Raw genomic sequence first — 576,716 nt, forward strand, 5'->3', positions numbered from 1 at the left:
ATAAAAAAGTGTTTAATTTATAAAGGGGAGGGGGGGTTGCAGTGAGAGGCTTGCTATGTGAAAGGGGTCACCAGTACAAAAGTTTGAGAACCACTGCTCTAATGCATCTATTTACTACATTCTAATGCTTCTAGTTCGGAGATGGGGAGGCTCTGATATCACTTCAGTTCCCTGTTGCTTTCTTTTACACTGTGTTGGTGGCTGTGACAGTGGTAAAAGTTCACTTTGAGGACTGTGAATGGTCAGTCAAACGCCTTTTAATTGTGAGCTTCGCTTAGCGGTAGATTGAAATTTTGAGCCTAAATAGCTTAGATGTGTAAGTCCTATTTACTGACAATTAGGCTCCTAAGTGCCTACAGCCCAGATTTTTAAAGCTATTTAGGTGTTGGTGCCCTCAGCCTTGCAACTCATAACTGATGTAGAAGCCTCAATTTCATTTTCAAAGGTGATTTAGGCACTTAAATCCCATTAACGGTCAATGGGATTTAGACTGCTAAGTACCTTAATCACCTTTGAAAATGAAATTGAGGCTCCTAAAATCAGTTAGGTGTGGCAAGGCTGAAGGCAGAAACATCTAAATACCTTTAAAAATCAGAGCCTAAGTCACTTCTAAAAATGGGATGTAGCCATCTAAATCGCTTACGGCCAGATTTTCAAAAGCACTTAAGTGCCTAACTCCCAATTAAAAGTTTGGGGCCCTGCAACTCTCAATGAACAACATCTAAATACCTTTACATACCTGCGCCTGTGCCCATGACAAGTCTGATGTCTAAGTAATTCAGTTTTTCCAATTATATTAGCATAAAAATAAAAATCTAAGATTCCATTACTTTAAATGCTGTGAATTCTTTTAAGCTGCTTTTAAAACTCAAAACCACTGCATTTCTAAATGTTGGCCCCAAAACTATCAAAATGGATACTCACAAAACTGTTTCAGAGTATTCACCTTTGGGCAGAGCAACTAACATGATGAAATTGTAGGCCAAGCGTAATTTTGTTGGGAAGATATGGGCTTGAATAATTAAGGCCTGCACTGAATGTGCCGCCTCATTTGTAACTATAGAGCCTCTGCCACAATGCTATAGTAATGCTTTGCAGTGTTTACTCATATCTTTCTCAGACATGCAAGACAAAAGTAATAGAAAATGGATATAAAGATTGCTGCAGTAATGCAGCATGTGCTATCTGACCTTTGTCAGCAATGCCAGAGGCTTTTTCATATGCTATTGCTAGTTGTCATTATTAACAGTGACCATGAATTTCTTTCTGTCATAGTAATCTGCCCACATGAGAGCTGTTTCAGAGGGACTCCTACAGAGAAGGTCACTGGCTCTTGATCTCATCAAGCTGCATTCTTCGTTATTGGAAAAGCCAGGGGAGAAGATCAGTAAATGACACCCTCAAGATTTTTAGGAACACTGGAAACTAGGTATTATTAGGCTTTCAGACCAGGAAATCAAATACAGTATTGATCAGGAGGACAGGGGATCTTCAAAGAAGGTTATTTTGTTCTCCCTTCCCATCATCTGGACAAATTAAGTTTTACAATGTCACACCAAATATTTTAAGTATTGATTTTTTTGAATCTTTGCTTGACAGTTGAGGTGACTGAAAAGATTCAGTATGAGGGCCAAATGAGGAAAAGGGTTAGGTAGGTAACATTGGACAGTGTCTAATTGGTAATGCATTCATCACGTACAAATAGGCTATAAGAAAGATGGGTATTAACACATTTGTTTATTGGTATTTAGTAGTTTGCTTCAGATACGCTGCTTAGCAGTTGCAGAGCACATCACAAGTACTGCTTTGTCATTACAAATGCAATGTGGTCTGTCCACTTAAGGTAAAAAACCACCCTTTTATATAGATGTGGCAGGAGCTCCCTCTACTGAAAATGTTTCAGTCTACGGAGACTTCTGGCTCTGGCAAATGTAATCTTATCCAGACACATTTGAAACAGGTACACATTTAAAATGGGTCTTTCCTGCGTTTTCAGAATAGCATTAGTAATAATTAAAAGGGTGTTACATTAATTTACTATTAGTGCAGTAGTCTAAACTGTAGACTTTGTTTTTTACCATTACACCTTTCAGAAAACAAATACGATAGCTCGGAGAAATGGCTCTCAAAGTTATCACTGTTTTTGTGTTTCAAATATTTTGCATTATGGAGGCCAAACTCTTATCTTAAATGCACACAACACAATGGGATCTGGGTCGGTATACAACTGGTCCAAATTCAGCCTTTCAGTAAAAAATATATATATATCAGATGTGCTAAGAATCCTTATGAAATATTATGCCCAAATAAATTTGTTAGTCTCTAAGGTGCCACAAGGACTCCTCATTGTTTTTGCATATACAGACTAACACGGCTACCACTCTGAAACCTGTGGATATTTGTGGTCATGTGTTTACTCACAGATGCCCTCCGCAGGTGATTAACGTTGTTGCATGTTCTAGAAAAAGGACGCCTAGTCTTACTTTGTAGTTATAAACGCTCCTTGTTTAATAGGTTGTGATGTATAGGAGATGGTTGTTATAGCTAGGTTCACAAACCATTTTTAATTAAGGCACCACAGCCCAACTTCATTTGTGTATCTGAGGCTGGACAGGATGATGTTTAGACTTTTGTTAGTTCAGCTCTTTCCAGTCAGATATTTAGTTCACCCATCATGAACTGAGAAAGGTGGTGTAGCTATGAACTGGACTGTAGGACGGGATATATCCCACACTGTATTGCCTTACTGTTTTCACCCTGTGTTAGAAATTTATGATGAAGCTACATTTGAGATACAGTATCTCTATTGGAGAACAGGATGCTGCTGTATGTACCTTAGAGCTCCTAAGCCACTTTTTAAGTTTTCTGGGTTTAGTTAGACTCCCATGGTGGCCATAAAGAGCACGGAGTACTGCAAATAAATTATATTTATTTATGGAGGATTTAAGGTGTCTGTAAAGCATCTACATAGCACAATTAAGCAGATAAGATCCCTGCCACAATTAAGCAGACAAGTTTTGTGGTAGCCATAATCTTCAGAAATGTGCCATGGGAACTTTAACATTCATAAGCAGATACAGAATTGGAGGGTGAAAATTCTGGTTGCATTGAAGTCAATAGCATAACCCTCATTGACTTCAGTAGGGTCAGGATTTTAGCATTGGATTTTGAGAGCTTATTAGTTATATTAGAGGCTGATATAAAGACAGTTGCTTTTGATGATCATGAGGATAATGACGACAATATTTAATTTAAAGGATGGAAAAGTGAAAATTACAACTGTCCACACTTTGCATCAGTACTATCCTATTATCTTCAATGAAGTTGAAAAGGTGTGAGGGTAGAATTTGTCCTTCTATCTGCACACACTTTTTTAAAGTATAGGTCAGCTAAGCCACATGTATATACATTTTAATGCTGTATGCCTTTGGGTAGAACTCTGGGCTATAATCTAGAGACTGTAGGGGAGGGGAGCCTAGTTAAATAGATTGACACTCCAGCGCTGATAGTCAGCATGGGTCTTCATGCTATTCAAAACAGGTCACAGGTTTCTTTCAAGAAATCTATCTCAAACAATCATATTTAAATATTAATTCAAATCTAGTCTTATTGCCCATCTGCTCCATGCATTTCTAGATGCTTCATGGTTAAAATATGATGTTTTTATTTTAAAATATGGTATCAGCATCTTTAGAAAAGTTTTATTAAATTGCGGATATGTATGCTGCAAAAGGAATGTGTTCAGGGATGGTTTATCCACAAGGAAATCTGACTTAATTTTTTTTAAATGAGGTAACATTTTAATATTTACACTCAAGCGTACTGTACAGCTTAACCACAGATTTCCTGCTTGAAATGCGGGAATTACTGTACTCAGTAAAATACTACTGAGTGACTAGATTACAGTATCTTAACAATTAATAAGCATTAATTCAGCCTCAAAACATCCTGAGAGATAGGGTTTAATAAGAAGCATTAACTCTACTCTTCACAGATAGCTGAAATAAGAGTCAGGGAAGTTAGATTATTGGCCCCAGCCCATGGAGCAAGTCACTAGCAGAACCAGGAATAGAATTTGGAATCCTAGCTCCTAGTCCTGTGCCCTTACCATTAGACTGCACTTTCCTTCATATTCCCCCCTGTGGTAGCCAATCAAAGATATATTCAAGATAGAAAAGTCTGATATAAGCATTGATTAATGCTGTATCGCAAGGCCTGCAGGTCTGAGGCCTGTAAGACATTTAGCTTAGCCAAACAAAGCCTCAGGCCTAAAGCTAGGCTGACATGAGTAACCACGGGATGAGTGACCCTCTGTCACAAGAAGAAACAATTAAACTAATAGATGTGTTAACTGCGGACATGTTACTCTAAGGCTGGTTAGAGTATTTGCGGGATTTTTGCAGATATAGGGTGTCAGCAATGTGATAACTGCAAGTTATGGTGATTGAGTGATGTACATGTTAATGAATATAAGGGGAATTAATACGTTAGCCTATGAAAATGGGGCACCCCAAATTTAGTGGGATGTGGAAGTATAGATAAGGAAATGGGCCTCAGCACAACACATTATGAAAGCTGTATCCCAGCCGGCATGACTTTGAAGACACCAGGACGACACCTACTGGTGATTATGGTAACCGTGATGATGATGAGGAAGATAATGACTGACACTCTTAGGTTTCCTAGCAGAGGTGTGAGTGATGCAGCCATAGCACAAAATGCTTAGTCCTATTTCCATGTCTGCTGTTTTATTTCTGTGGCTGTGGGATTGTTTATCTGCCTGGAGATTTGTTAATAAAGGGACTTGTGATAAATTGCAGTTGTTTCTTCTGTGCTGCTGGGGTCTCTCATTCTAATGATACTGGCAATAATCTTCGTAATGCTGGAGCTGCTCTGGGAACCCATTATCGATCCCACTGTGGTCTAAGAGATTAATCAGTTAACCAATAATCAGTGCACCAACCTATCAATTAGGTAACACTATAATGTTGAATTCTGACTTCAGACATATATGCGTATCTTCCCTTGTGTTTGACAGGAGTTGTGTATGCTAATCAAAAGAAAGAAATATAGCCCACCATCAACAGTCTGAGATTTTTGTTTCAAAGACTACACTGTAATGCTAAATCACTTGGAAAACCTTTTTTGAAATGTATCATTTTGTGGTTAACTACTGAGTATGTATCACCAGGTTACTATTTAAGGTGCAGGGATTAATGGCCTGACTCTTTACTTACATTAGTGAGCAGTTACTCAGAAAAGTAATCTTGCTGAAGTCCCTGGGACAACTCACAGAAGTAGCTGTTCACCAGCTGAGTAAAGGTTGCATAATAAATGCATGAAACAGCAGATTATTGCAGAGGTAAACAGTTTTTAAAAGTAATGTGGATTAAAGTCAATTACATTCCTTAGCAATCCTGTTATTTCTGTCCCAAGGGTAAACAATTACAGTCTCACAATGTATTGTCAATTGTGCAATTCACACAAATGCTGGGGTGTACTTTTTCCAGAGCTGAAAAGAAGAAATTCAGAAAGCAAACCCAGTGCCCATCACAACAGAAAGATCAGACAAAAAGATGGCTCTACTGGCTCTGGTTGCTAGATTCTAACACCGCACAAAAGTAATAAATGATCAAATATTACATCAGTAATATGTAACCCGATCACCTTTTGGATCCAGTAATCAAATGTTTCTGATAATTGTTTCAAAGATATGCTTAAAGAAACCATAACAGTGTCACTGTTTCTTTCCTTTGGGATAGAACAATACTGTAACAGCATTAGTGATTTGCTAGGAGCATCCTTCTCATCTTTTCATTTTTCAAGGGTAATTTACCAGCCAAGAACAACGACAAACTTGTATTCACTTTGCCAAAAGATTCTAAATAATCGTATTTACTCTGATACAGTATCTTCAAAAAATGCTGCAGTTGTTGGGATTTTTTTAAATAGAGTTTCAGTATGTTTTCCTTTTGTCACTTCATCAAATATGTATTGTCAATTAGTATCTCTAGCTCCTCTATATCTGACTCCCCTGCCTTTCTGTAGAGCTTTCATGCATTGTTCGGGTGAGGTCAAGTAGGTAAGGAATTCTCTGAATTGCCCAAATAATAAATGGGAGAATTTTATAATAACAGAACAAAACTGATTGAAATAGTGGAACTGATGATAGGCAAGGGGAATAAAAGGCCTGTATTGTGAGACTTGTCTCCTCTTAAGATTTGTCTACCCTAAGAATTGTTTCAGAGTAACAGCCGTGTTAGTCTGTATTCGCAAAAAGAAAAGGAGTACTTGTGGCACCTTAGAGACTAACCAATTTATTTGAGCATGAGCATGCTCAAATAAATTGGTTAGTCTCTAAGGTGCCACAAGTACTCCTTTTCTTTCTACCCTAAGAATATTTGTGTTTGTTTTTTTAGCCCTAGAACTTCAGCATCCTTGCTATCAATGCTGTAAACTATAGTATAGGCTAGGCATAGGTGGTAAAACCACCTATGCATTAAGGCCTGCTATAGTTTACATCCTTGAAAAAGGTTAACATGTTTTCCCAGTGTAGATGGACCTTTGAAATGAAGTCCCACTCCATCATAATTGTTTTGAAATGCAGCTGCAGTGATCAGTACCTGGCAGATATGAAGTTCTTCATTCTAAGTGGAGTAGCATCTCCTTGGAGACAGATCAGATGAAGAAGAGGAAGAGAAGATAAACTGTCACTAACTCATGCTGGAAGGAGTCTCTGGCTCTCCATATTACAGTGCAGAGGACTCTATGCAGTAGCAGCGTCTTTAACGTGACTGCAGGCCAGTGCTAAAATGCTTCTTACTCCCTCTCCTTCTTACTCCCTATTTGAAGAGGAGTCCTGCAGCTAGATCTATCTGTAGACACAGAAGTGAAAAAGAGAAAAAAAGAAGCAGTGTTCCCCCTCCCACCCAATATTGACCTTCTTCTGAAGAGGAAAGAAGCTGTGAAATGGTCCTTGCAACTGCAGTGATTGAAAGAAGTCTTGACACCTCTTCCTGAGGTGAGCAGATGGGAACCATATTTGTCTGCTGCTCCACACTGGGGCAAGAGGAGTGGGCAGGACTTCCTACAGCACCAGCAAACATGTTTGTTATTGAGCCCTTACCTAACACCTTTCTGAAGTGCCTTATGTTGGGGACTGACAGGCTGTCATGTCCAAAGACCATCAAGATGATATTCCTGGCCTCAGGATGGATAGTTATGGGTCAATATACCTGAGAACATTGCAAGGTGAAGCATTCTGTAGTAGATTTTGTTTTTTGGAGGATCAGGTCCAGATCCTCCACTGGTATAATTCATTACATCACATCTCTGAAGTCAATGAAGCTAAGCCAATTTACATCAGCTGGAAATCTGAATTTCCATTTCTCTAGAATCCTGTTTACTTCAGGTTTAAGCTGATTTAAAACAAAACAAAACAAAAAACCTACAATACCTACTAGGTAACAAATTACTCACTGTACAGCATGTCTAAAGAACTATTAATGCCATCTCTGAACATTAAACTGTAACTGAAGTGCAACAAAAATGAAATGCTGCCAGATGGAAGCAAACACTGACATGTGATGTGAAACTGGCAAACTTTGCCAATTTCAAGATGGGATTAAAAACAATTACTTTCCTAATTTTAGCCATTGAATGCTGTTTGCTTACTAAAAGTGAAACAATGGGATAGCTCAGTACCTGATTTGTGTGCGCTATAATATGTTCAAGTGACAAAATTACCAGTGCAGAATAAGAGGTCTAGTTAAGAGCAAGGGGAAAATCTGACTCTTAGATTTCAAGGCTATAAGTTCTTCAGGGCAGGGATCATATCATTTTCTGCATGTTGTATAATTCTGCCCATACTGTCAATAATTAAACACTAAACTATGATGATTTGCCAGCTTTTTTTTTTTTTCAGATGCCTTTGGCGGAGTTTGATTGAACTTTCTTATGAGATATTTTAGAAATTTGTATACCATTCAATCTGATACCTGGCTCCAAGCACTGTTTCCAATGTTTGTAACCAGGAACTTCCCCTTTCAAAATATTACCAAAACTTATAATTATTGTCCTGCATACAACATTCTGAATTGCGCAGCTAAACAATGGAATCCCCTCCAGCTTTTCCATTGGCAAGCATTCTCTTAGAAATATTATGCCATGCTATTTATTGGTTCAAGGATGTTTTGCAGAGAATAGTAAAAGATGGTAAAAGTAGTGCAAGAAAATCAAAGTTTAGTCAAAAATATGTTATCCAAATTCCATTTTCATTTTGTCAAATATCTCTACCTAGAACTGAACACATCTGCTATGCTTAATATATCATTAATGGCTTTTACTTGTCTTATTTTGCCCCTCCAAGGTATATTACAAGGCAAAGAGGGATTCCAGGGATTGGGGGGCAGTTGTCCAGATTCACTACAAAGCGGCATGATCTGATGTGACTAAGGACATATTTTTAAAAAATAACCATACTGTTAGATATCAAAAGGAAGAAAACATTGTTTAGAAGTGACTAGTTCTACAAATAAAATGTCTGTTGAGCCTCTTGAGTACCTGTGATTTAATTTGGGGTTTATTTAATTTTTTCCTGTCACACACAGTGGTTAATTTTAGAGAAGTCCCTTTAGAAAGATCAATTAGGTATCCTACAGAGTTTCCCTTAGAGAAACAATAAATGGTACAAAGGGAAACTACACTAGAAAGAGGAAAAATTTGCATATAAGAGAACCAATATTCATGTACTAACCACAAAGTAGATGGGAGAAATTGCTAGGATGGATCTATTAGTAATAAGCTTTTCAGAAGAAAGAAAAGGAAAAATAAATCTAACAAGATTTTTCTGTATTGTTAACAACTAACACTAAATTAGTGCAGTATTTCCAGTGTTTTTAAGGGATTATAATAATTTGGGAATAGCAATTTGACTTGGTCTGAAAAGTGGAATACAGAATAAAGAGTGGTCTGCTTCTAAATTATATACGTTAAGCAAGATAAACAAAACCATGAACCCTTTTGTCATTTTGAAAATCGTCATTTGAATAATTGATCAAATGTGGAAAATTGCTTAGAAAGTATTCTCTCTGATAAATACTTGTCCTGTAGAAATAAATAGATGCAAAGTACTATCATAAAATAAATACACACACACACCCCAAATTATTTTACATGTTGAATTTTGTAAGCAAATTCCTTGTCTAGTTGAATATTTCTGATTGCACTTTGGCCTGCCCAGACCCAATCAAAACAAAACAAATATGTGAATCAGAGGCAGGTCTGTTGAAAGGGGACATTTAAAATTGTCCAATCCCTAGAACTTTCTTCTAAACCATTGAAATTCCACTGTCAGTCAGTAATGGATTCAGTATTTCTTGGATGCCACTTTAAACTCTGAAGAGTTGCTCCTCTACCCAATGAGTAATGTCTCCTGTCCATCTTGAAATTGTTGTATTGCTGTATTGAATCCTCTCAAAAATAAAAAAAAACACTACACATTCTGACACGTTGAATACTGAATACAGATGCACATATATAATCATTTAAGGTGAAGTACCATTTCTTGTGTCCTCTTTCTTTAATTTAAGAGAAAAAAAACCTGGGGAAAAAATATTTTTGAATGTTGTAGAATTAGCTCTTGAACAAATGTTTCAATCACTCCCTGTGTGTGAAATCAATGAGAAAGTAAATGAAGAGCTAAATCTAGATACATTGACCATTTAGCTTCTTAGACCATTGGCTTTCAAATCTTTCATTTGTTGAGAGTAAACTGTTCATGTAGTAACTACTGTAGTAGTATTTAAAAGGTGTGTTGCACATTTGTGAATGAAATATAGATACTCAATTGACAATTTGGAAACCTCTACAACCCAAGAATAAAAATAAAATACTCTTCATGTCATATTACAGTATTTGCAGTGCTGGATACAGCTCTGTCAGATAGCCAGCTACATCTACCTAATTGCTCACTATGTTGTAATATCAGATCATTTACATGGAAAATGTACGTACTTTTATGTTCATTCTTCTATCTATAGAGTTGGGGTTTTTTGCAAAGAAGAAAATCTGTAACTTACACATTTACTCACACTACTTAGTTTTGTAAAAATAGTGCTTCTCTTACAGTCTATATTTACTAAAGATCTTACTTGAAGTTTAAAGTGTCATGGAGTCTTAATCTCATATTTTGCCTTATGTATGTTATCATTTATGCTTCCAATCTAAATTCTATGGTTTGCATTATAATTCCATGGTGAACTTTTACAAATTTTTTTTAATCTTACATATAGAATCTATAAATGTGTGACTTGAACTCTATCCTTATCTATCTTCCCCTTGAATTTTCTTTCAAGGTAGCTGCAGATCTTCGGTTTTGAAGAAATGTTTGCTGTGGCATCTACATACCAGAGATGGATGCCTTTACAAAAGTGTTACATGGACAAAGCCTATCGATGCTTATACAGGGTTGTTCTTACTCATGGAAATTTCACGATTACATCCATTTCTAGGAATTTTGCCTGTGTAAAGAATGGCTCAGTAGTGTTCACCTAACCTTGTATAACAAAAGGATGGTTTTCCATTTGCTGCACTACATTAATAATTGGAAATTGGCTCTAATGGCTTTTTTCTTGCTGGTGACATTATGGGTGCTGCTACGGAAACACCTGCAATTGTCTTAGTTTCTTTTGCAGTTTCATGGGCACCTTCATTTCAGGTATGTCACTTAAGTGATTACATCTATCACTTAATTTTCCAGTGGAAGTAGAAAAGAGGATAAAGAGGGAAATTATAACTGGGCCTCCAAAGCACACTATTACAAGATCCAGTTTGTGATTTGCCACATTGTTTGCATGAGATACATGTATGATTTTCATTCTACAATTAAGGTGTGAGTCACAAAGTTTGACACCATGTGGGTTAATTCCTAGGAGACATTTCACTTATTTGGCAGTCCACAGTTAGCAGCTGGCATCAGTATATCCTTTGGTTTCAAATTAAATTTGCATGTGTTCAAGCATGACATGCATGCAGATATCAGACACATGGCAGCAAATAATTTAAACTTATTAGTTCTAACTTGCAGAATAACCATGTCAGAGAGATGATGGATGACAACCAAATTGGCAATAGGCCATCAATGGATGAAAGTGATGAACAAAAAATTAGCTTTATCAGTCTTGTATTTCCCAACATTCTGGTGTACAGACAACTGCCATAGTTCCAGTATCTTCTTTAATACATTATAATTCCAAAAATAGCTCAAGCCTCTGCTTGATCTACAGTAAGTTTTTGGCAAGTTGTTCAGGGACTTTTCTGGATTTGCAGGGTTACAGAGTCTCTAGGTCTCCAGCCTACCCTTTATCTGGTTCCTGTTCCTGCCCCAGCCTTGTTCCAGCCACTTCATCCCTGTCCATTCCCTTCTCCAACTTTGTTCCAGTCCTGTTACTGACGAGCTCCAGCCCTGCACCCATTTCCTGACTCCCAGATCCTCAAACCTACTCCAGCCTATGGCCTTCATCTGCACTCCGACTACAATCCTGGTTTGGCTTGTCTACAGACTCTGTCCTTGGTTCTTCTGCACAGCCCATCCCCAGACCTTGTTTCAGTGCTGCACTCGGCCTGGTCCTGACTCTATGAATGGTTTTGACCCTTGGTGCCTGTTTGCGACCACAGATACAATCCTCAGGCCTGACGACCTAGAACCCAGAACCCAATTCATTAGACCCATTAAATGGGGCCTTTACGGCAGCCAAGGATGGCTGGGGCACCATGATGCTCCACCCAGACTCCCTTTTCCCCAGCTATGTCTCCCATGGTACTGGCTGGGATGTTGTAGGAGCCACTTCTCGGCTCTCATGGGATCTTCCACTGGCTAGACTAACATCAGGGCCACTTTCTCCAAGAACCACATTGCAAAGCTGCCAGAACACATGGGAGAATGTGGAGCAGAATTGTGACATTGACAGAATATGTAGCATGTATGCCCGATGTATTTTATTAATAACATGAGCTATCAGTGCCCACACAGGTATCTGTAATTAAGATACTTTGCCAAAAATATTTACAGAAAACTATATTTACAGACAATATTGGCTCCTTTCAGTAATATCCAAAGGAATAGTTTATGGAAACAATAATAAATCAAAAAGGCTCAGATTACCACATAAAACTTCAGAGAGATGACAATCAGTAAAAACAGGTAAACCACCACAAGTTGGAGTGTTACCCTGCAGTTTGGGTATGTTTTGTTTATGCTGAGCCATATTTGTAGATAATGATTTCCAGATGAGGACTTAGTCAAACCTTATCTAAACTAGTCAAACCTCATGCGCAAAATTGTTTTGAAACTTTCATAAGAGTTGGGCTGCTTAGAAGATTTCAGTTTTTTCTTTTTCTGTATGGGACAGAAACATCCTGCTGTAATTTAGCATTTAGACATACAGTTAATCAGAAGCAGAAAGTGCACGACTATGCAAAAAGCTATGGTTTGATTTTGGAGCAAGGGTTTGGGTTGGGTCTCTGTCTGAATAAATTTGCCTATGCCTACTGTGACAAAGCTCTGTACTTGTCTCCATGGGTCCCACATTTCCTGGCAGATTTCATTAGCCTCAGAGACTCACTGTGACCTCCACATAGCCCTTCTCTCTCTAGAGGCAAGGGTCACAGCCTACTGAGCTATTTTCATCATAAACCAGCAAGGGAGGTGAGGAGAAGTTATCCTCCCTTGCACAGTCTCTGTGGTCTCCCAATCTCAGTGATTAATCATGGGGGCAAAGAGGGGAGCCTGGCCCACCCTCGACTCCAGCCCAGGGACACTAATAGTATCAGCTATGGTATCTGACGTTTTAGAAACAGAACATGTACAATTCCCTGGGCTACTTCCCCACAGCAGCCCCCACTTCCTCAAGATCCACTGCACCCTTACCTCAGGACCTCCTTCCTTGTGCCTGATATGGTGTGTACTGCTCAGTCTCTCCAACAGTACAACTTCCTCCTACAGCTCCTGACATGCACACCCACTTAACTGGGAGACTTTTAACTGGTTTCAGCCAGCCCCTGATTGGCTTCAGGTGTCCCAATCAACCTAGCAGTCCTCCCTGCCTTCTGGAAAGATCTTAATTGGCCCCAGGTGTCTTACTTGACCTGGAACAGCTGCCATTTGCTTATTTCGGTAACAGGGATTTGTTTAGCCTGTGGCTAATATATCTGTCTCCTGTTACTTTACTATAGACATTGGCCTTGCCCCATCACACTACCTGAACATTTAAAATAGATGTCTCTGAAAATCTGTTTGTTAGTATGTTTCAACACACTGTACATAACTTAACCATAAAATGTGGAGTGCATATGTTTAATTACTAATGCAGTGAACAAAATTCAGATATCCTGAATTTAACAATGAAAGTAAGAGTCAGGTATAGGCTATTATATTTTACATTGCAAGCACAATCCAAAATTCACTGAATACAGTAAAGCCATCTCCTTGTTTACTGCACACAATGCCTCTGCAATGACTTGTTTATATGCATTGTAGATAAAGAACAAAGCGTGTACAGAACATAGATGATTTTCTTCATAGCATAAAATGCAGATTTTATTAGAAAAGACTGTAGGTTTCAGATGCCGTGCTCCTAGTATTCTGATTGCTTAACATGCTCAAAAAGACAATAATTCCCTAGTGGTAGGGTGATTGGCCCTAAATATCTAGATAGATAGCTAGATATGTTTTTGAATATATACATAATTGACAGTTTTAGAGATACGAGGAAAGTGCTGGGCTCCTTTTTTCCTAATATATTTTTACAGATACTCTTACTGGATCAAAACCTCTTTAGGCCCTATCTGTCAAAATAGCATTTGAAAATCTTAAAAGTATAACAAAATAAAAATCAACACCGTAAGATACATTTTAGAAAGTGTAACAACTAATAAATAAAGCCCAAATCCATACTCTCATGCACCGTACAAGATACAAAATAAAAGTTTCCACAATCTTTTTCGTTTTTAAGATTGGTTAGTGATCATGATGGTATTCCTCTAATAACAAGCCACTATCCAAGAGATAGGCATTACAAACACATACTGTTAAAGGCTGAAATTCACCTGTGTGGAGGGACAGAACAAGAGCTATGACCCACTGAAGTTCAACTTAAGCTCTATTTAGTGTATCACAGAAAAGAAACTCATAAAGAGGATCTAGCAGTTGCACGTAGAGTCCCAGTCCTACAAGGAGTGCCATGCCTGTGGAACCAATTGAAGTCAGTTGGTATCATAAAAGTCAATGGGGTTCTGTGTGGGAGCAGAGGTTGGCCCACATGGAGCTCCTGGCAGAATCAAGGTCTAAGCCTGTAAAACTCTGAGGCCTGTTGCAACAGTATTTCTGTTTTCAGAAAATTGTACTTCCTGTTCTTGGTTACATTATAGTAGCATGCACAAGATAGCTCCCTGGAGTTTTCCCCCTAAGGTGCACTGGAAGCTACAGAAAAACACACTGAGAGAACACACTGTGCAGAATTACCCCTGAAGCAGGAGTAGATGCTGGATTCACTGCAGAATTCAGTTTTTGATGTAAATTCCTCAGGGAATTTCTATATTTTTCTAGAGTCTACTGAATATTTATGGAAAGCATGGACTCCTTTCATACCTGCACATGCATTGACCTCCTGTGGAAATACTAAACATTGTGTTTGCCCAGAATTTGTATATGTTTTAAATGCATACTAAATTCACCCATCCCAGAATCTCATATATCCGTTGGCTTTAGAAATCAAATGAACAAAAAGCAGATGACAAAAAACAGCCAAAAAATAAATGAGCTCTGAGCCAGATCCGTAGTAGGTGAAAATCCACATAGTTCCATTGACTTCAGTGAAACTATGCAAGCTTATGATAGCAGAGGGTCTGCTCTTACATCGGCACAGTTTGTCCATCAAGGTTCATACATGTCACCATTACCAAGGTATGCGTGCACCAGAGACTATGGTATCTGAGTCAGACAGATCAAAGTAGGAAGCTTCAGATACTAAATCCCCTTGTGAAAACAACTTAAAATTGAAAAAGATTTAAGGACATTAGCCTAGCTTTAATCTTGGTAATAGAATATTCACGTTATAATTGAAGTGATCTACTTTAGCAAGCAAATTAAAATCTCAGAAGCAGCTGTCATTTTTAAAATGTATTTTAAAATGTATTGTAAGCACATTACAGGCTCTGCAGTTTTACTGTATGCACCTAACAGGTAACGTTCTTCACCATTCCTCAAAGTAACACTGTGTATAGCCAGTGACTGAATTATTAAAGCAGTGGTCACCAACTGGTGGATCGCGATCGACTGCTTGATTGTGGAGCCTCTGACAGTGGATTGCAACCTCAGTCACTCAATCACAATAGGGTTGCCAACCCTTCTGCAGCAAAACTGGGAGATCAGCCACTAACAGTCCGGTGGCGCAGCAGGGCTAAGAACAGAGCCTGCCTTAGTCCCACTGCGTTGCCTTCTGGGAGCCACCTGAGGTAAGCAACAGCCACCTGGAGCCCACACTCTGAACCTCTCCCACACTCCAACCCACTGCCCCAGCCCGGCACCCCCTCCTGCAGCCCAGCCCCTGGCCCCAGCCCTGAGCCCCCTCCCACACCCCATCCTGCACCCCAACCCCCTCCCAGAGCCCATACCCCAACCCCCTGCCCCAGCCCTGTACCCCTTCCTGCACCCCAACCCCTGGCCCCAGCCCTGAGCCCTCTCTTGCACCCCATCCTGCACCCCAACCCCCCCCCAGAATCCACACCTCAACCCACTGCCCGAGCCCTGAGCTCCCTCCTGGAGCCAGCACCCCGCACTTCCTCCTGCCCCATCCCTGAGCCCTCTCCTGCACAGATCATGCAAAGGCACAGGATTTCTATGTGGAGGATACTGTCCTACTGCTGATCCATATTCCATATATGCAAGGTGGGAGGAGAAAATCAGGCTTTTTATTATTGATATATATATTGAGAGTAGAAGTGGGGTATTTTCAATGCTGGACTCCCTGCTATTTAATTTGCTCACTACAGTTGTTCACCACAGGCTGAGTTTGCTCACATTCAAAAAGCAGGGCAAGACACCGCTTCTTGGTCAAGCATTTGCTTGATGCTTTAGCTGTACTTAATTATTTATTATTGTTGCTTCAGATGATGCCAAAGCTGGGAATATTTATCCTGCCTGTTGTTGTCATGTAATGTTCGATGCAGTAAATCGTTACTCAGCAGCACTCCATTGAGGTGATAGCAACATAAAACAAACCAGTAAATAAACAATTACAAAGTGGGACGAACACCATGCTCTCACCAAAAACAAAACAAAGATAAAACCCAGTAACAGCCACAACCCTGTATTTCTATGATAACAGGTGGACATGGTTTTATTTGCCATCTGAAAGTCAACATCTTTAGCAGCGCATTGCACGCTAACACTATGCTGAGAAAATTGTTGAATTCTGACTTTAGAGAAGTATCCTGCTTACTGAGTCCCCACTACCACTTAGCTGCTGCAGCTATCCAAGAAGTGATTTGGCTCAGCTTTCTTAGCCTGAAATTTGACAAGAACAAAGCCTGAGGTAGTGGGACTGTAGCTTAAGTAATACTGAAAGCAGCCTATCGTTTCAAATTAATCAACCACCACACACACACATGCACCCCCCCACGCACACACACATTTAACACAATACAGACACAATTGGAAAAACACAATCAAAACATTAAAGAAAACATTAATATAGGACTGCAGAAGTTGCTAAATACTTATAGGGTAGAGCTAGGGATGAGAAAATGTTTGATATTAGAACTAAAACATGCTGACACCAAACTCTCTCATGCTCTTCTACAATCAGTTTTGAGTACTCTGTACAAAATGTCTCTTTGGACTTGTCTTTCATGTGCTCTTATTACTAACAATAGAATGATGGCATTGTCTTTGACACTGCCTAATCTGTACAATGATAATTTGAATGCATTTATTTCCTCCCTATTGTCTTAGATGACAGGTGACAGCCCCCCACTCCCGACATACAGTGTCATATCGAAAGGCATATAATACAGCATTACATATTCATTCATCCTAATAACAATGAATTTTGGAAAATGATAATTCTGTTCGCTTGCATTTGCGTTTGTCAGAGATCCCCACTTCTCTACACTAGATTGCAGATCTTGAGTTAACACCTGCCATATTATTCATTTCAAAACTGGAGAGGACCTGGAAGCATTCAATCTTTAGACATCCTGGTTGACAACAAGGGCATAGCCTGCATACAAATGAGGCCTTCACCACCTAATCAAGCCTGATTTGTGTGTCTCTAAAATTGGTTGTCAACACAGCTGTAGAATTAATTTTTAACAACTCGATTTAACTGACAGAGAGGTTTGCCTGTGAAGGCGAAGCAAATTCTATATATTGCATTTATTTATTTTTTTAAAAAGGTAATCACACAGTTACTCTGCATGTAACATGCCACCCCTTATGAGAAGTAAATCCTCTTGTATTCTTTTTTTGTTTTTTAAGTATTTCTATAAGGCTCTCCTAGATTGATCTAATGATACTGCTAATCAGCTCTGAACACGGATCACTCAATAATTGCCCTGTTCTCTTCATTCCCTCTGAAGCATCTGTCACTGGACACTGTTTGAAAACAGGATACTGGGCTAGATGGACAATTAGTCTGACTCAATCTGGCCATTCTTATGTTTTTATCCTTTCTGTGCCATAACTATGTTATTAGACACATTGGGCCATATTATACCATTGTTGGGAAGTTCTGATTAAAGATTAATGGTATTATATGACCCACTGAATTTACAGTTTTCATCAGAATAAGGCTGTTGCTAAAGGGAGAGGATTCAACCAAACAAGAGAATTCTGGGTCTCAACATATCATTGCAATGGGTGGTGGAAGGTGCAAATTGGAATTAGGCTCCTCAGGTAGAACTTGAACCCTTGGAATTTCAGATTAGTGGAATCTTTAGTGAAGTTGTACATATGAGATACGGCAATCTCCTGCAATATATGGGACAAACCTTACTGAATGAATTGAAACGTTATTCAATAAAATTTAAGTATCTTAGAAGTTCATTATATTAAAATTTAAAATGTATATTAGGGCTGTCAATTAATCACAGTTAACTCACGTGATTAACCTAAAAAAATTAATCGTGATTAAAAAAAATTAATCACGATTAATCGCAGTTTTAATCACACTGTTACACAATAGAATACTAATTGAAATGTATTGAATATTTTGGATGTTTTTCTACATTTTCATATATATTGTATTCTGTGTTGTAATTGAAATCAAAGTGTATCTTATTTTTTATTACAAATATTTGCACTGTAAAAATGATAAACAAAAAAATAGTATTTTTCAATTCACTTCATACAACTACTGTAGTGCAATCTCTTTCTTGTGAAAGTGCAATTTACAAATGTAGATTTTTTTTTGTTACATAACTGCACTCAAAAACAAAACAATGTAAAACTTGAGAGCCTACAAGTCCACTTAGTCCTACCTTTTATTCAGCCAATTGCTAAGACAAAAAAGTTTGTTTACATTTACAGGAGATAATGCTGCCCTCTTCTTATTTACAATGTCACCAGAAAGTGAGAACAGGCATTTGAGTGGCTCTTTTGTAGCTGACATTGCAAGGTATTTATGTGCCAGATATGCTAAATATTCGTATGCCCCTTCATCCTTTGGCCACCATTCCAGAGGACATGCTTACATGCTGATGACGCTTGTTAAAAAATTAAATGTGTTAATTAAATTTGTGACTGAACTCCTCGGGGGAGAGTGCTCTGTTTTACCTGCATTCTGCCATATATTTCATGTTATAGCAATCTCAGTTGATGACCCAGCACATGTTGTTCATTTTAAGAACAGATTTGACAATACACAAAGAAGGTACCAGTGTGAGATTTTTAAAGATAGCTACAGCACTAGACCCAAGGTTTAAAAATCTGAAGTGCCTTCCAAAATCTGAGAGGGACGAGGTGTGGAGCATGTTTTCAGAAGTCTTAAAATGGCAACAATCCAAAGCGGAAACTACAGAACCCGAACGACCAAAAAAGAAAAATCAACCTTCTGCTGATGGCATCTGACTCAGATAATGGAAATGAACATGTGTTGGTCCGCTCTGCTTTGGATTGTTATCGAGCAGAACCTGTCATCAGCATGGACGTATGTCCCCTGCAAGGGCGGTTGAAGCACGAAGGGACATATGAATCTTTAGCGTACCTGGCACATAAATATCTTGCAAGACAGCTAAAACAGTGTCATGTGAACACCTGTTCTCACTTTCAGATGACATTTTAAACAAGAAGCAGGCAGCATTATCTCCTGTAAATGTAAACAAACTTGTTTGTCTGAGCAATTGGCTGAACAAGAAGTAAGACTGGGTGGACTTGTAGGCTCTAAAGTTTTACATTGTTTTATTGTTGAATGCAGTTTTTTTGTACATAATTCTACATTTGTAAGTTCAACTTTCATGATGAAGAGATTTCACTACAGTACTTGTATTAGGTGAATTGAAAAATGCTATTTCTTTTGTTTTTTTACAGGGCAAATTCTTGTAATCAAAAATAAATATAAAGTGAGCACTTAACACTTTGTATTCTGTGTTGTAATTGAAATAATATATTTGAAAATGCAGAAATCATCCAAAAATATTTAAATAAATGGTATTCTATTATTGTTTAACAGTGAGATTAATCGCACTATTAATTTTTTTAATCGCTGACAGCCCTAATGTATATGTATTATTCTGGGATTGTATGTAACTTTTCTCAGGGGAGACATGACTAATGTAAACCCTGGGAAGTTTTATGAGTCTTTGAAACAATATGAACTTTTAAAATTAAGGGGGTTTCCCAGGAAATCTCTAGGGCAAGAACTCAGATTATGCAAGACTCAGCCCTTTGGAGCTTTGCCATGAGAAGGGGACTCTTGTCTGCTGATCACCTGTTACATGAGGACAGATCAAAGACCCAAATTGTACAAAAGGAGTTAAAGATTTATGGGGGTGCTTGCTCCAAACCAGAGCAATTATGAACTTGTAACTACAAAAGAACCACTTGGTGTGGTTTGAAGAATGGTTCCCCTGCCAGAGCCCTTGTTGGAGTGGGGGTGATCTCTGCTTAGCTTATTAGCATGTGTGTGGATTCTCCTATTATTTTAATATGTTTTCTCTGTAATGCTTTCACCTTAAGAATAAATGTGCTCGCTTAGAAAGGGCTGTGTGGTAACTTAGCTGTGGGCAGGGATGCTGTTTGTAACCTTTGAGGAGAAGGCAAATCAGGCCTGCTTAGGTGAATTCACTTGCTGGGGAATTCACAGTGTAGACAGGGAACTGTGAAGCCTGGAAAAACCCCAGTCCGGAGGAAGAGAGATGTGTCTCTGCCAAAGAGAGTTTATGACTTGGGAGTTGGAAGCCCAGGAACTGGTGCTCTAGGTGGACCATGAAGGGGAATACTGGTGTCATTGCCCTAACCTGTGAAAGTCAGTTCTATAATTAGCTTTCTTTGTCTAAGTAGTACAAATAAAACGTTTTTTCACTCAAGGTTGTATTATGTGCTCAGGGTTTCCAAATGTAAACTCTCTGTTAAAATATTGGGGCGGGGGGAGGATCAGTCAGAATTAGAGCTAAAATTATGGCATCTGCTTTTGTACCATACAGATAATAAAAAGTCACATGTAGGAAATCAGCTTGCAGAATAAAAATGAATATATATATTTAGTCAATGGGTGAATAGACAGAAGGAAAGATACAGTAACTAATGGCACAGTGCCACAAACTTAATTAAAATGCAAATGGTGCTGCAGAACGCCAGGGAATATTTGGCTTACTGTAAGAAAACTAACCTTGAGAATTCAATTTTCTTTGTCCAAGAAACACCATCACTAATCTAATAGGGTAGTTCATGTGTAATTAGTGATCAATCAGGCAAATTTCCAAATTAATTAAGTAAAATTAGTGAATGTTTAAAGAGACCATTAAAATTTACAGATATATGCTGTTAATTTAGGCTTTGAACACAGGGACCCTTTCATGTGTGTTATTACTGAAAATGAGCAAATGTATGTCTCTAACTAATTTCCCCTTTAGAGATCATAACACGTCATATGAATGGTTTTTATTTATATACATTTATTCTGCTATTTAGGAATGGGGAAAATCTTAAATTCTAACTAGAGACATAATCTGGATTTTTAGAAGTAGTTCACACAAAAAATAATGGTTCACACAAAAAATAAAATATGTGCAGAAGAAATTAAATCAATTTGCTACCTTGAAAATTGATTAGGTTATTTTATATCTTGTGAGATGGAAAACTATACACATATTGGCTAATCCACCTCCTTGGTTAGGTCAAGTGATCCTTCCAGTGTGATTTTTCTGTCATGGCTGCCTCTCCTCAAGACTAGCTCATTTTCTCCCAAGTCTTTTTTCTACTACCAGTGTTCTTTTCCTTTCTGCGCTAATGTGAGAACCAGGAACATTGTCACAGCAATGAGATAGCTAGAGATAGCCCTATATATAGGTGTAACATACATATTCCCTGATTTTTATCTGTATATAATTCTTCACTCCTTGATCTTTGAGCACTTTGAAACTGATAGTACATACATATCCAAAATAGTAAAACAAAGGGATAGGACTGTAACTTCAGGCCTAGCCCTGAACAAGGGGTGGTGCATAAATTGCCTCACCCAGGCTGATGCAGACACTCCTTGGAGGCAAAATTCCTACCCTGCTTCCTCTTTGTTACAGGGTTGGGTGGGGTGGGGTGTTAATTTGCTGCTAATTCTATAAATTTCCTAATCATTATTTATTACTTTCAGTTCCTGTGTAGCCAGGCAGAACAGAAAGAAATAGCAACCCACACACATAATTTCTATCTACTAATGGAATTTATGTGTGTGCATGTCAAGAGAAGAGCATAGAGGACTCACCCTAAGGCCCCGGATCATGCAAACAATGAAGTATGTGCATAACTTTAACTACGATTTGTCTCATTGGCTTCAGCAGGACTATTGATGTGAGTGAAGTTCCAGATGTGCTTAAGTGATACAGAATTGAAGCTTTTGTTATGGAAGTCGATAGCATTTGTATGGCAAAAACAGGTAATGCTTATACTCCTATCAACCTGTCATCAAAAACTTAATTATCTTCTATCTGTTCTATTTATTTTCTGTCTTGGTTTACTTGACTCACTCCCAAATTTGTAAGACCAAGTATATTTTATTCTAATTATACTTCATATACATAGTCATCAAATTAAGCCTTCAAAATATAGGTATACTATATATAAGCTGTTTTACAATTATGACCCCCCCCCCCCCCAAATAGTACAAAAAAATCACAAAGAAAGGTAAAAATTGCTTGAGGATGCCAAATGCTCACTCTCTCTGCAGGTGAAATTAGCTGTTACCTAGGGAGTTATTTTGCTATTGAAAATTTTGTTCCACCAGTATTTTTTTTTAACTTCTGGCTTCAAAGTACAATTTTTAAAATATGTTTGGACTATTAATTAATAAAACCCCAAATTATATTTTTAAAAGAACTGTAAGTCTTATAAATACAGAGTGTAGTTTGATTGTGTTTAACTATAATAACTTCTATCCTCAGTGAAGCAGTTAGGGAATAACTAAACGTTTTGGATGTGTTTTTTCTTTGTAATTTTAACCCAATGGGAGTTTTATGTAACTGCTCATCTAAGAATGAAGAAGAAGAACAAAGAAAGGTCAGTCAGAACTCTTATTAACAGTAGTATATATTTATATAAAATACTTTCCTAAAAATAGTTTTAAAGGAAAACTAACTAAGCAGTAGCTCTATACCAGTGGTTCCCAAACTTGTTTCACCGCTTGCGCAGGAAAAGCCCCTGCTGGGCCGGGCCAGTTTGTTTACCTGCCGCGTCCGCAGGTTCGGCCAATCGCGGCTCCCAGTGGCCGCGGTTCGCTGCTCCAGACCAATGGGAGCTGCTGGAAGCGGTGCGGGCTAAGGGACATACTGGCCGCCACTTCCTGTAGCTCCCATTGGCCTGGAGCAGCGAACCGCGGCCACTGGGAACCATGATCAGCCAAACCTGCAGACGCAGCAGGTAAACAAACCAGTCCGGCCTGCCAGGGGCTTTCGCTGCACAAGCGGTGGAACAAATTTGGGAACCACTGCTCTATACTATAATTACATATACGGTTTAAAGATAAATATTGAAAGTAATAGAAAAATAGTATGTTATCAATGGACCTGATCCCGCAAGTTTATACATCTGCTTAATTTTACAGACACCATTAATCCCATTGAATCAAAAGTATTAATTTGTATAAAGTTAAACCCATACCAAAGTGTTTGCAGGACTGAAGGCGATATCTCCAGGCCTGCCATTTCATGCTGTGGTCTTGCTATATGTTTCAAATGCAACTGAGTGAGGATGGGTTAATACATATTCAGTATTGCCATTGCTAAGTATACAAAACTCATGAGTCAAGGCATCCCAAAATACCTAGATTAGCTCAGAAATCATGAGATTTTAAATATTAATAAGTTTGGGGTTCTTTTTATTTGTCTTTTGGGTTTTAAGCTACAAAGGTACACATTTTAAAACTTTTTGATGAAATCATGAGAAACATATTTCTTTTATAATGAAAGCTGAGATTGTCTCATATTCAAATGAATTCAGGATCTGGGGCTTTAGGAAAATACACTTTGTATATGAAAAAATTACTTAGTATCATGAGTTTTATGATTCTATCATGAGAGATGGCCACTCTGATTATTATTGACTATTTGTATTACAGTAACTCTTGGGACCCCAATCAAAGAGCAGGGCCCCACTGTGCTAGGCATTTTAGAGATAAATAAAAAAGACAGTACGTGTTCCAGAGAGCTGATAGACAAGCTGTCAGACTGCAACAGACAAACAGGGAGTGAGTAGTTTGGGAATCAGAGATAACCAAGTGAACAGAGTTTAGCAGAAGTCACTTTCTGATTCAATAAGTGCTACATTACCAATATCCAGCCCTCATTTTGTTTTAAATGTCAAAAGAACTGTTTAAACATGAAGGGATAGACTCTGATTGACCTTTGTGCAGGCGAGAGAAGGCCAAAGGAGTCTGTATCCCTTTTCACATTTCACACAAAAGTCAATGACAATCAAAGTCACTGAGTTGGAAAGGAGGGCAGGAATTAGATTCTGTATGTACCCCATGGGATTCAGACCAACCAACTCAAAGACCCGACAAACTTGGAGGATGAAATCCTTGACCTGTAGAAATAAATGGGAAATTTGTCATTGACTTCAGTGGAGTGCTGACCATTTGGACAGGGTTGTTTTATTTTTTTTTTTGGTGATAGCTGGGGACTCACCGTAAGCTAAGCAGTCTTCCCTTCTATCTCTGATATATGAAATGTATGTATCATATTTGTAATAGGTAACACAATGTAATGACATATATAACCTACAGTACTCAAGAACTGTTGTGAAAAGCAGGTTGACATGTTTAATAACCATAAGAGACAGGGGGTTTCAGTTTTCTTTTAAGGCCTCTAACAAGTCAGTGGAGAGATTACATATGTCTTGCATTAAATTTGTGCATTTTAGGAAGACCTTTAGTTACAGGGAGAGTTACACTTTTAGACAAGTATGTGCAGTGGAACCTGCATAGGGATTGATACAAAGCTCACTGAATTCAACGGGAATCTTTAAGTGATTTTAATGAGCTTTAAATATGGCTTCTAGGGCCTAAAGCAGGGCCACTGAAGTCAACTGAAATATCCCATGGACTTCAAAGGGCATTAGATCAGGCCTTTGGAGAACATATATTATGAAACTCAGTTTCTAGTGAAATAGAAAAAAGTTCTAATTTTTTTCAGTGCCCTGCAATGTGTAAACTGCAGTTCCTGTCACAGTGATTTACTTGGTGGGATTAAAAATAGAAAATTAAAGGGTTTTACTGTACCCTATCTTTTTACTGGGAATGATCCTGCTTAACTTCTCAGATCAGGCGTATAGTGGTCTAGTTAATTATATTGTAATTTGTTAATACTTAAGTAGGTTCTATAGTACAAGCGTTCATGCATGATCTTTGTGCTGTGTGATTCTCTGTATGGCAGTGGTTGCTGTGTCACACATACGTTTTTCTACATATATAACTGCTTACACTTCTTGGGGTGTGGTACTGGTTTAAAAGTGACATTCTAATACTGCTTATTGATACTGGATTCAAATAGAAATGGGACAATCAAATGCATGTGGCCCAAACCTGTATATGCTGGAATGTGCTAATTTACAAAAGCGGTCATTGCTGACATAGCATAAAAATAGTGATCCTCTACCTGACGGAGCCATGAATGAGTGGAGTCACAAGAGCCACCAAGTGGCAGAGTGACTTTATGGCTGTCCACTGTGGTGATTAGGTCATGGCATTACACCTTCAAAAGCAACATATCAACATGTGTTGATGCAGTGTTATGAAGCAAGCATTGGCGTGTCAAATCCTCAGTCAATAAAGCTACACCAGCTTATAGTGATTGAGGCTCTGGCCCCAAGAAATTATGCTAAGACTGTTTTGTGTCTCTCTCTGAGACGTCATTTGACACTATCTTCATCCATTTTTGTGCTTTTGAGAGGAAATGTTGGGCTCGCTCTCTTTTTCTGCCCTACATCAGCCATTGGTTGCTTACAGGGAAAGGAGATGGCCTTAAGATGTAAACTCCACTACAATGGTGCCTGGATGCTTTGTAATCAGACACCATACTGGTGGGCACAGAATACATACTTTGAGGAATAAAAAAGATTAGATTGAATGTGGTGCTTCAAAGACACACTGGTGGCTGAGGATCTCTGCATTATAGCCTCTAAAAATATTTGTCACTCAGCCGATGCCATGATGTGAAGTTTTCTAGAGGTGGTGCAGAATGAAGTGATATCAAAGATTATCAGATGGTTAGACCATACACAGATAACATGGGGGATTGGAAGATTTTGTTTATTTATTTATGTTACTTTGGCTCATTTTTAGACCATAGTATGTTCATGCCTCATTATTTGGGATAAGTTTGGATAATATTATATTATTATCCCAAATTCATGCAAATATTCAGTGTGCTCTTTCCTTTAACAATTACAACATTCTTCTTCATTACTTTTTTTCATATAGTTTCACCAAGAATCACTTCAGCTCATCACACGGAGGATTTTGCAGCATTGAGGCCATCGTTAGTATTTTTAACTCAAACCTAATTTGGAGTGCTCCTCTCTCTGCCAGACACAAACTGACCAGCTACAAGAGTAAGGGGCTTCAACACATCTAAAAAGACAGACATCTGCCATCTTACCCCACTGAAAGTACATTTTTTGGAAGAGACTGGAGCCCAGTGTGTGGGAAGAGAGATCTGCTATAAATGAGCAGTTGGTTACATTACCGGGCAGCTCATTCCTATATCATCCAGCATTTTCACAGTTGGAAGAGATTTGTTAACAATGCCACTTTGTTTGGCTATTTAATATTTTATTTAGTTTTGCTCTCTCTGTTTTATGGTTAGCTGTATTGTATTTTAATTGCTTGTTCAGCATGCTGAACATCTCAGTGGGAGTATATTGGGAGATTTATAACATTTTAAATAATTAATAATAATTAATAGACTACTTTAAATCAAGCTTCTTACAACTTTCTCCATATCATCTGTATATGGCAAAGCTTTCACAAGCTATTTCATCTTTTACAAGGTTTCTTTTCTCTGAATATAATATAGACTACTTGAAAAGCTTTTGTTTTGTAATGTGCTGTCCCCTGTACTCCAAAAAAAGGAACACATACATTGGAGAGGTTTTATACTATATTTAATTTGTAATGAAACTGATGCAAGGAAAAAAATGATGTGCTATAATTTGATAGGGCCAAGTTTTCTCATCCTCAGTCTAGCAAAACACCCATTGACATCAATTGGAGCTATGAAAGCTTAGTGCCTCTGAAAGTCAGGTCATTTTCATTTTGGTGCCTGAATATGGATGTAGGAGGTTAGCCTTTGGCATACATGTTTGAAACTATTGGCTATAATTACAACATTACAGAACCTGATCGTAAGTCACAGAAGTCAATGGGGATCTTTTGATTAACTTGATGGTCTTTTGATTAGACCTGTAGAGAGAAACCATAGTTTAAGGCACAAGAAGATGACAGCATTAAGGTAGAACTTTAAATATTTTCCTGGACTAATGAATGCTTAATTTCTCATCCTTATAGTTTCAAGTCTCTAAAGGTAGCACATAGAGCCATGACCTTGGCTTCAAAATATTACAGTAGAAAAAGACTCAGCAAGATCCTGAAAATGTAGATATACATACTCATAGTGGGAGGCATTTGTAAGGCCGTTAATATGGAGTAGTTGAGAACTCATAAACTAGGAACAGAAGATAGTATTCATAAAGAATTCTGGCTTATTTTAATTGTTAAATGATATAGCTATAACATCACAGCAATCATATTACTGTAATTTGTCCCTGAGAGTGAGATACACAAGTTTCAGCAGCATCTACTAAAACATGTTCACCTCCAATTACTTTGATCAGCAGCTATAATTTTCCAGTCATCCGTGTCAATATCTTTAAAGCATTACTTCTCCCGCCTTGTGTCTGAACAGTAAGAGATGCAGTGTTTGCAAGCGAGAGAAAAAAAAAAAAAACCCTGCTACAATCATGGTTATCTGAAAGGGTTACCAACAGTTGATTGAGAACAGACCCATGAGAAGAAGTAACCACAAAAGGCACACTGTCCATACAGGAATAAACCATTCAGGTGACTAAATCTGTACCTCAGCAATAATATTCAACACACCTGCTCCACTGGCACATCACATGTGTTTGATCTGTGGTGAATCAGTCACAAATCAGCTGATATAGCAAAGAATGGGCTCGTACACCATCAGCCACCTTTTGAGTTATTAAGAAACTTCCGTGAACATGATTATTAAACATTTTAAAATGAAAAAGCGTTGTTAGACATAACAATGATATTCTGAAGTGCTATTGTGTATGGGACACATAAGAGATTCTAAGTATGCCAGAGCCAAAAAATGCAAATCTAATTGAATGCCTAATTTGTGTATGCAGTTACAATGTTTCTAGTCACAAATCAGGTATGTGACCATGCAAATACCCAATTAGACGTCCAGCTGTGATTTGCATGCCCAAATATCCAATTTACATGTGCAGCTCTGGATACTAATTAGACACATGAGCACACATTTATTTTAGAATGTGAAGGGTGAATGTCACAACTTTTGAAAAATCTAGTCCTAAAGATCTGAGGTAATTTTTTGTAAGACTGTGATATTAACTCAGGTAATTACATTCTGCCCTTCCTATATACTCTCTGTAGTTTTGGCTGGATATGACATTCTTCACTTTCTGAGTTAGGTCTTGAGTCAGCTCTTAACTTAAAACGTGTTCAGTTTTAAGGACATGAGAGGTCCCACTGAAGTCAGTGCAATATAAAGTTTTGCATGCTGGATTGGACCCTTAAACTATTATACCAACTCCAGAGGTAGCTGCATTTTTGAGTTAAATGAAGTGATCCTTTATCTCACATGCCTGCTTTGTGACTTTATTCATGTTTCTAAAATGTTTTGAGATACTCAGTCAAGACATTGATTATAAGTGTGGAGTTGTATTATGTTTTATTTAAGATGGTGAAAAAAGTCTGCGTAGGTTTTGTGAGGGAAGCAAGGGGAAGGGAATGATTTTAAATGACAGCTTTCTGCAGGCAGAGAAAACTAAATAAATATATTTTGCTAAAAATCACATTCATAACCACAGTAGATCCTCTCCCTGTCCAATAAGACCTTCAATTCTTTTAAAACATGTCCATACTGGCTGGAATCTATAAGAAGGCAAATTATTTGCTAGTATCTTAACTTCTATGTGACTTGCAGCTAAGGTACCTTTGTGTTATTTGCTTTTCTGCTACAAAGTTTCTCTTTCATTTAGATTTATTTATAATTATCTACAATATGTTTCTTTGATGTTTCAACTAGCTGGCTAATTTTTTTTCCCTTTGGTAAAATTACCAGTTGCAGGTCTCCTAATATTTTATGAAACCTTCATAGTCTTTCTTACTTTTTTTTTTACTATTTATTGTTCCTCATATTTCTGGAAGCCTGCAGACAAGTATGCTAGAGACCGAAAGACATCATTATTCCATGTATCAGGGTTTCTCTTTTGTCTTCCTTTTCCTCATCATTCATTAATGACATACAGAGAATTGTCTTTTATATTTCTTTATTCTTCATATTTTATGATACATAGAGCTGTTTTACAGACCCATCAAAGTCTTCAGTATTCCACACTTACCTGTGTCTGCATTAAAAGATCTTTGTCATTTATTAATATTTAAATAAGCCTTTTTGCATCTTGAAACATTCTTCATTCCAGTTACCTCTGTCTCACACCTCACAGATTTTTTTCTGTTAGATTCCATAGCAAAATGCAAAGGATGTAGATCATCATATCTCCATTGAATTCAGAGGTACATACTGCAGTGTAGACTAAATGGAATAATGCAGATTTATACCAACTGAGGATGTGGCTTGATTATTCTAAAGTTATCTAGCTCATCAAAATCAAAACTCATAAAGGGATTCCTTTTTATATCTTATGTACTGTGACGTTCATTTACAGCCATTTATATGATAGCCTCCTTTCTAGCCTTTTAATAGGTGGTAGTACCCTTATTTCTGGTTCTCCCATAAAAGCTGTTGCAACCAAAATCTTCTTATATTCTGATTGAAACATGGATTCACAGATTCAAAACATTCCTTCTATTTCTATCACTTTTGTGTATTTTCATATATCTAGAATATAACATTTATATTGCACATTAAAACTGAGGGAAATTAGTACAGATATGAGGCTTATGCATTCAACCAGTTAGGAATGCCAGTGACACTGAATAAATAAATAAGCCCACTTGCAAAAATAAAAGCCTGAATTGAAGCCATTATGAAAACTCATCATGAACTACTGTATTTCATTTTCTTATTCCTTTTTGTTTTCGGACACATGAGCAAATCACATTTTGAAATGTTTATCTCTTAGAAGAACTATATCACACACATCCACTATTATTTTTGAAGACCTGTGATTCTTTCCATCATCATTAACTGAACAATGCTTGTCTTCTGTACATTAGTCTAAATAAATAAATACATCTTAAAACTCCAGTATCTATAATCCATCTGTATTCTCTTTCAAGTTATCTAGTAGTCCTGTTTCCATAATAGTGATTGAGGAAATTGTCTCTCACCCCCCGCCCCATTTCTACTTCACATTTCTCATTTGACACATCTTTTACACAAGCATCAGCACTGTCAACATCTATATAGCATTCTAATCAGAGAGATAGTTTATGTATTGTAAATGCTACTAAACAAGAATTAAGATACCCAACATAAACAGTTTGCAATCTAAATACATGTGACCAAATTATCTGCTGACCCAGGCCTCATTCACTTCTCTCAGCAGAAACCACAGGTGTGGAAACTTTTCCTTTGGTGGAGGCACAGTGTACAAGCCACCTAGGAAACTTTTCATCTGGTACATTTCTTAAAATGGGTAAAGAAAACCAGGGAATACAAAGTGAGAGTGAACCCAAGAAATGAACTGATTTTAAGATTGTTGCCCTGTAAAAAGGAGCCCTGAGAGAGCCCTTAGATGGGGGCTCAAGGCCACCAAAAGCTACAATGCAGTTATGTAACAATGGTAGGATGATTTTATATGGCAAACTTTATGAAGGAAGCCCATTTTCAGAAGTCAGTTGAAGGAAAGGGAGCCAGCTTGATAAGATGCACATTAGGTAAAAGGCTGTTAAAGCATATGGGAGCCATGAAATCAGCTGTATATTAGGAAGTGAAAGAGGAAAAGGGAAAATATTGTGCACTTCTGATTAACATCTAGGGATGCGACCAAGAAGAACTGTTTAAACTACCAACCAGGGAGCCTTTTTGTGTATGTAACCTTTAGCTAGGGATATAGTATCCACACCACTACAAAAGTCCATTGATGGGTGTTGACACGTTTTTCATATCCCTGAAAATACTATATCTCAAAAAGCATTCCATATCTTTAGGTTTTTAATGGAGGGAATGTGGACTTGTTCCCCCTGTATATTTTACTTATTGTACCATGTTTCCTATTTTTCTTGGATACTGATCATCAGCATACGTGTTGGAACTGCGGGTGCTGAGGGTGTGGCTGCACCCCCTGGTCTGAAGTGGTTTCCATCAAATACAGGGTTAACAGTTTGGTTCAATGGCTCTCAGCATCCCCCTATACAAATTGTTCCAGCACCACTGATCATCAGTAGTGTGGTGGGCTTTTTTTGTTTTTGTTTTTAAGAACAAAGGAGTAGCACTCTACTAGCTTCACGGAAGTCAATGTGAGTTTTGCCATTGACTTCAGTGGGACGAGGGTTTTGCCCAAGGTTTCTATTTTTAGACTGAATGTTCTGACAGCCTCAATGAGGAGGGGAGTATCTGTTTCAAACTATTAGAATTTTAATGGTTTTATTGGAAATGGGGTAATCCATATGAATTATGAGAATAAAGCCCTTTTACCACTATCAAACCTTTAGAACTTGTGCTTGTGGTTATGGAAGTAGTTCATAGCAGCTATTGAGAAACTAATACCTATCACCCAGTTTAAATTGATCAAGTAAAGCAACACTGAGAAAAAACTCAGAGTCACGATAGCTTCCTGCATTTCTGGTTGAGGTTTAATATAACTGGAAAAAGAAAAAAAAACAAGCATCTGAAGTTATGGAAAGAGGTGAATTAACTGTTTGAACACTGACACCTTCAGTATGACAGTCAGCTGGAGGCTTAGGAAGATAGATATTTAGATGCAGTCTCCAAAAGATTAGAAAAGATAAACAATGCAGAAAGGAAGGAGAATAAGTCTATATTTTCGGTGGTGAGCCATATTTGGTGTTGTGCTTTACAGAATCTGATCCAGACCCAAATTAATCAAATGGAAGCTTGTCCATTAACTTCAGCATGCTTTGGATCAGGCCCACAACTCTGCAAAAGCTTAAAAAAATACACCAAATATGTAAGTTTACAATGTCATTATTATCAGGACTTAAGATGAGTGTATCTGTGGTTCTGATCACACATCCTCTGTGTCTCTTACAAAAAGAGAAACTATTGTTTTTTTAAGTTGATAGATCTAGTAACTACGGCAGATTGTGAAGCACTAGAAATTGGAAGTTATCTAACTAGAGAAGGAAGCAAAGAAAAAAAGTAAAGAAAAAAGAGGAAAGAAAAAAAAGGGTAAAGTGATACAGAGAAGCATGGTACCAGTGAGAGATGAGTTGTCTTAATACATGGGAAAGAAAGATAAAAGCAAACATCTACAAAATGTTGGTGAATGTTCAGTGAGTAAAGAATTGGATTCACTTCACTTTGTGCATTTTTGTTCACTTTTTCATAAATATTCTAGAGAACAAGCTTACTGTACCTGTTTATATCACAGTAGCACCCTCATTGTTCAAACAAGGAGTGCCCCCACCTTGTGCTGAGTAACACCTTGCTCCGTGAGTAGTCCCACTGTGACTTTTTGCAGAGTAAGGTGCTACTCCACATGCATAAGGATAGAAGACCTCTGGTCTATACCAGGAGCTAGTTTCTTAGCCCAAAGACCTTCCAATCTAAGGGCTAAGATTCTGATACCCTTACTGACACTGAATACTACCTTATTCCATGGGTAGTCCAAATGAAGTCAGAGGACAGAGATGTGATAGAACCGATGTAGCGCATGACAGAGATCCTGTGATAGAGCAGGGAATTGAACACATATCTAAATCTCAGTCCATTGCCTTAAGCATAAGACCATCCTTCCTGGCAGAAATGTTCATAGAAACAGTAATTTTTTTAGTGAATTTGATAAACTATTTGCAGAAAAGAACATTTTGAACTGAAACGTGAGTACTGAGGTTAAAGTCTATACTCTAAGGATTATGCTCAGGAATCAGTCAGGAAACAGAAGCACACCCAATGTCTTATTTGTTCAGATCACATCCAACTAAAATAACTCAAATGCCTATTTTCTACTACATTGTTTACTAACAATCTATGGACCGAGAGTCACTCATCAATATTATTTATCAAATAATTTCAACTAACAGATATATTTGAGAAAACTATAAAATGCTTGTGGACAACTAACCAACATAAAAGACTAATTTTGTTGACTAAATTATTCACCATTGACAAGACTGTGTCTTTAAGCAAAAACCCTGAGTGAGGGGTGGAAGGAGCTCCACCATGGGAGGAATTGTGACTCTTTCACTTCTTCCTTGGTCTGGAAGAGTAATTTGCCTCCAACCTATACCAGCCCGTGTCAGGATGCAACAGAGAGTCCTATCCCCTTGCATGGGTGCATAGCCCACTTATTTGTTCAGTTCTGCTGTCAAAAAAAACCCCCAATAATTATATACTTGTGAGATTTAACATGCTAATGGGCAGTGCATCAAACTCTTTTGTCAGACTACACCATTAAAGTGTTGTCATTTTTATTAGTTTATCATTCTCAACTTAGCTGCTGCTCTTACATAGAGCCTTTCACTTGGTGTTACTAACATGCAAAGAGAGTAACAGCCAGCTATCTAATCACAATGCAAAAACCAAGAAAAAAGTCAAAGTTCTGGAGCAAGCCCTCATAATTCATACAAAACAAAAGGCATTATAATTCCAATACTTCATTCCTTTGACAAACATTATACCAAGGACAGAAAATGCCCAGAAATTAATCCATCATTCTGACACAGTTTTTAATGAGAGGGAAATGCAAAAAAAAAAAAATCCATTATCATTGCTATTCAAAACCTGTAATATCACGGACCAGCTTCAACTGCTCGCTAAATAATGTCTTAAATATAGCTTTCATGCCTGTAAGATTGCCACTCATTAAACTTTTTAAAAACATATATTACCATTTATTTTGTCCAGATTATTTATAAATGAGATATCCATGGATTTATTTTATTTTATTTTAGTATTTTAAAGCATGAACAAGACAAATTTCTCTTTAACTGTTTTTGAAATGTTCTTCATTTGACTAAAATACAAGGTAACAGTGTCCCCCAGTGGCCAAAGGGATTTATAGGAGATACATTCATTTTATAGAAGTCAGCTTCTATAACAGTCAATACATTGGGAGCTATAGATTCAGGATATTGCATAAACCGTCAACTTTATTCGCACCTAAAGCTATTCCATAAACAAACAAGTTCCAAGCACAGAGGTTTGCAGACTACAGCATGGACATACAACTTTTGTCTGAGGTTATTGAGGCAAAATGGCCTAGTGTCCAGCACCCTGGACTGGGATTCAGGAGACCTCTGTCCTAATCCTGCCTTTGCCATTGGCTTTCTGAGTGACCTGGGCAAGTCACTTTACCTATGTGTCTTGGTTTCCCTATCCGTAAAATGGGGATAATGATATCTACTTTGAGATTTACTTATAAGAGCTAGATATAATTGTTATTTAAAATCAGGTAGTGAAAACAAGAGCCCTTGCCATCCATATATCAGTTTCTTAGTACAGCATTCACTGCTACTGGAGGATAGGTCCATCAAAGGCTTTAAATCAAGTTATTCAGAGATGCAACCTCATGTTCTGGGTGTCCCTAAGCCTCTGACTCCCAGACGCTGGGACTGGATCATTATTGCCCTGTTCTGTTCACTGGCCATTGTTAGAAGACAGGATACTGGGTCTGGACCAGTATGACCATTCTTATGTTATTTCTTTTCTTTTTTGTGAGACTGGAAATTAACATTTTGAAGTGATCAGCATGAGTGCATTAAGCACTCATCTCAGCCACTGCTTAAATGCAAATCATTTGAAATGTTGAGATGATTCAAGAGCAAAATATCTTTAAACGTTTGGCACAAATTTAGTGCTTGTGAATTTGAGGAGCTAAAGGCAGAGACTTGAGCCAGGTACAGTGTAAGTAGGCACTGTGACAACCTTCCATGCATCTCTTTCTGGCTTACATAATTAAGGCACATTAGCAATTATTCTTCTGAGTGTAGATTGTCAGTAATATGGATGTTTTCCTACTTCTGACAAATGGATATTAAAACCACAGTTCCCACATGCAACCTAAGAGCCTGAAAAATAGTGTATTCAACTTGTATGCTAGCTAATAGCACAAGCCATTGGGGATATAATATGAGTTAGCTGGATTCCTTTTTGGAACTTCTTAAAGAACTGAATGTTACATCTGTAGCTACTACACTTTCTGAGCTGGGACTTTTTTGTGTGTGTGGAAAGCCCATCTTTTATGGGGGTTTCCTTGACATTTTGAAACCAAATATGGCATAAACCTGATATCCCTTGGGGTCTTTCTCCATTGACTTTTGTTAACAACTATCCTTCCTGCAAAATAATTGTAGCATGGATCTTAATGATTTTCTGGCTGAGGAAAAACAAAGTTTACACAATTATGGCACCACTGATTATAACGATATATTGGATTTCAACAGGAAACACTAGCTATAACTAGTTCAAGTTCCTTGGATTCTCAAGCAGAAAAAGATGGTCTTATGATCAAGGTGTTGGGCTCAGCAAAACTTGCCAGGTTTGTCACAGACTGCCTGTGTGCCCTTCGGCAAGTCACTTAGGTTATTTCTACATAGCCTTTGGTGAACAGACTTCGGTTAATGGGGCTCGTGCTAGCGCAATCCGTATTAACAGTGCTTTGAAGTTGCAGCTTGGGCTATAGCTTGGGGCTCTGAAGCCAAGGAAGTCCCAGCTTCAACTTCAAAGCATGCAATTTTTCGAGTCCTAGCATAAGCCCCTGTAGGCTGGGAGGCTCACTGCTCCATGCTGTGTAGATATACACTATGTGCCAGATTTTTAAAGGTATGTAGGGGTTTAGGGGAATTTTCAAATGGCCCACACTTAGGTGCTTTTGAAAAGCCCACTAGGCACCTAAATGCCTTTAAAAATCTGTCCCTTAATCATTCTGTGCCTCAGTTCCCATCTGCAAAATGGGGATAAGACTTCCGTGTCTGCCTTATTTATTTAGATTGCAAACTTCTTGAGGAAGGTTTCAGAGTAACAGCCGTGTTAGTCTGTATTCGCAAAAAGAACAGGAGTCCTTGTGGCACCTTAGAGACTAACCAATTTATTTGAGCATGAGCTTTCGTGAGCTACAGCTCACTTCATGGATGGTTAGTCTCTAAGGTGCCACAAGTCCTCCTTTTCTTTTTTCTTGAAGAAGGGCCTTTCCCCCTCTGTGTGCATGCACAGCATCTAGTACAGGGGAGCCCGAAGGTGCTGCAAATAATAAATTATAAACATTTTGTTGTGCTTGCTTTATTACTTTGATTCCACCACTGCCATCCATTATAGAGAACATAGACAAGGTTTCACTGGGGCTGTAGGATAGTTTTGTGATTTACACTCACAAAAAAAGTCTATGAATTGCGTCCTCTCCCTTTTGCAATGCAACCGATTTAAAATGTAGAAATGATGTATTGCATTGCTTTTGCATCTTACAATACTACAGTCAAACTAAACTATTTATAAATTGGTTTTCGTGATAAAAACTGAATTCTGTTAAACAATATAAAGCTAATATAGCAAAGAAAATAATAATTTTATTAAAAAAGATAATTGAAGTGGGTGAAGCAAAGACTGGAACTATGGTTTTGTATTTAAATATATATCTGATCTACATAAGTTTTTGTTCTTTAGAGAGAAAATCTATTTTTGATTGTAAAATGCCATTATATAAGAGGACACAGGACTCAGCAGTGAACAGAGAAGAAATGTACTGTTGTCTCTCTTTAACCCAAGCAGCTAGTCAAAGCTGGAGTTGTTTCAGTTCGAAGTAGAACCTGATGGAGTCTGGTATTTTCGTGGATACAATCTTGTTTATTTACAAGAAATACACAAAATCCTTCTTCTCCAAATTCAGGAGGAACGAAGAGCAAAAGGAGCAGTTTCTTAGCTTACAACCCCAAGCCTCTAGTCAACAGACTGAAAAGCTCTCTCTCTCTCTTGCTTTTTCTAGGTGTGTTCATCTCTTTGCTTGGTTTTATTGCCTCTTTCTTTTGCTCTGTCCTATCTGTTCTGAGTTTCTGTGTGTTTCACATTTCACACCCCCCCCAACACACAAAACCAACACACAAACAATAGTCACCAAAACCCCTCTATCCACTCAGTCTAAACTCCTGGGTAGATTTATAACCCCTTTTGTTTTAGGTGGAGGACTTCTAATTAACTCACTGTGACACCTAGCTGAAGGGTGCATTCACATTCAATCTAAAAGAGATTTGTGAGCAGTGCAGTCACCAATACCTATAAGCATAACAGTATGAAGTAGTAGTACTGTTTCTACTTCTCTTGTAAATTGCCTTTACAAGCAACTGGAGTTCATGTTTAGAGATTGGCCATGTCAGTGAAATACCTGCTGGGTGGCAATAAGCCTGCACTAAGTTCCACCCAGCCTGAATTCTTGACACGGGAAAACCTTCACAACCCCCTTAATTAAGGAAGCCCAGCCAGCCGTTCTCTATGTCGCAGAAATACTCTTGATCGGTCTGACCAAAGACACCCAGCTCAGCATAACCCCAAATCTTTCAGACATAGCGAGCTAGCTCAGGAAGGATCAAAGAACAAATATGAGCGAGTGTCTCTGCACAGCAGGACACGTATCCTCTATCTCTAGCACAAAGCATGGTACAGTTACATTATAATGCACAAGCATGAATCTCTTTTCTAAGGGCTGCACATGTTGCTGCAGATGCTAATGCTGCACCAGACATGGCCCCTTTGTGAACATTAGAGAGCCCGATTAATTGCAGTATTGTCATTAGCTGCATTCTGTATCTTTAAAGTAATTCTTCTCATATTTGCATATCTGAAAAATTGCCTCCTCCAAGGATGTGTAAGTGGGGTATATAAATGTATCAGGGTGGAGAGGGGAAGAGTAAAGTAGTGAGGGAAGTAACCTGACTTCAGAGGAAAACTGTCCCAGTGCTGCAGCAGCAACAGCATAAGGGTTTCTTTTAGTTATTATTAGAAATCTATTCTGGCCCTTTAATATGTATGAACAACAGCTGCTACATTACAGCAAGTGTCTGGTCTTGATTCTTGACTATTCCCCAAATCAGTGCTTTTATGGCATTGTCAAATCTGTTACTATTTCCTCTTCTCCCTCCCCTCCACCACCAACCATGACAAGCTCATCAGCTTCTTTAACCAGGAAAACACAATTTTTAAATGTTTTAAGATTTCTACATTTGTTAGGATCTCAAGACTGAGGATTTCCTTTGTACAATTTAGTATTTCTCTCCGATTTCTAACAACCAACAAGGAGTCCGGTGGCATCTTAATGACTAACAGATTTATTTGGGCATTTGGGTTTTTTACTTCTGCCCAAATAAATCGGTTAGTTTTTAAGGTGCCACCGGACCCCTCGTTGTTTTTGTGGATATAGACTAACACAGCTACCCCTCTGATATCTGATTTTTAAGGATATTCTACCTTATAGTTTGTTCTTCTTTCCCATAGGAGACCTAATTTTTAATGACTAATAAAATAATAATTAATACCTATTTCAAAGCGCTTCACAATCTTTAATGACAACCCTTTGTGCGGCAGGTTTTCTGCAGCAGAGACAGAACTCTGGCTGTGCTCTCAGTTACAATGTTGTGTGCTGTGACACTGGCCATTTTCCTTTATGACTTGTTCTTCTACCTCTTTAAGAAAATTAGTATTTTGTTTATACATGCAGCATGCTAAATAGAAAGGAGATTCAGAATCATGCTTTTACGCCAAACTGATTTTCCTTGAGCGTGAAGAACAATAAAAAAAAATCTCGTTCTGAAAGAATTGTTGGGGAGGAAAGAGGAAAAATTCATTACTTTTTCCCCCCAAAAAATCAACATTTTCCAGCTTTTGTCCATCTCTATAGTTAGTTGAAAAATATGAGGCATTCTTATGAGAATTGTCATGATTTCCCTGCTGTTTTTTAATTTCAAATTTTGTCATTTTCAACATATGAAAGATGTTGACCAGCTTTACTATCTGGGAGGATTTGCAATCCAAATAGGAAAGTTACACATTTTTTTGGAAGGGGTGGGGAGCAATACTGGTGTCTCCATTCAAGGAAGCTGCTCTTTGTGTCTTAGGGCTTGTCCTCACTACCACGCTACATCGGCACCACTGCATCGATGTAGTGCGTCTGGTGAAGATGCACTACGTCAACGGGGGAGCTCTCTCCTGTTGATGTAATTACTCCACCTCAATGAGAGGCGGAAGCTATGTCAGCAGGACAGTGTCTCCCCTTCTTCCCCGTCCCCCCCCCCCCCTCCCGACATAGCACGGTGTAAATACCACTCTAAGTTGATGTAACTTACACCATTCACAGGGATGGTTTTTTCACATTCCTGAGAGACGTAAGTTACATTGACTTAAACGGTAGTGTAGACACCAGTATCCACTGAAAGAAAGATTTTTCATTTACCTCAATTGGCACTGGACCAAGAGCTTAATGCCTTTGTCATTCTCATGCCCCTGCTTTCCCGAAGCAGGTAGGGCCTACTCATGAAATATATGCTAAATTTGATCCTGGAAGTTTCTTCCAATTCCTCTGTGTGTTCTATGAGTCAGTCAACCTTCATTTGTCACTCTGACTGCAGGATAAATCCTGGCCCCACTAAAATCAGTGCAAAACACCCATTGACTTCAATTGGGCCAGAATTTTAAACATTCTCTTTAATAGTACTTAAATCCAATTTTTTGTCTCCCTTATCTCTGCTCCCTTCTTTCATCTGGTGCAGTTTCACTTTGAACAACATTTCCTGAGGCGAATAATCAACCTAGGTAACATAGGACAGATCTCTAATATCTCCATCCTCTGCTGCTTCTCATTGTTGAGCATTGTTGACCAGCAAAGACACTTAATACATTCTGTATGGGAAATTGCTTATCATGGGAGGGGGACATAGTTGTTCCCCCAAAAGTTCTGCAGAGTACAGAGATGGTTAAATGAGCCAGATAAACCTGGCTACACCCTCTTTAGCACACCTAAACACAATTACTGGGTGTCAGTGACAGTGGAGGAGATGGAAAATTATAGACCAGTACATGAAATTCTCTGTATGTTACTTTATATGGGGTGAAATAATATTTGTTCCATCAGGGAGACAGAGTTTGGAAAAAACCCTCCCCATCATCCTGGAATAGAAGCAACTGGAGAAATAAGGCAAGGATCCATCTATACCCGTTGTAAGTAGGACTTCTCAGGCACATGGAATTGTTTCTCTCCTCCACCCATCCTCTGCCCAGTATGTGATAGGAGAATTAAAATTAATCAATACGCCCAGCCAATAAATACCACAGTAGCCTAATTATGCCTCAGCCAAAGCCCATGCATCTTAAAGGAAAAAAATCACAGAATTCCCTATTCCTTTCTCGCTCTCTTTCTTCTAAACAGCTTATACAATGCAAAGCTTCAGATCCTCCTTCTCAGTGTCACATTAATGCTCTAATTAATTATGCATATAATATTGCTGAATAATTTTACATTTGAGTGAATCACAATCTGCTCATGGATAAGAAATAGTTAAATGTCAGGTAATTTTTCTGCAATTAATTATTTGCTAGCCCTTCCAGCAAATACGAAACTAAAATTGATTTTCTTTCTTGGATATTTAAGTGCTAAGGATCATACGCTCTCTACTACTCGACACAGAAAGGTAGTGCCTCTGGCCTGAAAAATTCATGCTGTTTAACTTAGCTTATCCATTATTTATAAAAAAAAGAGTTTGGTCTCTGGCCTGGTAAATAAAAATTTACAATGTTTGTAGCAGCGTGTGACTCAGGAGTGCCTCTTTAAACTGACTTTTTGCACATCAGACCAGCTGTGTCTCAGTAAAATGATTAATAAAGCAATACAATGATAGAGTTTCAAGCCACTTTCTCTGAGCATGCTCTTAGCAATCACGTCTGAACTAAATAACCATTTAGGACCTGATCCTGCACACACTTAGGCACACACCTACCTTTTTTGTGATTTCTTTTTATTGCTAAAGAAACAGACAATGAAAAATACAAAAAGATAAATTACTTGTAGCTTGTATATGTTTCTAACTACGGCATGTGTCTCAGTTCCAATAGAATTATGCAGTCCTGCAATCTTACAACTTGTCAAATGTGCATGACCAGAGGACACAAAATCAGACAATACTACAAAGAGAAAACTGGGAGTAAGAGTAATTAAATGGGGGGGGGTATGGGAGAGGAGAGAGAGAAAGAGGAGGGAGTTAAGTGGAATGGAGGTCTGCATTATATGAGCCATCTCAATATTTTTTGCCATATGTATCTAGAAATGATGAACAAACTCTGTCAAGAGAAGTTTGATGAGAAAAGAGCTGGAACTCCGAGACCGACAAACCTGTCCCATAGACTAGAAGGAATGGCAAAGAATTGTGGGCATCTCCAACCCCATGTAAATGGGAAAAGGAATCAAGAAAGTGAAGAGTATCTAGAAACAGCTGCCAAATTTCTGTTAATTAAAATAATTGCTTTCAACAGCAATAAGCTATTTAATCTTTGCCTTCTATATCAGACAGGTTTGAATAGCACTGTTCTGTGCTGGGAATACACCTACTAGTGCACCCCCTTCACACTACTGCAATAACATTTGTACACCATATGACTTGTGAGGTATCATATAAAAGCTAACACATAGGTCATTAATATCATTGTAAAACGCATATGTTAACCTTGCATGTGAAGTCCCTCTATATAATGTTACTGGAACATATTTAAGATAAAGACAGCCTATCTTCGGTAAAGGTGATTAACAGGTTTTCTCCAGACAAAGGAAAGAGCCTGACACTTCAAACCATGGGTTGCCCAAATTCAGTGACCTATTCATTTGTATCTGTGGTTGCAGCAGGAAGAGATCATTTGCAAAGTAGCAACTACCAGTAGGGAAGGAAACAGCAGGGAACCTTATCTTCCAGAGGTCAAGACTCCTTTACTCAGCATGAACTTTGTCTGGGGGTACCTTTCAGAAGAATACATTTCAGAGAGTCACTGGACAAAAGAGGAACAAAGGACCCCACTTTATCTTTCACCGAAGGAAACAAAGGAACCAAGCCCTTTGGACTTTGTGGGAGATCCTGTCCAAGGAGGCGGTCAGCGTCTTAAGAAGGAGTTGTGATAAGAATCTTGCCTTAAACCAAGACTGTAATTTTGTCAAGTCTTGGACACCAGAAAATGTTTTTCACTTTTATTTGTTTGTAACCATTTCTGATTTTATCCCTTACACTTGAACTCACTTAAAACCTGTTTTATTTTAATTCTAAATCAACCTAGTAGTGTGTTTGACTTGAAGTGACTATTAACTCCAGTCAAAGCAACAAGCTGCAGTGCTTTTGTCTCTTTAAAGGAACGACAAACCTTATTAGTTCTCTAAATGTTCCAGGAAAGGGCTGGACATTTCAGGGCAGATGGTTCTGAGGAAATTGAAGACTGGGGTGTGTTGGGGGTCACTTGGCTAGTAGTAACCAATGCTGGCTGCTGAAGTCAGAGTCTGGCTGCTGAAGTCAGAGTTTCTGAACCAGGGCTGCTTAATTCACAGAAATTCAGTGCACGCTTGTATGCTGGCTGAGAGCATCCAGACAGGGAGCTACAGTAGCAGAGCATCTTAAGGCACTCAGGAATATAGGACAACTGTTGATAATCTCTTACTGGTCTCAGTTGAACTCCAAAACATGACAGTTTTGCAAAATCATGTCTTGGGTGATCATTGCAGCCCTCAAGAACCAAAGTGCCGGGAAGCTTATGGTATTAGCAGGCTTAATAATATCCAGGCTCAATCAGTTTAAGTTTTCTGACAGCTTTGTGGCTCAGTGGCATCTGGCGGGATTTTTTTTTTATATATAAATTCTTTCTTCATTGTGAACCTCAGGAAGTTTGCAAGGTTTTTGTAAGTGAGCTTGAAGGGCTTGCTCACCAGAGCTTGAATTACTGGTAGGTTCCCAAAATCAGTTTTCATCTTTGGAAGGGAAGAGAATCGAATGGCATCAAATATAAATCTCTGGTACTTAGTGCTTTCAGGAGCATGCTGTAAGTCTTGCAGTAAAGTATCGTTAGCATTTCCATTTGAATTCTGGAGTAGTGCATCATATGTGTCTAAGTTTTTTTTTTCTTTGCTGGAGCAAATGCAGCACAATTGCAAATACATCTTCTGTGAGTATGCACCTTAGCAAGTTTAAAGGTTAGTAATCACACAGAGCAGCCATTTCATGAAGAGTGACAGAGCCAGTGTTTGACCTTCATTTATAACAGGAAGGAGATCATGTTTAGAGTTTTATTCAAGACCCACAATATTCACACTTTGTAATCCTAGCAAATTTATTGCTTTTTGCAGATTTCACCAACACAATTAGCCCACTTCTAGTCATATTAAAGTAGGCTTTGCAGCATGAGTAACATAGTATAGAGAGGCCGAGTTATTTAATTTTCCAGTATATTTACCACTAGAATACTGGGGAAAGCTATAAAGATGACACACAAAAAACGATATTAAAATAATATTATTAAGGTTATAATCCCAACCTATCAAAAATTAGGAAGTGCCAAAATAAAGGCTAGCCATGCAACCTTAATTTGTCCCTCTAGTGCATATGCAGTTATGATACAGCCTTTAAATATATTCCCATACTATTTTATGTAATCACATACTATTTTCCCACAAGATTCCTGCCTCATTCAGTGCACAAGATGGGCAATGCTCACTTAATAAGTATATATTCAGTAGTTTGTTTTCTCCCTATTTTTCATAGTTTGACCCTAGGCCTTATTTACTGCTCACTATTCAAATCCATCTCTGAAGAGGGAATGATTAATTTCCCCATGGGATTTTCCATGGTACTCATCACTGTCATATCTGAGTGCTTTACAAACAGTAATTTATCTTCACAAAACCCCTGTGAGTTGAGGGGTGCTCTTATCATACTTTTATAGATGGGGAGCTGATGCACTGAGAGGTTAAGATCAGAAGCATCTACTAAGATTGGGTGCCCAATCTGAAATGCCTATGACCTGATTTTTCAGAGTACTTAGCATTATATTGCACTTTATATATTCAAGCACAGCTTCCACGGAGTTCTCTTGCAGCTGTGAGTGCTCAACAATTCTGCAAATCAGGCTCCTGAGTCTCAAATTGGGCAACCAAAAATTGAGGAACAGACAATTAGTGACCACATGTGCAAAGTTTGGTATTATTCATTTGCTAGAAACTCTGTGGCAAAGTCTGACAGGGTGCACAAACACCACACTGGAGAGATAGGGGTGCAGGAACAACTGTGGGCCTAGGAAGCCGACCCCAGCAGGTTTCTGGGCATCCTCCGGATGGGGGAAGGCCTTGCAAGGGAGTCTCTTCAGCACAGCAGGGTGGTGAGCAGACAGAGATGGACCTGTGCTCCCTGCTACAGAGGGGTTATGTCAGGAGAGTGTCCCTAGTAGGAGGACTACTGAATGAAGCTGTGACTCCCCAGTCTACAGAGGCCCCTGGGCCATATTTCAAGGGACAATTGCAAGCCAATAGTGGCCTGGGTTCAATGGCTCCTCCCCCCTCAGTTGAGGGGGTGGGTGGGGCCTGTCATCTCCCAGTAATAACAATCAGTATACAACTGCTGCAACACGTGAAGCAGGGATCCAACTGACAACAGACTCCTTTACTACACAATCCTGATTAAGCCCCAGAGCACTGTCCATCCTATACACTGAATGTGCCAAGGGTCCTGTGGCAAAAACAGTAGGTGATCATGAGCTAATGGAGTAACCAATAGCAATAATAGGTTGTCATCCTCTATGTGGACCAACGCTAGAGGGGGATGAGAGACATATTTCAGTGGGTTTCACAGATATTTGCTGACAGTAGAAGAATGGTGTACTTGGAATCTTGCAACAGGTGGCAGAGATAAGATTAAATCCCAAATTTTCCATTCTGTAGTCCCTAAAAGATCAGGTTTGAAGCCAGTGTCTGTCAAATTGCTTACAAATTTTGCCTGCAAGCTACTTTAGACACACACAACCCGATTTTTGTCATACAAAAGGATATTTGCATAAACAGACGAGAAAATTACCTGATTTACATAGGCAAATATCTGTTGGTAGGTACAAAAATAAGTTGTGCATGAGCAACGACATTTGAGCATATTTATAAGTGCGAAATCTGTGCCAATGGCTAATACTCTGGCCTGTGCTATACACTTTTTATAGCTACACATTGCATACTGCATTTCTGCAGTTTTCTCTTCAAAGTACAACTATGTTGTACATAAGAGACACATATACCATATGTGTCAAAGGTAAAATAAGTAGAGAAGCACACAAACAGAATAACAAATAGGTTCACAGTGCATTTTATGCTTCTATATTTTAGAATTATATTTTCAATCCTAACATAGGCCACAGTAGTCACAATGGCAATTTTTAATTTGCTTTCTAGGCACGTAGTACAGTTAGGAAAGATTTTCACATAATCAAAGTTGGATATTTCTAGAGAGATCAAAAGAGTCTGTGAAGTGGAGAGCAGGTGCTACAGACATCTTAGAGGATCTGAGAATGCAATTAACCAGCAAATGAGCCTTGGAAAACCTAGTCTTCCTGAACAGATGAGCACAATAAAAGCCACTGAGAGATGAGATGGCCAAAGCACGCTAATAACAGCAGTGAACATATAGACATCTGCCCTGTATCTTAACCTTTAGGAAAAGAGAGAGGATCAGATACAGGGAGGCGAGTAGGTATAATTATGTAAATGTGTGGGCCTCGTGGAGGAGATGAAAGTTTATTGATTGCTTTTACAGAGGCTCAGTTAAGCAGAACACTACTGGCCTCTCTTTTTTAGCTCCAAGTGAATTGGTATTTGGGATCACTAGTGCTGAATGAAAACAGTAATGTGACTCATGGTAAATTAGAGAAAACAGGTGACCAGACTTCTTATCACTTATATTCTAACTTTTTCTATGATTATCGCTGGCATCAAATTCCAGCCGTGGGGGTGTCTAGCAAGCTTCTCACATTGTAGGAATGTTTAGCCATTGGTGGTATTTTGCATTAATTAGGTTTTGGACAAATGAATGAACAGAAGAAAATAATCTGTTCTGAACAACTTCTCCTTATACCAAAAATTATACAAGGCTTATATAGAAAAGTGAACTCCCAAACTTTACAAATGGGACCGCATGAAAACTCTTCTATAACTCTGCTCCTACTTTTTTTTCCCCTTGAGCTCTACACTTCAGTAGCTTATAGAATCATAGAATCATAGAATATCAGGGTTGGAAGGGACCCCTGAAGGTCATCTAGTCCAACCCCCTGCTTGAAGCAGGACCAATTCCCAGTTAAATCATCCCAGCCAGGGCTTTGTCAAGCCTGACCTTAAAAACTTCCAAGGAAGGAGATTCCACCACCTCCCTAGGCAACGCATTCCAGTGTTTCACCACCCTCTTAGTGAAAAAGTTTTTCCTAATATCCAATCTAAACCTCCCCCACTGCAACTTGAGGCCATTACTCCTCGTTCTGTCATCTGCTACCATTGAGAACAGTCTAGAGCCATCCTCTTTGGAACCCCCTTTCAGGTAGTTGAAAGCAGCTATCAAATCCCCCCTCATTCTTCTCTTCTGCAGGCTAAACAATCCCAGCTCCCTCAGCCTCTCCTCATAAGTCATGTGTTCTAGACCCCTAATCATTTTTGTTGCCCTTCGCTGGACTCTCTCCAATTTATCCACATCCTTCTTGTAGTGTGGGGCCCAAAACTGGACACAGTACTCCAGATGAGGCCTCACCAATGTCGAATAGAGGGGGACGATCACGTCCCTCGATCTGCTCGCTATGCCCCTACTTATACATCCCAAAATGCCATTGGCCTTCTTGGCAACAAGGGCACACTGCTGACTCATATCCAGCTTCTCGTCCACTGTCACCCCTAGGTCCTTTTCCGCAGAACTGCTGCCTAGCCATTCGGTCCCTAGTCTGTAGCGGTGCATTGGATTCTTCCGTCCTAAGTGCAGGACCCTGCACTTATCCTTGTTGAACCTCATCAGATTTCTTTTGGCCCAATCCTCCAATTTGTCTAGGTCCTTCTGTATCCTATCCCTCCCCTCCAGCGTATCTACCACTCCTCCCAGTTTAGTATCGTCCGCAAATTTGCTGAGAGTGCAATCCACACCATCCTCCAGATCATTTATGAAGATATTGAACAAAACCGGCCCCAGGACTGACCCCTGGGGCACTCCACTTGACACCGGCTGCCAACTAGACATGGAGCCATTGATCACTACCCGTTGAGCCCGACAATCTAGCCAGCTTTCTACCCACCCTATAGTGCATTCATCCAGCCCATACTTCCTTAACTTGCTGACAAGAATACTGTGGGAGACCGTGTCAAAAGCTTTGCTAAAGTCAAGAAACAATACATCCACTGCTTTCCCTTCATCCACAGAACCAGTAATCTCATGATAAAAGGCGATTAGATTAGTCAGGCATGACCTTCCCTTGGTGAATCCATGCTGGCTGTTCCTGATCACTTTCCTCTCATGCAAGTACTTCAAGATTGATTGATTATGTATGTACAAGGTGCTAATCACAAAATCTATCCTGTATGAAGCCTGGTAGGGATATTATAGGCATTAGGGATATTATAGGCATTTGGTTAAAAGATGGATTTTCTGCTTTCAGTCAAGGGATCAGTGCATGTCAGGGCCATAAAATTTGCTCTTGTAAGAAGAGACAGAGAATTCAACAGCGGGGGGGGGGGGGGGGGAGGGGGGGAGAGGGATGGGGTTGTTCATCTTGAGACAAGCAGAAAGATACAGTAAGCAAATGTAGTTTACTAGTCCAGAGATGTTTTGCCGAAAGAACACTATCACTAGAAAACATTCTCTCTCACACACAGTCCCCAAAGTCCTCTGGACTTTCAAAGGGTTTTGTGTCCATCATTTGAACTTACTATGACCTACAGAAAATTGATACAAGGCTGGCTTGACTTTCATTCCATCTAACAAGCCACTTTTAATAGGTTAACTTTTTTTTTCTTAAAAGAGGCTTCATCATATGACCATGACAATGAAATGCCATTTATTGTTAAGTCCTTTTGATTTGTTTCTCTGATCACTTCTGGTTACTTTGCTAAGATTGAATACCTTGCCCTTAGGTTGACTTTGGACAATTTTATTTTTTATAACTGATGTTTATCATCCACCAGCCCGCAAAGTCAGGCAGACCACTTGTTACATAATTTGCCAATTTGACATTTTAAATTGTCTTTCAACAATGGTGAGCAGGATTCTGCCACTCTGACTCACATGGAGTAGTCCCACTGAACATGTACTTCAGGTGTTGATGAGAGTCAAAGTGTATGTTTCTAACAATTTGTTTCTTCTCACTGTTATTATTAGGTTCTAAACAGATTTTACATAATTGTCTAATTTGTGTGTTAGAATTCATGGCCAGACTCCAAAACCCCTTACTCATAGTGAGTAGTACCTTATTTCCCAAGATAGCCTACTCATTTAATGGAGCTACTCATGGAATAAGGTTCTACTCAGTGTGAGAGGTGGTGTCAGAATTTGTCTTTGATAATTTTGCTTGTGTACGCCACCTTCCAGCCGCCATCACCTTTTCTTTGCCTCCTTTCTCCCCACTTTGTGACATGCAGTTACACAAGACAAGTACAAGCTATTTCTAGTCCTGATGTTTCTCGTTCACTCAATAACTTCATTTTAATATGTTATCAGTTTGGCAAGGGAGATGTCACAGATCTTTAATGATTTGGCTCCAACAATAGGATGGTTAAGAATAATGATATGCCCCTGTCATTTACCCAGGATTAAGAAAGTTAAAAACTTCCAGTCATGGAATAGCTATTTAGAAGTCATCAGACTCTGTGATTTAGAAACACATTTAGAAATGTATTATGAATCATGCTTAGAGAAAATCTTATACTTAATTTTAATTATTGCAGAAGGACCAGACAAATTCTCTTCTCTTCAACTTTGTTCATTTTACTTTCAGTTGTGGATAAAGACATGAATTTTTCTCTCATAAGGTATGTGTAACAGGCTGCCAGTGTTTGCCTGAAGCATGCCATTCTATTCATTCATGTAGCTCTTGCTGGAGAATCTTAAGTAGTTTTTTGCTGACTCACTGAGACAGGTGGCTCTTTATCCCACCCAGATATAAGGAAGGTGAGAGTAACTCCTTAGAAAAAGACGGGGAGGATGGGTGGATATATAGCTAGAGGGAGGGAGTGTTTGAACTGAAGTTCTGATAGGAATCCTTAGAGCAGCCAAATCTTGTGAGATGGCTTGAGCTGAACTTTAATTCCTTCAGGCCATGTTCTGACACTTTTACTCACTCAATGAGTAATCTCACTGAAGTCAATAGACATACTTATGGAGTAAGGTACTATTTAAAAGTATCGTGGCAGAATCCATCCCAATGTTAATAGAGCCAGACCCGGAAAGGGGTGATTCTTAACTCTAGTCTTTGCACAAACTTGATTTTACTTATTTACTTAGAATCTGATGTGGCTTGTGACACTCAAGGCAACCAATTCTTCCCACTACTGTCTGTCCAGAAAAAGATGTTTGACACTTTGTAAGTTGTCTCCATATTGGAAGCATTCTTTTTGATCATCTTGCAATAGGTCGTTCTTTATTCTCCATGCCTTCTCTTCCCTCCAGATGAAATCCAACCTAATACATACCTTGTGCTTCTGCCATGGGGCAGCCTGATATGGCCAAATCACTGTATGCATCTCTGTCTAATTATTGATTCAGCAGTCTGCTGACCCACATGGCACATCACTTCCACATTGGTTACACTATAGCTCCAATTAATTCCCAAGATACTTGCTCAACAATGGTGGTGAAATGCATTCAGCTTCCACAATCCACCTTGTTTCTGAGGCATACAGTAGTGTTGGGGGGACAACAGCATTGTACAATCTCAATTTAGTGTGTAGCTGTATCTTCTTACTGTTCCAGATGTTTGACAAATGGGAAAATAATCAACTGACTTTACCAATTCTTATCTTCACTGGCCATTAACACATATTGTACTTATAAGATAAGTGAAGTTGTCATCAGCTCTTTCATATGCCTTTCCATCAATCACACATGTACCAACGTTGAAAGCATTCTCTCCTATCTCCATAGTCTTGGTCTTCTGCTTTTCTGCTCACAAAGAGTCTTTTCATTCCATTCAAGTAGATGCTTAGTATGACTATATAATCTGCAAAATCTGTGTCTCACCGTTTATGTCTTACCCAAACTCTACCAGTGTCCTTGGCAGCAGCCGTTGTATTTCTCATTCTCGTGACAATGCAGAAGGGAAGTGTAGATAGCACACAACCTTGTCTTACACCAGTAACAATCTGAAACCATTCCATGTCTCCTCTCTGTATCCTGACACAGCATGCAGACTCATCATACAAAGTTTTAATGAAATTAACAAACAATCTTTTTGCTAGAATTCCACAGTATTTCAGGATATTCTGGAGGGCTTCTTTGTGGACTCTATCAAACACTTTTGTAAAATCAAGGAAATTAAAACCTTGTATGGCTGATTCTAAGCCTTTGTCAATAAGTTTTCTCAAGGTGAAAATCTCATCTGAACATGTCTTCCAGAGCAAAATCCAGCCTGTTTTCAACAACTGCTTTATCAACAGTGGTTTTCACCCTATTCACAATGATAATACAAAATGCTTTTTCAGATACCGACAGAAGCGTCACCCCTCTCGAGTTAGCACAGATAAGCTGGTCCCCCATTTTAGGAATGGTAAAGATAATACAACTTCTCCAGTGTTTAGGACATATCTCCTTTGCTAGATCATTCTGTACGACCTGCACACGTAACTCGCTATCACTTCCTCTCCAGTTTTTAAAATTTCAGCATCTATCTTATTATAGCCTGATGATTTACCACTTGTCATTTGGTTTATGGCCTTGGTTACTTCCTCAGGGGCAATTACTTCTAGTGATACAGATATGAAGAGACTTTGTTACATCTTTCAATGTGTGCTAGTGCATACTCTTGTTGCAGAATAGCTCTTTTACTGCTGTTTTGTTCTTGTTGACATCTCTTCTTTATTTCTCTCCTGTCATCAACAAGCCTCTATGTATTTGGTTGGAGCCATTCTTCTTTCTTGGATCTTCTCACCCTGTGGTAGTTCCAGCTGCATCCACACTTGCTTAATTGTAAAACAGCCATTGTTTCTCCAGGTCGTCCATCAGTGTCTTACATGTCATATCTATTACTAAGTTGAAGCTTGAAATGTACCTTCACTGCTGAATCTATTTTTCTAGTATCATGCGTACCATCTGCCTGGCCTGATATCTTCTTTAGTTAAATTCGTGAGAGAAGAACTCCTAGTAGGGTCACCCAAGCCAGACAGGTCAAAGGGTAGGAACCAAACTAAAGGCAGTCCACTGGTATTCCTGGTAGGGTGTTGAAAATGAGGCTCATGTCCTGTCCATACAAAAATGCCTTCTGTTATGCAAACGTTTTGGTGAACCCTGCATCGTATGCAGTCTTTGCATTGGGGATACACTATTTCCAAACAAGGAAAAACAAACTGAAATGGACATCATATGGTGGCTTCACCCACAAATAGCTAGCTCATATTGCCATTAGTAGGTTCTGAACAAGATCACTGCTGGATGCCACAGTGTTGATGTCAGAAGTGACTACGGGCTTGCTATTGGGACAAACAAAATTAATTTTAGAGAAGGCTGGGAAATGCACCTGTTGTCAGCAGTCCTAATCCAAACGTTTCCATGAAGTCTTTCCATTGATGTCAATGGACTGTGGAACAGGCCCAGTATGCTGTGGGTTTTTTTCTGAATCTGCCACTGATTTCCACATTAGAATAAATTCAGCTGTTTACATTCTCTTAAGTAGTTAAGCTTTGTTCTATTAACTTTGCTTTAGAAACACCCTAGGTGAATGTCTATGTGTGAATATTTATAAAATGTTTGGTGGAGGAAAAGAATAATTCTTGTACCTGTAAAACAACACAAGTTATACAGACAATAGATCCTAGGCTATCTCTGGGCTATACAATATACTGAAATTGCATGTCAGCTGGCCTTAAGGATCTGACCCTACATTTCTCTTTGAGATCTTGTATCCCTGAGAAACCCATAGCAGACTAGCTACTATATTTTTCAACTTTTATCCCAATTCATGTTAAGAATGAACCCAAAGAGTCTGCCATGGTGGCATGCTACTGGTCAGCTGGAAAAACATGCATAAGTGGCTGAATGAAAATATCCCTCCATCCAACACTACTCAGAGAAAGAAAGCTTATGGGATTTAATAATATAGGACATGCAAGGAGTGGCCCATGATAAACAGGGACGGCAGAGCCTTGTTCGTGTCCTAAGCAATGTTTGACAGTGAGGGAAGATTGACATGCAGAATCCAATTGTTTCCTGTCTTTTCAATTGTATATAACCCAAAATTCTTCCCTCTGATCCTTACTGTGCATCTTACACATTCTGTAGTCATTCCATACACAACTTCCATTGATATTGATGGAAACTGTGCTAGTTAAATACATGCTTATAGGCAGTTGAGACCTGCAGTGCATGTTGGAGAAGTTAATTTTGCCCTCATGATGCAGTAGACCACTGAAGCCATGCTTTTAAGGAATGTGGGTGGTAGAGAGAGAACTAGTGATGGTTTATGTTCAGTTTTAATCCAATTTGATTCATCAGCTGCTTATGACATCCTGTGTCCTGCCATTCCGTTTGATCATCGAAAGCAGATCTTGATTTTTTTTATTATTTTTTTTTTGCCACATAATGGTTTGGGTAGTCAGCAACAAATCATGACTTAGATGGAACCATTTAAGTCACTAGGAATACACACATAGTTAAAGGTAGAAAATAACCATGTGCTTAAGTGTCTTGCTGAAACAAGGCCTTATTTACCAGGGAGTTTTAGAGTTTTAATGCTATTCCATAATATATCTGTGGTTTTTCCTTCTGCTAATTTACTTACCTTGTACCTGTAAGATTTTGGGTGCCATAGTTCAGCATTCCTATGCCTAGACTCAAATAGCAATTCCTCACTGTCATCACCATCTGTTCTCTCCAGGACACAAAAATCTAGGTATCACTCTAGCAACTTGCTTTTTAAGCTATACATTGCTATTGTTGAATTCTTTAAATGTGGGTGATAAGGAACTGTAAGTCCTTTTTAAGAGTTCAGTGAGACATACTGATCTGACTATGTTGGCAGTACTGATTACTTGTACAGTAACTGTCACATTTATTCCTCACGTTTTGCCCCCCTGTGCTTTTCAGGGTTTTCTTTTGTCTTCAGCTACAACCAGATTGTCCACAAGTGCACTTTGTAGAATGGGAATCATTCCTCCCCTTCACCGTGATCCGTGGTTTTGCCTGAGAACCCAACCTGGGTTCAGGCACAGAATCCATTCCCTCTTTCTCGGTCTCCTCAGAGTCTGAAGAAACATTTATCTCTGCTCAGAATGGACCACAACGAATGACTGTGTGTACAAAACAGACTAATACCAGCTTCCACTTTTCACTATTCTTTTATTAGTCTTCTATTTATACAAAGTACCCAGAAATTGTTAGAACAACCTCTTACAATGAAAGATAAAAAAGTGAAATATGTAAAGGTTGATGTAATAGGGGTTCTCTATGTCATCCCAGCCCCAGGTTGAAGTTCGTCAGTTTCCCTTGGCCCCTCAGTTTTCCCTTGCTCTCCTGTAGACGTTGACTTGAAGCACTGGTGATTTGGGGTTAGCCCTCCAGCCAAACCAGTAAGTGTCTTTCCTCTTTGATGTAAAATTCAAATGGAAAGCAAATAAAATAGCTCCTTCTGCCTTCCCTCAACTAAACAGTTCCTGTCTCTGTGTCACAAGGCTTCACCACATGGCACCATTCCCTCTCTACACCAGGCTCCAGCTCAGGACCCTAACCATGCAGTGGCTCTTCATTCCTGCCGCTATTGCATTTTTCCAAGACCCATTTTCTACCTAGGCCTTCTCCCCAGTCCTTTTTTCTGGTTCCAGGGTTCCTCCAGGCCTTTCCCTGGACGTTTCCCCAGCTTCTGTCCAGAGCCTCATTCCAGGCTTCTTCCTGGGTCACTATGAAGACAATCCCCATATCTACCTCTCTCCTGACCAACAAGCAGTGCTTTAGCAGTCTGGCCCTTTTCCCCAGCAGGCCTTGTTGTAGGCTATAATGCCTGTCCTTTAAAAGAACAGAACTTGGATCAGGAATGGTCTGGTCCTAGCATTGCCCTCAAAGAGACAGCCCACGCTATGACAATTGGCCAAGGGACAGTTAAAAGGGAGGACATTACAGTCTAGAAACGTATGAAGGATGTAAACAAAGAGGAAAAATAACTATTTGGTGTGACACCTGGGAGCATAACTGGGACCAGCATTTCAACTACATTTAGAAAAAAATGAAATCACAATGAGTGTGACACATTCTGAATATTTTTGTTTGTTTTTTCCCAAACATTTATTTTTCTTCCGAAACTTTCATAATAGAAAAGTGTTCTAAACCAGAATTACACAAAATTAAGTAAATAAAGTATATTGCCTCAGAAGAACCTACATACTTTACACGTTTCAACTTTAAGAAGTTGACTATTTCACCACAGGCTGTCAATTTCTGCATATTTTAACAGAGCCTTTGGCTCCCGCTTTTTTGAGTTATTTATATATTCTGCCATTTTTGTGGATGCATGTCAGTAGTGAGGGCTTTTAGGTTTGTAATGAATAGCATACCTAAAATGGGGATCATTACAGACCTTGTGAGTTTCAAGAATTTTCTTTTTGCTATTTGATACTCTGTGTGGGAATTCATTGCTCACCTCTTAACACATTCCTACAGAGCTACACTATTTACACTAACAATCATCTGAAAATAACCACCTTCGCTCCCTTCCATGGGTAATATTATTTGGGATACATCTTGTAACTATTACACTGGTCTAGTAAAATGGAAGTCAACCACTGTGTATTCTTTTGTAGGAGTATTTATAACTATTGCCATTAACTTTTCTCAATACAAAAAATTACTTAATAAAATATTTTTCTTTATTTAACTAATATTGCCTGCAGGATAAAAACTGCTCAGTCACTTGAACTTTTTTCATGTCAGTTGATTAATTCTGTAACCTGCTGTCTACAAAATAGTAGCATGTTAAAGTACAGGTGGGATGCAGAGTTTTATATGGTTTTGAAAGATATGGTGAAAATGACTATCAGAATTTACATATGTATATCAAGCTGATGGGTTATGTTTAAGAACTTTTCATTTTATCCCAGGTTAATAGCAAGGCCTGAATCTGAATTGTGCTACAAACAGGTTGTTGCTCAGTAGTCATAAAGAATCCCTCCTTTAGTAATGACTAATTGACATTTCCAAGTGTGCCTTAGGACTGGCCCTTAGGATATGTATGTGGGAAGGGCAGGCCCACAAAACTTCTTATTCCCATTTCAGTTTTGATCAGTCTCTGTGCATGAGAAGAACATAAATGGAATTACTTTGCTCTATCTTTAATCTGTCTTCATTTCTTTTTCTTTCCCGGACATATAATTCCTGTATGCCTACAGTATGAATTTCACAAGGAGTGAATATCATTCTTTCCTAGTCCCCTTGAAAAGCCAGCATCAGCAATGCAAACCTAACATTCTCCTCTCAGTGTGAACATATTTCCTTTCTTATAAAAACACTCTGAATCACTAGACATCTAGGCCTCTTATTAATCATGTTTTCTAATTTTTTATTAGGACAAGGGATCTGTGCACCTGGCAACATTTACATTGCAAGTAGGGGATTTGATTCTCTATGGCAGAAGTCAGATTTTATTATTTGTCTTAGCCTTGTAAAAGTCAGCTGGCTTATCTAGGAAGAAATTTGTATTAATACAAGGAATAATGAAATTCTTAAAAAAATAACCCATCTTCCCCCAGTGGTGTACATTGGGCCAAATGTGGCATCAGCTAAACACACAAAGTCTCATTGACTTCATAGTATTTGGCCTGTTTAAATTCAGTAAATACCTATAAAGATTGTACAGGAAGGGATATCTACGTGCATATTCTATGGTTTTTAATACAGCAACAGTGAGTCTGAGATGTAAAACCTCAATGCCAGCCTCACATTGCTAGTTTAAATATTTAAGAAACACTAAGAATTATTTCAAATTTAGGAGACAGGTCCCACATATGTATACATAAAACTTTTCTGAGAATATGTTATGTATATGTATTAATGATAATCAATAATACCTGATGCAAATGCTTATAGAGCTTTTCATCGCTGGCTTTCAAAGCTGCCACCTCCAGAAGCTATTCCTCAATATCAGGATGATGTCTCATAGGAGGAAACAAGTCATTGATGAGACTTAAGATGGCTTAAATCCAATCCATGCTCTGCAGGTTTTTCCACATATGTAGAAATTCATATATTCTGCAGGTAGTTGCTTGGGGAGAGCACAACTTCTGGCCGGGATGATGCACAATTTCCTTCCTCCTCTGTCGTTTCTCAGCCTCTTGAGCAAGGTGATTCTCTTCAAAATGGACTGAAGCTTGATGTATGATGTGAAACCATTGCAGTCTATTACCCATCAGCTCTTCCCAATTCTTATGGCCAATGCCTCCATTCTTAAGATATACTTCCAGAGTGTCCTTGTAGAATTTCCTCTATCTCCTGCGAGTCCTCTTACTATGACTAAGTTGAGAAAAGAGGACTTGCTTTGGAAGACAGATCTCAAAGCACTTTACAGTCTAATGTATTTAAGAATAAAATAACTTTAAGAAAGGAGGAAATTAAGAGCAATTTATTTTTTCATAAAGTCAACCAATTTCAATATGTATTTTCTTCAGTTTAAAGCATGCCACTCATATACTCAATAATTCTGACTGTTGCCAAATACCTAATCTCTCATTAATCTAAAACTGGCAGCTGTAAATTGAAAGACAAAATAAGACTTTGTCTTTTAATGTGACAGTGTTCATACATGCTGACTACAGTTGTATGAACCATATGATTATTGTTAGGGTAGCATTGTTCAATCATCATTTCTGTATGTATTTCTGTTTCTATTTTTGTTCTGATTTCTAGACAACATGCAGGATTATGACCTCATAATTCAGGCAATCATGGTACAATTGATTGAGTTTATTTGCATACCATAGCCCTAATGATTAAAGTCTTATGTTATTTGAGAGGTTTCTTCACACTAAATAAACATATCTTGTTTTTCTATCATTGCCATGACCCATAACGTTCTTTAGTGAAACTGTAATTAATATTTTATGGCAAACTAGAAGTTTTGGAGAATTGACAAATTGAGATAATGGTACTTGATCTTTTAAAAATTATCATCCATATATATCTTTCCCTCTTCTGTTTCTTCTCTTTTTTCCTATGAGTGACTGATTGCTGAATACTAATAAATCTGTCATTAGTCTAACTTCGGCCAGTTCATTTTTCAGTTATTATTTAGATTTCCAAAACAGCTGATCTGAGTTCCTAAACTCTTGACAGGATAAATTTGAGGTCTAGAAAAGTGTCAAAAGCTGCAGAGAAACTGAACATCTGGCAACTCACCAAGCCAGAGTGACGGAAAAAAGCTGAAAATTCCTCAGAGAGTAAGCGACATCTGCTTGATAGGCAGCAAAAAGTAATAAACTCATTTTAACAGGGAGGGGAAAATAATGGTTTTTGGAAATGCTGATTATTCATTTTATGCAATTAGATTGCTGTTGATGTATTTGAAAGTCGTGGAAAAGCAATCATGACATAATTCTGTGCTTAAAGATACAGACCTAGGGACCCAGTTTTGAACTTAATAGATTCACAAATTTCAAGACCAGAAGGGATCACTGTGATGATCTAGTTTGACCTTCCCCAACATAATCCCCCTTTCCTGACCAAGGAACTTTCCCAACATAATTCCTAGTGCGTATCTTTCAAAAAAAAAAATCCCATCTTGATTTTAAAATTGTCATTGATGGAGAATTTACCACAACCCTTGGTCAATCATTCCAGTGGTTAATTACACTCAGTGTTAAAAAATGTACACCTTATGTCCATTCTGACTTTGACTAGCGTCAGCTTCCAGCCAGTGGATTGTGTTTTCTGGTAGATTGAAGAGCCCATTATTAAATATTGTTCCCCATGTAGGTACCAACAGATTGTAATCAAGTCACCCCTTCACCTTCTCTTTGTTAGGCTGAACGAGCTCAGTCTTCATAGCTTATCACTATAAGGCACATTTTCTAATCATTTAATTATTCCCATGGCTCTTCTCTGAACCCTAGCCAATTTGTCTACATCCTTCTTGAATTGTAACTGGACAGTATTCTAGCAGCAGTCGCGCTAGTGCTAAATACAGAAGTAACATAACCTCTCTAATCCTACTCAAGATTCCCCTCTTTCAACAATTTATAATTCAAGAAAATTAGCCATTTGGAAGATTTTCTTAGGCAAGGAGCATTGAACTGGCCATATATCTTCCTATCCCTATCAGGTTCCAAGGTGTTGCAGAGGCTGCATTCATTTGCTGAAGTATCAGAGTGAAAAGACTGTGGTGATACTCATTGTTTTGGGAAATGTGAACTTTAAACAAAATGAAAATGTTGTCCAATTTTGTCAAGTGGTCATACTCTGGTAAACCATCACACAGTAAATAATGTGACTAAAACTTTATTATCACTTGTGATCAGTGGTGGATTAGCCACTGGACTGACAGGGCCAGTGCCCAGGGGCCCCAGCCAACTAGGGAAAAAATCTGCCACAATGTGGTGGAAGCCCAGAGCCCCAACTGCTGGGCAGGGGAGGCAGGGGAAGCCCCCATGCCCTAGCCCTGCTCCCTGGCACAATGCCGGGCAAGTGGCATAGGGGAAGCCCCTTCAACCCAACCCAGCTCCCCCCCAGAAGCCCCTAACCCCATCCCTGGCAGAAGCCTTAGTGCCCCCTCCCATTCATGGCAGAAGCCACAAGGTGGTAGGGGAAACCCCCACACCCAATACCACTCTCTGACAGAAGTGCCGTGTGGGTGGGGAGGGAGAAGGCCCAGTGCCCCGACTCTAGTCCCCCGCAGAAGTGCAGGGGGTGGCAGGGGAAGCCCCAGCACCCAGACCCCTGCTATGGCCCTGGGACTGGAGGAGCTCTCACTCCCTGCTGCATCCACAAGCCGTTGTGTGGGGACAGAGGTTCTCCAGTTTTGGGGCCACAGTGGTGGTGGGGGGGAAGAAAGAAGCAAAAGGGGTTGTGGGGCTGCAGTGGGCGTGCAGAATGGGGGTGACCCTGGGTGGAACAAGGGTGGCCCCAAGAAGGGGCATAAAGGGGTGAGACTGAGGGTGGGGCCACATGCAGAAGGGTTTCGGGGGTCCCCCACTTGCTCTGGCCCAGAGCCCCAGGAAACCTTAATCCACCCCTGCTTATATATATATATATAAAACTGGCCTCCACATCTCACCCTTGTTCTACATGAGTTTGTTGACATATGAAACAGGGGCAACATCCCTCACCTGTCTTCTGCTCTGTCGACTGAGACTCTGAGACCTTCAGTTGTTAAACACCCCTGGGAAGTTTGTTTACATTTGCTCTTCACAGCACCTGACTGGTCCGTATATGATACTATTTAGTTCATTGCTTCCCAGTTCTCTGCTAAGGAGAGAAGAGGAGATCTCTCTGCCTACTACCTAGAGATCCTTGCTGACTCTGGCCATGCTCGCTTCCCTCTCCCTGTACTTCCTTCCTGTGCCTTCTTATATTTTCTGTGTTAAAAGGACAACCTGCTCATTAGTTCTCCCCCAGCCAGTTTTAATCCACTAATTAGGCCCTGTCAAGTCTATCCTGGGAGGAATTCAAATTCATTGGTGTTTAAGTGACCAGAGTGTTGGCTCAGCTGTTGATTCCCAGCACTCTGTCACAATGTTAGTGAGAGTTTTGCATTCTTGTCAGTGAGAGGATATGGCCTAATGAAATATACCAGTATCTGTAAACAAGCTGTGAAATATCAAAATTCAAAACTTTCTAGCTGTGCTAATGCAATGGGAGAACATACTATAATGAAGTGGGTAGTATTTCCTCCAAACATAATATCCTGCCATTGTAGTGGATGGAATCAGAACTTCTCACCTGAATGTCACAGATACAATACTGCTTACATGTAAGAGATTATCCTTTAGCTCAACAGATAGGGGCCTGTGCCTTTGGAACAGACTGAGTAACATCATGTATCACTGGCCTGAAGTTCCAAGTAACTATAATGTACTGCAAAATTATTCTGAGAACGGATGTCCACAATGGCTATGGATTTGCAGGAGGGAAAAAGGGACACTACTCATTATTACACTAGCACTCTTTATTACTCATAGCAAATCTACTATATTAGTACCCTGAAACCTGATCAGAGCCTCATTGTGTGAGGCGAAGTACAAACACTCTCCCTTGTCTGGAGAGCCTACAATCCACATGAAGATGAAACCGAGATTAAATGTGGGGCAGGAGATGAAAATGTGTCTGCACTGATCCCACAAAAATGGGACTTTGTATCTGGCACATGCTTGAAGCAAAAACTGTTTATCACTCTCCCTTATCCCTTATGAAAGGAGCCCCACACTGACAATATTTACTGAAGTGGGTGAGGTTTGAAATAACATCAACGTCACCACCTGAGGGAGTGTTCACAGAGGCAAACTGACAGTGACAAGAACACTACAACAATTCAACCTTGAAGAAACACACACCTGGTTCTTCCTTACGCTTGCCTTCATTCACCTAAAAGGCATTATTAGATCATTCTAGCTGCACCCATCAGGAATACAATAATTTACTTCTACACATGATAAGACTATGCCTATGAGATGTATGAGCTATAATATGTGCTGGTACTCTCTCCTTTGCCCCATGCAATCAATGCATCTCAAGCACAGAGAAACTTCACAAACTTTATTTATCATTAACCAACATGAAAATACACAGCAAAAGCTAATCTTTTTTTCGATTATCTTATTTTTATTAAAAAAACAAGAAGTGTTTTAAGGTGGAATATCATACATACTAAAGCTGGGTGAGTCTTGAGGTTTTTTAAAAGGAATAAGGCAAATTATGACGATGGGACAAATTCATGTTAATGTTCACATTCATGATGTGGATGGGGTTTTGGCAGGAAAAGGTGTTTGCAGGGTGAAGGTTTTTTGTTTCTTTCTTTTAAGCCACACAGAATGAAACAAACAAACACTTACAAAAACACATACGTCTTTGCAGAGCAAAAATTGGTGGTTTCCCCTCAGCTTGCCCAATAGTCTTGGGATGCCCTGGATTTGTATTTTCAAATGCTATCCACTTCTCATGTTATATTACAAGTCCTCTTTTCAGGATGCTAGGGTGATCACATTACCACAGAAACATTGCAGTCATTCCACTTGATCTGATAAATGCCTTTTCTTTAAGTGAAGAAACTCTCTGCTTGATTTGAACAAATAAAAAATAATGCTTTCCTCCTATAAAACAAAGGACCCTCTGATTCTAAAGCACTAGTTCACCTTAATGTACCTGGCTACTACAGAGAAAAGAGCTCCTTTTGAATAAAATGTTCTGTATTTGGCATCAATCTCCAGCCTGGAGAAGTACAGTAACACTTCGGAAGGATTTTGCTTACCTAATTGTGCTCAAGACATGTTTGCTGCAGTTTTATGGAAGTCTTGATTGCTTTTGCTACTGTTGTAGGGCACAAATCAAGCTTCTGTTGTTATAAAGATGTCTGTTTTCATTTTCTTGTTGGTCTCCTTTGTAACATGACCATTCATTATAGTGGAGACTTTTTTTTCATACTGGAGTATAAGATATCATAGAAATGTAGGGTTGGAAGGGACCTTAAGAATCATTTCTAGACCATAACCTGCACAGAGTCAGGATTAAGTATACCTAGACCATCCCTGATAGATGATGGCCCAACCTGTTCTTAAAAACATCCATTCCACAACCTCCATAGGTAACTTGTTCCATCATTTATATATCCTTATAGTTAGAGAGTTTTTCCTAATATCCAACCTAAATCTCTCTTGTTGCAAACTAAGCCAATTACTTCTAGTCCACCTCTTTAAAAAAAACCCACCCCCTTGAGTAACGTAAGTTACATTGACTTAAAGCAGTCTCTACACCACACTATGTCGGCGGGAGATACTCTCCCGCTAACATAGCTTCCACCTCTCATTGAGATGGAGTAATTATGTTGACAGGAGTGATTATGTTGACTGGTGAAGACATGCTACGGCACTGCTGCATCAATGCAGCGGTGCTAATGTAGCACAGTAATGAAGGCAAGCCTTAAGAGTCCCAGCTAGCCATTAAGATGACTCAATCACATGTTTAAAGTTAGGCAACATGCTTAAGTACCTTGCTTAGGGCCAGACTCAAGTCTCCTTGAAGTCAGTAGAAAACTCCCATTGCCTTCAATGAGTTTTGGATCAGGCACCCAGTGAGGGCCCAAGTTAAAGATCTCATTAAGCTACAACCAATTGCAAAAAAAATATATATAATCGTATTCAAAATTCACAGGCCATGTTAATTGATAAACGTATTTAGCTTCAAATGGAGTCTTTTACAATAATCCCTCAACATGTGCAATCGTAAGGAAGAAGCAAAGATTTGGAGTATTAAAAAACCCTAAACCTCCAGTTGGAGACAGGACAGCAACTTCATCTCTGATTATTATAAGAAACATCTTAGGTGTATTGACACTTCAAATATTTTGGAACATCTGACTGAAAATGCCATGCAGACACACATTGCTTTAAAACAACAACTAATTAAATTTAACTTTTAGAAAATTGTTCTTATTGGGGTCTCTGGTATAGACCCCATTTGAAGCTTTTTCAGTGGCACAGATTTTTCACTTGCCATCGTGCTTTAATTTTTCTGTCTCTTCACCCACCACATGTAAGGTTGTTTTTACTGCTGCTTGTCATTGTTCTCATTTAAGAACGTGGGAGAAGTCAGTCAGCAAGAGAGATTGAGATTTCAGTTTGTTATCCTCTGGAGTAAGAACCCATTTAACTTTACCGGATGAAAATACCACCAAAGATAAAGACACTAACCACATGTGAGATTGCCCTTGAAACGACAAGTAATTACTACCACAAGTGCCACTCACACACTAATAGGTTAGAGACAGTTACTGACAATGTAATAATAGACCACCAAGAGGAGATGATACAGAAATTCCCCATTACAGTGGTGGAGATTAGATGCACAATTACCTTCAAAGAAAGGGGTGCATCATCTTCACTCATGTCTCTTACACACAGCATCCCTGATTCTGATCTCACTCACAGCAGCTTTACACAGATCCTGATTTAAACCAGTGTATGTGGAGAAAGAATCATGTCCAGGGTAGGCTTATACACCTTTTATGGAAACATCCACTATACTTTTGGGATAAATCTATTGACATATAAGTTTCTTTAGCAGTTACTCTTTAAAAAAAAAAAACCTATAGAATATGATTTTAAGGGTTTTTTGTAGCATCCTAGAGCAGAGATATCATTTTCAACTATATACGGGGATCAAAATAATCATATTATAAAGTTAACACTCTTAAATTCTCTACAGCTTTCCAGTTAATTCTCCAGAACTGTAAATTCAGCCCCTTCACAAGCACTAATTAAACAAAAATAAAAGTTTAGCAGATCAAAATGTCACTTCTAGAATATTTATATCTGCAATTATAAGAAGTCTTAGTTTTAGGGCAGTCTCAAAATGTATTCCCTCTTTTTATCAGGTAGATTTGAAAATACTGTGATGCTGTCTTTGGTCTCAAGGCATGTTGGTTCAGGTAATGACGTGTGGTGCAAGTATTTCCTTCTATCATTTGCAAATATTGGATGCCCAAGCAATCAATACTGGTCCAGATCATCAAATGGCACACATTGATATAATTCCATTGAGGTCAAAGGAGCTATGCTGGGTTACACCAGCTGAGATTCTGGCCAATTAAATTAACCTCATATGAGAATTGTTGCACATTGTGTCATATACATATAACCAAAACTGGCAAACAAACACCTCTGAGTTTTACTTTGGCCGTTAACATGAATATTATTGTTATTACTATAAATAGAAAGTTGTGCTAGACATTTTAAATTTTATTTTCAAGTTTGATCAGTTTTCCCCCCCCCAATTTATTTTTTGTGAATCTTTTTCCCATTTCATTTTTCTTCCAGCTCTAACAGAAAGTTTGCTTCTGAGACATTTCAGCTTTCAACATATGTGTTTTCCTGTGATTCAGGGCATCAATATGCGTGTCTATTACCCACATACTTCTGTTCAATGTACATGTTTTCATACTTGCCAAGACACAGGATTCTGCTTTGGCTGCCAGGTCACACTGTGGCAGCAGTGTGAGATTGTGTTAACAATCACACAAAGGTAACAGCAATGAAATTAATTGGAGGGTCCTGCTCTCACATGGAGGAAGGCTAGCACTGTCTTTTGAGATTCAGTGCAGCTGTCCCTTTGCAGGTAGTATGATTTGCAATAGCAGACCTCCTATGCTATATCTAAGAAGGCTATCTTTCTGGGATTTGGGGAGCAGGTGATAATCTGTAACATAGAATAAAATCTATTTCCAGCAGATTGGGATGTGGTGATGCCAGGGACAAAGTGAATGAAAAATATGCTATGCAGAAACAAATCTGAAACAAAAAGAAAAAAAAATCTTGGAAGAAGGTAGACTTGAGATGTAAGAGCACAACAGGAGATTTTGATGCATTTAGAAAGATTCAGGTAACACCAAAACTTGTTGCTTTTGGATTAGCTTTTATCATCCCTGCAAAGATTGTAGCATGGATGAATAATGTCTTGGTTTCATAACTGTGGGAAAAGTATATCTTGCTGATGTATTAAGTTCAAAATTTTATCTTAAGGGCATTTTACAACATTTCATCTTTAAGAGTCAGCATTTGTTTCTACTACATTTAAAATAAAAAGGGTGCTGGACATATATATTCAGTCATATTTCTCACAGACTGATCATAGCTGTGAAAGATATGCTTCTGGATATGTCAGCCCAACAAACATTGCATGTCCTCTCACACTGCCAGTCTGTTTCTGATCTTCTTACAGCAGTATAATTCTGTTGGGCCAGTTCCTGGATCCTAGGTTTGTCCCCTCTTCTCTACTCCAGTGACTCAAAGAGAATTGAAAGCAGCCTTAAATCAAAAGCTGATTTACATGCCTTCCTATTCCTTTTGGTGTAGAGGGCATTCTGGGACAGGGACGGGCATGGAAGGGGTCTGACACACTCCAGACATCCTAAATTGAAGGGTGGAACAATCCTGAGGGGGCCAGTGCAGCCAGGCTAGCTACTCTAATTTGTTCTGTCCAGGATATGTCTGGGATCAAGAAAGGAGTAAAGATAGATTCCGATCACATTTCACCTAGCCCAAAGCTGTGCCAAGCATGAGCTTGGTGTAGTTGAGACTCTAACTCGGTGTTATGGACTGGGATGTAGGCAGTCTGGCCTAGAGTCAGAGCAGGAGTCAGGTCTAGTGGGCACAGCAGGCATCCAGGTTGGGGAATGAAGCCAAAGGTCAGGACCCAGAGTCAAGAATCAAGCCAGAGTCAGAACCAGGAATCAAATCTGGGGGTCCAGAGCCAAGAGTCAAGCAAGAGTAAGGGATCGGAGCCACAACTGGTAATCAACATTTGGAAGTAAGGCATAAGATCAGGAGCTGGAGGAGAGGTAAGGATCAAGCACAGAGCAGGAGCACAGTTGGAACAGGAGCAAAGACAGGGGTGTGGCAGAAGCCAGGAATAAGAAACAGAGCTGGGTGTGGGCACAAAAGTATCCAACACAGCCACAACAGGAAATCACAAACCCATGTCCTGTGCCTCCTTCTGCCTTAAGTACTGTAATCGGAGCAATCAGTGGAGATGGGTGATCTTCCAGTCAGGGCTCCTGTGGTCACTGCCTTGGCTGAGGCTATAGCCCTATTTGCTTCTCAGCCCAGCAGGCTTCAATAGACATTGGGTGGAGTCTGGGGACTCCCAGACCAGGGTTTAAGACCCAGGACATCATACCCCCTTCCTTTACTTTGGATTTTTCTTGACTTACACTAGTGTAAGTTACATCAGAATCAGCCTTCATCTATTTGTGTAACACTCTGCTGGTTATGTAAACTAACAGCAGAACTGTGAAACTCTCCCTCTAACACAGTGATAATTTGGTGCAGATTCAGCTCAGAGAAATGCCAGTGTAAATCTGCAGTAACTCCATTAGCTTCACACGTGTCACTGAAACCAGAATCTGGACCCTTCTCTCCAAAGTGCCCTGTGATACTGCAATAACTGCTGCATGCAGAGTATTTATATTTATAAAAACTGGTCCCCATTCCCCAGATTGGTGGGTGAATTTGCATAAATAAAAATAATATAAAAATGTAATATACTATTTACATTATAAACAGTGTCAAACTGTCTAAAACTGTATTGTCAAATAGGATAATACCACAAAAAACTCTAATCTCAAGAAACAGCTTTATACCTAACCTAGCCTATACCTAACCTGGCATTTAAACGAGACAAACCCACATATGCCCACCCACCATGATCCAAAGCCTAAGCAAACAAATTGGTCTCCAACCATGTGGGGAAGGTCAGCAAGCTTTCTGCAGGCTGACATACACCAAGACCAACTTGTTCCCATTCCCCCAGTGTTCAGACCTGAGCACTGATATCAGTAAATACCAGGAGGGGATCTCAGTGGGCCTGATCCAAAGCCCTTTAGAGACTTCCTTTGACTTCAGTGGGCTTTGAACCAAGCCCTAAGTCAGCCAAGATTCAAAGCACAGACCTGATTATCAGGAAAGGTGGAGCCACATTCTCTGATTAAATGAGTTTATTGTATGCTCTGGCAGGAGAAGGGGGTCAGATACTCTATTCCTCACTCTGCCTTATACTGATAGAGTGAGATCACTCTGGGCCTAATTTTCTAAAATGCAAGTGCTATTGGCCTCCCAGGTTGTGCATGCACTTACCACAACTGTGTGAACGAGCCAGGTAACAGTACACACAAATAGCCATTTACACTTTTGATTGGACAATACCATGTATAAATATGGTGAGGTACACATTCTGAAGAAAAGATCATAATTTCCTGGTTATATACTCATGAAAAAACACTCTTGGCCATATCTGCTGAAAAATCTCAGTGGAGACAAAGGTCCAGTAGAATCTCGAGGCTGCAAACTTCTTTGCCAAAGGCAAAGGACTAAATGGATATGAAGTTTGAAGCCAACCCTAGAAATGGCCACTTCAAGTCAGGACATAATAGTGTGGGGAAGTTAATACTGCTATGTGTGCTGTGTATACCTACTCTATAGATAAAGAGGGAAGTTTAGTCTTCAGTGCTATCGATCAGGTCCCTTTTATGATCTATCTTACTCACACAACATTTTAAAGAGGATTTTAACAAAGGACTTAATGATAGTGAGTTAAAAACATTTTCAGTTCTTCCCTTTGATATTCCTTGCTTCTGTCAGTTCAGTAATAATCTTAACGTTTCTTAAACAGAGTAGTTTGCAGTTAATTTCCTTTTTTATATTTAATTTACTCTTAGCTCCCTGAAAAGTGCCCTATTGGTAGACCTCCAGTAGTAAAAAAGATTTTTCCCTAATCACGTCTCAGGATCATAACTGTAATAGGTATAATTATGATTTTCCAAAGTAAATAACAATATTTAGTTACACTCCAGCTGCCTCATGAGAATCACATATAATTACCAAAATCTGATATTTTAATTTAATATCTTCGCTGCAATGACACATTGAGTTCCAGCATTACAAAAATTAATGAGGTTTGGTTTGAAAATTAACTTGAACTGTAAATAATTAAGCATCTCTATATTTACATGTCCACAGGCATTTGTTATACCACAGCAGGAAAATCGAGTCTCAGCTTTATTCCTGAAGCTGTCAGAACAATGTTCCTCAGCTGACTATGGGTGATTCATCTTCAGTGGATGTCTAAAATACAGGAGGGAGGGAGGGAGGGAAATAGGGCCTTTTGGTGCCAGAGAGAGGAAACATCCGTATTATTTAATCTGAACCAATGGTTCAGTAAGAGAAAAGGACCCATTTATATTTAAAGTCTTTTCCTTTCACAAATGTGCATGTGTGTATACATACACACACACACACACATCTTTTAAATTCCATAGGAATTTATACTAAGTAGTTCCAAATGTTATGTAAAATTGTAGTTTCTTCAAGCCCAGGCTGGACCACTGGCCATTCGCTCACTAGGCCAATGCCACATGCTGACTAGAAGACTGATGCATTCCTAGTCCAAGTGCCTCTAGCCACTGTTTTTGGTAGGACTGTTTGACAGTTTTCCTTCAAAATTGTTTCAGTGGAAAACTGGGTTCTCAACTAAATGCTATTTTTCACAAAAAGTGTCTGCTTTCCATTAAACATTTTTATTTTATTGGAAAACCAAACCACCTCAACCCCCAAAAGTTTTCATTTGGTGGCAGAAAACTGGAAAATGTTGGCCAAAATCTGAAAATTTCTATTCAGATATGCTTCTGTGGTAGCTCATGGGATTTGTAATTCAGTCATTTCATCTTCCCATTTTACTGGGCTCCCTAGCTGAAATTCATCTCCCATGGTTCACTGCTTCTCTTCACCCAGACCGTATTGAATGATGGGAGATATAGTCCAACCAGTGATCCCAGCCTGTAGAGGAAAATGAGGCATATAAATGACAACTCCAATGAAGCACCAAGAAGGTTTTTTTTTTAAAATCAAACTATTTCAGCTTTGGCGAAATTTTCTGCAGAAAAAAAATATTCCCATTTTCTGCTCTAGTTTTCAAGCTGTGCCGGACAAAGTCCTTTGCTGCATAATACAGTAGCTCCAACGAGTCCTATGATGCCAACATCTATTTCTGGCTGCCTGCCAGAAGTCCCTGCACCACACAGCAGGAGAAACATGAAGGCACTGACTATCGGGGCAGTATAGCGCCTCAGTGAGGAACTGGAAGGCTGTCCAATGTATGAGCCTTTCTCAGGTCAGGTAAGTGGAATTTTGGGGTTGAGAAGTTGGGGCCTCAAGTTCAGAGGAGAAGAGAATAGTGGAATTCAAGATTAAATTGATGTTGATATCAGCTGGGGGAGGGGGAAAGGAGAGGAGGTTTGTTTGTTGATTTTTATTTATTTTATTTTTTGTGAGGAAAGAATACTGGATTTTGGGGAAGCAAGAGAGGAAAAGGCAAACCTGGAATATAAATATATTCTGAGGAGCATTCTGTTGTGCTGTGTCTTTGGAAAATGCAACACAATCCTGCAAATAGCAGATAGTTGCACACCAATTTGCTAGGACTGATCCCTTCCCTCTGCTTACATCTTGGGCCCCTTTACATTTTACTTTCCTTTACTCCCTCTTTGAATATTTCTTCTTATGATACTGGTTCTATGAAGTGCTGAGGATGCTCCCTCAAGTCTCATTGGATCAGATCCTTGGGTAGTGCGATCCAGTGTTTTAACATTGATGTCAATGGAGCTGTGTCATTTTTCACCAGCTGATAATCTCTCCCAATGACTTCAATGCATTGTAAGTACCTTGCAGGTACTGCAAATGTAAGGGGACTGGTTTTTGGTTGGCTAGCTCCCAGTACCAAAAGGAAGGGGAAGGGTCAATGGGAAATCAGGACCCTGAGACGGGGACTGTCCCCAGGGGCAATGGAGAGAGGCCAAAGCTCCAGGTCAGCCTGATTGATAGGGCGGGCAGGCTAATGAGGGAGTCAGGAGGCCAGGGTGGGCCCTGTCCTCCATGTGACCTGAAATTGCCTGGGTCAGACAGAGTGGGGCTGAGATAAGGAGAGAGCAGGGATCCAAGCTGGGCTGGGGAGCAGAGCTGTGGCACCCAGATGGGCCAGAGAAGCAGCCCAGGAAGCAGGTCAGTGCTGGGAGCAGAGTCACAGAAGCAGCCCAGGGAGCTGGAGGCAGAGAAGCAGCCGTGCTGAGGCAGAGTGGAGCTGGGGCTGGGGTTGGAGGAGTCTGGAGCCAGGTGTGGTGAACAGCTGGGGAGAGTGAGGGGGCCCAGCAGCAGGCCCAGTGCAAGGAGACAGCCCAGCCAAGAGGCCTTGCAGGCCAGGCTTGGAGGGGGATCATAACCCCGATGGGGCAGGGGCGATGCTGGGAAGAAGGGTCCTGCCACCTAAGGCCTGAGGGCATGTGGCCGCTGCCAGAGCAAGTGGCTGACCTGCAGGATCCCTGAAGCACAGCCATGGCCTGAGAAAGAGGCCTGGGATGTGTGAGGAACAGACTGTGAACTTCCCTGACATTCCAGAGACGCTGGTTGTGATGTCCCCATGCCACAGAGCGGGGTGACATGTTTTCCTTTAACATTTCTCATTTTTTCCTTTTTTAAAAAAAATTGATTGCTGTTTAATAAACTGTATTTGCTTTGAACTGTATGCAATGATTAGTAGGTCAGGGAAGCATATAGTGCAGAGAGAGCACCCTGGAGTGGGGACACCCTAGCCCCTGCCCTAAGTGACCATGACAAGATTGGGGGTTGAGACCCCCAGGAATCCTGGGCCCAGCCTTGTTGGTGTTACGAGGACTCTGCCACACAGGAGAGTAGAAGGGGAGCCCTCAAGGTCAGGCAGGACTCCGGGTAAAGGAAGTGGGAGCGATGACTCAGATCCTTTCGCCAGCCCATTCCACCAGGGTAGTAGGAATGTTCCCCAGAACAGCGGGACCATTCCCCCACTTATACTTAGCATCTTCCAGGATCAGCCTCTATTGGGTCAAAATATATTGTCTGGGGCATTTTGAATCTGCAAGGTCAGCCTGGAGTATTTTGGACTGTATTGTTACTGTGGAACACTGCTGTATTTTTGTAAGTGCTACTTCACAATATGGGGGCCATCATAAGGAAAGTGAAAGGAAGAGAAAAGCATGGTCAGACGTCAACTTCAGAGAGCTGCTTTGAAAGAGATGAAAATGCAGTAGGATTTAGATTGAGTCTAATTATTTATTTAAATGTTATCTACTACTCTGTAAAATTGCTTTAGGGTAAGACAACCATGAGTGGGTATTGCATTGCACTGTTATACAGTAAATTTTGTGATACTGAAATATGCTTTATTTAGCAAGCTTCTAAAAACTCCCTGGTTAAAGAAAACTAATTGACTTAAAGTTACCAGAAGGGTTAGAACACAAATAACACGTTCAAAATATAAACTATAACATACTAACAGTTAAAGGATATGAAAATATCTAATGATGGAAGAATAGCATTTTCCCTATTCTATACCTTGTATTGTTTTGATTGATTTTATCAGCTCTAGTATAATCACAGTATAACTCACTAACAGCAGATGAAACACCATCTATTTATCATATTTTCCACTAAATTATGTTTTCCATTTCATTGTCAATTTTCTTTCTGTCAGTTCTTGTTTGCTAGGAGTGCCTTTTCCTGCTAGAAAACATAAAAGAGACTTGATAGCATGGTTGTATGTTGCCCTTTCTTATAATCCTGACTTTGTTTTGTATTATAAAATATTTTTAGAAAAATCTCCTCCATTCAGCAAAACTATGTCTCATGACATGAGTAGAGACTGCAAATTATTTTTACTATGTTTAAGATTCTCTTAATTACTTAGTTATATTGCATTAAACTGCAGAGGTATGTACTTCAACAGGGAAAAAATAAAAATGGTACTAACATTGATATTATACTCTTTCTAATAATCAGGCCTGGAATCTGGGACATAGGAAAGAGAGCATGATGAAGGCAAGACCATCAGAGATTCTATCACCAAAGCTGCAACATTATTCTCTCTGCCAATAAAGACATGCTCAACTCAGCGGGTAACAGTGACTAAATGGTCCTCGCTTCACCTGAAATGGAGTGACCAACCTGCCAGTTTGCTACAGAGGGGCACTTCTTCCTGAACCTCAACATGCTGATCAGTGTAACCCAACAAAGATCAGCCCAATGCTGCTGGAAAGGCCAAAATGGGCCTCCATGCTCAGTAACCATTTCAGTCCTCAGCACATGTAGCGCTATTAAAAAGGCATGGACCCCACAGAGAATCAAAATGGAGGGGGGAGAGAGTATGAAGCTCCTTTGCTCTCTATGCAGAAAACAAGACTATGTTGCCATAGACAGCTTTCCCCGTAACCCCGCACATGAAATGGACGAGCCAGAGCGTGGGGCAGTCTAGATTCAAATCTGCTGTTCTCTGCAGGGCTACTGACAGCGTAGGATAGCCACAGAGCAGTGTTCTCCCTCACAGAGAGTCACCCAAGCGCGTGGATCTAGGAAACATACCAAGCCCACAAGTAAGGGATGCAGCATTTTGGTTTGAAGGACACTACTTTTTTATAACCCAGCGTTCTCCGCTATCATTGAAAGGATTGAGCTCTCTGAGAAACTAGTTGTTTTTTCATGCTTTTAAGCCCCATTTGATCTCTGTACATTCCATTAACTGAATAATCCCAAAATCAAAAGCAGAGGAATTGGCTGCATTTCAGCATTGGTATTTTTTTCATTACAGGTGAAAAACACTTGTGAGAGTTGAAGGCAAAAAAGAAAGTTCACAAATTGAAGCCGACAAGTGATGCAGATTCTACACTGTATTGTGTCAGCAACACAAGAAGCATATAAAACTACTAGCTATTAACAGAGCAATTTAGCTAAGCACAACACTGCATGATTGTTATCTTGTCTGAATATAATTGGCTCATTAAGCAAAACCATATCAACTTGTTCTTGACTTTGATAGTGTGAACAAGTACAAATATGAACTTTGAAGAATATTTTATACAAACAGGATTGATTCACCATCTATTCCTGCTGTTACATGCATTTACTTTAAAGTTATCTTTTTTATGCCTAGGAGTAAGGCATAAGCTTTATCAAAATGACTGGCACTCCCTGACTCTCCTTACCATCTCTGATAGCCGTTCTACCTCACTAATTCAATCTGTGCTTTTGTTTGTCATCTGGCTTTCACAGAACTGTCTGCTACCACACTGGTCTCACCCACTGAGTTTTCTGTGAATGTCAGTTTATTACTTGGCATGTCTATCTGAGAATCAAGTAATGAAGTAATATTTGGAGCAAAGTCTGTGTTGGGGCAAAAATATGTTTCTCTAGGTGAGTGCTGTATAATTTCAGGGGTTAAGAAAGGGAGAGATGTTCTCATATTCAACACTGGCATTTGAGTCTGTTTGCCATCTGGGCATCAGCAGGGGAATTTGATTCCATATTCAGTGTTCTATACTTTGTATTTGCTAGGTAATAGGTCACTTAAGAGTGATGCAGCAATCTGTCTCTCCCATATGCACACACTAACAGGTGTTATGTAAAACACAATGCTTGGATCCAGTATATTACCAGAGAGTACAATAAACTAGATGCCCAAACCAGACATCAATGGATGGTTAAGTAGTCATGATTTGTAGTCATTTAATTTATTCCCTAAAATATTGGGAAACTTCTCTTTTACAGAGTTTTCAAATCTACAAACTTTTTTCATGTTTCACTTTTCAATAACATAGCTAAATATTGTACATGTCTTAAGGCAATGGCAACAGATTTATATGTTCAGGGGTGGGGTAAGGAAGGATCAATAGTTCCACAAATCTGGATTCTTCTGTCATGGAGGCACAAAGTTTAGAATCAAGAATCCATGGGACAAAGATCCACTTCCAGAGAGTGCTGGCATCGACTGTGTGGACTAGAAAGCAGCAGAGAGCTAGACATGTCATGAATACTTCAATTTCTGTTGGGGCAGGAGGGATTCTTTGATTGAATTGGATCCAGTCTCATTTAATCTTAATTTCATAGACTGTGTTTCACCCAGATGGTGAGTTTAGACTTTAACTGTCTTATGTCTCTAATTTTTTGAGGGCTGGTAGAAGGTTAATTTGCAGAGAATTTAACTGAGGTTACAATTTTTGACTGTCAACCTTTACTGTGTCTCTTTAAATACTGGCAGTGACTAGATGAGCAAATGGAGCAGCTGTTTAAATGGTTATTTTAATATCCCCTCCAATGTTCAAAATGTGCCACCAGGTCATTAATTTCCACCTGGTCAGGCAGCACGGTGGACATTATTGGCTTCATTTCAGTCGGTACGGAGCTCTGAACATGTAAAGCACTATGTATGTGCTAACGGCTATTATTTTAATAGAACTATTGCTATTAATTGCATGGGCATAATCCTGCAGCCACTATAGTTATGATAATATGGATAGGAGAGAAGAGAATAGAAGAGATGAACCAACAGTTAGATACAGGCATAGAATATTTCTTATGCACATTGGGTGAAACACAACGCTGGGCAGAAATCAGGCCTATTCCCCACTTAAGCATATTTTGAGACCTTGCAATGACCCTCTGCATAAGGGTAAATTTTGGCCCCCAAACTCCACCATCTGTTATTAGTGGGCTGATTTGTTGCTCCAATCAAAACAAATTTCGATCACAAGTCTGGTCCAACCCTGCCACAATTAGTAGGTACATGCTCCTCTCACCTTGTCCATTGTGAGACATCTGCTGATATCAGCTCCAACTGGGTTGCCAGTGCACATCCTTACCTGCTTTGGCCCAGTGTCATTAGTCCCAGTCTAGCCTGTTGCTGCCTATTGAACAGATCAACTCTGGTCCAAAGCTGCCAGCTGTGGCCCAATCCCTGCTTCTGTTGCTCCTTCCCAGCCAGGTCTGCTCCCCTCTGACAAAATCAGTTGCAGCCCTGTCCACCATGGATCCTATGAAACATGGGAATAAACTCCTAATGCTCTGGTGGAGCTTTTCTCCTCAAGTGGGAACCTAGACCAAAGTAAGGCCACCAGGTAGAATCCCCAATCTTTCCCTGCTCAAATGGCACTGCATTCCCAAACTTTGCCCACTGACTATTAGAGCAGGGTGACCCAATTTCTCCATGGAATAACTTCCATAATTTAATACACTCAAATATCTTTCTGCATATATGCAGCTGCATAACACATTGAAGACAATTCCTAAGGAAAGATCCTCAAATATAATGCAACTGCAACCATTTACAATGAAAGTTCATCTTTTGCTTTAATGCACTGGGACTGGGAGTGAGAAAACTTGCATTCTCTTTCCAGTTCTGCCACGTACTTCCTGTGTGACTTTGGACATGTCACACAAACTAAAACATTTACAAGTGGTCACTGATTTTGGGTGCCCAGATTGACAAACTGTGGGCCTAATTTTCCGAAGTGTTGAAAATCCAGCTGAAGCCAGTGGGAGTTGTGAATGCTCAGAACCTCTGAAAATCAGGCTCAAAAAGGTTAAAGTTGGACACCCAGAATCAGAGACCAGTGTTATATTTTGTCTTTAACCACTACATGCCTCTATTTACCTAAATGTAAAATTAGAATATTTACCTCCTTCATATGGATGTTGTGAGACTTAATCCATGAGTCTTTGTAAAGTAATTTGAAATCACAGCATAGCTGCTTTCTCTCTTCCCCTAACAAGTGAAAGTTATTATTAGTGAATTAATTTAATGTTTTGCTATTATTTGACACAAATGCAGAAAGTTAAGGTCTGATATAATGGCAAGCAATTTGTCATTTGTCTTTCCATTTTAGGATTTTAAATGCTCGTGTGTACAATTGTTATGCTATAGAAATCCTCTTCCATTAACTGGTGTTCCCAAGATTCGAATCCTGTTGCTGAATTGTTTGTAGATTTCCTATATACCACATGAAAAATATGAATATACAGCAGATCTTTAAAAGAACAAACAAGAAGTATATCTACAAGGCCAAATTTAATATTTAGTAATCAATTATAAAATATAGTTAGTATCAAATTAGAATTTACTTGAGGTTTGATTAATAGTTAATTGTCTTTACTCATCTGCAAATCCATTGTTTCTATATTCTAAGCCAAGATGGTAATTAAAAAAAAAAAATCACAGTTCAGTGCACTGGACTCATGTGTAACTTTTCAGGTTCCTGTCATTCAGTGGCAATAACAAATATTTATGTATACTTATCTCATGGTTTAGTTAAAAATTGAAAATGAACAAATAAATAAGTTATATGCAATACTGAAAATGCGGATTTTGTTTTAAGGACCCAATCCTCTAAAGACATAACTCACATTACTGCTCCAAAAATGAATGAGACCAGCAGGATCAGACTATGTCTGTAACCCTTTCATTTGAACTTATTGCACAGTTTACTGGAGAATACAAGCTAACATGAGTTTGAAATAACATACTATATAAATAATGGTACTTTTTAATTAAAAAAAATCAAAGTGGATTAATTGGCCTTACAAAAATTCATGTAATATCCAGTCAGATAATATTATTATGCCTTTAAAAGGTCCATCTTTAGTGACGTCCTCTAGCTTGAATTAAGCTCTTGCCTGCATTAAAGTCTGGCCTTAGCTGACTGCCTTCCCTAGGTGCTGAATATTAATTTACTGTGGCTTCTTCCTTTTGGTTTCAGCCAATGACAATCAGCCCTTTCCATCACAGTAGTTTTGTGACCAATCATGTAAGACACAAAATAAGAGAATAAAACAAACAACTGACTAAGAGTTTACAATGTTACTGTTAATTTCGGTGAGGAGATGTCATGTTGTGTTGCTGCCACCATGCAGTGCTAAGAGACTAATTCAGTACCACTCCATATTCCACGTGCATGATCTTAGGTGAACTTCAGCCACAAGTACTGGTGTCTTGTTCTGGATCCAGAATGATAAAAATGCTCCTTAAAAGGTTATATCTGGTCTCCTTTGTACTACAAGCAGAGGAGAAATGAAGAAATCAGCACTGTGTTGTTCACCCTGCAGTTGGTTTCTCATTTTCTATACCCCTAGGGGTTTCAGCGAAGGTTTCGGTAAAGGGTTTTAATAGAAGTAGGATAGCCTTTTGAGTTAACCCATTAATAGCTGTCCTCCTTGGGGTCTCAGCTGCAGTGGAATATTGCTCCGTCACACAAAAAAAATTGTTAATACAGAATATGTACATATAATTTCGTGGGTATTTTTAAAAATATCTAAATCTTGAGCTAAGATATGTCATGCCTTGCTATTTTGCTTGTTTGAAAGCTCTTTAATAAGCCACTGCTGCTTCTGATGCAAGGCTAAGTACAGTCTCTTACATCTCGCTAGCTCTTTCTTACTATTGAGCAATCTCTTACTATTATTGGAGATTCCAGCTTATGTGTGTCAGAGCCCTAGTTGAACACCTCCTTTTGGACAATCATCAGGCTTCTGTGTTTGGTCTCAACACACAAGATTTGTGTGCTTTCAGCATCCTGAGTCTCAGCACAGGCCAGACACTGTCTCTGGCCCTGGGCTTCTAAGCACACTTGGAGTCTACAGATTCTCTTTCTAGGATCCACTCCTGAAATCTCAAATTCCAACTGCCTGGGTCCTGAGACTAGAGCTGTCTCCCCCAGACTCTGAAGCTGCATAAGCATGCTCCTTCCCAGAGCTCCAACCTTGGGCACATCCTGGTTTACAATTTACCTCTTCGGGAACGTGATAAGTGTAAGCAAATATACATAGGTCTTACAAAGGTTTCTAACACAATTATGCTTTACTTTAGACAGCACAAGAGATATATAGATATAGGTAAAGAACAATAAAACACCTGGATGTCATTTCTTGCATCAGTTTCCTCACCACTTGAGTGCTCTTTGAGATTTGGGCCAGTGTCCTTCTGGCAGTTCAAGGATTCCCCTCCTTTACAGGTATTCTCCTCCAGACCAGGAATTCCCTTCTTCCCTGGCTAGTCCCTCAGGCAAAAAAAGATCCCGTCTGTTACAAAAGCATTTTCCTTAGTTCCTCTCAACTGCCCAAGCTTCCTTTGTCTCTGTGAAAAAGGAAAGTTTTTTTAAAAAAAATCGTATCACTTATACCTGGTTTCTGTGTCCTGTTTCTGGCAAAATTCCATTCCTTCAAACTGCAGTGCAACTCCCCTGCCAAAGAGAAGTTGGAGAAAATGTTTTTTTTCTAGCATACAGTTCTGCCAAGATCTATTCAGGTGCTGATTGTCTTTAAAAACCTATATTCATAGACAGACACATAAGTGCCAAACCCTTTCTCTTTAGTACAAGGAGCACAAGGCAGAACAGTGCAGAAATCACAAGGACTTAAGCGTACGGAGAGTTCATAATCTTGAACAAAATGCATAAATTGTACATAGAGTTCCCAAATTGTCACATCGTGCAAAGAGTATTTTGTCAAAAACAACATCCTGGATCAATAAATTCCCTCACTCAAGGTTTTGTGCATGGATGGAGGACTTTCAGTGTTCCCTGTTGAAAAATTACTTGGTTTGCCATAATTTTGAGCATCATTCAAAGAGTAATGTCAAATAGTGTCAGAACTAGAAAGAGCAAAGCAATTAATTTTTTTCATTCTGCTGATGCCAGTATATCTGTTTGTCCTCATCATATGACTGCTTCCCCAAAATGATGTATGCAGTTATGATATATTTATGAGAACAACAAGGTGAGTTTAATCCTGGGCATGAACACTATTCATTACTGACTTCCATCAAGGATAAATTCAGGAAGTGCTGTGCACTGTATAAAAAGGATATATTTTGCCCTTGATGTTTGTACTTAACACCAATGTTTAGAGTTAATGACAGCTGTGCATACATTAAGGAGAGACAAAGTGTTGGTTAATTATGAGGTGTTGATTGGAATGAGATATCATGTTGCATATAACCTATATTGGAACAAATGACAGGACAGTTTTAGTTACCAAAGAGAATAGCATTTATACAGTAATCACCATTCCAATCTTTACAAAAGCCCTGGAAATGGGAGTTAGAGCAAAATATTAATCTCATTGTGAATTTTTGCATTGCAGCTCATCAGATTTTATGACCTGTCCATCACAAGCTAGCTTCTGTTTTCTGTCTTGCTCTATATCCTAATCTACAATGAACCAGTTACTGAGATCATTAAGAAACAAGGAAATGTTGAGCCCTACAGCTGAAGGAAAGTTTTCCAAGTATGTAAGAAAATGGATCTACTGATATATCATCAATATGATTCAAAGGTGCTAGGCCAATATCATCCCAGAGATACACTGGCAGGATCGGGTTTTTGCTAACCATTTAAAAATAAACCTGTACTTCTCTTACAGAAAGAGGCCAGCAAGTTCATATGTCTAGATCCAAATTTTCGGAGAGTGTGGAGGCATTCAGATCTAGGCTTTCAGTCTGCAGGATCTACAACCCCATGGAGGGAGGAGGGGCTCTTCAGTTGAACAATCCTGTGTATGCAGGCTTTATCCAGACCTGTTTACATTTATTATAGAGAAAGACGCTGACTACAGAGTTACAATCAAGCGTTTCAGGAAAGGCCTACACTTAAAACGCTGCATCGGTGCAGCTGTAGTGCGTACGTGAAGATGCTCTAAGTGAAGAGAGTTCTCCCATCCACCTCCCTTGGAAGCGGTAGTTCTGTTGGTGGGAGAAGCTGTCCTGTCAACCTAGCCCTATCTACGTGAGAGGTTAAGGTCAGTATAACTACATAACTCAGGGGGGTGGATTTTTCACACCCCTGAGCAACACCGTTATACCGACATAGGTCTGTAGTGTAGACCAGGCCTTATAGTTTGGGCCATTCTCTAATATACCAAATGGAAATTATCCATTCTTATTCTATTTTTCACCTCATTCTCTGAGGAGTTGAGCGGAGATTGTAAGTGGATAGAAGGAGAAAACAACCATGGGAGCTCCCAAAGAAATAATTTTATTTATTTATTTATAAATTATAAAGTTAATCCTATAAATTTTGCCATATTAATTAAAGCTAAAGAATTAAAAAATAAAGTTTGAAAAATAGCTGTTAGGCTTGTGGGTGAAGTTATGTTTCCTTCCTAACAATGGAAAAATGGTAAAACAATGTTCTTGTTTTCCTTCTTTTTCTTGCAACCTCCTTATCTTCTCTCAGACCCAAATTCCATTATCAAATAACCCCATCAAAAACTAAGAAGAGAGGTTCAGACCTGTTTTCACATTTTCAAAATTATCCCACTATTGCCATCTTGTGGATAACATGTAGCACAAAGTTGCTCCTCTACCATTTCTCTTTGCTACTGCACTAGCTGGGAAAGACAGAAAACCAGAAAACACCCCTGTCCCCCACCAAGCTAGCACTTCTAGGTATGCATAGGCAGGGCTGGATTAATTCTCCTGTGGGCCTGGGGCTATTAGATTTTGTGGGGCCCCTGTATACAAGTCTTTTTCCTAATTTAAAACAAAATGATCACAGTTATGGCATCTAGGCTATTAATACTATACTAAACTTGCCTTTTAAATTTACATAAAGCTGTTCTGTGGTTACATTTCAGTCTTAAAACATATTGAATATAATTAAGTTAATTCAAAATAGCCTACTTCTTACCTTAGAACAGCTGTTATATTAGTTCTTTCTGGGAGGGAGTTTGGGTGCAGGAGGGGGCTCCAGGCTGGGGCAGAGTGTTGGGGTGTAGGAGAAGGTGAGGGGAATGGGCTCTGGGAGGGAGTTTGGGTGAAGGAGGGGATTTTGACCTGGGGCAGGGGGTTGGGGTGTAGGAGGGGGTGCAAGGTGCAGGCTCTGGCCAGGAGGCGCTTACCCTGTTGGTGGCACAGAAGGGCTCAGGCAGGCTACCTGCCTGCATGCTGTGGCCCCACACTGCTCCTGGAAGCAGCTGGCTGCTCGCACATCTCTGCACACCCCTGAGGGGGAGAGGAACAGCATGTCTCTGTGCACTGCCCGAGCCCGCGAGCGCCACCCCTGTAGCTCCCATTGGCTGATTCCTGGCCAATGGGAGCTGTGGTGACAGTGGAGAGTGTTTGGGCCATGCGTGGAGCTGCCTGCCCCCAGGGGCTGCAGAGACATGCCAGCAGCCGGCTGCTTCCAAGAGCGGCATGGGGCCATGGCATGCAGGCAGCCTGCCTGAGCTCTGCTGGACTTTTAGTGGCCCAGAGATCGTGATAGACTGGCAGAGGTTCCAGGATTCACCAATCAATTGCAATTGATGTGTTGGTGACCACTGAATTATATATAATTATGGATTTATTTTTGCGGAGACCCCCCTTTAGCCCGAGGCCCTGGGCTCCAGATCCAAAAGCCCTTGCATAATTAACTGCATTAATCTCCTGTGCATAGGAGATGTTCTGTGTGGTCCCTGGCTGAGGAATCAGCTCCTGTTGTCCAGCTCCAGTTAAGCTTGCCATGTACTTCCTTAGAATAATACCCTCTCTTTTTTTTTAAATCTAGGTATTTAAAGAAGTTTTATCTGGTTTACAAAATCCTAGCCACATAAATACGACAGACAAAACAATAATCATTACAACACTGAGCTTTCGTTAAGAAAAAAATCTATTCAGTAATATAATCATTAGAGCTCTCTATTTAATGGGATATTACCTTTTACAGAGTGACCCCTGACAGACCATTTCTAGTTATTTTATTAAATTGAGTGAATTCTCTGGTTATACATGTTTAACTAAATACCCTCCAATTTTTGTTCATCCAGAGAGGATTTTTAGTGATGCAGGAGATGTTCTAGCATTATGTCTCCATATTGCTTCCTGAGAAGCTCAAGACTTTCCTGCTTCTTAAAGATAATTTTCAATATGGCTTTGATGCAAATTCCCCCAGGGATGCTAGTAGAAACATTTGCAAGCTGTTTCAAGCTGTGTTCAAAAAGAGTTTGCAAATGTATGTGACAGGCAGTTCTCAGGCCCTGAACCAGGAAAAGGGTTCACATTCCAATGAAAACATGTTTTCTCCATGGTCAAATCTCAATATGAGTCCATAGGCAAGTTCTTGCTTATGTGACTTTGTGTCCTTTTGAACTGCATTACTGGGACTCAAAGTGGAACTTGGCCTTGCTTTTAGTACAACAGCAGAATTTTTACTTCAGGGAAACAAATTGCCCTTCTAATAATGGACTAGAATTGTGTGGCACTTCCAATGTACTCAAACCACTGTGTGGTGGAGTTAAACCAGCACTGGGACTCAGAGGACAAAAGTTCTGACATAGGGTGACCAGATGTCCCGATTTTATAGGGACAGTCCCAATGTTTGGGGCTTTTTCTTATATAGCTGCCTATTACCCCCCACACTCTGTCCCAATTTTTAATACTTGCTATCTGGGCACTATTCTGACATTTCCATTTAGATTTGAGAGAGAAACTCAAAACACTCCCTTTACAAACTCAATTGATTTTTTTTGTTTTAGCTGGCCTGAATACATGCAGCCAATCAGGAACGAAGAAGAAATATCAGGCAAGTGCCATCATGTGATTTTTCCCATGCAATCCATCTAACTCTGAACTTTAAATAAACACCTAGATAAGAAGCCTGATAAATCTGTGAATATCCAGATAAAACAAAAAGTTTGCAAGACACTTTTAAGGAAAGTGTGGCTGGCCAAGGCTCACTGGAGTTCAGGGACAGACTCCTGTTGAAAACTCACATTTGAGCAAATCACTGCTGTTAATAGATGTAGTTTGAAATTGTACTAAGGCTGAATTAGAGTGCTTACTTGAAAAGTACACCAAGCTTAATTGCTGGCATCAATTTTGAGTTCTTGGATCTTAAGTGATATAAAGCTCTCATAGGTGTACCTCTTCTATTTGGGCAGTTCAGGTTTGTCGTAGGGTGGGAATGTGTAATGTAAGTGGTATAAATCACCTTCTTTGATATTGTGTCACACAATTCTGTAATTACTGATGTGGGTTAGAAAGATGCCTCCTACTTCTTCCAATTAATCTAGACTTTTACTCTCTGCTAATGTATCTGAAGGATTCTTGTGAGGGAGAGAGAGAACCGGGGAAAAAAAAAAACCCAAAAACCCCTCATTAGACCTCACACTCCAATCACTCAGAAAAAAAATATCACCCTAATATCCAGGGGAAGAGGGGGAAATGTCCATTTATAAAGTCCTACTCAGAGAAAATGAAGTTGCAAAATTCTGATCTTTCACAGTCTCCACATTCTAAAATCCCTGCAGCTCAGGGTTTAGGAATGCTCTGTAAATTAGGAGGTGAAGAAATGTGCAACATTCAAAGGCCAATTTAATGTGGTCATTTACAGGGTCATCACATTTTCTTCCCCAGTAGTATATAACGTTATATGCTGAAGTTTGGAACTTTTTGTAGTCTGTTGACATAGTAATTCATACTTAGCAGGGCTAACGGTCAAATGAAGCTATTATATTTCATTTACTTTTGGAGTAGAGTGGAAACAATATGCCAGACATGACTCACTGAAAATAAAGTAACTTTGTGTTACAGAGTAAAATTTAAATGTGCTGTTGGTTAGATCATACATTTAAGTTTAACATTGTTTCTAAACACTTTTGTAAAATGTAATTTAATGTTACCAAAACACATAATACTTCCATCTATAACGTTTAGAAACAAAACTGTGGTGGATACTTAAAACAGATTAGATCCAAAAGTTTAAAGATACAATGAGTTTATTTTGTTTCTTTTAAGAAAAAAGTATTTCTTTTAAAATGCTTATACAATAGAGGGATTTAGTAGTGACCTCCTTCATCAAGTTTGTCTAATACTTTCTGTTATAATAATGTCATATGACTTGCTACTTAAGGAACTCTAACACCTCCATCGTTTGCAGCAGGTCTTTGAAATCCGGTAGGGTGAAGGTTCTCTTTCTAGAGATCTTCCTCTTCTTCTTTTTTTTTTTTTTTTTTTTTTTGAAAAAAACCATGACGTTTCATTCAGGGTTAGCTGAGTTATAAATTCTTAAAATCTGTCATTTTTCTTCTCTTTGCATTCTCAGCAATTTTTCTGGCAACATGCTAAAGTAACTGCACACAAACATTCTACAGAACCAGGCCGAGCAATAGTAATAGCAGCGCACATATGGAACTGGGGATGCCTGGTGTCATAGTTACTGGGCAAACTGCCCTGCTGACCCTCTTGGTCTCTGAGTACAGACCCCTCAGAGGTCCCAGGCCTCTAGCCATCACCTATGTCTCAGGGTGGTTCCATGTGACTCTCATGTTCTCCGACTGGGTCCTACATTGCAATCCCCTGGTACTAACCATGATTACCTCAGGCTCAGACCCTGCAATGCTGTTCCCTCCAGGACAATGACAGTAGTAATCAGTAATTTAAGAGAAAACATCTGTACACAATGCCTGCTTTCCTTTGGGGATTACCATTCCTTGAATCTGTGAAGACAGTTTCTTTGAACTTCCTCTCAGAGCCCATGTCTCTTTCTTTGCAGCCTGTCTCCTCAGGCAGCTGCTAACAAATGGGCTCCCCCTCCCCACTTCTCCTCAGAAGACTTTTTAACTCTTTACTGTTATTTTGATCTCCAGCAAGGCGAAACAACTCTACCAGCTCTGCCAGGAGCCCAACAGTGTGCCATTATGTTGCAATTTCCTGCTTCTCTTTGCTGGATGTTCTCATGTACTTAGCCATTGCTGTCTTCCTGTACAATCCCCACTGAATTCATGCATTATAGGAAATTATAATAGCCCACCCCAGTTATATAGTAACTTTACCTTACTGTTGTGGGGGAGAAGAGAGGAGAGAGAGAAACTAAGCATTTCCAAAATGCAAGAAACATTGTGTGGTAGACTGTAGTCCTATATTCACCCCTTTTACAAGACTATGATAAATGTCATACAAAGTATGCCTTGTGAGGTATTATTTGAAAACTCATAACTTACTGATCATTATTGTATTGGAAAAATATGTGTCGCAACACTGTATGTAAAGTTATAGGATTCTACTGTATGATATTACTAAAGGCAAGTTCTGAGTCTGGGGGAAGTCACAGATCAGTTCCCAAGAGACAAAAAGTTACCCAATGCCTCAGCCAGATGTCAACAAAATCAAATGGACTATCTCACCTGTTTAAGTGGCCATTCTTTGGCCGGAAAAAGGATGTGGGGGGCAAAAGTCTACATCTTGACAAAGAAACAGGTTGGAGTTACCATCCACACAGATTTTATGTCTCCTGAACATCAGCGGGAGATGATTCTCAAAGAAAAGAAAGGACTATACAAGGAGAGAGAAGACACCCCACAATATTCCTGCTTTCTTTCTACCCCTGGCAACCACAACATGAAAAACAAAGGAAACAGCTTTGGACTTGGGGAGGGATCCTGAGTGAAAGATTTAACTACTATGATTGCTAAAATATATGGTGATAGAGATCTTTGCTTTGAATTTACTCTAGCTTGTTAAGTTAGGCATTAGTTGTGATTTATTTTTTTTTATCCAATTTGGACTTTTATGCTTCATTACTTGCAATCACTTAAAATCTGTCTTTCTGTAGTTAATACGGGTTTTTATTGTTTTATCTAGACCCATGTGTTTGGATTGAAGTGTTTGGGAAACTTAATTTTGGATAACAGGATTTGTGCATGTTATTTTCTATTAATAAAATGACAGACTTTATATTAACTTGCATTGTCCAGGAGAGTGCTGGGAAGTACAAGACATTTCTTGGAGAAAGTCTGGAACTGAGAATTTGCTGCAGTTGCTCTGCAGTGTAATTCAATGGTGGCTGATTGTAAGACTCTTGCAGTATAACTAGGAGTGATTTATGTGCTGGATGCTGTGTGTGAGCCAGGAGTAGGAGCTCTCACAGCAAACAGTATAAAACGCATTCAGGCTGGACAACTGAGGGAACACAGCTGTTTATTGTTCCAGATTGTATCCTAGGTAATGTGACACCTGGGAACCACAACTTTAAACACACTTATTAAACACATATCCTCCTCGATCTCCCTAGTATATTTTTCCCCAGAAAAGAAAGTCATAAACAGAAATGCAGCAAGTGCCCCTTCTGATGGAAGGATGTGTATTTTTCTATCTTCTTATACTTAGACATAAAATTCCCATACTTTTGTGCCTTTTAGAAGCATCATGTACACAATAAAATGACTTAGAAAAACAATTCTAAATCCTGATTTGTATATTTCACAAAGAATGGAATGAATGTGTGTGTGTGTAAATATTCAGATTAAATCAGAAACAATAACTCTGATTTCACTTTGTTCATGAATATTTCACATTTGTTTTCTGTGAACACTCAAGTGGTCACACTATACTGGCACAGATTCTTTTGATTCACTCAAATCCATGAACAATTGGAAAAACTGAGGTTTTGGCTGTGATGTTCAAAAATGATGCTGTTGGTTGGTTATATAAAAGTTGAAGTAAGGAACAACAGCTATGTCATGTGACATATGTCAGTAAACAACAGTGTGATCAATGGCTCCATGTCTAGTTGGCAGCCGGTATCAAGTGGAGTGCCCCAAGGGTCGGTCCTGGGGCCGGTTTTGTTCAATATCTTCATAAATGATCTGGAGGATGGTGTGGATTGCACTCTCAGCAAATTTGCGGATGATACTAAACTGGGAGGAGTGGTAGATACGCTGGAGGGGAGGGATAGGATACAGAAGGACCTAGACAAATTGGAAGATTGGGCCAAAAGAAATCTAATGAGGTTCAATAAGGATAAGTGCAGGGTCCTGCACTTAGGATGGAAGAATCCAATGCACCGCTACAGACTAGGGACCGAATGGCTAGGCAGCAGTTCTGCGGAAAAGGACCTAGGGGTGACAGTGGACGAGAAGCTGGATATGAGTCAGCAGTGTGCCCTTGTTGCCAAGAAGGCCAATGGCATTTTGGGATGTATAAGTAGGGGCATAGCGAGCAGATCGAGGGACGTGATCGTTCCCCTCTGTTCGACATTGGTGAAGCCTCATCTGGAGTACTGTGTCCAGTTTTGGGCCCCACACTACAAGAAGGATGTGGATAAATTGGAGAGAGTCCAGCGAAGGGCAACAAAAATGATTAGGGGTCTAGAACACATGACTTATGAGGAGAGGCTGAGGGAGCTGGGATTGTTTAGCCTGCAGAAGAGAAGAATGAGGGGGGATTTGATAGCTGCTTTCAACTACCTGAAAGGGGGTTCCAAAGAGGATGGCTCTAGACTGTTTTCAATGGTAGCAGATGACAGAACGAGGAGTAATGGTCTCAAGTTGCAGTGGGGGAGGTTTAGATTGGATATTAGGAAAAACTTTTTCACTAAGAGGGTGGTGAAACACTGGAATGCGTTACCTAGGGAGGTGGTAGAATCTCCTTCCTTAGAGGTTTTTAAGGTCAGGCTTGACAAAGACCTGGCTGGGATGATTTAACTGGGAATTGGTCCTGCTTCAAGCAGGGGGTTGGACTAGATGACCTTCTGGGGTCCCTTCCAACCCTGATATTCTATGATTCTATGATTTTCAAACCTGGAATTTCAAATATTTGTAAGAAAGTGTGAGCTATTTTTATAGGGAAAAATAATGTCAAGGTATACCAATGATTTCTGACTAATGAAGTTCAGAAATTTCATAATCTGCTCATGAACATTTTGCAAAGAGGATCAGGTAAATTTCAACAGCAAAAAGTATTATTCTAGGGCCTGGTCTACATAGGAGAAATTGACTAGTATAGTTATTAATTATTCCAGTCTATTCTAGCTTTTCTGGAATAATACCCCTATGCAGACATTCTCTATTCTGGAATTAAACCTTTGTGAGTGGAGTAGTTATTCCAAAATAAAGTCACTTTTTCTGGAATAGAACGTCCAGACATGGAGTTATTCTGGAATCACTATTGCAAAAAGGGCTGTTCTTGCAATATTTTTCTAGCCCTGCTAAAACTAGGAAATACTGAAAATACTCCAGTGAAAGTACCATCTGGATTTTCAGGGTAAACTAATGGATGCCAGTTTTTGTACTTTGAGATTTTCCCATTTCCAGAGGGCATAATTGGAGAATGTTACCACAGCAGAACTGCGGGAACTTAATCCAAGTCCTGTTGAAGTCAATGGAAAGACTCCTGCTGACTTCAATGGGCCATGGATCAGGGCCCTGAAGTGCTGAACAAGATATTTGTGAGTAACTTCAAACAGGCACCTCCTCAGCTCTCCTAACAATGTAAACAGAAGTTATCCTGTTTTTTTCCCCCTTGAAAATACTGACCTTTATTATGTATTATTGAAATAACTGAGCTGCCCTAGACTGCTGAAGTAATTGATCTGTTATACTCACAAGGAGAACATTTGTGTACAGTTTGTTACTGAGCACCTCACATAGAGATTATGTTCTACATATTGTGGGAGTTCTGTCAGCATAGACAATTTAGATTAATTGTAATACATTGTCACTAAAGCACTCATCTAATATTATGTGAATAAATTTCATTTTCTAACATTATGAAACATCCAGAAGTATAATAAATTACCTACCTAACCCTTTGAGAATTTTTGCATAATTTACCAAAACAAATTGATTTTAGCAGAAAAGCTACTAATTTACATGGGTAGGAAGTGGTTTTCTTTAGTGTAATAAATTTAATTTCAATTTCCCTGTTTGCACGAATTCACTCCAGCAATTCATCACAGCTAGAATTAAACTACAACTGTGTTTTAATTTAGTAGGCATATAATGCATATTATATCTGAATGATAATAACTGCCTTTAAAGATAAAGTGTGAAATTTGCAGATATGTGCAGAAAATCATAGGAAAGTTCCCTTTACATATCAAAACATGTAATGATACTACTAAAATTGATGGTTTGAGAATGATTTATTGCCTTTAGATCAGGCAAAGCTCTGAAGATTTCATCCACAGGTTGATTGTCAACTTAATATTTTCACCTATATATGTGTCTGATTATAGTCATTTACTTAATGTGAGCTATAATATGAGGACTGTGTTGCTATTGTGCATTATGGATCTGAAGGTATGTGTACATATACAAATATATTTATAAACTATGTATGTCACGCGATACCCAATTCAGTAGAAGCCATGCATTTTAATCTATATCTATATTTGTATATTTTTGTATGTATAAGTTACATATAAAAATTTAAATGCATTATTGGTTCATTTTTATAATCCACTTTTTCTATCAATTGCAAGTTAGTCTGATTTTAACTATTAAGAGAATTGGGTACTGGCAACCCAAATATCAAAGAGTCCAATTTGCCTTATTCATTCAGCTTCGGGCATCTAACTGCAGTGAATGTGATTTATGGGAGTACCAAAAGCAAATAAGTTCAAGCTCTGGCAGCCAATGGGAGAACTTATTTGTGCTAAATGGTTACCTGTTAATCTTATTGACTGGATTTCTCATCTCTACTTGTTATTTTGGAATTATGTTTCAGCCTCATTTGAGGCAGCTCTTGTCAGTATTGCTTGATAATATTGTCCTTCCAATAGTGGCAGTTAGGTCAGGCCACCCTACTTTGGGAGGCCCCATTTCTTTGGGGATTTTGAAGTTAAAAGCAAGGGAAAGTGATAGTGTAAATTGTACAGTTATATTTAAACTATACTTCTCAACTGTCAAACCTGCCAGTGTGTGACTCATGCTATGGAAATGTGTGATAAACGACTAATGTGGAACACCTGTGCTTTGTTGTGTCACGCCATAATTGACTGATTATGGTTGTTAAATATAAAGCCTGTTTTAATCATGTTTTCACACTGTATGGATTAGTGCAACTGGGCATACTGCAGGGCAGAGCCAATACCATTTTTGCAAGAGGACAGGGAGTAGGAACCAACAGAAAGAACACAGTAGCTGAAGGCCAGCTCTGTTCCATCCTTCCCTTTGCTGTGCTGCCAAAATGGTATCAGCTTCACGGCTCTCCCTCCCATACAGACACACACACCCCTTCCAGACTGGAGATCTCCTCTCAGCTTCTGTCAGTTCTTCTCACTCCTTGCAGGCCTCTCTCTGCTTCTTGGTGAGGAGGGGAAGGGAGAAGGCAGTGGACTGGGGGTGGTCCAAAGTTGTGGACCAATAGCCCCTGTCCTGAGGAGTAGCACATAACCATATGTTGCATGGGTCTAGGGCTGAACCAGTTGCCGTGCAGAACATACTACATAGCGTAGAACAGTGGAGAGTTCTGGTTTACACCATGTCCTTAAAACAGTGGGAGATTTGCTACCAGCGTGCATTTGAAAATCATAACTTGGAAGTTCTGCCTTTAATGTACTGGTTTTAGTTAACTGTCTGGTATATGCATCAATGTTCAACTTTTAACAGTTCAGAACTATGGAGCTCACCTTGACATTGTTAAGTACAACCCTTGGTTCTACTGCAAAATTAGTTTTCCTGTTTGGAGTATTGCTGCTTGTGTTGTTTTTTGTTGTTGTTGTTTTGTTCTTTGAGAATATTTGTTGAAATGCAACACACCCAAGTCCACAAGAAATCTAGGGATAAGAAGAGATGTTTTTCTCTGCCTCATAAAGAAGACAAAAGAGGTTATTATATGTTAAGTAATACTAGCTCTCGGGTTCGATAATTTTCTCAAATCTTTTCTATCAACAAACAAAGAAAATAAGGAGGCAAAACTTTCTGGCAAGAAAAACAGAGAAAGAGATCGGAAAGTAAAGTCAAAGCCACACTCCTAGGCTCTTCCATACAGAACCCTGGCCACAGTCATTGCTGCCGCCACTCATCTCTGCTAGGGTTCACTGCTGCCACGGCCACCTTTGCTACTCCTTGCTGCTTCCTCTACCTCTAGCTGTGTTGCCATTTTCTGAGGTTCCACCATTTAGGCCACTTCTTAGTGGTTTCACTCTTAGTGATTTCATTTGCTGCTGGTGAACTTCACTACTGCTGCTGCATCCTCTTTCACTGCAGCACTATCCCCACACCAGGTGTATGGTTTAGCACCGTAGACCAGTTTATCAGTGATCTCAGTTTTAGTGATCACTGAGCAGAAGCAAGGACTAAATTGAATGTGATCATCTCACTCTTTAATCACTGAAGAGGGAGTGGCAAATGCTACCTAAGACTCTTTAAACAAAGTCCATACCAGCAGGAAGAAACACCCATCCCAAACATCTCTGACCTTTGCTTGGATTTGGCATCCGTTCTCTTTGGTGAGTGAGGTTAAAGTTCAGTGATCCCCTTCTGTCAGTGCATGTTAAGCACAGTTCTGCTGCCCTTTAGTCATACAATAATGCAATGGTTCCCAGACTTGTTCCACCGCTTGTGCAGGGAAAGCCCTGGCGGGCCGGGCCGGTTTGTTTACCTGCCGCATCCGTAGGTTCTACCAATCACGGATCCCAGTGGCTGTGCCCGGACAATGGGGGCTGCTGGAATATGGGGGCTGCATATACATTATGAAAAACTAATTCTGCAAAAAGAAAAGGAGTACTTGTGGCACCTTAGAGACTAACCAATTTATTTGAGCATGAGCTTTCGTGAGCTACAGCTCACTTCATTGGATGCATCCGATGAAGTGAGCTGTAGCTCACGAAAGCTCATGCTCAAATAAATTGGTTAGTCTCTAAGGTGCCACAAGTACTCCTTTTCTTTTTGCGGATACAGACTAACACGGCTGTTACTCTGAAACCTGTAATTCTGCAGAAAACATCCTATGTCTAATGAGTGTTCTCGAGTATCTCTAGGTAGGGAAAGAGGAAACCTATAATATTTATGGCTTAATCCATTAGACCCTTACAGCAGAATCCAATTGTGATGATACTGTAACAGTTCTATATTTATTTAGTATTGGACTTATAAAGAAATCTGTCATTTGCATACTTTTCTCAGCTGAGCACTAGACTAACACACTGAATTAAAACTACAAAAGGCAGTGACAATATTTGATTCCTTTAATGAAAGAGGAAACATATTTGGTACAGATTGTGCCTGTACTTAATTTTCTTGTCTTTTATATGCCTCAAATTGTGCTCCTTCTATGTAGTCAATTAGAATGAGAAGGAGGGAAATTGAAATCTCTCTCGAAAATGCACTTATGTTTGTTTGTGGATTCTATGTGCATTCAACAATTTCTGATTTACATCTATATAATTATTTAAACAAAAGCTGAATTCTAAAGAGGCCAGAGTAAATTTTATCTCAGAGCACACCTATCTGCTCCTTACAGGATTCATATCTAATGTAGTGCATGCATTGTTTGAACTCTGCCGCTTATTACATTATGCATATGTATTAGATGTAATGCTGTTGATAGCAGACTTGACTTTTTCGTTGCTTCTTTGAGTTCAAGGGTGACTCTCATAGCCATTTACTTAGATTGTAAGCTCTGTGGACCAGGAGCCATCTTTCTGTTCTGTGTTTTTACAGTGCCTAGCACCATGGGATCCTAGTCTATGACAGTGGATGTTAGGTGCTACTGCAATACAAGTAATACATAATAATTCTAAATCACACACAGGCTAGTAGCCAACTGTATATATCTATTTATGCCCTTCAATCCCTTTGCCAATATAGCTGTAACTTCCTTCCTTCTTTCTACCCTCACAGTCATCTAAAATGGTCCTTTCTATCTTCTCTTAATACTAGCTCTTACTTCCCTTCCTCACCCTAAGTTTCCCATTATCATTTTGTGACAGGGCATTCACCCCACATTACCCCTGGAGGGGTTAATATAGGCAAAACAGTCCAATTAGCCATAGGCTACACCTGGGAGGGAGCTGGGACACAGTGAGGCCTAATTGGGGAAGAAGTTCACCTGGGTAGAAACAGGTGGGACTTCTATAAAGCCAAGGAGCTGTGCATAGAGAAGGGAAAGGTCTGTATAAAGGAATTCTATAGCTACACTCTCTGAGACAAGGGGTGGGAAGAAAGAGCACAAGAATGAGCTTGTAATAGGTAGTGTAGGAAGCTGCTCAGGGAAGAAACAGTAACGGCAGGAAGAATACAGCCCTAAGCTGCAGGGTTGTGGGTCACAGCATCCTAGTGTAGAGGGTGGGCCTGGACTTCCCTACAAACCACTGGCATTCTAGGGGAAGCCCATTTAGGGATGACCTGGACAATTTGGAAGGAGACTTTGCTACTATCCTGGAAAGGGGGGGAACTCCAATATGACTTGGTGGGAAGGCTAAGCTATGAAGAGGAAAGCACTGCAGCTCCAGGACCAGGAGAAGGACTGTGGGCAGAATACACTGGGTGATGGGCTGAGCAACTGTGGGAAGGGTCTTTGGACCATATGGTGAGCTAATTCCCAGATGGTCCACTAGGAGGTACCAGAGTGGTAAGGACCCTGTTACTTACCTCTATAGGAACACATCACATTTCCTATATTTTAGAATATATACACTGAAGGAAGACATAAAAACATTATTGTTCAAAACAGGTGGCTCATTTCTGAAATTCTTCTGGGTTTATGCCAAAATGTTGCCAGGCATTTCTGCCAAAATATGAATAACACAAATGTTAGGAAAACTTGGAGAAAACGTGGTTTTGTTACAGAAATCATGTCAAGCTGAACACCACGGTGGCTCCAGGGTATAATGCTTCCCTGAGCCACCTGATATACACTTTGCTGCTTACATCATGCATATTTATTAGATGTAACGGTGTTGATAGCAGACTTACCTTTTTCATTTCTCCTATGAGTTCAAATGTGACTCTCATGGCTATTTACTTAAATTGTAAGCTCTGTGGGTCAGGAAGAGAGCAGTCTGCCATCTCCTGTTAAATGGTGCAATCTATTTCCCCACAATGTGAGTTGCTATTACATGGGACTAGCGCTCAGATACAACCAGTAAGCATCCATGTACTGCACTTATTCTTCAGAATCTCAAATGTCATTAAAAACCGAAGTGTCTAGGTGTTATTGGTGTGAATGGAATATAATCAATATGAGATGAATCTGTAGAGGGCTGGGAACAACAGCTCTGAGGAGTACAAACTGCTCTATTTGTCTCAGTAAGGTGTTAACTTAAATGTCCAATGGTGGTGCTTTGGCTATTTTGTTCACTAGTTCATTCCTCATATACAAAAGGGAGGGGGAGGGTCACAGATCTGCACAATGGTGCTGCAAGTAGGGGGCATTTTGGCGAGAACACCCCTCTTCTTCCCACAACCAAGAAGAAGCCAAACCCCAGAGGATATTCAAGCCCCACTAAGGGGGAGCCGAGCCCATTGGAGCCAAATTACAACACCATTGTGCAGATATAATCTATTGTGTACAGCTTTTCATGTTGGTGCCTTCATGAGTGAGGCTTATTTTGTGGGTGGAGTCTGGGAAACCACAACCATTTTTCTCCCAGCTGACCCCTGCGGGAGCCAACATGGAATCCAGAGGTAGAGGCATGGATCCATATTATTTTCTTTCCCACTGGGCAACTTACAGCTCACTTCCCTCCACACTTATGTATATAGCTCACATCTTCCCAGACATTCACCTACGCATGGGTATGTGAAGACCTGTCACAGTCTGGAACTAAACATATGCAAAATGTTACTTGGAACTTGGTTTTTATGCAAAAATAATTGAGTTTGAAGTCAGTGTTCATTAGCATAAATTGTTGACTCTAATGGTCACATTCTTTGTTTTATCTAGAATACATAAACTAATGCATTATTGTTACATCTTTTATCCCCAGTTTCTACAGTAATTCTTCTGGTTAATGATCCTGATTTAAACATCGCTACACTTAACATCTACGATACTTTACTTTCAGCATTTTGGCATTCAGAATTGCTTAAATGAAAGAGTTCAATCGTCTAAATGACAATAATAGTTCTCATTATACCAACCTGCAGGACTTCCATTCTGCTGTATTTTGAAATATTATAGCCTACTATGCTATAATCATTAGCATAGTGTTAAAAATACTCTTGATCTTTTTCAGAAAGTTCGTCAAAATTGAATTTTTGTTTGGAAACAGAACTATTTCCCAAGGGAATATCTGTTCTTCTTCTCATCATTGGACATTAGCAACAGTAATTGCATAACTCTTCTGACTAGCACACTGACTCGCTCCTTCACTCATGCTGTTTGTACTTGGCTAAACAATATCCACAAAGATTTTGGTCTGTTGTATTTGCAATTCTTAGCATAATTCTTGAATATAAAGCTCACATTCACCTTTTAGAAACACTAGCCAGCCTTCTAATTTGGTACTCTAGAGCAGGGGTGGTCAAACTTACTGACCCGCCAAGCCACATACGACAATCTTCAGAAGTTTGAGAACCAGGGTGCAGCTGCCGGGGCTCGGGGCTTCAGCAGGAGCGGGGCTGAAGCCCCAAGCCCTGGCAGGTATGTCCCACGGGGCTGAAGCCCGCAAACCCACCCCCCCCCCCGCTGGGCAGAAGCCCATACCCCACCACCCCACCATCCTGCTGCAAGGCAGAGGTCCTGAGCTCCCCACAGTCTAAGTGGAGAATGGGGGGAGGCAGGGTTCTGCAAGCCAAACTTTAACAGTAAAAAAGCCACATGTAGCTCATAGAACAATGTGGCCACCCCTGCTCTAGAGTATATTGATAATGCCATAACAATGGCTTTTGAAAACTCAACCTGCCATATATTCCCCATAAAGGAATAAATATTTTTAAAATTAAATTTTATCGAGTTCTGCCTTTATCCATAATCAGAAATGGTCTCTTGCTGTTTTTACACTTCAGTAGTCAACCTCCCCCCAGTTTGACAGAGAATTTTTACCAAGTAACCAACCTGCTGCAGGAAATAGTATGTTACCTAGATACAGATGGTGGCATGAACCGTAGAAATAATAATTTTCATGCGTCTAATTCTTAATCACCTTACAATAATAATGAAGCTGATGCTACAGGTTATTAATACATAATGAACATACAATCAATATATCCTCCATTTACATAGCATAATGCCTGACACTCTTTGGAAGAGAATTGTCAAGTTGATTTGTCATAAATAGTAGTAGTGTATTACCTCTCAATGCTCAGTTCTTACCTAGGCAAAGGAGAATGAGGAAGTTGATTCAGAAAACTCAGAAGATGATAGCAAAGCATCTCCTTTCTACTGATTCTGGTAACTTGGGGACGCTGTATTTAGGAGGCTGGAGAAGCTTACTCTTGCAAAGTAGCTCAGATATTGAATTACAAGCCAGGTGCTTCCAATAGATCCCCTGCTTGTCTTTGTTTGCATTCAGTAGCGGAGGGATAGAAATATACAGACAAATATTAACCCTCTCCAGAGAACTGATAGAAGAGGCCAGCTCTTGTCACTGCTCATCGAAGAAGAGTATTTCAGGAGTTGTTTACCTCTTTTGGAATTCTGAGAACCTCCCTCCTTCCCCTGATCACCACCTTGCATTTATACATGTCTCCTGAATCTTCAGTCAACATCTTTTCTTCCACACTCCCTACTTACATAACTTCGGGGGGGGAGGAGGGAATTTACCTTCAAACCATGTTCTTTAGACACAGGTGCCCACTCTGGTATATTTACCAATTCCTCTTTGGTGTCAACCCAAAGGGCCAGATCATCAGCAGACATTAGTTTTCTTTCTCCACAGGCTTGGTTCTCATACTAATTAACTCCATAACTAGGATGAAAAGAGAAGTGTACTCAGCTCATTGCCTTGTCTCAATCCCACGATTACTTCCAAACTCTCTGAAAATCCATGTTTTGCTACCACCTTAGCTCTTGGTCCTCGATACAACTCCTCTATCATCTCTACTTTTTGAAGTCCCCCTCCCATCCATCTCAACACTCCAAATACCAGTTTCCACAAAACCAACTCATATCTTTCTCAAGATCAATAAATACTACATAGCAGCTATGCCCTCCATTTGTCATTCTTTCAAACTTCTGTCTCGCTGCAAATATTGCATCAACAATACTCTTCCTAAAACCTGTTGATCCTCTACCTTGCCTCCAAAACCCTCTCAAGGACTTCGAGAAGCTGGCTTAGCAAGGGGATACCCCAATAGGTGTTTGGATCATTTGTATCATCATCTTACTTTTAAGCAGCAAGAGAACTTTCTGATCATATGACTCCTATCTTCTGCTCCCTTGTTTACCTTTTGAATAGACCAGATTTCCATACCAGTGATTTCAGGCCTAGCTTCCAGCCTGTGCAATTTTAAAATTTTCTCTGACTGATTCAGGAAACTCAGAGATAAGCTCACATCAACCCCCAGGGATCTCTCATGATGCTGATGTCATATACAGTTACTGAGCTTTTTCACAGGTTGCCTCTCTGCACCGAGAAAGAGGCAACAAGGGAGTGGTTGCAGAATATAGCCACTCTTCAACACTCTAACAGTTCTGCAAAACCATTCAAAAGCCCTTATGGTAAAATCTGAGAAACCTTTTAAAACAATCAGACCAAAGTAAGAAGTAGGACTCTGCATGGTGCCAGATTTTTATATTGTAACAGACTATGAAATAGTGCGGTGTGAGTGGCCTGCTCTGTGGGTGGATACCTCAACATTCCCTTTGGGACAATATGCACCCCACAAAAGCTTCCCTCAAGAACTGGGACTATGATTGTTCATTATTCTTGTGCAGGGTGGGGCTGGGAAAGAGAAATGTCCTAGTGCCCACAGCTCCTTCCCACCACATGCTGCACAAGATCTAAAGGCAAACCTGGCCCCAAATAAACAAGGATCTGTATGGAAAATAAACTTGGGATTGAAGATTTAGCTGGCACAAAGTGTTTAGTGCAAGTATTCTACAGAGAATGAAGCATGACAGAAGATGTTAGAGCTTTGCAATTTCAAACCTCTGTCTAAAGAGTCGGATAGGACTTAGAGTGTGAGGGCAGAAAACAGGATACCACCTGCACTAGATTAAAAAGATCAGCTAGGTAATGGGAAGGAAAATAGGGTTAACTCTCTAATTTATAATTAAATTTGAGGTTTCTTTTTATTATTGATGGTAAATAAGTTAGCAGAGTTGGGAAAGCAAGGTGGTAACATTTTAATACAGAAGATTGCTCTCTGCAGAATTTTGTATTAAATATTTCTTTTAATTTATTTGTGAAATTTGAGAGTTCAGTTCATTGAAAACTTCAGTAGGCACACCTTGAAGTAAGAAATAGTGTACAGTAGAGTAATGCCATGGCAAGACAACAGATGATTTTTAAACAGCCTTCAGTAATGTGTTGGAGATGGGTAACAAAAAACTCTGTTAAATAATCTGATCATTAGAACAGAGGGAATGCTCTTGACAAGACAGCTAACCTTTTTGAAAGCCTGCCAAACTCGGAAGCTGAAGAATGAGAATAAGAAATGAGTAGCAACAAATGAGAAGAAAGTTTGTTCTTTCTGAACTCTGCCTTAAACCAATTTAAGTTACTGATTTAGTGGTGAGGGGAGAAGAAGAAAAAATATTGTCCAATGGGATTTGCAATAAGGTCATTGGGACAATGGGAAGTCATCATTTGCTTTCTTTAATGACAGGGCAAATACTTGCAGAACGGGTCTGTGATCATTACTAGCAGAAATGTCTCTCACAAATGTAGATGTCTTGTGCCCTTCTGTTTTTATATCCCTATCGAAGAGACAACCCCCATCTACTATGAAAAATAGCAGATGTGAAATTCTAACCCCATTGAAGTCAATGGGAACTTTGCCATAGATTTCATTGGACCCAGGATTTCACCCAGGGTGTGAATAGTCAGCAATGAGTAGCATTGTCACCTAGTATTGTCAACATGGGCAGCAGCTGACGTATCAGGTTTTGGTGTTTTGGCAATTCAGCAATCTGTTTTTTCAGCAATCTGTTTTTATTCCTTGCTTATATATATATATATATATATATATATATATATATAATAGGTGAATCCTGAGGACTTAGCATCACATAAACCTCCAGGAAAAACCCTCATCTCTCCCTCCCTCCTCCCCACCCTCAGTTTCCTTTACCTGTGCCCTACTGTTATTGAACTAAGATTCCCACTATTCAGCAGCTCAGAAATCCTTAAGCTCCCTCTTTTCTCCCTTAGACTTCTTTATTCTTCCTCTTTCCTTCCTTTATTTTCTGTTCCCCTCTTGGTTAGACCAGGAGTATGATGACCTGGTCATAATATAGGAGACCGTGATATCACTTTGTACAGAAACCCTTTTAGGAAAGAAAAGACTGACTTAGCATCTGTTGATCCTGCTCTGAAATCAAGGATATTTGCTGTAATTCAGCTGGGAACAACAGTTTTAATTGCTTTACAATAACTTATTGGTTTTAATTACCTTTGGGAAGCCTAATAATTTATTCAGCCTCAAACAACTTGTCCATCTCATGAAATTATCAAGATCCTTAGGATATTAATGATTTAACTGATAATTTTCTGCTTCTGTCATTTTTATTTTGTTACTTACAACTCGTCTTATCTGGCCTTATTAAGACTTAACTGACTTGAGACTCTTTTGATTAGAAATTAGTCAAATCTAGCTTCAGTTTAGTCAACCTGGATGACTAAATATCTGATTTTCCTGGTTATAACTTTGAATGTGTCCATAATGGATGATACAGAGACTACTAAAGATACAGTCCTTTCCATTCCTGAAACCCCTTGCTGACAACCTGGATGTAGAAAATGGCACTGAGTCAGTCTAAAACCCTGATGAAGCAAAATGTGCTGGAGACTAACTCTTCCTTTCCTTTTTGTTACATCACTCTGTCTAAATATATCATTCCAGGTTCATCCCTGAAATAACTCAGTTGAAGATAGCATAGTGCACCTGCAGTGAATTTAACGTTATTTTAAGATTTTTGCTCTGTACACAACATATAAATAAGTACAGCAGATGTGTTTAATTGTAGGTCTCTGTGTAGGACTTGAATTGCCCAACTTACCATCAGTCAATCAACTGTGGTCCCCTTCCATAGCTGAACTTCAACACTCAGCTATTGGAAACAGATGATGATTTGATACTCTTTTATATATATATATATATTATTATTATTATAATTTTCCTTATAGTATGAGTATTGGAAAAGCAAATGGAACAATAAAAAAATAACCTAATCCCGCCCCCAAAAACATTAAACCTGGAAGTTGTTTCTGTTAAGGCTATGTGAACAGGACAAAATCTGTATGAGATCATGTTGGACAAGAATGTGATTGACCAGTATACAGGAAGGGGGACAAAGGTGCAAGGAGCCTTCTCTCTATGGTAATCTTCTGGCAGTATTTGTGGAGCTTGCCATACCCGCAGATACTGCACCCTTCTGTGCTCAGGCCATGCCCTGTTGGGAAAGAGAGCCCTCCAAATAGGGTGGGAAGGAGCCAGGATAATGGTCCTTCTCCCTTTCTGCTTCAGCCAGTTGACCTGGCTGGTCAGGAACAGGGCAGTATGCTTAAGCCCCAAAGGGGTAATGCCTTCTGGTGCATTCAGCACTGTCCCCTTCCACAGTCTGTACCTATCCAGGCATAAGCAAGTTAATATATAGTAATTGTATACTAAACCCTATCCCATTTTAGGAATTCATGAGACTGGGTACACAATAAGGGCAGTATGCTGAAGGCCAAATCCCTTTCCTGACCTTGAGCAGTACCTTACTCTTGGGCAGTTCTGCTGAAGTTAATGAGAGTATCCAAGGAGATAACCATTCATACAGCCAGACTATTTTCCTGACTGTTGCTATTTCAGTCCTTAAAAACAAAACAAACAAACAAACTTGTCTATTGGCTTTACTGTCTAGTCCATATTGTAGTGATAAATTTATACATCAAATTGAACACAAATCAATACATAACAGTTGTCAATTCCATTTTTGTCCATTAAAGTGATTCCTGGCTTTCAGTTCATTTTCTTTGTCAATGGCATGTAGCAAGATCAGCTCTTTTTTTTTTTTTTTAATTAACTGTCACTTATTTATCAAGAAGATATTTATGCAAAAGCTGTTGGCAGGGTAATGTTAATAGTTTATGCCTGTATATAAATCCTAACAGAAGTCTATGAATTTAGATTTTAGCATATGATTGTTTTATATTTGCATCCATCTCACTAGCTATTGTGTTTTTAGGGACTTACTGTACATTATTTTGTAAAGGAAACTGATTTGCATTTTAATAAGAAAAGAAAGTGAACTAGTTTTGGAAACTGACTGTAGGATAACTGCAAGGTCAAAACTTCTGCAGACAGCTTTGTAGAAGGCTAAGGGATGGGGTAAATAAGAACGTTCACCTTAGTCCTGGGCCATATTTGAATAGTTCTATAGTGACAAATTCTTTGAGGAGGTATCTGAATTGAGTTGACAGACGCAGCCCAGTTCCTAATTGCCAAACCAACTGGACTATCAATTGACTCTATTTGCAGTGTCCTTAAAGAGACTAGTAACTTAATGGTCACGGACAGTAAACTACCCTCTCAAACTAACGGTGGCATCTCTTATCTCACATTTGAGACATGTTGATGGACGCGTGTGCAGAATGCTTGAACTGCTACTGCTCATGCTGAAAGGAAATCACCATTACCTGCGAGAGAGTGAGGTGATACATACAGAAGAGTCAAATGTAGGAGCTCTCTGTAGTATCCAAACTATTAGATTGCTCTTTTGCCATGTTATTTTTAAGCTTCTTAGATAGTTCTGTGATAAGTGCCTTACAAGTACAAAAGTAGATATAGCAGTGTTGGCATTTGAGTCATAAATTCCTACTTTTTAAGTGTTCACATGTTCACAATAAAAAAAAAATTGTACAAGATAGTTTAAGCCCAGCAAAGAAATACTCTTTTCATATAATTTGGGGGGGAAATTCTGCCTTTTTTTAAAAAAAAGTAAATTCATTGCCTTCAAAAGGTATACGATTGAGAAACCTGGATAGTATCAGAAGGGTAGCCATGTTAGTCTGGATCTGTAAAAGCAGCAAAGAGTCCTGTGGCACCTTATAGACTATCAGACGTATTGGAGCATAAGCTTTCGTGGGTGAATACCCAATTCGTCGGATGCATGCATTCATCTGGATAGTAGAGTCTACTGATCCAAATAACTGGTGCATTATGGGCAAATAGATTCCTCCATGCTGCCCTGTGAATGTAATTCAAGCTTTCTGTGGAGAGTCTGTTTTGTAGGAGGAACAGGGCCAGCTTCTCAGCTGGTATAAATTGGCATACTATCACTGACTTCCCTGAACCCATGGTGATTTACACAAGGTAAAGATCTTGCTCAGAGGATAGATCAAGTCTCTTACCTATCCATGACCAATCCTTGGTGGTGGTTGTGTGATGCTGGCTTTTTTCCTTGCTGACACAGCTTACCACAGTGCCAGTTGCTTTTGCAGTGTGAATATTCCCTGACTGGGAAGTAAAGACTTCCAGAATATTTTGCATAGGTTTTTAGATGGTAACATATTTGCCTAGGTTTTTAGCAACTGTCAGGGTTCCCTCCCGACTCTGAACTCCTGGGTACAGACGTGGGGACACACATGAAAGACCCCCTAAGCTTATTTCTACCAGTTTAGGTTAAAAACTCCCCAAGGAACAAATTCTCCCTTGTACCTTGAATTAGGTAATGCTGCCACCACCAAGTGATTTAGACAAACTCAGGGAAAGGACCACTTGGAGTTCCTACTCCCCTCAAGCCCCCACACCTCATTTCCTGGGGAGGTTTGAGAATAAACAAGATGGGCACAGACCAACCTTGGACTTTTTTTTTTTTTGGACACCAAAAAAAAAAAACCAAATCAGATTCTAAAAGAAACAGAGCTTTATTAGAAAGAAAAAAGGTAAAAGAAGCACCTCTGTAAAATCAGAATGGAAGATAATCTTACAGGGCAATCAGATTCAAAAACACAGAGGATTTCCCTCTGGGCCAAACTTTAAAGTTACAAAAAGAAAACCTCTCAGCACAGAGAAAATCACAAGCCAAAACAAAAATAAGCTAGCACATTCCCTTGCTAGTACTTACTAATTCTAATGGAGTTGGATTGCTTGCTTCCTTGATCTATGTCTGGCAAGCACACAAAAGACAGACAAAAACCTTTCCCTCCCCCCCACCCCCAGATTTGAAAGTATCTTGTCCCCTTATTGGTCCTTTTGGTCAGGTTACAGCGTGCATGGTAACACCCATTGTTTTATGTTCTTTATGTATATAAATCTCCCCACTGTATTTTTCCACTGAATGCATCCGATGAAGTGAGCTGTAGCTCATGAAAGCTTATGCTCAAATATATTTTAGTCTCTAAGGTGCCACAAGTACTCCTTTTCTTTTTGCTAAAAGGAGAAACATTCTTGCAATGGAATGGAATTGTTACGGAGAACAGAGAACCATCTCCAATATGTCTTGTTAAAGAAGGAGAATAATCCTCCATTAGTGATTCTGATAGCTTACACCAATCACAATTAAAATGGTGACAAGGGCAGGGCTGAATGTTGGGAAGAATGCTGAGCACAACCTAGATGACACTGAGCCCTTCTGTCTGTCTTATTTTCTTTTCCATGGTATTTTCAATTATCTATATTGTTATGGAACAGTAACTTGTATAACTCAGTAGACTAATGCATAATGAGGAAAATGATTCTGCTGGCCAGTGGAGTGCTGGAGCTGGCAGGAAACTGGGCATCGTATCTGTAGTGACCAAGCAGTCAGTCGGATGCTTCCTGGATTTTCAAGATGTTTCTAGTGGAGTTGCTCATTCTCTGTAGTGTAACTGAGCTCTGGATCATTCTTAGTGCCTGTATGCTGATGTTGGAGTGACCCGAGCAGCAGCTCTTGCTATATCTTTAAAAAGATGTAGAATGCACTTCTGCCACTTGAATGTCAGTGTAAAGAGGGGTCGGACCATTGCTACAACTCGGGATACTCCATTAGGAATGCAGCTCTGGATGTTAACGCTCCCCTCGGAGCTATACAGATACACAGAGAAGGGCTTCCCCCAGCTCAATCTAGTGCACCTGCAAATGGCCAGGCACTGGAAGCACCATGTTTTTTAATGGCTGGGTGTGACACATGGCTAGAAAGGGTTAAACATCCTGCAAAATAAATAATCCTCCAAAGACTTGGGGGGAGACTGTGTTTTTGCGTATTTACATATGTATGAGTAGGGTCCACAATGTAATCCACAATCCCTGTCTATGCTGTATTCTGATAATTCAGAGATCAAAAGAACATCCTAGCATTTAAATTAATTGTAAACACAGGATATCTCTGTATTCATCTCTCTTTGAAACGTATAGCAAATAATCTGTGAATGGTGGAGGAACAAGCAAATTGCCTTATGTTGATTCTATAGATGAGTACCTGTGATGGACCTCCTTCAAAGTCATCCTAATTACCTTTTGTTCCCGGAGGAACTCCCAACTTGTCAAAAAGAACATGAAATTGTACAAGAGATCCTTCGGTCCTGATTCTGTCACTTCAGATCTGCTTAGGCTTAATCACGGGAAGTTTGAGTCAGAAAACTGAGGTCCCAGTTATGCTGATATGCCCTGAATATAATATTTGGACATTGGACTATAGCCTATGAATGATTTCTAAAAACTCTGTGCAACTACAAGCTCACCATCTCTGCTATGAATCTGAATCTTAACAATTGAACTCATATATGTATGAATATTGATCTTTTAACCATACTCTTTTGTTTCTTTAATAAATTTTAGTTTAGTTAATGAGAATTGGCTGTAGTATGTATTTGGGTAAGATCTGGAATATTCAATAACCTGGGAGGTAATGTGTCTAATCCATTGGGATTGGAAGAACTTTTGCTTTTATATGATGAAATAAGATTTTCAGGAATAGTCATATTTAACTTAGGTACTTGGATGGAGGCCTGAGGCTGGATCACTTTAAGGGAACTCTGTTTGGACTTCTGAGTAAACAGTAAGATAATAAAGAAGCTGTTTTACGCTGGCTTGGTAAATCTAAGTATTGGATTGTCTGCCCCATTCTTTGCAGTTCACCCTAATTGAGTGACCACAGCTGGCTCCCCACTAGGATCCCGGTCACACTGGGACTAGGATGTCATGTAATGGCTGCTATTTCTGGGCTAGAAAGAAGTGAGCAAAGTGATCACTATTGGGATGGCACCCTCTGATACTATTGAGATTACTCAGAAAGGTATATATAACAGGCCTGTAAGACAATTCATCTCTTTTGTACAGTGTACTGGAAAAGCACTTTAATTATAAACAAATATTTAGCACTGATACATTATGTAGGCAATCTGTAAGGTAACTGGACCATCAAATGTGAAAGGAAACTGTCAACTCCAGAAAGATCTAAATGGGATGACTGCTGGACAAGTGATAAAATTGAAAAAATAACCTCTCAGACAAAGTCTCACGTACAGGTTGGTAAAAGCTGGACTGGAGTAAAGATGGTTAATGGGACACAATTTGAATTTAAGATGGAAAGCAGGGTAGCATAGTAGCTCTTTGACTAATCTTAAATGCCAGAACTAGGAAATGGTGTACAAAAAGAAGCATCACGATAAAGAAACGTCATGAAAAAGGTTAATTAGGCAAAGTGTAGTTATGCAAATGGTAGAGAATTTGTGGAGCAGTATACCAAAAAGTGTGGCAGAAGGTAAAAGCAGATCTCCCATATTAAAGAGTTAGACAGAAAACTGGCCTGAAAGGATGTTAGATTTGCTCTTCATCTAAAGCTAAACATCAACTTCAGCTTATCAGACACATAAAAACTTTTTCCTTTTCAGCCATTAAAGATCTAGTGTCCAGGCAAATATGTATGAGTTTATAGTTTGAGTATAAGTATATTTCATCTGCCAGAAGTCCCTTCATTCATGGTCAAAGAAAAAAAAATATCACTTGATTAAAAGGAACTAAAATAAATAGAAACTGTATCCTAAAGAACTGAAGCAATTTTGAATTTGCATATTGACTGCGCAGTTGTATTATGACTGCTTTATGCCAATAAGTAGGTGGAAATTAGCTTTATAGAGAACATTAAGGATTTTGATGCTTAAGTAGGGAGAAAAAATGTAATGCTGAAAATGCAATTAAAGGTAGACATACTTTTTTTAAAATAAATGCAGATGAGTGTAGTGAAAACGGAGATAGAATTATGCATCATGTATTAAATGTCAGAGATAATAAACTTTATAAAGTTTTCTTCTTGAAGTACAAATACTGGGGTGACTTCAGATTCCCTGCTGAATATAAAGCTGATATTAAGTCACTGGTAGAATAATAAGTATCTGACTGAAGTGGACCAGAATAATGACATTCACAGTTGAGGCTATTAGCACCTTAGGGAATGTCTGTACTGCAATTAGACACCACAGCTGGCCCAGGCCAGCTGACTCAGCCGATGGGGCTGTCTAATTGCAGTGTAGGTGCCTGAGGCCTGGGATCTAGGCTCTTGTAAAATGGGAGGGTGCCAGATTTCGGACTGTGGTCTGACCCAGAGCATCTACACCACAAAAGGGACCCTGGTGGCTCCGATCGGCAGCAGCACCAGCAGGCTCTGTGACTGGCTCTGCAAGGCTCCCAGGAAGCAGCCAGCATGTCCCTCCAGCTCCTAGGCAGAAAGGTGACCGGGGGGCTCCACACGCTGCCACTGCCCCCAAGCACTGTCCCAAGCACCAGCTCCCATTGGCCAATGGGAGCTGCAGGGGAGACACCCGCAAGTGAGTGGGGGCAGCACACGGAGCCCCTCACTGCCCCTCCATCTAGTAGTCCAGAGGAACATGCTACCGCTTCCCAGAAGCTGCCTGAGGTCAGTGCTGCCCAGAGCCCATACCCTGAATCCCCTCCCATGCCCCAACCCTCTGCCCCAACTCGGAACCCCGTCCTGCACCCAAACTCCCTCCAGGACTCTGTGCCCCCTCCCATACTCCAAACCCCTCACCCCCAGCCCGGAGCCCCCTCCTGTACCCCAAACCTCTCATTTCTGGCCCCTGACCCAGCCTGGTGGAAGAGAGCACACGATGGAGGGAACGGACATGGAGTGAGCGGGGGACGGGGTCTTGGAGAAGGGGGCGGGCAAGAGTGTTCAGTTTTCTGCAATTAGCAAGTTGGCAACCCTAGGTATTGCAGTGTCTATCTGTGTTTGCAGTTGTTGGGCCAAGTTCTCAAATCAGGGCATGTTGTGGAAGTACATTTTTGAATGAAAATGGACTGATTGAAAGTTAATATTCAGCTTTTTGTTTTGTTGTTGTAATGTAATGTGCTCCCCACATTGGGCCCACCCTGTCTAATTCAACTCTTGCAGGGCTAATCAGCTAATTAGGTTGTGAACAGAGGAGCTTTAGGCTGGGGACAGCTAATTAGAGAGAAGCTCACCTGCAATGGACAGGTCAGGCTTCTACAAAAGCCAGGAGGCTGGCAACAGAAGGGGTTTCTGGGAAAGGCTGAAGTCACTCTTTGGGAGAAGGGAGCTGGAGCTGGTATACCCAGAGAAAGGGCACGGGTGAGGAGGGTGAAACCAGAAGAATAGGAAGCAGTCCAGGGAAGGAGCAGTGAGGGCTGGGAGAGTAAAACCCTGAACTGGAACCCAGAGTAGTGGTTAGGCCCAGATTCCCTACTGGCCACCAGGGAAATGGCACCATCAGGGCACTGCTGGAGAAAATTGCTTGAGCCCATTTGCCAAGAGGGACTCTAACATTCTGGAAGGGGAGAACATGTATGGTGACCTGGCTAGAGGGCTGAGTCATGAAGAGGAGGCTGCAATTCCTGGAGTCAGAGGGGCCACAGGGCAAGATAGGATGGGTGAAGATGCTGCTAGAAGAGGGTGCAGTGCCTGGTAGAGCTCATGGCCAGGAAGAGTCTCCACTAGTAGTGAGTGGACCCATCACATTTAAGAACAAAGTAAATGCTAAAGCATGAAAGTATATGGTTAACTTGACTGAGCATCACTCTATAAAAATAGTGATATGTGCAAAAAAGATGTAATCGGTCTAAAAGATGCTGATTCTTTCTGTTTCATGATAAAATCAGCATATTTCTTGTGTGAGCAGAACTTCAACATTGTTGTAAAACAGGCACTTATTTATGTCATGGAAGAAGATACATTGCTACTGAGACACCAGTATAACTTGTCCATTTTAAGAACCCTTGAGCACTCTGAAATTTATGGATTAAGAGGAAAGTACTGTTGTGGAGATATCCATTTTATTTGGATGATGCTTAAACCAGTCAGTTCTGCTATTCTATTAAGAATTCTTGGTGTGAAAATATTTTATTTTAATTAGGGAACTGTTACCCTATCTGTAAGTTTGGGAATGGGTTCTCCTTCAATATAGTCAGTCCCATAGGAAATACTCTTTAAAAAACAAACAAACAAACAAAAAAGCCCTCTAAACAGAAGATGAAGACAAATAAAATCTGTTTGGACAGGTTTTAGGCTTTTTAAGAAACTCTTGTACTGATGAGATTTATTATAACTCCAAATGTGTATGATATACTTAGAAATAAACCTGTAAAACAAGGAGGGGAAAGACTATTTACATGCAAATCCTCTTAGCCAAGGGATTCTTATTCTAAATAGTAAGTAGACCTTTATGGTGTCTCATGTGGTAGCAATTCAAGATCATTCTAAATGAACCTCTTGCCCCTCCTAGTCTCTTTGAATGCACTCCCTGTCCTATCTTGAGAGGTCACCTCTCTCAGGGTGGGATGATGTGATTCTTCCACTTTGACAAGACCTTGTGCTTAAGTCCTCTGGTACTAAAAGTTATTACCTCAGCAAGCCTGAGTTAAGATCAGTACCTGCATTTCTGCTTCTCTGGGAGCTATTACCAGTGGTGCCAATGACCAGACAGCCTTCCTAGAGCCAAGTATTGTTTGTTTAGAACAAAACACTTCAGAGAAAAAGATCTTATTTGTTTCCACATCCCTGTCATCTCTTGGAAGTTTGTGAAGGCCCACAACTGCTTCAGACATTCCCATAGGGCCAGTCTGTGTCAGTGTTGGTCTGTTCCCCAGTATACAGCTCACTGAAAATTCCCACCCTCCCCTCTCCAGAAAGTCATTTTAACAGTTTAGTGTCCATTTGATCTGAGCTGTCAGCTTTGGCAAAACAGCAATGTCAAAAATGTGGAGTGTAGAGGAACGGGGTGTGTGTGGGGGGGGTAGTGAGCAGCTATGTCAGCCCCACGCAGGGCTCGGGTGGGGGGCAGCAATGCCAGCCTCTGTGGGTGGGAAGCACAGCTCAGGCCACCTCCCCCCCACCCCCAGGTGGGTGGGAGGAGGGCTTGGGCAAGTGTCTCAGCCTAGCCCTGTGTGGGGGTGGTACGGAAGGGCTCCATCCAGCTCTGCGCGGTGTCCTGTTTTCCTTTTGGGAAATATGGTCATCCTATGTAGACTAGGGCTTAATCTTCATCCAATTCACTTTTAGCACATCAACCCTTTGCATTTTAGATAAAACTTAGAAGTTTGCGACTGTCCCAGGTCAGATCGTGACACATGCCAACATTTTATGGCTGAAATGAGAGATTCTTTAAGAGTAAATCCAGAATACATATTAAAAACACTAAAATACTCATGGATAATTACTGTTTTGAATAAATTTTGGCAGGGCTTGCCCTGGAATCCACAGATGTACTGGTTGCCTAAGTAAGAGATAGCAGAACTATTTTGTCTTTTTTTTACTAGAATGAAATTATTTTTAACAGAGAAAATATATAAGTAAACTTACAGTCTGGCAAACTTGCCAACTGCCAGTAAGAGGTCAGGTATTTTTAGGACCTTACAAGAGCAGAACACATGCTGCAATTCTGACATGATACCTTATTTAACAGCAAATTCTAAGCACACAGTTCCCAGCAATAGTATGGTTCCACTGAAAGATGGAGGAAATAAGTCAAGAAAAGTCTACTTCTGAAGCCTTTACAAGGGCTGCCTTCACTCTCCAGAATGTTACCTTGCTTTAGAAAGACCTCCTATTCATGCATGTTTACAACTAAAAATAATTAGTTAGGGGGAAAAAACCTCTAAATACCTGAAAAATGTAGTTAGCACATTCATTTGGCTAAAGTTTAGTAAAGTAAGCATACGCTTAACTCTTAACATGTGCTTTCGTTTAGCCACCCTCTACAAGTTCAATGGGGCTCCACACGAATGAAAGGGTCAGATCAGAGATGCGGTTGTAAGAACAATGTATTGCTTTGACACTGCTTTGGTTTCTCTTGTGTTTACTTTCTATTAACTTGCAATTGGCGCCATTTCACTGGCAGGAATGTTAATGGAGAAAGTTGCCTGTGCACTGGGGAACAAAAACAATGACTCATCTGACCAATACGCTTGGATACATACAGAGAACTGTTTATGAATTTTTTTGCACCAAAATCCCAGGGCATCTAGAAAAATGTATTGCACATGCTTAAAATAAAACAAACAAACAAAAAAAACCCTCTACAACAGCCACATTGTAAGTCGGCTCAATTGCATAGCTCTTCTTTTTAACTGTCTGGGTCTTTAAACTAAAGTGCTATCACAAATTAAAGGGAAGGAGACAAGGGAAGCAAGAGATCCTCATAGATTGGGAATGTCAGAAAAATGCAGATAGGAGACATATCATGTTTGACCTCAATAACCTCTGATCAAAATGTAAATTGCCTTCTGTAGAAACCATTATTGTAATTATTTTCTCAATGTTCATGATTATTAAAATAGCATAGGATTATCTCTAAATGATATGCCTAGAATAAAAATGATTACCCCAGAACATAAGTATCTTATTAAAAACAGAAATGCAATTACAAAGTTTATACAAGGACTGGAAGATTTCTTTTAAAAGTGTACACCTGTTGAAAGCTATCTTGACCATCCAGGAAAATTAAGCTACGTAGTTTGCTACCTCTAAGAATTTTAATGAAGACCATCAGTCTTTCTAATTAGTTCTCTTCATTTTGGTTTGATTAAAAACACCTTGATGATGCTTGTTTGCACTCTCACATGACTTTAATTAGATCCCAGGGACCACAAATTTGGCAAATCTTGTCACTCAGCTTGTTAGAAAACCAGATAAATGAGCCTAAGGCAGCATACATTAGGAAACTGTTCCTTGCAGCTAAAAGCTCTTAGTCCTGTTTGTCTCACCAAATAACTAACATTTTTGAAGAGACAACTGAGAAGGTAAAAATACTCCATGTCTGACTCTAAGCCTATTAATGTATTGCCATTAGCTGGGTGACATGAGTGATTGGGCTGGGTCTATTTTCTTACCACTCAGAAATCCAGGAGTGTAGTACAAATAGAATAGAAGAATGGTTGCTACTACAAAGATGCTATACACAACACTGATAGTCTATTTGTATTTCAGTTATTGTATTTTTGTAGTGACACTTAGTCTCAGCTTTAACCAAGTCATTTAGATACTGTTTCTGCAAACACTCAGGCATGTGAATCACTTCAACCACACAAGTATTCTGCCTAAATTCAATGGGATGAGGGGCATGTATAAAGTTTCTTCACAGGGAGGAGTCTGCAGGAACAAGGTTTAAAAGAGCAGATTGTTTTACTCTGCACATTCACTGAAAGGTTTCCTGGAAAGTATAGTTTTCAGCAAAAATCACTATAGAAAAAATACAAGTAGGTTTCATTCCTGTAAAAGTCTGTCAGACTGCTTCTTGCTTTTCCCCTTGGCAGGCAACTTAGCTCACTATTAATACAACTGACTACAATCAGCCTCTTAGCATAGCACTCACTCAGACTCACTGTGCCCATTTCTTATTCCTACCTTAGTGGCTCTCCAGTTGTTGCCATCCTTCCTAACTTGCCATTCATTGCTATGGCCCAGTAAACCTGGTCTCCACCATTCTCTAGCAGAGCTAATCCTACCAACTTTGCTGCTACTTTTAGGAAATTGGACTTTTTTTACTAGAATATGCTATGTATTAGTAACAGAACTACCACTCTTCTCCCTAAAAGCTAGTCAGGCTGAAAAAATTGCCCTAAATGCCGTGTTTGTTTGCACTGTACAGTACATATACTATATAGAGAAAGTACCTTATATTGGGCCAAACTTTCAAAAAGTGCTCACTAATTTTAGGTGCTCATCTCTGATTTTTCTGATAGCGATAAGCCCCTAAAATTAGGTGCTCAGCATCTTTGAAAATGTGGTGACATCTACATTTTGAAACCCCAGATCAGTAGGTTATCTGAAAATTTGGGCCATTACACATATGGGATCAGACCCTCAACTGCTCCAAATTGAGGTAACTCCACTGAAGTCTCCACTTGATATCATATCTTTTTTTTTAAAACCTGAGACTACAAAATTGGCTGATAAAGGTAATAGCATTAATGTAATGGACTCAGACTTTTGGCAGTTGATTTGGTACTACATGACACTTTGATTTAAAAAGAACTAGAACAAGACAAAATTAATGTCACACATTAAATCAAAACCTGGCTAACTGATAGGACCCAATTTAATTATAAACAAGAAATCATCACCACTGGGTGTTTTTAGTCGGGTTCCACAGGGATTAGTTGTTGGCCCTATGCTATTTAACATTTTTTATGTCTGAGCTTGAAAACCTAAAATCATCACTGGTAAAGTTTGCAGATGACACAGATTGGGAGAGTGGTTTTAAAAAAAGATAGGTCACTGATACGGAGCAATCTGAATCACTTGTAAGCTGGACACAAGCAAACAATTATCATATTAAGATGCTTAATGTGTACATCTAGGAATAAAAACCATAAACCTTACTTAAAGGATGCGGGGGCTCTGTCCTGGAAAGCAGTGATTCTGAAAGATTTGGAGATCATGGCGGATAATCAGCTGAACATGAGCTCCCAGTGCAATGCTGTGGCCAAAAGGGCTAATTTGATCCTTGGGTGCATAAACAGAGAAATCTCAAGTAGGAATAGAGGTTTATTTAACTCTTTATTTAGCACTTGTGGAATACTGGAATACTATGTGAACGATCTATACAAGAATTTCCAAAGTGTAAGAAAAAGATCCTAGGGGTTTTGACAGGGTTATACAACCCAGAGCATCACAATTGTGTTTTGGGGTCTGATCCCCTGGGTCCTTTTGTTATGGTCATTATCTGACTCGTGAATACACCCTACTGCACACAAGAGACCTTCCTCTGCATTCCTTTCAGTAGATATATAATTGTTCTATTCCATAGTCTTGAAAATGTTCAGTCGTTAAGAACTGTCAGTTAAAGTGCATATATGTTGATATGCAGAAGGCTGCAGAACAGCACATTCTTCCTCATACTTGCTGTTCTGCAGCAGATGCATCATGATGTCCACATACAAGGGCTAGCACTCCAGTTAGCATTGAATCATTTAAGAGCATTACCTTTATGTCCTTCTGAATTTAACATTGTAATGATACAATGTACTCACTCTGTAAGCACTGGATGAATCACAGTAAGTGTTTCTTTATTCTGGAATTTTATGAACAGGTTGGATTTTTTCACTGAACTCTTCACCTCATCTCTTCAAGCTTCCTCTAAGCTGCTGTTACGATTACAACATCTGGAAGGCAGATAAGGAGCTCCATTTGGAACAATACAGTCAGCAACTTTTTTCCACAAAACTGAATGTGTCACTTCTGCAAAGCATCTGTCTTCTGCTAGCTGTGGAGTTCATATCCCCTGGCTGTGATCAAAATCAGGGCTCCCAGAGTCTAACTTGCTGTTGTGCCACAGACTACTTATTTAAGGAGGAATGCTGTGAAGACAGGAACTAAAAAGATCCTGATTAATGCAAGTTAATTTACTCAAAAGCAAGAAATATTTATGCATGTGCACATGCAGTATAATGGTACACATAGATTTTGTTTTTGTTTTAAAGCATGCTTAATTCTGTGTAAACCATGCTACCGGAAACTGGGCCGTTGTCTGCCTCTAGTGGCCCACTTAAGGGAATACAAATCTACTTTTGCTATCAGCGAATGAGGAACTACTTTAGCTGAAGTGGTGGAGGCTTATCTGTTTAATGCTCAAGGTCTGAGGTTCAAATCCTGATGAAAGCACAAGTGCAAGAGGGCTTCTCTCTAACCACCCAATCTTTTCTAGATTTTGGAATAGTTGTGCAGAAAGGGGCATGAAACCAATCCCTAGATCGAAACACCATTGATCTCTGGGAACATTCACATGTGGCTTTGCACTCTGAGGTTCAGGAGCTCTTCCTGTGCTACATATTGGCACAGGTTTGATACAACTTCTATCACGAATACAGTGAAAGCAAAATCCTATAAATACCTCAATACCTTTGCATTTTCATAAATTTAAAAATTCAATCATGCTGTTCCCACTTGAAATGGAAAAGCTGTGTGTTCTCATTGGGAGTTACAGTATCACAGCCCACTTTGGCAGAATCCTTAGGATCATCTCTGCAAATCAGAAAGAGCTTCCGGCTCTTACTTGCTCAAGCAAATACTACTCACATGCTCAGACAGAACTAGTGTGAACATAAAAGTTGCTCATTGTTAGAATTATTCCTCTGGCACAAACATTCCTCTGACTGAAACACTACAGGCTAACTTCTGTCATAATTCCATGTGCAGTTAACTCCCATTAACTGAGGAGGGAAGAACGCTTCCAGGCACACGCCTACCTCTAGAAATTGGACAGTTAGAAGGAAACTTTCCTTGGTGGCACGTTATCCCATAATCACCTACTGCAGGGTTTCTTGTACCTTCCTCTAAAGCTGGACTAGAAGTACCACAAATCTGGTCTCCTTGGCTATTCCTGAGAATGCTACTTACTGAATTGGCATTGCCACTGCCATTCCTGTAACTCCCTGGCTTTTCCCTTGGAAAACCCAGGAGGCCTTGCACTTTGCTTGGATGTTAAACAGTCCTATGAACATGCAGACAGGCATGCATAGGAATAAGGAGGAGGGGTGAATTTGGTTAAGACCTTGTTTCACTTTAAGTGAGCAAGTAAATAGTATTCTTTTTTAAGAATGTCACTGCATGTAAGAGGATGCAGTGATGTGGGGTGGGTGTTTTTGAAACCTAATTTCATGCCTTTTTAAGATTATGCTTCATTAATATTTTATTCCATATGTTAGAATTTTCAGTGAACATTTTAGGCCTCTTATAACTTATCTGAATACTGTGGTCCTAGACAGAAATAAAGTTGTCAACGTATTGGGTTCATTGCCAAACATGTTCAAAAACTAATTAAGTCCAGTAGCCAGAGCTAATGTGGCTGTGAACTTGTCAGAGCAACCAAAGTAAGGTGAAAGAGTACCTAGTACTGAGATAAGAGACCTCTACGAAAAATGTATAGTTGCATTCTTCCCTCCTAATCAGCACTAATCTAATGCCTCTGCAAGATGCTGGGGAAATACTGGGCAGCTGGAGTTGTCATCTTTTGGACTAGATTTGAGAAGAAGTTCTGGCTATTTGGCCATAAAGTTCCTATTGGACTTTGAGGTGAAGGTATTGATCCTGGTACCATGGGTAACTTCACTGTAATTATTGTATCTTAATAAAAATACTTAACACTTCTTTCCATAGATCTTAAAGCACTTTACCTAGGTGGGTAAGCATTATCCTTGCTCTTACAGGTGGGGAAACTGCGGCACGGGAGTGTAAATTACTTGCCTTGTATGAACTCCTGACTTCCTGTTTGCTGCCCTATTCATTGGAACATGCTGCCTTCTTCCCGCTGCAGTTTGTGTTATATGGTACTCTTAACTTCCTGTCCGAAACCATTCTGTAGTGTTGCTGTACACTGTTCAAACAATGCAACTTTAACCTCAGAGCTGGTTGCATTTCAGTCATGGGTGAAGTGATATTTCTAGGATAGTGTGAAAATATAATGCACTTGGTGTGCAAGTGCCTATACAGTTGCAAGGCACTTCTATCACCTCTGGCCCTAACTTAGATTTTGGGATGTATTTTTACAAAATTTGTTCTTCAAGGCCAAAAGTAGCATCAGTGCAACTGTGGTGTGTGTGTGTGTGTGTGGGAGGGGGGAGGTTGCGGGGGTTGAAATGGGGGCCAATTACGGTAACTAAAAAATCTATTGTCATTACTTGTCTGTCCTTCCTCACCTCATTCCACTAAAGAGAGTGCAAGGCATCCACGGGGGTCTACTGCAGTCCTTAGGATGCAGTAGTTGCTGCAGAAAAGCTCTATGATGCTGTTGTCTTTGATGAAAGATAGGATACAACCCCTCGTGGAACTCCCCAGCATGTAGCCCATCGCTCAGGCTGTGTGCAGGAATGAGGATTTAGGCCAAAGAAATTAACAAAATACATAGGATGGAATATTTATTTAATCATTTTTATCACTTTTTTATTCTTTTTAGTATTCTTGCCTGTCTTGATTCTATGTTCTTTCTTTACATCCCTGAGTGCTGTTAACATCACTGGCACTTTCTTGGGTCCTGGCCATACATATCTACCTGGCTTGGGCTACATGATAAAGCTGCATATCTATATACATTCATAGTGCTGGATGCTGAGTGGTTTGAATATGAGCATAGAGGAGATGTTGGAGTGTGATGTAAGCATCCTTTTGACCCCTGATTTACATTGTGGATGCTATGGACGTGAATGCTATGGACGTGAATGCCCTTTTCTTTTTGAGATAATACATTAGTCTTATTCTCACATTAGGCTTTCATAAATCTGCAGAATAGCTTTTCTGAAGATGAATGGCTGTGCAGCCTCAGCTGGGAAATTAATAGGAGGTTTGCAAACCGCAGCCAATGGAAACATCATCAGCCCACATATCAGCTAAGCAATGTTTTTACTAAAAGCCTCTGCAGCTGTGTGATTGTAGTGCAATTTATTTTCAAAGCCATCATTTCAGGCACTTTCAGTTGGCTTTTAGCAGACATTAGTGGCATTGCCCTGCATTAATCGTAGTTCTTTCATGTACTGCTTTTATATCTGTACTGCTGTGCATGGGTGGGAATGCAACTAGCAGGTGGTGTCAACTCCCCTGTACTATTAACCGTTGCTACTGCCAATACATGGGATGGGGGGGGGGAAGCATTAACCTGACATTTGGTGCTCATTTTTAATAGATTCCAAGGCCAAAGAGGACCATTGAGATCATGTAGTCTGACCTTCTGTGTAACACAGCCCATAGAACTTCCCCCAAATAATTCCTAGAGCAGATCTCTTAGAAAAAACATCCAACCTTGATTTAAAAATTCTCAGTGATGGAGAATACACCATGACCCTTGGTAAATTGTTCCAACGGTTAATTACTTTCACTGTTCAAAATGTATACCTTATTTCCAGTCTGAATTTGAGTAGCTTCAATGTTCACCTTTATACCATTATCTGCTAGATTGAAAAGTCCATTATTAAATATTTGTTCCTCAGATAGGTACTTACAGACTTTAAATTTGCTGTGATAGACTCAATCTATTTAGTTTATCATTATAAGGCATGTTTTCTAATGCTTTAATCATTCTCATGGCTCTTCTCTGAACCCTCTCAAACTATCAGCAAGCTTCTTGAATTATGGATATGACAACTGGACACAATATTCCATCAGCAGTCACAACAGTTCTAAGTAGGGAGGTACATTAACCTCTCTACTCCTTCTCGGGATTCCCTATTTATGCATCTAAGTATCAAATTAATCCGTTCGGCCACAGCATTGCACTGGGATCTTATCCATCATGATCTCCCAATTTTCAGAGTTACTGCTTCCCATAAGAGAGTCCCCTATCCTTAAGTATGGCTTACATTCTTTGTTCCCAGATGTATATATTTGCAGTTAGCTGTATTAAAATGCACACTGTTTGCGTGCATCTAGTTTATCAAACTATCTTGATTGATTTATATTAGTGTAGACCTTTATCAACCAAACTTGTAATAGCAATTAAAAAAATCAAGTTAGCTTGACAGGATATATTTTTATAAATGTGTCTTGATTGACATTAATTATTGCTCCTCTTTTAATGCTTTATGAATAGAGTCCTGTGTCAGCTGCTCCATTATCTTGCCTGGGATGGATGTCAAACTGGCTGGTCCGTAATTACCCAGGTCATCTCATTTACCTGTTGCAATATTGGTACAACATTAACTTTCTTTCAGCCTTCTTGAAATTCCCCAGTTTTCCAAGACTTATTGAAAAGCAGCATTAACAGCCCAGTGAGATCTTCAGTTTTTTCTTTTAATACTCCTTGATGCAAGGTATCTGGACCTGCTGATTTAAAACTGTCTAACTTAAGTAGCTGTTGCTTAACATCCTCCTGAGATACTTGTGTAATGGAAAGCATTATCATATAATGAGACTGTATCTATCTCCCTCCCCCCGCAAGTAGAGAACAGAAATTAATTGAACATATCTGCTTCTTCTACAGTATTGATAATTATACCATTTCCATCTAGTAATGAACCAGTACCATTATCAGGATTCTTTTTGTTCTGAATGTCCTTTTTTCTTATTGTCCTGATCTCTGCTGACCAACAATTTTTCCTTGTGTCCCTTGGCTTACCTTATCAATTTTACTAGCTTCTGATTTATATCTATTGCTATGAAATTCCCATTTTTTCCCCCATTTGTCTTTATTATATCATAGCTGTCTTCATGTCCCCTCTGAACCAGGTAACTATTTTTAACCAATGTGGCCTTCTTCCCCTCGTTGTGGGACTGAAGCGTTCTGGGCATCTAGTAAAGTGCTCTTAAACAATTCCCAATTAGCATTCACATTTTTCTGATTAAACTTTCCTCTCAGCTGATTTCTCTTGTTAATGGTTTTCAGCTTTGTGGCCCTTTTAAGGCACTCTGTGTGTGGTGGAGGAGCAGTAGTAGTTTGGACTTTATTCTCTTTGCCTAAGCTACCACTGTTTTTTTTTTTTTCCTTTAGTTATGAGTTGCTCTTTATCTGTCAAGACTGTCACATATAGAATTCCCCTGCATTTGCAATACTTTTTGTGTTACGAAATAGCTATAATATTTAGAAATGTTGAGGATGTTTTAGTACACGCAACGTGAGATCTCCAGCATACGTTACTCAAATCGAAGTCCATCGGGATCACAGAGTTGTTATAGATAGGTACATAAGGAGCCAGTTGTCCTGTTCTGTAGTGTGACTTGATGGTCTGTGGCACCAGAGCACAAATGGGGTATTACTTGGTGCCTATCTGTTAGGCCATTGATCCATTAGCATTCAAGATAATGTTTTCCCCAAGTTATCAGTGATTCAAACAGGTAGTGCCACTTTTGCCACTCCCTCTCCCCTTTTTTCCCCACTCGATCCTTCCCAGATTGGTTATAATCTTTAATTTTAACATTCCAGTTGTGCAAATTGTCCCACCAGGCTTCCATAATACAAACTAGTTAGAATTTCTGTTAATAAATGAGCAATTCCGAGTCCTGTTTGTTATCTAGGCTCCTAGCATTGGTGTATAGGAAACTAAAGAATTTCTTATGTCATTTGGTTCTTTGCTTAATTTTGTTCTCAGCTATTTGATAGTGTGCTAAATGTATGCATATTCCCCTCTTTTTTCTTTTTTTTTTGGTTTGTTTGTTTAACAGCCTCCTCACTTCTCTAGCCAGTGTGTCCCACAGCAGATGTGTTTCCCTTCTACTGAGTTGAAGGCCATCCAAACTATCTAGGCCCCTCTCCCCATAGAAATTGGACCAATGTTCTAGAAACCCAAAACCTTCCACCTTACATCTCCTACCTATCCAGTAATTCACTTCTAGAATTTTCTGCCTTCTGTCTTCCTTCCTTCACATGACAGGCAGGATCTCCCAGAAGATCACTTGAACATTCTTCTTCCGGAAAGTAATCTGCATTGTGGGATAACACTGACCTGTTGTTGTCTTGTCTCTTGCAGAATGTTCTTTTCATTCTTATGAGTATTAAATTCCCAACAGGGATCTTCTACCTTCCTCAGACAGTAGGACAATTCTTTGTGGGTGAGCTTGCTTTTCTTACAGATTGGGACAAACTGCTAGCCACAGATGTGTAATATACATCTCTCCAGGCCCTTGGGCCAGCTGGATCTTCATATTTATCTTCCATAGTTTCCATGTTGAAGGATCTGATATCAACTGGAAACTTCTAGCTATGTGGAACTGGAACTCTTTCTGGTCCTCATCTCTCTGGTGGCCCAGCCTGCCCATCTTCATCTGTCTCCTGCTGTGAAGAATGCCAACATAAGCTTTTCAGACTCTGCCTAATACTGCTATTTTTCACTTTTTGAACACCTCTATATTATTGCTGCATATAGGCTTAAAACAGGTTGGGGGCCACATTGTATTAGCATTGAATCACAATTCCTCCCTTACTCTGCAGTGGAATAAATTTAGTTCATCTCTTTCTGTGGAGCAGATTCCTCCCAGCATGTGCTGAGCCAGCTCCTCTAGCAAGTGTGTAGTGGAGGGCAGGGCAGGGACAAAACTCCTTCCCCTCTGATCCCATTTGCTGTCAATCGGGGAAGTGGGCAAATAGCTCCTACTTTCCTTCCCACTGAAAAGTCGCAAACTGAGCAGGTAAGTCAGGGAAGGCCTTACACCCCTTACTTCCCTCGTAGGTAGGGCTGTGACAATTCAGTCAGAGAATAGCATCTTGTTATTTAAATCTAGAATGTTGCTAGTCAGTCAGTCCAGAGGGAGGTAAATTCATCAAAGACAAAGAGGGTTGTTGATACCATAAAATAAAAATTAGCCTGAGTTTGCAAAATATTTATGTATGTGAGAACAACTAGTTGAACATCCTGGCTAAAAGAACATACAAATGCACTTGTGTTCTGGACTTGCTATTAAATTGCATCAAAAAGATGTAGTAAAAGAATACTGTTTTACAAACAGATTTTTGGCCTAAGCAAATTTGCCCACAGTTATAAACAATTTAAATATTACTTTCTAACCTCTCAGGGCCTGTCTGAATTATTGCTGAGCACATAATGGCTGACTGCACTAAGTGTCTGACTCATCTCTTGCAAAGCATTTAGGGATAAGTTGAGTGTATAAAACCATATGCTAGCCAGCGTGGTTGCCTAACAGTAGTTGTTGCCTAACAGTAGTTCAATATGATGCCAGATAAGGGGGCTTGAATTTATAAAACTTACAATTCTATAAGTTTATATTCAGAATATATTCATCCTTGGAGCTGTAACCTGACTGACAGGAGATTTTATCCTCTCCCTGCCTTCTCTTAGCTGAATGGTATTTTCCCCTGTCCTTGCAAGCCCTAGCTTCTCAAAATGTCTTAGGAGTCTCCGCTGCCGGATGGCCACTCTGAAGGGAGTGACTTACTGATTTCAGACCCACTTTTCATTTTCATTCTCTGCTCCTGGCTTACCTCTTTATACTTCTTGGTGTGAAGCAAGGAATCAGATCAGTAGCAGGGGAGAGCATAGCAAGGCACTAGGGCAGATGTGTGAAAGAGATTTTCATTCTGGGGGAAGGATAAAGATTGGTTCTGGAACAGATTCTTCTTAGGAATACTGATCTTGCCGCACTAATCCTGAGCCACAAATCCTTGCTCTGGTTAGACTTGATAGGCTAAAACTCCTTAGCCACCATGTTCTAACGATTACAATGAAATAAAGGTTCCCCCTCCCCCAGTTCCTAATTAAAGATCAACCACTGGCTTGTTCACTTCACCCTGCACCATTTGATATAGATGCAAAGAGAATTTTATAGTAGGATTTCTTAATTAATGTTTGTATATTCATAAATCAGTCTCTGGATTGAACTGAAAGTCTGCATAAGTTAGATCTTTTAGATATACTAAACTGAAATCCATGGGAGGTTTCTGTTGTATTAGGGCAAGAGTCTCTGGGTTTCTCTGCAGTATCTGGTTTTCTCCATGGGCAGTACAACTGCCCAGTGCCCCTTATCTGGGGCAGGGTTTTTTTAACAAACACCAGCTGTCTGAAGGCTACATTGTGTGTAGGGAACTCACATTGGGGACCAGTTAAAGTAGTACCCCTGACTTCAAATGGCAACTGTACCTCAACGTGAGTAAGGAGAGTCACAATTTAGTCTCAAATTGTTCTTCCGAAGAAGGGGTTTCATTTCAGAAAAAAATGGATGGCAATTATGTCAGAATATAGAAAATATGTGATTAAATTATACCCTGCAAAGTCAGGGGGTGGGGGCAGTGGAAGACATAATGGAGCATGTAGATCTGTGAAAAGTCTTTTTTGGGGGGAAGGAGTAGGAGGACAACTTCCCCCTTGCCACATAGCAAATAATGCCCCTACTCCTAACTACTACACAGCAGATTCTGCCCCCCTCCCACTCATGTTGAGTAGTACTTTACTTTTGCAATTACTTCCACTGAAATAAAAGGAATAGGTATGTAGGAAGTCACTACATTTGGAAATTATGCTGGAAAAACAGTCAGTGCCTACCTCTGTGGAGCAGAACACAGCCAGCCAAATTGCTTGGGGGAGAGGAATTAATGTTGGATGCTTTAAAAAACTTGGTTCCTTAAAGGCTATGCCCTTGAGGATTGACAGGTAGGTGTTCACTATCATACCATGTGGATACAGAGCTTTTTGTCAGATTTATTTCCCTAATCTGCCTGATAAATTTGTGTACTCCCATTCAAAATTCAGCTTTCTCATACTCTTAGCATCCTTTAGTTACCATGGTAACCAAGACTCTGGGACAGCAGCACCTATTCCCTAACCAGGCTGTATTTTGCATCAAGGTTACTTCTGAACCCCTCCACTAGACTTGCGTCCTGAACAAGGAGGCTTATAGTCAATTTCCCTTTCCTAAGAAAAATAGGAAGGTGTCCAAGATCTGGGATTCAATACTCCCAGATTGCAGCGCCCAACATTTGGCGCAGAATGGACTCAGTGTCCAAGTTCAGTTCAATATTAAAAAGGTTTGATCCATGAATTGGGGCCCAAACCCAAATCTGAATCCAGGCTTTAGCTCTTGAGCATTGATTTCGACTCATCCCTATTCAAAAGGTCCCGCAATTTGATTTCAGTTAAGGATAAGTGATTTGGATACTTCCAGCTTTAGTAGAAAAAGGAAATACTGGAAACTGGGGGAGCCTGTCTCCATGTGGCCCTCACCCTGAAATAACCGCTCCCTCACACCCAAGTTCTAAAAACTGGGCTCGAAATGTCATGAGCACATGCTCTATTATAAAATCTATAATTTCCTGTTCACATATAGATGGATTTACCTCAACAGCATTTCTCAGTATTGGCAATTCCCCTGAACATTTGTGTTCAGTTCAGGGATTTTGACTGGTTGTCACTTTATCCCATGCAGTTTGCCCATGCCTATGTAAAACATGTAAAAACAGAAAGCATAAAACAACAATAACACAAAAAATTGTATTTTTCAGTCTGGTAACTGTACATTGAATACTTAGATTATGTATTTTGATTGCATTCAAACATAACTTTTTAAGGATCAAATGTTCAAACATAAACCCCTAAATACTGCTTGCAAATACATGTGTACACAGTTACCTGCTATCATGTGCATTTGTTTAGGCAAACCCTCTCATACCTTTACTCATTTGTGTCACCTCAATTTAGGAAACTTAAGTTAGGAAGCTTGTCCTGAAGTGTAGAATTGCTTTCCCGTGGGATTCCCAAAGATGTTTTAAGATTCTATTCATGCAACCACATTTATAATAAATATAGCATTAAAAGCTGCCTGTTGGTCTTTTCTCATCTCAATTTGCCTGATAACCCCTATTGACACTAATAGGAATGCTCATGTATGAAGGAGCCTAGAGAAGTGAGTCACTTTGCCAAACCTGGCAGGTAGCCTCTGGCAAACATGAATCTAAGGAGCCTGGTGTATTTCTAGTATCTACTGAGACTTCCAGAAGATAATTGAAACATCTTTAACTGTTTCAAAAAAATCTGGGTGTTAGGTCCTGAATTTAGGAGTTAGTTAAACTTCAGGAACTGCCATAATGACAAACATTTTAAAATGTATTTATGAATGGGGATCTTGATACATGGTCACAGGTCTGGTAAGTTTATCAGCAACATTCTGGAGGCCAGGGAGAGGCTTTAAATTAATTCTTCTGCAAATAGTGCCAACTCTGTGTGTTACCAGGAAGGGTTAAGAATTAAGATTTCTAAGTCATTCCTCGCAAAATTAGTTCAGATCTATGGAGGTTGCATTTCTAGGGAATATAGGCATTTTTCTGTTTTCCATATCGTCACAAAACTAACTGGCAAGACTAGAGTAAGCGTTTCCTTCCCATGATTAAAAATGTATATTCAAAATAATAAAATATTTTAGTTTTGCATTTGGGAAGTTTGCACATCTCTTTTGCATTAAACTGCATTTTTCATGACTCTAAAAAGTAAACAAGTCTACATATTTCCCATATACACTTCCTCTTGTAAAAAGATTAGAATATTTAGGTGGGAATCATTTATATCCATTGTCACATTGGATTTGAGTGTAATTTATCAGGCTTTACAAAAATATCTCTGCAGTATCTTGATTAAACAAACATTACATCACTAGATTACTCAGACCTCCTAATAATCTCTCCATAGAATATTTCTTTTTGTGCAAATTAGAGACGTTGCCAGCACAATTCCTTTATAGTCATATAGGGTATTCTACATTGGACTCTACTAGAGCTGCTACTGGCTAGATTGTAGTGCACATTAAAGGAGGTATATAGATTAATGCAGAACACTTGAATAACCGTGCAAAACCAAAAATCAACCCATATATCCTTGTAAAGAACCAGGCACTCATTATACAATCTGTTGTACTGTGTACACACTAATATAGCATTATCACAAAATGAATATAAGGGAGTTTGGTACTAAAGCGCCGAGAGCAAAGGCTATGGAATGGTCAATGGAAAGGCACCTATTGACTTCAAGGGGTTTTGGGTCAAACCCTGTATCTTCTAGAACAGTGTTTCCCGAACTTGGGATGCCGCTTGTTCAGGGAAAGCCCCTGGCGGGCTGGGCTGGTTTGTTTCCCTGCCTCGTCTGCAGGTTCGGCCGATCGCAGCTCCCACTGGCAGCAATTCGCTGCTCTAGGCCAATGGGGGCTGTGGGAAGCGGCGCAGGCCGAGGGACGATCCGGCCACCGCTTCCCACAGCCCCCATTGGCTTGCAACGGCGAACCGCTGCGATCGGCCGAACCTCCGGACGTGGCAGGGAAACAAACTGGCCCGGCCCGCCAGGGGCTTTCCCTGAACAAGCGGCGTCCCAAGTTTGGGAAACACTGCTCTAGATGATCATGTCACAAGAGAAAGTCAACATATATTAACTCTAATGCCAGGAATTCTTCTTCAAACCAGGGTTTATGATGGAAACAATGACAACTAAAATTCTTTTGGCACAACTAATAGTGCCACTGATTGCTTCATTTTCAAATGGTGTGCGTGCGCTCTCGGTGGCCATGTGGCTGTGCCCTCATAAAAAACTTTGGACAGTTAAGAGTGAAGCTCTGTTTCAGAGTAACAGCCGTGTTAGTCTGTATACGCAAAAAGAAACGGAGGACTTGTGGCACCTTAGAGACTATCCAATTTATTTGAGCATAAGCTTTCGTGAGCTACAGCTCACTTCATTGGATGCATCCGATGAAGTGAGCTGTAGCTCACGAAAGCTTATGCTCAAATAAATTGGTTGGTCTCTAAGGTGCCACGAGTGAAGCTCTGTATTTCAGTAGGATTCTTTTCCCAGGGGTGGGGGGGAGGGAAAGCTAACAGTACACAACTCAGCAAATAAATACAAATTACCCCGGCAGAGTGTCCTTGTTTCAAAAAAAAATTTGCAATGCTTACCAAACTTCAAATCAGTCCAGTAATGCAGTGCCACAGGAACAAAGAAACTGCTGTATTTTCCGAGTAGCTGTATTTTCCTAGTAATTGTATGAAATATAGTGTTTAATCCAAAATGGGTAGCTGCACAAATAAATTTTCTTCATACATTTCATTTGTATATGATGAGCTAGATTGTGCCGTTAGGTATGGCCTTGGGCCATGGGTGGTAACTTAACTAGACCACCCTGGGAGGCGTTGACTGACACACCACTAGATGACCATTCTTCTTTTGCTTTCTCTTTGATCCAGGAGGAAATTAACTTGCTGATGGCTTATTCCAGCAGCAAATTACTAGCAGCACCCACTGCACTTGCTCAGCTACTCTGGTAATTAATTTTTGGGGAAGAAGGGAAGAGCCGAGGCTCCAATCATATCCAGCCCCTTGTAAACCATCTTTTGCCCCTCAGCTCTGAGGAAGGAGTAAGTGCATACAACACTCACTCACTCCTGCACACCAGACCCAAGATCTAGAAAGTCTGTGTACAAGGCTTTTACTTTCTTACATGAGCACATTGACCAAGCTGCAATCTAACCCTGCCTACTCACAGCTACCTGTCTGTGCCCAGATATAAATATTTTGAAGGCACAGTTTAGGAGTCTATTTCTGATAATGTTGCCCTTCCCTCTGTCAGACAAGTTCTGCATTGTGACTTAACATGACTGAAGTAATCTAGCGATAGGTTTCTTATCTTCAGCTATCCTTTTTTCCCGTGAAAAAAATCCAGTTAAAGAAACTGGGAAAGAAAAGGAATTCCTCCCCCCTTCTTAAGTGTAGAAAAGAATTAGTATGGACTCCCTAGCATATCTCTTGCTTTAATCTAATTGTTTTATAATTTAGAGTTTACAGACTGACTTCATCATGAACCAAATACCACACTGAATATTTAGGTCTAAATTGTGATGCATAATTTCACTCAAAATGAGCTTATTTTTAACATCTGCTATTATTTTCGCAGCAATTACTATTCACCTTTTAAGAGTCTTCACTAGAACTCTTCTTCAAGTGAAAATGTTTACTACTGCCAAGTTAGAAATACCCATCCATCTCTGTCAATTGTCTTTGTTCCCAATGATTACTATCTTGTCCTTATCCACCACTTAATACCCTAGGGACCCTTGCAGAGTGCTTGCTATTCCAGGGTCACTATACACAGCAGTATTTTCTGAACCTTAATGTGTAATTTACACTGCAATGTACCTCAGGAGCATATTTTGTTATTCAGATGCTTGGTTCCATTTATACAAGTCTATTCTAGGTCAGTTACAGGTGTTAGTCTTGACTACTAAATGTCTTGGATTTTTTTTTTTTTGTGGCACACCTCATCATAGTATCTAAGGCTAGATGATAACCGTACCATCCTCCCTGTATACAGCATGGTGTGTAGCTGCACAGCCTCAGCCACAGACCAGAGAACAAATTGTATCTGAGTCACAGTTCCTTCCTTGTTCTGGGGAAGGAGTCAACTACTCCAGCCCTCTTTGTGGAGCAACTTAACCTCCCCTCGGTGTGCCTAGCCACTTACATTGGAATAACCTGTCCACCTACTTGCTCACAGAGGGTGAAATCAGCTGAGTAGCCCTTGAGCTCCTCCTCAGGCTCACACAGGGCCATTCAGGGAGTGAAGGGGAAGGTTTCACTTCCACTTACTTCCCTTTGCAGAGTAAGGGCTGTGATAGTGCTCCACAGCTAAAACTCTCAAACCTGATTTTCCACAACCACCTCCTTACTGCGTCCCCGATAATGGCATTGCCTCTTTCAGTCCAGGTATAACACAGATCCTGGGATCACCTTCCTTGCATGTCCTTTAAACTATGACAACCCCTCTTGGTATCCTTCCAATGACTCCCTATCCTGCATGGAATCCAGTTCGAGCGTCCTACCTACCCTACCCTTCTTGTCTGGCCTTCCCTCATTCTGCCCACCCACATGCTCTACCAGTGGCTTTGTCTCCACAGGAAAGAGTGAGAGCAAGTGTGTGTGACCCAGGGTGTGAATTTGAACCATATAGTTTCACTAGTATAACCTCTATGTACGGAAACTTATTCCAGTATGAGTAGCTTTTTTTGCTTAGTTTGTGTCCCTTGGGAAGGCGTTTAAATTGAATTGAAAAAAGCCATTATTTTATACCATAATAAGTATGGTCACATGGGGAATTACCTCTGTAGACAAACCCTTAGTCACTATTTGTTTATGTGTAAATTTCCCACTGCACCCAGTGTAGATACAAAGTGATGACGATCTTTGCTTTTATGAGCTTCTCACACACAGCTCCAGGTCTCCTTCCACTCCTCCCTCTGTGTGGAATCCCCTTCCCAAGCTCATTAGTAAAGCCACTACTCTTTTTCCCACCCACTAAATTCCTGCCTGAAGACCCCACATTTCTACGATGCCTAAAGGACACTGACTTTTACTAACTAGTTGTAAGCTGGGAACAGTTTTTATATTTTCCACTGATAATAAAACCTTAACATTGGCCACAACTTGGTGGTAGAAGGCTAACAAAATTGCCACCTTGACCTCCTTACTTATTGTACCTATTCTCATCCCCCTTTTTTGTCACTCTTTAGACTTAAGTCCTCCAAAGAGGGGCAGGCCTCCCTTTAATTGGGAAAGCACCGAACTGTGTGTGAGGGCTAACAGAAAGAACCCTGACAATAATAGTGTTCTATGTTTTATATTTTAAAGCATTCTCACTGTATATTTATGACTTATTGATTGCTTCTTACACAGGTAGCAAAAAACCATGTACTCTGGTTGCAAATGGTAATGTGTTCTTTTGCTGTTACTTTCATCTTTTCAGTATGAGCCATCATTCTAAACTTTAAAATGTAGCTGGCTAATAACATACTTAAGAACCAACTGGATTGAGGAATTTTTGTTGTTGTTGTTCCCCAGACACACAATTTTAGAACAAATATTTAGGTGGTGACAGACTGTATAAAAGTGTATTGGATGATCACGCTTGCATTGACCACTGGAAACGGCAGCCTCCTATACACTCAGTAGCTCAGTCAGCTCCAAGTGTTCATTTCAGAGTGCTGTAGAAGGAGATTTATTAGTAGGAATGAAGGGGTCTCTGGTCCTGTTTCAGCCAAGCTGCCAGTTCCCCGTCAAAAGAATTGTGCAGGCAGAGTTTACTCTCCTGCCCCTAGTGAAGAAGTATAGAGCATGCCACCTAGTGATTTCTGGACTGCTAAAAGGAGTGTACAGTGCACCAGTCCCATTAGGAAAACTAGGCTAGAGGGGTGGACATCAACACCTAGTAAGCAGCCGGTAGTGGGTCGGTTGGAGCTAATGTACTGCATGGTAATGCACAAGCACACTGGTAAGCCTGACTTGTGCTTCAAGAAACTCCTGTTTGCAGTGGGCAGGCTTGCGGGGTGGGGATGGGGGAGCTGAACAAAGGTATTAGCATAGTCACCCTGTACTAGCACTCCATCTCATTGACATAGTAGTTCCCACAGTAATCCTGGCAGAGCCTAGGTCCCCTTTGGGGATGTAGTTGTGGGGATTTAGTCTTGACTGGGCTGGAAATCCACTCCTGCTCCAGTGAGATGAGGGATGTTCAGTGGGGTGGCTTAATTTAAAAACCAACTAAACTTGAAGGTTTCAAGTGGGTTTCAGGTTCTTTGAAAGTAAAATTCATAGGATGTGAAATGATGTGAGCTCAAACAGCTGAAAAGCTTCTCTCAACCCTCCGTGAACTAAAAGTGTGCAGTTTCAGATGGCTCTGAGAGCCCATTTTACCCATGGTAGCATTAATTACTTAAGTTGCAGCACTGAGTGTCTAGCACAGGTGAAGATATAACATATCTGTACCGCTTAGAGGCCTGCCATCACTGTAAGCTTGTAAACAAAACATCACTCCACTCCAATATATTTTTCTTAGTACATTAAATACATTTGATGCTAAATGGTGAATTTGAGGGGTGGAGAACAAAAGTTTAAGGCAACCCCCCCCCATTGTGCTTTTCAAGGATGCACTGTAAGTGGAAGTTGGAAGGTGCCTTGCATTATCCAAAAGCAAAAGAGGTGACTGGCAAGGTCAAACTATTTCTAGCAGCAGCATTTAAACTCTGGTGTGACTGAAACTTGAAAAGCCCTGAGAAGTCAAGGGACAATGGTGTATTTTTTTAAAAAAAAAAACTTATATGAAATGAGATTTTCCTCACAGGGAGCATAAAAATAAAAATAGAAATTCACTTAGCTACTTATCTAAGTACAAGCAGTAAAATCAAATAAAAGACAAAATGCTGAAACTAAAATCACAAGGGAGGAAAAAACCCAAGATATACAATTAACTTCCAGCACACTATAACAGTGCCAGCTCTACTATATACTGCAGTTTAACTGAACCTCCAAAGTAACCATTATGATGTATTGTGTGTCAAATATTTCTGCGCAGAGCTGCATGTGTGGGCCAAGGTGGGCTGAGTAGGCATGAGGTTGTTGTTCCATTAGCTTCAGCTGACTCCAAAATACAAGAAACAATTCACAAAGAACAGCATGGTGTGAAATGGGAGTGGCTGTCCTTGGGAGTATCCATGGAAAGTGGCATGCCGGAATGTTTGGCTGAGAGTTCTTTGGTTTATTTCCTTTACTGCTGAAAGCAAACAAACAAAAAAGAGACCCTGATTTTATTGTAACTATTTCATTGTCTAAACTGAAACATTAACTACTTCAGACTAGCATCTTTTCTCCACGGTGTGTGCTGCTGTAGTCTACAGTTCTCATGAAATCACTGGCATCGTAAAACTGACCCTGGTATGCTCTCTGGGGAAGATTCTCCAGGCCCACACATAGGAACAAACCTCATGATGTTCAAGTTCTTACATTTCAATCATCAGTGTGGTCTCTGAGTGTTTTCCAAACATCCATAAAACAGTGTCTGTCTCATGTGGCTTATTTGTTCCTTTCCCAAACTCCACTCTCTTTCACTGCTGTGTAGAGGACTATGCAAGGTGTAAGGCAGTGGTGAATCAGACCCTCTGTCCTTAAATGGCAGATGAAGGCACACAGGAAATGCTGACCAACCTATTCAAAACAAGTCTGCACTACCCTGTTCCCTGTTCCATATACTCCTGATATGTCTTCCGCCTTCACCACCCCTCTGCTACCCCTCCCCACCCAGTGAGACGAAAAAGGAATGATTTTCTATACTGAGTTGATCTGCTGCTGTTTGTGTTCCCCACTTGGCCATAATCCCTTGAGTGAAACACCACACTTGGTTTCACAGGTGAAAATTATGTCACAAACATAGCTCTTTGGGACAGAGACCATGTCTCCCTGTCTGTATGGAACCTTTTGGGGACTCTAAGCATTTCTGCAGTATACCATAAAAGTTCTTTACTGTTAAGCCATGACTTTAGAATCTATTTGATTATCCCTATTAACTACAGTGGTGAATTTTACATTTTCATTAGTACCAGTCGTCCTAAAGTATCCTGGGTGGGTGGGCGTACACAACCCTACTCGGGTGGAAAGGGACAATCAGCTGTCTCTCACCACAGACCAAAGAGACTAGGGTAAAATTTAACTCTTAACTAAAGTATTGTGGGATTATAAATATGTACAGAATTTAAAATTAATTCCTCATCTGAAACAAGAGTGCAAAAAATCCCTCATTATACTCATTTAGGCAAAGTTTTTTTTTCAAATATATAAATGACAACTAAGCTCCTCACTCTGATAATACCATTCTAAATCTCTCCCAAGATCATTACAAACAGTGCATATTACGTCATCAAGCTTGTTAATTCATTTTCATACCCTTCCCCATGCTGAAGGAGAGTTGGAATGTTAAACATATTGTTCGAAATTAAAAATACAATGAAGTACTGATAGAGGGATGCATTTTCAAAAGCAGCCCCTCAGTCTGTACTTGCACGTACTCATTGTTGCTGCAAGAAAACTCAAGTTTTTATTGACAAGACAGATAGTGCATTCAAATGGGTGACTGGCTAACACTTATTTGGGGCAAATATGCAAGTTTTGGCAGTAGCTTGTGGGGGTAATTTTTTACAGGGGCTAAACAAAGAAACTACTGTTGGTCTTATGAATTTCTGCCCATTGGGATTTATTTATTTATTTATTGGTATAGCAATTCAGTTCTCTGGGAGGCAGCTATTCTTTAGAATGCCTCTAGATGGTACTGCTACCACATGAACCATTTTCCATCGCTAAAATATGCAGTTATATAGTATGAAGAACCTGCTACACATGCATTAAATTGCCAAAACTGGCTAAGGCATAGTTCTGAAGCTATTTCATAGAGCTATACTTAAAGATATTAGGTCTGCTTCTCCTCTGATTTATACTGATGTAAATAGGGAATAATTGAAATTAGCTGTGATTCACTATTGTAAAACTGGTATAAAGGCATAGAATCATGCCCCTGCAGTTTCCCTGTGTTAACTCAGGACTTCATAGTACTCATTATTTTATATATCTGTGTGTCATAAACATGTTACATTTTAACATTAGAAAATGTAATTGGGTTAAGAGTGTTGGAATGTACACTTTTCTTATATTTGATCCCCTTCATTCCAGTTTCTCTTTTCATACAGACTTGATTATTGGATTAACTATCAGAATGCAGGATGTTTTATAGAAAAAAATCCCCAAAATTCCAAGTCCTAATCTTCTAATACAAAAATGTAAAACTTTTGAAGATAGATGGAAAAAAAATCTCAATATAGGTACTGGTGTTATCTTAAAAACGATATTTGTGCATGGAAGGCAGCATCCTAGAATCTGATAGGAAATCTGCACTTAATCCTGCTGGAAAGATGAGTAATGTAATTACTTGTATATCAGAGTATGTTCATCCAAAACAGGTAGGCTATTGTACTCCTAGGGCTTGATCCAATGCCAGTCACTTCAAATGGACAGACTCCCCATTGAAGTCAGTAGGTTTGGGATCAGGTCATACACTGCATGTAGACATAAAGGAAACATTCCATTCTATTATAATGGTGACCTAATTTATAAACCCATGGCACAGAATCAAAGGCATAGAAGTTTCTGCCACACTTAGGCTTTCATAGAAAATATTGTAAACAATCTTCAATTGGCAAGGGTAACTTGAGGCTCACCATTCATATTAGGACATGGAACTCTGATTACGTTAGTAATTTTATTTAATAAAATCCTATTTGTGCTGCAGGAAAGTACCTTTCAGTGATTAATGTAATTAGCTGACATGGCAGGATACCTCTTGCCATGATGCAGAGCCAAACTCTGAAGTTCTAATTCAGTCTTCACTCATGCAAAACTCCTATTGACAGAAATAGAAGATTTTCTTGAAAAAAATGATGCAAGTGCTTCAGGCTTTGGCCTGTAGATAATCACTTGTCTGTTTGTTTTTTTTTCTTTTCTTTATATTCCCTGGAATCTGTAAATACACATACACATTAGTGTTTGGTGCTATTGTAGGTCTCATTTATTGGAAAATATAACAAACTTCTAATATGAAAGATGATGCTGCAACCAGTATATCTTATTAGTTGAAAAAATAAAAATAAATTAGTACAGAACAAATCCTAGACCAAACAATATATGGTTTCCTAAAACTTTGATGGATGTTTCTACAGACACGGAATAGCTGTTATAAGGGAAATTTTCCTTTATTGCAACAGAGTATTTGCTGAATCCATAGGCTATATAGGATTCACTTGGAAAAAAATGAACATCAGAAATATAGGGCCTGATTCAATGCCTTTTAAAGTCTGTAGGAGGGCTTCAGTGGATTTGAAACACTCATAATGCATATCTGCCAACATCCTCTCCCCCAAAAAGGTAAAATATTGTAAATTTACACAAAGCATTAGAAGCCTGTTCCATGAAAATAAATCTTGGGAGATCATCTGAGGAATCTAAATGTGGATCATCTAAATTAGAAGAGAAGTCAGGAAAACAGATTACTTTAAAGCATTTCTGTGACAAGGCTTTTTTTTTTTTTTTTTTAACAGTCGAATCAAAGCAAAGCAAAGCTTTTGACACGGTCTCCCACGGTCTTCTTGCCAGCAAGTTAAAGAAATATGGGCTGGATGAATGGACTATAAGGTGGATAGAAAGTTGGCTAGATTGTCGGGCTCAACGGGTAGTGGTCAATGGCTCCGTGTCTAGTTGGCAGCCAGTATCAAGTGGAGTGCCTCAAGGGTTGGTCCTCAGGTTGGTTTTGTTCAATATCTTCATAAATGATCTGGAAGATGGTATGGATTGCACCCTCAGCAAGTTTGCAGATGACACTAAACTGGGAGGAGAGGTAGATACGCTGGAGGGTAGGGATAGGATACAAAGGGCCCTAGACAAATTAGAGGATTGGGCCAAAAGAAATATGATAAGATTCAACAAGGACAAGTGCAGAGTCCTGCAGTTAGGACGGAAGAATCCCATGCACCTCTACAGACTAGGGAACAAATGGCTAGGCAGCAGTTCTGCAGAAAAGGACCTAGGGGTTACAGTGGATGAGAAGCTGGATATAAGTCAACAGTGTGCTGTTGTTGCCAAGAAGGCCAATGGCATTTTGGGGTGTATATGTAAGGGCATTGCCAGCAGATTGAGGGACATGATCGTTCCCCTCTATTTGACATTGGTGAGGCCTCATTTGGAGTACTGTGTCCAGTTTTGGGCCCCACACCACAAGAATCATAGAATATCAGGGTTGGAAGGGACCTCAGGAGGTCCTCTAGTCCAACCCCCTGGTCAAAGTAGGACCAATCCCCAATTTTTGCCCCGATCCCTAAATGGCCCCCTCAGGGATTGAACTCACACCCCTGGGTTTAGCAGGCCAATGCTCAAACCACTGAGCTATCCCTCCCCCCAGAAGGAGGTGGGAAAATTGGAAAGAGTCCAGCAGAGGGCAACAAAAATGATTAGGGGACTGGAACACATGACTTATGAGGAGAGGCTGAGGGAACTGGGATTGTTTAGTCTGCAGAAGAGAAGAATGAGGGGGGATTTGATAGCTGCTTTCAACTACCTGAAAGGGGGTTCCAAAGAGGATGGATCTAGACTGTTCTCAGTGGTAGCTGATGACAGAACAAGGAGTAATGATCTCAAGTTGCAGTGGGGGAGGTTTAGGTTGTATATTAGGAAAAACTTTTTCACTAGGAGGGTGGTGAAACACTGGAATGCGTTACCTAGGGAGGTGGTAGAATTTCCTTCTTTAGATATTTTTAAGGTCAGGCTTGACAAAGCCCTGGCTGGGATGATTTAGTTGGGTATTGGTCCTGCTTTGAGCAGGGGGTTGGACTAGATGACCTCCTGAGGTCCCTTCCAACCCTGATATTCTATGATTCTATGAATCACTCTTTCAGACTTCATGTTCTACTTGGCAGGTCTGTAGTGTTGCATGGTACCACAAAAACATCCACAGGACGTTGTCCTGAGTCATCTTCTCATCTACAGCCAGCTTTCCCCATCCATTCTCATTTCAACAGTTTTCAGACTATTTAAACAAAGGGGCAGGATGGAAACCAGTTAATCAGTTACCACTTCTAGCATTTTCTAGCCAACAGGAAAACTGCAAATACATGGACTGTAGCTTACCCCATATGCAAAACCTAAGAAAATTAAACCCTTTAGTTTCTGGCTAAAGCTAATACCAAATACCCCTCCTTTGTAAACAAAAAAGTACTTAAAATTACATAGAAAAATCATTTTCGCAACTTTTTGTCTCTGTGAGTTTCTATTTCTCTTCTGTTGTCTTGAACCAAGTATATAATCTTTACAGAATACAGGCCCAACATTTTCCAGGTGGTTGGCTGTTCTACATTGTTCATGGAAGGAAACAAATCCTTTTCAACTGGAAAAAAGAAAAACTGCTAATTCAAAAATGGAGGTTCCAAAATGTCACTTTGTAATTACATTTGGGACCAGACTCTTGGAAGTGCTCTGCCCCCAGAACTTGCTTACATGCCTAAGAGACCTGTTGAGTGCTCAGTTTATTGGAAAATCACCTTTGTTCCGGTGTTTCATCTGTCCTTCACTGTAATGTGCCTGTTTTCTAGAAAAGAATACTTTATTTTTATTTGCTTACATATATTTCTGTCTAATTCTGTTTTTGGTAAGTTGTGTTTATTTCTGATTGCTTTTGTATTTGCATTCTTAAGCATGAGACTCTTATGTTAGAATGTTTCAACTCAGCTGCTGAGGGGTAGAAAATAGAATATTTTACTATACAAAGTTGGTTGTGAGCCAAAGGGGTTAACTTATTTGCCAAAAAGCCCTGTTAACATGATGAAGTTTTGCTTACAAATGCATTTGCAAGGATTTTGAGGTTGCAGGTAATTCCCACAATAAAGAGTCACTCTACTGTGATTTCATTTTCTCAGACCACACGTGGCTTAAGTTGTTCACTAGTCAAAATATTTATCTGACACGTCTGGTGTTGGAGCCACATCTGAACTACTGCTGCATCAAGCAGAAGTAACTAAGTCTTCTCAGATGCACCTACTCGCATCCTTATTCAGCAAGTCCCATTGACCACTGACTTGTTTAAAGTTAGGCATATGCCTAAGTATGTTGAATTTGAGCTTGAGAGAGCAGGTCTGAAAAAGTGTGACCAATGAAAGTGTTCCTCTGAAGCTTTGCTGTTAGTAGTGGCAAGAGAGAACCAGGAAAAAGCCAAGCTGCCACAGGACTGGGAGTTCACTAATCCATTGAATTGAATGGGTTGGGAAGTCTCATCCCTTACCTTTTTTGTGGGACCCAAAGTCCTCCCTTCTGAGGGGGCAAATTGAAAGCTTCTTTGTGACACGAACATGATAGAGCTCATTGGTCCCTCTAACATCTTCTTGCGAGCATCTTCACAGAAAGCTCCAATTTTGCCCATTGCTGGGGAATCTGAATATAGACCTATTGTTGCCCTTGGCTAAGCCACCCAACAAAACGTTTCCCAGACATTTTGATCCTAACATTGTGCAAGACTCTGTCATCACTGATGGTCATTTGCTGCGTATGTGTGCATTGTATCTGATCATCTGATACTTTAGACTTGCTCAGTATTCTTACTGACAAAACTAAGTTTTCCAAGATTCAAAGGTGTTTAGATTTTTCTAAAGGTAGCCAACTGTTTGTTGCATGTATGAATTATTAAAGATTTCTGTACAATTATAAGCATTTGTTCAAATTGTGTGTTACAAGCCTACAATTCTCTTTCATCAGCTTATAGATATGACCACAGTGTTTGCACTTGCAGGAGGTCATCATCTTTGTAACTTTACTCTTTAAACTAATCCAGCTCTCACCCTCTAATTTATGTGCCTTGCATACTAATCACATTATTTTTTACTCCTTTTATAGCTGCATGGAAATGACACAATCTACTTTAGTATTCTTTAGTCTTTAACAAGTGAGACTGGGAATTGAGGAATAATCAGTAATGGTTATCTGCCTTTCCTATTTAAGAACAATAATGATGTTCACTCATCCTGAACAAGGCCTTTAATTAATCATTGTAGTTATGCAGGTTGAAGTCCCATTGTTACCATCACTGAAGGATAACAGTAATATAAACTCCTGCTTACGTGCTTTTGTTCTGTGAAATAAATCTTTACATCCATTCCTAATTTATTAAAAGTATAACACTGGCCCATTATTAAATTTTTATCACAATATTTTCAAACAAGTGTATTTGTATTATCATTTGTGGCTCATAGCTATAATTTCCATTTAGCTGAATTTTTAGGTACATTGTGTGTTTGTAAAAAGAAAAGGAGTACTTGTGGCACCTTAGAGACTAACCAATTTATTTGAGCATAAGCTTTTGTGAGCTACAGCTCACTTCATCGGATGCATTGAGCTGTAACTCACGAAAGCTTATGCTCAAATAAATTTGTTATCCTCTAAGGTGCCACAAGTACTCCTTTTCTTTTTGCGAATACAGACTAACATGCCTGCTACTCTGAAACCTGTGTGTTTGTGTACGCTCAAAAACATCAGCTTTTTTATTATCACCCTTTTCTTAAAGAACTAACCCTCCATGTATAATCTTTTTTTAGACTTCACAATGGGTAGCTGAAATTGCACAAAGCACCACATAATAAATAAATCTCTATTTCTTTTGATATTTGGCTATATACGTATTTTGAAAGGGAACCGGGAACGCCACAGAGCCACCTGCATTACTTCAAGTGCTAGTACCTTTATTTGCTATTGACTGCAATGTAATATTCATCTCTAACTTGGAAGCTGAGGAAATAGCCTAATTATATTAAATACTGCATAGCACACTGTCTCTGTCCAAGTGAATAATTTAAAAGAAATGACTAATCACATTCCTTTGGGAGCCACATATCCACTCATAACTTGGAGTCCACATCAGAGTGGCCACACATTCACACCTTTCTATTGTCAGACCCAGGAGCAGAAATAAATGCATCCCCTTTCATAGGAAGAACTGTAGAACTTGCAGCTGGATTTTCCAAAGAGCAGAAGCAGAAATGTGCAGGGAATCAAGCACCCATAGTTTCTGATGAGGAAGACGTATAGAAAAATTACCTTTCTTTGATTGTCCAAACTCTTTTGATCTTTCTGGAGGTTTGAAGTGTGTCACACAGCGTCTTATTCAGAGAAGTACTGAATCACTGTTAATCACTATTACTATTTGAAACATATTTATCTGGGTACCAGGTAAAGTCTGAGTCAGTTGCTACATTGCTCAAGTTTTTGTCGTGTGAAGCGTGGCTTTGTGCTAAAGGATGGCCTGGAACTCAGGCGGTCTGAGTTCAGTGCTTGGCTCTGCCACAAAGCCCATTTACTGTTGGGCAAGTCACTTAATTTTAGAGGTTCTGTTACCTGTTTGTGAAATGGGGATGGTGCTTCCCACTGTGGGGAGAGAGGCAGCATTGCATGGATATATTAATGATTGCTGCATTCTGAGTGCTTCACAATCCATTAGGATTATTATAGGGGAAAACATTGTATTGACCTGTATGTATGAAAAGTAAATCTGATTTAATGATGAGGTTTAAATAGGTGGTCTAGTTTTTTTTAATTAAAATCACTGAGAAACATTTTCCAAATATATTTTTGTCTCTTTTTAATTAAAGGCTTCCCCCCCCACACATTTTCTTGATCTCTTTTCAACAGTCCTATACTATTTTTATGGAGTTGCCTTTCCAGGGGCAGGCACAAAGTGAGGTAGATACTCTGAACAAGGGGATATCAAAGAATGAATTTCCCCTGATGCTTTAACCACATGAAAGCTCTCCAAATGTATCTCCCTGCTACTCTGAGTAGTTTGTATAATGAGATCGGTAGCAGTGAACACTAACATCTCCCTATTCCATTTGCGGCTGCTAGGAGCTAAAGGATCACTGTGCTATGGTAATGATTCCATTTGAAAAGGGAATAGTTGCCACGGCACCCTTTCTTCTTTCTACATGTAATTTGTTATGCGCTGACAGAGTGCTCAGCTCTACACAAAAAAAGATACAGTCCCTGCCCCAAGAGCTTACAATCTAAGAGAGACAAAGATCAGACAACACAGACTGTGAGGCCCAGAGGATAGAGATGAGTTTAGGGTTTGGGGAGGGGAGTGGAATAGGGAATTGGAGTAGTGATGGCTTACTGACAGCATGGTTAGCATCACTGAGAAGAGAGATTGGAATGGAGAGGGTGGGTGCTTGCCACACTTGGAAAGGAAGGTCATTACAGTCACTGGGTGTAGTGTGGAGGATGTAGAAGCACAGGAATGATAGAAGTACTGCCATATGGTGCATGTGAGGCACTCTAAACTAAAGGGAAGGTTGGGAGTAATATACAGGCACAGAATCACTCTCCTGAGAATCTGAACAGCATTGTAATAGGACAGAAACAGTCTCTTACAGGAACGTTTCCTGAAGTATCTTTAACTCCCCTGAGCAAGGCTTTCCCTTCTATACACGGCAGTAACTTGCCCTGAATCTGCCTACGACTGGCCTTCTCTAATTGTCCAACAGTTTGCCTAATAGAGGGGAAAAGACACTTCTCCCTCCCCCCATCACGACAAAGGCCCAGCTGTTTTCTTTCTATTTTTCCCCGAGTCAGTGTCCTTTGCCCCAATTTGCTCTCTTACTTCCCAGACTGTGGTTGCTGGTGTGCCAAATGCAAGCCATAATGAATAGCTCCCTCACAGTCCCCCTCTGGAGCTATACTATATATTTTAAATTTCCCTATAAACAAAACACTTTATTTAGCCCTATTTCAAACATGTTCTAAGACATTAATATCTATCTATCTATTAGAAGCAGTTGAAGTTTTTTCTGTTAATACACCTTTTGGGGACAAAACAGATTTTTGTGGGAGGAAAAGCTATCTCTCTGTTTGTTGAAAGCACTTCATTTGGTTTACCAGTGGGGAAAAATATTTTGTTTGGTGTTCATTTTTGCAATTAAAACTCAAACTTTGAAAAAAACTTTCAACAAAAATGAAACAATTTCCATCCTAGTCTAAATTTTTCACCATTGGGGAAACTAAAATTTCCCAACCAGCTCTCCATGTTATGCAGTGACCAGGATGGTGGATTCAGGTTCCACGCTGCCAGCCATGGCCTATTTGCTTTCAAGATGACTTAAAGTGAAATGCTATATCCCCATTTGAAGCACTGTGTTCATTTTGGTTCACCTAATCTTAAGATATTATGGCAATAGAAATAGTCCACAAAATGTTAAACAATGCTAAACAATCTTTGTTGCCATGGAGGGATTTATATATTATAAGATAACTATTTTTCCTGAAGTGGGGACTTCATTCAGATAGTCAAGACTCTGGGCCCATTCGTGCAAACTCCAATGGATGTCAAGGTTTCAGAATGAATAATTTGTATTTATTTCTGTAACTTATATTCCATTTTTGATATATTTCTCCATCTATCATTGGTACTTGAGTGTTATGCTTGTGATGCTCACTATTATGGCAAAGTTCTTACAGCTGGTTCTTGGTTCTTTAAAAAGCAAATATAATGCTATTTCCATCTGAGTTATTTTCAATGTTTAGATTTTTGTTAAGTACCTTTAATTATGACTGCTACGTTTATAATAATTGCATTTAGTTATTAATTTGCTCGGCATCTTGATGTTTGGGGGAAAAGCTCTATAAAATAATGATATTTGGAAATACATCAATTGATATCAAGCATATTAGCTAATTCAAAGGAAAAAAAACTGTTAACAGAGTTAGGATTTGCTTTGTGATACATCATCCCCTTGCAGAACACTGAGTTGAGCAAAACTTGGATTTCTGAAAACCAGAAAATGCAGTTAAGTTTGCCCATGCAACCTTAACTCTGCCCTTTTCCAGCAATGTCCCAATACAACCCCTTAACACACCTACCTTTACTGTGCCAACCCCATAGTATAAGCTCTTCACCTCCTCTTACTGCCTACTCACTTTCACCCACAGAATTCCATTTATCATTAAAGGACAAAAAAGGAGGCAGGGGAAGGGAAGTTGCCCACACAACCTTCCCTCTGTTCCTGTGGAGCTGGCAGTTATCCATGGGAATTATATGGATACACTACAGGTGCAGTCAGTATGTTGGGTGTTAGTTGTACGTGCACTAAAAGGTGGAAAACTTGGGCTTGCTTAATAAATGTGCGTGTGTGAAATGAGAAAGTGGATTATTTTGCGGTGCGTGTGAATATTGTATCAGGAGACATATGTATGAGGAGATCTGTGTTGTGCATTCTGATGTGTATGAGCTCCATGTGTACCTTAAGGATCCAGTATATATTATTTGCAGAATTCTGTGTGTTACATAATTAGCATGGCACAGGGGTTTTATGGCAATGGGTATTGTCAGTAGTGAGCTGGGACAGGAGAGCCGTCTAAGCATTTATTATCTGCATGCACTCCTGTTAGAGTATGGTTGGTGTCAGGCGTAGTACTGAATGGTGGAGGCAGTAGTTAGCTCTGCTTGGTAGACGTATGTTTGTGAGATCTGTGGATTACTCTCAGGTATGCGACAGCAATGTGATTGTGACATAGTGAGATCTATTTTTTCATGGATACTTTGAGGATGAAGTATGCATCATTTCTAAGCAGAATTGTGTAGGTAATGTGAGAACAGGGCACAGGGCTTGTATTACAAAGAATATTGTCAGCAGTGTGGTGAAACATGAGAGGATTCTTATGCCTTAATGATAATTAAATGAAAGTATAGGTTGAGGCCATAACCTGTGAAGAAGTGTGAGTGAGTTGTAAAAGCCTGTGAAATGGATTTTAATTGTAATCATTTGGTATAGTATTCTTTCTGGGGAATTGGCTAAGTGTGAGTGTAAACAGGATCTTATAATGCCAAAAGTCAGGTTCCAGGCAGGTAGCAATGGAAATCTTTGTTTTCCTTTTTGTCCTTTAATGGTGTTAGATGGAATCCTATAGGTGAGAGAGAATGGGTTGAAAAAGGAGGTGAAGAACTTGTACATTTCAGGAATCGTAGGTTGGCAAAGTAAAGGTGGGTGTAGGTGTGTTATTCAGACATTGCTGAAAGAGGTCAGAGTTCAGGTTGCATGGGCAGCCTTAATTCTGCATTTCTTGGTTTTCAGAAGCTTCAGTTCTGCTCAACTCAGCATTCTGCAAGGGGGTGACAGTTCACCAAACAATCATAATTTTATGTTGACCTACTTATTGCCATTGATTTTCCTAGTTTTTTAAACAGGAAAGGGTAAAGTTGTTGATGGGAGTTAGTGGTCATTTAGGGAGTGTACATATCATATCCCACAAGTTGCTTAAGGAGCCAGCCAGCCCCCTAACCCCACACACCCATCAGCCAGGCCCCATCAGTTACATTTAATGGGCCATGTGGGGCCATTGCTGAAAGAGGGAAGAGTTGGGAATGTAGAGGGTTAGGATGTACTGGCAGAGCTGGAGGTGCCATGCCTCTCTCCTCTGAGCCCCCAACCCCTTTCCACTTCCCCCACTGGAGCCCCAAACATCTGTTCTCCTATTTCCCCCACTCATCTGCCCCCTAATAACTCTATCCTCCCCTCTCAGGATGCATTAAAATGTAATTTTCTACAAAGACTTTGATTACATCCCACCCCCCCAAGTAAAATTGCCACCCATGAGTCTCAAACTGGAGCAACCTCCTGCCTCTCATTAAAAAAACTTCTTTTGCCTTTTGTGGGAGCTTATCATTAACTTATCCTTAGTTCTGTTAACTGAAGGGTGAGTTCACAGCCATCAATTTCAGAGAGGTCTGATTCATCCATTCATTTGTACCTCTCAGTTTAACAGTACAATGCAGCATAAGAGAATGAGTTTTTAGGGTTCTGTAACTTGGGAATCCCATCAGTCAAGTGATCCCAAATTTGGATTACTAACACTATGCTACTCCCCATAAGGCACATCAAAATTTAAAGCAATCTGATTTACCATTTGGATTTTAAAGTACAAGAGTCAAGCTTAAAAACATCTAAAATGGAGGGAATGGAAACCCTCTAACTGTTTTTTTTCTGTATTGGTACATGCCCACTGGAAATATGTACATTTTCCTAAATGCCATTCTCAGTCTGGATCCCCACAAAGATATAGTGGCTGCCATGCACTACCTTGGGTAAAACTTGACAAGTGGAGACCGTTTGGACCCTCATCAAATCAATAGTTTGAGCTCTATAGCTGCTCAAAAACCAAAAGAACAAACATAGAAATGTTTTGAAAAATGGCTAACTTTTTTTTTTTGGAGGGGGGGACCCTTATATCTGCTTAGTCCTATGATCCCAATATATTTTATGGAAGTTCAACACCGAACCTATATGATTTTAATAGAGGGAGTTTCCTAGGATCTTAAGCTTGCATTTTACAACATAAGTTCAGATCTTAGAAACAGAAGTCAATTAAATTAATAACAGAATTTGAAACAAAAACATATCACCAAAGAAGAATCACAAAGCATATTTCTTAGATGGGTCTCTGAGTTTCTCAGGACTCTAGGTAAAGGAATAAATTCTGCCATTTCAGTGAGACAATTTATTTAAATGATTTAATCTTTAATTCTTTCATATGCCAAGATGCTTTATATAAAGAATGCACATCCCGTTGCTGTTCTGGTGGGTTTATAAAACATGAATCTATTTTTAAAGACACTTTCAAAAAATAAAAGGCGAAGTCCTCGCTAACTTTTACAGTAAGGCTAATTCAATTATAGCTCTTCTCTTCCAGCCAAATTGCACAAATACTTGTTTACATTTTCTTTTTCATGACCCATCATACTCTCTACCATGCCTCTGCAGAAATGCTGATAGGCCTACTAAAGTTGCTTTCCAGGCCAACACAATCCTCGGTATTTTATTATGGAATGGAAAAGTTGAGTCTTTAACTAAATCAGATTCTATGATGATGATGATGACGACAATGAATGAGTTAAATGGTACTTCTCACAGATAAAATTAAGCATGTGCTACAGGACTGGCTTTAGCAGATTATCTATGTCCTTGTGATTGTTCAGTGACTATTAACACTGGGCCCTGATTTAGTGCCTATGGAAATTTAATGTAATTACTTTTCAAAGTTGTATGCAGAATGTCTTGTTTTTTTTCAGTGGTACGCTCCCTGTGCATATCCCTGTGTCTTTATGCCTCACACTATCTACTTTGATGGATAGTCTTTTATAAAACATTAGAATCAACTTGCATAGTCTAATTTGGCAAGGTCTGCCCTAATTTGTCATATCAAAAATGATACAATGAGTCCAATACTGCTTCCATTGGAGACTGAGAGTTTTGTGATTGACTTCACTGGGAGCAAAATTTGGCCCAATACCTGGAAAATATAGCAACCCTTTAGCAGGCTTTGCAAGGAAGAACAACTTCTTGTAACTCCCTCTTCACTAAGTATGTATGAGCACTTAACATGTAGGGGCAATTGACCGTTGCCAACTAAAGAAATGTAATTTCCAAGTTGTTAAAAAGGTTTTGTCATGTTGATTTCAGGCATGTAATTTTTCATACCTTGATCATTAATATTAGAGAGTAACCTGCTGTTACGGTGTTGAAACATCTCATTGAAAAGTTCAACCTCTTTTTCTAGACTACTTGAGCAATGTTCTACCTTTCTCTTCGTTCTGTTTTTGTTTGGGTTTTTTATAGATGAATAGCAAGACATTCAGGAGCTGTCCGAAAGTCTTCTATCTCCCAGCTAGTGTTTGTGCCTTTTGAAGTGGTAGTTTCTATTATAAGCAAGTATTGACTTTAATAAAAAATGAAAATGGTTGTTTAAATGCACATGAACAGAAATTCATATTCCAAAATAATGAAGACAGGCTGTTGAAGGAAATGTGACTATGTGAAAAAAATATTGCATAAATTGATGCTAAATCTTCAAGGTCTGACTCTTTTCAGGACTCAGTACTACAGTCTTTCTGCAGGCAAAACTCCCATGGATGTCCAAGTGTATGTGTTCAATATATTTCATCTTACCAACTTCACAATGCCATTAATTAACAACAGGGGGGTTACTATAGCTGCATTTATCTTATTATTCTTTGGAAGCAGTAAATCCCACATTGTATGTGTTTTCCCAGAAGGTACTACTACAACTTATAACATGAAGTAGGTTTGAATATCAATTGTGCAAGTGGGAAAACAGACTCAAGGAGCCTACACATGTTGCAACCCTCTGCAGGGGCCCAGATCCAGTCATAGTCCTTGTGCTCAGTGACAGACTGGAGAACTCTATCCCTAGCCAAGGTACTAGCTACCAACTTTATGGTGTGATTCGAGGGCAGTCATGGACGAGCTGAACCAATGCAATGGATTGGGAAGCACATGTTGTGTTCTCTTACAGGGTATAGCAGTGGCTTCTGCAGTGTGCATTCCTCAGAGACATTGTATCTAAGACACATTCCAGGCTAAATTTGGACAGACTGTAGCATAATATTCAGTTGAAAGCTTTTTTTAGACCTTTCCCTTTAATTATTGTGTAAAATTGGATTTTCCAGCTGTGTGCATGCTCCCTGTCATAGCAGAAGTGTTCTCACTCACACCATTGTACTTCATGATTCAACATATAACTTCACTATTCATTGCTAAGAGTTGGAAATGATATTACACCTTCAAAGATGTGATAGCACAGGGCATGATCCTGTACTATTGAAGTCAATGGGAGCAGGATCAAACAGCTAGGAAAGCACAAATCCGATCACTAGGTCAGCAGACACTCCTACATCCAGAAGTACCTGAATCTTCTTAGGTATTTTGCAATAGTTTCAATTTTCTTAATATTTACCTTTCTATTACACTTGAATGTCCTGCAGCTGGCAGTCTCTTGGAACACAGAATAGTCTCCCCTATTACTTTTTAAAAATGTTTGACGGACTATGTCATTATACATCATGTCACAATAAAAATGGACCAATCACTGAAATAGTTACTTTGTTTGCCCATCACAGAACTATTCCAACCATAAGCATTTATATTATTATATAACTGTTTGATATGTGTATTAAACAAGAGACTGTGTTCTTGCTTTGTCTTGTAGTACTTCAGCAAATAGAATTACTTAATAGGATTGCTATTGAACTATGCTGCACACTTCTATTTCAGTAATAGTCTTTGTATATTGTCTTCCTTTGTACTTTACATTTGTAACCATATTAGTGTATAAGACAGAAAGGTAACAAAAACAAGGTTTTTGTATAAACCATATGGTACAGTATGTTTTAAACCATTATTAAACTTAACTAATGATGGTATGAAACCTATTAAAATACCACGTTCTTAAAAATGTATTTATTTAATATGAACATAAATTTCAATTCATACTATATAACATCAAATATATCTAGCTTGTGTCATTTATAGTATGATTAGCTGATACACATGGATCAACTGGATTTATGGGTGAGAGTCTCACCCTCATTCTAGCTGCCTTTATATTGGGTAAAATGGTCACAGTGGAGGCATTACAATTCCTGGCTTTGGGGTTTGGGGAGAATTCTTGCGGTACAAGCACTATAAAATACAACTATAAGGCTGTCTTTTAAGCCCCCCATTGGTAATAGGCTTGGTACTGGGAATGGTAGGGGCATGCAGAGGTGAGGGGCTGCGGCACTGCAGAGATTTTGAATAATGCTGCTGCCCCAGGAGGCTGCCATAATGTACACAGGACCCCAGGCCTAAGTTAGGCCCCATGCTGCTTCAGCACCTCTCCCAGGATGGGGAGGGCATATAGATGGCTACTTCTGGGCTGCAGAATCTGGCCCAAAGCATGATGAAATTCTGGCCTCATTAGAGTCAATAGCTAAACTCCTATCACTTTAATGTGGCCAGAATTTCACCCCATATGTGCTGTATAGCACAGGAAAGAATATGTAGTTATGGGTATTTAAAATATTGCAAAACTGCCACAACTTTAAAATTCTTGTTCTCTGGGAATTTAAAATAACTGGAATAGAAAGGGGTTAAAACTGAATTGTTCATTTGGAAAGGATCCTGTCCCTGGAGTTAGCTATAATAACAGATACTACAGAGGAAAGTAAGAAGCACCTGCAATGCAGCTTACTAACTCTTCAGTGCTATACATGAAGAAAAGGATTCCTTCCAGACACTCACAGCTGACCAGTCAACACAACGAAGCAAGGGATTTGAGTGTTTTAACTGGGCCACTAGACCGTGGTACCACCTACGGCTGGATGACAGTTCTATGCTGCTGTTTGTTTCTCTCCCATTATGGTTGCTCTTATAGGAAAGAAATCACAGCCCTTCACTGACGCCTCTTGTATTCTTACCTGCCCTGTCCCCTGCAGGCCTTGAAGGGAAAAAGAAAGCTTCAGCAAGGAAAGCCTGGAAGCAGTGAGCTAAAGAAACTGTGCAGTAAATGAGCAAGAGCCAATAGCCTGAGGAGGTTGAGCAGGAGGATTGCTGTCTGAACACAGATTGGGGATTAGTCTGCACATACCCATATGAACACTGCCTGTCGTGATTCTAAACTAGATACTGACACATACTTCTTGAAGTAATGAAATTATCCAACCCTCAGAAGGGTTGGTAACTTTCAGAATTTCCGTTGCCTTCGTTTATAAGGGCAAACACCATATTAGTAATTTTCCAGAGGCTGTTCCTAAAGGAAATCCAGATCTGGTATGAATGGGTGCAATTCCACTGGCTTCAGCTGCATCATGTCTGTTTACCAGGTTTGATTCTGCCTCCTTTTTTTTAAGGATGGATTGCTTACCTTTATCAACTTCACCATTATTTTCTTTGGATGAATTCTGTCCTGCCCTGAAGATTTATTGCACTAGAGTTTCCCAATTAGCTCCATAACTTCTTCCTTGGGCTCTTCGATTTATTTTTAAGGCCACAGTCTGACTTCCCATAAAAAGTGCCCTTGGGATAGGAATTCCCCCATTATCCTCTACCAGAAAGACTGTTTGGAGGGGAGAGAATAACTTGAGTTGAAACTGTCATTTTTGAACAGTCTTCTTAAGCAGTCACCTCCTTAACAGCAGATAAATGATATTGACTTCCACTGCTCATTGTTGCATACCAAGTCATTCATTTCATTGCACTATACTGAATTAACCTTCACACACTGCCTTTCAGACACCCATCTCCACTTTAATCCTTTCTCAGTGTGCCTTTATAAACCTTCCTGTTACTCTAGTTATTGTCTACTGTATTAGAATATCTCCTTTATTTTGTTAATGGTCTTCAGTCAAGGGACAAATTCAGGTCAATGCAAGGGGATGAAACATATATAATCTTCCCATCCTGTTTACTTGTCCCTGTTTACTTACCTGTTGAAGAGGATATGTGGCATTAGTTTGCCCATTGTTTTTTAACCCAAATGGTAACTGTTGACTTTTCTACAACTGTGTAGTCTGTCTCATCTGACCTTAAATTGAGGTTCATTGACATGTGAACAGGGGACTGGGGATGTCATGTGGCTGAAAGCCTGGGGGGGCAGGAGTGTGACCCTTCTTGTTTCTGGCACCTCCTCTAGCTAGTCTCCCATGCAGTGGAAAGGACAAAATGAATGGTTCCCTGAGGTAAAAGACCTGGGGTTTTGCTGATGGGCCTTGTGCTCATGGACCAGGGTCAGACCTTGTAGCCCTCATGGGCTGAGATCCTCACCCCTCTGCACCTTCTTTCCCCTTGTGGGTTACAGGGGTGGTGGTACTCAGAGCAAGCTGGGTCCTGGGAGGTAGGCTGTGAGGAGAGTTATGGGTTATATGGTAGGAGCCCTGAAACCCCCACACCAGAACTACTTAAATTCCAGATAGAAGAGGGTATGGGTAATGGGTGGCTTGCATCTCTCCTCTGTGTTTAAGTTAATAAGATTTGCAGCCTATCCCTTAAAATCCATCCATGTTTCAATCCTCATTTCTCTGCTTTGTCTGGATCAACTGCGAAACTGATCTATGTAAGAAACAGGAGAAACCATCTCAGCTGCTATAGGCAGCCATCAGACTCCGTTCTGTCTGCATGTGCTTAGAAAGAGGTTTCATCAGCAGGAAAAGGAGGGGCCTTAATGGTAGAGTACTCATTGTGCCTCTCAGTATGTATGTCACTCTGAGTTGAGGAAGTGGTGTCAGTGAATCAGTAGGTGGCACCGTTTCATTTGAGGAGTCTGAACCATATCCCGGCATGGTATTACATTTGGTATGCTGCTGGAAATGCCATCTTTTCATTCAGATGTTAAACTGAAGTCCTAACTAGTTTTGATCATGGCAATTTCCACTAGGGTTATGGGAAAATATCAAGTATATTCATCTAAATTCGCCTGTTTTCACTGGATAAAAGTAAAATATTTTATTTGATCCCTGTCTCTAAACTATTTTGTAGTTTGAGTTGCTGGCTCTAGTCTACTGTCTGCAGCAGGGGTGGCCAACCCGAGACTGAGAAGGAGACAGAATTTACCAGTGTACATTGCCAAAGAGCCACAGTAATATGTCAACAGCTCTCCGTCAGCTCCCCCCACCCTCTCGCTTCCAGTGCCTCCCGCCCACCGGCAGTCCCACCGATCAGCGCCTACCCCTCCCTGCCTGCACCTCCTGATCAGCTGTTTTGTGGTGTGCAGGAGGCTTTGGGCGGGTGAGGGGAGGAACAAGGGCAGTGCAGACTCAGGGGAGGGGGCAGGAAGGAGTGGAGTAGGGGCACGGCCTGTGGCAGAGCCAGGGCTTGAGCAGTGAGCACCCCCCGGCACATTGGAAAGTTGGCTTCTGTAGCTCCAGCCCCGGAGTTGGTGCCTATACAAGGAGCAGCATACTAACTTCTGAAGAGCCACATGTGGCTCTGGAGCCACAGGTTGGCCACCCGTGGTCTACAGTGTTCCATCTCAGAGGCAACTGCCCTTCAGTGGTGAGTGAAGTGGTCCCTGTGTGTAAAGAGTTTATAATTCTGTAAAACACTTTGGGGGTTTGGAAATTGATAATTTTTTGATAGAAAAAGTATCACTCATGCTATTATTGATTTATCTTCTACTCAGCAGTAGGTTTCTATTGGATTAGACACACCTCTCCATTTTAAGGAATATCTATTGTGATGCAACCATTTATGTTTTCATATTTTCATAGGAGCACTTACTCATGAATATTGGACCAAATTCTGACCTCTGTTAAACTTCTGCTGCACCAGTCGCCTACACATTGACCTGGGGCTGTCTAGGTTTAACCACTGGTAAAATTCATCAGTCTGAACTCAGCAGGGGGATCATTTCAGAGAAATTGGGGCAGGGAGCAAAGTTGTGGCAGGAGATAAAATTTTATATGTGACTATATTATATCCTGCAAAGTTGGAGGGGGAGTAGAAAACATAATGGGCTGCATGGACCTAGATGTAGGGTGGGGCGAACTGCTACCAAATGACCCCCTGGCTGAGTACATGAGAGGAAAAACTAATTTCATAAAAGGTGGTGAGGAATGAAAGAGGTTGGCTTGCACAACTCCTAGAATAAAATATGGTGAAAAACGTAACTTTTCTGCAACTATGTGATGCCACTTATGGGTCACATTAGTCACTGAAATAGTCTGCCATATTTGTGATAGAAAATAAATTTTTAAAACCCCTTCATTGAATCCATAACTGACCTGAATGAATCACATTTACTTTTGCTGTAACATGTAAGGCTGCAAGTAAAGGAAAAATGAAGCATTTTTGGACTTGTGTTTTTCCCCCAGAGTAAAACCTTGAAAAATGTCTAATAAAAACATGTTTGTTCCCATGGAGTGCATATGTATGCCTGCCAAGTAATGATGTGTTCTTCTTATGTATCCCATTGGCTTAAAAATTTAATTCTCAATCACATAAGTTCTTTAACTCATATGGTTTAGCTGACAAATGTACAGTACAATCTATTTCTTTAAATAAAAATGAGATCTGAAGCTTGCTTTTCTATGGCTTTCCACGGAGAAATGAAATATCAAGGGCTTACAATGTGAAGTGTATGAACTGAACTGGGTGTCATGTGTGATAGGGAGTGAACTCTTCAACAAATTAGTGCACAGATGTTTTAGAATGCTTTAGAATTCTTTCCAGAAAACAAGACCAAATATGTATTCCTACATATTCCTACAAGCAAACAAGAAATAATCTATCATTAATTGTCAAATTAAGTGATTAAGAGTCAAATCCCTTGTGTCATCATACAGTTGATTCAAATGTAGATGAATGTTTGGAAAGGAAAGAAGGAAATTAGACACACCTTATCTCCCTTTTGAAGATAGAAATCCAGTTATGTGGCTAAAACTAAATAACAAAATAAATTGAATAACTTTCCCCACTTCTCTTATCCTCAAGCTCTTCACTATTTACCCATAACTCCCCAGAATGACAGAATACTAAAGAAAAACCTCTGTTTTGATTAGATTTTGATTGTTTTTTTTTCTTATTTAATCCCAAATCTCCCTCTCTTTTCGGATCAGATGCTAATACTCTTATTCACACAGAGCAACATCTTACACTATGAAAGGCTCCCTTGAAGTCAATGGCTCCACTTGTTAAGTGTTACTCAACATTATTACAGGGAGCAGACTGTGGCCCTTATACTGTCAATATCAGCATGATGAAGGATGGCAAAGGAGTGGAGAAATACATTTAAAAAGAAAGAATGCATGCATTGTTTTAATCTTAAAACAATTTTGAAACTTTTAAAATTGAATTGTAACAATACTAAGTAATTCACATGAAAAAAATGACTTTATTAAAGATCTTCTTTGTGAAGAGGGTCTGCTTCCTCGAAGAGACAAATGCCTTTATTCTACAGGCCATAAAAATAAAATGATTACTTGACACACTCACCATCCTAAAGAAACAGGGTTGTTGCAGGAACTCTTATTATTTACTACCTTGCCACTAAAAAAATAAACAAAAACAAGGCCCGAGTCTGACAACTTAGAATGTGCTGCATGCCGCAATTCCCTCTTACATGTCTTCTTCAGGAGCCCCATTGACATTAAAAGGGCTCCAGGCAGGTCCTGTTCTCCATCAGTGCACTATACATTACAGGTTCTGGATGTCGGTTTGCAGGATGGTGGCAGCAGGGATGCTTCTTCTCAGTTGCATACTATTGGTAGGGTTGAACTGGCCTGTTCACTTCCAGCAGTCTCTCCCTTCCTCAGATCTGTTACTCAGGTGATAGTTGAAGCTGTTCTCCTTGGAGGAGATAGTGCAGATAATGTTTCAGGCTCTCACTCAATATAGCTATAGGAACAAGCTAGGCTTAGCAACAGAAAATCTTCCCACTAGACAATGGTTACTTATGTAGTAATATTGGTCCCAATTCTGATCAAATCAATTGCCAATGGCATGCCAGAAGAAAACAGCAACATAACTAATGAAACTGTATAACTACTATTGTTATAAAGAGTTTCTTAAGAAAAATGTATGTATTTTCAAACACTAAAAACCTATGGGGCAGACTCTGGCTGAAATCCTGGCCCCACTGAGGTCCATCCAATTTTTTACATTTAACCATCTGATCCACAATTGCTCTGGAGTGACTATCAGGTGACCATTAAAGTCAGTGCAGTCACTCCACATTTGCTCTAGCATAACAGATCAGAAAGTTGACCTTTGCCGCTAATGATCTTTTTTCTAGGTTACATAAATATAGAACTTTTCACAGCAATTGCACCTTAGCCTCTCATTGCAGCTTGCCTTTCTGTAAACATACTGTTGAATCATAAACGGGTAGGCAGGTTCTCCTACAGCAGGCTCTGAGCCTAGTTTTGGGCGCTAACTGTTCTGGGGTTATCTTTTGTCTGCTTTAGGAGGAAATTTTCCACCGTGTGGCACAATGAAATTGTAGTAACTGTAGTTGTCCGCCGTCCCAGACCAGTAGTATTAGTGCAGTTTATGACGGGCACATCAGCCAGTTTGTTCCATACCTTTACTAGCAGCAAATGCATATATCATTTGGTCACTTCCCTTTTGCCCTTCTCTGCTGTTGCTCTTTGGGACGACAAAGAATTTGATGATTGCATTGCTTGATGGATGGATACAGCCTCAGATCATATGTAGCGAGCAGTGGTGCTTCATCCAGGAGAATACTCCTTAATAACCAAATGAACTAACTTTACTGCTCACCCTCCCTCCCCTCATCCAGACTCATCCTTTAAATGCTGGAGGAAGTGTGGTTCAATTCAATCAAGTGTTTAAGCTAAAAGAAATGCCCAAGAAGTTAAAATGTTTACACCTTTTCAGAATGAAACATGGATTTTTGTTTGAAATTACTTTCCATTTAGAATTTTACTTCCATTTTTTTAAAGTTAATCCTTCAAATAAAACACAATGCTACCTTTGACCCAGAACAATTTTATTTTTTTCAGGTTTGTTGCCAAACCAAACCATTAGTTCTTCACACAGTCCTGCTCCTTAGGGTTAGCCTCTGGCTTTTCAAACCATTGCTGTAACAGAGGTGTGTATGCATAGCAGCAGCTGTATCAGCAGGAGGCATTCCATACAATGCCAGTAGGGAATGGGCACCGGGAATGGCCAGTGCTACACCTTCCAACATAACAATGATGCCACTCTATTCCTACCTTGCCCCCTTTCATTTTCTAATGCCACCGCTTAATGAACATCTTGGCATTCAGGAGATACAAGGTATGAGATTTCTGCTGCTTTTGCTCAGAATTGCAAGGGGAAGGATGGTCTCCTTTGCCCTATCATCACCCTTGCATAGCTGAGCTACATTGGACTGAACCTGCTGGTCTTATCACACCCATAAAGACCAGCAGCAGTGAGATGCATGGTGGCACATACTAGAAGTTCTGAAGCTTATTTAAAATTAGAGGTTGATTTAATGAAGAACTATTCAGTGGAGCATCCCATCAGGATCTTGTTCTTTAGTACAGTGTTTCCCAAAGTGAGGCAAAATGGCTTCCCTGGGGAAACTCTAATACCTTCTCAGAAAGAAAAGGAGTACTTGTGGCACCTTAGAGGCTAACCAATTTATTTGAGCATAAGCTTTCAAAAGCTTATGCTCAAATAAATTGGTTAGTCTCTAAGGTGCCACAAGTACTCCTTTTCTTTTTGCGAATACAGACTAACACGGCTGTTACTCTGAAACCTATCTTCTCAGAGAGGTTTTGAGATGCCTGGGGGAAATGAAAAGAAGGAAGGTTTTATTTTTTCACCCTTCCTTATTTAATCATTCTTCCTTAGGATGCAGCAACTGTAGAACATCTGTATATGCTAAATATTCTATAGACCACTCTGCTTTTGCAGAATCCTACATGAACCAGCAAAAAAGATAAATTAACCTGTGACTCTGGTTTGAAACAGACTAACAAAATTCACCTTTCCCTTCATTGGTCTTCATCTCCCTTAAGAAAATTCTCCCCAGGGACTCCAACTTCCCCAAGACTGTAAGTATTAAGGTGTCCAGGATTAGAGCATACTAAAGAGATGCATGGCTTGCAAAACTTTTTGCTAGGTCTGAAGTGCCTCAAAATTTGGACAGCATTGGTTTGGATCCATTTTCCCCCCTTCATGCCAGTCCCTATTTTAAGGCATAAAGAGTTCTTTCCCTATCCAAAGCAATACAATACTGTTCCCTATCTTATACCTCTGCCCTCTTATTTTTTTTATGTACTTTACACTCAGTTTATTTGAAACAATGGAAACTGATTTGCAGCAAGCAACTGTTAACTATAGGAACTACTAATTTAATTAGACTTCTTTAGTTGAGGTACTCTCTCAAGATCTTTATTAGTGATGGTACATTGATCATTATTCTGTTTAATGTTGACATTATTTGTAAAAATTCCCTGAGTCATCCCCCCCACCAATCAAACAAAAATACTGATTAAGAAGAAAGTACAAATAGAAATACAAAATGTAGACAATCCAGATAATCAGCTAATGTAGATTTCCATGGCTCTGGTGAAGAAAATGGAGCTAGAGTGACCTACACTCACTGTTTCCATGCAAGGCTGGTAAGAATAAATGCCTGGATGGAAGAAATGCTCTGTGCTAGCCAAAAAGCTGGCTCTGGGGAGCTCTGACCAGCTTCCCCCAAGGCCAGATGCTGGGGGCTTTCTCTGCCAGGGAATCAAACCATTAGAGTATCTTGTCCACAATTTCCCTTACTTGCTAACTAGATTAAAAGGCATGACAACTGGACACTAAGGGCTTGATTCATCATTGCACTGATCATTGGATAGTCACTGACACCAGTGCAGAGTGCATTGGTGTGCAAAACACTAATCAGTCAGAATGGCAGCCATTATACTTCCTTAGCACTGGTGCAAATAACAACCATGTAGAGCTAGACACTCCTTCCATTATCATCAGCAAACCAATATTTTATCCAATTTCTTTCTTTGCCTTTCTTTTGTTGTATACCTTTACTTCATTCAAACTTTTATTTAAAGTAAAGCATGAATTTTAGGATCCAAGTTATCTACTAGAGCCTTGGATGGCTTTCAGATTCAGATGTTCACCTGAGCTCAACTTCTCACTGCTAAGCTCTTCTTACTAGGACATTACCCAAAATGCTGGTAATGATAACCACTGTTTACATCTTTGGCAAATAATTTGTAGTAATAATTTCAGATGCAACGTTAACTGCTTGGCCACATTCTGGAACATTTCTCCTCTTTTCATTTATTTTTTCCTTAGGTTTTCTGATTCAGATAGACTAAATCAAGGCATACAGAATCCCCAAATTCAAGAGCATTTTTTTGGCTATTTTTTTTTTTAAAAGGGTCCAAGTTCAGCTATTAGCATTCCTTGCAGTGGTTAGAAACAACCCTTACTTTTGTTTACAGTGTCGGGTTATAAATTATATTGAAATATCATTCAGTTATAGTCGTTCTCCAAGATTGCAAAGAGATGGATGGTCTCCAGGGTAGGGTTGTCATAAAAAGGAAAATCAAACCAACTGAATAATACAATAAGTCTATGTATCAAACCAGCTCAACCAAGCAGTGATAAGAACTGTGGCAGTCTTTCAGGAGCTGGCTGACAGATTTCATTTGTCTGAGTTCAGATCTTGCCCCAGTGTCACATGTCATATTTTCCCACCATCCCTTTGGTGTTCTACTGGCACCCTCCAGGTGCTGTCAGGGGATTAGAAGGAGTCTGCCTTGAATGCTTGAACGGCTAAGTCAAGAATACAAGTTACGAGCTATTTCGTCGTCTTTTATTTAATTTTTTTTCATGCCATACAACTGTCACATCTCATGCATTTGATTCTATAATGTACATATATAAAAGCTTTCCTAAAACCTTTAGAAAGACTCTGCAGTTCAAAGCAGAGTTGGGACTTTTCCCTGTACATACAAATATCAGCACAAATGGAAAACCAAGGTGTGCCTATGGATAAGCCCTTAGGCAACGTTTGGAGAGTTAACTCTAAAAAGTTCAGCTATTGGTGCAATACAGGAAGCGAGGAGCCACAGTGCTGATGGAGGTGCTATCTTTTAGGTAAGACCGACAGCTGAGATCCTGTCCACTAAATGTCCTCAGGGAACTGTCCACTGTATGTCCCTGTACATACAAATATCAGCACAAATGGAAAACCAAGGTGTGCCTATGGATAAGCCCTTAGGCAACGTTTGGAGAGTTAACTCTAAAAAGTTCAGCTATTGGTGCAATACAGGAAGCGAGGAGCCACAGTGCTGATGGAGGTGCTATCTTTTAGGTAAGACCGACAGCTGAGATCCTGTCCACTAAATGTCCTCAGGGAACTGTCCACAACAATAAGGAAGTTATCTTGTCCTGGCCAAATTTCAATTTGAGTAATATTCTGAGGAGACCTAAAATTCCCCTGTGCTTTCATTTAATTAAATTATCCTTCACTACTTGAACTGACGATAGGTATACTATTACACTGATTTTTTTTTAAAAAAAAGATGCTCTCTTTCGCTACAGAGGTAGCTGATGACTATAGTTTTAAGAATCCTAAAGAGACAGTTAAACAGTGTTGCAACTGTTTCTGACACCGGCATGGGTAGTAGCAAAAATCTAGGGCCCTGCTGGTTGGCTTTCCAGGGGTATGCAGTCTACGTTATATGCAAAGTATATTTATTTACACTTTACTCACTTTATTTAAACACAGACACCAGTCCTGAAATGAAATGGACAACTAGAATGCAGGGCAATCCCTTCTTTTGGGAACCTCAGCCCAACACCAGTGCCTTTTCCAGGGTACAACTCTGCTTTAAGAACTGACTCTAATCAGAACCGCAGGTAGAGAGCAAACTCTCCAGTTGCTTGTACAGCTCTCTCACCCACAGCATTCTCTTCACAAAACCTTGCATAGCCCAAAACTAAACACAAGACTGCCCATCTTCCCAAGAGTTAAGACTTAGGGTATGTCTACATTACAGCTGGGATCACGCTTCCAGCTCAGGTAGAGTCAGGCACTAGCTGCACTTGAGATAGTATGCTAAAAAACAGCAGTGTAGCCCAGTAGAACAGGCAGCAGATCAGGCTAACTCCCGAGTACATACCTGGGGGTCCGGACAAGTTTGTACTCACATAGATAGCCTGTGTTGTCACCTATGCCATCCCCACTTACACAGCTAGTTTTAGCACACTAGTGCAATCAGTGCTGACACATCTGTTTATCCAAGCTGGGAAGCATAGTCCCAGCTGGAGTGTAGATGAGAGTGTTGAGCACTATGTGTAACAGCATCACTTTGTGACACTTACATAACAGTGAAAAAGGTTCTAGAACACTTGGGTATCATTCTGGATGAAAGGTTTATGTATAAACATGTAAAATTATATACATTTCATGCAGCTCTTGGATATGGATATATTCCATAGCTTTAAAACCTAATAGAGTGTAAGAGTAAGTAGAAAGAAAATAATGAATAACTGTATGCATGTAACTTTATTTGTGAATGAATTGCTCACAGAGTATTTTCATTGTTCTATAGAACCTGGACCCAACTCTCCATTTTTGGTAAGACCCTGTGTTGCCACTTCAGAGGTACAGAATAAAGCTGGCAGACCTAGTCAGGCTGAAATTCCCTATAAGGGGGATTCTTGGGTGGTATGGAGGTAATGAATATAACTGAAATAGCTTGAGTACTTAAAAATTTAACATACATATTACAGATACAAAATAGAGGGGGCTATACAGCACAGGAAGCTGGGTGGATTTTTGACTCTAGGGGGCCAAGTTCAAATCTTAATTAATCCGCACTTACACATGAATTTGCTGATCTGATCCCAGTCCATATTTTTCCCTATTATACAACCAGTTGGTATAATATGAAACCTGTGCTAAAGATCCCATGATGGGCGAGGGGCAAAAAAATTGATCATGGATTGTACGTGAGCGAGTTGCGGGTCAGGAATAAGGTGCAATGGCACAAAAATATGGGGAATCTTATATAGTGCCTTCCCACACTTAGTTCAAGAGTTTTAGCTTCTCTGTTTTAAAATTAGCTCCTCAAATTAGAGGAAAATATAGGTGATTATATCAAAAATATCTGAAAAAAACTGAAATGAAAAACATACTAAATCTATCTCCCTGTAATCAATTGTGTCCAAGAATAAAATAGCTGTCAAAAAGGAGCTACCCTGTACTGTAGTTATCATTCTAGCCTGACTCCAGAATGCCTCCAGCAATATCCTTCTGGCTTACTCAGAATGTCTGCAAGTTGTTAGCAGGAGCTGCATTAAATCACCTTGTCACCAGTCCTGGTTTTTATCAACTTAACTCAAACATATTCTTCAATTAAAGGAAAAAAATATTGTTTTCAGCTAACTAAGTCTATAAAGCTGATTTCCCAAATCACGTTTTCTAGTTAATATCTAAAACATTAGATCTGTGCCTGAAAGGCAGACACTTTGCCTTTTTTTGCCAGTTTCACGAAAAAGAAAACATTTAGCCAACAAGAGCTTGTTAGCAGTGATTTTTGTTTTTATGTAAAACACCATAGTGCTCTACAAAACTAACAATCCCCTCTGAGAACAGTTTGGAATCTAATGGCCTGATCATGTGAACACTTACTACCAGGCATTGTTTAATGCTCATTACAGGTTCTAAATGTTCACAGGATTGGGACCTAAATTACGGCAAGAACAACAGGATGAGCTGACAAATGCAGGGTCAAAGGATGGGGGTGATGAGGGTAACACAGGAAGGTTGCATGGCTGCTGGAGTGTTTATCACCCAGAGTCTGACTCTTATTGGTGAGATTTAGTTCAAAACTCAGGAAAAATTGTCTGTCACATGGGGGAGATATCTGAATGTCCCAACAGGGATGGAGACAAAAGGCAAAGAACTTCCAGAACTGATACTTGGGGAATAACTGACTTGGCAGCAGCACTGCTGAGAAGGATCTGGGAATTGTGGTGGATCACAACCTCAACGTGAGTCAGCAATGCAATGCTGTTGGAAAAAAAGCAAATGCAATTTTAGGTTGCATTAACAGAGGCAGAGCATGCAAGGAGGTGATAGTACGAATCTATTTGGTGGTGGTTAGGACTCAGCTGGAATAGTGTCCAATTTTGGTCACCAATGTAGAGAAACTGGAAAGGATCCAGAGGTGAGCCACAAAGATGATCAAAGGGATGGAATGCAAGCCATATGAGCAAAGGCTCAAGGACTGGCATGTTTCATTTGGAAAAGAGGAACTTAAGGGGGGTCCTGCTTGCAGAGTAGGAGGCTTTGTAGAGAAGCATGTGATGTGGACCTGGCAGTAGTCAGGCAGCCAGCCTAGAGTAAGGTGTGGTGAGTTGTGCCTCCCTATTATAAGAAGCAGGCTGCTTCGTGTCTCTCTGGTTTTGTGTTCTTGTGTGTTATCATTCTGAATTCTGAGAAATAAAGTAGTTATGTTGCAACCTTCCAGCAAGAGTATTTAATGTTTTTATCTGGCTTCTCTGTGTGTATGCTGTGAACATGACAGAGCCCAGTTCTGTGGTGCATTGGTTCTGGCTGATGGGAAGTTCCTCTAGGAGGAGTTTTCGGGATGGTATAAAGCCAGCATCCATCCATACGCAAGAAGACAGGGCTTGCGACAAAAGGCAGGAAGCCTGAAATGCTGACAAGACATCTGACGTGGGGAAGGAGTGTGTCTTAGAACTTCTGTTATTCTGCAAGATCATAGAATTGTAGGAATGTAAGAGACCTCAAAAAGTTATCTAGTCCAGTCCCCTGCACTCATGGTAGGACTGACTAAGTATTATCTAGACCAACATTTTTTAAACAGTACTGGGTCGCAGAACGTCAGGCACCGGGTTGCTCTGGTCAGCACCGCCAACCGGGACATTAAAAGTCCCATCGGCGGCACTGCCCAGCTAAGGCAGGCTGGTGCCTACCTGTTTTGACACCGTGCTGTGCTCCGGAAGTGGCCAGCAGTGGATCCAGCTTCTAGGCAGAGGAGGCATGGGGCTCTGCATGCTGCTCCCGCCCCGAGCACCAGCTCTGCACTCCCATTGGCTGGGAACTGGCCAATCGGAACTGGGGTGGGGGTGCCTGCTGGGAAGAGTAAAACGAAGCCACTTGTGTACCTCCACCTAGGAGCTGGACCTGCTGCTGGCTGCTTCCAGGGCGCAGCGCGGTCCACAGTGGCAGGACAGGCAGGAAGCCTGCCTCTGCACCCCAGCTGCGCCGCTGACTGGGAGATGCCGGAGGAAAGTCTGTGCCCCAACCCCAAGCCCCAATCCCCAGCCCTGAGCACCCCCCTAACCTGGAACCCCTTCCTGCACCCCAAACCCCTTATCCCCTGCCCCACCCCAGAGCCTGCACCCTCATCCCAGAGCCCTGACCTCCTTCCGCACTCCAACCCTCTGCCCCAGCCCAGAGCTCCCTCCCACACCTTGAACCCTCATTCCCAGCCCCACACTGAAGCCCTCACCTCTGCACCCCAACCCTCTGCCTCAGCCCTGAGCCCCTCCCACACCCTAAACCCCTCATCCCCAGCTCCGTTGGGTCACAGGCATCAACAATTTTCTTCAACTGGGTCCCCAGAAAAAAAGTTTGAAACCACTGATCTAGACCATCCCTGATCTGTGTTTGTCTAACCTGCTCTTAAAAATTTCCAATGATAGAGATTCCACAATCTCCCTAGGCAATTTATTCCAGTGCTTAACCACCCTGACAGTTAGGAATTTTTTCCTAATGTCCAAACTAAACAGCCCTAGCTGCAATTTAAACCCATTAAGATCTGTAACTCTCCAGTGCTTCTTTAAGACTGGTTAAGTAATTCCTATACTAAACCTGTATTCCTTGCTTAGCTGCCATGTTGTCCCTTGTGGGGTTAAACTAGAACCCAGAGTGCCCACAGCTAGGTGGAGCACTGAAGGTGCATGTCTGAGCGAATTTGGGAGGTCTCTTGAAATGGCTGGTTCCAGGGTATGTGATGACTGAACTACAGAGTCCCCCATCCCAACAAAGGACAACAGGACAAGAGGTGTGAGTCTGGGAGAGTGCCCTAGAGACCTAGAGCTAGGAATAGTTCCTCGGCTCAGCCCAAACCCAGTTGGTTTAGAAGCACTTGGGATCCAGCATTTGGGTTTACTTACTTCAGATTGGTGATCATCTGGAAGGGGAACTGACCTGGGTGGTACCAGCAACAATCAGCACTACGCTGACTATCTTATTCGTTTTTTTATAAATCAAAGAATAATGCCTGTCCCCAACGCTTATGGGCAGCAGCTCTGCCCGGACTCCCCAGAGCTGTCTTCAGCCTCACCTCATCACACTTCTTATACTCCGCAGTTTGTTGTGGTTTAAGATGCCTTGCCCATACCCTACACCAAAGGAATACTCGCTGGCCAAATCTGGGTTTTACCTGCTCTCTTATGCAATCAGATCAACAGAGAATCTCTCCCAACATTTCTAGTAAGAAATGTGACTTTTAAGTTGACTGTGTCTCTTTGAGGCACAGTTTACAAAGAATAGAAAAACTGTTCTGAGGAAAAAAAAAGTTCAACATTTTCATGCAAGATAAGAAGTCTTCAAGATTTTGCTGCAAGCATAGCCCAGTGGTCCAGCACTCCCCTAAGATGTGGAAAACCCAGGTCCAAGTCCCTGCTCCAAATGAGCGACATAACCAGTGGGCTATTGGCTATTCTGGGGTGGGATGGTTTCTCTCTCACTATTAAGGAACACTTTCAAAATTTTAGAGTTCATTCCTCTGCAGGAAAAAAAGAAAAGAAGTCATCTTTCTCCAGGTTCTCTTGTCCTGTCCAGTGAGAAGAAATGCTTTCCCAGTTCCACACACAGATCCACACCAAAAACTATAGGTGAAAATAATGAAGGACAAATCTACTTTTTTGTGAGATGAAAATGTTGTTTTCTGGCTAATCCTGCTCCAAACTCAAAATGCCCCTCTAAAATGCTATTTGCCCACTCACTTGAGAAGGGTCATTTTTAAGAGTAAATCAAATCTTTAGTTACCCCTTCCTCCATCCCAGAATCATCAACCTTCATAGTAAAGAGTAGGTGGGCAGATTTTGTGCCTCAACTGGTAACTTTTCATGACAGTTCTGCAAGGCTGACTTACAGGATATCTTGATTCCAGCAAAGTCAGTAAATCTCCTAAGGCTTCATATCTCAGTGACAGTAAAGTAACTAAGGCTTTGGGATTTCTGGTAAATATACAATCATACATTGTAACACTATCTCTCTGGCATTTACAGTGGATGCCACATCCCTCACCCTAAATATTCCCTTGTTAAAAAGGGAAGTCAAAGCATGTGTCAGGAGGTGGTGTCAGCCTTGTCAGTCACTCAGAGGCATTTAGCAAGACTGCTGTGTTTGGTGCTATGTTATTTCTCTATGCCCAGCCTCTATTGGAGATCTACAGAGGTGCTTTCTGGAGTCAGTAAGGAGGTTGTTTCATTCCCAAATAGTTGAATGTGCTGTTTTGGAGGGCAAACCCTTTCCTTTCCAGAATTTCCCATTACAGTAATTCTGGAAACAGATGCCTAAAAATTTGGTTCCTCTCCTTTGGACAGCAGTAGGTAATTAATTGTCCTATGGAGTTTTTGCTATTCAGCATTTAATAAAGTAGATGCCTCACAGTCTAGCAAGGTCTGTCTGTATCATGAGTTCCCAGGGGCCACCCATATTCAAGTGTCTTCTCTAATCAAGCTGATCAGAACTAGGGCAGAGTTGAGTCTGGAAACTTGAGGAATTCAACCTGACAGTCCCAAAGATTCCAGAGACAGAGAATGTGAATGCTGATGTCTTGTTTAGGGACAAAGGTCTGAGGGGGAGTGTTTCCATGGCTGGACCTATTACCCAGCTCTCGGAACCACAAAGCTTCCACATCTTTCTCCAGGTTCTCTTGTCCTGTCCAGTGAGAAGAAATGCTTTCCCAGTTCCACACACAGATCAACACCAAAAACTATAAGTGAAAATAATGAAGGACAAAGCAGAGAAGTGGCTCCTGATTTAACCCCACTGACTAACCAGACAGGTTTCACTTGATATTGCAGTTACTAATGGAATTACACCAATGGGACAAATTCACACCATTGTTTATCTATTTCCCTCAAATAACCTGAGTTACTTCCTCCTTCCTCCTAGAAATCCACACTAGGAAAGGTTAAAAAACCTGGGTTTGATTAGTCTTGAGAGGGGATTTGATGAATCTTCAGCTATATTAAGGGCTGTTAAAGAGGTTAGTGATCAGGGATGTGCTGGCTGCCACTTCCCACAGCTCCCATTGGCCAGGAACAGAGAACCATGGCCACTGGGAGCTGTGGGGGGCTGTGCCTGCGAATGGTCAATGTTAGCGAAAAGTCTCATGGCCTGCAATTAGATTACCCTGATGGGCCACATGTGGCCCACAGGCTGCAGGTTTCCCACCACCGGGTTAGACAGACACCTGTCAGGGATTGTCAAGGTATATTTGGACCTGCCTCAGCACAGGGAGATGGACTGAATGACTTCTCAGTGTCCCTTCCGCCCTACATTTCTAAGATTGTATGATTTTCAAATGAGCCTAAGGGTATAGGTGCCTAGCTCCATTTGAATTTGAATGGAAGTTGGGTGCCTAGCTCCCTTGGACTAAGATTTTCAAGGGAGCCTAAATTAATATATTTGTGGGAGCTCAGTGTCATAAATAAATGTAATGCAATAGGCAGGGGTACAACCGTGTCCCACTGAAGTCAATAAAAATGGTGTGTGAACTTCAAAGATGCAAGTATACTACCCTAGGTGACAGGTTTCAGTGTGGTAGCCATGTCAGCCTGTATCAGCAAAAATAATTGATTTTGCTCGTTAGCACTGCCCCCCCAACTTGGTAAGGCAACTCCCATATTTTCATGTGCTGTGTATTTATAACTGCTTACTGTATTTTGCGTTCCATGCATCTGATAACGTGGATTTTAGCCCATGAAAGCTTATGCCCATTCGTCTCTAAGGTGCCACAAGGCATAGGGGCCGACTCCATGGGTGCTCTGGTGATGAAGCACCCATGGGGAAAAATTGGTGGGTGCTTTGCACCCACCGGCAGCTCCCCCCCCCACTCCCCTGCCCCAGCTGACCTCCGCCTCCACTCTGCCTCCTCTCTTGAGCACGCCGCATCCTGCTTCTCCCTCCCAGTGCCTGCTGCCACAAAACAGCTGTTGAAGAGTTAAGGTGGAGACTTTGGGGAAGGAGTTGGAATGGGGTTAGGACAGAGGCGGGGAAGGGGCAGAGTCGGGGCGGGGGTGGGGAGACATGAGCACCCACTGGCGGTGCTGGGGAAAGTTGGCACCTATGCCACAAGGACTCCTCGTTGTTTCTATATGAGGTGAGTTACTAGTTCTCATGAACTACAATAGGCCATCAAATATTCCCAAATCTTTTAAAGTATGGAACTAGGTATGTATGACAGGACACACTCCTGGATTCACACCTTACACACTGTGCTTTGTGAGGTATCATTTGAAAACTCACAACTTGCTGATCAGTAATATCCTGATAGAATATGCGTGGCAACATTGTTTGTGAAGTTATACGATTCCTTTGTATGATGTTGTTAACATCTGCCTAGACAAAAGTTGGAAACCAGGTCTGTCGGAAACAAAGAAATGTGTGCTTGCCTTAATTTGCTTTTAAGCAGTAAACAGAGTTGTCAGGGTTCCCTCCCCACTTTGAACTCTAGGGTACAGATGTGGGGACCCACATGAAAGACCCCCTAAGCTTATTTCTACCATCTTAGAGTAAAACTTCCCGAGGCACAAACTCTTTGCCCATGGAGGGTATGCTGCCACCACCAAGTGATTTAACAAAGAATCAGGGAAAGGATCACTTGGAATTCCTATTCCCCCAAAATATCCCCCGAAGCCCTTACACCCCCTTTCCTGGGGAGGCTTGAGAATAATATCCTAACCAATTGGTTACAAAGTGATCACAGACCCAAACCCCTGGGTCTTAGGACAATAGAGAAACCAGTCAGGCTCTTAAAAGAAACAGAACTTTATTAGAAAGAAAAAGGTAAAAGAAGCACTTCTGTAAAATTAGAAGAAAAGCTAATCCCACAGGACAATCAGATTTAAAACACAGAGGATTTCCCTCTGGGCAAAAACTTTAAAGTTACAAAAAGAAAACAGGAAATACACCTTCCTCTCAGCACAGAGAAAATCACAAGCCAAAACAAAACTAAACTAATGCATTTCCTTGCTAGTACTTACTCATTCTAATGGAGTGGGATTGCTTGCTTTCTGGATCTTTCTCCGGCAAGCACACAGAACAGACATTCCAGACTTGGAGAAAGGGGCAGAGGGGAAGGTTCTGATGCAGAGATTCTGACCAGTAATTTTGCTGGAAGTATATGGTGAGACATTTTGCTTGAATTTAATATGGTTTGTTAAGTTAGTCACAAGAAAGTGTTCTAACTTTTTTTTGGTAGCTATTTCTGACTTTTATGCCTCGTTACTTGTACTCACTTAAAATCTATCTCTTTGGAGTTAATAAACTTGTGTGGCTTTTTTGTTTTATATAATACAGCATGTTTAAATTGAAGTGTCTTGGAACTCTGTTGAAGATAACAGGCTAGTGTATATTTTTCCCTTAAAGGAATAACAGACTTAATATATTTAGACTGTCTAGGAGAGGACTGGGCAGTCCAAAACATACATTTCTGGGGGAAAGTCCAGGACTGGGAGTACATTTGGGTCACCCTGCAGTATAACCATGGCTGGTGAGAGTCAGGGTGTGAGTGATAGGCTGAAATTACAAAAACACATCTGGTAATGACCTGCATGCTGGGGGTGGTTGTGAGTCCAGGTTGGAGGCTATGACAGCAAGGCATTGTAGGTCACCCCAGGATACAGGGCAGGGTAACCCGGCCCCACACTGGTCTGCATTGTACCCAAGTATGTCACAGCATATGCATGGGAGAAATACGGTATTGCAAATCTCTCAGAGTCTGAGCCTGCTTATGCCTCTGATACCATGTCCCCAAGGAGGGATATTCCTCATCCAAAGTTACTCGAGTCCCCCAACCTGTGCAAAAAATACCTGTTTATAGTTCTTTTTAATAAAATAAACATACCCACAATTCTTGACATGTTTATTCTAAAAAAGGCTAAGATGATTATTTGAATTAGAATAGAAAGGCAAGCATCTCCCCTCTGTGTCAGACAGCTAGAATGTTTTAACCAAGTCTGTTTATACAAGAAAAAGATATCTGCTAAAATCCTTTATTTGTATTGATAAATTTAAAGGATGTACATTTCTGCTAATGCTCAGTACCAGGCAAAGATTACGCCTAGAAAGGAAAGAAAAAGAACAGTTTTAAAGAACGGCATTAACTTGAGACTAAGAAGTATCCCAGGAGAAATATCTTGGAGCACTATATCTCTTGGAATAGGAATCTAAGCACCTTCTAGGAGTGCATACTTATAGAAAAGTAATTTCTCAATAAAAAGCAACAGACTATATCTTTTAAGGCCTGATTCTGTCCCCATTGAAGTCAATGGGAATCTTCCCATTGACTTCAATTGGCTCAAGCCCATAGAATGACTGTTTAAAAAAAAACCCAAAAAACCCTGGATATTTGCAGACAAGTTTCATATTGTCATATGCTCATTTCAAGTCCTTTGCATGAATTACTAAGCAGAATTTGTCCTGTTTATTTAACTTAGGAGTCTTAAAACCAGACATTTCTCATCCACGCCCCTCTCCCTCCCTGACAATATGATCAATTTTTTTTGAAAAAACAGTACAGATTTCAAAGGTATGTTAGAAAAGTCTCCAAGGGCTAGTTAGTAAATATTGCTCATGTAATAATAAACATTTGTTATTTAACAGCCAGGCTTCCAGATGCTGAAATGACAATAAAGTAGTATTGGCAGCAAATCAACAGTGTTGGAACACTGCAGTGCTTGAGTATAACAAAAATTTAAGTACAGTGATCTTGGGAATAATTTCATTTCTTCTGACTACAATTCTTCAGTGTATGTTTTCTTTCATAACTTCTAGGTCACTACATTTTCACTCTGATTTACTGTGCTGTTCAATGATGCTTCACTTGATGCTTGTTTTCAAGCCATCTTTAAAGGAGAAATTGGTTAATTCTAACAAAAAAAAGAAATACATACTAAATGGTTTGGAAGTAAACTGGATACTTCCAAATATGGGTAACCTAACAACCACTCCATTTAAGGTTCTCACGGAGAATTCATATGCACCAGGAAAAGCCACATGTGTTTAAAAAAAACTCTTATTAAAAATACCTACAATATTAAAAATAATGAAAATGACTTTGAAGATGCTTTGACTGGTTACAGCTAGTTGAGAAATTGCTGCCATGTTTTCACTGCATAAGAAGACTTAGTTAATTTCAGCAGTAAATGTTTCCTGCATTGTGGAATTATGTGAACAGAAGGTGTCATAAAAAGGAACAGAAGAAGCAAAAATGCAAAGGCAATAAATATGAAAACATGAAGCATAAAAATCTTGAAAAATCAAATTTTACAGAAACATTATGGAGCTGTTACATGCATCACTATCATTTTTATATGTTAAAACATCCTTAGCAAGCTCTATGTTTTTAACTTCCCTTCAACTCACCAGGGTCCAGAAATCTTTTTCTATAGCAGAATTTATTATGTATGTACTGCACTGCCAAAATTTGTCTCTAAAACCCTGGCTGCTTAGAAGTTTTGAGTTCCAATGTGGTGTGTCGTACTGTGTATATATATAAAATGTAACACGGTCTGTACCCTACGGAGCTTGTAGTTTAAGTCAGACACAAACAATGAAATTAAACATGTAATAAAATAAGTGACAGTGCAAGTTTGAATGGGGGGGGGGTGTTGTCTTAGCGAGATCATACTTGAAAGGCTTAATAGAAAGAGTTTTTAAAAAGAGATTTTTAAAGGAAATAAAGTTGGTTATTTTAGGTTGGATCTTACTTTCAATTAAGTCAGTGACAAACCTCCCATTGACCTTCATTGTTCAACATCAGGCCTGTTATGTGCAAGGGATATAACTCTACAAAGCATTGAACACCTCCTGCGAAAATGATGAAGTTACCTCACTTTTCAGTCATGTCAGTGGGAAGTCAAGGAACTCAGGAGCATGTGTCAGGACCCAAGACAAGGGAGACAGTTCCAAGTACAAGAGGCAGCATAGATCAAAGTGTGTAAATGAGTGAGAGAGGGGTGGAAAGGGAGTGACTATCCAGGAGGCCTGGAAACAGTGTGAGTATGAGACAGAACAGAGCTCTGGGCAGAGGTGGAGCTGTGCATGCCTTCAGCCAATATTTATACAGTAAATGAAACACAGAACATAGAACAAATGAAACACAGAACATATCAAATCTTAATTAACCCTCAACAGGGACTAAACAATCAAAAATGTTACACGGATATTATGGAGCCATTGTATGCATTGCCAGCTCTTTTGTGTGTTAGACAAAGTGCTATATCTTGTTTCCAATCTTGCAGAAAGCTGCAAAATAGTTCCAAAAGGAGGAGTTCACAAAACCCAAATTACAGTGATCTGCAAACTTTCTAGGGAACGGGTTTGATCACACAGCAGATATGTGTGTGAGATGTATTTAAAATGAGATTCATACCACTAATTTCTTCTTCACAATATTCTTTCAGAGTTCATGCTATTCCCAGTTGTGCAAATGACATCATTAGACTGCCAGGCAAATTGAAGCAATTATCCGTTCACTCTTAACTAACACATAAATTGACACATTTGCTTTTTGATAAGGAGGAATGATCTTTCAACTGGAAGAAAAAGATTGATCACTGAAGAAGTCTATAACTGCAGCTTATTTAATTGCTGAAGAAATGACAATATCCAAAATAAATGAAGCCAATATTCTTTTACTTTAGGTATGCCATAGACAGAAAGCAGTGTCTATAGCATCAGTGAAGAAAACATAAGCATATAAAAACACTTTGCATATAAAAACTCTCTGGACAGAGACAATAACTGGTCATTGACAAACAAATATTAATTACTATGCATCAGAGTGATGTTATAATATATTTATATTTCAGTGTATCATACAGAAACATGCAGGGTGAGGAACCCCATAAAGCCCAGCATGAATCATGATAGCTATGACCAAATATATGTGGCAATAGACAAGGCATTTACAGTGCCGACATTTTCTATAAACAGCACACATAAATAATGTATGTAATAATAACAATCAATAATAATCCACCCAGCTGGCAATAAAGTCACTGCTCTGCAACGTGCATGCCTTCCTCGTGTACACAGTCCCATTGAAGTCAAGGTGATTACTTGTGTGAGTAAGGATTACTGCTGTGAGAAAGACTTTGTGCTAAAGATGCATACATCACTCAGTGAGACTGATTAACAGGGTGCTTTGATTTAAAGGAAAGGAGTTTTGTGACATGTCTGTATATTTCCCTTTGAATCTTGTTAGGATTCTTACACTGATGGTTTTAGTTCACTGACTATTGGGATTCTATAGGCTTATTGCCTGTGTTTATAATAAAGTTAGTTTCAGCTGTATGATTATTCTTAAGGCTTTTTGGCAAAGGTTACTGTGATGGGGTGGACTAGGCCCAAAGGTCTCCTGCTGGAGGTTTCAAGGCCCTGCCACACCCATCCCAGGAAAGGAGCAGTGGAGAGGTTCTCCACGTGGGCTAGAGTGGCTGTAGGGGAAGCGACCAATCAGAGAGGCTGCTGGGTGCAGCCAGTCAGAGCCCAGCAGGCTCATATAAAAGGAGGTGCAGGCCCAGCGTGAATACAGTCTGCTTCTAGGGACTGGGGGAGCAAGAGGTGTTCTTGGCTGGATTCAGGAACTGAAAGGGTCTGGACAGATCAGTCTGCTATCAGGGAACAGGGAGGCAAGAGGTGCTCCTGGCTGGCTGCAAGGACTAAGGCAGGAAGTTGCTGGCAGGGACATGGGAAGTGAGGGAATAGCTTCTGGCTGTTTTTTAGGACTCACTTAAGATAGGCTATGGGGAAATGGCCCAGGGAAATACAGTTAGGGATGTGGCACATGGCTGCTACTTTAGATGGTCCCTGGGCTAGGACCTGGAGTAGTGGGTGGGCCTGGTTCCCCCCACCCCAACAAGGGAGTGTAGACAGACCCAAGGAAGAGACTGTCTGTGGAAATATTACCATCCCCCCACCACCACCCAGAAGGGGGCTGATCTTGACTGACCCAGCTGGAGATCTGGGATCAGAGGTGTAACCCTGGGAGGAAACCTTGGGTGGATTGCTCCACCCCAGCGAAGGCACCTTCACATGTAAGCTGGCCAACTAGGGTACCGAGATAGGCCCTGTTGGCCCAATTGCAGAGACTTGTTTCCATTGCATACTGGGATACAACAGCAAGACCTATGCATGGGAACTCCACAGAACAAGAGGTAGCATGAAGAGTGCAGGTCCACTGGACTGTGGCCTATACTTCTACTGCAGTAGCAGCTGTGGATTGGATGCTCCCAGACCCTGTGGTGGGTACTCAGGATTCCATTCCTCAGTCTCCTATATCTACAGCTGTGAAATAATTGTGTTAAAAATGAATAAATAAAAATGCCAGCCTGGCTTTCTTTACTGAGTGTGACTAATTAACTTCCCTTTGAATTTACTCTTATTTTTCCCTCTGTTTGCTTGCCTCAAGAGTTTTTTTTTACCAGTGTATAAAATGTCTCTCCTCACATGGGGGCTAACACCTTAACAGCCCCAGCCAGAGGGCTGCATGTTTAAAATGTTCAATATAAAATTGACTGTGGGTGTTAAGAGGAAGATCAATAAAACAAGGTATATAACACGTATTTTTGTATGACTTTTTCACAGCCAAGGTAAAGCTAGCAGAAGATACTTTATCTGCTCATTAGCCCGATGTTCCTTGGAATGAAATATTTCCCCAGCTATAAAACCTGGGTATATTAGCTGGCGTGACAGAAAGCAGTAAGGGAGAAGTAACTGAAATAGCCAGGTGTAAGACAAGGTGTCATTTATATCCTATCTCTCTAGTGGCCCTTGGGGGACAGGGTGAGTGCTGCTTCTGTCTTGGAGACTGGGATACAGCCCTCTGTGTGTGCTGTTTAAGGTGTTGGCCACTTGGCCCCCTTGCATGAGGAAGTCAGTGTAGTTCAATACAAAACTCAGTAGGCTTCCATAACCCACAAAAAGGAGTCCTTGGCCTTTGGAAAACCAAAGGGGCAGGGGGAAACAAAAGAGAAAGGGACTGGACTTCGCCTTTCTGAGGGGGCCTGGGTGGCCAAAGCTCTCAAGTCATTTCTCTTGTCAGCAGCTCCTGCTTCCCAGGGAGCTTTAGGATTCCACCTTGCACTAAGCAGGGATCCTCCTTTTTAAGGACCTACCCATCTCTACTCTTGATAAGCCTCACATGTACATCAGGTTGAGGCAGATTGTGCCCAGAGGAATTCTTTAACCCTTTCCTGACTGGGGTGGAGATGTGCCCCATCGCAGTTCAATAACACCAGCTATGATGATTAGGAGTATGAAAATAAGAGATTTCAATCTTCTGTTTGGTCACGTGTGTGATGCCCACACCCCTTGGACAGTTAGCAGCAGCAGGGTTCGAACCTGATACTTTTGGAGCTTAATGCATAAGCCTCTACTGCCTGAGCTAAAAGACTTAGCCAAGGCTATAGCAGGCTCATCAATCTCTAGGTGGCCCAACTACCCCTAGCAGGGGACAGAGTGCCATGCCAAGTAGGTATGGTTTAAATCTGCATGCTTTCCATTAGTCTTCTGATTAACCTGATGCTTTCAATGTATGTGGTTAAGAGGCAGCTACAGGAATTTTTTGACCACATGATTTAATCAGAAAATGACAATAAGTCAAAACTGACAACATTTTGCAGAGAAAAATCATTTTGAAATGTTTAGTGGGAAGGTTCTCAGAACCAGAGGAGACCCACTCCAGAACAGTCTAGTCATTAGGGCCCTTAGCTGTGATATATGGAGACAAATGGTTTTTTCTGGGGGATGTCTTTAAGGGTTGATCTCCCTCATGTTTTTTTCACAAAAATAAAATAAAATAAATGCAGAAGGTCTCATTTTCATTCTATTTTGAAACTAAAACAAATTGTATAACATCTAAGTTTTTCACAAAAAAATAATTCTTGTTTTCTGAGCCATTATGGAACAAAATTATAATGAACAGATTCTTAACATCTGAGAATATCCCCATTGGCTCTACCCTATAGGATTAGGCATTCATGAGTGCCGCAAGAAATTACTCAGAATCTGCACCAACTGTATGCCCTATCCATTTTTAATCTACTGTATATAGCTTTGTCCTTGTTTATTAAATCTTCTCTGCTTCCAGCCAGAACAGGGACCTAGCTCCTGCCATTGAACTTCATGCATGCCCCAAAGGGAGCGTTGAACAATCGTGCAGCCAGTTATTTCTCCCTTCAGCATCTTCTGGCCAAGGGCTTTGGATCTGCTTCATTCCTGAGTTTTATTCAGTAACAATGAAATAATGGACCAACACGGAGCTAATCCCTGTTTAGTTTTTTAATGTAAATGAGTCTACTGTCTCTCTCTTTTTGGTTCCTTTAACCATTCTAATTACTATGTTATGCATCATCACCAGGGCTGTCTGAGGCCCAGTGGCAGACTGCTCGGTGCTCTAGGTCATGATGAAGTAAGCAAGGGTTGAGAAGGATGCAGCAGAGTGGGCCATATTGGGCTAAGTGGCTTCCAAGTGAATGACTTTATAGGAGGTTTCTGTGCATTAGTCCTAATCTGTATCCTCATTATCTTGTTGTACTGGGCTGTAAAATGCAGGCAAAACAGGACATCTCAATTTCCCCAGCCCAGGGCTTTAGGGTTTTCCTTATACCTTTCTTTGTGTGCTATCCATATGAATGCTCTCCCAGTCCCTCTCTCATAGTCCCCATCTCATTAGACACATTGGAATGTTGCATTAAGTTAGCCAGCCATCAATCATGGAGCAAAATCAATGTGTCAATTAGACAGAAATCACTGTCATATTTTGTGTACAATCACTGCAGCCAAGATGACCTGGTAAATCTCCAGGAGCAACAAACCAAGAAACCCACTGCCTCCTTTCTGAGAACTTTAGTCTGTTCACACAAGGAGTAGTGATGGAGGCTCTAACAGCACTCAAGACAGCTGCCTGAGACTCTTCTCTTTGCCCTCCATGACCAGTGAAAGTAAGTAGAAATGGAGATTAACTTTTGACAAATTATATAATCTCTCTGTGCTTTAGTTTCTCCATCTGTAAAATGAAGGTTACAATTATTGTGTCGCCCATAAGAGGGTTCAGCTTAGTTCAAGATTGTTTATAAAGAACTTTGACATCTATAGATGGAAGACAATCTACAAGTACAATGTATTCTTAGTCATGTAGCTGCATTACTATATGTTGATTTAAGGAATGACATACACATACTATCTTTTAAGAATAAATAATAAATGACTCAGAATGGGTTGTTTCGATATTCCCTGATCAAGACAGATTAATGGGGCTTAGCCACTCAAATTGTCCCTAAACGATTTTTATATCTTATTTATTTATTTTTAAAAAGTTGAGTCCAAGAAGCGGACTGTGATTAAATAAAAATAGTCATACCTGACTGGTATTCCTGCTAATTTATTAATGGTTACATTGAATAATACATTGAACTTTCTGTCGCTGGACTAACTCTTAACATTAACCTTACATAGGCAGAAAAGCCTGATTTTGTTTTCACTCTTATCAAATTTATACCTGTGCAATTCTGTTGACTTCACTGGGGTCATTCCTGATTTATGTCAGCACACATGAGAGCAGAATAATGCTGAAAGACTTTTTTTCTGATACACCAAAAATTCTACCTGTCTGTTTTATGTATATCAAAAGGCAATGCTTAAAAAAAACCCACATAAACAAACCTGAGTCAGTGTTCTTCTAGGAAATTAAATATTTATTGATGTACTACATGGGATTATTTGCTTAAAGTAAAACAGAACTTTGAACCAGCTGCATAATTTGGTTGAACATAAAGCATGGCTGATGCATCCATACAATAAATCAACTGACAGCAAAGAGTGAGAGGTGAAGCCCATAATGACATTTTCCTTCTTCCTACGTAGTCTTTGAAGACTTTTTTTATAACCTTTGTCAGCCATGGCAACTACAGATTTAGTCAGCAGGAACTCTTAAGACCTTTGATTTCATGAGCTTGGGTTAGTTTTAATGCATTTAATACATCACCTTCTCTGTCAAGCCCTTAACATTTGTCCTTTTCCACCTTTATCCATTGGTGAAGTAGAATTTTGGATTGATTTCTTCATTAGCCCCTTCAATATATACAGAGATAAGTCAGGCTTGGGTGGTGTAGATTGCAAGTTTCCCATTATTTGTAAATTCGTTTAGACTGTAGGCTCCACCACAGTACTTCACTGATATACATTTTACTCTTCTTATTGGTGGGATATATCACTGTTTTCTTGTTTATTAACATAAACAAATGTGGAAACGAACACATGGATTAGAAATATATATAATCTATTATTCTCAGACCCAAAGTTCTGACAACACAAAGAAAGTGGGATATTATCTTTCTGTGTCTCTTCAATGACCTTCATTGACATGGCGGGTGGGGCTGAATATGGAGAACACCAGAGTGGCAGGAGGTGAGCGCCTCCATCAAGCTGATGATTTGATTTAAGCAAAATTCTACTCTTCCCATCAGGTTTCTATCAGAGGGAATCTGACAGACCAGAGAAGCCATGCGGTGCCAAATTAATTCTATAGCTACTTGAAACCCGCTGAATTTACACTCAGAAGTCAGATGAGGAAAAACTATTTTTTTTCATCAAGGGCCATTGAAAATGTAAGTTATAGCAATACATAGTCAAAAATGTGTTGCTCTTTTGGGATTGAAGGGCGGTGAAGGAGTGAAGGGAGGTGCGGAATTCTGAATTATTCATAAATAGTTTTCTTACAACATTAAAGGTCAGATCCTCCAGTTCTGTAACTCCATTGAATTCAATAGAGTTACGTCCATGTGCATCCGTGACTGTGCCCCTGAATTCTTTATTTTTTGCAATCCTAAAATTTCTGTTAGATTTCTAGTTCTTCCTGCTTCTGGTTGGCTTGGGAATATTGTACCAAGAGAACAGATTTTCTCATGAAGTTTGCCTTTTACCTACAGAGTAAATTTGCCCAGGTATGTGAAAACTTAGAATAATACAAAACAGCTAAACAGTTTGTAATCTCGATAAAAGATCAATTTAAGTTAAACTGAGTTGGGGCAAAGGCTAGAAGGAGCCACAAAGTTATTTTGTAGGAGGATACTTCTCTCCCTAATTTGCAAACTGTTGGCTACAATGAAAAAACCCTGAAACATCACACAATGTGTGTATTGTACAAATGCCTTATTCTGTAGTTGTGCATAGTTAGGAATGTGCTAATGCTCCCTTAAAACAAAAAAGACTACAAAAAGTTCCCAGCAATTGATGCCTGGATGCTTCCCTGAAAGAACCACCCTTTGCCATTTTATTTTTAGTGAGATGTATTTTAATGCTTTTATTTTTACTTTGTTGTTAACAGTTACCAAAGAACACAGTATACTGGAATCTAAAAACGGGGTAGAGGGGGTGAGAGAGAGAGAGAGAGAGAGAGAGACCTTCCTCCGAAGCTTGATCATTTCACCTTCACAATAAAAGGAAAAAAAAAGTGATTTCTAAAGAAATTTATAACCTGACTCCTATTTTTTTTTCGTTCTGTATTGCCCCCTCGATCCCTTGACTTCATGGCATGCTGGGATATTATCTGTCTCACTGCAGAAGACAACAATAAGAGGGCTGTCAGGATGACATACACAGAAAGACAGTAGTTTACTATTAAACAAAGGACCTTCCTCAAACGATTGAAAATGTTTCCGTTTTCTCATGCGTGTGGTGTGTGTTACTCACCAGTGTGCACAGATGGAGGATGGAGGGCAAGGTAGAGGGAAACATAGCTGGAAGTGTTATCAAATCTGGCATTTGCAGGGTCCACGGTTATGAGCTCCCCACAGCTGCAAGTGGTGTAGGCTCCACAGATGTAGAAACCAAAGAGGCTGTAAATCATACACATACAGGGCCCAAACCCCATTGACTACCCAGGAATTGACTCTCACTCCATTTAGCTAGATTGTCATATTTGGTAGGATATTGTGAATTGATTCCTGAAATGGAGTTGTCAAACAGGGAGAGACAACAGGACCATTAGATAGACGATCCCCTGGCCCTCCATGAAAGAGGGATTAAGGCAGGGAGCTCACTTGGGCATCATCCAGAGTAGGATTTAGACATATGGTATTAGAACATTTTAGCTAACCCAGTTGAAAAGTGCAGTGTAACAAAGAAATGTGTACTTTAACATATGCTGCATTGGTCGAGTTAGAATTTAGGGTGTGTCTACACTTGTGGTTTTATATGTGTCAAACCTTGGGTTGTCACCCGTATCCCCTAGCATCCTTACTGGAAGCTATTAGATCTGAGTCTAGGGGTGTGTAGAAAGCAAGGTACCCATTCTGCAGACAGGCATGCTAATACCATCTGTCACCATCTGACTGCCCACCTGCCCACTTTTTGATGTGAATGTAGCAATGATGCTGTGAACTGCCCTTAAGTCTATGTCAGTGGTGGGCAACCTGTGGCCCACAGGCTACACATGGCCCATCAGGGTAATCTGATTGTGGGCCGTGAGACATTTTTCTGGTGTTAACCGTCCACAGGAATGGCCCCCTGCAGCTCCCAGTGGCCACAGTTTGCCGTTCCTAGCCAATGGGAGATGCGGGAAGTGGTGGGCTGCAGGGACATGCTGGCCCCCCATTCTCTTCCTACCTTTCAGACTCCTTAGTCACCACCTTCTTTTTCTCTGTGAACTGGAAGTTATCTAATGTTCACATTCCTTTGAATAATATTGGACCGTCCTCTTGTGCAAGTGGATTGCTGGGACAACTCACTCCACCTAACTCCTGCCATTTAAAAAACAATGTCTGTCCTCCGGAATGCTACAACTTGGCTGGAGAACATCATCAGTGTGCTGATGTCCATCTGGTGTGCCTATATGCAGAGAAATTATTTTGGAAGGAGCTATGTGATGGGGTATTCACCCCACACAGGACAAGAAGGGGTTAAAGTGTCCAAGTGGGCCAATTAGCTGCCAAGGCTGCACCTGGAGGCGTAGCCAGGGAGTACAGAGTTGATTAAAGGCAGCTCAGCTGGGCAGGAATAGGAAGGGCCCATAAAGTCCAGGAGATGAACAGACAGGGCTGCTGGGAAAGGCTGCAGGAAGGCACTGCCACCACAGCCACTCCCATTCCTCAGGAAGAAATTTTTGGAGCTGGTACACCCAGAGAAAGAAAAGGAACCAGATGTGGTAGGAAGCAGTCCAGGGAAGGAGCAGTGAGGCCTAAGAGAGGAAAGCCCAGAACTGCTGAGCTGAGGGTCCCTGGACTGGAATCAAGAGTTGAGGGTGGACTTGGGTTCTCCTACCAGCTATTGAGGGCATGGCACCATTGGGCAGTGAGAGGTAAGACTGCCTAGGACTGACAGGGAGAAGGAATTTTGCTACTCAAGGAGGGGGGAACACTGAATGACCCAGACAGAGGGTGAGAGGATGTGAGAGGAGCTGCAGACCTGTGTGAGAGACAGAACAACAACATGCAAGCCATGGAATGCAGCATCGACCTCAAGAGCTAATCCCCATGGTAACCAGGAGGAGGTGCTAGACCCCATAACGAGCTCACATAACGTTCATCTCTATTAGAATAATTGCAATTTGCTAGCTGAGCAGGGATTCCACTGAACAGTGGTGCAATGCAAAGAGAGGGTTAAATACCTCAAATCCCTGAACCAAAAGGCAAAGGATGCACATGCCCCTCCTACAGGGAACTTGACAGGGTGCTTAGCACCACCCTGAGCATGGGTCCCATCATCAGCCACAATATCCTCCTGAACCATGAGGGTCTTATTGTGAGGCTGGAGGAAGGAGGTAGCCATGGCATCAGGTGGCAGTAAAGGAGACTTGCGTTCCCAGAAGCTGTCCTCAGAACTTGATGTCACCATAGAGGCCACACAGCAGGATGGATGTGAGGATGTTCCTGACAGATTCTCTCAGGGAAGGAGAGACAGACCAGACTGTGGAGATGGAGTCTGAACAGACTCTGGAGGAGGGACAGGACACTTATTCACAGCCTGGTAAGAGTCAAACAATCATATATTTTTATTATCATGGGTATGTACTTCATCCTGGGTTTATTAAGGCAGAATTTCTGTGTTATAACAAATAACATAATTGTCCTGGATGGGGAGGGGGGCTTATGCTAGGGGATTGTGTGCTTACCTTGGGTGGTGGGGTGTACTTCAGACCCCCATATGGTACCTTCCTTCATACAACACCCCATACTCCCATTGCCAGGTGAGTTATCCAAAAAAGATGCCAAGCGAGAAAGGAAAAAAATATTGTTGTTTGTCATGTGTGGCAGCTGGTTAACCCCCAGAGAGAACCTTTCCACAAGGCTTTGCCCTCCACCCCTTTCCCACCATGCTCCCACCACGCCTACAAGATATCCAAGATGGATGCCAAGTGTGGGGGGAATAACCACAGCTATGTAAACATAACATTCTTTGCTTAATATTTAGTATACAATTAAATCATTAAAATAATATTACATGGTACACTCCATAGCATGCATGAGTTAAAAAAAATTCCAGTAATCTTTTTTTTAATATCAAGATTGACTACATAATATTTTTGGTGTATACCTTGGCTAACAAGGTATTGCCCCATATACTAGTGCTTGTGAGTCCTTTTATGTGCAGGAATTCTTAAAGTTCATTGAGACATTGCTGCTTGTTCATGGCTTGTTAATGGTACCAATGTGTCCTTTGGATAACACAGTATTGTTCTATTTAATAGTGCTAATAAGTCTGTGTGGTGGCAAAAATAGTAAATGTCTTTGTGGCTGTTATTGGTTGCTGATCATTTGCCCTGTTAAGGTTGCATTCTTCTTTAGCTAGCCAGTATTTGTCTCATGTAGCAGTGACAGTATATCCATTGCATGTCCATTTTTGTTTTTCTGAACTCCATGAAAAACCTTTTCAGATAATTGCTCATGCAACATGCATTGTGCTCTGACTCACCATACTTTCCCTCTTGACATGGTTGGGGTGTTAAGGTAATTAATTTAGCCAGTGGCGAAGGTATGCTTGTGACTGCAGAGATTGGTCAGTTTTCATCTTGATTTCATTCCACTCCTGGAACATGATGTCAGAAAACTCCTCATGGAACAGAAATTCCAGTACAGAAGGGGAATGAGCTATAGTGGTATAAACACCTTTATACTGATAGAGCTACTTCCGCATTAGAGGTGACAATAGTATAACTTTATCAGTAAAAAAAAAAAATCACACCTCTAACCAAACTAGTTATACCAGGACAAAACCTGTGTGTAGACCAGGCCTCAGTCCCTAAGCAGTTGAGCTGAAAACAATGGGACTATTTCTTGTGTAAGGTACCACTTAGCACAGTGGCTCTCAACCTTTCCAGACTACTGTAGGGAAAATGGATTACTACTGAATGGATTACCAGACTACTGTATACCTTTCAGGAGTTTGATTTATCTTGTGTACCCCCAAGTTTCACCTCACTTAAAAACTACTTGCTTACAAAATCATACATGAAAATACACAAATGTCGCAGCACACAATTACTGAAAAAGTGCCTACTTTCTTATTTTTGCCACATAATTATAAACTAAATCAATCAGAATATAAATATTGTACTAGGATTGACCACCTTCAGACTTACTATTTATTGCTATGTGGGGTCAAGTTTTGGTCCTAGTGGAATAAGTTGCCTGAATAATCACCCGGTTACATACAAGACACATCTCGATTTGTGGGCAGGCAACCTTGAAATTTAGATACTGGGGTTATGTATTCAGGATTTACACAATCCAAACTTTATTTCTGAAGAATTTGGTTTATCTCTTAACTGCTTATTTAGCATAAATTTTACTTTTTGAAGGTATGATGATAATAACTGCAGTATTTTTCTTGTAGCCTGAAGAAACAGTTCATAACTATCACATTGGTTCAGATTCCTTTTATAGTATCCCCTTATGTGTGATGATATTGCAGCCATACATAATACAACTGTCATATATATGCATGCATGAACTGAAAGATGTATTCTCTTAGTAAGATAAAACACATGTTGTATTGTTACATAAACTTTGTTTCTTACATGGCATGAAGGACCTGAAACCCTGGTACCTAGGAAAGCCATTATTAAAGCAATCAAGCAAGATTTGTGAAGACAATTAAATTAAATGTTTTATGGCTTCTTCAGGATTCTTATTTATAAAAATTTCTAGAAATCCAGTCATTTGGCCACTGCCAGTATTATGGGTAGCAAAGGGGAAGATCTTTATGTAATACATTAAAAAATACCAACCACGATATAGTATATTTAATCACTTGTGACCTATATAAAAGAATAAATAAAAAAAATTCAAAAGTGAAAATGTAGTTGTAATTTTTAGAATATCAGGCTGGATCTTGCATCACTCAGTCAGACTTCAGCATAATAATGTAATCTTTTTACTGCGCCAGAAATACAGTTTAAAGGTAATTAAACCAAGCTTTCTCTACTTGCAAACAATGAATCTACTTTATAATATTTTCAGTTTATTGACTGACCTTTACAAGATTTTCTGGCTTGGAATTTTTCTTCTTCTCTTGAATTTGTTACAGCCTTTTCAAGAGATGAATACTCTGCTTTGAAAAAGGTTTTGTACAGTTAAATTGAGATAGGCTATCTCTAGGCAGCCTCTTCTGAGATTAGGACTCCCACTTGCCTGTGTCTCGGAAGATTTCTTCAATCTTGCTAGTGTGAGAGAAAAGACTTTTTATGACACACATTTCTTCCATTTAAGTGCTATAGAAGTGAAACTTTACATTCATACAGAAGGATGGAAGTTAGTGGATGAAAACTATTCCTTTAAGAAAATTCTCTTGACACTAAAATGTATTCATGCCCCAAATGGTGCAAGAGGAGGGACTGTAAAAGTATCCCCACTTTTAGATGTTAGAGATAATGATGATTGATGATTATTAGTGTAGAGCCCATGGTGTGTTCAGCATGCACAATGCATGAAAATCAGCAGTTTCTATAGAAGCCGTTGACAGTTTTGTGCTAATAATTGCGTTGAATTATTTAGGAAGTGCAGAGACAAAAGGACATTTCTGTCATCTAGAGATCTTGGAATAGAGTCTTCGGACGCTACCCATAATAATGTGCTTTTGTTCTGTGTTAGTACACTGCAAAGCACAAAGGGGCCCTGGTCCATGACTAGGCCTCCTAGGTACTACTGCAATGCAAATAAATAATAGCAATTTTCATGTAAGAATCTCAAAGCATGATGATCTATAGGAATTATAGTCCCCGTTTGACAGATGGAGAAACTGAGACAGAGAGTAGTTGATCTGTATGTTAGTCACACAAATACTGCTCCTGTTCCCATTGACTCCTTTGGCAAAATTCCCACTGACTTAAATGGAGCAGGATTGAACCCACACTAAATTATTGGTAAAGTCAGAAAAATAAGCTGATGAAATATTTTGAATGAGTTTTGTGCTTGTATATTTTTTCTACATATGTTTGTACACATCTGTGTAGCTATATATATTCCAACACAATCAAAAATGTAGGGCAAAACTCTCTTCTGCTTTAAATAGGCTGCTTTGTCGATTTGGACCAGCAGAGATTTGGACCCAATGAGAACATTCAACTCTGAACTGGCATTGAATGGGATTTGGTCGAGTTGAAAGAAGTGAATGCAATAGTTTTAAGGTTTATATATTCAATTTCAGAATTTAGTTAAAATCAGCTCTTAGAACTATTTAAAAATATAATCAAAATTAGTCTGGCAAGGCATGCATGTTCCATGTAAACCTCAGTGTTTTCCTTTGTCATGCAGATGTCCATCACTATGTATCTTTGAATGTCTGCTACCACACCATTTTACTAGATGTGTGCCCACGTCTTGAAGGGCATGACCAAGTCCCAAATGGATACCATTCTTTATATAGGTTTCAGAGTAACAGCCGTGTTAGTCTGTATTCGCAAAAAGAAAAGGAGTACTTGTGGCACCTTAGAGACTAACCAATTTATTTGGGCATGAGCTTTCGTGAGCTACAGCTCACTTTATATAAGAAAGATTAATGCTGGCTGTTTGAAAAGCAATGTAGCCTGAGATGAAGAGAAGATGACCTGTGATCAGTTGTGAAAAATGAGTTAAATTCTACTAGATATTGCTAGGAAAGTAACACAGTGGTGCAAAAAGAGAAACACACTATTGTTTTCTAGAACAAAAATGGATTTCTGTACAAACACATCCTTGATAGGCAGGTGCAAGGATGAACTGAGTCTCAGAGAGATGTCTGAGACACATTGCCTTCCGGGCTACTCCTGGCTGGGGCAGTTTACAGCCCATCTTCTCCTCTGGGCTGCATCTGACTGTACGGTTTGGGTCTATATGACTGGCAACCATGTTCTTGGTGACCCCTTTATTAAGATATTTGCCACATTTCAAACAGCTGAACACAACACACTGAAGACTTCTGTATAATAACAGTTCTCTCTGAAAGTTTTTCATTAACCTAATTGGAACTGTCATTAATTATTTTCCTTTGTTTACAAAATCTAGCAGGATCATGAAGTTTAATGTTCATACACTGAAGAGTTACTGTATTGTTTTAAGAATAGGTTGTTTTCTCCTTTTAATAAAAGTATGAATAAAACTTGTATTTTTCTTTCCATTAAGCAACCTTTGTTGCAAAAGTGGGGTATGATAATTTTTGCATAGGAAGATTCTTGGCTGTGAGGTGAAATTGCATTACTTTGATTTTATTCCTCAGCATTGACTGAACTCTTAATTTACCACATATGCTATACTGAATGAAAATACAACCTGCAGTATTTTAGTGCAATCCAATACTATTTGGTTTACATTTTAACCGTCTAGGTCTGATTTGCTCAGAATAGAACTCGGATTTGAGTTTTTCTTGTGAAAATGATAGAAGCTGTCATTACAACTTGCTGGAAACAGAGAAGTCAGATAAAAGGTCAAAGACAATGTGGAGTTTTTTTACCCTGTTTGAAGATACCTCTGGGATTTCAGTAGAAAAAATCCAAACCAATTAACTATTTCCTTGGCTGAAAGCTAAACTGTAAATATTCTTTATGAATAAAATGGTATGCAGCAGATAGCATCAAAAGCTAAATAGACCCCGAGATAGTTCATGGCATTTAAAAAAATAATTAGCTACTTAACATGCACATGCTATACGTTAATTTGCATTGATGATGTACAAAAAAAGATGGGTTTATGGCATTTCTTGCAAGTAGTATTTCACAATTGTGGACTGGGCCATTTTAGGAACTTAAATAATATTTTAGAAGCGATATTGAGATTAAAAGTTGTGTAAATCCCTATAGGAACAGTATAACTATCACCTAATTAGTGATGGATGGATATTAAATGTATGTCTAAAATAGGATAAGAGGTGCATTACATTTTTAAAATGTGGTAGCTGACACTTTTCAACTAACACATTTGAAAATCTATTGTGTAGACAGGACAAAATGCCTTTTAACTTCCTGCACTCGTCATGAAACGTAGGGTTCACCTCAGTCAGCTAACACATGTTAAAATACAATTTACTCTGTCTACATTAGGCTTTTAAACTGTAAATTAGAACATGTTGTAACACATTTGAAAAATGCAACGCACCTTTTATCTTAATCCAGACAAACCCAAAGAGATTGTTTAGTTCAGGTAATTACTAAGGGCCAGATGGTGTTTGGCTACTGTATTGGTATAGAAAGACATGAAGGTATTAGAAGTCTGCTTACTGTTTGTGCCATATGCTTAGCAGGATGATATAATCATATTCCCTATTGTACCTCCTACAACATTAACACCAGAGGAGGAGCAAAAGGTCCCCAACTTCTCCCACACCTGCTAGTGGAGGAGAGTGCAGGGGCAACTGTGCAGTGAATGTTGTACTAAATTAAGGAGTGTAGCAGTGAGTGCTCTCACTATGGCATGGGGTTTTTCACAGGCACAACGCAACACGTGGTGCTACAGTTACTGTGCAACTTTACTTATTAAGGGCTGTAGATAGCAGATGTAATGGAGTCAGACATGTTTGGATGCCTGCAGCCTTGAGATCTACTCCAATTTAATAGCTCCGATATATTACCTGAAAACAGAAATATTCTGGCTAAGAAATTATGGCCCAGAATGTAGTTGAAGGTTAAAAGACAGTAATAACCATGTTTTTTTTTTCACTTTGCTGAATACTTCATTACATTTAAGTCCATTAGACCCCACTGAATATTTAAATCGTTCATATATCTATATGTAGCCAATTACAGTGTAGGCCAGTTCTTATATTAGTGATGCAAACTGCTATGAAAGTAAATAGGTAAGGAGGGTAGAATGACGTTGTATAATTTATAAGAAGAAGAACATGATTTTGCAACCTCATTCATGTTGAATATAGTACAGTATATAGACATACACTTATATGGTATATAAGAGTATTCTTATTTAACAAAGGACTAGACAAAATGAGTGATATATTCAGAAAGACTCCCTAAACATTAAAATCTTAGGGAACTGTTAACAACACAGTTTACAGTATTTAAAATCCACATGTATTTTGCATTATGTATGTATTTGAATGTTTACAACATCCAGAACTTAACCAATGGTAATATATTATTGACATGATGTTTAGTTTTACATTGCTATACTGAAATTTTCTTTTAATTTTTCAACACTAGGTTATTTGTTTCTTCAGCATTATATAGATCTTGACTTCCTAGTTATCTAAGCAATAAACACAAATTGCATTTCAATAATATAAAATGTTTACATTAGCAAATGGAATACAGCAAACTTATTAGATACCTTGATCAATAAAATATTCCCAAAGGTTTATACTCATATTAAACATTAGCCAGTGAGAAAAATATTTATTTGATTATTAAACTTTCATTAGCTTTTATCCACCACCAAGGAAAGGTAATCCATTTTCCCTAAGGCAAAAATTCTCAGCTTTTGATTTGAAAGTGATTGTTTTCTTTAATGTGTTTTTAATAGTTAATTAAAAATAAAATGGGATCTTTTTATGGAACAAAATGCATCTATTTTAGAAATAGAAATATATAGCAGCAAAATGAAATGGTATTCCTAGATGTTTTAGTTACTGTATATATTGGGACCAAATTATGCTTTCAAATGGCTATACTCAGCTATCATTGAATCAGAATTGTATTGTAGGGGTTTACCATACCTAAGTAATAAAAGAGAGAAGGATAGATTTTGAAAAACACTCCGTATTGATCTAACTCCTATTCCCATTCAAGTCAATGATATAACTCTCATTGACTTCAGTGGAAATAGATTTAAGCCAACTCACTCAGAATTTTCATGTCAGAACCAATTGGAATGAAATATTATTGTTTTGCTAAGGGAACGGCTACACTAGAATTGGAGGTGAATATACCCATGCTGTCTCTGAGTACGTGCCTAGAGTCAGGCTAGCTAGCCCCTCCCACATCTCATGCCACAATGGTTACACTCTATTTTTAGTGTGCTAGTTTGATCAGAGATAGTGTGGGTAGATTTCCTCCAGCTGGGGGAATTACACCTCCAGCTCGAAGTGCAGACCTTCCTAACAAGTGTCGTCTGCATGTGCATGCATTACATTCTTGCAACTTCATGTGCAGATTTTAGTTCACCAAAGTTCAATTGCAGGTGTGTGCACAGATAAGAATAGTCGTGGAGGCCAGGTTGTGGAGCCACTGACAATTGTGTTCCCAGAATTTTGTTGATTTATTGAAGGAATAAAAATTCCTAAATGCTCTAAAAATGTTCAACAGTGAAAATAAAGGGGACACTAATGAGCTTCAGACATGATTCCCCCACACATGACTATCATGGACTAGTGTCCTACTTTATAATACATTTATAATTCCATCAAGGCTGAGCCAAAAATGTTCATATTTCCCTCAACTTCAAAAATGTGTTCTGTGGCTGAGCTTTTCATACTGCAATCCATATTCTGTCACAGATAAATTCCAAGTTGTTTGTGAGAGTTGCATATGCTGAGCTAAGTGTATAGTCATAAGTTTCAGCAAGAATTAATTTAATTTTAGCAAAGTTATGAACATCTCCAAAGAAGAGTGGATATAATGGTGAGTGCAACAGAGAGCAATCTGCAGGTATCACTCTAATTATGCATTTCTGTCTTCCTCTTTAGAATGTTTTTACTTTGGAGGTTGGGGCAGTGATACCATGTACTGTAAGTAATTAATGCAATATCCTTTCCTGCAATCAACTCTGCTATTTACACGTTAATTGTCTCCTTCTTATAAGGCTACCCTACTCTAGTTTGTCAGGTCTGTCTGATCCTGCATATTTTTAATATAACAAGAACAGCCTCTTAGATTACATTATTTATTCTTTCACTCATTTAAATAGAAAGCGATATCATCAGTAAATCTAAAACTCGTCATCAGCAGAGTTATCTTGGTAATCACTCCAGTGTACATTGTAACTTTTCAAGGTGGTCTAATAGTAAATTATGGGGACATCTATATTTTTCATTTTCTTTGGACAGTTAATTTACATCTACTAGAAATGTAAATCTTTCTCAGATGTGACTAGATTTACTCCACTACTGTATAGACTATTCACTGCTTCAGTAAATCTTCACTTGTCTTTTATACTGTCACTCAGGGCCCGCTGGTAGGTCAAGTAACTGATGCACCCATGTCAATGTGAAAGAAGTATAGTAATGATAAAATGCAGTACTTGGAATAATATCCTTCAGTGTGGAGAATATTCAGCAATGTACATTTTCCTGGAAAAAAACAGGAATTATGACCTACATTTTCAAAGGGCCTGCACCCAACTGTCACAAAGTCTAACAAGCATATGCAAATCAGCAACCTGTGCAACCCTGACTTGTGCATGCATATTAGGTATTATACATCTATGATTTTGAAAATGTCTGTATCTCCTTATAATGTCAATAAAATTTGCTATGGAAGAGTGTCTCAGATGTGGTGAAGGGGGCTGTGATCCCTTTGTTAATGTAGCCAGCCCACATTCCCATAGAAGACAATCTCCCCTTTTGTTTTCTTTGTTTTCAAAGTGATCCTGTACCCCCTTTCCTTATGAAAATAGCCTTGAACATGTAAACCTACATACTCTGGTGCACCCTGACTGCTAATGAATGAATGAGCTGATGGGATTCACCTCTGCAGTAGGAGGCTGGGGAATCTAAAGGTTTCTCCTCCAACTTCCCACAACGTTTTATGTAAATAGTTAAATTTTGGGTATATTCCAAGGAACCATATCACTAACACTTCCCCAAAACCTCAGGTCAGCCAATGTGCATAATGGTGTCAGCAAGAAAAACAAGAGAGAGTATAGTGATGTTGTCATATATAACACAAACTTCTAATTCTGCCTAGCTGGGACCCTCTCTCCTCTCCTATATCCTTTTTTTGTTGTTGCTAGTTTCTGTTTATCCAAGGTCAGTTTGTTGTACATCTTCTGCCACTCCTTTGACAGAAAGCCATTATACAAATAGATCTCAACTTGATTTCTTCTAGCAGAGTTCCACGGCCTATTGCTCGCCGATGAAAATGTTTTATCCCTGTCGCATTACATTTTCACTCTGAGGGCTGTCAGTCATGGTGACCAGAGGTCACAGATGATGAATCATGGTATGAAGTATTTGTTTTGCACATATTTACCTCTCTGAAGAGCCATGACATGAGTTAAAACACTTGCTTAATTGATTGTGTCTATAGAAAGATTATATTATTGTCAGAATATCATATGAATCCAATGCAAATATTGTATGTCTTCTTTCTGTTTGCAGTTTCCCTCACAACAGTTTTCTCAAAATAGATTAATGCAGCTCTTGCCACTTTTCCTCTGATTTCTGCTTTTTTTTAAGAGCCCTGTTATTTCCTTTGTGTGGTTTTGCTGTGTGTAGTGTGTTATCATTTCATCATGTACAAAAATATCATCAGGAAAATAATAGGCTAGTGTAAATAATTAGCTTAGGAAGTTGTCTTGTTTATAATAGGACATCTTGTGAATTTTCACCTGGGCCACATATCCATCTCACTTTAGCAGATGTTGCTGATCCTCCTAGGGTTGTTCTAACTTCGGTGCTTTATTTTCTCACTGAGTAACCAGATGTTCAGCCATGAAAATATCCAGTTCTGGCAAAATGTGTGTCTGCTTCAGAAATCAGAATACAAATGAGAGGAACTAATCTATTCCAGCAGAATAGTCTAATAATAAAGTGTTCAAAAGTGCAATCCTTACTCAGGCAAAACTCCCACTGACACAAACTCTGCAGCTGTTTTGAACACACTGCCTGTCCAAGAGGAATGGTTTTGAGATCTGGACTCTGTTCCTGGCTCTGCCATTGGCTTCCTGTGTTACTTTTGTCAAGACACTCTCTCCCTCTTTTTCCCAATATGTAAAATGGAGCGAATGCTTGCCTACTACACAAGTACTTTGTGTGTCTTAATATACTAGCTTTTGAAGTTTGAGGTGTTGATGCTAGGCAAATACCAACTGGTAAAGGTGTTTAAAATGTGACCAGAAAATTCAGTGGAAATGTGTACACCTCACCAGAATTGTTCAGCGGGAGAGGTGGGTGTGGGCCTTTGCCACATTTTCAGTTTATTGTATTTGTCAGATTGCAGATGAGTATGATGCTTGTTCAGATTCACTGTATAATTTCAATTCAGATACATAAGCAATACAAATCATGATTTGTTATAGGATAAAATGCTGAAACAGCCTTTGTAATATGTATATGTAATCTGGTTATTACGAGCTTATGGGACCTAATTAGTGCAGTTATTTAGTGACTAGGGATACCAACATCAGGGAGAATGCATGCTTAAATAATGTAGAAACAGTCATGAATATTGCAGTCACACATTTCCACCTAGAGATCACAAACTGGGTATGCTTCAGGCTGAATTGCTTATTAGACACCCATTTCCTACAACCAGGAGGGCAATAACCTGGTCATAATATCATTTGCAGTCTGCTGGTTCCCAAGCGAAGACATACATGTTCGTACATTAAAGGAAAAATGCTGTAATTGATCTGTAGCATAGCTGTGATTGTCAAAAAATGGAGAAGAAACAAACCTGCAGAAATTTCACCAAATTTGAAACATGTTTTCATTCCATTGTGTCCTGTCATTGTCCAGTTTTCATTTTCTGGATTTTCTGAAGTATTTTTGAAAACAGAACAGTGTACCATTAACAGTACCTTCACTTAACCAATGGTAGAAAATATTCTTGTAAAGAACTGGTGCCCATAGAGAAATGCAAACATAGAAACTATATACATTTATCTTTTTGCTTCTGATCTTTGATTAAAAAGGTTCTTTTTTGGATACTCATTATTGTTTAATGTTTTCTGAAAACACCTTTGGTTTTGTACAATGATGGTAGTGAAACCTCTCTTTTAGGAAAGACCTTATCTAATGATGTGCATACACAGTATTCCTGGCTTTGGAGATCTTGACTGCTGATAAATCTTTCTTCCCTCTTAGGTTTATGAAATCTCTTTTGTTCATCTGCATACAAAAAACATGACTCCTCACATATGCAAATACAGATACAGCCCTGAGTAGTGAAGACAGAGGACTGTAGCAATCTATTAAGTCCGTTCAGATATGTTCATTGTGATCCAAACTTTATTGAAGTCACTAGACTGCCTCCATTGGCTTCAGTGGGCTCTGGATTATGTCTTATTTTAGCAATAGTCTGATTTTTCAATTCCAATATACATCTTAAAAATATCTATATTATGGCTGGTTCCATCTACAAGTAGTGGCTGTCACTGAACTCTGATATCCTCACTTTTACCATTATATTGGAGGAAATATTGTGTGATTAACTTTCAGCATGACATACAGTCATGGCATGCAAGTGATATGCTCCTGTGCCTTCAACATGTTGCAGGGGGTGGGTGGGGGGATCATCAGCTTAAAAGAAACATATCAATCATTCTCCTTAGTAATCTGAAGGGAGATGTATGAGCTTTCAACAAAAAGATTAAAGAGCAGAGGAGACACATTGGTTAGATCGCTCTTTCATTTGGACATAATAAATGATACACCATGTGTCACTATTATAAATAATTTCTAGTATGGGGAATACACTTAACAGTTAAGCAATAGGTGAGTAACTTATATTGTCAGGTCAGTGGAAGAAAGACGAAGAATTAACAGAGGACTTAAATGGTAACTGAAGGATGGATAAAAGTAGTTAAGAATTATGTCATGTGGCATCACTGTTAGACCTTGTAAAGCCAAATGTGATCTTTAAATGACAGTGTTATTGTGGGAAATGTAATTGATTAATAAAGGCTACAATGATTATTCAAATCTGAGATGGCGATTTATTAAAGACTTCTGTCTTGCATTTTTAACAACTTCACTTTTCTTATTATATCTTCAACTACTTAACTAATACTAAGCATGGGGAAGCCACCAGCTACAGTGTGTATTATCCCTCTTCAAGATCCTATAGCATCTTTATGGGTCTAATTCTTCTGCCAATGAAATTGCTGGGAGCTTTGCTATTGACTTGGATGGGACCTAAGTGTATTTAGGATTGTGTTTAATTTATATGCACGGTTGGTTTGAGATCTAATCTCAACCAGTATTGATCCTGGATTCAACCCTCTGGGGCACCTCCTCAGCTTTGTAAATCAGCATACCTCAAAATGAGTTCATGGAGCTATGCTGATTTACATTGGCCAAGGATCTGGCTCTGTAGCCAGAACCAACTCCCAATATTCCAACATTTGTAGACTACGTTTGATTCTCTGAGTGCTCTACTTTATATTCAATCACCATCAAATGTGTGTGGGGGGGGATTTTCTTAATTACATCCACTGCTGCCAAGAGGATTTCCTACTCTCCTCCATTGTCCCCCTCTATCATCATCTATTCAGCTTTGATGAAAACATTTCACATTTCTCCTCTAAATAGAAAATCATCAATTACATTTTATCACACATATTAATTCCAACCTCCTCTGCTTCTCTCCCACATACACACTAGCACAGCACATTGATAGCGCTACACATGCGGGGGATGGGGGGGGGGGAAGCAAGCTGGGTTCAATTGATTTAGAAACCATCCAGGATTTTAAAGTTCTACATTTCAAAAAAAGCAGAATAACAATAACAAAAGAACAACAATAACAAAAGAGAACCCAACTCAGTTTTATTTGCCTTATTTTGTCATTTACATATATCCATGTTCCAACAGACACTAAAGTTTCTCAAATTATTATTTGTTCTTAGCACACAGTGTGTTAGTTGTTCCATAGACAAATGCAATACACCTGGGGAAGATTTACCTCACTGTTACCCTCCATCTTGCCTAGTTATTTACTGTACTATGAAGTGCAGTATAATGCTAGCAAACTAGAATAGTGTTTTGTACCCATAACAGCTGACATACTAGATCACACCAGTCATCATCCAGCCCAGTATCCTGTCACCAACAGTGGCCAGTACCAGAGCTTCATGGGATGCATACAGAACAGGGCAGTTTCAGAGAGATCCACCCCTATGTTCTGCTCCTGGCTTCTGTCACTCAGAACTATAACAACTGATGGACCTATCATCCATGAACTTATCTAGTTCTTTTTTGAACCTACTTACACATTTAGCCAACACAACATCTCATGGCAATAAGGTCCAATAATTCTGTGTTGTGAGAAAAAGTGCTTCCTCTTGTTTGTATTAAACCTGCTGACTATGAATGTATTCAGGTGACTGATGGTTTTTGTATTGAGGGAAAGGGTAAATTACACTACTCTATTCACTTGTTCCACACCATTCATGATTTTATCGACCTCTCATACCTCCCCACCACCCTTAACTTGGTCTTTTCTAAGCTGAACAGATCAATATCTTTAGTCTCTCCTCATATAGAAGCCCTTCCACACCCTTGATCAACTTTGCTGCCTTTCTCTCACCCTTTTCCTGTTCCATTATATCCTTTTTGATTTGGGGAGACCAGAACTGGACACAGTATTATTCCTTGTACGTGTGCATCTTGGATTTGCATAGTGGCATCATGATATTGTCTGTTTTATTTTCTATCCCTTTCCTAATGGTTCCTAACATTCTGTTAACTTTTTTGATCGCTGCTGCACATTGAACTGAATTTTTCAGAGAAATATCCACAGTGACTCCTAAATCCTTTTTTGAGTAGTAACAGTTAATTTAGAAATCATTATATATATATATATATATATAGTTGAGATTATTTTTCCAATGTGCAGTACTTTGCACATACCTATGTTGATTTTCATCTGCCATTTTGTTCCCCAGTCATCCTGTTTTGCGAGATCTCTCGGAAACACTTTGAGACAGCTTTGGATTTAATTACCCACTTTGCACTACAGTGAATGACTATACAATATGAAAAGAAATGGTAAATGAGACCCATAGTCCTTGCTGCTCTGATCTTAATGGCAAACATGACACAATCAGTGAAAGGCACAGTCATTCAGATAAGGAAAAGGGTACTTAGGTTTGCGGTGCTCACATTTTCATGTTTGCATTTATCTATATACTTAAATTATAAATATTTTCTTTCCTAGCCCATTTACAACTAGAATAGTTCCCCGATCTTTTTATCTGAAAATATTCTGTCTATTTTAGAATCATAATTACAAAATGAAGTTCAAAGCAGTTACCAGCTTCAAAGTAACCCCCTATAACCTTGAAAATGCATCCTTCTTGTGTGTTGCATCAATCACACCCCACAATTTGTGTGGACTTTCAAAGTGCATATTTCTGCTTGGAGCACTGGAAATCTAAGGAAGCTTCCATCTGTGAACAAGTTGCATTCAGGCAGCTATAAGTTGCAGTTGCTAAACTTTCATAAGTTTGTGCGAAACATGGCAGTTTCAGTTTGCATGGCTGTAGCAAAATTTAACAAGACGGCTGGCTCATGGGGATTCATGTCCCCTAAAGTTCCCTTTCTAACTGTCTCAGGGTCATGTGAACATCAGGAAAATCATGATTAAAGTCTCTGCTTTCAAAAAAAAAATGGTTTTACCCCCAACAAGCTTTTGTCCCCAAAGTTTTAAAACTCTCCTGCCATGGGGCTTGCAAGGAAACCCATTTGCCTTCATTTCCCAGATCTATAAGAAGGCTGTTAAAAGGAAGTGGGATGCTTGCTGCTCCATTCAGCCTTATTAAATCTGTGATCTCACAGACCTTACTACTCTAATCAGGGTTTTCAGAACTGTTCACTATATGCCATAAGTCCAATACTGCAAACAGCTCACTCAGATTCGGTTTTCCTCAGGTGGGAAAAGGTGTGTGCTTTTCCGAATAATAGGATCTGTATCCTATTCTCATTGTTGATATGTAGCACTGAATGGCCATAGTATGCAGCACAGACAACCATTACTTTCTTACATAGGTACAGCAGTATTGTTAGGATACTACACTGGGTAAGAAGACATCAAAGAACTTAAACTTTTCTTTCTCTTTCTTCTCCCTCAGAATTTGAGTTTTGGAAAGAGAGAGTGAATTGAGTCCATTTATTTTTTCTTCCCTGAAGATGGAGACTCAAATTCTGGCTCAGATTGTGTGTAAAGATTGCAGTGGTGATCTCGTCATACTCTCCTTTCTCCACATTGTAGAAACACCAGACAGTTTGACACCATTGGAAACGTGTGCTCCAGTGGAATAGTGTAACTCTTTCAGATCAGGACTGAAGTACATTGGCAGAGCGTGTGTAATGGTGTCTCACTTGGGCCAGTGTGATTAGTACTTCATTGTATCCAACATGATATCCATTTAGAATTAAATCCCTGTTGCAATCTGAAATATGAATAAAACTAGATTATTGTCTTAGCCACAAAAATGAAATTGCATAATGTTTTACTTTTCAATAGTCACCATTCATTCACCCAGGGATGGCACCAAGTGGAATGAAATATGAGCAAATCTGAATGAAAGATGGTTACCTAAGTTAAATGGTTTTGACCCTAGAAATGAACAATGTTAAATGGATTTACTTTCCTAGATATTCAATTATGGAGGATTTAGTGCTCTTTTAGCTATCATCATTACTTATAGATCTGATCCAAGTGACAAAATCCCAGTATATGCTCGGCTACAAAATTATCTGTGAGATAGCCTGATAAAGCTATAAAGCATATTTGAAAACCTTCTGGCATCAAGAATTCCCTGTTATCCAGTCAAGGTGAAATACTATATGTCAATGATAGTGTCACTTAGCAATTGTTCCAATAGGAGTTCTATTACAACCTTTTCCAGAAGCACTAGAAATTCTATTTTCAACCAGTGAAAGGACTGATGAAAAGCCTACTTTGGATAACTAGAATTACCTGTCTCTGATTTTCTTCCTCTATGAGGATTGCATGACAGGGAGGATGGATCCCAAACTGTGTTGGGCAAGCAAAGGGTTAACTTCAAACCCTTTCTTATATGCCCAGACACCTGTTTTAATGCTGTCACTATGGCAGGTGATGAAGCCACCTGTCTCTGTGGCATATAAGCCACCCTCTTATCTGTAAGCTACATTTTAATACTGTCTATCTCAAATCACCAAGTGATTTTTCTTAGAGGGTATAGGACAAAGGGGATGGTTAGAGCAGGATTTTTGGAGGCTGCCATCTCCTGTAACAGTATTAGTATGAGGTAAAGAGTTAATTCTATAACAGCCAATAGAACATAAATATATTACTAAACCAAAAATGTCATGAGGAAATAGGCAAGATTGAAATATGTATCCAGACAGTGTATAAGTTCTGTAAAATCTTGTACCTCCAAGAAACAGACCTCCCAAAATCGGAAAGCTTTCAAATGAAGTAGTTATGATCTTTAACGGTACACTTATGCCATAGTTTATGCTTACTGTCCTCCAAGACCTTCCCAACCTTCACTTTGTCCCTTTATGATTTGGGATCACAACATTTCCATAATATGGAAGTGACAGCACAAACTACAAACAGTATCAGAGATTTTTTTACCACATGCAGATGATGGTCATCCATAAATTAATCATTCCCATAGCTCATTCAAGAAATAATGGCTGAATACTCAACATGTGTTGTTTGGATTAAATTAAGAATGAACAATTATATTAAAATAAACACCTTTTTAATGAGCCGTTAAATTGCACTGGCATTTCAATATTTAAAGTTAACATGATTTACAATATTGTAGGCCAAAGGCTGTCAAAGAAATGGATATAATCGGAACTAGGACTACTTCATAGAATGGAATAGTAAATCATCGTCCGCTGCCAGTTAAAAACCCAATCACGTTTAGGAAGTGTTTTATTTATTTCTTTAATGCCGCCAGTTCAGGGACCTGATCTGGGATCTATGTTACATATAAAAAGTTCTGTTCTCCTTTCACTTACGCAGAGTATAACTCAGATGTTTATACAATTTTGATGACTGAGTATATATATGAGAGGTCTGAATCCCAAAAATGAGGCTGGAAATAAAGAAAAAATGTGTGGAACTTCTAAAATGTTGGCAAAAATTATACAGTCATCTGCTTTTCCAACACAATACATATGTGCAACTCCCATTTCAACTGTTCCAAAACCCAGAGGAGAAATCCTGGCTCCTCTGAAATCAAAGGTAAAACTCTTATTTACTTCAATGGCATCAGATTTCATCCTAGTTGTGCAAGTCAAAGTGTTCATACTAGCACTGTATTACATTGCTATCATACCTAACACATCATAAGAGTGTAGTGTTGCAACTTCCTAACTACAACACAGAACATCATAGTCTCCTCATTGGATGCAGGCCAATAGTGGGGGAAAAATGTATTTGTGAACATTCCTTCATGAAGAAGTTCTTGATTTGCTTCAGTGTGACTCAAGGTCATGAACACAAACCATGCATTTTTTGTTAGTATTGTTCAGAATAACTTTTGCAGAAAGTGAAAGTGTCTGAATATTCATGCAAGCATGTGCTCATGTAAACATTTGATTAAAAAATCATGTTGTTATTTTGAAACCTCTTTAATTTCCTGCCTGCCTAAAAAGAGATTGGTTCATCCAATTACAGGTGAAAACAACACCATGTGGCATAGGTGACAGTTACACACTGAGAATCAGAAACAGTCACAGCTGTTGGTGAAGTAAATAGCTTGTAAATAACTCAGAGGTGGAAAATTGCTCACTCACTGAACAATTCCAAATAGAAAACAAAATCACCACAACTGAAGTTTGTTTTCTATTTCCTGAGTGGTGTAACACTGACATTGTGAGGATATCTAGCCTTGATAAATAGAACAGCATTCCATGTGGGGTTGAGGTGGGAGGGGGAGAGAAGAAAAAGGAAAGGAATAAATTGTGCTTGCTGCCCAGCTCTTTCCCTTAGCAAGAAGACCATGGATGACAAACTGTTGAACCCAAAAATTTGGGGACTAATGGACCGATTAGATGATAATGTTCATCTGTTGAACATAGGTGTGTATACACTCTCGCTCTCTCTCACTCCATCATATTCATTTCATGAAGATGTTCATAATCACATAAACCTTACCTAAGCAAAATTCCTAGGTAAGCTCTATATGATTATGAACACCTTCATGAAATGAATATAATGAAAATAAATTCAAAATATATTATAATCCAAGTTACTGAACATTCTTAAATGTTTAACATTGAAAAGAAAATTAATTCCCTGGTCAAGATCTATCTATCTATCTAACTATCTCTCTATTCTTATATATATATATATATATATGTATATATATATATATATCATTTTTCTTTAAAGATTGTGTTGATATGAGAATATATTTTTTAGATTTTCACAGCTCAATCTAGTATAACTCTTTGTGTTAAAGTACCAGTGAGAGGGTGTTATATAAAGTAATCAAATGTGATCTTTACTTTGCCTTCTTTTTAATAATAATTAAAAAGAGAAAATACAAAAGGTCTCAATAGGATAGATGCAACATCTTGTTTCTAGGGGTGTCTTGGGTTTCTTAGATAAAGGTATAGAAAGGATAATAGTAAAAAGGAATGGCTATGTGGATAATTATATTGTTTCAGATACACAGAGCATCAATCATTTTACAGCTCACTCAGTTTGGCTACCAGTTCTGTAATGACCAATTTTTCTGAGATGGTCTGATACATACAGAAATCGCTTAATGACGTAGAAAATGTTTTACTGAATAGTAGAGGGATTTATGGCAGCCTTGTACTGTAAAATTTCCCATAACCAGAACTGCATAGGTAACTGTTGGATAACACCAAACACGACTTGGTTACAGCATGTCCCTTTAAAAATAATACTCACAAAGAAACCTTTACTACTTTAACATTTCAAGGAACTGATTACATCTCCATATTCATCTCTCTCTCCAAACTATATTGCTCTTCTCCCTACCCATTTACCCAGCACACATGGCTCAAATCAAAACAGTACTTTAAAACCTCTGAAATCCTAGACGGCATGCGCTTCCCCTCACCTTTGCTTGTGTGTGCAATCAGCTATCCATTACTTAATTGTTGCTTTTAGCAACTACCACCTTTGGGCCATATCCTAACATTGATCTGTATGTGCTGAACTTCCCATTGAAATCAATGGGGAGTTCTGTGGGGAAAAAAATCGAAGGCAGGAAATGGCCCTTGTAATGAACACAAAAAAAATCCATTGCAACTCTCATTAATGAAACAAACTGCAATATTAGGGAGTTAGTGATGTTAAATGAATTTTGAGTATTCTAATGGGTGTATATGCTAATTTAATCAAAGACATAACCCCACTCCCTCTGACCCTCAAAAAAGCACAACCCAATTTATTTCACTCACATTCTCTCTCTCTTTTTTTACATAATGGTACATTCCCAGGGAGCTGCACTAGACAACCCATTAGGTCTTTTCCATCTCTAACATCTCTGATTGATTGACCCAGGAGAGGAAACAGCCTTGCTAGAGGGATCAGATATGGCAGTGCATTATCTCTAGAAAGAAGACCCGGCTATGCAATGTGTACAACAACAAAATATTAATGAGAAAAGCTCTATATTCTACTCTCTTATCCAAGTGCCTACTCCTCCCATCCTGTCTCAGGCTTCAATGGAAGCTTTGACTGCAAAAGGATGTTTACTGTTGAAAGGATTTATAGGTGCTCAATTTCTGCAGCAATTTTAGATGAGCAAAAGGCAGAGCTGCCTCGCAGAGTTTCAATATACTGATGAAAAACGCTATAAATAAAAATATTTTCTGCAAACTCTTTTGTTAATTCCCCCTTCCCCTTCAACAATTTTTTTCAACCCACTCTAGTGAATGAAGTAAAGGATTATGAAATAAAACTGCTCCACTTGGTTATCTATCTGTCTATATTAGGGCCCAGTCATGACTTGCTGTTCAAGCACCACCTGGGTAATAAGGGGGGGCATAAGGCATGGGATGAGGTCCAAATCTTTTGAAAGAGACCATTAAAATTACAAATTACCAATATACTCCAAATAGAGTGTTGGTATTTTTTTTTTCACTTTTTACGAAGAGCTACTAATGTTCAATAAACCATCAGACATTTGTTTTAAATTAAATTTTAAAAAAAATGATACATAGTCCACTAGAAATGAGCCACTCTGGATTGTGGAATACTGCATGTATGTGCAGGTACTGAAGGCATCAAGATACCTGGTGATCAGGATATCATCTATGAAAATCCAGTAACTCCACTGAAGACAATGGAGATATTTCAGACTTCACCAAGATAACAAAGATGTGAGATGCTGAAAGTGCAAAAACAATGGGCTTTAACCATGCCTGTAACCATGTGGAAATTATATAACCAAGTGAGAGATGTACAGCCAACTGAGAGATCCTTAGGATGCAAAATATTAAGTTTATTTGTAAAAAAAACACTTTAATTATTTATGTGCTGTTGTGACCCACACACCTTCTGGGTGTGGTGCTCTGTTCCATCTAGTGGCAGCAGATCCACTTAGAGAGAGATACAAAAAGTCTTCTGTACAGCCTTAGCTAAGAGACAGTTGGCTTTTAGCTCATGCAGTAGACAGTAGAGGCTTATGCACTGAGCTCCAGAGGCCCCAGGTTCAATCCCAACAACTGGGGTCCAGTAGTGTTACACTGTCACACTTTTTTTCACTATTTTACAGACTAGTGAAATCCTGGCTCCACTGACGTCCACGGCAAAACTCCCACGGATTTCAGTGGAGCCAGGATTTAACCCATAGTCTGTAAAAGTGAAAACCTGAGACATCACATGATGTATACAGGTAATAAAAAAACAACTGTTTTTTGTACCCTGTTTGTATACTTACATTGTTGAGTTACTTTTAAATAAGAAATGCTGCAGTTGCCTAATAAACAATTGCAATTATCTTTGTAAATACCACTAGAACATTCAGAAATTGTCTCAACTGATGCTCTATCCTGCCATCTGCTACTAAGAAGGCACGTAGACTTTAGAGTTGGTAAATTGTTCATCATGCCAGAGGTTATACTGCATAAAGAGGGATTTCTGTAGAAAACAGATTATCTGTCAGATAATTCCATGTGTAAACTATTTTTCTCTATCACATTTTTCAGATTTATTAACTATTTAGGCTAATCAGACATTTTGAAATGTTTTTAAATGAAATTTTAAAACTACTTGATTTCATAATTTTATTGTTTCTCACATGTATTGATGTTAAATACATCATTTAAAAAGGTATATCATGTATAAAACACAAAGGCTATGTATATATAGAGAGAGGGCTCATGCAGATTATACATTTATCACATATCCTCTATATTTTTCATTATTTGAATAGCTGCAGAAATGGAAGAAAAGAACCAAATAAAAGAAAGAGTTTTAAAGAATTTTGTCTGCCCTTTGTGCCATGAAGCATTAAGTAATTGCATTGAAAATGTACGGCTGGACTTTGCAGCCTTTCCACTTTACCAGCATAAAATCCAACTAACTGGTTTTTATATATGTGACAAATGAAGGAGCTGAAGATGTAAAACTCGATCCCTTTAACAAGGGGTTAGAGAACTGTGTTGCACAATGCCCAGTCACAACTGCTTCTCCAACCTCTTGTCTGGAATAGCAGCCCCTCTGCATCACTTGATGATGGTGGTTATTAATTAATTATTATTGTTTATTGTTTATTATTGTGGCACCAAGAATTTCTGGTCAGGATATGGGTTCCATCGCACTAAGCACTGTACAAAGAGGACAATCCCTGGTGGTAACTTACTCTAAAGAGTAAGTACAGAATTTGAAAACCCTCCCCAGGCTCTGCCTGAGGTAGCATAGCTTTGCTCAGCCTCTTTCTTACCATTAGGCTTGTTTGTCCTGCCTTGGGTCCCTTGCCATGAGTAGAGCATCCAAGCAGGCCAACCTTGCCACCCTGCAGTATCAGGACCATTCTGACTTCAGTAGCAAACTATTACTTGTGGTGGGAGAAATTGCTCATTGATCCAGGAGAACAATATTGCACTTCAACCTCAATGTGACTCAACTGTGCATAGAAATAAGGGAGAGCTATTGCCAATGTTATTTATATGGATGATTGATGTTCATGCCTGGAAGGAATATAGACATGTTATTTCACCAACAGAAATGAATATAGCCAAGGTGAAAACCAAAACACCTGCTGACACTCCTCTAGCATTTACGGTAAGATCTGGAATGTACTCTAATATTAGAAGGATGTCATGGCATTTAGAAATGGCTTGTAATAAGCATTTACTGGTTGAGTGTATATACTACTTATGATTAAAAACAACCTGCATGTCTGAATATTAAATTTCATTACTTATTGAGTATAATGGACACTTTAAATTAAAATACATATGCTGAAATATTCTTTCATAATACATCATGGACAACTTTACAGACAACAGATTGTTTTTTCAAGGCAATGTGCAATTCTAATTATTTTAGAACCTGGAATTCTTTATATGGAGTACAGTGAATTAAAAATGTTAAGGTTGTTTTTTTTTCTTCTGTTCTATTGAGCCCTTTACTGTAATCTGGTTTATACCTCTGTTTTAATTTTGTTTATGTGCCCTCTAACAATGTACTTAATTCTTTTAAGTGCTTTGCAATAAGCTGCATGGAATATGCCAAATTATTACTATAAATAAATGTCATTTCATACGTTCTGCTTGCAAAGTATATTTCCATACGCTTTCACTGGTAAAGCTGAAAAAAAAAACGTAACTACCGCAGGCCAATAAAAGGTCAAATAATAAACTCATCCTGACTTGCTCTGATATGCTATAAAAGGACAGTATTGAAAGATGCCTTCATACCAGAGTTCACACAAGGTTATACGGGGCTCAGAGGCTACTACGGACCTGATTCAAAAAGGGGCTTAAGCACATGCCTTCTGAAATCAATGAGGCTATTTACATACTTAAAGTTAGACACATAAATACCTTAGGCCAGAAACCGGAGCACTAATACCCTGTATCAGGCTAAACTCATTTGAAGACCTATATCCATTAAGAGCTCCCTCTGCAATGGGGTACCTTGAAGTCAAAAAGGGTACAGGTGTCAAAGACCAACTCTGCTCTCAGCTAGGGAGTGAAGCAAGACTCACTTCCACAAATACTCCTTCGTTGTGCTGGTTAACAGAGGGGAAGAAATGAGGGCCATGGTTGCACCTCTCCCTTGCCTTCCTTTGGGTGGTGTGGGCCTCTAGCAGTGCAGAGGAGCCATCCCCACACTCCTTTGAGTGCAGTGATTGCAATTTCGACTCTTCTAGCACAGGGTGAATAAGGAAACAGATGAGGGAGGCACCTGGTGTCCTCCCCCTAAACCTACACACACACACACACACACACTCCACCCTGTGTGTGTGGAGCTAAGGGTTTGATTCAGACCCCACTGAAGCTAATCAGAACCTTTGCATTGGCTTCAGTGGGCTTTGGATCAGACCCTAGCTACACTGGTGTCCCAAAATAGGATAGCTGCTCTTTTTAGGCACAAGGAGGGCAAAATATCACCACTCAGAGAATATAGAACCTGTCAACCTTCACACTGAAGTCCTTAAACTACAAAATGAGTGCTCCTTCTATCATCATCAGTCCCACAAATCCTCTGCGATTTCAGACCATGTTAACAGGTGTCATCTTATTTGTTCTTTATTTGTAAGAAACTGGTCATTGCCAAGCATTATTTTTATATTCCTTGTTATTAGTGGCCATCCTCTCTACTCCTTTGACTCCGGCTGTATTGGGATCTCTGGTTAAGCAAAACCCTAATTCTAGATGTCAGCATGCATGGCCTTAGCTGTACATTTGTTGCTAATAACCGATCACATTTTTCCAGGTCCCTCTGCGATACGGTACTTGACAGCAAATCAATGCAAGCTGCATTACAATACTTCTTTCTGTCATAGCAGTTATTTCAGTATGGCATGGCAAAGGGAAACTAATAGTTCTTTACCAGTTTCATGGAACTGTATTACAATAAATGCAATGAAAACATCTCTCTTATCACATTAAGGTTGTTGATGTACCTTTTTTTTTTTTTTTTAACTTAGTAAAACAGAGTGTAAATCATTTGGAAAGTTAGAGATATCTTTCTTGGGTTTGTTTTTTTTTTTTCATTTTTTTTTAAATTTAAACTTTCTTCTCTGTGCTACCTAAAGTATTTGTTGTGATTTTGAAAGCCTTTCATAGTCTGGAAACTGCCCTCAATATGTACGCTCACTGGCATTTTGTCATGGCTCAAGAGCCATATATGGTCCATAAGTTAAGATGTGACATGCTTACTTTACTCTCCTCTTGACCACAATTTCTCTCTTCTAATTCAAAAAGTCCAATTACACTAATTCAAAGCAATCTACTGTTTAATTGGATCAATTTCAATTGCAATTGATGACCATTGATTTCAACTAAAATCTCATTTAAACCTGGCTATGAGATTGTTGAAAAGTTTTGCAGAAAATGATGTGAGACAACAGAGAATAACTAGGGCATTCATTTGTGTACCAAGGTGTCACTTGGATGTTTAATTGTACTGAAGCAGTTTGTTTTCCACTCTCTAAATTAGAAACAGAAATAGACCACATCTCAGGTGGTGAAAAATATCATGAGTAAAGAGCCCTATACCTGCCGCTTTATTTTTTACTATTGTAACTCAGATTTTTGTTTCTATCAGCGACTTTTATTGCATATTTCAGATTGTATTCATAAAAAGGAAGTGGTTATTTTTATGTTTTAATTGCTTTAAGAAATTAACTAGAAGGTTTATAAGTCCTTCTCTGCTCCTGCTGGAGGCAGCAGTGCCCTGACATGTCCTGCTCAACGAAAACCACTCAGACCAGGCTACCAACAAAAATTAGTCCTCCAGAGCCCTAGAAAGGCCAGGAAGAGACACTGGCCAATTGGGATCCAGCAAGTCAGTTATGAAGGATTGCCTGCTGTTTCTTAAGGCAGTGTGAGGTGAGTCTGGGACAGAGGAGGAGCTCCTCAGTGCTGGTAAAGCCAGGGCAAAGCCAAGGCATAGCCCTCTAGTACTGCAATTGAGAGCTTGCTTTTGAGTTTTGTTCATTTATTTAAAGGTGCAGAGAGCCAAATTCTGGGTTTTGTTATCCTTGGTTAACTATTTGGAGACTGATCCTGAGCTTATGGCATGGGACCCCCTGCTCCGAGTAGGTGACCACAATTTCTGGCCTAAGGTAGGGACCACCTGCAGCACCACACATGGACCCAGAACACACAAAAGAAAAGCCTGAGAAGAGGGACTTTCTAGGGAAGCTGCTAAGAGAGCTCACTAGAAAAGGGGACCGAGGAAAGGTGCTCCTGGAAGGAGAGGTTCTGAAAGGACTATGAGTGGCAAAGCCCTAGGAAGCCCTTGTCCTAGTGAAAGTACCTTACCAGACAGAGCAAGAGGCCCAGGTTGCTGGGGAGTTCCAGAGAGAGCTGCAGCATTTTAACATCTCTGAGCCCAGAGAAGGAAACCTTCCCTAGGTGAATGCAGGAGGCATGATTCTAGAAGAGGGTCCTGGGTCAAGAGGGCCTTCCTGGTGATGACCCTGGATGGAAGGGATTGATGGATGGACTCACGTGAGGCAGACAGATTAGTATTAACTTGCTCCCCTGCACCTCCCAACTAAGACACTGGAGCAAAGACTTGCTTGCAGTCTATTCAGCCGCTGGGTAAATAAATTAGAGCTCTGAAGGGGCACTGTTGGCTACATAAAAACCTTAATGACAGCCCATTGGGGAAATTGAGGCAGGCATACTCTGCTGTGCGCTGCACTACCAGGGGGTAAGTAGGGCAATGTCCACAATGATAGCTGGGGCTATTCTGGGGGTGAGAGCCCACATTATTATAGTCATACACAGAACCATTGAAAAGGGAAATGTCATCTGAAAGGGCAGCATCCCAACTCCACTCTGAACAAAGTATATACAGTGAGTTAGCATCTAAAATACTTTCCTAGATTTTTCCTTTATTATGAATGTGAGAAAAAGCACACAGCCGTAGCCAGAGCTTCCTCCTATGCTGGCTATTTCAAGAGTATTTCCTTGGAAGATCACCTGTCTTACTCTCAGACCCCTCTCTTACACTGAAGACTTTAGCCACAATTTTAAAGCATTATCTGAAAAACTTCTCAAGCAGTATAATGTTTCACACAAGTCTGCTGTCAAATACTTGATAATCTCTGGGTTTCTTAATATGATTGTACTCTTCCTGCAAGCACAGCACTATGTGTTGGGCAATCAGTATCAGGAACTGCCTCTATTTTCCTAGTATTTTTTCTGATGTACCCCCTCCCAATCTTCTGTATTATGGATCAGTGTATTTAAAAAGCCAGCACGCTAAGCTAATTACCCTGAAAAGTTCCTATGAAAGAACTGGCATTGAAATAAATGCATAAACCAAAAGGCATTGACTAAAATGCATTCATTCAATTTTACTACTACTACTTCTTGATTAACAAATACTCGGGTTAAAGCAAATGCAATTTTTATACTGGAAGCACTGTGGACTCTGAATTATTTCTGTAGGCAGGTATAAAAGAAAAGGAAGTAGCAAGTAAAGACAGAGGTTTTGCAAATTTGATCTGTAGGAGAAACATTCTCAAAGGAATCAGTTTCTGAGGAAAATTATACACCCGTGTATACTGACACAATACTTTGTATCAGATCAGTGTTCAGTTTGGCTTATACATGAACAATCAACAATTTGGACTGAATTATACACATTGATTACATTATTTATTTAGATTTTTATGGCGCAAGGTCTCTAACATTTTATAAAACTTAAAATAACCATATTCAACAGGGAAGCTCCAATCATTAGTATATGAACTGAACTATCTTATTATCTCCCCCACCCACCAAAGTAAACCCCGCATCTAGCCCATTACCCCAGATCCTACCAGATGAGGAGGGAGGAGTTGGCTTCGAAGTTGCACAAAGGCTAATGAACTGAGGACCTAATACTGCCCCAGCTCTTGTGCAAAAGAGCAAAGGGGGAAAGGATGCCCCCTGCATCTTTTGTGCTGGTTACCATCCTTGTGGGATGAGAGAGAGAGAGCAGTCTCCACAGAGCTGTTACACCCATGCCTCCCCTACAAAAGTGAATGGTCAGGGAGGGAATTGCAATTGACTTACCTTGACTGACCTTGCAATAGACATAGTAAAGTTCACCCTCTCCTCAGAGCAGCAGTGGAACCAGGAGGAACCTGGTGACTCAGAGAGTCACATTCTCTCTCCCCTGCTGCTTTAGCTCTTTCTCAGGGTAGATACTATAGTAAGGAGCCCTAAGGGAGAGAGCAAGTTCCAGAGCTGAAGGGTGTTCCTGAAGAATGCCCTGTTAGCAGTTCCCTCATGTCGTAATGAAAAGAACTCCAGCTTGAGTGCCTGTCCTTATTGCAAACCTAAAGTATCACTTAAGAACTACACCAGGACTGCTGTGTAACTGGGCCCCAAGCTATCTAGGGCTATGATGGTTAAGAACAATATTTTGAACAACCCCTGGAAACTAACTGCCAGCCAGTGCAGAAGCATGAACCATGGAGGATTTTTATGCAATCCTCTACATAATAAGTGGATGATTGCATTCTAGTTTAGAGTTTTAATGTCCTGTATGCAGGCTTGTCTTGCACAAGGAAAGAAGACTGCAAATTTCCATTTATGGCATTTACTAAAATTCTTCTCATCAATGGTGAGTCAATGGTTTGCCACACATGGAAGAAAATTGGGGCTCAGCTCCCAAAATCAGCAGTTCTTCAACATCCGAGAAGGCCCGTGCTTTTTTCAAGGAGGCCCAGTGCCTCTGCACTAGTTTCCACAACCGTCCTTATTTGCAGATACTGTGCTTTTCTTCGATTCCCACTGCTCCAACAGCACCCGCATTTAGGGCCAGCTCCATTGACGGGAGGAGAAGAGGGTTTGTTAACGTTGAAAGGCTCAACCAAATATTACCAGTGGAATGAATCTTGTGGGTTTGGCACTAGAACTATTCCCTTCTTACCTATGCAGTTCAAAGCCCCTGAAGACTCTATGTAGATTCTTTTGTAGCTTTCATGGAATAACAAAACAATAACAGCAGACAGACAATCTGCCCTTTCAAATTTTCACCTCCAGATCTTTAAGCCTTTTGGCTTCTTCTTTTTTTTTTTTTTTTTTTGCATAGATGCAAGTAATTTAAAGGCATTCTAACATTTATCAGAGAAGGTAGCTGTTATAAATGTAAAGGGAAGGGTGAACCCCTTTAAAATCCCTCCTGGCCAGAGGAAAAATCCTCTCACCTGTAAAGGGTTAAGAAGCTAAAGGTAACCTCGCTGGCACCTGACCAAAATGACCAATGAGGAGACAAGATACTTTCAAAAGCTGGGAGGAGGGAGAGAAACAAAGGGTCTGGGTCTGTCGGTATGCTGCTTTGCCGGGGATAGAACAGGAATGGAGTCTTAGAACTTTTAGTAAGTAATCTAGCTAGGTATGCGTTAGATTATGATTTCTTTAAATGGCTGAGAAAAGAATTGTGCTGAATAGAATAACTATTTCTGTCTGTGTGTCTTTTTTGTAACTTAAGGTTTTGCCTAGAGGGATTCTCTATGTTTTGAAACTAATTACCCTGTAAGGTACCTACCATCCTGATTTTACAGGGGTGATTCCTTTACTCCTATTTACTTCTATTTCTATTAAAAGTCTTCTTGTAAGAAAACTGAATGCTTTTTCATTGTTCTCAGATCCAAGGGTTTGGGTCTGTGGTCACCTATGCAAATTGGTGAGGATTTTTACCAAACCTTTCCCAGGAAGTGGGGTGCAAGGGTTGGGAGGATTTTGGGGGGAAAGACGTGTCCAAACTGTATAGTCTTCTATTACAGAAAATATCTGTACTGTAGCCACAAAGTGTCTTGACAAAATAAGAGGCTGGCTGAGAAATAAATGAATAGGCTTTACTGGACAAGTGATTAAGGAATTTGATTTAAGAAATTTGATTTGAGGATTTGATTTAAGCACAGTGTTTTTGTTAATTCATTTTAACAAGTGTATGCTGGATATCATAAGTGAATACTGACATGTAAGCTGGATATCTGTTTTTGAACACTATTGTGTTCCTAATTTTAAGCTTATGAGTGGATACTTGTGCTGCAAATGGGTGTGTAAAATTCCAGCATTCAAACTCAGTTTGCCTAATAGTTTTTGTAACTGTAACTGCCAACACATCTATTATAAATTTAGGTCCAGACCTCCAAAATTTAAATTCTTTTGTCACTAGAATCATAGAATATCAGAGTTGGAAGGGACCTCATGAGGTCATCTAGTGCAACCCCCTGCTCAAAGCAGGACTAATCCTCAACTAAGTCATCCCAGCCAGGGCTTTGTCAAGCCTGACCTTGAAAACCTCCAAGGAAAGAGATTTCACCACCTCCCTAGGTAACCCATTCCAGTGCTTCACCACCCTCCTAGTGAAAAAGTTCTTCCTAACCTCCAACCTAAACATCCCCCATTGCCACTTGAGACCATTACTCCTTGTTTTGTCATCTGGTACCACTAAGAACAGTATAGATCCATCCTCTTTGGAACCCCCTTTCAGGTAGTTGAAAGCAGCTATCAAATCCCCCCTCAGACTTCTCTTCTGCAGACTAAACAATCCTAGTTCCTTCAGCCTCTCCTCATAAATCATGTATTCCAGTCCCCTAATAATTTTTGTTGCCTTCCGCTGGACTCTTTCCAATTTTTCCACATCCTTCTTGTAGTGTGGGGTCCAAAACTGGACACAGTACTCCAGATGAGGCCTCACCAATGTCAAATAGAGGGGAATGATCACGTCCCTCGATCTGCTGGCAATGCCCCTACTTATACATCCCAAAATGCCGTTAGCCTTCTTGGTAACAATGGCACACTGTTGACTCATATCCAGCATCTCGTCCACTGTAACCCCTAGGTCCTTTTCTGCAGAACTGCTGCCTAGCCATTCAGTCCCCAGTCTGTAGCAGTGCATGAGATTCTTCTGTCCTAAGTGCAGGACTCTGCACTTGTCCTTGTTGAACCTCATCAGATTTCTTTTGGCCCAATCCTCTAATTTGTCTAGGTCCCTCTGTATTCTATCCCTACCCTCCAGCATATCTACCACTCCTCTCAGTTTAGTGTCATCTGCAAACTTGCTGATGGTGCAGTCCACGTGGTGCTCCAGATCATTAATGAAGATATTGAACAAAACTGGCCCCAGGACCGACCCTTGGGGCACTCCACTTGATGCCGGCTGCCAACTATACATGGAGCCATTGATCACTACCCGTTGAGCCCGATGATCTAGGCAGCTTTCTATCCACTTTATAGTTCATTCATCCAGCCCATACTTCTTTAACTTGCTGGCAAGAATACTGTGGGAGACCATATCAAAAGCTTTGCTAAAGTCAAGGAATAACACGTCCACTGCTTTCCCCTCATCCACAGAGCCAGTTATCTCGTCATAGAAGGCAATTAGGTTAGTCAGGCATGACTTGCCCTTGGTGAATCCATGCTGACTGTTCCTGATCACTTTCCTCTCCTCTAAATTCTTCAGAATTGATTCCTGGAGGACCTGCTGCATGATTTTTCCAGGGACTGAGGTGAGGCACACTGGCCTGTAGTTCCCCAGATCCTCCTTCTTCCCTTTTTTAAAGAAAACTCAATCTTCTTTGAGCCGGAATTGAACCAGCGAACTAAGGATTCCCGCAGGCAGCTCCTCTACAGTTCTCTGCTCTACCAGCTGAGCTATCGAAGGGATAGTCATAAGAAACTGCATGGAGTTCAAGAGGGTCTATTAGTAATTTCTGTTGTCAAGCAGAGCTGTTTTCCACAAGAATTCAATAAGCAGAGCGTAGCATCTTGAATCCTGACCGATTTGTGGCAGCTCAACCCCATTTAAAATACAGAAATCATCTTGTAACCCTTAGAAGGCTTGTTCTAGGTCTGGAGCCAAACCTCATTTGCTTGGCAATTGTTACAGTTGGCTCAGTAAATACCTGTATACTAATCTGCCGGCTGTACTGAATAAATGTCTCTAAGAACCTAATCTTATCTTGCTGGATGAAAATTGGCCTAAAGTACTATACTATGATCCTGATCCTGTAAACACTTACACCCATGAGTAACTTTAGGTCTGTGAATAATCCTATGGAGTTCAATGAGGCTAGTAACATGTAAAGTTACTCATGTATGTAAAGTGTGTACAGGATCACGGCCTTACATCTCTATCCTCTGCTTTCAGCCTACTCCAAAACAAACTTTTGAACACACACACACACACATTTATTTATTTATTTATTTATTTATTATTGGACCCTAGAAGGATTAATTTATTCAGTTAATTTAAGATTTCTGTAAATTGTTAGAGACAGGAGGAAGCATCAATACCTCCATCACACACATAGTTTTGCGCCTGTGACATTATCACCATCTGTCTTCAAGTCTCTGACCTTAATAACTTTTCAAGATCTAAATTGTTACATTTCTTCATCAGCCAAACCATGTCCATTAAGCCTCAATGAAAACAGCCCAATTTTACTGTGTCTTAGAAAACTAGATTACTATTTTTTAGACCTCTTTCATGCTCCTGGAAACCCAACACCCTCCTTCTTTAAATGGATTAAATCCAGAAATATGTGAAAGTTTTATCACATAGATTTAGGTGTATCAATTGTGTGCCCTGTCACTTTTTAAATTAAATATATATATTTTTTTCAATGGAAGATAGCTGGGGCAACCTTGAGGCTAGGTAACTACTCAGTTCTTCATAACCAATTTAATTCATTAGTTCATGAATGATGATATTATCAGACTTGTTCATATCTTCTTCTGCATGAGAGGAGGAAATAATACATTAAGGAAAATAATGTGTGTGGAAAAAAATATACCTAGCTAATACAATATACAATGCCATTAACAAATAATTAATTGATAAAGTCATACAAGAAAAGGTGACGCAATGAAATCTGTACAGTATAATCTAAAGAAATTACTCACTCTAAAATGTGACCACTGAGGTAAGTAAAATGGGTAGCATATGGAATAAATCCATAAGACCCTAGGTTGTCTAAAAAGGAACATCTGAAAGGGTTAGCAGGAAAATCTATATTAATTCTGAAATCTCCAAGGATAAGTTAACTGGATAGTGTAATCACCAAGTCTGAAACAAGCATGAACAATTCAGTGATAGAATCAATGTTTCAGCAGTAGAAAAAACAGACTTTGAAACTCAGAGTAAAATGAAGAGGGCAAGAAAAACTAGCTATGACCTCATTGCTCTTGCCAAACGACAGACACAAAAGATAAAGGTACCATTTGGACAGATCTCATTTGCAGGAAGAATTTCTGATTTCCCTAACCACATCTAAGTTGGATGTTGTGACATATCTTCAAAGCTTGTAGAATTATATGTGAAATATGGATATTTTTTGCAGGATAAAATGTATGTAGTATAGATTCAGCACAGCTATATATTCAACAAAGTAACAGTTCGACAGAATTTCCGTAACTATTCCTCTAAATCTGAGTGCATTTGCCGTCAAATAAAATAAATAATTTGACCTATTCTACCCATTAATTCACTCACAAATGAAAACAGATTCTCAATTTTCTATTCTGGCCAAACTGAAAAAATTCTGCAGAGAAACAAACTATTATTTACCAGACATGGTAAAAAAAGGACACTTTTAACCCTAAATGTTAGGACTTCAATCTCTTTTCATTGCTTACATTTGCTGCATGGCGGCTTGTATTATGTTACCTGAAATACCTGTATAATAATGCAGCAATTCAAAACACAAGAGACCACCTATGAAATGTGATTTTTATTGAGATAATAAAATAGCTTTGGAATTTGTGATCTGTGAAAATTTTAAAAAATCTGTTTAAATATATTATTTTTTGGTTTGTTTGGGAGACTAATATTCTTACACCAATTAAACACAGAGCAAAACAAAACCACACATGGAATATGGTCTAATGCATCACTTTACCACTGTGCAGTAAATATAATTACATATGAAAGTGAATGTTTTCTCATTATCTATAAAATTAAGTATCAAGTAATGCATTCAGGTTAACTCTGTTCTTTGTGAACTCCTCATGGATACTCAAAACCATTCCTGTACAGCAGTCTATAATAATAGGAAAATATATTGTAATGCAGATTGAATTTAGTTTTATATCTTTAGTATTTTGAATAATATGGCTGTCAATAAAAACGGAATAATAAAACATAGGTTATACGTCCATATCTTGACTTCGTGTAAACCAGTACTTAATTTTTGAAATCTGCTGTATACGGAAATTTATAGCAAGTACACATGCAAAATACATGAGTAAGTATATATCAGGTATGGTATTGTTATATACAGGTAAGAACACAGGTATATTCTAGGAATATACACCAATATTTGGTGCAACACTTTTAGATGCTAACATAGTTTAAGTGCAACACTTGTAAACAGTTGAGCATAGTTTGAGTCCTAGTGAGTGGAATATAATTTAATATTAATTAGAAGAAGCTATTTTTCATAGCAATGCAATAACCAGGTGTGTAACCTAAGCTTTATTCTTAGTATAGAAACAAGGCCATTGTGTGTAAATAGGATGAGAAGAATGAATTATTTGGCATTGGATGTATGGAGTTCCATAACAATTTCTGCTGAGTCCCACGTTTTGAGCAAAGTGAATGGGTTATATCCTTGGTCCTTCAGAGGTCCACTTTTCACTGCTCCCGCTTGGCAGATATAAAACCAGAGTAGGGTGTGAGGATGAGGCCCACCAAGAATGAAAGAAGCTGTGAGTAGGCAGACTTTAGGCTGCTCTAAGTTACACAAGGGATTGTTTAGGCCCTCAGATGCCCTTGAATAAGGTAATGGATGGCATCAGTTGGTGCAGCTGGCTAGTCCCCTACAAACAACTATTCAAATATACATACTGAGTGGATGAGATTTTATCCATTTATTAATGCTCAATAGTTAATAGCCTGTTCAAACTGGTAATGTTCAAAGTTTGCCAATTATTTGATCTTGTTTATAATTCAATATTGTCAGAATTAAGCAGATGTTCACTGCTTAATTTGCTCCTCTGTATATTTATGTGTGGGTAATTACTATTAGTGTAAAAACAAAAAGTTGGAAGCTACTCAAATAATAGCTGAATAATGAAGATGGGTTTTGTCTGATAGTAACAGCTTAACCCAGCTTTGTAAAGTTTTATAGAGGTTGAGAGAGACACAATTAAAAAGAAGGATGTTTGTGTTGAAGAAACAGCTGTAGAGCCTCATATATCATTGAACTTTCCAGTTCTAAACTGTGAATCAAGTTTGGATTTTGACACTTTATTCATTCTTTCATTTTAGCTTGTCTTGGTTTGACAGACCTTTAAATTGTAGAGGAACCCTGGAGGGAATTGGTTACTTTATATTTCTTCTAACAGAAATACTCCTTTTGCCTGATCCAAAGCCCACTGAAGTTAATAGAAAGATTGCAGTGTCCATCAGTGGGCCTCATTCCACCTCCCCCTTCCTGCCATAAAACACTGCTGCCTTCCTCCAGTAAGGCTGGACAACGTCCCTGCCGTTTTAGGTGCGGTGCTGTAATTCACTATGTAACTTTTAATTGTAATTAAAAATGTAAAATGGTTGGTGGACAATTATCAAGTTTCAAATGATTCCCTATATTCCCCCTTATACAGTGATTTAACAATATAGCATCTTTTTCATTGCTTTAAACTTTAAAGGTGTGCCATATGGTAGTTTAGTATGAGCCCAGTCCTGCAAATCTTACCTGAATTATTGTAGGATTAGTTCCTAGGTGTGTATCATTTATTTTAACACTCTACATATAAATTCCTAAAGTTTCCACAGTCCTCCATTCGGGGATTATATAGGATCCAAAGGGAAAAGCAGAAATAAACCAATTATTTTTCAATAATCACATAACAAAGGGTCTGTTCTAATTCCTATTTATTAAAGCATTAACTGCTTGATTGAAAAGGATGAAAATCTTTAGGCATTTTAATGGGATTTACTGTTCTAAAGTGACTAAGCTAAATTCTTTATTTTGCTATGAGTTATTGTGTGGTAACTTATGGACACAAGGAACTTTTCAACTGTTTCAACGCTAGTTGGAAAGTTATAGAATCCCCATTGGAAGGCCATGATATTTTAGAAGATTAAAATTTATAATTATGTATATTCAGACACCAATTTCAAGAATGAAAGGGTTATGCTAATAATGACTAAAGATGTATTTCAAATTGGGGCAAATGTTACAAGACAATAAAAAAACCTCTAAAAGAATATAAACAGCTCTAAATTGCATAAATGTCCTGGGATATCTATGAATTAAGTATAGATCATCATCTCCTACTAACTTTTGATAGATCTCATTAAAACTACAGCAATAGAATCTGCTAAATGTCTCCTGAGAGATATTATGTGTAAATGCAGAAATTAAAAAATGAATATTGAATGATTCTATTGAGAAATTAGGGCCATTCAATTGTGTTAATGGCAGTGGAATATCAGATCTATGTTTTTCATCTGTTTTCCTAGAAAGAAAATGGAAATCTGATGATGTATAATTCTAGATAGCACTTTTGCATAAAATTTAAACACCACTTTATTAAACATTAACTCTTTGGTGCTAGTGACTTTTGTTGTACCTATTCAAAGCAATTGACTTCATAAAAGGAAAATCTGACGTCCCTAGCATGAAATGCTTATGGACAAAATCTTTCTCTCTGAGCTATACAGGAGAGTTCTCTTTAGTATTATGCACTTAGCATCCATGTGACATAATGGCTCCAACGTGGACGAATGAGGGATTCAAAATCTACACAGCGCACCAGAGAAAAAAAGCCTTATCTTTATTCAGTTACTGGGAGAAAAATCAGGGCTTTTAAATTGATAGCTGCTGACACTGTAAATGTGAAAAAGGGATACTGTGATGTTGTTTAAGGACATGTCAGTGTCATCTGTCTCTGAAGCAGTGGGACAAAATATGACCAAGTAATGCATGGACATTTTTACTATTATTGCCCTTAATTCTAAACTTATTTTTCTTCAGTCTTTGAGTTTAATGGGGGTTATGACTGAGTAAAGACTGCAGGATTTGGCTCATTATTATTTCTTAGAAATAGGTGGATTTTTTAAAGTACTTTTTGGAATTTACACTGTGAAATTTAGAATGTTTTGTACATCAGATTATTTTATAAAAGGAAGATAGGTCAAAAATTACACTTGATGTATTTTTAGTGCCCCATAAAAGAGACACTCATGCCATATACGCAAATGAAAATTATGACATATAACTCCATGAAAGATCGTTGTTCTGTTCAGACATGAAAAGAGCAAAACTTTGTTTGCTGACATATGTATGAATAAAATAACTTCCAAAAACCATGGTCTATGGTCTCATTTTCCATAGTCTATGTGCAAAGAATGGAAGATAGTAGGCTACTATATATATGGAACAGAACTGAGATAGTTGGAAGCTTTATATGAAAAATTAAACTTTAACTATATTTCCAAGGTTTTTAATGTTTGAGAGATTTTCTAACATTCTTGAAAGGTAATTTGGACTTAAAATACTGCTTTGTGCCTCAGACTTTAATTTCACTTTAAAACACGTTTTAATCATAGTTTCTTTTTTACAATACTCAGATAATAAGAGCTACAGTGAGTGACTGGATTAGAAATTGATGATTTGTTGTAACTAGAGCTGCAGCATCCTCACTGCATTACTATCTCAAACATGGGAGCTTCAACCCATACTTCCTGATGGGTCAGCTAGCTCAAGCTTAAAGAGCCATGTAACTCAAGCTGGAGATATTTGTGTGTGGATAGGAGCCAGGTTACTGTGACACTTGAGTTATACCTTCAGCTAACAATACAGTAGAGATATGCCCTTAGTTTCCTTACCTGACAAGTTAGAAGGACATTGTTGCTGTCTTGCTGTTGATATTGTGACTGAACTGGCTATGCTTGTCCAATATGTAACTCACTGATTTCTTTTGAAAGTAGGAAATCAACTTAAGAAAGATCAGTTTCAGAACTAATGTAGGTAATGTACCCATTGTATCTCCTCTTTGAGCATCAAAAAAACCCCCTACCATCTGCTCTTGAGATAAAAGACCAAAAGGGCTTTTAGGCATTACTTGTAGACAATCTCATTTTGATGTGAACTCTTTGTTCAAGAATAAAAGGGCCACTGAAGTCTCTGGGGGAAAAAAAATACAGAAAGAATGAAGTTCAGAAGTTGAGTAATCCACAACTCCTTTCTATCCAGGGGCTCTTTTTTTTACTGTAGGGAGAAAAACATAGTTAAGTAAAATACATTCTCCCATGTCATCTAAACTTTTTAAAGCACATTAAGCTTAATACTACAGCAATGATACAGGATTAATTACACTCTCAAATTCAGTTTCTCTGTGATTAGTGCTACTGATTTTGGGAAACTTCTTAAACATAAGACTTTCTTCAGTATTATCAACAATTTTATAGATAGGGATTTAAATTTTAAATGAAGTGTTATCATTTCTGAGACGTGGATCAGTGGTCAAAATAGAACCTCGATAGTTTTCTGGAGGGATATCTCTGAAATGATCAGGGAGAATAGACCACAATCTTGTCCCAAAAAAGCATAACAGTATATCCATGAGCACTGGTGAGATATACTCTCTGCATGAGTGGCACTTAAGTGGTCATATTCTGTGTGTTTCCCTATGAAAATAGTGTGTAAATGTGCAAACATTTGTGTGGTTAAATATTTCAAAATTCTAACATCTCTGTTCTATGTTTAATTTCATATGTACAAAAAGAGATGTGATTTTTTTTTTTGTCCTTAGCACAGTGCTGTGTAACAGCAGCATTCCATAAACACTGTGGCATTTTGTTTCCCCAGACCAATTACAGGCCCCGGTAGCTCATCACAGAGGCCTCCTTGGAAATTCTTTAAAAGACCCCTGTAATCATGTTTCTGTCAAAAGGACAGTGACAGGCTCCTAGAGAATCCCTCTGACTTCCATTACAGAAGACACTTTCCAAAATTTACCTGCTTTGTTTCTGGGGCAGCAGGATCTTAGAGCACTTTCTTTTCACATTTGAAACTGAGATTTAATTTCAACAAAGGATTCCTATGTAATCAGAGTTCTAATGACCTCTACATTTTTAGCTCATCTGCATTGCAGGAGGGATGGGGGAAAGAATTAAAAGGAAATCCATGTCACTCTTACTGGAAGTTTCCCTGTGTTGTACTGGTTCAGAATGACTATCTTGTTACCCCCCAGAAATGGCTACACTTTGACACATGGCAAATGGGATTATGACATTCATTTAGCTGGTTATACATATTTATTCAATTATATATGTAGTAAGAAAAAAACCAGTGACACCACTGAAAGAGCTGATGCACACGATCATGACGGTTGTGAAACTGCAAATCATTCAAAGTCTGTAGTAGTTCTATTTGCATATTAATGAAGCTGAAGGCCAGATGCCACTAATTACAACCTACCCACTCTGTCCAATGTACCACAACCAAATACTCATGAGCAGACCTCTTAATTCCATTATGCAAATGATACTTAAGAAGTGCAGAAATAAATTCCAAATAGTGGCATCTAGAGCACTGTATTGGCAGGAGGTAAATTAATAAATATATTCAAGAAATGGAAATTAAAAATTATTATTCAACTAGATTAATCATGGCTGAATAAATATGAAAGGAGTCTGTTTTTTTTCCCCAGCGTCATGTGTAATAGAATAAAATTTCCTGTAACTTGCTAAAATATATTAAACAGTATTTTCAGAAAGAATCAGAGTGTTGAACTTGTGTGGAATTTTGTTATCATTAATAGCAGGGAGCATTCTTACTCATTAAAAACAGCACCACCAACAAAACCACAAAATCTCAGGACCTGATCCTCAGCTGGTGTGAATTGGCAGAGTTCCACTGATGTCAACAAGAATGCGCTGTTTTACACCAGCGGACGCTCTGCCTCTAAAACTCTGTTACTCACAGGCAATGCTTTTATTAGTTTAAATAATCAGTGGATGAAATAAATAATTTGTAACTGCAGTAGTTCCAGCCTTGACATATTTGATTGCGGTGAATTTCTTCAGGACACTGATCCGTTAGAAACTGTCCGTTTGTTCTCATGTCAGGTTTCTAAAGAGTTTAGAAACATTAGAATTTACCAATGAATTAAAATAATAATAATAAAAAAATAGATAATGTTATTTTAGAAATTATCATTGTTGTGCTCCAATTCAGCAAGCTGGCCGGTGTGGTATTACAGGAATAGAAGGTTCTAGAGAAAAGTGAGTTTGTAGATGTAGTTCTATTATTATTTATTTGCATTAGCATAGTGTCTAGTGATATGTCTACACTGCAATTAAACAACCACAGCTGGCCCATGTCAGCTCATTTGGATTCATGCTGCTCAGGCTGCAAAATTCTGATGAAGATGTTTGGGCTCAGGCTGGAGCCAGGGGTCTGGGACCCTTCCCTCTTTGAAATGAGATATGAGGTTGCTTTTTGTATGTTTACAGGGAGTTCCTTCCCAAGTGTGAGGGGCAGTAAGGGAGAAAGCACAAAAGTGCTTGTTTGACAATTTAATACATAGGCAGTGGAGGCTAGCATTACGGGCCGATTGGAGGTGGGAGTCAACATTTTGATAGCTATGAGAGATGATAGGCTGAGTACAGGTCAAGAAGGGCCTTGAAAGTGAATAAAAGCAGCTTACAGTTGATATGAACAAGAATGGAACCAGTGGAGGGATGCAAAGAAGCAGGTGAAAATGTCAAAATGGTGGGCTAAGAAAATAATCTTTGCAGCAGCATTCTGAATGGATATGAGTGGGGAAAAATTGCATTTGTCAAGGCCAAAGAAAAAGGATATTGCAATAATCAAGAAATGATATTATAAGAGCCTGGTCCTTTACTTGCTATTTCCTGAGTATTCTTCTATGTCATTGCTATTGCGTGGCACATCTGGTATCTAAATGCAAGGAATAAATTAAAATATTAGCGCATGCCTTTGCCTACATGATGTGCCTTGCAAATAAGACCAGTGGAAGGTTTTCCATTTCTTTTAGTCTGAAGACTCCTTTAAATGTGGTTATGAGGCTTCAGAAATTCTGCTTCTCAGCCAACCAATTCCACTGGCCTTGCCAAACAGAGGGCTACAAAAAACCCAAAACGCAAAACGCACCTACACTGACCTTATGCAACAGATAGTAAAGTATAATGATCCCTACTTCGCTCATATATTGTACTTGCCCTCCAAGGATCTCAAAGCATAGACCTCACTCCTGTAAGATAGGGAAAGTATGTTATCCATGTAGCAGGATGTGCACTGGCCTTTTAAGGAACATTGTAGGCCAAGCATGGTCTAATTCCAGTTCACTAGGGAACATGAAAATTCTGGACGATGTTGTTTCCAAAGGAAACCTGGACTGTAGGCTGCTGTCAGACACACCTTAAAAGGAGTTCCAGGGAGTATAGGAAACAGTCTTCCCTCAGAAAAGAGAGAGATTAGGTTGAGGACAGATCTGAATTTTTGATCTCTGCCAAGAGAGATAGCAAACAGCCCAGGAAGGGCTGCAGATAAAGGCTTGTGAAGAGGCCTACAAAGGCAGCAGAAAAAAAATGAACTCTGGGAAAGGGGTTAAGGACATACGAAAAAACTTAGGGCAATATGGTAAGGCTGTAAGCTTGAGATGGCAATCTGGCCTTGTGAAGCAACCCAGCTTGGGGCTTCCCGTAAGCATGGGGGGGAATCCCCCTTCACTCTCCTGCATCAATGGTAAGAAACTATTTTGACCATGGAGGGTGAAAGAACTGTCCATCCCTGGGTCAGCAAGGTGGAAGACTGTTGGTCCCAGGGAAGGTGAATGAATGTTCTCTATTCTTTTGTTTTAGATCCTTTTGGTTGTGCAAAGGGAGGATCCTTGGTTTGGTACAAGAACAAAGTGCTGAAAAACACCTAACTTGACTCTAAATAGGGAGACTGCAGACCAGAGAGGAAACGTATTACCCCCAAAATGGATTTTGGACCTATCGCCCCCTTAGTCTGTCCTTCCTAAGGTATAAGTTTCCAGGGTTGTTAAGGAAACACTAAAGGACACAGATATAATCTTCCTATAAAATGACTGACACAGGCAGTATTCTTTTGCAAAACAATTTTTTTTATTAATATAACCAATAATAACTAACTACTATAGTATAATCTAAAAGTAAAAAATCAGACACACATCCCTTATTGCAAGTTAAAGAGCATCCAAACGGCCATAGCATGCAGTTTAAACCAGTGGTGGGCAACCTGCAGCCCTAGGGAATGGTTCTAAGTGGTTGAAATGGTTCTAAGTGGTGTGCTTTGCTACAAGTGCCCTATGTTTTACATAGGTAAAATACAATTAAAACACACACATCTCAAGCATACATATATTCATACTATACTGCTTAACCTTTTGCAGAAATAATCTGTAGTTAAAAAACTAATAAGCGTACACTTTCCATTGATTCAGGTGCATTATTGCAAGTGTTGCTGCTGCTACCTACAGCTACTGTAAACACCACTGCCTGCTGCTGCTGCTATTGTTGTAGTTCATTCTCCATCAGCTCTGTCCCTCCATTCACCGTTGCAGCTCACTCCTGGCAGCTTCTCTAGCTCTGTCCTTTTTCATTCCTTGGTTGTTTTGTTTCAGTGGTGTGAATGTTGCAGCTGCTTTCTTCAGCCACGCTCTCCTATCTTTCCAGTAGCTCATCTGTCCTGTTAGCCAGCCTGCCAATCTTTCTCCAGTAGTCCTTCTCACTGGCTCCTGGCTGGCTGACTGCTGGCAGCTGACTTTTTTATACTCACTATCTTTTCCTTCCCTATATACTGCACATGTGTGCACATGCTCAGTACTGTTGTTTATGATTACTTCATCTGACCTTTAGAAAAACTGTGATCAGTATGAACAGGTTGCAACCAGCCAGCTGGTCGGCTGGCTGACTTTTTCCTCACCCCTTACTACACATGCTCATTGTTAAGGATTATTTCATTCAACACATGCTCACTTACATTGTTTTGCCTCAGATCCGTGATTACTTCATCTGACCTTATTAGCTCATGCTCCAAATCTATTTACTTTGTGGATATATCTCATTTTATACAGGTTTACTACTGGACATGCTCAGTCCAGATAACGTTCAGCTCTGGTCATGCAATCTACTTTTACGGCCTAAAATCTCCTGGTTTGGCTTCAGTAGCTTTCTGGAGATATAGCAAGGGGGAGGAGTTGAAGGAGGGCAGGGAGGGGTTGATCAGTGCGGCCCGCAGACCCCTTGGCGTACCCACAGGGATCCCTGTTAGAGAAAGGCTGATCTACAGCATTTAATGGTAAGTGACTTGCAGCTTATTGTTGGTGAAGTGATTTCTGTTTATTCCAGAGGGAAGCCAGAGATACACAAAATGGAGGTAAGAAAGACAAAATGGAGTTTGAAATTTCTTCTGTATCAAATGAAGGTACCTAACTTGGGAGGTAGGAACCTATTACAACCTCTGTTTTACAGAAGGTGAAACTGAGTCACAGAAATGGCAGGTGACTTATCCAAGATGACACAGGAAATCTATGACAGATCAAGGATTAAGACCCATGCCATGTATTTCTGATTTTCATAAAGATTCCTTCTCTTTGCACAATAATGTGGGAAGATGAGAGATGGGAAGATGATGTGGCAAGGCCTGAGGGAGAAAAACTAATTTTGGTAGTTTCTTTTTACACAAAAGTTAGAGATATTGAGTGGCATTTCAGTCATTTGTTTGCAGATTCTGGTGTTCAAGTTGTCCATCACTTCACTGTCCCTAGCTAGGGAAGATAAAAAGTGACAGGGTATATTGTAACAAAATGATATGGTTCTTTTAATATTCTTGTACGGTAGAGATCCCTGGTAGTGAAAAAACACATATACATAGGTAGACAGGTTTTCCATACCTCTTGCAGTGGCATTTAAAATTCTCTAATAATTTCAATGGAGTATCTCCATAAAACATATTGTAGAAATCTGTGGGTTCAGTGGAAGTAACCTCAATCCAGTAACATTATTGAGCCAAAACTGTTCCACAGTAGCAGTTAAACTGCTTTTAAAATACCTTTTCCTTTTTATAAATTAGCGAAGTATTTGAATACAATTTAAAAAAAATACAGAAGTCATGCACATTTCTTGTAGTAAATTCACATCGCCAGATTGTACCCTCTTGAAGGAGGCTTCTGTCTTCAAATCCCACTCTTCCCATGCAAAAAAGCCTCAATCACCATTGCAACAGTGGCCTCCGATTGCCTGGAACTCATGGAGGCTTCTTCAGAGATCTATGTGGGTGGGCTAGGAGAGGAGAGGTAGGGCTGTGTAGCAAGGCAGTGTGGTTCCCTGCCTCCCCAGAGCGGGACAAACCCCTCCCAATACCAGAGTGGGCAGAGCCAGCGAGTCCCGCACTTGCCCCCCAGAGGTCAAGGCGCAGGACAGGAAGTATAAAAGCCTGACCTCAGAGCTCACTCAGAAACCAGCTGCTGGAGAAGCCAGATGCCTCCGGCCTACCTCCTGGTTGGGAGACCCTAGTGACCTATGGCAGACCTGAGGACTGGCCTGACCTGCTGACGTCTGATGCCGACCAGAGCCCGCAGGAGTTGCCCTGCCTGCCCCTCGCCAGTTACGCAGAGGACCCCATGGTGCTCGACGCCCCTGAGGACACCATCTGGACCCAGCTACCTCTGGGGCAGAGAGGGGTTCAGAAGTAGCCTGGGGGCAGCCAACCCTAGTCTGGCTGCAGCATTGCCAGAGCCTATGTCAGTGTGTTGCAGCCAGGATCCCCACTGACTCAGCAGTGGGCTTTCTGCCACTGCTAGGGCCCCGGGCTGGGACGCAGTGGAGTGTGTGGGCCTGTGTCCCCCCCGGCCATCCAACTCGTGGGTGGCAATCTCCCCCTCTCCCAGGCACCTCTGAGCCGAGAGCCTGTGCTGGTTATTTACCTGCCTTTGTTTAGCCCCTGCCTGAGGTCATGAGCCACTGACTCTCTGCTGTCCTGCCCTGACCCAGGGCCTGGGCCTGCTAATTATATAACTGTTTGCTCAGCCCCTGCCTGAGGGCCTGAGCCATTGATTGTCTGTTGCCCGCCGAACGCGAGCCGGGCACAAATAACTGTCTGTGTTTGCTTCTACTGCTGCCGTGGCAAGAGACTCCCATGGCCAGTCTAATTCCCCATCAACAACTGAAAGGAAGTAGCAAGGCTGTGTGGTTTCCCGCCACCCCGGAGAGGGACGAGCCCCGGCCAAACCCGTCTACAGGCTGGGAGATGAACATTGTCCTTCCCTGCGCCAGAAACTGTACTATTGTAACTCTAAACCCCTTCCAGTGTGTTCCTTGAGGCAAATGCCAGTTGTGGAGGCCTTGTCAGTGTGACTCTATTTGAACTATGCAGATACAGAGTATGAAGGGAGGCCTCTGAAAACAGAGTATCTCTCCATGAATGGTTCTGGCCTTCCATATCTCCAGTGTCAGTGGAGTTTAAGTTTAGTCCTTGTGGTCTTTTTTATGGAGGTGGAAAGAGAGACAAATGCTGCCATCCCAATCCGTGACAGCTCTGTATTGGAATAAACTAAATTTGCTGTCATTCATCCCCCTACTATGGGTTGATTCTTCCAAATATTGGATTTCCAACAAGGATCATCTGTCTTCCTCGGACGATTGGAGACGTCTTTGCAGACAAGCTTGATTTTCTTATAGGTTGGGCTAACCTGCCATTCATATGTATGTGTCTCACACATCTGTCTGTTCCCTTGTACCTGCTGAATCCTGAGAGGCACCTTCCATAGTTTCCATGGTGAGGACCTGGTGTCAATTTGACACTTCTAGGTGTGTGCAATTCTGTCTTCACAAAGGTTGGTTTTCATGTGTATAGTTGGTATTGTTGGGCCATTGGCATCCATATCCTGATGCTTTGGCTTATATTGATAATATTATTTATTTGTGAAAGAGTCCAGTTTTCTTTCCCTTAATATATATTTTTGGTGTTATTGGAGGGTAAATATCATATGCCTAAATCACAACTACATATCAAATTCAGCTTATTCAAAATTTGTATTGGAAATTTATATTGGTGGCCTACTCAGCCCTTACACAGAGCAAGTATTCCTGATGCTTTTCTAAGATCTTTACTAACAACTCTGAAGAGTTAATAGATTAAACAAATTTTTACTGTAATAAATCTTAAAAATAATATTGGAATATTGGACTTTAAATATAACTACTTATTAATTTTCTACATTCATTCAGATGAGGAGGGAGATCTGGAGTGGCAAAAAAGACTGATTAAAGGAAAGAATCTGATTCAATGTCTTTCATATGAAATTTCCATTCAGTTTCTCTTCTTTCTCATGTTGATAGTACCAACAATTTCTTCCTCAGATGCTCGTGAGTAAGGGGTCCTATACCCCTTAAATTTGCCCAATTTATTCTGAGCTGAAGAACAAGAATCAAACAGAGATGACTTGGAAAAAACTCCAGACTGAATGAAAAAGTGACACTAATCCATGGGGCCTGATCTGGCATAGTTTGAACACCCCACACTCCCATTGATTTCGTAGGAATAATGTAGGATTGACTCCTATAAGAAAATTTGGGTAGAAAATCTGAGGGAAGACCTTTGTCACCTGGATATTTAATCTGTTTTAAACTAATTAAACCAATTCTACATTTATATTGCAAAAGTAACATCTGCTATGATTTCAATTGCAGAAAGTAAATATTTTTGCAGCTGAAGAAAGGTTCAGCAATAGAGATGATTGAAACATTCACATGTGTACTACATATTAGAAATATTAATCTCAACATAGAAACTGATGTCAAGAGTAAGTTAATTCTTGGAATTTTATTAGCACAGCCTGAAAGAGAGTCAAAACTTATTTAAGATGATATTTATATAACAGGTCCCACTGAAGTCAATGGGAATTCTGAGATTAATATTGAAGAAAAGCAGTGTCAGGCCCTAAAGGGAATCCTGTAGACCATGTGGAAATGCTTTCAGTGTCATGATACATGTCAAGAGCTTTAATCACTTTTGCTTGGGGACTAAATCTTATCTGATTCACAGATTTTATGACCTCATTAAGCAAAGTCAGGGAAAACAGGTAGCACAAATCTTTGCTTCTAAATGACCTGCGAAAAATCATTTTATGAAATAAGGTGGATTCTTCTAATGCAGCTCTTTGAGGCTGGTGAAATAATGAGTTATTTTATCTGGAAACTGGACTTGTTGATATTTATTTTTAGCAGTCATTCACATCTATTTTTTGGTAATGCCTTATTAGCAAGATAGTTATCTTAAAGACTTTATTTTGAGAGTTGGCTTCACTATACATCAGTGGAAGCAATCTTTGCAACTTTGGTCACATAATAGTTGTTCATCTGCTTTAAATCTGATTCCTGGTATGTTGTGCCTATTGCTATTCTTGAAAGGTATGTCAATGCCTAAAAATGCAGATGAGCACCTAGTAGGATTTACATCAGCTCCTATGCTGGTTAGACACCTAACTTGCATTCATTGAGACAGAGGGAAAAAAGTGAGAATGAGTCTGTAGCTTCATGTTTAGGGCACTCATCTGCTCTACTTAATATTTATTTATTTATACACAGTAGAACAGTTTCAATAGGAGAGACTGAAAGAGCCCTACCCTAGAATATTTGTTACCCAAGTAGTTAGGACACTCTCCTTGCAGGGGTGAACCCCAAGTTTAAACCCTTGTTCCACATTATGCAGTGAGGGGACCTGAACCTAGGGGTTTCATGGGCTAATTGTGTGTTCTAACCAGTCATCTGAAACTTATAAGAAGGGCATCTCCTCCAGCTGTTAGGCACACTGTGAGTACATCTACCTGGGTGCCCCATAGGGTGATGGGTGCTCCATAGGCAAGATAGGCAGGGATGCCTAGTTTGAGGATCCCATTGGGGCTTCAGTGTGTGTTAGGCTTCCAGGTGCTTCGAGTGAGGAGGCTGTACACATGTTTGCTGGCAGATTTTTAGGTGCCATGGGGACTTCAATGGCAGAAATTCAGGCACCATAGGACTTTAGGTAGAGTTAGGCAGCAGCTGAGTGGGGTTTTTGGGGATATCACTGATACTATGGTGGCAGTTAGGCACCTAAGTCTTTTTGAGGCAGTATCCTTAGGTGCCTAACTCACTTAGGTACTTTTGAAAATCCCACTAAGCCAACTACATATTAAGTCCCTAAATACCTGTAAAATATAGCCCTTGTTTTCTTCCCCTTTTGCATTTCGGGAACTTTTCTTTGTTCATTGAAATGTTCCGTAGAATATTTGTTATGTTGTGCTGTTTTTGTCTCTGATCCCAATACCAGCTGGTTAGAAAATTGACCAGGTGCACTCTCTACCATCTCCTCTCTAACACTTATTAAACAAGTGAGAAAATATAATTGGGACATTCTCTGTTTCTCGCTTCATAAGGTTATACATCTTCTGGAATAGTAATGAGTGCATTATTATATGGTGGTTGTTTTATCATCAGACCAATAAAATAATGTAAAAAACCCAGACATTTGTGATAGTGAGATTTCTTCTACTTGTGATTTCTTTTCACTTATTAGATCAGTGGAATGTTTTTTTTGTTTTCTTTAACGTGCTGAAGGAATGGAACTAAGGTACACTACATGATATGAGAAGGAAATATTTTTCTTTCTCTACTAAACACAATGATTTTGGGGGTGTTGGTGTTATGCTATACAAAGCACACGGGATCTTTTATTGGAGTGAAGGCAAATATGCCATATTTATTGAAGATACAACAGTTAGCATATGCTTTTCAGTGACACACACATACACATCATGCACACAGTCCTGCTGTGCCAGTTGATGTTTTTATAGTTACCAGTCTGTTCTAGCTCGAGTCAATCTAATGGCCAGTTAGATTGAATACGAGTGAGGATCTGGGTTCTGTCAGTTGCGATCCGATGCACCGAGGTTTTACAGGACTGAACCCAGAGTTCCGTGGCAAAATACCCCATCTTTATATTGTAAATTCCCATTTCAGGCCATGCATTTTGCAATGTCATCCTGTAATCATTAGTCCTTAAGTGGTATTAATCTTGGGGTTTTCTGCTGTTATCATTTGATGAAAGAAAAGGAGGACTTGTGGCACCTTAGAGACTAACAAATTTATTTGAGCATAAGCTTTCGTGAGCTACAGCTCACTTCATCGGATGCATCTGATAAAGTGAGCTGTAGCTCACGAAAGCTTATGCTAAAATAAATTTGTTAGTCTCTAAGGTGCCACAAGTCCTCCTTTTCTTTTTGCGGATACAGACTAACACGGCTGCTACTCTGAAACATATCATTTGATGGTTATTGTCAGGCTTCCGATTGTTATCTCCTAGTTGTTGTCTCGCCTTCGGGGGTGTCTGCCTCACCTCTGAGATCGTCAATGCTGCTAACGTGTTTAGCATCGGATACAATGGATGTTTTCTGATTGCCTCCTTGTATTTCCAAGTCTCTCACTTTTTCTTGATCATCTGGACATTTGTGATGGCTTTCACACCTTATCTTTTCCTGATGCATGCATTCCTCATTCACACAAACAATCTCTCACAGAGAAGACAGCAGTATTTTATATTCAGCAGAATACATTGTAAATTAAACTTCACTAAATCTTGTGGTCCAAACAGTTTACATTGTGGCTCAGGCCTCTAACATTCCTTTAATCTAATTAACATAGACACAATACAAGATCCTGTCTTTTACTCACTAAACCTTAAAACAAATAAATGTATATTTAACTAGAGTGCCTAATTTGTAATACATATAGGAAACCATAGTAGACATTATAACTTATCCTAAAACAAAAGGGTGACCATAATCATTCATAAGGATTGTTCTGGTCTGTCCCTGCCTTATGCATTCCTACCAATGTCCCAGAGGGTTATTGCTTTCTGCTATTCAAAAAGGGTGGCTGGTAAAATGAAATCAAGACATTCATTAGTACCTCTATTCTATAGTACAATTATAAAATCCTGTCCCTACATTGGGAGCTGGCTCAATTCTCCACTTCTTACTCGGTCAAACATACCATTGAGACAAATCCTATAGCCTTTATTTAGGCAAAGCATCCATTAAATTCTGTAGGAGCTTTGCTTGACTGCAGGGCTTGTGTAAGATACATAAACACCATCACTTTAGGGTTGAAGGTGCTGTTTTGGCTGATATTTTGATGCTTTATTCTCTTTTACTGTTTGTTTTCTGCTATATTTGTGGTTATGATCATAGAAGGTCAGAATTTGCAACAGCTTCTTAATTAGGTATAAAACTGGACCAGAATATTTTTCTAACGTTCAGCTAATTTCATGCTATCTCAATATCAGTTAAAGGTGTTACATCCTAATCTGTTATTTGCGTGAATGTGATGGCAACATCTGTCAGGGAAAAGAAATGAAGATAAGATCATTTTAATTTTTTTAACTGTCTTGTGTCATAGAAAAATATAAATCACTTGTAGATTTTAGGAAAATATTATCAAAATACATTGCAAAATCATAACAATTGACCCATTTAAGTGCTCAGCCAATCCCTTACTGTAGATATAGAATGTCAATCATGCTATCTGTCTGTAGTGTTGAGTGATTTTAAGGGCCAAATTTTAAAAACTACTCAGCGATCACAATCAGGGCCATATTGCTCAGTTCCCATTTAGGCACTTGTATGAAGTGCTGAGATTTTAAAGCACTCAGCACCCAGCAGCTCCTACTGAAATCCCAGCACTTCAGCTCTGCTCCTTGACCAACTCTAACGTCATCTTTGGTTTCTTACATAAGGTCTTGAGCAACAGATCATATAGTGAAACTTACTTATGGTGCCCAGAGACAGAATGTCTTATGCCCTTTCAGAGGGACTGAACAATGAAATGTGGAGTTTCTGTCACATTCTGTGTGCATGCCGGGACCTACCTATGTTGGTCCAATTGCAGGATTGGGGCCTATGTTCATATAAATAAAGGTTGATTATTTAGATATTTTCCCTTATCTCTTTACTGTGTCTTCCTACTTAATCCCATAATTACAGTGCAGCAAGCACAAAGATACTGGTCCCTTTTTCTGAAAGGAGATTCCTGTCAATAGTTGTAGGCATTCCAATGGCATATAGTATATAGTCAGTTTGGTTACTTAAATATTTTCCTTTCTTTCTCTCTCTAGGAGTTTTACTCTACAAGCTCCAGAGTGACCAAACATAAATATTTTCTAATTGTAGCATTGGGACCCAGAAATCCTTTGGTAATATCTTCCATTTTGAAATACTTCTGAGTTCTGATATTGATATATGATCTATGTGTTTTTGGATTTAATCTGAAAATTGTGATGTACTCTGATTTGTATGGCAATTTTCAGGAAATTGAGCAATAATCAGAGGTCTAGGCAGTTTCGACCTGTACGGAAATAATGTGAATATCCTGGCCTATGCAGATGATCTGGTCCTGATTGCAGACAACTCTGAGAGTCTCCAACAAATGCTCAACATCACCAACTGGATGGGACTCCATTTCAAGGCCAGGAAGTGTCCATACCTGCATATCGATGGCAGTAGAATAGATTCGGTCCAGGTGACACCGTTTCAGATCCAGGGTGAACCCATGATATTCCTCGAGGATGGGCAAGTAACATCTTGGCATGCCCACAGATTGCTGCATCCAGACACCTGAGGATACCATCACAAAGATCCTATGAAACATGGCCAGGATGGATTTCTTCCTACTGGCACCAGGGCAGACGATCAATGCCTTGAACACCTTCCTGATCCCCCATATTTAATTCAGCCTGAGGGGATATGCTGTGGTGAAGGTACGTCTTAACAAGGTGGACAACACCATCAGGCACCTAGTGAAGAAGTGGATATTTCTTCCCCAGAGGGACAGCAATGACGTGGCGTACATCTCACACGGACAGGGCAGCACCAACATCCCTCGAATGGGTGATCTGCATGATGTTGCTGTGATCACTCATGCCTTTCACCTTCTGACATGCCTAGACATCACGGTGAGGAACATTGCAGAGAGTGCTATGCAGGATGTTATCAGGTAGCTCTAGAACCCCCTCCAACCAAGATGTCACCCCTACCTGAGCAGCTCACTGGAAAGCAAATTTGGAAGAGATGAGGGAGACTTTGCTTCACTCTGGACTCGTGCTTGCAATGCTGCATGACGACTGGAGAAGCATATGAGTTGCCACTGGATGTGGCCACTGGATGTCAGGAGCTGGGAGTCCTGGTGCCACAGGTGAACAATACAGAGCACACAATCATCACTCCAAGAACTAGAACCATGCTGGAGAGGACCCTGAAGGATGCCATCTGCTGGCAGTATGTGGAAAATCTGAAACAGAAGCCGGACCAGGGCAAGGCCTTCAAGGTGACATGCAAGTGGGACACCAGCAACCACTTCCTCCCTGGGGGTAGCTTCACCCAATTTGCCAACTGGAAGTTCATCCACAGGGCCTGGCTCAACTGCTGAATGGAACAGTCTGTCACGGGAATCAAGACAAATGATGCAGGACATATGGCTATGCCAAGAAGACAGTACCCCACATCTTGTGTAGCTGAAAGCCCCATTTGACAGCCTGGCAGCTGCGACAATGCCATTCAAGATCGTTAATCAGAGTCATTCCACCACCTGTGGGGAAGGTGGCCATGAACTCCGCCATCCCCAGAACAGACAGCCAACTGCGACCGGACAGCATCATCACCAACAAGGACCAAAAGAAGATCATCATGGTGGGTATCACAGTTCCTTTCAAGAATACGACAAGTGTTCCCTCTCATTGTTCCCACACGTGTGGGAATGAATTTTGTTATGTGCACCAATATGGAGGTGATGTCACACATCACCTCCATATTGGTGCACATAACAAAATTCATGTTATGGGGGTGAGTCCGAGGGGTTTGGAGTGTAGGAGAGGGCTCAGGGCTGGGGCAGAGGGTTTGGGTTGCAGGAGTGTGAGGGCTCCGGCTGGGGATGCGGGCTGTGGGGTGGGTCTGGGGAGGAGCTGTTTGGGTGCAGACTTCTCCCAGCTCTCTATCCCCACAGCAGCACCTGGGCAGGGAGGGGAGAGGCTCCTCTCCGCAATGCAGCAGATCCAGGGCTGCACTGTGGGATAGGTGCCCCGCCCCCCGGACACAGCAGGTCTGAGTTGGGGCTGGGTTTAGGCTGAGGGAGGGACACCCCTCCCCTGGCAGTGGCAGGTCCAAGGCTGGGTTGGGGCTAGGGGAGAGGTGTTCTGGCCACAGCAGGTCCAGGCCTGAACTGGGTTCAGGCCGGTGGAGGGGTGCCCCTCCCCTGGCCACAGCAGGTCCTGGCTGGGCAGGTTTCCTGAGCACCTGCGCGGCATTCAGTAGGCTGTTACAGGGAACTTAGAACAGGACCCCAGCTTTCCACGACACCTGAGTTCAAAAGGTGGAGAAATAAGCCCGTCTGGCTGACACCTTGAGAGTTAGGGGTTACTAGGTTCAAACTCATTCTCTGATCATTCGATCAGAGGCGTATGAGACCCCAGCAATGAGCAAGTGTTGTGGGAATGCGGAATTGGTCAGCGCTACAGTCAGCTGAGGCAGCAACTCATTGTATCGGATTCCATCTGGTAGTCGAGGGACATCACCGCACATCGGCAAAACCAGGAGAGATGAGCTAGAGTACCAATGAGAACCGCAGTCAGGAAAGTAATTGAAATACTTCTCTAGTGGACAACCTATCCTAAACTCTCAATTACTGAGGGACAATCTTCACTCTTTGATATATTTGCTTTCCACAATCAACTCTCTGTGTAACTTTTCATGCGTGATGTACCCGAATATTTCGATGCCAATATCTAAATTGTATCAATGCCAATATCTAAATTGTTACATTTATGAATCTTACTTGGGTTGTTGTTGATTATGTATTGTATCACTTTTAAACCAACCTTTGTACTTTTGGATAATTTAAGCACTATAGCCAGCTGTACAGACACTCTTTCCTTAACCTCTGTATTATATAATTTTAACGCTAGCTTTAAGAATTTTTTTAGGTTTTAGGAGAGTTCTGATTGTGTCATTCAGTGACAGTTTATACAGTAATCTGAATTGATTTTAGATAATGAGCCATACTCAAGGGAGAGTTTTCTTTTTTGACTTTGTCTGTGATGGCCTATAATTTGTTCTAACTATGTTCCAGTCTCCATTGTATGCTAAGAAGGAAATGATGTACACTATTCACAGGTTTGTTATTTTTTCTAGGCTGACATTATATAATATAACAAGATCTAGTGGAAAATAATAAATTAGACATGTAAAAGTAACTGGTGAGAAACCGGTGCCATCAGTTATTGATAGTTCTTTAAAAAATGGAGCATAGGCACTCTTGTATTTGAAAGCAAAGCTGCTGTACTGTTCTATAATGAAGACTCAAGGCAATAGCTTAATATGTGAGGAGGATGTGCTAGAATATTCACTTTATAGATCTAGCCCATTCACATGTGATCCGTTAATTATCTGCATTTGATCTTTTGATGAACTATAATTGGATATAGATGAAATGTCAAAGAAAGAACACAGAGAAGTGGAAAGTGGAAATTAAGACCTGATTAGAGGAGACTACTTCAGCCAATGACTCTGATCTAACTGCCTCTCACACTACCAAGGGCTGCCTTACAGTTTTATAAATTAATACAGGTGCATGTGTACGTTTTATTTTCATCAATAAAATTTGTATTCCTAACCCTCTTTTCCAAAAAGAGAGTTAAAGTGGTTAATTTCAAGATTTTTTGATACTCTTCCCCACACACAAACACACCCTACCCTCTGTGTTTAGCAATATTTTACAATAAATGGGGTATTGTCACAACCAGCTCAATGGTGGGTAAATCATGTAACTTATGTTTCACCAAGCTTTAACCATTAAGTTAAAAGTCTTTAATTATACAAGTGTAAGCCTGTGACCCCAAGCTCTAGAGGAGAAAGATCTCTCTACTTCCCCTAATGCTGAAAAGGGAAAAGTGTTGCCCCAGAGAGCTTCATTTGCATAGACTGTGTACCCACAATTCCACCAGTGGCATTTAGGAGTTCACCATAACTATAGATGAACTTGGATTTTGTGGGGGTAGGGTCAGTTCCCAGAAAAGCTTGGTGAAGGGAAGGAGATTTATGATAAAGTTTGTTTTTAAGTAGTTAAGGTTCTGCTTGAGCATTATAAGAGTTTTTGGCTTCTCTTCTGTGGAGACTTTGCTGTAAGAAATGATGCAAACTGAGGACTTTACTGTGATAGCACAGAAGAGAACAATAGTGTGGACTCTGGTGAGGTACTTTATTAAAGCTGAGTTATTAGAGTGGGTTAGATAGTAGCATTTCCAGATTGGACCAAGCAAGCAGTTCTCTTGGGACCTGTAAAGAGTCATTTAGATTACTGCTACTTCCTGATCCAACTCATGAGGGGGGTTTGGTGGATGGAGGAGATTGTTCAGTCAAGGATATGCTATTGGTGGGTAGATGGGAAGTGAATTAGGCTACTGCTAAAGTGCTTGGAAAATAGGGGATATTTTACTGTTTATTTGCATATATTGTTTTCTCAAGTTTATGGCTTTATTCACTTTCCCCTAAGAGATTTATTTGCTTGTATATAATCCCAGAGTGCCTGTGAGTGGGGAACTTCTGTCTGTTAAGGGCACTCAGGGAGGGTGGATTTAGTTTTCTCAGATATCTGGGTGGAGTTGAATCATCTTAATTATTTGTAAGAGGTCCCCTAGCTATATAAAACCCAGCCCTTTTTGCTGCTGTTAACCATCTGGCAGAAGGGTTACACCAGTAACTACTATCTCACGCACATTCTCTTCCTTCACTGCAGAAGCAAATTAATCTTCACCAGATAATATTGTTCTGTACTTTAGAAACTCATATGTGCAACTCCCTTTGATATACCATGTCATGGGGTGGACTTAGCCCTTTGAGAGGACTGTGCCTCATTATCCAGACCACCTGTGCCTCATTATCAGCCTCAAAGAGGCCTCATAGAGGACAGGTGTTCCCTATACAAAGTCAGAGGGGGACAGGAAATTAGAGGAGAAAGCTATGGAAGAGAAGAGCTGCAATGAGCAAGAGGCTCTTCTACTGGGAGAAGGGTTGGGGCTAGAAAGCTAGAGCCAGAAGGCTGAGCTCCATTTTGAAAGGACTGGAAGTGACACCTTCATGAAGAGCAGACAGGGACAGAAGAAGAGCTCCAGGTATGGGAGAAGATGCCAGAGTTGAGTATGAACTTTTGTATTGTGGTTATGGACTTTATTTGGGAACACTGAGGATCGCTATGAACAGTTTCTGTTATTAAACTGTCCCCAGGTAGGGTTGGTGTTAGCGACAAGAGACTGTGTGGAGACTTTCAGTTGCTCTGAAGAAGGGAAACAGAAACAGGGTGCTGCAGAACCACCCCTTTGCATGTGGCAGGTATTCAGGGTGGCTGCCTTGTTATGCAGTTAAAGATAAAGGGTTAGAATATGGCCCAAAATCCCTTCTGATAAAATGTTTCAATATTATTTGTGTGTGCGCTAGTGCTTGGTTGTGGGATTTTTGTTGTTAAGATAGCTTGTTTAGTGGTATCCTTTGGCTATTGCTCCTACCAGTGCCATTCATAGTCCCTAGTAGTCTCACAGTTGAAATCTTCATTCATAAATAGGCTTGTGTGCACAAGTGGAGACAGTCTGAAATGAGTGATGCTGGCTGACTGAAGAGTACTTGTTCTTGGGGCTCCAAGCAGAAGTGTATACTCAGAGGTTCAGTATTAAAAAGAAAGGCAGGGACCACAAACCTGTACATATGAGGAAGCATTTTTAGTGCTCTTATAATCACAGGTTTCGGAGTAACAGCCGTGTTAGTCTGTATTCGCAAAAAGAAAAGGAGTACTTGTGGCACCTTAGAGACTAACCAATTTATTTGAGCATAAGCTTTCATGAGCTACAGCTCACTTCATCGGATGCATACTGTGGAAAGTGTAGAAGATCTTTTTATATACACACAAAGCATGAAAAAATACCTCCTCCCACCCCACTCTCCTGCTGCTAATAGCTTATCTAAAGTGATCGCTCTCCTTACAATGTGTATGATGATCAAGTTGGGCCATTTCCAGCACAGTGATCGCCAAACCACTGGCATTTTAAATGGAAAATGCTGTGCAAAACTATAAAGTCATTTGTGACCAACAAATCATTGTTGTTTTTTTGTATTGCCGTAACACCAATCAGGGCCCTTCTCAACCTTTTTCTTTCTGAGGGCCCCCCATGCTATTAAAAACTCCAGAGCCCAGTGGGGGCGGGAGGGGCCTCAGGGGACAGTCTGTTTTTTGGGGGTCGGGGCTAGCGGGGCTCAAGCCAGATCCGCACGGTGGGATCCAGGGAGAGAGTTCCACCTTTACCCCCTGACTCACCTCAGCAGGCCACTCAGCCTCTATGTGTGTGTGGGGTGGGGTGGGGAGGGGCAAAGCCAAAAATTATAACTCAAAGGTGGGGGGGCTTAGCTCAAAAAGTTTGAAAATAGCTCAGGGTGCAGGAAGGGTGGGTAGCTTGGGGCTGTGTGCAGGAAGGTGGGTAGCTAGGGGTGCAGGGAGGGGTAGCTATGTGTGCCAGGAGGGCTCCCCTAAGGTCGCTGTTCCCCGAGGACTCTGCCAGCCACAGAGCCAGGTCTCCCCACCAGGTGGCTCTTACCAGCTGTGTGAGCAAAGGGAGCTGAGGAGAAGCTTCAATGCGGGACTCCAGCAGGAGAGGCAGAAAGACTGACGCTGTCTGCTCCATGGCACCAGCCAGAGCAGTAGCTGCCCCGCACTCGCTGCCCGGCTCTGGCTTCCCAGTTCCTGCCTCTGACCTGGCCGGGGGGTAGCTGCCCCTGGGACTGCCGTGCTCTTGCACTGCAGTTTTTGGGGAAATGCCCTCCATGTCCCGCAACTCTGCCCTTGGTCTTAAGGCTTCTGCTCCACAGGCAGCACCAAGGCTTGGGGCTCCCGGCTTCAGCCCTGCGGTGGGTTGGGGGAGTCACCAGGGATTGGGGCTTGCTCAGCCTCCCAGCTTCAGCCCTGCAGGGGGTGGTGGGGCTCGGTCTCTGGGTTTTATCCTCAAGGCCCCATGGCCCTCTTGAAAGGGCTTGCAGTCTCCCAGTTGAGAACTGCTGTTGTAAAGGAAACTATAAGTGCTTAAATCTGGAACAGTTTGAGGAGTGTCACTTCTTCAGCTCGCTCTTGATGGAAAAGTGACACACATTCTAACAATTTTGATATATCAGAGAAAGGCCTAAGCAGTACCTGTCAGTCTCTGTAAGCATTCTAATTTGGATCTGAACTCTGCAGTTTTGGTACTCTCTCTACAATAAAAATTGGAAATCCTCTCAAGATAAATCCTATTTCTTTTTTATCTTAGGTTTATTTGTATCTTTCTCATTTCCAGTAGGAAGAAATAAAGGCTTAAGGAAAGTGATACGGTTTACTTTAACAAAAACAATTGCTGGTTAGTGGCCAGTGCTGAAGCTCAAAGGCTCACGCCATGGATGCCAGATACTGCTTTTGTCAGTAATGCTGATCATCTGCTGACTTCCATTGAAAGGGACATGCAACCTAATGGGGCAATGTGTGTGACTAACACTGCATGAGGTTGGTGGCAGTACTGTTTGTCCAGGATAGGGACTTTCGATCTGTCTGCTGGGCAGTCTTACTGGTAAACAGACTGCTAACTAGAAAAGCAATTTCTCTTTATTTTCCCTCCAACAATATATCAATTCATACTATACACAATTTTTTTTTAACCAGAGGTGCACTTGTAAAGCTGGATCTACTGCTCTGGTTTACCACTGACTTGCTATATGATCTTGATCAAGTCGCTTAGGGCCAGATACCTGAATGTATTTTAGTCATTGCTCCATTCAGCATTTGAAAGCCTAAGTTACTTAAATGGGTAAATCCCACTTCCAGAAGTGACTTAGTGACATTCATTGAATGTAGGCCCCTAAAACCGTGCAATGCAGAGCAACGACTCAGTACTATTAATCTGGTTCTCAGCATCTCTGGGCCTCAACTTACCCACTTCTAAAATGTCGGTGCTTACCAACATATATTTAGCCTGACTTTACTATAAGTAACAGGGTGAGTGTGTTAACTAAAACTAGAAAAAGGCTTTTAAAATCCTCATTACCCACTTCTAAAATGTCAGTGCTTACCAACATATATTTAGCCTGACTTTACTATAAGTAACAGGGTGAGTGTGTTAACTAAAACTAGAAAAAGGCTTTTAAAATCCTCATTACCCACTTCTAAAATGTCAGTGCTTACCAACATATATTTAGCCTGACTTTACTATAAGTAACAGGGTGAGTGTGTTAACTAAAACTAGAAAAAGGCTTTTAAAATCCTCAAATGATGGTAAGTGAAAACTCTATGGTTATATCATAGTTTCATGTATTTGTACTGTTGCATAAATGAAGGATCCTGCAAACTGGACCTATCACCAGTCAAGTCAGTCTCAAATTTGTTTGTTTCAATCACATGAAGATAACAGGAGGTTTATCTGACCTTCAAGTAAAATACTGTTGGTTCAGTTCCAGATTTTTCCCAGTGGCTTGGTTAAAATACAAAATAGTTTTGAACCTTGCAATAAAAGTTGAGCCTGATCATTATGCAGGGTGAGACAGGTTTTGTTCTTCCACCCTGTGGAAGCTGCAAAAAGGCATTGTGACTCAGAGGCTGACTGCTGATCTGGGCAGTAGTTGAGCAGGGAAGTAAGAGGACCTGGATCTCTCTTTATTCCCCTCCATAGGGCTTGGTTCATTGTGAGTTCCCTAAATAATAAATGCAAATAATAGTGTTAATTTAAATAAGTCTAAAACTGATGATTTGCAACATGTTCCCTTTCGGCATTGCTCTAGGGCCTATGCCTCCTGAAGACATGGGATACAAAAGGAAAACAATGTGTGGACAACTATGTATGAAACAGAGTATAATCAAAGAACATCTCCAGGATTAGATGTTCTGTAAAGGTAAAAACTATTATGTTTGGACATATGGAGATGCCTTTCCTTTGCGGTTTCCTTTAACTTGGGTGACAATAAATAGTTTTAATGTTTTTTTTCCTGTTTGATTCATGCTGTGTTGTAGCAATGAAATGCACTAAGACATCATAAAATGCTCTCAGAGCTCACTTATCTTCTGTTTAAATTTTGTAACAGAAGCTAATGCTTTGGTATCTGACCTGAGAGCGTGTTTTTTACCTCCTCCCCCCATACTATTCTTAGACCGTTGAAGACCGAGACAAACATGAATGAACAAAAACATGTAGCACACAAATGTTTTCTTATCCTTTTGTATACATCAATATAGAGATGTATACTTCCAAGAGACATATTTGGTTATCTATCTGTCCTGATCTAGCTTTTTTTTATCGCATACCCAATACAATAGTAGTATCTTACTTTTTTTCCCCCCCTAAAGTTAAGAAACATATTTTTGACTGTATGGACCACACTGTCTACCTACTCCATCAGTTTGTATTCTTAAACATAATACCACCACTTATCTCCAAGGTTATGTTGACTGGTCCTTTTTGCAATCACTTGTATTGATGGAAGGACTGTGAAAAGAGAGAAGTCTTAAATTTTGCACTGAAGGTGACAAGACTTAAGCTTAAACTGATCTCCAGGATTGGTGACTTCCACAGTGAAGGACCTTCCATGGAGAATGCTCAGCTTGGGGTCAAAGGAGTTTAATTTTAGGATCCGTCAGACACAATGTTCTCAGATTCACTTTCCTAGCCTATTACTGGGGCACTATTTTTTGGATATCTAGGTCCTAGCCAATCTAGAACACTGAGGATGAGAACCAAGAATTTCAATGGGGGGGGGGGAAATCTGGATCTTCTTAGAGTGGCTGGTTCTAAGACCCTATATAGTTATATGTTTGTTTGTTTTTTTCCTGCAGAGTCACCTAGGCTTAGGTGCTAAACTCCAACTTGTGTTAGGATTGAGGGTAATTACTGATGAGTTAGCTCCAACCTTGAGAATAAAAAAGGGTGGGAGTGTCTCTGGGCCAGAAGGAATTAGGATAGATGAGGTCCTGGAGGGAAATATGGGGAACAGCCAACCTCCAGGAGAAAGAAAAGAAAGATGTTTGTTCTGTTGTTGTTTTTGAGTTCCCATTAAACCCAAATCCCTGAAATGGGTGAGTTTGGACATTAACTCAGTGATCTGTTTCAGATGGGGTAGAGACTGTCCAAGTGGATTAGGAACCAGTGAAGATATTGACACAATTATGTAATGTGCTATCTATAATCCATCACTGTCTGGTGGCAAGTTATTGTATATAGTGAATGTAGCACCTGCAGCTTCCATGTGTGTTTCACCATCAGTCTCGCATGCAGCGATTGATTAACAATAAATGATGAGAGAAGTATACATTGCTATCAGAACTAGACTATGTATTTTTGTTTAAATGAATGCATATTGGTTAGGTTTAATAATCATTGATATGTTTGCATTGTATTTAAAAAAAATTGTCAGTTTATCTGTGGTGGTGGTGTTTTACAATTTGACAACACTTACGTAGCATGATGTGCCTGATACAATATTGTATCTGTCTTTACCCAGAATGTGCTGCTGAATGTGGAGATTCTTAATGCAGTGAGTGAGCTCTATGTTAATAGCTTTTCCTCTTGCCTTCTGTGCTGTTCTTGTTTGTCACTATTCTTTCATTTCTTTATCTTGAGTCCTCTTCTGTGTCTTACTGAATTTTTAGTTGGACTTTTTCAGGCTTAAAGTCTCCTATACTATGGTTTCACACTAGAGGATTGCTTTGTTAATGTGTGCTTGCTGAGTTTTTATTATGTTCCTTTTTTGTAGACATTTGGAGATAACTATATTCTTCATGTCAAATTTGTCATGATAAGAGTGACAGTTTGCTTAAAGCTGCCATTGACTGTTTCCTTACTATAATTGAAAAAGCATTGATTTGCTGATAATACACTGCCTTTTCTCACAAATGTAGATCAGTTGCTAATAGTACTGAAGCTAGCTAACTCCACCCAGTGATTGCTCACTATTTATTTCTCATAGCTGTTAGCTAAGGCGCTTAAATACTTTTAAATCTGTTTGAATAGTACTGAATCTTTTTATTTGTAATTTTACTTATCTGATGTATTTAATTTTTGTTTATTCATGTACAATTAATGGCTTTGTTTGTCTTACCCTCAGAACTATACATGGCTCTCTTTCATCAAAGAGTTTAAATGACGGAAAGCATACACCATGCTAAGGGAAACCTTGGTACTGATACATTCAAAGCTATGGGTAGTCAGCACCTCTAAAATTCAGAAAACTTAAAAAGGTGCCAAAATGTGAATTGGGTACCAAATATTAGGCAGCCAAGTTTGGAAAATAGTGATGGAGCTGTGTCATAAAGTTTGGATTAATCTTCTACCAAGTTCTGGAGCATTAGGATCCAAAGATTTGCCTTGTCCATGGTCTATAACGTTAATATAACCATGCTATCTTACTTAAATTAGTGTTCAGATATAACAATTTCTCAAAGTGCATATAGTGTTTTAGTGCTGCATTAGTCACAAATTAACAGGTCAAGGCCACAAGACAAAAAGTGTGGGCCACTAGGTACCTTGGATCTGCTCTATTAACCCAATCTGTTCACTATTAAAAATAGAAGTTTAAATATTTTGGCCACCTGACAGAGTTCCTGGTTATTCTCTCAAGAAAGCCAATTCAGCCCAGTCACATTCAATTTACATAAAAATATGTATATTAACACACTCTTGGAATTGGAACACTAAACCAAATTGGGGGTGGGGGTGCACACCAATTACTATGTTTAAAGTGTGGTAGAATCCACAGTGTAGTAGATATTGTACTAATACGCTAGGGTTGCAATATCTTCCTCAATCTACAATCTGAAAGGCAAAAACTGAAGTTTGGGGGTATGTAGATACTAAGTGCAAGCAGAATAATTGGAATGACAGATATCCAGGTATTAGTAATTCAGTAGTGTCTTTTTGTGGGATATGATTTCAGTATTCTTATTTCTTTCAGTAGAAGTTACTCAGTGAATTCCACTCTTCATAAGGCTTTCAAACCTTCTTCAATTTTCATATGGGTTTTAAACAAATGTGAGATATAATAGCCACAAACTGTATCATATACTATAATCTATAAAAATCTGCTCTACGAATCAATGCATCCTCTCTATGCTTGTTAATTTAAGACATTTTACAAGTAAATGACCTGTGGTGATTGAGTATCTTACTCTGACATCTACTTTTTTAAGAAAAAGGCTTCTATTTATTGCAGACATAATTAATTGTCCAGAATTGCACCTGTTTAGAGACTCTCCTTGATCTCATCTATGAATGAGAGATTGAAGCATTTAACTCTGGGCCATCAGGCCACATTTAATTGTGCCCATATTTAACTTTGTTCCCAATATTAGAGGCAGGGCTAAAATCCAACTAAGTCAGGGTTAAAGATATTTTTTGATATCCCGTCTTAGACTGTGGAGTATAATCCTGATTTCCTTTATCAATATAGTCTGTTCTTCAATGCAGATGAGCAACTGCTCCCAAATGTGACTGAACACTGCAATGTTTTCATAAGTTGTTCAGTTCAATGAACAGCGTATCACATACTTCATTATAAACCTTCCAGTTATAAACTATAATTTTTTATCTTTTTTGCTATCAGATCAAAAAGTGGCCTACAATATCACTTATCAATGAGGTTTTTATTTCAAAATTTAAATCATTGCCCTTTGCATTTAAAATCAAGCAGCTGAATAAGTGGGATTTCCACACCATTCTTCTTATAACTAATTATAGTACTTGGTCCTTTTTTCTTTAAACTTAATTAGCCATATAGAGTAGATTTGAAGATTAAACGTGCCAGGAACTCAGCACACCCAACTCATGTTAAAGACTATGAGAGTTTAGGATGCCCCCGACCTTGTAGCATTTGGTACTTATTTTTCAGTTTATAGGACAGCATTCATTTGGTACATATTTACCAAGAACCATATTATATCATGTGAATTTTAGCTGCTTGTTTTTAAATTGCTATGGTATAGCTCTAGCTTATTTTAGAGCCAGAACCGCAAAGCCCAAAGTCAATTACTTGAATGTTTTTGTTTTGAAATTGTGCGTGGGGGAGATTTTTCCCACTTTGACTATTGTCCATCTGGCAAAAGTTAGAAAACACTTAACAGTCAAAGTGTGGAATGTTTCCCTACTTTCTTATCGTTATGTGTTTTGTTTTTGTTTTTTACTTTTGCCTGTTGGAACGCAGTCATATGGGATGTAAGTGGCACTTTCAGAGAGAGAAAAGTAATACTTTCATTTCTAAAAGTGAAAAGTGTTCCCCACTACCACCACTATCCCACATTTTACTGCTTTCTAACTTCTCTCCACTGGGAAAAAAATCCTATTTAATCATCTATAATTTTAATTTTATGAGGAAAACTTTCAGAAGTTGTCAGAAAATTCCAGAGTATATTAATATATGAAAATGGCCAATTGTATTTGTTTTTTGCTTGGGACTTTGGGCTTTCTTCTTAAAATAATGTATGGTCATATTATTTAAGCCCACTGTGCCAAACTCATCTGACACACACAGCAAAGCACTTGTAGGAACTAAGTATTATCTGGCTGGAAGGCTAAAAGTTAGGAGGAAGAAGAATTTGCAATCATCAAAGAAAATGAAGACCAAAAAAACTCGTCATTGAAGATCCAATGACACAATTTAGATGGAACTGCATCAGAGAAGTTACTGATAGGGATGGAATAAAAGGAACTTTGTTACCTTCATGCCAGCATTTCTGAAAATAGATTTTAACTGTTTAAAAAAATGAGCACAGTCCAGCTGGAAAGGCCCCATAGAGTTCTATTCTCACCTTCAGTTGAAGGAACTCAACACTGGGATTCCATTGTACATGTAAATTTGGAGAAAGACTTTGCAAATGGAGAAAACAAAAACAGGACAGAGCTTTAAAATAAAAAGTCAATACTGAGTTTTGAAAGAGAAATAAAATTATAAATCTCACCAATATCTTAAAGGAAAAGGCAATTTGGTGCAGATGCTGGGGAGAGGAGGGTGGAGTTGGGGTACCATTCAAGTTGCTCTTTGCTTATAATCTACAGTATTCTGTATGGAATATCTATGGAGATAGGAAACTTTGATGGGAGCAGGACCTATTTAGTAGCCTAATGAGGTATGTCTACACAGCAATTAAACACCCATGGCTGGCCTGGATCAGCTGATGTACAGCTCAGGCTGCAGGGCTGTAAAATTGCTGTGTAGATGTGAGATCTTGGGGAGGCGGGAGGAGAGAGGACCCCAGAGCCCGGGCTCCAGCCTGAGCTTGAACATATATACAGTAATTTTTAGCCCTGTGAGACCAAGTCATCTGGCCAAGGTCAGCCGCAGCTGTGCTTCTAGTCTCTCACTCCAGGTACCCCTGGAGACCTGCAATATTGATACAGCAAATGGAGAAGAGAAAACATCCTTTATTGCATCAAGCAAAACCAAGGAGGCTGCTGATTAAGAAGATAAAATTCAAAGGAGGAACACAGTGGAAGGAAAACACGAGAAAGATGAATACTAGAAAAGCTAATGAAGTATCATAAAGTGCATGAGCTAAAGCCAGTCTCATTGACTTCAGTGGATTTTGAATTAAGCCCAAATTGAGTATCACTTTTATTTCTATTTACATTAGGACTAGTACTGGGTGAAAAATTTCAGCCAAAACATTTTTCTTCAAAAAATGCAGACCTGGGAAAAATTAAATGTTTCACGAACTGTTCGTGTTGTGGTGGGGTAGAAGGGTCTGAATACGTCAGTTTTATTTAGATATTTTGACTTTTTTTTAAGGATTTTTATTTTTAAAAAACATTTAATTCATCCCAAAATGAATTTTGTTTAACTTTAATTGATCAGTAATTGGAAGAAATAGTCACTTTGATAATGACCCAAACAGTTTTTTTTCCCCCCTAGGAATTGGTAGTGAACTGAAAAAATAAAACCTCCCAATATTCACACAGTTCTAATTAAGGCTAAAGAACTTTCATTCATCTGCTCAGATATGATTTTTAATCTTTTATATCAGAGTAACAGCCGTGTTAGTCTGTATTCGCAAAAAGAAAAGGAGTACTTGTGGCACCTTAGAGACTAACGAATTTATTTGAGCATGAGCTTTCGTGAAGTGAGCTGTAGCTCACGAAAGCTCATGCTCAAATAAATTCGTTAGTCTCTAAGGTGCCACAAGTACTCCTAATCTTTTGTATGTCATCTTAGTGCTTGCTCTCATCAATTGTACATCAAAAAATAGAGGGGAGGAAAAATAAGTAGTATTTTCTTTAAGAAGAAATGTCAAATTGTGCGCCTGCAGAGAACTGATCTGTGTGTGCACATATTGTGTATGTACATCTAAAAAGGAAGGTCGTATTGCCTATGTTGAAGAGGCAATATTTTCCTGAGCTACTATGGAGAAGGCGGGAAAGGTGAGTGCAGTATGGTGAATATGTAGGTTAATGTTTACCAGTTACAACTGATGACTATAAAACAGAAAGCAATAGAAGCAGTGGGGAGGAGAATAGAAAACCAACATGTAAGGAAAGATTAACAAGACATTCAAAAGATTCCAGAATGTTGTAGAGAGTTACTTTAATGATTTCCATGTTGGAAAAAAATTACAAAAATGTAAAATTTTCTGCATAAAATTCTGTTCTTGACAAAATCCTATTTATTAACCAAAAACCCTCCCAAAACTGAAGAATTTTTAACCAGCTCTAGCTTTCATTTTGTGATTTATTTTTATTTATGTATTTTATATTTACAATATAAAAATTTGTGGTATTGGATATTCATCTTATATCTCTCTCTCGTACCTTTTTCAGGACAGCCCTTTTATTTTCATTAATCAGATATTTTAGTAGCAATTGGTGATTACAAACTTTTTTTCTTAAAGCAAGGAATAATAAATACTTTTACGTTTTAAGGTGAATGAAGGTATGCTGGCTGCACGGTTACTCAATATAATAACTGCATTTGGTTATGCCTCATTAGATAATTTATAAATCTCTAAAACTGTTTACTGTTACCATAAGCAGTGATTCATCTGATTCAATTTAGGAATAACTCCTATTTACTGAACCTGGTAGGTAATCTTTCTATCGTTTTGCTTTTTCTGTTAGTAAAGCAAAACATTTTTTTTGAGAGACTATTGGAAGCTCCCCATTGAGTTACTGGTTTGGGGTTATTTTAAGATATAACCCCAATCCATCTCTTGTTTTCTAGTGTAGACATATGTAATTAGGGGAATATAATAGAAATACGATGATGCTTCATAGTTCTCTTCTTGTGATACTTACATGCTTCTTATAATGGAAAAGAGAAAATGACTTCGGTAAATGGTGCTGCAACATTTGTTACTTTTTCTTGTTTCATTATAAATCAAGTGAAACCATTCCAGAATTGCATATAAATCACCCACTTCTAGATCCAAGTATTTCCCTGAGATACATTTTCTTGGCTTCCATTGATACCAAGCAGAGAATTAGACAGAATTTCTATCATAAAGCTTGCTTTAAAATGAGTTATTGTGTACTGACACAATTGGTGGATCTCAGTGTTGTTCTACACGGTGTGTTAGTGGGCACCAGGTAGGGTGTAAATCTTAGTGCACACAAGCACATTGAACACTAAGATTTACACCCTACCTGGTGCCCACTAACACACCGTGTAGAACAACACTGAGATCCACCAATGGCGTCAGTACTCAATAACTCACTGTTTTAAATTTGGAGTAATTAAGTTGATGTAACTGAGATCAGAATCTGGCCCCACATTCCTGCATAGTAAAATAACAGGCATTTAGGTACCAAGATACATTTGGGGATCTTGGCTTCCTCAATGAGTGAGATACCTGTGAGGTTATGGGCCTCTGATACTAGTTCTGTGATGTCTGTAAGGCAAGGGTAACAGTCTGGTATTAGCTGCATCTCTAGTGAATATCCTTTGCTGAGATATTTATGCTAGCCATAAATGTTATGTAGCTTTTCACATTTCTTTGTAATGTAATCTTTATTCAGATTGTGGCAGCCTCAGGCAGCATTATTGCTGAATTGTTTAAAGAATGGTGTCTCTTGTATATTGAAGTGGCCCATATTGGAGAATGGGGAGTCTAGGAGTTTGTCTACACTCAAAATGCTGCACTGCTGTAGAGTTTCAGGGTAGACACTCACTGCAGTGATGGGTGCGGTTCTCCTGTTGGCATAGTTAATCCACTTCCCCAAGAGGCAATAGCTAGGTCAGTGGAAGAATTCTTCTGTCAACCTTGTGCTGTCTACACCAGGAGTTAGGCTGGCTTAACTTCATCGCTTACGGGTGTGGATTTTTCACATCCCTGAGTTATAGGTATCCTAATGTAAGTTCCCAGTGTAGACCAGGCCTTATGAAAGTACAGTTTAAGTTTGAAAAGTTTCAATTCAGTCCAACCAATTGATAATAAATATTTCTATTTAGGAATGTCAAAGTGTTGATGTTTTCAGTTAAATGAAATAAGTGTTTAGACACTTCCAAATGGAAAATTTTCAGAACTTTAGTGTTCCACAAAAAAGTTCAATTATCTTCTCTTTTTTTTCCTAATTCAGGATGAAAAGAAATGTCCAAAAGAGATCAATTCTGGTTCTTGTTTGTTTCAAGCAGATGAGTCACGGTTTGCTAAATTATTTTTTTCATTTACCATTAAAATGAACAGGCTTGAAAATGGGATAAACTCAATGAAACTGATCTTCTGGTTTGTAACATTGTTCACAGCCATCACTCTAGCTGTTTTTGTCAACTATATTAAGTTGCTTTTATTGTCAAAACCAGTTTTTAAAGAAGGTGATCGTATAGACTAAATTTCCATATATGCTACATACATTTTGAGCACACAGGCAATGGCATTACAAGTTTCTCCAATCTACTTCACCAGAGCATATCAACTGTGACTTGCAGAAACCAGCTATAGTCAAGAAGGTAATTCATTGTTCATACACCTGCAGTTCATGTTCTATAGTCATTACAGCTTGAAGTTGGCTGAAAATTTGTCAGATTTTTCTTAAAAAAATGTGAATTTTGTTTTTGCAATATATTTTCATTTCTTCACCAGCTCTGCACTAGATGACAAGGATATTAGACATGGCTGGCTCACACCAACTTCAAACAACGACTTTGAGATGAAAAACCATTAACTCCACTGAACTATCCAGTTCCCTGACAGCCAGTTTCTATAAATAAAGCTAATTTTCCTAAGTAAATAGAAAAACTATGGGTGTGACAAAAGTGATTCTCTAGAGAAGCTGATATTGCTGACCATTGTTGGAAATTCACAATGCTTCTTGTTAGTGGGGGAGGGTGACACCTGCTATAATGATAGCCTAATTAAAAAGGAAAATAAAAAATGTCAGAGGAATGTCTTTCTAATGAAGATGCTAAGGACTATTTCTCTTCCTGTCTACTCTGCTTCTGGTATGATTGATTAAGACATTGTATTTAATCTAGAAAAATCACAGGATACAATAAAAATGTTATAGGAATATTTCATATTATAGGTGGCACAGATAGTAATCCCTACAGTTAGAGATGCCCGAAGCTTTCCATTATAAGACCCTGTTTAGTTTCTTATAACTGCAAAACTTTAAGCTGAAAATTTCCATACCAGATGTCTCCCTCAGATGTGTGTGGTGGTATGTGTTTTAATTTTAGCCAAAATGGTGGTGGTTTCTCCAGATGAGGATAGGGAAAATATATTTTTCCCCTAGTAAAAATTTCTTACAACCATTCTCTTGAAAATCTCTTCAGCCTCCATGATTTGAAGCAAGAGCTTGACATTTGGTAAGATGAACACTCTAATGTCAAGGATGTGCTTTTGCTGTCTTTGTTTGGGTAAGATATAAGGCTCAACAAATCTGTTAGCACGTGTTCACTAAAGACTTGTTAGAAGCTTGCAGTTAAATTTTCCAAACAAATTTTCTGTACTGAGCATGCTTCAGGCTGGCAGTGCAGGGGTTGAGCAAATATTTCTTTGCGATTGTGCTTCCCAGCTACTGAGGGCCAGTATGATGCCAGGAACTGAGGAGACTCTCTCCTATGCTCTCAATGTGCCTGTTGTTGGCACCCAGGAAGTGAGCAAGAGGAGAAGCAGTCTGGCTGAAATGTAAAAGGGTGGGGAATTGATCTTGTGGGGAGTGATGAGACTGGGACAAAGGGCTGGGGGATGTGTTCTGGACCTGGAATGTGGAGTCAAGTGGGGAAACTAAGAAACTACCAGGGCTGGAGCAGGGTTTGGGACAAGGATCTTGGGTGGGGAGGGACTGGGATGGGGGGAGATTTGGGGGAGGAGAGAGACTGAAATGTGGTGGCTGGGGGGAGGGATACTGGTTAGGCTGAGTAACCAGGAAGGCACCTGGGATTTAAATGAGGAGCTTGGTGGAGGTACAAAGTATACTGAGGCTAGGATGAGGAACTGAGAGTGGTGGGGATGGTGACTGCAGAGGCTGTCCAAGACAATCTATGGCCACAGGCAAAACTTCAGGGTGACTCTCCTCTCCTATAAGAGGTTCTCCACTGGGAGGTGCACCTCCTGGAGCAGGTGCATCAGACTTTCAGGGTTTATGTCAAGCCTTCTGATGGTTGGGTAATTGGGTGGGGTGACATGTCAGGTCACAGTGCCACTCACTCAGGTTTGGCCTGACTGCCTGTCATCATGACAGGGAGTGGATGGGCCAAATTGGAGTGAGTGGCATTGCAACCTAGTGCACAGAGTTGTAATACCATTCAGATTTGGTTGAGCTGCCCCTGCTGTCTTAGGCAGAATCTGCCACCCTAGGCAGTTGCCTAGTTTAATTATATCTAGAATGCCCCTGGGCGACTCAGAATAGGATGAGGAACTGTGAGTGGTGGGGGTGAGTCTGAGATGAGGTTGCATTCAAAAGTTAGAAAATGCCTGAAACCTTAATTCAGCCCCCTTGTGTGTGCATTATGATACTGCTTGTAGAGCAAGGAGAGCAGAGTGGCAGTGAGGGAAGGACTAATGGGGGTGCTGCAGACAGGGTAAAAGAACCAGGAGTAGGAGTTACCACCCATCTGGTAACTCAGAGGATGCATCATGGAAGGTTAGCACTGCTTTGAGCAGGGTGTTGGACTAGATGACCCCCTGAGGTCTCTTCTACCCCAAATCTATGATTCTAAGGCAGCTTCAGGGATGAGAAACCCACACATAGGGTGGCAGGCAGCCAGCTGAAGCTCTGCTCTGGAGGGAGTGAGGGTTTGAGGCTGCTTTACAGTCTGCTTCAACTAGTGCAGCAGTTTGAGGTAATTCTGGCCCCTCTTTGGTCTTGGGTTGAGCAGGTCCAAAGGTTGGTCAGGGATTCTCGTTGGTGGCTCCGTATTGGTTAACATCCTTCTTGGGGGATTACAGCCCTCCCCTCACTTTTTAGATCCCTGGGCAAGTGAGTGTCCTAGTGTGTGGGGGCCCTTCTAAGTGGAGAAGCAAGAATCTGTAATTCAGTGGTCTACTTGTCCATTGGTCCTGGGCATAGCAATGCGTACACAGGGGATATACCTCTGAAGGGAGGATATACTTCTGTGGCTTGTGCAGTTTGTGGCTTCCTTCATCCCCTCTCTCTCTCTCTCTCTCTCTCTCTCACCTCCTGCATAGAGAAGGAGAGCAGGCTGGGACTCTGGCTTCCAGTCACGGTCCCTTGGCAGGCCTCAGAGTGTAGAGGCCTTCAGACCCACTTTCAGGTTAATAGTCCACCGGGACCGTTGTGCCTGTTTTGAAGCACACTGGACTAACATTGTCATGTAGTTTTACCCCAATTAAGTAAAAGTTCTAAATAAAATTGCAGCCTCTGCATTTTGCCGTATTGTGGTGTCTGTGTTTCATTGTTTCTGTGTCCTCAGTAATGAGCTGATCTTGTATCTTGGCTTTGACAGCTCATTTGGCAAGCTATAAGGGCGTGTGTTGGGGCTAGCACATTCATACAAAAGCGGCAATGTAAATTATACTGTAGGCACCCAAGTTTCATAACTTGCATTTGGGGAAAATAAACTAGTGCCACAGAGATGTTTAAAGAAACAATCATGACTTTGTCAGAACTGCCTTTTTATAAGATATGAAAGACCTCCACTGTCAGTGTGTCTCCTTCCCAATGACAAGGTGAAAGACGAGAGATACTGACTGAACATAAGACAGGGAAATCTGAAAATATTGCACACACAAATCCTAACAGGCATGACATTTTTTTGAAGTTAATTGCACAGAACTCTCCACCATGCAAGTGCTCGCACTTAAACCCTTCATATATGTGCATTTCTAATTCATGGGAGAAATGTGTTAAGTCTAGAGCATTGCACAGGCCAACTCAATATTTGACATATCAGGCAACAGGCTGTATGCACTGTTTCTATATTTTGAAAATTGTGATGGAAAAATCAGTGACATTTAATCTTCATAAATAATGTAAGCATTCATTTTAGTCAGTTACATTGTTTTCAGCTGTCCAAATATTTTAGATACCACCAATCAAATTCTTAGATAGGGGTTCTATTGTTTCTCTTTCAAACAGACTGCTGAAATGAGATGCAAACCACAGAAGCTTTTGTGGGGAAAAATCTAGCGGGGCTATGGAAGATGGGATTTGAAATGCTGTTGCTCTCTAGAGTGCTGTGCTCATTAATTGAATGCTAATGAGTCCACAGTTATGGCCTTGCTATTGGACCTAACAAGAAAGTTATTTGTCATTGCTGTATAGACTGAAAGAAGAGATAAATGAATTATGTTATCTGTTTGTTGTTTGTGGACACTGAATGATGCTATTTGAAACAGGGTACAACATTGCTCAAATTGTGGAAAAACCTCCTGGGACTTGAGGCAAGAAGTAGAATGAGAACCTTGCCATGTTCTAGTCAGTACTGAATAGAGGGATTACTGAATGAGCCTCCTTGCTTAATTCTTTTGGGAATATTAAAAATCAATGTCTCCTCCAATTGTTTTAATAAACTTGTGTTTAGTTAGTGTGACTATATAAAATATGTAATCTGGTCTACATTTTGGGCAGGACATTGACTCATTAGAACACTGCTAAGAGGAATGACTTGGGGCAAAGGGGATGGAAATGTATCCAGACGTTTTCCCCTGAAGAATGGGGAGTCCTCAGAAGGCTTAACACAGGTATAGTGAGCTTGATGCCATGCACGCTCTTACCCTAGGTGTACTAGATGATCCTGAGCAGGCCAGAGATGTAGATAAAGGATGAACTGGAGAGTGAGGGACTTGAGTGATCCCTAGCTGGTGGATCTGTTCTTGGAGAAACATGCTAGCCAGTGTCACTTAAAGCAGTCCTTTGGCTGCATCCCAGCAGGGAAGGTTTAGATCCTCATTTCCTCATTCAGTCCCAGTTGCAGGTCCTGAACTGAATTCAGTTTTAGTCAAATATTGGATATGACTTTGTCCTCTACTACATCCCCCTATTCCAGTGCCCTATCTGAGTAGTTGGGGTGAGTGTTGTCAAATGCATTAAGAAAGAAAGGAAAGCACCAATCTTCCAGAATCCATGGAGCTATCACTTAAAAAGTTGGCATTTATTGAAATGAACTATTTGGTTGCTTCTTATAAATAATCACTATACTAATGGAAATCAGGACTAGATATCATCATTTTAAAAAGAAGCTTAGGTTAAATTTGCAACAAGTATTTGCACATGCTCATGAAACAGAGTACTTGAGTGAAGGTGGGTTTGAAAATTTGGCCCTAATAAACTTCCAAAAGCCATGTTTGCTATGACACCTAAAGCATAGTAGCAATAACAAACCAGTGTTCTGCATTAATTCCTTGAGCATCAATTTATTTTGAACTGAAAAGGTCATGAAATATATTGTACTATAACATACCCCAGCAAACTTTGAAAGAATTAGTGTATTTGGCATATAGCCAGAATGATATATAGTACTGTTTCCCTTGACTTAGTGTTTTGTGTGATGGGCTGACCACCTCCCTGGGATGTCACTGAGCCTCTCCTGCTCCACCAGCCTGCCTTTCCACTCCCTGTTTTGCTGAATTAGGCTTTCTGGCCTCTTGCAGCGCACACACACACAGGTAGGGCTACAAGGTAGGGCCACACCCAGATGCAGCCACAGACTGAAGTCAGTTCTGTGTGAGAGGACACCGCCAGCACTCACGTGCACACTCCTTTTGGGAGATAAACCCAAAATAATACTGTCTTGCACTGTATAGAAAAATCTGCAGAGTGCAAGCTCATAAAAATCCATCCTCTTCCTCAATGTGAAGAAAGAGATGCATGATAGTTCCCCCCCCCCGTTAGAAATTACAGAAACTGGGTTTAATAATAAACACGATACAAGTATATTAACTACAAAAGGGTTAAAGGGATAGCAAACAGAACAAAGCAGATTATCTGAGTAAATAAACAAAAAACACAGAATGAGCTTAACACACTAGATAGGTAGGATATAAATTAACAAATTCTCACCCTGAGCGATAAACAGGCTGGCAGACTCTTAAGGCACAAGTTGCTTTGGCTTTCCCAGGTTTTCTTACACAGGTTAAAGATCTTAGCCTGGGACCATCACTTCTCACAGTTCAGTCTTTGTTCCTCAGCTATTATTGTAGGGCGAGTGAGGTCCACTCATGTTATCATTGTTATAGATTCATAGATATTAAGGTCAGTAGGGACCATTATGATCATCTAGTCTGACCTGCACAATGCAGGCCACAGAATCTCACCCATCCACTCCTCTTTTATATTGTGCCCTCCCCCCACTTGCTGGAAAGCTTTTTTTTCCTGTGACCTGGGTCAAACAGTTCCCATTGTATAGAGCTATCTCTGAGAGGTTTCTATTGCACACAGTTCCTGGGGTTATCCTTATGCTTGTGTGCATTTCTTCATTAAGCCACTAACATTGTTTAGCATCATCCAATGTAGCACATTTGAAATACAGAGACATGGTCAATATTCTCAGCTTCAGATACAAAAATGATACATGATAAACACATTAATTAAATTATAACCTTTCCAATGATCTCTTACAAGACCCATCTTGCATAAAGTATATCCGGTAATACCATGTTCATATCATAACCATATTTCCATAAAGCATAGGGGGTGTAATGCTACATTTTGGGTTTTGTTTTAATTTTTTCAGGCTCTGAAGCAGTTAAAGTACAAGCAAACATTTAATACATAACACTGACAAGGTGACATCAGTTAAAATAAAAAAAATATGTTAAGCTCAAGAGGAGGGACATTTTGGCTATTTTGGTACAGTACTTTCACATCACTCAGATCTTCATTTTACAAAAAGCCTTTACAATTCATCTTAAAAGTAGTGCTCTGAACAGTTTAAGACCTTATCTAAACCCACTCTAGTATCTTTATGAAAATCTTACCTTCTCTATTGTGCTAGTCTTGCTACATATTCTAAGATACAAATATCCAAGGACAACCTGAAGTTTTGTTCTTTCCCTTTAATAATGGGAATCTGTTTCTGTGCTAATGTTCAGATGGCAAATTTTCACTTGCATCAACATCCTAGATAACAGCTTTTTTCCTTCTAATATGTTACATGTAGGGTAAAGTCACTCTGGTGTGGAGAGCCCACATGGGGTGCATATTCCATTGAAGTCAAACTTAAATTCTGCATAGGCCTTGTATAGTCTCTCTGCACACGAATGAACTCCATCCTTCCTTGCTGTACCCTATCCACAGCTCACTTGCCCCACCCAAAAAAAGTGAAAGATCTGCTATGTTGTTTGAAAATGTATATTTGATGTGATTTTTGAGATATATTAATAATATCAATTTTATAATTTAAGAAACTTTGACTTCAGGTACCTGATTTGATCTGCATTTTGGGGGTTAAGAGAACTCCTAGACACATCTTTATTTCATCTTCTTCCTGATCTTACTATAAAATATCTTGATGTGCTGTTTGTCTGCATTTTTATCTAATCAACTAAACAAATATAAATAATTCAGTTGTCTCAATGGCTTCAGGGCCCTTTTGGAGATGTTTAATTACTTATGCAAATATGTTCCTAAAATAACGTGAATTTTCTTATCACCCCATATTTTCCGATGGCCATGAAAAATACAGAAATCTCATCTGTTTGTGGAATGACTTATAAAATACAGAGGAAAAACAGTAGCTTTAGTGCTTAAAAATGTGCATTAGCTTGGTTATGCTCTATACCTTTTATTTACTTGCTAAGATGTATTGTGTTGGCAAATGTGTTTATATTCATGAAAATTCTCTGCCTTGGTTATTTTCAGCTAATGCATTCATATGTTACATCTCTTTCGGTGCTGCATCAGTTAGTTTTCTTATTTGTAGTTATGCTTTCCAAAGGCGATATGATTTTGACCCCTACCTGAAAGCATGGGTATCTTTTTTCAAATTCACGCTTCTTTCAGTGCGTTTCTATAAAGTCATGCCTTACCACTAAATAGAGTGGGTGGTCATGTCAGAAACGGTGTATTGGTGTATTACATCGGTAAATGGTTTAAAGGGAAACTGAAGAGGAGATGGTATTTTTATATTTACTTTCTGAGGCAGGTGTAATATCACATTTGTCTTCTAGTCTGTCTTGATTTTAGACCTTCACTCTGCAAAGCCTTATGCATATGAATAACTTAGTTCATGTGCAATCTCACGGAACTCAACTGAAATGGTCATGAGTAAAATTGAACACTTAAGACTTTTTTGCATGGTTAGGGCCTTAGTTCTGTGGGGAGAGATTATATCTTCTTGACTGTGTATTGCTAAGATCATGCTTAGTGCTTATTAAACAATTTCTTTTTAATTCACTCAACATGTATTCACTGTCAATTTTGGAACTGTAACTGATTCCCTTGAGGTTGATCACTTGGCTATAGAAGTACAGGCATGCACATGTTGGCCATTTTAGATTTAGTCAGGTGATTATGTCTGTAGCCTGTATGTTGCTGAGAGCTCAAGGCACTGTAAGTACTCATAAATACATACATTCATATAAAAAGGTCACATAAAAGATCTTCACACTCTCAATAATCTTATCCCACTCCCTTCACTTCAAAACAAATATTTTATCCCACTTCCCAATTCATCTGGGAACATAAATTAACTTTTTAGCTTGTTTTGTCAGCCGCTAGGCTGTGACACACCAATGTGGGACACTAATTCTATAGCTGAAGATCATTCAGTGAGAATGCACTGTCACCTCTCACTTAAATCAGAGACCTACTAGCTCAAGCACCTCAGCTGGTAGTTTTGTATGCATAAGGTCTACAAAACTGGGTACTTGATAAGATATATGCAAGGAATTAAATTTTCAATGCTGTCATAAAGTGTGCTTACCCCTTGTGCATTATTGTATCATGGAGGAAAGAGAAGGTGCTGCTTATTCACTGTGTCATCTAGGCTTGGTCACTCACCAAACAAATATACAGAGCAAAAAACAAAATGATGCCATCCAAGTTAAACTATGATGATGATGATGATGATATTTTGTGTAGTGACCAAATCCTCAAATGATACCTAGAGACAACATAGCCTAGCAGATAGTGCACTGGACTGAGTTTCAGGAGATATGGGCTCTATTCCAGCTTCTGTCAGTGTGCTGCTGGGTGACATTGGACAAGTTACTAACTTGCTTTGTGCCTCTGTTTCCCCATCTGTTGAATTATGCTGACCTTCTTTGGAAAGTGTTTTAAGACCTATTGATGAAAAGTGCTATATATGAGTTGGGTTATTTTTATTGAAGTATGTGTAATTAGTTTCCTTACCTTTTCAAGTAAGGGATATGTTGAAATCTTTTAATTAAAAAAAAATTGCTCTAACTTTCCTCTTTTGGGAAGTCAAGGGTTTTGGTTTTAATATGTTAGCTAGGATGCTGTTAGAAAATATCTAATTATGAGCAGTAGCCCAGACTATCATTATTTTTGTTTCCCTATACTCCATTTCCTTGTGCTGGCTACCACCATAGCAACTTTATTCCTGCCAGAAGGGCAGAAATTCCATTTCCTACTGGTGCTTCTCTGTAAATTGGCTTCTGTCTGGGGATTCAGGAGAGTGGTACAACTATAATCTCTTTCAAGGAGTCAAATAGCTCACCTCTGACTACCTGTAAAGTGAAAGTCCTCCAAGTATTTGACTCTGTGTGTGTTAGGTAAGTAGATTTTTCTCAGAGAAAATAGTCCAGGAGATCACAATATCAGGGCTCATCCAAGCCAGCTCTTTATATGCTATTTTTGTAAAATGGCTGGGAAGCAGTTCTGATGGACAAAGAATGTCACTTCAGTATCTGCCAACCTAGGAATTATTCAAACAAATATGGAAGGGCTTTTATTGATTATTATTTTGGAAGGATTAATTCTAAATCTTCTAATTCTACCAAACCTGAAGTAGAATCTCTCAGATTTAATTGCTGATGGTCTTTTAAATTATGTGGGCAAATTTCATGCATGCAGGTATAATGTAAAATTTCCGATTGTGGCTTTTTATCAGTAAGTTTCAGAGAAATCAGACCTGATAAACATACAGTGGTTCATCAGACATTGAACACTAATTGTCTTGTCTTTCTTTGATGTTGAGATCTGAAATGATCATAATGATTCCATCAACGGAGTCAAAAAGTATATATTGTTGTTTTTGTGATGTGGGCAATTCGCTACTGAAAGTTCTGTTTAAGTCCAAAGGGTAGACATGCTTCATGCTCCAAAGGTGAAAAGCTTTATTTAATGAGCCTTCAAATACATCTTCCTTTCTGTGCTTTGAAACAAACAAACAAACAAACAAAAAGGCTTCATACGGCATCCTACTGTTTAAAAGAGGTATGGGGGTGGGGTGGAAATCCAATCTCAAGACAATTTTCTGAAACCAGAAGGAAAACAATGCAATTGCCGAGAAAGCAATCACACTTTTTTTTGATACTACATGTCTTGATTTTTAATAGAGAGAGCTTTATCTCTCAAGACACAATTTGATATTCAATATAATATTTTTGGAGACTACAAAGAACTTTCAAATGGCTTTGTAGGATTTCAAAATCAGGTAATTTCAATATAAAAAAAAACTGTTATAGGGGACAAACCTTTCAGTACTGCAAAATGTAAGATCTATTTTCTTGCTGGCATATACAACTATGTATAATATTAAACATATGTATGGATTAGGTATGTGTGTATACCAGTACTCTCCAGTATTTAGTTCCCTTTTGGTCTACCAGTAAGCACAGAGCGATTCCCTGAGTTATGATATTCCTTTTTGAAGATAAGATAAAATTTTGGTAAGATATATAAGAGAAAATGTTTTCTCCACAGAAACTATATCCGTTAGTAGCTAAGCTAAACAGCATTATTAGGGATTTTTAGGTCATGTAGGGGAAGTAATTGGAAACCAAGAATATATTTTTTGCTATAATTGTGCATGCACGTCTATCTAATTGCATCTTATAAAACAATAGTGAATGGCATTGCTGGGAAAGAATATCCAATCTACAGAAGCTAGAATTTAATTTTACTCCATGACCTTGAGAGCAAAATGAATGTTAACCATTTAAATTTCCTCAATCATTACTACAGCTGCTGATTCCTTATCTTGTTATCTTCTGTATTGTTTTGTCTATTGTGTCCTAGTTTATTTTAGATTTCCATGTGCTGTGATTTTACACAGTAAATTATCTAAAAATAAAACTAGTTGTTTACTGCTTTGAGATATATCTTAATCAGCCAGCTGAATGGAAATATATCTTGTCATGTCATACAGCTGACATACCTTAATGCTCTATCATGTTGCATTTTTGAAAATGTCACATTGGGGAAAAAATTCATAGTGTTTTGGGAGCAATCTAATCCTACTTGCTGACAGCCTTTAAATATGGTCCATTATACTTCTGGTAGAAGCAGAGAATAAGATTCCCTTTTTAAAGTTATTCAGTTTGTGCATGTGTGACCAGAAACAGGTCTATCTGCCTTTTGTTTTGCTGCCTACCAAAAATATACATTTTTTACAGGAAAAGGGGGTGGGGGTCATCACAAAAGATCTATTATTTAATAGCTCTATCCTTCCCCACCCCTGAAATATTCAGATGTTCTTTTAGTCTTAGCATGGCTAACTGCATGGTTCTATAGAGCTATAAAGATACTATGTGTAATAGTTGATTGACTGAGGTATAAATGAGCTGTCATTTAAATATCAAGGATTCATAATTTCATTATAGATGTTTGAAATCTCATAGGTTTTATTACTTTCAGCATCCTAGTAAATTATAAATGAGTCTTACTCAGTGTTTTAGCATAAATAAGATAGAACTGATTATGGAGGCATAACACCCAACATTTCAGTAAGCATTTTACAAGTTTTTTAGGTAATCACCTTACTGAAGGATTGGTGGTTGTTGTTTTTTTGTTTTTTGTTTGTTTGGGGGGAGTTGTGGTGTTTGTTTGTTTTTTTAAATGTCATGAAATGCAGTTTGGGCCAAACTCTGTGGAGAGGTAGTGGATGCACCAATAAAGCAGCTGCAGTGGCTGGAGTCGTCATGTCTTTGTAAGGAAACACAGATGAAAGCCTGGCTCTAGTGAAGGCAATGGTAAAATTCCATTCACTGCAGTGGGGATAAGATTTCACACTATACCTGCAGAGGGAATCTGAGGAGCTTTGGTAAGAGACAACCAGTTCTGCCCTTGTCCTACCTAGACCTGCCCGATTTGGTACATCTTGCATTGCTAAGCATGCTAGCCTGCCCTCTCGTAGGCTATATCATCTACAGCCACATTATAGCTACCCCTACTGTTAGGGTGCACAGAAGAGCTTAGAGATGGACTCATTATGCTCTCATTCTTCTTTCGTGCACCTGCACAGAATTAGCTATAATTTGCCCCTGAAAGTGGCTGTGCTTTAAACAATAAAGAATATTGAGGTAGCTTGATGACAATTTACCTACTACCTTTATATTGCAGAAACGTAGAAGACAGTGGAAGTTGCCAAAGTCCAACATCTGTGTGCTATTGCTTCTTTGGTGCTAAGATCCTGGCTGTGTGTAGCATGACAAACCTTATCCAAACCCACAATCTAGATTCACTGCTCCAGATGAAGGTTTGTGCCTATACCACCAAGTTTCATGCCAATGTGCCCTGGGGGAAATTCCTTCTTAAACCCAAACTTTGAAATCAGTTAAACCCCATTCATATGATACAGACTTACCATAGCTTCTAAAGTTAATTGTACCCCAAGATTAGATCTGCTCAAAAAAAGGAATTTTCATCCCAGGGAAAATTCCAATATTTTGAAATTGATCAGATCCTTTTGACATTTTCAAATTTGAAATATTTCAGAATTTCCAGTCCACAAAATAGTTCAAGATTTGGTTTTCAACCTAAATTGGAGCTGTCATAAATATAAAGGGAAGGGTAAACCCCTTTGAAATCCCTCCTGGCCAGGGGAAAGCTCCTCTCACCTGTAAAGGGTTAAGAAGCTAAAGGTAACCTCGCTGGCACCTGACCAAAATGACCAATGAGGAGACAAGATACTTTCAAAAGCTGGGAGGAGGGAGAGAAACAAAGGGTCTGTGTCAGTCTATATGCTGGTTTCTGCCAGGGATAGACCAGGAATGGAGTCTTAGAACTTTTAGTAAGTAATCTAGCTAGGTATGTGTTAGATTATGATTTCTTTAAATGGCTGAGAAAAGAATTGTGCTCAATAGAATAACTATTTCTGTCTGTGTATCTTTTTTGTAACTTAAGGTTTTGCCTAGAGGGGTTCTCTGTGTTTTGAATCTAATTACCCTGTAAGATATCTACCATCCTGATTTTACAGGGGGGATTTCTTCATTTCTATTTACTTCTATTTTTATTAAAAGTCTTCTTGTAAGAAACTGAATGCTTTTTCATTGTTCCCAGATCCAAGGGTCTGGGTCTGTAGTCACCTAGGCAAATTGGTGAGGCTTTTACCAAACCTTGTCCAGGAAGTGGGGTGCAAGGTTTTGGGAAGTATTTTGGCGGGAAAGACGCGTCCAAACAGCTCTTCCCCAGTAACCAGTATTAGTTTGGTGGTGGTAGCGGCCAATCCAAGGACAACGGGTGGAATACTTTGTACCTTGGGGAAGTTTTGACCTAAGCTGGTAAAGATAAGCTTAGGAGGTTTTTCATGCAGGTCCCCACATCTGTACCCTAGAGTTCAGAGTGGGGGAGGAACCTTGACAGGAACAAAAAAAAATCAAACTATCTTCTTAAAGTCAAAACATTCTAATATAAAATATGTATGCTACATATATGTTTTAACAAAATTAAAATGTGAAACAAATTACAAGTAAAAGTTGAAACAAACCATTAAAGTCAGAATAAAACAAAATTAGAGACAAAACAAAGTCAAAACAAAACACTCCATTTCTATTTCAAATTGTTCAGAAATTCTCCTGTCGGACGTTACTGAAATTGATATGTTTCCATGATTGTATGCAGTATTGTAGCCATGTCAGTTCCAGGATATTAGAGAGACAAGGTGGATGAGGTAATATCTTTCATTGGACCAAATTCTGTTGGTGAGAGAGGCAAGTCTGAGCTACACAGAGCTCTTCTTTAGGTCTGGGAAAGGTACTGAGAGAGTCCCAGGTTTGAAGTGTAGCTCAAACTTGCCCCTCTCACCAATAGAAGTTGGTCCAGTAAAAGATATTACCTCACCCACTTTGTCTGTTTACATTTAGATTTCAACAGAACAGCATTTTCAGATGACAATTTTTTTTGAAAAATTTTTGATCAGTTGTACCCAAGATACCACTAATATCCAGAAAATTGTCACTCCTCCTCCCCCCCCCCCCGAAAAATTGAATTAGCCACCGTCTCTAGGAGCAAAGATTTCTGGGGGAGGAAGACATCAACTCTTTGAATTTCACCTAAACTTTAGTTTTTAAACAAAATCTTCCAGGAGGATCCATTGTTGCAGCTTAAATAAGATAGATGCTTACTCAAGTCTGTCGTTCCTACCAGTGCAGGTATTTCTGAATGCAATGAAATCCACATCCTTCCTCCTACCCTTGACACATTCTGTTCTCCAACATCCTTTTATCTCACCTACAGCACAAAATTTTCCCTTCTTGAAGTTTGCCTCCAGGAAGCAAGACTTCAGAAAATAGCAGTTGACCTTATGACATCACCCCTATGGATATAAAATGGAAAAGATATTTTGACAGCTTGCAGTATGAATACTCTGCAATATAACCTAAGTTGTTCCCGAGGAACTTGGGATCATTTCACATGCAATAGCACTAATATTGAATATGTCTTGGCATCTGTCTTAAAATATATGAATTGTGATTTAAGATCTATGATAAAATATTGCACATTCAGTAAATTTGAAGCACCAGTTCTGTCCTGGCCAGAGAGCAGAACAAATAGAAAAGGCATGAGAGAGCAGATTGACAACTTGAAAGGCGTATGCCAGGAATGCACTATGTTGTTGATTCAGTATACCTCTTTAGTCTTCATATTAAAATGTAAATGCAAATTGCTGTGATAGCAGATTTTATAGCTAAGTAAAATATGTGCTGCTGGTCTGTGTCTGAGGAATCACTCTAAGATTTAGCAATGTGAGAGGCTGAAGCAGTTGAAAACTTCCAAAAGCAGGAAATAAAAAGGGAGAAGATTGCAGATGAAAGCAGTTCAGAGGAACTCCTTAAGTACAGATGTTTAAGAGCTCACCAAGTAGAATAGATATTTATTTTCCCGAGATCTCAAACAGCCTGTGCTGTCATCTTGGATTTGTACTCCCTGTAAGGAACATCTCTGAAAGCAATCTTTCCCGTAAAGACCTAGGACTATGCTGATTGACACTTCAAAGGTCAATCCCAGAAGAACTGTGTTTCAATCAATGCTAAAACCAGCTTTGAATTTTTGATCATTAACCCATGAGTGCTAAATCTTCATGCTTGTTCAGGCATTTTACTAGCTTCTCTCAGGTGTTGGAGGAAACATTCATGGAATTGTCAAACTGTAAGTGAAAGTGGGAAAATATTCACAGCAAGTGGATTTTGAATTGCTAAACTTGAGTACTCATGCCAAAAACCTGATTCTAAGAATTGTGTTCAATCTGGAAGAGAAAGGTAACATCACCTGTGGTATGCAGTGTTGTTGTAGCTGTATTGATCCCAGGATATTAGAGATAATCTTTTATGGGACCAACTTCTGTTGGTGAGAGAAAAAAGCTTTTGAGAAGAACTCCATGCAAGTTGGAAAGTTTTTCTTCTCTCTCACCAACAGAAGTTGGTCCCATAAAAGGTATTACACACACACACCCATCCTTGTCTTCCTCGTATAGGACAGATTCGTACGAAGCTGCTCCGTTTTGTTCTAATAATGCAAAGTAGCTGAAAACCCATTTTGACTTAATGTTGGTGAATCTAGTCCAATATCTCCACTCAACCAGCATAGCATGAATTTCACATACTAATACTTTCAATGAACTGTGCAAGCATAATCTACAGACCACAGAGGTATTTGCCAAAAGTATTTGGTGAATGATTTCACATAGCATATAAATTCAAGAATATTACAAGTTCTTCACCAAGAGGTGAAATATATCAAAGTATTCATTCAGTACTAGGGAATACCTTCCACTAAATTTTACTATCCTAGACAAGCCATCTCCCATGTTGCAATGGAGTTTTAATCCCCACACCAAATTCACATAGATTAATTTTAGTCATACAGTTCTTCTGCTTAAACACCAAGAAATGGCCCTTCCCTTTCTCTGTGAAACTAGAAAAGGAGTACTTGTGGCACCTTAGAGACGAATAGATTTATTTGAGCATAAGCTTTCGTGAGCTACAGCTTCATACATTCTGAATGCATCCGATGAAGTGAGCTGTAGCTCATGAAAGCTTATGCTCAAATAAATTTGTTAGTCTCTAAGGTGCCACAAGTACTCCTTTTCTTTTTGCGAATACAGACTAACACGGCTGCTACTCTGAAACCTGTCTCTATGAAACTATAAGGTCATTGCATTGCATCTGAGCTATTTTCCAAGTGTATGCGTTTGGTGTGTGGATTTTTTTTTTTTTAATGTTTTAATGCTAAGTAATTGAGACACAGAAACTTACCAAAAGGATCAGATTCTTGGTCAGCCTGTAGCAGCTCTGTATTGCTGTGGTGTCCCAATATACCTCAGCTAGCCAATAATGGCCAGATTTTCAAAGCACTCAGCAGCATCCATTAAGAACAAAGGGAGTTGCAGAGTGTCTTGAAAATCTGGATATTAATTGCCCATGCTTTGGGTTGTCATATAGAGCTCATAGCAGCTACTATACCTCTCCCTTTTGATCCCTGGTAAAGGGTATGTCTGGGGCAAAAAGGGAAGTACCTACAATGTTTATGTGCCTTTTGCAATCCCTGGCTGCTAGAAGAGGATCACTAGTAGCCAGCACAGTTTTCAACAACCTCCAGACTGCTCTAATCTGAGGCAAAGGACAGGCCTATTATTCAGCCATATGGGGACTGGGTTAGGAGGGCTCAAACAAGACTGTTTATATGTATATTTCTGAGTGTCACAGGCTGGCTGGTCCTATAAGAGAAGCTGGGTTCAGTCTTGCCAGTGACCTTGCAACCCAGTGAAAACTAGTAAACACAGCTGAATGTGACAGGGTGACTTCATTATAATGAATGACCACAGATGCAGGGAATCAGAGACTGCTTTAAAGCAGCTGGGAACAGAGTTTGTGGGGGAGGGACCCCAGAACTGGCTGGCTTGCTCTTGATTGAGGGTCTACAAAAAGGCCCACAGGGAGCAGGTTAGACTTCTGTGGGGGAGCACTGAGGTAGGGCCTACGTGGATCGGGGGAATCCTTAAGGTAAGTTACCATAGTAGTTGGGGAATCCTGGTCGGGAGGTACCATGATAAGAGAAGCTCTTTAGGGGCCAGGAGAAGAGGCTAAGAAGTAGGGAGGCACAAGACACACACACAAAAAAATGGTTAGTTTGGGTATTTGTTTTGGACTTTCAGCTGGACATTTGTTAACCTGGAAGGCATTTGAACTTTCATATGACTTGGCCAGAGAGCCCGATCACAGAAGACTCACAGAGAGACAGGCCACCAAAGGGCTGAGGAAGTTGTCAAAAGGTGGCACAAGATTCCTGCAATGCTACCTCCAGACAGGAGGGTACACTGCTAATGGCGAGAATGCACCATTACCCTTACATTTTCTCCAGCTCTGCATACCTGACCTCTCCATTCCCCCCTAAGTGATGGGCACCCATCGAAAAAACCAAGACTCACTTCTATTCTTCCTCTTCCAGAGCAGTGTTCAACTCTTGCCATCTCATCATCATCTTTTCTTCTTACAGCAAACCAGAAAGCATATCGGCACACAGGAAGCTCTTGGCTCTGTTGCAAGAAATAACAGGTTTTGTGTGTGTGTGTGTGTGTGTGTATGAATAGATTCATGGAATATAAATTTTATATTTCTCATTAAGTACACTAAACATACCTCTCCTGGGGAACTGTTCTGGTCATCTTTCTCTGCTAGAAAACAGAGATTTCTTACTAAAATAAGGATTTATGCTAAAAAGGAATGTGTAAAGAAAAGTAGACAAGGACAGAGTGAAGTAACAGCGTGTGTTACTTACCTACTGCACCTCTGATAACTGATACAAATTGAGGTAGCCTCATTCTAAGTGTGCAGCAACAAGCTATTTTCTACTGCACGTACCCCATTTTGAAATGTTCGGAATTTCAAAAAACAATGGATTTAAAACAACTAAGCTAGCACAGCATATACTGTTCTTTGGTGAAAGATTTCAAGTCTATTTGAATTTTCAAAGATCAGATGTTTTTGAGTTATTTCCCCACAAAAAATATGGGGGGAAATTTCATTTCCCCATCCTCCTGGATCTTACACAACCTTTCAAGAAAGACATTTTCAGACATGGAAAATTTCAACCCAAAATGTGTATAAAGGCACATTTAAAAAGTTCATGCTGGTTTGAGAGAGATCACCAGTTTCAAAGCTATTCTCAATACTAAATATTAGGGCTGTCAAGCGATTAAAAAAATTAATCATGATTAACTGTGCAATTAAAATATTTAATTGCAATTAATCATGTGATTAATTGCACTGTTAAACAATAATAGACTACCATTTATCTAAATATTTTTGGATGTTTTCTACATTTTCAAATATATTTCAATTACAACACGGAATACAGTGTACAGTACTCACTTTATCTTTATTACAATTATTTGCAATGTAAAAAAACAAAAGAAATAGTATTTTTGGATTCACCTAATACAAGTACTGTAGTGCAATCTCGTTATCATGAAAGTTAAACTTAAATGTAGAATACGTAGAAAATAAAAAAGCATTCAAAAACAACAAAAATGTAAAACTTTGGAGCCTACAAGTCCACTCACTCCTACATCTTGTTCAGCCAATCGCTAAGAAAAACAAGTTTATTTACATTTGCAGGAGATACTGCTGCTTGCTTTTTGTTTACAAGGTCACCTGAAAGTGAGAACAGGCATTCCCATGGCACTGTTGTAGCTGGCGTCACAAAATATATACGTGCCAGATGCGCTAAAGAGTCATATGTCCCTTCATGCTTCAACCACAATTCCAGGGCACATGCATCCATGCTGATGACTGGTTCTGCTCGATAACAATCCAAAGCAGTGTGGACTGACGCATGTTCATTTTCATTATCTGAGTCAGATGCCACCAGCAGAAGATTGACTTTCTTTTTTGGTGGTTCAGGTTCTGTAGTTTCTGCATTGGAGTGTTGCTCTTTTAGGATTTCTGAAAGCATGCTTCACACCTCGTCCCTCTCAGATTTTGGAAGGCACTTCAGATTCTTAAACCTTGGGTTGAGTGCTGTAGCTATCTTTAGAAATCACACATTGGTACCTTCTTTATATTTTGTCAAATCTGCAGTGAAAGTGTTCTTAAGATGAAGAACATGAAGTTATAGCAGTTTCAAACATCCGAAACTGCTATAACATGAACTATATGGCAGAATGCTGGTAGAACAGAGCAGGGGACATAAAATTCTCCTCCAAGGAGTTCAATCACAAATTTAATTAATGCATATTATTTTTTTAAAGAGCATCATTAGCATGGAAGCCTGTCCTCTGGAATGGTGGCCGAAGCATGAAGGGCCATATGAATGTTTAGCATAACTGACACATAAATACCTTGCAATGCTAGCTACAACAGTGCCAGGCAAATGCCTGTTCTCACTTTCTGGTGACATTGTAAATAAGAAGAGGGTAGCATTCTTTCCTGTAAATGTAAACAAACTTGTTTGTCTTAGCGATTGGCTGAACAAGATGTAGGACTGAGTGGACTTCTAGGCGCCGAAGTTTTACATTGTTTTGTTTTTGAGTGCAGTTACGTAACCAAAAAAAAAATCTACATTTATAAGTTGCATTTTCACAACAAAGACATTGCACTACAGTACTTGTATGAGGTGAATTGAAAAATACTGTATCTTTTTTGTTTTTACAGTGCAAATATTTGCAATCAAAATATACATTTGTTTTCAATTATAACACAGAATACAATATATATGAAAATGTAGAAAAAAGATCCAAAACATTAAACAATAGAATACCAGTTGAAATGTTTTAAACAGTGCAATTAAAACTGTTATTAATTATGATTATTTTTTTATCGTGATTAATTGTGAGAGTTAATTGCATTACTTAACTGATTGATCAACAGCACTACTTAAAATGACTAAATACATCTAAATCCAATAATATCTGTAGAACTAGGATAATACTTAAGTACATTCACTGTATGCTTTGGGATGATCTCTTTATGTGGAAATGAGGAGTTGTTCTAGGTAATACCTTTTTTTTACTCTATTAGATGTACTGTGGAATGAAATAGGAAAAACAGTGGAATCAGTTAATAACCTATTTGATGTTAGTATATTTTGTTATGTAACCAGCAAATACTTTGGAAGCAGGATAAATACCTTCATATTACTGTCTTGTTTTCCAAGGAGATATCATTCTATCTTGACTTTCTTTACATTCTCCTTAATCTGATACTGTGGTAACCCACAAACTATGCATCAGGGAATAAATAAAATAATGCAGAGGGGGAAATATCTACTGTTCAGTCAATATAGTAACAGACAATTTATTCAAACCGTTTAGTAAATCCAAAGGTGAAAAATCCCTGACAAATATATCTGTTTTCACTAAATTCTTGTTTGAGATCCAGGCCATACTTATGTATAGGAACAAGAATTATTCTTTAATAATTAATAACTTTCACAAGTTTAAAAAAGGTAATATCAGTCAAGGTTCTGCACTTTTCAAAGTCCATTTCGCAGCATGACCAATATTGATTAGAAATAATGTTTTTTTTTCCCCCAAAAAATGTTTATAACTAGCCAGTTTAGAAGGATAGTGACCTTTAGAGTCTGATTATCTTGGAATCTATGCTGATTTTGTGTCTGTGAGTAGATATAAAATGTCAGATAGTTCCAAACTTACAAAGCTAAGGAAAATAACCTCATTGTAAATGTTGAAAAGGACAGCGACCAGTTTTAACTCCTTTAAGGATCTCAGCATGTCATAAGAAAAGATGCTGAGTAGCCTTCCTCAAAAAGCTATAAAACTCTAGAAACACCTTACTGTTCCCAATGTTCTTCAGAAAATCTGGTTTTTATGAACAGCTGTTCGCTCACAAATACATGGTTAAATCAGGGCACAGGCCTGAAGTCCCTGCCTAGTAATAGTACCCATAATAGCCATTGTGAAATACTGTGTGTCCCCCTAATTCTTTGGGACATCTCATCCTATTGTAGTTTATTTCTTGAATTTATCTAATATGTACCTCCTAAATGCCACAAGGGGAAACTTCACCTTTTTTGTTTCAAATTCTTCCTACCTTTCCTGCCTCTGCAAGGCCTGACTAATGAGTTTTGCAAAGAGTTTTTTCATGATGGAGCTGATGAGAATATGATCCTCCCAGGCCCAAGAGAGCCAAGGGAAATCCTGACACGGGCTGCTCTGTGCTCAAAACTTAGATGCTGGGGAGAGGTTTGGCTGGAAGATCCACAGAGTCACAGATCTATCTGTGACCCACACAGCTCACCCTTTGCCTCAAACCCCCATATGCTACCCTAACAAAGTATAACTTCATGAGGAGAGACATACTTAGATTGGTTCTGGCAGTGGAACTGCACCAATTTTACACTCTTTCAAGCCAAACTTGCCCTTGGTTGTAAAGTAGTTGAGGCAGATTTTGGTCTTTAGTACATACCAGAACCTTATAGCACAATATCAACTATAGGCCATATTTATGGCCGGTGTGAGTGATTACAGGTTGATGAACTTCAATGTCTGTGCCAACAGTGGATTCACCCTAGTATCTTAATGGAGCACATGGGTGGAACTTGATGATGGGGAAAATGTATCACTATGTTGTGCCCACTTTATGCTAACATAGCATTTCTCTCCCTCCCCGCTCCAGGTGCAAAGAACTTCCCTGTTCAATGCATAGCCAACTCTGCCTGTTCTACAGAAACTCTGGATGCAGGAAATATTCCAGGACATGTCAGGGGTAGAACAAAGATAAACCAGAAGATGGAGGGGGGATATATCATAGGTTGGAGGGGCTGCAGCTAAAGCAAACCTGTGTATTCACTGCTCTCATTAGCCCCATAGGAGCTGTGGCAGCCAGGAGACCAACTTAAAGCAGTACAATGGTTGCCCTTGCTTGTGCCAGGGGACAAATTGGTGCCTGCAGCCCTTTAAAAGCAGAAATGCAAATTTCGCCTCTCCAGTCTCCACACTGGCACAGTGATTAATCTGGCCCCATATGTTACCATTTCTGATAATGCCTCTCTCCAAGGCTCAGTTCTGCTTCACTGACTTCAGTAGCCATCTTTTGTTCCCAGTGATTGCATTCAAGAAGTAGGATTGGGCCCCTAACATATCCGATTCCACACAGATATGAGTAAACATCCCCACCTTTTCCCTCATTAAGTATCTTTATGACAGATTATCTGTTCACTGCCCACTGCTTCCCACATACTAAAGCATAACTTAATTTTTAATTGCAGAATTAATGATTGCACCTGAGACTATGAACTTGCTACTCTGAAACCTTGTATAGAATTGTTTCATTTTAATGTATTATCTGCAATACAATGTGTCAGATCCTCCACCAGTTAGCATTATGCCACCAATCTTTTACACTAGTCTTGCCTAATGGATAGGGAATAATTAATATGCTTCTAATAACTTACTGAACTGTGACCGAAACAACTTAAATGATACAACTAACCAGAGAGAAGATGCATGGATGTGTCTATGACTTCCAATCTGCTGCATGGAGTGTGAATTATAATGCCTAATGAATTATTTATAATGGTAAGAAATGAGCTGGGAATCGCATTCAAGCCATGGGAAGGTCACAATGTTTTAGAACTGTGAGAGGCAGTGGGTTTTTGTTGTTGTTGTTTTTGGGTGGGGGAAGTGAAGGGTTAGAAGGGGAGACCAACTGGCTGACAGGGAAAGCCTGTCAGTCTAATTGAAAAAGAGTTCAGAGAATTCAAAAGCCAAGTTACAGGGCTTGCTCATAATGCAATTTTCACCATCACTTGCCATGAACCTCACTGACCACCAGCTGCCTAAGTGTGTGGACAATGGAAGTAGCAAACTGGAGTCAGTGGACACTGATCCCTGACATGCAACAGAGGAAGCAAGGATGTAAAGAACACTTACTTACTTAATCAGCACTCTGTAAAATGATTGGGCACACACACTCCATGAAGTGATAAAAACCCTTATACATATCTCACATAGTGTTGTCTCATCTAGGCTTACCCATCTTCAGACTTCCACCTCTCTATTATACACACACACACCCCCTCTCTTCTACATTCGAACTATCTGCTGCTTTTTTCTGTTCAATAAACAGAAGTATCCCACAGAGCATCATTCTCCTGACACAGTATTAGTGTTAACTTTTCCGGAAAGTAACATATAAAGTAGTTTTGACCAGCCCAACATCCAGCTCCATTGATTGCTGTTACACCTGTGTAAGGAAGGACAGAATTGGGCCCCAAGTGTTTTTACATTTTTGTATTTGCACATTTACAAAATGAGGCTATCCAGCAAGAACTAAGTGTATCTTACAAAATTTAAAATTAGCATAATTCTTACATATTAACCTATTTTGTTAATATGTAAGAATTATGCCCAGCCTCCGATAGACACACACTAATTTAATAACTGTAACTGCCTATGTTCTCATGCTAATTATTTGTCAAAAGTTTACATTTGTTAGGGGCCCAATCCTGCTTCTTGAATGCAATCACTGGGAACAAAAGATGGCTACTGAAGTCAGTGAAGCAGAACTGAGCCTTGGAGAGAGGCATTGTCAGAAATGGTAACATATGGGGCCAGATTAATCACTGTGTCAGTGTGGAGACTGGAAAGGCACAATTTGCATTTCTGCTTTTAAAGGGCTGCAGGCACCAATTTGTCCCCTGGCACAAGCAAGGGCAACCATTGTACTGCTTTAAGTTGGTCTCCTGGCTGCCACAGCTCCTATGGGGCTAATGAGAGCAGTGAATATACACGTTTGCTTTAGCTGCAGCCCCTCCACCTATGATATATCCCCCCCTCCATCTTAATTTCAGTTAAATCGGTTATTTGATATGTGCTAAGCAATAAAGTCCAGTCTATCACAAAGTTACGTAGACAGTGCAGTTTATCTCTCAATTATTCCATTTTTCTTGAAGCAAGCTACAGATCTTCCATTTAAGGACAAAGCATACTCAGAGAGAGAAATGCAGTTAAAAGGGTATCTTTCATGCATTCTACCTCAGTCTGGCATTAGGCAAACTATTGTAAATGTCTCTGGTTCAACATAGTATTGACATTGTTTAGTTTCAGGTAATTTCATCTCTTCAAGTGCACTCTTGAAAAGTGACAGTGTAAAACATGGCATTGTGGGATCTCTATTGATTTTTGTTTTGTTTTTTTACTGATTTATGTTTCAGATTTGTTCAGCTTGCACATAAAATCATGTGGGTTTTTTGTTTTTTCAAACTCATCCTGGACTCTAATACTCAAACTGTCAAATTGTGTAATACTTAAGCATGAGCAATCGAGTTCTTTCCATCTTGCATATCAGCAGCAATAATCAAGGTATTGCAAGCTGAATACAGCACAAAAGTAACTCACTTATTTAATGTCACTGCTTGTCTAAGCATTAGACTTAAGTGGATTTGGAAAGGTTTCATTGTGGGAAAGATCTGAAGACAATGGGTTTGCACGGATATAGCTGAGGCATATTTTTTATTGTGGCTCCCTTATTTCTGAAGATGATGCCCAAGATGGAAAACAACAGCTTCACTTTGGTCTCTGACAGCCAAGTTGAGGGGAAAGGGGGGATCTTTTTGCTTCACTGAGAAAATGTGATACAGAAATCAGTGGGACACATGATCCTGGAATTTCACAGTGCCACTCTACAAAGTAACTCTTCTGGGTTAGAAGCTATGTTTTTATTGACTAAATCAAAGGCCTAATTTTCAGAGGCATGGAGAACCTCCAACTCCATTTAATGGGAGTAGCTGGTGAATAGCAATTCTGAAAAGTAAGGCTGTGTGCATTCCCTGTGTTGATTATTGTGATGTTATTGACTTGAACTGGGACCATATAGAACATTGTCGCAACCAAGGTCCTCTAGTGGCACCAAATCTTATATAAAGGGGGTCAAATAAGGTGTCTCAGACAAGGTTATGGTTTGCTGGTTATGATTATGCTGTCTATCTGTGTATCATTTTTGTAGTTAAAGTTATGAATATTGGCTCTATACAGTGTGTAGTTCAAACTTGTGCTATGCTTCTGGGTGACACCCCCAGACAAGTCAGCTCTGCCTAGCCTGCTTGATGGCCCCTCAGCTATACAATCAACCCAATGAGAGAAGGCAGACATGCCTTGTGCCTCAGCAAGGTATGCAGGCACATGCCTATGGACAGAACTCTGAGGTTTTTCCATGCCATGTGATGGACAGCTTGTCTTTGGAACAAAGAAAGAGAATATAAAAAGCTGCTGCAGCTCCTCCATCTTGTCTTCAATCCTGCTTCTTACCTCTGGAGGAACTTTGCTACACTGAAGCATTGAACAAAGGACTGATGACCCATCCCAGCTGTGTACTCCAGAGACTTGATTTGAACCTGCAGTTTATTCGATCATTGCTGCAAGCCTGAACCGAGAACTTTGCCATTACTGTATGTAATTGATTCCATTTAACCAATTCTAGCTCTTATCTATATCTTTTTCCTTTTATGAATAAATCTTTAGATTTTAGATTCTAAAGGATTGGCAACAGTGTGATTTGTGGGTAAGATCTAATTTGTATATTGACCTGGGTCTGGGGCTTGGTCCTTTGGGATTAAGAGAACCTTTTTTCTTTTACTGGGGTGTTGGTTTTCATAACCACTTGTCCCCATAATGAGTGGTACTTGTGGTGGTACTGGGAAACTGAAGTGTCTAAGGGAATTGCTCATGTGACTTGTGGTTAGCCAGTGGGGTAAAACCAAAGTCTTCTCGGTCTGGCTGGTTTGGTTTGCCTTGATGTGCATAGAAACCCCAGCCTTGGGCTGTAACTGCCCTGCTTGAAGTAATTTGTCCTGAATTGGCACTCTCAGTTGGGTCCCACCAGAACCAGCATCATTACAATTATATTAAAATTTAACTACAAAAAGCAATAAAATATATTATAATGTTAACTTAAGTTATACAAAACAATCCTTGAATAAGGTAGAATCTCAAAACTGAAAGTTGCCTGCAAAATGTCTTTTGGCATTATGGGTTAACATGTACAATATATTGTAACAGGACAGCCTCCCCCTTTAAGGTCCAGGAGGGCTTGGGACAGCCAGGCCTGTCCAGTTATCCCTGCACTGATATATCTGCGCTCGATGTGGAATTTAAAAGGAGCTCATGTGGAAGCAGCTTTAGGTGAGTGCTGCAGGGAATAATGGGGCAGTTTGAACTAAATGCAGCTCTGGGAAGAAAAGAGTGTGTGTGTGTGGTTGGGTGGGGGGTGCTCCTGATTCATGGAGAGAGGGACTGGACTGGACCCAACTTTGGGAAAGAGAGTTGGGGACTCATGACTCAAGGAGAGAGATGTAGAATTGAAGATGGGGCCTCGAGGCTCCATGTGTGTAAGGCTAACTAAACTGGACCCCAGAAGAGGACTGGTTACAATTACTACTGAACTGTGATATGGAGTTCCTAGGGGAAACTGAGGCAGGGTGCCACAGTTCCACCGCAGGTCATGAGGGGTGTGCATACATCTTTAATTTTCATTTCAATAGAAACTTATTTCAAGGTACCTTTTGAGATTATAGTATGCATATCACAGCAAACAACTAGATGTTGATAAACTGTAAGCAACAACTGTGTGAATTTTAGAGCCCGTTACTTGTGCTTTTGTTAAAGTAATGTCAGTCTTTCCATTATAAGTGAAGTTCTCCAAACCTGATAACATTATGGGGGAGGGAGTTAACCCATGAGACCATAACGTTTAAGGGATTGCCTTACTCCACTAGCCACAAGAAGTCCCATTAATTTTTAATTGGACGCTAGTAAAGTAAAGTGCAACAGAGCATGAGAAAAGACCTTTGCAAGTACATAACTACATTGCTAATATCTGAAGTTGCTACTTAGAAACATGTGGCTTGCACACTATGAAGGCATCTTGTCCATTAGCTAGCAGTCAGTACATTTTTAAATGTCAAATATATGCCCGCACACATTTCCCAAATGGAACGTCTACTTTTAACTCTCACTCTTTTCATTCGGGATCCTATTACTGGCAATGGGATTTACTGAAGAGATAATAATTATCTAATCATGCCTTTGTTGTTTATGCAATTTGGAGTTAATTATATAGTAATTAGGTTTATTTCTTGCAGACTTGTTTGTATAAGTGTCCTCTAACAATTAAAGGATATGTATTTAGTATCTTCTACCCTACTGACTCTAAATGAAATGTGCTTGTATTAAATAAAAGACACACTTCCTTTTAAATATATATATTTTTCTCTGTGACTTTCACTCTTAATTACATGGCACCATTAAAGATGCAATCAGAGATTGTTCTGGATTGATTATGTCATTATTCTTTACTGACAATGGCTAGCTTCTGCAGATGTTAAATACACACAGGTAACTCACCAGTCTGCTTCCTTTTTAAGTTCTTATGTGTGTTTTGTGGCAAAAGTGTGTCCACTGCCAATAGAAAGACTCCCATTGACTTTGGTTGTAAACAGTGGGTTCTAGAACAGACCTTTGTCACTGAAGAGATCCACACTATTTAATAATTTCCAAGATAATATGCCTTATAGCCCTTTCTTTCCTGCAGAGTGAACACATTCATTCACTACTCCAGCCAGTAGGGGCTGCTTCACTACTGTGAGGGGGTGAAATAGGACCCAACTGGGACTGTCCCCCGCTCCTAGACCCAAGTACTCAATTGGGAACTATGTCCTGTCCATACAGAGAAGGTGAACATGAAGATGTTGGGTATGTTCCATTTCTAACTAAATCACAACACATTGGTTGATAACTAAAAAGTCAGTTTGCCAGTAGTTACTGCAAAGGTACTATCCAAGATTCTGCAATTTACTCCTATACCTAGTACATGCAAAATGTTGACCTTTTAAATAGTGAACACTGCACTATAAATGCATCAAATATATGTAACCATAGCACCTATCCATAAGCTACAATTGTTAAGTATCAATGTGAAAATGATACTTTCCTCTTTAACTCACTTTTTGGTCTCCTTGTATAATGTGAAGGTCTGCTTCTCCTCTTATGAGCGAGCATTCCTTGAGTCTCCTTGTTACAGTAATTACAGATATGATGGCAATGCTTGATTCTATAGTGCTGAACTTCAATTCAGGTGACCAGCTGGGTCAGTGAAAATAAATGACTTTCTTTGTCTAGGTTTGTGTGTCTCCCTTAATAGTATCATTCATATCCTTCGTTCAAGGACACAATTTTGCTGTGCTGGAGCACATTAAAGGATAAATATACTACAAAGAAATCATTTGCTTGTAGACTCTTCCTCTCCCCCTTCTAGTATCCAGTAACCGATTCTTTTTCTACAATTTCTGTAAAGTAAAAGCTTCTCACAGGTTGAAACAAACACTTTGGACTACTTTGACTTTGAGAGAGACTACTAAAATATATTTGTGACAGTAGTACTGTGGTGACAATTTGCATTACACAGTAATAAGCAGCCATTATAGTATTACCATTATTACTAGTGGAAGGCCTAAATTCTTCATTAACTTAAGCTGGCAACACATTCTGTAAATATAGCCTGCTATATGGGAATAAAAGGACAAAAAGTTTTGGTTGCCTTTTTAAGAGCACAATACTTTATATAGACATGCAGTTATAAGCTGCAGGAGAGTCCAAAATGTGATATTGAAATCTGAATTCTATTCTAAGCATTCTGTTGCCAGTGGCTAATAAAGTTCTGATCTCGTGATCACTGCACATAAAATTCCCCTTAAATTCAATGTGAACGACAGTGATCATTGTTACAAAAGCAGCATTTGCCATTATAGTTTCCCATAAGGTGTTTTATTTCTAATATGGTTTTATAGTTCCAGCTTGTATTCTTCTCGCTCTGACATTTTAAATGTCGTATGGTGAGTTTCCTCAGGGAAAGTAAATCAGCTTTCCTCCTGGAGTGCAAACCTGCTAATAATAATAATAATAAAGTGCTGTTTGAGAGCAAATGTATTGTACAGTTGTTATGGCAACTGGAATCTAAAGGGAAGGGTACAGTTTTGAGGGGCATATGCCTGATTCCCAACAAATGCTTCACCCCAGGTGCCCTCAAAGGAATAATTTTAAATTACTCTTGCAAGATGCAAAAAAGTGACTTCCAGTTGAGAAAGCACAGCTCTCACTGGCTCAATCAAAAGGAGGGTCCTTTATCTCACCTGAAAGAGTTGCTGCCTATGAGCCACAAGAGTCCCAGTTTATGGCTTAGTTCTGTTAATGGGTAGGGTGTATAGATGGCAAATCCACCTGGGGCACGACTGAATGATTATAATATCTGGCCTCTAGTTGTCAGACAGAACTGTGTAACTTTTTGTCTGTCTAGACATACCCTGAAAGGTTCATTCCAATGCAGTTATGAAGTGCCGTAAGAAACAAAGTAAAAGGCAATGTACAGGCTAGAGAGCAAATGGGAATCCATCCTGCATTTATGTCAGTGCTGTTGTGGGGCCAGCACAGGTTGCTCCTGCTAACTAGCAGATGCAAGACCCACAGTGGTTGCCATTTCAGGCATTGCCAGAGGTTACAACAGAGAGAGCTGAGATAACCAAAGTTTTCTCCTATTTTAAAAATAGGAAATATCAGTGTCGTCAAAGCTGTCAAATATTAAGTTGTTAATGGTCTTTACTGTGAGTGGGTTAATGCATTTTTAAACAGCAACGCTATGTGGCAAAGGTTTTTGGTATTTTTCTTACACATACAGACACAATTGAAAATGAGGGATATTCAAACAGGAGCCAATTATGAAACCGTAAAGGGGAAAAAAGGAGGGTGTTGTGTGTGGGGGGAAAAGAAGTGCTATTAATCAAACAGGAAAAAGTCTACCTACTATCAGGCAATAGCTGGGAACTAGGGGAACAGGTCTGATTCTTTGTGAAAGGGCAATGATGTTCATACATACAAGCCAGTACGTTACGATGCAGGGTTCACCAGTCTAACACTGACTGTAACAAATGATATAGTAACCTTGCCACTATCAGTACTAACAAAGACCTTGATTCAGGGAAGGATTCTCATTCAGGACAGCACTTATGCATGACAGTGATTTAGGCATGTACTTAGGTTTAAGTATATGTTTCCTGCACAGATCCAGAAACACAACAATCAAACTCTCAGCTTATTTCAATGCATAGGCTATGGAGAAGTCATGTTTTGCATGAGTGGGAAGTGTATTTTAATGATAAATAGTAATAACTTCAATTAACGTAGTAATGTTTAAAATGTATTGCGAAATCTTAACACGGTACTTTTCAATTGTTTGATATGTGATGTACCTGTTTTATTAGAGCCCAAGTTTTTGTTCTTTGTTCAAGAAACTTAAAATCTTAGCAACACAAACTTACAATTAGTACACGATAGTAAAGCATCATTCTTCTTTTGTATCAATAAAAGTAGTGAACTAAATGAAATGTATTAATAAGACCTAGTAGAAAGGTATCTTTTGATATATGACTTCCCCATGCTGTTTTCCTTTTACTTATCAGATTTTTTTTAAAATAATACCTTCCTGTTTGTCAATTATGTTTTCAAAGATGGGCTTCATATGGATATTTATACACACAATATGCATCTTTAAAAATTACTAAATTATATCTAGTTTAGAAATATTGCCAACCTTCTGCACCTGCATTGACTAAAGCCAGATTTTATATAAAGAGGAATTATACTTTCACAGATGCATCTTAACACAGAAGTCCACTTCATTTACTCGACCTCGGAGCCTTGTCCAAACAAGCTCACTTGAGCTTTACCCAGATGGTGGCCATTTGCTTGAGCCTCCTTCATTACTATTCCCCCCAAATAAGGGCAGTCAGCCAGCTGGCAGAGAATCACAGCTTTTGCTGTAGAGATTACATGTTTTCATCACTGCATTGGTAAATAGAGGATCCAGCTATAAACATACTAACCTCTACATCATTTTCTCGCTTAACCTACTGTGTACAAGCTTGCTTCTATAATTTTTCAGGTTCATTTATGCTTGAAAATTATAAGTGGATTAATAGATATAGTCATGGATGCATTACAGGAAGAGTGGGAAAGTAGGTGAACTGAATTAGCAGAATACTAGTGCTGAAGTCCAGAAGACTAAAATGAGCTAGTCTGGGATATAAAATACAATATCCCAGGCCAGGACATAATAGAAGAGGAATGTGATACTTGGGGAGGCGGACAAATTTCAAGTTTTGAGTTAGTAAAGTATGTCTTATTTCAACTATCTCATCTTCAGTAGATCAATTTCCATCAACTGAAGACAGACCCATTCTCCTGGAACTAAGTTTTGCTATTGTAGCATCTGCTAATAAAGGGACAGATAAAGTAATCACACCACAGAGAAGAATATATCTGGAAGTTGGTGTTTCCTGCACGAAACTGGCCTTCAGCTCAGCCACAATGTCCTCATATAGACATTTTCTTTCTAATGTGAAATTTAATTTCTACTATATAGTTTATTACACATTCTGTGGAATAATATAGTAGTGCCTTACCTAATAGAATCATATAAAACATTTATAAATAGCAAATAAATGATGAGGCTCATTAAACATTAACAATGTAACAATGCATTATTGTTTTAGTTTATTAGTATTACATAATGAATTATTGTCAGGGTATGTTTTGGCAGTGATGGTTATTATTATTTGCATTACGGTAGTACCTAAAGGCCCACCTTGTTGAGTTAGGAGACACATTAGCAGACAGTTTGTGTCTCAAAGGGCATCACATCAAAAAGGAGAGAGTATTTATGCATTTACAAAAAGAAAAGGAGTACTTGTGGCACCTTAGAGACTAACAAATTTATCTGAGCATAAGGCTGTAGTTCACGAAAGCTTATGCTCAAATAAATTGGTTAGTCTCTAAGGTGCCACAAGTACTCCTTTTCTTTTTGCGAATACAGACGAACACGGCTGCTACTCTAAAACCTGTCTTTATGCATTTAGTATATGTAACCTATATTGGCCTGTTGACCAGGCACTTAGGAATGTTACAGGTATGAATTTCAAGGGTAGATAGGTAGATAATATATTGCTTTACTATTTACAACATTTTTTAGTGAAAAATGTTATATGGTCCACAGAGAAATGAAAGGAATACCTGTTTGTTTCTGTTCCCACAGCCAACTTCTTATGCATTATATAAACATATAAAGAGCCTCATGACATAATACAGAAGAACCTCAGAGTTACAAACACCTTGGGAATAGAGGTTGTTCATAACTTTGAAATGTTTGTAACGCTAACAAAACAACTGAACATTGACTCAATACAGCTTTGAAACTTTACTATGCTGCTTTTAACAATTTTAATTTAAATTAAACAAGCACAGAAATAGTTTCCTTACCTTGTAAAAATAAATAAAACTTTCCCTTTATTTTTATTAGTTTTAATTTAACACAGTACTGTACACTCATATATATATATATATATATATATATATATATATATATATATATATATTTTGTCTGTGATGTTGCCTGATTGTGTACTTCCAGTTCCAAATGAGGGGTCTGGTTGACTAGTTAGTCAAGGATTTGACATTTTTGTTTTTGTTCACCATTGGAACAAAACCAAAACCTTTAGAATGTTTGCACAAAAAGGCATTGTGTCAAAATGTCCATTTTGGAATTGAAAAGATCAGATTTTCAATGTCTCTTTCTCATCCCCTTTCCAGAAGAGCCACCTGGACCTGAGAAACCTTCCTATCAAAGGTTTCATCAAAATCAATACATTTTCATGACACATTTCAGCTGTGACAAAACAGCAGTTTTCGATGAAGAAACTCTTTGTTTAAAGGTACTGCTTTCTTATATTGCACAGTAACTGCTGAAATAGTTAATGTGTTGCTTTGAGAGCACTAAAGAAAATAGTTAAGAGGCCAATCATTTTACCAGCAAATGTTTAGATGCACTTTTTGGAAATTGACCCATCTCACTTGGTATTCAGTGTGAGCAAACTGTCTAGGACTGGCCATCAGCAAGAAACTGACAAAGGGAAAATGGAAACTCTATAAACTGGGCATGAAAGACTTTAAAATTTGCATGATATGATCATTTTAGGTGTGTGGAAAAGAAACTGTGAATGCATTAGTCATGAAAAAGCTTGAAAAATCTCTTTAGACTACAGACTAATGAAATCTGAATTGACGGAAGATATGCTGTTAAGCGCAATATATCACAGAAATGGCTATTCATCTTACATATTTATAGAGAAATCTGCAGTATTTTTGGCATTTTAGAAGTAAGGAATAAACAAGAGATTTTTCTTAAAAAACCTGTATTAGTTAATTCAGTACCCTTTTGATTTAATTCCCATCTCCTGTGGATTGGCTTATTGCAGAGATGAGCAGGATTATAGCTCAGTGTGTATTCTGAGATTTAAGAGGGTTTTTTTTTTTTTTTTTTTTTTTAAGATTAATCTTTATATTAAAACAAACTGAAGTATAGCAAATCCTTTTGGGGTTTTTTTAGTTAATTATTTTTTTTTTCAGTTTGTGTAATGCAGTTTTTATTGAATCTGGGCCCTAATTAGGTAGTGTATTTTGAAGTTTCAGTAGCTAGGCGACAGATTTTAGTTATTAGTAATTTTTTTTTAACAATCACTTCAGTACTAACATACCACATGTATGGCACTAAACACACCTCCACTCTAGCCCCATATATTTGTTACAACCCCATGTAAGTGTCAGCATTCCAAGTAGAACATTGGTACCCTTATAAGGGCCAAATTCAGTCCTGCATAGATACACCAATGGTGGAAAATTGTGTGTGGTATACTGGTGGTAGTATGGGGTTCTCCAGCTCTGATCTTTGTCTTGCATAGTAGCAATATGCAGTGTATTTGTAGCTGTGTCAGTCCCAGGATATTAAAGAGACAAGGTGGGTGAGGTAGTATCTTTTACTGGACCAATTTCTGTTTGTGAGAGAGAAAAGTCTCTCCCACCTTGACTCTTACATAGTAGAAGGGCAAGGAGGTGCACCATGGCCCCCAAACTAACGAACTGGGCCAGCTTTCCAGCCATCCCTTACACAGCCTGCCATCATCAGCACACAGTCACAAGGCAAGTGTGCTGATTTGTTTTTTCTAAGTGCAACTGCACATACTAAACCATCATGCTTGGTGGTATCAGGATCACTCTTGTAACAAAGTGCAATCACCTCTGCTCTCCATCTCTGCTCCAGGGTAGTCAGAAGGGTGTTCTAAGGACTCTGAAACATAAGGGGCTAATTTTCAGACCCTGGGTTCTGCATGCATGTATTTTTCCACAGACAAATACTTAAGTGCACGCTTTGAACCAGATTCCGCCACCCACATTCACACTGAACGCAATGGCACTACTTGCACTGTATGGCATTACTCAGCATCGGTAAAAGTGGCACAATCTGGCTTTTTTTTTTTTTTTTTGTTCACTGAGACCTGCATGTATGCTGGCCTCCATTTGGCAAGCTGCCTCTATTTACCAAAGTATTTATTAACTGTGTGTTTATCTTTGGGCATGTGCTAAAGTCCCTTTGACTTCAGTGAAATTTTAAGACATGCTTAAAATTAAGCATTTGCTTTTTTGGATAAGGAGGGACCTGAGCCTCTGCTTAAGTGCTTGATGAAGTTGGGTCCATTACAAATGACCTGTAAGATTTCTTCAAACCACTCACCACACAAAGGGCAAGCTTCCTCCCGAACACAACTGACTTCCTTCACAAACCTGATGGCATAGTTGCCTTCCTCAAATATTTATAAGACAATGGCCAACCCTCAGCTATCCACCTTAAACACATTGCCAAATTCATCCATTTCAGCCTCACCCATAAAAATTTTACATTCAATAACAAATACTATGTCAAAAGCAGAGGAACAGCAATGGATACTAGGATAGCTCCCCAGTATGCCAACCTCTTCATGGGCCACCTTGAAGAATTTCTGGACAAATGAACTATGAAACCAATGATCTACCTGGGATACATCATTGATATTTTCATTCTCTGGACGGCTGGCTTAAACTCCCTCCGAGATTTCAACCACAACTTCAACAACCACCACCTGTCCATTTAACTCTCTCTGGAACATTCCCACACTAATAGAATCAGCTTCAACAATGTAACCCTGCAAACAACCATATACAAGAAACCCACTTATCACCACACCTACCCAGGTGTGAAAGTAAGTCAGGACACTTACCAGTACAGGACCGGCGCGGCTGGAGCTCCGGCCCCGGGAAGGGGTGGGGCCTCTGATGGAAGAGGCGGGGCTGAGGGTCAGCATCCCCCAGCCAGCTCTTCCAGGCCGCCTGGCCTGCACCACCTGGGGATCCCGTGTTTATTTAAAGGGCCCGGGGCTCCGGACGCCGCTGCTGCAGTAGCGGCGTCCGGAGCCCTGGGCCCATTTAAATCGCTGGCCCCGGGGCAGCTGCTCCCTTTGCCCTCCACCCCCCCCTTACCCCCCACCTGGTGGCGGCTGGGGGAAGGGCAAAAGGGGCAGGGACATTAAATTAATGTGGGCTGGGTATAGGCCGGTGCAGTTCTTACCAGTACGCCATACCGGCCCATATCGGCTCACTTTCACCCCTGTACCTACCTTCATAGATTCAGTAACCATCCCAAACTCACCAAGAAATCTGTTATCTACAGCCAGGCACTCAGATATCATAGAATATGCTCTGAGGAGTAATCCCATGATATACACCTTTACACACTTAAAGCCATCTTCACCAAACAAGGACACTTTACCAGAGAAGTAGATCATGTCATGGAATGGGCCACTCAAATACCCTGAGAGAACCTGCTTCAATACATAAATCCCCCCTGCCCCGGATCACACACTCCTAGGTGTCACCTACCACCCCACACTGGAAGAATATAAGGTATCATCAAACAACTACAACCCACACTCGATGGGGACCCCCTCCTTTAAGAATGTTTTCCCCCCACTTCTGGCCTCAAACAACCCTCCAAGCTCATCATCAGAAGCAAGATCCCTATGGACCAGGACAGACCAACTCAAAATGGCATCAGACTCTGCCAGAAAAACAGATGCAACCCCCACTCATAGCACATCTTTCAAGATCCATGGATCCTACACATGCCTGTCACAACATGTGGTATACCTCATCTTGTGCTCTGAATGGCCCAATAACTGTGGATGAAACAAGACAATCGCTCTCAAATGAATTTACATAGAAAAATGATAAAACACAAAAACAGGTTTCAGAGTAACAGCCGTGTTAGTCTGTATTCGCAAAAAGAAAAGGAGTCCTTGTGGCACCTTAGAGACTAACCAATTTATTTGAGCATAAGCTTTCGTGAGCTCATCCAATGAAGTGAGCTGTAGCTCACGAAAGCTTATGCTCAAATAAATTGGTTAGTCTCTAAGGTGCCACAAGTACTCCTTTTCTTTTTGCGAAAACACAAAAACACCCTATCACTTTTCACAAAACAATCACTCTGTATCTGACTTATCATTCCTCATTTGAAAAGGAATCCTGCACAAGGCTTTCAAAAGATGAGCCTGCAAGCATAAATGCTTAACTCTGTGCTAAGCACTAAAAATCATGGACTGAACAGAGACAATGGATTTATGGCTCAGTTCAACAAACTTGTAATCCACTAACCCCCTCTTCTTGTCTTATAACTGCAGAAGTGTGAATGGGCCACTCAACTTTGAATGGTCCCTTAGAATATGTGCTAACTACATATGTTAAACTATCTATCTGCTCCACCTTGCATTTAGTTGTGATGCTAGGAGTATCTAGCTTTACTAGACTGGAAGAAGAGCTCTGTGTGGTGCAAAAGCTTGTCTCTTTCCCAACATTTGTTTTGTTCAATAATGGATATTACCTCACCCACCTTGTCTCTATACAGCTCTTAGGAGTCAAATGGTCAAACCCTTATGCTCTGAAAAAGAAAAGGCCATTTTAAAGTCTCTTGGGAATAATGTTCAAAGGAGAAATAGAAATGCAAAATATAGCTGAGTTCAAAAGTGGACATTTTTTTGAGTAATGTAATTCTGAAAATGGTAAATATAAGGCCAAATGTTGTTCCTTACTGGACGGTAAATAAATGGTTATAATCCCCCTAGTAAGGTTATTTTGTTTGTGCATAGTGTTTATTCCTAACCAGTATTATTTGTTCAATTTTCAGATTATTAAACTGTATGTGGTAAATTAAATTTTGCAATTGCATGTCTTGAATCTGTGTGTTTGCAGCAAGCTCTACAGTGAGGGCATGGTAAAGAAGATAAATATATTATTTTAGAATCACAATAATTAAATCGATTATAGCCTTCCACAAGTGATTTTGAAGGCACTAAATATGGTAATATTTTTGCCTGGAAATGATACAGAAAATGAGAAGAAGTCAAGGGGGGGGGGGGAAATTCTGAGATTCCTATGGCAAAATATCATGCTGAATTGTTCACACACAGAACAAGACAGGGCTCTCCTACAAACTTCTTGGATCCCCAGTGTCAGTTCTGGGACCTGGTATTCTCAACTGATTCCTGGTAGTTTGGCTCCACTGAAGCCACTCCACTAGTGCTTCCCATGTGGCAGTTTCCCCAGCATCCCTTAAAGAGGATCTCTAAACATAGTTTAGAAACAAAGGGAAAATTAAAAATTATTAACGGTAACCACTGTATGGTAGCTGCTGTATTTGCAAATACAGATTGTAATTTCTAAATTGTAGCTGGTAATTCAGTGCAAAAATATTTTTTATGAATGTAGCCCCCTCTTTAAGTTAGCAAATTGTTTGTGAACTGATCCCAAAGTCTATGGCCCCAATCCTGCAAACGCTCATGTACATGCTTAACTTTACTACTTTAATTTAGGTTAACACTTTCGCTGTCACTACCCAGGGATGGTAATAAGTTGATGATGATAAAGTTATGTTGTGTGCATAAGAGTTTGCAAATCAGGGCTATGAGTGTATCACTTTTTCGGAAGTACTCACCAAAACATTTGAGAGAATAATTTTCAGACTCTGGGCTATTTCACGAAATTCATTTTGACTGTTAGCTCTTTAGCCCAGTGTTTCCCAAACTTGGGACTCCTCTTGTTCAGGGAAAGCCCCTGGCGGGCCGGGCTGGTTTGTTTACCTGCCGCAACCACAGGTTCGGCCGATCGCGGCTCCCATTGGCTGCCGTTTGCTGCTCCAGGCCAATGCGGGCTGCGGGAAGAGGCGGCCAGTACGTCCCTCGGCCCGTGCCACTTCCCTCAGCCCCCATTGGCCTGCAGTGGCGAACTGCGGCCAGTGGGAGCCGTGATCGGCCGAACCTGCAGATGCGTCAGGTAAACAAACCGGCCCGGCCCACCAGGGGCTTTCCCTGAACAAGTGGCATCCCAAGTTTGGGAAACACTGCTTTAGCCATTTGTGATATGTGGTTGCAAGATATTATTTTGATCCATTACTGCCAAGCACAGATCCTTGGGGAGACCCTAATTGCCAGATTAGCAAAGACTAACTTAAAACAAGTGTCAAGGGCTCTTTTAAAAATCTGGTATTAATTAGGTCACTAAATGCAAATTGAGTTCTCTTGACAATCTGGCCCCAATTTGTTTTTTGGGGTGTGGGGGTGTGCGTTAATGTACTATTGCTACTCAATAGATCCTTTCATATGGAGATCTCAAAGCCCATCATAAGTACAATTTAGTCTCATAAATATAAGCAAACATTAATGGACAAGTATTTTTATTTTCATTTTACAGATGGGGAGCTGCTCCAATCATTTTTTTTTTTTTAAATCTGGACCTGTCTTTTGCCCTAATTAGTATTTTTTTTTTGTTGGGATATGTGTTTTATTAAATAAGCTTTCTTTTCCAGGAAGAATTATTTTGCTTGGGAGCACAGGGGACAAAAAGATACAACTTCTTGCAAAGTTGCAATTGGTCATTGGGCAATTTTTTTTTAATAACTTGCCAATTTTGTGGTCAATTTTTGCACAATTTTACTTGCAGTATTGGAAGTATCTCATATACTTCTGCTGACATGGTAAGAGTCCCCAAAGGCGTCATTAGCATGACAATGCAAGCACTGGAACTGTTAAGATGTCAATGAAGTGTCTCTCATACTTGCATCAACATGTTAATGGCCCCATAGGAGTCATTACAATGTCAACGCATGTGTCAGAGTGGTTAAGATACCAGTGAAAGTGCCATTTTAATGTCAATGTGGAAATTGTCCCATGAACTTTCACAATCATGATGAAAATAATAGAGTGGATGCCCCAAATACTATTAGAGCAATGAAAAGTATCTATATTTAAGCCTCAATAGGAAAGAGATCCATTCCTAACTCTTGTGTGCCCTGGTCCTTTGGCGTATGCAGTATTGCATGTGAAGATCACTTGTAGATGTGAAAGGTCTCCACAATTGGGCACCTTGATGTAATAGAGTGTTGACAAGTGTCCTTGCTTCTCACTGAGCTGGAAAGGATGGCTGGATGAATGGTCATGATTGAAACACATAGGTGTCCTGGAACAACAAGATCATATCATGGAAAGCTCCATTTTGCCCTTCATCCTATAGAGGTAGGTAAATTAAATTCTGTTCAGTTCCTGGTTTGGTCATCTTTCAGATGAGCCTTAAAAACTGATCTGATCTCTCTGCTCTGCACAGCCTTTCAAAAGCTAGAGGACTAAGGCTTTGCCTCAGTGACCTGGGTTGACATTTCTCATGCACAGTATGGTGCTGCCCTCCTACTATCTCAGGGTGGATACATCTGAATGGGTTCATATGTTTAGGAGCCCTGGATTATGCAGCTACTACCACCCATGGTTGGATTTGCACCTACATAACTGAGGGTAAAAATAAGGCCTGTAGTTTGCAGAGAAATTTGTGATCTTTGATGATGAAAGCCCCTGCCAGTTACTATGAATTTAATGTTTTATTTATATTTAATATGAGGTAATTTTTTTTTTGGCAAACTTAGTTTTCTACACAATGCAAAATGTATTTAATGTAGTTGCAGACAGCTTTCAAAATCAAATTCACTATTCAGTGCCTAAAAAAGCCACTAGCATTGTATCTTCTCTCTTTCTTTGCTTTGTGACTGTTTATTGTGTTTGAATGTCTGCTTTTATATTAACGTAAAATGACAGTTGACCCTCAGTACTAGGGGATAAGAGGATACCGCTGAATCTCTTGCTGTTTGGCAGACATTGACTTGTTTGTTTCTTTCCAAATGAACTGGTATATGTGGTTTTTTTTATCAGGATTTCTAAATTGTGATCCTAAATTTTGTATCCATTGCCTGCTGTGTGTATTATTCATGTGGTTATTCCCTTTGCACTCTGGGCTACAATTGTATTGCTGGACTTTGATGGACAGAACACTATTCTTTCTTGCCAGCTGTCTTTTTTTTTTTTTTTGAACTCCTGAGGTAAAATAAAGCACCAGAACGAAATCACCTGATATTGACAAACTCATCAGCACTACAAACTCCCTAGCAGTAGCAACCCTGTGTCCTTTCCTCTGTAATTCACACATACTCCTTTTGATAACTTAGCTCAAAAACCGTTTTAGAACATTAAACGGGAACTTCAAGGAATCTGTTAAAGAGAATTTCAAGCTTTTCAGCGATTTAGACTTATATGTCTTGTTAGAGTCTTAAGAATAAAATGATGTTTCTCACACTGTACAAAATGCAATGTACATTGCAACATGCAGATATAGAAGAGATTGAGCGGTGGCAGGGAGCAAGTGATTCTAAAATCTCCATTAAAGTAGGAATGGACATATTAATTCCAAGTTTAGGATGAGGTTGCCTAATTATGTTTTTTCTAACTCTTGAAAGTCTCTGAGTTTTGGCTGAGTGAAGTCAGAGGTGTTGAAACTTCATAAGAACAGGCAGTGAAGCCTTCCCTGTCTTGCACATGTCAGAAGGTTACAGTGAAAATCCCAATTGTGCTCAGGAAGCATGAGGGCTGTTCCAGGTCAGTGCCTATAGAAAGATTATCCTACCCATCAGGGGCTGGGCATAACCACCCCTTGTCACAGAACAAGAGAAGTGGTCAGGCACATAAGAGAACATATAGTGGATACTCTAAAATGGTATGGCTGGCACTCAGAAATATTGTGCCCAAGGACCTACAGAAGTTCCCCCTATAGTTTGATATGCTCAGATACCACCTTCTTCCAAGGACTGTGCCTTAAAGTCTCAATGTAGCTAATAATCAGTGTTCCACACTGACATGGTGAAAAGGTAGGCAAATTCTGGACAATTTCTAGACTAAAAAAGTGAGTGGGGTTACGGCAGTGGCCATTTATCTGCACATTTTCTCCTAGATGTTGTACAGAAGTCAATGGCAACTATAAAAACTTTTTTTTTTTTTCGCTCACCATTATTTCTCCAGATTATAATCAATTACTGTTGGATAACCCTGAGTTGGTGCAGTTTGCATAAGCACCAAAAAAATGTGGAAGCACAGACAATCAGCCTGAAGATGGTTCAGGGATGAATTCCCTGTACTGGGTTTAAATGGATCCTTGCCTGTGAAAACATTGCTCAATTGGGCCCTTGGATTTTAATCTGAGTTTTGAATAAAAATAAATCTGTTTTTATTACAAGTATTATATTGTTACTTACATGTTGAACGTTGATAAGAAACACCTAAGTGCTATCAAATACATTTATTGTATTATTGCTTCAAATCCATTGATCTCAGGCAAAGTGCTCTGCTGAATCTGGTTTTCCTTAGGAGTTCTCAATAGAATCCAGTAAGAGACTACCCTATCACTTTTCCATATTGATACTTGTGAAAGAGAAGGAAGAATGAAATGGGTTAGAGAGAGAGATGGAGAAATACTTATAAAATCTATTTTAAGATAACTTGGAAAAAGCAAAAATGCATTCAAGGAACTTCACAATTAAAGAGGTAATATGCCATATGCCTTCCAAAAACAAGGCACAATAGGGTGCTGCCTTAATGACTTTGACTGTACCCTGTTGTGTCTAGGTACAGTACTGGAGGACATATGGTACTATTCATTCTTCTATGTGAATTTCCTGGCTTTTATTGTTTTCTGTCACTTTGTTTTAATATCACTTGTGATCTGAATACGCAAACTACTATTGTAATAAAAATAATGACTGTGTTGAAAGCCCTCTGAATTGTCCTGGCTATTTTATTTCTGTTTTCATCTGTAAAATTTACTAGAGGGCTTTATCCAGAATAACATCCAAGTTTCTGAACACACAGGCTCCAGGGCCTCCAGAGACTAATTTAGGAACTGCTGCAGCCACTTGGCCTTAAAGAAAAACACCACAGTTTTATATAAGATGCTGCCTCGGCTTTGCTAACAGATGTGTTGAGACGATGATTCATGATGGCTCTGCTTCATTCTGTCAGCCTGTTCATGTTCAGTGCTTAACTGTGGAAAGGGCAACGTTAGCTATTATATGTACCCTTAGTCTTATGCTAGCCAGGCATCAGAGAGTTAGGACCCATATAATGTTGAACATCTGAAGACTGAAATTCTAGTTTGTTTTACTAGTCTCAAAAGTAGGGCTGGGTGAACTTTTTTGGCCAAAATTTTTTTTTGCTGAAAAATTCACACTGGGGTTGACTGAAATATTTCATGAGCTTATGTCAAATTCCTGGACAAAAACAAAATTAAGAAAATCAATGGTGTTTTGGGTTTTTTTTTCGTTGTGGTTGCCTTTTTCTTTTTTTTACATTTCTGAAATGAAAGATTTCACTTTTTCAATTTGAAATGATTCTTTGTTTCTAATTTTACTTTTATTTAAAAATTTAAAAAGCCTCAAAAATGAAACAAAAGATTTTGTTTCGGGTCAAATGAAACATTTTGCTTGACCTGAAACAATTTATCCTCCTCTCCCAACCCCAGCAGTTTTTTTGGTGCAACAAGAGAAATGAAAAATCAGTTCTTCTCATTGCTCTACTCAAACGTTGTTTACCCAACATTTATTTAAATTCAGCCCAACCAATTTATTTCTCTATCTACCTATATGGGAAAACAAATATTTAATAATGGGCTCTTCAAACTAGAGAAAATTATAGCATGGTCCAATGTCTGGAGGCTGAAGTTCGACAAATTCAGACTGGTAATAAGGTGTACGTTTCTAATAGTTGGAGTAATTAACCACTCGAACAATTTACCAAGGCTCGTGGTGGATTCTCCATCAATGACAATTTTTTAAATCAAGATTGGACGTTTTTCTATAAGATCTGCTGTATGATTAATTTTGGGGAAGTTCTATGTCCTGCCTTATACAAGTGGTCACACTAGATCAGAGCAGACAATTTTTTTTTTTGGTCACGGGATAGTCAAGGTCCAGACTCAAGAAAAAAAATATTTAAAAAAACCCAACAATAATGATAATACATAAGTAAATAAAAAGATTTCAGGGACCGCTCAAAAGTGGCTGGTGGACCAGATTTGGCCTGCGGTCCGCTTATTGACTACCTGTGGACTAGATGATCACAGTAGTCCCTTCTGGCCTTGGAATCTATATGAATCTTAGTTTTGAGTTGACACCCACCACCATAGGAACAGAACACAAGGTCCCCTCGTTCCCAGCCCAGCAAGATGCTTCTTCTTTCACATCATATCTTTCCATATCCATATTGCACCACCCCACCCATCTCCTCTTCTTGACTGCCTCACCACAGCATCCTGGTCCCTGGCAACATCATCAGTAACCCAGTGCTGCCACTTCTTTGTCCCCTTCATCCCCCATAAGCAAATTGAGGTGGCAGTGAAGGATGGGGAGTGGGAGATGCCATGGCCACCAGTATGCAGACCAGTAGAGCTGGTAAGGCACTGCCCCATTTCCATGGCTGCAGTATATTAATCCTTTTCCAGAGCAAGAGAGGAGTAAAGAAGGAATTGTGAATCATCTTTCCCTTTATTTGGGGGTTAGGGGGAGGAGGGGAAGTATTTTTGCCAGGGTGGCATAGGGTGGCACTGCCCCATTCTCGGAGTTCACCCTGAAGGTCCAATCTAGTTCATATACTCCAAGCTTATAGAGATAGATACACACATCACAAACACCTCAGTGAAGATCGTCACTTACACTTACATTAGCAAACTTTGCAGTTCCTAATCAGGGCAAAACTTCCATTGAGGTCAAGTAATTTTGGGAAGGTGTTTTGAGGCCAACAGTGGGTTTTGTCTGAGGATTTGGCCCATTAAGAAAATACACTGATGGGGCAAGTTTTGTGGGTATTTTTAAGGTAAGTGTTTTCCGTCTGAGCAAGCTTAATTAAAGCTAATGAGACTTGAGGAAAGGGAATGAAATAAAAGCACTGGGAAATCTAGAATGGCTGGAAAAAGGACAGCAGGAGCCTTGAGAGTTATTTATTCCTTGGGTCATTTATGTTAAGGGTAGTGTGTATTATAAGGGAAATGAAATTGGATAACATAAAGAGACCTGGAAAGTTCAATATCAGCCTGTATATACCAGCCGTAAATCGTAATTACAGATGAAGTACTGTATAGGGCTATCCACTTATTGCTGGGTAGGAATAATAAAGTAATTTCACCCTCCCCATACAAGTGTTATAGGATCCTTCTATTCTTCCCTTCCAAAAGAATTTTTATTTCTCTATGGATCTGGACACCCAAGGCTAAATCCACAAAAGGCACTTTAGGCACCTAAATCCAAAATTCAGATCCTCAATATCTGATGCATAACATGCAATGGCATCTAAAGTTTCCATGGCACCGAAAAATGTGCCAGGGAGCATGTTCTGACACTTGGTGCCTATCTCACACCTATACCTTGGCAGGATCCTCAAACTAGTAATATCCTTGCCTGCCTCACCTGCAGGTCTCAATCCACTAGGAGTCCTCAGAACCACCTAACAGATCAGGCTCACACAAAACACAGGCAAAGGAGGAGCAGCCCTCCATATAACCTTTAGTCCAGTAGTTACAGCATTCATTCAGGATGTGGGATACCTGGTTCAAATCCCCCTCTCTGCCTGATATGTAGCAGGGATGTGAAGCTGTGTCTTCACTCTTTCAGGTGAGTGCCCCAACCACTGGACTCTGTGATATGCTGGGGCTCCCTCAATCTCTCCTGTTGAAGCTGTTCCACTTTGTACAAATAATCCAATAGTTAGGGGGCCAGAGAAAGAGTATGAATGACTTTTCCACCTGATGGCTCTACAGCACTCACCAGAGATGAAAGAAACCCAAGTTCAAGTCCCTGCTCCAATGGCCATTTAGTTAATACACAGGGGAACAGTTTCAAGCAGGAGCAATTGAGACAGCGACAGCCAAGTCATTAGGGCACTCTCATGAGAGGTGGGAGATACGGGTTCAAATCCACCAGGCAGAGAGGATTTAAACCTGGGTCTCCCACATCCCACATAAGTGCTCTAACCACAGGGCTCAAATTTAATAGTGGGCATCATCACCTTCATCGTTTGTGAGAATGCTTAGGAACCTAACTCCAGGAGACAATTCACAGATGTGAATCCCAAGTGACCATAGGCACGTTCCCCTTGCCTGGAGTTAGGCATGTAAATCCCTTTCAGGGGTGGAGCTAAGGCCAGAAGCACCTACTCAGCTTTTCCCACTGGCTAGCATAGGTGGTTGCCTGTTCAGTCTGCTGTGCTGGCTTTTGTGGATCCCATTCTAGCCAAACTCTCCCCTTACATGATATAGGAAGCTAGGTGCCTAACTCGGGGCTTGGGATTGCATTAGGCAGCTGGGTGCCTAAAGTTAGGCATTGCAACACTTGAGTCTAAGACCTCTTTCTGGATCCATCCTGAGGAATTTTAGCAAACGGAATCTGCTATTGAAGTGTGGATGAGGGAAGATAGTGAGTGGTGAGCTCTCCCAAGGGGGAAAAAGGATTCTTCTCCAAATGTTGTGAGTGGGGATGCAGGATGGAAGTGGTAGTAATCCACACACCATATGGTGCCTGGGTAAAAAAGAAAGTTGTTGCCACTCCAGAACAGAGGACAGTAATGTCAGTGAAAATGAACTGTGTCCAAGCCATAGCATAGCAAATGCCTTGTCAGCTTTGCAGAAGCTTTTGTGCAATGGCCTTGCAGGGTCACTAGCAACAGAGGCAGTCCTGATTCTCTCTTCGCTATTTCTTTCAGTTTCATTACGCAGTCATCACGTTTGGGGCGTCTCATTAATTCTTTGTGTCTCATGTGTATCTAATAACAACCCTCGTACAGATTTTCTCATCATTTTGCCCAGCTCCTGTATTGTTTGTCAGGCCAGAAACAAAATTCTTTACTTTTCACAGAGTGAGCAAGTCTGTTCTTTCAGAAATAAGCAAATTAGTGGGATTTTGCACCTAGGGCATTCTATGTTTCCCTCTGCCTCTTTATGTCTTGAGTCTTTGAGTCTTCAACAAAATAGCTTTAAGTTCTCTTGTGGTATTTTATCTATGTTCATCCTCTCCTCTCTCTCATTGTCTGTCTCTGACATGCAGTTGCAAGTCAAGCCCTGGGCTTGCCTCTTGCACACACTGGAAGTTCAAAATTACCTCCTGGTTGCAGGGATGCCATTCAGAATATTACTGTATGGTTCAAGAGCTAGGTTGGTTTCCACAGCTGAGAAACATTTTGAAATTTCTGCTAGTTTAGTGACACAACTTTCTGCTTTTATCTGTTTCTTGACTGCCTAAGGGACAGCAAACATGCTCTTTCAAGATTTGTTTAACACCGGTGAGCAACTTGCTAAAGTCGTTATTTCACAAGTGATGGGCTTTATTGTAACTTTTGAGTACCAAGATATAGTAGACCTTCAGGGTTTAAAGAGTTTTAATATGGCACAGTACTCTTACAAGGAATTCAAAGATGCCCTGCTTGATGTGTGTGTACATGTGGCCATTTGAACCTTACTTGGCTGGTTATACAGCTTACATGTATAGAGTATTGCAGGATGGTGGTATGACTAAGCAGACTGCATTAGTATGACAATTTGGGAAATCTGTCTCTGTACAGTTTATGTTTCTGTTTGATATTTGGAGGATTTTCTATGTGTATCAATGTCAGACTGCAAACTCCATTTTGAACGTAGAGCTTGTGTGTCTTCTCTGTTGTCCTTTTACCACCAAGTTGGACTGAAATTTTAACGGGTGGTGACACAGAGCTAACATTGTAGGGTCATTAAATGTAGATAGTTTTCTATTCAAATGAAACACCCTTGGACAAAGAAGATGGTCAGGCCAACAAAAACAATCCACCCAGGTAGGCTGGTAACTATGCAATGGATCATGTGATGCAAACTTTGATCACCTGATGATGCTGATCAGGAGGTCATCTGACAAAGGGACTGCAACTGTAGAGAGAGCTGAAAAGAGACCAGAAGCAGAAAGCAAGACTACTGGAGGAAACTCTGACCTAATCCCAAATAATGTTCCAGAGGGATGACGATAATAAGGGAGAGGAATCTTTTTATTGTTTTGTCTAAATCTGTATGTCTTTTAGGCTGTCTAAAGTAAAATATCATCATTGTTTTAGAGTTCCTTTTCAAAGCCTCTGTGTTATGTGTGTTAGCTATCATGTGTCCCTGGAAAGGTAAACTACAATGCCAGAGTGGCATTCAGTGAGAGTGTGCTTAAGCAACTAAGGTGTCTTGGGAGGTCAGCACTAGTCCTGATGACCCAGGCCAGCTTGGCCATGAAGGGGTAACAGACAGAGGCTGTGCCCAGGAAATGTGCCAGAGAAGTCAAAGAAAGAGACAGTGCTGAAGACTACCCAGTCCAAGGGAAGCTTGAAAGGGCCCATGCACCACGGGCTGGTCCCTGGCTTTTATAACCCTTTCTTTGAGCATCTGTGTGAGAGGGAAGCCAGAGTGAAACCTTTGTTCACTGGGGATCACATTTACCCTGCCCTCTGTCACTAAATAACTCCCCTGGAATGTGTTGCTCTCAAGGGATCCCTCCTTGTCAGCACTCACAGTTCTCTCCTCTTTAGTGAGTGGTGCAGGGGTAATCAGCTGTGCAAAGCACAAGCGGCTGATGATAGTGCCACACTTTTCCATTGCATCTGCTTCCTACAACTGCCCTCACATACTGATCATTTTCAGATCAAAATGTTTGCTGCTGTTCTGTATCATTCTTTGAACACAGACAGGCTCCTGATTTCCTCCCGTGCTTTTTCCACTTTGTACACCTGCAGGTGCCCAAGGTTTAGATGTCAATCCCTCCACACAGCTGCTTATTCCTAGATATTGCTAGGAAATACTCTTCCCTAGGAGACACAGCCATGGATGATCTTGCATGACATAGGTCCTGTAATAACTAAGCACAAAACAATAGGTTAAGGATGGAGTTGTAATCTTAAAAACTGTATTTTTCTATTGTTGCAGGTGTAACGAGAACTCTTTAACCTTCCTTAGCATAGATTTGCAGTTTAATGTTTGTAGGCTTTCTTTATTCAACCTCAGCGAAGACTCCGACATACTGGGCAGATGTAATTGCATTTGTGCTTAAAGGCGACAATAAACATGGATGTGAGAAACCAAATATACTGCTGTGTGACCTTGGTGAGGGATGCCTGAGGCGCCATGCTGTGGCAACTGACATCATTAACAGTGACTGTGATGCCTGGGCTCTTGGAATGATCAGACTTTGGAGGAATGTTTCACAGGGGGCCACCTTATGGATGTCAATCTTTCATGCACTCATTATGATGCCCTGTGTGTTTGATTATGTGAGAACAAGTGAGTTCTACCTTGAGGCATATCAAGAACTCCAGCCAGAGGTATTAGAAATCTTGACAGAGTAAAGCAGCGTATTAAGAGCTTAGCCGCTGAGGATCCTCTTAAAAAACGAGACTCCGGAGCTCTCTTTGCATAGCCCGTTTCATCTAAGACATCAAATAACACATGTTCTTAGCCTTGGACTATGGACTTGTTAATTTAATGTCAGAACTGAAAATAAAATTATTAATTTTCAAGAGGACAGTTGAACTTCCTTGAGTCATATGCAAACTTATTTTTTTCTTTAGAGATTTATTGTTGAATCATTTTGAATTAATGCCTGATATAAGTCACTTATATGTCACATATAGATGGGATAGTAAAATTATATAAACAGGTGTAGTTGTTTTCATGCTGAGACGTGATCAAGATTGAGAATCCCTTCTAAGCAAAAATAATTGATCAAATACCTTTAAAATGAACTAGTGGGATGAATTTAACAGGAGAAACTCAGAACAAACTAACAACACTCAGCGTTCCAGTCAAACAGTTTGGTTGTTTGTTTAGGGCCTGCTACAAACACCTGTTTGTACAATCTTGTCAGGTTAGGATAATCTTGGTTTACCATAAACGCTTTGGTAGAGCAGAGGTTGAAAGTAACCTGTTTTGTAGGGCAGTTTTAGCACTACCATGAAAATATAGCTGCTATGTACTTTAAGAAAACATTTACAGCATATGTCAATGCCATGGATAACTCTTAATGGGTACAGTTCTGTCTCAAGCTGTGCATGGGAGTAAAAGGGAATGAGAAGCTCCCTCACCCCCTTTTACATCTCTGTGTGGACTACACCATGCCTCAGATCCAGGGGGCTGGAGTAAGGCTACTCATTCACTCCTCCCTTAGACCAGGTGGATGAAAAATGGACAAAGCCTTGACTCCACTCCCCTACTTGCTGGCCAGAGTAGCGGAGTCCACCAGGAGCATGGAGGAAGCGGAGGAGAAATTGTGACTCAGGGGTATGTCTCTGAGTGACATGTCTCCCAGAGCTATTCCAGGTGTTGCAACTTACGTGCCACCCTTTGCTTAGGGCTATTCCTAAGGCACAATCTAGCCCACTCTGATTGGCTACAAGCCTATGTCTTAGATTATAAATCCCAGCATGCAGTAACTTGAATAGAACTTGAAATCCTTGCTCACCAAGTGACCAAACAAAGAAACAAAGCACTTTAAAACAGCAGCATGAGAAAGAAATTCTTTTAAAACACTTATGTCCAATAGAGAAAGAGTATGCCACAAAATAAACATGTGTAGAATCATGTGTTGTTCTCAGTCCACATGTTCGGTTTCCCCTGGACCAAGATGCTAAGGTGACCTGAGATTGTATAAAGAAGGAAAGAAGCTTGGAATGCCAGCAGTTGAAGTCTTAGTCTGAATCAGAACAACTGTAGCATAAAGAGTTTTTTAAAAATGTACTCCAAAGCTGAAGGGGGTTGGGGGGTGGGGAGGGAGGAAAGGGGGTATCTAACCCTACACCACAACAACCTCAAAGCCCAAGTCTCTTTTGGCAAGTGGAGGCTCTTGCCTTTTCAGCTCTAACTATTTGCCAAAGTGCCTTAATCTATATCTTAGGTTAAAATCCTGGGCCAATTGAAGACAGTGACAAAACTCCTATTGACTTCAAAGCAGCCAGGATTTCACCTTAGTGAACTGTTGATTAACTGTATAGATGATTGACTGAGTACACCTGTAGTTCATTATGAAAAATATTCAAGAAATCAAACAGCCAAACTCGGCCACACTTATTGTCTAAAACCAAAACAGTACAATGCGAAAAGTAGATATACATACCCTCTGTCTAGGAAGCAATTCTCAACTTTCAGCATGTTGGCCTTACACAGAAGATGTTCTTCAGAAATATGCATTAAACTAGCTATCTTTATAGTTACAAGTTACCAAACCCTCTGTACTTCACTAAAACCCAAGCCAGCAGTTTGTAATAGTTCTTTAACTTGTTTTGTTCTGTACTTTTCTTATTTCTGTTTTGCATTCTATATTTCAAACCAGTTGCCCAGGAAGATACTGGTACTAGGACATAGAACAAACATATCTTAATTTTGACAGATTGCATATTTGCTAGTGCTAAAGCTGACTTCAGCTGTGCAAAGTGTTATGGGACACTTAGCAAGAGTGAACAGAATTGTGGGAAGAGCATAATGCATTCCATTAACATATTTTTTCAACACATTTTATATAATACACATTATATTAATACTGTGCAGATAATACCCATTAATGTGCAGTATACTATGCTTAACATATATGTATTTGCTACCAGTACTTATAACTTCACTAATAGATAACAAAAGAAAAAAAAAACTTTTCAGAACAAAGTGAATTACTAGTAATTTTTTAAATGTCTGATTCTGTAAAAATATACATCTTGTTTGCATAAGGAGATGTAAAGGCAACCACGAACCATTTCAATGTACAGTATGCTTCTGCAATTCAGGAATCTCATTGTAATTACTGAGTGGATATACATTTTTAAACAGGCAGGGTTAGCAGAAAAATGCACTAACCCTATAACACTATATCAGAAAACAGGCAATCCGTAAAAGAATCAGAGGAAAGTATCAGTAAGAATAACACAGTAAAGACAAAGCTTTGCTTATGTGGAAGTATTTTATTGATGAGACAGTGGAGTTGCATGGCCCAGTAATTAGTCCTTCTGCACCACAGAATACACAAGTAGGGCCTGATACCCTTCCTCAGGTTGAGGAGGCCCTTACTCTGCTGACCAAGGGTTTGGCTACACTTGCGAGTTACAGCGTATTAAAGAAGCCCCGGGAACCCTAACTCACTACCCGTCCATGTAGAGCGCCTGGACTCTGCAGCTGGAGCACTCCTGGTAATCCACCTCCACCAGAAGCATATCGCTTGGTGCATCTCGGCTGCAATGCCCGGGCACCAGTGTGAACGAGATGTTGCATTACTGCACTCTGATCAGCCTCCGGAAATGTCCCATAATCCCCTTAAATCAAGTGGCCACTCTCCTCATTGTTTTGAACTCTCTGTAGGAATGCGGATACACCCTTTCAAAGCTCCGTTTCTGACAGCCGGCATGTTTATCTGCTCCAGGACAAAGCAAGCCATTAGTGTGGAGTGATGTGTGTGTGAGAGAGAGACGGGGGAGGGGCGTCTGCTGCTCTCCCCCCACATACACACAACACACTCCCTGTCACGCTCCACCCCACCCCAAAAGCACGTTGCAGCCACTTGCATGCTGGGTTTGCTACCACAATGCACTGCTCTCTGTGGTGTAGCAAGAGCTGCTAATGTGGCCATGCCAGTGTGTTTGCAGCTATCAGTGTGGATAGACTGCAGCACTTTCCCTACTGAGCTCTCCGAAGGCTAGTTTAACTCAAACCACTCTACATCTGCAAGGGTAGCCATGCCCTAAGTCTACTCAATGAGGCAGGGTATTGGAATCTGGCCGACAGATTTCATACAGCATAGAGATCCTTAGACTAAATATTTCTGCATCTAGCTCCAATATATACAACTTCTGGAAACATTCCCTGAAGCTAAAGGATAACTTCTGGAAACTCTATTTATGAATACAAAGAAATGTGTTAGGACTTGCTGTTGTTATTTACTGTAAAACAGTCTGTGATTGGTATCTTCTGCAAAGTTAATTGTCTTATTAACCTCAGCCATTGTAATCTAGTCACATTATGAAGGGAAATCAAAATAACAGACAAAGATAAAATGCAAGTAACTACATTTAAAAACTGTCTACTTCTCCTGCTATGATCTTTTGGAGTTAAATGTGTGGGAGTCAGTGCCTGCAATTGTCATCCCCCCCAAGCAAAACTGGTGTTGGCCATTTTACTCTCACTCCCTCAGCAGCACAAAGGGATGGGATGAGGAAGGGAATAGAGGGCAAAGGGGCTGTAAAGGAAGTGTAAGCCATGACAGCTCCCTCATCCCATGACATCTACAAATAAGATAGAGACATGGTAAAGCTGGTTAAAAATTTTCAGTCAAAACATGTTTCACACAAAAAATTGAACAAAATGTTCATGGCTTGTGTGGTGAAAATTTTCTTAAATGTTTCATTCTAATTGAGCCAAAATCCAAAGCCAGTTGAAGGCAGTGGGAGTCTCTCCATTTAATTCATTGGGCTTTGGACCAAACCTATCTGTACATTTTCGTGCACAGATAAGGTACTTAAACACACAGTTACATTTCAGTGTGCCTAATTTTACACTCAGGATTACCTTGGTGCAAAATGTGTGTACCAATTTAGAGCCAGTTGAAAATCAGCTGAACATTCAGTCCAGTACACTTCTTTGTGGTCTTTGACTCTGTCACCTCCAGATTGTTTTCTACAGATCTCAATGCTTTAGAGCCTCAGTTTCCTCTTGTGGCATCTCATGTACAACATGGATTTCAGAATCATGCCCCATACTGAGCTGCTCGGAGGAATCCTTCTTTAAAACTCTTCTGCGGGAATGGAGTGCACAGTGTCTATTTTTAAAAAACAAACAAACAATTCAGTCTTCTGTGGGGGGAAAATATATACTTTTTATTAATTATTATTATTATTTATTATTGCTATTTTGAACTTACTATGTCCCTGAATATCTAAAGGACATCTGGCTTCTAGTATTAGCAGCAAACATTCTGGAGAAAAAGAAATCACCTTGAATATTACAAATAGGTATACCACATTGAAAGCAGCTAGTTAAGATGCATCTACAAGCTCTAAACTAATAGTTCTTTTGTAAAAGTCATGTTGGGTTTGGACCCTGAAATACATCAACTGCAAAGCGTGCATAATGTTGGTTGCTGAGTATTTGCATATACATGCTTATACTTTCCCAGAAAAGAATTATAAATCAGCATTATTAGACTGTGCTTTTGGTACGTTTGACTACCACAAGTGACCAGATGTCCTGATTTTATAGAGACAGTCCCCATATTTGAGCCTTTGTCTTATATAGGCGCCTATTACTCCCCCCTGTCCCCAGACACACACCCTTCCCGATTTTTTACACTTACTGTCTGGTCACATTATATGGCTCTGATCCTGCACTTACACACATGCTGGGACTATTCATGATAGTAAAGTGAAACGTGTGTTAGTATTTGCAGGATTTTCCTCAAGGAAAATCTCTGTTAGCAGTTTACAATGTATAGCCTGAGGAAGAGCTGTGCACATCTTATTTTAACCAGGAGACAGTAGTGGCATGCAGCACATTAGCCAGTTAATTGCAACATTTGTGATGGTCTCACACTTAAAATAAATGGATATGATGGTATGAATACATTTTCCTAACGTATTGTTATAGTGCACAGACTTTTATTCATAGTAATAGCCCTTGTACATCCCAGTTGCTTTTGTGTGTGTGAGAGTGTTTGTGTATATAAACATAATAAAACTGCTAGGCAAAGTTTTATAGTATATTTTTCATTACTATAAGCATTTTTTTTGTTAGAATAAACACATAAGGAAGAGACAGACTGAAGGACAGTGGTACACTTAACGTCCAAATACACACATGTATGGTCACATTTCAGATATGACATAATTTAAAATGGAATAGAAACAGCTATATAGTTTATTCAGATTTTATTTTTGTTGTAATATGCTTTATATAATAGGCTTTCTAAAGGAATAAGTTTATTATATTATTAATTTATTATACGTAACAGTGGGATCCTTAGTCATATTAAGGACTAAACGTTGTAGAGTGCTAATTTAAAACTCTGCTTCTTTTTTTGTTCTTCATGGCACCATGCCCTTTGTGCAAGCATCCAAATTTATAGCTGAACTGAGGTCTATTCGGATAAAGCCTTTTTTTAGTGCTGTGGGAAATAACCTTTTACAATATTAATAAAAGCTTTATATATTTACTATATTTCTTTGACCTATAATGTCAGAAATATAGATTACATCATTAAATCACGCATTTCTACCTTCATATGGTATTGCTTCACTCTCCTTTACAACGAATATGTCCAGATTTTTACAACATCTGGCACATTTATAGCAATTAGTTCTGGACAGGCTTTACTGCTGTCATTTTTGATTGCAAAATCCAAGAACATACACAAATTATGATTAGTAATGACTTATCCAATGACTAAGTAATTCATCTTAGTCATTTAAACCTTAAAGTTATCAAAGCTGACAGCTCTGGCTGTTGTGCTGCTGTTTTATGTGATAACGTTACGCTTTTTATAAATGTTAAACCTTTTAGATGAATAAAAATGTAAATGTTGATGTAAATATTATGCAGTAAGCAGATATGGTTCTTTAGAAAGCACATGAGCTTTCTATAAAAAAAAGTTGTGATTAAAATTGCTTCCTTTGTCGAGGCTTACTTGTAAAATGGGTATATTCATTAAATAGTTAGAAACATCACATGTTAATTAATACCTCATAATCATTAACTAAAAGCATGTTTGGTTTTAAATTAAGCTCTTATAGTTTAAAATCATAAACAACACATGATTAACAGGAGAGACTTCCAGGATAACACACCATTTTTAAGTTTAAAGCCTACCCATATTGACATCTGGTATATAGACCTGACTTATTCATAGTATTATTTTTGTTTGCATTTCATGTCTTCTAATCTACACAACAAAACAGGTGAACACATCATTAACAGGAGAGACTTCCAGGATAACACACCATTTTTAAGTTTAAAGCCTACCCATATTGACATCTGGTATATAGACCTGACTTATTCATAGTATTATTTTTGTTTGCATTTCATGTCTTCTAATCTACACAATAAAACAGGTGAATTTTGGTCTGTGCTATATTCAACATATAAATTACTCAAGTAATTGCACCTTGTTGACATTTCAGACCATGTGGTTATGAAATAAAAGCAAATAATGTATGTTCTTTTGTCCATATGGTATAGAATAACTGCATGTACAATTACAAGGTAAATATTGTGCATTGTACACAGAGTTCAATAGCATCAGTGACAGAATCAACTTCCACCGCTGTGAGAGAGCTGGGGACAAGCTGTTTTAATTGTTTATCACAGAGGATTAGAGCATCCTTTGGTGGTGGTGGTAACATTGCACACTATTTAGTCATTTTTTAAAGGACACATTATGAATCTTCACAAGCCACAAAGAGGAAAATCAGTTTCAGTGTCCCAAAGATGGACTGGCTGTTGCACAAGGACACTTAACCACTTGGTGATACTATGGATTAGAAAGGGAATCTTAAATAAAGAGGTTTGAGACTTCAAACTCACAATTGCCTTAAGGGGTGAGATCATAGCTATTCCTTGTCCTGATATCAGCCACAGTAAATACGTTTGCTCAAAAGGAGAAGGAAGAACAAGATGTGTGAGATTTGGGAGAAAGCCTCTTCCCTCTTAAAAGGTATAGAATACATTAACCAGGAAGCGTTTTCTCTGGAAAATGTGGTCACTTTAATGTCATGATTAGTATCTACAACTTTGCAGCCAGATGAATGTGTATCTAAGATTCTTAATAATCAATTGGTATATTTCATTGGTGCACTTTAGTTATCTATGACTTGTGTTTGATTAACAGAAGATTAATATGTGCGAAGATTACTGTGCTCTAGGTCTGTGTTAAACATAGGACTTGGTGTTGACTCATAAGCATGTGGGACATAAGGCAATAAATTACACTGTGTAGTTGTAGCTGTGTCAGCTTCAGGATAAGCTCAAGGTGGGTGAGGGGATACCTTTTACTGGACCAGCTTCTGCTGGTGAGAGAGAGAAGCTCAAAAGTTTCTCTCTCTCACCAACAGAAGTTGGTCCAGTAAAAGGTATCCCTTCACCCACCTTGTCTCACTAAGAGAATAGGCAGCTGCGTGAATAGTCAATGTTGAAAGCACAGGTCAGAGTTGGAATGAAGAAGCCAGAAGGTGTACTGTACTCAGGAAAGTTTCAAGTTCTTGGGTTTTTTTGTTTTGTTTTTTAAATTCCAGTTTTTATAGAGTGCTGAGAATTGAAACAGATCAGTTTGAAAGTGAAGTATGCTTGACTCCTTCTCTCTGACAACCCCTAAACAAAGATAATATTTATTGTATGACCCCTTCATGTCTTTCTTTCATTGTAAGCCAGCAGAGAGGCACCAACATTTGTGATTGTATAGCTGGAATGCCTAAAGCACATCTATCTGAATGCTCTGGTTCAGATGACTTGTCATTCAAAACACTAGCTCTGACATGGGGGCAAGACAAACTTTGAACAGAAAAAGGATTTGTTACAATGTATAATAAAGATGTAGTTTACCACTTAAATTATATTTTCTCCATTGCCTTATTCTGTTAAAAAATAAAAGCGCAAAAACTTTAAGGTTTATGTTTGTGGACCAGATTCTCAGCTGCTGCAAATTGATGTAGCTCTGTTGAAGTCAAAGGAGTCAAACCGATTTACAGCAACTGAGAATCTGCCCTATGTATGCAAAAATAGAGTAACAAGAAAGCAAGCTGTATACTGAGATTCAATTCAGACATCAAAATTTCATCTAAAGACCAGAATAATAAAGGTAAATAATAAAAGTCCTCTTTCTAACTTTCAGCCCACAAGAATTTTGGAGCATATTCATGGCCAATTACTTCTAGAATGACTGAGTAAATAATTGAGGCACACACACTTCTGCACTTCTATTCAAATATGCAGATAATCTTAAAAACGGAGGGCTTGACCACTGAATGGTCATATTTTCAGCAAGTTTCTGCTCCACTGATTGCACTTCCAGAAGTGGGAATGCACCCATTTGGCTTTTACACAAGTTGAAGAGTTGGACATTCAGCAGTGTGATTTGCATGTCCAAATCCTGCCTGAATGCATAAAAGAGGTGCCTATGCAATGTGTGGGCTTAACCCATTGTTCATACAAAACTTAGCATGAAAATGTGGAGGGAGGTGGAGGAAATTTGTCTCTAGCCACCTGATGGCATTTTTTCAAGAGATAGTCTTGTCTTAGCCTTTGTGTTACAACCAAATTTCAATTTAGGCAATTGTAGTCTAGCTAATTCTCCAGTTCTTCCTGTGATTTCAATTGGGCAAGATTCTCAGATGGTGCAAACTGATGTAGTTCTTGAAGTCAGTAGAGATGACCCTGTTTAGCTGAGCATTGTGGTCTGCATATTTTCACTTCCTACGCTAAAGTAATGTTGCTTTGTGCTGTCAAAGAGCCTCCATGTTCTACCCCAGAAATGGCTGAATATCTGAGGCAGATGTACCTATATATACAGAAGCTTTTAAATACCTTAGCTTGAAAAGCACTACGTAAAGGTGTGTTATTTTATAACATTATATTGTGTATATTTAATGGCAATTTTAATTGAACTGAGCTTTTAATATAAAAGCTTCAAATGGAAGTTGGCATAAGCAAATTGGGAGAAAATATGCATAGAAAATAAATAATATGCAAAATGTATTTTCATGTGAAAAACAGTCACCAAACAGAAAGCAGCTAAAATGAGATATTCCTTCAAAATAAATCTCTAATAAGGAATATTTTGTTGAGCTGAGTGGCATCTTTATCTCTGTGGGTATGTGTAAAATCATTTTCAGGACACTTCTTACTATACATAATGCTGGAACCTGATGTGTATAGAATTCTTCTTTAATGTTTTAAGTTAAGCACATATAGTTCTATCTAATATTTTGTAAAATGCTTCCTATATCAAATATGGTAATATAAGAGAGATTTCTGGAAGTAGAAATCTCTATTTGAGTGTAAAACCCAGGAGGCTGGAAAGAAATCTTTAATACAAAAATGTATCTACTGTATGTACTACTATATAGAGACTAAAAAAAACCCCAAAAAAACAAAAAACAAAAAAAACCCTCTAAGCTGTCAAGAACTGCAATACGATAAAAGGAGAAATGATGAAAAGGGAATGGCACCTTGCAGCTGACCGTATAAAAGCATAAATTCCTCCTGGAAATTCTGTATATAAAAGATAGGTTTCAGTACTTTCCTAAGAACACTGGATCACATTAACTTATTCAAATATGAGGTCAGATCTCAATGTTCAGGTTTAAAGCTGTCCCACTCACTCCTTGATAAGGAAAAACTGACAAATCACACTTTTGAATAAACTCATTTTAATCCTTTTCTTCCTTTTGAAGTAATAAAAATATCCCTGTCATGCAGTTACCATTGCATTTAATGGCTGTCATTTAGCAAAATGGAGAAATGATATTTGAGCATAATGCCTTCAAATATGGCTAATAGCATTTTACAGGAGGAAAAATACTTTTATTTTACATGAATATGACTGTTACTCCATGATGATTATTGAAAATTCAGCTGCTTCTCCTATTATGGTGGATTGATAAGAATAGCTATAACTCTTCCCTGTCATTTATGTAAAAGAAGAGTAATATAAATCATCCATATTTTAATGTTAGGTGTAACATCCATTAGTGCTTATCCAGAGTCTTGCCTAATTATTATTACTTTACATGATTGTCATTTTGCAGTTTAAACAATAAATATAACATTTTGAGAATCTCTGAAAATGATACAGGGTATGCCTTTTTTTGTTCTGTTTTGCTAAATATCACTTTCACTCAGAATTTGTCACTTTTGTCATAATTTGTAGCAATACTCCTGGATAAGTAGGCTTTAATTAATTCTAAATTACAGTGGAATGTATATGGAATTACAGATGACATCCACATCAATACCAAATGAGTTCATTGTGATTAAACTTATTACCATTTTAATTAACCTTGTGTGCCCCTGTATGCAAAATGCACATCCACTGAAATGCATATATGATTTGCAGCTCCATTGAAAACAAAAACCTTCTGTTCAAGAAGTGGCCATGGAAGGGAAATAAAAGGCCACCTATGTGCTCAACTGACACATGAAAGACGAGAGTTCAAGAATAGCAGACAGGTTCCAGATCTGCTGATTTGGGAACTCAAGCAAAGCACAGCACTAATAAACAGAGCTCTTTGGAAGGATAAGTGCATTTGTTTCTCCATCCCAGTGCTTCTTCGATGGCTTGCCTTTGCTGGAGTTTTTACTGAAGTGGCACTAACAGGAGATTTGAAAATGTATCTCATTCTTCATGTTCCTTGAAGGGGAAAGTGAAAAGAGAATTGTACTGAAGACACAAGGGATTAATTGAGAATAAGCAACTGGATGGACAATGCCTAAGATCCAATGATCAAGAAAGTGTAAAGTGTCCTGACAAAAATCAGTACAAAGGCTCACTCATTTAAATCATAACTATTTTCACTAGTACATTAAAAAAATGGACTGCCTCTCTGCAGAGCTTAACTGGTGTATGGAAGTGGGGATATATATTTGACTCTACTTTGGCAAGTGTCTCAAATTATCTAGCTGGTACTGCCTATTATTATTATTGTTTTATTCTATATTTAACCACAGGTTACAAAGAGAAGAGAAAATAAAGTAGTAAATTAAGTTAGGGACAGTGTGTGTGTGATGGAGCAAGTGCTTTGAATAATAGATATTTTTAGATGCAGCTCTTTTGTTTTATAGGATTATATCCAAGGGGTCATGGATGCCTCCAAGCAGGAGGCACTGTACCTTCTTAAACATATTGGGCCAGATGCTGCAATGCTTATTCATGTTGGGAGTATTGACTCTGTGAAGGGTTCTATTCAAGTCACACCTTCCCAACAAGAGTTCTGGGAAGCACTGGGCCTCTATGAACTCCCAAGTTTGCAGGAGGAGTGTGACTGCTTCACTTTCCAGTACAAGAGTATAGCATGAGCCCTCTTTCATGGCTGTCCAGCTTAGTGTGAGGGAAAGGTTGGCGTGGTCCTGCCTCATTCCCATTTCTCACTGCCCTTTCTTGGGTGGCTTGTGCCCCAAGTAAGACTGTCCCCATTTTTCCCTTTTAAACCTATGGAAGGGGCAGCTAAACTAATAAGGTCATAAATGTTTGCTTAAGATAGAGAGACATATGTGGAGCTTCTACATATGTAGTATGTCTGCTGTGATCACATTGTTTGGATTGGAGTGACCTTCTGGGTAAATTCATTAGAGGTAGAATAAGAGAGAACAATTGTGGCACAAACCTACAACAGACTATAGGCGAGGATGGTCTCTGAGTGTTGTTTACTTGTACAGTACCTAGGACAAAACAGTTTTAATCTGCATGTAGAATCCATAGGTGCTGAAAATAATAAATAGTAATGATTTCTGTGATTTAAGAAAATTACAGAAATCCATTAAGATGGCTAGTCCTAAACTGTTTCATAAACATGTGTTCCACCATCACTAGAACCTCCAGGGAGGGGGGAAAAAACCCTACAAATCAGTCTAACAGCTTCCTGATGTGTTTAAAATCAGTCAGTACTTTGGTATATGCAGTGTTGTCATAGCCGTGTTGGTCCCAGGATCGTAGAGAGATAAAGTAGGTGAGGTAAAATCTGAGGAAGAGCTCTGTGTAGTGCAAAAGTTTGCCTCTCTCACCAACAGAACTTTGTTCAATAAAAGATATTATCTCACCCACTTCATCTCTCTACTTTGGGATATGTCATTGATGCAAGGGGGAACATCTCGTTTCTATTACTCTTATGGTTGATCATTAATGTAACTACAGTTACTATTTGATCAATTGATTTCTAATCATTGTGACACTAATATGGTCATATGGAAATTGTGTCTTCTCCATATTATTATGTGATGTCCCAGAGCAAAATTGAATTGGTAATATTTCAGACACGTACATCATCAAAACACTTTTTCATAGTGAAAGTAAGGATAGTTCTTTTGCATGATACAAAAGCCAAGATCTTCAAAAGGTATTTGCTCACCTAATTCCCATTGAAATCAATGGTAGTTAGTCATTAAATACCTTTTGAGGATGTGGGCCAAAATGCTTACAGCTGGACACAAGCAAAGTCAGTCTTTAGGGTTGACATTTATTATAGAGAGAGAAATTATTTTGTGCTAATGGTGTCACTGTTTGCCCACAAAAGAGAGTTGTCTCTGGATGTAGAAGGTACAGATAAAAGTAAAAAGAACAATGTAGTCACTGTAATAAGGTAATTACCAATTATTTTCCAGTTAGCCATTCTGTAGGAATTGCAGAGGCCTGCTTTGGCACAGAGTTCACTATTTTAGCAATTTAGTCCTGTTGAACCTCATGGTCCAGATTCCATTTTGCAGGCATAATCACAACCCATCAGACCACTCTCTTCTGGACTCATTGTTCCATAGGCTATTTAGGAAGACATGAGCTTTGGAAGGGTGTTGCAAGTACAGCTGGGAAAATATTTAAAAATTTAAAAAGTTGAGCCATAAACCATTTATATTTATTTATTGGAAATGTTCATAGCCCCCAACACCTTTGTGCCTAAGTTTGTCATTCTGCCTGCTTAAACTATGAGAAAGGAGCAGAGAACCTACTACCAATCACTGTGCTTTCTCTGGTGTCTACCATCAAATCTCCCATCTCCACCTAAGCTAAGTGTTTGTGTATTAAATGTATTGTGTATGTGTGTGTGAGTGTGAGAGAGAGAGACAGAGAGAGACTTCTCTCTGGAAGCTGCTACTGTATATTTGTATGAAATTTCAAACATGAAATGTTGGGTCTGAGATGGATTTTCCAACTTACTCAGGAGAAATATTTTGGCCTGCTAAAACTTGAACTGGAAAGCTGTGTGATATGATTTGGCAAGAAGCTCTGCAAACATCCCTGTCCTACTTGCTAATTCTCAATAATGGAACCCATAATACGTATTTGTTATGAAGAGAACTATCCTATTAAACAAATGAGAGATTTGTTCCTGCCTTCTCATTTACCCAAAATGTCCAATTAATTTGACTGCCTTCAGTGGACATTTTAGATGCCAAAGAATTTAGTAAAGCTCTCATTTGATACAACTTACTAACATAGATACATAATAAATACATATGTGTCAACTGAGAAATCATTTTAAAATCTGACAATGATTGGGATTTTTTATAATGCATTGACTATATAACTTTTGGACAACAATGTCACAAATACTGCACACGTGAGCTACTGTAAGCTACAGTACTGTTTTGTAATGCAGTGTGTTCCTCCTATGACTGCAAGTATGGGATAAAAGGATTTGCTTTTCATTATAGGACAAATTAAATTTTAATTGCCTGTTAAAACACAAATGTCAAAAGCAAATCTTCAAGCCAGGGTTGTGATCCTCTCATATAACATGTTATATCCCCATTTAAATGTAAATTAATTCTTTTCTTCATTTTAAATATATTTTTCACAGAATGTATTAAAGTTTTATTTCAAAACACTATGCTGTGATATATCTGTATGGAAAAGTATATTTGACAGCATAGGCAGATCTAGTTTCAGGTTTCGTATTAGAAACTTTTCCTCATGTCATCATATCTAATCTCTCTGAATTTACAATGTCTGAACCTTATTAGTGAATCAGATTTCTTTAACAAACTAGGTTCTAAAATTATATCCTGAAATGTGCACTAGCCACAGTGCACAACTAGTGACTATCAAAGCTAAGGGCTAGATTCAAAAAGGAACTTTGGCATTGCAATGCTCAATGAAATCACCTGGCAGGAGCTTGGGATCACAGAGAAAGCTGATCTGGGAGTCACCTGACAGAGGGACTGGAAGATTATAAAAGGGCAGGAGCTGACCTATTCAGGTCTTTGGCCATTTGCACCACTTTAAGCAGAGAAACTGCTACAGGAACCTGATGAGGCAGCGCCTACCTACTGAACTCAGATGGACTCCCAAGGAAGGGTGAGCTAGAGTGAAGAGCGTGGCCTTTAGAATGTATGTTGTTTTCTATGTTATCTATACTCTGTGCTTTATTTGTTAAGTAAACAACAGTGTGTTAGACGCCTGTGCAAAATATCTGTGCATTTTATGTTTCACCAACCACATGCCCCCTTGACCAGGTACACCAGAAGACTCATATCTTTGGGTGGAGTTCTGGGAGAGGGTGTTTTTAAGCCATGGGGGCAATAAGCACTGGTCCCAGGGTCTGGGAAGGGGATTGCATGGGTGCAGCCCTCAAAAAGGGGGACTGAATAGAAGATATGCATCCCAAGAGTATGTCTGTGACCTTAGACAGTTGCAATGCCTGGCCTCTGTTTAGACTCTGGAGGCTAAAATAACTTAGGGGTTAAGCAGCTAGATCCTTTACAGAAATCTCGTGAGTAGCCACGCTGAGGGTGCTCAATTTGATTTGAGCTTTGATGTGCTCTGACCATGCCTACGGCTTCAGGCCCTATTGGGGAGTTAGGCAGAGGAACACCTAGTCTGAGAATCCCATATAGGTGGCTTTTCATATGCCCACTGACAAAGTTAGGCACCTATGGCAATGTAGTATCTACAGAGGTTTTATGCATGTTAGTTGTGCCAAAATGTTGGCCAAAAGTAGTAGTTAAGAACCTACATACCTTTGTGAACCCAATCCAAGATCCAGAGTTGGTGTACATCAGTGGAGCTCCACTGACCTCAATGCACCAGCTGTGCCTCTGTCTCTCAACCTTCCTCCAACACATTTTTGCTCTGATTCTTATTGTCTTCATCTAGCTAACATATTAAAACAGATCATGATTAAAAATTAGTATTAGGAGTGTTTACCCATTAAGTGTAATTTAGCCTATATGACTTATGAATGGAAAAGAAAAGGCATTATTTTAAAGTGTTTAGGGTTACAGACATGGCCACACTGGTTCAGTTTCATTCAATTATCATTCAAATATGGCATGTAATTGTAAAACTTATGGAACTATGAAAGTGGAAATTTATAATGATGCAGTCTTAATTTCATTAATTTAACACATAAAGCAGATATTATACTAAGACAGACGTCAATTTAAAAACTCTGAGACTCTAATTAGCTTTAGAAGTCTCTTATGTCTACTTGATATGGCTGTCATAATTAATTTAAACACTGACTTCAACCTGGCCACGATGCATTCACTAACATTCCATTCACTAGCAGCCTTTAAGGAAACATAACAGATGTTTTTTGTAACCAAATTTTGATTTACAATAAGGTCTTGGATTGAATTTGATGAACTTTAGATAAAAATAACCTGAAATGTAAAACATAACTAAAGCGCACAACATTAAGACTGCTTAAATGAAGCTGCCTGCACTGCAAAGCCAATGCAAATGTCAATGCCTTTTATAACAAATGCAGCAGAGCAACTCATTTATAATCATCCTTACAAGTGATACTATATAGTTTTGAACATATTTATCTTAGAAAAAGAGTAAAAGTGCAGACTGGGGGCCCAGTTTACCACTGAGTCACTGCGGTTTTGCACCAGTATAACTCCACCGATACCAAAGAGGTTATAACAGCAGAGTAACAGTGGTGAATCAGGTCCTGGATGTTTTTTCTAATTCACTAGCCATTCGGGCTGTCTGAATCCCTAAAGACCTTATCCCAAGTGTCACAGAAGTGATAACCCCTACAGGAGGCAAGAGTTAACCTTAAACTTGAAGTATTGTTTTGCAATGTATGGGCCAATTAAGGAGTAAATCCTGTACACCACAACTGGGCAAACAGACTCAAACAGTTAACTAGAAAGAAATTGACTTTAGTGTGACTATTTGTAAGACTAAGGAAAGAACTGTTAGGTTCTAAAACAGTTGGGAAAATTGAACAATTAGATTACAGCTGTTTTCCACACTAGACAAGTAAATTTAGTATATTCCAAGCTATAAATATGACCAGCAAATATAACCTTGATTTGATGCCATACCAAATTAGATACAATTTATTATGAATATAATATGATGATAGTGTCCGAAAGTCCAATCAAGGTGGAGACCCCATTGTGATGGGTGCTATACAAGCAAAACTGAGTCAGAGCTAATGCTTATCTCTTTCTTGAATGCCAGTGTATGTACATTGTATATGTAAGGCATATGAGAAAGGAGAAAGTAAAGGATAATGGGTAGCCATCCTGGGGTATTTATAGGAGAATGAATGGCTATGAAGTGATAAGGCCAGGAAATGAGCCCCAAAGAACGTGGGATATCAAGGTTATAATGAGTGTAGCGTCAAATCCTGCTCTCTTTGCTCACTTTAATGGCTTCATTGACTTCACTAGGGAAACTAGTGCGAATAAAGCAAGGCAGGACCTGGCCTATAGTTTGTAAACCATGGTGGGAAGCATCTGGAATTTGTTCTTTGACTTTTATGTGGCCAGATCCTCAGCTGGTGTATATTGGTATAGCTCCAGTAAATGGGGTAGTGAATGGAGCTACATCAGATGTCACCAATTGATAATCTGGCCCTTGCCTGCTTATTAGTATTTTTGTGAATAGGTAAATAGGAAAGCTGGAGGGAAATAATACAGCAAATATTCACTGCAATAATATACAGTTTCCCAAACTAGTTTCGTGGTTCTATTTTTCCCCATTGTTTTGGTGCAATTCACCTCCTACTTATATTGCATTTACAAATCACACTATTATCTTGGAAAGATAGATGATATTTATCTATCCACCTTATATTCTTAACCCTGGAAAACTACAGCCACACTCCCGTTCCAACTTGAGAGAGAGTCCTCCTCCAAGAATTGTATCTTCCATACTCTGTCTCCATACTCCGAATTCATGTCAATCTGATATTCCTTCATATGAGATTGTTTTTCAGTCTGATTCCTTAGGGCTTTACAGTCACTGATATTCAATATTTTAACAGAATATCCATCTGAAATTATATCCATGGGCAAATTCTCCTCACACGTGCACCTTTGAACTTCAAGACTGCACTGGTGAAACTGAAGGGAGGATTTGACTCCTTGATGTATTTTCCCTCAGCTCAGCATAATTCTGAGTAAAACAATTCAATCTAATTCTTAGAGGCTATTGAGACCTAAGTACCCTCATCTTTCCTATTAATTTGTTCCAGCTGGTGTCTTTTTGTAATCAGATGAAGTGTTTGATATTTTAGGTTAACACAGTCTAGGGGTAAGAAGCTGGATGCATTTCTGGCCCACGGGGCTAAGAATGGAAAATTAAATCTATCTCTGGACAGTCAACCCTTATCACTGTGTCTCTGGAGCACTTACATCTTTGTGACAAACCACAAAACTTAAGGTTTTTCTTAAATCAGAAATGAAAAAAAGAGAGAAAGTAGATGAACTTACATGGGAAGCCATTAAAATCCTCTTCCCCATTCTGCTCTGCCCATATGTCACTCCCCTCTAATGTTTCCCTTAGAATTAGAGATCACATGTAAATTTACATTTTTAAAGAGCAGTGAATTAGATAATTGTCTGAAAATGAAGAGTTATAAAAAGCCATGGCAACATAATAAGACAGTCATATAAGGCTAATTATCACTTTTTTGGCTTACAATAGCTGTCATCTTTTCCTGCTGAAAATCGGAACACTAAACACCAGAAGAAAAGTAGAAAACAATAACAACGGCAGAAGCATGTAAAAGAGCTATTTTCTGCCTTGCTAGATGTAATAAAGTGCTTGCATATGAATAGTCATTCATCATGCAAATGAACAGAATCATTTGTTAAACTTATATTTCATAGAAATGAAAAGAAGCTTAAAACGAGTCTCTTCATTAAAATTTAGACAAGATTTTTCTATTTTACATTTTTCCTCAAATTGTCTGGCCTTTTAAGTTCCGCAAGAAAAAAATGTGATTTTGTTGTTGTTGTTTCTTTACTTCTCATCTGGCTCACTTAATTGCCTCTGGGCTGGATCCTAGGCTGCTGTAAATTGGAATAACTCAATTGCCTCCAAAGGAGCTGTCCTGATTTACACAAGCTGAGGATCTCACCCTCTGTGCCAGGGCTTGGGAAAGGGCATGGGGAGCCCTGCTTTTTGGGAATAACTTGAGTGTGCATGGCTAAAATATGCTTTCTGGGAGTAAGAGTCAATAACTTGAATATCCAGGTAAAGTGACAACCAAAATCGTGAAAGTCTAGCTGAAGTGCAGTCATTTATAAGTTATGAGCAAATACTGGCAATTTGCCTGGAGGGAGTAATATTTACCTAACTTGGCTATTTTACGGTACATCTACACCAGAGCTGCAGGTGTAATTTCCATCCTGAGCTACTGCACTGAAAATAGAATAGTAGCCATGGTGGCACAAGCAGACTAGAGTCCATACTAGAGAATGTATCTAGTCTTTAAAAAGGAATCATACTTGGAGTGGCTAGCTCATCCCACACCTTGCAGGGCTAGGGCTACACTTCTATTTTTAGTACACTAGCTCAATCACAGCTGGTGCAGCTATGTCTAGCTGAACTGGAAATTACACCTCTAGCTCCAGTGTAGACGCATCTTTACTTGAGGTAGAGACTAGAGACGCTGCAAGAGAGAAAGAATCATAGTGTTTGTTTTGGAAAGTGAGTTTGTGTGTTGTTTTTTTCCTCGGCTGGTTTGTTCATTATACCATTCAGTGACTTTAAATGTCTCACAATCACTCCATTTAATACTGTTAATGATGTGCAAACCATACATGGCCTAGAGATAATGTTTGGTTGGGATAAGCATCCAAAAATTCAGATTCTCATCAAAAGTTTAGTTAACCTTTTAATATAGGAAGGTCCATTTCTGGCCAAGCCTACGACACTCTTCCTTTCCCTTCCACCTACGGTTTTCTTTCACACTAGCTGTGGGAAACCTTCAAGTACCCAATTCCCCTCCCCTCCCCCAAGAAATAACTATGCCACTTCATTTTCATCCGTGAACTGGCATACGTGACCCACAGTCTGCTGACCCACTCCCACACCCATCCAAGCCTACAACTCAGGCATTAGACCTCCAATTTAAAGTTTGTGGCCCTTTCTCACAATCTAATTTGCCCCTGAATCTTACCTTCTTTCTCATTCTCATACAGCCTGTTAACTCTCTCCAACAACTCACTCCAGGTACACGAGAATCTTTCTCCTTCCCAAGTCTAGCTGACCACACTTAAATAAGTGCAGCTCTCATGCCTTTGGCCAAAAAAAAAAAAAAAGTTTCAGCCCTGGGAATGCTCCAGCAATAGATTCACAGATTTTATGTTCAGCAGGGACCAATATGATTACCTGTTACATGGATCATTCTTTCTGATGATGAGAAACCAGTTTCAGTCCAGATCTTGTGTCAATCCGGGATCTCATTTAAATTCTGCTTGCACAACTCTGTGTCCAAAGCCCTGGTAGCCTCTGATATTCTGAATGAGAAAAAGGGTTGAGCCAGAAGAGTTCTACACAATCACTAATTTTAAGAGGCCATTTCCTCATATGAACAGCTGAGAAAGTAAATTGCTCTCCTCTCCTTCCACTATGCATAATTTTCATTTGATTTTTTTAAAAAAATGTATTAAAACAAATTATAGGACCAAATTCTCAACTGGTGTAAACGGGTGGCGTTCTGAGTTCAATGAAACTGTATTACTTTATGCCAGATGAGGTTCTTGTCCATAGTACATTCCTGTTGAAAGCATCTAATTTTCTCCAGTAGAGTCACATGAAAATAGTAGGGCCCAAATCCTCTAAGGTATTTTGGGTGCCTAACTCCCATTGACTGAAAGGGGAAGTAGATGTCTAAATACCTTTGAGAGTCTGGAGCTAAGTGCATGTATAGTGTGTGTATATCTATCTAATCTATATGAGATAATCTATGAGATATCTATATGAGATAACCCCAGAAGCATTCTGCATAATTCCTGGCAGGTTGGAGGCAGTAGGGCCAGATGGGAGTGGGGAAACATTATGATAATTGCAGTGAAGGAAATGTGGTAAAATAAAAAGGGCTGAGAATAAAAAATTAAATAGAGAATTATGACCCCAGGTAATTTTTTTCCCAAACAATATTTTCAGGCTTTCTGCAGCCTAGTCACAATGCAAAAGGAAAACTGTAGCTCATTCTTTTATCACTGACGTGACTTCTCTCTTAAGACTATCAACATTTCAGAGTTGGGCAATATTTCAGTCACACACTAAAATACTGTAGGTAACATATATAGAAAGTCCTTTAGTGTACTCCAGTGTCATCTTGACGGCAGTGAAATTGACAGTCTGCATCGGTACAGTGGTCATGATATACATGACAACTGTTCTTTGAATGATCATTGGAGGGTCATGGCATTTGTAATATACAGAAGAGAAGCAAAGAAAAAAATAACCACACAGAGTAACTTTTTTAAAAAAGGAGGTTTTGCAACTCTAAATGTGTTGGAATACAAAAGTTTAAAGTAACTCGTTAAGGTAATATTGAAAATGCAAGTCAGCAATACTCAGAGTTAGAGAACTATGAGTGAATATATGAATATATTATACCCTTAACCTAGATACTGCTGTGCATATTAGAGACATACTTTTGATAAAAAAAATCCTATCAATTTAAATAAACAGATATAAATATTTTAATATTCAAGCACACTCTTTTCCTATACACTAGAGAGAAGTTTAAAAAATGGCCTGCAATCAGAAGCTCTCCCAATGTTTGGAGTGATGTGGAGAGGGGTCCTCCAGAGCAGAATCCACCACTGCAGTTTTAGTTCCAGGTCAGATCCAGAACTTGATGTGAAAGGAAGCTCTTTTCTGGTGTAGGTTGGGATGCAACCCAGATCTCACAAGAACAGACATTCTCCTAGGATTTTAATCCAATTTAATAGATAGCACATGAAAAGAGTTGTACTTGTAACTGACCTGTTCCTTAAATGAAATTTAGGCTTGTGTTTTCAGAAAGTAAGTTATACCAAGTGTTTTTACGTGTATGAGGTCCATGATGTATGTGTGTGTGTGTGAGAGAGAGAGAGAAGAAAAATATTGGCAATGGGCTATCTTTGTTAGGCAGTAATTCTCCTTTGGCCTAAGACAATGGGCCTTGGGATATGCCCTGTGTCACTAAAGTACCAATTCAGGTTTCTGACCAGAACTTATTTTAGTATTGCTAAAATCCTGTAAACCCCTCACCCTAACCCTAACTGAGCCCTACCGTAAGTCATGTAAATCATCAGCAATCAGTTTAGTTATCCAAACCACCTCTTTCTTTAGATCCTCATAGCACTCCATGAATGACATCAAGATCCCATTTAAAGCAGTGCTCAGCCAATGGAAATAATTTCACATTGCCCCAAGTTGAAGCATCCGATCGATGAAAGTGTTAAGTGGACTCCGAGTTGCAAGTAGCAATACAAGAGAAAATGGTCTGGTGCACACTTTCTAAAACTCCTTTGGATTTTGGGCTTTCACAGAGAAGCTCCTGAGTCCCCAGCCTCGCTCTACAGTCCAATGCACAGCGTGACATGTTGAGCTGCACTGCATGGAATGCTTTATTCTAGCAGTTTCTTTGGCAGTCACCTTTAGCTGTGTACATGCTTTGTAATGCTGCTGTTCTTGTCCATTTTGTCAAAAGCTGGATATGTCTGGCTTGCTGTAGAGCTGTCTTCTGTCATTCACTAGTCTCATGTCTTGTCAAGTCTTTTCACTCACTATCAGACTGCAAGATTTCCACTCTGTTTCCTATAGAAACCTCTCTGAATATTGCTGCAGTTCTCCATCCCAACTCCCTGCCACTTAAAGAATTATAGTATTTTTGAGAAAATAATAACTCCACAGATTGTTGGTGATTTGGGAGGTTGCAATCTTCTCTGAGTCATTATTGAAACTATATCCCACCAAGATGTGAGGGGATATTTTGCAAGTGTATATTCTGTCTTTAGTACTGATCTGGGGAAAAAAAAAATCAAAGCAAACCATTTCAGACAAAGTTTGCTTTCTTTCAGTTCATGAATTATCTGCAAACAGGTAAAAAGAACTGGATTTCATTGATTATTCAAAATTATTTGTTGAGATCATTCTTGAATGGCTCATTTTGAGCAGTCAGTATTCAGGGTTGGAGTTGCAGTGGGTGGCTTGCATTGGAGACGTTGTTGTTGTTTCTGGTCCTGGAATGATTATTTTTAATACTTAGACTCAGACTTCTGGTGAAAATACCTGTGTTCAAAATAGTCTTCAATATTCACTTAAATGTCACTGTTCTGGTGAATTTTCCTTCCAGTGAATTTGTTTCTAGAATATGGGCAAAAACAGAATTAAAATTGATTTAATTTGCTAATAAATATGAAATAAATATATTTTTTAAAAATATTGAAGCATGACAAACATACATGATGTTAATGATGCCATTTCCTTTCCTTCTAAAAATCACATTGTCCCTAGAAGCAATTGTTTAATGTTGTCTCTATCAGCTACATCATACGGTACCACACATCATGACCTACTACCATTATTTTTTGCAATGTCAGTCTTACAGGCCTGTCACAGGTAGGCTGGTCCTGGACTCCCGCGAAAGAGCCAGCTCCAGTGACACACTTATTTATTACTTCTGGGGCCTCTGACTACATAGTCTGCTCCATTAAAGGGCAATATGTTCATACTAACCAGTTCTAGAGCTTTTGTAGTAATATTTAATCACATACAAAAACAGGACGGACAGTGCATTCAATAGAAAGTAGTGCTGCACATACTGTGTGGGAGGACACATAGCCAAGCAGACACACAGACCCAAACACAGTTTAGTACTCTATAGATACACTGATTTTTAAAATGCTGTATATTCCAGATCTATTTCTCTCTCTTCTTGGTTGATATTTTACTTTGTAACTAGATTTGCTTGCTATATTTTTTTTAAAGTTATTATATTGGCTGTCGAAGATATAAGCTTAAGGAAATTTCTAACTGATCTCACACTTTATCGTCAAATTGTTTCTTCTTCCACTTTCACTGCTAAATAATTTTATTTATGAAGTACCTCCGTGCAAAACTCCCTGAGCAAGCTCTGTGCATCAAATAATAATAATTTAGAATCCATGAATAAAACATAAACTCACTGTGTAAAAGTTTAACACAAAAAACAACAACAACAACAAAACCAAGGCCCTGTAGAAAGAGAAAGAATAAAAGGAAGAGAGAAAGGAATAAACACAGGGCCAACAGTGGTTAAATGTAAACATTGGTTTAAAAAAGTTTTAAAATATATCTTGGAAACTTCTTTTCTTCTGCAGATCTCCCTCTTCTTCATTCAGTTGTCTCAGGCCTACACCATGACCGCTGGTACATCCTGATTGCTCCCTCTGCTGCTCTTAAACTGCCATGTTCATATCAACTGCTGCGTCTATATTATGTCTTCCCCTTTTGACACAGCCTGCTTGGCCTTCCAGCTTCGTACAATCCATGGTTGGTGGGATGTGTGAAATGTCATTCAATCCCAGCTCCAGCCAACCTTAGAGACAACGTTTCAGAGAACTCCTGCCCCCAAACATTTTGATTGCCTGGAAATTTCATGAACAGATTATGAAATGGGGTCACAATTCCCCTGTGTTTTCTCTCCCTCAGCCAATAGAATAAATATTATTACTTTTTAATCATAGAACACATTCTAGTTATGAAGTGAAATATCAACAAGAAGAATTAGGTCAGTAGATGGTGCTATAATATTGGTTTTAGCTTGTCAGCAGTGATTTTTGAAGAAAGATTTCTTGCATGATTAATGTTTCTAAACATACAATAAAATAATACATATTTTATATATAAAATAGTCAAAATTCTTTTATAATTCTATATCTTTGGAGTTTTAAATCAACTTTATTTTATTGTGTACAGCTTGCCAGAAAACTAGACACAACTCTGAAAGCTCCTCTCTCCTGACAACAATGTTTCTTAAATGAACTGTTTCAAAACTTTCCACTTTTTTTTTTATGGATTCACTTTTGCCCTGTCTTCATGCAAACATGCTTTACTTCACTGAGACAAGAGATCATCGATATTACTGATACTAGTAATAAGGAAGGCAATGCACTTAGAAAAGAAAACCCTTTATTATCATTATCTTTTATGACTGCACTGTCATGGGGCTTAACCCCCATCACCTGCAAGGCAAGGGAAAGAAACCCAATAAGTCATGCTCAGCATCTGGGGGCGTGGCCTGGCCAGAGGAAGCTGAGTTATAAGTAGACTGATGGAGTGGGAAAGATGGTAGAAGAGAGGGGCCTTTCTGATGAAGAGAAACCCTGGGCTGGGGTGCAAAAGGCAAGACACTGCAAAGGAACCATACTGAAGCCTGGGTGGGTGGAAGGACTATTAATTTGAAGATGTGTTTGAACCTTTATTTGGACTTGCTGGTGGTACCTGAGAAGGGGTTTAGACTTTGTGATTTGGCCAGAGGGTCAAGCTACACAACGCCCTGAGTGGGAGTTGGGAGAAGATGCATGCTGACAAAGGCTATTCAGGAAGAGCTTGGTAGGGGGCACCAGAGATGAGGACCTGGTGCAATACTACAATTAGAGGCAAAGGAGTACCCATGAGATAAGAACTCACACAACGTGTGCGTTCATGGTATTTAATGCACAATTGAAATGCAAGATCCTTGCCCTGAATATCTTACACTCTTAATTGTGCTATATGGGGGGGGGGTGTTAAGCTGAGTGCAGTGCAGGTTTGTCGTCCATTTTTTTTTGCCGCAGCTGTGCATTGGGACAGCTGGAGTGATTCTGTTTCAGAGATACACAATGATTCCTAGAGATACCTGTTGTGTGAGAGAAGTGCAATCTGCACCACTCATTTTGAGGGACCTAGCATATGCCTTTCCAGGCAGCCATTCAGCTCTACTAACTGTCATATAGGGAAGGGATGGAGCCAGGTCTTTGCCTGCTCTATGCCCTTCACCTCTGCCAGCCCTGGTTTTGACTGAGTTGTACTTGGAAGAAAAAACTTGGGCAGTAGTCTCTGCCATTCCCTGAACACAGAGCTGCAATTCTGGCCAGTCCTTACATGTGCTACCTAGGGGTTGAGGAGCCTCTTTAATTCCACCCCTATCACTACATGACAGCGTAAAAGCAGGTCATGATGTGGCCCTACATGTTAGGGCTTGTTTATGGGCAAGTTACTGTGTGGCGAGCTAGAGTAAGAATTTATAGCACACCAGTTTGCCATGCAGTAAGTTGCCATGTGGACACTGCTAGAGTACAGTGAAAGTCCCAGAATGTGTCTTTGCAGGGACAACACAGTAAGTTACTGTGTGGCAAGATGGTATGTTTCAGATTCACACCCTGGCTTGAGCAGCATGCAATGGTAATGCCAATGATTAAGGAATCACCTGCTCACATATTCAAAATTAAGATAATAGGGAGCATCGTGTACAAAACTATTCTTTTTGAGGTATATGTAGCAGCCAGCAGGGGGCAACCTGCAGAGGGCTGCCCTTTCACCCCTTTGTATCCATGGGATGGCTTAAACTAAATCAGTCTGAGTGTAGAATATTCTACATAACACCAAGGAATCATAAATTGCAGCTCAATATTGAGGAAGTCTCCCCAAACTGTGCATATTAAAACACTTACTGCATTTGGACTATCTTCCACAAGCACATGACATGTGCCAGAAACATTAATTTGTAGGCATTACCCAGAACAAACACTACAGCTATATAAAGTCTTTTAGAAAATGTGGCTGAATGAACACTATGATCTAATCATTTCACAGGGAAGCCAAGCAAATCTTCTCTGTGGACAGAATAGTCCATTCTTTGTGGTGAAGGCCCTGCAGAAGCTATTAGATTGTGTACTGAATTCCACATTCAGAAAAGGAAATGGTGTGTTGTGTGACTTTCTCTCCAAACTTTCTGCTGGAGGAGGGTATTGGGAGGGAATTCTGCTGCCAGAAGTTGAAATTGGGTTTGGAGCTTGAGGCTGGAACAGACCAGGAGTAGCTGAGGCTCTGCAGGACCTCAAGTGGACACTTGTCTCACTATGAATATGGGTTTACAACTGAACAGAGACATGACAAACTTGTTATAATCTATGTTGGGAGAGTTCACAGGCTGACTTGGATCAGGATTATTTGGCATTTCTTTCCTTCACTTGACTTAAAGGTTTCCGTTCGTTTCAACTTTGATAAGGTTAGAACTATGCAGTGGGGTAATCATATTTCGAGTAGTGAGCAATACTGTATATGCTGTCCATAACACCCTAGTACAGGGGATAGCAGGGTGGGTCATCAGAGGGGCTTCCCATTAAATAAAATTAATAGGTGGCCACTAGGACCCAGTGGAACAGAAGGAAGTTTGTTCCCTCCTCCCTGAGGAACTGCTTCTCTTTGCCATCCTGCCCTGTGCTGAACCCCTAAGAAACATAGCTTAGAGGAGTCACAGCACCATCAATCCTTTAGTTTGCAGAAGCTTCTTTAAAGCGGAACTAAGCAAGTTACTACTTAAGTTACTACTTTCAGATTAGTAGCAAATGTGCATTCATTCAAGCTTTCCACAGCCAGATCAAAAAGGTGTAAAGATATAATTGGTTTACAGTAGCATAGTAGGACTTGCAAAGCACTTGTTAGGGTACAGGTAGTAGACTTTGACATGTGTTTAAGTTCTTGACTCTAACAACTCTGAAGAGGTCATTTTGAAATACTAATTTCCCTTTAGAAAGTGCTTGGCAAAACAGCGTAACTTAAAAATAAAGCCAAAGAGCTGATTATGTCAGTGTGCACAAAGAGCATCTCTATTACAATCAGTGGAATTCTATTAGTATAAAACCAGTTTAAGTGAGAGGAAAATGAGGACCATAGCTTCAAGACCTAGTCCCTTAGTACCAGTAAATGTTCATGAGCGTAAAGTCTGCTTTAAGAGTCTTACTTCCATTGAGAGCACAGTTTGGAACTTATTGCAGATTTGCACCAAAGACCAGAATCTGGCTCCATTCTTGAAATAAAGGCACATTTAAGAGTAAGAGAATATCTGTCAGAGAAGTCCTACAATATTAGTGAATAAATTGTTACTCGCGAAATTAACGCAAAATGAAGTTTCTAATTTTAAATTTCTGTATATTGATGAGAGGCAGGAGCCTATTGCAGCGGTCTAAAGGTCAGCTACTGATAAGAAAATTCATCTCTCTTTGCCAAGATGTGTATAACCCGGTACAGTAGTCTGCTCGTTGCTAGTCTGCTAGGTCCCTTTTAACTATGTTGCAGCCTTAAGATGACTCTAAATGGCTGACCTATGTGACGTCTGAACTGCACCATTAGTTGATGAAAAGACCTTCAAGGTCTCAGAAGCTTGAAGGTAGTATTGAGTTAAAGATTTTCCCAAGTCCTTCAACTCTGGGAAGATTTTAAAGTGGGATGTGTGTGTGTGAATTGACTAACTTCTATTGGGGAAACCGAGATCATCAATGTTATTTTCAGTATGTTGAATACAAGTCATGGTCTCTAAAGGTTAATGGTATTAGACTTCATATTTTGTGCTATTGATAGTTGTTGTTACCTTTATATGATCTCCAAATTGCTCCCAAGCAAGGATGTGTAGCAATAACACACAAGTACATTGTGCAGTTAGGATGTAGCTCATTATAACCTCATCTCATCATTTAAACCACTAGCTCTGTGGTCCATTAATGCACTTAGAATGTGTCTTGTGGGCTTGCATGAGAAACAGATTAATGCTCTTGAAATCATATTTTAATTTTTAAATATTCTTTCAAGACAAAAGAAATCCTCTTTGTACTGTGCATAAGCAGTGTTTTAAATCTTTGTGATTGTAATGTGGTCATTAATTTAATTTATTATTCTCATACATTCCCCCTCCCACCTACATATTGCCCAGGGGTTGGTTTAAATAGTTAGCGAGGAAGCTAACTAATCCTCTTCTGAACTGGTACTGCAACACATGCAGTCCAAACCAAACTTAGTTTTCATGTGTTTAGGGTTTGTTTGTTTTTTAAACCAAATAATTTCTTCATATGATGAAAAAACACACAGTAGTTTTTAATAGCATTTTAATTCTTTCATTTCACTTGATGTGGCCAAGTGTTAAAAATTGCTCATGTCCAAAGAAATAGTTAGGAGAACTATCATGAGACTGAGGAAAGGGAAATTTAAATGGGATATCATAGGGAAGATGTCCTTGCAGTGAATCCTACTGAATGTAAAATAATGTCTGTCATAAATATAAAGGGAAGGGTAACCACCTTTGTTTATACAGTGCTATAAAATCCCTTCTGGCCAGAGGCAAAGTCCTTTTACCTGTAAAGGGTTAAGAAGCTCAGGTAACCCAGCTGGCACCTGACCCAAAATGACCAATGAGGGGACAAGACACTTTCAAATCTGGAGGCGTTGGGGAGGGAGGCTTTTGTTTGTCTGTGTGGTACCTTTGCCAGGAACAGATCAAGGATGCAAGCACTCCAACTCCTGTAAAGTTAGTAAGCAATCTAGCTAGAAAATGTATTAGGTTTCCTTTGTTTTAGGTTGTGAAATTCACTATAGTGGAGGAAATGTGAATTCCTGTTTTTGTGTCTTTTTGTAACTTTCGGATTTGCCTAGAGGGATTGTCTATGTTTTTGTAAATTGAGAATGTTTAATTGCACTTCTTATGTTTTACATAAAGTCCCTCACATAGTATAGTCTGGCAAAATTTTTGTCAGATCATTCTGACCCAGATCAGCAAATCACTTTAGTATGTGCTTAATTTTAAGCATGTGAGTAGCGTATGGTGGAATTGCTCATGTATAAAGTTAGGTATATGTGAAATGTTTTGCTTTATTAAACCAGCTGTTCATTCAGGGCCCAGTCCTCCAACATCTAGTCACATTAGCAATTCTTGCTCCTCTGAGTAGTCCCTTTCAGAACAATGAGAGTCCACTGAGTTAGTAAGGGCTTCATGTGGATAAGCCTGATTGGTAGAAACAAAACAAAGAGAGAGAGAGAGAATGGATGCCCGTTCACTAGGAGACCATAGGTTAATGATTTACTTACATGTAATATAATAGAATTTGTATTAGATCAATAGCCACCTCAGATGACTATAGCCTGTGGAAGAACCTTCAGCATCATAAGTCCTGATTACATAATGCTCATTCTGTGAAAGTAAGAGGAGACTATTGAAATAAGTTACCCTATTGAGACTCAGAATTAGAACAATTAGAAATGCAATATATACATTCCCAAGCTCCTGTTCTTGCCCCCAGCATTACTGCTACTAAATTGGAATACAATATACTGGCCACTAAATCAACAAATCAATTACTTCTTATGCAGATGTACATGAAACGGACAGCTAATATCTCGATTGATTAGAAAGGAGGATAAAGTGAAAAACATATCTCCCTATGAATTTGGAAATAGCATGGTGACAAAGGAATTAGCAGGATTTCTAGAACTCAGATCGGTGACAGCTGTCTTCAAAAAAGCATCTTTTTTGTGGGGTTTCCATGAAAAGATACGGTCTTAGTAGTCTGAAGCTCTGGATGACAAGAGAGTGATACAGAGAAGATGTTAATATGAAAATAGAATTAATCCTGCCAATTAAACTGATCCATGAAGGGAACAGCGTTCCCCTGATAATCAACTGATTTGTTTTGTATAACTCCAGTGAGAAATTTTATTAAATGTACTGATCAATGTCTGATTGAAACAAATATCCTATCTGAGCCTTTAAATTTGGCAGAGATGCAGGTGATATTTGTACATAATAAAAATTCCTTTATTATGGTTTATATCATCAGAGGGCACTGATGAAAAATGTTTGTAAACATAGAAAATTGTTTACAAATGTGATATATTGAGATCAGTCCTGCCAAGAAAATCTCCTAAATTGCAGTATATATATATATATATACTGCACCTAATCTGAGGAGGCTCTTCAAACTTCTGTATATAATAAGAAGAGCAATGTCACTGTAAATACTGAAAAAAGCTCTGAATCCTAGTGAAAGGGAGCATTTATTTGGGAGAGTACACGAATTCAATTTTGGATTTAGGTTTTATATCCTAATCTCCCTGGTATGATCTGGAGTAATGTATTTCTCTCAATCCTATTTTCAGTTTCCTGTGCTAGCAGACAGAAGTCTTCTGTCTCCAGTGCTATTTGCTCTAGCAATAGAATCATAAGCAGCATATATTGACGTAAACCCACAGCAATACGGCTCGTATACCCTACTCAGTGGATCGATATCCGGTGTAATTTATTTGGATGTGGCTACATGCTACTTCTGGGGGAAAAGAATTAAATTCATTACACTGGTGGATAGGGTATTAAAGGTAATTAATGAGTTTGGCAGGTCTTCTGCTGGCAGCATTACTTGGGAGAAATCCAAGATCCTTCCAAAGTAATAAAGCTTTGTCTTTTGCCAGGTTTCATGTATTCCCTTTTAAAATGAAGATCTGACTCTTTTCAGCAATTAGGAGTTTATGTAATAACTTTATAGGTTAGCTCACAAAATAGGTTTTGGAACAGAGTCTAAGAGATTTAATTAACTGCAAAAAGAAAAGGAGTACTTGTGGCACCTTAGAGACTAACCAATTTATTTGAGCATGAGCTTTCGTGAGCTACAGCTCACTTCATCGGATGCACTGTAGCTCACGAAAGCTCATGCTCAAATAAATTGGTTAGTCTCTAAGGTGCCACAAGAACTCCTTTTCTTTTTGCGAATACAGACTAACACGGCTGTTACTCTGAAACCTGTCATTAATTAACTGCATTTCTCATCCTTTTTCCAACAGTAAAGTAAGAAAAAAATCAAAATCATAAATAGCCAGAGATTTGTGGAAGCTTTGTGTAGTGTTTAGTGCAAAGGACTATGAGCCAGAATCCCAGTTTGACCTTGGGCAAGCCACTTCAACCTCTTTGTACTTCAGTTATATCATCTTTAAAACATCTGGTTTAAATAAAATAAGCATAATAATACTAACCCACCAACTTTATCAGGGATGTTCATTACCATGGCTGTGTGGAACTCTTGTTTTATTTTTCCGGAGATCATGTGAACAGTATCTTTAATTTGTCTTCATAGGGTTGCACACCCTATACATTTAGATGCATCCAAAATCTGAAAGTGATGTTGAGTTTCACTTACCTTCATGCTTAAACCAGGTGAAACCATCAATTTAACATAATGTCAATGCACAACCATAAACTGGCCTGAATTCACTTGAAACTCAGCCGAGTTTCCATCAGAAACTAAGCAAAGCTTTTGACTAACATGATCTGAGCTTCATGTTTGTGAGAGAACTTGAATCCATGTGAATGTCACACAGTTAGGTGGCTTGCTGCTGATGCTTTGTGTCTCTGTCCTAAATAAGGCCTGATTGTTCTCTTCCATGTTAGGGGCTGAACTACAGAAAATATTTCTTCATTTAGCCTCATGGGTATTTCTCACTGTTGATGTGATGTAGGATTTGGCCTGTACACCAGTGTAAGCTGTCCTCAAATACTATGACGTTCCCAGATTAGTACAAATCCTGGAGCCTAAGAAGGAGACCAGAGTCACCTGTGAAGGATTTTTTGTACCTTTGCCCTTGTTCTGGGCACCATTTGGCTACCCTGCTTTCCAGCAGTGCTTCTCCAATGGAGCCATGCTGCCAGGATATACCCAGCTGGCAGCTTTTTTGGGAAACCCCCTTACAGGAGATCCTTACCAGGGTGGGGAGGCCATGGAATCATCATAAAGCCTTCACTCAGAAGATGACACATACCATCCCCTGCATGTGACCCACTCTTTGTTTCCCCAGCTTGCCCTCCTGCAGCTTCCTCCCTGCAATGGGTTCTTGCTCCTACACAGAACCCTCCCTGGCATCCACAGAGAGGACATGAAGGTAGTGCCATCGAGGGAGCTAATTCATTCGTTTCATGCAAAGAAATGAGAGCGTGCTCTCTGTACATGTATCCTGGGCGCATGGAAGGGTACTTGATATTTATTCATCTGTCTGGAGAACTCTTGTGGCATTACTATTTACATTACCGTAGCATCTAGGAATCACGGGCCAGGCTACTGTTGTGCTAGGTGCTGTACAAACACAGAACAAAAAGATGGTCCCTGCCACAAAGAGCTAGGCAGCAATCCAAACTCAAGGTGACATAAGCAGTGCAACTGAACAATCTTCAACACAGTCACCCTGGTTACACCACAAACGTGGCCATCTTCAAAAGAGTGCAATTGACATATGGCTTAGTATGACTGGTGCTGGAGCCACAGTTTGCAGTGAAATTGTACCCATCTGTAAGGAGCAACATGATGACATATGAGAACAGAGATTGATGTTATTTGTCGTGGATTAGTTGGAGTAAGAACAATTGATTATTAGGTAGTGTATCGGACTACAAAAGGTTATTTTAATTAGTTAGCACACCCTAGCGGAAACAGAAAAGTGCTAATTAAGCAATCAGCCCAATTATCGGAGACTTGTGGGAATATATTGTGTAATTCAACGTCATGATTTGCTTGAAAAATAAGTATTGCACGAAACATTAAAAAAATCTGTATAAAAAGATTAAGTCATTTAGCATAATAATATATCAAGGAAGCAGCCTGAAGTGAATAATGGGGAATAATATGCTCAAAATCCCCAGCAATTCACACTTGTAATCTGTGATTAAATAATACTTTACCTGTTGCCGCTCATCCTGAACAATCCCAAATTGTTTTATAAACCTTACAAACTATACATGAATGAAAATCACTTTACCCATCTGGGAAATGTGGCCACCTCTGGGGTTGCACACAGACTCTGCTTAATAAAACTCAACAGCATGGCTCAATACCTTGAGACAGTGAATTGTGAACAGCTAGTGAGATGCCTTGCAAAGAATTTTGATCTTCTATTTAAATAGAGTAGGCATACATTTTTCTGTTCTTTGGAGTCATTTAAAGCCATTTGATCTGTGTCACTTACCAGGGAACCGATTAACTCCTAAGACTCATCTTAGCTTGTTTGGCTCATTTCACTTCCCGCAACATACTTGCATCCACACACAGAGAAAATAGCAGCATGCAGTTTCTTTCTACTGTATCGCTGCGTGTTTAGTATGTCTGATTTTGTAAGCAAGTAGTTTTTAAGTGAAGTGAAACTTGGAGGCATACAAGACAAATCAGACTCCTGAAAGGGGTACAGTAGTCTGGAAAGGTTGAGAACCACTTGAGTAAGGCAACATTCAACATGAGAAACGGCATTGGAATCTTGCCCTCCATGTTCATTGTTAGCAATGGATAGTGTGTGGGGAAAATTGCACTCATATCACTAAGGACTTAGGCATGGTGAAACTATCGTAAAACTATCCATTTTGATTTAAGGAAAGGTATATTTTATGTTTTCATTCCAGTCCGTAGACGTTTATAAAAATGAGTTGAACATCTGAGATCGGTGCATTTGAAGGAGTGGGAGGGGAAATGGAGCTATTAAAGATAAGTCTAAAAAATGTAAAATTTATATATTTATATTTTATTAAGAGTTGTATAAAAGTTTAATTTCTATTACATCTTTTAGAGGACCCCCTGTGGAGTCATGTTCTTTAGGTAGCCACAGCAATCACTGTTTCAGTAACTACTGCACTGATTTCAGCTAGAGATGTGGTGCATCTGAAAACCCCCAATCAACTTTTATTCACTGGCAAATCAGATTCCCCCTGTATGCTCTGCCCCCAAAAAGTTTACGATATGCATGGCTAGCTCCAGAAAGTAAATTTCCTGCTAGGACAACATTATTTATAGATCGGATTTCTGTGTAGGGAGAAAAAGAAAAGTTAATAGAACCCTTTCCAAAATGGCATTTCTCAGACTTCCAGGCAAAGAAATGCCTATAAGCCTATTTCTATCATAAATATATAAAGGGCCAGATTGTGACCCTGGCTATAGTGTCTCACAAGAGTGTAAGGAGGTGAGAAATCGTATTGCTGCCCTTGATAGATTATTTGACCTGCGGTTTGCTGAGAAGCTGCCAGAGGGCATTACTCCCCCTCCTATTCAGATGAGTAGGGAGTGTGAGTAGGAAGAACATTGCCTCTGCATTCCTCCCTGCCCCCAACTCACACAAAGGGGAAAGAAATGTCCAGGTTGAGGGCTGTTGCAGGCTCCTTTCTCCTACAGCAAATGAGATCTGTGAACTAGCTTTTGAGATCCACAATCTCATCTGCATCCTCAAGCCACACCAACTACATGCTGCTCCTTTAGGTAGGGCTTGTGACAAAGCCACAATTAAGCCCTCCATGAACTCAATCCTGTACATCTATCTTGGTTTTTAATCACCTTAAAAAATCTGCACAATTAACCTAATTCTTATTTCTCTCCTCCCACTTTTTTTCTCCCATATACTGCCCTTGCTCCTTCTGCCTCTCTGTTTCCTTCTCCCACGCTCAGTTTTGTGTTTTCTTTGTGGTCCCTTAAAACTTGACTCTTCTCCTGCCCCTTTTGGAATTATTTTGTCTTTCTGTTCTCTTTAGGGCAGTGATCATTCCTCCCTCTGTCTTGTACATATTGCCTATCATACTGTTGCTCTGTAACAGATAAAGATTAACAATAAAGGTATGTATGCAAGAGGGAAAAGTTCAGTGTACGTAATGAAAGATGGTACAGTAATCAGGAAAAAGTGTCAAGTATGTGACAACTGGCAGAAAAAATAGGTTAACTTTATTTTGATGAATTAGGTCCTGGGAAACTCATAACACCACACAATATTTAAAGCTCTGGATAAAGAGAAGCAGCTGGTATTGATCAATACATTCAATAAAAGGCAACACAATTTTTCTAGCCTGTATATGGTTGGAAATAAAAATGATCATCCAAAATTCATGGGCTCTAGGCTAGAAACTATGGGTTATCCCTGATCCTATAATTCAAAGGAATTACACCAGGGATCAATTTGACCTAATTTCTTTTCTTAACATACCATACATTTATATGGAACCAACATACACTCTTTATTTAAGGCCTGTTCCCGATCCTATTGAAAACAATGAGATTTTTTTGCCACTGATTTCAATGGGAAAAGGATTTAGTTCCTTTCTGTTCTATTCAGGTCCTTATACTGTGCCCATCAATGAGTGGTATCTCAGCAACTATATGGACTATACCTATACGGACTCAGACATATTTTTAGTTTCAAAAAGTATATATAACAATTACAAAAGACCTTAATTGAATTTTTAAATAAATATAATAAATTAGAAACTAGATATATGAAAACTAACAATCTCCTTGTATAACAGAATAAGAGCAATAGATGTTAGAAATGTTGAGTTGTTTGTATTAATAAACAATTTGGGAAATGCAGGAACAATTTCTATCTTTGCTTAATGTGTTTTTTCACTAACAAGGGTCACAGAAATAGCTATAGTATCTCTTGTATATGCTGCAGACTTAGGCTGGAGGAAAACACAATCAAATTTTTAAGATGGATATAGAAAAAATTATCATTTTGATTGTGCTGAAAAATCCATTTTTCATTTCTGTGATATCATGTTGTGATGAGGACTAAACTGAGAATGAAACTCTGGGAACCTGATTATTGTTTCCTGTTGAGAGATCACTTTAAATTCTGTATCTGCAAAGTTGTTTTAAAAGTTTCCAAAGTATCTGTTGAAAGTATAGCACTATTAGGAATTGGTCAACCAGTTCAGATAGAAGAATGATCCCTTGCTCCTCACCTAAAACTCAGACTATACATTTGTTGAATCTTCAACTGAAAAAAAATCAGTTATTTGTTAACTTTAATTATCATGAGTATTTACTCTTAATTTCCGAGCACCTATTTTTTGGTTCAATTAAGGACATAGGAACGCAAAAATGCCCAAATTCCATGTATGCTGTGTTATAGTCCTGTTGGCCCCAGGATATTAGAGAGACAAGGTGGGTGAGGTAATATCTTTTACTGGACCAACTTCTGTTGGGGAGAGAGACAAACTTCTGAACTATGCAGTGCTCTTCTTCATGAGATAGACTTCTCTGAATATTTCTTTTCTGAAATAGGAAGCAGGAAGCAATGAAAATCTTGTAGGAAAACTTGTTCTCATAAGACTTCCAAACCAGCCTTGCAGATCCAAGAATTTTTGTCTGATTATCTGAATCAAACCTTAGAACCATTGGAAGTTTATTCCTTACTAAATAATATTAGATTCTCTGTGTATGGGAAATATTTAACGAGGCCAAAGATATGAAACATGACCTCAATTCCTGTGTGCTACTGAGACTTCAAGACCCTGATTTTCAGAGGCGCTGAGCACTTCCAGGTCCCCACTAATGCAGCTCAGAATCAAGCAAAATGGTCTCAAGCGGGTCAGTGAAAAAGAAAATAATCACACATCCAAAATAGGGTTGCCAACTTTCTACTCGCACAAAACTGAACACCCTTGCCCGTCCCCCTGCCCTGCCCCTCATCTGAGGCCCCACCCCAATCCAAGGCCTTGCCCCCCACTCACTCCATACCCTCCCCTCTTTGCTTGCTCTCCCCACCCTCACTCACTTGCTCTTTTTCAATGGGCTGGGGCAGTGAGTTGGGATGCAGAAGGGGGTGAGGGCTCTGGCTGGGGGTATGAGCTCTAAGGTGGGGTTGGAATGAAGACTTTGGGGTGCAGGAGGGGGCTTCAGGGTGGAGCCAAGGGATTCTGAGTATGAGAGGGGGCTCCAGGCTGAGTCAGGGGGTAGAGGAGTGGGGGTACAGCCAGAAATTAGGGGTTCAGGGTGTGGGAGGGGGCTCCAGCCTGGGGTAGGGGGTTGGGGTGCAGGGGGATGAGGGCTCTGGTTTGGGGCCAGGAATGAGGGATTTGGGGTACAGGCTGGGGCTCCAGGCTGGGACAGGGGTTGGGGCATGGGAGGTGAGGGTTCCAGCTTGGGGTGCGGGCTCTGGGATGGGGCTGGAGATGAGTGTCTTTGGGTGCAGTAGGGTGCTCTGGCTGGGGTTGACGGGTTCAGAGGGCATGAGGGGATCAGGGTGGGGGTACGGGATGGGGTTACGGGTCCAGGCTCCAGGCCATGCTTACCTCAGGCAGCTCCCCGAAGCAGCGGTAAGTCCCCCCTCTGACTCTTATGTGGAGGCCCGGCTCTGTGTGCTGCCCTGTTCAAAGGTGCCACCCCCGCAGCTCCTTTTGGCCATGGTTCGTGGACAATGGGAGCTGCAGAGTCGGCGCTTGGGGTGGGGGCAGTGTGCGGAGCCCCGGGGCTTCCCCTACACATAGGATCCAGACGGAGGACATGCCATTGCTTCTGGGAGCTGCACAGAGCCACGGCAGGCAGGGAGCCTGCTTTAGCCCTGCTGACCAGACTTTTAACGTCCCGGTCAGCGGTGCTTACTGGAGCCGCCAGGGTCCCTTTTCAACTGATGTTCTGGTCGAAAACCGGACACCTGGCAACCCTAATCCAAAAGTCAGAGGCCACATTTTGTGTCCTGGCAGCCCAGTCCTGCTAGGTGTGGAGCACCTTCATCTCCTGTTGATTGCTTGGGCATTTGACAGGGTTCAGCAACTCACAGGATACTCTCAGTACCTCACAGTTTGGACCATTCAGTTGGTGAAAAATAGCATTTCAAAAGTTATATAGTTTTAAGATGTTTTTGTGATCATAAACATAAAAATGGGATTCCAATAAATACGCCACATTTCTCAAAAACACACCTAATTCACATTTGAACCACTGCCAAACTCTAGTTCCTCTTATCAGTCCTATCAGTTATACGTTCCTCCAGGTTTCCTAATTTTTGCATAGTAGTGGGTTGTCAAAAAATAAATAGTTCAAGATTTTTTTCTATTCTACAGGTTTTGTTCAACTCCACTGAATTGTTTATGTGAATTAGACATACCGTTACTGTGGTAGAAGTCTGACTGACTTCCATAGTAACATTAAAAGGAAATAGAAAAAGGTGAGGATTTGTCCTTTCAAAGTGACATAAAATTGCTGAAGCAGGTTCAGACTGGGAAGGAACTCTGAGTTTCTCCTTTTTATTATGCGGAAATTGAAGTAAATCCTTAACTTATTGTTGACATCTCTGTGCCCAATATGTACACAAAGTAAAAAGTAGAAATAAAAAGCCTGGTAGTAACTCATTGTGTATCTCCGCTTATGAATTATTCATATGGCTTCTTTAAAAAAGGGGGATCTGGGAAAAATAAAATAAAAGGGAAAAAAAGCATGATTTATTTATTCTATCCAAGGATGGTATTTAAAACATGAGTTTTATGCAAGTAGCATTTGAATTCTGGAGTGAACATATTGTACTTGTATTCAAACAAAGAATATTAAACTAATAAATAAAATCAGAATCTATTTGAATATACTTAAAGAAATTCAGACTCCAGTGATTAAAGGCCCCTGTTAAAAAGTTTTGGGGGTGAATCCATAGTGTAAATCAGCATAGCTCCATTGAAGTCAATAGTGTTACACCATTTAAACCAGCTGAGCATCAGACCCATTATCTTTTATCTTCATGTTCCACACACTTCAAAAAGTAGTCACATAACATGATGACAGAAAGCACTGCTGATATGTTAATTGAATTTCTTTTATACAATTGTCACAATATGAAATCATTTTTTCACATCACCCAGCTGTTACCAGACCCTTGTCATCCCTGTCTGGTTGTTTCTCGTGACTGAAGATTCTAGGATCAATCCTGAGGTGTGTCCAATAAGTGCTAGGTGTTGCTTTCCTGGAGAACAATAAAAAAGCAGTTTGCAAGAATCTGTTCCTGGGGTCAATTATATAATGCTTTCGGTATAGCTTAGAGCAGTCTCCTGGTTACTCTCAGTTTGCCCCAGGCACACGGAACAGCAGCCAGAGATTACCAGAGTGCAGTGATCAGCCAGCCATGCCTGTTTTCTCCTGACCACACCCCCAGCCCATCACCTATTCTGTAGCTGGGAGAGAGTTAGCAAGTTCTATGCATCCTAGAAATTCTCATACTGGAAGGATACCAAGCTGTCCAGTTATACTAGCTTTCTGGTTCCTTTATACCTCCCAGAGCGGAGCTAAAGAACTGGCCTTCTCTCTCTTACCTCACCCATTTTAACAGACACCTTAACTTACCCACAGTGCAGTTTGGGGGAGATATTAACACTCTATGGGCCAGCTTCTGTTACCATTATACACGCTGAGCAGTAAATTACATCCTGGAGTAAGGTTCTGCTGTAGGTAGAGCAAAAGGAGATCAACAGGTGTGGATGAGGCTCCATGCAAGGACACATCAGGTGAGACAGTGGGAATGAGGAACTAAGTAGACCTTCAAAATGCAGTCAGACTTGAAGATTAAAAGCTCTTTTCTTGCTTTATTATATTACCTTAATAACCTCTGTCACTGACAGATTCCCACCCTCCACCAAAACTCAGCCAGCCAGAGATTCATGTCTCCTTCTTGCACTGCAGACTCTCAATTCCAACCTGAATTTAAACAGCAGACAGGTGGGAACGCTACATGGATATTATATTATTTTTGCTGAGTTAAAGCTTGCAGTTACAAGAATGTTGTGTATGCTGTGTTTCTGCTTGGCAGAGGGGTGGATTCTGACAGGAAGAGTGGCTAATGTAAGGAAAGGACATTATGGGATGTGAGTGAAGGTAGCTTACCTTGTCATTTTCCAAAGTATCCAATGCCTACTCAGTATGGTGCTCTGTCCCCTCTAGCGGTGGCTGGGTCACATACAGAAGTTGATGAGCCTTAAATATTCTTGGGTAACGGTCTTTGGGTCTTCTATCTTGGGCTGTAGGGCTCATGCTTTTAGATCAGAAGTCCCATGTCCAATCCCCTCTGCCAATGTCCGACCCAGGAGTGCAGTCTAACACCTGCATTCAAGGGTTTGTGTGGATGGGTTTTTCACTTAAGTAACCTTAACTGGTTGCTAATGAAGCATCATATCCTCTGCTGGCTTAAACTGGTGTAGCTCCATCCACCCAAAGTTACATGAGCATGTTTATTGTGTGTGTTGGTAACATTTAAATACACTCACCTACAAAGTTTTAGGTAAAGTTATCTGCATGCCAGTCCATGCAGTGGGTATTGAAACCTTCTACCAGCAGTTGGTGACAGGAAACAAACAAAATTCTGTGACAAAAGCCCCTACTGCATATCCCATCACTCTATCTCCTAGCATAGGCTTCTGTCTGACTGAGTCTGAGGATTTTAGTCCTCTTTAGATGTTTTAATCTTTTCTCTCTAACTCCTCTTTTATATTTGCAGGATTAAATTTAGCTCAGGGCTTACTATCAGTGATTTATTTTCTCTTTCCCCACCACTACCCCTTTCTTTTACAGCTCTCGCTGCGCAGAGAGGCTCACATCTCTCAGTATCCTATTCCCTCCATATAATCCATATATACATATTTCATACAATGCCTGCCCTTTCCCTTTTCTTGTTGCTAAACATTTTGTCAGCTAAAATGAGATTGATAGAGAAGATGGATTCCTGTACAGTTGCTAATGGTCCAAATGTTACACTGTTTTGTCAACAGCACTCTATTGTTGAAAGCAATTTCTCTCACTGTGTCAATATATATGCCATGCTGTGTTGATATTAATGGATCTGCCAGGAAAGGCATTTAATTAATCAGTTCCCAGAATAAACACTGTCAACTTTAATTTCCTAGCTGATACTAGTGCTTGGGCCAGCCTGCTGGTCAATCAACAAATGTTGTAATAAGTTAGATTAGTATTGAAAAGGCCTTGGTTCAAGACCTAAAAATGCTGCTTAGGTCAGCAATTTGTTTCTTTCAATCAGTGGACAAGTTTCAGTTGCCTGACAGCCCTGACATTTATAAAGGGGAGGAAAAGAATAGTCAACAATGTTTCAACAGGTCATAACAGCAAGAGTGCTTGCCGGAGTTCTAAGGGAAATTTGTATAAATTCATTCACGGTAAGGCTGCTGTTCAACAGCAATTCACTGTCTTAAAAATGCTGCCATGCTTAATAGAATGTATAATATGGAGCTTCAGGGGATTCTGCATTAATTCAAACAGCAAGCACTCACATTTTAAAAATAAAGAAAGGTCCCTCTCCCTTCCTACATCTACACAACTGACCTTGTATACACCTTCAAAGGTTGCATAACACATCCAGTTAAGATTTTTCATAGTGGTTTTACTTGAATTTCCTTACGTAGGTGCAGAATGAAATGGTTAGCACATATTCCATTACAGAGTAAATGCAAGAGCCTGATCCAATACCTATTACAGTCAACTAGTTCAAACAGAAATTAATTCATGCCCGTGGAGGTCAAGCTAGATGATCACCATCATCCCTTCTGGCTTTATAATCTATGAATGGAGAAACTGACTAATTTTAATAGAGACTGGCTCACTTTCCAAATCAACAATATAAGACAAGATATACAGCACAATAACATTACAATAGTTTTCAGTAAAAAAAAAAGAAAGAAAGAAAAAGGAGGAGAGAAGGGAAGAAAAGAGAAGTTAAAAATATTAATTGAGTCTTCTATGCAATTTTTCTGCCCACATATGGAGTCCATAGACGGTCTCGGAGGCTTTGCAACACTAAAAGCTACTTTCCTGACTGGTTTTGTGCCAGTGTGATTTCATAAGCTGAGATAATTTGTAGAGGAATTTTGCTCAGTTCTAATTTACCAGAAAAGATGAGGCACTGATGTGTTTTTGTTTTATTTCTAGTGGTGCCACCAAGGAATTTCTACTTTTTTTCAGTGACTTCCCAAACAAAGATTACTGGTACTTCTACGTTCCACACCCAGAGTGGTGATCCTTTCTGAATCAGTGAACGTAGAGCCTGCTCATGAGACATACTGAACATTTGCAACTTCCATAGATTCCAGTGGAAGTTTCAGGTGCCCAGTATGAGAAGGTATTTCTAAAAATCAGGCTTTTTGAAAATGAATGTGTATCCATGTGTGTCCTTTATCAACCTCTTGGCTCATCTTTCAACAGCTCATTTCATTACACAGAAATGCTTCACTTAGGCAACTGGGTTTTTTCTGATTTCATGTAGGTAACTTTAAGTAACTTACAAAGAATGTTTCTCTACAGTACAGGTTATCTAAAACTCTGTTGCTGTACTTAGAAAAAACAAAAACCTGTCATCAGCAACACCTGCAGTACTATATTTGCATACATAATTTCATTCTTGTTCACTGTGTATCAAATCCATCTACAGAACTCATCAATATGCCAATTTAAATTATAGACTACTTCAGTTTTTGTTCTGTAGAAAAGCATTTTACCGCACAAAGCTATCAGTCAAAAGTTAATTTAGGGCCCAAATTAATTTTAAAAAGGCACAGGCAGCGCTTGGGTTTTTTTGTTTTTGTTTTTTTTTCCTGAAGATCTTTTTAGCATGAGTCTGGATGTGATGCATGAATGATTCATGAAGAAAAATAAAGGATGAGTTACAGAGATGCATGTCAGCTTGTGAGAGAATTGCAGTGAATTTGTATATTTTAAGCTATTGACATTGGGAAAATACTTTCCTTTTATTTTTAATTGTGTTGCTTGTTTGTTTGTTAGAATGTAATATTCATATGGATGAATAATGCTAATAGCACAAGATTAATGCTGGGGTAACATGGGAAAATACTCTGCAAACTTACTCACATAGTCAACCCCCTTGATCTGCAACACTTCTGCAAGTGTTGACTCATTTGAACAGTTACAATCTGAGTGCTCTGCAGTTGGCAGTAACTGTGAAGATTATATATACAAGCAGTAATAAATAACTGCTCCTGCTCCATACAAGTCCCACCCAAACAGCTGTGCTCCTCTGGGATAATGCAGCTCACAAAAGTATGAGATCTGAAGATAAAGCATTACTGATTGACTAGGTCATGGCTCTATGATAACACTCCAAAGGGGATAGGTAAGTCCAGAGTCTGACCATATTTATGTCATGCTGCAAGTGAGGGTCCTCTTTGATAAAGCTTCCCCACCATAATCAGAATGAAACCCAAAACAGAGCTTCTATAACCAGCAAATGGAACAGAAAAGACTCTATGAAGTCTGCTAGGCACTTTAATATGCAGATCTAATTTACCATGCAAATGCTTAGATACTATGGTTATGGCTCGCTGCAGAGACGTGAAAAAGGGAACACAAAAACATTTCTGCTGGCTCTGAAGATTCCTCTACCCTTGGAGATCATGTGGGGGTCAGTTAGATGAGCTTTAGGGCTGCATTGATGATTTTCTTTTTGATAATAATGTTATTCTGGGGGTTTGGTGAAACCTCATTGAAGATGGTGGGTATAACAGCTGCCATTCATTCAGAATAAATGTAAAAAAGCAATTCAGCTTCTTTATGGAAGAGATAGTGGAAACAATAGAAGCCACCTCCCCGAACACAGGCCATGTGCAAGCCTGGAATAGGAGCTGAGGTGTGCGGTCTGAGGGTTTCAGAATGCAAATGTAGGGAACTATGTATTGTTTGATGGAGCTGTGCATGTGTGAGAGAGAAGCAGCTAAAACAGAGAAGCACACAGAGAAAGCAGCAAGGAAGCTCACAGTGGCATGCAGAGCAGCATGGAGTGTGACCCTGAGAAAAAGCTCAGAGAGAACTTTGGGGTGAGTTCCGTCTAGAAAGAAGCTTGGAACTGTGAGCAAAGAAACTGTCTCCTGCTGTTTGTTTTCGCTTAGATTTTGTGTACATTCTTTGTAAAACAGTAGGATTTCATCAAAGAAATATCTGACTCCATCATTTCTCCCCCTTAATGAAAACAACGTGAACGATCTCAAATATTGGCTAACTGCTCAGGTCAAAAGGGGTAACACTGGTGGGATTCAGTTTCCAGTAAGAGAAATTGTGAGTTGATATTCTGGCCGAACCAAAATTGGGGGGAATAAAGGAAGTGGTCGCAGAAAATGGAGATGGTCAAAAAGAACTATAACAAGGCCTGCAACACCTGAGGACTTTGCAAAAGAAATAAAAGCAACAATCTGGAAGCTTCCCAGAAAAAGCTAAGATGACCTGCAGGTTAAGATTTAAATCTTTGTTGGGGTAGTAGCTACAATGTATTGGGCAGAACAAGTAGCCCAGATGCAACAGTTCCAGTGTGGAATGGCAAAATGGATCAATGTGGTAACCAGCAACTGGACTGCCATGGGTCAGAATGTTTTCCATGAAATATAGGAGGACAAGAAAGCTTTGGTCAACTTAGAATATACTAACAGAGAGGAGCTGCAGAAAGGACTAAAGGAGCTGAGAAATAACCTTGAGAAGGAAAATCAAGAGTCATAGACCACAGTGGAAGTCAGATCCTGGATGTGGAATTGGGCCAAAACTCAAAATATTTAAGGGAAAAACTCCCTGGAAGGCTTATTTGGCTCAGTTCAATATCACAACCAAAGTGACTGCCTAGAGCAGTAGAGGGCAACCTACGGCCTGTGGGCCATCAGGGTAATCAGCTGGCAAGCCACGATACAGTGTTTACATCAATCGTCCGCAGGCACAGCCGCCCACAGCTCCCAGTGGCTCTGGTTATACACAATATATTCATATGGTATGGACATTAAAATAAGGTACTGCCCAAATCTTGCATGTGGCAACAAGGTTTGGTATATGGTTTGGAGCCAGCCATCAGTCTGAGCTGGCCAGGGCAGAGGTAAAAGCTAGAAGGAGAGGGAAAGAAGAGACCCTACCTGAACTGGCACAGAATGTGCAGAGTCTTATATTCCTGGAATATCCAAATATCAGTGAGAATAGGATATTGCATGGCATATCTTTCTTAACTTGTTTGTTATACTGAGATGATATACTGATGCATGCTAAAACTATCTAATAGGAACTGATACATATACAAATAGTCTATGATAAAGAGAAGGCTGCCAATCTGCAACTAAACCCAAAGAAATGTGAGTTGTTTCAAAAAGAGGTAATTTACCCTGGGCACAGAGCAAGGGAAAATGTTTGTGACAACAACAACTGAAGCTGTGAAGAACTTGCCAATTCCCCAGATGCTCAGAGTTATGTAGAGTTTTGCAGGACTCTGCTCCTATCATAAAAGGTTTTAGTTTACTAGAAACAACCCCCAAGACCCTGAATATTGGCTAACCCACTCAGGTCAAAACGGGTAAAATACAATATTTGATCAAAGCCTTATGTTTACACAACATCTGAAATGCACATTGCTACAATGAAGTTTGAATATTTGGAAGATATGCATATTGTAGTGTCAGTCCTTTTCCTCATTCTGTATCAGCTGTGGCCTCTCTGATACTACCCATCTGTTCCCATTCTCAGATTTTTAGAGATGTTCAACAGCATACATCACTCATTAAAAATGAGCTCATGTCTACCATTCTGAAAGAATCAAATATGGTTCTTAATAAAACATTTTGCCCACAAAACAAAATAGAGACTCAACATGTTACATTGTCTCAGGTCTTTTATTTTGTCTCCCAAGTGCTTTATTTGTTGACAGAATGAAAGGCCTTGAATTAATGCATTTTATCCATAGAATCAGAATTATGGAAGAACATTGTTAAAATCCCCCCCCCCCCCCCGCCTTTTGCGTGGGTGCAGGTTGAGGGGAGAAACGGAGTGAATTAAAGAGCTTGGCCATACCTTGTGTTCACAGAAAATGGGTAGTCTGAAGCAATTATCACTAAATTAAAATGATTTTTTTTAATGTTACAGCTGAGGGGAGAATAACATCCTTTCTGAATTGCTAGTATTGGACATGAACGTGTGTCTAGCAGAAGGGATACCAAATTATTTTTCAACAAAAAATCATTTTAGCAGTCAGATCAGAAATCTAGAAGACATAGTGTCATCTCTGAAGTTACATTAAGACATACAAGGTTCACTTTTCCAACTTGGGCTTATTACTTGTATATCTTCTACATCCAAGCATGCATTATAGAAACTTAATGGTGATATCAGGATCAGTACTAAGAGCCTGATCCTGAAAACTATTGAGCACTTCCCTCAATATACCTCACCTCCCTTTAAATCAGTGGCAGTCAGGGGTTCCCAGTAGCCTGCAGGAATGAATCTTAAGTGCTTATGTGGGGCTGACAAGGTTCATCAAGCCTGCTATGGCCCCACTGCACATGGATAAATTTCACCCTTAATAGGAACTGAAGGAAGGTTTATCAAATGCATTAGGCCTTATGTATACACATTCCCTTTTCTCCCTCTGAGCACCCAAATAATGATTGCAGGTTTCCAAATTAAACACCATTCATCCCTTAAATGTTTCAAGTGATGAGTTGGATTGTACTATATAGTTGTGTAATGGGGCACATCTACCATGTCCCAAATCCCTCCACCAGTGCATATCAGTGTATCCACACCTTTGTGTTCTTTTACAATTTTCTAGCCCCTTCTCCATGTGTGCTCCCCACACCCTCTGTGCTTGTTTTAAACCACTTGCCTCTTAATGGGCTACTTAGCTCATTAACTTCCTAGCCCAAGTCTGGCCTGGTAATCAGACACACACCCCTGACCAATTAGGCCTTCTCCAGGGGAACCTTATTAGTCCAAATAGTGATCAGAATCTGGCTCAAGCTCTGTCTCTCAGCATTGTGTCACAAATGCCCATTATAGCCAATAGAAAAGCTACACATCAAAATCTTCAAGTACACTTTAGAACGGTAAAGGTATGTACTCAATCATTACCAACTTTCCAGGACAAGTCATGATTCCTCTTTCATGTAATTATATATTTTCAGGTATACTCTAAGGCACAGACTTATATCTGCATATTCCACATACTCTGTGGTGTTCATCACTGGAAAGTTTCAGAAGAGACCTAAAATAGCACTTTCAGACACTCAGAGAAAGAGACACCTTTTTCTCTTGTTGTCTTCTGCTTCACGCCATCTTTATTGCTTTATAATGTATGCATGGCCAATAGCTTTTAAATGTGATTAAACTCCAGAGCAAAGTTGGGGCATTTAATATAGGTGAACAGCTAACTGCTTTGTATAAAAGCAATGGTGATTCTTCTTAAGTACATAAATCCACTTCAGAAAGTCCGCATTTTTTCCCCATTGACTTTGATTCCCCTCACCCCATCTTTTCTCCTAGAAAAATGAAGCAGTAATGGAATTGCTGCAGTATAATAAAGAAGCACTCTACAAAACCATAGTAACCGACTCAAGCTCATGTGAATGCCTAAACTGTTAGACATCTAAATATATTTTAAGGATCTCGGCCTTAGGGCTATATTTACAAGGATATTTAATTGTGTGAGATACAGATTGTGGGTTTTTCATTGAATTCAAGGAGAATTCAGCACCTAGACTCTTTTGGAAATTTTACCAGGTGCCTATCTGCATCTTTAGGCACTCAATATCTTTACAAACCTATACTAAATGCATAGGCATTACAGAAAACCAAAATATAGGTAGGAAGACAGATTTCTGGGTTGACTTGTGGTGCTTGATAAAAAACAATATATATCTCAGTAGTTTGGATTACTTTGACAACAAGCAAGGTGAACATTGGCAGTTTTGGAAGTTTTCCCTTTTGGGATTTAGCTTACCAAATCTCCAGTTATATCAAGCCAAATAAAATAAAATAAATAATGAAGCATATGCATTTTTTTCCTTTTCAAGTGCCTGTTTCTTTTGCCATTGCCCCATGATCCAAACTACTGAGTTTTGCACAGATTTTGGTTTAAGGAGCAGAGGAAAGCATGCAGCAGGGGAGGGGGAAGAATGCTTCACTCAGTAAGGGGATACAACAAATTACTTGCTCCTTGGGAGCATGGTGGGAATTGTGACTCTGGTCCTACTAGGTGCAATTAGATTCCACCCCATTACACAGGACTGTGTCTAAAGACTCAACCTAGATCTAAAAGATGCAATCTCTACTTGTTTTAACAGTGCTGAGAGGTGCTGAAAGGTATTCTCACACTCTAAAGCCCCTTTGTCACCACAGGGTTTTGTAGCTGCTTCTCAGGAAAGACAATCCTCGTCCCCTCTCTTGTTTCCTTTCCTTTCTTTACCTCTAAGTTCATGTCTCTCTCTTCTTCTTTCCCTATCTATTTCTAACACATCCATATGGAGTTAGCTACAAATTTTAAATTTGACCTCTCTCCTTAAACCCTCAATACAAAGACACTTCAAAAAGTTACTTCCTCCCCCTTAAATAACATCAAACATTCTGTGCCAAGTGGAAACTTTGGATATTTCACTTTTGGAAGTTTTCCACTCAATGATTGCTGATATCAAGAGACATTTCTTTATAAAGAGGACTTTTCCAGCATGATCTTCCCCCTCCACCTTTCTTAAATGATTGTATATTTGTGGGGGCGGCCGGGAATTGAAATGAGGAAATAAAAAACAAACTTTTTTTAAGAAGCACAGGAAGGAATAGAATCTAGTTTCCTTTCTTTTTCACTACTGTATTGTCTCTTGGATGCTAACAGGAGCGAGAGCAGTAACTTTTAATTATATGTTTATTTTGAGGTTACTGAAGTCAGCAACCTTTGCACTGAATACACATGTAGAACAGACCTATTAGGTGAAGAGATGTCACTTTTTACATAGTCATTTTTCAGAATAGTCCCACATCTTAAATCCCATTCTGAGTAAACATAGGTCTGAATATTAAAACATCTGCAGTCATTAGGTCTAATAAATTTGAGCCCAGATCCAGGTCCTTGTTGTGAAAATGGCCCCTTTCTTTATACACAAGACCCCCAAACTTTGAGGAATTCAAAATCTAGATGTAGATCCAAATTTGATAGCTTTAACCTGACTCTAATTATTAATTCAGTGATCACTATTATAAATTAGCCAGTTGCCTTACATAACTGTACCTCAAGCCATGCTGCACCCTCAGACTTCATGAAATAAAATCTATCTAGCCGTAACCCTCCATCGAAGGGATATGTTTTTCAACCATTAGTGGTGGTGGGGGTTAAAAATACAAAACCCTGGAAGCAAAGAAAATATTTTGTTCCCCCACCACACACACACTTGAAAATATTCCTATTATTTTGATCTGCATTTTCACTGATTTAGATATGTGGAGCACAGCCAAATTGAATCTTCCAAGATTCATGGCATTAAGCAACTACTTAAGAAAAAATACTGAGTACTTCAATGTAATTTTCTTGTCTAAAACAGGTTAGTAAACATAAAACTATTTTTTTTATATATTTTGTTAGCATATCTTGAAAGCAAACAGGATGGTTATTTATTTATTTTCAGTGTGGCTCTTTCCATTAGCACATCTAAAAAGACTATATATTTTGTCTTTATTTGTTAAGAATAATTTAAAATTGCTGATGCCAAAATAAATGTTATGTTAAAAGAGCATTCAAATCTAGCACTGTGGTTGATGGGAAAATAATTTTAAAACATTAAGTAGAGGGGTTAGAAGTGTCCTCTAGCATGTTGTGATACCTCTCTCCTTCAGAACAGAATGTCAAGAAGGAATTGCTGCAAAGATATCACATTTTGAAAATGATTTGTTTGTATCAGTAATATACTGCAAGTTAGGGGCTGGATTGTACTTTTATATACAGTCCTGGGAAAGGAGGGGATATGGATTTGTACAGAACTTGTAGTCCAGTCTTAACACTGTGTGTGTACCAATTTTAACAGCGTAGTGTCCCCCCTTAAGGGTAGAGATGCCTAGTGATCAGCCCACTCGATCACATGGCATGGCCCTTTAAGAATTTGAAAGGTTTGTTTTATATATAAGATATTTATAGAGTAGAAAAGGTCCAGTAGTGCCTGGGAGGAAACCCCATCTTTAGCTGCCAGGAGCCTGGCAGTGAGGACAAGGTGATGCTCCCCTGTCACAAAACCAACTGTGGATAAGCTGGAGAAGGAGACCAGTGTAAATGCTGCCTCCTCCCTCCCAGCAGGAGAAGCCTGGCCTGCTGATCCTTCTGAGCCTGAGAACTAATGGGGGGAATGGGCTAGTCAAGGGAGAACTGATCTAAGGCCTGACAACTGGCTACATTACAACCCAGCTCCAAGAAGCAGAGCTGGGAACTCCTGGCTTGAGAAGAGAGGTATAACTGCCTGAACTAAGTAGCTCCAGGAGGAGGGGTGGGACTCCTGTTTAAGGAAAGACTGAAAGGTAACCCAGAAGGGACTGGGGACAGAGCCCAGCAGGTAAGTTTGGGGTAAGCCCCAAAGCCCAGAAGAAGCTTTTGTTTATTTGGGACTTTGGTTTAGTCACGTTACTTCTCCTGCGCAAAGGAGGATTGAACTCACTCACAGTGACCCAGCTGGAGTGCTGAGTCACATAAACCTTGGAAAAAAATGAGATAGGGAGTGTCTACAGCACCACATTCAGCCACCAAGGAGGTGTTACAGTGCAGTCACACCCTGTTACAGCAGTGTAATTGGTGAAACAGGTATTGCAAGCCAAATACGCAGTTTCACACCTGTAATCAAGCATTTAGGTCACATAACAAACCTATGTCTTGGAGCAGCTGTATGGTAATGTAGATTCCATATCCAGAACTACTTGTAGCCTACACATAGAATGATATGGAATGTACAAGTGCCATATCTTTATTGAGAGGGGGAAAAACCCTGCAAAAGATATTCCAAAGATATCAGTGATGCCCAGTAGAGGCGTACTTCAGAAAACTGACCTTGTTACTAGAAGCACAGTTTAAGGCTGAACTGTCTCATTTAAACAATAATCTAGGTAAATATATTGCTAAGGTCATTTGTGTCCTTGTAGTAAACAGACATCTGTAAATTCAATCTGCATCTCCTAATTTGATGTTTTTAAATGCTTTAGTACATACAATATATTGCCACTGATTAACCAATTCCCAAACATCTAAGAAGTAGATTCAAATGCATCAATTTTTATAACAAGTTAAACCAATTTGATAAGTGTTATGGAGAAATTATGGGATGAGTCATACTCACTTCATATACAGTTTTCCATTGTAATTGGTAAGTCTTGTCTATGAAAGGACTGCCAGACTAGGCTCTAATTATGTTTATATTTAAAGAGTTGGGTGAAATATTTATTGCCATAGTATTTTAAATGAAGTTTGCTGAGTTTCCATCTCTCATATCTTCCATGGACATACAGCATTTATTGCAACACTTCGTGCTTGAAACTAAAGGAGTGTGTAAAAAATTCAACCAAGGACAACAGAATGTTTTTTTGGAACGGGGAGAGAGTGTGCTGTAGTGACTAGAATAAAGAAAACATGGTTGGACGCATTCCAGAACTCCTGAGATCTAGACCCACCTTTGCCACTGACTGGCAAAGGAGACCTCCTACCCAGTCTTATGGACATGACAGACTATTGAGATTGGGAGGTAGAGAAAAGTGCTTGGGAATGTGCCTATATTGATAGGGTATTGCATACTGAGTGTTTAAAAGATTCCTAAAACAGATTGCATTTGCAAACTGTAAATCTGTTTTTTCATGTTGAATCCCCAGCTGTTTCTGGATGTATTTGCAGTTGGAAGAGCACACTTTCATTTGTGCTTGGCACAACGGTTGTGTCCTTAACTTTCAGATACGGAGCTCATCACTGTTATCCATCTCCTTGTTACTTAGAGTTAAACGACTGCAACATGCTCTGCAGTATTAATACATGCCTCAGGATGCACTTACGAATTGTAGATGGAGACTGTGACAGGTGGAAAAAAAAAACTAATCCAAGGCCACAGAGAAAACCAGAGTCAGGACCAGGATTAGAAACCTAATCCACTAGACCATAATGTGTGCCATTTTAGGTATTTATCCTCCTTTGAAACACAGGGTTTTTTTATACTGAGGGTGTGACATGCAGTAAAGTTTTTTTTTTCTGTCATGAAATATTTCTGTACTGTATAGTAAAACAGATTATTTATGTATTCAGAGTATTTTGAAAAGACTTAATAAAATGGTAGAAAGAAATCAAAGTTCTATTTGGACAGGCAAATTGTGAGATGGATTTGAAACACAAGTAATTTAAAATGGCTGAGTTATAAAGTGAGAAGAAACACTTTGTGATTGAATGCACCAAGAGAGAATTTTAGCTGTTGTGTATGCTGGTGAGCATTGTAATAATTGCTCAGTCCCCCCCATCCCCAATTATAATTCCCAACAGTTCTAACAACTCGTTTAATGCTATGTGAAGACTACAGTTTTAATGGTGCACCACACTGCTGCTAAACAGCAGTTAAACCCAGTGGTTAAATGACTGCATTGAGTGCTATTGAAAGTCAATACCACGTGGCCACTTTTTTTTTTTCTTTCCTAATTGCTAGCTCACTAAGGCTTTCAACAGCACTCAACCTCTAGGGTCAGTTTTTACATTTTTTTCTCCGAATGGCAAATTGTGGAGATTATAAACCCTTAATTTTGCTTCTTTAATAAAAAGTGGAACTTTAAGTCACTGGCTTTTAATTAAGTCCCCCTGAAAACTGTGCTTATGCAAATCCCATTACACATAATGATAAAAAAGACCCAAACCCAATGTTGGACAATAGGAAGGGAAGGGGAAAGACTCCAGGAGAGGCCAAGACAAAGTTCCGTTGGCCAGCAAGATGTGGGGAGATTACTGACATGATATGGGAAACCCCAGGGGAGAGACAGTGATTCAGGCAGCTCAGCTGCAATAGCAGCCTCTGCAAAACGCAGAGGAATGCAGGGTGAGGCCAGGGGAAAGAGAGAGCTGAATAAATTCCAGGGGATCAAGAGCGAACTCAGTACCATATAAAGGAACAAGGAGGAAGACGACAGAATGCACAGGAGCAAGAGCCGGTTATACACAGGGCAGGGATAAATGAGGAAGCTGTTTGGAGGTCCAGGAGACCAAAGGAAAGCTAAAGAAGGTCAAAAGGCAGTTGAATTATGCAAAGCCTTGCAAGAGGAAGCAACATGGAGGGCAGACAAAGAAAAGGGTTTGTGCAAAGGCAGCGGGGTCAAGCTGGAGCTGAAAGAGAAGGGGAATAGCTCAACGATAGCTCAACGATTCAATCAGTGGCATCAGTTATACACACACATTTATAGAGGGAAGAAACCATTGTAAATGATTAGAAACATTTTAGGATGGTGCGGACATTGCTGGACTCGGTACTTATTGCACTGCTTTTATCCCAAATTAAGACGAACTGCCACATTAGGCACCTAAATCCCAGCATCAAGACCTCTCTGGGATTCACAAGCCCTGCTCAGCTGCTGCCTAACAATGTAGGTACCTGAACTCACTCAGCACCTAGATTTTTGCAATAGAAGTTGCTTAGGTTTCTTCCTCTGGACATGTGCACTGTAGCCCCGTGACACACTTCCAGAAGCCTCAGAGTGATGCACCAACCAAAGGAATATAGGCGTGCCTCCACCTAACTTGCCTGTGGGGCATGATCCAGTAGGTGTGCTCAGAGTTCTCCTTTCGGATGCACGGCTCTTATGAGTGAGCATAAGCAAAATGGTAAAGGAAGGTGCCTCCCACCAAGCCTGGCATTGGGCACCAAACTCTCTGAGAGGGGCAAGGTTTAGCATGCACCCATTGGCTTTGCATCCCTAGGGTGCCCAGATAGCCAGTGTGAAAAATCAGGATGGGGGTCGGGAGTAATTGGTGCCTATATAAGAAAAAGCCCTGAATATCGGGACTGTCCCTATAAAATCGGGACATCTGGGCACCCTAGACATCCCCCATTGACTAGTTTAGGTGAGGTGCTGCCTAATGCGCTGGATTTTGCGATTCCCATTCTGAGGCTCCTATCTCTCTCCATTCATTATATGTGGAGGCTGCATAAACTAACTCTGCCTTTGTGAATTTTTTGGTTCCTAACATTTAGGCTCGGTGATGCTGAATATCACCATGTTTAAGTTCCTCTATGAATCTAGCCCTCAGTGTGAGGTGGAGAGTCTGTGTGTGTGATCACTATTCCTAGACCTTTGTCTAATATACCATTAGTGAGAGTTGGATATGGAGAAGAAGTAGGCCATTGAGCAAATGGGACTTTTATAGAGTGGGAGTGCATTAGGCAACTGTCATGCCACAACTGGCCAATTGTCATAGCCATGTTGGTCCCAGGATATTAGAGAGACAAGGTGGGTGAGGTAATATCTTTTATTGGACCAACTTCTGATGGTTAAGGAGGCAAGATTTGGAGCTTATTCTGAGCTCTTCTTCAGGTCTGGCCAATGTCAGCTAGAAGCAATGCTTTGCAGTATGACATACATTCTTTTCAGCAGAAAGCTGTTTGCTGGATGCTGGCCTGGTGTTCAGGCCAGTGCTTGAGTCCTTATGAGGAAAACTCCACCACAGAGCTGTGAGATGGAAGGAGGATTAAGGAGAAATGGAATGTGTAAGAGTAAACTCTCAAACAGGCAGATTACTTAAATAATGGATCTGAATTTCTTCCTGTGACAAGCCACCCCATAAAGGCCTTTCTCTAAAGGGGCAAGCCCAAAGAACGAGGTTTGATGGCAATTCTTAGTAGCTGTTGAGGCCTCCTCCAAGTGCTATTATAAGCCAAGGTCCCATCTCTGAAATCAAAGAAGAGAAAATATTCCTCTGTTTAATCTTGTGAACTGTTCCCTTGGTTAGTATCTGAAAACAAATGAAGCCTAAAAGTGGTAGTTGACAATGAAATGTTACCCAGACCATGGTGTTAATTTCCAATAGATAGTGTGGTCATGAGTACACACTTGGCCTCAGCTATGCTTAGTCTTAACATCTTAAAATAACCATATTTATTCCATATTTATATTGCTGCTATAAAGGAATCTAGACCATGAGATTTTAATGCATATGAAGCTTTAACCAAGATACATAGGATCAGAAAATTAGTGATATAGAGCCATGTGTTTTCTCATTGTGAAAACTGCTTAAATGAACTCTGCTTACTTATAAAAGGCCTATTTGTAGAAACATTTCAATTAGATTTAAGGCCTTTTCTTAGTAGTTAGATATAGATTAAAAATATTTTGGGGTGTGGGCAAAGGGGAAACTTCTTATTTGTGCAATCTTCCTTTATTTGGCAAGCTTCTTCATGTAATCTTAGTTTATCTTTTCAGTTCTTGTTAAGAGCCATGCATTGTTCATTCTTCCATACCAATTTCACTCATGAAATCTAGTTAATTCTTTTCAAAGATGCTCCTTTTGTATTTTTGATAATAGGTTCAGCACACCACAAGAAGTCATGCTAGTCTATACTTTCCCACTTCACAAGATATCATCAGGGCATATTTTTAGGTATCTTGTAAGATTAATTTTCACATAAATCTATTTTCTAAGCCCTCTGAAACTGGAGAGAGCTTGCTGTTATTAGACTGTATAGTGGATATTAATTCCTGTATGTGTTTTTTTAGTTGAATGGTGATGGAATGAACCTGTTCCGAAGTATGTTAAATCTGCACATTTGAGTGCTTTGATGCCAAGTTCATTTTATTGCAAGCTATCTTATCTTATTTTCATCTTCATAAAATTAAATGCTTGCATGTACCATTTAATTAAATTTAGCCACACCAGAGATTCCAGTCTGTGCATTTATTAACTTTTGACTGCATCTCTATTTGTACTTTGGTCAATTTTAGCAAATCGGTTAATTTATCCCATATGCAGCTTAAAACTTAGCAACAAAAGAGGTGTGAAAATGTCCCCTTTTCAGTCTGTCTTTACTATAATGGAGAAAAAGCGTGGATACCTCTGTTTGTGCATACCACTAGAGTAAATGCATACTTGAATTGAGAGTTGGGAGCCTGCTTTTGGATTTGTAGTTATCCACAGTGTGAATTCCAACATGACATGGTCATGCATTTTTCTGGGACATTTATGAAGGCCTAGAGAACATTTACTTCTCATGATTATTTACAGTATTGTTCCCATATAAATAGAGTGTGTGCGAGCTTTGCTAAACAAGGTTCCCGGACACACAGAAGATCACTGGCATTTGCCTGCTAGGTTTTCAGTGAACAAGGAGACTCAAAAATATATCCTTCTAAGTGTCTGATAAAGATCAGATCTAAGAAAATGACCCAAAACAAAATATCAGGAAAATTTTGCTGCTCTAAGAGCCTGTCTACACAGAGATACTCAAAACAGTTAATATGAATTAACTAAAGGTGTGAATTAGTTACATGGCATTAACCCCTGTGTGGACATTCATTCAGAATTATTCAGGCCTTTATTTGGGATTCTCTTAAAGTGAACTAAGAACTGTATAATAGCTAGCAAAACAGTGAAAATTCCAGCTATTTCAACATGCTGAAGCTTACCTTATCAGCAATGAACAATCAAAATATTAAGAGCACATCTCACCAGTATTCCACACTCGCTAGTATCTGTCTTCTATATTAGGGTTTTATACTGCTAACCCTCACTGTAGTAGCTGAACACCTGCTGCATAAAATCAATAGCAAAGTCAGTGGTGGAGTCTCTTGTCACCTTTTTGGGATAAAATCTGTAGTTGGGGTAAAACAGATGCTTGGGATAGGGATCTTGGTTTTGATTTTTTAAAAAAAAGATATTAATTAGCTTTTTGTGGCAGTGATGTTGAGAGCATGATTCCTATTGTCATACTGATGGAATTCTGACTCAATACGTGGGCTAGAACAAGGGAGTGGGGCAGACTTTTGTTCCCTTATGGATAAACATGATCTTTCCTAATATACTTATCACCATATGTACATATTAGAAAGGTGTAAACCTAGTACTTTATGTATTTTGTGAATCTAATACTGAGCAGAACCTCAGTTATGACAATGGATAAAGAATACAATTCTGTCTCTTCTTCTCCCTCAACCAAATGCAGAGTGTTCTAAAATCTGCACATCAATAGCTATCTAGTAAATACACAGTGATAGCTAGAGGATGGCAGAAAGAAGGGAGACAGAAGAGTAAAGAGACAATAGGAGGTCTAATAAAAAATGACTTCCTAATAAGACATGACAGGACACTATGTATTTACTTCAAGTTATGTTGGGAGGAGGTTCCATTGGAGATCGAATCTAAATCACATTTTGGGTCTCCATTCTAAATAGTTTGCATTTATTTGGCACAATGACTGTTAATATTGAACTTAAAAAGGAAATGAACATCCATACCACAGTATGGAGAAAGCTCTATCCTCCAATCCAGAGGAACTGCAACAGTTTTGAGGCCTTAAAAGATTATATTTTACTCTTTTTGTGGAGCTTAGTCATTGGTGAATGAGCCACAAACAAGCATGAGAATTCTAGAGTTAGTAAAATCCACTTTTTCAAGGTATGCATTGAACAAGAAACCTTTCATAAAGAAAAAGCAAGAGCCTTCCGTTACTACCCTTTCTGTGAAGCCAGCCAACAATTTTGAATTCTGGACGTGTTTTAAAGACCATAATCCTATCTTTCAAACTCTTTTTCTCTTTGATCATAGCAAAAACACATGACATCATTATATAAGGGAGCAAGGCTTTCTAAATCAGGGACTCTTGCCTTCATTTTGTTCATATTGCCAGACATTGCCTTTAATCTTCTGTTTAATGTTAGAGAGGGACTCCTGAACATTATCCAGCTTTATCTATAGTGCAGCTGCCTTTAGATCTTATGCTGTGCCTCCTGAAGTGTCAGAAGTGGCTGCAGTGCCAACATATCTGGCTATCTAAAGACTTAGCAAGTAGAAAGTTGCCCTCATTAAAAATCCAGTTTGGATTTCAGCAGTTTTTCCAAACAAATGGTAGCCAAATAATAATATTGATAATATTGGGAAACAAAGTGGTTGCAACATAAGCACTAAAAACAAAACAAAAGGCAAAAGGTTGAAACCTTACCTGCTGATTTCACCAAGTCTTGTATGTCTCAGTTATGTCCCCTAGTGGTTCCCAAACTTGTTACTCAGGCTACCTACTAACCATATTTTGTCTTTTTTGGCACCCAGAGTCCAGGGGTGTGTGTGTGTGTGTGTGCGCATAGCATCCTTTGCTACTGCTGCCTCCCCCTCCTCTTTGCCCTGCAGAGGGGTCACTGACAAGATGCTGCAGCAAACTCTCCCCTGACACTGCAACTCTAATCCTAGCTGATGCAGTGGGGAGGCCGGGGAGGGGCGGGGGCAGAGGGGAAGGGAGAGAGAGCTAAGGGTTGGAGAGTGAGCCCACACCTTGCACGCACTCCACAATGGTGACTCCTGTGGGACTGGACCCAGCTTGCCAACAGTGGTGGCTCCTCTCCCATGGGGCTGGGCCTGGCTCCCCATTCTGGGCATGGGATTGCCGCACCACTCAGGTTTGTTCAGCCTGCGCCTCCATCATGAGAGAGGGGTGGCCGGGACAAACCACATGCACCCTGGGGAGATGGGCCACGAGTTGCCACTGCAGGGTGAGTGCAGGGTGGGCTTGCTCTCCAACCCTCCTGCTCCCTTTCTGGGCCTTCCCTTCAGAATGGCCTTGCAACCCATTAGAAACTTCCTGCAACCTACTGGTGGGTTGTGGCCCACCAGTTGGGAATTACTGCCCCTCCCGCATGCCATAACATTCTCTCTTAAAGCTTTTTCCAGCTTCTGTTTTACTTTCCTTCCTGCCCTAATTATCTTGTGGTTTTAATTTCCTCCTTTGAAATTCATGAAACTCTGTATAGGTTCAACTTTTTGCCAACGATTGGCCGGGTGTAATATTTGGGGTAGTCCATGCAATCAGGGTTATCATCTAAGTCTGTCACTTTCCTGCTGCCATTCGCATTTTCTCCCATTGCTGCTTTCCAATTAGTGCTTAGGCTTCAGGCATACACTACAGCTTTATGCATGAAGGAATGTGTGCATTCCAGGAGAATAGGGAAATGGATATTTTAAAAGCTCACTCTGCCTGTTTCATTTCATCTTTAATTTAAATAGACTTTTTCATTATACGTTTTTTATAATCTTTCTAATGTGCTACACCTTTTAGCTGTTTGTGATCTTGAAGAAAATGTTTGCTAAGTGCTTTGGGATGCCTGGCTAGATGCTATGTCTTTAGAAAAAGTGAAAGTGGTTGTTATTGTTGTCATGCTGTTGATCTTCTGCTTATTTACCTTCATTACATGTCACAATCACAACTGTATTGTTAAAGCTATGTCAGGCTTTCTTTATAAATCCTATTTTTAGGTTTAGAATTTGTATATGACTTTATCATTCTTTGCTAAAACACACCATGTAACATCTCACCTTGGGAACAAATTTTGGAAAATCTGAAAAAAAAAAATCCAACTTTTTGAAAACTCTGAAGTCTTAAATGGGAAATTGTGCTTTAATGTATGACCATAAAAGCTTTACATCATGCTACTCTGTCAAATCTGCATATATTACAGAAAAATTATTTTCTTTATTTTAGTTGCCTATCCTCTGTATGTAAATGATGAGCGGCTGATCACTTTCAAGTGGTATACAATATACACCTGTACTACTGTTGTAAATATTTCAGATTTTGCCATACCATCTTGCCATGCATAATCTCTTGTCTCACACCATCACCTCTTTGAACGTTATTGTAGGATGATAAGAAGACACAGGGGATATGGAAAGAGTATGTAGGCTTGGCAGAATTCTATTTTTTAATGTTAGCAGATAGAATTTAAACGTTATTAGATTTTTGTCTATTTAAATTTTCACAGTTGTGGGAAATGATGTGGGTCAGACAATGGTTATTTAATGACAGTAGATGCTGATATTTAAAAAAAAAAAATCTTTATAACTTCTAAAACACGATTTGTCAAAATATACAAAATAAATATCCTTAAATCAAACTCTAAATTCTCAGTCGAAGGAAAAATGCTGCTTATCTGTAAACTTGAGTTATCAATGGAAATATTTGTTGTCAATTTGTATGTGTGGTGAAGTCAATGTTTACCTATTTAAAAATTGAATCCTTCCGAGCCTATTTATATGTTACTTTGAAAGAGAAGACTTTGAGAAACTAGGGGAAATCGTGCAGTAATCTGAACTGAAGAGGTCAGGGACTTAAATGTGGTCGAAATTTGCAATTTCTTGAAATCAAAGATGCAAAAGATATCTGGAAAATGCATTCAAAGCATAGGCAAAAAACTTGTAGGGAAGGGCTCTAGACCTAAGTGGTTGTTTAAGCACCTCAAAAAGAGAGCATACAAGGAATGGAAGAAAGGATTGATCAGCAAAGAGAGCTACTTCTTAATGGTCAAAAAGTATAGGGATAAAGTAGAATTGCCAAAAGTCTAATTGAGTTAAATTAATTAAAACAAGTTTTTTAGCCATATAAATAAAAAGAGGACAAGAAAAAAAAAAGTGAAGATGAGGTAACGCTGAAGGATAATTTAGATATAGCCCAGAAACTAAACAAATAGTTTGCCTCAGTTTTCAATACAGATGGTAATGGGTGCAATAGAAATTCAAATTACCACATTTGAGATGGAAGCTCTTGCGTGTAAACAACTGGGCAATAATTTTTTTAGTCATTAATGTATCATGTTAAGAGTGTCTGAAATGGTCTCAAGTTTGGACTGTTGCAACTTTTGATGACCTTCAGTTTGAATCAGAAATATCCCTGCATGTGAGACCATCCTGAGTTTGAAATGGTCCAGAGATTGAATTTATCCCAACTGTGAGATAATTATGAGCTTTAAACTATACAGAGGCTAAAATGACTTGACTTCTGTATTACACTAACTTTGATTCTATGTAAATAAAACTAGGCACAAAGTTTTTCTTTACCAATTTAAACTTTAAAGTTATAGAATTACTGAGGTTATTTTTTCTTTAAACTTGGCTTGTTCTGCAAATTTCAGTGACATCTAAAAAACAAAATAAGTCCAAAAACTGTATGCAGTACACCTGCAATGTATAGGTATGTACTGTAAATTGACCTAAGGTTGTTTAAGCAATTTAGTTTTTTTATTAGATTGTATTAAATAACATGTATGATAAAAAAGAGGGCCCATATTTTAAAGCATGAGGACAGGGAGGAATATTCATCCTTAAGCTGGCTTCTAAGTGCCTGATTCCTCAACTGTAACAGTGCAGGATATTAATACTAGGTTTTAAATGCATGTATTACATTTGTTCAGAAATGCAAAAATACAGGAGCAGTGATATGATCATTTAAACTGAGAATATATTTATGAAGAAGGAGCTGATTAACAATAAACTGTGAACAGTTTCTCATGGCCCCCAAAAGAGTGAATACATGGTATTTGAAATATATATACTACATAGAGTAAATATTCTTTTTTATAAGATTTAGCAAGATATCAGATTCTAGACACTTCTGAGATTTCCTGCAAGAATAATACATTCAAAGAAATGCTTAATGAGGACTTCATCTCTCCCATTTGAATTTAAAATTGTAATCAGTTGTACATTTTCTGCTGTTGCCATAAATCCACAATTTTCTTCATAATGCTTTTCAAGGAAATCTTGTCTATGGACTCTGAACACACACTCATTGTAAAGCTGTCAGAGAGAGAAGGCTTCTTCTGACTGCACTAAAATTTACTTTATGAAATACCAACTATTTACAGGGCTCTGGGCTATAATAGTTACTGCCTTTCATATGATAAATTTCATGTCATCTAATGTATTGAAGTTTAAGTTTAAATAACTTACACAACACATAATTAATTCTGGCTTAATATTCGTGATGGCTACAAACTACATTTATAGAGAGAATATTGTGGAAGATAGACTCTCTGAGTTTATCTGAATCTATCCCTGGGAGAGAGACATCTATATTCTGTTATGTTACCAGTTTCAGATTCTCTATTTTCCCTACTAATTTCATTATTACACATACTTCATAATAAATGCATTAACTACTACAGTATCTCAGGCATACTGATCTCAGTAATTAAGGCTGAAGTTAGCCTTCTATGCTAAACCTGAGTGTGACATACACATATGCCCTGTTTGCCAAAACTGAACCAAATCCACCATAAATCTCATAGGCACAGTTTCAGACCAGGATAGAACTTTGTGGGCTAAAAAATGTGTGTGGAGGGAGGGGTGTCATCACTTCTTGTATAGTTTCCTATTTTTTGTCTCATTTTAGATAAAAAATGGCTTGTTTTAGAAGCTCTACATTAGTGTTAATCTGTGATATGCTCTCACTAATTTATGTGCCCATGAGGGAAATGGTTTGTGTGTGCATTATGGCTCCATGGAGATTATGAATTCTGCATCTCTGCATGGCCCACAAGTGAACAGTGGAAGGTATATCAGGTCGGGGACTGCACTGGGCATAGGTAGGGTGGTGTGATGTGGAAGGAAACAGAAGATAAAGTCACATGAGGCACAGTAGGATTGGTGAGGGGGCAAAGAGAATACTTGGTGGGGGAGGGGAGACAAAGGGAGGCCCTATCAGCAAAGAAAGGAGGAGGAATTTAATTAGCTAGAAGCCTCTCCTCAATTACATTCACAAAATCGTAGCTGATGTACCTGTGTGCTGGAAGGGAAGCCATCATTTCCTGATCGTGAAATAGAGGGAACTGTGAGAAAGAAAAGGAGCTTCTTTTAGGGATTGAGTCTTGCTATAGATTTGGACATATTATCCAGCACCCTCACCTAACTCTAATCTGGATCCAGATTCTAAACTGCTTCTGGGGGCAACCTCTTTTCAAAGTACTACAGTGCAATTTAGCCAAGTATGTATCGTAGGATTGCTGGATCTGAGACCTACAGTATGCAATTTGGCCACGGTCCAGCAAAGCACTTAAGACAGGCTTAACTTTAAGCATGAGAGTAGTCTCACTGAACTCAAGTAATCAGGATGAGGATAATAATAACTCACTTCACAGGGTGCTGTGAGGTTTAACTCATTAATATCTGCAAAGTGTTTTAGATCCTCAGAAAGTGTTACAGAGTAATAAAGCGTGTGTAGTACACCATGTAACAAAACCATGTTAAAAATGAGTTGTGTTACCCTTCTGCATAGAATTGTGCTGAGATTTTCTACATATTCATTTTTTCCCATAAGGATGATAATCAAATTTTATACAGTATCTGAAACAAAAACACTATCTATAATAATGTAAAGTACATATTAATCTTAATGTTTAGCTCTTGGATAATGTGATGCCTTTTAGGAATTCATGAATATATAAACATTAAATGCAAGTACAGGATATAGATATAGTGGATTATCCATTGCATTATATACTCAAGTCTGTTTGGTATTCATTTCAAAGATGTAAAGTTGTATAATAATATATCAACACTGTTTTATTACTGCGATATTTCTATTATGCTAATTTGTGACTGAGATCACTTCCATTAATGTGTAATTTTTTTTTAAGGAAAATGTCAAATGCCTGTATGCCTTGATGGTAAATTTACATAGCTCACAGTTTAATAAAACGGTTGTATGGAGAAAAAAACATAGCTTTATCTAACAATCAGCTCAAGGTTTTTCTAAGAATTTTATAGCACAGAACAGTTGTATATCCGTAATAGTTTTGCCACCTATTCTAAACATTTGGAAGTTCTGTATTCTCCAACAACTATCCTGATGAGATTTTTCTCTTTTCAAGATCCTGGATGCTTATAAATATTTGTTTTTATACTCTTTATGGAAAAAATGAAGCCTTGAATTTTCAAGGGCTAGGTAGAATCTTCTCCCCACCTGCTAAAAAAATGTTTTAGGCACTGAAATACTTCTTTACCATAAAACAGATAGGAAAACACAATCTGTCTATGGAAGGTTTTAATGTAAAATTTCATCAGTGTAGCAGCATTTAATTCATTCCCATTTTTTGTTATAATCAATTTTGGTTGGGTAGGGAAAGAGAGAAACGAAGAATCACAGACAAGATAAGATACGTTGACACTACTGATTTAAATTTGTGAATCTGCAGTACTGGAATTCTCTCATATAAGTAAGCCTTATTATGCTACAATTTAATTTTGGTTTTATGACACTTAACGGAATCTAGCACAGTATGTCATAAATAAAACCAACTCTGATGCTGAACTTTGTTGTGACCTTACAATGACAAAATGTCATCAACTTTGTCAGATCACAGATGTACCCAACCCCGCATATTGTCAGGTCAATGAAGCTGACTCATCACTTCCCACAAACATTCTGCCTTTGGGTGTCACAGGGTGCTGATAGTTCAATTGATCATTGTGATGAGATACAGTATTGGCTTCTAGTGACAAAAGTATGAGCAATAGGCTAGGTGGAAAGGATTTAACAGATCACAAAAGCAGTTCATTCATAAGGAAAGTGGTAAACCAGTTTAGAGAAAAATATAACATGATAAATCCATTAAATCCTTATAAAATTCTGTTTAGTTTCAACCTAAAATTCCTATGCCACAGGCTACGTGCATGCGTGCAAACAGTCATTTTTATATAAAAGTTGTGTAACTGTTGTATGTGTGTGGAAAAGGGAAGTGAAGAGGTAAACTAGAGAGAGCTGGCCAAAGAAATAATTTGTTCTTTTCCATTCACAGTCGCAAATGGGGCATCTTTCCTCCTGTAATTATACTGTCCTGAGATGCAGGAAAGGCAATAGTCAAATCCTGTGGCATGGACAGGTTTAAGATTTATATTTTCTGGCCCCTCAAGCCTACAAATTAAAGATGTATGTCATTAGAAACTCAAGAAAACTTCTCTTCAGTGGCATAAAATTATTAGCCAAGATTTTCAAAAACAGTTGATTAAAATTGGGTTCCTAAACAAGGGCCTGATCTACAAAAGTACTCAGCACCCAGCAACTGCCTTTGAAGTCAGTACAGCAAATCAAGCCTCCCACATGTGTTTACCGAGTAGGAGGACAATACGAAAATGTGACATTTGACCACTTTAAGTCAATCAGATTGTTTCCCCCCTTTGAATTTAGTTACCCTATCTTCTACTAAAAATTCTAGTTGCATTTGGACCATTATACAGTAGTTTCCTTGTTGACCTGCAATCTGCTGCTCTCTACAGCTTCTATTCAACTACAAATACAACAAAAATAATATGATGAATTTGCTGAGTAGTAATACATCAGCAAAGGGCACGCTGATTGTAGTAACGTGGTCCTCAAAGGGTTCACTGAGTTATTCTGGGTATTATGGGTTGGATCAATGCAGTCCCTTCCCTCACCACCTGTCAGTTAGTGGGAGGTGGGAGTTTCCCCTCCTCTATTGTGATGCAGTTAAATAGAGCATCAAGTTCCTAGCCTGTACTCCCGTGAGTAGACTGATTTTGTTGCACAGAGTGGTCCCTTTAAAAAAGTGATGACTCTGCTAAGAGCACACCTGATGTTCCTCCTGCTCAGGTGAGATATTGATCACCAAGAGGGAAAGATTCCAGGGCAGTTGGGAGGCTGGTTATTCAGTGAAGCTGAGTTTTGGGAGTCTCTGGGAGAAGCATGTAGTTTGAGACATGTTGGATCTTTAGCTTAAAAGTAGTCCATTGCCTCTGTCATAAATATAAAGGGAAGGGTAAACCCCTTTACAATCCCTCCTGGCCAGAGGAAAAATCCTCTCACCTGTAAAGGGTTAAGAAGCTAAAGGTAACCTCGCTGGCACCTGGCCAAAATGACCAATGAGGAGACAAGATACTTTCAAAAGCTGGTAGGAGGGAGAGAAACAAAGGGTCTGGGTCTGTCTATATGCTGCTTTTGCCGGGGATAGAACAGGAATGGAGTCTTAGAACTTTAGTAAGTAATCTAGCTAGGTATGTGTTAGATTATAATTTCTTTAAATGGCTGAGAAAAGAATTGTGCTGAATAGAATGACTATTCCTGTCTGTGTGTCTTTTTTGTAACTTAAGGTTTTGCCTAGAGAGATTCTCTGTTTTGAATCTAATTACCCTGTAAGGTATCTACCATCCTGATTTTACAGAGGTGATTCCTTTATTTCTATTTACTTCTACTTCTATTAAGTCTTCTTGTAAGAAAACTGAATGCTTTTTCATTGTTCTCAGATCCAAGGGTTTGGGTCTGTGGTCACCTATGCAAATTGGTGAGGATTTTTACCAAACCTTTCCCAGGAAGTGGGGTGCAAGGGTTGGGAGGATTTTGGGGGGAAAGATGTGTCCAAACTACGTTTCCCTGTAAACCCAGTTAGAGTTTGGTGGTGGCAGTGGATATTCCAAGGACAAAGGATAAAATTAATTTGTACCTTGGGGAAGTTTTAACCTAAGCTGGTAAAAGTAAGCTTAGGAGGTTTTCATGCAGGTCCCCACTTCTGAACCCTGGAGTTCAGAGCGGGGGAGGAACCTTGACAGCCTCCAATATAGCAACATTGTCCAGCAAGTGGATGAGATGAGAAATGAAAAAAATGGGGATCAGGAGAGTGATTTACAACAACACATAGATGAACAGGAATTGAACAAAGGGGAAAATGAACTTCCTGCATCTGATCAAAGGGCTTCATGGCTTCAATCAATTTTTTCTCCTACTTATTTTTCAGCCTACTTTCCTTTAAAGTTTTGCCTGGCTGACTGACAAGCGCTATTTGTGAAATCAGCAGGGGAGAGCTGTAAATATTGTAATTGTGGTGGTAATGCACTGCACCTGGACTTACAAGTATCTGCTATTTAATACCATAAGGAGCCTCAGTGAATGCATGAAGTCAATCACTTGCAACAATCATGTCCAATCTATACTGATGTCCATGAACCTTTTTTATTTTTTAAAAAAGGTTGCTATAATCCAACTGGCTTCTTTAAAAATTTTGTAGGCATTTCTCAAAAGCACTTAGAGCAATCAAATTGGGATTCTATACAAATCTAATGAGTTGCCATTTTTTAAAAAAAGAAATATCTGAGGGTGGCAGACTTCAACAAGTGAAAGGCACTGTACAATACATTAAGGGCCTGAACCAATGTCTATTGACAATTTGCATAGAGCAAGTCCTAAGAAACATCCTCAAACATCAGAAGGCAGAAACTTCAGGACAGGCAGAGCAGCCGTCTCAATATTATAATGGGATGTTAGAAGAGGAATTAGAGAAAGTTGTCCAGTGTTTCCAAGAATCTTTGTTACCATCCAGATCAGCATGAGCTGATTTCTTGTAGGCTGGGATACTCATACTGTGTCTTCAATCCCAGAATAAATAGCAAATTGGGGGTGGAGCTGAGTCCATTAAGCAGATAGAGACAAATTAGTAAAATGGTTCATACTCTTTTCTGTTTAAAAAGATAAAAGGATGAGAGCATAGTAAGGCTCTTCCATTACAGTTTGTTTGCTTGTATGTCAGTCAAGCCATTATAAGCCAAGTAGATCGAGGTTCCCCTCTATTCGACATTGGTGAGGCCTCATCTAGAGTACTGTGCCAGTTTTGGGCCCCACACTACAAGAAGGATGTGGAAAAATTGGAAAATGTCCAGGGGAGGGCAACAAAAATTATTAGGGGGCTGGAACACATGACTTATGAGGAGAGGCTGAGGGAACTGGGATTATTTAGTCTGCGGAAGAGAAGAATGAGGGGGGATTTGATAGCTGCTTTCAACTACCTGAAAGGGGGTTCCAAAGAGGATGGATCTAGACTGTTCTCAGTGGTAGCAGATGACAGAACGAGGAGTAATGGTCTCAAGTTGCAGTGGGGGAGGTTTAGGTTGGATATTAGGAAAAACTTTTTCACTAGGAGGGTGGTGAAACACTGGAATGCGTTACCTAGGGAGGTGGTGGAATCTCCTTCCTTAGAAGTTTTTAAGTTCAGGCTTGACAAAGCCCTGCCTGGGATGATTTAGTTGGGGATTGGTCTTGCTTTGAGCAGGGGGTTGGACTAGATGACCTCCTGAGGTCCCTTCCAACCCTGATATTCTATGATTCTAAGTATAACATTGAAAGCAAAATAGGTAATAATACACTGAGTAATATGAATTCTTTAGCAGGGCAATCAAAAGCTGTATGATAAAGATGGAATTTACAGTGAGTTTCAAAATGAATGTGATAATTCCCTATGTAGACTTTAGTAAAAACAGTTTTCAATAATTTTGTTTTTTTCTACCACACTAGTTACAGTAATTAAAACCATATTTATCCCCTCTGTTTTTTTATTCATCTGAACCTGTCAAGTTATCAATATTTATAATAGACAAGCATTTTTGCATTATGTCATCTCTAGATAAGGATGTTAGACAATGACCACTCCAGAGCAGTATGTTAAAACATACATGGCTGACCAAGGCAAATTCAGTAATTGTTTGGTCATCTGCATTGACAAGGGAGTCTGGGCATCACGTTTGGTAGTGGAATCATCAGCTTTACTGATGTCTTGAAATTGTTCTGAGGTCTTCTAACCTGATTCTTCATTGTCTGGCAATGTAAAGCAGGTGTTAAAAGCCTGCCATTCTGATTTGGTGCTTTTTACACTCACTTTCCCTCCATTGTGCACTACCGTGTATGACTTTACAACATGTAAGGAAGTGTAAAGTCAGGAACTTTATTGTTAGTGCTGGGAGAAGTGATGGAAATTTGTTTTTTCTTCTCAATTTCTCCTCTGTGTTGCCTTAAATTTGTTTTTTGTCACAAGACTTGTACTCCTTCCCACAGCTTCTCATCATCTTTAGATTCTTCCCCAGAAAATTATCTCAAACTTTTCATAATCTCCCTTGTTAAATCTAACACAAAACCAAGAGACCTGGGTGGTTTAACATTTCATGGCTGTGGGAACTCAGTTCCCCACTCTCATTGATATTAGTGAAGTTGAGGGTGCTCAGCAGCCCACAGAAGGTACTCAACCCCTCAGAACATGGGGCCCTTTGACAAGTTCCAGAGAGAAATTCTCAGCCAGTATAAATTACACCAGCTGAGAAATAGGTCCCCAGAATCCGGTATGTGCAGTAGTAAGGAATGTCTTCTCTTCCAATAAGCTATAAAAAAAATAATACATATATAGCTGTCATATAACACTTTTTATTCATGGGTCTCAAAACATTTGACAAAGAAGCTCTATTTACATAAGGAGGCTGATGAATAAAGAGGTGAAAAGTTATGAGTCAGTAGCAAAGCTAGAAATGGAAGCCAAGACTCATGAATTCGGTGCTGGTCCAAAAGTGTCGACAAAAATGAAATGTCAAGAAAAAAGAATTGCTAACCTTTTGTGACAGGTTTCAGAGTAGCAGCCGTGTTAGTCTGTATTTGCAAAAAGAAAAGGAGTACTAGTGGCACCTTAGCGATATTCATTCCTGTCAATTTTCTACCCAGCTTTCCTCCTGATTCCCAGGCCTTTGTCTTACCCCATGGACCACTCTGCCTCCCTATCTGGAAATAAGTTAACAAGACACGAACATTTATCCTATAAAATCTCGACTCCTTTAAAAAAAAATACATAGCGAACACATTTTACCCAGTATTTATATTTTCTGCTCCTACGTACCCAGTTCTGAAAAATTCATTATTTTTTCTCACATTTCTTAACGCCAAATTAGATTTAGATCAACAGTCTCATGATAATCAATAAGCTGTAGATTCCATAAAACTGACATGTAATCTTAACATAAGAAAGATGGAGCATTATATAGAACATGTGACAGACACTTTAAAACCGGCACAGTGAAATATTTTATAAAAGCAATGTGCCAGGGGTAATCTGAAGTTAAAAGCTAAACATATGGTCCCTTGTAAATTATAATAGTGGCATTTAACAGCATGGTGGAAAGTCAGATACACAGCATACTATAACTAAGTATATGTTAAGTTTGTGTGTTTTAAAATACAAGGTTGATTTCAATCTTAATCTTGATTGGGATCTCTGTGTTCTAATTCAGTACTTAATCATATTCCTAATATTAACTACTTAATAATAATAATAATAATAATAATTTATAATATAATTGGTGTGTGTGTGTGTGTATATATATATATATAAATATATATATAGTGATTTTTTTCTCCATACATCTCAAAGGAGGTAAGTATAATTATCACCTTTTACAGATGGGGAAGCTGAGGCAAAAAGAGGTGAAGTGGCTTTCCCAGGGTCACCCAGTTTATCAGTGGCAGAGCTGGGACTAGAACCCAGACCTGCACTCCAGTGCCTGGGCATTATCATATTGCAAATATTAATATTTTATTTTGAAAAACATACCTTATTCATATTCATTTCATTTTCAGACAACGACTGACTGGATCAAAGGCCATTTTTTTCTTTCAAGGTATCATTGAACAAAACAAGTTAATTCATATTTATAAATTCACAATAATGGTAAAGAAAACACAATTATTTTAGTGCTAGTTTTTCAAAAGTAATGCTCAGCAAAATAAAGGTGTCTAAGCATAATCCATCAAGTTCAGGTTTTCTCAACACCAAGATAATGTAATTCAATTGAAGGACAATGAGAGATTTTACTGTTTATTTTTTCAGAGTTAATGTAGAAGCTAGCAATCCATAAAGTATTTTGTTTAAGAAATTAATCAAATCTTGAATGTAGGTCTCTTGTGCTTTAAATAGATAGTAACCTTTTATGCCCTACGGACTTTTAATTTCTGCCAGCAGTGTGAATCCTTTTCATTTATCACACAACTAAGAGTCATGGAGAACAAAATGATTTGTTGATTATTTATATCTAGCATTTAAAAAGACTGCATGAAACTGATCAAAATATAAACAGGTATGTATTGTGTGTCAAATTAATGCATCTTCATTTTGATAACCTTTAGTATTATTGCTTTTAAAAAGCACCACACCACTAAATTAACTAGTACCTACATCACAGAGAGAATTATAGTGTCCATTGCTTCTTTTAAATTGATTGGAATAAAAGGCATTTTTATATGTTGATAATTTAATTTAAGGTAACAGCTAATACTGGGCGAAAAATTTCTCTCATAAGATGAAAGAATCAAAGGAGAAAAAAAGTCTCTTTTCCTAACACAGTTTCACCATAAAACGAATATGAACTTTGCCAGTGAAATTGCAGTCCCATAAGGGGCAAATCCTCCACATCATGTAAAGTCCATATGAATGGGCACCGAGTATTGGCTGATTGTCCGATTCTGGGGCTTGGTCTACAATAGGAACTTATGTCGGTATAACTATGTTGCTCAGGGGTGTGAAAAATGCATATCCCTGTGTGACATAGTTATACTGACTAATCCCTAGTGTAGACAGCGTTATGTTGACAGGACAGATTTTCACATCAACATAGATATCGCCACCTAGGGAAGTGACGTATATATGTTGATGGGAGAAGCTCTGCCTTTGGAGTTGTTAGCATTTTCACTAAGCACTGCTGCAGCTGAGCTGCAGCACTGTAAGTGTAGACAAGGCCTGGGGCAATTTGAGGTGCCACTGGGCTCCGTCCGAAGTTCATGTGGCAACGTCAGCACTAATAGCCTAAATTAAACCAGTAAAACTGGTCCGAAAATTTCCAATGGAACATTTTTCCATTGAAAAATACTGATTTGATGAATGTGAAATGTTTCAGAGAGATGTCTTGATTTTGACACAACTTCATTTTGAAAAATAAAAATGGAATGGAGCATTCTGATAAGGTCAGAACATTCCATTTCACCCTTTTCAGGAGAAAACATTCTGATCTTTCTGCTTTGAAATGTCTTTTGATTTCAATTTTGTTGTTTTAGGTATATACTATGATATATAAAAAGGTGAAATTAGAATGAAATATTTTGATTTTATCTAAATGGGGAAAAAAAAATCCTGAATTTTGTTTTGCAAGAAACTGATTTAAAAAAAATAAATTGTTCTGGAATGGACAAAAATTCCCAAATTTCAGAAATTTGTGTGAAATGGAAAATATGGTTCCCACTCAGCTCTCATAAGGGCTCAGTCCTGCAAAATATTGAGTGCTTCCTGGATAGAGCAGAATGACCCCCACTTATTGATTTCTGTGAGATGTAAGTGCACTCCAGCCCAGCTCCTTAAAGATATTTAGGCATCTAACTCCCCCTGGAATGATCTGGACCTCAGGAGCAGTGAAACAACCAGAATATCCTAATCAGATGTATCTATATTTGAAGTATGCTTTGGAAGCTTGAAGAGGCTCCAGTGGCATCTGCCTGATACCACTGTTACCTAACAATTTACAAAAGTGAGTTACCAAAGAGCAAAATGAATTGTATGCATTACCTCAACCCCAATGCCCCCTCCTGCCCCACCCACCCACACACCACCAATCTAGTCTGTTTATTTGTAGCCTCCTTTCTAGGGTGTTTGTTCAGTTTTAGTTCTCAGGTTGGCTTTCAGAAGCCTTCATGCATTTTCTTCCAGTAAACCCAACCTGTTTCAGCCACAATTGCAGGATTGACAATAGCTTTAAATATATGCCACAGCCCATCTAGAAGAGGTTTGAAGGGGCCATGCAATTGCAAGAAATTCAGCTTGAGTCAGGTAACAACTCTGGCTGATTTATTTCTGTAGGCACGCAGGAATGCATTTACAACAGTAGCTCTGGCAGCCTTTCCAAGGATGTAGTCCCAGTGTTCACTGAGCCCCTGATGAGCTATACCCCAAATTCTCTCCCTTTTTAAAACAGCCAGTCCCTACCAGGGTGTTAATAGGGAGCAACACCTGTAGTCTCTAACATGATTGTGCCCCTGGTATACCAGTTTGGGGGAAAGATCCAGGGCAAAATTAATTCCATTGCCTGTGACTTCTTAGCAAACTGGTCATTTCTTAACAAATAGCAACATAATCTATAGTGTCCATTTGTTAGCTTGCCATATAAAGCTTCTTAACTGATTTGAGAAATGGATTTTTACGAGCTTAGCACAGAGAAGTATGGTGGGTATTGTTTTTTTAGTACATATACTGTAGAGTCCTTTTCATTCATATGTGTACATACACACACAACATATTGTGGCTGCACTGTAATTCATGTTTTTGTATATTTCCCCATTAGTGTGCTTTAATAATGTATATATTGCACACTACATACATACCACTGAAATGCATTTCACAGATCAAGTGTCCAGTGGGACTGTCTATTCATTAACAATGCCTGAGCTGTGTTTTTGTGTTTTGTTTGTTTCCCCTTGTTTCTTCTCTTTATTGCAATTTGTAGAAAAAGAGCTTTAGAGAACCCTGAGAGCAACCTTATCAGTGTTGGGAGGTTTACAAATGTCTGTTTGATCCATCATTGAACCCATAGTAATATTGAGGCTTGTTCACAACTAAAGGCAATATTTAATCTAAATACAAAAGAGGAGGAAAAATCTGAAGGATTTTGCTTTTTACTTTCATTATTCTGACATGAACTATTTCCTATCAAAATATAATAGGCACATAAAATATTTATTATATTTTAAGCTTTCAAATTTTCCTGATTTAATTTATATACAAACAACTAAAGAAAAAATAACCACATTAAGGCGCTACAGGGTGTGAATTATGATGTCTAATACTTCCAAAGGTGCTTAGTCTTCAACCTTTTCTTAATAAAGCAACAAACATAGTATGAATTATGAACATCATAATTCTCTGTATCTGATTAATTAAAGAGCAACATGTGAGAAATAGGTGTCTGGATGACATATTGCTATGACATGAGTGTTTTATTTTACAAATCACCAGGCCTGGAATCAGTTTCCATTTTCTATAAAACAATGGAGATTAAGGTCCTAATTAAATTAATCAACCATTTGAGTATCAAGTGATTTTTCCATGACATTTTATGTAGGAGTTAAATCACACTTCATATGCCAAACTCAAAAATGAATCGAACTCTAGTTCTGCCATCTGTGTATCAGGATGGTTGAGATGATCACATTGAGGAGGTGCGAGTGTCAGATACATCTGTGGTTAAAACAGCTGTTCTTCTCCTAGGAGATGTATTAAGATATTCATTTCACAAATGAAGAGCAAGTAGTGAACACATCACAAAATGGCCCAGGAAACCTGTGTCCTAGACTGATAGCCATTGTCTACCATTTATTAATCTGTCAGCATCTGGCACAGCAACAGTAGAAATTAGTTGGCACCAGTGGTATTGGATCACTAAGAATGTGTGAAGCATAAAAAATAGGAAATGGATACAACAAGATAAAGGAATAGATTAAGTTCCAGCTCTATGGTATTTTTAGGCAGAGCTGTTGGTTTTTAGTTACCTGACAGACACTAGGAGAGAAGAGAATTCTTCTTTTGCAAATTAACTGATTCTTCATTTCTTTTAAGCATCTCCGAGATGATCAGCGGTGATTTATACAGGTACAGATAGGAGAATAAAGGGACACATTGCACAAGCACTAATTCTGATGTGAGCACATATCCTGGAGAACAAACAGGACATGGGGTGCACAGAACTTCCAGAGAACTTCTGAGCACCAAAGGCTGACTGAGTGGTAAGGGAAGCATCTTAGGGATGGCCAGAGATAAGCACACAACCTATTTTCAGAAATATGCAGGGCCAGTGTAGGGAGATTTAGGCATCATTTTGGCAGGCAGAAGCTGGCAGAAAGGATTTCCAATCAGCCCACCTGCTGGATCCACCACTCTGGCTCAAGAATGGTGGCGGCTGCAACAGAGAATCCCTACCTTTGATCTTCCCAGCACTTTTACTTAGACGGTATAGAGGGTTTTTGTTTGTTTGTGAGGGGAGTTGTGAGAAAGATGGAGCTTGGGAGAAATTGAGTTAGGTATGTTTTTGGGGGGCTAGGGGAAAAGAGGAGTTTGGGGGGAGAGGGGAAAAGAGTTTGTGGGGAGGTGGCTGAGTAACAAACAGCAGTTTGTATGGTTTGTACTGAGACAGATGAGGAAGTACCCTTCTCAAGGAAATAGTCAGCAATCCATGTACCAGCTTCCTGGACATGGAAGAGGTGCAGATGCTCCAGAGGCAAAGGCTGGCCATGCAGATTATCTATAGCCACTGCAGAAAGCTTGGAGTCAATGGAAACATGCCCCTGGGAATACTGGCCATGGAATCATCCCAAATGAGTACTGGGGACAGCACAAGTATTAGCCAGTTATCAGCACTCATACGTTTGGAGGAGTTCCTTATAACACTTCAGATGAGCACAGGTAACAGTGAATGGTGCTAAAGAAAACCCACATATAGATAAATAGGAGGCCCGGAGCTCTATCTGTTTCCCCAGAGAGAGACAGAGATTACAGCAAACCATGTAGAAGTTCTTTACAATGATTGTTTCCATATACCTTGGGTCTCGTGCTGTGCTATAGGAGCAGGCCTCCAATGAGGTCCAAGAGATCCACGATAGTGCCCCCTCTTGTGCTCTAACATCACACAGATAGTCCTCCGAAATAACGTTTTACGTTCAGCATAGTAATACAGAAGGGTTTCCTTGTTTTTCTGTAAAGACTGATGCTATTTACGTCAATTAAAAAGTGAAATCTGTTTTGAACATATACCTGAGACACAGGCTGCAGTGGCCTAGATTGTATTTCCTCTTCATGAACAAGCTGCTGGACAACATGTGGGGGAAGAGAAGAGGCAACTAGAACAGGGAAGATTTTATTTTGTCCAGTCTCTGGCAATTAGAGCAGTACAATGGTCACAATGCCATTTCTCCAGTTTGGTAACAAGGCTTCTAGGCAAAGCAGATTTTTCCACACCCACCTTCTTTTCAGTCCATCTGTGCACATCCACAGGGCTCTTGAAAATAGACATTTGTTTGTGCACAGAAAAGTATGTTATGTACTCCATTGTGTGTGTGCAGATTGTTCTTTAAGAATATGGCCCCCCTGAACCTTTTTGGAAAGGATGGTGGAGGACAGAATTGTTTTAATTCAGGTTCTAGAGTAAACTTTATGCAATTCCTTCCCAGTAAACGGAATCTAGATGAGATATTGCAAGGTTCTGACTACGCTTACCACTCAGACCTTGCCTACACATGAAACTTGCACCAGTTAACTTTCAATGGTTTTTAAATCAGTATAGTTAATCTGGTGCAGACACCTCTGGTGACATGACTGCTTCATAAATTTGAAACAGCGGCAGATCAGAGTGCACTATGGAACTTTTAGAGCATGGCAGCAGGGGGCACATGGCCAGTAGTGCACGGCAAGCTAGTGAGCTATAGATTCACACCCATCTTGCTGTGTACTCAGTCTCCATGAACACACACACACACCCCAGCTAACTGAAATAAACCAATCTTAAAATATTTAACTAAATACTTTTAAAATAACATCTCTAGTTAAACTGGTGCCCCTTTCTCATGCAGACTGGTCTCAGTGACTTGAGTGTTTGAGGATACTCAGCTGCACACAGGGACTGAGCCGTAACTGACTTCCTAAAGGCCACGCATGAAATGATGGGGAAGTGGGGAGGGGGAACTGAGATGCCTTGTGTGCAGAGGCCATTCACAATTCAGAAAGGAGCCCAGTAAACAGGATTCAAGAGCAAGAAAAATAATATTCAAAAATATAATTTCCTAATATAAATGTTAAATCTCATTTCAGATGCTGATCACTCATTGTTTATTTGTTTCATGTGGTAAGCACTGAAAATTGATTTTACGTGCTAAAAACAGACATCATCATTCTATTGTGCTTAGGTAAACTCTGCAGATTTTATTTTATTTTTAATGTAATTAAAATCCAAATGAAATGAAATGGAAATCAAACATTTTAAGTTCTTCTAAGCCATCTCTGCTAATATTCATCAAGAAAGAATTAGCACCAAAAATAATTCTAAAGTCATTTGTCAAGTTGTTCATAACCTGAATTTATTTCCTATTCAACTGATTAAATTACATGTCTGAGTAACTCTTAATTACATTTTACCCTATGATTTCAAAAGCTTTCTATCTTTAAGGTCTGTTAGTAAACAAATGAATATGAGAAAATAAAATATATCCAATTAAATTCACATAATGTAAAAGTTTAATCAATGTAAAAGGTTTTGGTGAAAAGAAGTTGCCATTAATACAGTCAGGTAAAGCAATCTGTTTGCCTATGGATTTTACCATAGATACATTGAAGATAACATGAGACATTCCATAGGGATTGCATTTGGGAAATGTGAACTTTTGTGTGAACACCATAATCTTTTCTAAATATCCTATATTATGTATGTTTTTCATTGCCACCTATGTATTACCTTTGCTGCCAGCTGTTAACCCCACACACATGCTCATATAACAAAAAAAACAAAAAACAAAAACAAAAACAAAAAAGAACAGGCCATATCTTTTTTATTTTTATTTTTTACTTAGAAAATATGACTGACCAATTACAAAGTTTCTAGTGACATGTGCACAATATAATATAAGTGTTTTGTTTTTAAAGTTACAAGAAACTTCCTCCTTTCCTGGTATAATTATATACACACACACATCACCATAACTCCACCTCACACCCACAACTCAGAGACTAGGAACTGAGAGAGGCCTCACATTGTGCCCTACAGTTTAGCAATCCGTGCTCACACCAGTGCGGAATGCCCAGCTATCAGTCCTCTGACACGTAAATCCTCAGACTATTACTCAAGCAATCTAGCTGTCACAATTGTCATAGAGATACATAGTGGGATGGTGGTCTCTGAAATAGCCAGAACCACAGCCATGTTGTAGTACCTGTATTAAAGTCAACACCATAAATTCTTCCCAAGAATGATTAGCAATGCAGCTGACAAAAATACTCTCAATAGCTGATGTGGTGGTAGTTGGGAATGATTAGAGCTGCTGCTAGCAGGCACCGAGCAAGGAGGTAAGGGTCTGTGTAAATAGGAAATAGTCAATCTTGCATTCATGTCCGCCATGGGGTGGGAGGTCTTTATAATCTCTACAGAAGACACTTTCAAGTTGGCATGCAGCCACGTACAGAACTAATCAATTCAAAAGTGGAAAAATCCTTTTGGGGGGGAAACGGTCAAATATGCTTGCAAAATAAAACTTTGCTGCATGAAGGGTCTCTTTCGGCCACCCAATGGAGTCTTCCAGAGAGAAAGAACTCAACCATTTGAACAACACTGTCTCACTTCCAGTAGGGTCCACAGATGAGTCCACAATACTTAGTAATCAACAGTATGAAAAGACCAGAATGTACAAAAGAATTGACATAGGCCAAGTGGCTTTTTCCATGAGGATGTCAAACATCAGTTATGCTATTGGATCTCTTCCTAAAAATCTGTGTCTGACCGACAAAGAATCTATCTAAAATTGAGACACTAAAAATCTGATCAAATGTTACCTTACAAACAGCACAAAATAGGGCTAGTAGTAGAATAAAGTTACAAATTACTTTATCTGCATTATTATTAATTATTTTAGTGCCAAGAGGCCTTAGCCAAGATCAGGGTCCCATTCTGCTTGATATTATACATACACTGAGTAAGAAACAGTCCCTGCCCCAAATTGCTTGCTGTCTCTGAATTGCATCTTTAAGAAGGATACTGGGGATCTGATATTTATCTGTGAATCTTTATGTATTCGGAACTAGATTCTGAAAAGTTAGTAGTGAATTTGGGAGCTTCCGTTTATTTTATTTTTTAAACTTCCCTCTGAGAATCTGCTCTTTTTATGGGGTCTCAAGTTGGGTATTCAAAGCTGAGGCGCATGAAATCACAAGTCACTTTTGACAATCTTGGCTTAGATTCCTAACATTCTTTTAGTATGATTTTTCATCAATTAATAGATTTTTAAGATCAGAAGGGACCATTATCCTTTTGTTGGCTGAATATCAAATATTCTGTTCTACCTATGTGATATCCAATTTATATCTCTTTATTATAACACCACTCACATTTTCAAAGCTAGTTACACAGCTCCAGTATATTTGCCATGCAATTTATCAACATTTATTCATTATCCAAGTGGCAGACTACTTGTCATAATTAATTATTGAAGTAATAAATAGTCTTATTAATAAAAACTGATGACAAGAGCAGAATGACTTCCTTGATAAAGACTGATGACGGATTTTAGTATCCGACATGACATTCGGTACACTGTGGAGATTGAATCTAAGGCCTCCTGCATGGATAATAAATTGTTATTTCAGAGAATAAAATGATTGATACATTTGCTTTCTGAGGGGGAAAAAAATCACCTGGGAAAAACTTCTACTCCCTAACTTATTTAAACAGACTATGTTGAAATTTTCTCTCCTTGTGACAAATTTAACTTTCCAAGAAAAGTGACAGCTCTTTGGCAGGGAGAAAGCAATTGATGCCTGCTTGGGTGCTTGACTTACAGATTCTCCTAAAAGTTAAATTCATTTAAAAAAATCTCCTGGCGTTCTTGCTTACATATTTTGCCCAATATTTGCCTTGCCCGTATTTTGCCTTGACAGTCCTTGGAGGAGTGGCTCCAACCTAGCAAAGGGATGATGGGAAATCATGGCATGTGACATCATGGCAAACTCTGCACTGAGACAAATGAAGTATGTCAGATTACTTTGCAAAGACTGCATTGCATTGCATTGCATGGCTGAGTTGGCCTATTGCACAAGCTCATTGTATTTTTCTATTGGTTTGATCTTACCTTTTATGACAAACCAGCCCTTGAAACCATGCATCTTTTGACAACCTGGAAAATGGCTGCATGGGGATGGGAAGGAAAAAAAAGAGAGAGAGGCTTTCATACAGAGTAGAAGAAATATCTGCTGTATACATTGGTAAATGTTTTATTCATAACTATTTCCATAAGTTAAAATCCAAATGACAAATAAGTAAAAATGTCCTCTCCTGGGGAGTACCTAGGATCCAAAGAATGCCTTCTATTCAGTTTCCTCATTATGGAAATTTCCCTATTTTGTCTTAAAAAAAACAAAACAAAACTAGAAAGTGGTTTTAGACATTACAAAATAGACATAACATATGCTGTGGAATTTTAAACTTTATATTTTAATAGATACACTTTAAAATTACTTACTTCTACATATGGCACACTAGAAATTTCTACTTTTGGTCTTAGATCCTACCCTGCACATTGTATCTTCCCTCTTCTTTTCAGTCTTCTAAATTATGTAGAATGAAGATAGCAGCCTTTTTCATAAAAGAGATACCTTTGTTCTCCTGCTTTAGAATGTTTGTGCTGAAACTAGATATAGTTTAGTCTTACAACATATATTTTATTCCATAGTTGTTTTTTTAATGATGACTGTCTTACACCATTGTATTATGATCTGAAAAGAGAGAGACAAATGAATAGAGCATTTATTTTTTCAGGCTATTTAAGTGTTCTACCTTAAAGTACAAACATAATATTTCTTGGAAATGAGCAGCCATCATTATATAATTTTCTCTTAATTATTCCTTTTGTATCTTTTATTTTAAAATGGTTTGTAAAAGCAGCCCTAGATACAGTAGAATAATGATATGTAAATTTAAATATATTTTTGAAAATTGTAGTCTTTTTAAGTTGTTTTTTTATATTGAAAATATTATACAGTAAGTAGTGCAATTTTTCTATATACATTATATACTGTGCTGCCAAATGCTCATATAACTTAACTATACTATTTGGTTTATGTTATACACTATACTTTAGGATTTTGTAATTCCCATACTTCTTTCTAAATTGTAAGCATGATCATTATCTACCCGTAAGCACAAATGCAATATAGTTGTGTCTTTGTCTGCACTACGTCTGGCTCAGACTAATAAAACTAAGTGTATTAAAGAGCATCATTTGATTAAAAAAAACCCCCTAAATAAATACTATAGGAGTGCAGTTATGGGATTTAGCCAATAACAAAAGAAGAGGGCCAAGAAAAGAAACATTCAGTAGGAAAAAATCCAGAGGTGCTTACTTCATTTTTACTTAGTCCTTAATGAGTCAAAATTCTCCATTTGGCCCAGAAATAGTCACATGCACAAAATTTCCTCTAGAATGGCAGTGCATTTATCATTCATTAAACACATGAGGCCAGATACTGCCAAATTTTGAGTAGTATCTAACCTTACTCTGCAAGTAATCTTGTTGAAAGCAGTGGGGCTATTTGCACAGTAAGATATGATACAACAAGATTGAAGATGGAAGAATTCATCCTGTAACTAGTATATTTATGTATCTTGTAATAGGTGGGGGGAATACATTGTAGAGTCCTTACTCACACTGACTGTCTGTGTAAGTGCTTACCAGTTTGAATGAGGGCTCCATAATCTAGCCCTAAATAAATAGTAAATTAGAATGATTTTGACATCTCTTGTGAAATTTTTGACAGGTTTTAGAGTAACAGCCGTTTTAGTCTGTATTCGCAAAAAGAAAAGGAGTCCTTGTGGCACCTTAGAGACTAACCAATTTATCTGAGCATGAGCTTTCGTGAGCTACAGCTCACTTCATCAGATGTGATACCTCCAGCTTGGCCATAATTACATACCAACCTGAATCACAGCAACAGGCATCTTTACATTGACTTCAGTGCACTTCAGAGCAAGCCCTTACTGCTCATTTTGGCAGAACAATGGATCTAAGATGGAACTAAAAGGTAAACTGATACAGATAAATTATACCTTATCACCTGTAGGTCTTTACTACAACTTGAAAATCTATAGCATAAGTTAGTCAGAAACCACATAACTGTTTGCAGCCTTACCGTAGTTCAAAACTGAACAATATTGGACCTAGTCTATATTGGAATGGGAGATCTCCAAAGAGATGAGGGCCTGAGTCTCCTCTGCCTTAAATCTATACAAAGTGAATGTATTGTGGGTATGAAACACTACCATTTAATATACAAAGTGTAAGGTCCATATTTTCCTTTCTCTAACAGGCTTAACACGTTGTAGATTTTAATTCTTACTTTTCTGTAGGAAAGTGGTGTAAAATATGGTTCTATCAAATTAAAAAAAGACCTTTTTGGAAATAAAACATTTCAAAACAAAAAAGGATATATACAATTCAAAAAAATGGAATGTATAAAAATAAGTTTTAATATTTTGAACAGTGACGTGTGTTTGTAGAGAATATAATTGCAGTTTCCTCTGCATGCTCTTAATTTAAGAGGATTTACTCATTTCTGTTGATCATATGGGTACTAGTTGCTTAAAATATTGTTGAAAACAAACAATGTGCTATTACAATGAGATATTTGTTTTCCTATAAGATATAATGGGCCCAGTCCACTACTGAGATCTACAGAACTGGTGCTTTCAGAGTAACAGCCGTGTTAGTCTGTATTCGCAAAAAGAAAAGGAGTACTTGTGGCACCTTAGAGACTAACCAATTTATTTGAGCATGAGCTTTCGTGAGCTACAGCTCACTTCATCAGATACATACCGTGGAAACTGCAGCAGACTTTATATATACACAGAGAATATGAAACAATACCTCCTCCCACCCCACTGTCCTGCTGGTAATAGCTTATCTAAAGTAATCGTCAGGTTAGGCCATTTCCAGCACAAATCCAGGTTTTCTCACCCTCCACCCCCCCACACAAATTCACTCTCCTGCTGGTGATAGCCCATCCAAGGTGACAACTCTTTACACAATGTGCATGATAATGAAGTTAGGCCATTTCCTGCACAAATCAAGGTTCTCTCACTCCCTCACCCCCCTCCAAAAACCCACCCCCATACACACACAGACTCACTCTCCTGCTGGTAATAGCTCGTCCAAACTGACCACTCTCCAAGTTTAAATCCAAGTTAAACCAGAACATCTGGGGGGGGGGGGAGGGGAGGAAAAAACAAGAGGAAATAGGCTACCTTGCATAATGACTTAGCCACTCCCAGTCTCTATTTAAGCCTAAATTAATAGTATCCAATTTGCAAATGAATTCCAATTCAGCAGTTTCTCGCTGGAGTCTGGATTTGAAGTTTTTTTGTTTTAAGATAGCAACCTTCATGTCTGTGATTGCGTGACCAGAGAGATTGAAGTGTTCTCCGACTGGTTTATGAATGTTATAATTCTTGACATCTGATTTGTGTCCATTTATTCTTTTACGTAGAGACTGTCCAGTTTGACCAATGTACATGGCAGAGGGGCATTGCTGGCACATGATGGCATAAATCACATTGGTGGATGTGCAGGTGAACGAGCCTCTGATAGTGTGGCTTATGTTATTAGGCCCTGTGATGGTGTCCCCTGAATAGATATGTGGGCACAATTGGCAACGGGCTTTGTTGCAAGGATAAGTTCCTGGGTTAGTGGTTCTGTTGTGTGGTATGTGGTTGTTGGTGAGTATTTGCTTCAGGTTGCGGGGCTGTCTGTAGGCAAGGACTGGCCTGTCTCCCAAGATTTGTGAGAGTGTTGGGTCATCCTTTAGGATAGGTTGTAGATCCTTAATAATGCGTTGGAGGGGTTTTAGTTGGGGGCTGAAGGTGACGGCTAGTGGCGTTCTGTTATTTTCTTTGTTAGGCCTGTCCTGTAGTAGGTAACTTCTGGGAACTCTTCTGGCTCTATCAATCTGTTTCTTTACTTCCGCAGGTGGGTATTGTAGTTGTAAGAAAGCTTGACAGAGATCTTGTAGGTGTTTGTCTCTGTCTGAGGGGTTGGAGCAAATGCGGTTGTATCGCAGAGCTTGGCTGTAGACGATGGATCGTGTGGTGTGGTCAGGGTGAAAGCTGGAGGCATGCAGGTAGGAATAGCGGTCAGTAGGTTTCCGGTATAGGGTGGTGTTTGTGACCATTGTTTATTAGCACTGTAGTGTCCAGGAAGTGGATCTCTTGTGTGGACTGGACCAGGCTGAGGTTGATGGTGGGATGGAAATTGTTGAAATCATGGTGGAATTCCTCAAGGGCTTCTTTTCCATGGGTCCAGATGATGAAGATGTCATCAATATAGCGCAAGTAGAGTAGGGGCTTTAGGGGACGAGAGCTGAGGAAGCGTTGTTCTAAATCAGCCATAAAAATGTTGGCATACTGTGGGGCCATGCGGGTACCCATAGCAGTGCCGCTGATCTGAAGGTATACATTGTCCCCAAATGTGAAATAGTTATGGGTAAGGACAAAGTCACAAAGTTCAGCCACCAGGTTAGCCGTGACATTATCGGGGATAGTGTTCCTGACGGCTTGTAGTCCATCTTTGTGTGGAATGTTGGTGTAGAGGGCTTCTACATCCATAGTGGCCAGGATGGTGTTATCAGGAAGATCACCGATGGATTGAAGTTTCCTCAGGAAGTCAGTGGTGTCTCGAAGGTAGCTGGGAGTGCTGGTAGCGTAGGGCCTGAGGAGGGAGTCTACATAGCCAGACAATCCTGCTGTCAGGGTGCCAATGCCTGAGATGATGGGGCGCCCAGGATTTCCAGGTTTATGGATCTTGGGTAGTAGATAGAATATCCCAGGTCGGGGTTCCAGGGGTGTGTCTGTGCGGATTTGATCTTGTGCTTTTTCAGGAAGTTTCTTGAGCATATGCTGTAGTTGCTTTTGGTAACTCTCAGTGGGATCATAGGGTAATGGCTTGTAGAAACTCGTGTTGGAGAGCTGCCGAGCAGCCTCTTGTTCATATTCCGACCTATTCATGATGACAACAGCACCTCCTTTGTCAGCCTTTTTGATTATGATGTCAGAGTTGTTTCTGAGGCTGTGGATGGCATTGCGTTCCGCATGGCTGAGGTTATGGGGCAAGTGATGCTGCTTTTCCACAATTTCAGCCCGTGCACGTCGGCGGAAGCACTCTATGTAGAAGTCCAGTCTGCTGTTTCGACCTTCAGGAGGAGGTGCTTGTGGATATCTGAAAGCATGGGAGCTGTGCAGATCTACCATATAAAACTAACAGGACATTTTGCTGGATTAACTCTAACTCCACATTCACCACCTGATTACTTATTCCCTCATGCATCTCATATATAAGAGTAAGAGTAAAACAAAAAGTTTTTGTTTACACCATTGGTGCACTGAACCTATACTTGGTGATTGCCCAGGTGCAGCTAGGTTAGTGACCAAAACCCCCAATGTAGACCAGGGGTAAAACTTCCACAAGCAGCTAAGTGATTTGGCAACCTAATTCCTGTTTTTAAAAGTGATTGAGGCACTTATAAATAGAGCTATGCAGAAAATTGATATTTCAATTCAGTGGCTGAAGTGAAACAGAAAAAACTGGTTTGGGTTGACATATAATTTTTTCTGGTGAAATTAAAAAGTAAAAATAATAATTTTGGGTCAAACTCACATTTTGTTCAACCTTATTTTAACGTTTGTTTAATTCTTTTGTTAATAAAATTGAGTGAAATTCTGAAATATAAAGTCAAAGTATTACATTTCAGAAATGCCAAAACAATTTTAATAATTCCAGGGGGGGGAAAATCACCTGAAATATTTTGCTGAAATCTACCTAAATTCATTAATTGTTTTGGTCAAATTGATTCTGCATTTGTCCAGTGGGAAAAAAATTGCCCTCCTCTACTTAGGAGCTGAAGTCCCACCTGAGATGTGAGAGACTTGGGTTTAAATTCTTGCTCTAAACCAGGTACAGTTGGGATTCAGACCTGAGTTTCCTACATTCTGAGGAGGGCCCTAAACACTGGTCTGCTGGGTATCCTAGAAAATGAATGTTCCCCATATGAATGTGTGTATATGATTTTCAAATAAAGAGTAAATAAATAAATAAATTCAAGGTAATGAATGACAAACAAAGAAAAGAGATCTAATTTACACTAAAGTAGAAGTCAGCTGTGGAAAAGAAGCTGAAAAAGTAGGTTTTGATGAGAGCTTATTAAAACTGGGCAAAATATTTCAGCTAAAACCATTTTCAACAAATAATGCAGATTCAGAGACACTGAAAAACTTTGTGAATTCATGTCAATTTTGCTGAATTCCTTGTGTCAAAAAATCTGAAATAGTCTGAGTATTTCATTTTCACAGTTTTGAAAGAAAACATTTCAGTTTTTTAATGCAAAATGACTTTCTTTTGAATTTTTCTTCATTTTTTTTTTAAATTAAAATGCTAAAAACTGAAAGAAATGTTATTTTGGGTCACCTGAAATAATTTTTTTTAAAAATTATGGTTGACCTGAAACAATTTTGTTGTTATTTTTTCAACACTGTCCATGAACCAGAAAGTCACCTATTTGCACAGCTCTAATCTAATTAATATCTGCTCCCTATGCTCAAAGCAGCTCTGAAGATCTGAAGGAATTTATTTAATAGGGTACACCTTATGCAAACTGATTATAGAGAATATGTGAGGGAAAAATCAGGAACAAGCTAGAACTCATTTTTATGTATAGCATTAATATTAGCATAAATTAAGTGTTGATTAAATGACAATAAAATACTGTGAATGAAGTGCAGATTAGGCAGATAACAGGTAGTCTTTATGCAAGTGTAAGCAGAGTCAGGATGAGCTCCACCCTGACATCTGGTGGTGAGGTGTGGCAAGTTGTGGAAAAGAACTTTAGGGGCTGATCTCATTTGCATAGGCACATCCACCCCGCCTAGAATGAGGCCATAGCTGCCCAAATGGTCACTTTGGCTGCTGTGGGATCCCCAGTGTCTCTGTTATTGGGGCAGGAAGAATAAATTGCTATTACCCTGATTATGGGAACTGGGCTTGGAACTGTATTTGGCCTTTTGTTATGATGGGGGACTCACCATCAACTAAGTAGCACTTGCTAGGCAAGGGACATGGGTTCCAAAACTCTGTGAATTGAGAGAGGCTGGGGACAGGTATTAATACTTGGTGGTATGGGCCCCTGGTGAGGGCCTTACATGCTAATTGCACTTCCTCCTCTCTCCACTGTGGAATATCAGAGCTAATTTTGATTCCATTAGGAGTCTAGTTACAGGCTGATGAGCTGAATTCACTTTGGGCTAATGGTGCACCAGCACTGAGGCTCCCCTTACAAGCTGAAATCACAAAAGAGCTAAAATTACTAAGAGCTGAAATCACTGAGTGTGGTGTTAAGTAGTGGGGGAGCCTGAAGATATATGGTGGAGCAGTTTGTGGGACGGCGAGCTGAGCGGCTGGTGGAGCACAGCAGCTTGCAGGACGGCGAGCCGAGCGGCTGGTGGAGCAGAGCAGTTTGTTGGACGCCTAGAGCAGCTCACTGGGTGGCTGGCAGAGTGGAGCCCCATGGAGAGGTGGAGCCATCAGCTTTGGACCATGTAAGGTGCCCCTTAAACCTCCCCGCCCTATCTCCACCCAGGTTGGGAGGTAAAACTCTGCAGATAAACTTTCGAACTCTGGAGCTGCACAGACCAGGGAGAGACTTTTGGGTCGTTGGACTTTTGGGACTTTGGGTGATTTTGGGTTGCTGGACTCAAGAACTAAAGGGAAAGGACATACCCCAATTTGCTTGGGGCGGGTTTTTTTTTGCTCATGGGTTGTGTTATTAATCTTGTTGGTGGTGTTTCCCCAACATAATGCCACATTCTTTCTCTCTGTTATTAAAAGGCTTTTTGCTACACTCAGACTAGAGGGGAGAGAGGGGAAGTGCTTGCGAGAGGGGAAGTATTGCCTCGGGGTGGTATATATTTGTCCCAGGTCACTGGGTGGGAGCTCGAGCCGGTTTTGCATTGTGTTATTGGAACCCCTACATACTGAACCCAGCCCTTGTTGCTGCCAACTCTGACAGGCAGAAGGGTTACACAAGGTTTTCTAGGTTAGCTTAAATGATAGGAGATTAGTTGGCTGCTAGTCAGCTAGCTACATCATGAATTTAGAACAGCTAAGTGCACTGGTCATAGGCATTTTTGGATAGCTCTTCATGTAAATTTTGTTTATACAGTTCCAACATGCACTCAGATGAAACATCCTATTTCATTTTTTAAAGTAAATTATACTGGATGGGAAGATTTGCAATGTAATTGGCATAAAGTGAAATTCAACTTTCATGTGAAGGTCAAGGTACCTCTGTTTCATTGTTTTGCAACATTTTTACATTTTCCTTTGTGTGTCTTTTGAAGTTTCTGCCTGGTTTTAAAGGAGGCACCATTTTATAAAGCATAGCTTGTAAATATGGCCAACAGAATTTACATGGCTAGAGTAATTAAATATTAACATATTTGTACTGGAGTAGGGCAAGTCAAAGATGAGCTAAAAGCACAGATATGGAAGTTTAAAATAATGTATTTCTATAGACTTTAGCAAGTGTTTCTAGCTTTGGATTTGGCTGTTCCTGACACCTCCACCCTAACATGGTGCTTATTTGTGCAAATGATAGAAAGTAATGGTTTTAAATTTTCTTTGATGTTAATAATCTCAAGTACTATTTTTAAGTAAGGACTTATTTGTAGCACACAGAGGCATGTTTGAGAATGCACGGCAGACGCAGAGAAAGCCAATCCTGGTTGCTTTACTCGTGGCTTCAGCTTGGAAGAAGGATGGGTACTCGATGAGGGGTATATGTGGCCAAAGGTGTGGAAGCTTCTGATGAACATTTTCACATATCAGATCACAGACAGAGCTAGAGCTGGATGAATTCTCACTCCTGTTTAATTTGCCAGTGTTCACACCCTTTTCATGTAGCCACAAACGTTGTCACAATTTGTTGCAAAATGGTTCTTCTCTGTTGGTGAACCTCACCTCTGTGCAAAAGCTGAAAACAAGGCTTATGAACCCTTTAAATCCCACTCGAAGCAGGGCTTAACTGGAGCACAGTCCTTGTGTGATCCTTCTCAACAGGGGTGAATTCCCCCCTGTATGAATAGCAGTATTCAATTAAGCTATCGTATTTGTGTGCAAATGTGTGTATCCATGGGCGGCGGGTGAATGTGCCCTTGGGGGAGACTAGCCCAAGGCTATCCCCAGAGCACACTGCCCCTCCCCTACTGCCACTGCACCCCCAGCACTGGGCGGCACGGCCAGAGTGCCCCCAGCCCCAGTGTGGTTCCAGCGCTGGGAGGATGTGTGGTGCAGCGTGGCCCCAGCCCGGGCGCCTTGTGTGCCCTGCAGCCCCCAGCCTCTTGGCCATAGAAGGGAACAAGCAGGCAGGAGGGGATCTGGGGATGGAGCATGGGCAGGGCCACGCCAGGCTGTTTGGGGAGGCACAGCCTCCCCCTTCCTATTATACCCGCCGCCCATGTGTGTATCTTAGATTTGCATCAGCAGTGGTCACTCCCTATTCATAAAGCATCAGGGAGCAGAAATAGTACCACTGGGTATGACTTCAACGAGAGCATATCTTCTCATGTTGCTGATATATAGGCTCAAGAGAACCTTCGGTGACCTCTCCCCTATTTGCCCACCCCACAGCACAAGGCAGGATTTGGTCTTATAGTTCACCAGTATTGTGTGAGCATCATCCTTTGATGCCTGGCTTTTTTACAATATAATATTGTCTTACGATATATGCATCAAGTTAGATTTTAAGCTCTTTGGGGAAGAGACTGTCTTCCAGGACCTAGCACAACAAGGTTCTGGTGTATGACTTGGGCCCCTATGTGCTATTGCAATGCAAATATTAACATCAGAAGAATACCATATTACAAAGTGGCTTGATGCAATAGAAAACACACTATGGGCCAAATCTTCACTAGTGTAAATACAAATAGCTCCAGTGAAGTCAATACTTAGTTACACCCTATGTATTTAAAAAAAAAAAAATCCAATTCTGCACTTTCCCACCGAACCAGTCCCATTTTTTAAAATGATCTGACATGTCCATGGGATCTTCTATTTAGTTTAAATCCTGCCGCACAAAGGCAGCACAAAAAAAGCAAGAACAACTCACTTTAGTTTGAAGGCTAAATGCTACCAGAATCTTTTTAGGACATCGGAGTACAATCTTAACATAGCCAAGCTGAGCCACAGCACTTGTACACTGGTGTAACTCCATTCAGTTTACTCACGATTTTTGCCCAGTGCAAGTGAAAAAATAATCAACCCCATTTTTGTATTGATATATTTTCTAAAATGCATATATGCTCCCAGAAGCATCTCCACGTTTTGCACCTTAAAACTGCTGGAGCACACCTGATGACCCAAGGAGATAATCCATAGCCATCCAGCAGATTTGAATATGTAATCCCAGAATAGAGGAATGAAACTTTACTGTCCATTGCATTAATCTCAGTCAGATTTGAAAAGAAAAAGACTTTCCATGTTGATTTTCCTTACTCCTTTGATATTAAAGTAGGACTGCAAAAATGACATCTAACTGTCCCATTTTCTCTGCAAATGCAGAAGAATAATGACTAATGATAATGTCTTACATTGCGGCAGCCCCTTTGTCCTGAGGGATCCTCAGTGCTTTGTAGACTTTGCAAATTTTATATATGTGTGTGTGTGTGTGTGTGTGTGTGCGCATAATATAGGAATGCTTTCACCTGCTGATAACATGATAACATGAAGAATAAAAATCCTTCCTGGCCAGATCCTCAGATGGTTTAAACTGAATAGCTCTACTGACTTCAGTGGATCTCTTCCGATTTACACCCACTGAAGATCTGGCCCCATTTTCTAATGGCAACAGTATACCACATTTTAGAACTAGAAATGAATAATATATCCAATTGCAACTAATGGGTAATTTTAGGGAAGAAGGATATACTTACCCAAAATGGATTCTGGTCATTGCTCAGGGTTAACATCTCTACTCTTGCAAAAATTTCTGTGGGTTTTTAATAAGCATAAAACCAGGATCTTATTGTGAAATCTTGTCCTAAAGATGTCAAATGCAGCAGCCTATTACCTCTAATATTGTGAATGGATGTTGACTCAGTAGTGACCAAGAGGAAGGATTTGTGGTGCTGTATAAAGGGGAAGGTGACTGTCTACACTAATATGAACACCACTTTTACAAAATTGTCATACATCTTGTACAAAGTATGCCTTGTGAGGTATCATTGGAAAAGTTGTAATTTGCTGCAAATTATTATCTTGTTATAAGGTGGGTATCAACATTGCATGTGAAATTATGAAATTTTGCTATATGTTTGTAATTCAAACATGGTGTGAGTCTGAGAAATGCCCACAGGTTAGCTCTTCAGGAATAACAAAGGAGCTCTAAACAAGGGCCTCTGCACATCATCCCCAAAGACATCTCAAATGGCAAGTGCACAAAAAGTGGAAACTAGAATTTGCAATTCATACCAAGGGCTGATGGCAAAGCATGTATGCCATCGAACTACCTGACCCATAACACAGCCAGGATTTTTCCAGCAAAAAGGGTCAAGATATAAAAAGGAAGAACAAAGGCCTCCTGGCCATCTCTTTCCTATCTCATCTCTAGACTAGTGAATTCTAACAAGAAATTTTGAACAAAAGGATTGAGGTCCCCATAAACTATTTGGACAATCTAGAGAGACTTGTAAAAAACTAGCAGATTTAATGTCCCTGCTATCATTACAAACTCTAACCTGTCATTAATTGTACCTGCTTTAACCTCTAAACAACTCTCATTTTCTTTTCTTAGTTAATAAATCTTTAGTTAGTTTACTAAAGGACTAGCTTGCAGGGTTGACTTTGGTGTAAGGTCCTGAGCATCCACTGACCTGGGTAAGCGACTTGCCTCAGGGGCAGGAAGAACCTAATGTGTGGTGATGTTTGGTTTTAATAACCTTTCATCACATAAGTCCAGTTCGTCTGGATGGTAATATAGCCTTGAGCGTTTAAGGGGACTCTCTGGGACTCCATGTTAAGCTAGTATAGTGATCCAGGAGCATACCTTTGTTGCTGGTTTGCGTGAATCTAATTATAGAATATACAATCAGTGTGGGAATGTCTGTCCAGCTTTTTGACAGTCTGACCTCAGTTTGGCCCTCTCAGCTGTGTTCCATACCAGGCATAGTGACAGGATTTCTCTGTGAAATCTCCAACGCTATTCCAAACAGCTACCTGGGTTTTCTTTGGAGATTTTTTTCATTCTAGTACAGACCAGGATGGATGATCCTGCTTGGCTTACATAATCAGATAACACCTTGAAGTTTTAGTGCTAGTGATAACAGAATAGGTATACTCTGATCTGAGGCAAGGTAGTTTGATTGCAGTTGGAGGAGGACAGGGGGAAGAAGAAGTTTCCTGTCACCCTAAAGGGGAGAGGGGGAGCAGTGGGGATGCAGCTGGTAGGTCTGCAACCACATGGGTTCACAAGCTGTAACTGCTACCCCAGGCACAGAATGGTGTGTAAGGCAGCACCGTCTGCTGAAGCCATGAATTTGCAGTAGAGGTCACGGAGTCTGAGTGTGTCCATGCACCAGCATGCATGGGGGGAGAAGCAGTAATCCAATCCATCCCCTATAGTCCACTTATCTCAGCACATAGCCCGTTTACTCAGTTTTCCCTGAATAAAGATTTGGGTATTGATCCCTCTATCATGTAAGGTATGTTAATGTTAACACCTTCCCAAGATGTAGGACTGATATAATGGCAACTAAGGGTCTGCTCATTTCTGAAAGTGGAAGATAAAACAGTGTACATTCCACTTTTCCATCTTGCAATCAAATGACAACCTCAAACATGCACATTCTCTTGCATTGATATAGTGGCCTTTAAATGCTATTTGTTTTGAAAGTGCAGGATAGGCAGTATATTGGAGGGGTATAGGAGGTTATATGCATTTCATTATATACTGTCTAATACATAAGGTTAAACAATGTACTGAAGTAACAAATTAATACTTGAAAGAAAACTGATTAAAATGTATGAAATCTGCATATATATTTCATTTTATACAAATATGCACTTAACTAAAAAGCACAGCACATCTGTTTCTACAATCACTAACTAAACTGACTTAACATGATTTTATTTGAAAGATGGTTACATTAGACTTGAGAGCTTACATGGATTTGCTTATCTGCATTGTCTATGGGGTTTGGAATAGCAATTCATTATAATGCATTATACTTTATTTATAACTCACAAATGGCTTAGAGATTTAGATTTTGCCATTTTATTCCTAAATCCCATCTTACTGCTTAGTGCCAGTATCCATTAGGCAGGATTGTTAAGGGCAAACTAAGTAAAGGAAAAGTGCTCAGAGCTTCATAGGACAAGCTATGATGATTCATCCATAGGAAACCCCAGTCCAATTATGAGGTCAAAGTGTATAGCAAGTTTGCTTGATTTTTTTTTTAAAGGCTAGAAAATACCATATGAGTAGTAACTAATGAATATCCTAGAAAGCTAGGTCACAATGTACACTGAGATTGTTTCAATTGTATTTTTAAAAGTTATAAGTTAATTACATTTACATATCTCTATTGGTTATTGCCTGACTCCGAGCAACCCCTGTGAGCTGAAGTGTTCAGCACTCTCATAAGGTTCTTGGAATTTCTTTTGTCAAGTCATGATCTTAATAAAAAGTATTCTTCAGTAATAATTTTATTAGTATCCAAACCCCAGTAACTATATCTATATTCCTATATATGCCTTTATAGTTCCATGCATGGAACTCCAAGGATATAGCCCTCTGAAAGGGATGATCAGGTTCTGGAGAAAGAATACCATAGGCAGAAATACAAAAGAAAAATACAAAGCAGGGGGGAAAATACTGTATTTGAATGTGCTTTTAGTCAAATGTGCTTCAAAATCTTGCTTTTTGGGCCTGTAGGAAGGAAAAAAAAAATGGTGGGATAAGAGTGCGGCCACCAACTCTTGCTGATCGCTGCCTGACAATTGTTCCTAAAATACTTAATTAACTTTAGAAAAAAACAAATAAATATGCACATATACACGTCCAAATCATTGTAATTTATTTATGTAGGTTTTTTTCAGACTCTGTAATAAAAATAACGTACAGTTGTCTCTATTCATTACTGAACCTAAACAGAATAGAAACACAAATAAGGTGCTTTGCATGTTCTTGACTTTTTATAGTTGTTTCTTTTGCTTTTTCATTGCTTTTTTAAAAGACTTGCCTGCTTGAAAGTCTGCTGCTGTGAAAAGTGATATTTGTATGTTTGTTAATATCACTTTCCACAGCAGACTCAAGCAGCCCAGGCAAGGCCTGGGACAAATTAAGCCCTGGATGGGGAGGTGGGCAGGGAGGCAGCAGGGCCGAGGGATGATGATGGGGGTGGTGAGCTGGAGGCTGGAGCCTGGAAGCATAGCCTGCCACCACATGGATGGAGCCCAAAGCCCTACGTCTGAAGCCTGCCCCTCCAAACCTGGGGAAATTGGGAATTCACCAGCTACTTGCACCTCCAACATTTGTGTCTCCAGAGAGGGGCAGGGCCCAACCCCTGGGAGAGGGGCCACTGCTTTGCTTACCCCGCACAGTCAACAAACTGTGGAAAGAAGTATGCAGTGTAGATGTGCCCTCAGTGCTGTGGTGTAGGAAGAGCTGGGATCTAAGGTGTAATTAGTAAGCTGTGGTATACTGTTCCTTGGGAACAGTGGGTCTGGTAATTCTGTATGCGTCAAGTGGATAAGGGGCTGGACACCACATGGGCCATTTAGAGGAGCCAGGGGTTGGAATGTGTCTATCGCTAACCTACATGAGGAACAGCAGAGCTTGTGTAGGCTGAGAGGGGATTTCTTGTGCTCTCCGTGAGGTGTCATGGAGCTCACCCCGGAAGGCATAGCCAAGATTTCCTCACGCTAAGGGTAGATAGTAGAGAGATGCCTCACAACCCTGAGTACCCTTAGGAAGTGTCATAGTGGGGCATTCAAAGGTGGCACCTTTTGTGAACTCCTATGATCCCAAGCTGGTCATGTGCAGAGCTGGTGCCCCTCAGATGCTCTAACTTATATCAGCTGCCAATGGGCTTGTTGGAGTGAACCGGCCAGCCATACCTGCTACACCAGCAGCATAGGGAGGGATAGCGTAGAAGCCTTTACACAGTCTCAAAACAAATATTCATAACAATTAGCTTGATCATGCTGTAATAACAATTAGGCCTTTGTTTTGCTGTAATAGCAAGTAGGTCATTAAATAACCTTTAAAAAGGGCCACCAAATAAAAGTACAGCTGTGACACTTCATAAAACTCAACCATGAATTGTCCTTATATGTTAATAGGAAAGGAACAAATCCAAACATGAAATTTAAAAACAGCATAAGAAGGCTTCAGAGAGAATTAGCAAAGATTAGAAAAGGAAACAAATCAAGCAAGCAAGAGACCCTGGACGACCAGATAATTTAACAAAACTACTATAACTGAATACACTTACAGTAATATGGGACATATAACCATTAGATTACATTTTAGACTAATGGATAAAATTTCCATCTCAATAGAAGCCCTAGAGTAGTTATCTGTGAATTTCAAACTTGTCCACAGATCTTGTGATGGGTCATGGTACCACAAGCCATTATTTCATTGGAAATAATGCCGCTCACCTATAGTCAAACATGATAAATGCATTAGCAGAATCACATTACCTTAGGATAACAGTCCCATTAAGACTTGTCCCCACTTCACTTTAAAGCACTTCCTGAAAGTTAGTGACTCAATTCGCTCAGCAGAAACCCCACTTTAATCTGATATACTAGATGTTTTAATTACTGCATCCTTAAGGATTTGCCCTATGAATATAGTTTATCAACAATTAGGGATTGAAGAAAAATAATCAATTCCCATGTTCTTCAGACAGTTTAAAGAGACAGATAACTTCAAGTGACGGACATCTTCTAATCTGAAAAAAACATTTTTTCCCATGAATCATTTAGGATTCAAATATGAATTTCGTAGCTAAGAATAAAGTTCCACAATGTAAGATCTAAAATTTGAAGAAGATCTCAGAGCTACTATCTTCTAGCCTGGAAATATCTTTCAGGTTTGGAGTCCTCATGACTTCTGCATTCTCTCTTGCCCTCCCTATAATAGATCCCTTTACCAGTTCTTGTATATGAAAGCAGTGTTAAGGGTTTTACATTTGATAACTATGTATACTTCAAAGAAGTCTCTAGAAAAATACAGACTGATCTGCTCTAAATTGTTATTGCATTTGTTGACAATTACACCTTTCATGCTTTATACTTTAGGAATTCAGTAAGGCAAGTACTTATGAAAAAAGGGATATCTTCCCTGAACCATTGGTGTTTCATATGACTGAGACTTGGCTTTGTGGGGCAATCTTGTTCAAGCCAACAGTTTTGAATGGGATATAGGTGGCTTGAGACTCTTTGAGGTTTGTTTCCAGAAGAGAGATGGACAACAGGTCTGATTAGTAAGTGCCTTCTGGATTCTGTCCTGCTACAAAAGGCACCATTTGATATGAGTATTTGTTTGTACTGTAATTTTATATTTGTGTATTATTCATTGCTTCAATATCAAAAAAGAGTAAAAATACTTTATATTTGTGTATTATTCATTGCTTCAATATCAAAAAAGAGTAAAAATACTGTTTAAATTTCATATTTTTCCTTAAGTAATCTTTTTATCTGTTCTTTGTAACTGCTATTTTATTATTCAACAATAAAGCTTGTACTTAGTAGTTATATGGCACTTTCACTTAGTCTTTGTATGTGCCATATAAATACTAATTAATATATAGAGAGATACCCTGAATGATTTTTACTGTATCTTATTCTTCTGTCTTGGTAATTTTGCTTCAGCCACTGACTGTAGTTAAAGTTAGATTCTTACTTGATCTTGAAGAGATATTTATACATTGTTTTAAGAGCAGAGAGGTCTTTGCCCTGAATTGACGGTAAAGAGTTCATGACAAAATAATGTAAAACAATCTCTTCACCAATTTGTACCACATTTTTGTGTTACCCCTGTAACTTGCATAATTTAATTCCTCCCTAATTTAAATAAATGTCCAAGCAGTCCTGCAGTGACTCAAGAAAAATACTAAGAGGTTCCTAACTTTGTAACTATTTAATTTTATATTGGGAAACCAGTCTTCAGCACAGTGACGGCTCCAGCATCAGAAATTCAGTATAGCGAAGACTGACATCTAAATTATGATCTCTCGAGAAAGTAAAATGGCTTTATTTGAATGGAGGAAGAAATTTAATGACTTGAAAAAAATCTCTAGTTGACATCTTCTACAGACTCTGACATCGATTAACTATTAAACTCTACCAATTAACTAGCATTTGAAAATCTGGTTTATAAATGCAAAGGATAGTTTGGAGTTAATTTCTTCACTGAAAAAAAATGTAATTTTGACTTTAACAGGTTGATAATATCACTAGTATTTGGTGATTCTTTAATCTTCCTATACTTGACAATAAATAACGGTGTTATTTAGAAATGCTAATTTTTTTGAGAAATTTAACACATTAATTATTCTATTTAAAAATTGCATATTGCCTCCATGAGGGCAGAAATGGTTAACTGACAAGATATTGACACAATGGATCACAGTTTCTAAAAAGTTATTTCTCATCAATTATTTTGATCTTATCTTAACCAAGATCCTTGCGATCTCCCAACTGAATTCACATTGATTAACCACTGCCTTCTCTCCTTCATTAATGGCCACATCCCACCTACCACACCATTCTCCTCTAAACTCCAATCCATCAACATTCCTAATTTATCTAAATTTTCCTCCCCTCCCTCACAACCAAGGATCTAAGTTCTCCACAACACTTATCTCCAGTATTCTCCTCCCCCTTCCACCAGTCCCCAGCCCTGGCTTTCCTCTCACTGCTGCTTCTTCCACTGCTGCTTTTAACTAATGGATAAAATACAGGGGTAATGGTGATTTTCTCCACTGCATATTTATCATCTCCTCATACCAACTCTGCCAGCAAACAGCGGAATTTCTTTTACTTGATTGTTTTCTATACTTACAACCCCCCCTGGCTCTTCTCCAGATTTGGCTTGCTCCACCTCCTCTTCATTCATTTTCCCTCTCAAGCGCATAATCTCCCCAACTTTTTCAAAGACAAAATCTACAGAATCTTTAAGAAATTATCTTCCCTCCCTGTGCCCCACCCTCTGCTTTCTGTATTACGTCACTGAAAATGTGCATAATTAAAGCAGTTTTAATCTGCAGAGCCCAAGTACATATGGTTCACGCACAGTGAATATGTTACAAATTCCTGTTAAGAAAGATGCTGTTATTATGTGTCCTCAGCAACTCATTTTTAAAGTCAAAAATCACATGCATTTATTTTGGGGGGATATAACAGCCCCTCCCTTCAAAATAATGCGCCTTCTAGAATAACCATTTATCTTTTTGTCAAACAGGCATATGTAGAAAAGTCTCCCCGTCTGAGAGGTTCAACAAAGTGACAGTAGTTTTGCTGTAACTATGGACATTTGCACCATCTCTCCCCACCCCCAAAAACCTGATTCTGAAAAAGCCCCTATTATCTGTCATCTTGAACCAAAACGCCAGACATTGGCACATCAATATGTCAAAAGGGTAGATCTTTTTTCAAGCGGGGGCACATTCCACTCCTCAAGAACCATATTAGGAGTTGGTATAGGAAGACACTGGGTAGCTATAAGCTATGAAAAGTCAGAAGAAGAATTCTTTAACAAGAAACGAATCAATGAGAGAAAGCACTCAAATGTTGGCTGCTGGTTCTCTGTTCTATTTAGCTTTGTGGGGAAAAGAGTGCAAACACTGGGAATGCTTCAAACAGCATGGCTTCAGCCCCAATCTTTCAGCCGGGCTCGTGGGAGCAGACTCTTCTAAGTCAGAACTCTTGGAATGTGTCCCACTGAAGTCACTGCCACAGGATTTTTTTTTTTTTAAGAATTTTTTATTCTCTTTCACATTGAAATGTCAAATTGAAACAAGCATTTTTGTTTGGGCCAAAAGTGTCTTTTGGTTTCAGGTTTTGGAAACTAAAACATTCCAGTTTTCCATTTTCAGTCGCAGGATTTTTGGGGTCTCCCCCTCTTTTATTTTAAGATGTTCTCCTTTTTTTCCCCCCGTGGAAGAAGTAGAAGGCAAAGTAAGAAAGGGGAATAATGTACTATGCACATATATTTATTGTTTTCAATTGTCCTTTCCCTCCCATTCACACAAAAGAAGGATGAAATAGCTCTGAGGAGCCTGCTTCCCCTCCCATACTGCTATCCACAATGCAATTAGCCAATACCAGGAAAAAGGGGGTACCTTATACCACTTATGCTCCTGTTCTATCGTTCCACCAGTCCAAAATTTGGCCTCACATAGCTTTTTCCAATCTATTTTCCATATTTTATAATGCTACTCCCAATCGAATTAAAATCTATATTCCCAAATACGCAGGTCAGATAAAAAAATGGCCAGTTTTCTTGTAGGGTGACCAGATGTCCCAATTATATAGGAATGATCCTGATATTTGGGGCTTTGTCTTGTATAGGCACCTATTACCCCCTGCCCCCATCCCATTTTTCACACTTGCTATCTGGTCACCCTATTTACATGATATTTTGGTTTAAACTAACCAACTGTATTTAAAATGGGAAATAGATTTAAAATCTTGCAAGGTCAATGGGACTACTTGCATGAGTAAGGTTTGCAGGATCAGGCCCTATATTATACTATACCATGAGATCATCTGGGTTTCATATTGTTCTTACATGCGCTGTTAACTCTACAATACTGCATTGTATTCGTAGAAAAATAGGAGAAAAAAATACAATAAGAGATTACATTAAACTCTTCCAAATCACCTGATAATAAACTGTACTTGGCAGCTATATGTGGTATTTCTTTTGTTTATGAAATAAGTTTCATCAATATTTAATATATCTTTGTATATTTAAGAACAGTCCTTTTTGCAGTCCCAACTGACTGGATGAGAAATGAAGATATTAAAATCTATTTTAAACTTTAGAATCTATCAATTATTATTTTTTTAACTATGTAATGAAAAAAACACTGTCATTGATGGGTCAAATACAGAGGTGTTATCTTTTTGGCACTATAAGAACCCCGGTCAAGAGATACAATAGCACTTTCATTTAAGAATGGGAGAGAAAAGACTGAGGGAAAGATAAAGACAGACAAGAAAAGTTGGGCTGGCAATCAGAAGGTAAGGAAAGGAAGTACTGCTATATTTTTGGAGCCAAAAAAAAAAAAAAGAAAACAGATTTTAAGACACTTGCAACAGTCTAAAACTTCAGAAACAACACAGAACCCAGGAATCATAACTTTAGATGTGAAGCATTGATTTTGCAAGTTGAGGGATAGCATAGCCATCTCACAAACATAATTTTGGGGAGTCTCTTATTGTGAGAGCTTTTTCTCTTTAAATCTTTTAGAGCTTGCTCATAAAAAAAAACAAAGATCCAATTTCCAGAATTGGGGTTTAATTCATCTTTTCATGCTTGTTCTGAACTCCTGTTAATATTAATTATATAATACTTATTGTAATATTTCAGTTGCTTGTAATACTGATAATATGGGAGTGCACCACACATATGAAAGGCCAAATCCATGGATTAAATAGCAGGTTTTGCTCTCAGTATTTCCATGGTGATTCTTTCCCCATCTGAGGCCAAAGTGACTACTTAGGCCCAGTGGGTGAATCAACTTTCAGAGGCCTCAATATGTGACTCCTGCAGGGTGAGAAAAGAAAATCCACACAGTGGTAGATCGAGTAGCCCTGCTTCTCTCCTACTTGTATGCACTGCTGCATAGGGAACCCCAGGGATCTAGACTTTGCATAGAAGTATGCAACCAGCTGTGTAATTCCCCAGACCATCCCCCTTTGTGCAGTACAGTCACACAAGCTCCACTGCCATTGTTTAAGAAGGAGTAGGCTGGCGGTTCTCCTGCCAGCAATACAAAGGACTTGCCTCCCTTTGGAGCAAAATCTATTCTAATTTACAGCTTTTTACTGGTGTAGAGCACTGTGTCCATTATAAAATTGGACTGCATTGCCAATGTAAAGTAAGGTGATGTATTGGAAACACAGGCTGAGAAATAGAAACTGTAGATTGTATTTGAGAAACCTGGAAAACTTCCCAGATTATGTATCTGTCCTTTTTTTGTAATGTCACAGGAGAAGAGTCTGAACCAGAAGCCAGTTGTTTTGTTTAGGGCAGGTCAGGCTGGGAGGACATTTCGTTAGAAAATCCATAACAAAGCAAAGCAGCATTTTCTTTCTTTTTCTCTTCCCCCTCTGATGTGTCTGAACTCTTTTCTTTTGCTGAGTGGCACTGGTGTTGCATGCTGATGAAACAATGATACCTGAGCCAATCCTGGGCTGTCATTTTCTTATAAATTAGGTTCCAAGTATCTGACCCAGTTCCTTTGAAGTAATTGTCCATTACTTTTCCTTTTCTAGCTACAGGTGAGTTTGATAGCAATAAGAAGAGGGATTTTTGAATGTGGTTATTGGCTATTTACTAGTAATTATTAGAGTAGAACAGCAAAAGCTTATGTGATGCAATCTGACATATTTGCTTAGTCTTTGGGCCAGATTCTCAGTGGGTGTAAATAGGTGTAGCTCAACTGAAGCCAATGGGACTATGTTAATTTGTCCCATCTGAGGAGCTAGTCCTCTGTTTTTTCCCCTTGACAATCAACATGTCACTTGTCTCATACCTTCTTTCAAGCTGCATGAATTTTCCTCCTGTTGCCTTTTTTGATGAACCATTGCCAAGTAGAATAACCACTATAAAATATTCTTCTCAAATATATATATATATAATGTTTACATATTGCATCCAAACTAACTATACTAGGAGAATGTCCGCCAGCCAGCAGTAAAGTAATGTCATAATGAAGGTTGCTCAGAAACTAAAAAATAGGAAACAACTAGTGTCCATTTTTGTGAAAAGTTTAGTTTGTGACTCATCCAGCTTCACATAGAAGCTCTGTGTCAGAGGCAGAGATAGAATTCAATTCTCCAGGATGGCATTTATCTTCTTTAACTGAGACGATCTTTCCTTTTCCTGCAATCTCCTGCATCTCTCCCTATGCACCTCCCAACTTCTGCTTCAGATGAGCAGGGGATCCTACAGACAACAGCCTAATTCACGATACAATTTTGATTCATCCTCAGAGCACCATCCATCCAGTGCACTGAATGAGACAGAGACCCTATGGAAAATATATTATATCATCATGTGAGTAAAAACAGTTCTGGTAGTAGTGTGCTCTAGGCCCTTCTGCTCCTGTCCCTCTCCTCCAAGTCTGACTTCTCCCCCCTCCTTGGCAATTGTCTCAGTCCTCCTCTCTTCCCCCTGCTCCTGCCTCGATCTCCCTCTATCAATCTGCTTCCTTCTGTATATTACAGCATGGGGTGGCACTGAGAACACAACACAATCTCCTTTGTTCTCAATTCTAATTATGGCACACGGTCAGTTGTTCTGTGGGGATGGCATGTGTTTAGTCTACTCAGGAGACAGAAGGTGTGAGAGAATGGAGCATGCTCGGTGCAGATAGAAACTTCTGAGAATTTAGCTCTAACAATCCTCTACCGAACATGTGGAAATCGTGATATTTCAGAGGCCAAGATTTTCATGGGGACAGCAAAAGGCAAGCTTTGACACTATGGGAGCCCCCGGCCACATTTTAATACCCTGCTCCAAGGCCCAGGAGTGCTAGAGCTTTTCAATGAAATGGCTTACAAATTTTATCATGGGCAAAACAGCATCTTTTGTTCTCAAAAATGGCTCTTATATTTGCTGAAACATTCCTACACGTTTCCTCCTGCAGCATACATCCAGCATGGAAAATGTCATTGTGAACTGTTAATTGTGGGTGGTGTTCTATGCAACTGAATACAGAGTCTTATAATGGAAAGTATTACACAATGTTAACTGTAGTTGTCACTACCAGAGTTACCTACAATTATAGCAGGAGAAATTGCTACAGTTGAGATTGCATATGTGTTTCAATTTCAAATCCCTGCTTTTTGTAATTACATCTTTCCAAAACTTTTAACTATTGAGTTGAAATTTTTAAGGTCTTGATTCTGCCTCAAAGGGAATTATTTATGCATTTCTCTTAGTCAAAAACAGTTCCATCATTTTTTAGCAGAAGCAGAACTGGATCGGCGTGGGGAGGGAAGGAGAGGGAAATATCCTATAGATTATATCATTTTGAAACAATTGCAGCATGGAAGGACCAAGGATAGAAAGCAGATGTTTGGCATGGACAGAGTCCTCATTTGAGGAAAAGTGACTAAGTCTTCTTGTGAAAATTTATTTTAATACAACCATGTAATGGATCCTTAAATATTACACTTTGCCCAAGCACTATAGAAATTGAAAGATATTTTTTTTAATGTTTCCTAGAAAAATGTAGGAAAGAGTTGCCTGGTCAAGAAATAGGTAACAGAGACAGTGTACAACAGCCCTGAGTGGCATGTTGATGTCCTTACGTAGACTAACATATTCCAAAAGAGCTAGTGATTCAAGAAGCAGCATTATTGATCTTTGTTCACTCTGGGCCAGATTCAGCTACTCTTATTTATATTGACGCAGTCTGACTCTTATTCTGCAAATAGTCTCATTGATTTCAGTAGCACAACTGGAGTAAAGTGATGCTATTATTCCATGTTAAATATCAGAATTTGTCTTTGTGAAGGTGTATGGGAGTGAGATGCAGACCACAGTACTGCTACTAGTCATTTAAATCATAGGTGCAAGAGAGCTGTGTTGGGCATTGTAAGTATTGATGGAATTGGGGGGCCCTGGAAAGACCCTCTTCATGCCTAACTGGGGACTTTCAAGATTGGAGCAGAGAGACCCGTGAATCCCTGGCCCCTGCATTCTTGTTTGACTTTTCCTTTGCTTGCAAATACATCTCTACCTCTCCTACAGCCAGCAATGGGTATACAGCTCAATGGTACATAAAATCCCATGGAAAATAAAGCATTCATGTCTTCCCCACTTTTCATGTTTATATGGGAAGGAAACGTAATGCCTTAAGCATAAAAGGCTGAATCCAATCCCCACTGAAGCTAACAGGAGAATGTCTATTGATTGAAAGAGAAACTGGATTGTGCCCATAATGTGTATTATTGGGTTTATAGATATATATTGATTGAGTTACTGTGAACTGAATCTTAGATCAGATTATTATGAGCTCAGTACAATAATCAATCTGTACTCAGTGAAGCACCATAATTACTTTTAATTTGGAATCCAGAGTTTGCTGATTGAGTTTCCAAAGTGAGAGTTTGTTTAATGGAACCTAATGAATTTCTTCGGAGAATTATTTTGTTATTAATTATTAGCCTGAATTAAATGTGCTGCCTAAGTGCTCCAAAAAATGAAGAGAAAAATCACAAGCTGCATATAGAGGAGGAAAGAAAGATCTCCGGGTTCAATTGAAGTTAATGTGCATACATCACATCAGAATCATGTTGTTTTAAATAAGAAACATAAAGAGCTTTAGTTTAATTTTAAACATACATGGGGAGAAAAATGCAAGGCATGTGCCCACTATCACAAAGAAATGCCAATCATGATATTTCGATTATTTTTTAAGTTTAACACACTTGCTTCTTACCCAGACTGATTGTTTCACTATAGTTTCTTACTCTCTCACCACCATTTAAAATACAGTATAGGCAACATAAAGGTACAGTTAATGCCCTTGTTCTGTTTTCTTCTCTGAAAATAAATTCTAACCCCATGAACTTTATCCACACATACGGTATTTCTTTATGACAGTGTCATTTGATGTGCTGGGAGGTGGAATGCTAGTAAGAAAAATGAGATTGTTAGTGTTAGTACTCATTGAGCTCTGTCAGTATTTCATTAATACAGAGGGAAGCACTGCATTACAGCCAGGACTTAGCCTTCCTATTAGAAATTATAACATTAAGTGGCACCTATGACACTGAAATTATCTCATAACTAAGAAGAAACTATATAGCATTTTTATATACTACAGTTACATCCCTAATTAAAAATATATTAGTTATCAGTACTGAGAATTTACTGAAAACTCAGTCCACACTACAAAATGATCAGTTAAGTATATTAGCTTAGTAGTCATTTTTGTAAGGAGTAGACTTACGTAATGACCATTTGCACTAACTATGGCTACAGCATTTGCAGATTTTAATTGATTTGATTCATGTTACTGGAAAATATCTGTTCATGGCCTCAAATCTCATCTAGCTCACGTTTCCCTGTGCTGTGCTTGCCTGAATCATCAATGTCAAGAAAAATGTACTTTTGGTATCTAAGAACAACAGGCCTATGATTTAGTAAATTTGAGATAAGCTCTATTTGAAATAATAACAACAAGGAATAGCAAACTACTAGTACAGGAATGAGCAAATTCTGTCAGGTTAAATATATGTCGTTTGTAACAACTTGTGGGTAAAACTCTTTTCATGATTAAGGGGAGAGGGGCAGGGAGCAGCCTCTGCAGAGCTGTTACTCCTCTCCCTCTTTGTGTATATGGGTGAGGAGTGGTAATGAATGCAAAAACATTTTTCTAGGTGAACCTGTTGCCCCTTCTTTTGAGAGTTTGGCCTATAGAACTGCCAAGTTTGCGTCTTTTTTCCTGCAATGTTTATTAAACGTTAACCTGTCCCTGCCTTCTTCCTTTGTCTTCTCTCTCCCCTGTCTCTAAACAAACATTATGTGGCATACTTAAATACAGGAATGTCATCTTCTTCTTTGGCATGGCAAGAGAAGTCATTAGCAATGTTCAAATAACTAAATCCGTATAAGTGAACCAGGGAGCAGCTTTGGAAGTGACTTGGTGTAAATCTAAGTTGCCACCAGCAAATGCTTGAACCAGGCATTTATTTACAATGTGATCCATAGTTTGTGACTGGTGTCCACAATCACATTGTTTGTTGTCTCTAATCTTCCAGAGGTGTACCAGATGGCAGCATGTGCCAAGGGATGGTCTAAAATGGTTCAATGTGGACCATTGTTTCTGAGATAGATTGAAGTCTGGAAGTTCTTTTTGGGGGTTGGCAATCAGGTATTAGTTTGGGACATTAGCATTATCTCAGAATTATTTCCAGTAAGCCTCAGGATTGATTGTGAATGTATTAAGAACTTTAGCCCAATCTCAAAAAGGTATATGAGATTTTGGGTGTGTCTTCACAGGGTTTTGGAAGCTCTCATGAATTGGTAAATGCAAGTTGGTCATGATTTAACTGGGAATTGGTCCTGCTTCGAGCAGGGGGTTGGACTAGATGACCTTCTGGGGTCCCTTCCAACCCTGATATTCTATGGTTCTATGATTTGATTGTATTCACAAACTGTATGTGTGTCTGTCCAGATTTGGGGTGGTGGTGTATGGGCCAGAGTGGGAAACATTTGAACCAGTGTTGATTTTAATGCCCAAATTTTGATTGTGATCACAGAATTAAGCTGCACATCCAGAAATTTGGTATGTGAATAGCCTGCGCAAACTCGTGTGTGATATTCAGCAGTCGAATATACCAGTTCTAGATTTGCTGTTCAAAGTGTTCGCACATCTTCACCCGTGCTAATTGCCCCCAACTCATTAAAACAAAGTAAGTTAAATTTTAAGCACATGCGGTTAAATCCAGTTGATTTTAGTGGCTTAAAGTTAAACACATGTTTAAATGCTGTCTTGAATAGGGATTTTTTTTTCCTGAATCAAGGCTCTCAAATCTATCCCAACCTGTTTTTTCAGTTTCCAGATTTCAAATAGGATTATTAATGTGCTTAAAGTTAAACACATGCTTAAGTGCTTTGCTGAATTGGGGTCTTCTGCAGTAGGATGACATTTTTTTCTCACCTCCTACCCTACTGAATAGGTTTTAGTCACAAAACCAATCCTTAAATTCTGTTTCTTAGTCTTGTATATTTTTCCAATTCTCATATATATTAAAAAAATAACAATTTTGGAACTACTTCACGTGGTATGCAGTTACAATGAGAATTAATGTAGCTGGAACTCTATGTACAGTGGCTTTATACTAAGCAACACTGAGTAGTATAATAAGGACTAGGACAAAGAGAATTTAAAGAATATTCCACCATGATGATACTGGTAAGACCTCAAACTAAGTAAGACGCATGCTTTTCAGGATGTGGGGTTCTTCTTGTCTCTTTCTATTGGACTACAACTCAGCCATACATAGGAATTTAGTCTGTGCATGTGTTAGGATTGGAGGTGGAATTAAAATAAAAATCCGTATCAACATGAAGAAAATGAGAAACCATCCCTTTAAGCCCATAAATTCTTAAATAAGCAGTGTACATGGAGGATAGGTCCATCAATGGCTATTAGCCAGGACGGGCAGGGGTGGTGTCCCTAGCCTCTGTTTGCCAGAAGCTGCTTATGCGGGACAGGATTACTTGATGATTTCCTGTTCTGTTCATTCCCTCTGGGGCACACAGCATTGGCCACTGTCAGAAGACAGGATACTGGGCTAGATGGTCCAGTAACCTATCTGACCCAGTATGGCCATTCTTATGTTCTTATGCACTCTGACAAATATTTGAAAGTTATCTTTCCATCCAAAATATATGTTGCTGTTGAACTGGCATATTCTTGAATAATAGAGGCAAATGCGATAATTGCACTTCAAGGAATATACTGTACTGACATATGGCAGTCAGTATTGCTGGATTGTCCAGAGTACAGTTTGACAGGATAGTCTTATAAAATCCAACCAATTAAATATTACACTAGAACATATTACATCTAATGGGATTAGATTACGATTACACTGCATGGTGTTATGGCAGCTGTTGAATACCATATGACATCTTTACCCCTCCTAAATGTGTCATTCATTCCTGCTGGCATGACATTATTTCACAATTATTGTATCAAACTTAGTTATAACTCATATGTGAAACCAAAAGTGAAAGTGTTGCATGAAAATTTATACGTTGTTTTACCATCTTCTAACTTTGACAGTCAAATGAGTAATATGGAAGACACTCATGTGATGTAGCCTGAGGATTCAATGTGGGATAAAGGACTCTTTCTGAAGGTAATAAGAAAAAATACAGTAACACGTTGGTAGCTATGTCTAGATTTTTATTATTATTGCAGTAGTGCCTATGGACCTCAAACAAGAAATATGACCCCAGAGAGAGATCTAACCAAAGCAAGATATTTTTTTGTTTCTTTTATAAACATCAAGTCTGGCATTTGAGTAGGGTGATGGTGTGAGCAGGTGTGAAGGACTACATGAACAGTGTGTTTACAACAGAGACAATGGGAAGGCTGCAGCTAGGGATGAGGCTGGAGAAACACATAGCGACAGAAAAACACATCAGTCATTTGTCCAAAAGTGCATTGGTTATGTGTTCCAGGCAATTTGTGCTGTTATCTTGATAAGTAATACATATCTTTCCCAAAAAAAGCTATGAAAAGAAACTTAAGGGGAGGGTGAGTGACGGACAGAACATTGTATTTAGAAACATTTCTAAAATCTTTCCCCCTCTCCTGTTTTCGAATGGCATGACACAGCATTGTTCTGTCTAGGCAGATATAGATTGCCTGTAGGATGCATGGCCAGCTAGCACATTTACTTCAGACTGTAGTCTGTACCAGCCAGAGATGCTGGCAGAATGGCTCTTCTGCTAGACAGGTACCCGACACCCCTTCACTTAGGCTACACACCATTGTAAGCTTTCTTGAGAGAAAGCAATTACCCTCTAATGTTCAGTGACTCTAGTGACCTGTATATCATTTTCTCATCATTTTATTATTTTTCTGCTTCTATTCAGGATAGTAAAAGGATCAGTTATATCTTTGTACTATTCAGTCTCATATTTTCAACCAGTATTAAAGAATATGGAAAGGCACATTTATTATCCATTCAGATAATCCATTGAAGCAGGTTTTGAACTACCTGCACAGATCAGATGAAAAATAAAACATATGCTTTTCTTCCTTCAGTTTACCTCCCATAGTAGAAGAGGGGGACTTTTTAATGAAGGACATCCAACAGGACAAAACTAAGCTCTGGTCAACAGTACAAACTTATATTAGTATAACTACACCACTCGGGGTGTGGAAAGTCTACACCCCTGAGCAATGCAGTTATACCGACCTAATTCTTGGTGTAGACAGCACTACGTCAACAGAATGGTTTCTCCCATTGACATAACTATTGCCTTTCATGGAAGAGGAGTACCTACGCTTACAGGAGAAGCTCTCCTCTCAGTGTAGGTAATGTCTTCACTAAATGCTGCAGCGCTGTAAGTGTAGACAAGCCCTAAGTCTCTTAAAGACTTCATTTTAATATGCATGAATTAACTTAAACATTTAAATCTGTTCTTTTACTAATAATGGACCATATTATCTGGTGCAAAGTAGCTGCTTTGCACTAAGTCAGTCCCTAAAGCTTAATTAAATGAAAATTAAACAACCAAAATTAATTTAAGTAAATCAAAATTTTAATTCAGTCAAAATTAAGCAAGCAAAACAAGCGTTTAATTTCACGATGTCACTCCAAAATCAAATTTTTCGTTGTGAATTTGCCAATCAGAAAATTGAAAGATTTCACCGAAACAGATATTTCCCATAAAATTTCAGTTTAACAAAACCACATTTTCTGACAGATATATTTTTCATTCAAATTTTTTTGACCTGCTTTAGCTTTGAGTCAGTAACTAAAGCCCAGATCCTCAGAGAAATCTAGGCACCTAACTCCCACAAGAGCAGATTTTGTCTCTATAGACAAGTAATGAAAAAAAACCTCATGATCATTTTCCTAAATAAACATGCTGCATTTTCTCTTATTTTTATTGTCAGGTTATACTATTTGTTATTCACAGGTCCACTGACTTACTGGTGGAAATATTTGCTATTGGTTTATGTAATGCTTTGGGGGAACTGTCTGTATAATTTATGAATTCTGAATGTATCTTTACCAAGCTGCAAAGAATGGCTGTGCAAAGTTTTTCAACTGAATAATTTATTTCCCCCAAAATGCCTTTTTGGTTGACCCAAAGTTATTTGCAAATTTGACCTGATTAGTTTAGCCAGGGAAGAAGGTTTTTTAGGGCCCACTTCGGAAAACATACAGTCACATGCATCCCCTTGTAACCTTTAAACAAGTGGTCAGGGCATTGGTCTGGAATGTGGGAGACTCACATTTGAACCCCACTCTAGAACTGTGAACTCATATTTTCCCCTTTCCAGCTGAGCATCCTGACAGGCAGCCTGTTCTAGAGCAGCTTGCTCTCACTCTCTTCTGTTGAAGCTTTTCTACTTTGTCTAACTATATAAGTAGTCATTGGAGCAGGGACTTGATCTCCAGTTGCTGCCCCCTGCTGGTCTGGTGAGTAACCCAATCACCAGTCTATAGGCTAGCCTGGCCTCAAACTTTCCTGTTGAAACTGTTCCACCTTGTATAAATACTTAAATTTTCACTGATCCAAACATCAAGAGAATGAATCTGTAGCCTGGTGATTAATCCAGTTTCTCTTCACCTGGGAGGTAGGAGAGGTGGATTCAAATCCTCTCTCTGCCTGACTCACAGGACAGATTTGAATCCACCACTTCTACCTCCCAGGTTAGTGCCTTAATCACCAGGCTACAGAGTCATTCTCTCTCTTTGGCTTAGTGAATGTTTAAGTACTTATAAAAAGTGGAACAGCTTCAAAAGGAGAGACTGAAAACAACCCATCCCAAAATAGCCTGTTGCCTGGTGGTTAAGATACTCATCTAGGAGGAGGGCAAGCTGAGTTTGCATCCTTGCTCAGGATCTGGATCCAAACTTGGGTGTCCCCCATCCTTCTAAGTGCTCTAACCCCTAACCTCGATGTTTTAAGGGGGAACACATGAAGTTTTCCAGACTCATGTGACTGGACTCTTCTGATTTGCTGACAAATTCTGAACATTTTCAGAACTGAATAGAGTATTTGTTCTGATCCTCAGTTTGCAGGCTGAACCAAAATATCAATTATTCAGCCAGCTCTACTGCAAACTCCATTTTATAGGTGCAGCCTTTTGTCTTCTCTGTTCTCCTTTCAACCTCCACGTTGGACCAATATTCCAACCAGTTCAGTGGCAAAGGATCAACAATAGAGGGCCATTAACTCTTAATGATCCTCTATTGAAAAAGGAAACCCCCAGAAAAAAGGCTGGCCTTTACCCAAAGGAACCAGTTTAGTAGGGCACAGAGAAATCACCTGCCGGGGTCAGTGGTCAGGGACCAGGAAGTCACCTGACAAAGGAGACTGGAAGGTTATAAAGGGCCAACACTATTCTTTTTGCTCTCTCTACAGAAAAAAATTCACCAGTTTGTGGTGAGGGAAGCTGCTGCAAAAGCTGGATGAGACAACAAGGAAAGAAACCCAGCCTACCTACCTAAACACAGATGGTCTGTCAAGGAAAGAGTAAGCTAGAATGAGGGGAAATGATTGCAAGTCTTTTAATTTTGTATGGATCTGTATATTTCTCATGTGACTAAAGAGCAACAATCTTGTAGAACTCTGTGCAAAGTATCTGTGTGTTCTATGCTACAACTAACATATGCTTTGTAACCAAGAAGGCTCATGGTTTCAGTGAGATTCTGGTAGAGTGTGGGGTTAAATTATTGGGGGGCATATTTCAAATCAGCAATGGAACTGGTGACCTAACACAGGAGGGCTGAGGGATTCCATTTCTGAAAAGGGGCAGCCAACAGAGTGAGTGCCCAGGAAATGAGCCAGAGAGGTAATAGTGCTGAAACCTGCTGAGACCCAGGGAGGCTTAAAATACCCGGGTATCCAGAGGCTGTTTCCTTTACAGCTATCTGGTGAGCTGCCAGCAAGGGTCGCCTGACCTGATCTGTGACAGTCCATATTTCAGGTTGCCAAACTATCTGTACTGGAACGGTACTGTCCATTAGCACTTATTTCTTATTCTTTACTCTCCTTAACAAACGAACAAAATGTCTTCCAGTCAGGGACCTGAAATAATATTGTGACTCAGGCGATGAGTCCCACTCCTTAAATAATGAATAATCAACATGATTTGTTTGAGCGGGCTGAACTTTGTTTTCATAAAGTCTTTGGTAATAATTTTTTCTTTAAATAAATATATTAATAGATGTTAGGATTGGTTTACAATTAAATGCAGTGGATATTTTATTCACAACAATTAAGTGAGAGGAAAGGTTAAGCCTGGTGTAGGTGAAGACCAAATAGTTTTGGAAGTTCTCTTCCTCCCCCACCCTCTCCCCCACAAATCAGTCTTCAGGAATTGCTTTCTGTTTGAAGCTTTCCACCAGTCACACTTATAAGACACCCGACCCACAAGATATCCTTTCATGAAAACTCATCTTACCATTTCTTACTTTTTTCCTCTATACATCAAAACTCTCTTAGCTCCCATATTGTGCAGTCATAAGGCAAAAAAAAAAAAAAAAAAAAAAGGATATAGTACTATGTGATTTACTATTGGCACATATTTTGTAATGTGACCTCAGCTAGCATTTAGGACACCTGGTATCAATTATGAATTTTAGTTTATAAGTCATTAATTAAGAGGTCTGTGTGAACTCTGACAGAACAATTAGGGTGCTTAATTTTGCTACTCCCTGCATAAATTAGTTAATCAAAGAGCTGGTGTTTCTTCTGAGTGCTTTGAAATTTCTATTACTTGAATATACCTCTTAGTCCAAACTCTGCTTTGAAATGTGAATTACCTGTAATTGACTAGTCAGAAGTATTGAGAAACATAATATATGTACCACTATCCATTTACAAGCTTTCAAAGCTAAAAGAGTCATTGTTCTGTCCTTCAAACCTAGTGCTTTGAACCTACAGTAATAATTAAAGAATGGCTTTAAAATGTATGACTATTTATCATATCAATATTACACTTAACATTCTGCTATCCTCTGCATGTTGTATTTGAGCTCTCATTTTGACCATTCAGTACATAAGTAGATCATTGTCCTTTCACCGTTGCCTTTTAAAGAGGGGGCAATCTCTGCTTATTATAAACAAACGCTGAACCTGAGACTCTGTAATCTAGATTTGATTATATCAACTCATTTATGTTAAGCATGTGTCTTGAATATAAACATAGGAAAGACTGTCTCACCTTTGTGTTCTTCACAGCCAGCCAAATTGGTGATAGAAAGTCATGGTCAAATTCGTCCCTAATGTTTACTTCAGTGATGTTAACCCTCAAATGTATCTGGCCCATGATATTTATCAGTCATAAAATGGATGATGAGCCAATTTTACAGAAGAGATGTCATTTGTTTATTTTGACTCTGCCAATTTCTCCTCTGGGTAACAGTCAGGTTCTCTGGGCCTCTGTGAAGAAACATACAAAATATATAATCACATGCAGATATGGTGCTGAATTTCTAACTGTAATGACATTCTGTAGTGTAACTTGTGATATTCACAGAGATTGTTTATCTACAAATTGGTAGGCTACAAGACAAATGGTCATTTCCCATCTCTTATGAGGTTGCAGATTAGGCACAAAACCATATTTCAATAATGTGCTTCAATGAGGATGAGAAGCTGAATGAGGAGGAGGATAGAAGTAAACAACATGATTTTAATGAGGATTTTGGACATCTATCCAAAATGCACTGGTTTGCATTTAATTTTTGCTGGAAGATTGGGAGATATTAATTAATTGCTTATTCTTCCCTTAGAATGGCCATAGCAAAGGAAAATTTAAGAAAATCTAGGCAGGTAGGCAAGCAGTGGGCACTATGATAATAAGTTGCATTCTCAATCTTATTATTAGTGTTCTTAAATAATCTTCTTATTAGTGTTCCTAAATAAATAATAAGTTGCATTCTCAATCTGCATTATTAGTGTTCCTAAATAAAGAGTACAAGATCAATCCCTAAAGTATAAATGCTAAATTTGAGGATTTGACAAATAAACACTTAACATAGACATGCACTTGTTTGGAAGAGATTTTGTTGGTGTGTTGGAATGACCCCACAATCTCTGTAGTGCAATAGTATTAAACTCATTTTACTGAGGTGGCCCAGTTCCACATTTAATAAGGACCGCATAATATGTTCAATCCAGAGCAGAACTCCAAATAAAGTAAATGGGAAGTTCACACGAAGTCCTCCCGCACTGATAGGGCACAGCTTAATGCATGGAGGCATTCAGTGTTAGAGGCTAGGAAAGCATTAAGTGAGCGCGAAGAGCAGAGGCAGGGGCACGAAGAGTGGAGGCAGGAGACAATCCTAAGGCTAATGGGGGAGCAAACGGACATGGTGAAGCGTCTGGTGCAGCTGCGAGCAAGAGCACAGACCCCCGCTGCATCCATTATACAACCACCTGACCTCTTCCCCAAATTCCATATCCTCCTCACCCAGATGCCTAAGAATGCGAAGGGCGGGGGGGAGGCTCCGGGCACCCAACCACTCCACTCCAGAGGATGGCCCAAGCAACAGAAGGCTGTCATTCAAACAGTTTGATTTGCAGTGTGACTACAATAAGCAATGTGGCCTTGTCCTTCCCTCCTCTCACACCCCACCCGACCCGGGCTACCTAGTCAGTTATCTCCCTTTTTTAAAAATAATAAAGAAAGAATGCATGGTTTCAAAACAATAGTTACTTTATTTCAAAGGAGGGGAGGTGGTTGGCTTACAGGGAATTAAAATCAACAAAGGGGGTGGATTTGCATCAAGGAGAAATACACACAACTATCACACCGAAGCCTGGCCAATCATGAAACTGGTTTTCAAACCTCTCTGATGCGCAGCGTGCCTTGCTGTGCTCTTCTAATCGCCCTGGTGTCTGGCTGCTCAAAATCGGATGCCAGGCGATTTGCTTCAACCTCCCACCCCACCATAAATGTCTCCCCCTTACTCTCACAGATATTATGGAGTACACAGCAAGCAGCAGTAACAATGGGAATGTTGGTTGCTGATTGCATTGGCTACTTGGATCACAGCAGTCCACACAGTAGATTTACCCACTCCAAACTGATTCCTGACTGACTGGTATCAGTCAGGCATAGCAAGCTTTCACAGGGCTATCACCACTCGCTTCTCAGCTGTCAGGGCAGCTTTCATCTTGGTATTCCTGTGCTTCGGGGCAGGGGGAAGCAACTCACAGAGTTCCAGGAAAGTGGCCTTATGCAAGCAAAAGTTTTGCAGCCACTGTGAATCGTCCCGTACCTGCAACACTATGTGGTCCCACCAGTCTATGCTTGTTTGCCGGGCCCAGAATCAGCATTCCACTGTATCAACCAGCCCCATTGCCACTCTGATGTCCCAACTGCCACAGACCGTGCTTTCAGGAATGTCTGTGTTCATGTCCTCATCAAAAATATCCTCGTGCTGGCGTCTCTTAGCCCGGTTCTGCATATACTCCAGGATAATGTGCAAGATGTTTACAATGCTCACAATAGCAGCGGTGAGCTGAGCGGGCTCCATACTCGCCGTGGTATGGCATCTGCAGGAGAGTGGAGTTGCAGCGGAAGTGGTGGTTGACAAAGGATGCCACGAGAATAGATATTTATACAGAACGACGAGAGGACCTGCGAGGTGGATTCATGGGACCAGGAGAGCAGAGTTGCACCAGAAGCAGTGGATGACGACAACATGGAGAAATTTGCTATTGAGACTGAGCTCATTTACAAGAACAGGAGAGCAGAGTTGCAGCGGAAGCAGTGGATGATGACTGTTAGCAGTCGTACTGCACCGTCTGCTGGCAGCAGCACCCAGGATACAACAGCAGCGGTGATGGTACGCAGGGCTGAGCGAGCTCTGTGCTTGCTGTGGTATGGCATGTGCATGGAAAAAAGGTGAGAAATGATTGTCCGCTGTTGCTTTCACAGAGGGAGGGGTGACTGACGACATGTACCCAAAACCACCCGCAACAATGTTTTTGCATCATCAGGCATCGGGAGCTGAACCCAGAATTCCAATGGGTGGCGGAGACTGCGGGAACTATGGGATAGCTACCCACAGTGCACCGCTCCGTAAGTCGATGCTAGCAGCGGTAGTGAGGACGCACACTGCTGACTTAATGTGCTTAATGTGGACATATGCAATCGACTGTATAAAATCGATTTCTAAAAATCAACTTCTATAAAATCTATCTAATTTCATAGTGTAGACATACTTAGATGTTTTTAAGGCCCAACTTGACAAAGCCCTGGCTGGGATGATTTAGTTGGGGTTGATCCTGCTTTGAGCAGTGGGTTGGACTAGATGACCTCCTGAGGTCTCTTCCAACCCTAATCTTCTATTAGACTATGATTCTATGATATAGACTGATTTTTTAAATTAAAATAAAACACCCGGCACCTCTGGAAGGGAATCTTTGCCAAAGCTGACCTTGACCATTTGTTTTGGTAACCCACTATTATGGGATAAACTGTGTATTGATTTGCTGGGGACCTTGGTGCTAGTGTGTCACATCCAGTGACTAGCTACTCCTGCCTCATCAATGGTCTAAACATAGTATAAGCACAGGCCTCCTGTCTGTTGTAAATAAGGAGACCTTCCGAAAGATAACATATTAGGGTTAAGCATCTCATTTGTGTCCACACTCAGGGCTTGTCTATATAAGCCAATGGGAGACGCCAAGCTGAGAGATTTTGCTAAACCCCATTTCTCTCTCAGAAATAGGCACCTAAATCCAGGCTTCAGGGAGGTGCCTTCCTTTGCTTGGGATTCTCATATGCAAGCTCTTTTTTGGCATGAGGCATTATTTTAGCAAGAATCGGTGACTAGGAGACTCACCTAGGATGTGAGAGACACTCTATTCAAGTCTTCCCTCCCTCTGAGGGGGAGAAGGGATTTGAACTGGGATCTGTTACCTCTTCTGAGTGCCCTAATACTTGGCTGTGGGATGTTCTGAGGTGGGACTCCCTTTAGAAGCTGTTCCACTGTGGATTAAATGATTTCTTTTTAAGCCATTGGAGCAGGGGGACTGAATCCTGCATTTTTGTGTGCATGTGCTCACTCATGCGCTCTCCCTATCCTCCCCACCAAATGATTCTCCCATTATTTATCCATGGTGGAACAGCTTCAGCACTAGGTAGAGATAGTGCACACACAAGAATGACACTCGAGCTTGGTGAGATGGCAGATCTCAGTTCAAATCTCTTTTCCCTCTCAGGTGGAGTGGGGAATTGAATTGGGAGTCTTTCACATCCCAGATGAGTACTTTAACCACTGGGATAAAAGTTCTGTGGGAAATTGTCTTCCTCCCACCACTGTTACACATAAGCTTCTCTTAAGGGCCAGATCTGGTAGGCAAGCTCTGAGCACACTTACTGGAGTGGGCCCTGCAGGCCAGTTAGGTGTAGGAATGCCTGTCTTCCCCTGGTTCATGAATCACTCTGGGGTTTAGGCATCTGGACGCCTGGTGTAGGGATTCAGTGCACATGATCAGAAGCTTCTACCGGTCCATGTGGACTTTGAACATTTTTTGGTACTGAGCCAGTTGAGGGACCCGAGGGGAGTTTGTGAATCCTAGTGGGGACTGATTCTGGGAATTAGGCACCTGAAGTGGCAGTTAGGCCCCTAAGCCTTTTGTGAATCCAGCCCTTAATGTGCAGCAGACTAGTGCAGGGTAGATTTACACCCTCACCATAAACTAATTACTGATATAAATAAGCACTATGAGAGTGGTCCAACTTGATTCATTTGCTCCCTAGACCATGTTTATTTGGGGAGGTGCAGGGAGAGACTGTGAATCCTGGTTTACATTTGTCTGAACTACTCAGGGTGAACTCTGCATATATAGTTAAGCAACAGACCAGGACCCTTGAGGATATAAAAATCTTAACCCAATAGAGCTGAATTTCCTGAACCTATCAGGAAGGTGGCCATCCCCAAACACAGAGGCCCAGTCAAGTTTCCTTCTCCACTCTGAACTCTAGGGTACAGATGTGGGGACCTGCATGAAAGACCCCCTAAACTTATTTTTACCAGCTTAGATTAAAAACTTCACCAAGGTACAAACTTTGCCTTGTCCTTGAACCCTATGCTGCCACCACCAAGCGTGTTAAACAAAGAACAGGGAAAGAGCCCACTTGGAGACGTCTTCCCCCAAAATATCCCCCCAAGCCCTACGCACCCTTTCCTGGGGAGGACTTGATAAAAATCCTCACCAATTTGTACAGGTGAACACAGACCCAAACCCTTGGATCTTAAGAACAATGAAAAATCAATCAGGTTCTTAAAAGAAGAATTTTAATTAAAGAAAAGGTAAAAGAATCACCTCTGTAATCAGGATGGTAAATACCTTACAGGGTAATCAGATTCAAAACACAGAGAATCCCTCTACCAAAACCTTAAGTTATAAAAAGACAAAAAAACAATATACATTCCACCCAGCACAGCTTATTTTACCAGCCATTAAACAAAAGGAAATCTAACACATTTCTAGCTAGATTACTTACTAACTAACAGAAGATCTGAGACTGCATTCCTGATCTGTTCCCGGAAAAAGCATCACACAGACAGACGAACCCTTTGTTTCTCCCCACTCCTGATTTGAAAGTATCTTGTCTCCTCATTGGTCATTTTGGTCAGGTGCCGGTGAGGTTATCTTTAGCTTCTTAACCCTTTACAGGTGGAAAGGGTTTTGCCTCTGGCCAGGAGGGATTTTATAGCACTGTACACAAAAAGGTGGTTACCCTACCCTTTATTTTTATGACAGGCCCTAGTAGGAATATCACACAGAATAAGCAAAGAGGGATTGAGGTCTAGCAAAGCACCTTCACTGTGAGGAAGCAATAAGTCTGACCTTTGCACACATCACAAAGATATATAGGAAAAGGGAATTAACATGTTGACAGGGTGAATGGGGAAAAGCGAAATGTGCCCATCAGGTGGGAGGGTAGGAGAAGACGCAGAGGAATTGAAGAAATTAGCCTTCTGCCATTTAAGGAGCATGACAATGACACTGTCTCATACAAAAAGAAATTTGAATCTCAAGCCCACTTCTGGGCAATATACTACCAGATTGATTTCGTAGCCAGTCAGGGCCTGTGACTCCTGAGTTGGACATCAGTTCTCTCTCTAAATTCAGAGCTACTTCCAACCTTTTGCCCCACCACTCCCATAGGGAGTTTCTGATATCATCAGAACTTCATAATCTCTTGCAACATCTGTCATCAGTATCCATTCTACACCACAACAAATGAAGAATCTAGCTGTGTATATGCAGCAAGCTAAGGAGATGATTTAGGTCTCCTCTACACCAACTCAAATGCTTCAATTAAGTTAGTGGGGTCATAGCTGTGTATTAGCAGTGTGAGATCAGAGCTACACCTTATGACTCAAGCACACCTTCACAGGCCCACTGTCATGATGAGAAGAGGGATTTAGGACAGGTGAGTCAGATAAAAACTAGAAATTTCCAAATTTTGTGTTCACTGATTTTCAAAAGTTACATTTTTGATTAAAGACCCTCAATGTTTTTTTTTGTAGAAAATTAAATGTAATCAAAAACACCTCCAAAGTTTTCTATCTTTAAAAAAAAAATCTGTAAGAAGAATTTAGGAAGACCCACTCGCCACACAACTATATTCTCAATAATGGGAATGTGCAGAGGTCATCTTGAGAATTCTCACTAGAAGCGAGTAACCATTTGTTGATCAGTCTGCTGCTGGCAATACACTGGAAGGTGTAGACATCTCAGATGATAATGGACACAGTGGTCTCAATGAAAGCCAGTATTTGCTCACTGTTACCACACAGCTGTTACTGAGAGATGACAGTTTATTTTTCTCCCTACAATTTAAAATAGCAAATAATTATGATGTATGTGATACCAAATGTTGGCAATCACTGCATCAAGATTCATCATGTGCAAGTTTTTTCTACATTATTCATAACATCTCCTATTTCCTTACATAAGCAAAAATCAAGACATGGGGGAAAAATAGTCAGATTAGTCTTGTACCATTTATTTTGAACACAGGAAATGTCTTTATAATGATGACATTCAAAAATCCCGAAAGAAAAATACAAATAAAGACAAACAGATACAAGTAGTACAATATGAGCTATACATAATTAAAGGTTTTATTTTTATCTTGGGATGGAATGACAAGTAGTAACTTCTCAGGCTTTCAAATAGTGCAAAAAACTTAAATAAAAATACAGCCCTTAATTAGTAGGTGGCTTATTCTCATACTTTCAAATCACGGGTGTCGGGAGGGGGGCTAAGAACATTGCTTATTCTTAAAGATGCCTGACACTTCCCATTATAAGAGCCTATTTTTAGTTGCTTAAACTTTGTGAAACTTTAACCATTTGGACAGCAATTTTACACACCAGCCATCTGCCTCAGTCTAAATTGTGTTTGAGAATTTCAATCAAAATGGTCCAGCCTATGTCCAAGAATCCGGTTGGAGAAAAATATGGATTTTTGCCCATGTTAAATTCTGGTGATCTTTGTTGGGAGAAGCTCTAGTACCCCATACTTTGGAGTAGGAACATGGCAGAGGGGTGCCCTTTGTGTCAGGAATGTGTCTTTTCCAGTCCCCCAATCTCAAATTTGGTCAAGTTATAAGCCTTTGGGGAAAAAAAAAGTTTGCAAATGCACGGAGACATCTAGAGCTTCACACCTAAATTGTTTGAAGATTCTGTCCACAGTAGCATGCTCTAGCCTGGGGCTTCAGAGAGCAGCTGAGCAGGATTTTCCCTGCAATTGCAGCTTTGGGGAGCTCTAGGCTTGGCCTGTGCAAGATACCAGAATGAGAGCAGGGAGCCTGTCTCTCCTGTGCCAGAAGTGACCCCACTATTGTGCCCTGGCAGCATGGAGGTGGAAGCTGACAGATTTAAATGCTGAGGAGACAAAAGCCAGACCTGGGGTTGAGACTGGACAAGGAGCCTGGGATGGGACTGAGAGGAGTCTGATAAGGATCCAGGGACAGAATTGTGACTGTCTTTGCAAAGAGACTGGGACAAGTATCCCATCTGGGTGCGTGACACAGATTGAATGGGAAGCCCAGACAGTGAGACTGGGACTAAGAGCCAATGTGTATGGACAACATAGGCAGGGGAAGGAAGACATGATCTGGACAAGAAGTTTTGTGGGATGGGCTAGCTGGGAATGGCTGGACAAGGGATGAGAAGCTTGAGTAGTGGAGTCTGGGGTGGTCTAAGTGAGGGAAATGGGACTGGGAGAAGGAAATAGGGGTGGAGAGAAAGATAGGAATAGAAGAGGGACAGGTTTTAGGGGAGAGGGCAGAAGTGGAACAAATTTGGGAAAAGTAGGCAGAAGAGTCTGTTCCTGCTTCAGCACACTCTCCTCCACAACCTGTCAGGGAACCCAGTGTTCCTGAATCTCATCATTCATTCCCTGGCTGTCAGCAAATATCTGTGACACCCACTGGCAAAGTGTCCCATCCCCCGCTAGTGCTGGTCCATGTAGAGGATGAGCGCTTACTACTGCTATCAATTACTCCATAAACTAAACTGACAGATATCCGTGGAGGGAATCTAAAAGGTTCAAATGCTGCTGATGACCCATGTTGTTAATATGATAGCCCGGGATGGAATTTTTTTTTCAGATTGATTTTTTTAAAAAAGCCAAGGAAATTGCACACACACACACAAACTATGTTAAAAACAGTTAGGTTGCAAAGTTAAACGCTGAGGCATAGGAAATCCCCTGTGTAACCTAGTTTACTCTTGGGGTGTGTGTATGCTATATGATATCGTTTAGTTACATGATCACATACTACTTTATTCCATAGAAACCCTGACTCAGAGCACAAGATGAGCCTGCACTGGACATTAATCAAGGTTGTGTCATAAAGGAGACTTGTTTGTAATAAATAAATGTTTTTGAAGCACTCATGCTATAGCCATAAATTGTACAGAAAAAGTCCATAAGGAAATTACTATTTATGCCTTCTGAATAGGATTTGATTAGCATTTAGTACATTTATTCTCATAACGTCATGGTGACCACTCACCCAGGGCACATCCTACACATTTCAATTTCCTTTCATTAGCCAGAAAGGATTTTTTTTTTCATCTTTACACATCAAAACTTAAATACTAAACGAACAACAAACCTTAGGGGGTGAATTATGGATAAACAAGATATAAAATTAAGCTGGCCAGAGCTGGCTTTTTTCCTTCTCCCCACTGGGGGGAGCAGAGACTTCCATCCTCTAGATCCTGTGGCGTGGGGCTTACATATATAATTCACTACAAAAGCAAAAAAACAGCTTTCTCCCCCCCACTAGATCAGATAAAATCTATATCTGTAAATAAGATAGTACAGTACAAGGACAAGTTACAATAAAACATATCCTTCAAAACTTGGATGAAGTTAAACAAGAAAAAAAATCTGGATAAAGCTAGTTAATAACTAACTTAAAAAAGTTATTTCTGTCTGATGGATCAGCAGAAAGCAATGGCCATCACTGAGGGAATCAATCAATCAATGTGCAGTTTCCTGTGGGAAGCAGCTAGAGTCTGGGGCCCAGATAGCTTAATCAAAAGAAGTCGTAGAATGAGAAGACCAGAGTTGCACAGACTACAGACAAATTCTTTGCAGCATATGTTCAGTGTACAATGTGTGAAAATGAGTTTGGCATGCAACATCTTATTTTCAAGAAAGATGCACTCAGAATCTTAACTATATTTTGAATGTTAGGTGCATTGTAATGTGTGTAAAGTTCAACGTATTTTCAGTTCTCTCAGTGCCTTCTGGCAACAGAGACTGGAGAGTTCCATTGCCCAAGTTAATAATTCTTTTTCACCTTCACTTTTGTACATTGTTATAATTTCTTCATAAACAGAATCAAATTAAGACCATTTAAAACAAACTATCCAAACAAAGAAACAGCAAAAAAGCAAAGGAAGATACTGTCAAACTATCAGGTTTATGATTCAAGGACCTTTTCAGAAGCAAGATTCCCATTCACTTCAGTGGACAATGGATCAGGCCCTAAATAGACCCCAAATGACCAGACTGACTGCTAGTCAGAAACCTAAAGGAAACACAAACCCAAAGATATCCCCCTGACTCCAAAAACAAAACTCAGAGGAAGATAGGGTGAAGCTCATCATCCCCCAACAGTATGGTCTCTGAACTACTATCTATAGCAGTCTTTCCAAACCATTGTCCTCAGCCTACCCACAGCCGTGGATTTATACAACCACATACTGACTTCTCACCTGGTAAAGATCTCGCAATCTGAGCCTATGTCAAGTGAATTGTGAACAGTTGCTCCAGCAGGTGGTCTTTTCCCATAGAAACTACCCCACGGCCTCACTAAAAAAGCACATTGGCAGACTTCTGACAAAAGTCTTATTCATTTCCCTACATTCAGTTAGTGCTGTTATATCACTCAGTAGCTCTTCTAGTGTAGATTCAGAATTCCTCTTTTCTCTTCCTGGATCTCTTCCCTAAATTGTCCAGAAGAATTTCCACTTTCTATAAAGGGTTCCTCACAATGTGTATACCACTTTCTATTCCTTGAAACCCATAACAAAACTCTGATTAAGATGTTTCCATTTCCTATCATGCATACGGACAACTTCAGTATTCATATTGGTAAATATATCAAAAAATGTATTTGAGCCTTTGCTCAGAAAACCAAGTGGAAGGGAAGATAAATTAAATAGAATATATAATGTATTTGATAAAATTGCCTCAAATATTCATTATGGCATTATAATATATATGTATGTATGTATGTATGTATGTACAGGGAACCTGGATCTGTTCAAACTGAGCTCAAATGTTTGGCAGCAGAATCCAGTTCCAGTTTGGATTTTGTCCACTAGCTCCTGGATTTTTTGTAGAACTTTTCTGTCATGAAATTTTGCAAATTACTTCGCTTCTGAGAACACACAGCAAGACTTGGAAATTCACAAAAGTTAGAAATGTTTTCTGAAGGATAGTTTCTTTATGTCTGAATAATTCTCAAAAACACTAAAAAATTATCCTGGAAAGAGGGTTTTTTTTTTTTTCCCTTTGAAGGACCCAGTTTAGTTAGTTTTTTCTTTAACTAATAAATACGTTAAAAAATAAATTTAGGGGGTGGGACCATGCCATCCGGTGCCATGAAGAACAGAGGGTTACAAATTTCAGCTAGTACAGTGGCTTCAAACCATTATTGTCCAAGGCTACGAACACTAGAGGTTAGAGCTTGTGGCTGCATGGAAATGTAGAGGAGGATCAGTGGATTGAAGTGTGGTCAAACAGTGCAAAATCCAGCTCAGATTTCCTTTTACTTTGGCTTGGGTTTGTGCAAAAGGTTTCATAGGTAAGAAAGTCTGGTCTAAATGTTGGGCCTGTAACATAGTTCAAAACCAGTTGAATTTTGCCTGGGTTTTGGCTTCATTATTTTTTTCCCTCGCAGATCTAATTATTTGTTGATTTTTCTATTCTCCATTAGAAATTTTGACTTGGCTTTAACCCACTCTTCCTCTAAAAACAACCATTATTCATGTTTACCTGGAAAGATTTACATTGAGCTTACCACCATGCCTACCTGCAAATGGCTCAAAAGGGGAACGTGTAAATTAAATATGCAAAACAAAACAAAACAAAAAACTCTGCTTTTCTCAAAAATACTGGTGAAAGGTGTTGGTTGGTAAGTAATAGGTGGTCATTTAGGTGGGTTTAAATTGATTTTGCTTTCTGCAGCTTCAGCTGTGATCAGCCCCTGTGGCCTCAATACTACAAATACTTGACACTGCAATCGATGCACTTGGTGTCAATTTAGCGGGCCTGAAGACCCGGTAAATCGATGGCAGAGTGCTCTCCGGTCGACTCCGATACTCCAGCTGTCTAACAAGAGTAAGGTAAGTCAACTGGAGAGTGTCTCCCATCGATGCAGCACAGCGAAGACACAGGGGTAAATTGACCTAAGGTGTGTCGAGTAGCTGGAGTAGCTTAGGTTGACTTACCAGGGTAGTGAAGATGAGCCCTTACACTTATGCTTAACTTTAAATATGTGGCTTTGCCCATTGACTTCAAAGTAACTATGTGCATAACTCTTTGCAGGATAGAAGCGTGCAGTCAAGCTTTTCCAAAACAGATACCCTAAAGTTAGGCTCCAAAATCTATAGTTAGGCTCCAGAATAAATAGCCTGATATTCCAAACTGATGAACACACATTCACTTTAATGGAAGTTGCTGAGTGCTTTAAACTTTTGAAAATCAGGCCTCTTTAATAAAAGTCTAATATAGATTTAGGAGCCTAATAAAGCTATTTTTGAAAATCTTGGTTTACATCCATCTATTTTTCTTCTACATAATTCTGAAATAGATTCACCTATAATATTAGGTATATATTTTTTTGAAATATTAAGCGCAATAAGTCATTCAGCAGCACTACCTAGACTATTAGTATTTGTTCTCATCTAATTAACACTCATTCATCTATTGTGTTTATTTTAAATTTACAGAAAGAGAAATAGCACAGATAATTTTTAACACACCATTTCCTGGTCAGAGAGATACCACAGGTCCTGATCCTGCAAACACGTCTGCACATGGGCTTTACTCTGATTTCAACGTTATTACTATGAGTACTAAATTTGCAGGATTGAGTTTGCAGGATTGAGGCCTTACTTTTGTTACTACTAATAAAACAAAAAAGTGCTTTTAATAGTGATGTAAAGTGTATATGCTTTAACTTTATGCTCTAGGACTACTCATGGGTTGTGAAGTTAAGTACTTACAAAAAGCTTTGCAGGATGGGAGTGGAATCAAGCCCTTAGTGATGATATGGAATTTTATCTAGCTGAGCTCTTAAAAATGGGTATGCATGCACAAAGATGTCTAAACTTTTCTACGCAACCCAACTTTTCAAAGCATTCAACCGTTGCACTATAAGACAGTTACAGCCACTGGCTTATTAGTTCTACACAGGTATCATATTTTTAACCATTAATATGCAGACAGGAGATGATTAAATGGAGCTGTGATACAATGTGACACTATATAATAAATGAGAATGGAAAATATGAATTTATAACCATAAATCATGTATTAAAATTTATATGAGATGCTCACATTGATGAAGACAATGCAGAAATAACAAATACTGCGTATGCCACTTTCATGCTGAAAAAGAGAACATTTTCTTCTTCTAATGTTATCTTATTTCTGTCTTCTATTTCAGATTCAGTTGTTCAGAATGAAACTAATGCTCGCCACATTGCAAATACAGCTATGGTACAACTAATTGATTTAACATTTATTTCCAGTTTGACAGATATCAATCAACACCTTCCCTCCAAGATCCTGAAGTATGGTTTTCTTCTCCAGAAAGTTTTAAAATAAAATTGAAACCAAACTGCAGAAATCTTTATTTAGCAGGATGAAAGATATAGAACATTACAAGTTAATATTTCTATATGAGATTTTGCAGTATAAATCAACTACAAAATTTCCATTCAAAAATATGAGTATAAAACATTTAAATGTTACACGTTTGGGCCCCAATCTTGCAAAGACGTTTGTATATGATAAATTTTACTACTCTCTGGGACTACTTGCTGTTGTAAATTTAAGCACATGCGGAGTGTTTGCACAATTGGGGCCAAACCAGATTCACTGAAGTCAATGGGACTACTCTCTGTGTAAAGTTATCCAGGTGATTAAGTCTTTGCAGGACTTATCATTTTAAGGGCCAAATCCTGAGATCATTTTCTAGTTTCTCATTCACTCTAGTTTCTCACTCTAGTGAATGTACCAAGCCGTTGCTAGCTTTGAGTGTGATGGACTGCAGGAGTTGGTTCTTAAATGTATTTTAAACTGTGTTACTTAAACCTAAATTAGATAAATAATTATAATATATACTATAAGGAACAATTCTTTACTGGCCTTTATGAATGGACTAGATTATCTGCTTTTTTACAGTAACAGTGAGCTACAATCCAGATCAGGGCCCTTTTGCACTAGGCACTGTATAAACAGAGTCAGAGACAATCTTCACCCTGAAGAATTTATCATCTGAGACAAAACAGACAATGGATGGGAGAAGAAATAAGCACAGAGAGGTAAAGTGACTTGTCAAGGTCCCAAAAACAGAAGTTCAGTTGCAGAGCTGGGAATAGGACACAGGTTTCTGGAATCTCAGTCCATTATTAGAGCTAAATAAATAATTAATCTATTTATTTTTCTGTTTGCAAAATTTTCATGAGCACATTGTGAAAATCTTGAATTACTCATTCTAAATTATTTTATTAATCTCCTCCCCTTCTATGAATAGCCCAAATGTGTGTGTGTAACACTTATATTCCGACTTTATTTTGTACTATGTGAATAGTTTTATAAGTCTTCAGTGCCTTGATTCTGTAAACACAGCCTTTCCTCACAATACTACCTTCAAATTGAGTGGGGTTACTCAGATCTTTAAAGTTTGCTGGATCAGGACTAAAACATTGTTTTCTTTTCCCTAATCACTCAACAAAGCATTATTCAATTTATTTATTTACTTTGGTTTATATTACAGTAATTCTGAACAATTAAATATACAATGTAAAGTTTTGTTTTGGTGAACAGTCAAATTTAATATTTTGCTTTTTGTGACTATTTTTGCTACTCAAGTCCAGTCTCGCAAAGATGAAAAATGTTGCTAACACAGTTTAATAGAAATTTGTATTAAAATTCAAATGAATATTCATGGATGTTTCATCAGATGTTTATGCATTAGAAAGGAATACACGCATGTCCTGGGCTAACTGAATTAAATTAATTTTATAAGTGCGTCAACACAAAGCTGTGCATAAAAAAATAATTTCAGAAAGGATTTTTTCATATTCTTATACTGTCACTGTCCATCTATAGATCTATCTAATCTGTTTTATATTATGCCCATCACCGTGATATTAGAGTTCCTGTTCCTTTCAGCTGAGAAAAAGTAATTTTGTGTACACATAATTAAACCTCGAGGTCTGTTTTGTTCTGAAACAAACAAACAAACAAAAACTTCACAACCCCTCACTCTATGCATCTCATTAGTCCTCTGGCTCAACGGTATACATGGCATCCTTCCTGAAATAAACACTGACGGACAGATCCTCAGTGGGTATCACTTGGCTTCACTGATTTGAATAAGGCAATTTACAACAAATGAGAATCTGGCCTAGAATGTTTAAGTTACAGTGCTAGCTGGGTGGCAGTCAGCTGTCCCTCAGCAAATGCTTTTTTTTCATCAGCTTCTTTCAGGATGTGTTAAGAAAGGAACATTTTGTAAGATCTTTTCTTGGGGAGAAAAAAAAATTGCTCTCCAAGTAGCAAGCTCTAGTTTAGGGTACGCTGAATGGAAAACACAGACAACCTATTAGCAGTTAAATAATAAAAGTGTTGAAAGTCAGCAATTTTCTTTTACCGAGTTTCATTTTAGTTCAATGGGAATACATTTCCAGGGCCCTCTCCCTGTGAGGTTAGAGAAAATGACAACTTATCAGTTTTGTAGGACAACGAACTACAGTTCTGTAGGGATCGTTCATTGCAGTGGCTCGGGAATGCCAACAAAGAACACACATTCTCTTGCGGTACACAGTAGGCTTGCAGCACAAGAACTGTAGAATCCTTGTCTTAGTATTAGTACATCCTCACCTGATGAAGAACAGTGAGAAAAATCTAACATGCCGTGACTTTCCTGAGGCTTTGGGTTTGAACGAGAACAAGTTGAAACACAAAAGAATGACAAAGAAGGAAAGAATAATTTAAGAACAAAAAGATGATTTGTTTTCCTTCCATAATACTTACATATAGAATTAGAATGGGACAAAATACATCTAATACTCCAGATATACTAGAAAGTCTGCCAATGTCTCAATGTGAAGGAACTTTATATTTCTTTCGGTAATCAGAAATGCATTATGTGCTAAATCTCATTCACGTGATGTTCTTTTTCATGATCTGGAAGTCAATTACTTCTGTTTGAAACCTGATAGAATAGTTGCTTCATGAATGGTTCATCACATAAAAATAAATTGTTGGTTTTATTAGCTTCAGACTGAAAAATTGAGGCATCCAAAATGAGAGACCACTTCTGAAGACTTTGGCCATGTTTTATCAGTAAAATGATTCCACGTGGTATTATAGTATTATTATGGCTACTATTTTATTTATCATTCAATGTATTATAATCAGAACAATCCATTCGTTTGTCAAGGATAACGTAATGAGTCTGTAACAGAGACTCTAGGTCCAGTTATGGCTACACTTTGGGGTAGCAGAATTGTTTTGAAAGGCAAATCTAGACCTGAAGGAAAGGAATAGCACCTATGTCTATCAATCCATTATCTATTAGATTATGCTGTCTGCCATGAATGAAGTTAGCGGATGGCAAGGATCAATGCCAGAGGGAAAACTCCCCATTTTCATTTATATTTTTAAATCTATCCGACTAGCCCAACAATGATCTGACCAAGTTTTAGCAATATAAATGCTAACATTAAAACATGAGTGAGCAGGTTTAGTTAAAGACCATGGGGGAGGCTAGATTTCAACTTGACCTGCTCACTCATGTGAAAACTACAGACTGCCTTTTCTTCATTAGGAATCTACCTTAGGTTAGTTAACTTGAGTTAAGAACACACTCTTCTCCCCACCAGTGAAGTCAAGGCCAGAGGCAAGATTACTATTTCTTGGGGTAGGGCAGCGTGTGTCTGGCTGAGAGCTCTATGAAGAGAGCTGCTTCTGTGCTGCTTTCCTCCTACCTCTGTTCAGAGATCCAAAACGTATGCATCTGCAAATGAACAAATTACCCTGTCTTCTGTCTCCCCGATTTCTTATTAAACCAGAAACCACCTTACAAAGACCCGAATATTGGCCACTGCTTGGCCAAAGTGGCAATAATATACTTTACCCAAGAGAGAAAATATTTTATGGTGATGTTCCCGAAAATATGTAATAGGGCACAATACTAGAGCAACTCTTTTTGTTGCTACTCTGCTGTTTAAAAGCCAAAGACTGAATTTTATTACAATACAGTATATGATTTGTCAATGATGTTGGTAACCAAGAACAGAGGTATTTTATTTCAGGAACCTCACACCATGCATAAAAGCGATGCTTAATTGCACCAATTGTACTGCAACTATTAGTTAACAACCGCAACAAAAGAGCCATTATAGATTTTATATATAATTGTTAAAGGGATTCATAATAGAGTTATATTATGTAAGTGTGCACTCATTATGCACAGTACCATACCATTCTGAGCTGTAGGAACATATGCTAGTTCAAAGATATAACAGCAAAACTCTTATGAGAATGCAAATATCTTTAGAAAAAAATTAACATAGCTAGCAGTTAGCTATTAGTAAAGTAAATAGTTTCAGAATGATTACTAACACAACATGATGCATATGACCTAACTGGGAATTTACATGCTTTATTTCTACTTTAAATAAACCATTTGAGTTTCATTTTATTCAGGTTGTCTTCATGGTTTTTTTTTTTTTCTTTTTGCTAAAGTGATCCAATACAGATCAGGAACAATTCTGACAAAGTAATTAAACACGTGCTTAAGGCAGAAATGTCCCAAATGAATGAACACGTCAATACAGTGGTAAGAATTTTCATCTTCAAACTCATTATGATGCTACAACACAATCCTCTATGGCAAGCAAATGTTATTGTCCCCTGAAACCTCCCCTTACTATTGCCTATCTGTGCAGGTCTGTGTATTATCAAACCTGGTGTTTTAAAATACCAGAGAAATCCCTTACATAAAGAGAAAAAGGAAGTCTCCTTCCTATTGTTTTGCCAGCTAGGTACTTTTGGAGGCTTTATCCTGATATAGTTTTGGCTGTACCAACCTGTTGCTGTCGTACTCAGGATATTTTTGAAACAGAGCTTTTACAATTTTCCTGGAAGCAATTCACGTATATATAAATAAAGCTTCATTTAATGGCTGAATATCTTAAATCTCTTTGTTCCCTGACAAAGACAAGTTGAAATTTTTAACCAGAAGACACTATAACTAACCATTGTCTTCCATGGAAAAACAATACAATCCAAAGATTCCTAATAAGCTAAATTAGTTTTAAAGTAAAAAAAAAAAAATCCTAAACTCTTGGGGGGGAAAAAATCCTAACAGTCTTCAGACCAAACGCTTCCATGACAAATTGTGATCTAATCAGGAAGTGTAACATTCACAAGCAATACACCTCCTGAAATAGGAACATTTCTTCTCTATTCAAATTCCTGCTCTCTGGTCTACATCAGAATTTGATAACTGTGTTTATCACCAGCTTCTACATACACTGGATACAGATCCCCATCATCTGACCCTTGGAACCCTGACTGAAATTATTGGAGGGGGACAAGAAAATGAAATTCTAGGGTCTGATTCACGGTTACATAAAGGCCCTTTTCATATTCTGTACGTGTAAGAAGAATCCAAAAGTTTGGAAATGATCCCTGAAATTATCCCCTTGCACAGAGAACCTCCTTGGCAAGTGCAGATCCCCAGTAAATCCTCTATATTGGCTTTGCTCTCAGACCCAGCCATGTTAGATATATGGACAGATTGCACTACATTATGGCTATCCTCCATTTCTCAGGGCTTCTAGATGACCCTGAGATGTTCATTGGTAACACATGGCTCCGAAAGAAGGCCAACAGAAGATGGACCTGGATCGCACCAAACGCGAAGATAAAAATGAAATTTATTACTTTCTGATTGATAGAAGATGCACTGTGCAGGATATTTCAGTAGTGCTATCATTCCATATCGGTAGTAATCATCACCTACTGAGATTCAGACTTGCGTTCATTGTGAAGGTGGAGAAAAAGGTGCTGTGTATGGCGAACAGAAGGCACCAACCGGAAGCTTTTGATGAGGCAATCCTGAAGGAAAACATTTTTAGGGAAGATTGGAGCCTCCTGGAAGACTACAACAACAATTATGAGAACTTCAGTAAGAGACTGAAACTGTGTGTGAAATCATCTGAGCATGAAAGACCAAGAAGAGTTTGCAGAAGAATCTCGGAGAATACAAAGACTTTATTGGAGAAGAGAAGGAAAATGAAAAGAAATCACAGCAACAGGCTTGAGTACTCCCTTCTCTGCAAGCTCATATGAATGAAATTGAAGGAACACTTTGAGAAATTTCAAACCAAAAATCTCCTAAAGGAGAAGATCTGCTGAAGATCGTAAAAGTCTCAAAAAATGCAAATTGGAACCTGCATTGTACAGGTCATCATTATAGGCTTTGAAGAAGAGTGACAAAGAATCATTAACCAATTCAACAGAGATGGAAGCAATCTGCAGGGACTTCTATACCCAGCTGTTTGCATCCTGTATAGATATCCCAATGCCATCACTTCAACAAACCGATGAACACATACTCCCGGTTCTCATCAGCGAAGTCCGTCATACAGTCCATCAAATGAAAAAGGGGAAGGCTCCAGGCAAGGATGGTCTGACAGCAGAAGTGCTTAAGGTGGGAGGTCAGGAACTTTGAAAGCTCTCGCCCAAAGTTTCAGCCACTACCTGGAAAGCCAGGTTGGAAAGAGTCCAATACCCTCTTGCTGCATAAGAAAGGTGATCAAGAAAATCTAAAGAAATGTCACCTGATCTGTCTGCTTTCGCATACCTATAAGTTGTTCACTAAAATAATAACAAATTGACTGTTGCAAAACCTGGATGAACAGCAACCTAGAGAGCAGGCCAGCTTTCAAAGGAATTACAGCACGATAGACCACATCTGCACTCTAAACCAACTACTAGAATGTTCAAGGGAATACAAGTTCCCTTTGTGCATTGCCTTCGTGGACTACGAGAAGGCGTTCGACAGCATAGAGACTAATGCTGTTCTTGAAGCCCTTTCAGAACAGGGCATCACCGCGAAATATATCACATTACTAAAGGAAGTGAACTATGGCTGGAGCACGGACATATCACTGTTTGATACTCCCCTCCAAATCCCCATCGAGAAAGGTGTGAAACAAGGAGATACAGTTTCACTAAAATTATTCACAGCCTGTCTTGAATTGGTTTTTCAACGAGCAGACTTGAAAGGCAGGATTAATATAAAGAACAAGTGGCTAAATCATTTCAGGTTTGCAGATGATATAGTACTGATACAGCCCAGCTTGAGAAAGTGCTTAAAGAACTGAACGTGAAAAGTAGTCAAGTCGGATTAAAAATGAACCAGTCGAAAACTAAATGCATGAGATCAGATGTCCTGCCAAGAACCCAAATAACTCTTGGAGGAGAGCAGATCCAAGAGGTTGATAAATACGTTTATTTGGGCCAGAAAGTCAACATAAGCCATGATCACAAAGGCGAAATGTCATGCAGAAAAAAAACCGGATGGTGCGCATTCAATGATATCAAGGACATCCTCCAAGGAAAGATCAGCAAAACAACTCGTGCAAAACTTTTTAACTGGACCGCGTTTCCAGTGATGTTATATGGCAGCAAAACGTGGTCGCTGACAAAGATTAAAGAACATCAACTGTCTGTCACACAGAGGGTGATGGAATAAACATTTTTGGGAATTTCGCACTGTGATCACATCCCCAACGAAATAATTAGACAGCAGTCTGGAGTGAGAGACGTTGTTGTTGAAAACAGGCTCAGCAAAATGCTGTGGGTGGGACATGTGGCCTGACTCAGTGACAACAGATGGACTGTAGCTATATCCGAGTGGTATCCGCGAGAACAGAAATGGCCACACGGTCAGCCTCCAAAAAGGTGGGATGATTTCCTAACAAGGAGATATGGAAAAGCATAGCGAAGGATGACCAGAGCAAGAGAAGATTGGAAGACATGTTGTGATCAGCTCAGTCTCAACTGATGAAGGACCAACAGTCTATGCAGTCTACGCACTCTAGGTGGCCATGAAACCCAGAGCATAAATCAGAGCATCCCTCAGACTGCTGTATTTTAAGCCTATTGGATTATTCATGTGCTTAAAGTTTACATATTTTAATTACTCGCTAAATAGGGGTTCTACAGCTATCATCCAACATCTGCCATCCAAGCAACTCCTTTAATGCTGGTTTATGTATTACAAACCTTAGGACTGCCCCTATTTTTTGGTGCTGTCCAAACTGCCAGTAAATAGAACATATGGCTTCAAGTTCATGAAAATGGCACTGTGAAACATTGATCACTGGCACCCACAAGGGGTGTATTCTTCCTAAGACTGATTAATACTCCATTAGCCAGGTGGGAAATTTGCAAACAGCACAAATAGAGCTGCTTCAAACCCTTTTGTTTTTTGCTTTTTCCCCAAACGTTTTTTAATTGAAGAAATTTCAACCAGCTTTAATAAGAAACTACATTTGATGAATAAATTAGTCACTAGGAAATAGTCTGACCATGCATTTAAAAAAATAATTTAATATACACACTGTAGTGTGTAAATAATACCATCAGGAATAACATAACGAACCTCAGGTAAGACAAGGTGGGTGAGGTAATATCTTTTACAGGACCAGCTTCTGTGGGTGAGAGAGACATGCTTTTGAGCCACACAGGGCTCTTCTTCCCATCTGGGAAAGGTACTAAGAGCGACACAATTAAACACAAGATGAAACAGATAGGGTTGCATAAGTAGTTAGCACATATTCTAAGGGACCATTCATGGTGAAATGTCCTGTTAACACCCTTGTAGTAATAGGACTAAAAGAGGGGTTAGTGGGTTACAAATTGCAGTAATAACCCATAAATCCAGTGTCTTTATTAAGACCATGATTTTTAGTGTCTAGAAAAGTTATGAATTTAAGCTCCCAGGCTTGTCTTTCGAAAGTGTTGTGCAGGTTTCCTTTTAGTATGAGGACTAATTGGTCAGATAGAGAGTGGTCGCTGTGCGAAAAGTGTTCACCCACAGGTGCTTTTCTTTTTTATGGTTTTCCTGTGTGAGTTCATTTGAGAGCTTTATGATTGCCTGTTTTCAACCACGTAGTTGTTATTGGGTGCACTGGATGAGGTACGCCACATGCTGTGACAGCCATGTGTAGGACCCATGGGTTTTGAAAGGTGTATTGGGGGGTAGGGGTGTTGATCATTGTATTAGTGGACACATGTCTGCAGGTTTTGCATCTGTTGTTTTTCAGGGTCTGGTGCCGCTTTGAATTGGTGTGTCCTGTTTTTTGGAGACCTTGCTTGATGATGAGTTTGGAGAGGTTGGGTTGTTGCTTGAAGGCCAGAAGAGGGGGTTCAGGAAAGATTTCTTTCAGGATGAGGTCCCCTTCGAATATGAGTTGTAGTTGTTTGATACCTCATATGGTTTCAAGTGTGGGATGGTAGGTGACAGATGGGGTTTTCTTTATTGTTGTAAAATCTTTCTATATTCAATTCTGTATTGAAGCAGGTTCTTTCAGGGTATTTGGGTAGCCCGTTCCATAACAATCTTCTTCTCTCGTGGAGTGTCCTTCTTTGTTGAAGGTGGATTTGAGTATTTTAAGATGTATATCCTGGAGCATAGCATCTGGTATCTGAGTGCCTAGATATAGATAACAAATTTCTTGGTGTGTTTGGAGACCGACTCCCTCATAGATTTCTGCCACAACATTTACAACCACCACCTGTCCATTAACCTCTCTCTGGAACATTCCCACACTAACATCAACTTCCTGAACACCACAATCAGCTGCAAAAATGGAACCCTACAGACAACTAGACAGAAGAAAGGCACGGATCACCACACCACACCTCCAATCACAGATCCAGTAACCAGACCTCAGTTAAGACATAACATAGATTTAAAGATTAGTGATGTTTGGGAATAAAATCCAATAATTTATTATCTCTAAACCATTACAGTCTGAATTTCTCATTAGCCCTAAATCGAAAAAAAACTTGCTTTTTATCTTCATCCCACCTCCAGAATCCATTCAAGGAAATTAATTATATACCCAAGACTCACAACAACACAAAGAAGCATGACTATGCAAGTGTAATCCCCCCTTTCCCCCCTGGATTACTCGGGAGCAGGCAACACTCACCTGTGTGCCTGATGTTGTTGACATTAAAGAAGATCCTGAGTATCCTAGTGATGATGTTGGATAGGTGGGAATCCTCTATTTACCTCTCTGCTGCAGTCCCTTTACTCAAAATAACAATTATAAATGATATACATCCAATATACTTAAATTAGAGTTAACACACTTTTACTTAACAATTTAAAAACAGGATATAACAGACTAAGATTATTTCACTACTAATTTAAATCCACAGGGGCAGTTGAATAAACTCAATTAACAAATATAATATACAATAATAAATGAAACTCATCTAACTGGCATTTACACTGCCACCATTTACCCCACCCTGGAGCATACACTCATCTGGATTTCAGAGTTGTAAACACTTGCATGGGTGCGCTGGAAGATCTGTAGCTGGAGACAGCACTCTGTTGGTTCTGTGTATCAGTCCAGCCAAGGCAACAAGCCACACAACCCCTCTGACGATTAAAACCAGCCCCACCATATGTCAGCGGCTCTGGGTCCTGGTTCGGTGGGACGATCACTTGGCATCTCCTCAGACTCAGTCTCTCTGCTGTGCCCTTTCCCTTGCAAGTACTTCCCCAACCAGAGTGGGGGCTACTCACAGTCCTTCAGTACAGTCCCACCTTAGTCAGTTCTAGGCACAACAACAGTCTCTGCCCTGGCTCCAGTGAAGCCTCCAACAGCCTCTGAGGCTTCCTGCTCAATCAAAGCCCCTCTGGGCTTCCAGCGGCTTCTGGCTTTCTAGCAGCAGCTCCTGGTATGAACAGAGCTCTACACTTCTTCCCAAAATGGAGGCCACCGCCTGCTCTCCTTGCAAGAGCAAGTCTCTCCCCTTTTCCCCAAATCATCATGGGAATTGTCATCTCTAAGGCGAGATTGCAGAACACAGGATCTTCCCAACTGGAACACTCCCAATAAAGTTCAGAGACCCCTCTAGTACAGGGTGCCTAGACAAGCAACCTGAGTGATTTGCAATTAGTTTAACATGTAGGTCCTAAAGTCTTTGGTGGTGGGGATTCTTCACTTATATTTGTTCAGCTAAAAGGAAGATTTCAAGGCACAGGAATCTTTGGGATAACATAATGTTTTAATTTCCGCCCTTCTCCTGATTGGGATCTATTGTAAATTTTCAGTGGAAAGGGCTGGGGGAAACTAATGTAAATAATTTGAATACTAACCATCAGTATCTAGGCAAAGTAATACCAGCAAGTCTGAATCTATTATTGTTCGCCTTTCCCCAAAAACTGGGGTAAATAGTGTGGGTACAAGCCATTTTTATACCAATATCTATTCTGATGTAGCTACAGAAGTATAGCTACATCAATGAACAGAACCCCATGTAGACAGAACCTTAGCACAACCAAATGAAAACTGAAGGTAGGGGAAAGACTGAGAAAAGCTTGGTTATAAGTTTTCAAACACTCAAAACTGCATCAACCTGCTTTAACAATTAGAAACCAGTATCCAAACAAAGCTTCCCAGTTCCTTCTACAACAAAAATTTCCCCTCCTCTTCCCTCCTCCTCAGGCCTAGGAGGAAAAAGCCTGAGAGAATAAATGGACTTTTCAGCAGGATCTGACAGAGTGGGGAAAATCAGGGTCCTTCAGGCCAGGAGGGATCAGCTCCACACAGCAGCCCCAGGATCGTTCCAGAACAAAAGTCAGCTTTATGCCTCTTTTCAGAGACTCCTGGCTGCCACACAGCCTGGGTGCTGTGCTCCTTGGCAGTAGATCTGGACCCCATTCTCTGCAAATTTGTTTCCACTGCACACCAGCTAAGGAGCCCAAGCTCCTTTGACTTGTTTTGTCTACATCACTATCCCAGCTCTAAACATTCCTAGCTCCCTGCAAAATTAGACACCCTGTGGTACATAAGGGGTGTATCTTCTGCATCGGGGTGACTAACAAGAAATTCAAACTACAATCCTGCCCTAATATAGCCTCAGCTGGTTTTGTGGCTCTGTCAGGAGTTCATGAATATGATTTTTGGTGCTAGCTAGAGGAAGGCACTCAAGTATGATATAAAGGCATTCTCTCACTCCTGGGACTGAGTCAGTTTCTTCTTCTGTAGCCATCTCCACCTTGGGGCTCTGAGATCCTTGGCTAACAAAGTTTCAGGCTTACCAGAGTTGGAAATTAAAATAAAGCTTTTTAAAAAAAAAAAATGCTGTCTTCCATGTATCTTTGTAATTATGAGGTTACTGCCCTAGAATAATCATCTTAGGCTCCTTTCTCATTTTCTCAATGAATCTCTATAAATCATGGTTGATGGTGTTTATCAGTAAATGACTTGATAGATTTGGAAGTGAGATGATGTAGTTAACTGAGAAGTTTAGCTTTGTTGTAAAATCTTTAAACATGAAGATTTTCAAAACATAGGAATCCAAAATTAGGATCCTAAATAAGTGGCTGGATTTTCAAAATTCTAAGCACTTAGCAACAACTATTGAAGTGTTCATAAAATCAGTGCACTTATTTAAAACCCTAAATATGAAATGAGGAGCCTGGAGATATTTCTTTTTAGAATCTTGGCTCTAGCTAATGGATAACTCTGGTTATTAGATTAGTGGTGAAAATCATCAATGGAAATGTTAGGTTCCATTGGTTTTGTCAGGAATTACACAATAAGTACTTAACAATGTTGAATTTACTTTCACAGTTTAAAGGTTTTTAACAGAATAATGGAGCACTTTAAAGAGAAGTCTACAAAGTTAATGATATTTTACTTTCCTGATTTAACTTAAAAAATAAATTATTGAATCAGGTTATAAATCTCATTAAAATCTAATATCATTCAGCAAAGCTGCCTGGTGTGTATAATATGGAAAATTGGATTTCATTGTAACAGGACTATGTACAATATTTCAAGTTAATTACAAAGGCTAGTTTTCCCAACATGTAATGCTAGCTTACAAGGGCTGCCCCACGCTGCACCAGAATGTAAGTGTTCCTATGAGACCAGATTAAATAACTAGTCATCAACACCATTCAAACTAATAAAACAAATCTCCATTGTACTAAATATTAATTCATGTCTTCCAAAAAAACAAGGTGCTAAATCTTCAAAATAGCATTCAGTGCACCTGGGGGAGGAGCAAAAGTAGTTTTCTGGAACCAATTCAGGCCTTATCATAAATCCAAACAGTTTTATGGTTCCCCTCCCCTCCACACTATGATTCCACACCAAACATTGCTCTAGTGAGGATTACTGGGCACTTTGGCCATGTTTCAGATATGAGCCTCACAAAGGGATGGAGTGGAGCTAGTATGGCTGGTTCTGTGGCCACCAAGGGTGTCACTGGGGGGGAAATATTCAGGACATGTTTACAACAACTCCTGACGTAGCACAAAGTGGACTTAATGGGGTGGAGGATTTGGCTCAAAAAGCTAAAACCAAATAGCTGCAATTTTGCTTCTCATTAGATTTTTGAAATTATGAACCAAAGATACAAGGACATGATCCACATGGCCAATATGCATAGCAGCTGTTGAAGTCAGTGGGAGTGCTGCACACAAACCCTGATGTAGCTCCATTGAAGACAATATAACAGCTCTCATTGACAGCAGTGAGGGTTGCATTGGGCCCATGGAGTGTTTGTAGATTTGTAATGAAATTTAAGGAACAACTTCTAGTATACCTTAAGTCAATTTTCTACATATAAGCCATGGGTGGTTAAAAATGTTCTGATGAAACTGTTTTGACAGAATATTGGGTTTGAAATATTTAGTGAGAAAAGTGTATACTTGCCATGAAAAAAACGATATTTGGGGATAAAAACCTGAACTCCTGAAAACTGAAATGTTTCCAGCTGAAAGATAAATGTTTAAATTCCAAGGTGCCACTGCAATACCTCACAGGAATTGTAGTTTGAGTGCCTCATTCTCCTACTCTTTTGTATGGGTCAGCTTTCCCAAACCTCTCATGTTAAACCATGACCACACAATGTTTGGGATTTCAATTTTTTAACTGAAAACTCAAAATTTTACCATGGCAAGTTTCAATGAAAATGAATTTATTTTCATTTTGTCAATATTTTCAGTGGAAATGTCTCCTTTTTTCCAACACATACTAATGTAAACACAGTAATTGTTTAGAAGCCAATTTTAACATTTAAAAAATTGTTTTGCAGCTAACTGCTATTTGAAAATATAAGAGTAGTACCTGGTCACACTTATTTTTTCATCAAAAGAAGTTGTAGTTTTATTGTGTGTTGTAAATGAAAATAGAACATACAAAAAGCTTCAGAAAAAAAACCTCTCAGTATAAAATTGCAAGATTAATTGATTCCAAGGTCACAAGGGACCATTGCGATCATCTAGTCTGATCTCCTGTAAAACACAGGGCATAGAACTTTCCCAAAATAATTGTTAGAGCATATATTTTTTAGAAAAAAATCTAATTTTGATTTAAAAATTGTCACAAATGAAGAATCCACCATATGACCCTTAGTAAAATGTTCCTGTAGTTAATTACACTCACTGTTAAAAATTTATGCTTTATTTCCAGTCTGAATTTGTCTAGCTTCAACTTCCAGCCATTGGATCATGTTTTACTTTTCTCTGATAGCCTGAAGAGCCCATTATTAAATATTTGCTCCCCATGTAGGTATTTTTAGACTATAATCAAGTCACTCCTTAAACTTCTCTTTGTTAAGCTAAATAGTTTGAATTCTTTGAGTCTATCACTGTAAGGCATACAAGGTATAAAGAGCGCTAATTCCCTCTCCCCATATCTATAGCATCCAAATTGTAAAAATAAAAAGTTATTTCTATATAATGCTATAGGAACAGGATAACCAAATTAACACACAGCTTTTTATTTTTTTACCTAAATAAGTTCTAAGCCTGAGCTAAATCAATATACCAAAGGATAATTTAATGAAAAGACAACAGAAATTGTATTTTCTTGTTTCTTCAAAATAAATTAATTCACAAGGTGCTTTATCTTGTTTAAAACTTGTCTAAACCCAAGAGATACCACAGAATATCCTTTAATGTGGAAAAATAAACTCACTGCAGTGCAGAGATAGGCTTAAATGACACTGATAAATCAAATTTAAACGTCAATACTTTTTAGCATTCCTTTAACTACGCTCTTCTTACAGCTAATGAAAACCTTCAAGCAGTTCTTAGTGCCCCAACACTATTGATTACAAAGTACTATAATCTGCTGCTTGAAAACCGGCTTTACACAAATATGTAGAGGTTCATATTTTCCTCTTCCAAAAAAATATGAAAGTAATAATTGTAAATGAACTAAGGAAACCCTACTGGGATGCTGTTTTCACATCGCTCTGTTAAAACAATATAATCTGTAATGAAGTTTGAGTAAAGTACTATGAAGTCTGAGTATCAGAAGCTTTTATTTTGTTAAATTGTCTTGTTACAAAAGTGGGGGTATAACAACTATAATTGTACAACTGTCATCTTACACCCCTGAAAACTCCCTTATTAGTGGTTGGAGCTGAAATGCATAACTCTTGACATCACAGTCACAATGTGTGTCTATCCTGACTTCTAAAAGAATTCATATTAATCTAGAGGCCTTCTCTTACAGCGTGCATTAAGGGAAAAACTCCTATTGGTTCCTTTCTGCCCAGGTAAAGACTACAGGATCAGGCACTTCTGATCAAATCTTGCTTGCTTACTTGCAGAAGACTACCTTTGATAAATCTCAGTGAAGAGAATGAGACTTTTTGTATGAGCAAAGTGAGTGGGATTTGGACCTCTGCACGAAGTCTATGGAGAGAGAGTCTAGAGATATAAATATTGTGTTGTAGTGAAGAGGATTAAAAAATGTGTGCTATCATAGACAAGGCTAGTCAGTAGTTTATGTGGTATTCATTATATTCTTTCCTCATTGCCATTTAAATGAATGTCCAGTAAAGTCACCTCTCTTAATCTAATCAATCATGAGATTTAAATATGCATATTGCAAAAGCACTGATGAGTATCCAGAATGCACATTAACAGTAACAGGAGTTATTTAAACACCAGAATCAATGGGAATGGAGGCTCCTGTGTATTTTGATAAAGAGGGCCATAGTCTAGCTTAACCAGTCAGCTGAGGTTCACCTTAACCAGTCTTAACCAGTAAGATGAGGTTCACCACAGAGAGGAGAAATCCCTAACGTGATGTGGAGCTGGCATAGTGCATCTCTTAGTCCCCTCAGCACCAGCTGTACGGGGCATCTAAGGAAGGAACATGGCCAGAGAACTGCACATGAGAGCCATATCCAGCTGGTAACAGTTGCAACAGCTCTGAATCTGCTCAAACTAGCCCCTAGCCTGCCCCAGGATCAGGGTTTGTCCCTCAACCCAGATTCTGCAATTAGCAAAACTAGGCAGGATCAAGAGCATACTCGTAAAGATGTTGTCTTTCTACATTTTTGGAGCCTTCAAAACTCCTGAATAAGTCTACTGTGACTACCTTCTTCAGATACACTAATGTAAGGAAATCTTTCTTATTACCTTAAGAAGGCAGGTAGGTATACTTGTGTAGCACAATTCCCAAATGGCATAAAACAAGCATAGCAGGTCCTACACCTTCTCTCCCTCATCTTCCATCACAGACAGTGTGGTTGGAGCCACCTACAGCGTCATTACAAACAGACACTATCTCGTGGCCCACCGGCAGATTACCCTGATGGGCCGCGTGTGGCCAGTGGGCTGAAGGTTGCCCACCAGAGTTCTAACCTTGCCAAGTCTGCCCTAACTTGCAGCCAGGATCAAAAGTGCATCCAGCAGCCCCAGTATTGGGGAAGCATTTAAATGGTTTAATGCCATCTTTTCCTTGCCCCTCACAGGCATGCGAGGGAGAGCTCCAGCATTCCTGGGGATCTAGGCCACAATTATTAATTTCCTCTGTTTGTATATTCGAAATATTCTACGTACATTTTGATTTGGATTACTGAGGAGTTGTATGTGGACTCAGTTCCACAAAACTTGAGCCTCAAAATGTAAATACAATATACACAGTTAAAGAAATAGGAGAATCAATAAAAGAATCCTTCACAAAATGTCCCTGCATAAAACATGAAGCAGGTTTTAATATTAACTCATAATTATATATAGATCCTGAGCCTACAAATGAATGCTCACATAAACAACTGTATTCATATATCATCCCTGTGAGTTCAAAGGACCTATTCACGTGCTGAAAGTTACATATATGCATAAGGTTTGTAGCATTGAAGTCTTATATTCCAAGATTTAGAAATCTAATAACGTACTAGCAGTATCCTCAAACTCTCTTTATGTTTGGCAATATATAATATATGGACTTAATTCCCAGAGCGTTACATCATTTCTGCAGGTCTCAGAAGAAGAATATTCCTGGTACTGATCTTTTACATTTTTCTGCTGGACTTGCTTTACATCATTTAATTAAATATCATTATTAATCCTATATAAACATTATTAGAAACACTGCTTTATTTTTTAAGACTCCATGCACTGTCTGTTTAACAGCTTCTATATCTTGAAGTAGTGAGTATCAATATAATCTTTCATGTATTTTACATTTCATTTGTGACATTGGAAAAATTATGGTTTGGTACAACTTCACAAATGAAACCATTCTTTCTAAATTTGCATAGAAATGTTTGTTTTCCAAGTGATTTTCATAAAAGTTTAATGACACTCAAGCTATTAGATTCAACTCTTTTTTTACATAAAGCAGTCTAACTTTTGGAACATATAGTATGTTTACATTTTAAGTTGCCACAGCCTACCAATTAGTAAACATGCTTAGGAAATTGTCCATTTAAAACAATATTTTTACACTACATACAGTCTTGTAAATCACAGGATGCTGACAACATGAAATGCCAGCTGTAGAACTAGAAACTGATGAAAATGCAGTAATTCTGAATTTTAATATAATATAAACTTTGTCAGCAATATTTGTGAATAGCAGCTGTCAAGATTTCATTTGAACTGCATAGATTAGGGTATTTTTATATTCTGCTCTTTTTTAGTAAATTGGATCCCATCACACATACCCTTTCCCATATGATAAGCTCTGAATTGTGTGTAGACTTCAAACCAAAAATTGTGACTGAAAAGCATGAAATGAATTGTCACAACATTAAAGCAGAAAGAGTAATTATGGTGATCACAAAATATGAATTTCAACATAATTATGCCCATGCATACCAATATTCTATATTTTTTAAAAATCAATATTACAATGCACTGCAGAAAAAGGTATCATATTTATGTGATGAAGTGACAGACTAAATCCCTATGTTCACACCCTACATGCTATTGTAATAAATAGGGCTGTCTATTAATCATAGTTAACTCATACGATTAACTCAAAAAAATCAATTGCGATTAAAAAAATTAATTGAGATTCATCACAGTTTTAATTGCACTGTTAAACAATAGACTACCAATTGAATTTTATTAAATATTTTTGGATGTTTTTCTACATTTTCAAAAGTATTGATTTCAATTACAACACAGAATACAAAGTGTACACTGTTCACTTTATAGCATTATTTTTATTAAAAATATTTGCACTGTAAAAATGATAAAAAAGAAATAGTATTTTTCAACTGACCTCATAAAAGTACTGTAGTGCAATCTCTTTACTGTGAAAGTGCAATTTACAAATGTCAATTTTTATTGTTACATAACTGGACTCAAAAACAAAACAATGCAAAACTTTAGAGCCTACAAGTTCACTCAGCCCTACTTCTTGTTCAGCCAATAACTGAGACAAACAAGTTTGTTTACATTTTTGGGAGATAATGCTGTCCACTTTTTATTTACAATGTAACCAGAAAGTGAGAACAGGCATTCGCATGTAGCCGGTGTTGTAAGGTATTTACATGCAAGATATGCTAAACATTCTTATGCCCCTTCATGCTTCGGCCACCATTCCAGATGACATGCTTCCATGCAGATAATGCTCATTGAAAAAATTATGCTTTAATTAAATTTGTGACTGAACTCCTTGGGGGAGAATTATATGTCTCCTGGTCTGTTTTACCTGCATTCTGCCATGTATTTCATATTATAGCAGTCTCGGATGATGACTCAACACATGTTGTTCATTTTAAGAACACTTTTGCTGCACATCTGACAAAACACAAAGAAGGAACCAGAACCAATTTGAGATTTCTAAAGATAGCTACAGCACTCAACCCAAAGTTTAAGAATCTGAAGTGCCTTCCAAAATCTGAGAGGGACGAGGTGTGGAGCATGCTTTCAGAAGTCTTAAAAGAGCAACACTCCAATGCGGAAACTGCAGAACCCGAACCACCAAAAAAAAACAAAAAAACAACCTTCTGTTGGTGGCATCTGACTCAGATAATGAAAATGAGCATGCATCGGTCTGCACTGCTTTGGATAGTTATTGAGTTGAACCTGTCATCAGCCTGGCCGCATGTCCTTTGGAATGGAGGTTGAAGCATGAAGGGACATATGAACCATTAGTGCATCTGGCATGTAAATATCTTGTGATGCTGGCTACATCAGTGCCATGTGAATGCTTGTACTCACTTTTAGGTGACATTGTAAACAAGCAGCAGGCAGCATTATCTTCTACAAATGTAAACAAACTTGTTTGTCTGAGTGATTGGGTGAACAAGAAATAGGATTGAGTGAACTTATAGGATCTAAAGTTTTACATTGTTTTATTTTTGAATGGAGTTATTTTTGTACATAATTCTACATTTGTAAGTTAAACTTTCATGATAAAAAGATTGCACTACAGTACTTGTATTAGGTGAATTGAAAAATACTATTTCTTTTGTTTTTTTACAGTGCAAATATTTGTAATCAAAAATAAATATAAAGTGAGCACTGTATACTTTGTATTCTGTGTTGTAATTGAAATCAATATATTTGAAAATGTAGAAAACATCCAAAAATATTTAAATAAATAGTATTCTATTATTGTTTAACACTGCAATTAATCACGATTAAGTGTTTTAATCGCTTGACATCTCTAGTAATAATGTTTGTACCAGGAAAGCCTTGTGAGGTATCATTTAAAAACTCATAATTTTCTGATCAATAATGTGACAAAATACATTTAGCAGCATTATATGTGAAGTTATAAACATAAACTGATGAAACATAAACATGATGAAAAGTATGTTTTCCAGAGAAGTCTGCTGATGGCTAAACCAGTTCCTCAGAGATAAAGGGCCAGCTGATGCCTCAGCCAGGTGTAAATAAGGATGCTGGACCATTACCTGTTAGTAGCCATTCTTTGGCAGGAGAAGGGGCAGGGACAAAAAGTTATATTGCTCCCAACTGGAAATGCTTCTCAAAGGTGAGTTAGGACTATAAAAAGAAGGGGCAGACACCCTCTTCTCTCTCTCCCCCACCCATTGCATTCTCTGCATTGAAAAGACAAAGGAAGCATCCATTGGGGGAGGGGTCCTGACCTAAAGAGTTTGGTCAGTAAGACTGCTGACAGCATATGGTGAGAAAACTTTGCTTTGAATCCAATATAGTTTGTTAGGTGCCAGTAAGCATTTTATCTCTCATTTTCTTGTAACCATTTCTGACTTTTATGCCTCATTGTTTGTACTCACTTACAATCTATTTCTTTGTAGTTAATACATTTGTTTTATTATTTTATTTAATCCAGTGTGTTTAATTTGAAGTGTCAGGATAACTATTTAAAATAATAAAATGGCATATTATTCCTTAAAAGCAGTGGTTCCCAAACTTGTTCCGCAGCTTGTGTGGTGGGCCGGGCCGGTTTGTTTACCTGCCTCGTCTGCAGGTTTGGCTGATCACGGTTCCCAGTGGCCACGGTTTGCTGCTCCAGGCCAATGGGAACTGCTGGAAGCAGCGGCCAGTATGTCCCTCGGCCTTGTTTACAAAAATATGAGTCACATCCAGAACAACATTCCTCACCCTCTCCTTATTTTTTTTCTGGTGCTATGATACTTTTATAAATAGGGAGAGAAATATAGGCATTAGACACACTAGGTCAGTGCAGGTGCCCATGAGGCCATTAGCCTTTCTCTGAGAGTGAACATATCTAGATGTTTCAAGAAAGGTGCAACAAATCCCAGAGACGACCATTATGGAATAACCTAGCTATAAGTAACATTTTTCTTAACACCTCCCCTCCCCCAATCAGTTAGTGGTGGGCCACGTGAATGCTTCTAGCATATTCCATAAACATATTCAGATGAATATTTGTGATATTTACAGTTTCTGCAAATGTTCATAGGAACCTGATGGTACTCATTCATAAAAAACGAATAGAAGGTTGTAAACAATGTAGCCGTGCTTTTTTGTTTTATTTTGTTTTGTTTTAATATTACTCTATCTCTACCTATCTCAGCCTCTTCATTTCTTTAAGTCTTTCACCTTTCGACCAGTTTGAAAAAACCTGATGATGTGGAAGTGTGCCTAAAAAAGGAGAAAAACAAAATATCAGCTATTCTAGCTACTGAGACAGGATAGTTTGAAGAGGAGTGAGCACACACACACCCAATCTCATACCTTTCTGACTGTGCAAGCTCTTGCCAAGTCTCTAGGTGTCAGCTGAGCACAGACAAATTCATAGCTGGCAACCAGACCAGCTCAGCTATATGTTCCATAGACTCATAGACTTTAAGGCCACAAGGAACCATCATGGTTATCTAGTCTGACTTCCTGTACATCCAGGCCACAGAACTTCACCCACCCCCTCCTTTAATAGACCCATAACCTCTGGCTGAGTTACTGAAGTCCTCAAATCATGATTTAAAAAATTCAACTCATGTTAATATTTGTTCAAGGTAGGCATTAGACTTCTAAAGGTCTGCTCCGTGTTTTGACTCTATAAAATGCTCATAAGTTGCTGCATGCATTAATCTTACTTGTAATATCCGTATTCCATGCTACAAGGTAAAACATAAGTTTGTATTATAATTGTAAAAATGCCTGCTCTGAACTTGTGAACCTCCGCCCATCCAGGAAGACTATCACAATTAAGTGAACCCTCACAGGACAAAAGTTCTGTTAATTGCTTCATCGACCCATGGAGAAGTATATGCAGAAGCTCTCTTCCCATTGGTTTCAACGCTGCAAAAGGGAAATAAAAATAGTTAACATGAAGATTTTTCATGTGCTTGCCGTTTGAATTCTCATAAGGGCTGGAGCTAGGAAACAAAAAAACAAACAGAGCTCCCCAGGGTCAACCTCGTTAAGCCCTAAAAAGACGTTCAGTGATGACGGATTACTACATCTGCCACCTTTTGAATCACAGACTGACACTCATTTGTGTGTATGTGTAAAGCGTATGTTTGCTTGCTTTAACTTGTAAATGACTACTTTTTCCTAGTTAATAAACCTTTAATTAGTTTATCACAGGATTGGCTTCAGGCGTTGTCTTTGGTGTGAGATCTAAAGTACAAATTAATCTGGGGTAAGTGACTGGTCTGTTGGAAATGGAAGCAACCCAAATATTTTGTGATTTTTGATGTAAGTGACCATTTATCACTAAGTCCAGCTTGCCTGCATGCCAGGATAGATTGTAGAGCCCAAAGGGACTGTCTGTGACTCCATGGTAAGTCTGTTACAGAGATGTAGGCGTTCATATTGGTTACTGGGTTGATGAAATCTAATTATAGAAAATACTACCACTTTGGGGTATCTGCCCTTCTTTGGACAGTCTGTCCTGAGATTGAGTATTAGGGGGTTAGTGTGTAACCACAAAAACAACAAGGACTCTGGTGGCACCTTAAAGGCTAACCGATTTATTTGGGTATAAGCTTTCGTGGGTAAAAAACCACTTCTTCAGATGCATGGAGTGAAAATTACAGATGCACCATTATTATACTGAAACATGAAGAGAAGGGAGTTACGCCACAAGAGGAGAACCACTGTTGACAGGGCCAATTCGATCAGGGTGGATGTAGTCCACTCCCAATAATAGATGAGGAGGTGACAATTCCAGGAGACGCAAAGCTGCTTTTGTAGTGATCCAGCCACTCCCAGTCCCTATTCAGGTCCAAATTAATAGTGTTAAATTTGCAAATGAATTTTATTTCTGCTGTTTATCTTTGAAGTCTGTTTCTGAAGTTTGTTTTGTTCAAGTATAGCGACTTTCAAATCTGTTACAGAATGTTCAGGAAGACTGAAGTGTTCTCCTACTGGCTTTTGTATGTTACCATTCCGGATGTCTGATTTGTGTCCATTTATTCTTTTACGTAGGGACTGTCTGGTTTGGCCAATGTACATGGCAGAGGGGAATTGCTGGCACATGATGGCATATATAACATTAGTAGACGTGCAGGTGAATGAGCCTCTGATGGTGTGGCTGATGTGGTTGGGTCCTCTGATGGTGTCGCTAGAGTAGATATGGGGACAGAATAGGCAACGAGGTTTGCTACTGGGATTGGTTCCTGGGTTAGTGTTTCTGTGGTGTGGTGTGTAGTTGCTGGTGGGTATTTGCTTCAGGTTGGGGGCTGTCTGTAAGTGAGGACTGGCCTGTCTCCCAAGGTCTGTGAGAGTGAGGGATCATTTTCCAGGATAGGTTGTAGATCGTTGATAATGTGCTGGAGAGGTGTTAGCTGGGGGCTGTATGTGATGGGCAGTGGTGTTCTGTTGTTTTCCTTGTTGGGCCTGTCCTGTAGTAGGTGATTTCTGGGTACCCGTCTCGCACTGTCAATCTGTTTCCGCACTTCCCCAGGTGGGTATTGTAGTTTTAAGAATGTTTGATAAAGATCTTGTAGGTGTTTGTTTCTGTCTGAGGGATTGGAGCAAATGTGGTTATATTTTAGGGCTTGGCTGTAGACAATGGATCGTGTGATGTGTCCTGGATGGAAGCTAGAGGCATGTAGGTAAGTACAGCAGTCGGTAGGTTTCTGGTATAGGGTGGTGTTTATGTGACCATCACTTATTTGCACTGTAGTGTCCAGGAAGTGGATCTCTTGTGTGAACTGGTCCAGGCTGAGATTGATGGTGGGGTGGAAGTTATTGAAATCCAGATGGAATTCTTCAAGGGCCTCCTTCCCGTGGGTGACATTCCCTACATAAAAGAATAAATGGGCACAAATTGGACATCAGGAATGGTAACATACAAAAGCCAGTAGGAGAACACTGCAGTCTTCCTGAACATTCTGTAACAGATTTGAAAGTAGCTATACTTGAACAAAAAAACTTCAGAAACAGACTTCAAAGAGAAACAGCAGAACTAAAATTCATTTGCAAATTTAACACTACTAATTTGGGCCTGAATAGGGACTGGGGGGTGGGTGGCTCATTACAAAAGCAACTTTGCATCTCCTGGAATTGACACCTCTTCATCTATTATTGGGAGTGGACTACATCCACCCTGATCCAATTGGCCCTGTCAACACTGCTTCTCCACTTGTGAGGTAACTCCCTTCTCTTCATGTTTCAGTGTAATAATGCCTGCATCTGTAATTTTCACTCCATGCACAAAAGCTTAAGCCCAAATAAATATGTTAGTCTTTAAGATGCCACCAGACTCCTTGTTGTCCTGAGACTGGCACACTTGATCGTAAGCCACTTTAGACAGTGTGATGCTGACAACATAAGGAAGATCAATATGATGGAGATGCAAACAAGATGGTATAAAGAGACTCGAAAAAGGAGAACAAGAAGTATACTGATCTGTATAAAGAATTGTCATGATTTATAAGTATGCTTCCAGAAACTGGGATGCGTGTGTAGTTGATTTATAACTCTAGAGGATCATCTATTTGGAGACAGTGTACCATCTTCATTTAAAATTGATGGCATCTGTTCCTCTTTTCTCTTCTGAACAGGAGACAAGCATCATCCAAAGAGTTGAATCTACACAACAGATATCCATCATGGATATGTATGTTTTCCACTAAACTCTCCAGTTGATCTTAATATTGCGACCACTTCTCTGAGTACTCTCTAATATTACACTTACATATTTTTGGCTAGAAAATAATATATATAATTTGCTAGTTGCATTTTTTGAATGATACATCCCACCCTATCAAACTTTCAGGTATTGCCAACTCTTTTGTCAAATGCGTGAAATAGAAACCTGTGTGTTTTTCTTTACTTTTCCTTTTTTAATAAACAAACAAACCAACAAAAACCCTCTCCCATTCCCACAGTTATGACTCACTGTAACCACATATTTGACCGCAAATACCCTTCTGGAAAACTGGCAATTTTTTATTGCAAAATTAATGCAAACCAGTTAAATGTGCTAATTTTCTGAAGAAATTTTGTATAGCATGGCCAGGCTTAACAAAAACTGAGGTCCCAACTGACGCTTCAGCTAACAGTCAAGGGGAGAACTGTACTTTATGGAATAGTCTGTACTTTCATCTTCTGTTGTGCCCTTCTACATACCCTGTTAGCTTTCAGAGCTACACATCTGTGCTCACTGCTTCTCATACCTGTGTATCCTGGATTTGTTACAACACAAGACATTTAAAGCCCTCAGGCTGCCAAATTCAGCCTTCCTCCTCCGGGATGGCTTTCCTAAAGCACTCACTGCTTTACCTCTCCGGATTTTTCATGTGCTTCTATGTCATATTCTATTTTCACATCTCCCATTCATGTAAGTAATTGACTCGATGGAGGGATGACTTACTTAAGTTCTTGCTGTCATCTAGATGTTCCACTTAGTTTCTCCCCACGCCCTTTTTAAAGTCTCTATAGTGATACAAGTAGCTGTTGCTAAATCTCCATTATTCCCACCACTGAAGAGCTTTCTGGCCAGCCAACTCATTCAGTTGTTCTACATCTAGATTTCTTAGGTCAGTTCTTCTGTTTGTGAATGCCTGGGAGCAATGGAGGAATTGGATACTTTTCAGCAAAAAAGTACTTTTTCTTTCCACATTCACTGTGTTTCTGCATTAGGAACTGATATTCCAAACTGATTTCTGACTCACAAATGGATGAAAGGTAAGTTTAGCTTCTGACATTTAGAAATGTGCTCTCAAGTGGATGAAACTGTCAGACCTTTTCTAAGCTGGATAACTCAAATGGATAATACTTGGCTCCTGACCCCTTCTATTATCTCAAATATATCCCAGTCCTTCAAAAGGAGTCCCCAACCTTTAGAAGCCCATTTATTTAAATCCTTTCTAACACTGGTATTCTCACTTTTTCCTTCTAAGAAGTTGGACAGCCCCTGTTCTGTACTTTTTGTGCCAAGCCCTTTTTGGTAAGAAAACCAATATTCTCATTTGAAGAAATATTCCCTATCTAACATGGGTAAACAATTGGACTGGCAGATATATGAATTTACTGCTAGAAGGATCCTCACCATTCTTTAATGAACATATACTGAGAGAACATATCTTCTTCAATAGAGTTTAGACAATGACTTCAGATTTCTCTGCTGAAAGAAAGACTCTAATGATGAGAAGCACATATTTTAGCCTTCAGATTCTTTCGTGTTGCATCCCTATTATTTGGACAACATTAGCTTCTACAGTCCCTGTGCAGGGGAGAAAAAAGGGAAAAGATCTATAGAAGGTGACAAGTTAGACGAAAAGGGAGCTAGTTTGCATGATCTCTGAGCCCCTTTGTGAGTCTATGCAAGACCTACCTGAGGAGCATCTGCTCAGCTGTTCCATATCCCCCCCATCCCCAATTGTTCTCAAGATCATTCAGGCCTGTTGAAAGCTCCTTTTCATGGAAGTGAAGGCCTCTGTGCACCTCAGGATTTGCCCCAATGTAATTTATCACTGTATAATTCTCCAGTGTAAAGTGGAGGGGGAAAAAAAGGGCAAAGAAAATAATTATTGCTTTCTTGAGGGACTATTCCATCAATTTATATAATTTCCCCCTAGTGTCTCATCAATGGGCTTATCTATTATTCTAGAGAAATGACATGTAAAATCGTATTTTATTTAATAAAAACTTAACTTCTTCTAACTTGACTTTTGCTGAGAAAAGTGAGACTTCTGGGGTCTCATGTCATTTACAATAAGGACAATTTATTTGTCTGAGATGGTATAAGGAAACTTGTACAGTTAATAGTTATATAATCTCCTACCACATTCAAAATGCATAAGTCACAGGAATTTACATTATGATGGCAATCCTAATGACTTTGGCACAGAGAGATTTGCTCCACCATAACAATTCAATGTAATTAAATTTTGCTTTGCAGGATTTTTTTACATTTAGATTTATAGCATCCTAAATTATAAGCACCCTTGACATAGTATTAAAAAATGGCCAGCAACTTTTCCAAACCAGGACATGGCCAACCAGATAATCAGATCCCCAGTATCCTACCCCGTGTGCCTACGCATCCATCCCTGTGGCGATAGCCATGATAATATCAGAACCTGTCTCCTGTCCCACTCTCCCCAGAAACCTGGGAAAAGTTTGATCCTTGCATTTTGTGGTGAAGCTCAGCAGATTCAGTCTATTTCAGATTCAAGGAGAATTATTTCTAAAGGTCAGAGAGTCTTATGAGGAGATGCTGACAACAGCTTAGAAGAAATGAACTATTGTAAAATGCGTGTCAGTATAATTACTGACACGCATTTTACAATCAAGGGTTGCTTTGTTCACGAATAGGAGTGATAGATTCCTTTGCAAACCAACTTCATAATATAGCCTCTAAATCCTGTTAAATACCATAACATCCATGTCTAGAGAAATATTAATCACCTTTAAAGTGAATGTAATGCTTCTATTATAAATAGGAAAGCTTATTTCAAATCGTGGTCACAAACAATGCAGTCAAGGGTCATTTAAAAAAAATCCTCCTGCTGAGATGTCTGTTACAAAAGGCATTTAATTTTCCCCCAATTTTTAATTAATCTGTGTCCGATACCATTATTGATCAGTGCTTTTTGAATAGGAAAGTGATCTGAATGTCATTCTAAACATCTGGAAACAAACAAAGATATTTGTTAGTTAAGAGAACTTTTAGGTAAAGTGGAAGCTACTTTTGTAAGCAGGTGCATAAAGAGGAAAAAAATCTATCACAATGTGCAAAAAATAAGTATTTGTGGCAACTCAAATAAAAAGGGTTTGTTTGCGTTTCTTTTTTCTTTTCTTTTTTTCCTTCATAAGAGGTAAGCTACAGCTGCGGAGATGATCATGCAAATCCATATGGAGTTCAGTCTTGTTGCGGGCTGTCATTCCAAGGTGTCTGGGGTCTTCAAATCCCTGACAGAAGAAGTGAGGTGACATTAACCTGCCAGTCCTTCCACCCCAGTCTGACTTTTTTGAAGGCCTGAGGCAAACACATGTGACCAGTCACGAAAGGATTTAGTGCCATTCCTCCAGTGCAGTAAGTCTGTACCCCAGCAGCTGTTGTTTAGTGATAGATCAGTGAAGCAAAAAATTATACTAGTATAAAAAATAGATCTTGAGCCACAGCTTTCATTCTTATGCCTTTGTTCTGCATTCGTAAGAAACCTCTGGGGTTCATTTAGCTGTAATCATTTGTTACTGAGGGGCAGAGCGTCTTTCAGACAGTGATGATGGAGTCACCTTTGAAACAAGTGAAAATGAGTAGAAATCATTTTCCAACCTATCCTCCCAGGATTACATTTGATAAACTGGTGCACATTCCAAGAGCCTGCTCTGAATGTTGAGAATGGATATACATACTAAATAAGAATTTTTTTTGCTTATTTTGTTAATATTTTTTCCCTGACAATTTAATTAGTTTATCTTCTGGTGTTTCAACCCTTCATTCAAGACCCACTGATATACTAACAAAACAAAACTAAAAAACAAACATCAAGAGGCAAATTCTGTCCTCATGGATACCCACTGAAGTAAACACCCACCCACACTTTCTCTCTCTCTTAAGTGTCTGATCCTAAGACCCCAGCAGTCAATAGAGCTTTTCAGTGGCTTTGGATCTGCGTTTAAGTGCAGAATTAGGGCTAAAATTGCTCCCTAATTCATTGTAATAAATTTCTGATTAGTTTAACCTCTTTTTTTCCCTGTTCACAAATTATCTATGAGAAGGTCATGAACTCTAAGAATGTATTTATTATTTGTACATAAAGTTAGCCAACAGTTTGTTAATGAACATGTGGGTATTCATTTTGGGTCACTTAACCAGCATAGTATCATCTCCATATGAAATTGTTCAGCAAGTTGATTGTACAGCTAATACTAACAACAAATAAAGCTTTTAAGGTGAGCATATTTGGAAAGAAGCTTTCTCAAAAAATATTTAATCATGCAAGAATTCATGATGTTTTTGCTTTCCACGATCACTGTATTGAACAAATAGAGCAAATGTTTACAAATTTGTAAATAAAAGGGTCACTAATTCCAGTGAAGTCAATTGGTGGGTTTTAGGCACTAGATATGCCCATGTATACATAATTAGGATGTTGGTTCTAGTTTTGGACTTGGAACTGCCATCATACTGCATATCTCCCAATAAAGTCAGTGGAAGTTCTGCCTGAATAAGGTGTATTTTATGCAAAGCAAAAGCCATCATGTGCAAACCAAGCAATCTACTGAAAATCTAAGACTAAAAAGATAGCACTAGATTTTGTACTTTTAACTAACGTATGACAGCTTGGAACCAGACTCTCTAGTGTATTAGAGCTTCTTTAAGCACATTGATGACAGACTATGGTCCTAAAGACAGCATATCTGGCCCCAGAATTGTCACTCCAGTATAGGGACATCCTTCAGTTGCCCACAGTCAGCACAGTTTCTCCTATGCCAACCTATCCCTGCTACAGTGGTGATGAAATATGTACTTTGAGGTTGTGCTGCCCTAGTCCTATACAAATTCTAGTCCCCATTCTATCCTACAGGCATGAGTAATAGGCTGTATGGTTATATTCATATGCACGTTTTAGCCTGGGTGATACCAGCTCCCTAAGGTGTTCTTTTCCTGCTAACATCACAAATAATTTCCAAGGAGGTTCTAGAGGGGCGAAGTATGTGGCCAGGATTGCTACACATGAATGCACAGGAGCTTCAGAGCATGTTCCTGCTCTATTGGCTTTGCCCTCTCAATCCCCTACCCACTGGAAGACCAGTTGGACAGTTTCTTTGGGACTTTTGCCAGGAGGCAGAATCCTGGAGGCTGGCTATCATTCTGGGCTCCTACTGCAGGCTGGGGTCTGTTTTTCAATGCAATACCAATCAGAATTGGGACCTAAAAGTTAAGCGTGTTGTATGAATATCCTGAAAGACTAAAGAAGTTCTGTATTAAAATCACAAATGGGTTTGATTCCCCATAGTTTAAATTCCAGGGTATTACTAATTAAGAGGTCTCTTGGTTTTTGGTACTGTTTCTCTCCCTCTATGTGTGAAACTTGCAAGCTGCTAATTGTGTTAGTACATTCTAAGACAGAGTCTATTCTCAAAGCAATTCACAGAGAGAGAGTCTCAAAGCAATACTCTAACAACAGAAACAGCACCCAGAGACTCCCCACCCTTTTGTTGTATTAACAATTGTGATTAAAATAGAGATAGAGGATGTATGTGGATGGATGCTTGGTGTGGATAATAACTGAATGATCAGGGAGGTGCCAGCCTAAGAATCCAGTGTCCATCGGCTGAAGAAGGCGTCAAGTGGAAATAACCAGAGGACCCCCCGGAGGGCAGACTGGAATCCACCCAACAGCCTCAAGAATGGGAGAACCAAAGAACAAGATAACATCTTGGAGCCGTCAGGAATGTGCTATCTGCTGATTGATTCAGCAACAGCATGAAGCAGCAATTCCCATAGACTGGCATAGGAAGAAATTCCTATAAAAATAGACTCTAAAAAAATGAGAACTTTGGGGGGTCTGATTCTGCAAACCAACTTCCAGGAGCATCAGATGAGCATCTGACAAGGCCCTGCTCCCTCCTCATGTCCAGGCCACCTTGCCAGTGGCTTGGCATGAGCAACTCTAAGGCTGGTAACTATGATAACAACCTTGCAGAACCTGTGTGTGTGTGTGTGTGTGTGTGTGTGTGTGTGTGTATGAATGAATGTGTGAATAAATATGAGATTGAATGGAATGTTATAACTATAACTAACTGCTTACTAGGATTCTTTCTGTATTCACAATAAATGTGGTATTTTGCCTTTTTCCCTTTAATAAGATCCTGCTGGTTTTTATTTTATTGGTACAACAAAAAGTTAAGCGTGTTGTATGAATATCCTGAAAGACTAAAGGTTGCCAAGAAGATGCACACCAATAGTTGTTAAACTCCAGAACTATCTACAGGTACTTTTAAGGTACACTTCCAAAGGTTAAAAGTATTAATATTCTCAACATACAATGACTGGTGGAATAGTCAACATCTATTTTAACCAATGTTAAGCATATCCCATGAAGAAAATATCTAGCAGAAATAATGAACATTGGTATGTATTTGTCTGCATCTTCCTTTGACCTCACTAGGATTGCTCAGCACCTTTGGGGAAAAAAATCATGTCACTTCTACTTAGATGCCTAAGTATGGCTTTAGGAGCCTTACTTTAGGCACTCAGGTTTGACAATTCTGGCCTAAGCATTTTCTTTATGATTCTGAAGATCAGGAGAAAGAATCTGGTCTGTGGACAAAAAGTGCACGCATATTTGCTTAGTGATGCCCATGTAAATTCTTGCTCCTTCCTGTTCAATCCATAGGCTCTTTGTGGGAGGCAGTGTGGCCTAGGGGACACAGCATTGGACTGGGACTCAGGAGACCCTGGCCTGTTGGGTGACATTGGGCAAGTCACTGCCTTATGCCTCAGTTTCCCTATCTGTAAATTGGGCAGAATGATGTTGACCTCCTTTGTAAAGCACTTTTAAAATCTACTAATGAAAAGCCTATGTAAGGTCTTGGTGATACCCAGGTACAGTACTGACTTAACATTTGCACTCTCCCACTGCTGACATATCTTATTTTCAGGCTGTTTGGCCTATCACTGGAAGAGTCTCTCAGTCCAAGTCTGACAAGCAACCTCCTCCTTCTTACTTTTAAGTCCTTTCCTATGTCACTACTACCCTTTTTCCCCTGACTAGTGATCTTGGCATACCTTCTGTTACCCAAATTATTTTCATATGGGTTGTGTGTGTGTTGGTGTCTCAAGTAATGTTACCACTTTATTTGTTTAGCAAACCCTGGTGACTTTAACAGAGCAGGGAATTTTTTAGACTGTTCTTGAATTTGACCTTTTAGGGCAGGGATCAGCAACCTTTGGCACGTGGCCTGCCAGGGTAAGCCGCCTGGTGGACCAGGCTGGTGTGTTTACCTGCCGCATCTGCAGGTTCGGCCGATCGCAGCTCCCATTGGCCACGGTTTGCCACTCCAAGCCAATGGGGGCTGCGGGAAGCAAGGGCCAGCACATCCCTCGGCCTGCGCCGCTTCCCGCAACCCCCATTGGCCTGAGACGGCGAACTGCGGCCAGTGGGAGCTGTGATTGGCCGAACCTGCGGACGCAGCGGGTAAACAAACCAGCCCAGCCCACCAGGGGGCTTACCCTGGCGGGCCGCGTGCCAAAGATTGCCAATACCTGATTTGGGGCATTATAGAAATGCTTCCAAATAATGCTAATCAACTGTGATGTTCTGGTGAAAATAAGCAAAGAGACAAATAAACTTATGAGACACAATGATCAGATTTTCATGCAAAATGGTAATAACTAGTGAAAAAGTCAGAGAGTCCTGGGAGGGGGATGGAGGGGGGGGAGAAAATGTTATCAAGAGAACTGTTTTTGCTAAGGCAGCTTGCCAAATTTTTCCAGTGAGTATCACTTGGGATTATTTGTTTTGTTGTGTTTGTAACACCAGTTATGCATTGCTAACTCTTACATGTATCTGTAATATTAGATTTACAGATTTTGCACAATTGATATGAGTTAGTATGAGAGAACTATCTATTAATGTAAGTAATTACTGTACATTAGATTTTAATGTGATAAGGAATAGTTGTTTTAAACATTTTATTTAATCTAAAATGTATCCATTTTCATATTGCTTCTTAGAATTAAATATGTATCCTTAAAATGTGTAATTGTAGTTCTAAATGAATTATTTAAAAGGGCATTTTATTGTTAGACTATAATATTGTAAATAAAAACAAAATGCTAATATTTTGTTTCTTTTAAAATAAGTTATACTCACTGTTCCTGTTCCTAGGCAATGAAATTGTGGTCAACAAAGCACAGTTTGACACATCCTCCACTGAGAGTTGATCCTGTGTGGAGTACAGGAAATGCTGAGTTTATAGTCAGTTTCCTCTGCATTGTTCTGCAGGGAGAGATGCAAGTTAGATACCTTCTTACTCCCTCTACAGAGCAGATAGGTGGGTAGGTTTTGAACCATCTTTCAGCTGCACAGATTTCGGGCTGTTGCTTGGTCTGAAGGCCAGGGGACTGCTCTAATTTAGGGACAGCCTTCCCATGGCTGCCTATGAGTTGCCGTGCATAACGCTGAGCACTTGATCTGCACCTCCTACCCCGATCCACTCACTCGTATCAAGCCTGCTTACTTTGGCCTATTGATGCTCAAATATCAGGGGTATGCACCCCAGGTAGTTGCATCTCCATTGCAGCCTATATATGCCCTGGCACAGCCAGATAAATGTGAAAGCTCATATTTCATATCCTGTTAAGGAGGAAGGTTTTAAAAAAAAATAAACAGTTTCCTCCTCCATGTGCACAGTCAACCTACAGTTTGGCATCTCTCAAAAGCGAGTGCTTGACTTTGGAACCTTAGTTTTCATTTAATTTAGCACTCTGTGTGTTTAGAGACAGCATGCAGGAACACATCGGAACGTAGGCAGTTTTTCTCAGTCATGCTACTTACATAATTTATACTGATACACATTAAATAAGCCAGATTCTTAGATGGTGCAAATCCCCATAGTCTTTGGGACTATTCCATTTTGCAGCAGCTAAGTATTTGGCACACTGTATAGATGTTCGCAGAAAGAAAAGGAGTACTTGTGGCACCTTAGAGACTAAACAATTTGTTTGAGCATGAGCTTTCGTGAGCTACAGCTCACTTCATCGGATGCATACCGTGGAAACTGCAGAAGACATTATATACACACAGAGACCATGAAACAAGACCTCCTCCCACCCCACTGTCCTGCTGGTAATAGCTTATCTAAAGTGATCATCAAGTTGGGCCATTTCCAGCACAAATCCAGGTTTTCTCACCCTCCGCCTCCCCCCCCACACACACACAAACTCACTCTCCTGCTGGTAATAGCCCATCCAAAGTGACCACTCTCTTCACAATGTGTATGATAATCCAGGTGGGCCATTTCCAGCACAAATTTGTGCTGGAAATGGCCCACCTAGATTATCATGCACATTGTAGGGAGAGTGGTCACTTTGGATAAGCTATTACCAGCAGGAGAGTGAGTTTGTGTGTATGGTTTTTGGAGGGGGGTGAGGGAGTGAGAGAACCTGGATTTGTGCAGGAAATGGCCCACCCTGATTATCCGAATACAGACTAACACGGCTGTTACTCTGAAACCTGTCATTGTGAAGAGAGTGGTCACTTTGGATGGGCTATTACCAGCAGGAGAATGAGTTTGTGTGGGGGGGTTGGAGAGTGAGAAAACCTGGATTTGTGCTGGAAATGGCCCAACTTGATGATCACTTTAGATAAGCTATTACCAGCAGGACAGTGGGGTGGGAGGAGGTATTGTTTCATGGTCTCTGTGTGTATATAATGTCTTCTGCAGTTTCCACGGTATGCATTCGATGAAGTGAGCTGTAGCTCACGAAAGCTCATGCTCAAACAAATTGTTTAGTCTCTAAGGTGCCACAAGTACTCCTTTTCTTTTTGCGAAGACAGACTAACACGGCTGTTACTCTGAAACCTGTATAGATGTTCTATTTGTAAAGGTCTCTCTCTCTCTCTTCTGATGAGCAGTGATCAGTTGAGTGTCGTATTATTGAATTACAAGAGAACTGGGGGGCAGACAGCTAGACCAAAGCTCACACTGAGTTACTTCACCTTTTAACTCCATCAGAAATGCCATCATTGACCATTCTGTTTTGTGACAGAATCTATTCTCTTCATGTTTCTCTTTCTGCAGTGAGCATGCTATGGCCTACCCGCTGTTCCTTTAGCGACTCTGCTGTGCAGAAAAGTGAAACAAACGCTGGAGCTTACAAAGCGACTGAAAGTAAGATTTTCCCACTTTATCTGACTTATTTTCATTGTGGTCAAGGAAACAAGACTGTACATTTATTTTGTAAACAAACAGAATTGCATCAAAATGTAAGGATGTGACTCACCACCTGGCATGCCCCCTGGTGGCCAGGAATGGCATAGCAAGCTTGCCTTATCATAGAATCTCTGTTGAAAGCTGCACTGGCCCTGTGGTGGTTTGCTTCTTTTTGTGACTTGGCTCTCAGGACAGGTCACACATTGTTCCACCCTTCTGGCATAAACCAGTAGTCCAATCCCTGATAGTCCTTCAACTTCATGTTGGACCATCAGTCCAAGCCCAAAGTGTTTTTGCTGCCCCAAACTCGCCGCCGAACGGAGAGGCGGAATCCTGCCCACTGAACACAGAGGCGGAGTGATGGTGCAGCCACCGAATTGTCGCTGGCCACCAAAGAAGAGTCGCATCCCCACCGCCGAGGGCGGATTGCCTCCCCAGAGCCCGACGTCCTGCCGCCCCTTTACATTTGCCGCCCCAGGCACCTGCTTGGTTTGTTGGTGTCTGGAGCTGGCCCTGAAGCCCAGACTATCTTTACTCCTGGTTTCAGTAGTCCTAGCTTCTTGTTGGAGGGCTTCTGCTCCACCTTCCTCAGTGAGCTGGAGGGGATCCCAAAGCCATCCTCTCCACTGGGTTTGAATAGGCAGTCAAGACCTGATTACACAGCCCTCCTTGCTGTCCCCCGGACCACTTTCTACCTTTCTCTGTCTTGGTTCTTTGCCTCAACGTCTTTCTGGGCTCCTGGTGTACACACTCCACTCTTTCTACCTTCCACCATTTCACTGCTTAGCACTTTCTGTTACCCAGCTGGTTCTGCAGCAGGAGAGTTTTCTCCATTTCCCTTGCGGGGCAATACCTGATTCAGCTGGAGTCTTCCTGCTCACTGCAGGCCCACAACACAAAATCCTGGGCAGACTCACTTCTTGCCACTTTCTTTCCCAACTGCCTTGGGATCCCTGTTGCAGACGTGCCTTTGTTCTGGGAAGCTCTGTCTGCCAGCTGACCCACTCAGCTTCCTGACTCCAGCCTGACTTTTTTCCCTGACTGAGAGGCAGAAATCTGCCCTTCTTCCTGGTCAGGGCCTAATTGAGCTGGGTTCAGACCTTTTTCCTAGTCTGATACTTCGTGCAGGTGTAGTGGGGTGAGGACAGCTGCACCACAGGCTCTTGTTCACCCCCTCAAGCCCATTGTGGACTTGGTATATCGCATCATACAGAGAAATACCTGTCTCCATCATCAGTTTCTCCTCCTAATGGAAACAATCTGGAAGACCTTAAGTATTGGTTCAGTGCTCAGGTCAAAAAGATCACAATAATAATAATATAAACTAATGATAATATTTTCCTAGTTGTCATTAAGTTGTCATTCTTCATATGTGCAGTATAAATTATGGGCCAGTTCTGCTTGCATTAAATTAGTGGAAAATCTCCAATGTATTTAGCAATGCAGTCAATTGGAATAGTTTTGTAGCAAAGGCTGGAGAGGGGTGAATATATTGGAACATGAATCTGAGGTAAGTTGTTTGTGCACTGAAATAAACAGTTCTACAATGCTTTCTAAGAACAATTAGTGTTTAGCAATGGAATCTCATTACAGTGACTTAATCTTAAATCTTTGCTAAGAAGAATGGAGACATTTTCTGTGCAAATTATGTAGTGTGTGGATTAGCTATGTGTGATTTAGCAATGGCTCTCCAGTATGTGTTTGGTACTACCTCAAACATGCTGAATGGAGGAAAGAAAGCAGCTTTCATGTCAGATACAGATTTCCAAGACAAGTAGCTGCAATGTAAAACAGCATATATAAAATTCAGAATATTTAAAATAATCACATCCATATCTTTGAGTGTCACAGAGATATACATACAATTTCCTGGTGAATCATTCAAAATACTTAGTAGCAGTTTTTAAATGGCTATAGTACATAAAAATGAAATTTGCTAAGGGTAACAACTATTATATATTTTCTTGTTACAGGTATAAAAATGATTTATTAATACTATCCCTTGCTTTGCATGAGATTTTTTTTTTATTATTCCAAGTGAGATAATGTATCCATGGTCTGTTAATCTTATTTGATTTTTTTCCCTTTGTATTAATGCTCAATTATAATAACATTTTGTTTTGCATCTGACTCCTTACAATCTAATACAGAATCCAAAAAGCACTATTAATAGTGGGTTCAATCAATTTCTAAGTGCATGTATTTCCTCTAGGTACTGATCTAATTGCAATCATAGAAGACATTAAAGGAACATGCAATAAGAATGGGAAAATTGTATAACTTAGAGTGCCAGGGACAATGAATAAACATGTATATGATTCTTCTAAGTGCTTTTGGAATGAAAGTCTATTAATCCACTTACCTATTGAATGACTCAAAACACAAGGAAATAAATTTTCTGATCCACCGTTAGGAGCTTTATGAATGCATATGGGAATGCTACCACAAATGCAGGAAATCAGGACTCATCATAGTTATTTTTAGTTAAATGTTAGGCTGAAATTTTTAATGAGGATACTTAAAATCAAAAACAATCTCTAACAGTCACTTAAACAGCTAACTAGTAGTAAAATTATATCTGTTCAAAATGGATCCCTCTCCCTTCAGAGTAATAGACCATCTAGCCCCCAAATGAAAAAAGCCATCATATGACCCACTCAGTTGAGATTCATTTCCACCAGCCTAAGCTCCTCAACTAGCCCTTTCCCCCCCTGCAATAATTCAGCCACAAAAAGGGTTACCTGAAATCTGTGCATGATACTGTTGCTCTTCAATGCTGAGCATTGGAAGATGCTTTTCAGATTGGCTTTCTACTGCAAGACAAATCAACTAGATGGAGTCTGGAAATCATCTAAATGTAATTTTCTTTATTTACACAAATACCAGTCCAGGGACAGAGATGGTCACAAATAGCTATGGAGTCCATCCCCCACTCCACAGAGCAGCAGTAATGCTTTGAAATCTGGTCCTGCCTCCAGAGCCCTGATTGTCTAAATGGTTGGTAGACTGGAGAAACTGGCTTCTCCACCTGTACAGAGCCTTTGTTGGCTAGAGAGCTCATTTCACATAAAATCCTGTCCCTACTTCCTGGTTCCCCAGCTCTTCTCTGGTTGGAGTAAAGGATTTTTATTCCTAAATGGGATTGTGTGGGCTGAAGGAGGGGGGCTGCAGGGACAAAGCAGGTGAAGAGTCTGAAATCAGGGCTGGGAGACGGATCCAGGGAGCAACCTGAGTGCGGGGACCACCTGAGACTGCATTGCACATATGGATTGGCCAGAGCCCAAAGGGAAAGAGGGATTTTAATCTAGGACTAAGGACTCATGGCTGGATGGGCTGTGAAGACTGTTAATAAAGGAGGCAGTTCCTTTTAGGCATCTGAGATATATTATACACTCCCACTGGGTGACTGTTTGCTGGGGTCCTGTACATCCTAGTAAAAGTGTTGTGAGAGATCTGTGCATTGAAGTGATTCCTTTGTGAACTCTTACCTCCCCAAAGAGATTGGAACCCTGAAAAAGAGGGGACCTGCCACCATACAGTATGCAAACAATGAGTTCTTTGAGGAATCTTAGCCCAACACCAGTGCTTAGTTCCCAGAAAGCAACTCTGAATCAAGAATCAACTCCAGTCAGAGACCAGTGCAAACTGTCCTGCTGCTTGCACAGATCCCTCTACCCAGAATCTTGCATAGTCAAAACTAACATTAAGCATATCTTTCCAAGACTGCATCTTGTTCACATGCTAAGAAAGAGAACTTGAAACACTAAGTTTAGCAGCTCTACCCAGTGACACTAGCTGCTATGAAACATGCCCATGAATATCTGTAATCATCTACATGTTTCATTCTGTCTTCCGAAATATGATTTATGTGCTTGACTTTTGAGACAGGATTAGACAGTTTCAACACCTTTGTGTACAGAGAGAGAGACAACACACTGAGACTGAGTGGCTCTGCCTGACCAAACAATGGAGTAGCATTCTCCTGGATAGGCCCTGATGGATAATCCTTCTGACTAGAACAAAAACTGTTTGAGCAGTGTGAGTTAGAGAACCATACTGAGAGACGCACGACTCACAGGTAAGAGGGGGAAAGGGGAGAAGAACAGCAGTGCATGTCGTGAGTGGCTCTCCGGGTGGGTCATAGGTATAGTTGGGATTGCTAAAGAATGTAAGTTGGTTCTGCTGTGTTCCTGTAATTTAAAAGGAAAGCCTGTCCACCTTAGTTTATAGTGAAGCATACGTTTAATTGAGAATAAATATGCACATAGGCTGTTTGTTGTTTTAAAATCCTCACATTTTCTCATGCTTTGTTCCAAATACAAAATAAAATATTTTGTTTTAAGAAGGCTGTTGGTCAATATTGCTGGTCACAGCTGCCCAAAGGGAACAAATGTGAGTGCCTGTTACCCAGCCTGATGACAAGCAATTGGAATATAAAATAAACTAGTAATTATTCTTTATTTGGATTCAGAAATTGGCGTTCTATGAACTGCAGTCTATGTCAATTTATTTTTTCACCTTCCCCTAGCTGATACATGCTGCTGGCATTACAGACCTTATCCAATGAGCCTGAAGTCATTGGAAAGAATGCCATTGACTTGAATAGGTTTTGAATCAGGAACTATTTCATTTTGTTGACCAACAGGTAAGTGCTTCAATTGTATAGACAGGATGATGCATCTCTCATCTTCTTTGTTCTCTAATTGTCTGGATTTGCTCTATTAGCTGTGAGTTTCCATCTGAAGCATCTTTACTGTTAACGTATTGGCATTCACGATAATGTTTTTAGGCCCAATTTTCCCAAAGAGTCCTAAATTCTCATTTGTGTGCCCTCATTCAATTGTAGGCCCATATGACAACATATAGATGTCCACCTGATTTATGGGAACAAAATAGTCCCCTATCTAAATTCTATGATTTGTGCGAACAATTGATTGAGCCTGTACTACATGTGCAAAATTGTGGCTTCAAAAATATATGCTAGCTTTGAATATCTGGCCCCTGAAGTCATCTACACTGGTAAGTAATGGTCACACAATATCATTAAGCTCTGTTGCCTTGTTTTCATTTTGATTTTCATTATTATATACATCAGAATAAATGAAAAAGCCAAAGAGACTTTCAAAACATGTCCTCACGGTACAGTCTTTATTAGAGTTCTACGCAAAACCTTACAGCCAGATTACATGAAGAAGATTTGAGTCCCTGCTCCAGATCAGAGACTTGAACCTAAGTATCCTAAATTCCAAGATAGGACCCTACCCACCAGGCCCACTGGATATTGTGGGGTAGCTTTATCCCAGTCTCTCTAGTTTTGTTTTGTTTTTGTTTTTTTTCACATGCAGAAACTCAAACTATCTCATTTTTGGTCTGCATTGGAATAACTGATTTCAAATCATTGACATTTTCCACAAAATTGAAATGTTGTTTTCCAGCCAGCCCTAGTAGTGACTCTTGTGGTTTCATTCCATTTCAGAAAGTTGTATGTGGTTAAAAAAAGATTAACCAGCAATTTTCTTGGCTCAGCTGGTTAATGTTGAGGGACTTGCTGCCTGGCTAAAAGTTGTTTGTCAAATTTTAGATTATGTGCATTGCTGGACTCCTACCGCTAGTTGGCCAACCAGGAGGGTGAGAGTAGCATAACCTTTTGATCAGGGATGGTGGCATTACATGTCTGAAGGCAAAAAGTAGTCTTTCCCCTGGAATGGGTTTGCCCCGAGAGAGGGGCCCGAGCCTTGGAAAGCATTGCGGTTCCGGCAGCATCCAGTGAGCTCTCGCTGGACCTTGAAAATCTGGGGGAGATGGTGTAAATCTCACGCTGGGTTGTACCCATATCGGCAGCAGGTCTCCAAGGTGAACATATTATATTTCCTTCATATTATAAAGATGATGGCCTGATTAGTTCCTCCCTCTTCAAATCCTCCTCAGGAGTTTCTCAACAAATCAGAATGGGTATTTTCTCTTCTGAAATCACTGGTATGACCAAGTGGGATTTGGTTAGGTCATCTTATGCAAACAAAAATCCTTCCTTTCCAGTTTGAAAAGTTCCCAAATTACTTTAGAAATTTTAGACATACCGAGTCCATTAGAATTGTGACGTTCACACCAGTGTCTCTTCGTCATAACAAGGCCTCCAACAAAAATTCCAACAGAACACCGCTTATTCTGAAATAAGTCAGAAAAAAATAGAAAACTAGTAAAAAAAATAAAATTGAAATAATAGAAAACAATCACTCAAGCTCAGTCATGAACACAAAGGAAAATCCCTTATTTTATAGGCTAAGCAGTTGTTCTTCCATTCCACACACAGATGTTTAATTTTCCTCTTCATAATTTTGGTACTTGGCACCTCTCCACAGTTCAACTTTGAACTGGAGTGAAAAGGTTGGGCTCTAGTGAAGGATCAGAGTAAAGGTCTTTTACTCTAAAAATAATCATATTGGCTTCAATTTTTATATAGACCTCTGTGCCTTACACCCCACTGATTTCACTGCCATGTGGGAAAATGCTTTAAAACTATTTTATACTATTTTTCCTGCTGCTAGTATTCAATAGTAATACCTGCCTAAATTGTATCACTTGTGCCTTCAATTCTTTGTGAGTAAAAACCTGCATGTGAAAAGTTAGAGGATGTTTACAAATCTGGTTCTCTGAAGTCTTAATTACATACGCCTCAGCTGACTTAAATCAAACTCAAAATTACAATATTTGATGAGGATAACAACACATTTATGTGTCTCCATTTTTGTATTGTTTTGAAAATCTAGTAGATAAGCACAGTCATTCTGCAACTAAGATGTAATTTTTGTTTATTTGTCTCATCTCAGCCATTCCTGGAAAATGAAATCCTGTTCAGACAAGCAACTAACATGTATATGTAACCTGGAGATCTTTAGGCAAATTAAAGGGGTTCCATTTTCACCATGAGCAATAAGTTACTTTTCTCTGTGGCAGAAATAAATTTAAAATCCTACCCTTGGCTTTTATCTCCGCTTAAATGTTGGACATGATGCATACCATCTTCCAGGGTGCCAAATAAAAAGGAAAAGATATCCAGTTTTGATCAACATTAATAATGTCCCAGGGACATAGTTAGCTATTTGTGTTGGCAAAATACCATATTGCCATATGATACAGCGCTACCATCAAAATGCTTTTTCTCAGTATTCTGTTTAGAAAACATTACATTGCAGTTTCCAGTGCAACCACCAGCCGGCACTGGGGTCAAATCTTTCATAACTAACCTGAGCTTTTTATCCTAGCAATGGGACAAATAGTTTTGCCCTTTCTACAACAAGTGGTAAAAACACAGGAGTACGCCACCCTCCGTCCCCTCACAGTCCTTACCCTCATATTTCCCTTTCTGGTTGGTATTCACATCACTTCACCTTTCAGGTGTTCCTCTGTCCTCTTTTTGACTAATCTACTTATTCTTGCTCTGAAATTGCCAACTGCTTCACAACTGCAGAGCTAGCAAACATCTGAACCTGCTCAACAAAGGAGGTCTCCTTGTCTGGAGGAAATGAAACACTGAGTGACGGCCAGGAACAATTTGTAAGATAAATACTTGTAACTAACAGGCTAACTGCAGCTCCAAATATCCTAGTGAAGTGGGTTCAATAACTTGTGATGGCCCATTTGAGGGATACATTTCCCATTATATCTTACAGATAAAAATTGACTTTTTTCAACAACAGCACCTTTCCTGGTTTTCTATACCCAATTGAAGTGGCTTCAGCCATACTCAGGATATACTGAAAGAATATACTGAAATACATAGTAAATAATGTGCTTGTAGTAATGTATACTTAAATACATGCTATTCGTATACCCAAAGCCACATATAGCTTACAGAAATGGGCATTTCATTATAAAATTGCACTGCAGGAGAAACAGAGCCTCGGCTGACAAAATAATCGTGTGTTATGCTTTTCACATTAAGGGAGATTGTACTCTCCCACTCTTTATATAAAACATATATGTATACATAGGCATGGACTACCTCCATTGTGGGTGATAGTGAGGTGAAGGGGTAGAGAAGAGGTCTGAGAGTAGTTTCCCTGGGGCTGTTACTTCTCTCCTGGTGAAGGTGAGAAGGGAGGGTGGATAGGCAGGGGTGCAGGATGGGTAGAGCCTTATCTGAAGCCACGGGGGAATCAGGGCTGAAAAGTGACATTGAGTCAGAGTTCAGTCTCTGCTCTGCTCCTGGGGCAGCTCAACTATGAGTACCTTAGTCACAGTTTGTGCTACTGGCAGTGATACCCATTGTAATGTATGTGTGGCAAGATAATAAACAGGTTTCTGTAGTGTCACACCCCAGTGATACTAGAGACACATCACACCGCACTCAGACACATTTTCAGAACAAACTATTGCTTATGAATCTTAAGTGATTAATATCCAGCTAGATGAACCCTATTTATTTTATTAATATATCTGTATTACACCTCCACCATCACTGTACTTTGTCCTTTCAAACATCATTTACATAAAACTTAGCTTATTGTCTTAGAAAAAAATAGGCAAGCAAGCATCTACATAAAAGCCTTTATTGCTGGTGTTCATTATTTTAACGCATGATACTGATAATCGGTGAAATACAATCTCAAATATATCAAATATGTTTAGCTATTTGCTGCATCTAATTAGAGACCTGAACATTATTAATATGCAAATTGAAAAGTTTTAATGCATAGCATTACCCTAAAATCTATTTAAAATGTCCAAATGTATCTCTTCAGAATATTGGCCCATATTATCTGTAGCACTTTTTTTAAAGAATGTATAAAAATAAAGAAGTTGGTTTCCCCTTGGAACGAGAGCTGTGTATCACATTATATTTCCTTCTGGGTTAAGAAGGCCAGACATGACTCTTGTTGAAAACCATCAACACTGCTTGTTGCGCTGAATCTCCACTAGTGATCTCGTGAAAGTGTTCCCTTTTCCACCCAGAATTCCCTTCACAGTGCTCCTAGTTTGAGATGGGGGCACTCCAAATAATGGCTGGAATTTGCAACAGGTTTGGTAATAAAATTTGTGTTTAAGAAACTGATGGCCCAATTCTGCTTGTATTGAATCTAATGGAAGCAGGAGCTCTATTATCCCTAATAATTTACCAATAACTACCTTTGTGATTATGGAAATTTGGATAAAAGGAATCAGATCTCATGGTTCATGGCTCAACCTGACCAGGAGGGGCATTTTCAATCCCATGTATGTTGCATGTAATCAAGTAGCTCACCTTTCCTGGATTCCGGTCATGTGTCTTCCTCCATTTCCCTTTTCCATGTTTGATTCATTGTCTTCCCCGGTGGGCCTCAGGATCCCAGAATGGCTAGGTTAGGGTTAGTGTAACCCTTCAATTAGGGCATATTGAGTATAGTTCTGCTACCCTTTAGTCATACAGTAAGGATAGCAACATTTCATTACTTCTGCACCCAAGACTTAATTTAATTTTAACCCAATCAGCCAAAATTGATCACTTTGGCAAAGCAGATGATCACCTAGGCAAAATAGGTTTAGCTAGGCATATACTGTCTGCTCCTTCAGTCTTTTCCACCAGCTGATCAATAGATGGTAGGGAAGACATGATTCAGACCACTGACTTATATCCCATGTACATACTTGTGTCCAATATCTTCAACTGCATCCAGTCTCAAAGAAGTAGCCAGTGCATAATACATAGCATGTACATTGCTGTGATTTGTTCATGGACGCTCTCCTCACGAGATGAGCCACTTCATTCTACTTCTAACTGAAAGTGACTTAGCCCTCTGCCTATGTCACAATGATTCATCCCTTCTGGAATTAACAAAAAAGTACACACACAGACAGAGTTCACCCCATTGGCTCAGACTTGCCCTTTTCAGGTGAAATGGAGTCCTTCCCTAGGGCACATTATTCTTTGGAGACCCTTCAGGACTCAATGCAGTTTCATTGTACCTAACAGTCCCTTCATCTATGGGTATCAGTTTGCCTTCTGTCATGTATTTCCAAGATCTGTGCTATGCTCCAACTTTTAGACAGTTTCCTGGGAGTACCCCTTTAGAGTGCCAGACCACAAGGGGTCACACTTTTCTACACGAGTAGGCTACTTGGCCTCAATGTCTCAGAGACTGAACCTTTGCGCCCCAGCATACCTGTGTCTCACCATAAGCTCTGTACAGTCTAGCTAAGCTAGGCTGCTGTTCAGAGACTTTTACTCTCTCCAGGTATCCATGCACATCAGCAAATAATTGCAGCAACACCAGACAACCTTTCAAAACAGAGTAGGTTCATTAGTCAAATGGAACACAGTGCTGGGAAGGCCTTAGGTTCACACAGAGAAACAAAGGTAAAAGACAGTTCAGAATGGGCCAAACCAGAGTTCCGCCAAGACAAGCTGCTGTAGGAACCTTCTTGGCTCTTCCTTTCTCTCTATCCCTTTGTCTCTCAGGATATGTCTACACTTAAAATGCTACAGAGCATAGCTGCAGCACTGCTGTGGTGCTCCAATGTACACACTTACTACAGTGATAGGAGGGGATCTCCCATTGGTGTAGGTAATCCACCTCCCCGGGAGTCTATAGTTGTACCACTGTCTACACTGGGGATTATGTTGGTTTAACTATGTCTCTCAAAGATATCAATTTTTCTGTACCTCTCAGAGATGCAGCTTGGCTGAGGTAACTTTGGAGTTGAGCTGCCCTCAGTCCCAGGTGAGAGCTCCTGTGTGTCCAGTTCCTCTCACAGATTCCTGTTACTTCCAGTACATTGTTCTTGCACTGCAAAACCATGCTCAGTTCACAGGTTCAGCTTGCCTGAGTCTCCCATTGCTAAACTTCAGTCATTTGGTCATTGGAGTTCTATTGTCTTTCCCAGATCCTCCACCGATAGGTGCTGATTCCAGCCAGCCCTCCATGGCTCATTCATATTACCCCTGATACAAATACCTTACGCCTTCCCTCTGTTCCAGGGAAAGTACTTTAGCCCTTCTGCACCTACTAGGTAGTAATACCAAGCCCAATGGGCCAACTACCATGCATATCATTCATAAAAATATTACAGACCATTCTCACTTCCATTATACCTTCCTTTCTGGAAGTACAGGTGAGTTGCTGAAGAATTTCCATGCCACCAAGTCCAAGTGGCACTTTATGCGACCCCAGTCAATCTTTAATCTAGGTTCTACTTCACGGACCCTGTAGCAGGCAAAGAAGGTTCAGTTACATGTACTGCTTGATTTGCCTATCTGGACCTCTTCCTACCTAAGCCTATCTCTTGGCCTTTCCCAAAGTTCCTTCCTGGACTCTGTTTGCTCTTTCTCTCTAGACTTCTTTCCTGGGACCACTGTGGATGGTTCAGTCCTTCCCACATTGTATCTCAAGTCTTGGTCTTTGTCAGCTTCCCTAAGCTCGTTCAGCTGCCAACATCTCACAAGCCATTCACCTGACCCAGCTGCCAGCTCAGTGTATAAAAGAGGGCACAGGGATCCACATGCATGCACCCCATGACTATTGCCCTGTTACACTGAACAGATAACTAAGTATATTTTAACCTGTAACTTTAAGGTTAGATTACTACTCTACACTCTAATTGGCACTGGAAAAGTAACTGGGATCTTCAGTTAGAAGTAGAATGAAGTGTCTCATCTCATGAGGAGAGAGTCCATGAACAAATCACAGCAATATACATGCTATGTATTACGCACTGGCTACTTCTTTCAGATTGGATGCAGTTGAAGATATTGGAAAATGTGTACATGGGATATAAATAAGTGGTCTGAATCATGTCTCCTCTACCAAATATTGATCAGCTGTTGGAAAAGACTGAAGGAGAAGACTATATTTGCATAGCTAGCTAGACGTACTTTGCCAAAGTGATCAATTTTGGCTGATTGGGTTAAAATTCACTTAAGTCTTGGGTGCAGAAGTAATGAAATGTCGTTATCCTTACAGTATGACTAAAGGGTAGCAGAACTATACTTAATATGCCCTAATTGAGGAGTCACCCTAAATTTCATCCCACTTGCTAAATGGAGGTACCGATGCTAAATCCAAGTGAAAGAAGGAATGGGATAGGTGTTTTTCCCTGGTGGCGCTGACTCTTTTAAAGGGCCCTTAAATGCTATTTAATCCTCCCCCTACAATGTTTAAAGACAGAGTTGATTACACTCAGTTGAGGGTCCATGTTTCTTCTGAGTAATCACTGAAACTGAAATCACTAGTGAGCTGATCAAGAGAGCTGAGCTTTAGATCTGATGTGAGGATAGCGTGGCAGTGAAGAACAACACAGAGAAGCAGTGAGATTCTCCACTATCTGCTGAAATCATTGAGGACTGGAGTAGGCCTTGGAACCTCAGAATGTGGCATCACAGCTAAAGGTGACAGCAACGGCGATTGTCGGAAGACAGGATACTGGGCTAGATGGACCTTTGGTCTGACCCAGTATGGCCGCTCTTATGTTATGTGAGCAGTGGCAAACTGTGACAGTGGCAGAGGTAGAGGCATCACTCAACCCAGCAGCACTCCCAACAACACTTTCTTTCATTCTTTATCCTCCCCTCTCTTTTCAAGCCCACTCTAACCTGCAGTCTGGGTATCTGGTACAGACAACCCAATATGATATATGCCTGGATAGTTTCTTCTCCCATTTACAAAGTACATCTAAAGTAACCCTGTGGAGGTCAGTTCTGGATTTACAGCTAAGTGACAGGACAATCTAAATGCATCTAATACATACTGATACAAAATAACTGTAATGCTTACTTTCAAAATTATGAAAAGCATATTTGTCTGTGTAGTAGATGATAAACAAAGTGAAGTGACAAAACCACATCTTTATAGAGGATTTGTCTTTTTTGGTGGGCTTTTTTCTTGGATTTAACCTGTATTATGATGTTCATGTTAAGGTGCTACATAATACAAGTAGAATATGATTTGCTTTCAAATTATATCTGTCTTCAGAGCTAAAGATACCTGATGGATTATTATCCATTTGAGCATATACCCCTAGCTAGGCTGTAATCTTGCTCAGGGCAAAATATTTTTACTTTGAGGGCATGAGTGAATAATGGCTTTTGGTGTTGGCATTTGAAATCCAGTGTGTATGTGTGTGTGTGTGTGTGTGTGTGTGTATGTGTTCTAAAGCAAAAATAAATACACAAATCTTTAAAAGATACAATGAAGTCTAAAAGTGGCATCTTTAAAGAATCTGTTGTTAAAAAAATAAGAAGAGTCATGCAGCAAAATGCAAGAATCTGGAATGTCAAAAAAATCTGATCAGTGTGCAAGATTTCATCCATCTAATTCAGCTATTTATATGTAGTGCCAATCACTATGTTATCTTATATTTGTGAGAACTCGTTTATCTCAATAAGGCTGGGTATAAGAGAGCAAAGGGATAGATGATGCAATTCATGCTGACAACATGGATGAGCATTTCATTTCACAAAATAATCCCACTGAAGCCAACAGGTCTGCTTGCATGAGAGCAAGGCCTCTACAAGGTGGACCAGAGTTTGAGCTAGTATTTCTAGAAATTGTTAAATGACAAATTTGGAAATTTCTTCATATTTACCAATAAAGAAACTTATCCAAATGGAAGCTATTTGCTAATAATTTAAATGGTATGTGAAAACTGTGCTGAATACTTTGAAAAAGCTGGATACATTTATAATACTACTTCTTAGTTGGGTCATCTTCAATTTTTCTCCATGACACTGTTCTAGCACTTGTCTACACTAGGATGACCTAAAATCAACAATATTCACAGGTCCACTGGCATTTTCACCACATTTGAGCAGGATTAGCCAACACAGTGAGAGTAAGAAAAGCATTTGAGGAACCTCTGACGCCATGTCTACACTACTGATGTTAATGTTACTAGCCCTGTGGACCTGAACAGAAGGCAGCAACAGTGGGAATTATTTTGTAGAACTGCCCAGTGTAGCCACAGCCATAAATGAAAAATCTCTTCAGAGGTCTTCAAAATCTGACCTTACCAATTCTGCCAGCCTACAAGGAAAAAATCATTAAATTAATAGAAAAACATACCTTCACAGTATTACAATTGCCTATTAATAACTAGCAAAGCAAACAAACTGTAACAAGAGCAGAAAGGAGCAGTTTTTTCCTGTTTATTGTTGCACTTCTGAATTCACATCCAACTAAATGTTGGCAAGGGATAATATGTTACAGAAACCCACAAAAACATTCTAAAATGACCTTTCTGAATAATTGAATATGCCTTTGTCTTTTTACCAGAATTCTCTATAAACTCAACATGGCCTCAATAAGAGTTTACCACAATATTATCTACAACATATCATTTACCAATATTTCAGATAGCCTTACTGTAAGTGATGAACTTCCTACCAGGACAAATATAGCAGGTTTTACTAGCATGTAGTTTATGGGCTCCACGAGTTCTCATCATAAGTAAAATTATACTTCTAAGCCCATAACAGGCTGGGCTGAAGCTGGACTTGAAGGATTAGCAACACAGTGGAGCAGTGTGAAGCCTGCTGCTACTCCCTTCCCTCCTGCCCATTCCTCCCCTCACACACATGCAGATTACACAGCTAGTATATGGAGCAGTCATGACTGGATTCCTGGGGACACAGTGCTGTTGTGTCTGTTTCTTACATGGCCCATGCAAGGAGTGGAAAGATACCATACGTTTCCCTTCCCTGTTCACTTGTGAAAGGGCCAGCCACAATCTGACCTCTTATTAGTCATAGAGAAAAAGTTACAGATTTCTCATTTTACTTACCATGTCAGTGGGGTTGAGGGGCATTTCCCTCCCAACGAAGGTGGGGGAGAGGTGTGACTGGTACATGATGAAGGGTGTCAAGGGATGTAACAGCAGGCATACTCCGTGTGCACACTACGAATGTGGAAAGAACTCCCTATATTCCCCAGGGGAGGGGCACCTCAGCAACTCACCTTGCATGGGACTGCATGCAATCTGTGTAATCTAGTCCAAAGGAAAAAAAAATCTTTTTCTTCCCTTACAGAAAGGCAAGTTCTCGACGGCAAAAAGCCTTTCAAGCTTAAGCAGCACAAGCAGCGTTTTATTAAAAGATCACATTCGCACACACACATCAAACAAATTATCTCACAGGAGTACTTTGCCCATAGATAGCACCTTCCTTCTCAGGCAGTAAAAGCACTTTAAAATATTAATAAAACAAGGATCACAGCAGTCCTATTTATACAAGAGGCACACTGCAGCACAAAGAGGTCACATTACTTACCCAAGTCCACACTGCATGCCCAGTGTTAGAACCCAGACATGTTGATTACCCCCTCCCTAGCACCAGACCTTTTCTATATAGGAAGGACCATCAGGGTTCCTTGTATTACCAAGTCAGCAAGTGAAACAAGGATAGGAATCTGGGTCACCTTTGGACCAAAAGATGCTGGCAGTGGAGAAAGCAGAGTTAGGATTAGAAGCACCTCCTCTGGGGCAGGAGGACTTCAGTTTTCTGACTGTTAAAAATACAGCAGTTTAAAAATAAACCTACTTATTGCAATATCAAAGGACACATACCTTTACATAGACCTAGTAGCACGAATAGTTCCAATGCTTTAAATGGTGCAAGATACTACTCAGTGTGTGTAGGAGTATCAGAATCTGGCCTAGCAGTGAATTGGACTATCACCAGTGAATACTGCTTAGCAGTGGAATTCGCTTTAATTGACTGACTATCTCCATGTTCTTCTGGTGAGCTCTAGAAAACTAGGTGCTCCAAAATAATAAAAAGAGGGGCAAAGGTACTAGACCATAGTTGAAAAGTGTCTATCCACAAAATAGTGGTAGAATAGTTTAGTACGAGGCAAAGCTTTGACTAACAATTACCATCACTGGATGGTAAAGGTCAATTAAATTCCTTCCCACTAAAGGCACATGCCATTAAAATTCTTTCTTATCTAGCATTTCCCTGCAAGACTTTAGGGTAAAACTGAAGATGTCTTTAGAATGTATTTTAATTCAGTTTCATTTAATTTATTGTGGCTTTGAAATGTTTTATACATTACAAATATTGATGGCCATGGCAGCATCTGGTGGGTGAAGTTTTTTGAGGGGGGAGAAGGATTGTTCTTCAACTTCAAGGTGCAATTCTGCATTTAGGGCTGTCCCTAATTGTAGTCTGTTTCCCCCTACATGGAAAATGCTGACTCCATATGCCATTTTACAATGTTGCTCTGGCAGTAGACTGTGAAAAGGTGTCAGCCCCCCTGTATGGGTGTGAAAAGTGGAACAAACATGGCTTCTCCCTGCTGTACACAGCTGATTCCTTTTGTAACCACGTCATACTTCAGTGGAAATGCACTTGTATAGGACGGCTACTGTATTTCAAGGGTTGGCTGTAGCAAACAGCTGGAGCCCGATTGCCCTTGTTCGTTTCACTTTATTCTTGTTGAAGGTTCAGCAGAAGAAAGAAAACAAGTGTTTGCCCATTTCAACAAGTTCTTCCCTACTAGGATTAACTTTTCTTCCACTCTGCTCAATTTCTGTAGGCGAGAACGTGAGAATATGCCTCAAATGTATATATTTTGTGACAAGGAGGAAAATGAATATTGCTTCAATTCTGAGCTGAATTACCCAGCAATCAAGAGCAAAATAGAAAGTCGGCACGTTGCCCCAGACTATAAGAACTCAACCTGAAAAAGTAAGAGTGTCTCTTGGCCCCATCAGGAGTCATTTCTGGCAGGAAGGTGGCAACAGTGTAATGTCAATCTGCCTCCTCTTCTGTCCGTATTCTGAGCTTTTTCAGTGGAATGAATCTGATCTTGCTGCAGGCAAGTTGTTGCCAATGGGAATGAAAGGCTTATTATTAGACAACAGCTCTTTGATGAGTGTCAACGTTCTTTGGGAAGTGAACTGTGTGGAGGAAAGAGACTGCACTACTACAACACCAGCAAGACTTTCCTTTCTCAAAATGAGCTTTTCTGTAGTTGCACCTTAATTTATTTTCCCTGCCTCCTTCCCCCATACAAAAGTTGAAGTCTCTCAATTAAAATCTGGTTTTGCTGTGAAGAAATTACTACATTTTTCCTAAGGTACCTGTGTGAAAACCTGCAATTATTTCCCCCTAAAGTGGAATTAAGTCAGCCGCTTGTCACTGTGGAAAAACCCACTATGTTCTGTGGATGAAATGGCAACATCTGAAAAGTTGGAAATTATTAACTTCACACAACACTCATTTGGTAACAGCGTGGCCTAAATAGATTGAGGGTTAGTGTCAATAGGAGTCAGACTGAGAAAGAAATGTCAAAATCAATACCATATATGGTATATATATAAAGAGATAGAGGACCAGTTACTAGACTAGGGCAATTACCTTCTAGCTTACTTGTCTCCCACTTGGAAATCAATTGTTTAGTTGCTTCATTAACACGTGTATGCTCTTTGGTTAGTTAGCACTGATTTTGATGCCTCTTTTATTTATGCATCTGATCTCCGCAAATGTTCCAACTTCCAAACTCTTGGGCTTCTGAACTTTGATGCTTATAGTAACATGCTACGGCTGTAGGCCCAGCTTGGCAAGGCCTGTCCTCCAAAATTGTATTTGAATATGCAGGCTAGAGCAATCCTTTGGCATAGTGTGTAAACAGCTTAATAGTTATTTAGTGAATGCGGGGAAGCAGTCGTATCGGTAATGTTGCAGGCGTATTTGAACGAAGTCACAGAACTCAGCACCAGAACTAATTTATATCTCTAACCTGAGAGCTAATTTTCACTTTTTCAACTATATTCAGAGATAGGGTATCTCAAGGTTATTGGAATATTAGTCGATACTAAAGATCTGAGACACACGGTCCAAGGTAGTTGAAAGAGTAATGCGGAAGAGCCAGTTTTTGCTGCACCATTATTTGTGTAGGAAACTTGAGATTGTGACAATTCACAAGAGTAGCCCATTGTGAACCTGAGCTATTTCTGCCACTGGCTCTTTTCAACAAACCTTTTTTCAAGAGGTCAATCAGTTTTAAATCACTTTGTTAAATCCATGTAAACGTTGCATCACTTTCACTATTATGATCAGCACCTTCCTTCCTTCATATTATCGTATAAAAATATTTTTTAGAGGGGGGTATCATTTTTCCAGTATGATACTGCAATTTAATACTATTCACTGATATTTCTACATTCTAATTACATTCTCTCTCCCTCCCACTTAGAAAATGAAACTTCAGTTTTCACAGAAGAATTTTTATCATTTTTGTAGCCAACTGTAATCCTAGGGCTTGTCTACACATGAAAATTAATCTGGAATAAGGGAAAGTGTAAATTTAAAGCAAATTAACTATTACTGAATTAATTCTTTATGTGGACATTCTTATTCCAGAATAAGAGTGCCTTATTCTGAATTAGCTTAATCCAAGTAGATTATGATAATTCAGAATTAAATATTCTTATTCTGGAATAAGAGCATCCACATGCAGAATTAATCAGGCATAAAGCTATTCCAAAACCAACTTTGTATGTAGGAAAATCCCTACATATCTTGGAAACAGTTTTAATTGATAGTTATATAAAAGACAGCTGAAAAAAAATGGGCAAATCAAGGACTCAAAATGTATTTCATATTTTTATTAGCTGGCTGTGTTGATCACTACTGGAGGTTCTCTCTCCAGTTATATTGAGCCATGGCAAAGAAAATAAAGACTCAAGAAAAGAAAGGAGGAGATAGGTAAAAAGTATACATTAGAGGCTGTAGACAATAGAGCTTGACACAGTTATACCATCTGAGGCACTTGCCCAGAGACTATATTAACATTTAAGTGTGTGCTCCCTGTGACAGATGTGCTTTCTTTCTAGTTATAGAAGGCATTTACAAAAGATAAACCACCCTGCTGTTTTCAGTGGTGGAGCTTCTGGGAAAAGGTTGTGCACTCAACAACTATCCTGGCATTTTAACCACTTGTACTGCAGGTTGATCCTGAAGAGATGAGAGTGTTTGGACATTACAAAGATTTGCCCAATAAACACTGGAATAGATTGTGCTACCTCAAATGAGGTAGCCAGCCCACAGAAGAGTCCATTAGCACTGGGGATTTTGGATTTGAGAAGATGGCAATAAAGCAGTCCGCTATCAAATGGGAGGTCAGATTGTTGAGGTTTTTTTGTGAACAGTGTGTTTTTGGGAAGAATCTTAATGATAATAAGGGCTATCCTGGAACTGCTTTGCTAGCAATAGAGCAGAAAAAGGCACAAAGTCTCTCATGCCCAGGAGCATTTTGAGGAAGAGAAGTAAACACATGAAACAGAGGAATTAACTAGTGCACTTTGGAAGGTTGGAATCCAAAATCCAAATACCATTGTAAACAGGTTAATGTGGTTTGGGACATTCTAATGAGTTACTTATTATTGTAATTGTGTGATAAAGGAGACTTCTGATTGGTAAGGGTCGGGGGCAGAGGAAAGAAAACAAATATCAGGAAGTGTCTGTAGTGTTTGTTTCCTCTGAAAGTCTATTTTGTTTGGGTGCTCCCAATTTGCAAAAATATCTAGGTTAGTCAATCAGCAAAAGTACAGTTAACATCAAAGCCATAAATGGTGTGTTCTGCATGTAACTTGCTATGGTGCAATACAAGCTACTCCTCGTAGAAGATTTTGTAAAAGCGAAAGTACAAATTCTTACGTTTGTTTTTGTAGGAACTCCTAAATAAGTTATGCATGAAGGTACTAACACTGCTACAATCAACAGAGTGCAATCTCTCAGCAATCGATCCAGGAGTACTGGAGGAAAAGTGGGGAGAGAATAATTGCTTTTCATGTAAAATATATGCAGGGGACCAAAAAGAAAATTGTGGTACATCCTTGCCACCACTGTACTTGCTCAGGGCTATGGAGTAAGTAGCAAGCATCTTCAAAATTTCCTGATTATGGTACTCCTGTGAGCTTGTAATTTGTGTCAAATCACTAGACACAAAGTACTTGCCTATATCTTTTTGTTCATCTTACTTTACAGCTCTGTATTATTTGGACCAGGAGGAGTGGAGGTTCCAAAACCAGCTCTGTAATCTCCACCACTGCTATATTTGAATAGCATTCAGAGGTGCAATTGGGATTAGGGTCCCAGGGCAGTGCGTGTTGTACAAACATGTGAAGACTTGGTCCCTGCCCCTAGGAGCTTACAATTTAAAACATAACTGAACTGCTGAAAGCAATATATACCTCTGGAAACCATAAGGCAATGGGAATTAGGCTGAGACATTGAAAGGCACCTAAAAAGTAGTAATTAGTTTCAACAGGATTTGGGCAACCAATTCACTTAGGCTCTTGTGAGCATTCCAGCCCATATAAATATCTAATCTTGTTGTGTGGATTTTGTGCCACATACCGCCTTTTAAAAGGAACATAGTATTTTAGTGCCAGACAATGTACTGACTTGTGTGACCAAGATGACAGTTTTCCAATGTGTAGTAGGCCAAGGAACTCATTCTGTGCCTCTTAAATTGGTTAGTCTCTAAGGTGCCACAAGTACTCCTTTTCTTTATAAGAACAAATGTGTCTACACAGCCCAGGTCAAAAGACTTGGGCTCATGAAGCTCGCACTACTGCTCTAAAAATAGCTGTGTAGATGTTGTGGCACCCTGAAGTGGGTGGGCTTCAGATCCTGAGTGGCAGCTCAAGCTCAATTTAAAAGCACTGTCTACAGAAATAAATTTAGTGCAATGCACAAGCCGGAGCTTGTTGACCCAGGCTCAGAGGCTCACTGCTGCGGGCTGCTGCTGGCTATGTAGATGTACCAATGTGATTTAAGATCCTAAGCCTTTAAACAGGACTTAGGCACCTAAGTCATTTAGGAGTTCTTGAAAGTTTTAGCCCTCGTCTATACATGGTTCAGCTACTGGTGGTTAGCAACCAGTGAAGCTGTACCAGATCCCACATACAGACATGAAAAGGTATGATTTGCACTGGTTGAACTTGTACCATTTCCAATTAGGGGCAAACTCCACTAGGGCAAATGTCAGCTGTCCTTGTCTCCACTTAGAATTTCTACCAGTACAGGTAACCGAGTTGCCAGCCATAATTGCTGAATCTGGTATAGACAGGACCAAATTGTAATAGCTTGAGTCAATGACTTTCTAAAAAAATCTGTAAAGAACCTCGCACAGTTTTGGCACCACAAACAATTAGTTTGAACGTTTTTCTGTGGTGATAAAAGCAAACAGATTTTGCTCTCTATGTGTGTAAAGTACTTTACTTGCAGTGTAGGTCACTGTGTCGGGTTCCAATGTGCCTCCATGTATCTGAGGAGGAAAAAGGGTAAATAAACCCTCTGAGTTTTAAGTCACATTTGTATTTTTATTCCCAGAAGAGAGGTTTTATCCCAGTCTTTCAATAGCTTCTGTGCCTTCTAATAATTATTCCATTAGCATATATGAAACTCTTTGTGCCCCCTTTGAAATGTGCTTATCTTTGATAGAGAAGAGGGAAACATAACAGAGTGTTTGAGAGGGACGGCTGGCAGAAGATATGGCAAGAAGAGAAGAAGGACACAATGCAATAGGACAATTTCTATGCTTCTCTCCACTTCTGGAGACCATAATGACCCTGATCTCACAGGGCTACATTGTGGCATTTCTGACACAGCCCTGAGTAAGGAAAAGGCAGAGCACATTGTACCAGGTGTAGCAGTAATGACACGGTGCCTCCAGAAGACTATCTTTCTTGATGCTGCTGCTTGTACAGAAGGGTGTGCCCCACCTTCTCCAGCCATGAACATTGAGCAGGTGAACCCATATAGTGCACCAGCCTATGGGTCAGTGCAGAAAGTGAGTGGCCATGAACTCACTTCTTTTCCACTCCATTTCTAGTGACCTATTCTCCAGATTTCAGGGAGCAGAGATCCCACCATCATAAAAAGCAGTTAAAGTTAAAGAGCTGTACGAGGGCTTCCTGTATGTCCCTCTGTCCCTGTAAACCCATTCAAGGGCATTCATGGTCTGGTCCATGGGAGTGGGTGGGGAGAAGGTCATGTAATGTATTTCTTCCATTGTGTAGCCACCTCTCTCATCTACATAATCACTACACAGGAGCTAAGGAGGTAGGGCTAAAGAAAGGAATGGGAGCAGCTGCTCTACTATATTTGGAAACATAGGGCAAAATTTCTGGGCCCCAAATAATCTCTGGCATTGATTATGTCTGAGGCCTAACTAGATTGCATTATTGTGTTACGGGGTCCTCTAAGACAGTACAACAAAGGAATCTGGAATGGCTCTATAACTATGAAGTACTTCACCATTCAAACTAGTTAACTATGAGATGGACTTTAAAAAAAATCTACTGCCTTTGCCCCTTTTTGTATACATCACATAATTTTGCCCACTATGATGGTAGATTTGCTTGTAAAACCACTGTTCATAATCAGTGAACTACCCAGGAATTTGCTTTTATGATACATTCCCTGTAAATGTGATTTTCTAGTAATTTATTAGCAGGCAGCCTAGATGAAGAGGCAGATTCAGGAAGCAAAGTCAGCTCTTCCATTTGCTAGAGATCACAGGTCATTACATCTCTATATATTTAATATTGAACACAGAAATATCATACCAAGAAGCTGTATAAGCCATTCAAGTTCATTTAATACCTAATTTCAATACATTAGTGAAATAGGTGAAAAATGTATGCCTCAGAGGAGCTCAGCATACATCACCCTTACTACCTAAAATTAAACATTTCTACTTCACAGTTATGTAACTTCTACCTGACAGCTGTTCCATTGCACACATAAAAAAGTACAAATCAAAGTTACAAACTTTCAGGGTTGCTTTTTACCCTCTTTCTTCCAACCCACCCATGCACATGTTCAGTTATTAGTTAACCTACAACACTCATGCTGTGCACACAATCTGTGACTCCACTTAAAACAAGATTCAGCCACCAATTCAACATAGCCATTATTTGGAAGTAAATATAAATCACTGCTGATAAAATGTGTGGTTGATGCAAAGATTGGCAGAGTGGTAAAGGATCAGAACAGGGCAGTCCATACCTAGAGATCTGCATTGCTTGGTAAGCTGGGCCCATTCAAACAAAATGCATTTTAATATAGTAAATGCAAAGTTATACAACTAGCAACAAGGAATGCAGGTCTGGGTGGTGTTAATGACCTGTGATATACGGGAGGTCAGACTTGATGATGTGCTCATCTATTGTTTCCTTAAACCAGTGGTGGGCAACCTGCAGCTCATAAGGGTAATCCACTTGCGGGCCTCGAGACAGTTTGTTTACATTGACCGTCCACAGGCACGGCTGCTGTCAAGGTTCCTCCCCCACTCTGAACTCCAGGGTACAGATGTGGGGATCTGCATGAAAACCTCCTAAGCTTACTTTTACCAGCTTAGGTTAAAACTTCCCCAAGGTACAAATTAATTTTATCCTTTGTCCTTGGAATATCCACTGCCACCACCAAACTCTAACTGGGTTTACTGGGAAACATAGTTTGGACACGTCTTTCCCCCCCAAATCCTCCCAACCCTTGCACCCCACTTCCTGGGAAAGGTTTGGTAAAAATCCTCACCAATTTGCATAGGTGACCACAGACCCAAACCCTTGGATCTTAGAACAATGAAAAAACATTCAGTTTTCTTACAAGAAGACTTTTAATAGAAATAGAAGTAAATAGAAGTAAAGGAATCACCTCTGTAAAATCAGGATGGTAGATACCTTACAGGGTAATTAGATTCAAAACATAGAGAATCCCTCTAGGCAAAACCTTAAGTTACAAAAAAGACAGAAATAGGTATGTGTTAATTATGATTTCTTTAAATGGCTGAGAAAGGAACTGTGCTGAATAGAATGACTAACTAGATTACTTACTAAAAGTTCTAAGACTCCATTCCTGTTCTATCCCCAGCAAAAGCAGCATATAGACAGACCCAGACCCTTTGTTTCTCTTCCTCCTCCGAGCTTTTGAAAGTATCTTGTCTCCTCATTGGTCATTTTGGTCAGGTGCCAGCGAGGTTACCTTTAGCTTCTTAACCCTTTACAGGTGAGAGGATTTTTCCTCTGGCCAGGAGGGATTGTAAAGGGGTTTACCCTTCCCTTTATATTTATGACAGCTGCCCGCAGCTCCCAGTGGCCACAGTTCCCAGTTCCCAAGTTATAATTTCTACACACTGGTTTTAGACAAAACCAAACCAAGTTTATTAACTACAAAAGATAGATTTTAAGTTATTATAAGTGACAGCAAACAGATCAAAACAGATTAGTAAATAAACATAACCGCAAACTGAGCTTAACACACTACATAGATAGGATAGAAATTAGCAAATTCTCACCCTGAGTGATAAACAGGTTGGCAGAATCTTCAGGCACAAGCTGTCTTGGTTTTCCCAAGTTTTCATATACAGGCTAAAAATCCCTCTACTCTGGGACTATCACTTCCCATAGTTCAGTCCTTGCCCATCTGCTGTTTCTAGGTGTGGTGTTGTAGGGAGAGTGGGGTACCATCATGATGTCATTTCCACCCTTTTATATCTTCATCCCACTTTCTAGAAAGCTCTTTTGCTGTGACCCAGGTCAAACAGTTCCCACTGTGTAGTGCTATCTCTGGGAGGTTTGTATTGTACACAGTTCCTGGGGTCATCATTGTGCTTGTATGCATTTTCTCAATAAGCCATTAACGTTGTTTGGCCTTTTTACTGTTGCACCTGAAAGGCTGCTTGTGGGTGTTTTGAACCTCACAGCATGTTTCAGTAACATATACGTAGCCAAACTTCATAATTTCACATTTGACGATCACACATACAATACAACAAGATGTTACTGTCTAGCAGATCAAGACTTTTAGAATGATACCTCACAAGGCATACTTTGTACAAAACCTATCCTAATTACATGATAGTGGTGTGAATATTGGGGTACCAGGGTATCACAGATCCTTTCTGAAAGATTTACTTTAGCCAAATAAAATTTATGTTTTAGTAAAACACAAGTCACTGGGCTCATTATAGATGTATCAGGGTGAAATGTAATGACCTGTGATATGCAGGAGGTCAGACAAGATGATTTAATCATCTCTTCTGGTCTTAAACACTATGAAAAATTACAGTTACATGTCACATCTTTAATGTTATGATCATGAACATCACACCATCGTGCTATACTTTGTAACAGAATTTGAAAACAGAAATAACCTTTCATAAGGGTAACCTACCACCCACATCAAAGTCCAATTTTTAGACATGTCCCAAATTTGTATTATTTCTTTGATACATCATTGTGACAATGTGTACCTGGCCCTTTGTGGCCCCTTGCTGAAAGCCCTGCTACACACTGCCCCGGGAAGGAGCAGTAGAGATGGGTCCTCCAAGCCTGCCTAGAGAAGCCTTGTCGAAGTAGCTAATCAGAGCCCAGCAGGTTCAGATAAAAGGAGCTGCAGGTGGTTAGCAGCTCAGTTTCTAGGTGAAACCAGAAGGGTGAGGAAAGGGGTTCCTGTTCTTGCTAAACCTGGGAGTGAAAGGACCTGAGAATGCTCAGGTAATGGATGGGAATAAAGGGGCTGTGTGGGAAGAGACCCACAGGAAATGCAGCGGTAACTACTAAAGGAAACAGTATGTGGTTGCTGTTTATAGGATCTCTGGGTTGGAGTGTGGAGTAGTGGGTGGGACTGAGTTACCCTATTAGCCACTGATGAAGGGGTATAAGGCTCCTTTAGAAGACCCCAGTGAGAGCAGACAGTTTAATGAACCCTTTGCTACCCTAGAAGGAGTATACTTTGACTGTGTGACTTGGCTGGATGGCAGAGCTACCGAAGACTTGCCTAGTAAGGTTGGCAACCTATGGGGAGTGCCAGGAGTGGGAGAAAGATGGCAGTACCACACACAATTGCTTGGATGCACTTGGGATGTGAGTGCTCCCAGTCACAACATCTACTCTTGGGAAGCTTAAAGAGATAAAGAGGCTAAAATGCTATAATTTAAGACAACTTAAACTTTTCTCCTTTTTCTTTTTGCATCCAAACACTTAAACCCTATATTTGAAAGCATCATAGTTTTATCTTTAAAGAAAAAAAAACTCTTAAAATGATAAGGCAGAGACTTGCTATTTTGTGAATGTTAGGTGGGCATCCCTGGATGTTGTCTATGAGCACCGTTAATTCTTATGACTCAGGCCTAGCAATTCATTCATTTTGTGGTTTGAACTTTTGGTACAGTAATTGGTGAACAGGCCAAATCCTGAAGCCACTCTGGAGGCACAAAATCATTTTGAACATCCAGCTGGGGAGTACTCGCCAGTAGAGACTATCCAGGTGGCATAAAGCCCAGCATAGTCAATTTGTGCACCTCTCTCCTGTGCATCCCCCACACCACTGACATAGAAGACTTCCTGTAGGTAGGAGAGGCATGGATAGAACAGGTTTCAGAGTAGCAGCTGTGTTAGTCTGTATTCGCAAAAAGAAAAGGAGTACTTGTGGCACCTTAGAGACTAACCAATTTATTTGAGCATAAGCTTTCGTGAGCTACGAAGCTTATGCTCAAATAAATTGGTTAGTCTCTAAGGTGCCACAAGTACTCCTTTTCTTTTTATGGATAGAACATGTTGCACTCTGCAGATTCCATACTGACAATAGTCTCTAGAGGGTCAATGCTACCTATGCAAATTAGAGTACTCCTGAGACTTATTCAGTCACAGACTGTTTATAGGGATCAGGGAGAGGATGGAAAAGTGACAAACTTTGTTTTCTGGTAGAGTTGTAAATAAAATGAAATTTCAATTAAAAATCCAATGTAGATGTCTAACTTTCTCTTTAACTTTAGATGAGTGGTTGTCTGTAGGTGGGTAGGATACACAAACTGCCTAGGTTATTGCCTATGATGTGGTTACTTGGGGGAACACAACATCAGGGCCCAATTCAAATCTCCTGTTACTTCACTGAGGTCAGTGGATTTGTACCAGAGATGTATTTGGTCCATTATCATAATTAAAAATTGAACATTCTAGTATGAATGCAATCTTCAGAATTACCTAGTTTTATTTCTTTTATTGTCCTTCCAATGTAAGAGGACACCATGCTTCCCCCCAGAATTTTAATAACTAATCAGAATTTCTGACAAACTTTTTTTCTTTTCTATTTTTCTCTGCCCAAGTACGTCAGAATTTGCTGCTTTAGAAGCCCTGTTTCTTCCATGTAGGACTACCATGACAACTGTAAGACCCAGATCCATTATTTGGTCTGTGGTTTTGTTTTTGTTTTATCTATCTTGTACTTTGTTACTATGCACAAAATAACTCATCAGTTCCTTGTTGTTCCACTTAAATGCATCTATCTGTAAAGTTCTTGCCCTTCAGTAAACACTTGTTTGATAGCAAAACACCTTCCAAAACCAGGGAACATCCAATCTACTTTTGCTGTGAAGTGTGCCTGTTTGGTTACCTAAGAGTACATCAGAACATTTAATTAAAAGATATTTTTTTAAAACTATTGGGGTCAGTCGCTAGGCATGTGCCACCACTTTATTCATAATAATAATGAACTGTGAGCCATTGATTCAGGTGACAAACTGCTGACATGCATGTATGGGATTGTACATGAACACACACATGGAGGTAGCTGGCACACAGTCAGTTTGACTGGTGAACACACCTGCAATTGGACACTTATGAGCATGCAATTCTAAAAAAAATATTCTATAGAATATAGTATATCTTTGCCTTGCTGGTGAAAATTCAAATTCAATAACTAGTTATGCATGTATATTTGAATATTGATTGGCTTTAAGAACCTCCTCACCTCCAGGAATCATTCTGTTAGACCTGTTAATTGCCTTACTGTCCATTTATGAGATGTATTTGACTTGCATCTTTATTAAATGGTAGGATCTACACCTTGAAATAGCTCATGTCTGATCTCCAGTAGTGAGAACAGTGGAGGAAGAAACAATTCCTTGAGCCTTGCCTCTCAGTTATAATGCACAACCAGAATTGAGTTTAAAGTGCAATCAGTTTTTTTTTCTTAGTCTTCTGCTGAAGCCATTTTACAAAGCCTCGTTTCATCAGATTAGTACTCTGGTTTGGGTTCATTTTTATATCCATATACTAGCACTAAATTTAATTGAACATATTCAAAAACCCCCTCTTTCTGATGGTAGCTATTGGTTTTTCTCTGGAATGGTTCCTGTCTAAAGACCATGTTTCATGGGTGAGGCCACAGTTCTGCTTGGCAGAGTTGGGAGGGGCTCAAAGCTATCTTTGTACTTCTTCAATCACCAGTGTTTCAATAGTCTCCTGCAAAACAGAGCAGCCTTAGGGTTGCTGACAGTTTTCAACATTCTTCCCCTTCTTCCATTGGTATGGGGGGACACATCAGCAAAGGTGGGAAGAGGTAGCAGATCCAGCTATGCTGGTCTTAGGCTAGCCAGAGACTATTTTGCTCTAGGGAGAATCTTCAGATTACTATTTCACGGATTTTTATCAATGGGGCTTAACAAGGACTGGTATCTGGCCACAAGACTCTCCTTACCTTTGCCTCCTCCCACATACTGTGTAGCATAAATAGGATCTCTCCTTAATTTAAACATCTCCATCACTTCCCCTTTTCCATCATTATTTCTTCTCCCCCCCACACCCTTTCCATTCACCTTTCACTCATGTGCTTCTTGTCAGACTGTCACCATTCCTTCAATTTATTTTAGTGGTTTACAAACATCCATAGTTTTTTTTCATTCAGAACTCAGGGCTCTGTTTTAGTTACTATAGTGCACTGAAGTACGTTAGTCATGGAAGATGCTGTAGAGCTTTAGTTTACTTGAGGGTTTTAAAATGTTACTGTCACTTATTTCTAAATGAGAATAAATCATATTTAGCCCTGGAGTTAATTTTTTTGTCAGTATTTCATCCACAAAGGGCCTGCACACTATTTCCCCTCACTATTCTCCTTTTGGTATAAAGACAAAGAATCTTTGGGTGCTTTAAGCATTCTTTGTCAGTAAGTTACCTCCTTAAACCATCTTAAATACTTTTTTATCCCCTTCACTGACCTCTTGTTCCTTATGCACTGTACTTGAAACACTTCTTATTTAATCCTATTCTAGTGCAATCTATATTTCGCTCACTATCTTGACCTTATCACTTTTCAGACTCAGATTCATTCTGTATTCTTGTGTGCTTCTTTCGCACCCTTTCTTTTTTGTTCACATGTTCTTGTTGATATACACAGACTTTCTTAAAAGACCTCAGCTGGTGCATTTATACCATCAGTATTAAACCATCCAATTCATTTGTCCTTTCACCTCTTAAAGTGTCATTACAGTAGTTCTTTAATTCAGCATAAATGAAGATGTATTCTGTGCTATATGTAACATATGCTCACAATGAAGAGTGTATAAGGAGAGCATCTGATAACTTTTGCCAGAAATAACAAACATTATTTCATTATTAGTGTTTACCTCCTACTTCTAAGGCTTTCATGATGGAATTTTTCCTCAGAGTAAATGTACTAAGAATTTGAGTGAAAAATACTGTCAAGTTACTAAAAACCAAGTCAAGTAGCAAATTAACTTTTGGTTGCAAAATTAGCAGAAAGAGCATTTTAGCTTCACATGGATTCTCCCACACTAAAGAGTGAGGCTACTGTGGTGGATTGAGAGTTGCCTGTTATAGAGTATTGATAAATTATCTCGACAGTGTGTTAATGTAGTAGTAAGATGGGAGCTGGAATCTGATAGATTCTCTTAAATAATTCTCTTAATTAAGTGCGTAAGAGTCAGCTGTTTAGAAATTCTACCTCAAATACCCTGCCAAACTCAGACCATGTTGAAGTAGCAAATCAAGCTGTGGAAATGGAGAATGAAGTCTTTGGCTGGGTTTAAGTCTCCCCAGGACTGGGAGATGGAGAGAAGAGACAACCACACTGCCAGAGACTAGGAATCTGGGGTAAGATAGACATGTGGCTGAGTACTCTTAGGTTATGCTTTGTTCCTATGATTAAGAACAGTTTCTTAAAAATTAAGTATTGTTTTGGTCACTGTATTAACTATTGGTTACAAGCTCCAAAGGGAACAGCAAGTATAAAATCCTTTTGGGACTACAACACTTTATACACTGGGTGCTGTAGCCAAGAAGCCAGAGAGGAGTGGGCAATTAATGAAATTCCATCTTGAGAAAAATAAAACACAGATGAGAGGGGGTCAGAGGTGCAGCAGCTGGCCCTGTCACCATTACAGCTACACTTGGAGTTCTTTCCTCTTTCCTGGATATCTAATTTCTTGATGTGGAGACAATATATTGAAGGGTTATTGTAGTTCAGTGGCTCAATCCTAATGCCTTCTCTGTTAGGCTAGGTTTGCATTATTTGAAAAATGTAACATCGAAAGGGAATGCTATTTTTGTGCCCAGTACACTGGACTGGGATTGAGAAGATGTAGGTTGACCTCCATGCTCTCCTACAAACTTCTTCTGTGACCTTCTGCAAATGACTTAGTGTCATTGTATCTCAATTCCCTGTCTGTAGAATGGGGATAACCTGCTTCTCCTCCACTTACCTATTTAGATGACACATAGTTCTGGGCAAGGACTATTGTATATACAGTTCCTACTACAGTGGGGTTCTGGCTTCCTAATATAAATGTGTAGTCTACTATCAACAGGGTACAGAGTTTTTTGTAGCAGTTGTATCATGATTTGATGAATAAGAAGGACAAGCTTCATATGTGGAAAGTCCAGAAGTAGCCCCAGCATGGGAGTGATCAGTGCTGTTAGGCTGCTTTTGAATGCAGCTCATCAAATGATGAAATTAGTTTTCTAGTTTGAAAGAGCTGCATTCAGTTTAGTCCGTTCAGTCTCTTCTGCAGGCATTTTTACCACCGGCATTTGTGCCAGTGTCTGATCCCAGCTCTGGCATTAATAAATAGTGAAAGAGTATTGTTCACTACTTATTCACGGTCATTTGTTTTTTAGCAGCCCCCTTCTGAGGGAGGAGAAGCAATATCCTGTTACTCAGGTAATCAAAGGTGGAATAGAATGGAACAGTTTGGGGGGGGTGGGACCCACAGGCTATAAATTGTTCATCCAAACTGTTCACTGGATATGTACAATTCCACCAGCACAGATCAAGATCAGTTTAGGAATAATATGGAAATGGGGGTGGGGAGAGGGAGAAGAGTAAATTCCCAATTAATTGTACCAGCTGTTCTTGCAAATTTGGCTCCCTAAAACTTTCAGTTTATTACAATCTCACTGATTGTGAGAGATGTTAATTTTTGTATTTCTTCCTCTAACAATAGCTCAGTTACCACAGAACAGTGGTGGGCAACCTGTGGCCCACAGGTCACATGTGGTCTGTCAGGGTAATCTGCTGGCGGGCTGCAAGATAGTGTTTACATTGACTGTCTGCAGCTCCCAGTGGCTGTGATTCACTGTTCCCAGCCAATGGGAGCTGCAGAAAGCCAGCAGATGATGATGATAAAAGCAAGAAGTGTTCTACATCTTTCTGATCATATGTAGCCACTTCTTGTGCAATTGTCTATAACACAGTGTCAGTCAACTTGTGCCAGGGCTTAAAACTAAAGATGTAAAGAAACATTAGGGAGCAATGGTTAAATAAAGTAGGGCAGCATGTCAGATGTACAACAACACTACAGGCTTCTCAGAGCAAAGCTTGTGACACGTTGTTCACATGTGACATGTTTAGGTTTTTCAAATGACTTATAGCACCTATTAAGATATGTTGGAAATAAACTCCAAGCTAAGAATAATTCAGGCAAGAGACCTAATGGAGGGCAGGGGATAAAGAGGAGACCGAGGGAAGATAAAGATGAAAACTTAACAAGAGGGGGGAAGCTTTTTTCCAGTGCCTGAGCTATTTAGTAAAGCTGTCTAGAAGAAAGCTGCTATTCATACAATGCACCACATTGGTCAGATATATGTATATATTTTTAACATGTTTCTCATGGGAACATCACTCAGACCCCCTCAAGTTATGGATGTGGCTACTACTCATTGTTTCGGCAGAGATGCCAACAGAAGCAATAATATTGAGAATTCCATGAATGATGGAGAGCATAAAGGGGAGGGAAGAAGCAAAGAGGTAATCAGATATTTGTAGAACAGTCCAGTTGTTCCTTTGTGATAGCTTTGCTAGTTGTAATCAGTTAATAGATAGACATGGGATGGGATATTCCATGAGGATTAGCTGTGTAGAAAAGATTGCAGAAGAAACTTTCCCATTTTGCTACCACATGCATATTCATGTACACCAGACTCCTGACTTAAGCGGTCTACCTGTTTTGCAAATGAGGTGAAAATAAAAGGATAGTTAATTGTGTATTAAAAGGAAAAGATCGCACACCCTTTGATCGTGAAATATACCCTAGGTACCCACTGATATCAGTGGTAGAATTCCCATTGACTTTAGATGCAGGATCAGCCTCTCTTGACCTTTAAGAAGTGATTAATGATCTACAGCAGTGGGTCTGCTATATCAGGTCACATCCATAAACACTTCATGGAGGCCACATGCAAGAAGGAAAATGGTAAGATTCAAAGAGGTGAAAGTAGAGAACCAAGAGGAGATGACAAATACAACAGCTACAGGACCTATCTCCTCAGACTGAATCAGACTGGTTTTATTAGCCATTGTTTGGGGATATAAATGAGCTCAACCCTGTTTGAACGCCTCTGCATTGTTCTTCATGTAAAAATGAGCTTCAGTCCCTAGAAGAACCACAGTTCTATTACTCTTCCTCCCTTTTACAACTGCAGCAGTAGAAATAGTAGACAGAGGCTTTATCAGGATGTCAAATGGGAGTTTATTTTTGATGTATATCCTTTCAGTGCTATCTGATGCATCATTGAAACTTCTCTCAAACAATAAAGCCACTCAGCTTTAAACAAACAACTATCTCTGTTTCACAAGTCATTTAAAGTCACATGGTTCCTGTTCTCAAAAAATGTATTTTTGCAAACTAAAGTAGTGTGAATGGGATTTTAGTGTTTGCACTGTTTGAGTCTGCAACCACCGCTCTTGCTCTGCCATTTTAAATTCTGAGTTGTTTAGTACCTGTCTATTCTTGACAAAGATTTAAATAAAATGGTATTTAAATATACAGAATTCAATCATTCCTTTAAGATTGATAGATTCCAAGACCAGAAGGGATGATTCTAACCATCTAGTCTGACTTCTAAAATACAGGTAATAGAAATTCCCCAAATAGATCCTAGAGCATATTGTTTTAGTAGGGCTGTCAAGAGATTAAAAAAATCATGTGATTAATTGCACTGTTAAACAATAATAGAAAAACCATTTAGTTAAATATTTTTGGATGTTTTCTAACTTTTCAAATATATTGATTTCAATTATGACACAGAATACAAAGTATACAGTGATCACTGTATATTTTTAATATTTTTCAATTCAATTAATAAAAGTACTGTAGTGAAAACTCTGACAGTGCAACTTACAAATGTAGATCATTTTGTTTTTGAGGGCAGTTATGTAATAAAAAAATCTAAAATTTGAGCCTGCTAGTCCACTCCATCCTAGCAATTGGCTGAACAAGAAGTAAGACCAACAAGTTTGTTTACATTTGCAGGAGACAATGCTGCCGGCTTCTTGTTCACGTCACCTGAAAATGAGAACAGGCATTCACATGGCACTGTCACAGCCACCATCACAAAATATTTATATGCCAGATGCACTAAAGATTCATATGTCCGTTCGTGCTTCAACCACCATTCCAGGGGACATGTGTCCATGCTGATGACTGTTTCTGCTTGATAACAGTCCAAAGCAGTGCAGACTGACGCATGTTCGCTTTCATTATCTGAGTCAGATGCCACAATCAGAAGGTTGATTTTTCATTTTTGGTGGTTTGGGTTCTGTAGTTTTCATATCAGTGTGTTGGTCTTTTAAGACTTCTGAAAGCATGCTCTACAACTTGTCCCTCTCAGATTTTGGACAGCACTTCAGATTCTTACACCTTGTGTCAAGTTCTCTATCTTTAGAAATCTCACACTGGTACCTTCTTTGCATTTTGTCAAGTCTGCAGTGAAAGTATTCTTAAAATGATGCCAGTTCATCTGAGACTGCTATAACATGAAATATATGGCAGAATGTGGGTAAAACAGAGCAGGGGAGATCAGTCACAAATGTAATTAATGCATTTTTTTTTTTTACAAGCATCATCAGCATGGAAGCATATCCTCTGGAATGATGGCTGAAGCATAAAGGCGCATATGAATGTTTAGCATATCTAGCACGTAAATACCTTGCAATGCCAGCTACAAAAGTGCCATGCAAATGCTTGTTCTCACTTTCTGGTGACGTTGTAATTAAGAAGAGGGCAGCATAAATGTAAACAAACTTGTTTGTTGTCTTGTTCAGCCAATTGCTATGTAACAAAATCTACATTGTAAGTTGTACTTTCATGACACAGATTGCCCTACAGTACTCGTATGACATGAATTGAAAGACTATTTTATCATTTTTACAGTGCAAATATTTGTAATCAAAAATAATATACACTTTGATTTCAATTATGACACAATACCATTGTATATGAAAAGGTAGAAACATCCAAAATTAAAATTTCAATTGGTATTCTATTGAACAGTGCAATTAAAACTGCAATTAATTGCCATTAATTTGAGTTAATCGCATGAGTTAACTCCGATTATTTGTGATTAAATTTGATTAGTTTTTAGAAAAGCATCCAATCTTTATTTAAACACTGTCAAGGCTGACCCTTGATAAGTTGTTCCAGTGATTCATTACTCACTGTTAAACACTCACATCTTATTTTCAGTCTGAATTTGTTTAGCTTCAACTTCCAGCCACTGAATCTTGTTATACCATTTTCTGCTAGATTGAAGCACTCATTATTAAATATTTGTTCCTCAAGTAAATACTTAGTTTAATGCAGTCTCTCCTTAACTTTCTCTTTGTTAAGCTAAATAGGTTGAGCTCCTTGAGTCTCATTATATGGAGCTTTTGTAGTCCTTTAGGCATGCTTATGGCTCTTTCTGAACCCTAATTATCAACATCCTGCTTGACCTCTGGATAAAGAACTGCTGCTAGAACAGTGTCCAGTCACACTAGTGCCAAGTAGAGGCAAAATCTCTCTTCCCCTGCTCAAGGTTCCCCTGTTTATGCATCCAAGGATGGTATTTGCCCTTTTGGCCACAGTGTTGCACTGGGAACTTTATGTTCAGCTGATTATGCACCAGTCTTCCATAAGACTGTAAGTATGCCCTACATGCTTTGTTCCTAGATTTAGCCATATAAAAACCAGTTTGCACAGGCCCAGCTGAGCAAATGATCCAGATCACTTGCTATCAGTGACCTGTACATTTAATTATTTACTGCTCCCCCAACTTTCCATGTCATCTGCCAATTTTAAGTGGAATCTTGTTTTCCAGGTCGCTGATAAAAATGTTAAATGTAGGGCCAACAACCAAACCTTGTGGGAATGTAATAGAAACATACTTGTTCAATGACTTCCAGTTTAGTTAATGAGCTTTTAATCCATTTAATGTGTACAATGTTAATTTTATTCTAGATTTTAATCAAAATGTCATAGGAGTCTATTCCCTCTATCAAACCAAAGTTGTAATAACTTTCTCTTTTGAGGATAACTTGAAAGGCTCTATTTTTCCATAAAGCCACCTGATTGGCATTAATTATGATAACCCTATTTAATGTTTTGAGTCCCAAATTAGCCAGGATTGATGTCAAGTTGACAGCCTATCATTACACAGGTCATCCCATTTCCCCTTTTGAAATATTGACACATTATCTATCTTCCAATCTTCTGGGACTTCCCCAGTGTTCCAAGACTATTGAAAATCAACATTAACAGTCCAGTGAGCAACTCATTCAGCTTTTTTAATACTCTTGGATGCAAGTTGTGCAGACCAACTGACTTTAAAATATCCAACTCTTGTAGCTGCTTAACGTACTTTTTTTCTGTTGCACTAATATCTCAGGAGTGTTGTATATGTTTTTCCCAAATACAGAAAAGAAACGTGGTGAATTCTTTTGCATTAAGTTGATGATTTCCATCTAGTAACGGACCAATACCACTGTTAGGATTCTTTTTGTTCCTAATATACTTATTGTCCTTAACTCTTGTGTTCCATTGTTTCCCTCCATCAGTTTTCTACAGTTCCTAGTTTCTGATTTATATTCATTACTATTCGCTCCTCATGTCATATATTTTTGGAGACAGATCTGCCTTCATGTCCTCTCTACACCAGATTTTTTTTAAAACAAATAGGGCTGCCTTCATCACTCATGGGACTGGAAATCTAGTAAAGTGTTCTTAAACAATTCAAAATTATCATTCATACTTTCTTTCTCCCAGCTGACTTGGTTCAATTGTTTTCAGATTTGTGAAACTGGTCCTTTTAAAGTACTGTGTATGTATATGTAATCACTGGCCTAGACTCCATTCAGTTTGCACATTATAAATGTGACCAAGTCATGATCACTTGTATGTAAGCTACCATTCATTTTTAGTTCTGTGAGCCGTTCCTCTTTATCTGTTGAGACAAGGTCTAATATAGCATTTTCCCACATTGGCTGCAACACTTTCTGAGTTAGGAATCTGTCAACATTGAGATGCACTTGGTTTATTCTTAGTGGAATGAATGACTGGTATGAATGATGCACAACAGTATACAATTGTAGGAAAAGGTGGGAGTTTTCCAACAATGTTAGTGATACACAGGGAAGTGCAATATGCCTTCACCACACAAGGTTTTAAGACAGCTGCTTACAAAATGCTTGATAGTAAATCTGAAGTTTTGGACTTCCATTGCTTAATTATGCAAATAGTCCTTTTCAGTTAAGATCCTACGAGGAAGAGATGCTGTGGGGAGAAGGCCCAAACCTGCAAACTTCTTCCTTTGGTTAATTAATCACACGTGATGTCCCATGAAGGCCTGACCCTGCTCATTTTAAAGTCAGTGATACTAATCCCATTAATTTCCATGGAGCAGGATGGGGATCATATTCCCTAACCTGTGCAAAATCAAAGTGTTCTGGGTTACATGTGTTCAGTATTGTTTTGAGTTAGTATAAGCAGGATCCAGTTCCCAGAGGAAAAGATGTTATGATAACATTGCTCTTGATTTTCATTATGATTATTGCTATTTTAGTTTAATCAATGCCTAGTGCTGACATAATGCTTTGTTTTTACAAACATTAACTAATAGCCATTAAAAATGCTCTAAAGTTTCAGATGGCTGCAGGGATTCCCTTAGATTAAAGATTCCAAAATACTAGCTACAATATGGCAATTGAATGTCTCATAATCAAGTTGCCTGGAATTTTAGTAAGTTTAATCAGATTTCTCCCTCAGTCCTACCCATTTGCTTTAATGAAATTGAAAACTGAATTTATTTTAATATAATGCATACATTAATAAAACATGCTAAGCAATGAGGCAGGACAAATCAGGATCACTTGGGTAGGAAGTAGCAGCATATGAAGTTTGCTGTTTTTCATTTGCATTGATCTGGGGAGGGGGAATAAGCCCAGACATTCATTTCATACCATTTAGACACTACCCTGGCTAGCTTCAAGCTCTGAAAACTCAGAGCAAAGCTAGGAGAAACTAGTAGGCATTGATGATAAATTTTGTGTGTGTGTTGTTTGGCATCTCACCAGGACCTCTATCCCTATTCCCATCAGCATTCTTCCTGGTTACTTCCAGCTCTAACTGGAAGAGGCCACTTGCCCACTTTATCATAGCAGAATTAATTTCATCTTCACTAAGTCATCCCTGAGAGATGGGAGTCAAATCTTGCCTTGAACATGCCCCAGCATTCAAACATTGCTGTGTATCATGTCTCTGTATCCCAGAAGCACAAGTACCATATTTTGCAAGCGTTCTCATGTTAAATACACATTTTTAGTTGAACACTGAAGTAAACATGCTTTCAGCAAGTGTTTTCATATTTTATTTTGATGTCAGACTAGCTACTGTTGCCCTTGGTTTAACTTTTTATACCCACCTGTATACCTTATCCATTAGAAATAGTATCTTTTTTTTAAGCTGGCTCCTTCTGTGTCTGGACTTACATTCACAAAAAGAAAAGGAGTACTTGTGGCACCTTAGACTAACAAATTTATTTGAGCATAAGCTTTCGTGAGCTACAGCTCACTACTCTGAGTGGATAACAAAGTTCCTTCCTGATAAATGAAAGGAATAATTAGGTTTCATGAACTGCAAAGGGATTTTAAAGACTTTTTTTTTTTAAGGGCCTCACTTTTTGAGTACAGTACACTTGGTAGCGTCACAGGAATTACATATGAAAGAGCAGTGCCTATGTAAGTAAGTTTGAGACTAAGCTCCTGCTTCACAGTTCCTACCTTAAGTTTAGAAGAACAAAAATAGAAAATGAGAAACACACTCACTATTCCTGCTTGGGGGATAGCTTTTCTCTTTGAGTTGAAATGAGTGACTAGTCAAAAATGCAATTTTTTCCCCCCTTCAGCCCGTTCTCCTCTTAAATTTAGTGCCAACTGACTTTGTACCCTTCTAGGGACTAGTGAGCTGGGGAATATCATTACAAAACACTAGTTTCAGTTCACAAGAATTTGTATACATATTTTCCTGGCTTTTCAGCCAAGACATGAAGCTTGAATGAACTTCATATCAGCAATACAACTCAGTTGAACTACAGTACTAATTTTCATTGTTTCAGAGTAAGCCCAGATACCAAATCCAGTGACGTGTGTAACACTTTGGGGGGAAAAAGAAATAGGCTTAAAGGTGAGCCAAAGTTCAAACCTTGGCAAAATGGTTTATAAAACCTAGTTGAGAGTTTCAAATTCATGATGAAATTTGAAGGTGATTTATTTCAGTGAGTACATCCTGCTCTTTATATCTGTCTATGGTATCACTATCTACTTCACTTTACACTCCAAAGCCAGTATAAGGAAGGTGCTGTATCTTTTACTGTAGTAGGTAAATACTCCCTAGACGGCTGGAAGAACAGTTTATGGGATTGCAATGAGCAGTTCGTAAAGACATTCTAGGCATGGTAGAATCAAGGTAGAAGTCTTGACTACAAAGTAGGCAGAGATTATTGCTGTTCATCATTAGATGGTTCAGAGGTGTGAAAGTTGATCGTGGCTTCTCCCAAAAAAGATTGTAACCCCACTCCATCCCCAGAAATTTCTTCTACAACAGAACTTTAGTCTGGGATTTCCATGAGCATGTAACTCCTGAATCCCATTTAAATATAATAGGATGTTGACATGTAAACTGATACCTGATGCTATTAAGAACCTTTAGAAAACACACTGAGGACTTAAAGTTCAAAACAGACCACCTCCACAAGTGACCCACCCACTAAGCTTATTATCCCTACAAAACAAAGTACTTGTTTCTCCTCTTGCTGGCATTGGAGCAGCACTTATACTATTTCAGACTTCTGATGAAATTATTAGTGAGATTAGTGCCTCCAAAAAACAATACTTGTTACAGTTCTGCTGTTTCATTGATTATTCTTTCTACCGTATGTAGACACAAGTCTGATTTTTTTTCTCCCCTTCCCCCATTTTCTCTAGATACTTTATCCGACTACTACCTTCAGAATGCTTTTGGCCACAAAAGCTAAAAATAGCATAAAACAGATTTATCCTAGGAAAGTTTTCCAGAGGTAAATAAGGAGTGTTCAAAAGTTCAGATTTTCATCCATTCCTAGAAACTTGCTGTATGGATAGAGCAGCAGACCTTCTCCTGAACCCGTGGGCTCTTGATAAGTTTCTATGCCACAGTTTAATAGGTTTATAACCAAATGGTTTTTAAAGGAAGCTATGGCCTGGATTCAACATGTGAGGCCTCTGTGAATAGTTTCATCTTTATCTCTCACACAGAGGTTTTCAAGCAATGCCTCCTCAGGCAGCATAGTTCTCATTGTCAGGAATACAACTGCTAGGAGTTTTGATTTTCATGGAACTAGTTTGTTCAGGTGTTTCACCTTTTATCCTAAAACTGAAGCATTAAGGGCTAATCCTTTTCTGATTTAATATGCCATGTAATTCCACTAATCTTAAAGCCTTCAAGAAACTGCAATGGTGTTTCATAGGACAGAATTGGACATAGTGCTGTCTAATTTTAATTGAATTTCATAGCCCAAACTAGTTAATGACTGCTAACAATATGCATTTTTGCCTACTTGAGTCCCCAAGTTAATAATTAGGATTGAGTAGGGGATATTAAGTTGTTTAGGGGCTATGATGATTGGTAAAGTGAAAACCAGACATAATTTGAGACAGCTGCTGACACTTTCAATTTTGTTTGGACAAAAATCAGGAACAAAATGTTTTCTGAGCAGCTTTAATAACTCATAGATACCACCTATGATTAATTATGAAGCTGAAGGTTTATATTTTTACTTTTTAGGAAAAGTAACTATAAAAATTACAAAGTACAGGGGTGCAATAGAAAGCCATATTTCTTATATTATAAGGCACATTACACTTGTTCAGTGCTTCACATTTTAAGAAAGCAATCGAAGAATCAAAACAAGGATGAAAGAAGCCACAGAAAATGAGTGGGGGGAGGAAGGAGGATGCTACTCAGGACATAGCAAGTCAGAGAAAGTAACACTACACAAAGCCAGGAAAATAGTTAACATACTGCAGTGACAAGCTTACAACTAAGGGGTGGAGGTTGGAAATTGCCCAGCTGTGGTGTATGCTACCTCTGCAGCTATTGTTACCAGTGTCTCATTCACAACTGAGCCTATCACAACAAGGTATTTAGAGGTCACATTAAAATAAGGTCCAACTACTAAGAGTGAGAACTGATCTTGGAAGTCTTAATTAAATAAAGTAGAATTACAGTATTTTATTGATCATCTAGATTATTAGCCCATGAATGTCATCTCAACTGTAGGTATGGTTAATTATCTGAGGTAAGAGGCAATAAGCAATGTTGTTACACAGTGAATTTCCACAGTGAGCCCTATTTCCTTTCATTGGGGGAGTTGCTTAGATGTGGTGTGTTTTCTTAAGATCTGATCCTGCTCCCTAAAAGGGACTGTCAATTTTCACTGATTTGAGTAAGGATCAGGCTATTATACATCAGTGGTACTACTTTTTTTTTCCTAATGAGATGAATCATGAGGAAAAAACACAAGGTTAATGTTCCAAGGGGCCTAATTATAATCAGGTGAGAGCCTGAAAAGGCACCTAAGGTGATTTCCGTGAAAGTCCATATGAAAAGCCTTAATTAAGAAGAATGATGGCCTTTACTTTAAGTCCCCTGAAGAATATAAGATGCTCTATTTAACTATTCCACACCCAGTAGCAAGAATATCCAAAATCCCAGTGTATTTTTAAGCAAACAAAACAGCTCCTTTTTGGCTAGAAGAGGCCCTAGACTTATCTATTTGTCAGGGACACTAGCAGAAATGAAGCATTATGATGGACAAACTCATAATAACATTATGAGAATAACATTAAATTGGAATCCAATAAAAAAATAGTGATTGAAGTATTCATGTAATTACAAAATTGTCAATAAAATTGTAGTGCCAACATTGTCTAGGTCCACCACAAGAAGGACAGGAGACACTTTGTGACAGATTTGTTACCAATCTGCCTGAGGTATCAGGTGCTCAGGCTGAGGCTGCAGGATCGTTGGGGTAGGAGATGAAGGAGCACACAAAGTAACAAAGTTTTAAAGCTTTATTAATAAAATAACAGTGGTGAGTGCTAGATTCTCCCCACGTCGCTCAAAGGATGGAAGAAAGCATTAGTGCCCAAGCCCTCGTACGCTTTCATACTCACACATGCACAACCCAGGGCTGGCCAAGCCTGGCTGTAACGTAAGAAGAGGGGGAAGGGTGGAGAAGAGTTCTGTCCTGTGCACAGTTGTCCAGGGTCCACTGTTGATCGCCGACTTCTTTCAGCGCTTGGGAGGGTTTTTAAGCTCTGGGTTCTTCTGGGGGCATCTTCAAGGACCTCTGTCCCCCGTGCTCTTTGTACCAGTCCAAACAGGCTTTCCCCAGCTTCCCCAAAACCTACTGGCTTCAGGGACGCAAGACTGTTTTTCCACACCTGCTGACCTTCACTATCTTACTAGGTTTTGTGGCCCCTCCAGTTCTGCTCAGCTCAATTCTCCTTTCTCACAACTGATCGGGGTTGGAATCCAGGCTCCCATCTCTCTTGGCAGGCAGCTGAGAGTCTGTTGGCCGGAGTCAGTTTCTTATCTTCGGGCCTGGCTGGAGGGTCAAGTTAACCCATTCTCTTCTCCCCTCCTCCCCCTTTGGACTCTTGCAACCTGAAAAGGAACCTTTCACTCCCCACTCACACCTTTCACCCTTCCCACAATCCACTCCACTACATCTACTAAACTGCTTACCCAGGGGTTTCCTGGGGGGTGAGGGGGAAGGGGACATTATATTGTGACAACTTGTTATGGATTTAAATCAGGCTGCAACTTTATCTGCTGGGTAGTCCCAGACATCTATATAATGTACAGCACAGGCAAATCCATGTTTATTCAAATCAGTTCTCTTGGTCTTCTACCAACCCCCCTTTTGTTTCCATCCAGGTCTCCCAGCTAACCCATGGCTTGGACCTTACCACCACCCTCATAAGAGGGTTAAGGTGAGCTGTGAGAACGGGGCAGGGAAGGGGGTTTTGGCTCACTGCCGTACCAATCAGAGGAGTCCCCAATCCCCCTCCTCCATTCCATTCCTTTATCCAGTACCTCCTTTTAAGTCCTTTACCAGGCCATTTATCTGGTCACTGGCTGCCTTCCCTATGGAGTACCTGCACTGGACATCTGCCACAAGGAGGCTCCAGCAATTTTCTTGCCTTCCCTTTGCCCCACCCCCACCCCTCCAACCCAGCCAGGTTCCCAGACATCTCCAAATGGCCTCTTGCCTAGCAGCCCTACTGGGGGGAGAGAACCTATTATCCCATGTGTGCTTGTAAAGGGGCACCAGCAGCTGCATTGTCTTTGGCCTGGTACTTCAACAACCGCCCTCCACAGAGGGCTGTTTAGGTGACCCACTCTCTGGATCCTTGAATTGACAAGACTCATTAAGAGAAAACAAAATAAACAACTTGTAAGCATGGAGTGAAAAATCTTAATTCCACCAACCACCTCATATGCCAAAGTTCCAGAGAGAACCAGCGGCATCTGCTTGGGTTCACTTCTAGCCCCTGGTGCAAGCTCACAAAATCTGTCAAACTGGAAATGAGACAAGGTGTCTGCTATGCCATTATCCATGTCCAGCATGTGCTTGGAAGAAAAACAGATGTTGAAGGTTAAACGTAGAACAAACGCATTTACCAACTTCATAACCCTGTGTGATGTGGAAGTTTGGTCATTTGATAACCTATACCCCTGCCATGTTGTCACACTAGAAGCACACCCTTTTATTAGCCAGCTCTGATCCCCAAATCACCACCACAACTAAAATGGGGAAAAATTCCAAGAAGGTCATGTCACGTACAACCCTGTTTTGTGTCCAAGTGGCAGGCCATTTTTGTGCACACCATTTGCCTTGATTAAAACACCCTGTGTCCCCTGCCACATCTGAATAGATTTTTAACCCCTTTGTAATAACCATTCCTGGCAAGAACAGGTTGAATGGGTCCCAAAATATGCCTTACAAACATTCCTGTATCTACAGGTGCTGCAAAAACAACCACAATCATTAAATGCCCAGCAAATATTATGTGCCTCGGGCAGCTTGCTGCGGTGTGAATGAACCAATGTCTATGTGAACTCCTGGCACTCTTGGTGTCATCCACTCCAACCACAGTGGGAGATGAGGTATGTCCCACCTTATTCCAGTTTGTTAATTGAAACTGCTCATCATAATTAAACCAGGACATGCCCCAAACATATTATGTGCCTGCCTCATTATGCCCATATACTTAACCAAGGCAGGGCTCCTCTCAGGATAGGCCTGTACTATAACACCTGCATAGATGAGGAAGGCAGCCTCTGAATTTTCCCATGTTCTAGGCACCACTGGCCTCTTGGGCAGCTCGCTCTTTCGCTTGGCTTGCCTGTGTGTACCGTCTGTCATCACCTTCCTCTGCAATAGTGATAATATGTCCATGTATTGGTCTCAGGATTTTATCTTTAGTTGTACTGAGTAGGTGAACTCCCATCAGGTCAGCCACCCTGGCATAACTATACTCAAGACTGCACGGAGGGAGTTCCACAGAGCCCTGGTCCGCCACAGACCTGCCGGGAGTCTCTACTCTGTCCCATGAGGTTACATTCCCTGATGGCTGATGCATCCCCATGTGCCCACGGGCTTCGATACTCTTGCCAGGGGCCTGCCCCTGTCCTGCTGCCCAAGCTTGAGCCCATGCTGGGCCTACCCTGTTACCCTGTACAGAACCCTCACACCTAACTGCCTGAAGTTGCTGCAGTAAATGCAAATTAGCTTGCAGCAGCTGTGTAATACCATCCATGCCCCCACTGAAGGTGCCACCCCTAGGTGGGTCTGCCCTGGCTTCAGGACCTCTAACTCATGAGCCCAGAGCATTCACTATCCCAGTAGGCTCACTCCTGTCCCCTTCAGGTTAACTCACTGAGGGACAAGTTGAGCATGGGCCCTGCACCTCGCTGCGGCCCCTGCAACCGCCCCCACCCCCTTGCCAGGCTGGAATAGGGTGACCAGATAGCAAATGTGAAAAATCAAGACAAGGGGTGGGGGTAATAGGAGCCTATATAACAAAGACCCAAAAATTGGGACTGTCCCTATAAAATCAGGACATCTGGTCACCCTAGGCTAGAAGGCCAGATACCACCTCTGCCATCCATGGCCCCAACCTCTGTGTGGTTCAGAACCAACTGACCCCTGGGATCAGCGTTACTCCCATCCCTTGTGTTCAGTGGAGAAGAATATCCTGGTTCTGGGTAACCTCGTGCATTTGGAAGCACTATAATGCTGTGGAGAAAACCTCAGAAACAACTTCACTGACCGTTTGCTGCACAACTCTGCTGACTACCCCATTAATCCACACAGCCTGCCCACCTGCATGAGGGACACTTCCCTCCCTCAGTTCAGGAGGCTACCCTGGGCTATGCCCTGGGTTATTAAACACACGGCCCTGGGCACTAGCAGCCCCCATACTGGTGAGCAGCCCAGGCCCCTGCTGCAATACTGCCTCCCTTGGGTCCCCTTCCAGCCCTTGGGCTCCATTGGGACTGCCCTGTGTTGCAGCTGCTGCCTCTCACCTTGTCCCCTCTCCAGCAAAGGTACAGACACCTGAGCCACAACCTGCTCAGAGCCGGAAAGAATTGCAGCCTGATAGCCCATACATCTACTTGCTGCTGGTACATGGAAAAAGTTACATTTCCTTGTCTTCCCCCCTCCCACTTCCCCTTCCAATGCACATTGATTGTTTCAGACACTGACTACCTGTGCTTGCCAATTCACCCCCATCCTTCCCTGATTGCAGCTTCCAGCCTGCCTGTGGGTGGAAGTACCTGGGGTAGGAGGATGCTAATTCCCCTTCCTGCGTGAGCCTAAAGAAGCCACGCTGTCGCGTGACTGCAACAGACGCTGGCCAGCAGCTTCACTTGCTAAATCACACCCCTTGTGTCCTACTTGTAATTTGCCTCTGCCTGCCCTTCCCTCCATCTGGGGCCAGGGGATAACAGCTCCCTTTTTTCCCCCGAGCTCACTCTTCTCTGTGTCCCTGGAGCCATGCTGCTTCATGATCCTGTTTGCTGGCTTCCTCGCTGCGTGGAACAAAGAGTCTTGCCCCATCCAGGTTTCGTACCTTTATGCCCTTCGGACCTCACATTCCTGGGGGTAGGGAGGGAAGTCATTGCTGCAAAGCTGACCACCGAGCACCTTTTTTGCAGAAGTTTCTGATCTCCTTCCTTCCTTCCCCTCCTCCCCCCCACCATAAAACAGAGCTGTCCTTCCTGGGTAAGCCCAGACAAACTCTGCCCCACCTTAGTTGTGGCGTAGTCATTAGAATGGTTTATTACGGAATATTTTTTAAAACTACTATGACTTTAAAAAAAAAGATTTAATACAGAATTAATGTAGCTGAGGCACCCATCTTAAAACTCCTATCTCTTAAATTTCCGTAAAGTTTTTCCCCTTTTTCTGAAGGAACAGTAAGATACACAAGGTATTTTAGCTGCAGGGTGCATATGTGGAGAAAGTGTTGCCCACTGAGATCATCTGCCTACCTTGTAAATAATTGCAAAAAACCCCCGGTCATGTTACAGTATGACATTTAGTTTTCTAATCCGTTTAATACCATAGTTTGCACATGATGTGTTTTGATGTGCTTTTATGTTTCTGATACTAAAAAAAGCACATTAGAGCTGCAGTAGTGATTCTTTTACAGACAATATAATTTGTAACAAATTGCATTTTTCCAAAAAACATATAAATGAAAAAGCTAACCTCCTGTTCATTCTTAAAAAAAAAGTCTAAGCACCATTTCTGGATGCACATGAAACCAGAGACTCCCATTCTCTTTTAAAGACCCAAGATAACTGTAGTGAGAATTTGAATAAGTCATGCACTAATCTGAGGGGGGGAAAAGTCTGTATCATAATTTCTATATTTCAAACTTGTTAATCACTTCAATTTCTCCTGTATCCTCCAGAACCTAAAAATAGTTAGCTGGCAATGACAGAATTTTACTGTTTCCCTGCAATTCATACAAAAGTGTTTGTGGAAAGATGGGTGGCTTCTTATACAGTTGCTGCCTGGGCTTCAACCCTTTCATATTTCTCTTATGCCTGTTGAGACCCTAGTTTTCACAGAGCACTCATACTATCCAGTCATATTTCAGGCATTTGTATATACTGTGTATTGCACATCCAGTATTTCCAAGTAATTTTTCTACTAAATAAAAGAAAAATAAGTTCTGTAGGACAAACAGGAACTCCTCACAATCCCTCCCCATGTTGGTGGTCCTGATTTTTCAGTGATTGGTATGTAGACAGTTTTTGCTCTCAGTTGGGTTCAAGGCAGGCAGGTGAAAGTCTATCAGTCCCCTCCTCTCTCCTTCAAAACTCCTTGCTGCTCCTCAAACCCTGCCTCCCTTCCTTTCACCAAGTTAGACCATCCAACTGAATCTCTCTCTTAACTTATCTGTCTGCTCAATTTCCAGCTGCCATTAACATCAGTTGTGCTCAGCACTCGTGTGATTCAGAATTCAGGTGCCTCAAGAAAATGAGGACCACCAGTGAAAAGTTTCATTGTGTTAAGTGACTTGCCTACCATCCCATAGGAACTCTGTGATGGAGGCAGCAACAGATTCCAACTGCCTTAACCACGAGCTCACTATCTTCCTGCAGTTCCCTACCTCATTCATGATGCCTCATCCAACTGCTGCAGCAAACAAGGGAAGGGTCCTGGCAACAACAGCCTCATTCACTGCACAACCCACATTGATTCTCTGACCATCCTGCTCACTGAATGAGGCAGGGTTCTTGGTCGAGGGGGAGAAGCATGTGATTGAAGACTTTATCATAATGGATATGCACAAGGGAGCTGAATTAAGGTTTCATAATGCCTTAATGTTGGCATTTCTGAACTCTCAAGTACTTAACTTCGCACCTTAATGTACTTTTTTTTTTTATTTAACATAGAGCAAAATAAAAGGGCAATAGTAATGCGGGGTTATAAGCAGGGGAGAAAGTAAAATGCAGATTTTACTGGTATGGGTCCACTCTGCCCCCTGCAGCTCATAGTGTAGACATGGGTTAAGAGAGAATAAGACCCTGGGCGTATATGAAGATGCTGAGACAGAGACCTCATTATTCATGGTAACAGGTCTTCATGAATTCTCTTCCATGACTCACTAGGCAGTTTGCTTCCCCACCAGATACCAAGAGCACCTTCACAGTATTTCAGCTAGAAATTTTGCTTCATTAATTTTGCTTGTGGCATTTCTTTGAAATTCAAGAAGGCTGCACGTGATGGCTATGGCTCCTGGGAAGGAAAAGCTTTTTCCATTCTGATAAATTAATCCCTCAGGATGAAAGATTCTCAAAGGAAAGTGACCTGACTTAAAAAATTAAACAAAATTCACACTAGAGAAAACAGTTTTCTTGAAGGATACAGCAGGGGAAAAATTCCCTCACCAGTAATTCTTTAAGCGATGCAGTTATTCTAAAGGGGAGATTTGCAGCACTGAGTCCTTACCACCAAGAGGGGGAAAAATTAATGCAGAAGTGTCATCTATAATAAGTGAAAGTCCAGGTCATACGTTTACCTTCTGGTTTGATGGGCATTGTATTTTTAAGAAAGGGTTGAGAAGATTTTATGTCATGTAGAAATGCAAAGTGCTTTTACTTTATGGAGACAAAAACCTGGTGTGGGGGCATGGTGAGTGGAAGAGAGAGACAGTATAAGGAGAGAGCTAAGGCCAAATCCTCAACTGATATGTCAATAGGGCTGAATTCACTCACAAAAATTGAGAATTTGGCCCTTCAAATTGATAAGATTGAGGAATTTATATAGGCTAGTTCAGTACTAGCAATGAATCGACGTTCAAAAACACTGAATGAATTAAATACAGTGATGTGATCTTCTGAAGCACCTAAGTTACTTTAGGTGTACATCCCAATGAGCAGGAGGAAGACAGCTTCTTTTAAAGGCTAATAAAATTATGTTTATTGCATGATAGTTGATTTTGCCCCATGTAATACTTGTAAAGCAAGCCACAGCACGTTGCTAGAGCTATGAGACAGACTCTGTGTATAAAGAGAATTAGTTTGACTAGTAGAAGTTAGATAAATATAATGTTAAATGTAGGAAGACTTTAAAAAGCCTGCCTAGGATGAGCTCACTTAAAGTATTCATAAGACTAAGATGGGCACATTAACCAGAGGTGCATGAAGCCTCTCAGGCAAAGCAGAATTTGTATCCAAACCCATTAATAGAAAGACTCACACTGCCAATTTCAAACGGCTTTGGATCAGGCCCTTGGCTGAAACTTGTAATTTTTCTGACATAATTATGGTGACAACTATACTTACAGCCATGCCAATTCATGCCATATACAAAAAGGATACCACAAGTTTTCGTGGATTAAATCAATAGCCATGAGATCAACTATGAATGAAAACATTGATTGGAGAATTGGAAGGAGAGAGATTGTTTGAATGCAGGAAGAAGCTTTGGGAAAATATAGGACAAAGTAATTGAAGTCATCTTATACAATATAGACTCATCTTATATTTATGTAATTCTTTTGTTTCATTCCTATTAAGTGTCGGGATTGAAAAGAACAAACAAATTACTTAAGTTTGCTGAGAGAAAATAGTTGCACCAAAGACTGAGTGTCTACGGCATCAACAGAGGTGAGGAAAAAGGTTCATGAACAGTAGGCAAAATTCCAAGGTAGGGGAAGGAGCAAATCCTTATTAATTTCATCAATGCTCCATTCCCACAAAATGCTGTGATTAGTCATGTCATCAATGCAGGCATTGCCAGATTCCAATGTAGTAACATCTGCACCTGGCTATAATGGGGAAAGTCTCCTTTTAATGCAGTTTCTCATTCCAACAATCCACTATCTAGCATCACTACTTCTCACCTACCCTCCCACAACACTGACACATTAGCAAGAGGTATTTTTCATTTGTGGCTTCTTTATGGGATCTTTAATTACATCATATAGTTGTATCTCACCTCTGCACTGTCCCCTTTCAAGGGAGACAATCAACATAGTGTTTGTACCAGAGGCACAGTCTGATCTAGCCTACACTTGGCATGGCAAAAAGTCAAAGCCACAAAGGAACAGCTGGTACTACTGGTGTAACAATGGAAGGGATGCAAGAAATATATTTGAGTACCCAATAATAGCTCAGCTGTTTTATGAATACATTGGTGTAAATAAAGCCCTGTGCTATGGAAGGGAAGGGAAAGCTATAATTACAGCTATTAGTTTCTCATGGGAACTTTAAAAAAAAATAAAGACAAGTAATCATCATAGTCTGGCAAAAGGGGCAAAAGTCATGGATTTATTGGGGAGGGGTAGAGAACTGAAGCCTAATCAGTCGTGGCGGGGGGGTGGGGAAGGGTTGAGGGTCTGGGAGTATATTTGTAGATCTGTTTTCTAGAAGAGGAAGGTGTTCACCATATTCCCCACCCCATTTCAAATAGATGACACTGTTTGCTACCAAGGCTTTTGAATTCAAAGTAGACATTGACTGCACTCCGCTTGCAGTGTAGCTCTTTCAAGTCGTGCTGCGGGGAGAAAGCACTGACTTAGTTTTCAGGTAAGACTGATCTTCAAATGTTCCTGCCAATTCTTTTTTAGTTTGAAGATTTGGCCAGCAAAAACCTTATAGTGAGGGCCCTACCAAATTCAGGGTCCATTTTGGTCAATTTCACATCATAGGATTTAAAAAATAACAAATTTCATGATTTCAGCTATTTAAATAGGAAATGTCATGGTGTTGTGACTGTAGGGGGCCTGACCCAAAAAAGAGTTGGGCGGTGGGGTGGGGGGGGGGGGAGGTGTCACAGCGTTTTGTAGGGTCTGTTGCGGTACTGCTACCCTTACTTCTCTGCTGCTGGCGATGGTGCTGCCTTCAGAACTGGGAAACTGGAAAGCAGGGACTGCTGGCCAGGAGCCCAGATCTGAAGACAGAGCCGCTGCCAGCAGCAGCACAGAAGTAAGGATGGCCTGGCATGGTATTACCACCCTTACTTCTGTACTGCTGCCTGCAGAGCTGGGACCTCAGTCAGCAGCTGCCACTCTCCAGTTGCCCAGCTCTGAAGGCAGCAGCACAGACATAAGGGTGGCATGGTATGGTATTGCCACCCTTACTTCTGTGATGCTGCTGGCAGCGACTCTGTCTTCAGATCTGGGCTCCTGGCCAGCAGTCCCTGCTTTCCAGTTGCCCAGCTCTGAAGGCAGCTCAGATGTAAGTGTGGCAATACCCTGATCTCCTTAAAATAACCTTGTGACACCCCTGAAACTCCCTTTTGGGTCAATACCTCCACAATTTGAGAAACAGCGGTCTCCCCCGTGAAATCTGTATAATATAGGGTTAAAAGCACACAAAAGACTACATTTCATGGGGGGAGACCAGATTTCACAGTCCATGACACATTTTTCATGGCCATGAATTTGGTAGGGTCCTTCTTAGAGTCTATGCACTAGGTGAAGCTCATTTTGGGATTAAGTCCACATGAAACCTCTCTCCATGTGTTCATCATGCTTTGATTATCTTAACCTTCATTTCTTCTCTGTGGTTGAGGACCTTTTCCCAGCAAACCTACTGCTCTGTGTTGGCTTCCTTGGCTCGTTTCCCTGGATGCTTTGGCTCAAGCTAAGAGCCTTCATCCAGTAATTCATGATGCAACACCTATAGAATCCTAACAGTGTTAGCTGCTTTTCTCCTCTCTCCCTCCTGTTTCACATCAGGTTGTGAATCTTAATTAATAGAGTTAAAAGGTCCAGAATGCCACTTTACAAAACACCTACATTAAGAATAAAAACAAATCTTGCTATGCAAATGTAGAGTAGAAAAACCCCAACAATTCCGAGCTCAGAAATTCCATGAGTGATGACAAAAGAGGCATTGACCTTTTTGGAAAGGAATCAAAGTTTATATAATCTCTCCTCCCTCCCCTTTAGAACTACCCAAAGGATGACCATTCTGTATTACAACAACTTTTTGAGGGTTCAGAACGTGTTTTTGTTTCAAGTGTGGAACAAAACCAGAACCTTTTTGGATATTTCTATGCAAACAGAATTGGGTCAAAATGTCCTTCCAGCCCCTCTGGACTGAAACCTGAGCTTTGGTTCAGGAAAACTTCTGGTTCCTGCTTTGGCCACTTCAAGGGAAAATGTCTGACTCTCATATACTTTAGCCTTGTGGTCAGGGCACTGGCCTGGGATGTGGGAGACGTAGGTTGAAGTGACCAGCCCTGGACTCTGGTTCATCATTGTAGTATTTGGGTGCCTTCAGTAGTGCATTAAACAACATAACTAACATTTGTTGTGTGTGTTTTCTCATCCTCTTTGAAAGGAAAAATTGTGGACCACCTGTGTAAATATGTACACACACATAGCAGTGTGTGTGATGTGTGTTAGAGAAAGCAAAGTCAGAAGAAATGCACCTTGCACTTGGAGCAGAAAGCAGTGAGATTTGTGATGATCCTTAGCTGCTACGGGCATTTTTTTACTTTATAGTCTCTGACTGTCCCCAAAGAAAGTTTTGTCTCCCAAAAAGACATGCTTCACTGTTATTGTAGAGAGTTCCATTGTGCCAGGGGAGTGTAATTGACCATGGTCTTAGCTCTGAACTTTTAGATCTTTTAGATATCCTGGACCCAGGATATGGAACATTTTTTTAAGATAAGGAGCAGGACCTTGAATTTAATTCAAAGTTATGGAATCATAGAAATATAGGACTGTAAGGGACCTTGACAGATCATCTAGTCCAGTCCCCTGCACTGAGAAAGGACTAAATATTATCTAGACAAGTGGTGGGCAACCTGCAGCCCACAGGCGGCCTGTCAGGGTAATCTGCTGGCGGGCCGCAAGACAGTTTGTTTACATTGGCAGTCCACAGGCACGGCCGCCTGCAGCTCCCCGTGGCCACGGTTTGCCGTTCAATGGGAGCTGTGGGAAGCGGCACGGGCTGAAGGGACATCCTGGCTGCCACTTCCCACAGCTCCCATTGCCTGGGAACGGCAAACCGTGGCCACTGGGAGCTGCAGGCGGCCGTGCGTGTGGACTGTCAATGTAAACAAACTGTCTCGCGGCCCGCCAGTGGATTACCCTGACAGGCTGCCTGTGGGCCCCAGGTTGCCCACCACTGATCTGGACTAACCCTGATGTTTGTCTAACCTTTTTTTAAAAACCTTCAATGATGGACATTCTAGCTAACTTGTTTTGGTGCTCAACTACCCTTACAATTTAGAAGTTTTTCCTATTGTCTAACCTAAATCTCCCTTGCTGCAATTTAAGCCCATGATTTCTCCTTAATCACTGAGGACAGGAGAAGAACAATTATCACCCTCCTCTTTATAACAAACTTTTACATACTTGAAGACTGTAATATCTCCCTCAGTCTTCTCTTCTCCAGACTAAACAAATCCAATATTTTCAATCTTTCCTCATAGGTAATGCTTTCTAGACCTAGTTCTATAGGAAGTCAGTGTTGAGAGGAGAGGACAGATCTAATGTGCTTACACTCCCCCATGCACTGGTCCTTATTTCTTCTTCCTCATCTTATGCAGGACTCCTCCTCTCCCAGCTATGTAGGCATCCCTGCAAAGTGATGCAGCCGGTGTAGTCCTCCCTGCACAGAGATCACCTGGGAAGTGATTATGGCTTAGGGAGGTATACTGCCCCCCCACCTGGGCCAATATCTAAATAGCTCAAATTGCCCCAGTGTCTGATATTGTTGAGCAGTGGCTCCAAGATTATTCCTTTCTGTTCTGTTCTTGTGCCAAAGATTATTGTCCACAAAATAAAATTCAATCCTTAACTGCTTTGTTATACTCTCCACAAATATCTGGACAGTCAAGTTACCCAGGGGTACCAAGCCCTTTTCTTTTACCATCTGTTCTGTTTTCCCTGAGCAAGGATTTGCCCTTGCATTCCCCTTGATCAAGAGACCTGGATCTGGCTCCAGCTAATGTTGTTTTTTAATTAGTTTTTGGCTGTCCAACCTCAATACCTTTTTCCTATGTCTCAAAACTACCACCGCTTGGCAGAGTTGAATACAATTGGCAGTCAGTGTTCAAGAGAGGCCCAGAACTTGAATAGAAGGGGGTGGAGGTCAGGATGCTACCCTGGCTGAGAGAGTGGCATATTAGAATCGGATACTGGCTCTACTCATTGCTATTAGATACTTACTTTCATCAGTGCCAAATCAATAGAGTTGAGTAAGGGTGCTATTCTGAAGGGATAGTAAATGTGTCCTATTCACAAAATGCATAGCGGAAGTATCATAAACCCAAGGAAAAGTATGATATGCCTCCCTTGAATAAGGCGACAGAATTCCTAAATTGTGAACTAAATTGTCAAAGGCATTTAAAAATGTTCAGAATTGTCTCTTTTTTTGCAATGAAACTGGAAAATGGAAAAAAGGGATATGGGGTGACACAGACAAATTTATAATTGGATGGGCTTGAAACATTAAGTTGGGATCACAGTTGTGAGAGCACAGTGGTTTCTAATATACCTATTAATATATCCAAAGCACTTTAACTGAAACTATCCCAGTTCTTCAAAAAGTTGCTGTGTGTTCAGTATGCTGGTTTTGTCAGCAAAACTTTATATCCTCATTGTAGTATTTAGACCATAAAGAGTCCCAGTAGTTAATGTAGAGGGAAGCATTTGCAAACTAGTTTAACTCAGTATGTAATCTTTGATCTTAATGTGACCTAAGAGAAGATATCTACTGAGACCTGTCAAAACTGCAAAGTCAGATAAATGGAAATGTTGCAATTTACAGATTTTGCAGATCTACAGTTTCCAAACGTGGTACAGAAGCTTTCTTAAGTGAGAGAAATCCTGCTACAAATTAAAGGTTTTTTAATTTTAATTTTTAAAATAGGTCACTAAAATTGAAATGTAAAACAGCTGGGAGATTTGTGCTTTTTCTGAACTCATGCCCTGTGGGATGAATTTGACTGCCAACTGTATATTTGTTAATTGCTGCTGTTGTAATCCAAAGAGCTTCTTAGAGATCGACACTTATATTGAACATCTAAATTAAATTCCCTCTTCCTGAATATACAAAGGCACCTCAGAATGGCTTTTACATGATCCTCATCATGAATGTCTTCCATTCAGAGGGGCAGTAACAAATATTCTCCTGCTCCTTTTGTCTTTCACTAACCTTGCCACATGAAAAAATATGTACACCTAGTCAAAACATTGTTTTATTGCCCAATTTTCTGTGCACCTGCATGTTTTTCAGGATTCCGATCTACTATTGATGAATTCAGTTGAATACTTCTGAATAAAAGACATTTTTTTAATTCACTATAGACTAGCAAGTGTGATGGCGAAATTTATTTGCAGAATTCAGTTAACTAATTTACATGAAAGTGTCATAATAGGCTTGTATTTCTGCTGTATGATTTCATTCTTCCCTTTTAATATTTAATTGCATTAGCAGTGTGCTAGTGTAATAGATCTTACTGGGTATTGCTTAATAAATAATGCAACCCACCATTTATGAACTACAAACAAGGAGTACAAGAAGGTACTAGACAAGTGACTCAGGTCTTGTGCCCTTAGAGGAGCAAGGTTATTTTGTATGTTGCCATAAATATAAAGGGAAGGGTAAACCCCTTTAAAATCCCTCCTGGCCAGAGGAAAAATCCTCTCACCTGTAAAGGGTTAAGAAGCTAAAGGTAACCTCGCTGGCACCTGACCAAAATGACCAATGAGGAGACAAGATACTTTCAAAAGCTGGTAGGAGGGAGAAAAACAAAGGGTCTGTGTCTGTCTGTATGATGCTTTTGCCAGGGACAGAACAGGAACGGAGTCTTAGAACTTTTAGTAAGTAATCTAGCTAGGCATGTGTTAGATTATGATTTCTTTAAATGGCTGAGAAAAGAGCTGTGCTGAATGGAATGTATATTCCTGTCTGTGTGTCTTTTTTGTAACTTAAGGTTTTGCCTCGAGGGATTCTCTATGTTTTGAAACTAATTACCCTGTAAGGTATCTACCATCCTGATTTTACAGAGGTGATTCCTTTATTTCTACTAAAAGTCTTCTTGTAAGAAAACTGAATGCTTTTTCATTGTTCTCAGATCCAAGGGTTTGGGTCTGTGGTCACCTATGCAAATTGGTGAGGATTTTTACCAAACCTTTCCCAGGAAGTGGGGTGCAAGGGTTGGGAGGATTTTGGGGGGAAAGATGTGTCCAAACTACATTTTCCCAGTAAACCCAGTTAAAGTTTGGTGGTGGCAGTGGAAATTCAAGGGCTAAGGGTAAAATTAATTTGTACCTTGGGGAAGTTTCAACCTAAGCTGGTAAAAGTAAGCTTAGGAGGTTTTCATGCAGGTCCCCACATCTGTACCCTAGAGTTCAGAGTGGGGAAGGAACCTTGACATATGTATTAAACTCACAAGGTTGTGGTAAAATATCCAGAGAGGAGTCCATGCCAAAACTGCAGATCTAATAATCTTTGAGCCAGATTTTGCTGTTTGGCCCAAAAGACACACTCTTAAAGAGGTGTTGAGTACAGTTCTACCTTCAATTTACACTTTTGAAAATGGTATATCTAGGTATTAACAGAATATATTCCCAAGAATAAACTTAATTAAGGTCAAACAAAGGTTCAGGGTACATATCAGTAACTAGTGAGCAAGACATCCATTAAAAAGGGCGGAAGTTCAGAATAAATGTTTAGAATCCCAGACATTAACTGTATTTCCCATTCTCTATTCAGTATCCAAATGACTTTAACTCTTCCCCTTACCAATTCAGCCTCCTATCTTTTTTTGTGCCTATTTTGTCAGAGGTTATAATAGGATCAAGGGCTTTGCAGCCTCTGGCTAGAAAATCTGTACAACTTGAAAATCTGTGTCTGTAAAATGTAAAAGTATTGAAAACAGTTACTAATGAGAATTTGAGTGGTTTTGCGTTTCTATTATTGGGAGACGGAACATCTCCTTTCCATGAGAGGCCATTGACACCACTCCAACAGGACAGACGACATAAACCAGGATTGAAAGGTCAAAATTTGCTGTGCAGGTGCTTCGGGAACTTTTCTGGCATCCCATTGCCTATTCTTAATTTTTGTTAGTGAGAGATCAATGGGAATTAGTTAACCTATTAGTACACACATTTCACAATGATGAAGGTTTTGGTGATATCAGAGTTCCTCTCCTGAATCAGGATAAAAGAATCAAAGTAAAAAAATGCTTGCAAAACAAAAAATAAATAATAATAATTTTTAAAAAATAGATTGAGTCGATTAAAATGTTTCCATTTTGACCACTTTAAAAAAGTTTGAACGTTATGTAAAACTGAAGCTTCAAAATAAATAAATGAATAAAAAACAAACATGATTTCTAACTGGAAAACCAGAATTACTTATTTAAAAAGAAGTCAAAACAAAATGTTTGGACAACTACAAAGTTGTCTTCAACATTTTAAGGCATTGAAACGGACCCTTTCCTGGGGATGGGGGGTGGAGAGGCAGGATTGTTGATGAATCGACATTTTCTAACATTGTTTTATTGCAAAATTCCTGACTAGCTTTAGCAAGAGTTTAAAATCAGGCTTTTTTTTTTTTTTTTTTTTAAACCAGATGAGACAAACATGGCCCAAACTCTCCATAGTAGTTTACCAGTGGCAGGGAAGTCTGTAGTACGTATCAGTGCAACTGTGGGTACTGGTTGTGATGGTTCTCAGGGCTCCCAGGACTTAGTCACCTTGTTACACTGCCTCCAGCAAAAGGGCGTCTTTCTTGTGATAGCTGGGTGCTAGGTCCCTGACACCACCTGCCTAGCATCCAGTCAAGCACTGTCCTCTCAGTTTTACCAGCCCTATCTTTGCCTTGCTGGTTAACAAACTATGCAGCCCAGTCCCCTTGAAGTGTTCCCTTCCGACACTGGCTACTCACAGAAATCCCAGATCCTCTGCACCCAAAAGTGCAGTTCACCAATTTTACCTTAAATCACCACTCCTGACACAACATTTGTGAGCACTTATAATAAAACATAGGAAGGTTTATTTAAGAAAGAATAGAGTTTCCACTAGAATCAAGAGTGAGAAATAAATTATTACAATATAAAACTAGGCCCTATTCTTACTAATAGCTACATTTCCTCTCTAACAAATAGGTTTCCCCCCACAAAGTTCAGTTTGGTGCAGAGCTGAGTGGCCCAAGAACCAGGATCTAGTCTTTCATGAAACACCTTCACTCAACATGATATCTCCTTAGTGAATGGAAGTGGAGTGATTTTCGCCACTCTGTGAAATACAGAAGCAGTCTTTTATTGTCATCATTCATGGGCAGGGCAATCCCCTGTCTGTCACAATGGTCCTTCTTACCTCCAAGTGGTTTTGATTGTTAACAGTTGTCTTTGATGGTTTTCCACTGACTGTTCTGATATGGGTCAAGAGTAAGCAATTGAACCTTGCACTACATCATCAGGGAAGGCTGACAACTCCCTCCTGTTTGAATGGGACATCACTGAGACACATGATTCCCTGGTGACTTTTATCCTAATACCATAAGGCATAATTTTCAATGGTTATATTATCTCTTAAATATTATCTGTACACACATTTCACAATGATTATGAATATTGATACATTACAAGTTTTTAGTAGATACTGCATATGCTACCCTTCACTGATAAATACTGTGAAAATTATGTATTAGTTGTAGTGAGTTTGTCAGCTCTGAGACAGGAGTTGTTACGAAAAATAATTAAATTTCTCTTCCAGGGTGGATTCCTTCAGCATCAGTTCTGTTTCCTACAGTCATGTAGAAACAACATGTGCATACCTGACATTGGGAGTTCTAGAGCCTAGATGTGCCCATTTGGTTTGCTGATGGGCTATTTTATTCCTTTGTTTGCAGCAGCCTGTCCTTTGGAGTTAGGAAACCCAAGAGCTCCTGTGCTCATTCTAGAGCAGCTCAGGGCCATTAATTCTTTCCCTAGCATGTTCAGTGCTTTCAAAATTATTCACACAATGGCCAGAGTTCTTACCCAAGACAGTTTTCCCCATAAACTGCAACTAGGGTGGGAATTTGCTGGGCAGCTTCCTACTGTTAATTCCACATATAAACTGATTTCCTAGCTGCTCTAATGTAACACATGGGATGTAAGCTTTTTGAAAACACTATAAATAGTGACAGCTTTTCAACTAGTGTCTATTTCAGAAACTTCTGCTAGGAATGAGCTTGGTTCACAGTGGGTACAACTCCCACTGAAGCCTAAAGCTGCATTACATATTTGTGGCAGAGCTATATCTGGGCCCTTTAGCTTTCAACCAGGCCATTAAATTAAAAGGAATAAGAATTCTGGACATTTTAGTGTTAGACTCAGTTTTACCTGATAGCACTGATAGGAACCCCTCTGTCTTTGTAGTATTTGGTGTCAGAAGCTCTTTCAGACATTCATAACAAGAGCTAGAAACCCCTATGGCATAATCCAAACTTACTGCAGAATCATCTTAGTTTAATTGTTACTCTTCAGAGGCCAATTTCTTTTTTCAAAACCATCAGTGATCTCCTCCTCCATTTCCAAATTGTTGCACTTGGTGTAAAGATAATTAAAAGTCTGGAAGAGACCCAAAATTAGCGTTTGAGGAAGTCAGCTTCCTAAATAGGACATTTTGACTATTCCAAGTGGTACAGCTCAAAACTAGGAGAGGTCTAGGGAGACCTGCAACATCAGAAGTCTCTAACAAAGATATTCATAGAGATGAGCTAATACCTATTCAGTACCAAGGCATTTTTAAAAATGCTAAAGAAATTGAAGAAATCAGAAAAAGACCTCCCAGTACAGAAGAATTATAGGCTACATCTTCACTGCACAACTGGCCTGAGTTAGCCTAGCATAGATATTGTCCCCACTGCAAAGCTCTACCCATGCCAGACCTGTGTGGCTGCATTTATAATGGTGCTGTACTAGCCAGTGTGCTGGGCTGGATTTCTAGCAGGATGTCCCACAGTTCTTTGAAGTGCATTAAACTGGGCCATTATGAATTTATTTGCAGAGTATTGTTTGAAAACTTCTGTCTTATCTTTGCTCCTGCAAGTGCTTTTATGGGTGTTACTGATATCCCGCAATAGCTTACCAGAAGGGTGGTGTCAGCTTTTGGGCAACTAGCAGCACAGGAGAAGAATTTCTGTTCAAATGCTGTGAAAGTGCAGCAGAAAAGGAGCAGGCAAACATGAGGTTGAGGCCTACAGCCCAGGTGAAAGACTGAGATAGGAATGGAGGACTAACAGCACCCAGGCTTAATTAGCTTGCATGCTTATAGCAAAGTAAGTGGGCTGCTAACCCAGATTGAAGGGAAACCAGAGCTCAAGCCTACTCCCTCAGCAATTCCTGCTAGCCCAAGCTTAAAGTATCATCAAACTCAGGTTAGCCAGTGTGGATGGAAGGTGGGTTAATGGCAACACCTGGGCTAACTCTGCAATGAAGACATCCCCACAGACATCCCGACATCCCTACAGACATCCCAACATCCCTATGTTACAGAATAAGCGTTCTGCTAGACATGGGACACACAGGTTGCAGAATAACAGCTGTGTTAGTCTGTATTCGCAAAAAGAAAAGGAGTACTTGTGGCACCTTAGAGACTAACCAATTTATTTGAGCATAAGCTTCTGTGAGCTACAGCTCACTTCATCGGATGCATACTGTGGAAAGTGTAGAAGATCTTTTTATACACACAAAGCATGAAAAAATACCTCCTCCACCCCACTCTCCTGCTGGTAATAGCTTATCTAAAGTGATCACTCTCCTTACAATGTGTATGATAATCAAGGTGGGCCATTTCCAGCACAAATCCAGGGTTTAACAAGAACGTCTGGGGGGGGGGGGGGGTAGGAAAAAACAAGGGGAAATAGGTTACCTTGCATAATGACTTAGCCACTCCCAGTCTCTATTCAAGCCTAAGTTAATTGTATCCAATTTGCAAATGAATTCCAATTCAACAGTTTCTCTCTGGAGTCTGGATCTGAAGTTTTTTTGTTGTAATATCGCAACTTTCATGTCTGTAATCGCGTGACCAGAGAGATTTTACATTTGGGAACAACGTATACCTTCAGATCAGTGGCACTGTTATGGGTACCCGCATGGCCCCACAGTATGCCAACATTTTTATGGCTGACTTAGAACAACGCTTCCTCAGCTCTCGTCCCCTAATGCCCCTACTCTACTTGCACTGTATTGATGACATCTTCATCATCTGGATCCATGGAAAAGAAGCCCTTGAGGAATTCCACCATGATTTCAACAATTTCCATCCCACCATCAACCTCAGCCTGGTCCAGTCCACACAAGAGATCCACTTCCTGGACACTACAGTGCTAATAAACAATGGTCACATAAACACCCCCCTATACCGGAAACCTACTGACCGCTATTCCTACCTACATGCCTCCAGCTTTCACCCTGACCACACCACACGATCCATCGTCAACAGCGAAGCTCTGCGATACAACCGCATTTGCTCCAACCCCTCAGACAGAGACAAACACCTACAAGATCTCTATCAAGCATTCTTACAACTACAAGACCCACCTGCGGAAGTGAAGAAACAGATTGATAGAGCCAGAAGAGTTCCCAGAAGTCACCTACTACAGGACAGTCCTAACAAAGAAAATAACAGAACGCCACTAGCAGTCACCTTCAGCCCCCAACTAAAACCCCTCCAACGCATTATTAAGGATCTACAACCTATCCTGAAGGATGACCCAACACTCTCACAAATCTTGGAAGACAGGCCAGTCCTTGCCTACAGACAGCCCCCGCAACCTGAAGCAAATAGTCACCAGCAACCACATACCACACAACAGAACCACTAACCCAGGAACCTATCCTTGCAACAAAGCTTGTTGCCAACTGTGCCCACATATCTATTCAGGGGACACCATCACAGGGCCTAATAACATCAGCCACACTATCAGAGGCTCGTTCACCTGCACATCTACCAATGTGATATATGCAATCATGTGCCAGCATTGCACCTCTGCCATGTACATTGGTCAAACTGGACAGTCTCTACGTAAAAGAATAAATGGACACAAATCAGATGTCAAGAATTATAACATTCATAAACCAGTCGGAGAACACTTCAATCTCTCTGGTCACGCGATTACAGACATGAAAGTTGCGATATTACAACAAAAAAACTTCAAATCCAGACTCCAGCGAGAAACTGTTGAATTGGAATTCATTTGCAAATTGGATACAATTAACTTAGGCTTGAATAGAGACTGGGAGTGGCTAAGTCATTATGCAAGGTAACCTATTTCCCCTTGTTTTTTCCTACCTCCCCCCCCCCCCCCCCAGACGTTCTTGTTAAACCCTGGATTTGTGCTGGAAATGGCCCACCTTGATTATCATACACATTGTAAGGAGAGTGATCACTTTAGATAAGCTATTACCAGTAGGAAAGTGGGGTGGGGGAGGTATTTTTTCATGCTTTGTGTGTATAAAAAGATCTTCTACACTTTCCACAGTATGCATCCGATGAAGTGAGCTGTAGCTCACGGAAGCTTATGCTCAAATAAATTGGTTAGTCTCTAAGGTGCCACAAGTACTCCTTTTCTTTATGGGACACACAGTTATAGCCAAATTACTGCAGCTGAGCAAACATTCTCGTTAATAATGTATAATGAAACATTTGACTTTCTTTCTACTATGCAACCCCAATGCGCTCTTCAAAGTGATTGAAGGAGGTAGTGAGAGGTCACAGCAGTGGCATGCCAAAGGTTAGAGATGAAAAATGCTGTTGGTCAGTGAGACCTTAAATCTTGTAGAACTCTACAGAAATTTTATTACACTTTATTAGAAGAGTGTTAATGCTGTACTGTAGATTTTAGAAGAATTACATCCTTGCTATAGACTCCTATAGGATGGCTTCAAAGATCTACAAAGAGGTCAGCACTTGAGTTTCCCACACTAAGTACCAACATCTATTTGTTTCATTTTCTCTTAAATTGTACAGGAATTTTCCATGGGGGCTGGGAAGGGAGGGAGAAAATGTTCCAAGAGAGACATAGGGATTTTAATACTTTGCACGACAAGCCCAGGAATTTTTGTTCTCTGCATTGTTTCTCTTTTAATCTCAGATGCTTTAAGCCTGAGACTTATGTTTTGTATCTTTTTGTCTTTGCTTTAATTTCATTTTCACTCAAGATTTGTTTGAGACCTGATTTGGGGCTTGTTCTGTCCATGTGAAATATTAAGATTTGTTCTCCAATACAAGAAAGAACTTGAGAATGAGGCCAGAAGTACATTATCTGGGGAACTCAATCTGAAGCATTGGGGAAGAACACCCTGTCCCTAAGAGGTTCAACCAAGATACTGGCCATGGTCAGCCAAGCACATGGGTAACCACTTGTAACATAAGACTACCGGTTAGGGGGCTTATTCCTTTACCCACTTACTTCCCTGGTCCTTCTCGCATGAACAGAGAGCAACAATACCCGAAATCCAAAGGTGCAAACAATTCAATATTTATTGGGGTGAAATTCCAGCAAGCATGATTCCAGTTTCCTTCCTTAGTGTCCCCCTTCCCAGCTCTGACACCACAGAGCCTTACCTGTGTCCCTGTTCCCATTCCCGCCCCCAGCAAAACATGATTCCAATTTCCCCAACCCCATTCCCTGTTCCCATCCCCCCCACACCCACACACTTCCTGATTGACTGCAGACTATATAGTAAAACTTGAGTTTGCTTAGCTATACCTTAACCAATCATTTTACTGAAATTTAACTAACCAATCCTAACATATTGTAACATGATTATTTAACCAATTATATCCCACCACCTTAATTAGTGTACACCCAGCAAAATTAATTATACAGCAGACAGAAACAATCACAGAACTGGACAGAGATTATACAGACAAACAATAGGGAAATGGGGACTACAGTGATAGAACAACAAAGAAATGACGATTTCGCATCCCAGCTATTGATAAGTAAGTTCTTGCCAGACAGGATGCTATCAAACTAAGTTTCCTTTTACATCTTCCAGGCACTTCCTTTCTCTGGAGGTGATAGGCATTATTAGGACAGGATTGTATTCCTAACGGCCCAATAGCACCTTATTTCAATGTGACTAGTTTGGAATGTGAGGATGTGACTGTTCACTTCCCAGCTTATGGCTGCCTCTGCTGCTTAGCCTAAGCACAGGGCCTCAGGCTGTCACAGTAAGAGAAGGACCTTACACCGGCAGACAGTGATTTTGATGGTTTCTTTTATACCTCTATAACTAGCTAAGTGATAAGAATACACCTAAATTCTTAGAGTATAGGCCTTTACAGACAGGCCTGAATATCTATAGCCTAACACTACCCACTCTAGATATACAAGGATAGTGATATTAAGAGCTCTCTAGAACATGACTTAAAGTCTTTAGGCAAGTAAGAGTACCACAAAGAGAAATTAGGGCATCTCTCAGGAACGTCACCAAAAAAAACAAAAAAACCCACAACCCTATTAGCTATTCATTACTTTCACTGTCATTCCATGTGTCACATTCTCTTTAGAATTTGGATTACAGTCTTGAACAAAACCACCAAGAACTCAAAAAATCAAATAAGTAGGAAAATAAATTCATTTCACTGAGGAAAGTTGTATGAACAAGTAATCCTAATGAGATTTTTCCCTTCAACTTATTATCAACATATTGTTTACTGACATGAAAATGGATTACAACATCTCTGAAATTAAAGATGGATCTGTATACACATTTCCCAAGATGGTCTCTTGTCATACTGCATTTGATCAGTCCTCACCCTCTTTTTTATTACTATTGACGGAAGAGCAAATTATCCAGAAATAACTGATCAATATTGGATGCAGCTCCTAGGCTTTGTATATTATCCATTGGCATCTGTTCCATTCCAGGTTGTGAATGGGTATGATTGCATTCTCTTGTTTAGATAGCTTCCACTGCTTAAGTAAATGTATATAGCATACTCAGCAGGAGATTCTTTACACACTATTGTTCTCCAAAACCCACTGTAGCTTCACATTAATCCATATACTTTAGCAACACTAATACTGCATCATCTTTGTACTACACCACTTATTCTGGATGATTGCTGGTGCGCTCTGTATCTTTTGTTTTTAACTACAGCTCTGTAAATATAATTACAAGCTTTCCAGCTGGTTGGGTGGAGTGGAATGGAGACAGACAGAGCTCTCCTGTCTATTAAAAGAATTTCAAAAACTCACTCATCCATCTTGAAGGTAGAAATGGTCACACATCATTAATACTGTGATCTTCTGGATAGACCCTGTGGGGGCAGTTTTGAAGAGTGTGACCAACAGATCTTTGAATAGACAAACCTGTGGTACTGTATTTTTATTTAGAAAAAAATATGCTAGTATGTCCCTTGCACCGCTTCATAAAGCACAGCCCAATTGCATTTGTGGTATTTCAAGTCCCCAGCGATATATTGTGTTTGTGTAACAGGTATGTTAAATGAGGCTTTTAGAAACTGGAAAGCTGCATTTGTGACCCAAGCACTTTCATGACATCAATGTTCTATTTTTAAATAGACCATGGTTTAGTGTAGCCTTTTCTATATTAAAGGTTTTAGAGGATAAGCATCTCATTATTCATATTAATCCATTTGTGCTGGAAGTAGGATTTTCCTGGGACGATGATTGTTGGCAAAAAGGAGTTGAGTTCATATTTTTTTGCAGTCCATTTCCAGGCTAAGTCTGTATGGTTTGTTATATTAATTTTATATTTGTTGGGGAGGGGGAGAACTTGCCCATTGCCAGGCTGCCTCTGCTCATGTGCCTCCCTCAAATGAAGTATCATGAAAATGATATCCACTTCACCCCAAGGAGACACTGAGAATCCTCTCCCCCCCCACACACACCCTTTTTTCCAGGGTTCACAAATGCCTGAACTCCCTGTGATCATAGAAAGAAATGCTCCCCTTTCCATGTAGCATTATTCCATTGATAGCATGCACAGGCTAGGGTGGGGGAAAAAACACTGCCCAGTGTTTTAAGCTGTGCAAATATCACTCCAAGGAAATGTAGATGAGGGGTACTGGTGAAGACTTGTATTTTTGCAACTGTATTGTTCCTTTTAATGTTTTCTAAGTTAATACATAAATACTAATCCTGATGATGATGATGATCCACATAGGGGAGTTGATATGCATCCATATGGTTGAAATATATGTATATTTGAGCCATATGGATCCATAGCAACTCCCCCACATGGATCATCATCAGGATCAGAATATTTACAACCCCAGCACAGGCCTCTGTAATTTGAGATAATTGGATAACTAGGTTGTCATCCTCTGGGCCAGCCACTAGATGGAGGTTCACAGATATTTGCTGACAGGAGAGGAGTGTTGAGGGTCTGGAATGGTGGGTTGTGTGAGGCTCTGAGGGGCATGTTCTCTAGTGATTGCAGACACTTTAGTCCCTATCCCAGTCTCTCCTTCTTCTCCCACCTCCATATCTTCTCAGTCTTCAGGCCCAGCTCCTTGCCCTTCTCCATTCCAAGTCAAGTTGTTTCTCTCCTCCTTCTCCATGCTGCCTGGGAGCCTGCAGCAAGTGTTGAGAATACAGGTGAGAGAGTCTCCTTGTTCTCAGTTCCTGTGACCAGCCCCACAGTGTCGGAGGAGTAATTGCATTGAAAGTCCTACTCAGCCATGTAACTGTGGGCTGGAGCATGCACGATGCAGATGGACTCTGTGGCGAACTTAGTAGACAAACTAAGAAGTCTCTACCAAAAGTGCTCAGAGTGTCATAACTTGGCCAAATTTGAGCTTTTTTTCCCACAGGGCTGGCACCAGGGCTACGTGGCTGCCAAATTTCAAGTGCCTGCTCCAAAGCATGAGTATGCTAGAGAGTCTCAACAAGACTCCTGTAGGAATTTCCCCTATGGGGAAAATGTATTTTTCTTTAATCTTGTTCTGAAAAATAGCTGACTAGTTTTTGCTGAAGTTCACCTCTTCCCCTTCTCCCCCTCCCCCCTAAAAAAAAAAAAATGTCCTGAGGCATTTAGCATAGAAAGTTTTAACCCAAAGAGAGTTTGGAAAAGTTATTAACCACTAAAACCAGGGTTTTATAATTAAAGTTGATAGGCAAGCTTAACTTTAGGCATTGCTGCCTATAATTAAAACAAGCACATGAGAATGTCCGACATTAATGAGGTCTCAGTTCTGTAGCGTTCATATGCTTGTAATTAAGTTCTAGGTCCCAAGCCCACACATTTATCTATGCAAGAGCCTTGTGCATAAGCAGAACCCAATTCACAGGGTTCCACCTGTGTGGTTTAGCTATCAGGACCAGGGCCTTAGAGTGTATGCTACATAGGGGAGCAACCAGATGTTCAGTATTTGGGAAGAACACAGCATATTTTGGGACCTAACAATTCAATCTAGAAATTAGATTGTAAACTGTTCAAGTAGAGAGGCTGTCTGTGTAGCACCTCTGTTTAAGGGCACCTATACTGCTCATTGCAGCTCATATGCACTACAAATAGCAAATTAGTATTTCCGGACTTCCTTTTTGCATTTGGTTGAGAAGCAATTCCATAAATGAATAAATGTTTGGAAGAGTCATTACAGGACCAGTCCTGAGGGTCACTCAGCTAGACTTAGAGTGGAAGCTGTTTGGGACAGGGACTGTCTGTTTTCGTTCTCGGTGTACAGTACCTAGCACAGTAGGGGCCTTGTCCATGTCTGGGGCTGAGAGGAGCGACAGTAATGCAAGTGGGCTCCATTTGAGAGTCTGAGGGAGATTTATTTGCTTGATGAAAAAGAGTAAGCATTCCACAGCACATGCTACATGTATATTATGAACCAAATTCTGACTTTTTCAATTTCTGCAATAACTGGCTGGAGCCGTGCAACACGTTTGTGGTAGGCTGTGTCCATACTCTGGGAAAGAGTCTTCTTCTGAGTGCTATACAGCTACTTCTGACATGCCACTCAACCGACCCCTCTGCCCAGGATGTCATGCCCATTGTATGCCTCCTGACACTATACTGGGGCATTGGTTCAGAACTGCCTCATAGGGAAACGTCCCACTAAGTCATTAGCACCATAATCAGTAGCATCGAAATATTCCTTTGATATCTCCAACCCATGCATGTATCCTTCTAAGTTCTGACAGCATCACAGCAAATGGTATCAGGAGCTGTCATAATAGCACACCATGACCAACCGTGCTGTTTCGGACTTCTATAAATGTAGATGTTATGTAAAACAATTGGATCATCTGTTAGTAGCAAAGAGGTTTCTTTATGGTAAAAATCTTGCCATTGTTATAGTATATATTTTATTCTTCAGATGTCCGTGTTAGATTAATTGTGCAAGGTCAGTGCTGATTGTTTGTCCAAATTTGTCCTTCTTACCTCTGAAAACTAATCCTTGGCTGGGTGTTTCAGTATTTAAAATTCTGCAAGTAAATGCAGTTGATAAGGTTTTTAACCTAGCTCATGGCAGTCAGAATACAATCACAACCATATATGTGCAATAGGCTTAGTGCCTCCAGCATAAAATACAATTTCTGGCTCATCAAGTTTTATTGATAAAGCACAGATGTAGTTATGTTATAAGACTTTTGAATCCAATTTTCCAGGGGGAAAAATGAAATTGGCTTTTTTGCATAATCTTTATTATATTCTTATTGGATAAGTGATTGTTTCAGATATGTTTAAAAGCTCCAGGATTAGAGGATGTCAATTTTCCTCCCCACAGCACATGCAACATCAAGTGTTTCATAGCTACTGTAGATGGCTGAATGTAACATTTCATGGAAACAAACTTATTTTTTTACATTACATACTAAAGGTGGAACTAAAAATCAAGTATTGGGGGTACAAGAGAATTTTCTCCCTTATTCTAAAAATAGGAACTCAAAACACCACTATTTCATGAGTAAATGGACTTTTTAGTTATCTACAATGGGTACATAACACATGGACTAAAACAAATCATGAAATTTTTGTAATACACTTGATTAAGTACTATCTTACAATAGCATTATTAAACATCTTTCACAATCCAATTCAGGCATCATATAAGAGGAATATTACAAGTGCTAAATCTACACACGATAAATTGCTTGAAACAAATTTAAAATAAAGTCAAACAACATCTGGGAAGTCATGATATGATGGTGTGGTCAGATGTTGGCTGCATGTGCATTCATTTAGTGTGCTGTTCCAGCTCTGCGCAGATAGTGAAGATAATTAAATTGCCCAATAAATCCACAGACTCAGTTTTCATCAAGGCCTGCCTGACTTCGCTTCATATCACAACCTGACTTTGCTTCATATCAGCAAAGTTTTGGCCACCGCTTTAATTCAGGCTTCAGGCCTTATATCAGGACTCTAATACAAGGGCTTATGTCTCAGGCTCTCTTTCTACTACAGATGGGTCTAACCAACAAGGTTTCTGCAAAGGCAGTCGTGTTTCACTAATCTTAGAATTCTTTGAATGTGTCAAAGTATTGAATAAAGGAAACTTCCAAAAGCCCTTTGTCAAGATGCCTCGCAGAAGGCTAAAGAAGTTTAGTAATCAATGGTGAGAGGCAAAATATTGTGATTAAGACAGGGAACCAAGACTAGGGTTAAATGACCAATTTTTATAATAGCAAAAGGTTAACAGCACGTATGTGTTTCCTGATGCTAGAAAAGTTACCAGTTTTGGTGGTGTTCCCCACTATGTGATGGAACCAAAGCAAGCTGAAGTAAATTGAAAGACTGTCATTGACTTCAAAGAGCTTTACATCAGGTCTTGTAAGCACAGCTCTCTCTGGAATTGGGACACTCTAGATATGGAATGTCCTTCAAGGGAGTTCATTGTTGCACTATACGTGTGCAATACTTGTGATGAGCAATAGGGTTTCTGCAAAGCACCATGCACATTTCCCTAGATTTTGAAGAGAGTGGAGGTAAGGAGTTCACAATGGTATGCAGTATCTGCAATTTACTGAGAATTATAATATTTAAAGCATTTTATTGTAAACACTGGGAACCCTAGTTAACCAAGAAAATCTCAAACTGATTGATTCATAATCAGCCTTATTTACTCAGCCAGTTATTTAGATAAATTTTCTGCTCTGTAATGTTTTTTTTAAAGACATTGTCATAATATAGTTAGTAAAATAGATGCAAGATGTTTCTTGCTAGCTTTGAGACACAACTATTAGTAATACACAGCAGTGACTCAAAATATTTTGTGTTCTCTTAATCTAGCCATTAATAACTATTATGTTTTGTCATTCACTAACAAATATATCAAACAGCTTTTTATGGTAGATGACAGTAACTTCAGCATATTGGAAGAACAGATACAAGTTGTTTTGTTGCATACCCATGGGTGGTACTGAAAGTGCTAAGTTAACAGAGGGAAAACATGCAGCTTAGTGATACAAGTGAAGTCATACACAGATTTGTAATGGATTTAGCTTGTGTGATATGCTGTCATTTTGGGAAACAGATACTACTTCTTGCCAAATTTTCCATTCAGATAAACCATTATTTAGTAAGACGATTGGAATAAGAGACACTGTCACTCACTATGGAATGTATATGTAGCAGGCTGTAACACATTTTGTAGCAGCCAGATTGCTAAATCTTTAAAAAGTATGCTTTCTTTTTTTTTTTTTTTTTTTTTTTTTTAAGAAATGTTCCTAATCCCCCTCCATGCCAGTATTCTAGATGAACACTGTTGTCTACTGTAAGATAACTTTAGGGTAATAATGAGGAATATACTAATGCACGCACACAGCTCTCCCCTCCTCACCAACTCTAGAGCCAAGGTGCTATAGATATTCACCACTCAGCAGAATCAATTTTTTTTTAAGCATTTGGCCATAACCACACCAGGTGCTTCAGCCTCTTTCCACGTACTGGATTTATACAAAACTGCTGAGAAAGAAGTACACCAGCCATCTCATCAGTTTTTTGAAACATCTCAGGGCCCTTTGACAACAACCCGGATCCATTTGTCAACTGACAAACTCTCCTGCAACAATTGAATTTTGCAAGTGAAAGCAGGTTAGGCACCTCATAAGAAAATATTTTGAGTCACATAAACCACAGTTAGAAGTAGATATAATATGCCTCTAACTATTGGACTATCTAAATAGACAGTTTGCTTAGTATTTTCTTGATAATGTCAAGCCGGACATATGAAACAAGTATACCAAACTTGAATATTTTATTCATCTTTGTATTAGAGTATGGATGGTGTGGGGTTTACCAGCTTTGTAGAAAGGGCAAATACTTATCTAAAATACACCAACTCTTACTCAATAGGGAAAATTCTCTTCTGTATAGCCCAATTGGTTTCAGAATTTGGTTCAATATCTGTAGTCAGAGATTAATTGAGATGCGTTTGTCTGGTCAATACATCAAATGATCACGGGGTGGAAATCAAGGTAGGCTAACCTCCTTAACCTAACATGTAAAAGCGAAAGTGTTTATCAGGTACATAAAATTGATCCTAGTCATCCTAGCTAACAGTGTCTGTCTCCAGCTGACTTTACAAACGCTAGCAGGTTACATTAATTTCTTTTCTTCCCTTCTCCCTCACCTCTTTGAAATGTAACTGTCTTTAAACTAAGTAATAAATAGAAATGGGCTGAAGCCAAGATACCCAACTATCTAAGATGCTGCCACATTACCTTTGAATAATTGGCTATGGCAGCCTACCTCTTAACCCAGAAAAGGAAAGGTCAGGTGTTGCAATCATTTGCTATACTTAATATCTGTGAAAAAAAGTTAAGGGAGGGAGACACTGTTTCCAAGTTTTAACAGTTAAAAATCATACACATTACTGGATAACCTGCACTGCTACACAACACAACAAAAAGTGTGAATTATTTCATAGCAAGTGTATTATAAAATGCCTCTGGATACAACAGTTAATAAGTGCAATGCACTAAACTTTTTCTGTTCAAATAAAGTTGAGTGTAAAGATAAAACTGAAACTTAAATCTAAAGGACTGTTGACAACATTTTCAACACCAGGTGTTAATGAGCTCCATATTATCTACTAAGATTTATAAAGATCATGCTCTTAAAACTAATTTTATGACCGGCTTAATTTGGACTGGTATTTCAGCAGTCAAAAAAGCATATTGATACTGAAAATAATAAGGTACAATATTAAGCAGCGTAGATCCCCTGGTACACATCTATAGGGTTAAAGATTCCCATTTTAAGATCACAGTCTGAAATCAAAGTGTTATCAGAAAGAAATTTTACAGAATGCTGCCAATCATCAGAACAGATGCAATGAACTACAATGTAAAAGACTAAAGAGCCAAAAATCTACATAGTTTCTTCTAAAACTAGCACAAAAAGTTAAATGAAGATGCATATAAACATGTTTTAGTGTCATGACCTGATCTAAACTCATAGTGAGATTCACCATCCAAAGCATGGTTCAGATTGTACTGAAGTTCTGCAGACAATGTTAGCTACAAAAATGCAAGTTTGAAACAGGATCTAGTCTCAACTGTTGCTTTTTGTTGGGTTTTTTTAAGTGGCAAGAAAGTGGCCAGCAAGAACCTCCTCAGAAATAATAAGTTAATTTCACACTGAAATATACAAAAGTGTAACTCTGGAGGCTGGTTTCCAGACAGCCAAAGGTATTAGACTTCTGAGAACATCCGTCTTCTGGGCACTAAAGTTCTGAGAGTCCATTTCAGACGGCTCTCCTTGCACAGCCAATATATTAAATATATAAAGTAATTTTTACAGTTTTAAAATGGTTTGGCAACTTATAATTTTGCAGTTTCTTATCATTAATGTTGCCTATAACAAACTATTAAATATGAGACCTAAAGTGAGGATTCATATGAACTGTCAAAAACAAATAATTTGAATCCTCCTACATATTTTGGGTTGGCACTGATCTCTACGGTCTCCCATTCATAAATATATAGCCATTGGTTGGATTTTTGAACAATGCATTTCTGCTGTGGGGCTTGAATCCAGAATGCTTGTTAAAGCATCATTACCCATTTGAATGGAAGCATTTATATCTCAAGGAAAGGTCAGACTTAGGTCAAGATTTACAATTTGAGCTGTCAGTTTATCAGGTTGGAGTGGGTGGCAGGGGCAGCACTAAGAAACCATCCCCAGAAGAATTAAAAAGCAGACATAGATGAAAGCGTAAAAGTGATAAGTAATGGGTGAAACTACAAGTCACAGGAGACAAATATGTTAAGCTTAAGCATGAAATCAAGACTTGGTTCTTTATAATGAGACAATACCATTGTGGGTACTATTATATTAGTAGCCAGAGGATAGAATCGACTTAAACATCAGGTACTCCTACTGTGAAAAATGTGACCCTAACAGATGCGAAAATCTCAATTCTTGTAATAAGTCTCTAGGTGATTTGAGAGTATGATATAAATAAAGAGAATGGGGTAAAAGAAAAAGAGCAGATGAAAAGCTACTATAACAAAGCAATAAGCAAAGGAGTCATATGTGAAGTGAGCAGAAAATTACAGCAACCCAAAGTACATATGTCAATATAGAGGCTGTAAGTGGGGTGATTAAATGTTGTGAAGATGAAAACTGGGGGCCTAAACAAGTATTAGTGATACAGAAGCAGCAAAATTGTTGCTCCACTGATTAAGTCAGATCACTGTAGTATTTAATAAGATGTGATCTACATTTTAAAATGTAGAGGAGTAAGATTAACATCTGTAGTTACCAAGTTTGATTTATTAGATTGCAAGCTCTTCAGGCCAGGCCAGGGATTATTACTCTCCTTTGGCTGGATCCAACACCTATGGGAGTCTTTCTATGGAAGTCACAGGGAATTGATCAGGGCCCATAGATGTTTGTAAAGTGCCTAATCGGGTTTAACCTTAACTGGAGCTCTGAGCCGCTACTGGAATACAAATAAAAACCCTAAAGAGTAACTCCAGGAATATAGGTTAGCCAACAATACTACTTTCAATTGTCATTGCAAAAAGCTTCCTTAAACTGTAATGGGAATGACATGATATTGAAATGATTAAGGTAATAAAGGAACAAGGGATGTTAAGTACCCAAAAACCTTTTTTCAATAAATAATTTAATTTGGAAAATTTAAGGGAAGGCACAGTTTAGTCAGTGTGTAGCATAAAGTATCAGTTCATATATATGTTAAAATGAACCAGAAAACTTAGAATAAAAAGTCAATCAATAAAGATTGATCAGCAACAGATTACGAATTACAGCACACCCTCCATAGCTAGAACTATGGGAAGTCAAACTGTGTGGGAAAAGAAGTATACCACTTTTTTCCTAGTTATCTGCAGACATTTTTACAAGTTTATTATTCAAATTTTCCCAAAACATTGGTTACTTAAGTCACATGGCACTTCTTTTGCACCCTGTTTGGAGGACTCAAACTCAAAAACAGCTTTCATGGCCTCACAAATACTTTTACCAGGAGTATTTGTGCAAGTATTCACCACACTGTTTCCATTAAGTTACTTGCTTCCTCAGGCATTTGGTGCAGTATTATATGCTCAAAGTCCACAAGTAATTAATGTTTTTTAATACTCCAGTGGGTACTTTGTATCTGATTGAGAACTTGGGTAAATATGCAGGTGTCATGTAGAGGAGAAGAGTTATGAAGAAAGTTAAGTTTTAACAATTTGATGGAGGAATAAAACAGATGCCGACATCTTTGGCTAGCACTCTTTTGTGTAAGTCAAGATAAGAAAAGACTTGTAGAATCTCTAAAGATAATTAGAAACCACAATGTGGAGGGCCAATGGCTAAGCATTTAAACCTTTTGTGTCTGTCATCAAAATTAGCTGTAATGATATTAAATAGCTGGTGTCATTATTCTAATCTAACTCTAGACTACACAAACTTCATGCTCTTGTGGTGAATCTTCAACTCTCTTGACTGCTTTATGACATACCTTTCTCAGCTTGTCATACAAAGGTACCCACTAACTTTTAAGAGTTAAACAATGTTCAACCACTTCTAGATTCAGATAGCATGTAATGTCAGGTTTACTGTGCCTCAGTTTCTCCAGCCAAATCAAGAGTTTACACCTTCCAGGGGAAACAAGTCCAAACGAAGTCACAAACCTAAATAAAGAGCGATCTGGCTCTCAGAGGCTAGCTAAAGAGTTCTCATTCCCCAGCCTTAACAGTAACATTTTTATAGCAGGGGTTTCTACTTCCCAGATAGCATCCAAGGTGGCCATGCCTTCTTTATTACAGTCCGTAGGTCCCTAAGTAAGGGGATAGCAATACTTGCCAAAATTCAAGAGTGCTCTGTTCCACTATTTTCCCAACTCCATTTCCTGTTTCTGTTCAGGCTCTCTCCCAGGCCATTACACACAAGTCCATCCTGCACTATTTCCCTACCTTTCATGGTGGAGAGCCCCATTCTAGATCTTAATTCACCTGTGGTCTCTCTTCCATGAAAGCAAAGGGGCTTCCTCTTATATAGTCTTGCCCACAGTCACTTGGTTCTCTCCTGGTCACATGGGGCCAGATCCACAGAGGGATTTAGACACCTAAGTCCCAGTATGAGGCATCACTGTGATCCATAAAACCCCTGCTCAGCTGCTACCTAGCCCTGTAGGTATCTAAACTTGCTCAGCATTTAAATTTTTACTGTGACAGATCTCTTGGTGCCTAAGTTTCTGCCTGTGGGCATGCTCACTGATGTCTTGGGCAGGAGCCCCAATGCCTAACTTACACCTAGGCCCTGGTGTGATACTCAAACCAGGGGAAGATGGGTGTTCTCCACCTCTCTTTGCGTGCATCTAACTCCAAACAAAATGGCTGGGGGTGGGCATGGACATGTAAGGCATCAGTTGTGGTCTCCCACATAACTTTTATCCCAGTGGGTTAGAGTACTCACTCAAAATATGGGAGACCCTCGTTCAATTCCCACCCCTACTGGCTGAGAAGAAGAATTTTGAACAGGGATCAGCCACCTTTCAGGTGAGTGTCTTAGGCACTGGACTAAAGAGACAGAGTGAGAATTACTCTAGCTCAGTTAATATTTAATTATGTATTCAGAGTGGAACAGAAAGACCAACATCAGAATATCCCATAGGCCACTGGTTAAGCAATTACCTGAGATGTGTTTAAATCCCTTCTCCTTATCAGGCAGGGGGTAAATGAACTGGATGTCTCCCTCATCCCAGGTGAGTACCCTATCCACTGGGCTAAAGGTTATATGGGAGGCCTCCTGCACATACCCCTCAATCCCAGCCATTTTGTGTGGAGTTCAGCAGGTGTCCAAGCTGACTGATTCTAGAGAGGGTTCCTGGCTGTGGATCACAGACAGATAGGTACCTCCTTACCAGGGCCGGCTCCAGGCACTAGCTTTCCAAGCAGGTGCTTGGGGCAGCATTTAGAATGGGGCGCCAGTCCGTGTCCCACGGCGGCAATTTGGCAGCGACTGCTTGCGGCGGCAAAATTGGTAGAGCCGCCCTTGCTCCCTACAGATAGGCATTGAACTCCATGAGAGGGGTGAGGATTAGAATAAATATCTTTTGCTGGCATCTCCCATTGGCTAATTTAGGCAGTTTCTCACCTCACACTCTGGCTTTTGTGGATTCCATTCTTAAGCAACTAACTCTCATTGTAAAGGAACTCTAGGTGCCTAATTCAGGCTTTTTGGATTCCAGTGATTTTCAAGGCACCCGAAAGTTAGGTGTTGCAATGCCCAAATCCTTTGTGGATCTGGGCCATGATGCCTGTAAGGTAGGACCCACAGTCACCCTAATTATCTGGCCTTAAAGGCTGAGTCTTTGTAAGAGTAGTTCTGCCCATACTTTGCCTTTAAAGATCTCTGTGACAGGTAGCACAATATCAGTGGTAGCTGTGAGTGCCATTGAGACTGGACAAGAGTCTGAAAGTCTTCACAACTACCAAACTTATTTTTTTACATTTGTGAGTGAAGACTCATTTTCGTGTCTGATTTCAATCTATGACAAATGTTTTGCCTTTGCCAGATTTTTTCTTCATGATGAAAATGGCAAAAATTCACATCCTGAAAATAGTATGACTTTAAAAAAATAAATAAAATAAATTCACAACAAATTTCCGTTTGCGGCAAAATTGGAAGGCAAGAGTACAAAATGTTGTTGTTGTTGTTTTGAAAACCCAGAAAAGTTCTATGCATGTAGTGGTTTTTTTGTTTTGTTTTTCTTTTGTGTAGTTGTTTTTGTTTTGTTTGTGTGTGTCAGTGGAGATACTTTTTATATAAGGCAATCCATTATAGTAGGTCAATAATAGCACAACACTGGAAAAGAACTTCTGAGCCATCTCAGCATGGATGATACTCCCTGGCAATTCTAGCTTTGGTAGCAAGATCAGTTAAAGGACAGGTCTGTCTTATGTTGCCAAGCTTTCCCCAATCTATTCCAAACAGTAGTGCTCAATAGGGATGGACAAATAATGAGAGAGATTATTCACATGCATTCAGGGACTTCTAAATGGAATTTCAATTTCATCATGATTGTGCCCTTTATTGTTCACCTTTTGAAAGCATTCATGTGAGAAAAATTTGGTTAATATGAATGTTTGCTGAAAGTATATTTTGAGCTGTAGCCAAAATCCATTTAATAACAGAGTGAATTTTGTTTTGAGCAAAACAAAAAATCATTTTAGGCTGAAGGGGATGTAGCTTATTACGTTTAGGTCATGTAGTCAGAGAACAGAAACACCCTGTGACCACACACACAACTCAGATAGTGAACTGCAAATACTAACTATGCTCAGTGAACAGTTTTGGGTTAAAAGCCAGGACTAATTTGTTCTTACTAAAGATTCAAACAATTTCAAAAGCTAACCGTGTTTTAAAAATAATTATGCATGTTCAGATATAACATGCCAAAGGAGCTACAGTTGCTGGGTAGAGAATTATTTGCCCAACTCTAATGGTGAGTTTTCAAACATGTCTTCAGAAGCTTGAGGAAAAGGCATTCCAATGAGCATATAGTATGCGACAAATGGCTACAGGGGTTCATCCAGCTTCTCCCATCTTTCAGAATAATCTAAAAACTTGTACTATTTTCTGTTGCCTTAATTACATGCCAAAAAAGGTGAGAGCAAAATGATACATAAATATGCCAACAAAAAGAGATAGCATGCTTTATCCATCCCTTTGACTGTTTATACTGAATGAAGCCTGAATTAGTATTCCTGGCTTTTGGTTATAGCTTTTGGCTCCTAGACTTTTAAGCGCATTTACTAGTAATCTCCATGCATGCTGACAGATATGCCACAATACCTTAATCACCGTTGGCTACAAGGCTAATAAAGGTTAGTAACAAAGCAAAATTCAATAGGGGCTCATTTTTTAACCAGGTAATATCAAGCCCTATGAACTTTTAATGCCCACTCTGTCCTATTTAGATAGTTATGGCTCAGAGCTTGTATTAGAAGTAGCAAGGAATGCTTTTTCAGAAGTGTTTGAAAATATTGCAAATTACATTGTAATATGGGCTTAGTCCAAACTAATCCTATCCTTTACTGACCTTTGCAGAAACAGTTCTCTTTCATTTAGCAGCTTCTTTTCCGTTCTTTTCGCTTTTCTTATTCCCCAGTCCTTCTATCTTTATTTTATATTATGTAGTCATCAGGAATTTGTTTGATGGGGCTGCTGCCAGTTAGGTGTGTAGTCTGATAGGTTTGTTCAGTTCACCCCAGAGCAAATCCTATTTCTCATTCTATTTCCATTGCAGCCTCGTTTTCATCGCAACACTCCATTCCTCAGGAGCTAGTCAATACTTTCTTCTTTGTAAAACAATGAATGTGTTTACTTTTTTGCTATACCTCCCCAGTTCTGTGGAGAGAGCTTTGGATTTTCTTTTCTCTATTTCTCTGCATGTTACACACACACTAAATTCAACCAGAAGCTAAAAATAAATGAAATTGAAAGTCAAGAAGGAAATGCGTGTGTGTGTGTGTGATTTCAGTAAAAAATCTTGTATTAACACTAATAGAAGACTAGACTAGAGTACAATAGCAGTGTTGTTATTGATGACCCCAGTGGACAATTGCTAATCACAGCCTCAGTCTACTTAAATAGTGAAATATTTTGTATCCTTTGTAAATTAGCTACACCATTACTTACTTACTGATTCTCCTCTTACACTCATATATGGTTCCAACCCTCATTTAGGTCAATAGGAAATGGGTCCATATACAGTTTTCTGACAACAAAATTGGACCTTGAATACTTAGATGGTCTTGATTTTGTGTCAGCGTATTCTAGTGTGGCAGGGATATCTCATTCCTATCCAAATAAAATACTGGTGGCCTGATCCTACACTTGTGTAAATTATCATAACTTTATTGAAGTTAACGGTGCTGTGACCATTTACATCTAGATGTACTTTTATAGTGCTGATAGTGATAACACAGAGTTCCTCTTAGTGCTCAACAAACAAGGCAGATATCAAGGCCCAAAACCTCAAAAGGTATTTCAGTGTCTAACACCCATTGAATTCTATGTGAGTTAGGTGCCTAAATATATTGGAGGATCTGGACCCAACTCTGTGCCCTGAACTCTTCCCACTGTCTTTCACAAGGATATTTACTTCTCCCCAGAGTACCACCCAGCCAAAACAGACCTTTAAGTTTCTTCCCTCTGACACAAATAACTTTAAACACTGAAATTAAACTCTTTTCCTCACGATACAAAGCTACACCAATTCAGAGACATTCTAGATGGCATCTCTCCACAGGCAGCCTGTTTCCACTGAGTATTTTTCTGGCTCTCTCGCTGCTCCTTGTAACCAAATAATTCCAAGTGCTTGTACTTGGATTTGCCCAGCTAGACCCAATTCCAGTAACTCTCTTCTTCTTTCTGTTCTTCTTCTATCTTCCAAACTGATCTCCTGATAGTTAATTAGCTGCACCTGTGTCTGGATTTGCACTGTTAATCCTTGCATCCTGCGCAGAGACCAGGTCAGAAAATCTGATCTTCCACCTCATCTTCGTATTGCATGCCCCAGAAATGTACTATCGTCCATCACAATAGGTCAAATACTGATCATGCTATAAATCTAATACCAACCTGTCTTCATAGCTAGAGATACTCAGACTTTCCAAACTGGTAGAAACCTCTCAAATTGCTTTAGAAAAGCCAGAGGTACTAGGTAACTGAGAGGGCAGGCATTAAGAAATTAAAAGCAAAAGTAAAGTAAAAACTTAAAAAAAAAATAGTTATTTGGGACCCACTGATTCCTGGCACCAGCACAACACCTCCTAAGTTTCTAACTACATTGTTGCTATCTAATATGTTTATCCAGTTACACAACAGAAACAATGCCATTTGACTTCTGTGACCAATTGCAATCAAGCAATGCATCTCAAATTTCACATATCAAATAGTGACTAGAAATCCTGAAAGTAAATATTATTGAAATATGTCATCTAGCTATTGCACTTAACAAATCTGAGATCTGTTTGAGGACATTCTTCTAAGAGAAAGAAGCTAAATTTGTTGAATAAAGTATAATTCAAATAATGTATTAAACTTCAGTATTAATTGTTTGTTTCATTTGTTGTTAAAAGATTGTTTAGAGTGAATTCTTCCTTGTGTAGAGAGCCAACACACGGGTTGCATTCCACTTATGTTGTATTTGGGGAGCTTAACTGGGATTTAAATGGTGCATGAATTCTGTACTGGTCCTCAGCACTGCATTGTAACAAAAGCAAAAATAAGGCATTTCCATACCTATGTACTGTATATTTGTGAAAGTTTGATGGTTCTTAATGATGATTCAAGAGATCCTTCTTGAAAAGGGACAGATACTAAATTGTATCCTTTTTTTTTTCTTCCTAAGATGATTGTTTTTAAAATGTATGTTTTCTTCTAATAGCTTTTACATTTTGTCCATAAAAGAAAATCACATACCGTCAGTCATCCTTTCAGAGAAAGCCTTATGTGTTGTAAAAATATGCCCAATTTACCATACTATTTGTGCAGTGCTGCCAGTTTTTAAGATTTCATTATTCATCACAAAGTCAAATCTAATCCTTTCACTGTTTGGTTTCCTCACTATAACTGCAATTAATATGTCCTTGATCTCACTCTTGTATGTGCCTTCCTTTTTATCAACATTTGGCAGTGCTATACCTTCTGTGTTGCTATAGTTCTGCAACCATTTACAATGAAATATCTTAAGCATGTCTGTGTGACAGCCTCTATGGATATAAAAATAGTGTTGTTCGGTTTTATTGTAGTGCTTTTCAATATTCTTATCTGGATTTGATACAATTCTTCATTGCACTAAGATTTCTATAGCTTGTCATGCAGCATCAGCATCCCTAGTTGGAAATCTGACTTGACCATTTGTTATTACATAGCTGTTGTATTATGGGGAGGTCATTATATACTACTGAGGAAAAGCATGTAACATTTAGCAATCAGTCATGTATGGCTCTAATGGCAGAAATCATTTCACTTCTATTTAGTATTAAAAGATATTGAATTTGTTGCCTCGGTGGTCCTGTAAATAACTGCTCGACGGTCCATTAAATGATAAACACCAAAATGTCTGAAAGGATATATTTTGATTCTTAAAACATATGTTTTTAATGTACCACTATGATCTTTTAGCCCTTACTATTTCTTTGTGAAATGACCTGTGAGGTTTGCACTGGAGATCTAAAGACACAATTGTATTTTATCAGCCCTAGTATTTAGAGTTTTCTTGTTAACAAAGCTAATTATTCCCCATGGTTGTGTTATACCATTTTCACTATCTGGATGCTTTGATTTTTGTGATCAGGAACATAAAGTGTGACAGGGTCGGCCAGATGGCTACAGGAGAGTAATAGAAGGCAGACATATTAGCCCCAGGTTAAGTAGGTCCCTTTTCCCTGCGTAAGGTAACAGGGAAGGTTCCAGGACAATCAGGAACCTTCTGGAGACAATTAAGACAGACTGGCTGATTAAAACACCTGCAGCCAATCAAGAAGCTGCTAGAATCAATTAAGGCAGGCTAATCAGGGCACCTGGATTTAAAAAGGAGCTCACTTCAGTTTGCGGTGCGTGGGTGAGGAGCTGGGAGCAAGAGGTGCTAGGAGCTGAGAGTGAGAACGCATACTGTTGGAGGACTGAGGAGTACAAGCACGATCAGACACCAGGAGGAAGGTCCTATGGTGAGGATAAAGAAAGTGTTGGGAGGAGGCCAAGGGGAAGTAACCCAGGGAGTTGTAGCTGTCGCACAACTGTTCCAGGAGGCACTCTAAACAGCTGCATTCCATAGGGCCCTGGGCTGGAACCCAGAGTAGAGGGCGGGCCCGGGTTCCCCAAACCTCCCAACTCCTGGTCAGACACAGGAGAAGTTGATCTGGACTGTGGGTTCATGAAAACAGCCAAACTGAGGGCTGCTGTGAAGCTCCAAGGTGAGCAAATCTGCCAATAAGCACAAGACCCACCAAGGTAGTGGAGGAACTTTGTCACAAAAGATAACAAGTCAATGGCATAAACCCTAGCAAAATGTAGAGTTGATATTCCTCTTCCATCAGGCCAGTTTTTTTTCCTGTCCCTGGTCTTGTGGTTACGGTACTGGCATGGGATTCTGAAGGCTGATTCTACTACAGATCTCCAGTGTGACCTTGGGCAAGCCACTTGATTTCTCTGTGCCTCCATTCTCAGTAAAATGTGGATAATAATACCACCTTTCTCCTACCACTTGTCTATTTACACTGCAGAGTCCGGGGAGCAGGGACTGTTTTACTCTTAGTACGTTAAAACTAAGAGTGTGATTCCCAGGTTGTGTAGACATAGCTGTTCTAGCTCTCATCTAAGCTAGCACATTGAACATAGTAGTGTAGCTGTGGTAGCATGGGCAGTGGCTATGTGTGCTAGTAGCCCTGAGTATGTACCCACAGAGTTCAGGCAGATTTGTGCTAGCATGGTGCCATTACTTCTGCTGCCCAGCTACCATACAGTTGTGCTACCATTTAGCATCCTAACGCAATGGAGAGCTAGCACAAGTATGTCCACTTGAGCTGGGAATCGCACCCCCAGCTTGTAGTGTAGGCATGGTCTTACCCCAACTCCTTCTCAGTTTGCATACTGCCCATCAAAATGGGGCACCAATGTTAGCTGAGGCCTCTCGGTGTTATCAAAATATAAACAATATCAGCAGTAAGGAGACCACAATATGTTCTCCATCCTTTTCTTAGCCATAAGGAAACTTCATTGTAGCTTATGACCGATCTGTAGCATGTAGGGTTGCCCAGATACTTGTAGGGTTTTTTTTTCTGTTTATCTAAGCAAATATGGGGGGGGGGAGGAAGCTGATAGATGATCAACAATTATAAAAACAAAATTAATTGGGGTCATGATTCATCCAGATCAAGAAAATTGTTCAAGCCCTTGGCTGCTGTCTGTTACACTGGACGGCACTAGATGATTTGGTAATATCCTACTTGGATTCCCTATTATGAGAATTACGTTTATATTCTGCTGCATAATATCACCCCATTATTTACATATGTCCATTCTACATCCAACTAAAACACATTTTGTATTTTGTGATAGCTAGTGCTTTTTGCTCTTAGGTCACTGGGAAATTGATGCTCTGTCTAAAAATCCCTATAGTGAGTTACTAAACATTTCATGTGTGTGAACAGGTCACACTTTCTTCCTCTCTGTTCTTTCCCTATTTGATCTCTAGGTCACAAGGTGTAACGCATACTCTGCAGGCTTGATGATGTGTAGTCAGACCGGATAGATCTAACTACATTCATTTTACCTGTAACCTGACTTCAGTTCATGAAAACAGAGTGTAAAAATGCACTACTCCTACAGCTGTGTGGAGGGACATATCCCTCCCCATCCCCTAAGCTGTTGCCGCTCTGGTTTAATTCTATTGGCTCACCAATATATTTAGGCACAGAACATCCAGACTTCTGGCTGTGGTCCCTCTCCTTCAACTGCAGCTCCCATCAAGTCACCCAGCACTTCTCTCTCTGCTGTTCTCCCCCTCCTCCCCGCCTTTTCTGCCTTCTCCCTTTGTTTCCAGAGTGCTGTCCCTTAAGAGAGAAAGAGGTCCAGGGCCATATATTATCACTTGGGATGACAAACACCCACATTTAAATTTGCAGGTTGTATGTGGCTTTTCAAATTGTCTGAGGAGGACGTTAATTTGTATAGAGTTGTAAACGAAGTCCTGGAACCCTGTCCTGAAGAGGATTTCCTGCCCTGCATTCTATTGATTATCACTGAGATCCACCCACCTTGCAGGGTCCTAGAGCCCAGGCTCAAGGCCAAGCCCAAATGTCTACATGGTGATTAAACAGCTCCTTAGTCTGAGCTCAGGGGCAGGTTTTTAACTGAAGTGCAGATATACCCTATATGTCTTGGACCATACATATGAAATCAACAAGAGTAAACATTGCTGTGGTTATTTTGAGAGAAGCGGGAAGTACTTAGTCTCTTAAAAAGCTGTTGGGAGAAAACATTACCTCGGATCACTCAATTTCTTTAATTTATCCAATCTTTTTTTCCCCTTCATTAGGATTTGCTTGAGTGACATCAACACTGGAATCCCAATCTGAATCCATGACTGAGAGCTGTAGTATAACCCTCACAATTTAATGAACTGCCAGGATCTGCTTCGTTACCTCAAACACCGAAGAATAAGAAGAGAACAGGAAAGGTAATTATCACATACTTCAGTCCCATTCATTCTCATTTACTTGCACTTTTAAAAATAAATAGATAATGTGAATTCAGTGCTTGTGGAAGATGTCATGTTGACAGCTCTGGGATATGAAAGTCTCTGTTTATTTATAGAGCACAGACTTCTACTTATCCTACAGAACAAGTGCGGTAGAGTGCAATCCAGCTCCCCTTCACTTCTATAGGTCTCCCTCTTCCATGGCAATTGGAGGTATGTCCACACGTGATACGTGTGATCATAGCATGTATAGACATAATTGAGCTAACTTGGATATAGTGAGCTTAAACCGAGGCAGCTCATGTGGTAGCATGGGTTAGCTGCTTAAGTACACACTTTTGGTCCTGGGCAAGTTTGTACAGCCCATGCTGCCACCTGTGGTGTGTTAGTGGAGGTAGCTGTATCAAAGCTAACTTGGGTATGTCCACTTGTGCTGCAGTCACACCCCAATTGCAGTGTAGATATACCCTTAGACGGGACTTTGGAAATGATGTGTCTCCACTGTCTGTGAGGCTGTTGGGATTTGAGCACATTAACAAATGATTCACATACACCCCGATTGGGTCAGCTCTGCAGGAGATCCCTGTCTAGTGATGTTTGTTCGGGGTAGGTCTGTACTGGCCTTGGGGAGTAATAGGAGGAAGACTAGCAGGTTTTCCACACAGTGAACCCACACAGTGGATCTTCTCCTGAAGAGAAGCAGCCCTGGCATGTTGGGCAGCTCTAGGGCTGTAGTGGTGGTTGTGAAATGTTGCACTTTGCAGCTTGGGAGAGATAGAATGTCTTTACACACAACTTCAGCTGCTGTGAAGCCCCACTGCTGCAAACACATTTCTCAAGATTAGTGGGGGTGTAGCATGGATTTTGCTCCTAGTGAGCAGAGAGAAGAGCTGGCCAGATATTCTCCAATGGAAAGTTTTTCCATTTGAGAATGTTTTTTTCCAGTTCTGTTTAAATGAAAGTCCAATGGAAAGCAGGAAGGTTTCTGTCAGAAATCAGCTTGGTTTCTTTCCTGCTGGCGTGTGCAGCTCCTTAGCAGCCTGCCAGGTGCACTGATAGGGACCCAAGGGCTTGGAGCGCTGGGGACACCAGCTTCTAAGTTCCCAGGCTTCTTGGCTCCTCCACAGCTTGTGTAGCAGGCTGCCATAGAGCTAGCTCGCAGAGATACCAGGGCTACTGGCGCGTCCAAAGCTTGCCAGGTGGAATGATAGCTGGACCCTGGGAGCATTGGCTCCCAAACTCTCAGCCTGTGCTTCCAGGGCTTTCAGGGTCCCAGCTCCCTATCATTCTACCTGGCAAGCTTCAGAAGCACTAATAGCCCTGGTAAGGGGAATCACAGCCACCAGGGCTTTCCTTGTAAAGAAGAATTTCAACATTTTTGGTTTTTTCATGACTTGGAATGAGACCAAATTTCAAATGTCTAAATCTTCCACAAAACTGAATTACCTTTATTTGCACAGCTTGAGTAGAGATGGGTCTTGAGCCATGAAGTGTGGACCTGGATCCCAGCTTTCCAGAAACTACATGTGATTCAGAGGCAGTGTTTTGCTTCTGATCCATCTCAACTAATGAGTTGCAGTTTTGCCAACTTCAAGCATTCAAAAATCAGGAGTCCTGTCCCCCCCACAACACACACACACAATTCTTTTTTTTTTTTTTTAGATATCAATGGCTCTTCTTTGAGTGATGGTCCCTAGTGTATCCCACTGTGAGTTAAACATGCATCTGGATCCAGAGAATTTGAAAGTAGTGTTGTTGGTCCACAGCTACATCCTGGCTCATCTCACGCCACCGTCCAAGGGGATAAAGGCAGGGTCAACTGACCGCCTCTCTAGTTCCTTCTCACTGCCGCATGGGCTGGATTGGAACCTTCAGTATTTGCAGCTTAGTCTTTGTCCTATCAAAATTATCTCATGTGTATAGAGTTTTAATAGCTTTTAGCTTTAATGCTTAGATTAGTCTTCTGGGGGAACCATCTCCTTCCCCTGTACTCTGGGTACCAGACTATGCTGTGGACTTGGGCTTTAAATTCAGTGCTTCCTGCCTGCAATCCTTCTTGTTCAGTAGCAACCACCAGAGCTGCCTGTACTGCCTTGGGAAGCCCACACTGCAGAAAGGTGCAGTATCTGCCTATTGTTCCAAAACTGAACCCGAGAAGGGCGGGAACTTCATCTCTGCAAATACCTCATGGAGAAGGCTGCAATGGGACCCAAGCTGGGGAACCTCCCATTCCTGTACATTCCCTGATTCAGCAAGGAATGTGCCTCCTGCTGTGAAGTGCAATTCTGGTGCAGGAGAATCTACCTCCACAGACTCCACTGTGGGGTCTTGTTGGGAAGCCAAGAAGCACTCTTGTAAGCATGAGACTCTCTCTCTAAATCCACTTCAAAGAAGTCAGATTTGGCTGTAAACAAGCCCATCAGCTTGACCTATGAAGACTTAGTATGTCCTAAGTCCCAGAGGCATGACAAATAGCATTGGACTCCATTAATACCAGACCGTGTTCTATTGGTGCCATCATTCTCCCAAACCCCAAGATACACCAGCACCAACAAAGTCTGATCACCATCAGCTTTGGTCACCACCTTCCTCACTGGGTCTGGCAGGTGGAACAAGTAGAACCTCTCTCACACAGGGGAGATCTGAATCCGTTGCCACTCCACAGAACATTTTTGCTCTCCAGGATCTGGTATTCCTCCCACCCCCATCAGGTCCCTCTGTCTCCAGAGACATAATAATGCCATGGAAGGAGTCAGCTGCTGGAAGGAGTTTGTCACCTGTCCCACACTCAGAATACAACTTCCCTCCAACCAGTACCATCACTGGTATTCGAATCAGCCTCTCTTCATCAGGAAATTCTGAACCACCCAATGAACCCTTTTTATCATCCTCCAGTGCTCAAAGACCTGCACCAGTTTGGGACAAACCTCCTTCTCATCTAACCTGGAGCCATTGATACCCTATGACATGGGGGCCTCCCAGGATCACATATTGAGCCCTCTAGGGCTGTTTTGGGGGCCTTGGGACCAGAGTCGATCCAATCTGCTAGGGAGTCACCCTTTGCCTCCCCTGTAAGGGGATACTCAGATCTGCCCCTGGATCTGACAAAAGAGGAGGATGAACATTATGCACCAGAACCAGCAATTCCACTGGAACCAGTGAGACTGCTGTCTTCATCTCTGGATGAAGCAGTGATTCCTACGTCTCCACCCCCATTGATTACTTCATACAGTTCCAGGACTTTCTTCACAGAGTTGCTGGAGAACTTCAAATACTTCTTGAAGAAAACTAGGACTCCCAGCACAAACTCTTAGATATTATCCAGTCATCTGGATCCAACAGAATAGTTCTCCCTGTTAATGAAGCCATACTGGAGCCAGGATGGAGCCAGGGCTGTGCCGGTTCGGCATACTCCTGCTACCCGCAGTTCCTCCCCAAAAAGAGTGGAGAAGTGTTACTATGTGCTAACCAAAGGAGTGGGATTTTTGTTTTCTCACCCCCTCCCATATCACTGGTAGTCCAGCCACATCTGAAAGGTCTAAACGGCAACACCCCTAGTCTACTACCAATAAAGAAGGAAAACACTTGGATCAGTTTGAGGAGAAAGGTCTTCTCATCATCTAGCCTCCAGTTCCTGCCAATTATCAGGCACTAATGTCTAAATATGATTTTCTGAACTATGTCAACTTTGCAGAGTTTACTGTCAGCCTTATTCAGCAGGACAGAGCTTGTTTCAAAACTCTGATATACGAAGGCAAACTGATAGCCAGCATTGTTCTCCAATCTATCACTGATGCCACAGATACTTCTTCTAGAGCTATAGCTACTGCCATCATCATGTGCAGGGAGTCATGGCTGCATGCATCAGAGTTTCCAAAGGTAGTCCAGAATACCATCGAGGGCCTCCCCTTTAATGAATCTAACCTCTTCAACCAGAAGACTGAGTCCCTCCGTACCCTGAAGGATTCCATGGCTACCATCTGCTCACTGGAGATATATATGCCTGTCCCTAAGAGGAAGTTTCACTGCCCACCAATTCAGACCTAAAGGTATGGCTCAGCAGTTTTTTTTCCATCAGAGGCCCTATGAACTATTTCACAAAAGACAGATAGTTCAAAAGTCCTACTTCACCCACCCTCTGCAACAGGCTCAGAATCTCAATCTAAGCCCCTGGCTAGATGTTATTTTTGACAAGAGCTTGAGAGCTGAGAACACTAAGCCCAGCACCTCCTGACTCTTCCTCCCCACCCCACACACCATCTGGGGTTCGTCAAGCAGTCTGTCAACACCTGGAGTGCAATAACAATGGACAAATGGGGGCTGAACGTCATCCACTCTGGTTATTTGATAGAGTTTGCATCTCTAGCTCTTCCTAAACGCCCCTCTCCATATCCTTTCAGAGGCCGCTCTCACAAGAGTATTCTCAAACAAGTGTTTAACATACAGCAGAGAGGAGCAATAGAACATGGAAGCCTACATACCAAGTTCTATCATGATACACCACCTATTCTCACTGGGAGTCACCGAAATACCAAAAAATCTGTTCTCACTGTCACACAATCTCTGGACTTCATTGGGGCCACCTTGAATTTTTATCACTGTAAAAGCATAAGCATACCTGATCAAGGTCAGGTTCCAGACCATCAGATCACAAGCAACCCTTGAGTACCGATCAAGACATACATCTCTCTCTCTCCTAGGTCACATGGTCTTATGTACCTATATCACTCAGTTCACAAGACTCCACCTTCATTGCCTTCAAATGTGGCTGCAGTTGGTATACTCAGCAATCTGCCATTCCATGAACCTTGTGGTAATAGTTCTGACTAAGATAGCACCTTCCCTGATACGGTGGACAAATCCTCATCAGGTATGCATGGATGTTTCCTTTCTCCCTTCCTATCTGGACAGGAACTTTATTACAGATACATCCCTATTAGGTTGGGGAGCCCAAATGAACAGCCACACAGCAGACAGAACCTGAATGTCTCAGGAGACCAGGATGTATGCTAATATCCTGGAACTGCAAGAAATCCTGAAGGAATGTGAGTACTTTCTCACTGACCATGTCCTTATAATGTCAGACATCATTGACAGTTTTCTACATAAACAAGCAGGGATGAGTGAGATCCATTTCCCTATGTGCAGAAGCAGTCAGTCCCTGGAACTGGTGTATCAGCAATCTCATCACCTTGTAGGCAGCCTATCTTCTGGGGAAGCAAAATGTACTTGCAGACTCCTTCAGCAGACATTTCACAATCAACCACAGCTGACAACACCATGACTTGCTATTCTGTGATATTTTAAATCTGTGGTGAACCCCAATCAGAGATCTGTTCACTTCTCAAGCAAAGAGCAAATGCATCACATATTGCTCCAGAGGACCCCTAGATTGCCATTCTCCCTCCTTGGTCAAAACACTTCAAGTAAGCTTCCCCTCTGTTACCGACCCTGCCACGAGTTCTATGCAAAACCCAGCAGGACAGAGCACACATCATCTTGACAGAGCATGACATTCTGACTACCAAACATCCTCCCAATGTTTCCCAAGCTGCTGACCCAGTGGAACAGCAAGATCAAGCATCCTGATCTGCATATACTCCACCCCTGGGCTTGGTATTTGGATGGGCATTGTCCTTAGAATGTTCATGCTCCACAGTCATGCGAGACATCCTTTCTAACAATAAAAAAGAACTCTACTAGAAGATGTTACCTACCTAAATGGAAGCACTTTTCTTGGGCACATCAGAGACATTCTCCCAGAAACTACAGATATTCCTCTGATGTTGGACTATGTCCTCTCCTTGCCAATTTACTCTTTGTGAGTCCACTTGGTGGAAATCAGTGCATACCATCCACCTTCTCAGGGCTATTCAGTCTTTGCACATCTACTGACCAATAGATTCTGGAAAGGCCTATTCAAAATCTTCCCTCCTATTCAGAAGTCTGCTCTTCAGTGGGGCTTGAACATTGTTCTCTCAGTACTCACAAGGCCCCCTTTGAACCTTTTAGCTTCTTGCTCACTTTCTCTCCTTTCCATGAAGGCTGCTTTCCTAGCAGCCATCACCTCAGCTAGAAGGGTTGGTGAGCTTGGAGTGATGATGGCTGATTGTCCTTACCCTATATTCCATAAGGATAAGGTTTCTTTGCAACTACAACCCAAATTCACCCATTAAGTAGTTTCAGAATTTCACCTTTACCAATCAATTCACTTAACTGTGTTCTCCCCAAAACCCCACACTCTCCAGAGGAACAAAGACTCCACTCCCTTAATGTTTGCCGGGCTTTGGGCGTTTACTTGCGAAGAACAAAACCAATCAGGAAATCCCTAAGACTATTAGTCAGTATAGCAGAAAGAATCAGGGGGCATGCCTCTCAACTCAGAATCTTCAAATAGATCTCTGACTGCATTCTACTATATCAGCTATCAAACTTTCTCTGCCCCCTTCTCACCCCGCTTATTCTACCAGAGCACAAGCAACAACTGTGGCATCACATCAGGAAGTACCCCTCCTTAACATCAGTAAAGCAGCCACATGTGGCTCCATTTACACATTTGTGAGACAGTACTCCTCTGCTGATGTCCCCTTTGGGACAGCGGTCCTCCATTCAGCCCTATCCTCTATCTCTTCCGCCTTTCTCTTACTTAGGTACAGCTTGTCAAACACCCACAGTGGAATACAATAGAGACCATCACTTGAAGAGAAGGTTACTGATCTGTGACTGAAGGTTCTTCAAAATGTGTGGTCCCTATCACTATTCCACTATTTGTCCTCCTTTCCCTCTGCTTTGGTCCTGATCTAATTCAAGGTAGAGAAAAAACTGGAGAGGTGATAGGTCCGCCCTGCCTTTTATCTCCTTCGACAGAAGCAAGAGGTGATCCTGAGTGCATGCATAGACCAATCAACGCTACTTTCACATTCTCTGGCTCCAGGCACATGTTGCACATGTGTAACCCACAGTAAACTACAGATAGGGACCGCACATCTTGAACCTCAAGTTTCAGGTAAGTAACCTCCTCTTTTTCTTCTGTTTTTTTAAACTTTGGGATTCTTTGTATTTGCTTTTTGGCTTCGGAGCCTTAAGGACTCACTCACTTCATGTTTTTCAAGCTTTTCCCTACAACCATAAGGACTCAAAAATTACTCTTAAAAAAATGAAAGCTGAGATTTGCATGAAATCTCTCACCAAACAGCATGAGATTCACAATAATATCTAGATAGATGGCCATGCTGTAGTTAGCCTGGAATTTACCCAAAGTTATGCAGGAAATCTGGGGCAAAACCTGTAAAAGATCCAGATCACCTGAGGTCTCATCCTGTGCTTTAGTTTACAATGACTCCTAGAGCCTTAATTAAAGCCCATCTAAGTCAATGGAAATCTCCTAGTTCTTCCTCCCTATAGCAACCCCTCACATCATTAAAATATTTTGATTAACCAGGCACTGCTAATTTCACCATGAAATTGAACTCTTACAAGAACTCCTTTCTGTTCAATAGGGTGAAATACTGTTTTTAGGCAATTACATAATAAAGTTTATTAGGATTAAGAGTAAATGCCATAAGGTCCAGGCTGGTATCAATGAAATTACTGCATATCATCACTTTAAATTTAGTTTTCCAGAAAAAGAATGATCTACTTATCAAGCCATGGTGAAAAGCCACCAACAGCAGAAAATAAGAGCCTGGACATGCACATAAAAGAAGTAGGAATAGAGCCCTACACTGCTTTTCTTTCTGCTGTTACACCTGCTCCATACTATATCACAGAGGTCCCAAAAAAATTCTGACAAGTCTATCCATTCATTGATCAGTTCTACCTCCTGCTAGTGAGAGTAATCAGTCACTAACAGGATGGGTTTTGTCAGTCTGTTAGCAGTGCAGGGTCTCAGAGTCAGTGTGTCTTGCAGATAAGCTTAAAAAGGCAGGACAAAACACAGCAGTAATCATGTCAGCCTGTCACATACCCAGCTCTCACTCAAAACAACAAAAACCAAAATGGTCAAAGCTGACTGACCCAAAAACTCTTTCCTGAAATTGCTCTGTAAGTAGCCTGACAGTTATGGGCAGAATCTGCTTTAATGGAAGAAAACCAATTCAGAAGGGAGAACAATGCAGGACGAAAATTATCATGTGAGGAGTTCATGTATGAGTCTGTCACATTCTTTCTTCATATAATTATCAGTTTGGGGGTGGGGGGGTGGGGAAGCCCGTGAAGATTTCATTCAAATTAAGATGAAAGGACAGCAGTAGTAAAAGTAGGGCACTGAAAGATCCCAATCAATTTTCAGTAGTAACCTTAATGAAGGTTATTATGGATTCTGTGCCTCATCTAAGATTTTACTTTCAGATCTTATGCAAGGCTTGCACTTTTACTGTTTTTTTTCTAGTGATCTGTTTTTTGTGCTGATAAGTGTTGCAGGCAAATTATTATTCAGGTTTATCACATGTTTAAATAGCATTTGTGGTTGAATCTAATAAAATATTTATTAATCAAAGTAAAGTATTCAGCACCTAAAATATTTTTGCATGAATTTATTTAAAAGCAATAATATTTGAATGTGACCTGCTGGCCAAGTTTTCAGTAAATTGTTTGTGCCTTTGTTTTTCCTTCTACAGGAAGGAAGTAATGCTATTGTTAGGAATATAAACTAGTATTTGATCTTTTATGATCTCTTCAAGATCCCATTACATTGGGCATGTATTAAACATCACATTGTACTAACTCCATCCTCATTACAGAAAGATGCTCCAATTAAAAAAAAAATCTTGTAATCTGGGCATCAGTGTAATAAAGTCTATTAACATTGTCCACAGGTGGAACTCATGTGGTCTTCAAGTGCTTTCTGCTGTGTTACACACCTGCCAAAGCAAATGCAGGATTGGACTTTCTATGAAAATATGAATCAGTTAACATACCATTGAAATGCAGTCAGCTGTAGGATGACAAATATTTAAGGGTTTGATCCTATACCCAATGAAGTCAAAGATAAAATAGTGCAGGATCACACTGTATAACTGCATGGTCCAGATCCAAGAGAAAGTCCTAATCTTACAGCCAATGTGCTGAGTGTACAAACTTTTTTCCTTACTTATGCAAGTGGTCTCATAGATGATAGTCTGGGGAAAAGATTGCAGGATAAAGTCTCAGAGTAGGAGAGGGCAGGAAGTGAAGAACAGTGCTGTACCTAATTGAAATGGCAAAAAAAACAGTAGCTGATTAAAAGACAGGAAACAATGGGTAGGAACAAATGGTTAGTTTTCAGAGTGAAGAGAGGTAAATAATGGTGTCCCCCAAGGGTCTGTACTAGGACCAGTGCTGCTCAACATATTCATAATGATCTGGAAAAAGGGGTAAACAGTGGGTTGGCAAAATTTGCAAATGATACAAAACTACTCAAGATAGTTAAGTCCAAAGCAGACTGCAAAGAGTTACAAAGGGATCTCACAAAACTGGGTGACTGGGCAACAAAATGGCAGATGAAATTCAATATTGATAAATGCAAAGTCATGCACATGAGAAAACATAATCCCAATTATACATATAAAACGATGGGGTCAAAATTAGTTGTTGCCACTCACAAAAGAGATCTCGGAGTCATTGTGGATAGTTCTCTGAAACCATCCACTCAATGTGCAGAAGGAATCAAAAAAACAAACAGAATGTTGGGAATCATTAAGAAAGGGATAGATAATCAGACAGAAAATATCATATTAACTCTATATAAATCCATTGTATGTCCACATCTTGAATACTGTGTGCAGATCTGCTCACCCCATCTCAAAAAAAGATACAGTATATTGGAAATGGTACAGAGAAGGGCAACAAAATTGATTAGGGGTATGGAAAAGCTTCCATATGAGGAGAGATTAATAAGACTGGTTTCAGAGTAGCAGCCGTGTTAGTCTGTATTCACAAAAAGAAAAGGAGTACTTGTGGCACCTTAGAGACTAACCAATTTATTTGAGCATAAGCTTTCGTGAGCTACAGCTCACTTCATCGGATGCATTCAGTGGAAAATACAGTGAGGAGATTTATATACACACAGAACATGAAAACAGTGTGTATGATAACACCCATTATTTCATGTTCTCTGTGTATATAAATCTCCTCACTGTATTTTCCACTGAATGCATCCGATGAAGTGAGCTGTAGCTCACGAAAGCTTATGTTCAAATAAATTGGTTAGTCTCTAAGGTGCCACAAGTACTCCTTTTTATTAATAAGACTGGGACTTTTCAGCTTGGAAAAGAGACTTCTAAGGGGGGGGGGATATGATAGAGGTCTATAAAATCATGATTAGTGTGGAGAAAGTACATAAGGAAGTGTTTTTTACGCCGTCTCATAACACAAGCACGAGGGGTCATCAAAGCTAATATTAGTGTTATTTTTAATACCTAGCATATGAAACAGAGCTCACCAGACCATATATAATGAATAAAAATATTCTGGCATATCATAAGTATTGATAGGCAGTGCAACACTGCATAGTTTACAATCATGAATAAAGAGGTGTTGTAGATGCTCCAGCAGGCACCTCCTAGCATGGACTAACTGGGACCTTCAAGTGTATCAACAGAAAGTGTTTTCATGTGATCAAAAACTAGGAAAATAAACTGAAGGAATGGAGGGCAGCTGCTTTGCTACACATATTCATTTTGCTCTACACAGTGTCTGAGTTGGGAAAAAAATAAATTTATATATTAAACCTACTTTTTGCCACATCACATTGTGCAAGTGTTATATGTTACCTATATTTAATGGCATGAAGTGTCATCCTAACACAACATAAAATGGACAGAGTTGTACTTGCTTGGTCATACACTTGCTTGTGTAGAGGAAGAAATGTTTTTTTACCTCTCTATTTGGCACTGGAGTGACCATTGTTGGAATAGTGTGTCCACTGCCCACAATTCAAGAATGCAAAGTTGGAGAGGGTTCAGAGAAGAGCCGTGAGGATGTTTAAATGATTAGAAAACATATCTTGCAGTACAAGACACAAGAAACTCAGTCTATTTAGTTTAACAAAGAAGGGGGTGGCTTGATTAGTCTATAAATACCTGCATGGGAAACAAATATTTAATAATGAGCTTTTCAGTCTATCAGATAAAGATGTAACATGATCCAAGTTGAAGTCAGACAAATTCAGCTTGGAAATAAGTGAGGATAACTAGCCACTGAAATGATTTCTCAAAGGCTGTGGTGGATTCTCCATCATTAACAATTTTAAAATCAAGATTGGTTGGTTGGTTTATTTTTTTTCTGAAAGATCTTCTCTAGGAAATATTTTGTGAAAGTTCTATGGCCTGTGTTATATCAGAGTTCAGACTAAATGATCATAGTGGTTCTTTCTGCTGTTGGAAGCTGTGAATGAATGAATGTTAAAACTTGGATAGTCAGCCAAAATTGAAAATTTTGAAAACCCATTGTAACAATTCTGGAAAGACATGTAAACTCCAAACAATATATACATCAGTTCAAATGGGCCAATAGTTGTAATGCTGAACAAAAGCCGTTTAATGTTGATATACAGATGGCCCCTCTCGGTCAGGGTTGAGGTACAATAGTGGGTAACATAGTGAGGTTTCCACAGTTGTTGCCTGGTCTTTACCTCCTTTACTCTTTCTTCCAGATTTAGAGAAAATGTGCCCTGCCCACTTTGGTGAGAAACCCCCAAAGTCACATATGTGTACCATAATCAGCTGTGAGACATGCACCTGGGACATTTAGTATCCCAGGCATGGGCGTTTGCCACTTGAGTTACAGGAGCCATTTTCTCCTTGCTATTTATATGTAGTGTAGTCACTGTGAGAAACCACAAAGGTAGGCATACACATATTCAAGACCAGTGTATGCAACTTAATGGAAAACGCATACATATTTGCCTCGTGTGGAGGCATAGAAAGAAGCATTCTCCTAGATAATTCATTCTTCCCCTACCACCAAACCTTCTATCCAACAAACTACTGGGAAAGTGAAAGACCCTGCACTGTGACTTGAAGATAAGCCAAGGGAGTGAATTAGAATCAAGAACCCTCTACTGAGAGTGTCTTGCCAAGAGCTCACCGATTATTAAATCTAAGAGTTCTGACCACAAGTACCCTACTGACCTTAACAGGACATATATAGGGAAGTAAAACATTAGATGGTCCTATCGGTCATTACACTTCACAGTAACATCCAGAAGTGAATAGCCAGGTACCACTGCAGTTCCAAGAGAGCCAGTGTTTTGAATTTCCCTTTTAGTTACCAACTCCTAATAAGCAGACACACTCTTTACTAGCAATAAATATCAGTGTTCTTCAAGCATACACCCAAATGGTCACCTTGGTAGGTAGTTCTGGAAACTAGTGCCCTATCAGTCTGGCACTTATTATTGCTTTAAAGTGGCTATAGGAAACATTTTCAAAATATAGCCTGTTTGTGCATAAAAAACATTTGTGAATGTGATCATTGAGTATTGTCACTCGTAAACACAAACAATATGATTTTCACATTGAAAGCCCATTTACTCATGTAGGTGGAGTGCAAGTGGGGGGTAAATTGAGGACCAATGATGACTGTAGTTGATATTACATTTATAATCCTCTTATTCAGTTTGCATTGTACTGGTGTTAACATGCTCTCTGTTAGGTATAAATGTTGGGATATTAACTGACAATTACTAAAGGTGTTTGATTGGATCAGAGCAGAGGTCTAGTATTTACACAGTGTGTTATCAGGCAAGGGATCCTCATTTAGGATTCAAGGTTGGTGCCATGGGAATAGAGGTTTTGTGCTGTCTGTGCAGTGAGTTATCATGGAAGGACAGCTCTCTACACCTCCTTTTATTAATTTCTCCCTGACTGCAGATTGACATTGCTAGGATCTTGTGGGAAATGCATACTCTTTTGAAAGTAAGGTCAACCCCACATAGGGTTGACGTGAAATGTGAAATATGTTGGGGGTGGAGGATCCTTGGGGTTTCAAGAAGGGCTTTGAATAATCTGCAGGGTAAAACAAAACCAAGGTCCTAATCTTTTGACTCCTTAAAAAAAAAAAAAATCAGTACAGTTTGATTGGATCTTTGCCTTTGCCCTGCTTCTGCTGCTATTTACTATTCCATTCCAAAAGTTTTTCTCTTAATTTTTTTTTTAATCTTCAGCAGTGGTCTAAGCTGCCCATTTGCTAAAAGCTACCCATATTTATCTACCTCTGTTGCTTACTGTCATTAATAGCAATTGCATTTCACTATGCATTCTTGAAGTGATATAGTTTATATATAATCTCTCTCACACAAACACACACACTTTTTTCTGAACTTAAACACTTATTAAAAACCAAAGGGTATAATTGAATACTGCAGAAATAGGTTGTGAGAAAAATGTATTTAGAGGTTTTAGAAAAAAGATGTATTTTTATTTTGCTCTTTACAAAATACTTCAAGCATACTTTCATTTGTTTTCCCTTTCTGTTCTAGTAGCACAAACTGTAGCAAGTGCAACCCCGCGGCTGGAGGGGGACAGAGGCGTTGTGTGACTCCAGCGCCATTCTAGAACAAGACTAATAGAATGAACACTTCACACTCTGTTTTCTAGTAATAACAAACACCCCCTTACCTCACTACAACAAGCTTATGAATTTTTTGCTGCACACGTGGAAGGTGCATGGCTCTGAAGAGCATTCAGTCTAAAGCTGTCTACTTTCCCCTTATTAAATGTTAGAAATAAACTCTGTGTGAAGGTTTCAGTTTCAGCTGAGAAATTATTCTTCACTTCCTTCTTTTTTTGCCCCTGCGTTTAAAGACTGTTAGTATTACAGGTGCAGGATGACCGCTGTGTGCCACCAGAGGTGGCTCTAGTTCTGGCATGGGTGATGTTCCCCTTACACAGAAAACCTTAAGATGGAAGGCACGATTGATCAGATTTAGAGCCTCATCTCATCAGAATGCATTTTCTGAGGAGTGTTGATAATGTTGTTCATTCCAAAGTAGCACATTAGCTCGTTCAGCCCCTCATTCAGGCAACGGTGAAACAGAAGCATAGTTACATAGAACTTCCTTCTGCCAGCCTTCTCTAGTGGGACTTGCATTTTTCTTCCTATAATGAGGCCCATAAACAACAAAAAATTATGTGGCCTACTATAGATTGGGAGTTGCATTACAGTAACTTGTTCATCAGAATTAGAGTAGTTAGAGACTACTATATTATTGCAGTGTCAAGTAATACTGCTAACCAGCTGTCAGCATTTCCATTATAAACTCCATTTTTCAGGGGTCTATAACTCTCCAGGAAAGATGCACTCAAGGCTGACATTTGGCATAGAAAGACTCAGCAAGGGAGTGTTTTGTTTAATGAGAGTTAAGTAAATAAAAGAAAAAAACATCTTCAGTTTCATGATGGTGGGCTGTTTTTCTACTTTGTTTTTCTTCTGGTCATTGCACTTCTCCAACCTAGCATGGTTGTCTTGTTTAACATAAAGGACATTTTGCAATTAATGAAGTATTTTGAAATGCTCATGTTGATGATTCACATCTGAGGTATGGTAGCGTAAAGCTACTGAACATGCATGATTGATGGGATTCTAGTACAAGTCCATTGGAGCTACACTGCCAGGGACTCCCATGTGGTTACAGCAGCTCCTTGGGATCATGCGGAAGCTCTGTAGAAAAGCTAATACATCTTCTTCCCAAGATTTTATCTGTTTCATCTTTTTGGCTAATTTCCATGGAGCCGGAGAGATTTGATGTACATTGCTCCCCCAGCCCTTATGGCTTGTCATCTTCTCCCTGGCCTCCACAACTCCTATTAATTCAGTGGGAAAAAAGAGTCTGGGAATTTTCATTTGAACTTCAAAGTGACTTTCAATTTGACCGTATTTATGATCTCTTTGAGTTGGTTTCTATGCATATTTGAGAACTCAGAATTTACTAGCATGGATGCTCATGAGAAGCAAATGTTAATGTTTAATATTCCCCAAAAGGCCATTTCAAATTAAACTGTATCTTCAAATATAATTTGTAATTCCCACTGAAGATATTCATGGACAATTATGAACAAAGGAATTTAAGAATATGGGGTCCTGAAAAATATGTGAAAATTTGCCTATTGAATTATTTGTTGCAAGTTTTTTCCTCAGCTCTAGTAATTGCCTGAATACATAGAATTTTTCTGACATTTCTTTTAGCTATTACTTTCTGTTCTGTAGTTAAACAGTTGCTGTCTAGTGGAGGCTTCAATTCAGTGGTCAGTGAAATGGTCCTTATATATAAGCCTCACCCCTCTCTCAGTAGTGTCGTAAGACTTAGTAAAATAATTTTTTCAAAGTATTCCAAAATGCTTACATAAAAGGCACTCTGAACATATGCAGAATATTTTTATTATGTTTCTGCACACTAACTCCATAAAGAAAGGAAAGAAACAGAGTGATTACTCCACCAGCGACCATCTAATCACTTTGGACTGCTGCAAAAGCACTTCTGTTCCCTTATGACTTTGTGTGTTGACTCTTTCAGGTTGTCTCACTGGTACTTCTTCTAATGCTAGTAGTGAGTCAGCACTGGGGCTGAGTCTCTCTGATGTCAACTGTTCCTAAGTCCACCTAAGAAGTATTTTATATTTGTGCCACCAGACTTTGCTTCAATTAAGGACTTCAAGAAAAGGACACTGGTGACTCCCTGCATCAAAAGACTGCAGAATACCAGAGGAGATGGCATAGACATTTCCCTTTGGAGATCTCTCCTCTTCTGGGACAGCCAGGTCAGTAGTCATGTTGCTGCCGCCTGGTTTTCCAAACACACCTCTCCTCTAAAGACAGGAACTTGGTTGGAGTGATCTGTGGGGCGGATTGGCCATTTATGTCATCCTGCAGAAGGGCCAGTGGTATACATGCTGTATCCTTCCACTGCAGCAGATGGACTTTTTTTTTTTCATTTTATACTTATTCCAATTTGATTTCAATATAAACTAAGAAGAAAATATATACTTGCATTCCAAAATAGAAGGCAACAGTGCAAATAGAGATTGTTAGCTAATATTGGTGATTTTGTTCTATACATTACTGTGTCTTGGCAAGAGTATTTCTTGCCACATCTCCCCACCCCAAGGAGTAAGGGGATATAAGGTATGTCCCTATTTTTCTATATTGGTGGCCTAAACAGCCAGTCACGGTGAAGTTGGGGGAACCGGTACCTCCTGTCTACTACTTCCCTTCCGCCTCCACACCCCACCAGATTGGCTGGGAGGGGGCAGGCAGGGGCATGGAATGGGCAGAGTCTTAGCTCTGCCCCCAGTCTGTCAACCAGCAGAGCTGCAACAACATGGAGAGGAAAGTATTGTGTTCCTGAAAGATGGTGGCAGATTACTGTCTCCTGGAGCAAGTAGGGACCCAAAGAACTATGAGTCTCAGTCACAATTTGTTTCCTTCTGCAGCAACACAATGACACATGACCCCCTATTCAGGGGCCAGATTTCATGGTTGTAATCCATGAATAAGAGTCCCTTCTTTCTCTCTAAGCACTGTTATTTATGAGTCTAAAGTAGCGCTGATCACTTGCATATTGAGTAAGTCAGTGAGTGGAATTTACCATTCAAACATCAGCTTCAACCTTCAACCAACATTTGAATGAGATTTCTCCCCACCCACAAGAATGCAGTTTTTGCTGGTATAGAAAAACCTTGCAAAAGTTCAAATTAAAAAAAAAATCCATCCCTTTTATCAAATCCGAATCAGTGGTAAATGATGCTCTCTATTTTGAGCTATGTAGTTTGAGCTATGCATCTAATTCATTCATCTACTTCATTGACACATGAATAATCATCAGTTTAGGGAGATAAAATCCCCTTTACTGGGCAATGTGAACAATCCTGGGCAATATGATCTACAATAAAGTTGGGCAGACAGGTTATTTAAACATCTCAGGTATTCATGAACATGTGCTTTCAAGGGTAAGCATATCTATAAAGAAAAAAATAACCTCTGCTTTGAATTATAATAGCAATCTATTCTCGGTTTATGAACACGTTTATGGTTATAAGAACGCATTTAAATGCTTACTCAGTCTCAGATTCTGGTTGAGACCCTGTGTTTTTATGTTGAGAGACTGAGAAACTGCCAGAACAAAGGACTGAAATGAGTTTTGTTTTCCTATTTCTGAGACTCATGAATGGGGTGATGTTATCAGCAGAGATAATAACACCTTTAAATGGCTTGGAATGTATTTGGTTCACAAAATCATACGGGAAGATTGACAGCATCTTAAACAGCTGCAGTCAGTGAGGATGTGGCTGGAGTATTGACAGGAGTGATTTTTCGAGTAACGAAGAAGGTTAAGTGATTAAGTTTCCTGAAGCATACATTGCCTGCCGTGTACACTTACAGTACATTGCCACCCTTCTGTGTCACCGAAGAGCTTCACTTCTTTTCATAAGCAGGATCAATAGGATTAGAGGATTTGCACTCAAAGCTTGCCTGTGGCTTCTTGTTAAGCATGGAGTGTGCTTGACAGCTATCTTTACTGCCTTTTTGCACAGTATTAATCCATGTATTAATCATCTAAGAATCTCCATTCTGATTTTTGTCTATTTTTGTATAGGTACTTTTAATAAATAAATTAATAATAAATTTTAAAAATTACAACAAAATTGTCATAAACAGAAGTCAAAAGTTAGGCTCTGTCATAGAAATAAAGTAGCCAGATTTTCAAAAATGATAAGCACCCTTTGTCCAGCACTTTTGTAAACTTAGTGGGGTTGGGTGGGCATGGCTATACAGAATAATTTGTCTTGTGTTTCCCTTATAATTGGTGTCCATGGGAGTTGTAGTTAAGCATAATGTCGTTACATGTAAGTATTTGGCTCACCTTATTACCTATTAATTTAAAGGAACGTGTAAATTGAATTCCCATGCAAACAAGTTTTCCAGCTTTTTGTTGGCATTTAAGTTACATTTAAGATACATTTGTTAAAAATATCTCTTCTGCACTGCAAATAGAAACATTTATAATAACTCTAAAGCTACTCAACCAAAACTCCTGCAAACTTTGATCAACTTTCAGGGCTTGTGTACACTACAAAGTTAAGTCGATTTAAGTTATGTCGACATATATAATTAAATCACTATGCTCCTTGTGTTGGCTGAGCACGTCCACTGTAGCAGCTCTTGCATCAACACAGAGAGCAGTGCTCCATAGGTAGCTATCCCACTGTGCAACTTGCCACCATCTACCTTACAGTGTTTTGGAAATGGATTGCCTTGCCTTATAGGGGCAGGTTCAATTTCCCATTATGCAGTTTTCTCCATCCCATCATTCTATAGGCATCCTTGTATGTTTTGCACCACTTTTCAACAGCCCCTGTAACCTGCATGCCTGCCATCTTTGTCAGAAAGCACGGATCCTTCAATGTTCAATGTGCTGAATGTTATGAACACCACACGCCTGATCCTGCAGTATTTCCCGAGCTGTGAGTCTGATGACAATGACGTTGTCTATCTTGCTGTGTGCCATGGAAAGAAACAATTCAAGATTACTGTTGGCATTCACGGAGCAGCTGCACACGGTGGACCATTGGCTCTGGGTTCGAGAAACAAGAACTGACTGGTGGGATTGCATCATTATGCAGGTATGTGATGATGAGCTGTGACTGTAGAACCTTTCCAGGGGGTGGTGTGCCTTGGGTGCTGCTGGGGAGTGTGGTTAGGTCCCGGAATGCAGTTGTCTCTGGGCTGCAGAGGGAGGTAAGCATGAATGTGCTCATCCTGAAGTTCCATCAGAGATTGCAGCATGTCTGTTTGCTCCCTCAGCATCACTGACACCTCTTGCTGCCCAAATTTCCTGTTGATTTCTGCCCTCTACTCACAATCTGAAGCATTAGAGGCTTTCAGGACCTCTTGGAATAATCTTCCTTAGTCCTCTTACTTCTCTTTCTTATCTGGCCGAGCCACTCTGCCGGTGTGCTTGAAGAGACCTTCAAGGCCTTATCTGCAACTGCTAAGGAAACAATGGCCAGAGCTATTATTGTCATTGCACTTACAACCCTTGAGTCAAACAAGTTACAAGCACAACTTTCTCACTTGCCTTGGAAGTCACAGAGCATGGTGGCAGCTCCAGCTATGGTGCATATGGCCCAATGGGAAGGAGGTGAGTTGGGATAATGGGGAAGGGGTAGCACTGGGGTATCAGTACAAGTGCATAAGTGATTTGTGCTTAATACTGGCAACATTTTCTAAAGGCCACCCGTAGTGATTGTAGCTGATATTTCACTCCTGAGGGGAACCTAGGCTGCAAGAGAGCAGCTTCTGCATGCATCTGTCTGCAGACCGCGTCCGTATGCTGCTAGCCTGGGTGCTGCAGTGGTGCCAGCTGAAGTAATTGCCGAGTGGCAGGGCAAAGTGTCCTACCACAGGGAAGAAAGAAGGTAGCTCTCGCAAGTAACCTTCAGTTCAGGATTGCAGATTACCACCACGAAAGTTCTCTAGATATCTGTGGAGGATTCATGAGACATTCCACTGTGCATAATCAAACTATTCTGCAGGACCCCCGCTGACTAGCTGTACAAGGGAATGAGAAGCAGAGAGCAACTGTACCTGTATTGCAAAAAGAAAAGGAGGACTTGTGGCACTTTAGAGACAAACAAATTTATTTGAGCATAAGCTTTTGTGAGCTACAGCTCACTTCATCGGATGCATTAAGTGGAAAATACAGTGGGGAGATTTATATACATAGAGAACATAAAACAATGGGTGTTACCATACACACTGTAACAAGAGAGTGATCACTTAAGGTGAGCTATTACCAGCAAACGGGGGGGGAAACCTTTTGTAGTGATAATCAAGGTGGGCCATTTCCAGCAGTTGACAAGAATGTCTGAGGAACAGTGGGGGGGGGGAAATAAACATGGGGAAATAGTTTTACTTTGTGTAATGACCCATTCACTCCCAGTCTTTATTCAAGCCTAAGTTAATTGTATCCAGTTTGCAAATTGATTCCAATTCAGCAGTCTCTCACTGGAGTCTGTTTTTGAAGTTTTTTGTTGAAGAATTGTCACTTTTAGGTCTCTAATCGAGTGACCAGAGAGATTGAAGTGTTCTCTGACTGGTTTCTGAATGTTATAATTCTTGACATCTGATTTGTGTCCATTTATTCTTTTACATAGAGACTGTTCAGTTTGACCAATGTACATGGCAGAAGGGAATTGCTGGCACATGATGACATATATCACATTGGTAGATGTGGAGGTGAACGAGCCTCTGATAGTGTGGCTGAAGTGATTAGGTTATTTCTCTAATTCTTCTCGCCTGATTAAAAAAGTAGTACATGAGCAGATGTATCTCTGCAGTATTGAATCAATCTGAGCATTACCTGAAGTTCTCTCTGCTGCATCAGGCTTGGTAGAGCTGTACTCCTGGGAGTGGCCAGACTGCTCAGGAGTCCAAAAGAGGTCTTGGCTTATCACATCATTGGATCTCCCTGTTGCCTGCCTCCATCCTCCTCCTCTTCCTCATCCAGCACCTCATCCTCAGGGTTCATTCCAGTAGCCTGTGACTCCAGCCCCACCCAAAGTACCCACAATGGCCATTGGCGGTAGAAGTGGGGTCGCCACTGAGGATGGCATGCAGCTCCTTGTAGACATGGCATGCCTGCAACTCTGCACCAGAGCAGCTATTGGCCTCCCTCGCCTTCTGGAACACCTGCCACAGTGCCTTGATTTATATGTGACCATCTGGAAAAGGCAGATGTTTGATCTGAAGGGCTATTGGGAAGGAGAGCTGAAGAGAGTAGGTGCTGGCACAGAAGGGGTCTTAGGTAGAAGTAACATAAACAGGGACCCTCGGGTGATAGAGCCTTGGGGGACCACTTGTGGGAGAGGGTGTCTGGGAGAGGCAGAAGGAAGAGGGATGTAGATAGAACAATTAGAAGGGGATCGCCCCAGGGAGGAGAGCTGAGTGACTTTTGATAGTGATCGCTTGGGGCTTTCAGAGAGTAAAGGTGTGGTGAAAATTAGGGGCTTGTGAAGAAATGGAAAGAGAGGATAATGTGGGGCAGGGGGATGAGAGTCGTGAAGGGGGTATTTGGGAAAGGGAAGTGCTCAGGGAATTGGGAAGGGAGAATGTGGGGTGTTGGGGGAGGGAGGAGGAAGACTAAGAGGAAATGGCATTGAAAGGAACTTATATTGATGGAAGCTTCTGGCTAGTTAGACCTCCTGATGCACTGTGGAGATTTGTTCCCACCTAACTCTGTAGGCAAAAGTACTTAACTCCCAACAATCAAACCTTACTGTATAGGAAGATACCTGTCATAGGGTCACCTTCCTGGAGCACGCTTTCTGGCATAGGGTGGCCCAGGATGTGCCCCCACCCTCTGTTTCTCCTTCTCAGGGCTTCTCAGGAACAGTTCTCCAACACAGAGTGGAATATGAGATGGCTAAATTTATTAATACAGACCTCATATCACAAAATAACAGTCAATACCATCACTCAAAAGGTTCTGGCTTTGCTGCTTTCTTTGACTCTAGGATCTTCCTCTGTCTCAAGATTCCTTCAGACTCTAGTGCTCTTGGGCTTGCTCCCAGAGTCTCCTACTAGAATTCAAAAGCTCAAAAGAAACAATAACACAAACAATATCCACCCATCCTGGGCTTAACAAGAGTCTCACGTCTGTCCTGTTCTTTTCCCAGCTCCCTGCCCCTTGTACAGGACAGTGTCCATAGGGCCACTGCCTTGGGTCTTCCTCTTGTGCCAGGGTCCTCCCTCAGGCAGTGAGAGCTCCACATCTACTCTCTACCTCTTTCTTTCTTGACTGACTGATTCACCCAATCTCCTTCCCTCTGGGACCCATGTGACTGCTCTTAAGCCCACCTGAAGTAAGCTGAACTGTCACACTGGCTTCTTCCCTCTTAAAGGGCCAATGCCACCTTGTCAGAATACCCTTGTGTACAGGTTTTTGAGATAATACTTTGGCCTGGTGGAACACATACAATTATGGAATGGTGCAGTAATTACATTTTCCGCCTTCACATCTTGATTCAAACCACATTTTCAATGAAGATGGAAATACAGATGCAAGACTGTGTAGCAAATGTAGAACAGCCACTATTTTAAAAATAAATACCTGATGTGTTTTGTGCAGAAGTGTAGACAACCATTAACTGTCTCAAGCACCCTATCCTGAACCTCTAATATAGTTTCAAATAAAATGTAGTGAACAAGAACCCTTTCACACAATAATATGGCTTCAAAGCGCTGACCTTACTGAATAGGCCACAATGTCATGTTTACCTTTCAACTTAAGGCAAACTCTTAACAAAAATACTTTCTTGTTTTCCTCTGCTGAAGGGAGGCATTTTTATTGACCAAATGATAATCATGGGTAGATAAGGAATGAAGACATCTCACTCTCAGATTGTGCAAGAGGAACATTGTTAGCATTGTCACTGTACTTTCTGTCAATATATACCATGCTCTGTCATTGACAACTCATGCTTTATTGAATAAAAGTCAAGGTATTATGCTCTCTGGCATATTCTGAAATAGTTTCAAGGTGTAATATGAAAAGGAGTACTTGTGGCACCTTAGAGACTAACGAAAAAAGCTGTAGCTCACGAAAGCTTATGCTCAAATATATTTGTTAGTCTCTAAGGTGTCACAGGTACTCCTTTTCTTTTTGTGAATACAGACTAACACGGCTGCTACTCTGAAAGGTGTAATATGTTATCTTTTTGTTTATATTTACTTTAGCAATTGGGAGCACGAAAAATGTCAGCTTCCACCTCTGAAAACTACTATGGGCCAAATACAAAGCCAGTTGTAGATAATGGATAATATTTATTTCAGTTTTGAGTGTTGTTTGTGAACATTGCCTGCTAAAAGGAAGTCAGCACACTGGAATACAAACTTTTTCTACAAAAGGGTAAAAAGAATTAAAAACAACCAAGTGACCACTTATATTAGTTCAAAGAGAAGTAAGAGAATTACTCCATTTCTAGAAAGAACCTAAAATGCTACAAAATCTTAAGATAGTGAAAAAAAAGAGGGAAAGAAATTTCAAAGAAAAATAGAGATAAATTCCTCAATTAATGGACAAAACTGTTTCTCCCTGCTGAGAGAAGAAGAAAAGTGGGTTGCTTAGGTGGAAGTGATGTTCTATGAATATTTTCTATCTCTGTCTGCTGGTAGGTCATATTACCTAACTCCCCTAGGTCCTAATCCAGCAAAGCACTTAGGCGTCAAACTTTTACAAATACCAAACATTTTTGGAACCAAATCACATATTTTTTTTTTCTGATTTTTTAGTTTACAGGCCCAGCTGAAAAAAAATCACTTAGGCACCCAGTTCTAATTATAATATATCGATGGCAGCATGTAAGATGGTTTTGAGATGGGGTGAATTTCCAATAAGTGGCAACAGCCAGAAAAATAATTATTGAAGAAGGAGGAATAGATAAAAGAGGGGTTTGTATTCTTCTGGGGATGAAAGTAGAAAAAGACAGACAGGAAAAAAGAATTATGAACAGGTCCAAGAATGATCAGCAAGTAGAGTTGTGCAAAGAGCTAAACTGTAAAGAACTTGAGTGATCTGAGCTTCTGCCTTGGTTTTATGAGGCTGACTGGAGGCAGAACTGAGTATCAGCTTCGGACAAGTACGCAGATGAGAGTCCCAGTTCTCCCATAGGGCATGCAGGCACCCCAAGAGACAGAGATGAGAATGGACGAGCAGAACTGGGACAGTCTGAAAATAAGAAGTTCCCAGAAAGGTGTGGAGGATTATAGGAATGTACACAATGACTGGAAGAGCAACTGGGCCCTATCCAGACCCATCTACTCAAATCAGCAGAGCGTAGAGTGGAGGAGGCTGTAGCTGGAGGACAAAACCAGCAGATGACAAGGAAAATTTACATCTGGAGAGACAGGAGTTGGCAGACTGGGATCAAAAGAGAGCAGATCAAGGCCAGGGGAGGCAGAGTGAGAATGGAAGCATCAGCATGAACTGGACCTCACATAACTGAGGAGCTAGAGACCTGGTGACTCAGTAAACAGAAAGTATAGGTACTAATTTGTTGTCCCAGTTGAAGGAGAGAGGTATTGATGCCTATCTCATCACCTTTCAGAAGGCTTGTGACTTGAATTTGGTTTGCCTTCTGGATTGCCTATAGATGCACAAAGCCTTACACCTTACACTCCATAAATTGCCTTATTCTGTTCACTATCTCTGAAGCATCAGGCACTGGTCAATGTTGGAAGACAGAATACTGGGCAAGATGGACCATTGGTCTGACCCAGTATGACCATTCTTATGTTCTTAACTGTAACATGCATAATGGTGGAATGATTGCAACAAAAAGATAATAATAAAAGGTGTTTTTTTCTTGCCTATATTATATTGTTTTCAGAAAGGTTTTTACTGAAAAAAGATGCTGTACAGCAGTATATTTGCCGTGGAACAGTTTGTTAGATGGCTAATTAGATGAACTGCTAGGTCAGCTCAGGGTAAAATGTTTCAGAACTTATCTGAGTATTTGTTTAAGAATAAGCCTATTCTTTTATTAGAATGGAATAGAAAAGGACTCCAAAAGCAAAATGTGCTGTCTCTCACAGTGGAAAATCAAGCTTAAAAAAATAGCTTCCTTCTTAGTATTGCTTTTGCTTGCAGAATTAAGGGTCAGATGTTAAAACCCAGCATATTGTCCAGATAGGAGACAGGCACAGAATAACATTTTTGGGAGCCCAGGAGCAAAAGGATCCTGCCTAGCACAGTTTTGCTGAAACTTAAAATATCTGCTGTAGTTGAATATTTGGTATTAGAAAACAGACAGGCTGCAATGGCCGAAATTGCAATAGAAATGGACATCAGTGCTAGCTCAGTGGAAACAAACGTACTGGAAAAATTGGGCAAGAAAAAATATCTTGGTTATATAGGTTCCCAGATACTTTATAAAGGACAAAAGGACATGGGGAAGCATTAAGAGGTGTGAAGTCATCTTCTGAAGTACTAAACTTTATCTAATGATCAGTGCCTAGCATACTGGAGTGGCTTCATTACTGGAATTATTTAACTGAAAAGTAGTCAATAGTCAAAGGGAGTCCAAGAAACTTTGCTCTAAACTTGTACCACACAACAAGGGAGATTTATTTAGATATTAGGAAAAACCTAACTGCACGGATAATTAAGCACTGGAACAGGTTACTAAGGGAGGTTGCAGAATCCCCATTATTGGGGGATTTTGAGACAGGCAAACACTTGTCAGGGATGATCTAGGTATTCTTGGTCTGGCCTTGGCTTAGGGGGATGGACTAGGTGACCTTAGAGGTCACTTTCAGCTCTATATTTCTATGATTTGAGGCACACAATGAACATCTTTGGAACACTGTTGTCATTATTCTGTTTGATAATGACACAGGCGAAAAGTTGTAGAGAATACTAGAGTAATCTGCTAAAAATAAACAAACAACTTGTATGGCATGAAGCATCCTCAGCACATGACTTATGGTAGCACACAAAACCAAAGTAGCTCAAGATATGGCTAGGTGTGGGTTTCCCAGTAAAGTTAGGCAATGTTATAGGAGCCAGACTTTGCTCTTATTTACACTGGTGAATGAAACTAATGGGATTGCTCTTCTGTACTTGACAGCCAAACTGAGCCCTAGATTTTCATTACAACCAACATGAACATCGCATGGAAATGTTGCTGAGAAATTTAATTGTAATCGCAGTCTAATTGTAAAAAACAAAGAAACAAAACTTGACAGTTGTTCCATTTCTTATTAAGAAGCCCTTGTCCCTCTACTTGGTCTTACTGCACTGCCCTCGGGGTCTAATAGTGACACATAGTTAATTTCTCCCTCTGACAACTGATGAGTGTGTTCACCTTAGCTTGTCTTCTGAGGTGGTGTCTATTATTTAATTACAGCCTACAATATCCTTGTTTTGGGCCTATTCTGTGAGCTAGTGAAATCTAGTAGACTGGAAGTAGAACTGGGAGCCAGGCACTCCTGATTCCAAACCCTTGGTCTGACACAGACTTGCTGCGTGGCCATGGGCAAGTCTCTCAACATCCCTATGTCCTGCTGCTCTCACATCTAAAATAAGAAACATTATGATCATTATATTTTCCAAGCACTGTTGAAATATTAAGTAGAATGTACTTTAAGTGCTAAGTTTAACTATACTGTATTTGGAATAACTTCCAAGAGAAAGGTATGTAGGAACAACTCCTGGGAGCCAAACGTGTGAAATCTTGCATCTGTCATGAAATGAGGGCTATAAAGAAGAAGAAGCAGGACAGGCAGAGAAGGATGATGTGAAGGGAAACCATGGGTTTCATATCTGATTCTGGTATTCTCATTATACCCCTGCTGTTTTCATAAGAAAATACAGTAAAGTTTTGCTTCTTTCAATTCCAAATCCATTGACTTAGTTTTTCTTTCTTAATTTCTTTCACTCTTCGGAACCGAACACTAGAAGTCTGCTTCGGAACTCATTGACACCAGAGTAACTCAACTGACTTCTGTAGAGTTCCGGGGCCTGGTTCTACTCCCACTAAGTTAAACTCCTGTGGTGCAGAATCCTGGTGAGTACTGATGTAACTGAGAGCAGAAGCAGACAATTTGGGGTGAGTGGGTTTCCCAGGGCTGTTCTACTGGGACTGACTGGGAGTCCCTTTTACATGAGACAATATTTAACACTCATACTGCTTTTCGTCTGGAAAGCACTTCGTGAGCATTGGGCAGTTGCACAATTGCCATTGATATCAAAGTGAGGGCGGGGAGGTGCGGGGGGAAGGGAGCAATCCCACATATGGAATACCATTAATTAATGAAGTTTCTGGCTATAGAAAGAAGTTAAGACAAGTATCTCTGCTGTCCAGATCTTGCACCATGTCTTGCGCTGTGAGATCCCTGCATACAGCCCTATTGAATTCAATAGGCTGCACATGGGCAAAGGAAGTTGCCTGCCAACATCACTTTGCAGAATTAGTCCCTATCGGAGAGGGGTTTGTTTTGTTTTGTTTATGTTGTAACATGCAGCTCACAGCTAGAAAATGATAGATTTCTATTTCTTTAATTTTAGAGATGACAAGATTCACAAGAGGTTCACATATTACCTCCCAAACTCTCCCTTTTCAAAGCCATCTCATAATTGACTTGTGCAGCATTGGCTGGATTTTTGTAAAACAACTAGAGGAGGAAAAAAGCCCCTAGTGTGGGTGTTTCCCACATGCAGAATTGGAGTTGCTGGGGAAAAAATGTGAGCAGTGATAAAAATGGTTTGAAAGGTCCGAGAGGGAAGTGTGCATTGTTTTAAAGTCCTTTGATTTTTAGGTGAGTGGATTTGTTTGGGTAATTGTGAGTGACTGTTTTTTTCTGTAAGCACCAGGGACTATTTGGTTTAATTGGGTTACAGCTGGTGCTGATGCTGCATTTTTCCTTAATAGTTTTTGGAGCTTGCAATGAGAGGGGGCAGTGCGATCAGCACTGTTTTGGCTTTCTTTACTTCGTATGATTCCAGTTACTCTTTATTTCCTTTTCATTTTTTAAATTTACCATCAACAGTAACATGAATGGCTGAACACTGCAAGCATGAGAGACTGAATGGACTCCTGCTACAATAGCTCCAAATTGCTTTTTTCTCCCTCGCCTCAATTTCTAACTGAAGTCTCTGCTTTCTCTCCTTTTTTGGTCCATGTTTATGTTGTTTAACCTTTTTAGGGCACCAGAAATCTTGAAGTGAAGCCCATTTTGACACAGGCATCCTTTACAAAGCTTTAATAATTTTGAGGATCACCTTGCAAGCTTGGGTGCCTAAAGTTAGATGGGCCCTTGAGTCACTATTGCTTTGATTGCTGAAGATGGGAGTCTAACTTACTTGACGTTAAATCAGTCGTAACTAAAAGCCCAACGTTGTAGAGTCACAGAAAGTTGGAAATGGAAAGGAGCTGCTAGTATAACCTACTATAATCTATCCCCCATCACAGCAGGATTTGTCCTTACCGCTGAGGACAGCAGTAGTCTGGGAGGTAGGTTAAGAGCTCCATTTAAAAGCCACTTTATACAACTGTCAGAAGTCAGCCCCTTACAAATATATTGGGAGAGTGACAGATGAAGCAGCAGAGAGAAAGCCAGGAGCATCTGAAAGATCAGCACACTGCTGAGGCTAAAATGGTTGGCAGGACTCCTTCTTTCCAGGCCACCTTCATAAAGACTGGGCAAGTGACATTATCAGAAACATCAGGTAAAGTCCAAAACAACCACCCCAAAAGTGTGTGACTATCACAACTTCTTAGGTGAGGGTAAAACTGAAGTTCACTTGGGGCAGCATCTCAGAAACAATTGCTGTCAATTGAAGATTTAGATCATATCAGAATAGAAGTAGAAATCCAGATGCAAAATCTAGGTCATTAGGGATTTGCTAGCATGGACCTCCTATGCAAAATTGAGGTTCTTTTCTTTGGATAGACAAAACTTCAAGATCAGATAGGATCCATCTGTCTCTAGGAAGCCACAAAAGGGTAAAATGAATTGTAATCGGATGCCACATAGAAGACATGGAAAACACCAATGGGTTGGAAAGATGCACATTTGTGTTTTATGAAGCAATATAGGACAAATCTAAAAAAGTGTAAAGGTAGGTTTTTGCTCTGCTAAAGAGTAGAAAAAATTGTCAAAGCTATGATAGGGAAACCCTTGGAAGGTATGATCTGATTATGGATAGTCAGGATACATTTACAAAAGAGCAATCATACCCAACATACCTTATTGGATTTTATTGAATTAATTAATTTTATTCATTCATTCTTGAAAATGTATCAGAAAGAGCTGATTGGGAAAGTTGTAGTTGCAATTTTCCAGGACATTTAAGAAATCTTTATATACATATATACACAGTGGAAGTTCACAAAAGACTATATCTACCTCTATCTGAAAATACAAAGACTAATCAGCAAGACCACTAAGTGTCACAAAAGATGACCTTCTCAAATGGATGTAGAACTTGATTGGAAGTCAATGACAGAGGCCAAATGTGAATGACAAGAGTTCAGGGTGGAGATATGCATTGCTGGAGTGCAGCAAAGATCAAGTTTCAGACTTGTTTTCAGATTTATTAGCTGATTGCCTTTATAAATAATTTGGAAAAAGAAACGTGTAGTAAGGGGAAGAAATGTGCTGAGGAGATAAAACTGGGGAGTGCTGATCAATACAAAAGGCTGTATAACAGCAAAGTAATGGAAATAAATGAGCTCTTGTCAGAGGTACATCAGTTAGCCATGAATGAACCCCAGAAGGTTTGCAGGTTCAGTTCATATAGGCCCCCGAAAGTTCAGATGATTGTTCAAATGTTAACCAAATTCTTGGCTCTGCAAAACTAGGCTAGAAATCTTACAAGTATAGATTTTCTCCTAGGATTCAGTTTATTTATTACACTTCTTGTTTCCAGCCAGGCTGTAAGTGCCACAAAGATAGTTAGTTACACCAATACATAAACTAGAAAAGAGCTTCTTCTTCTTCTTTTCTTTTAAATTATTCTGTTGCTTGAGGACTAGGAAGGGTTTGAAAAGGTGCAATTCATAAACTATGACCCTCTGGCTGTAGTCTCCACACTTCAAAGCCTATATAATAAAGATATATTATGGACCATTTGCTATTCACATTGGAGTATAAGTAACAAAACAGAATTTCAGAAAACAGAATTCCAGAAAAGTAAAATGGGATCTCAGTATACTTTCATCTTATTGTCAGTGTCTAATTAGTCTGTGTTAATGGTTATATGGAAAAAATAATATGAGTCTCATAGAACTAGAGTTCATTGAGAAATGTTAATTTAAATTAATGTTATCAACGAAAGAAATATGGCTCAATTATTCCCAAGCCACAAATAACCCAATTTAAAATACTGTCAAAATGTAGGGACCAAATCCTCCCATCCATACTTAGGGCTTGATCCTGTGAAGGATCCTGTGAGTGGCACAGCGAAGCATTCAGAACATCACAGTAAAAGCCTTTCAATCCCTAGACTTACTTCTGCTCCCACTGAAATCAGGGAGAGTAGGATCATGCCACATTAAACAAATCAATAAGTTGACAGTGTTATTGTAGGAACTAGATAAAGAGAAACACAAAAGTAAGGGTGTGGGTGTGGGTGTGGGTGTGGGGAGAGAGAAGGCTACTGAGGGAAAAAATACCAATCAGAGATTTTTTGTTTCAATTCACCCTAGTATTTATAACTAAGATATGCAAAAATTATACCAACAGGAAACTGAAAACTCCAGATCTGCTCTGTTCCAAAATAGCATAGTAAATAAATTCATTCCTAGTTGGTGTAGAGATCAGCATTCAACTCAGATATTTCATTTGTTTAATGTTAAAGGTTTGTTTTTGTTGACTCTCTTTCTTCCTTATAAAATGTTTCTCCTATTCCTTTTATAAAGCTTTCTTCTAATTATTTGCATAGTTGTATGTCATCATCAAGCATTGCAGATAAATGTTCTCCCCGGTGCTTCAAGGCACATGAGCAGGATTATAATTCTCACTAATGGTCAATCCTGTACCAAAGTATTCAAAACCATTTTTAGTAACTCCTAAATTAAATGCTTTTGAAGGTGATGATTGTTGATTGGTTACTGTTTGTGTCCCCTTTGTAACAACAGCTTTCTGGTCTCTGGCTCTTATTAGTGCAACCCACTTGCTGATACAATCCACCTCTCTCTTTTGCATACTGTTGGAAGCTGTCATCCATATAATATACCAATACATCCAAAGGGACACAAAAACAAGTCACTGACTTTGTTAATGGTAGTGTTGTCCTGTGTCTCCAGGAACAACAGTGTAGCACCAACTGTTCAGCCTTTCCATGGCAGGACTATCTTTCACTGATTGCACTCATAGGAATCATAAGTTAATTTATGACTAAGTTTACAATGATTAGGCATCAGTATGGATGTGGAAAGATCTCTGAGCCTCTCATGAACAGATTCCTTCAGTTTCTCCTGCTCTCACTGAACATAATGGCAATGTTCCCATTAACTTCACTGGAAGCAGGATCATGGGCATTTTGTTCTTCATCTGTTGGGTCTAATTCAAATCTGACCACCATGATCCTTTTCTTTGTCACTTACAATTTGTGCAAGACACCCTGGCATCTTTTTAAATTAATTGCTTTGTACACATCATGATATTCATTTTCTGTGGATATCTTTGATAACAAGTCTCATGTTTTACTCCGCTGACACTTTAAAAATACTCTGCTTATGTCAGTGCAAACTACAATAAAAACAAGATAGATAAAGGTTGCAATATTGTTTTTCTTTTTGGTCTGCTTGGCTATTATATTAATGGTTTCTAAAGCAGAAAATTTTGGGAGGTGTGTGTCAGGCTTAATGGCACTGTTGCCAATGCCATCAAATAGTTCTGGAGAAAAAATACATTTTTAGAAAAGAAAAACTCACTTCAAGGTGAATACAGAAGTGTTTTACTCCATTAGAGCTGTGCTTGGGGTCCTATGTTTTTTTCCTCTGCCTGTAATAGCTGACACATAGCTAATGTTTAAGCAGAGTAGGGAGTTGCATGCCAGACAGCCATCACTGCTTTAGGTGTTAGTGGTACCAAAAACTCTGAACTTTCTGAACTCAGGTATTGAGTAAATTAGGCAGAAGAGTCAGTTAAGAATTGCTTTCCCCCCAAAAAGTATCTTGTTTTAAAATGTAACATGTAAGATCCAATTTTGCCAGCTTTCTTCCTAGTGAATTTATTGGAATAACTCACATGGCACTGCCTATGTCCTACCTACATTTTCATTTCACGACTATCATTTTTTCCATCTTCCATAGAGATATCTTGAAAAATGCTGAATACCTCCCAAGTAGTACTCAGCATACTAAAGTTCCTATATTCAATGGGAGTTGTGCTCAGTACTTCCCAGGATCAGGCCTTGAAATCCTTAAATACTAAGACCAAGGTCTCTAAGGTTGCTTGTACCATTCTTAGAGATCATAGTTTTCCCAGTTTAGATGCAAGGCTTACTCTGAGACACTGAAATGCTAATTATACTAACCGTATTCAAAGTAGGTTTTGCTTCTATTAGACACATTTATATTGGATTTAAAAGTAGGATTCTGTTTTTTTGTGGGAGATGAGAAGAACTGCTGTAGTATAATAAGTAAAGAAGCTCAGTGTCTTACATCTCTTCATTTTATATTTGGAATGTTTTTGGTGGAACAACAAACAGGAGTTTCCCTCCCCAAGTAAAATTATAGTGTTAGTCATAATGTGGAAAGTCGTAAGAAGCAGCATGACACCTGCAAATATGATGGGATATGCAACATAGAGGTGTAAGGTAGCCCTTCAGAAATAAAGTCCTTTGCTATTACTTCTCACAGCATCTGTAAAAAAACTAGGGTTTTTCTTTTCTAAATGAAATGCTGTAATCAAACATTTGCAACACATCTAAGTTTCATGGCTGCAGTAAAAACTGACTGATAGAAATAAATCACCAATATAACCTTTTACTGATGATTAACAGGATTGGCATGACTCATTAAATACATAAATATCATTATTTTTATTAGAGGGAGGGGCTTTTCATGAAAAAGATAAATAACATATTCCAGATGCTGATATGAAGCATGAAGAACTCTTTACTGTACCTGTGAGCAACACAGAAATGCTAGTACATATGGTAATTAGTTCTATAGAAAACTTTTAGTTTCAATGGAGAGCAGTGTATGTGCACTTGAGACCACATAGTTGGGTAGCCTGCTGGTTTTCTACTCTTTTTCTCTGCTGGAGTAGGTGAAGTATTAAAAACCTTAATGGTATTTTTCCTTATTTCTTCCCAAAGCAGACACTGACAGCTTTCTGCAGCTGACAGCTGTTATGAAGGCGGAAAACACATGCCAGTTACTCCATGCTGATGGACACCTATGCCTGTGTAGAGCCCTGTTGAAGTTAATGGGACTCAGGGGGAATAGAGATGTGCTCATGCAAAGTAATTTGCACAGTTTGTAAAATTCCCTCCCCATGGGTGTTTTGTGCCCAGTGTGCTAGGCAATGACTATACATTAAAAGCTAAACAAAGAACCCAATGCCCAGAAGCATATTAATGGGATAGATGCTAGATATCTTTCCCTAGTAAGTTAAATGACAAGTAACTCACTGTTGTCTTGATTAAAGGAGGGTGTGACTGAGTGCTGGGAGCTAGCACCTATTGGGAATCCGGGGATGGGTGGGTGCAAGCCCACCCACAGCTAAAGATTCCTCCCCCTGCCTAAGGGAAGGAGCTACCAGACTCAGACCCCAGTTAATCCCAGGGGACAACTAAAGATAAAACAGAAACAGGCATAAGAATCACGGGGTCATAAACAGGGAGTCAGAGAGGGACACCAAGCAGAGAACCTGAACAGCAACCACTACTCCTCAAAGGTGTCTAGAGAGCCACCGGATATGGCCCAGAGGAACTCTGCCCAGACACGTGATCTAAGGAAAGAGCAGAAATAGGGCCCACAGTTGCAGAGCACCTCCCCATCCTTCATCCTCCTCCTGGTACAGTGGATGGCCACCTTGACCAGCACCTGAAGGAGGTTAATGAGGAGGTCTTGGGACTTTGTGGGACCATGGATAGTATGTGTGTATATCACGAGGTGTGGGGAGAAGTGTGGCCAGAACCTAAAGAGAAGGCTCTGGAGGAGCCAGAAAAAAAAGGGCTGCCACTTGACGCACTTGACGTAAATGTGTTCCAGGATCTCCCTGACTCTGCAGAAGGGGCAAGTGTAAGGGACGGGAGTGAACCATGCCAGGTACATGCCCATGCTTACGGCTCCCTGAAGGAGCTGCCAACTAACGTCCCTGGTGGGTTGTGGGACCAAGGTGGAATACAGACTGGCCCACTGGGGTTCCTTATCCTCCACAGCTGGTAAAAGGTCCTGCCACTTGGTGTCGGGGTGGGACACAAGAGTGAGGAAATGAAATGTGTGGCGCATGAGTGTGTACATTTACAGCAGCCGAATGGAATTACTCCTGATAGTGCATTGTGTGAAGAAATACTTCCTTTTCTTCTGGCAAACAGAGGCTAGGGACACCATTCCTGCCCATCCTGGCTAATAGCCATTGATGGAGCTATTCTCCATGAATTTATCTAGTTCTTTTTTGAACCCTGTTATGGTCTTGGCCTTCACAACATCCTCTGGCAAGGAGTTCCCCAGGTTGACTGTGCAGTGTGTGAAGAAATACTTCCTTTTATTTGTTTTAAACCTGTTGCCTATTAATTTCATTTGGTGACCCCTAGTTCCTGTGTTATAAGTAGTAAACAACGTTTCCTTATCTACTTTCTCTATACCAGTCATGATTTTATAGACCTCAATCATATCTCCCCTTAGCCATCTCTTTTCCAAGATGAAAAGTCCCAGTTTTATTAATCTTTCCTCATACAGAAGCCGTTCCATACCTCTAATCATTTTTGCTGGCCTTTTCTGGACCTTTTCCAATTCTAATATACCTTTTGTGAGATGGGGCGACCGCATATGCACACAGTTTTCAAGATGTGGGCATACCATGCATTTATATAGAGGCAACATGATATTTCCTATTATCTATCCCTTTCTCAATTATTCCCAGCATTCTGTTTGCTTTTTTGACTGCTGCTGCACATTGAGTGGATGTTTTTGGAGAACTATCCACAATGACTCCAAGATCTTTCTCTTGAGTGGTAACAGCTAATTTAGACCCCATCATGATATACGTATAGTTGGGATTATGCTTTCCAATGTGCATTACTTTGCATTTATGAACATTAAATTTCATCTGATTTCATCAGATTTGGGTTGTTCACAGACACTTCCTTTTGATTAATTCCTGTTCATTATTCATGGATGTTAATATAAATCACGTTTTTATTTCTGTTCCCTGGCTGGAAGAAAGAAAAGTGTGAAACAAGAAACTAGTTAATAGCAAGTAAGTAATTCACCTCCAGTGAGAAATTTTGGATGAATAATCTGTCATGGTTCAGGGTTAGCTGCACTTCTGACTCCTCTCAGTCTTTCCAAGTGTGCCTTTTAAAGTGTTAGGCCTCTTTCCTTCACCTTCCCTAGGAAGGAATCCCACAGTTATCCTCCTACTTTTTTAGAGTGGGGCCACAGTGTCCTGGGTACCACCTTGATTACTCAGCAGGCCCAATGGGGTTGGCTACCAGCAAGACTTCCCTTTAGAAACTGTAACCAGTGGTGAATAGAGACTAGAAAACAGCCTTTCCTAAACAAAATACCATTCTGTCTTAACAGTAGGAACAAAGCATAACCAGAAAGAATGGTTCTTACCACAATCAGAGGTTACACTCATATCTATCTGACCTAAAGTTTAGGTAGGCTAGCTTAAGCCAGACACCCCGCATCCAGGAACTGGAGTTCCCAGAACTCTTTGTCTCTCTCACCTGTTCTCCAGGGGCTGCCTTTTTACCAATCCAAACGTTTTTGTTTCATCATCCTGCCTAGAGTCCCACCTCCATCTGGTGTCCTAAACCAGTTAGTAGAACTCAGCATGGACTGAAATGAAATTTCACAGAAAATAAACCTGCATCATCTCTTTAAATACCAGTAAATGGACTATCTGAAGCTTTTCTCCCCTTTCCTGCTTTTCCTTGATGATAGTTCCTGCTAGAATTAATCCATTGTCATAATATATTAAACACAGTAACAATCAAACCTATGGACATAATATCCATAAAATATTATAGACACTTCCCAGGTTCTTCCCATACATAACCATTCAGTCAGGAGACCGTGAGCATTTGCAGTAATAAACCAGGAATTGTCCAGATACCCGTACTGGTCAGCAGTATGAACCCACAAATCATAGCAATCCAAGGCCCTAATCCAAAACCCATTGAAGTTAATGAAAATGTTTGCTTGGTGGTCTTTATTTTTCGGAAAGTATTCACAAATCTCTATATTCATTTATTATTTGATCAGCTCTGCTTTCTGAAGTGTGGCTGGTTCTTGGCCACTGCTGTGGTGCATAAGCGTAAAAGAAGATTCTTCCCGTTGTGCCTGTTGTCTGTTGTAATTTCCAGATAAGAA

Source organism: Eretmochelys imbricata, chromosome 12 (assembly GCF_965152235.1).
Source record: "Eretmochelys imbricata isolate rEreImb1 chromosome 12, rEreImb1.hap1, whole genome shotgun sequence".
Taxonomy (NCBI): Eukaryota; Metazoa; Chordata; order Testudines; family Cheloniidae; genus Eretmochelys; species Eretmochelys imbricata.